Source organism: Poecilia mexicana, unplaced genomic scaffold (assembly GCF_051168715.1).
Source record: "Poecilia mexicana isolate PSO_F unplaced genomic scaffold, ASM5116871v1 scaffold_6, whole genome shotgun sequence".
NCBI classification, from domain to species: Eukaryota; Metazoa; Chordata; class Actinopteri; order Cyprinodontiformes; family Poeciliidae; genus Poecilia; species Poecilia mexicana.
This window is the reverse complement of record NW_028263375.1, coordinates 24,994,689-25,508,953: the sequence shown is the minus strand read 5'-3', so window position 1 is coordinate 25,508,953 and position 514,265 is coordinate 24,994,689. Positions and strand designations below refer to the sequence as shown.

Sequence of the window (514,265 nt, the reverse complement as noted above, 5' to 3'; positions counted from 1 at the left end):
ACTTTTTGCATATTGGTACCCTTTTTTTTTTTACTTAGTAAAAAATTCCAACTTGCAGTTTTAGTGGAGCTATTAGGTCTAGTTAAACCTGAATTCAAAGGCTGTCTACAGAGAAAAGGTTGTGAAACTGCCCAAATTAGATTTTTATATCTATATAAAAAGCATTTAATCAGTCGGTGAGTCAAAAGCAAAATACAGAGGGGAGAAATGTTAAAACAGCAATGATAAAGAATGTCAATTTAACAAATCGAGAAAACCGCGGCATTATTAGACTTTTGCGTATTAGAAGATATAAGTGAAAAAGAGCAAGAAACCAAAATGTTTTCCAAACTCACTTTTCATTTTTCCATACTATTCAATAAATTGCAAACTTTTCCAGATTTTTGTGTGTGTGTGTGTAACCTAAACCTAAATTAGCCCACACGTGGGCTAATTTTAGCTAACCGACAACATGAACGACATCTGCAGGCCTGTGGGTGGCGCTGTGGGTTAGCCGCAGCGAATAGAGACTTTTTCCTCCCATGTGAATCATCTGTGTTAAAGCCAAACCACCGCGGCTGCCTCCTGGAAGAAGCCTGATTACTGTGCCGTGTGTGTGTGAGAGAGAGAGAGAGAGAGAGAGAGAGAGAGAGAGAGAGAGAGACAGTGTGTGTGTTTGGGCTGTGATTGGGTAATCTGAATGCAGATCTGGGAGGAGTGAGCGGAATAACAGAGAGAATAAGAGAGACGGGGATAAAATAAAAAAAAAGGGTTGGCCCAAAGAGAAGAGCCGCAACAAGAACCATGTCTCTGACTCCGAGCGCATCTGCCAGCCTGCAGCCAGCAAAGATGAAAAAAGACGAATCCTTTCTGGGGAAATTAGGAGGAACCCTTGTCCGGAAGAAACGGGCTAAAGAAGGTGAGTCGGTTTAGAGTTTTTCCTGCTTTAATGCGTTTTTGTTGTTGTTATTGTAATAATAAGTCCTCCTGTGTTTCTGTCCATGGTGCTGCAATCACAAGATTTTCCATCGTAGAGTAGGCACGTTGTTTGAAATGCAAACACAGACGGGTTTTGATGGTGGTGAAGCTGATAAAAGTGAACATGGAAGGCATCTATTTATATAAACAAAGACTTCATAGATGGCAAACTCCTCTGGCATTCAACATGAGGTAAAGATGTATAAATAGATCAGATCCTCAGAGTGACCCGTTACAGGAATGCCTTTTGATAAAGAAAAAATTAAGATTATTAACTTGAAGCAGTCTTTATTTTTCTACTATTCTGTGTTTAAGCAGCTATTTTTATGTCCTTAATCCACAGAGCAGTTTGGTCAGAAGGACAGCTGCAAAGGTTTATCAACCTCAAGCTGTGTGTGTGTGTGTGTGTGTGTGTGTGTGTGTGTTTTCTCACTGCCATGTGTTTGCAATTTCCATTAGAGCAGACCCACTGGCAGGAGGTCAGAGACATTTTAATTGTTTTAGGAGGAACCCTGGATTCCAGGCTTCACCTTTCAAGGAGACTGTTCTCTCATTTGAACTTCTCTTAATGGATCAGGCAATGAAAAACCGCTTTTGTGCAGTTTAATCCTTTTGTTTTTCTTCCCCCATTGAATTTAGCAAAGATACTCACAATGTTGGGTTTAAAAGTGCAAACATTCTTAACGTTTAAGAAAAAGACCGTTTTCAGAACAGTTTTAGAGGTTTTGATGTAAAGCTAAACGGTTTTTGAAATATCTAAATTGTAAGATTTCATTCTAATTTTGAGGAGACGGCGAAAGAAAGAAAGAGAAAAGCTCCTGGTTGTTCTTCACCTCAAATAAAATCACCATTGCCTAAGTTCAGATAGCAGCTGATGGTTACAACTCATATTATGATAACTTCTGACTTTCAAAGATGAAAATAGATGTTAATTTACAAAGAACTGAGTTGTACAATTGATGTAAATAACTAAGAGGTGACCTCACCTGTTCTATGTAGATCCAATCAGCAGTTTAATCGTCTGAAATGGCAAGTAACTTCAGTGGATTTCAAAATAAAGACTTTTGTCTAGTCCGACTTGTGTTTCAAAACCAGTTTTGATGTATGTTCGGGATCATTTTTCAACTTTAACACCTAGCGAGTCATCGTCCAATGACGTCAGTTTAACATCCACACAAACTCGGACCTTGTCACCCACTCAAGAAAAATGGGATTTCCAAATCTATGTATGCTGTAATATATGTTGCTATTAATAGATGTTATTATTAGATGTTGGGAGCATCATGTTTATCTCTAGTGGTTCTGGTGATCAGAAAGGATGACTCCCTCAAAAGTCTTGAGCTTCACTTTAGTTCAGTAGCTATGGATTAATAAAACCCCAGTAGGGAGTCCAACAGGACAGTGATCATAAGCAGATATGAAAACTGAGTTTGGAAGGCTAATAATAAGCTTCTTTAAATGAATTTGACATCAAAGCTGTGGAAAATTTATAGACTGTGCTTAAAATTCAGGTCAGAGCCAAAAAAGGTCCAATATCCAACCTGAAGTATGCCAGAAGTTTCACGACGGCTACAAAAAAAGTTTGGTTTCTCTTTAAGGAGATGTATCTATGCTATACTTTAACCCCTCAATTTGTTTTTCTTCTATAATAATACACACAAAAAAGCAAAAAGTCAAAAATGAGTGTAGATGTTTTCACCATGAAAGCACCTGATGCGTTCTGCCAACCTCTTCTCTGATTTAAATCTGTTTCCGATCTAAATTTGACCAGCCTGTTGAGTGCGTACCACTGATGCTGACTGACGTTTTCCTTCCTCATACCCAGGATCTTATCAGAAGTTTCTCACCACCACAAGCCGGATCTATATCTGCTTCATGAAAGTAGAAGTGCTTACTTGGAAGACCTCACGAATTTGAGCTGATAAAATGCTCCAGTCAGAAAAGCTACGAACATGCATCAGCTTAACGATGACTTCTTCTACAAATGTATTGAGATTCTCAAAGTTAGTTTCTTAAATCCTCGGTTTGTCATGTTTTCATGACACTAGAAAGTAAATGACTGCAAATGACCTAAGGTATTATTTTAAGAATGCACAAGTAGAATAGTTGAAAAAGGAAATCCTGTGCATATATTTGAAACGTGTCACTCTGAACTAAAATTATTCATTTAAATAATTAATAAATAGTTAATAAATATTCATAAAATGTTGTGGAATAAATTAGGGCTGTTGTAAAATAATATTTTAGTAATCGAGTACTCTATGGAATATTTTTACGATTATCCGAGGAATCTGATCTCTCTCTCTCTCTCTCTCTGCCATTCCTACCATTCACTCCAAAACCGAGATTCCAACGCCAGAAAAGCTGTCGTAGTTCAACCATCGCACCACAAACTTCTACAATCCTTATTTGTCCCCAAAACGCCACACAATTCAACACCATGCTGTGAGCACTTCACAACAATTCATTGGCGGAAGTGAGAGCACTGCCCTCCACAAATAATGATCCGGCTGGAACACGGTGCGCTACATAATGAAACAATTTAATTAAGCTTCGAGGCAGATAAATTTTCCTTGAGGAATTTTAATACTCGAGGAATTGTTTCAGCCCTAGAATAAATAATCCCATACTCTACAAACAGGTTGTAATTCAGTTTCAGAATCATGTTTGCCAAAATAATATATATAGTTCAAACAGAAAATATAATTTTATTCCCTTTGTGACTAATGTCGCTAATTAGCATCATACCCAAATGTACACTAATTTCAGGTCTAGCAATCAAATTAAGAATTGTTAGTTAACGTATGACAACAAAAAGACAAGCAATGTTTTTATTTAAATAAATGAACATAAATCCAGGCAAAATGTTTGTTTTAAATTTGTGATATTTGTACGAACCTTCTCATTATCTGCGTGAGACACCCTCACACAGATCTCAGATCAGTTGAATGTTTAAAGAGACTGTAGCATTGTAGCTTTTGAAGGCAACGTTGCTGGCAGAAGACGGTGTGTTGCCGTCCTGGGTGTGGTTCAAAGCCGACACTCAGCAGATGAGTTATGCCGTTAGAAAAGTTGCCTCACTTTTGCTGAATAATCTCTTACTAGTGACCACAACATGTGGTTCAGTGCTACATACAGGACAGAACATGTCACCTTTTCAGAGACTTTTGTCTCTGGCGTTTGACTCTCTCTGTGCAAAGCGATAAGCTGGAAGGAAGTCTGCGTTTCGCCGATGAGATTTGTGGGCAGACAGTGCAGTTCGCTGGAAAACGATGAGGCTGCCGTCGCATCCTGATCGTTTTGACACTGTGGTTACACCCTAAATATACAATACAGTGTAGAAATAAACAGACTGGAGGATGGATGGCAACAGCAGTGAGTCATTACACTCTACATGTAAAATGCTTTCTTATTTTAGTATAACTTCGTCTGCACTGTATACCTAATTTAGCTTCTTGCTTGAAAATTAAGTTTTGAACAGTACATAGCGGTCTGTTTCTTTATGCGATTATTATTTTACTAAAAGAGGAATTTACTCAATTTGTGCCCAATTTCTACTGGATTTAGTTCAGTTTCATTTACAAATTCCCGAGCTTGTATTGCAATATTCAGTGACTTGCACAAATTTATTAGAACCACAAATTTGAATGTATATTTTTATTATTTTATGTGGTTGACCAACACAGTGCAGAGCCATGAAGTGGGAGTAAAATAAGAATTTTTAAGTTTCCAAATAAACATCCATAAATAGTTGTATGCATATTCAGCCCTCGTTAAGATAAAAAAGAACTTTATTGATCCCTTTGAGACTTTCCCTCAGGGAAATTGTACCACATCTTGTTGTTTTTGAAACGTCGTCTCACTTCCTCAACTCCTTGACAGATCAAATGGAAACAAGCCCTTTTTATCAGCAGCAGAAAATCAACAGATCAAACTTTAAAAAAGAAGAAAAAAAGGCTCCCACACACAGATAAAGGGGGGGAAAAAAAAGCTAAATGAATTCCAGCTGTGGGGTCTGAAATGCACAACCCACTCAGACACCATCCTCTCCTTTCTGCTGTTACTCACCGATTCCTGACTGGATGTAAATAACCGGCGCTATTTTTAAGCGGCCGTCTGTCTGTCGTCTCTGTACTACGGCCTTATTTATATCCTCCCCTGTGCACCTCAGTCAAGCGGCTCTTTCCCAGCCGGAGGAGGTCGATTTCAATCTGTTTAACGTCGTTGTTTATGATGCACACAGATTACAAGCAGACCGTCTCTAATGCAAAGGGAACCTCCCTGCAGTGGTTTTGATAAATCGCTGTCATTTAACCCAGTCGTCCATGTAGATGGAAGCTCCTTTCTTGGCTTCTGGTGGTTCAGAAGATTAATGCTCATGGCTGCGAGCTTTGTGTGTATTAAATTAGAACAAGTGGATTAACAGGAACACAGTCACAGCCCAGCTGGTTATACGATGCAGCAAAAGATATTCACGGCACTGTTCTCATGCACAGTCGACTTGCTCGTTGTAACAAGCCTGTGAAATTTGCAGCAAGAGTATTAAATACAAGTCATTATTCATGGATAGAACTCGTATTGTGAGCATGAGAACACCCCACTCTCAGGTCTGAATTTGTGATGCAAGTACGCAGACGCGCTATGTTGCGTTTTCAAAGCACAAACAGCTGCTGAATGCAGAAAATGCCTCTAGAAATAGAATTTTCTCCCATCGTTTTGGCGCCCCCTCCTGCGCGGCGCCCCTATGCAGAGCCACTTGTTGTTCTGGCTGCAGTGACATCAGTTTTTCACATTTACCTGTGATGGTTCCTCAAAGTGCACCTAGTCTCCACATCCCAGAGCCGACCTGTGCGCTCTGACCTAATTGCCTCCGGCGTGGTGTGTGTCCCCTTCCTGTCTCACACACACCCCCTCCTCTGATGAACCTGTCTGGTAGCTGCGCCGCAGAGGTGGGGTGGAGAGCTGTGACAGAAATAAACACGTGATGACGCCCCTGCCTCTGCTCAGTTGCACCGATCGCAACTTACTCTCACACACACACACTGCACACAAATACTCTCAATATTTAATACCGTTCTCATTCTGTGACTGGTTCCTTCGCTTGCTCGCCGGCTCCAAGGAGGGTCCGGAGTGTGTGTTTCTTTTGGGGGGGGGAAAGGGGACATGGCTGGGCTTCTGTGTGGGACTAAAAGGAAGAAGCAAGGTAATCTGATTTTTTTTTTTTATTGCTGGACTATTAGGAACTTGGAAGTGGAAATGGGGAAGCGGGAGTCAGTGCAGCTTTGGTTAAATGTCAGCTGTTAAGAGGAATCAGCAGCGCACTGCTTGAGTAAATGAGTTGTTTTTTTTCTTCTTTAAACATTACGATCATTCAGATGCACCCCACACGGTTCAAAGCAGCAGTTATGCAGTGAGATGGACACGCAGGCAGGAAGCAGCAATTATGAGGAATTTCAGTCAATCTGATGTGTAATTACTAAGCTAACTGCTGATCTATAGTACGATTAAAGGCTCGATGAGAGGGCTGAAGCAGATAGTAAATCTTTGGGGAACCCTCTTCTTCTCCGGCTAATTCTGTTTATCTTCTCATGACTCGCCGCTTTGAGGTCGTATTACTGTTCTAGCTGTGCTATAAACACACTCTGGTTTGTTCCCTTTGACGTCCGTCTCCTCCTCCTCCTCTGCCCTTCCAGGCTCTAGGAATAATCCAGAACTTGGATGAAACAATAGATTTGGAAGCATTGATTGCGCTTTAGCCTGTTGCAGGTTGTGCAAATTGAAAAGTGGGAGGATAAAAAGCATTATGGCCATTAGGAGCAAGAAAGCCCTTAAATCTCCTGGAGTATCGCTGCAGTCCGCGTCCAAACGTGCCAGCAGAAATATATTCTGCTTAAAGATGGATTCACAAGTGTCAAGAGTTTGTTTTTCCACGAAGAGATTTTGAAGTCATTACGCTGCTTCCACTACCGAACAAATCCAAGGTTACAGAGAAGGTTTTCTTCTTGTTGTTGTTTGGACAGTAAATGTCAAGCAATCTGTTCTGAAAAAGGAAGTAAGAAATATGAGAAACTTTTGGAATGAAGCTCGGAGCCGAAACCAGAATAAACATTTGCCAAGTGCTCAACAGCAAGGATGTAAATGTGATGCAAAACTAATGAGCTTGGAGATCCACATCAGGAAGAGCGTGCAAATTTCACCAGACACAGTATACTCTATTCAGTTCATTTAACTTCTACACTCACTGGCCACTTTGTTAGGTACTCCCAGTGGTAGATCTCTCTCTTTATTTTTTTTAATCTTAGGAGCCCCATCACATATTGTGAAACGCATCACTGCTTCACTGGTTCCAACGCATCACACAGGTCCTTTATTGGATTGAGATCTGGTGACTGCAGAGGCCGCAAGGAATCCATCGTCATGTTCAAGAGACCTGCTTGAGCTGATTTGAGATTTGTGACAGAGCATTGTCCTGCTGGAAGTAGCCATCAGATGAGTACATGTTTCCTCCAGTGGTGTAGTGCCACCACAGGCGAAAGGGGTGAACAGGTTTTTCAAAGGGTTTGGCAGCTGAAACTATTAGGTGTAAAAACATCTACGGATCAGTGTTTCACTACTATCTACCATTGTCTCAGTTTGGTGAGTCTTTGACGATCCTTTGTTCAGTTTGCTGTTCTTAGGTGGCAGGAGTTGGCTCCCAGTGTAGATGTCTGCTGCTGTACATGCCTCCTTCAGGTGGTATCCTGTATGCCTTGGCTGTAGTGAACGATTTCTTTGAGTCCCTATTGCCTAAAATCATCTCTGCCCATTCTCCTCTGACATTAATATGCTCTCTCTTCCCAACCATTTTCTATAACCCAGCAGTGTGAAGGTCCCAGTAGATCAGCAGTGTCTACAGTACTTCAATTTGTGTGATTGGCCAATTTGCTATTAGTGCCAACAAGCAAACAAACAGGGGTCGATAAGTGCATCTCCATTAATTTCTTTAAGACCATTTATTTTCTATCATCTGTGGAGAAGCAACATTCAGTTTTTATGCTCTATTAATCTGGTACAAACTTCCCAAAAAACTGTAAAGCTGCTGAAACCCCGATGAGTTCCTTTTAAATCGGTGACTAAAAACCTACTCACTTAGAGTTGCCTTTGATTCTTAATAACAGGAACATTGATTGATCAATATTTTTGATCGGCGATCAAATGTATTTGGAGCATTTCGATGATGACTTTTCACAAGATCTAAAGTTTACTGCTGCTTCATAGTCAGTTTCTGCATTACGTTTTTGTGATGTAAAGCGCTTTGAAATGCCTCTTTGCTGAAATGTGCGACGCAATTAAACTTGACTCGACTTGTGATACTTGAAGCAAAAGTTTGAATATTTAATTTGTATTTCACACAATTGGTGAAGCACCAGTAAGTCGGTACCATTGTACTTTGTACAAAGTGAATACTTTGCAATTCCTCCGTCTTACACTGTCATAATGATCCCCTACAGTGAATATCTACTCCACAAGTTTATTTTTTTTTTCTTTAAAATAATTTTGTTGGCTCTACTTGACAGCGAGTGGAGGGAAGTGGGACGATGTTGGGTTGTTAGCAAGTTGCAGGCTTAAAATGACACTACCTTAGCCAATCAGAGCAGTCGTTTACAGTACATGATTGGGCTTGAGTTTAATGCTTAATCACAGTAGCCACATGAAGAGGATCTACATGCTATGTGGTTAGCTCATTAGTGTGCAAGAAGAGCTGAAATAGCCAACGTGTGAGTTCTGGTGTAATTTAGAATGTGTCCCTTTTTTCTCGCCAATCCTCTCTAAATGCAAACACTGTGTGTTAATTAAATCCTCTGGATGTGTGTGTGTAATGCAGAAAACCTCAGTTGAAAGTAAATCAACCTGCAGGCTGAACCCCAGTACTCAGCTGTTTGATTGTGACAAACTATTAGCTATGGAGCTTTTTTCTTCTTTTTTTAAATATTTTGTTATGTTATAAGCAGAAAGCTTAATGTTTGCCCCCCCGAGTCACTCAGCTGCAGAACCGTCTTTTATGTCAAAGCAATTACAGCTACAAGTTTTTGGGGGTAAATCTCCAGCTTTGCACATTTCGAAACTAAAATCGGTTTGATTTTCAGTCGCACTGAATAAAGAGCATCTGCAAAAAGCAACTTTCAAATCCTGCCACAGATTCCCATTTGGACTTGGATCTGAACTTTGACTGGACCATTTTAAGACGTTAACACGCTTTTCTCTAAGCCGCTGCGTCACAACACCGGCTCGGACTCTAAACTTCATTTTCATAAACAGTATTTTGGTTTGACTTCATCGAACTTGATATAATAAACAGTTGTATACAAACAAAAAAGAAGAATAGTTGTAAAGTATATTTACATGTTCAAAGGAGAGAGTAGAAGTTATTTCTTATTTGTAATTGTTTATATTGCATAAAACATTCAATGTGACTGTATATTTTATTAAATAAAGAAGTTCAATATTTGATTCCATTTCTATTTCTACGTTGTTGCGTTTTTGTTCTGTACTCTTCATGATTTCAGTTTCTTCTCACCTTAAATTACATTTTGAATTTCTCTTGCTAATTTCTAAAGCATGCTTGCTTTAAAAATTGACCTGATTTCTCCCCGTTGTTTCCATCTCACCAGTGAGCGATCTCCATGAGGAGGGCAAGAACGCCATCAACGCACCGCTGCTTCCCTCAGCAACAGAAATCCATCCGGAGGACACTCTGCTGGGTACGAACGCTGCAAACGAACCATTTGGACCTGAAAAGCACCTCACACTTGCGTCCGGTTGTGTTAAATTTAGCGATGGGTTACGGTTGGACGTTTACTGCTTCCAGTTCTTCAGACTGATTTCTCAAGGCAGTGTGTCAGAGGGTATTCAGGCCTCAGAGGTCAAGAAAACGACTCTGCTGAAACTGTTTGACAGCGGAGAAGGAGGAAGTGAAAGTGGGTGGAGTGCGGATGCCCTTGAACTCAGTAAACTGTGAAATCATCTCTGATGCATCTCGGAGGAAAAGCTTGTCTTATTGATGGCTGTGAAGTTATTTTTGAAGGAAAACCTGTCGTCATATTTATAAACTATTGATCTCACCGGCGAGAAAAGAAAAAATATTTCTTATTTGAATAAAAAGTTGTTATAAGCGACACTTTATTCAACTCATGTTTCATGATTCATGATTGCTTTTCCTCGCAGAAGAGAATGCTGAAAGGATCATGCTGGACCCCACGTCAAGGGAAAACCCTAAATTTAAAGATCTCGTGAAGGTAAATGAGACCAAATGGGATTTTGTGAAGTGAAAAAAAAGCTGAATATGTTCAGAGCAAAACATAAATACCCCAATCGTGCGAACGGGATCACGCAGGTTCTGATCGACTGGATCAACAGCGAGCTGGAGGAGGAGAGGATCATAGTGAAAGACCTGGAGGAGGACTGCTACGACGGACAAGTGCTGCAGAAGCTGTTCGGTAGGAAATGGTCACATGTTTAACAGTTACAAAAATAAAACCTCCTCAGAGGGTTTATTCTTGGTAGACGGCATTAAGGCTTGTTTCAGTCATGCTGGTTCATTTCTGTTCTAAAAATGTAAAGTAGATTCATTTCTTACTGTTCTGTTTGCCAAGTGGGCACTAACAAGTCCTGGCTCCTGAAACAACAGCACGATTAGCCCCAGGACTGCATTTCTGGAAACCATTTAGTTGGGAAAATTGGAAACCTGAAGTTCAGATAAATGTTCTGCTCATTCAGTTAATGCATTAGCAGCTCTATTCGATTGTCTGCTGTGAAAAATGTGATTTGTTTTAGGATGTAAAGCACCAGCATGTTTAACAGCATCCCCATATTTGTCTTTTCTATAATTATGAAAATAAAGGTTTCAGAAGAAAATCAGATATTAGTAACTAATGTTTATCCTCTTTCCTCCCTCCTAGGGGGGGCGCCCCACAGTTTGGGAACCTCTGCTCTAGTCCAAAGAGTTGGCTTATATATAGCATAACATCCAGCTATTTACACGTAAACAAATGGCTTGTGGCTAGCTGTCTATTTTAGTGAACACTAAGCACGAAAAGAACTCGGTGCGTTTCTTAATGATGAACACAAAACAGGAAGTATGTTCACATTTAAAGCCAAATGTTCTTCAGCTGCTACCAAGACATCTTTTGGATGGCTATGTGGGATTTTTGCCCCGTTTCAAACTCCATCATTCTTGCACCTTTTGCAGTCAGAGTCCTTTGTTGCATTTGTTCATCTGTTGGCTACTTTTTATGTGCAGTAATATTTGAAACGACACAGATGAGCTTGGACTTCTAAACCTCTTCCTTTGTCTGTCGGTGACAGAGAAACTGTCGGGTCGGAAGTTGAACGTAGCGGAGGTCACCCAGTCGGAGATTGGACAGAAGCAGAAGCTTCAGACGGTTCTGGAGGCCGTCAACAACACGCTGAGGCCTCACGGCTGGACGCTGGAGTGGAGTGTGGACTGTGAGTTTGACACCCTTTTCAGTCCCTGACTTCTTGAAGTAAACGCACAAAACGTATACGCACAATTTTAATGTGTGACAATTAGTCCTGTCATAATAACTAAAGTTTCTGGACGATTAATCGTCCCAGACGTTATCGCGATAAACGGTAATATTGTTGTTTTGAGGCAATTTTCCAGTAACACAATGATGATAATGGCACAACAATGCAAGAACATGTTCTCAAAGATCAATAAACTTTAAATTCTAATTAACATTTAGCACTGGAACTGGAAGACATTTTAAATATCCAAATAAATCAACAAAACAACAGAAACGAGTAATAAAATGAGTGATGAAGTCTCTGGAAACAAAATTATCCTTCAAAAAAAGGTTTAGTTGAGACCAAAACTCCAGTCTGAAGACTTTTACTATCCAACTTAGAAAAACGTAGAAAGAGAAAAACGATAAATTTGTTTTAATTTACGATGCGATTATTACTGTGGCATAATTTGGTTAAACACAGCTGAGCGTCTTCATTTTTAAAATGACGAGTATTTCCTTCTAAACACAGTTGGGCAATCCCAATATCACAAAGAACTTCCTAGATAGATATGCTTTACTGCCAAACGTGTTCACTTGTCTGACTTCACACACACATCCCGGATGAACTCGAGTAACATCCCATTAGTGATCCATAATGTACATTATGATGCCTGCTCACCCGTTGCCCACCATTTCATCGTCTGTAACGGCTTCAGTCTTTCTGGGAAAGCTTTTTATTTTTCACGAATGTCTGACTATCCTTCCGGTTGTGAGATCAGTCACGATGAGAGGTCATTGAAGCTGTAATGTATTCTTGCTTCTGCATACACTTTCATACTCCCTTTCATGCATCATCATAGTCTTTCCCAAGAGAGTGTGGAGGTGTTTGAGAAAACAAGAATACACGATGGCCTCAACGGTATGAGTTCTTGCATTTTTATACCATTACAATTATATTACTTAGAAATGCTGTCAAAACAATGTTATCGTTTATCGCAATAAGTTCTGATTATTGCGACAAGTTATCGTCCAGCAAAATTTGCTATTATGACAGGAAACTGAGCAGATGACCAAAACAAGATGTTTGGTTGTTAAAACATGGTGTTGCCATGCAACAAAGCTGTTTGGTTGCCCATACAGACAGTTGTTGCCGGATGCAAGTTTTTCAGTGAGAGATGTTAAATAGTGAAGCTGAAGAGGGAAGACGTCAACGCTCTACACCTGGGTGTTTATGTCTCCCAACCCATATTGTTATTGCAGAATTTGGCACATTTTCTCTGACATTGCACAGCTCTACCCAATCAAACTCATGTCAACATTAACATGATTTTCTGTTTCATTGTCGTCTCTGCAGCGATTCATTCAAAGAACCTGGTGGCTATCGTTTACCTGCTGGTTGCCCTCGCTATGCACTTCCAGGCTCCCATCAGACTCCCTGAACACGTGACTGTGCAGGTGGTGGTGGTAAAGGTAAGGTTCCAGTCGGCTTGCAGGATCACTGAAAGCACTGAAGGCTGGAATATGAATACATTTGAGTAGTAAAACTATTGACTTAAATGCTTTCTTTCAGTTTGTCTTCAGTATTTCAGTTCAGCTAGAAAAACTGCATGTCTTAAATAGACTCAATGGAGTCTAAGCTAAGCTACAGCTGCTAATACCTTCATGTCTTTCTCCATTTAACTGTCTATTGCTGCGACTGACGGTTGTCGACTCTTCTCGATGATTGTGGTGACATTTTTGTATGAAATGTTATGTATGAATTGTGAGTTTTTATTAGCTGTAATTACTAAAATAAACAGAAATACAGTGAATGACTTGAAGTACAATGAATTAAAATTAAACTTTTAGCTTTATTCTGTTTATTGAGATGCATTTGCTTTTAAATTGTGCGTCACATACCTTATGACTTGTTTACTGGGAGGAAGGTGTAGACTTGTACATTTCTCACTGTAAGAATGGAAACCTTAACGACGCTGTTAATACTCGTTGAGCGCCCCCAAGTGGTTATTCTGCTCAGCTCTCTTCAGGCGTTAGGCATGAGATGAGTTGACAGATCTGCATTAAATGAGATGAAGTGACGTCAATAATGGGTCATTGCTGCTGTGACATTTGCATAATTTCTGGTGCAGAATTTTTTTAACATGTAAAAAAAAAAAAAAAGAATTACGTATGCGACAGTATCAAATGTCCAGAAAGGTGAATCTGGAGAGCCAGTTCCAGAAATATCTTCGTACTCTAACTATATGGAATAGTGTGGCCGGGGCGTTGACATTAGAAGCAGAAACAATGTTCCTGAAATTAAAACTGTGGTTGACATTTTCTTTGTCAGCAACATGAGTTGCTCTCTGAAGTCACAACTTTTATTTGTGTTCATGCAGAAGAGAGAAGGAATCCTGCAGACTGCTGTCGTGGCTAAAGAACTGACCAGCACCACAGAGTAAGAGCTACCAAGACACGTTTATGAGACTTTTTGGAAGTGCTTGTTGCCTGCAGCTGAGGAACAAACAAATTAATTATGTAATTTCTCTCATTTGCTTTTTTTGTTGCAGAATGATGCTGGGGCGATTTGGTAAGTTAAGGAAACCCAAAACGTTGTGTAAAAAGCTTAAATAACTAGATTTGACCAATTTGAATTCATTTTTGTTTTGGTTCTTCTTAAATGTCAAACTAGAAGTGAACACGTGCTGCTTCAGTCACAGATTTAAAAAAAACCCCCAAAAAACATCTTTAATCAGATAAAGATAAAACCTTTGAGTCATCACCAGTCGGTGTTTGTACCTCCTTCAAGTCGTTTTCCTTTCCAGCAGAGCGGGATGCGTTTGACACGTTGTTGGATCATGCGCCCGACAAGCTCAACGTTGTAAAAACGGTAATAAGATCTCAGCTGAACATTAGACGTTGTTTCTAAAGCTATGTTTTTATTTTTTTAAAGAATGTTTTGTAAAAATGCTGAACGGTTTTGGGATTCTCCCTTCAGTCCCTCATCACCTTCGTGAACAAACACCTGAACAAGCTGAACTTGGAGGTCACTGAGCTGGAATCTCAGGTATCTTATGGATATATTTTTAAAATCACATCCTATCCAATTAAGTCATGTTATTTATATATTGTCTATATTAAAAAAAATGTATATGGTGCATTACAGTTTAACTGATTTCTTTCTGTTATTCTTTTGACTGGATGACATTTTTAAAGCAAATCCCTTCACGATCTGTTATGTTTAACGTGTCCATTATACATATTTATAAGATGTTTGTATTTCCTTAGTTTGCTGATGGAGTGTACCTGATTTTGCTGATGGGGCTGCTGGAAGACTATTTTGTCCCTCTCTACAACTTTTTTCTCACCCCTGAAAGCTTTGAGCAGAAGGTTGTCTCACTTATAGAAAAGTAGAAATTAGATATGCATGTTTTTTTTAGATGAGAAATATTAATTGCCAGCTTTGCTCCCATTTAGGTTCACAATGTGGCATTTGCCTTTGAGCTGATGCAGGACGGAGGCCTGAAGAAACCAAAAGCAAGACCAGAAGGTATTCCACCATTTCACCGCCTTAATATTACTGCAGATCAAGACTAAATTCTCCTTAAAAAAATAAAACAAGACACAATTTTAATGCCAATTAATACAAATTACATGAGTTTAACTAAAAATAACTTTTTTTACTGGAGTAGTATAAACTATGCCTGTTCTGATGGAAACCTGGTTTATATTGAAAAGCACAACTTTTAAGTATGGTGGAGAATCAGTGATGCTGTGGGCCTATTTCTGCAATTTGATCAAAATTTTATGGCATCTTGGACTCTTATTTTTCACTTCACTTATTTTTCTTAAAGGGTCAACGTTTTGTATTACCTACTGAATAAATGTGGAAAAGGTTTCACTGAATTAAAAGATTCATGTACTTTAAGGTTGTTTTTTTGTTGTTGTTTTTAATGCTTCTTTACCAGGGAAGTCAATAAGTGTGCAGGAAGCTGTCATTACCATGATCGTCCAGCAGGTGGTGACCTCGGCCTAATCTGTAACCACTTGATTTATATCCGGCTGAGCTTCTCACCGTGCTTATATAAAAGATGGCACCTCAAAACTTTGCTATGACCAGCTGTTACCATGTAGATTTCATTTTTAGATTTACAGTCATAAGTATAAACCTTATAATTATTTCTAAGATGTTTTGATGTCATTTCGCTCTGTGCAGCCATAATGTAAATGTCCTTTCTCTTTCTACAAACAAATCACTACTTATCAACTCTGTTCCCAACATTTACACTACTTCAGCTCATCCCAGCTGCTGTGATTATCTTTCATTGCAAGGCTGATTATAGGCAACAAGTGAGACCCGGAACAGAGAAACACCGACGTTAGGATGCTAAAAGCAGGCTTCGTGCAGCAACGCTGCTGTTATCTGACTGGCCCCTCGGTTAACCCAAACCCAGTTCGAATGATTAATTCAGTTTAGTGGCTTATGTACTGCGACACCTCCAAAAAAGAACAGAAACCTACTTTGTGCTTCCAAAATCCTCAGCCAGGAGTAATGCATCATATGATAATCATTTGCGAATTCTTGGGGATCTATTTTAGGCTGCGTTGCTGTTCCAAAAAAATTGCAAATGGCTGTTCGAAGGAAAGCAGTCCGGCGCTTATCGCGCGCCAGACTCTAACAAGAACCTTCATGAAAGAGCAATCTAAAAGTAATTATCTCAATTGTTGCTTATGTTTCCTGCAGATGTGGTCAACCTGAACCTGAAATCCACCCTCAGAGTCCTCTACAACCTGTTCACCAACTACAAAAACTCTGACTGAACCCGTTTCCCTGGCGGTACTCTGGTCAGAGTAACTCTGAACACGGCGTAACGATCTGGGCACTGGAGGACGCCACCTGGGACTGAGAGACATCATTATCTGCAATCCGAAAACCCCCGGAGGAAAGGACAGAACAAGGCTCTTCTTTAATCATCTCCAAATGTCAGTATTTATTTATTCCTTCCTCGAAAGTTATCTGCGACTTAAGAAGCAGGGCGACCTTTAGGCTCTGCATTTGAATACAGCCGTCATGGGAAAATGACGACGCCGGAGAATGTTTGTGCTAAAGTGAACTAATTGCCTTCAGTGCTGAATATTTTTTGCTGATATTTTCAGAAGGTGTCTGGATTTTTAAGGCGTGAAAATGCAACTGAAATTTGAGATAAAAATGTTTTTTCTCTTTGTTGCAAAAAAAGAAGCCAGAATCAGAATAGAAAAGCTTGTTGTATATTAGCTCTTCTTATATTTGCTTAGCCTATGCAAGAATCAAACCGTTAACTCTGTGAGACGTACGAGATGCAAAAGCAGTCTGTTCAAAACTTGTACTGTATGTTGTAAAAGTATGTGAATGTAATAACTGTCCTTTAAAACTCATATTTAATTAAAAATAGTACAAACAAGGCAAATCAACTTATAAAGCTGTTTTTTTTTTTTGTTTTGTTTTTGTTGTTGCCTGTTTTTTTCTTTTTCTTTTGGATAAAATTTTACGACTTGGTAACATATATGGGGTCAAAATGACTGCCGAGGTCCAAAAGTATTTGGGATAAAATACGTGTCGAAATTAACATTTATATTCTCTCAAATAAGCACAAACATGACTCTCCTGTTAAAAACCTCTATCTGTTCAAGACGACGACTTAGTATCATCTTCGGTTAACGTTTTTGCTTTGTCTACAAAACATTGCAGGGCTACTACTACTCGTCTTGAACACCAACACATAAAGAAGATTAAGACGATTCTCACCGTTTCTGGACTCAATATACGGATTATAGAAGAGACTGAAAGAATCAGTTCCTCACGAAATACATTAAGCTGTATTCTCTTGCCGGACAATAAGAGGGATCACCCAGATTTTTTTAAAGCACAAAATTCACAGCTGATTGCCAAGTAAAGCTGAATATTTTACACGGTTATGAAGGCATCATTAATGCTAATTTTTTACAGAAACATTTGCTGCGACGCAGGCAGAATCATTAAGGCAAGGCTTTGTTTATTTCTGCAACAGTGACACACCAGAGTTAAACACTGCAAAATAAGGTTCAACTGATAAATGTAAAATATTTCAAATGAATTATCATAATAAAAACTAAGATATTTTTTGGTGTAAATAAAAACCTACAAACTTTTGACAAACACGTGCAGAGTTGAAAACTCAACTCCAAAATTATACCAAAGATGAACCCAATACATGTCTAAATCATAATTGACTCGACAAAATAAAAACACGTTAAAGGAACAAAAATAGAAGAAAAAAAAAAAAGAAACCTAATTACATTTCTTCTCAGTTCGCGCACCCACAGACTTGTCAGGATGAGACTTTATGCAACACATACATGTTTCTCTGCCGTCAGAGGATATGGGAATGCCTCAGTTTGAAATTTTCTACTTAAATAATTAGTCATGCTAACATAATCACAATAATTTAGGCTTGGCAGACGCTGTCAGACAAGCTAATGCTGTTTATCTGTGTAGCTCTGAGCACAAAGACTGTAAATGACTGGATATTTTTTCTGTTCTAGTTTCTGAAGTTTTATAAGCTTTTTCTAGAAAGCTAGAAACAACATAATATGGTGCCTCAATCCTGCAGATATCCTCTCTAAGATGAGATAATCTATATCTCCTAGATGCTAGCTGTTCATTAGCATCTGTCTTGCCAAGGCAGATGTCACCCTAACATCCGCCTCGGCTTTATACAACAATGCCAAATTAAAAATAAATCCTCCGGTACCTTCAATTACAAAAGATACTTTGGCTCTTAAAATTTTACTCATTCCTGCTAAAATTTCAGGTTTTTGTGAAGGAAAGAAATGAGGCAATGATGATCATTTTCAAAATCTTTTCAAAGAAATAACTCAATATTTGTCCCGCACTTCTGAATGACAACAAATCTGCCAAAAGGAAGCATGATTAAAAAAAAAAAAAAAAAAAGAGTACACCTTTAAAACAAACACTTTGAGACTCAATTTCCATTTCCAGTCTGCATCCCTCAGGATAACATGGTAACATTTGCCCCCACTCCTGAGGGGCTGTGAGAACATTTCCTGTGTCTCCACAGATTTCAGATTTTTAGCTTGTCTCCCAAGAAGTTGCTCTTTTGTTGACTTGGACGTACACTTGGATCAGGAAACTGCCAGAACCATATTTGGGTAAGTATCTTGAGATGTTAAGCACCGATTCACATCAAATCGACCTTAACGTGATTTGCTGAGAAGTTTTAGATGACATTACCCAGGCCTGGAGGAAAAAACTTTATTCTTCAGTCTGAATATACTAGCTCACCAAACGCAGCCAGAACTTGTTGGAAACTTCTGCAGCATCTCCAGTGTTACTGTGGATTTTTTATTTTTATTTTTGCTACCCTCCTCCAGACTGATACCTTTGTAAAATTACATTATTTTGATCTTTAGCAACCTTTCTGCAAACTGCGACGTTAGCTAAAGGCTAATGTCGAGGAAGTCCTGTACTGAACTTTATTTCTGAGTCATCAGATCTAATGTAGTTGATGCCGGGCTTTAACGCAAAATGACCGAATCCTTAAAACTGAATCAAAAACAGAGTGTAGTTCTTACGTAAGCAGACTAATGGCAAATTTTATTATTACATTTCTCCCATCTAACAAATTTATGAGTTTCACACAAACAAAAACACATGTGAAATTCATATGTATGCATGAAGATTTAAAGATCTTTTAAAAGATTTACTTTTTAAATGTTTCTAAGTAGCAGAAACAGTGTGGGATACTGACCTGGCCTATATATTCAGCTTTCTAAGCTGTAAAATCTGATGTTGCAATGTACCTTAAGTGCAGCGTGTTCCCCGTGTCTCAGGAGAGCCCTGGTCTGGGGCATCGTCGGGCTTTTAAATGAGCCTCGGCGGCGGTCTGGACCGCTGTCTCTGTGCTCCTCCGGTCGCTGCGGCCGCGCAGCACTACCTGGAGACCTGCTGAAAACGCACAGAGCACGTCTGCTCAGGCATTTTCCAACCAAACTGAATAATTGAGAGAATAGATGAGTCGGTCTCGACCAAGATCTTACTGCACCTCTCAGCTGCAAGTTTTTTCTTTTTCTTTTTTCTTCCCCCCCTCTTCATTTCGCCTATCAGGAGGAAATAAAAGCCTGGACTGAAACTGAATGAGGATTTCATTTGATTCGTGTGATAGGTTAGATTTGCCTTGGCTTTTTGAGAGAGAATGGCTGTGGAACAGGCAATTCCTGCAATTTGGGTAAAGATATTATGGATTTATTTTAGGCCTTTATTTTCTTGTCTCATACCTTTGTTGCTATGGTAACCTTCCACATCTCCCAAATTGCCCTTTCGTCTCCCTTATGGGTGGTCTGTATTTCCCCCCTCCTCCTTTTCCCTCAACAATGCAACGCGCACTCACAGGTTTTCTTTCCCCACTTATTTTTGCACGCTTCAATCCGGTTTTCATTTGGTCTGATTTTTTTTTTCTTTTAGCCGCTTTTGACGTGGAATTGACGAGGCTGGACGCCAGATGTCAGCAAACGGAGCCAGCCAATCACAAAGAGAGAAGTCTGAACGCTTCAGGCCTCAACAAAGTCTCGTATCCCCCAGGCTCCTGGAGGCGAAGATTTCCAAGCAGTGCATATAGTTCTCACCTCACACGCACTTGAGTTTATCATAATCCCAAACACAGATCGTGTCACTGAACACAAACAACCTCATGTGAAAACGCTCTGCTGTAAAGCCTGTATCAAAAAAGAAAGAGGAAGTGCTACCTTCCTTCATGCCACATCCTCTCAGTTGTGCTTGTCTTCCCTTTTGACCCTCAGATGACAGTTATCTGCAGTTGGGCCTGTTGATCTCACAGATCTCATTAGTGTCTCTTTTCAGATCGGAGCGCAGCCCTCCAACTTCCTGCACCCCGGGTTTTGATGAGTTGTATTTTTTTTTTTTTAAGAGTCAACTTCTTGTAGAGGGACTGATTTCAGCAGAAACTCCCCCGGTCTTGTTGTGGTTGCTCTCTGGGAGCTAGCTGAAGGTAAGCTTATTCAAAAAGTCTATGTTTATGACCTTGTTTGAAAGTTGCTGTCAACCTCAGGAAATGGAAGCCACACATGCATAAAACACATGTGAGGTTGGGGGGGGAAGAAAAGTTGCTCACGGAGGGTTTCCTCTTTTTTCCGTATCCAGGAAACTACAGCTCGACATGCTTCATGTCATGTCTGTTTTGTCAGGATGTGTGACTTTGGGCGTTCGCCGTGCTTTGTGTCTGAAACCATGGGGGTTTAAAATATTCTGAGGTAGAGGCAGAGCCATGCGACCCTGCAGGGCTCTCCAGATCTCTGCTGTGAGCTGCTGACAAAAAGGAAGTGAGCAAACCTGACATTTCCTATTTTGGTGTAAGGAGTTTTTGATAAGATTTAGTGAGTTATGAGAGTTTTCTTTTCTTGTTTTAGTTTTTAGAAACCACTACCTGTTTCAGATCTTTTGGTCTGAAACAGTTCGTCAGCGAAAGACTTTCATAGGTGGAACCTTTAGAGTGACTCAAATGTTTTCACACCCCTCATTCGCAAACGTCAGCGTTTCTCATCAGGGCTTTTGCATTGGACCAACATTAAATACAGGAGTATCGTGAATGGAAAGAAAATAAAACTTTTACAAGAACATTTGCAAGTCTTTTAGGATAAATGGCTTGCTCAACTTACTTGTCACTTCATGTGCAGAGGGGTTGATTTTGTCATGATTTGCGGTTGTTGTTGGTTCGGACCCAAAAGCAGAGAGGTGAGGTAGCGACTGAGTTTGATGATTTAATCAATATTTCTAGCAAGTACAAAAGTCCAGACAGCACAGGTGAGCAAAAGGCTAGGAGCTCAATCACTGGCAGTGTCCTAATAAGTTGGCATACCAAAGCTATTCCTAGAACAGGAACGTCAGTGTTTCTTGCGACTGGGGGGCAACAAACTACTCTGTTACAGGCAGCAACTGGTCAATTTTAACAAAACAACAACACGTCATGCTCCGACGCGGGAACACAGACACAGGTGGGATTAAATACACTAGAGTTAATCAGGAAACGTCAGACACAGCTGTGAGCAATCAGGGCGGACATGACGACACAGACACTAATGAACATACAGAAAAACCAAATCCTCACAGATATGTAGTTTTGCAATACTCTTTGTGTTATTGCATAATGCACGGACAGCAGACCGTTCGTTTGTCTAGAAAGTTCAGTTCATTTGTGGAGGTATGAATGCGCAATCAAACTCTGATGCGGACAGAACAAAAAAGCAAACTCTGGTTCTCCTACAAACCTCGGGTCCTGTCTCGGATGGACAGAACTCTGGCGTGGTTGAATGGCGAGCGGACCGGAGACCGCTCTGAAAGCAGGAAGCGGACTACAGCGCAGGGTATTCTGGGTAAATGCAACCAAAACAAACACTAGCGGGAGAAATGGCTTGCTGTCTTTTACCAATGTTAAAAGAGAACTCTACAAAACAACTGTACTCTGGTGGTTGGATGCTAGCGCAGTCATTCATCCAGCGGCCCGTCGTGTTTTTGAGTTGAAAAATGTTTAAAGTTAACAGGAAATTGATAATGTGTTAATGAAAGATTGAATATTAATACCTGAACACCAACTATAAAGTCTTAAAAAAATTGAGACATTTTAAAAAGACTTAAATAAGTAAGTAATGCTTAGCCTGGTGGACGCACAAGTAAAGTCTGGTGGCCTGCCAGGCTTATGATATGCTGTGGGAAACCCTGCTGAAATAAAATGCACTAAAATTTGTGGCAGCAGTGTAAGAACATGTGAAAGAAAAGAAACATTTGCAAGATGCTGCAAACATTTCAACTATAAGCTGTCTGTGAGTAGAATCGACATCCTCCCTTCCAGCAAATCGATCCCCAGCAGAAACAGGAGTCGGTTTGCTATGAACACATACTAAGCTATTTCTGAAAGAGGGACTTTCTTCCAACACCCCTGATAAGAAGTGTTTCTTCATTCTGCTGCCGTTTGCATGTTCAGCTCTTCCTCAGACGGTGTTTGATTGAGAGCCTCTGACTCCTCTGCAGATTCGTGCCAACAGGTCAGCAAAGCGACCGAGCCATCCAGAGGAGGGGAGATGGAGGCCGCCGCTTTCGAGTACCACAAAAAGGAGGAAGACCTGGAGGTGGAGTCTTTTCGGGGTATGTGTGTCTTAAATGAAGTGGCAGGTTGTACCGTTTTCAGACACCCACCTGCCTATTTTGGCCATTTTCCTTCAAACTGCTTCAGGATTTCTTGCGTTTCAAATATTTAACCAGCCTTCATTCTCATACTAGTTCAGTACTGGATGCATATATAAATGTTAGTTATTGCATTGAGACTAAAGTGAGGTAAAAAGGCCCTGTGTTTTTTTTTTTTTTTTTTAGTGGTCGTAGCATGAAAATAGATGAAGACACGCCATTTAAAAAAACTCTGAGTAAAACAATACTAATAAACAATTTAGACATTATTAAATAATTTCAAAATATACTGTAGGTATTATATTTTATTCCTTCAGAATCACAAACTGGAGTTTCCCAAACAGCCTTGAGGTTGAATAAATCGGAAACATTTTCAGCCAAACATCAAAAAATTCAGGCGAGTGAAAAATCAACATCGATGAAACTAAAAGTGTAATTTTTCTATATTTCTCAGTATGAGATAATGATACATAACTGAAAACTGAATTAATTAATTTTTTCTCTATTTCTTTGTCATGGTACTAGTAACTGTGAAGGGTGGCATGAATACATTTTTATGTCTCAATAAGTATAAATATAACAGCGTTTCCACAAGTTCACATATGACTCCCTATATGATATATTTTCCATCTTGTTCCTTTTTTCATGCCTTAATGGTTTTATGAGAAGATGTTTTGACCCTCGCAACAACTCCTGACTACATGAGAAAACAGTGGTGCTGATAGTAAAAGTTGGAGGGAAAATAAAAGCCCTGCGGAGTCGAGAGATGATTTTTAGCAATCTCAGTCCATTTGGTCCTTTTTATCCATTATCCATAAAGCATTTAAGTGTATTTTTCCGGCCAAAAAGATTCCTGACAATGTAAAAAAAAAAAGATTACTGAAAACTTCACTTCTGGCGCAGGAGAGAAGAGGAAGCTCATCCAGCCGACATCCTTGAAAGACCCCAAGCTTGAAAACCTAAAGCAGGTAGAAGATGAGTCTTTTCATCAACAGAAAAGAAAAGAAATTATCTCTGATACGTATTTCCTTGCACGAGAATTTTCTTTGCCTTTTTGTAATCTCATTATGTAACGACCTCAAACTTTGACACATTTTTATTTCATTGAGATTTCACGTGACAGAGCGACACGTGTGAATTGGAAGTAAAAGTTATCAAAACATTTTTCTAACTTGAGATTTAAAAACTACATGAAACTACACAAACAAATCAAATGGATGCCATACTTTTCAGAAATTTTTTAAAGTAAAAAAAAATCATACAATTTTTTCTTTCACGTCACATTTTCTTGTCATAAAATCTCATTAACATGGATTAGATTTTATGGTTGTAACATGACAAAATATGGAAAAGTTTAAAGGTTATGAATTTTGAAAAAGATGCCATTAGATCAGAGCTTTGTAGTGTTTTAACTGAATATAAATATATGCACTTTTGCATATGAATGCATGGTACCGAACATCAATTATACCTGATAAGAGAGAGAGAGGGGAAAGGCTTAGTGAAAGTTTAATGAACATAATTATAAGCGGTGATAGGAGACAGATCAGACTATGTCAGTGGGGAGTCTGACGGATCGCAGTTTAAAACCCTTTGTCGCAGGTAAATATAGCAACTTAAGTGTTTCAGCCATGTAATGTTATAAATAAACCCTCAAATCAGAACAAAATGCAAGTGAAACAGCAGCTTTTCCCATGTCTGTCCATTTCATTCTCACGTCGTCGCTGAGGACAGACAAAGCTCATTTAAGAAGCAGCCAGGCTCTTGTGCTGTTATCTTATTTCATTTTTTTTTTTTCATCCGCTGCATTGGTAAAAGAAAAACGTTTGTGAGAAGGTGAGGTGTTTGATGTTTCTGACTGTGTGATTAATTGTGTCCTGAGAGGCCTTGGTGGACTGGATCAATAAGACTTTGAAAGCAGAGCACATCGTGATACAGAGTCTGGAGGAGGATCTGTACGATGGACTCGTCCTTCATCACCTGCTGGGTGAGACATTACACGTTTGATGTCCCATTAAATCACTCAATCGTGATTTCAATAACTGGACCGAGAACAAATGAAACGGTCTGTCCCAGAAGCTTAACCCCGAGCTCATAAATAACGTCTTCCTGGTTTCTGCAGCCAGATTAGGCAACGTGAAGCTCGACGTGGAGGAGATAGCGCTGACCGGCTCCTCTCAGCTCCGTAAGCTGGAAGCCGTCATGAAAGAGCTGGACAAGATGCTGGGCGTGGAGGACGGCTGCCCGATCAAATGGGACGTCAAACGTGAGTCGACGCAATTCGACTTGGACTCTGCAACAAAAAAGCAACAAGTGATCAAATGTCCCCTTCTGGCACCGACTTCAGCTTCATTTCATGACAGGCTTTGGTGCTCGCTTGAGGGTGCCATCTAAGCTCACACCAGCTGGAAGGAATTTGAAAAGGGAGATCGAGTTAGTTTGAGGAAAATAAGACCAAGAAAACATGGGAAATTTTCCCAGATTTTATAAGCAAATGATTATCTAAATGTGAAATGTGTGTGCACATATTTTTTAGGGCGTCTTCTTTTTGTGATGACGTGACCTGATGATGCAGAGCGATGTGACTCTCAATTTAATCCAGGTGTTACAGAAAAATCTGTGACCCATCATTTTCTGTGACCGCAGGGGGCGGAGGTGCAATTATTCTGGCCAGAATGATCTGTGACCAGTGTGATTTTAGCTATTTGAGGGTTAAATATTGTTATAAATACACCCACATTGTAGTGATGAGGTGGTAGAACTCTGAAAAATAGTTGTTTTAAACTTTGACATTATTTACAGGCCTGTGCAGTAAGATCACAGATTATTCTAGCTAGAATAATCTGGCCATTTCTTAATCTGTTACCGATTTATTAAATGACCACAGCTGGTTTGCATATTTTAACAATGGCACATAGGGATTCAATGCGATGGTCAGTGTTCAGCCTCAAATACAAAGTAATGCATTATATTTATGGAGGAAATATAATGCATTACTTTGTATATAATATAATGCATGGAGATATAAGATTCATGGCTAATAAAAAAGCCATGAATATTAAAATCCCAGATGTGTCAGTATTTGCACTCTTTCGTCCCCTGCGGTCACAGAAAATGAACAGATTTTTCTGTAACACCTGTTTTGCAAATTGCAGCTAATAAAAATGACAGGGCTCTTTTAGTTTGAGTGTCGCTTGAGTTCAGACTGGTTTCTCGGCAGCCAGAGCACGTTGATACCTCAGCAAACATTATTTTGCCATTCCCCCCCCCACAAAAGCTGGAGACAGTGCTTTTTGAAGACTAGTGAAGTACTGCCTATTTGTTTCGTTTGTTTTCGTTTTTTTTCTCAAAGGCTCAGAAAGATATGAGGTGAGTAATTTTAGCTAGGTAGCTAATTGCTAGCCTCCTACCTCTGGCAGTTATGCTAGCTGCTATGCTCACTGACAAGCTAACTACCGTTAAGCTAAAAGCAATGCAGCTATTTCTTTGTATTTTATGCATTTATACACAAAACAGACATGTTTTCAAGGCATAGGAAGGTTGAAGGTATCAAAATATTACAATTTGCTAAATGTGTATCCCTGTTTTCCTTGAGTCATGAAGCCGTTTTTGAGAACATCCCTGAATGTCTTTCTCCAAAATTACCCATTTTAGTTGTGCTTCTGTTTTATTTGTCCAAGATCCTTTTGGTTTATCTCAGTTGCTCACCATATGTTTTTGAGATCTGTCACATCAGTCCAAGCTGAACGTTTTTTTTTTGTTGTTGTTTTGTTTTCCGTTGTTTGCCTGTCAGTCATCCACAACAAAGATCTCCTAGCTACCATTCATCTGCTGGTTGCCATGGCAAAAGCCTTCCAGCCTGAGCTAAATCTGCCACCGAATGTGAAGATTGACGTTGTCACAGTAGAAGTAAGTCTTTTCAGCCCCGGACCTGCCTGGTGAAATTCCCACGCAGCTTTGGCTAACTTTTCATTTTCACGCAGGTAAGCAAGAGCGGAATCAAATCTGAGGTGCAGACCGAAGTCCTGACAGAGGACAGGTGAGTGGATTTCTGCGTCTTGCTTGTGTCTTACTCTCATTTCATTTATATAAAAAAAACAAAAAACAGAAGTCATATCACATTTATTTTCTTTTTCTGCAGCAATGCAGGCTCAGACTCCTCCAGCTATCCTGGAAGTGAGTGAGAGTGGTCAGAGGTTGAGCTGAAGTGACATCTTGAATGTCGTCCAAACGCCATTAAAACCTACTAACACATTTTTCTGGATGTCTCACCAACCCAGGGGAAGATCCCATTGAGCAACTGCTGAAGCTTGAGGCTACCAAGGTCAACACAGTGAAGAAGGTAAAAAAAAATAGACGACAGGAGGAGACATGCTGGCATTGTGCAAGGTGTTGATGCTCCCAACTTTAGAGATTTGTAAAGTTAATGCATAAAATACACCTCATACTGTGTGGGCTTGTGGTCCGCACTTCAACCTTCACTACAGTGAACAAGTCTGCTCAGTCCTGTCACTGTAACATTTTCTTTTTAGGGATTATCCAATGTTGCAGATCTAAACTACAAAAAGTCCAGTCAATTTAACATCTCTTCACAAAAATAGGCGAACATGAAAATAATGGACTGTTGATTTTTGAATCTGTAATGTAAAATGATCCAATTAAAGCAGGATGCTTTAGTTAGCCCCACAATTAGCAGTTGATTAGGCGGGACAAGGCTAGGCATGTTTATTAGCACAGCAGGATCCATACACAAGGTCATTCAAAATGCTAAAAACTGTTCAAGAAAAAGATAAACAAAACAATAACTGTAATCATTTAAAGATGATATAAAAGGAAATAAACAGTCAAATGCACATTTAGACATTTAGACAAGATAAGTGTCATTTCCTTGACCCACAAAGCTGGCTTACCCTATTGATGTCAGCCAATGACGGTGCCCTCTGCACCCGGCGAGTCAGGGCTGTGATAAAAGTGGCCTGACATTTGCCCACTTTGGTGCATCGATCCTTTCACAAAACACTGGGAGGCAGCAAAAAAGGCGCCTTAATCCGGCCTTGAAGTGTTTTGTAAGAGCTAATAACACTTCCAGTCCTGATTTAAAGAATCCAATAGTTTCTGGACGTCGGGTTTACAGGGAGTTCGTTCCAGAGCTGGTGAGCGTAGAAACTAAATGCTGTCCGCGCTGGTCCTAGCAACACTGAGCTAACAAGTCTCTGAAGACAAGAGGTGTCTAAAAGGTTCCCACGAGACGTTCAGGTCCAACACCATTCCTTGAAGTTCAATAACACCATTTAAAAATCTATCCTTTTACTAACAGGGACTCGGTGCAATCCTGTGGTGTGATCCATTTCCCTGGTGCCGGTCAGGACTGTGGCAACAAGGTTTTGGTTAAGCTCTGATTAATTGTCTTGCATATGCCAGTGAAGGCACCGTAAATATGACTTAAAATAGTGAAGCTAAGTTTTCACTTTACACCTTTGGCTTTGTAGGTCTGGGTCTAAAACCACACCAAAGTTGCTCACATGTTCTGTCATTTTTAGCCTAATTGGATCTAGTTGAGTGCTGATCTCAAACATTTCATTTTGGATACCAAAAAGAAAAAAAAAAAGCAGACCAAGTGAGTATAAAGGACTTATAGAATAAAATGTGTCATCAGCATAGTTATGTTAAGCAAGTAAATTTGTAAAAATGGAGCCTGGAGGAACACCGCATGTGATTGTTGTTCACTCAGACACAGCTTTTCCAAATGACAATGAAGTCTTGATTTGCTAAATTAGATGTTTCGCAGTTTCACAAGTGCCCATCAACTCTACTGTTTGCCAATATTTTATGACCAGCAACTGCATCAAATGAAGCACTGACATCCAGTAAAAGTAAAGACAGATGCATTTGATGCAAAACTATGTCAGTCTTTGATCTGTGATGTGTTTCAAGCCAAGCTGGCCACGGAAGAGAACATTTTTCATCAGAACAACTTATTTGTTGAAGAGCTGACATTTCAGTTTTCCTCCTTGCCAATAATCTTCATACTGCTGGACCTACATGTTTATACGATGTACTGCCATAGTTTGTCTCTCTAGGAGGAAATCCTCTGTTTGTCGAACCAAGCAGCCGATGTTGTGAGGTGACGCTGTCATTACTTGTAGATCAATGCCCTATTGACAACCTTAGATGTGCTTGTTGTGCTCAAATGTGTTTCGCTGAGCTTTCTCAACAGGATTGCCTTCAAATCTCCAGGTATTTCTGAGTCCAACTTTCAAAGGACTTCTCTAATCTAATCATATGTTCAGTGTTCAGTACAAGTAGAAACCATTAAAAGTGAACTAATTCGAGGTGTCTTCAGGATGCCAGCGATGACCGGCATTTTGATCCTTCACAGGTTTTACTTCTAAGAATACAACGCGATAAAAGGGAAAGAACATGGACTTGGTGGTTTTATCGTCAGAGGAAATTCACACTCTGCCTGTTGCATTAGTTTTTATCGGCTGTTTATTTGGCTGCAACTACAGTTAAACTTTGTGAACTTTAGTGACTTAGCCAAGTGTCTCTTTTCCTTCGGTTAATTTTCAGCTGTTTGACCAATTTATTGCGTGACTTTTAGTAATTGCTCCACACAGTAACAGATGTTACTTTATTATGAGCCTGATTACATAATCCCCTATAGGGATGTAGTATACTACAGTGGATGGCTTTGGTGACAGCACCTTTACTTACTCCCTCACTTCTCAACTTCCGCTTTCAGGCCATCTTACACTTCGTCAACCAGAACATGGCATCGCTGGGTCTGCAGGTGGCTGATATGGACAAACAGGTACAATCTGACGGTTCATTTACTCCAGGCTGCCGAATAATAAAAATAGACCTGACGTTTAGCTTGCCTGAGATTTTATCACTGTTCGTATGGACGAGATCCAAAGTCCCGCGTTTCTGTCCCAGTTTGCTGATGGAGTGATATTGCTGCTGCTGATTGGCCAACTGGAAGGCTTCTTCATCCCGCTGGTTGACTTCCACCTGACCCCTGCTAATGACGCCGAGATGGTAGGGTGTATGTGATTTTAAAGTTTGAAGTCTTCTTTTCATCAAATTTCAACATCTTAACATGAATTTTTTATATTTAAAATAAACGGTTGTGCAATGAAGACCTTCACTCTACTAGGATTTCTAAAAACCTTTGCTTTTATGTGTCTAATTTCTTATCTAACCACTCAAAAACAGGCACAAGTACCTATTATAATGCATGTTTTGATCAAATGCATTTATGCAATTAACATCATAAAGCACTTGTGCCAATATCTTTGATCTTATTTTACGTTGGGCCAACAGGATGCGGCCTGTGAAGGTAAAACCTCTTTTATCTGAAATACGACGGGTTCATGAATAATTCACTGGGGTAACGACATCCGCTAACATCTTTCCTCTCAGACATATAGACGGTAAAATGATAGGAACAAAGTAATCAAAAATATATCTTTGTGTCTGATGTTTAGTAGTTATATGTTAAGGACTTTCCACACTCCTATTACCAAGAGTTGGAGGATTTAATATCAAAAACACAAGGCGTGGCTGGAACTGCAAAATGAAATATTAACGTCATATCGGAACATAATTCGTATTTAAGGAGATGAAACAGGTTTTAAATGTGAATTAGCATTATTTAAACTCACTTTGATAAATATGTTTGTGCTTTGTTTTTGGACTGCAGCTTCATAATGTGACGTTAGCACTGGATCTCCTGGATGATATTGGCCTGCAGCTGCCCAATATTGACCCGCAAGGTGAGGAAAATGACGTCACTTTCCAGAGGAGCAAAAAACACAATCACAACACGGCACAAAATATTGGCTTGATGGCAGGAAAAAATCTAGTGTCTGTAAAATTACTGCAAACTGAGTCAGATAGCTGAAAGCGCCCCTGCTCCAAGACAGCAGTGTCAAACTAATTCATATTATCTCCTCTATCAGCAGCATTTATCCGGATGAAATGGGAAAAGCTAAAAATCTGTTTGTGTGTCAGGTGGGACGCTTTGTCCACGGAGGATTTAATCGCTGGAGTGGAGAGAGGGATCGACGGTGTTTCACAGGAAAAAGATGAAATTGTTCAGGGAATATAAATGAGCGTGACTCGCGTCTTAGTATTTATACCTTAAGATGATTTTCTCCGTCTCAGGCCACCATCGTTCCTTTAGAGAGGAGCAGCAGAAAAGGCAGCCTCAAAGGGACAATGTTGTCTTGGTGTCCTCTGATAGGAAAAGGGATTTAACCCGGCTCCTCTGCTGCAGGAGCGTTTGCCTGCGAGGAGGAATCCATGTTCATGAGCCGTGCTATGCTGGATATTATTGTTATCGGGCTCAAAATGTTGATTGTATCTGTGTACTATATTAAAAAAAAGTGTCTTTCAACTCCAATTTGAAACTTACCGTACTAATGATACAATTATAAACCTCTGAATATGAGTTTTTCATCCAGCAAAAAAAAAAAAAGAAGATATTTCTCCTTTTGATGCTTCCAGCCAATTTACAGCATGCAATGCTTAAAAAGACAAAACTCGACATTATAGTACATTGGACAAAATGTTTTCTGTTTTTGGTCAAACTGGAATATCAGAATTATTTCTATTAGCAAAATAGCAAAATTTGAGATTTTTAGAGAATTTTTTTGTACTTTTCTTCAAATTGAGGAGAAATATGCCTGGGAATAATTTGGGAACACACAGATAGCAATTTTATGACTTAGTACGTTTCCGATTAAGGTTAATGAATGCAACATTTGAATTAAATGGTAGCGCACCTGAGGATTTCAACCTCCAACACGCTGCTCACTTTGTGACATCATGGAGCAAATCTTAAAAATATCAGGCAAAATTATGGACCTCGATAACTCTGGTTCACTTTGGGGGACAGTTTTCATCCGTTAAAGTATAAAAACCGGTCAGTAATCATTATGTCTCACAGATAAATGTGTTGTGGTGTGAAATGTAGCTTGAGCTGCAGGCTGAAGCTGTTCAGTGAAACTCATCATTCGCGTTGACACAAGCTGAAAGGCCGCTCCGAGAGGAAGAAGGCATTGCTCTAAAGAGCAACATAAAAAGTACAGTTACGGTTTGCAGAAGCACTCATTTGGTAAATATTGAGTTAAATATCTGTGTTTTGGAGTAGCCATTTCAAAACTCAGATCTTAGTCCCGCTGAAGATTTTTAAGCAGATCTGAAAAGGTGTGTGAATAATTCAGTTGTTACCTGACTGGAGGAATCAGCCAAAATTCCTGCCAGCTGTTGCGAGAAACTTCGGGAAGGATACAGAAAAATTAAACAAAATCGATTTCCATGGCTTTGGATGGTTTCACATAATACTGTACAATACAGCAACGTAATGAATCAACTAAAATTTGACCATTTTATCGTCCCGTGCAGTGTAGTATTTAACCACTTTATGACTTTTTATTGCATTGAATGTAGTTGCACAGTAAAACACTGAAGCAAATAATAATGTAGAGAATACCATTAGAAAAATATTTATGATATTTTTATAGTACTCGGTGTTTATTAACATAAAAATATGGCATGACACTGTAAACCACAGGTCACTCTCATGCGGTAAATAGCAAATATAATCAGTTGCTGTATAACTTTTTTCACTGCAAATAGGAGAACAACGAAGCAAGGGAAACAACCGATATATCGGGACCTGAGTCCATCAATACCAAACAGATTGATTTGGTATCGATCCATCAATTGGTATTGATGGATACGAATCCATCAATTACCAAACAGGTCAATCTTTCCTCTCCGTGCATCCGTTACCAACTGGATGATCTTTTGGTTGAGTTTCAACTTCCCTCTTACAGGCACCCAAACTCGCCCATTCTCTTCTCCACCGGACGCGCATGGCGCCTTTTCAACCTTAAAATAAATTCCCGACACTATAACTGATCATGTAAAGACCGGCACGATTAATCTAAGTCCAGAGGTAGCAGTTAATTTAATTCATTTTTACTGTCTTTTTAATTAATGCCATAATTGCTGTAATGAAAGGATGAATTCCAGGACTAAAGGCCTTTAAACGGGAGCATGCTGTGCGTGTTAATTAGATGAGCGAGCGACGAAGTCAATCTTAATGTCACGTTCATTCACTTATTGAGTCCCACCAAGGACAGAGAGATCAAATTTCTGCCTAATGGATTTTTCTTGTCCCCCTGATCTGTTGACCCGCCTGAGTGGATTGTGAGAGGAGCTATTAGCTAATGTCCACAAAGCGTGGTCGCAGTCACGGCGCTTCGACTTGGCCAGGCTGATTACGTAACATTTGTCCTGTGAATATTGTGACAGATATCGTCTCTCAGGACGTCGCCGCCACCTTGAAGGTCCTTTACGCCCTGTTCAGGAAGCACAAAAGGAACTGAGGGAGGAAGACAAGACAAGCTGCTGGAAATAAACAAGAAGATGGGAGGGGAAAAGTGTTCGCTGTGTAATTTATTGCTGTATTTTTGTTTTTTGGGTCGTACAGATTTAGACAAAAACAGTGGGATCTATTTTCGAACATTTTAGCTTTTATGACTGGGTGCATTTTATGTAGTATAGGCTAAATGTGTTTTGAAAAAAAATATATATTTTTTTGTAAATATCTTGAGAACTCAGGTTGAAAAGTACATCTTCTCAATTAAAAAAAAGGTATTAAATTTTACTTTTATCAAATTTGGAGGACAGCAAATACTTCAGTGTTGGTGGCAGCAGCAAACTGCTTAAGTGAGTCAGAAAACTGATATTTTTTTAAGACTCTGCACACCTGACGGAGCCTCAGTTAGAGAAGCAAGAAACGCAGCTGATTCGAGTCAGTTTATGCAAATAAATCTTTACATCCAGAAAACTAACATCTGACTATCATCACAGAAAAAAAAGAAAGAAAGAAACGGTTGTTCACAGTTTAGAGCAGATTTTGTTTTACAGGTTTTCCGTGCTGAAACGTTTCAGTGATATGCCAAATTTGAATTTTTTTTTACTGTTACCACTAAAACCTTTGCAAAGTTTTGTCTACTTTTATATTTATGAATGCTATTGTGAATAATACGTTTCTCTTGACGGTGACAGTATCATCAATATCTTAACCGCAGATGGACGACTAAAATAAAGAAATATTCAAGGTACGGCATGTGGATGTAACTTAACTGTAGCTTAATCGACTGCATAAATATTAGGTCATGTGTCCTTGGTTGTGTATGTATTTCCATAAAGCTTCACTCCCTGGTAACACAATTCATGTGTCGTCTCTTATATTTTAAATTCAGCCTGAAGAAATTGTTTATTGTTGTTGCATCACTCCCTAAAATGATATTGATGCTTCCTCCTGTGTTCCTGCTAATGTTATCTGTATAAAACTCCTTTTCACAGCAGAGCGAACAGGAAGTGGTGAGAAACATAAGAAAAGCATGCACTTACCTATCCAGTGACTCCATTACTGGTCATAAATTATATCATTTATTATTTCTAAGCCCATAATGTCCTTTGTCCACTTTGCTATTCCCACTTTCTGACTCGGCTGCTTTTTCCTGGCAGCGTTGCAGAGGATGTAATGGCGGCGGAGAAGCAGCTTACATTCAGGACGGTTGTTCAGTTCAACATGTTCAGCTGGTGTTATACTTAATTACAATACTGCACACTATTTACCATTTTATTCAGGTTCAAAATTTAAAATATGGATCATCATATCCTAAATATACAGTTCTTGAGGCACCTTGTGTGTTCTAGCTAATTTAGGGCATTAGCGTACTGCTTTAATCCAATTAGCCATTTTTTAAACTGGAGAAATCCACTTCCTGAGCCCCATCTGAATTATATATTTAGGATGATCCATATTTTCTCGGCTAAAAAGACTTCTTGTATAATGTTGAGGATTTATGTGGCATTGAGGTGATCAAGTTAACTTTCTGCAGTTGCAGACCTGATGAACCAGAGGCAGATGAAAGCTTTCAAAGGCCTGGAAGCAAACAATCATTTTGTTTTAGGTTGGGTCAATTATTTAGGATCAAAAGAAGCATTAAATGGCTGCCGACTTGTTTCTGCCCCGGTCAGTAGTGAGTTGTGCTATTTTAAGTAGTTAGTCTATGATTACTATCACTAACGCAAAGATTAAGCTATTCAAGTGTTTCCTCCAGTGTATTATAGGCCTGGCGGCCCGCCATGCTTTACTGCCCCCGCCGCCAGGCTAAGCGCTGCTTGTTTGTTGTAAATTACGTAATTTTTATACATGGCAACAGTGACGATGAAGGTTTATGAGTATTCATGGTAAAATCCGTTTACGCGCAATGGCGACATCTAGTGGTTAAAGGAAGAAAACTTTTTCTTTGTTTTTTTTCACCGGCACCACTACCTTTCTCTACCTCTTCACACGGTAACACCGACTGCAACATGTCACGGAGAAAAGGTCAAAAAACGTTGGATTTTTTTTTTTTTTTTTTCGGAGTCAGAGGAATAGTGGCGCAGACGAAGAATCTACTCTTTTACTTGCTGACCAAGCGCACCGGCACCGGTGTTACGTCAATCCACCGGCGTTAACGTTAACCGGGCCGCAGCTAACTGACATTAGCCACCTACAGCTACCCCTGGCACCTCTTCGGGGAGAGACAGCAGGCGCAAATCGTGACACCGCACCTCGTACTGGCACTTCCGGTGGCAGGTCTGACACCTGCCACAAGTGCCACTGCGTTCGGCTGACTTCGGCTGACCTCGGCACCTCTTACTGGCACTTCCGCTGACACCTGCCACAAGTGCCACTGCCTTCGGGACTAGCTGCCAGAGTTGCCACTGCGTTCGGCTGACTTCGGCTGACCTCGGCACCTCGTACTGGCACTTCCGGTGGCAGGTCTGACACCTGCCACAAGTGCCACTGCGTTCGGGATTAGCTGCCAGTGCTGCCGCTGCGTTCGGCTGACTTCGGCTGACCTCGGCACCTCTTACTGGCACTTCCGCTGACACCTGCCACAAGTGCCACTGCTTTCGGGACTAGCTGCCAGAGTTGCCACTGTGTTCGGGTGACTTCGGCTGACTTCGGCTGACCTCGGCACCTCTTACTGGCACTTCCTCTGACACCTGCCATTAGTGTCACTGTTTTCGGGTCTAGCTGTCAGTGTTGCCACTGCGTTCGGCTGACTTCGGCTGACTTCGGCACCTTCCAAGGGTTGCCACGACCTCATACTGGCACCTCCCACGCCTCACGGACCCCTCTCGCCTATTTTTGCTCACGAGATTTAGGGCGGCCATCTTATAGCGTTCGACCGCTCCACTCAGCGTTATATGTTTAACAGGCACAATGACGTATTTGAACATTTAATCTTTCATAACACGCTGTTTTGTTACTGGAAACCTTATACATGCAGCCATATTTATAAACAGTTGTATTTTTAAAGTATTTTTAATTGTATTATACATACTTCAGCATATTTAAATATGCTTAGTGGGGAAAACAATAGAATAGAAATATAATATTCTTTGGTGACAGCTTCTGTGTCAGAATTAATATGAATGAATTTATAATTAATGAAAATAATGGTGGATCTGGCACAAAGTATTGCATTTCTTGTTAAGTATTCTGTTCCCTTAAAAAAAGCAAATATGCCCTGGTCTATTTTTTATACAGTCTCAAATTTCAGTTTCCAATAAACAGCCTCAGTGAAAACATGTTGACAGTTGCCATAAGCTGTCACTTGTGCCACGGGCTTCTGGGTAAGGTGCCACTTGTGCCACCTTACCACTGGGTAAGGTGACACAAGTAAGGTGGCCGTGGGTGCCACAGGCTGCTAACCTCATTCTCTATCTGTTTCAGACAGAATGTAGCATATGAATAACTTTAGATCAAACAAATAGAAATAAAATATATCTTAATTACAACATAATTCTCATACATATTTAAATATACAGCCGGTGTTCAGACTTAAACAGAGAAAGACAACTCCTGCGCTTTCAGATGGGACCTCTTCTGCAACAGGTGATAATAGCTACCAGTAGGTACCTACCACTACAACTGACACTCGGTTGCCATGGTATGTCAGTGCTGACAAGCTCCTGTCAGTTCCGGATTATAATTATTTTCATACAATGACCTTAATATAATGCTATTGATTATTAAACCGGGTAAGTTCACTAATATTGACTTATTAGTTAACATTTCTGACAGTGGCAACATGAGATATTGACAATTCCAGAGTGACATTATGTTCAGCCTGGTTCCATGACAGTGCACAGGATGTCATAAGTTATAGTGGCTGCCTGGTCTATTATCTAATAGACCAGGCAGCCACTATAACTTTCAGTGTTTTTTGTTAAGATAATGCATTTTTTAAAAAAAGAAACATGTTATCATAATTTTCCAAAAATGCCAGTTAATCATTTTTAAATAGTTATTACTTGTTTTTATTTATTACATTTAATCCCCGCTATTTTTCATTATTTGTCAAGTTTATTACAGATTTGTGTGGCATAAATGAAGGTTGCTTCTCTGTGTTTTTTTCTGGTTCGGTTCATTGTCTTCAAAGTTTTCTTATTCAAAGATGAGAGAATGACTAAAATCTGAGCTAAAAAATGCATTTCAACAGCATTTTCAAGGCAGCAGGAGGATTTTCACTTTCAAGTTAAAACAACTTCAATTTTTTTACACCAATATTGAATATTGATAAGTCAAAACACAAATTATTTACACCTCAAAAAATTTGACAATGTGTGAATCTTAAACAGCATTAAGAACAAGAATGTTACATATTTTTGGAAATAAAAATTACTTTAGTTTATACTTAAGATGCAAATGATTTTTTCAAAGAAAATTGTGCTGTTTACATATTATTTTATTTGGCAGATATGTTTCAACATTTTTTCAAGTTTATGTCACAAAGTATATGCATAGTAAAATATTTGTCAATATTTATTTTCCATTGTATGTAAATACTTTAAACAGCAATTTGAAGTCTGCTGTAAAATTCATGTTTAGTCAACGTGTGAATTTACTACATCAAGATCAAATAACTTATTATTCCTCCATGAGAAATTATGATCATTAAGCTTTAATTTATTTTTCAAACTTTATTAATTTCTACAATATACGTTTTACACAACTACTACGTTTTTCCATCTTGGCCAAAGCCCTATCTGGCAACCCGAGGGTGCAAGAAATTTACGTAAAGCCTAATGACGACCACGTTATTACGACTCTGCTTTTAGTAGTGATCGAACGTTTGAGAACGCACTGATACAAAGGTAAGTCTTTCATTTTCTTTTGCAACGCTTTTGATGATTTCAAAAACATATGATACATGAATGACACACTACAATCTGCGACAGTCATAGGCTACGCTAGCGTTTCCTGCAACCACATGGGATTTTTTCCCCCCCATTTTTTTTAAACATCGTTGCTAAAAAAAATACCTTCTTGATATATTTATGACCAGCGTATTATAGCGTTACAGTTAACACTATTTTAATCGGGGTTACAATAAAATTAATATTTTTTGTGGTTGACTTTGCTTAGGGTTATAAGCCATCGCATCGACAGCTAACTCCGAGCGTTGCCATTACGCTCTTAGTGTAATTGCGCCTGTCCTGGGAAATAGCATTGGGAGTGTTAGACCGCACATAAAGTGAATTTATGTACATACATTATTTTGCCCACAGATATTTATTTATGTGATTATCAATTAATTCGCATGTGCTTCTGCATGTGGATTTGCGTTTTAAGTGTACTGTAACATTTTTATTACTCTAATTATTATATTGTCATGGCTGAATATGCAACCTACTGAAACCATTTCTTTTCCGTTGTCCTTTCTTATTTTTTTTTTTACATGGATAGATTATTAAGTCTTTGACTGCTTACAACAAATTTGTGAACATGTACGGTAAGATGTACTATATAATATTTGTATGGAATGAAATTATTCTTATTTGCAGAAATAGAACTGTAACACTCATAACCTATAATGACACTACATTAAGTGTTATTATTAAACCACATTTATTTTTTCTTATAATTTCATGTTTTATGTTGATCTTTCTGTGTTTTTTATCACAGCTTCCCATTGTTTTTCTGATAAGGACTCTTTTTTGGCCAGTGCAGCCTCACAGTGTATGTTTTGTGAGAAAAAAGAAATTGGAAATGCTGCTCATCTCATATCACGGCATCTCAAAGAGGCAATTTATTATATTAACAACAGTCAAGGTATGATAGAATTAATTTATATCTAAGGTCTATTGATGATGAAATTTCTTTTATTTGTATTATGCAATGCCTTATAATATCTGTATATTTTTTTTTTAAGAAAAATTTGTGGTTGCCTGCTTTTGTAAGGATGGCACAGAAACAAGCAGGAGTCACTACCACTGCCCAATGTGCAAATGTTCTGTTTTCTCAAGATCTCATAACTTCATAAAGCATTTGGATCGCATACATGGTTTGTAGTTTTGATTCAGACAAATTCTTATCTTCATGTGAAACAGTATGATTAAGCATTACAATAAGTATTCCCAAGACATTTGTATGCAATGCGCTGAAAATATTTATCTGGTTGTATGAGTGTATGACTTTTTAAGTTTTATTTAAAATTTCTGTCTTGCAGGTACCACATCCAAAAAAAGAAAAGGTAATTTATTAATGTTTTTTTTCAACACCTCATTTTAAAAATATGTCTTTCCACATCATGCTTTTAATGTGGATTATGAAAGCTGCACCAAAAATATATAAGCTTTGAGGATGCCTGTACTATTCACAATGACACATTATTTATCACATAACTTGTCTTAAAGCCAAGTAGAGTGTAATGCTAGCCAACAAATGGGCACAGATTTAATTAAGACAACACCTTCTTCATTAGCATAATATATAATAAAACAATAACAATTCAAAAAATTTGATAGAGATGTAACAATAAAAAATCATTGTATAAAGAATTACAAATATATGCATATTTATTTGGAAAAATCTGTGATTATGGAAAACTAAAAAGAAAATGTATCCATTTCTTTACAATTACACATCCATAAGGGAAAGGAACCACCAAAAAATATTTCTCTTTTATTAAATGATTTTTTTTCATTCATAGGTTCCTATTTTATAATTGGATTTTCATTGTGCTGTTTTGTAATCTAGAGTTAGTTCTCCTTACCTACCCGATAAAGACTCAACCAATTTTCTATATATGAAACCCATTTATCCCATCAAGCACAACAACATAGATAAGTCATTAATTAATCAGAATAGTAAACCTTACAAAAGAGGTAAAAGTATCCTATTGATTATTTGTCTTTACAGGTTCGAAACAGCAGTTTCAAATTTATTAACAACCCTTTTCATATTAAAAATATGAAAAAGGTTGATAGTGTCATGTCATGAGACTTACATGACACTATCAAAAACATGACAACACTGTCATGACCATGAAGAACTCTTTATGAATGTTTATGACAGTTGTCATGAAGTGTCATTTGGTAAGTAATGACACTTTTAATGTCAATTTCCTCAAAAAGTTTTATTGAAAATCCATTAAAAATGCCAACTTGCCATTAAATTATCATAATTTTAAAAATCATTTTAAATTTGCAGTTTTAATTGACTTTTAATGAAACTTTTATAGAAATTTGGCATTAAAAGTGTCATTATTTACCAAATGACACTTCATGACAACTGTCAAAAACATTCATAAAGACTCCTTTATTGTCATGACAGGTGTTATGTCATATTTGACATAACATCTTGTCAGTCTTATGCTCACCCCTTCAAATGAAGTGTTACTGAAAATACAGTTTTTGTTTCTTCTTTCTAGTAACTGTTGGTACCTTTTCAAGAGTAATTCATTACTGTTCATGTTTTTCTCTTTTAGAAAGTCTTGTCACTTCAAATAGAAAAAAAAGGAAGACCGCAGGTGGCAAGGATAACATGGAGTCCAAAACAGAAGAGTTTGCCTGTCCACATTGTACATCTATGTTAAGCACATACCGAAATTTAACAAGGCACATTAGGGATGTGCATTATATAGAAAAGACACCGATGACGTGTGTTGACTTTGTACACGGACTATATGTGACTCCAAAACATGACCACAGTCCTGTTTTTCCTATTCACGTCATGAAGTCGACAAACCCACCAACGATTGACTGCGAGTTGGAGCAATGCCGCAAATTCATGCAGATAGCATGGTCGTCTGGTAATCCAGGGAAAGAATGTGTTCACCTTGAAAGAACAAAGCATGCCAAGCAGTATGTCAAACCAGCAGTACTAAAGTCAGACTCACTGCAGGACATGCTTAGCAAAGGCTTGATGTCATCAGAATGGGCTGCAAAATGTGAAAACCTGGATCTGGCAGCTAAGAACATCAATGTAGACAGTGTGTTCCCTGTGATTTTTGGAGAGAACAAAGTCCCTCAACGTTGGTATTTTTTTTCCATCTTCACAAATGAAACTGACAGCTGGTGTCAATTTGGAAGAACAAGAGTTGTTTTTGATTCATTGGCTGGAAAATGGAACTGCCAATGCAAGGGAAGTGGAAAATCCCATCGTTGCATTCACAGAATGATGGCAATGTGGTGGATTTACCAGGAGTCACAAAACACTGTGATGATGCAGTCTGATGTGCAGATTGAGGATATAGAAGACTTAGAAACTCACATGCTAGACAGTACCATATATTCTGCAGAGCAAAAAATGACCACACAAAAAATATGTTCAATGACTCTCTACATATATACGCATAAGCGTATCCCTTGCCTACAGGACTTACCAATAAAATTAAGAACATGTGAGGAAGTGCCACGACCATGCTTTTTGCCTTCTGAAAGCACCTGTCCATACTGTCCAGGACCTACCCCTCCAGAGCTTAGTCCATCCAAGATAGTCACCTCACAAGCCACGGTTTATGGCATTAGTTATGTCAAAAAAGGTGAGTATAAAGTGTTCCTCTGCATTGTTCTGGATATATAAGCCATATTTTGTTTAAGTGACATTATGTTACTACAAATGTATGCATTTTCAGGCAGCTGTGTTGTGTATTTACTATAAACTAATGCAAGTTATAATTTAATCTATAGGTATCTCAGTTGCCGAAAAAGAATGCCCAGTTTGTGGGAACATTGTGAGATTCCAAGACTATACTTCAGGTTTTCACAATTTCAGCAACAATGTCCTTCTTACGCTTCCTTTATGTGAGCTTCTGCTTTCAGGCCTGGCGGTGAGGAAAATTAAAGCCAAACATCAATAATTTTTTTTTTTTAGTTTTTCATTTGTAAAAACTAAAATTTCTTATTATGTCTGTAAATATGTGTTTACTCACAGAACAAGTCAACAAGCGGACGGATGTTGGAGACATTATCCTTCTTTAATGACAACAGATACCATCATCAAACTGTTCGAAAGGCATTCCATCACTTTCTTTCTCTGACAAATTTTAAATTTGATTTCTCGTGTTATCAGTGCGGACACCACCCACCGGTAATAATAGCGGATGCAAACTGGAAACTGGCTTTTGACATACCACGTAAGACTTTTGTTATACATGTACATTAACAAGACAAACATACATTTTAAAAATGTTAGTATTTGGATAAAGTTATGATTTTGTGTTTTGAAATTATGTATGGCCTGGGAATTATTTTTTAGAAATAAACTTAAATTTTAATTTCAGTTTTTGTATGTTGATTAATTGTTATATATCCATGCATTATGACTGTCTTGTTGTTTTGCAGTTGGCACATTTAAAAGACCTAATCCTGATGACATTTCTGACAAGGAACTTGAAGTTGATATTGTTAAGGCGTGGTCCGATTTAGACAAATCAATAATCGCAGATGCCCTCATTTCAGGTATTTATTTATTTGCTGTGTAGAACTGCAGTAAAGAGAAGTCATATTAATGAAAGACTATATTTTAAGTCAAGCCATGTTACCGAAGTTAAATAATTATGTCATGATTCATACTTTCATTAAAGGAACAACAGTTGCGAATCCATTCAGCACATCAACTCAACACTCGACTTTGGCACCCTGGATGGGACAGCACACCCGAGTTGGAAACGTTCTTCCAAAAACCGAAATGAAAAAGGCATTGAAAAAAAAACAGGACAACACCACACATACAACGAGAGAGATAAACGAAGACATAATTTTGGAACTCATCGAATCAAAAAAGGTGCATTATGTGTTTCACTTTCAGCACAGTACTCACAATTTTATGTTCTATTAATGAAAACGTATCTCTCAAATTGCCAGCATTCCAAGAAGGATCTTCAAGATGCTTGCCTTTCTCTGGGTGTGTCATCTGAGGGGACAATAGCAGAGCTCATTAATAGGCTCCAGGAACTGCTATGTTTTAAAGATGTCTATCCAAAACTTTTCCTGAAGATGCAGAAAGCTGGTGGTGAGTATTTGGTTTTTACTTTCCATTTTTGTTAGTATTGTGATGCACATTGTATTTATTACTTATTTTTTTTCTATTTGAAGGTGGTGTCCTTCACCTCTCATGTATGCATGGTGTCGTTTATTACGTCAACTTCCTGTTCTGGATGGAGTCTGCCAGAGATCATGCAGACGGTTTGTTGAGCTTTAAAAACCTCCCTACATGCTACATTTCAGATGTAGCTGGCCAGGTCGCAAGACACACCAACAACCGCACCAAACAGCTGTACTTCCAACCTCATGATGGCCGACTTTGTGCCCCAACGGTTGAAAACATCAAAAAAGCAGAGCAAAAGGAATTACAGATTAACATGGAGTGGGTCAAAAAATTGAGATGTCCTTTGCCAATGCATACAGACGACGGGATCAACCAATTTGCACGACAACATCCATTAACAGGGACATGTGAGAGATATTCTCTGTATGATAGATTTCATCAAAAAAATCAAAAAAGACCAGAGGAGAAGCTCAGAAGCCTGAATATTTGCCATGATCTTAGGAAAGAAGTTAACTCATCTGTCGCTGAACAGTTCAACCGAGAACTTGCTTCTGTAAGGTATTCACTGTGCCAAATGAATGAACATCATTTCAAGCAGACTGTGAGGGTCTTAATTGATCTGCACAATGACAAGCTCAACAGAAACTTTCAAAAAGACATGGAGGCAATGTGCAATGCCCAGCTGGACGTTGGACTTAACGGGATGCTGGGACTAAAGTCTTCTGGTAAGAAAGATGAGTATACTAATGGCAGTGATAATAAAGTAGAAATTTTTTCAGTAGCAGGGACGTTGAATTATGTCAATGACTATAAACATGAAACATAAGTGTGATGTATTTGAGTAGGCACCAATTGATTCAATATTTTCTGCTTTAATACTTTCATTGTATTTCTGTTTTGCTTTGGTTTCAATGCCTTTTATTTGCATGTTGACTTTGTATTTCAGGCATTGTCATGTAAAGACAACATATCTTTGATTTCCTTAAGGTTTCCCTAACACAGAAAGATTGTTCCCATCTTTAATTTTTTTCCTATACCCCTATTTCTCTCTTCCTGCCCTGTAACTCAACATCTTTCAATTCTCAACATAGCTGCTAAATCAGAGTCTTTGTCACTTCAATATCGGCTTCTTACTTTAAACACAAAAAGTCAGTGACTGCTGTTTGCATATCTTTAAGCACAGTATCTGACTACTGGATATTTTCCATAAATTGTACAAATGATAAAGACTTGACAAATAGAAGTACAGTGTTATGAATATTTAATTTTTTCCATTTGTCTTTATAGATGTGATGAAAACCTTAGCTCCTGAGCAGAAACTAAACATCAAGGCTGACAGCAATGTAATGTCCTCCTTTGTGGCACAGCAATACATTCTTGATGATAACAGCAAGGTAATGACAAAGCTATATATTTATTCTGTTGTTTTTTTAAAATAATGATTATTTTATTCATAACACATGCGGAAAGGTGAAACTGAAGACTTTGCTGTCTGGGCGACGGGATGAAAATGAAGTCCTAGCACTTGCCAGGAGACGATTTCCCGTGTCAATCAAAGACATTACCAGTGTGTGCACCTCAGATTTATTAGAAGAATCTTCATTGGTTATGCCATGGTTGACAGATGATGTAAGTATTGTTTACATGTTTTTGTTTAATTAACTATTCCTGTGTCTACATTGCTCTTACAGAGCTATTGCTATTATTATATCTCTTAATTGTAGGCTGTCAACTACCGAGTAGCACAACTGGCGGCCCAAGACAATACGGTGAATTTAAAAGTCATTTCGTAAATGAAAAAATAAGTTGGCATTGTTAAAGATATGTGCTATAATTTTGCAGTGTACTTCCCTGGGTACATATGACTTCATTTTATGGCACCGTGAGTGGACCAAAGATGGAACTGTCCGAGATCAGATTGTGAAGCAGATACCAGTAAGTACTACTTTATTAAAATACAATTAATGAAATAATAAAAATGTATTAATTATTAAATCTATTAATTTATTCAATTGACAGTATTTTATGTAAATGACTTTTCTTTTTTGTTACCTTAAAGCAATGTGGAAAAATATACCTTCCGAGGATTGTGGGTCATTCTTCTCCTGAGACTGGGAATCATTTCATTCTCTGGGTGAGCTATCACAAAGTGTTTTAGGTAGTTTTCACAACTTTATACATACAAAGAGTATTTAAACAAAGCAAAACAAAAACTTTAAAAAGTGGAAGTATTAAGATAATTTTGCAGAAATTATCTAAAATTTTGAAATTTATGAATGAAAACATGCTTGTCCTGTAGGTCTTTGACTTCAGCTGCAAAGAGATCCGGATATATGACTCCCTATCACTTTACAAAAACATAAGTGATGACGACATGGCTTTACTCAGGTACAGGACGACTGATGCACAAAACTTATTTGTACATTCATGAGAAGATATTGGTTACCTAAAATGCTAGCTTTGTTTTTTCAGGAATGTCTTCAGATCTTCTGGTGGTCTTCAAGGTTGGACAGTAACATTTCCTCCACAGTGGAAGCAACAGGATTCTATCAATTGTGGAGTTTTTGTGTGTTCAGTGAGTTGCATTGCTTATGCAATACTTCCATAACAATTTTCTTTTTGTGGTTTAAATAAATGTTTTTTGTTGTTGTTAGGCTGTTGAAAATGAAGTTCAACGTCACAAGGTCAGTGCAGAGCCTCTGACACTTAGTCAATGCCGGACTCTTCGTCTACATCATGCCAGTGAAATGTTGAAAAATGTTGATCCAAAGGTGAGGTTTTTTTTTCAGCCATTGCACTGTAATCCACATTACTTCAAGAAATAAGTTGTGAAGCAACATTTGTCTTTGCCAAATAGGATTTCCCACCAACTTTAAAAGAAGCCATTGTAATGGAAAAAAAGGAAAGTAAACTTCAAGAAACAGAGCAGAGAGACACGGATTCAAGTATGCATTGTTTGGCCTGGAAGATCAGGACATGTTTGTTTCAGCGAGCAACAGGGAAAACATCGTATGTGTTGCACGAATTCAGTCTTACAGTACATTCAACTCTGCAAAATGTGAAGTGTTGTGATTAGGAAATGATATATTTAAGTTATTTTTAAAAATCTTAATTTAATATGTACTTTTGCTATGTTTTTATTTCTTCTCAGACTTTTCCACGGACACATTAAGAAGTACCGTTGGGTACAATGCACAACCTGTAAAAACTGGTTGCATTTTCAGTGTGCTGGTTTGCCAGAAGACTGGAATGAGGGGGACTTCTTTTGTGGATGCAGTGCAAACCCTGATATGTAAGAATTACTTATCTCATGTAAAAACAGTGGTTGTAATTGAATCAAACTTCTCTTAATTTTGAATTATAGCTTGAAGGACTGAATGTGTTATGATGCACTTTATATTTAACCAGCTTAAGCAATTTAACAGTGCAGACCATGCAATTTTCTAAAATGAAAGCTAAATTACTAACTTTATGTTAAAATTGATTTCATAAAATTAAAGGATTACATGAATATCAAGGACTTAAGCTTAGGTTTGAAGAATAATGGAATTGATAAGAAAAATCCATACATTTACTTCTGGGTTGTATCATCACCTGCAAAGTTATGCTAATATTGATTTCTCTTAAACAGTGACAAGATTCTGCAGTCTACTACAGCTGAAGACATTCTTACAGATTCAGAGATCAAGGTATTATCTTGCATTATGTAAAGGATATTTAACTTTTAACTAATTAAATAAAAATTTTTTTTCTTACATATGAAATTTTGCAGGTTATGGAAAAGAAATTGCAGACCGGGGATATTCTGTCAAACAGGATGTATATGTGGAAACACAAAGGATTTGATCTACTCCTCCGCAAATTCTACAGTGACCATGACACCATATTTAATGATGTGATGGTATGTATTAGCTGGTTTAGGCAATATAATCCAAAAAATTCTATCAATATAAAAATCAATGGCTTACCTTTACCATTTTACAGTATTAGTAAAGTAATGACAGAATACTCAAAGGAAAAGTGGATATCAAGCTGTGCAATTTCAAAGTCTGTACAGTTTGACATTACACAGATTTCTCTTCATACTCATACTTTATTTTTTTTTTAACTTTGAACAATATTTTGGTTAAAAAAAGAAGAAATCTAAAATTATATATGAAAATACAATACAAAGTAATGACTTACTTTGATATCTATCACTGAAAGTCAATTGTTACGTGTAGGCTGTATACAAAATTGTAAAATACCAAATCTGGAGTGTGTTCTTACAATAAACATAAAACTAACAGACTGATCTAACAGCATCCCTTCTTGTTACAGACAGACATCCTCATCATGCGACTTGAAGACATCTTTTGCGTTCCTGGCAATGAAACTGCTGACCAACACATGATCACAGAAGTGATTCTGCCAGAGGTTAGCTAAAAAAGGATGTGAACACATCATTAAAGTCATGTGTTTAAAATAAATGTATTACTTATCTACTTAGCAAAAATTTATGAAGTTGGTCTTGAATGTAAATCACAATTTCTACTATTGTTGATTTAAACACAGCATAATACAGTACTCATTGTCTTTTATATTAGTTTTGGTGTGTTTTCACACTTTATAGTCCAGTAGATTCCATTCGATTTTTGACCAATATTGCAACATTTCTTACATTTTCAAAAATGTACTTCCTGTTCACAATCCACTGTGTCAAACCACCCAAACTAACTGAACAACCTGTTCACCCATCGCCAGTGGGGACGCAGCACCAACAACTACTCGAATCAGTACTTCGATTATGAACAACTGAGTCAGAATCAAACAGAATCTGAATCAGTTCAGATTCATTTACGATTTTTATATCTATGATTCTTGTATAAATACCAGCATTATACATACTTGGATTTATAATACATGTATTATAAATAAAATTATTTCTAATTTTAAATTAACTTGACCAGATAATAAAATGAAATTAGTAATTTTACAATAACTGTTCTGAAAATTTATTTTTCTAGGTTGTGATCCAGTGGCTGCAAAAGACCATGAGTCTTTGCCGGTACCAAGCAGAGGTTGTTCTTCAGAAAACGGTCCGGAAAGATTCAGGGTAAAGAACATTTATGTGTAGATATAGTAGACCAAGGGTATGAAAGAATTCATTACCTACTCATTTCTTATTTATTATTTTTTTCTAGAGATAAAGTGAAAGACAAAACACCAGAAAAGGTAAAAAATTCAACAGTCACTTGATATTAAAAACAAATGATTATGTTCAATAAGTATTTCAATGTATGTGGTTTTGAAAATGTGGCTAAATGACAAAAGCACACAATAATCTTTCAATTATTTAGCTTATATGAGGTAAAACTTAAAATATTTAAATCTAGGTTAAATGGCCAATATCTACTATTTAAAGGTAACGGTATAAAGATAATAATCACACAAATCTATATTATTTTGTGCAGGACAGTACAATCATGAGGGACAGCAAGACAGCAGCCCAATGGTGCCAGAATGAGAATTTTTTGGGACAGCTCACACTTCCTGCTGTTCTGGATTATGATGTTCAACAGACAGAGGAAGCTCTCCATGACCTCAAGAACTGGGATGGAGAAACTGATGAAAATTGTCCAGTGGAGCCATTCACTTTTGTGTTTGAAAAAAAAGAAGACCATGAGAAGTTCAGCTCAGAAATTTGTGACAAAAAAGGACTGAAGGTTTTTGCTAGATTTCAGTAAACATTTAAAATAAAAACATTGCAAAGATTTTTTTGGTTATTGTTTTCATTGCTGTAGCCTATTTACATATGACATAAAGGTAAGGAGGAAGACATAATAATTACCATAGCTTACAGACTCTGATTATTATTACTATTATCCAGTTGCAACATTTGGCTTCCTGTTGCACTATGTCAGCCACTGTTCTGCGATATAAACATGGGCAAGGGTTGAATGTCATTTTGATTAAGTAAAAAGTCCTATTAACTATCAGTGATGTGTGATTAACCAGATGTGTCTTTGAACATAGTGACAGGTTCCACTGTAATAGTGACACTTTATAGTATATTCAATTGGCCATCTTGATTGAATTAAACTCAGTCAAAAATATTCAAAGTGTTAAATGGATAAATATACAATTACCATTGAATTTTTTTTTATAAACACGCATTATAAGTAACACGTTTTCAAAAAACTGTCATTGCCATCCCCCAAAACATCGGAAACAGTTGTGACAGCTCTGAAACATCCTGGACATCTAACAGCAGCTCTAGTGGAGGCGAGACTCAGCTGTTACAAAGGTGCCGAAACCAATGGCATCCCTGATACCTGCTGTGTATTTGATTAATTCAAAGACGGAAGGAGTCGGCTGGATTATTCAGATGAACTTTAGTGAATAAATAGGATGAACGAATCATACATGATATAATAAACGTGTAGGAATTCAGCTAACATAAGTATTTATGCGAAAAAAAAATTATTAAATTCTGTCTTCTTCGTCTGTGTTTAAGTTCTTCTTCTACTAGTAATAAAGCATCATGGGATATGTAGTCCATTTGCCTAAGTCAGTAGCAACACTGAGAGCTAGACCCGAAAACAGTGACACTAATGGCAGGTGTCAGAGGAAGTGCCAGTAAGAGGTGCCGAGGTCAGCCGAAGTCAGCCGAAGTCACCCGAACACAGTGGCAACTCTGGCAGCTAGTCCCGAAAGCAGTGGCACTTGTGGCAGGTGTCAGCGGAAGTGCCAGTAAGAGGTGCCGAGGTCAGCCGAAGTCAGCCGAACGCAGTGGCACTTGTGGCAGGTGTCAGACCTGCCACCGGAAGTGCCAGTACGAGGTGCGGTGTCACGATTTGCGCTCGGCCCTGCTGTCTTCGGGGCACCGAGAGCCACAACAGCAAACATCGAACTAGCGGGTTTAACGAAAAATGGTTAGCAGAGCCGAAGTTCAATGGGTGGCTTTATAAAACCAAATATGGTAAGCATGTTTTGTACGAATATAACGCATTTTAATTTATCCTGAGTTAACAGCAAAGTGTTGCTATTAAATAAAGCTTAGATGTTCCGTTGCTAAAGCTGTTTTGTGGCGTTCTTGGGTATGTTTTGCCGTACAAATATTTGCTCAACTACAGTCTTACAAAAAGGAACAATTTTGACACTGTTAACTAAAAATACAATTAAAATAAATACAACTTGTTTGCACTTACGTTGAATCCTACTTTAACAGCTATATGTTACCCTGCAACCTAGGATGGCTGAGGGTAATGTATGAGATGATCTTCCCTCAACGTGTGATGCTGTGGAATAGGAAAGACGAGACACACACGTTGAGCTTCCTTCTCATTCAACTGGAAGATTTATTCTTCTTGTGTTATAAACATACTTCATATGCAACATGCTTCAGGTATCACATACTTCAGTAGAGAACTATTAACTTCATTACATCAGAAATGACTAATATAACTTTAAACCAAACAATCACTCTTTCAATATAAACTGAAAAAGGCGCAATGCCTCTTCAACACTGTGCCTCGGCGCTCAGCCTCACACAGATATGATTTATCAGGGTTTTCAACAACCCATAAAATAAAATAAAAATAAAAAACATCACATCTATAAAATAGAGAAACCAGAACAATGTCCCTTGAGTGAGACTCTCCCAAAAAGTGCCAAACACAAGCTCAAATGAACTCTGCTGTCCGTCAGCTAGCTCCTCAGCTAGCTCACACACACGTGCACAGGCCCGCTAGCATTAGCTCCAACCAGCCCCCAGAACAAGTCCCGCCCTCATACACAACAATTACAAGACGAACTTTGCGACTCATTAGTCGACAGCTGACTCAAGGACCTCCTCAACTCTTCCAAGAAGCGTATATATATTCAAAATAACACATTTTTACTGACCTGTGGAATAGGAAAGACGAGACACACACGTTGAGCTTCCTTCTCATTCAACTGGAAGATTTATTCTTCTTGTGTGCTCAATCTTTTCTATGCCACCAACGCGGCAGCGCCCCTAGCGGTTGTGTGCGGCATTGCATAGGACTAACTAAAATGACACTACAGAACTTAGTACAAAGAGAAATTAAAGATACAAAAAAATAAAAATTATGTTGGGGTGCCTATTTTCTTAATTATTGTTTTAATTTACTAAGAGCTCATTTTTCACCCCTCTACACTCTCCCTCACTTAAAAAAAATGTCTCCTGACATTAACAGTTTCTTATGCGAGTCTCACTGTATGGGACTGTACTGCTGATACAGATGTGGATATGGAAGATAAGGAAATGGCAGTAGACCAGGTGTCGTCATGAAGGGTTGGTTGAACAGCAACGGACTAACACCTGCACTCCAACAACTATATGATGGCTGGCCAAGTGTCTCATATGTTAGTCTTTCTGTTGGTCTCCCTCTTCTCTCTGATCTACGTACATTACTTTCCCCTCTGGTTTCTTCCATCTCCATCTGATTCTGATCTCTTTCACACTGTTAAGGAAGAATTACCTAAAATAGGTTAACTTTGGAAAAAAGTCTGGCTCTCTCTTCCTTTAGATCCCAGGTCCTCTCGGCAGGCCACATGTAGGCACAAGGAAACAACAATGCGTGTTGACGTCACAGAATTACAGAGTTTAATCCAATATAAGACAATGCATAAACTTAAAAGTAAGACAATGCACAAACTTACACCAGAAACTGCAGAACGACGGAGACATACATTCATTTACCTGACATAAAAGGAAAGAAAGAAAGAAAGAAAAGCAAAGACGTGCAAAGACATCTTTGGAGAATTGCAAGAGCAAATCTAAATTGTTACTTCTGTGTAGAAAGTTTTATCCTCTTGTATTTAATTTATTCAAATAAGGCGTACCTTTGCTCCTCCAACCAGGAGCTATCTCTGACCCTCTATCTGAAGCCTAAACCCCTGCCGTGTTTACGGCCTTTCACAGATGAGTGTGAAAAGCTACAACTTCCACTGTATTGTTTTCCCACAGACAAAAGGCAGTTCAAACGATCTTAGCAAACCATCTGCTGTAACTACAGGTAAAATAAAGGTCAATAGGCCAGAATAAGTTACTGATTTAAAACCACAATTAGGCCATTTGAATCAAGACATATTAAGTTTTAAAACTAGCTTATTTTAAATTTATTTTCTCAACAGTTCCCTCTTTTAATCTCTTAATAGAGATTACACTCCAAAATATAATTTTAAAATATGCTATGCGATGGAATAAGCCTAAATTCAGAAACACCATATTATAGCTGATAAATTACGCCCCTCTTTTTGCATGCAACCTTCTACATAACATTTGTTGTTAAAATGTTGGCATATTCATAGCACATAAAATCACAGCAAAATCATATAAAGGATTCAAATCCTAAAATAAATGTTCAAAATTATCTAGCCCATAGTCATATCTTACCAAAAGATGATGCATAAATTTATCAATACTTAACAAAAACTTTACCACAAATCTTAATGTTATACTTAAAATGATATTTAAGAAAAGTCAATCATATTCCTGATGTAAATAGGATGTTACACATATATTTGTCCAAAATTATCCATGCAATAAATGAGCAAGTTTGATACAATATACTGCATATAAAAACTTACAAGCTATTAATAAACTTCCAGTTGAATAGTTTTTGTACAATTTTTTCTTTTTTTTTTTTTTCTTTTTTTTTTTCACATATCTTCATTTTGTGTCCGTGTTTCTTGATGCTCCTTGAAGTAAGATGAGTCCGTTGGCACGTCGTAGATGAAAGATGAAAACTTGTTAATAGGAAAAACAAAGATGATCCTCTCGTCTCCAGCAGCTCATTTTCCTGATAGTTTTGAACTCAGGGTCGTCAGCTCAGTAACGATGCTCACCTATTTAGGGATTATTATGCCCAGAATTTGGTGAGTTTAACAAAGAGGCCGTTCCCTCTTTTCCAATTTGATGACATCAAAAGCAGAGTAGAATGAAAGAAATCCTGATGAACATCTAGGTGTGAGGTCGTCCTCCGGCCAGGAAAGATCCTCAGTCACACCAGGTTGTGGTCCTTTGTTATTCAAGGAGGTCATCAGCTGGTCACCATACTGGAACAGAGTCTGTCACCTATCTAGAGCTCCTTAATGTATTTTAAAATAAAATAAGTAATTCCTTCCAATTTGAATTAATATTTCATTTATACTGATTTATTAATTAATCCTCTAATTATTCCTTACTGTTTCAAGTCATATATTGTTCTTGTTATCAAATCTTATTTTAATAGTTATTTTATTATCATAAAGTAAGAGATTTTGTGGTAGCTTTTAATTTTATTTATTTCTCTTTAAAACTTTATTCCAAATTATCATTTATTTCCTTATGTTAAGTCTCTTCCAGTAATTTTCCTTTTATATTATAACTCAGTAAACTTCGAATTTTAAGAAGCTTCTCCTTTAGAGCTGTATTTTGTCAATCTTTTGACCCTCTTTTTATATAAGGCCTACATCAGAGAAATAAATGTTTTCCCATTGTGTTGAACCCAAACCTTAACCATATTTTAGAAGCAGTTCCATAATTGTTAATTTTAAATCTCCAAATTAGACCAATTTAGTTTCAATCATCATATTTTCTGTTTTAAAACCTTAAAGTATGATCAGCCTGTTTTACATGAGTAAAGTTAACCGTGTCACTAAATATCAAAAATGACTTACTTTATTCCAATCATAGTTTTAAATCCCAAAATTTCAACCATTTCTACCTTTGATCCATTTATTCTTTTGAAAACCTATTTATAAAATATTTAATTGGATAATGAATTACCCTTTTTATATTGTTTATCAATTATCAATACCTTAAATTTTGGGGAGAGATTCGATACAGCTAAGTTTATTAAATGATGTAAATATTTAGTTTAGACCTTCCTGGATGTCTTAGTTAAACAACTTGTTTTAAATCATATAAAAAGAGATTCAACAATTCAACGATCACCTTCCTTAGTTTAAGAAACACTGTTTTATGTAAATTATTTGATAGGTAATATTAAGTTTAGTGTATTCAATTTATAAATTTTACTTATTTCATATCCAAATAGTTAGCTCATATTTAATGCTGCTAATACACCGTAAAACATTTAATGTATTTTGATTTAACTTTAACACCCTCTTTTTATGCTAAAAAGCAAAGAGAAATCCAAACTAAAATTTGCTTATTAGATCAATTCCATTCATTTCCCCCTGTTTCTATAACAGAACAAATGTTCTGTCATAGAATACAATAAAAATCCCATACAACTCATTGAGATGAAATCCGCTATCACCACTAACTTTAGCATCATATAACACAGTTGGATGCAATTTAAACATGGTGTCCCAGATGCTGTTACAATCTGTACACCTCAATCAAAGAATTTAATGTTTGATTAAATTTATGAAATCAACATAGAACTTGGTGTCATTAGCTCAGTAAGCTCTATAGACACTCAATCCACTTTAACACCTGAATTTTAAATTCCATTTAAATTTAAATTTAGTTTTCACTGAATGGTAGCCACTGTACTATGCAAATAAAATTTAGATCATCTTCCTTAGTAGATGAAACGTGACACACAATGAAATTCAGCTATCGTTAAGAAAAACTTATGTAATTGCAATAGTTCCCTTCCCATTCCTGTTTTAGGCAGGAAGGGAAAAACACATTAGCATTTTGTGAGACAAACAGAGTGAATCATGGAGGAAGTTAATGCATTTCCGAAAAATGCAAAATAGTAACCGTTGGGTCACACGAACCCTCAAACTGCATTGTAAAACCTCTGACACCAGGAGCTGGGTGTCCTCAACACTTAGCATTTCACAGCATGGGTTCAGGACGTGAAGGCAACCGGGCGCATCAGTGCTATAACTAAAGTAAGGAGAGAACAATGGCATCACACACTACAAAAATTTAAAAAACTTATTCACCACTACTAAGTTTTGTTGGCATCCATTTCGTCTCCAACCTGCAGACTGAAGGGAACCCCAGGAGTGGGCTTTGGCGCTCAGGTCACATAATCAGAGGTGAGAATCCAGGATCAAACATGAGAACACACAACAGGACCACTGCTGAGCGACTTGCCATGCCCCAATTCTTTATCTGCTGAATCAGAAGGTGTCCAGAGTAGCAGTCATTCCCACAGTGCAGAAACATCTGGATACAGTCCCTTTTTGATGAACTTTGGTCAGCCTTTCGTGGTCGACAGACCAGGACGTAGAAACACAGCAGATCAGTCATCCTCTGAAACCCCCGTCTGGGTTTGGACAAAAAGCTTTGATCTTTGTGGTCCAGACTCCCTGCTGATTCCAGGCCGTAGAGGACTCTCGCAGATAACGCCTGAGTCCCTTTTGTTTTCAGCCAGGTGTGAAAAGCAACACCCAAAGGAGACATCTGTTGCCAGGTCCTGTGAGCAGCACTTTGCCCTCACGTGACAACAGTTCATCTTCACTGACCTTAGTAATCGTTCAACCTCTTTTGGCTTTCATACAGCAGTCCAGCAGAAGATGGGCACAGTTCAGCATCTTTGTTCAGCAGCAACAACAGCGGCCTGATGCGGTAATCAAGAAGATCCTTTCTAATCACACCGTCCCATGATCTCTGAGCTTGAAAGACCCTGCCCCAAAGATCGCCATCAAGTCAGAAGGAAGGAGAACTGCCAGAGAAAAATAATACAAAGTAATTAAAAATCAAAACTTATATATGCCACATTTTGTTACTTTCACTATTATAAATAAAATTTAATTTTATCTTGTGATGCATCCTTCCGTGTGGCTCTAGATTTGTTGTTACAACACAGACGGCCAACTGCCTCAAGTCCTGAACTGCAAAAGAATAAACATAGAAATGTATTAAAACATTCCACCATCAGACGTGCCAGAATTAAGAAAATAAAGACACTTACTGTTCAAAATCAATAGACGTCAATACCTCGATGACATTCACTCTGTTTGTGCCAAATATCAACTACAAATTTTAAAATCACAACGTCACAAACTCATTAAAGAACTAGAACAAAATCTAGAATGTCCCAGTACTGACACTTATAAAAGTTGTGATTGAGTTGCACTTTGTCAAATAATTATGTATTTCATATTGTCCTAGTAAACACCAAACATCCTTATCATTGTCCCACGCTTCAAGACAAAGTCCTATTTTAAAATTTCAGAAGTTATTCACATTTTATTTGAATTTCATAGCAGTTTTAACCAAAATTTTCCTCAAAATTCACAATTTACACCCAACTGTATATAATCAACATCAGCAGTGATGCAGAAATCCATCAACAATTTTAAATGTAAATGAACATTTCATAGATGTTGTTTAAAGCTGTTCAATTTTAGATGATCAAATCTAATTTAGTAGAAGCTTCTATATCACATACACCATATTTTAGTCAAGCAGGAAGGCAATATAACTCTACATTAAAGAAATCCATAATTCACTATTGTTGAATAAAAAAGTCATTATTGATTAACTAATTTACAATTAACCGTATCCAAAAATTTACCAGGAATTAGGGTCTACTTCTCCTTCTCCCCCTGTTGATATAATAAAATTATCATTTTGAAAACAATTTTGAATCTATGTTACTGTTATAATTTGCTGAAAAACCAAAATATTATAAGACGTTCCACCATTTCTCCATATCACCCATCTAGTATTCAAAATAGATGATATTCAAACTGAGATGTTTCAAATTTCAAAGTTCTATCAGTAATCTCTTAACTTTATAATATCCCCCTGTGTTTTTCTTATTTCAAAAAGAAAAACAATTTAGAGGTGGAAAACTAAAATTGAAGAACTTTCTCCCATTATGCTAAAATTTCAACATGTCCAATCAGTTACCCATGTAACATATAAACCAAGTTAATTTAGTTAGAAGTTAGGTTAGTTTGTTAGTGTTGTTAGTCAAAGTGGACGAGACAGTTTCCTAATAACTACATTTATCTTCTTTAAGTCAAGGCTGAATTCTTATTTTGTATTAATTCTACTGCACAAGCAGATGATTCAGCTTTAACCAGATTGTGATACCAAAATATGCAATCTTCACCTTTAACATTGTCCGTAAAGCAGTAGTACAAGTAAATTTATGAAACAAAACCTTTACTGTCCCTAAATAGTTTAAAATAAGAAAAATATCACACAGCTACTCCCTAAAGTGACGTCATATGTACATAGCGCTTCCTAAAACCCATCAATGGCCATATGCATACACATTCACTCTCATTCACACTCAAACAGACTCTTTAACATCCCATTGTAAGAAAGATGCAGGATGTTACCCCAGATCAAACTGACCAAACAAAGTGAGGTGTGATCTGCCCCCAACACTGCCGTGAGAGCAGGAACATGACCCCATTCTAAGCATCTGAAGGGAGCTGTACATTAGTTGACCCATAATGTAAGAAATATACTCCCAATTATCCTCGATGACATTGGGCAAACACATTAAGTAGTGTAATCCACCTACAGCAACTGAAAAGATCCCCATGTTCACCTGTAATTTTCCGTCACACTCCAACATGTGAAATAAAATATTTGTGAACCATAAAGTTAGAACTTCCCAATTTGTACTGGTTCCATCTTCCAAACACATATTTACCCAAATTTCAAACCAAAATTCATCCTGTAGAAAGTTTTAAACACAATTATGATAAGACTATGCCCGAAAGGAAACAAAATCATCCAACAGTTCTAATGTTGTTCAGTTTTGAGTGAACCTGTTTCAAAAACTCCATGTTATACACACAACCTTATTTCATGATAGCCCACTGTTATTAAATGGCTACCCAGTAACTAGACCCCCTGTAGGAAAGTCCCAAAAACCATTCATATGGTCATGAAATAAGAAAAAATGGACTGCACACGAAGATCATCCTACAAGAAACAAAGTAATTCATTAGTGTTCCAACATGTCCCACATTAACAGTGTACAAAACACTGTCAAGGAGAAAAACATCATATTTATCAGTTCTGCGTCCCCGTTCTGATAAGTGAGGGTGTTCCATCCAGTGTCAGGAAACCTAGAAATTGAAGTGATTGTAAATGTTACAATATTATGAAAAAGCAATGAGATCATTCCAGTGCTCCAGCCTGGAACTGACACCACACATTTCTCCCGCTGAGAAAGTAGAAACATCTGTAAATCTGTCATTTTGTACTTTTCATTTCAACATAAAACACAGTTCTAAAAGAAATTCACATCAAAATCCAAGAATCCTGAAAGAGTGAGCTGGAAATGTCAGTGCTAACAGAACTGCAGCACTCCCAAAATGCAAATGGAGTGGTCAATCAGGCCCCCTGCTCTGTGGAACAAAACCTGTAACCAAAATGGAGAAGAAATCTCTGTCCCACAGAAGCATGAGTTAACAGAAACACAGCAACAGAACATCCAGCAAAACAGACAAACACATAAGACACAAATCTCTTCTGCACAATCTCAACACAACTCAGACTGAGACAGACAGCAGCGCGTGGCGGAACATATAACGGCGGAAGACAGACACACAATCAGTAATAGATCAACCCGCACACAAACACAGATACACAGACGACGTCGTAGTTCAGCCAAGAAAAGACAGGAAAGAAAATGTCAGGCGCCAGCTCAAAAGAACGTATGATGCATCTTATAATCTTCCAACTTCACTTTTACAAATCTCTTTTATTCTCAACTTATCTCAGTCCTTCTAAGGTGATACAACCTGTTCCAAATTAAATAACTTATCTCAGTCCTTCTAAGGTGATACAACCTGTTTTCAGTCCTTTATACTCCTGGCAACTCGATTCAGAGTCCCAGAGAATGGTGATTCAACCCGTTTCAGTCCTTTTACTCCCAGAGTAGGGTGATTCAACCTGCTTCAGTCCTTTTACTCCTGAGTAAGGTGATTCAACCCGCTTCTATCCTATTAATCCCAAACCAGTCCAATTATAAGTCCACTGGAGATGAGCCATAATCTCCGGGCCGATTCAAGCCCACACTATCTGAATACACAAAGACCCAAATTCTTTTAAAGAGGTACGGGACGACTCTCAGGGCAAAGAATTCAAAAGAAACCCAGCTTTAGCAGAGGTAGCGCAAAGTCCTGCTGCTTGGAACAGCCACGAACCCCCGTTTATGTGTATTTTCAAATCCTTAAACTACAGACTCTTTTAGGAGGGATTCTATATACCGCTGCAGTTTCTAAATTCCGTGATGCCGCACACACCAAAAGCAATCAGCGACGGTCCAACGACACAGCACTTCAGACAACCAAAAAACAATTAAATACTGTCTTACCACACCGAAGCGTCGGGCCGAAACGGATCAATCAGGGCCAAACAGCCGCCCACCGAGACTCCAGAACCGGCACGAGCCCCCAAATGTTAAGGAAGAATTACCTAAAATAGGTTAACTTTGGAAAAAAGTCTGGCTCTCTCTTCCTTTAGATCCCAGGTCCTCTCGGCAGGCCACGTGTAGGCACAAGGAAACAACAATGCGTGTTGACGTCACAGAATTACAGAGTTTAATCCAATATAAGACAATGCATAAACTTAAAAGTAAGACAATGCACAAACTTACACCAGAAACTGCAGAACGACGGAGACATACATTCATTTACCTGACATAAAAGGAAAGAAAGAAAGAAAGAAAAGCAAAGACGTGCAAAGACATCTTTGGAGAATTGCAAGAGCAAATCTAAATTGTTACTTCTGTGTAGAAAGTTTTATCCTCTTGTATTTAATTTATTCAAATAAGGCGTACCTTTGCTCCTCCAACCAGGAGCTATCTCTGACCCTCTATCTGAAGCCTAAACCCCTGCCGTGTTTACGGCCTTTCACAGATGAGTGTGAAAAGCTACAACTTCCACTGTATTGTTTTCCCACAGACAAAAGGCAGTTCAAACGATCTTAGCAAACCATCTGCTGTAACTACAGGTAAAATAAAGGTCAATAGGCCAGAATAAGTTACTGATTTAAAACCACAATTAGGCCATTTGAATCAAGACATATTAAGTTTTAAAACTAGCTTATTTTAAATTTATTTTCTCAACAACACATTTCAGATGTTTCTTCAGTTTCAGCAGTAGTTCTTTCGTTGATAATGGCTTCTCTTGAAGAGGGACAGAACTCTTCAGCTGTTGCACGCAGATTATTTTGATTTTCTTGGTTCTGTCTTGTCACAATATGTTCTTGTTCAGAATTTTGAGTCTGGTTTGACTGTAGTTGTTGTGGGTTTACAAATCCATAACACGGGATTCTGCTCTGGAGATTATGGTGGTAAGTAAACTCTTCCTCTTCTTCACCAGAGTCATGCATTTCAGGTTCATTCTCACGTCTTTCAGTTTGCCACTTTCTTTTCTGTTTTGTCTGTTCTCTCACAGAAAGTTCATCCTCCAGAGGTAGGTCGTTGACAGGTAGCAACAGGTTTCTGTGAAGCACACGCATGGTTTTGTTACCCCTCTCTTGCTGTACTTTGTAGACAGGTCCACCCCCCACTCTTTCAATCACGCGGTACAACGCCTGCTCCCAGTATGAGCGGAGTTTACCTGGACCTCCCCTTTCTGAGAGGTTTTTAACCAGGACTCTATCGCCTGCCTGGAGAGTGACACCTCTGGCGCGTCTGTCATATTGCTTTTTGCCTTTAGCTGAAGACTTTTGACTGTTGTTGGCAGCTATTTGGTATGCCACACACATCCTTTCAGCCCACTTTTTAACAAAGGTTTGATGGTTGCAGTCTTCAGTCTCTTTCCTGGTGCCAAAAAGCAAATCGACTGGTAGACGTGGAGCCCTGCCATACAATAGGAAGAAAGGCGAGTATCCTGTCGCTTCATGCCTCGTGCAATTATATGCATGCACGATTTGTGGCAGATGATCTTTCCAGTCACTTTTTTTCTCCTCTTGTAAGGTGCGCAACATCTGGAGAAGCGTGCGGTTCAGTCGCTCCACTGGATTGCACTGGGGATGATAGGGAGTGGTGCGTGAGTGAGAAATTCCTGAGAGTTGTTGTAATCTTTGGAATAAACTGTTCTCAAATTCACGTCCCTGATCGTGATGGAGTTTCTCTGGGTACCCAAAACGAGGAATAAAATCTTGGAATATCTTTTCAGCTGCTGTCTTTCCGGATTTGTTTCTCGTTGGGTACGCTTGTGCAAAGCGAGTGAAATGGTCAGCGACAACCAGGATATACTCGTATCCTCCTTTGCTTGGCTCCAAATGCAAATAATCAATAGAGACCAACTCAAATGGCGCACTAGTTGTGATGGATCCCATTGGAGCTCTCTGTGGGACATTGGGATGTTTTTGTTTAATACATTGACATCTCTTTGTCACATAATCCTCAATGTCTTGTTGCATGTTCGGCCAGTAAAAGCGTTCTCGAGCAAGATGGATCACCTTGTCAGGACCGACATGGCCCATGTCATCATGCAAGCTCTTCAACACTAATGGTTTGAGTTTTTCTGGGAGAACTAGCTGTCTGTTTAGTTCTGTTTTCCGGAAAAGTAGTCCATTTTCCATGACTAGCTTGTTCCACTCGTACAACAGTCTCCTTGTTTCTTTACACATGGTTCTTTTATCCTTTTCATTTGGACTCCAGTTTCTTTGTTTCAATGACACAATCTCTTTAATAGCTCTATCTTCTTGTTGTGCTGCTCTGATGTTTTCAGCCATGATGGTCATGACACCATCCGGTAGGTTAGCCTCATCATTTTCATCAGCAAGTTGTAATGCAGCAATCCAGGGAACATCATTGCTTTGTGTTGCTTTGTTGCCTTGCCACACTGCAGAGACTACTTCAGGTGACACTGTCTCGGTGTGATCTTTCATGTACTGTTCAAGGCCTACTGGGTATCTGGACAACATATCTGCATCAGCATTCCTCTTTCCCGGTCTATACTTGATATCAAAGTGGAAGTCGGCCAATTCCCCAACCCACCTGTGACCTACAGCATTTAACCTGGCAGAACTCAAAACATAAGTCAGGGGATTGTTATCTGTATAGACCGTGAAAGTTGGTGCATAATACAGATAGTCTCGAAACTTATCACAAATGGCCCACTTGAGTGCTAGGAACTCAAGTTTACCAGAATGGAGATGATAGTTTCGTTCAGCAGGTGTTAAGGTCCTAGATCCGTAGCCAATAACACGCAGCTTGTTATTTTGGGACTGATACAAAACCGCTCCAAGCCCTTCATTTGATGCATCTGTATGCAAAACAAACGGACGATCAAAGTCGGGATAGGCTAATATGGGTGGATTGATCAGCATCTCCACAAGCTTGGACAGCACAGTCTGATGTTCAGTCGTCCATGTCACAGGTGTGCGGGAGGGAAGCTGACCTGTGTTTTCTTTAATTTTACAACCTCGACCCTTAGAAGTCTGGAGCTTGTTGGGCTTACTTGTGTTGGCTGAGTTTTGAAGGAGTTCAAACAGAGGTCTTGCCAGTCGAGAGAAATCTTGGATGAAGGATCGGTAATAACTAAGGAAACCTAGCAATGTCCGAACTTCTCCAACTGTGTGAGGTTTCTTCTCCTTCAGAGCTATAACAGCTTCCAAATCTTTTGGGTCAATCTGGACGCCTTCTCCTGAAACCATGCGGCCTAGATAACGAATTTGTCTCTTGAAAAGCTCGCATTTGGCTGGTCGAAGTTTAATGCCATGTTGTCTCATTCTGCAGAAAACTTGCCTCAGATGGTCCACGTGTTCCTCAAATGTTTTTGAGTAGCAGAGGACATCATCTAAATAAGGTACGCAGCACTCATCCCTGATGCCTTCTAATACACCTTCCATACATCTCTGGAATGCAGCTGGCGCATTGGTCAGTCCGAATGGAATCCTTACCCATTCGTAAAGACCCCAAGGTGTGCTAAATGCTGTCAGATGCCTTGACTCCTCACTCACAAACCCTTGGTGATATGCACTTCCTTGATCTAAAATGGAGAACCATGAATTTCCTCCAAGACTGTCCAATAGATCCTGAATGCGTGGTAGTGGATGGCGGTCTGGAGTGGTTTTACGGTTGAGTTCACGGAAGTCAACACAAAGACGCAGACTGTGGTCTTTCTTTCGCACACAGACGACAGGTGAGGAATAGGCTGAAACTGACTTTCTGACCCACCCTCTGTCCAAAAGGTTGGAAATATAATCCTTAACCTCTTTAAACAATGGCCGAGGAATGGAGTTATAATTTTTTTGGACAGGGATGTTATCTGTTGTGGTAATCTGGAGCTGTAAACCAGGAATGCATCCAATGTCGCCTTCTTCAGATGCAAACACATCTGATTCTTCATACAACATTTGGTGTACTATATCTTGTTCATGTCCAGACAGATGATCCAGATTAACATTTGGATGCCATTTTTCTTGTGAATGAACAGGTGTATGGTTCCTCTGTTTGGCGCAGTCTCCATCATTTAGCGAGTTCACATGAGTGGTGCACAAGAGTGGATCATCCTGTCCACTGACTCGTTTATGAGATGATGGAGAGATGTTCACAGGTTTGGTTCCATCAATTTCCTCAATGAATCCTAAAGCTGTTCTTGGAGGTAAGAAAATGTCATGGTTGGTTGAATTCTGGATTGGAATTCTCACAATTTTTGAAACTCCAACAGGAACATCAACCAGGGCAGGAAATAACTCCAACCCATCTGGTACGATGCTCTGTATGTCTGGTTCAAACAACATTACTCCCCCTCCTGGAAAAGTCCTGATGCAACATTTCACTTCACAGATTTGGCCACTTTGAACATTAAGACCCTTCTTTCCAACTCTCATTGTTGAACTATTTGATTCTTTTTGAGATGGCATAGTGCAAACCACAGAAACTAGAGTTTCAACACTACTCTTTTGGATTCTCAAAGCCTCTGACAGTAAGTCCACTAAGTTGATGTTGTTTGTCTGGTCAGTGTTTCCCATTATGATTTCTTGTATCACATTAAAGCCTAGCAAAGGGCTACTCACACTCTCTTGACTTACAAGCAATGGAACATAGAGGGCAACTGAACCATATTTGATGCTTTTGATCTCGAGCAGGACTTCTATCCACCCATCAAATGGCACCTCTGTTCCATTAGCTGCTGTGACTTTGAGAGGGTGTTCTGGTAGTAGACTCTCAAGTGGTTGGATCATTACATTTGGTAGAGCTTTCTGCACCCATGACTTCTCCACTATGCTCACTTGTGCCCCACTGTCCAATAGCATCTGCAACTTGACCCCATTTAGTTGGCATGTCACAGTGCATCTACCACCAATCAGCTGTGCAACACGTTTCTTCTTAGTAAAGTCGTTTTGTTTGATGGGCCTGATGGAGGATGATGTGCTCTCTTCAGGATGCAGCTTTGCAGTGGGGTGGGACTCTGCATTCTGCCTGGTCACTGGTGGTCCCGCCCCAGCGACCTCACCCAGTTTCCCGACTGGTTGTTCTTCATCAGACAGCCAACCGCTCTGTGTCCCTCTTTCCCGCACTTGAAACAGTGGCTGCAGCTCTCAATTCCTTGGGAGACACATTGCTGACATCTTCGTTTAGCTTCTGGTTTTGTTGGTTGTTTTTGGTGGGGAAAAGGTGTGTGAATGTTTTCAGTCCCTGAACTAGACATAGGTGTTAAAGCTTTCTCTAAACTCTTGGTTAGTGATGAAACCTGTGCTGTTAGCTCTTGTATGGCAGTACGATTAGCTTGGACTTCTGCCTGCATCTGAACTGCATTCTGATTTTTCTTATCCATCTGCACTGTACTGACACTGACTACCTTTGGTTTGAGAGCCTGACCTAGTCTATTCTGTCTCTCCGTCTCTTCACCTACTGACCTTGTTATCACTTCTAGGATAAAGTCATCAGTGACCTTCTCGTCTGAAATGTGGGGTTTAAGATCTCGTCGGACATATGAATATTTTTCATGCATCCCCTGATACAGTGAATGTAGGAACACTCCTTGAACTAGCTTCTTGTCATACTGGAAACCTGTACTTACTTTGGAAGCAAAAAGTACACGCTGTTTTAACCCCATCAGTCTATACATAAACTGTTGTGGACCTTCTTTATCATTTTGTCTCGCATTGCTCAGTTCCTGAAATAATTCAGTGCTGCTCTTATCTTTAAGATGTGCTCTGTGACGTCCGTCAGTTATTGTGTTTTGTCCTGAGGCGGAGCAGAAGGGGCGGGACCAGGATTCGCCAGGCCCAGCGCGTCCTCGGGATATAAGCAGCCTGCTTCAGCGCGTGAGGGAGAGAGGACAGGAGCTGAAGCTGGCTTGGAGCTGAGCCTGCTTCTCCACCCAGCTTGATTCTACAGAGGGCTTATCCGTGGAGCAATGCCACCGACCACGGGGGGGGAGCACCCGCTTGTCGATGCTGGTCCTGTTTATTTGCTTGGATTGTACAATAAAGACTGTATTCTTTTATTGAAGGCCGTGTCTCTCTGGCTTTTTGTGGCGGCTCACGAGCCGGGTCGTAACAAAATGGGGGCTTGTCGTTAGTTGAACCTGGTTGCGTTTGGATAATTTGTTGTTTTTGGTTAAGATTTGGTTTCTGGATTTTTATTTATTTATTTATTTATTTTTTTTGTGGTTGTTGGATGGCGTAGTTTGTTTTGTTTGTTTTCTCCGGGTGTGGCGTTTCGTTTATTTTTTTTCTGTAATCAGTGGGTTGAGTGTTCATCGTGTACACCTGTTTGCAGCTTTGGTCCCCTGATAGGCGATAGAGGTGTAGCTCCTTTGGGCTTCATCTGGTCGTTGTCTTTGTAGTGTCGCTTCTAGGTGGTTAGTGTTAACTGTTTACAGTTATCTCGGGAGCACGTCCGTGGGATTCTAGGCAGGGAATCTGTATAGATTTCCTTTCTGGCCCGCTGGTTTAAGGTGCGTAACAACCCGCCGCCGAAAAGCGTGAAGACTAGGGATCAGCTGTTAGGTAAGTTTTTGTATATAGGCAAGAATAGTGGGGTTCTCAGTCTGCCTTTTGGGTACACGACTTGGCACTTTTCCCTGGTTACTGTTTGCGTTTCGTTATAAATGATCATGACTTCTCTCTCTGAATTTTTTGATTCTCCCTCAGAGGAGTTTTTGGAAGGTTGCTCAAAAGAGCAATTATTCGAGATTGGAAAACATTACGGGGTGGAAATTGATGGCCGACGGTCTAAAGAGAATGTGAAGTCCATTTTGGTCGCAAATTTAGTTGAAAAGGACATTTTGCACAGCTCAGTTGGTGAGATTACAGCTAAACCTACTGTTTTACCTCCTGGTTTGACATTTGAGCAGCATAGGGAATTGCTGTTGTTACAGTTTGAACACGATAAGTTCAAAATGAAAGTACAACTGGAAGCAGAGCACACTAGATTGGAGATCGAACGGACACGGCTAGATTTGGCTAAACAGAGTGTTGCGTCTGGAGTCTCTCGTTCTTCTTCCGTTGCTTCTGAGGCAGTTGATATGGAGTTTGATGTCATTGGGAATTTACGTTTATTGCCTAAATTTAATGAACTTGATCCAGATTCTTTTTTCGTCATTTTTGAGCGTGTGGCTGAGGCGCGCAGCTGGTCTGATTCTGCACGTGTGCTGTTGTTGCAGTGTGTGCTTGTGGGGCGTGCTCAAGAAGTTTTTTCTACGTTGTCTGACTCTGATTGCCATGACTATGCTAAGGTGAAAGCTGCTGTTTTAAAAACTTATGAGTTGGTGCCTGAGGCATATAGGCAGAGGTTTCGGAGTTGCAGAAAAAACTCTGAGCAGAGTTACCTGGAATTTGCCAGAGATATTAAAATGCATTTTATGCGGTGGTGCGCGGCAGCAGAAGTTAAAACCTTTGAGCAGCTATGTGAACTTGTTGTTTTGGAACAACTTAAAAACTCAGTTCCTGAGGTGGTTGCTACTTATATTTGTGAACAGAAAGCTCAGACGGCAGCTGCAGCCGCGGCGCTCGCGGATGATTACGTTTTGACCCATAAATCCCAGTTTCCGACAGCAAGTGGTTTCAGGGGGGACATTGGGCGAAGCGATAGTTCTCGCCGTCCTGCTGGTTTGCGTAAGGTGGAAGTTAAACCTCCTGGTTCTTTTGACAGTAATGATCGTTGTAACTACTGCCATAAGCGTGGTCATTGGAAGGCGGATTGCCATCTATTTAAGTCTAGAACTCCAACATTTCAGTCTAGACCAGAGGGGGCGGGTTTAGCGGCACCTGTGTTTACAGGTGTAGAGAAACGAAAGGAATCGCCGCTCGTAGAGCCTGTGGAATCATATTTACCATTTATAAGAGATGGTTATGTATCATTGGCAAAAGGTGAAAAGAAAATACCTGTGAAAGTACTTAGAGACACTGGTGCGTTTAATTCTTTTATTCAGGCGGATGTATTGCCTCTCCCTGAGCACACAGAGACGGACAACTGTATTCCGGTGAGGGATATGGGTTTGAATATTTTGTTGGTTCCTCTCCACAGGGTGTTTTTGGAGTGCCAGCTTTTTTGTGGAGAGGCTTTGTTGGCGGTGCGACCTGCGTTACCTATTGACGGGGTCTCGGTCATTTTGGGTAATGATCTAGCGGGTTCCAGCATGTGGACAGATGAATCACCCACACCCTCAGTCGGCAGTGAGCCGGAGTCTCAGAAGTTGGATCGACAAGAGGAGAATGAGCGTGAATTGTCGAACGTTTTCACTGCTTGTGCTGTGACTCGAGCTATGTCGCGCTCTCAAGTGAACGGTGACAAGGACGCACAAGAGGAAAATAAAGATTACAAGTTCTTTTTGCCTCTTGCTGATTTTCCATTTCCTGTCACTAGTACTGATTTGATAACTGACCAACGTGCAGATTCCTCATTAAAAGAATTATTTCAACAGGTTCGTCCGGAGGGGGCTGTGTCAGACCACGAAGGTGCGTATTTTCTTCGAAACTCTGTGCTAATGAGAAGATGGGTGCCACATTTTGGTTCTGTGGAACATGCGGTGTTTCAAGTGGTAGTTCCCTCTAAATATCGTGAGGCACTGTTGAAAATAGCACATGATGATTCTGGACATGCTGGTGTAAAAAAAACATATGACCGAGTCCTTAGACATTTTTTTTGGCCTCGTTTGAAGAGGGATATTTCCTCCTATGTTAGGACATGTCATGTCTGTCAGCTAACTGCAAAGCCTAACCAACCTTTGAAACCCACGCCTTTATTACCCATCCCTGTTGCCACAGAACCGTTTGAGCACCTAATCATTGATTGTGTGGGTCCCTTGCCAAGGTCACGATCTGGGGCTTGCTATTTGTTAACTGTTATGTGCCAAAGTACTCGATATCCGGCTGCTTACCCGTTACGCACAATAACAGCAAAATCTGTGGTGCGTGCTCTTTCTCAGTTCATCTCTGTATTTGGCATTCCTCAGACTATTCAGTCGGATCAAGGCACAAATTTCTCTTCACGTCTTTTTGGCCAGGTGCTAAAACAGCTTCGTGTTAAACACAACAGATCTACGGCTTACCATGCAGAAAGTCAAGGAGCGTTGGAGCGTTTTCATCAAACTTTAAAGTCATTGCTCCGTGCTTATTGTATAGAACTGGGGAAGGATTGGGAGGATGGGTTACCATGGTTGATGTTGGCTGCTCGGGAGGTTACTCAGGAGAGCATAGGCTTTAGCCCAAATGAGTTGGTGTTTGGACACACCGTTAAGGGTCCCTTAGCAGCTGTGGCAGCGGAGTGGAAAGAACCAGAACCACCCCAAAATCTCATTGACTATGTGAACGGCTTTAGGCATAGACTGTATGCAGCGCGGAATTTGGCTAAAGAAAAGTTGTCTGCTAGCCAACATAAAATGAAATCTTTGTTTGATCGTCGAGCAGTGGAACGCTCGTTTTTGCCCGGGGATCAGGTTTTGGCACTGTGTCCCATTATTTCATCTCCTTTTCAAGCTAAGTTTTCCGGCCCGTATACAGTGTTAAAGCGGCTCTCTGATCAGAACTACCTCATTGCAACGCCTGAGCGCAGAAAAACCACGCAGTTGTGCCACGTGAATTTGCTAAAACCATACTATGCGCGAGATCAGGTAAAAAAATCTCCCGAGGACATACACCCAGTTTGTGCGGTTAATGAGGTTTATATGGCCACTTGTTCTAACGAGGAGACTGGTACCTTGGACAGCGCCATGACGCACGGGCGTCTTTCCAACTCGGAGTCGCTGCAGAAATTGGATGTGTTATTATCACATCTTTCTGAACATCATTCAAAACAGTTGAGTGAGCTAATTTATAGCTTCACGGGTTTGTTTTCTGATACTCCTGGGCGTACAACTTGGTTGGAACATGATATTGATGTGGGTCAGGCGAGTCCCATAAAACAACATTTTTATCGGGTAAACATGGAGAAACGAAAATGTCTTGATGCAGAAGTGAAATATATGTTGGATAATGGGATAGCTGAGCCATCTTCGTCTAGTTGGGCATCTCCTTGCATTTTGGTTCCTAAGCCAGATAATACATTCCGTTTTTGTTCAGACTATAGAAAATTAAATGCTGTCACAAAGCCCGATTCATTTCCACTTCCTAGAATGGATGATTGTGTGGATCAAGTTGGTTCGGCTAAATTCGTTAGCAGATTTGACTTGCTTAAAGGTTACTGGCAAGTTCCTCTGACAAAACGTGCACAGGAGTTAGCTGCGTTTGTTACTCCTTCTGGGTTGTATTCATACACAGTTATGCCGTTTGGACTTCGGAATGCACCCGCTACTTTTCAACGATTAATGAATTATGTGGTGGGAGATATGCCAGGTTGCGCGGTGTATTTAGATGACGTAGTGGTTTATTCTGATACTTGGGAACAACACATGGAGCGCATTCACGACTTGTTTACTCGCTTGTCGGTGGCAGGACTTACAATTAATCTTGCTAAGTGTGAGTTTGCGAAAGCAACCGTGACATACCTCGGCCATGTAGTTGGGCAGGGTCAAGTGCGCCCAGTCGCAGCCAAGGTGCAAGCAGTACAGAACTTTCCTGTTCCTGTTACAAAAAAGGATCTCATGCGTTTTCTTGGTCTGGTTGGTTATTATCGTTGTTTCTGTAAAAACTTTTCTTCGGTAGTAGCCCCATTAACCAGCTTGCTTTCTAAGGATGCCAAGTTTGACTGGTCTCCTTCTTGTCAGCATGCGTTTGAGCAGGTAAAGCAGCTTCTCTGTTGTGCTCCGGTTTTGGCTGCCCCACGCTTGAATGCTCCTTTTCAGCTCCATCTGGATGCCAGTTATGTGGGTGCAGGTGCAGTTTTGACACAAATGGATGACCAGGGAAATTGCAAGCCAGTCAGTTATTTTTCAAAAAAACTTAACAAACATCAATTAAATTACTCTGTGATCGAAAAGGAGACACTTGCTTTAATCCTGGCTTTGCAGCACTTTGATGTTTACTTGGGGGGTGGTGCTCCTATTGTTGTATATACGGATCATAATCCGCTTACATTTTTGACGACGCTAAAATGTCCTAATCAACGTTTGGTTCGTTGGTTGCTCTTTTTGCAGTCTTTTTCTTTGGATATACGGTACATAAAAGGACGAGATAATGTAGTTGCTGATGCGCTTTCTCGTGCCCCTGTATTGTAAACGACAATGCATCTTAGATCTGGATGATTTTTATTTATTTATTTATTTTTTTTATTTTTTTTTTACTTGGGATTCCCTTGTGGGAACCCATGTTTTGTGGGTGGGGGTGTGACGTCCGTCAGTTATTGTGTTTTGTCCTGAGGCGGAGCAGAAGGGGCGGGACCAGGATTCGCCAGGCCCAGCGCGTCCTCGGGATATAAGCAGCCTGCTTCAGCGCGTGAGGGAGAGAGGACAGGAGCTGAAGCTGGCTTGGAGCTGAGCCTGCTTCTCCACCCAGCTTGATTCTACAGAGGGCTTATCCGTGGAGCAATGCCACCGACCACGGGGGGGGAGCACCCGCTTGTCGATGCTGGTCCTGTTTATTTGCTTGGATTGTACAATAAAGACTGTATTCTTTTATTGAAGGCCGTGTCTCTCTGGCTTTTTGTGGCGGCTCACGAGCCGGGTCGTAACAGCTCTGAGAAAACGCTTCAGTTCAGTTACAGTCAGACTATCTTTTGTTATAAGCATGTCTTTAAATGTACCCGGTTTAATTATTCTGAGAACTGTTCTAATGATCTCAGTCTCAGTGAAACCTTCACTCAGTCCTTCATCAATTTGCTTACATAAACAGTTAAAGCTCACATCTGAGTCAGAGTCTGAGATCTGACCAGCCTGAATCCGAAATTCTCTTCGTGGGAGTAATGCAGCAACATCTGTCAGTTTTACTAACCCAGTTACCTGATCAGCAACAACTGGTGTTGATACTGTCTTACTCATCACTGAAGCTGCTACAGTCTGCTCAGCCTCATACACTGATGCAACTTCCTCTTCATCCACTGAATGATGCAGATTCTCTGCTTCTTGGGCTGACTGCAGTTCATCGATGAGGTCACGAAACATCAGCAGGCGCGACATCCCTTGGTCCTCCAGACTCCTCAATCGTTTACTTCTTAAAAAGTCAACAATGAAGTCAAAGAGTTCCACCTCGGACGACTCCTCCCCTGGCACGTCTTCTCCCACCTCATCTTGGCATGATACTGCTAGCTTGTGAAGCAGGTCTTTTCTAGCGTCATTCATCAGTTGGTGAAGCAACTGCTGGATCTCCCACTGAAGCTCATGTAGCGGCGACATCTCTGGATACCTGAAGTCTTGCCCTTAGGTCATCAGCTCATGGAACAGGAAGTCAGGATCCCTCGGTTCTTTGTTGGATAGCACCAAGCCAGCAGGAGGCGCTATCCCGGACGAGCCCCCAAATTTGTTACCCTGCAACCTAGGATGGCTGAGGGTAATGTATGAGATGATCTTCCCTCAACGTGTGATGCTGTGGAATAGGAAAGACGAGACACACACGTTGAGCTTCCTTCTCATTCAACTGGAAGATTTATTCTTCTTGTGTTATAAACATACTTCATATGCAACATGCTTCAGGTATCACATACTTCAGTAGAGAACTATTAACTTCATTACATCAGAAATGACTAATATAACTTTAAACCAAACAATCACTCTTTCAATATAAACTGAAAAAGGCGCAATGCCTCTTCAACACTGTGCCTCGGCGCTCAGCCTCACACAGATATGATTTATCAGGGTTTTCAACAACCCATAAAATAAAATAAAAATAAAAAACATCACATCTATAAAATAGAGAAACCAGAACAATGTCCCTTGAGTGAGACTCTCCCAAAAAGTGCCAAACACAAGCTCAAATGAACTCTGCTGTCCGTCAGCTAGCTCCTCAGCTAGCTCACACACACGTGCACAGGCCCGCTAGCATTAGCTCCAACCAGCCCCCAGAACAAGTCCCGCCCTCATACACAACAATTACAAGACGAACTTTGCGACTCATTAGTCGACAGCTGACTCAAGGACCTCCTCAACTCTTCCAAGAAGCGTATATATATTCAAAATAACACATTTTTACTGACCTGTGGAATAGGAAAGACGAGACACACACGTTGAGCTTCCTTCTCATTCAACTGGAAGATTTATTCTTCTTGTGTGCTCAATCTTTTCTATGCCACCAACGCGGCAGCGCCCCTAGCGGTTGTGTGCGGCATTGCATAGGACTAACTAAAATGACACTACAGAACTTAGTACAAAGAGAAATTAAAGATACAAAAAAATAAAAATTATGTTGGGGTGCCTATTTTCTTAATTATTGTTTTAATTTACTAAGAGCTCATTTTTCACCCCTCTACATATACTTATAAACAAATGAAATTAGCATAAATTAAGTGCAAACAAAGCACCAACACGTCTCGCATCAAAACCACTGAATAACAAAAGAAAACTCAAAGAAAAAGAGAGATGCTCTTCTTTATCGAGCTTTGATCTTTACAGTGGCACAGGAAGCATGTTGGATCTGCACATCATCCTTCTGAGTTTTGTAAAGAATTCTTCCAGAACCTTATCGAAGTCCATGTCAGTCACACGAGGTCCATTTATTCTGATTCGCAAACACGCTGTGAGGCTTTTGCCCTGAAGCCTGTTTCTGAGGTCCATCTTTATCTATTGAATATAAACCAGAACTGACATAAAATGTATAGCTAAAGAAACTTCTAGTTTCTAGAGTTCATAGCTGAAAAGTCTCTTTCACAGTTCACTCTTGAGACTGGAACTGTCAATGCAATGGCAGAGAGTAGTGACAGATTTGGGAAGAGAAGCTTCAGTTCATCAAAGTCAGAGACCATTTCCTGCGTCACCTCCAGCTGTGACCTGTCCTAAAACAAACAAACAAACAAATGTTTTTGGAATAATTACTTTTAGGGAAAAAGTGAATAATAAAAATTTAATGTTTTATAGAAATTTCTTAGACACTTTGCTTCTGCTATTTACCTTAAAATGCCTTGGCCAAGATGGACTTTGAAACTTGTCCATTCTTGGAGTACTGCCCCTTCATCCAAAGTGGGAAACGTTTTGACAAAGAGTCTCTTGAAAGTCATCTTCTTCCTTCTCCACTGATTGTGGGCTGAGTATGTTGAATGCAGCAAGGATGTTCATCTCTGGGAATCTCCTCTCAAGATGCTCAATCAGATGGTCCAAGTATGGCTTCATTACCTTGTGAAAATATGTATTTTTAAGAGATAAAACAAAAGTTAGTTGTCTAATTCTATAATATTTCCTAAGTTTGTAACTGGAAACACTGAGTATTAAAGACCTGAGTTTGAAAACAAGTTCAAAATCACCCCTATGGCTTCTCTCCTCCTCGGTCTGTCTGCTGAGGCATTTCACTCTTTCTTGAAAAAACTGAGATATGACCCTGGATGATGCACATCTCCTGCCTCCTTGATTTGTCGAATGGCCTCAATTGTAACAGGCACCTAATTAAATAAATAGATTAAAGATACAAGTCTTATTTGCCTTTCATAATTTTCCATAAACAAATAATTTTAGTCCTTAAAAATCAACTTACATGTTTCTTGATAGCCAAATAATTGACTTTTGGAAAAGCTTTGAAAGCCGTCTCAGGTGGGCACCCGATGATTATCAATCACGAAAAGTTTGTTGCCTCTGTCAGTTTTTTGTGTAGGAGTTATAACAGTTTCGTGTTTCATGGCGAGTATATAAACTTTGACCCCTAGTAACGCCCTTTCAGCATGCACAAAAAGTCCCCGTTTTGATAACTTTTAATCAGTTATTAAAAGTTTTATGAACCAACTGACCAAGTTTGAAGCCGATCGATTGAAATCCCTAGGAGTTCGATCAAATGTGAAGGCTGTAAACGGCCAAAATGGGGTCAAAATCGGAACTTCAATCCAAAATGACCGACTTCCTGTTTGACTTGCACTATGACATTAATTGAATTTTCTGTGTGTCTTAGGGAGCTCTACAAGTGTACCAAAATTAATGTCTCTACAATGAAGTAAGGTCAATGCAGATGGCATTTTGAAAGTTGCTAGGTGGCGGTGTTGAGCCGTTTCTGTTGCGATTTTTGCGACTACCTTAAAATACGTAATTTTCACGCAGACTTGACAGATCTGCCAAATTTGGTGAGTTTTTGACTATGATAAAGCTTCCAAAAAGCTAATTCCTTTGCTTTTTGGGGGCTTTATGAAAAGAAGAAACAGTACGGTTACGGTAGGCCTTCGCAGCGCTTAGCTGCTTAATTAATAGCAATTTTGTTTCCTATCCAAACGTTTTATATGACACTAACACATAAGGACAAGTTCCCAGGTATTTGACGTGCCGTGGTTGAGGGGTACAGTGCCACAGAAATTATGTTTGATGTGTTATTTGGGGGAATTATGTGACACGCCATAGTGTGAAAGTCAGAGAAGATTAATGTCTTTCAGCCTCTGCATGAAAATCAGCAAAAAGGTCACAAATGCAACCTGACAACAGCTTCTAATCCATCGGGAGGAGCAATGATCATTTTCAGATAAATGCTGAACTCTAACTACTGCGAGGCTCACCGGATTTCTCAGCGTTTGAAACCGATATTAAAGCAATTTGTAGGAAGGCAAACAAAAATAAACCTCTGGATACATGGTAGCTGGAGCCCATCCAAAAATGTTGACGGGCAACATGAGTAATAATATCTGTGTCTCATGTCGCAGCAAACAGATGCATTTCTCCGTGGACAAAAAGAGGAGCTGAGCCAACAGAAGAGGATCAACAAAAAAAAGAAAGAAAAACTGACTGTTATTATTATTAAACTCTTGCCCCCTGGGAGAAGAGTGAAAACATGTTGTTCTCTTGAGAAAATCTCTTGTTGCTCTACTTTGCTCTTTTAACAGGGGAATGCTCTGCTGCTCCAACGCTGTGACTTTCTGCACGGACATCTTCACGAGGCACACCAAACAAAAAAAAAACCTTCCACAGCCGCTGCTGCCGGTCTCGTCGTCTGCTTTTGGTAACAAGTACACAAATCGTACCTTCTACATTCGTATGCGATTACAATTTTTCAATTTGAAGATACAATGACTGGGATTAGAGACGGGTCAATATTTAAAGGGACGAAGGAATCTGCGGACAACCAAGTGTGTAACAAAATCCAGACTTGGAAGCAGTTGGTGCAAAAATTAGAGAGAGTCCTTGGTGTGAAGTTGCACGGCCTTTTTTTCTCTCTCTGCATGTCATTTCATGCAGTTTTGTCCTGAAGAATGACAAAATCTCTTATTCTAATCCTCTTTTCTTCTATTCAGTCAATTCAACTATTTCTGTTGGCTTACAGTGAGTTGCGAAAGACAACTTTATGTGCTTTTTCTCATTTTGTAACGTTATGTTGTTGGTGTTTTATTTGATGGGCCATCGCAGAGCAGTGGATACTTTGTAGAAACGTTTATTCAAGAACCGCTGCAAGTTCTTTTGTCTCTGCTGACTTTTAACTTTCCAGCGTAGCTCAAGCTCAGACAGATTGGATGGAGACTGTGTATGACTTTAAATCTCCAAAACCTGCCACATATTCTCAACTTGATCTAGGTATGGAGATCAAATGAGTAATTCTACCTAATGAATATGATTTAAATCCTATTAGTGCCAGTCTGACTGCACGCTAAGCATCAGTGTATGAAATTCTTAAGGAATATGATACTTTTCTATCTGTTGCTGCTCTCAGGAGTCATTTGGGAGGTGATGATTATATTTTATATACAATCATTTCAGAGCTGGAGGCGTAAGAGGAGGTGTGTTTGAACAGCAATTACCTGCTGCGTTGATTCATTAAATACAAGACACCTGAGGTTTCAGAGAAGTGTTTACAGATTTATGTTAAAGTAGACCTAAAAGCTCTAGATAGTCAGACAGAGAAAAAATAAAAATAAAGACAAAAAGGTGCCTTGTAGAAGAGAGTAGTTCACATAAACAGATACTGAACACTTGTGGCTGTTTTACATGAGTTTTAGACATGTTAAAACAAATTTAATGAAAACAACATTATGAGTTATTATGCTAAAACCATAACTAGAAATTTTCTGAAGAACTTTAAAATGGGCCTGCCAAAATGTGTGTGCAAGTTGGAGCCTAGCATTGATGGTGAAAATGAGCAACAATGCTAAGGTGAACTAAAATGCAGTCAATAGCATGTGGAGAATCTATACTATTAATATTATCATGGACTTACTCTTAGTAAGTAAAAGTAAGTCAAAACATTAGTGTACAAGCTAAAATTAGCCAAAATGCTAAGGCTAGCTTAAATGCTGTCAGTAGCATGTGTCATATCACAACCATGTTGATCTACATTAACTTAATCTATTCAGTATGATAAATATAGCTGAATCAAAAATTAGGTAAAATGCTTATTTAGGTACCAGGCTGTTAGCTCTCACTAGCATAGTCGTTAGCATGCTGATAGTACCAACAGGATGAGAGTTGCCACCAGTGCCGTAAAATACGGAATCGTCCCGTATTTGGCTGTTAAATGTTGTATCCTGTATCGGACCGATACAGGACGCGATTTGATCCGTATTACTATAAAAGTTTGACAGACTAGAGCAGGGGTGTCCAAAGTGGGTCCTTGAGTGCCGGCACGCACCTGGATCCAATGATGGCTCGTTAGAAGGCCTAAGAGGAACATTGACAAGCTGAAAAGGTTGTTACAACCACCAGGGTGAGAACTAACACACGCAGGATGCCGGCCCTCGAGGATCGACTTTGGGCTCCGCTGGACTAGAGGGAAAATGAAGGTGTAGCTGCATCCATCAAGGCAGGTGATGAACTAAGGATTCAGAAATTAAAAATGAAGCGGGTTCAATGGGAGGCAGTGTGAGGTACAGAGATGCTGTGCTAAATATAAAACCTCTGGTAACTGCAGATGCAGCAAAGCTGGGTGCGAGAGTTGTACCGAGCGAACAGAGGTGATCAGCGTTGGTGGTGAGTTGTAAATTATTTTATTAACTTTATTGTAAATACTTTAAAATAGAATAATGTTTTCTTTCTTGTGTTGTGAAGGCGACATGTGCAGAAGAGTGTCTGCTTTGAGTCAAGCAGAACTGATCTATCATTTCCACAGCAACAATCAGAAGCAAGACCTTGCCCACAGTGAGCTCCAAACAGTTTAATCTCAACGTTGCATCACGCAAGTATTTTTAGTGTTGTTGAGATTAATATCCAGTCACCATGTCTCTTTTTAACAGTTGTGGTCTTGGATTTTCATTCACTACAGGAGTGAGAAAACTCTTGCTTTCTGAAAAGGATTTCAGGAAGCTAGCTCTCAGGATCAGAGCAGAGTCTTTTGGGACGATTCTTCCAATGTGCCTGAAGAAAACACTAACCCAGACCGGGAAGTTTGGCGTGAGGAAAAGAAAACGGCTTCCACAAAGTAAACATCGCAGGCTGAAAAGAAAGTAGACGGTGAAATCACAGCTATCGATTTGACAAGGAACACATCACAAGCTGTAGATACAAGTACGGTTTCAAGTATCTTCAAATTGAAAAGTACCCTGGATGAGGACATCTGTGAAACCATAGCCCAAAGAGAATATTTTGATTTTCTTTTCCAGTCTTCCCAAAGGAAGACTTTGGACGGGGAAATTTTCTCTGAGGGACAAAAAGTTGAATTTGAAACCAGTGATGTTGATTTGACAAAGAAGACGTTACAATGCGGTGCGTTGTTTGAAGAATTGAAAATGACCTCTGATGGGGAAGCATGCGATCATGACAACACAGTCTTTGAGAACAGATTCTCCACTGTTCCAAGAAAAAAAACTGCCCCGGACCAGGAAGTTATTATGTCTGAGGAGATTGACATCACAGCCTTCGCTGTAATTTCAACGATTGCATATATCGCTTTGGCAGAGAAAACTTTTCTAGATGGTACGTTCTCCAGTCTCTTTGAATTGAATTACCACTGATAGCATTTGTGCTAGCATTAGCATTTTGGCTAATTCTAGTTTATACACTAATACTGAATAGAGAAGTCCATGTTAGTCAACATGCTTGAGATTATCCGCAAGCTGTTTAGTAAATGTTAGCGTTGATGCTAATTTTAACCTGATGCTAATTTTTAGCATCAGAGCACTGGGTTCCAACCAGCTTTTTCAGGCCCCGTTTAAATTTCTTCAGAAATTTTCTAGTCTGCACATACAGTCCTCATTCAAAGACATGGACTGTCACCTGGGTGGGTTTTAGGCTAACCATCAGGAAGAAGCAGCACTGGGCCACTGATGAACTGTAAGGTTGGAGACTTTTAGACTCCAGTACTAAAAGGTGGTGATGCAACATAAGAGTCGCTGCTGCAATCACCCCCATCATCATCATCATCATCATCATCATCATCAGTGTTTCTCTCTGCAGTAGTCTAAACCGTTTAAATAGATTTTGAAATCAACTTTATTCCATCCACACAACGGCAGACAACCAGAGGCATAAAAACGTGTGGGATTATATGTAATTCCCTTTCTCTTCAGTACTTTATGCCTGACTCTACATGGATATTCTGCTCCATTTTTAAAGTCGATAAGTAAAGGAAAACTGACTCTTCATAAGATCTGCTGTGTGATTCCTGCTCGTCTTGTGACGGGCAGTGCTGTGTGACATCTGGTCAGTAAACGTAAACAAGGCGTTGCGTAACCAGCGGCGCCCCTCGTGGTCTTGACTCATGAAGAATGAGCAGAAATCTGGGAAAATGTCACAGTGCAAATACTTTTTTTTTTTTTAACTAGGGTTCTGTGTGTAACGCTGTGATGCAATATTCTGTTAAAAGGAATATATCTTTTTAATAAAAGTCCTTACCAAAAATAAAAAGTATTTAGAAGTGAAACATTAAATTGAATTTATGACATTTGAAAATGTTCATGAGAATGTGTTCATACCAGACTGAGATTACAGTTGACCAAACGTTTCATTAAATAAATAATTCAAACATTTTAAATGAATCCATGTGTAACTTAAATTAATATTAAAGCTAAATGACAGTTTCTCTAAAATAGGGTTGCTGTATGTGTTCAGATGCAGATACAGCTGCCCACTGGACTCACCAAATTTAGCCAAAAGCAGTTGCTTGATGTTACATTGTGATTTCTTACCCCATGTGAATATATTAATGCATCTACTTAGAGATATTTCAGAGTAACCTCACTCCTACTCAGGACCTGTAACATGCACTATTAGATGGCAATTTGCAACTTTTTATTGCCGGATAACAGAAAAGCCCCTGTATCTCTTGGCTAGCTGCAACAACTATAGGTTTAATGTTTGTGACTCAGTGATGAAATATATTATGTTTCCTGACCATTAAATAGTCTTTGGTTTTATTGTAGCTGCTCTTTGCTGTTCTTCCAGCTGCAGAGCCGCAATGTTTTCTGTTATTTCTATTTATTTGTTTGTCGTTACATAGCAGTTTAGGAGTATTGTCACAGATACTCAAGTATCTAGGCTATTCTGAGATGCTTTTATGTCGATTCTTTTTAGCTTGGGCTGTGTCTTTAGACTTGTAGTGCTGGTAGGTCTCTAGCCTTAGGAACGTTTTTTTTTCTAACAAGTTTTCAGATTTATATTTCCTTTCTTCCATGTTTCCATCACCTTGGATCAACCTGATTTATTTGTTTATTTTGGGATATGTGAATAATGTTGCTACACGCCACATTTTTATTTGAATAAAATGTTGAAAGGCGTTGATTAGCTTCCTTTGACTTTATAAAACACATTGGGATTTGTAACTTCATAGAAAAAAAAGAATATTGCTTCAGAACAAAAATCTACAAAAATGAACAAATGGATTTGTTTATTTATATATATGAGCAATAAACAATAATCAAGCACTACATGAGACCATTAGAATAATCTGATAAATCTCAGGCTACATAACATATATGCAAAATATAATCCATCAATCCCAGTTTTAAAAGGAGTGGGATTTTATTAAATCCATCTCATTTGGTTTAAACATCACATTCTAGACTGCCATAGTATTTTCAATGGTGTCTATATATCTTTAAAACGATGAATTGTTCAAATGAAAAGCTTGTATAAACTCATCACATCTATTGGGTGTCATTACGTGACTCCACCACTGTGGTGACTTTACCAATTACTCCACATCTCTATTTTGAACACCAAAAGTCCACAATGCCGCTGATTGAGGATCATAACTTAAACCACATGACACACATCTCCAGACACTTTCCAGGTGTAAGAAGTGCAGTAGTTTATCTGTGTATAATGAGTCCGGTTCAGGGTGAGGCCATGTGCTGCATCAGATGGATCTTAATGTGGTGTCAGTGTTACTGAAGTAGGCAGGGCATTACGGAGCCGAGGTCTAATGGAGTTTTAATAGATAAATGTTGGAAGGATGTATCTGTGGCTCTGCAATAACAACAGGATGTGGAAATCCAGACAATGGTTTTTAAATGGTGATGGATGGGAGCAATTTGTCTCATAAGCAGGAATAGGAAGAGCGCTCATAACTGGGCGAGCGGAAAGTAAAAGGACTCAGATGGATCAGCGTGGTGGTAAAGACTGCAGCAGGACGAAAACTGCCGCGCCACCTGAACCTGGGTTGTTGTTGTTTTTTTTTTATCTCTGGCAGAGTTGGTAAAAGTCAGAGCTTGTTAGGAAACTCTCCACGGGACTTTGTTGAGGTGATGGAGAAAGCTTCATTGGTTGGGTTGGGGTTAGGGAGGGGGGACTTTGTTGGAGGCAGGCGGTAGCAGGTGTCTGGTTTGAAGCGAGGTGTTGAGTTCTCATGCGGCGTGTCGCTGTCTGTCTGCTGACTTTTTCACCCTCAGCTCATCGCTTTAATGATGTTGCCATGTTGGCGAGCTCTGAGGCTCTGTCCCCTACCGAGGACCGCTGTCCAAGTGATAGATGCATCACTACGTAATGTGGTGATTAATGACGAGCCACAGAAGATAAATTCATTTTGGGGGGTATATTAAGCTATAAAACCAAAACTTAACAAAAGGCAATGAAATTAAAAGGTTAGCAGCGTCTGGGGCGAAAGGCATTAAAAACTTTTTAATGGTGCTTTAATAGAATAATCTGCATTGAATTTCCACAGCACAACGACAAAAGTATCAGCAAAATTAGTTTAGATCTTTTAGTTAGGAAAGTAATTAAACATTTCTACTTAAATCATTATATCATAAAAGAAAATGTATTCCTCTGCTCTGTTTCTGTATTTACTAAATAATCTCAGATTTTAACATTTGCTTGATGTGACAAGAAAAAAAAAAGAATTACGCAAGAGGGTGAACACTTCCTCACAGCTCTGCTGTTCTTGCTATGATTTAGTTGGCATCAGTGCTTCACTTAGGAATGTGATCTCCTGCTTTTTCCTTCCCGATTAGACGGAAGTCGAGATCTGCTATTAGATCAATACTTAGCATTTCCCGTGGAGGAAAAAAGGGCTTGTTGTAACTGGGACTTCTCGTCTTGCAAGCTTTTGGCTCGGTACAAGACGCCAGCTTGCAGAAAGCACTCAGACACGACAGCACACGAGGTGCGATGTGGTGTGGCAGCGTGCTGCTGACAGAATTAATGTCAATTAGTGACACCAGAGCTGATGAGCCAGCGCCACTTGTCTTTTTAGCGCGCAAGTACAGCAGTCAAACAAGCTGCTAACAATGCCGCTACCTGTTGGACGGTTGCAAACTCTTGTTCTTTCGCAGTCCAGGTGTTTGTTTCTTCACATCCAAACGTCATGATTGTTTTTAGACCGACGTGCTCATGACATCTGATGCCCCTTTTCCACTGGCTCTAACTGTGGGGCTGGAATCTCTAAATCACTCTTTGAAGAAAGTCCCATGAACCGAATGCAATCTTGGCAAAGCCATTGTGGAATTTATGTGGCCCATTTACGAAGAAATACTACCTTACCATAATGTTTTGGTGGGAAGTACTGTATATCCTAAAGCTTTGATATCCCTTAGTAAATCTCTGGAAACTGGACAAGCGAAGGAGAAAAGATCGAGTAGTTAAACCTAAAACCGTGTCCTGAAAAAAGGAGAATTGGAAAGAATTGTCTTTTTTAAAAAATGTTTTTAATCTAATTTCTATCTCCAAAGTTAACATCTTCTACCCTTACTGTGGTACTTGTCTCTATTTTCTCTCTATTAAGCAGTTACATTCATTTTATTTATACATTACGCCACAAAAGAAGCTGGAACAAATGATGCCTTTGTGACAGGCTGCTAGGGTAAAAGTGGCTGATTCCTCCTTTTTTAGCTTAGAAAGGCTTTTATACAAGTTTTTTCCTCCATCACTATCGAGTTGCTAAGCAAAACGGGGGGAAAAAAACATTATTTCATACTTTACGAACCTTTGGTACATCAGTAAAGCATCCATGCATAAAAAATATAATAAAAACTCTGAGGAAAGCTGTTGTTAGGAACCCCTTTGCCAGACTCCATTAAGGTATGACCTGCTTGAAGCAAGAATATTTCAAAACAATTGTCCTCGGAAGACAAATGCTACTCATCTACCCAGTCTATTAACATAAATCCTCTTCCTGCTGCAAGGAACATCCACCTGAATCCAGCTCTTTTTGTTGCATTTCATCTCAGCTGCTCTTTTTTCATGATTGTTTAGAAAGTTGTTACAGAAGTGTTTTGATTGATTCGGTCATTTGTCTCACCGCAGTGATGATACTTGTGCTATTTAGAGAAAGGCCAAACTCTACAACAGAAGGGCAAACTAAGACCTCCTGGCTTCCTTTAGGTAGACTTAATGTTTAGTTCCAAGTAAGCAACTAAATTAATAAAAACATTTTAACAACAAAACCAAAAGCTTAAACCTGAAACCCCCAATGTAATCTTTTCATTTTTTTGTCACACTGACCTGAGGGAATGTTTTTTTGGATTGTGTGTAATAGACCAACACAAAGAAATGCATAATTGTCAGGGCGACTAAAAAATGTATGACAAAGAAAAGTATACATTGCCCAGTAAGTATTTACTCACTGTAACCAATGTTCGCCGCAACTAAAGCTGCAAGGCAACATGTATGCTTTGATTGAAACCATTAGACAGTCGGCCGTATTTCCTGAGTTGTTGTCCTCCTGAAAAATGAACCTCCTCTCTCTCAAGACATTTACAGCCTCTTAAACATTTTCCTCCTGGATTGTCCGGTATTAATTAATCATGTCAACTCTGACTAGCTTCCCTTCTGCTAAAGAACAGCATCCCCTCAGGATACTGCCGCCACATTTCATGATAGAAATGATATAAGGTTTTACACATTGATAGTGGAATAATGTTTTAGAATCTGATCCGATCTTTAAAATTCTCCACGTCGCCAACCCCGATCTGTCTGCTGTGTTTCCTCGACTGATGCTTGTGCGCTAATGTTTTCTACCAAAACCTTAAGGGCCGTCAGAACAGCTGGAGTTACACAGAGGATAAATTACTCACGGGTGAACTCTATTTACCAGCTCAGTGGCGGTTCTTAGATGAATGGCACCCTGGGCAAACCTCTCCTTTTGCCGCTACCCAACGCCTACGACGACCCAATTTATGAAAACATAATTTCTTCACATCTCCTGTTGTGCGAAGTAAGAGGTGGTGCTTAGACACTTTGTAACTTGGACCTCCCTCAACTTCAGCTCGGTGTGAAAACCCTGATCAGATCACCACCGACAGAGAAATCCTTTTTTGTTTTTTAAATATGGTGCTTGTTAGGGGCCTCAGAATAAAAAAGAGGCTAAATAGAAATGCAGCTTCAAATTGTGACCTCTCGTTTTTTTACGCTACTTTTTGTAGCACAAATGAAGTTTGTGGTTATACCATGACAATGGTTATAAAAGATTTTAAGGAGTATAGATACTTCTTCAAGGTAATAAACATAAATTAGTAGCAATAAATAGATCTGGCAGTACTGCCTCTGTTTCTTTCATGATGTGTTTTTGTTTTGTGGCATGTTTTATTTCAATAATTTTGCTGCTCCGCTGTACGCATTTAAACAAACCTAGAGCTGCAAACAGTTATCAGTGGGTTCCAAGCTCGACCAATAAAAGAAAAGTATGCCCTGGCCCCGCCCTCCTCTCCTTTCTGCTTCCCGTCGGTCTGCCATCATCACCTGGCATCTTCGCCTTCACACGACGAACTGTATACTTTCACCATAGTACATTTTAAATCTAATTTTAAAGGCTCGGAAAGTGTGGCGCTTCGTTCATTACCCTGTTGATGATTTTCCTTCCTTTTGCGAAAGAGACTAACGTCACACAGAGGGATTTTAAACACACTGGAAAAGATAAAACTTTATTTCTCCCTTTTGTGACAATACAAAGTCAACGAGTGCAATTACAATCTCACTGGAAAAGTTACATTCTATCTAGTAGGAGGTACATAGACAGAACGCGGTGCACACCATCGTCTTCGTCGTCCTCATCACCACACCCAGGGAAAAGTGAGGTATCGACCACTACAAAGCTTCTGTGTACAGGTGGGGATTTAACTGTAAGGCAACTGTTACCATGACAACCTGGAGAGACCGAAACAGCTGTGTGCTTCCTTTGCCCCCCGCCCTCCCTCCTCCAGCTGTTTATTTATTATTTATTTCAGTACAGGAGAACGGCTTGAGCTGATACGATTAACAGTACCACATCACGTCAGGCCGGAGTAAGGACTACTGTCTACGAAACAGAAAACATCACAAAAAAACCCAGGTTGGAACATTGAAAACAAGTCAAGATTCCCAAAACATCTCTGGACGATGAACTCCGTCTAAGTTCCTGCTACTCGTCGGAGGCATATTGAAGTTATTTTCAATTTAAATTCCCTGGGTAAGACTAATGCATTTTATAACTGGTGATATGTAAAAAAAAAAAAAAAAAGGTCTTCATACAGCGCTCCAAAATATATTAATATAATTGTAATTTGGGGACTATTCTCCTGCCGCACCCTGTTAAAACTCTCACCTTCCTGTTTGCTGCTGCTGTTCTTCGCACTCTGAGCGAGAGAGAGTAATTTAAAAGCCAGAACTTGAGCTGTGGGCCAATTATTTCGCTTGGACACATCCCGCCTCTTCTCTGCCCCCTACAAGTTGATGGCACAAGTCATCTGGGGCAAGCGCGCAATTAAACTTCAGCTACTGAAAGTGGGAATTAAGTTGCTCTAGCGGTTCAGCAAATTTGAATATTATTGGAGATAACGGGGAACAGATGACGCTGGCCGCCGTTCGGCTCCACTTAAACTTCACGGAGCGCTGAAATTAAAGAATCAAATCCTCTATCTGGTTTGTTTTTGCTCCACCAAATTATTTGGAGTCAGTGGTCTAATGACCACAAGTGACTGTGTGACTTTTCTACCAAAACAGTTTTTTTTTTCTTTTCTGGATTCAGCACCTGATTCAGCCCAAAGTATTAACCTTCAGATGATTGTAGAACCGAATATCATATTTATATCTTTTAGTCAGTCAATTAGTTATCACTTTGGTGTTTCTGTAGTTAATATTCTAGGCAAAAGTGACTCTAATTTCCCTTTAAGCCATTTAAAGGTGAATACTTAGTTGTTATGACTTTGTCCACTGTGGCAGATCATTAAGTGTGTCTAAATGGGACACGACTGGGTGAGTAAATCAAGAAAACAAAAGGACAAAACAGCTGAAGATGTTTCTGCTAGTTTAAGATAAAACTCAAGCGAAGCAGTCCATTCATTAACGGAGCAAAACAGGCGGCGGACTAACAGGTACTAAAAATCAGTGTAGGTTGTTATATTTAACTCGTTTATAATTACTCGTCAATCCAAAACAAATAAATAAATACATTTACAGTGCTGTGCAAAAGTGTTCACACCCCTCGGGGTTCTTCTCACACTTTGCCACGTCACAACCACGAACCTCAACGTATTTTCTGAGAGTTTAAAATAAAATCCGGGGCAACCAGCCGCCTTTCGGCTTAAGCTCGGTGCAAATCCAAGTGTTTGACGAAGGCCTCAGGTGGGAGAAGCTGCTCTTTATGTGGCATGAAGACAGAAAGGGATTATTAAGCTGTAAGAATTCCTATTTTTTTGTTTGCCATATTTTGTGTTTAGGGGGTTTTTATGCGTACATGAGGAAAAAGGTTCTCTGACCAGATGAGACCAAGATACATTTTTTTTTGGCTACGGGTAAAACACCACGTTTGGAGGAAAACACAGCAGATCACTCTGAATGTACCATCCCCTACAGAGAAACATGGTGGCGGCATCCACAAGTTCAGACTTGAGCTATTTGTCCAAATCATTGGCAAAATAGATTTTTAAAAACACGTCACATTTTTCTCATAGGTCACAGTTACAAGCTGCAAAAAATACATTTGAGGGTGTGGTTGTGATGTGAAAAAAAAAACTCGGTTTGAACACTTTTACAAGGCACTGTTTTGTGGCTTTAGGCTTTTGATTTGTAAAACCAACAAAAAAGGGACTTGAAAATAACGATGGGCATTTTGACTCGTATTTTCCAGTAAATAACTTTTAAGTCTGAAAGCTCCGACTGGATGCGACTCTCCAGTACAGTTTTCTTCTTCCACAAAGCGGTGATAATTTAAGCTCCTACAAAGCTGACACAGAAATCCTTGGAGACCTTCTCTCGTGTCCTTTACTCTGGAACACGAACATGTTCTCTTCTCCTCCTCCTCTGTCCGTACGCGGTCTGCGGTGCTGTACATTATTGCTGCCAGTGTTGACGGGGCCTGGATGGATTTCCTGTTTTTTTTTTTCCTTTTTTTTTTTTTTAAATCATGGCTAATTTCTTACAATTATCAATTACCGGTACAGGATACAGAGTGCTCCTTATAAAGGAGCATACGGTTAATCGATTGCATCATATTGCTAATGAAGCCGCCGCTTGCGCAGCTTCAGACGAGTCGTAACATTACAAACTAAACCTTAAAAGTATCGGCCTGGCTTTTGTTGTTGGTCTGAAGGCTTGTCACCAAGGATTGTGGACGTGTTTAACTTGGCATAAAGCTTCCTGCTGCTGCGAAGGCATCCCTGATCCTCAAAAATGTTCTGGGTGAAGAAACAGAACCTCTGGAGGACTTCATGTCAGGATCATGAAACCACCAGAGGATAAACTGTGCGATGCTGTGTCTTTGTCAAGGAGGAGTTAAAACGTTTTCTTATAAGATGTTGTTTTGTTTTGTTTTTTTTAGCATCACTGAGAACACGTTTGTCTGGTTTTAACAAAAAAAAAAACAAACAAAAAAACATTCTAAGTGAGATGCTCAGCATCAACCTAAGCTGTTATATGTTCAGAAAGTTAGCCACTCATAGAAATTCTCCTACTAGTTCACATAAATAATTCACCAAATAGATAATCCACGACTGTGTCTAACTGCTACTGAACACAAAGTGACACAGCGGTGTGATAAACATCTTATATCTACTGTAGAAAGAGGAGCTGTGTCTGCAGGCCGGCGGGGTTTCAGGGTTTCCAGTTCGTCGCTCCGCGCCACGCCGGCTTGCTTTTAAAGGATCACGAAAAACCCTCTAAGAAGTAAAATGAACCCGTCTCTCTCTCTCTCTCTCTCCTCTGCTGAGGCTGCAGCTGAAAGAGTCCTCTTTGATCATCTCTTCCTAAAAAAAAAAAAAAAAAAACCCTGCTTCTGTCCGTCCTCGGGTGTTTGTGCTCATTACGTATTGGCAGTAGTCACTACAAACTACTGTGGTATGGCCAGGCCGAAGGTGGTGACGTATCTGAAGTCCACACAGAAGAAGGGGTTCTGGGACATCTCCTCTGTTCTGTATAAGGAAACCAGGTGTTGCTACTCTTCAGTTTGTCCACTCAGCACACAGCATTATTCTGTTCAAAAGGAGAAAACAACAACAACAACAAGGTCAAAATTAACCGAATTCATCTCAGATTAAGATATGACACAGTCGGGGAATTGGTTGTTCGATCGCCTGCTAATTAAAGAGCTAAATGGAGTTTTCTTGCATGAAAAGAATGAGCGGTTTATCATTTATTTGCCAGTTGCAGTGATCTTATTGCGATGTGAAAAGATGTCGTATCAAACAAGAATCGACACGATACACAAAGAGTAACATTCATCTCTTTGCCACAATGTGTTCCAGGTTAACTTGTCAATTTGTATCACAATTGTGAATCTACCTACTGCCATTTTGTCCCACCTCACTTGCCATCTCCTGTCTGTGAGCAAGTCAATTCATGCTCATCTATTTTAACTACATGTATTTTTTTTATTATGTTAAAGTAAGTCGTTCTTTATAAAGTGAAAAATGTCACGAACAACTGTAGCCATCCTCTTAATGAGGTTGCCAACAACAGTGTCTTCAATCAGAGGCTGCTTCTTGTTTGGTGTAGAACAGACTGCTGCAGGAGAGCCTTCTGCCCACAGCAACCAGCATCTGCAAATCTTTGGATAATACGAGTCACAACATTTAATTTCCTTTCCTTTTTTCCAATTTAATGGAATCAAGGGGATTAATTATCGTAAAAATCTCTTGTGTAACTTAATAAAATGGCTTTTATTTTCTGAAAACTGTGTTTTCCGTGTAGCTTTGATCAGTGTTTGTGCCTCCTTCATTTTTAAAATATAAAAACCCATCCAACCAAAACATTTATGTGCCTTCTTGCCGGTAGATGAGAGTTATTGGAGCCATAAAACCACATTTCCATGATTGGTTGCCATAGAAAATCTGAGTTGTCCCATTGAGGGGTATGAATTGAGCCACGGTTCATAGAGGATGTCCTGCCTTAAAAGGCACAATTATATAACCAAAAATATTGGGTATAATGTATATCAAAACTGCAAAAATAAAAAAATGACAAAATGGTGAAATTATTAACAACCTACTGAATGACAAAGGTTTTATTTCTTACAAACAAACCAGACGTCTGACTTGTGCTCAATCGTTAAACGTCAAGATTCAGTCCTCCGGATTCCAGCTCTAAACGTGTTGTGTGTCAGCATCTGTCAAACGACTTCAGGTACAAGTTAGCAGACATTTGCAACAGCTTTGTGCAAAGGTGATCACACTTGGTGTAATAGTCAGAAATAGTTGAAACGTAAAATGAACATCCATCACCGTCATCCATCAGTTTGAAGTTAGGCGACAGTTCTTGCCTCAAGGAGAGATTTATGATCCCTCACTTTTTTTGTTGGTGAGCTTTGGATGATTATGGAAAAGGTGGAGATTAGCTCACAGCAGCTCGGGAAGAGCCTGTTATTGATCTGAAGGCAGCTGTAGTCGCAGTGACCGAGAACATCATTGGGAAAACAGTAATATGTATCGTAAAATCAAAGGTTTGGCAGTGATTCAGAGAAGACTTAGAGAAAAATACTGTGATCAGATGAGACAAAGGCTGCGTTCACTCTGCAGCCTGAAGTCACCCAGTTCTAATTTTTTGGTCAAATCGTTTTTGTTTTTTTTGCTGTGGCTGTTCACACTGCCAAACATATGCGACCTGTATGTGTTCTACAATGTGAACGGCGGGAAAGTGTCCCGCATGCGTTCTCAGTGTTCTGATATAAAGAAGAAGAAATGCTCAGCGTTCGCCGAAGTAAACATGGAGGCTAACGGTGGAGCTTAGTTTACACGTTCGAAGTTGTTGCCCAACCGGAGCAGCATATTAACAACTTAATCCTCATTATAGTCTGTCATGGTTGTTGTTTTTCTTCCCGGAAGAAGTAATGATTATGGGTTTCTGTTTGTGAAACTGCTCGAGGAGGCTTTTGTTTCACATTAGTAAAACACTAATCCGAACTGAACCGGTGTGCCTCCGGCTTCACGGCGTTGAGGGGTCGGTGGACGGGGCCGTGCTCAGCGTCAGAGAACCTTCTTTCCTCAACATGAAGACGGATGCGGCCTTCCAGCATGAAACCAACCCAAATCATATCATCGACAAAGGAACATCAACAATGTGGCGTGGCTGAGCCAGTCTCTAGATCTCAATCCAACAAAAGAAAATAAAAATCTGTAGGCGGGATCTGGAGCTTTAAGCTGCCAAGCAGCTGTTAAAAAAACTCTTACTGCTGTGCTTGCCAACAAACGCTCCTACAACAAGAACCAAGCTATGTTTCTAAAACGGATAAAAATGTTACTTCACTCAGTGGCATGGAAGTCATTTATTTATTTATTTTTTTACTTTTATGTTTTTTTCTCTCCAGATTTTTAAAATACAGCTACCACAAAAAAAAAAAGAATGCTGATAACTCCTTTATGAAAAACCCTACAAAATCAGCAGGAGGTGAAGTAATTATTTCCTCTCTACATCTTTTTCTGCTTTCAGTGCACATTCAGACTGTCATCACAACAAAGGGAGACGAATAAGCAGCACCCCGCTGCCTTTGACTCTGAGGCCTTCTCAGGTCTGACATGCTGTCCTCGCCAGTGAAGGCGGACAGCCCCGTTTTAAATTTTCTCCACAAAGAAAAACAAAGCATTCGGATGTAGAGATGCACCAGAGCAGCTGACAAGATGATTACATGTTGCTGCCCTCGCTAGTCTTCCCCAGAATGACTAATCAGTTAAAGTAATCATATGGGATGGCTGATGATAAAACATTTAATTAACATTTTCAAATTAAATCGCTCATTTAAATGCAAATGAATTTTATTGAATAATGTGAAAATCTGCCCAAGTTAGAGATTTTATTTAAAATGGTTGGATAACTGGCTTCTGCCATCAGTTCACAGTCACCATGTGAGGAATGATAACAAATCAGTTATGTTAGTAGTACTGACGGTATGTATATGTTTTGTCTTGTAACATCCCAGCACAAATAGCTTATCCAATGTTTCTGAATTCTTGAGGATAACTCAACAATCACTTTCTCAATCAACCTTCCTGGTAAAATAAAGGTTAAGCGAAATAAAATAAAACTGAAGTTTGAACAACAGAAACTGGCCGGTGCATTTTTATAAACAGTTATCCGTTCATGTTTTGCTCAAAAGCAGCGGTCGTCATTGAGCGTTTCAAAAATGTACTACTCTCCAGCACCAAGGCTTGCTGGGAAAACAGGGAAACTTGATGGAGAATATAAATAAATGAGAAATTTGATTTTGCCAGTATCTAAAAATAAACAAGAGATCAACATCTGAGATAAATATGGTTGACCTGAAGATGGAACCTATAAGAACACATAAGGCCTCCGGTCGGTAGTTTGAGGATAAACCATAATGCTGAGGAACACAGTGGATCAGATGCAGCGCTGTAAAAACACCTCTAGTGCTTTTTGCATTTAGATTACATTACAAACAAACTTTTTGAGGTTTTATAGAAGCCTGCTCAGAGCCCACCAGAGAAATGCAATTTGGTTGAAGTGTTAGTTGAGTAGCCAGAAAGCAAATGTTCACCGCACTGTTCAGATCATGTGAAATCCCAGTATAATCGTTTATTAAATAAATCAAAATTTGCGGTTGAATTTGAACAAAATGTGAAAACACTTGGAGAGGTTGCTTATTCGTGAAGGTAATGAAACCAAAAGTGCCAACACTTTTGCCTTGTTATTTGACTTTCAATAAAATGAGGTACAAGTCTTAAATTAACATTCAGTTAAAGTTTATTTTCTGTTTAAAACATCTAATAAATGTATCTGGAGTGTCTTAGCAAATCTGGTACGACTTTAGAGGAAACGTATTTCATTCAGTAGGTGATATTTAATAAGACAGGAAAATGAATCCATTCATGTATCTCAGTTTTATGTGCATGACTAAATGACCATGACAACAACTCAGCTGGACGTCAGAGAACAAGCAGAGTCCTCAGTCACGCAGACTTTAAAAAAAAAAAAAAAACACGAAGCAGATGAGATGTTTCTGGATATGCAGTCAAGGTAATTTCAAACAAACTGCAGGCAGATAACAAGCAGATAACTAACGGAGCTTTTTACTCTCCTAAAAGCCGTTTTATTACTCAGAGGGCCACAGGTCTGCATCATTAAATCCCTCCGTCGATACGGAGACGGTTTGGTTCCTACCAGACAACACAGGGAGGCTTTCGCTTTGCGGCTGACACCGTCTACGCTTAGGAGCTGGTGCTTCTTTGAGCCTTTTGGTCAACATTGTTCTTTATATGGGGGAGAAAAAAAAAAAAAAAGCTTATTGGTTTTTAAATTCAGCTCACAGTCAGAGAACAGAAGAACCAATAAAACGGGGTTTGCTCTGCTTTTTCTAAAAGCTATTAAATTTACAGGAATATTTTAGGAGTCTGTAAGTCTCGTCAAGACTCCAAGCCCACCTCCGTCCTACGAATCACATCCACCGATCTCTTCTGCTCAAATGAGCCGAGCCATGTGTACGCCGGAACCGGGAACAATGAGCTTTCCGCTTTTCCGAGAATGGGTTTTGTGTAAAAGCTGTTTTATTCTTTTTTTTTTTTTTAGAGGAGTTCAGTTTAAAAGCAGTTGCAAACTGGCGAATAAAGATGTACAAGTAAATCAGAAGATCGTCAAAAAGGGAATTTATTTCAGGAATTCAAAAATTGGAAACTCGGGTATGGATTCATCCTACACTGGGATTTAAATTCCAAATGTCCATATTTTGTGTAAAGAAGACAGGTGGTTTGACAAGTAAGGAAGTCATCTACATTAAACATGAAGAAACAACTCTAACCAGAGGAGCTGACATCAGGTTTCACTTAACAGCCTTTCAAATTTGCAATTTCGAACCAACAACTCGGCATTGTCAGGTGCGTGTTTCGCTTAACGAAACGAGCTACATTTTTAATTATTTCTAATTTCCTGAGCTGCAAATCCGTGCAGGCCAAAGTGAAATTTTAAATACTGCAGATGTCCCACGTGTTTTCATTACTGCAAAAGCCAAATGTAGCATTTTCAAAGGCCCAAACCTGCTCGCCCTTCTCTCTCCTCTCCCTTCGACAGAGCTCTGCGTCCGTCTGTCTTTGTAGCATCTATGATGTTAATTAACTCACACCACATGGAGAGCTGCATTAATTGGACAAGGTCTTGGCGTGCTGCTCCGTGGACAGACAGGCCAGGGATAATATTATAATGCACCGTTCCATTATTATCACAGAAAACCAACCGGCGGGTTCAAAGATGGACGCCAATGTGCAGCAGGCAGAGCGAGGCTTTGATCACGCTGTGGAAAAGAAAACGGGGGGGAAAAAAAAACAAAAAGGTAAAATGTTGTTTCAGCCTCCAGAGCCTGAGTCTGAGTCAGCTTCCTGCAGAGCAGATGTTGAAGTGCAGGGGTTTGGGAAGCTTAAAGTAAGTGATGCAACGCCACGCAAACGACGACGATGGCGAGAAGATTTACTACACACGGATGGTAACGCTGAGTCACTGCGGGGAGCTCTGCTTGGAGACGCCTGGTGAGTCAGGTGCGCGCGCCAAATATGGCCACAGATGTCATTTCGCGTGGACCGGTCTCTCCACACGGCGAAGCTCAGCTGGCCCGCTGAGCGCAGAGCCCAGATCGAGTGGGCGGATGTACTGCTGCTTCTCAGCGCAGAGTGACTTATCAGTCGCCAAGGGACTCAATATGGAGCTCTGGCTGATTTTGCAGCGGTGTCATTTAATGTTGCCCAACATCTTATTCCTTTCCGTTTTATATATATATATATATTTTTTTTTTTTTTACATATGACTGTCCTGGCAGATGCTCGGACTGAATGAAACCAATAATGAGTCATGCATTTTTTTTTTTTTAAATCTGCTGCAAAACAAACACGAGCAAGGAAACCTCTAATGTGTCTCATCTTACCGCTCGAGATATTTCTGCAGCACAAACCAAATCCAGTCGGACTTTAAATGTCAGCAGCTGATCAGATCATTTTTGCAGGATCTTAAGAGTGGATGCTCTACAAAGAGAATATAAAATGAGTTTTGATCAAGTGCAGACGATTCTCAGCGCCAGCTCCTTTACAGTCTTTTGGAGCTTTTGTGAAACCCAGATGGAGGTGAGCTTCGCCAGCACCTGGATCTTGAAGTGGACAAACTGTCACGCCTCGACCTTTTTCGCACTTTGTCAGACTGCAACGACAAACTTCGATGCATTTTATCTAATAATAAACCATTAGAAAACAGTGCAACATTACGAAGTGGAAAGGACGAGGAAAGAAAGTTTTCAAAGTTATTATGGGTGCTCATAGAACTCAACCCACCCTGACACAATGCCTTGCAGCAGAGTAGCTGAGAGATGCATGGAGGAGCTGGAGAGATCCACAGCTCAGGTGGGAGAATATATTGGCAGTATGAGTGACAATAAGAGTGGTGAGAAAAAAAAAATACACTGGTCAGAAAAATAAACAAAATGTCTTCAGCAGAGAAGCAGGAGTTCACCTTCAAGCAGGATAACAATCAAAAACAGCCAGACTATGATTAAATGGTTTGTATTCCTTTGTTAAAAATGACTAGTTTAAGTCAAGACCTACATAATAATGTGTAAAAATCTCTATATAGTTAAGTCTGTACAGCAGTAAAAGGCGCTTTAACAAAACGCTGACATAGGTGAGCTGAACACAAATGAAGGCAACATTTTAAATCATAAATCAATTTCCTTCCACTTCACAAGAATTTTGCAATACTTTGTATTAGTATATCACATACAGCCACACCATGCACCGGAGTTTTTGTGAAGAAAAAAAAAAGTGAAAATGTTCAAATATGACCAGATTTGTAACATCGTGTCCCGTGTTGTCTCCTCGTTTTAGCTCCTTTTGGCAACATAACATGAAGTGAGTCTGTGGAGCAACGATTCCACAATTATTTAGCAAATTCTATCTTGAGGTTTTTTTTTTCTTTCATTCTGAGAGGAACAAACTGCCTTGATTGAGAATCTTTAGTTTCTGATAGACGCCTTGCTTCACAGACCTGAATAGATCAATCAAACTAGCTGCTCTGATTGTAGGAGCTAGCCGTTTCACTGGCCACGCTGTATGCTAATGCAGAAAGAAAAATCAGATACAAGCTTTAGGGGGAAAAAAAAAAAAAAATCAATCACCATCTCCGATGTTGTTGCCATTAGGCTTCCCATTACCCTGAGAGTAAACTTCCATCTGCAGGCAATTTCCTGTATGTAAAGAACCGCTGCACCGCTCCAATAAAACCCAAGATAAACCACAATATCGGGTGGACTCAATATTTTCCCCTTGAGCGTAATTTGCTGAAGAGCGAGGATTAAGTTTTCTATATTTGCTCAATCCGAAGCGAATATGTCGAATGGCGGAGTTTAATAAACGGTATCCATGGAGAGAAAGTAGAAGCGCTTTCTCAGGCCGCCTACGCTGAAACCTCCCAGCAGATCCTCAGCAGTGCAAACCAGCCGGCTCCCTCCGCAGAAACTTCGACCGGATCGCCGTACGGTGTGCACGACGCCCGAGTTTCAGCGCGACCCGGGTTTGTTTTTAGATGCCGCTGAGCCAGTTTTGGGACTTGACCCACACTCTGTTTATTTACATTTGGCCGGTCACATGTTAAACCAAGTGGACCCAGTTAGTTTCTGAACCATTTCCCTGCAAGCCTCCCTCAGGCGGAGGGGGTAGGGAAAAGATCCCCACAGATAAAACAAGGGGCCGCCTGATGACGCACTGCGTGGGCATCATCCATTGCGGCACGCTGTCGGCCATTTTGGTTGCTTAACACTTTTAAGAAGAAGTGTGAGCATTATCAGCATTCAGAGGAGAGCTTAAACGTGTGAAACTGCAAACGCGCGCTTCTAATCTCGTCCTGAGAAACTGCCTGTGACTGAATTTAGCTCCAAGCATCTGTCATGTCGCTTTAGTGATTGTTCAAGAGCTGTTTTAGGTTTCGATAGGAGCCGGCCTGCTGCTTTCTTTCCTCTTCTTTTTCTTTTTTAAAGAAAGCAGAAACTATTTTTATAGCAACACGTCTCAGACAAGATATGACATCAATCTTGACCAAGTTAGTGTTTGACTTTTTTTTTTGTTTAAGAGCGTTGACGTTGGCTTCCCTTGTTAAACTAAACATGCACTGCCTTGTAAAAGTGTTTACACAGCATAAAGTTCTCCAGATTTATCACAGTACGACAACAAGCTTCAATGTGCTTTACTGGCTTTTAACTTGACATACCGACACAACGTAGCGTACGTGGTCCTCACAACTCCTTCACTTGCTACTTCCAGCTAAAATATAGAAGGCCAGACTGCGTGACGTAATGTTTACAGTGGCCAACCATCCGGCTGGTGGATTTAAGGCAAATACACTGAAAATCAACCTCTCTTCTGTTTTAGTGTCAGTAATTTCTTGCCGTTAACACACACCCAAAGCAAACGGCGTTTACGCGCAGACCACTGGGTTTCAGCCAGTGGTAGTTTCTTCATTACCAGAGATGTAGAGCAAAACTCAAAATGCAACTGATGTTTTTATGCAGTACTCTTGAAATAAGACAAAAATAACTTGAAAGTAACTTTTCAGCGAGATACATAAGCTTGGTTTGTAATAATTTGTGAATATAGATTAAAGAAATGTACTGGTTAAACTGGCAGATTTTTTGTTTTTTTATTTTTTTTTACGTAAAGCAGGAAAAATGCTTTTCATGTTTGCAGAAGAAACCAGACAAAAAATACTTGCAGCACAACACTTTAGAATATCTGACATTGGTTTTTATATGTAACGCTCATTTTTAGGCCAAGTTCCCTTTGGTTCTATGTAGCTGGCTTGATTTAAGCCCGACTTTTGATGTATTATCAGCCAAAATCGGGCTCATATTTGTGGGTTATTGAACTTATGTGAAACAGGCTTTAGTGGTGGCAGCATCATACTGTGGCGGTTCTTTTTTTTCATTAGGAGATTCAGAGAATATGATCAGAGTTAATAGGAAGACTAGCTAAATGCAGAGCAATAAATAATCTGTTGGGTTTTTTAAAAGATTACATAAATAGGACAACAACGGTAAACATAAAGCCAGAGTTACGATAAAAAATATTTCATTTAAGCCACATTTCTGTGCTAAAGCGATCCGGTCAAAGTCCAGATCTAAATCCAGTTGGAAATCTTTACAATTTCCTTAATTAGTGGAAAAACGTCCGATGGTAACCCAAACATCCCAAAGGAGAAAGTCTGGCGATTTCTCTGTGGATTGGAGGAAAATCACAGAGTCTCTGATAAGAAGAACTAAAGCCGGTGTTCTGTCAGATAGCCCTACGCTGTCAGGATAGCATACATGCAGTCAGTACGCATGCCCGCGCATGCGCATTAAGAAGTCCGACCGTCAGTGGAGTTGTCAGTTCAGCATACGCAACAAGTTATGACGAAAATAAGTCATTAAATTGTTTATAATATGACATATTATGATAACTAGATGAATATACATGCGTTGTCGTGTTTTCAAAGTGTATTTAAAGCAGGTCTGGCTGCAGCTGCAGTCAACTACAACACACGCCCGTGTAAAACTCATTAACCCACTTAACCGCTAAGTCAGGATGCTATACTGCTGTTAATAACAAAGTGTATGATGATCTACGTTATGATCCTATGTTGCTGATTAAATAAAATCATATGGTAATGACAATGTATACATGTCCGAGGTAAGCGTACGACTATCTGACAACGTATGCTGATCTGACAGAACACCGGCAGAGACGCACCAACATCTCTGCAGCTGCACTTATAATAAAGCACAGTTCCACAAATTGACTCTGAGAGCTAAATACAATTACACACCACACTATTCAGATTCAATTTGCCAAACATTTTGATCATTTTCCTAACATTTTATAATTACACTCTACTTTGCAATTGCAGATGTGTGCTAATTAAACCGTGCTAAAATTGCTGAACGTGACAGCTGAGGGTGTAAATACTTTTACAAGGTGACATGGTTAACAACATTAGGTCCCCCTTTAATCTGTTGTATTTCAATACTTTCACACAATCCACCCAAAAGCCGGCACACAGGCAGTAGAGAGGAGCCTAAGCCAGCCTAGGATTGATGAGTCCCATCATCCCAAACAGACTTCGTGTCTAATGAGGAGGCTCTGTGGATCTGTTGAGTCTAAGTTAACCACGTTTCCACTGGCAGAGCGGTCTCCAGATCCCCACTCCTCCCGTCTCTGGGTCCAACGCAGTCCACACCGCTTCTCCGAGTCATTTGTCAAACCGTCGCCAACATTAAATTATCATGGCCCAAGAGACGCCGTCTACCTCGAGGAAGAGACCGAACCGCGGTCAGAGAGATATGGGCGCGCCGCGTCCGAGACGGAGACCTGGATGAAAAATCGCCCCTTGCAAAAGCGGATGTTTGTTCGGGCCGCGTTCCCTCTATTCTGCGAGCTTTATCATCAAAGTTTGAACAGTGTCTGGCAAGAGAGGAGGAGAAGATCCCCCCACCCCTTCCCCCCCCACACCAGCCCTCCGTTGTTCACTCCAGGTGTCGTAAATCATCTCGTTTCGTCTCAACTCCTCTCACTTCTGGGGCTGACGCACCTTGAGTCTTCCTGACTGCTCTCAGATGCAATAAAAATAAACACAAAAAGGATGAAGGATGGTGTTTTCCAGAGAAAACACCACTGAAAAAAAAAAGCGGTTTTTATGTGACCCAGAATACTTTCATTTAGCTTAAAGGAGTTTTTTTCAGACCTTTTTCCTAAAAACTGGCGCTGGATGAACTCAAACTAACAGGCACTCACAGACATGGAGGCTAAACGCTCTGCAGGAAGACATTTATTAGGACAGAAGGATGGGAATCTGTGTTCCTGGAAGATTTTTATCTGCTGTTGCCTGTAAGCCGTCTGCTTATCTCCATGTTTGCTCTTTAAAAGGAACTCAACTAAATGTTGAGCTGGATGCTGGAGCCCCTGTTGACTTCTCAGGACGTATTCTGAAAACAGTTATTTACGCTGCTAGACCCGTGGCCTCCCCGCCTTGTTGCTTTTGAAATAATAAAGCACAGACTACAAGGAAAACAAACAAAAGAAAATATATATATATAAATGTTCTTTTGAAAACAGGGATAAACAACATTTCTGAAGCCAGTCACCTCACTGGTATCCAAGCATCTGCTTCATTCTCCGTTCTCTTCCAAATGGCAACGGTATCCATGTTGGAAATATGCTTATCAGAGCAGAACAAATCACATTGTGCTGTACTCCATAGAGGTTTACGTAATACACCTGTGGATATTTATTTTTTCTGTCTGCGTGCAGCAAATATTAACCATATATTAGCAAACCCGTGTGCATCGATTGTTTTCTTTTTTTTTTTCCAGAAATCATGTAAATCATATATTTTATCCGTTACGTAACCTCCGCTGCGTCCAGCCTGCTGTTAACGAGACACCGTGGCCTCAGAAGGAATATCCAAGGATAGCATCTATATTTTATTATGTTTATTACGGAAGGGCGGCATAGCTTGTTTTATTGGATAAAACATGAGCGTGCTTCGCTCTAAAGCTCCCACTGGTGAGCATCTTGTGGCTGTGAACTGCGTGGTGACATTAACCAGATGCCTTGCGAAGGTAAAAAGGCCAAGCAACATGAAGATGTTCAGCTCTGACAAACTACTGCACTGTAATGTTTTTTTTATTTTTTTTTGGAGGGGGTAAAAGCTAGGAGAGAAAAAAAGAAAATCCCAGTAGCAGGCGACGTGTTGGAAAGATTTTAAAGCCCTAATTATTTTCTCAGTAGCCAGAAGTTACAGAAGCGTTTCATGGCGCTCTTGATTAATAATTTTGTTATGGTTTCATTTAGGTATTTTTTGCTCCTGACTAGAAGAGCCTATTTGACAATGTTTAGGCAAAATAAAAAATAAAAATAACTGATAGCCATTGTTCGATTGATCATCTGTCTGCTGTTTACCAAGTCTGCGTGATGTATTAGATAACAGTGACAGCATTTGTGGCACTAGAGCATCCTCTTCATCAGGCTGTTCTTCAGTCAGAGGCTTCTTCATGCTCACTGCAACACTGATCGCTACAGCATATCCCTCCTATCCACAGCCATTACCGGTTCTTTGAAAAAACCCTGCATAATATGAATTCTTACAGTTTTTAGGACTAATTGAGCTAAATTATAAGATGCTACAGGCAGTTTAACATGTGACCTATGCAGTCATGGTGACAACGCGCCATAAAATCCCAGTTAACTCCAAACACAGCGACTCCTCTCACACACACGCTGTAACGTTGCCTCTGTTCCCAGCATTAATAATCAATCGCCGATCACCACGGAAACGCTCCTTAAGTGTCCCATACAACTAAAATATGAAGTTATGGGGAAATAAATAAAAAAATAAATACCCCCTTGTTTAATCATTCTTAAATAAGGGATGTGCCACATTTCTTAGGGACGGTCGAGTTCACTTTCAGTAGCCTATTTAAAGCCAGACCAATAAAAAAATAAAAATAATACAAACCCGTCTAACAAATATGTTAAGAGGTATTAAAAGGCGACAGATTATGACCAGACCTAAACTCATTCAAGAGCACAAGAAATAGACATTAACATCTGTTAATATGGAAAGGGTTACAAAACAAGTTGTAAAACATTTTGAGCCCAAAAATCTGCCTCAAACAAAAAAGTCTTGATTATCAAACTTGTACAACTTGACATCAGTTTGCGATTTTAAACTCAAGGTCAGATGGGTTATGCAAGCAGGATGATGAGGTTGGGAATAAAAGCTTTTTCAGAATCTTGGTAAAAGATTCTGAAGTGGACTAGTCAAAACCTGAAGTCGAATCTGATTCACATACTGTGGCATGACCTTAAACTATTAATTAATTCATTTATCACTATTCATGATGTGGTGCAGCTAAATTAAAACAGTTGTACAAAGAAGAGTGGACCAAAACTCCTCCACAGTCATCTAAAATACTCTTAAAAAAAACAAACGCTGGTTGGTTGGGAGAGCTTTTTTTTTTTTTTTAACTCTAAGACATAAAGCAAACCTTTGAAAACATTTTAGGTAACCATTGTGCGAAATTTGAATTTGTTTGATGATCTGAAGAAAGAAAAAAAATCACCAGAATCCAAAAGAGGGCAAACACCCAAACAGATATTTTTAAAAATCTGCACAACTTGTAAACCAACTAAAATGTAATCAGTGCATCTCACTAGCACTACATTGAACTACCTGCTCCTTTGCATGGCATGTGCCGTGTCGAGAGACTCACCATGCGGTGGACGTGTTGTAGGGCAGGAGCGTGGGGCTGTGGCTCTCTCCTCTGAGGCTGTGTCTGGGTTGGTAGTGGCTGCTGGGCACCATGGGCTGGGCTTGGGCCTGGGCCTCGCTCTCCTCGGGCATGGACCGGTGCCACTGGCTCCGGGCCTTCTTCAGCCAGCGGCCGCCCAGACCCCACTTCTCCAGGTAGATCCGGCACAACTCGTAGTTTATGGCTGAGTAGTAGAGGAAGTCCAGGGCCAGCAGCACCATGACGAAGAAGCCGTAGATCCACACGCCGACCAGGGCTGTGTAATTACTGCCAGGAGAGAGAGAGAAAGAGAGAGAGAGAGAGAGAGAGAGAGAGGGGGAGCAACAGCACGGCTTTATCTGGGAAAAGATGATGATTAACAGTCTTTACACGCTGAGAGCTTCCATTTTGATATTCTAAAAGCCAAGCTCCCAAATCCCGAAGGCTACGGTGGTGCTGCCAGGTGTGAACGTTCGCTATTCACTTGGCAGGACCAAGATGTTCATCCAATTCTCCCTTGGTGAAAAAAACAAAAACAAAAAACAGTTAGATAAATAAATATAAACCTCCATCTGTTCCCTTTGCAGTTTCTTAAAATCAGCTGCACAAATTGGAGAAAGAATTTAATTAGCACAAGAGACTTTTTAATCCCCCCTCATTCTGGCTTCGACAAAAAAAATAAAATAAAATAAATAAACATCTCTTCACCTCTTACAATTTTTTTTCTCCATGCGTTGCATGATCCGGCTGGATTTATGTGGGTCACATTTGAACTACTTTAGTCTACCAGCGTCCATAAAGTCTAACAAGGTAAACGAGCAAAAAAAAATTAAAAAAAATAAAATAATAAAAAAAGCTTCCCCGAGAAGTGGGAGACTAGGCCTTTGAGCAAATGGGGGATATTAAATTATCTCTGAGTGTGACATTTCTCCTTGCGTTGGGACAGAGGGCATTTAGTTGGGGGAATATCCAACAAATGGATGAAGAGAAAGAAGAAGAAAACTTAGGAAAAAAAACCTACTCTGACTCAGACGAGGAGCTGACACTCAATATTACTTGAAAACAGATTTATTTGGAGGGAAGCAAATTTTATTTGCCTCGCTCTCCAATTACAGTAACCGCGCTGATTAACGGCGTGATAAACCGTGATGTGAAAACGCTTCTGGATTTGGCAAATCGAGTGAATCCTATTACGTTGTGAAACCTCAGAGCTCTATAGATATTAATCTGGAGAAAACGCTTCAAATGGATGTGCTGAGCTGCCCCGGAGGTGCATTAGGGAAGATGACTGCTGCCTCTGCTCTCAGATCTGCAACAATGCATTGCTCACCTCACCTGCATGGTCCCCACTTCTGATTTAGAAACAAACACTTATTAAATCTTGTGAGACGCGTCGAGGGGAAATGTTTACAGCACGGTGCTATATGTGTTCAGGAAGAAATTGCGCTCGTTGCTAGGAGGAAATTGTCGACTCGTTATTAGATACGTGAACTTAAATCCCTCTAAGGGTAGATGATGCAATTCATCAGCTATCAACAGCTCCACTTTCCCTGCCTGTTTTTTTTTTTTTTTTTTTTCCCAGCATTCATTTTAATGTGACTCCACCAGTTTGCCTTGCAGCAGTCTAGAGGAGCTGCAAATATCCAGAGCTCAGGTGAGAGAATCTGTTGACAAGAAAACTGGTTGTGCATGCCATCACTATGATCTTTATGAGTCAAAAAACAAAACAAAAAAAACCACACACATTGTTGGAATACAGTCATTAGAAGCCGTAACTGCAGCAGCTTACGTCGTATGACCTTAATCCATTTAAGGACACAGTAAAGAACAAGCTCTGACCAGGTGAAATGGGAATTGAGATGTTGGGATGCTTTTCTTTAGCTCAGAGATGAATGGCTCATCCTAGGAGGTAGAGACTGTAAAAAAAAAAAAAAGCCTGAGTTCAAGGCAGAGGTTCGCATTCCAGCAGGAAGACATCTCCAAACGCACAACCGAAGCTAAAGCAGAAGGCTTTAGCTTCTGCTAAAGCCAGTGCGGCCTATTCAAAGTCCGCACTGATATCCAGTTGACGCGATGCTTGAAAAATGTTCACAGACACTCACTGTCCAGTCTGACTAAATTTGCTCTCTTTTGCAAAGACGGATGGGTAAAAACGTCCATCTCTACTGATGTGTATGCCACACTATTAAGTTTTTTTTTTTTTTTCCCCCCCACTGTTTCAACTTCACTATATTGTGTCGGAGCAAAACATAATACTTCGAAAGTTGTATTCGTAACCACTTTCAAAGTTAATAAAGTCGAAGAGGCGTAAATATTTTGTTGCGTTTCCTTTCAGCTCCTGTTTTTACCCTGACGACTCCTTCAAAGGTCAAATGCCCTTTGGTGTTTTAACACCTGCAGCGCTAAACCTCCAACCTGTAATAACATTTCCACCATGTGGTGTGAGGACAGAGCAGAGTTGTGGCCACTTCTTTTTTTTTTATTTTAGCTTTGCCAATGGTAAATATCAAACCCGCAGGCCCATCACCTTTTGAGCCAAGATGAAAGAATTGCTCACTGGGCTTCCCAATGCTAAAACTGAAATACCATGGCCTGCTGGGGGAGAGAAGAGGGGCAGCGTGAACCCACTGCATGCTGGGAGGGCATTAGTACAAAAAGCTGTGGTTTTGCCACCTAACCCTCCCACTGAGAGCTCCCGCAGAACGAGAGCCACCGTTTTCCTGTCCTTCACGCGGCAGAAATCACCTCAGCCTGCAAGCGAAAAAACCCGTCCTGCAGGTACATCGTACCACGGATCCCCAGTACGGACCTAACTATCAATCCTTTCCATCCAGCAACTGTATTTTGATAGAAACTAGACAGAAAAAAAAATAACATAACAGAGGGCATCGGAGCAGCAGGGTCGTGGGCAGGTGCTTTCAGCATCTGCTCTTCACTTTCATGCTTCTGAATGCCTCTCTGTAAGCTGCGGCTCCATGTCGACGAACCTCTTCAGCAAAAGGTGAACCGTGCCAACGAGCGGGACGGCGAAGAGAAAGTCGGTCCTCTTGCAAGAATTGCCGTTTAAAAAAAGAGACCTTTTGTTTCCAACGTGGCTGCAGGCGGAGAGTCGCTGAAGAATCACGACCACCACCTTTTTCCTATTGATCGCTTTAATTAACAGCTCTTGTTTATACCTCCAGTTTATGTCCATGGTTTGGTTCCTTCCTACATGCACTTCATATCAATAATCAAACCATTTGCAATGCTATGTAGTTTGGTGAAAAATGAAGGAAAAAGCGAGGGTACTTGGTGTTTTATTGGCTGATGTACTGTTTTGTGTGTGTGTGTGTGTGTGTGCGTGTGTGTGTGTGTGTGCCATGTTTAGCAACAGCTGGGACGAGCCAAACCCCCCTCCTGTGACCATGAACAAGATAAAACAGGCGAGGAGAATGAATAAGTAAATGAATGAATGATGTCACTACATGATTTATCCATTTATAGCCTAACAGTGTTTCATTTCTCGGTCACGTATTTTCCCCGAGACGTGACCGTGACACATATTTACTAAAAAGAAAACAAACAAAAAAAACATCCTGGATATATATTTTGTTTTTAGCCAAAATGCTCTGTTGATGTTGTTTGGATGCAATTTGGGTCGTTTTAATCAAACACTGGTGACCCAGTTTGTTTTATTAGAAGCCAGAAAGCTCCTCGTCGTCCTTCATTTTTAACGAGTTGTACAACGACCTGATCAAACGCCACTAAATCTCTTTAACAAGATGAAATGAGAAATGTAAGAAGGTGAAACAATGTAGATGTCACTGGGTTGTCATAGCGATTCTAGTTCGCAACAGAAAATGACTTTGTTCTCTGAATGTTATTAGCATCTTGCACAGGAGAAGCTAGCAGAAGCTAACGCTAGCTAAGTTCATCTTAGGCATTTTAACACATTTCAGAGCCGGAAACTCAACTCCATATTATAGCCGGCCCAAGGCAGAAGCAATCAAAGCTGCCAAATGCATTAAATGTATTCTCACATCTTTTTAAGGAAAACATGTAATTTATTCAGGAATTTGAAATAACTTACAAAATAGTTGTAGACTGAAAAAAGTATGATTTTGATTAACAGTTGTAATAAAATCCCGAGAGTGTAATAAGTTCTCGGCTTTTGTTTGAGCCGGAGTCGCATCACATCTGCATATATCCAATCTCACCTAGTTTTGGTAGTAAGTTATGAAACTAGGGCTCTTGAATTTGCAACACACAAACAGTCTCGCTTGAAGAATTTCACAAAGAAATAATTTTCTTTATTTTAATAAAAAAACATCCCGTTCACGCTGATGGGCATATTTGGAAACCTGCATCCAAATTACATTGTTCTAAAGACCTGATGCAATATCGGGTCAGCTCTGCTCAGTATGCTGCTCTAAAGCCATAATCCAACCCTGTGGTATTAAATCAACCCAGTCCATCTTTGATCCAAGACCCTCATGTTGGGTTTATTTTTAACCTTTCTTTTTCAAAGTTGTGCGACTTTTCAAAAGTGCCAAAGAGTTTTTCCACCAAAAGTATGGGAAGATCCCTTTATGCTTCCTTCTGCACAGAGCGTCGAGGACGATTTAAACGACAAGAGATATTCATTGTAATATTTCACCCTGATTAAACCTACAAATCTTTAAAAAAAAAAAAAACCTTAAAAGGAAACAGGCAACGAGGCAGTTTTAATGCGTACTTACTTGTGTGCGTAACCGTCTGAGGTGGTGGTGAGGTTGACCTGCATGACCATCTGAAACTCGCTGTCGTTGCAGCAGTACTTGAAGGCCGTGTTGTTGTGGTGACAGCAGAACATGTAGGTCTTGTTGTCTGAGAGGCGCGGGCAGTGGAATCCAAAGTGGTACCGCCCTTTATGGTCGAAGTAGGGTTCGCACACCCGGTAATGAGCCGAGAGAGCTGCAGCGTCGGAGGAGAACACAAGTCATTGTTGCTGTTTTCAGATCCGTCCACTCAAGAGCAAATGTAACTCATGACCTTTGAGGCAGAAATTGTGTTTATCTCCCGGCTCTGAAACCCCCTTATTAGATTTATTGATGGAATACTGCTCTTAAAGGAAAGGTCTCACAGCCTGCAGCTGCTGCACAGGAAGACCTCTGAATACCTAATGTTGTTCTTTTTGTTTGGCTGTTTGCTTTGGAAGCTGCTGGACACAGAAAGACTCCCGTGTCTTGATAGCGCGAGGAACGCGAAGCGAGCGGGGTTTAACTTGCAAAAATAACCAAATATGAACAGCGCCTGGCAAAACCAGACACAATCCTCGCGCGCGTAATTGTTTCACGTGATTTGAAATAATTACCAACAAATTCCTGGGTTGTGTTCTGGTCGAAGCCGGAAGGACAAAAAAGAAACTCCTTCTGTTTTATGTGGAATCTGAAGATACAAGGTTAGAAAAGGAGGATCATTATAAAGTAAAAGAAACCCACACTGAGCACATGGTAATTCTTGCTTATTTGCATTCATATATAACTGTGCTGTCAAGTTCCTTCAGCGTCAGAGCGAGATAAATATCTGCGTTCTTGCTGTTTACTGGGAGAAATGAAATAATGCAGCTTCTGCTAGTCGAATCGGGCAGGAAATAACCTTTTTGTTGACATTGAAATCTCGGGAAAGGATTTCCACGTGAGCTCCGTCTGACAGCAGAACAACTCCATAAGAACAAAGAATGTGACATTAAAACATGCCACAATTCTTCCACTTTTGTCCTCACTAATCAGCGCTATAGCTACTTAGCATAGTCTCATTTTTATTACCAATAAGTGCAGGAAAACATATTGCAGCTCGCAGTGAGACAGCTGTGCTGCGCCGTGGCGGTATAAAAACCGCACAGAGGACATTTATTCACACACTTAATGAGCTCAAGCACTTGCTCTCTTACCCGTAAGACTGGTGCATACTCATATAGAAAACTGCTGAGGCTGCCTTCGTGTGTATCTCTTTTTAATAATCTTGAACCTTTGTTTGAACAGGAGGAAGGCGCAGAGAGGAGTCGACGCGGAACAACGCAGGCCGTAAAGTAGCTTTAAAGGCTGACAGGGAAATAAGGAAGTAACCTTGCAAAAGCATCAACGCCCCATTCCGTCATGTTACGACCACAAACATCAACGTTTCTAATCAGGATTCTCTGATATTCCAACACAAAATAGTGTGTAATTGTGACGGTTGTTGTTGCTTTTTTTTTTTTTTTTTTTTTTTTGTAGTTTTCCCAGATTAATCCTCTTTTTGCATGATCTGTCACACTGAATGGCCACTTGCTGGGTTTGAAGAGAGACTCCTGAAGCCTGGACTATTTTATCTTCTCCACAACTTCCTTAGAAAAAAATAGCTAAATAGTCATTCATATTTTTCCAAGATAACGTATGGTTGGAGAGCGTTCAACAATACGTTGTCTTGTATGTATTGTTGCAACTTGTTTGTGGATATGCTAATGTGATTTGTTGCTCTCTCTTTCTCTCTCTGTGCCTCATAATCATCAGACAAAGCGTGAATAAAAGGACGCCCGTCGACATGACGTGCTCTCGTGTCACTTCGGCTGTAAAGTAACTCGTCTTTGTCTCGGGAAAGCCTAGAAATCCGCCTGCGCTGGTAATGAACGAATTGTTGCTGCGGTTTAGTTTGGAGGTCCACGAGTCTTTCCGTAACCTCAGGCGGAGACGGATCGGTATTTGAAAAGTCGTCCTCTAAGAAGGTAATGAGGTTCGGCCACGCTCGACTTTGACTGCGGCGAGGTTAAATCACACCAGATCTCTGGAGCAAAGCGAAACAAAAACAAAAAAAAAAAAAAGGAAAAAGAAAAAGGTGGACGGCGCGTTGAAGTGATGGGAAATTACGCTGAGCTTTTGATTCAGCGAAGCTGGCTGAGAGGAAGCCCGAGACGAAACCAGCTGCTCCCCACGAAGCTACCGCCACTGTGACGCACACCCACACCTGCTTAATTTCATTAACACCTCCTGAGATTCAGGACGCCATTAACAGCTGGGCTCTCCCCGACGCAGTTTGTTTACAAGCTGAAAACCACCGCGGCTCTTTGCAAGCGGAACAAAAAGCCTCTGAACGTCAGAAAGCGTTCACACGGCATTCCTGTTGATCTATCGCTGCTTTCACATCCACGAGTTTCTTGCCTCTCTTGTTCCGAGGCATTAAAGTTAATGATCTATTTTATTTGACTCTCATTTAAAAGAAGAGGAAATTGAATAAAGCAACTTCTTATTTCTCAGAATGTGAAATAATGGCTTAATTTGTCTTTCAATTATGAAAACAGAGAAGAGAAAGCTGAAAAGCAACATGGCTGACTGCAGATTTAGCTGCCTGAGTTAAAACAAACCGATTAATGTTCAGAGTTCACCAGTTAATTACTTTGAATTTCACGTGGATACATTTTTGACTTCAAATTATCCTTGCACACTCATTATCACTGACTAACTCCCCTATTTGGAAAGCTGAAGATCTGGAAAAAAAGAACCGCTGATTTGTTGCAACGTTTAAAAAATAATTTTACAGCCAAGAAGTACAAAGATAGGTCAAGCCATGTCATCATCAAGGAGGGAAAAGCACAGATGATGATGTCATGGCTTTGGAAGCTTCTGATAGGTTAACTGACTTGTCTGAGCTGATTGGAGAAACGCCTGCGGATGTGTCTGCGTTACAGTATGTAGAAATATGGACACAACATCTACAGACAGTTATCTATAGAATCTATAGAGGTTAAAACTCGGGCGAAGATTGATCTCTAAGTGGTTGTAAAGTGGACAACTAAGTCAACGTTTTGGTGTGGCCGTCACAAAGCCCTGATCTCAGCCCTACAAAGAGTTCGTGGGAGGATCTGAAAAGGCGTCTGTGTCGGCGAGGCGGCCTACTGACCTGACTCGGCTCCACCAGCTCTGTCAGGAGGAAGTTTTGAAAATCGACGCAAGTTCAAACTATTTAAAGGCAACACTGGCAAAAACACTCAGTAAATGTCTGTCAACTTCTGACTTTGGAGATCTGAACAAACACATTTCTGACATGTTCTCTTTCTCATCAAGAGACATTTAGCAAATGGAAATAATTTTGGTAATTCAAACTGATGCAAAACATGAAGTTTGGTCTGGCTTCACTTCAGACAAAGTAAAGCTGTTTGTGTCTTTTTATTTGGTGTATAAACATCTATCAACTTTATATATTGTTGAAAACAGAAATAGTGGCAGATGAATGTTTTAAAATCAGTTTAATGTAGATTACAGTTGTTCTTTTTTTTTTTCAACAAACGTAGCCCCCTTTTTGGGCTTTTCCTATCAAATACGACAACGTTTTGGCTCTAAACGCAGCATTTGTCCTCACATAGACTCTTCTGAGCCTCAGAAATCAACATCTCCCAGCTTTTTCCAACAAAACGTTGCACATTTTGTTGTCTTCTCTGCATTTATGTCACGACCTTACAGGCTTCTTTTTTTTTTCTTTCTGAAACGACGTCTGTCTTTTAGAGCACAGGGATGAACGTCCCCCAAAGGTCTCACACGGGTGTCTGCCGACCCCTCTATAATGAGACAAACTTTTGAAGGGGGCCAGAAAGGCAGACTCGCTGATGGACATAATCCTGACTTTCACATACCTGCAGTGGACAGCAGGAGGAAGATGACCGTCAGGACATTAAAGGACTGCCGGCTGGTGATAGTCATCTTCTTGTCCTCATGTGGGAAGGAGGATGGGAGCAGGTTGGGGAGGATGGGGGAGGGGGAGGACCGCTCTGTTTTAGCTGGATGTGGGCATCCTCTGCATGCTGACAGCTCCTCTCACATGGCTGCTGCTGCTGGGAGACAGGACTCCTGATGGGAACAAGACAAGCAGGGAGAGAAAAGATTAAGATATTTGATTCGGGTTTCTGGACGTCCTACCTAAACCGGCCCGACAACTTGCCTGGGAGCAACGCTGGCGACGGCGGCTCCCTAAATGTGTCCAAAATCTCACGTAAAGTAATGGCTTAATTGAAACGAAGAAATTCGACGGCGGCTAAACCGGGTTTCTGTGTTCGCCACTCGGTCCGACTTATAAATATCGGCAACTTCAAGCGATCAGCTGGGAACAGACACAAAGACGACAACGTGACAGCTGGATTATTTCAGCAGGTTGCCGCAGTGAATCATCTGTATCCTGACATCCATCCAGATGTCATTTTGACACATTCCTCCTACCTCCAACGTATTATTTGGGAGCATCAACAACCCCATCTCTCCCCACCTGGAGGGACAGTAGACTCAACAGAACCATAAAACTGATCACACAGTATTGCTTTTAAAAATATGTGTAAATGACCCACAAAATAAAACATGTTAGTGCTCGTCGTTGAAACTGATGAAATGTAGAAAGGTTTTTTGTTTAAAACCTCTATTAGGAATTCACTTCAGTGGGTCCTAATTTTTATTTCTTCAGCAGATTTCCATTTAAAACTACTTAACGCTGACCGCAAAAACACTGACAACAGGAAGGAAGATTAGGTGTCAAATATATTTTTTATCACGAGCGGTTTCGTCGGCAATACCTCTTAAAATTAAACTTTAATCTGTTTTTTCTTTTTAATGTCCGAGAGAGAAGAGATAAATCAAAGCTAATGCGACTCCGTGACTTCGTTTGAACATGGAAATTGTGCAAGTAATGCAATAAAAGTGCAGTGTAATGAGAAAAAAAAAGTGATGTTTGTATCAAATATTTAATAAATTGCAGGGAATCCGCTCCTGCAGCACGGCGTCAGAGTTTGGATCGTGAAGCTGCTGGGGAGCACGTTGCTTATAAATGATGCATTGTGGGAGGTCATGCACCCTCCTCGTTCCACCGCTTCCCTTCCCAGTTAGCGTTCGGAGCTTCGTCTCAGCTCCCTGTCCGCTGATGGTAAGTAAGATAAACGAGACGCCGGTGCAAACCTGCTGAGACACGCACCTTCCTGCTCCATTGCAAACGCGTCGCTTCAAGAGCACAAGAAGAAAGCACGCAGCTTCAGTTCGCTAACGCTAATTTACGAGTCAACGAACGAGTGAGCGACTTGCGACCTTAAACTAAACGCGCTCTCAAATACAACGGATCCGAGCTGCGCCTATAAATATTCATGCGACAGTAATTTCACTGTTTTGCCGAAGTGTGCCTTCAAAAGTGACCTCTAAACTTTTCACCGCTTTACAGCTGCAAGTTCACATAGGGGGAAATTTGAAATCCCTCCTCTCTCCCCCGCACCCCTCTCTCAAGGAGAGAGCGTTGCAAAAAAAAAAGAAGAAAAAAGTTGACCACTGAATTATTGACAAGGGAATGGCGGCTGCCAGGAGAAAAGAAACCACTTACATCAGACCAGAAGGCCACCAGTGCAAAAAATAAAATGAATATATAAAAATAATCGAGGCCCATATTCAGTTCATTGTTGCATCACCATCCTTTAATGTTTTTTTTTTTTTTTTTTTTTCTTGCACCGTTCAAACCCGGAGTGCAGGATATCCATTTGGAGAGAAATTGGTGAATATTTTTATTGAAGGTATGGTCTGAATTTAATGTTCAGAGAGGAAAGACTGCAGTTCCATTTCGTGTCATTTAAAAAATGAAAAAATCTAATCAGGGAATGTCCCCTGTGTGTACATGTGAAATATTTAAAGACAAGAGACTAGCAGATAATAATACAGCACACACGTTTACACTTCTGCTATTATTCCCATAGCAGAAAGAAGAATGCCGTTACTCTGCTGCATATTTTATAGACGAGGGAACTACTTTCAAAGATATAAAGAAGATCTTGACTTAAAAGATCTTGGTGATAGAAGGAGCAATCAAATGTGAAAGTTTTTTTTTTTTTTTTTTTTTTTTTACATATATAGAGACAGAGCATTGTTCACAAAGTTATAACAAAGTCAACATTTTACATTATTTACGGAGCAGCAGTCGTCTTTTCAAGTGCGGTGATGCTCAGATCGCTGAACATTGAAATGATGAGGAAAACAAACGATTTTTGTCCAAAATACACAGTCAATAAGCAGCGCAATCAATAAGTACTTTGGCCGGATTCATCACCTGCAAATATTTCAATACTTTTTAAGAGCACGGTATGAGATGTTCGGCAGTGTAATAAAACACAGATCACATCTGCCTCAGAGCAGATCTCTAATGTTGATAAATCTGCTTCATAAATCAGACTGAAGGTGCTTAAGAAACTCATGCATTTCTTTTACAAATATTTAGGTGCTGGACTGAAAACAAGTAAAAGTACCAGCCAAAGTATGTGAAGTATTAATCAAGGTCGTTCAAGGACTGCAAAGACTATTGGCTTAGGCAGAGACTTTTACACAGCATGTGGAAATAATGGAGATTTTGTCCGTTATTTTTACTTTCTTGTTGTCATTTTATTTATTTATTTATTTATTTGTACAGTCAACTGGAAAACACACAGAAAATACCTATGATCTTTTTTTCAGTTATTTGAAAAGCACACTGCAAGCATAGATTTTTTTTTTCTTCCCCAACAACTTGAGTTCAGAAGAGGCTCATGGCAATTTTCACACTATTCACACTTCAGCAGAACTTGGCTGCCACAGCTGAAATCCTCCTGGCTGCAGGCTGTTTGGGGAAAGTTGCATTAGTTGGGTCCAGCAGACCTTCACAGCATAAGTACTTCTGAGATCCTTTAAAAGTACCCTCAACTCGACAGCTATAAATCCAATTAATTGCCGTAAATTGGGGGAAATGTCAATTATCTACAAATGCTGGGCAAGAGATGCATGGAGGAATCAGCTGTTTTGAACCAGTTTTGAGCTTGATAAAAACTGGTTTGCCATCCGATATTGGTCCATATGTAAGAGCCCCAGGTCAATACTCTGTGGTGTGGATGCTGTTACTGAAAGAAGATGCAAAGCAAGCTAGAGGGAGCGTTGTTGAGATGCTATCAAAGAAGAAGAAGGAAGCAAATGGATGTAAGTCAGTATTTAACAAATTTCTGATCTCCAAAAAGCAGGGTTTTGTTCTAACAGTTGCAGTATGCAACTTAAAAAAATTTTTTTTTATTTTTTTACATTTGTTAAAACTGTCACTATGACATGACAGTATGACACGAGACAGATAATCTGTAAACAAATCAAGTTCTTATTGCCATCTGCAGAAATACACAGCTTTGTCAGAAACAACAAATCAGGAGTACCTTTGAGCTGTCAATCACACTTGTGCACCTGCTGCTCACACCCTACCTCTTGCTCTTTGCTACTCTGCTGCAGGTTTCCCACACCAGAGCCTGCCATGAATGATAAGGCTAGTCAGCATGGCCACCGATGATGGCGGACAAGCAGTTTTCCTGTAACAGTAAGTTGTTTCTCATCCATTAGCACATTCAGCAGCACATACATGCGGATGATTGACAATGCCAAGACCTCCCTCCTGGCTCTGATTGGTTGCTTTTGACCGGGAGCGCTGCATTTCTGCTGATGGACGTGGAGGAGACTGAGTTTTTTTCACAAAACATCCGTCTCATACCAAAGTGTCACGACATGGTGAGAGTTTAAACAAATATATTTTTACAAAAGTTACATGCTGCAACTTTAACCATGACTTTGTACTTATTATTTTACACATTTTAACATTGTACCTCATAATGCGCTGTTGTTTTGTATGCAACTTTCAATGACTTTATGTCATAAAAGCCACTTTTGAAGATGAGAATTTATGTCTTTATCCTGGATAAATAAAGGTTCAATAATAATAAGTTCTGATCTCCAAAAACAACACCAGCATGGTATGCCTCCAGTTGGCAAGAAGCGCAGTGGGCCGTCTCCCTGTAAAAATAGCATTGTCTCATGTAATAAAAATATCATCATGTGACCAGAGCTGCTAAACCCGCAGCCACAGCTGTTCGTCAGCATTAGAGCGAGTTCTCTCCTGACCTGATCCGATTACACCAATGAGACCAGAGACCTATGAAGACCTCCTTTACCAGTCTTGCTCAGTCATCCTTGTTCCGTTTCACGCAAAACCATCTGCTCCCTTTTTATTGCGACTTATCACCACCAGAAATCACATTTTACAGAAAACCTGCGCCGCCTAAATGGAGCCTGAGTGGATAAACAAACATGTTGGAGGAACGCTGTACCTGCCAGAGTTCCTGCTGGTTGTTTTGCTTCCTTCGACTGAAGGCTGCACACGATAACCAAACTAAATCCGTGGACGTAATATGGAGAATGTGTTTGTGGAGCACAGCAGGCTTTGTGTGCTGGAGTCTTTAAACACATCTTTGATCAGCGACGCTCTCTTCCTGCTGGAGAGACGCAGGCGGCCTGGGTCCCAGGAGCCTTGTTAGAGTGGCATTTCGTATAGATTTCCCCACTCTTTTTATTTCCGCTCTGGCTTTAGCGCAGCGTTAGACAACAGGCGCGGAATCCCGGTCTTTTATAGACACGCTTACGTCTGCTGTGGCCTTTCACATGGCTTTTTGTGTACATCAGGTTTATCTGTTTTACATGGCGTCACAAAATTTACACGGCTACCTGCGCTGCTCAGCCATAAAAGGGTGAAGGTTCAGAGTGCCGCACTTGTTTGCAGAGAAGAAGTGAGGGTTTGATGGGTTTGTGTAAAGAGTCTGATGGTAGTGAAGCAGAACATGGATTGTAAACATGCAGGGAGGCAAATACAGCATGGAGAAAAGTGTAGAGCTTTCCGGGAGGGAAAGTAGAGCAGCAACGCTGGTGCAACACGCAGATCGAGAAGATGGCAGTGGTCTGTTGACCTTTTATTTTTCTTCTTCAAAAGTTCCGGATACAAACATGTAAAAAATAAATCCTTTGAACTCATAATTGGTAAAAAAAAAAAAAAAAAACTCAAGGAGTTAATTTATGTATCTACGTGCTCCTCACCGTAGCCAAGAAGAAGAAATGAATGTGAAGTGACCAATTACTGCAGCAACCACTGTGAAACTAACACACTTTTCATCACAACACAGCAAGAGACCCAGATCTGTCAGTGGTGTAATGAGGGAATGTGCAGTGGAATATTTTGGGCTATTTGGAGATTAGACACAGTGATACACTGGCCATATCTCATGAAATGTCCTGCTCCAAGTTTTATTTTGGTTTGGATGAAAACTTCAAAAACTTCAAAGTATGTGACTTGTTCATATAGGTACTTTCCAAAAAAATAAAAAAAATAGCTTTGTGGTCTTAAATCTTTTTTTTTACAAAAAATATCTAAGCAGCTTTTAAAGTTACAACTTTTTATTAGTAGATTAGAGAAAATACTAAAGCAACGATGTCCACACTCTTCTCCATGCTGCCGCTGTGGTCTTAATCCATGTCTATGTGGAGAATCAATCACCATTAAACTCGTGAGCCTGAGAGAACATTAGGAGTCAGATGCAGGTTAGAGATGGGACTTCATTTTCACATGATGAGTGCCCAGGAGTGGCTCAGCTGATGGGCTTGTGTCCAAGGGCTGATCAACTGCAATAAGCCCTGCGCCTAATTAGTGCTTCTTTCGACTGTCGTCGTAATAAATTGGCTTTCATTCACTTTGTATGCCATTAGAGCCTCTCTCAAAAGCCCTTCTGAGTTTCGCCGTAACATGAGGCTGTGCTGCGATCTAATTATTGTAATGTGCACAGGGAGAGGACAAACTGTATGGAGAGCAGCTAACGAACACTGTCAGGAATAGCTGCGGATTTGCTGGCGGCGCACGGAACTTTGCACTTATCTTGTCTGGATGATGTCAGTGACACGGTTTCCTTTTGATACAGCAGATCAACAACTCTTGAGAGAAGAGAGCGACACTTGTCGCATTTCTTGAGGCCGATGAGTCGTGGCTGAGAAGACGTCTTTGTCAACAGTGGTTCTTCATTAGCTTACGTTCAGTCTAGCTTGCGTTCAGTCTCCATGGAAACCAGCTCTCTCGCGGGGCGTCAGTCATCTCCACTTCTTCTGTTAGTGCTTCTGGTGAGTCTTTCTCAAACTATGGTCCGCGGGCGTCCCCTACTGGTCCGGAAGGTACTGCATGTAAATGACCGTTTATTTGCTGTACGATACGTGAAGTTAGAAAAAATAAAAATACGGGAAGTTAGCTAACCAAAGGATTGTAGTTAAAAATAACAGTGATTAAGTGACGTAAATCAGGTCACGTCAACATCTGTTATTATTTTTATTTAATTAAAAATGATTTATCGGCAAATAAATACAACAGATCAATTTATAGGAATGGGTGAATAATTGTTTCTGCCAAAGCAACTCAAAACTATTTTTGTTTTATTGTGCTTCTAAATTACAAATAGCCCTAAAATGATTTTAATGCACACAACAGTTATAGTTAAGAACAAATTCCTTTTTTCATTTGCATGCGTTTTATTAGAAAGCTTACAATCTACACTTTCAGAATTTGTAACTCAAAACTCCCTCCACTTGTTTATGGTTTTGTCATGGCTAGTCACGTTTATAAAACTTCTCCTTAGTTAAGAGACTAAACTTTAATTTCAGGTTGGATACATTTAGACGTGTTGTGATTTTAAGCTAGGCTGTCCATGAGTGTTTTGCTAAATGGGTTAAGTGGTCCTCAGGCTGAAAAGGTTTGAGAAACACTGCTTTAGGTTATAAATCAGATTTAAATCATAGCTTCAAGACAAATGTTTCACAGTAGACCAACTGCTTTATCGCCTGGATAGAAGGATGATATCTGCTCGTCTGCTAGCTAGTACAGCCAGCTGAATTCAAAGACGTGGCTATGAATCAAAACATAAACGCAGCAGACTTGTATTCATGCTGTGTGCACTTGAATTTGTAAATAATCCAACCTGTCATCTGAGTAATAAGCAAACTGTGCTTTAGTTGTTTCCTGAACTTCTGCTAGCTAACAGCCCAGATGTCCCAGCACACCGTATCTTCATCTGGCCACCGCATTAGAAGTCGGTCAGGAAGGTTTCGCATCAATACGTAATCGAAGGTTCTCCTAATCTCCATGGAAACCTCTTCATTGGAGTGCATGGAGCTAAAAGAAAACAAGGTTACTCTTTCTGGAGAAAGCAAGAAAAGTGAAAGTGTGCACAGCCTTTCTCAAACACACTGAAAAATTACTTCTTCACCTGCTGTGAAAAAAAAATCTAAATTTCCTTACTCCAAATGTTGCATATCTCTTTAAAACTTCTATTTATATTTTTTAAAACGTAAGTGATGGTCTACTTCGTCCCGTTAGACTACACCTCGCCTTCTTTACCTCGCTGCACTTCCTGAAGCGGATGGATTATTTAAATGTTAGAAATTCAAATTTTAGAGGGTGATTTCAACCCCCCCCCCCAATTAATTTGTACTATACTCTTTAAAAGAACACTCACGAATGTGAAGCGCAGCAGTTATCAGCTCAGAGCTGTGAATATTACGAGACACTAGAGTTTTGCCTGCTGCAGTTATGTTTAATATATGAACTCTGTGAATCAATCAGAAACCAAGAGAGAGATCTGATTCACTTACAACTGTAGTAGCAGTTCTTTAGGACAAGATGACGAATAAAAATGAACCCGAGGACATGCAATAATAATAATAATCTAAAGCACTAATGTTCAAAAGAAATATGCTTTAGCTACAGTATTTAATATGAATCTCAACAGTGTTTAAATACAGATAAACATGCACATAATTAAGTTATTCAGTTAACATAACAAGACAATGAATTGAGTGAATCATTTAGAGACGCTAGGCAAAAAAAACAAAAAACAACTCAGTTGTTTTTAACATGCCGTCTCTTTGTTATGAAGTGACGAAGCAGCAGGGCTGGAGTAATAGCCGACCCCACAGAGATCCAGCTGCAGGACTCGACACAAATTTAATAGAAAACACAGAATCAGACAGTAGTTTTTGGTTTATATGACGCTGAATAAATTTTCCAGATCAAATCTGCAAAATTAAGCCCAGAGGCAGCGGCGGCAGCATCAGCATGTTTTGGTCGAGTGGATTGATGTCGCCTGGGAGACGTCGACGTCACAGAAGACACAGGGAAGCATGTACCACCTTATAATTAGCTCCCACAATGTATTATACAGGAAATTAATATAGTCCATCTTTAAAAGGGAGGGTGGGGGGGGGGTTACCATAGCGCTTGTTGGGCAGACTTTGACCAGTTTGGCAGCGTGACAAGTTCAACTAGTGTGCAGCGCTTCTACTAAGCTGCGTGTGTGGTCTGTTTTTCATTGTTGTTTCTGATATGGTTTGTTAGATTAACACAAGAGGAAGAAGATGTGTAGTCAAACTGTAAACTGCAGGAGGTCTGCTCTGTCACTACCTGAATCATGATGGAAACCAAAATGCTTGGTGTTCAACCTTTACCCTCATTAATTTAGCTCCATATGCCGGAATGGAAAATGTGGCTTATCCTCCCACAACCCCCAAAAAGCTAGGCAGAATAATAGCTCACGTTTTTCACATAAAGATTTCTCTATTAAAGCCGCCTGAAACATTTCTACTAGCATCTATCAGAAGGTAACTCTGATCTAAAGGATTTGATCTGTTCAGTTTCAAGGTTGGCATCACAAATATTTATAAAAATCAAAATCCAAAGTGACTTTAAACATTCAATGTGAAACCTTAAACAGTGAAAAGGGTTAAACTCCTAGTCTTACTCACCTTAGAGACTTAAATAGTGTATAATACCTTGCAAATGTCTTTTATTATGATTTTATGTGATAGATTAACAAAAAGTATTGCAATCACAGCTTGATTTGTCCGATGCAAGATGAGGGTCATGCAGAGGGTAGGGAGTTTGAACAAATGTTGTTTCTCCTTCTCAATGTTCTTTTTTTGTGTGTGCATGTGTGTGTTTCTGTGTGTGTGTGTCTGGAGGCCTGCCTGTGACCCTCAGCAATCATTTTTACTTATTAAAAACAATTTAGCTAAATAAAATTGTGTGGCTTCCATCAGCCACATGATGACCATTAACCAGAACTCATACTCCATCTTTTCAGGTGCTTTGCTATGCGAGTACGGAGTAGACTAAAGTACACATGAGTATTAAGCTATTATATGTTATTAAGCAACTGATGAAGTGAACTGAGTATGCTGTGTGTGGATTGTGCAGAGTCTTGGATGTCCCAGGCCTGTGGTAGATAATCTAACTATCAGATTATGGGCAAGAATATATATATTTTTTTCAACATACACCTCTTTTGGGGAGAAAAATGCAGGCCTGAAATGAAAGCTACACAAAAATCGAGAAGGACTCCTTAACTCCACTTCCAAAACACAGAAATGTTTTGGATGCAGACACAACTTTTGACTGTGGGTTCATTAGGCTGGGCCCAGAGCTGTTCAAAATGCCCAGTGCGTTACAGGCAGAGTAGAAGAAAAGACTCATCCTCAGTGGCTCCCTCTGCCCTGGGTCAGGCACCCTCCGTCACTTTGACATAAATAAACTGTACCGCGACTGTCACTTGAGGAACACGACCTAAAGGGCAGGTACAGCCTGCTTCTGGTTTGCTCTCTGATCCACCAAACCTCACCACTGCACACAGGATCTGGGCTGCAGGTGAGCAGCCGTGAACAGAACGAGGAACCTCAAATGGTGATAGGTTCAGGCCGTAGCATTTGGAGCTCAAATCTAAATATGTCACAAATAGTAGCCTAAAGCCCAGTGGGAACAATTCAGACCATAGCATGCAGGAAAAGCTAGTCTGGAAAAAAAAAAAAAACTGCCTCTTTTTCAACATTTTGATTAGGTCAGAGTCCGGACCCTCGGCTATTGAAAAACTATTGATTGCTGGAGGCGTTTTACCCAGTCACTCACAGTTTTTATTCCTCCATTGTCATACTATAACCATAGGAAGACTAAATTTCTAAAATGCAGGAGAAAATCAAGATCATCATTCACAACTCCTTCTGTTCACTGATTGGCCAGGATGAAATTCAACCTGAGAAATCCAGCTCAATAGGAGAAAACCTAGATGTAGTGCTGAAGGGAGATGAGAATCAGGTCAATTGGCAACGGTCAGGCTAATGGAAAGCCAAACATGCCACAATTCAGTAAATAAAACTCTCCCAAAACTGTGAAAACCATGTTAAAACTTGAGATGTATTTGTCAAATAAATTAATCCACCTTTACCTTCATAAAATATTAAAATACCCATTTTTTTCTTTTGGCTTATTTGGAATTTCATTAAGGTTTTTACTTCATTGCTATGTGGTGAAGATATCATGAAATTACTTTTTCTCTCCACCTTAGAAATCTAAATCTCTCAGAGATGCTAACACCCCTATAGATTCGTAGACTTAGCCCCTCTGAGTTATTTTGATCTTTGAAGCAGTCTGCAGCTGAGTTGCCATGGAGATTAACCACTCAGATATTAAGATTTACTTAGACAGATACTGCAGCAATTTAAACGTTTTCCTAATTTACTTCAGAACATTTGCTCAATCAACGACCGTCTCTCCTGTGTTTTCTTAATGTCTACAGTCTCAGATGAACAGGCGCCATCAGCAGCAGCAGCAGCAACCCTAAAGCAGCAGCATTGGGTACACATCAGGTAAAACACAGGCTGCTTTTAGGCCACTTTTGCTTTCCATTGTCCCGACTCCATAAGTGGATTCAGCTACAGCTGCAGCTATACTGAGACTAAATTACTCAGAGATGAAATCTACTGACGAATTACTTCTGAAGGAAACTGGATTCACTGTAGCTTTATTTAGGCGTATCAATCATGAAGGGAATATTTTCTCAGACTTCTGCTGGTAGAAGACAAAAGTAATATTAATAATAATGATAATTTCCCTTCCACTTGAACCGTATGCACAGCTGTCACATATAAAATCCCCGAGAATTGAATCCCAGCAAAGGTTGTAACGTGACAAATCGTTTTTATGAGGCAACGCAGCTAACAGGAAACATCCATCTGCGTCCAGATTGGATCTTACCACTGGGCCGTTCTTTTATCTGTACTTTCTCCAAGGTGATAAATGCATGCATGCAGACTGAGAGAGGCGGTTAATGAGACAGCTACTGGAGTTTAATAAGTTGAATTCATTACACAATCAAGGTCTCTAAGTCAGCTGGGGAATGGGAGTTCTTGGAAGGCAAACTGAAAGGATGCAAATCTATAAAGACTTCGTTTTCATGTGGTGCAGAATACTTCAGCGCTCCGTGTGCCTTTGATTCTTAACAGTACTTCATATGGACGTCTTTATGCTGAAACTATTGATGATGAAACAATTTTTTGGGCGTTTTTATATCACATTTCAAACATTTTATTTCTGTTTCTCTCAACCTAACAAGGTGAGTCTTGCTATGCATCCTGCTCTGCTTAATGAGATTCACTGGAATGAGAATTTATTGAACTTTGAGTCTACTTGGGTTTGCTCAAACGGCGGTATTGATTTGTGCCCCGCGCTGCAGCAGCATCTTTCACATGAAGACAATAAAAAGTGTGAAGGCCAGGATCTTGATATAAAAAAAATGAGACCATGATAAATTATTTCAGACCTTTTTAATACCTTCAGGGTGACGCATCTCCTGCATTAGTCAGCTGAAAAATAAACGGACTTAATAAAGGGATAATCTGGGGGGAAAAATAGAAGAAGCAGCTGCGTAATCTTGCTGCATAAGCATTCAGATTTTTTTTAACTCAACTCCAGTATTCACAGTTCTGGGTCAAAAACTTTCATCAATTGTAGAGAATCTGATTAACTATGAATATCTGGTGCATACTTTGCCTTCTGTAGGTAAATCCATAGTTTTTCAGGAGGCTACAAAGGATTTAAACGATCTAATTGTACAAACATTTCAATTTGGAAAAGATTAAAATGGTACAGAATTTGTCAGTAAGTGGAAAAGTTTTGGAACAACAGTGACATTACAAACACTAAATGTTTGTTCACAACTCATAAAAGTTCACCCATATGGATGAACAAAAGAGTCACTTTGGAAGACTGAAGCTCTGGGGTTGCTTTGCTTCAGATGGATGAAATTGAGAAATTTAATAACGGACATCGGCCATTATGTCAGAATAACTCACCGATGTGAAAGACATTTTTATATGACAAACCAGTGACAATGATGTCTGCAGCACAAAGTCAGATTTGCACTGTTTGAGTGCCGTCATTGTCTTAGAGAGAGCAGATGTCATGAATAAATTTGACATTAAACATAATGCAAGTTGAACGTGTTACATCAGCCTTCTTGACAAAGATAATGCCATCTTTTAAAGAGAAAGCCATATAGTTTCAGTAAAGTAGATATAGGAAAAAAATATCGGTGTTGGTATCAGCTATTGGCCAAATGAGCTTTAGTATATCGGCATATCAGATATCGACCAAAAATTCAACATCGTGCATCACTAGTAGTTAAGTTTGGTCCAAAAACTTCCAGATGTTTGATAGAAAGGTGACTATAAAGAGTATTACCTTGAATCCAAACATGCTTCCAAATAAACTAAATGATGAGTTAATGGAAGACAATCAAGGTCCAGTCTGAAGGATGTTGATGAGACATGTCCACACAATCTGATTGATTTGCAGAAAGTCAATCAAATCAAGGTTCAGAACATTCATAGATTCACATAAAAGACTGAAAGTCACTGAAAAGTTGCTTCAGCTCTTCATACTTATGCAGCCAAGTTGGTACAGGTTTGTTTATTTTCTTCTTTACAGATTTATTAGTTGTTTGGTTGAATAAATAGATTTTTTTTTAAAGTACATTAGATTAAAGCTGGAAAATGACTTGTAGTTTCTTTTCTTCCACCATCACACAAATGATGGTGGAAGAGTGTATGTTTTACACACACTCAAGGAGAGTGTGTGTAAAACCTTTTGCATCGCCGGCTAGTTTCCACAGTTCTGCAGCATCCAAAGCCACAGAAAACGTTCCAGTGTTTGCTCTGAAGCATCTTCCAGCACTTACACCTCCATCACGGTTCTGAGCGTTCTGCAGGCAGCCGAGGCCTCATCTGGGTCTCTGGCAGCTCGCAGTCTGTGACTCACGCAGCAAAACAACTGGACCTACTTTAGCCCCGAAGTTAAGGAGACGTGTCCTGCTGACGGTCTGTGTCTGTGATGCAGAGAGGAAAAAGGCGGCACAAAACAAAAAAAAAAAAAAAAAAAAAAGCCAGCATTGTTTGTCTGACTTTGCTTCAACCACACGCGGAGCTCATCTGGTTTCTCTTGGAAATGTTCCCCGTCATCATCGGCTGACCCCGGGATTTAAAATAGCTCCTACCCAAAGACAAGTAGTCCGTGGGGAATGTCACAAAAATGGCAGAAAAAAAAAACAAAACAAAACAAAGCGAGACATGGCAACGCAAAAGAAAACCGCTACAACAGTCAGGCCTTTGTTGTGCCGTCACTGGCTCCATAAATATTCATGTTTTAACATCTTCCACCAAAGCAAAGAGGAAACATTTGACTAAAAGCTGGCATTTAGAAAAAAAAAATCTGCGTATGACCCAGAGATAGGGAGATTTTTTTTCAAAATTAAGCCCAAACACACTAATCTGGGGTTTGTTTTTCATTCAGAGTAAGAGTTTCTCATTGCCCTTCATAGAATTCAGTGACAAGAGATCCTCTCTTTTGTGATTCACACATTGAATTGGTTAGTCAATGGGATCCTGGGGGACAAAATAAAAGCAGTGGAGGCGGCTTAAAAGAACAGAAACATTGTTTTTTTATTTGTCTTTTAGCTGGAGATTGGGAGAAAAATGTTTTTGTCACATTAAATCCACATATTATCCCGAGATAATATGCGGAGGAAAATTCCTTTGAAAACGAAGATGGAACAGAGATATTGCCGAACAGAAGCAGGAACAAAAGAACTGGAGCTCTTAGTGCACTTAACGATAGGGTGCGATCGATATATAAATGATTAAAAAATTGCCTGAGGACACTGCTGTATAATCCATTAGGAAGAGAATGTCACTGAAGAGCTGCTTTACAAGCACTTTGAGGATCCGATCAACGCTGCAGCCAATCGCTTAAACAAAACCCTAAACTTTCAATCCACAGTGACTTTTACGACCGCATTGGATAGAAAACATTATCATGTCAAGAGAAGGCTTACATTCTCCTCAGGCCTGAAAATAGCCACAGTAGATTCAGCGTAGGTCACCTTTAGGGGTCAGAGGTCACACACAAGTTCGTACCACGCAGCCAAGAATACCTCGGATGTGAAAGGATGAAGCTCCCCGCTCCTCCTCCTCATCCAAATGCTAATGGTGTTTTGGCAGTCGGCTTAAGCAGCCAATAAAAAAAAAAAAAATCCTAGAAGTCGAGGAACTGTTTGTGTTCTGATCCAGCGATTATTACTGGAGGTGTTGGTCGACTGGCAGTGGGATCGCACCTCATTAACGAGGCTGTTCTGGTTCTGACCCACCTCGCTTTGGTGCGCCATCAATAATAACTTCTTGTCACGTCCTCAAACGGCTCCCAAAGGCCTGGAAGTTCAAACTCTGAGCTCATACGTCTCTGCAGCAAGGCTGTCCTGAACCGAACAGACTGTGGAATCGTTTTTTTTTTTTTTTTCCATTATCATAATGAACAATATAGTCACCTACTGTTATTCACCAATAATACGCCAATGTGATTTTGGTGCCTGTTTAAATTATAAGTAATTATAGTAGAAACGGATTAGAACGAGCTGTTATATTACACGTTGAATGTGAAATTACAGTCATAGCCCATAATGACTCACGGATTATAGTGAGGCTTTATTTAGCGTATCATCCCTGTTTGTGTTGCGAGTGTGTGTGTGTGTGTGTGTGTGTGTGTGTGTGTGTGTGTGTGTGTGTGTGTGTGTGTGTGTGCGTTTGTTTGTAATACCTTGTGGAGACAATTTTCCTGACATATACTACGTTGTGGGGACCAATTGCTCCTTGTGGGGACCAGAGCCTGGTGGTCCCCACAAGGGGAAACCCTGTTTTTGGGTCAGGGGTCAGAGTTAGGACTAAGGTATGAATTGAGTTTTGGATAGGGTTAGGGTTAGGTATGTGATGGTTAGGGTTAGGAAAAGGGTAAAGGTAAGGTTTAGGCTGTAGAATTGAATGGAAGTCAATGGAAAGTCCCTACAAAGATAGCAACACAAACGTGTGTGTGTGTGCGTGTGTGTGTGCGTGTGTGTGTGTGTGACACAACAAAAAAAAATACAAAAAGCTTTGCAGCAGTTGCTTCAGACATTTGATTTTGCATTTCCGTGTGTCAGTGGTTGACCTCAACACATAGAAGTACAACCTCCACCATCCCGAGTTTTTATCGACAGTAAAGCTTTTCTGCTTTAAATCCAACAGCATATAGGGAGAAGACACATTACTACAACAATCTTCAAGAGTCATTATGAAGATATTAGCAGAATATCGAAATAGCAAATATGGGTCGTTGTAAAAACAAATCCTGCAGGATAGAAAATAGATTTTGGCTCATATGTTACTCCAGAAACACCTCTGTGTCACATAACCCCACAGACTGATTTATTATAACCTGGGCGCAGGTTTGTAGCTATTAGCACAGGGAATGCTTCACCAGTAGAGAGAGAAACAGGTTCAATAAATCGTGGGGAAAGGGTCTGTAAAGCAGCTGAAGATAAGTTTGGATTGGCTTCGAGAGGGACAGGAAGACTCTAAAGTAATACTTAATTAGGAACAACCCAATTAGGGCTTTTCAGTCGATGTGGGTCTTTAAATATTAACCATTTACAAGAATTGATCTGCCGCACAAAGATGCAGTAAAACAACACCACTTATCGGCGCTCCAGTATTATGGACTCCTCCTGACAAACTCACACACACAGCAGACGTCATTGTTATTCGTATTGTTCGTATTTCACGTCAGCCACACGTTATGCGACCAGGCCGCGACGAAACCATGAGCGAGTATCCTCTGAAGCGTTCCGAGTCATTTATGGATCCTAAAAGTGTGCATTCTCAGCTTTATAATGATGTCAAACACATTTAAATAAAAAGAGGATATGGCCAAATGAAAGTTGGAAGCCAGATTTCAGCTCCTTTTTTGCCACGCATGGACCGCTGTCTGGGTCACATGACACAGATCGGCAGAAAACACCAGCAGACGACACGATGAACAACAGCGACTGGTTATAGAAACGGAAAATATTGTTCACCGCCTACGATATGCGAACCAAGATTGTAGGTTATGAGTTTCAAAAAGTGTTTGAGCAAAATATGGCTGCATAGCATTCTGGGACAAAAAGAAACCCCAGACTATAATAAAAACATAAAAAAGTCATAAGAAAAAATTAAATAAAATAAATAAAAGATCCAGACTTCAACACTGATCATTTCAAAATGCCTTCAACCCACAGTTGGAGTGGAATATGTCGTCTCTATCTTAAATATGAAATGTGTCATTTTTGAAGGTTGTGCAATCTTTTGTTCTTTTCATAACTCAGATTAGTGCACATTTTATTCCTAACTACCTACTTCAACATACGTACATTATTCAACGTGTCTACAGTATGAGGTTATGTAATCAGCTGCAACTATGTTCAGCTCAAGCTCGTCACAGTACGGCTTTTTTTTCTTTTCTTTCTTTTTCATCCTCCCACTGCTTTGAAAAATATTGTTGATGGGATGTTAAGCAGAGACAAATGCAATTTCCCACCAAAAATGAAAGCTGGCATTTTTCCTTATAAAATAAAAACAGCAACAACTTTCATGCAGAGATGGAATCAAAAGCCCTGTGTTTGAAGATGCAGAGAAAACCTTGCTTCTAACAAATCGGCTCACACGTCACCGTTTTTATGCACAATTTTGTTTTGTTCGGGTCTAAAGTACATGTCTCCCTGCTGCTCACTGCAAACAGCTCAAAACAAACCAGTTTGAAATCACATTTCCACGAGCTGTGACATAAAATGTCTTTCTTACGACAGTCTGTAAGTGCACAGAGGGCACTTACCTTATCTCGCATCTGACATTTGGTGGCTTTAAATCCACTGCTTGCTTTTGGAAGTGAATGTACAACGTCTTAGCACTTTTTTTAAAGCTAGATTTCTTTAAAATCCGAACAGTAAAACCCAATTTCTTGGTACGCATTTTGATAACTACCAACAGTAAATATTTACAGCTGTGTGATTAAAAACTCACGCAGTGCCACGCAGAAGCATTCACACTTCAGTGTTTGTTCTCAGCATTTCTCAGCTGTTCTGTGAAGGACTCAGGTTTGTTAGAGAACATCTGTGAACAAACAGCTTCATCATCAGGAACGCTGTGAACAAGGAACACGGCGGACAGGTCAGAGATACGGTTCCAGAAAAGTTTAAACGGAGGGTTAAATTATGAAAGAAATGAAGCGTCTCGAGCAACATACTGTTCACGCCATCATCTAAAAATGCAAACAGTATGGCGTGACAGCGGAAAACCTACGTAGAAAAATGAGTCTGGAACAGCTGCACAGATTCTCACCTCAGGTAGGCGAACATGTTGACAGTGCAGCTATCACAGCTAACATGCGTGTTGTCCAGTTTGTCACGAGTCGTGTTGGGGAAACTGCAAACACTCAGTCTGGCCGTAGACAGAGGCGTACATAGAGGCGCGCAACGATGGAAAACTAGCACATTGCATGATCACTCCCACAGTGAAACACGGTGGTGGCAGCATGGGGAATTAAATGATGGAATTAAAACGTGTCCGTCTGCTCAAACGACCCAGTCAACCTCCAGACCCAAATCGATTTGAGAATCTGTTGATTTATCCATTAATGTTTGCAGATGCTCTCCGTTCAGATATGACTGAGTTTAAGACAAAGTTTTCAGAAACTGGTAGACATTCCTTAAAGAACTTGTAGCTGTGTGAAGAATCGACCCAAAGGCGTAAACACAAATGCACAACCCTTTCCAAATTTCAAATGTTAGCAGCTAGGTGTCATTTTTTAAAATCCTCTTTACTTGGCATATCGCAGAAAATCTCAATAAAACCTCACTGCCGTTTGGGGTTGTAACATTAAAGAATTCAAGGGGGAAGAATACTTTTACAATCTACAAAAAATTACATTAAGTTCTCTGACATGAAGGTCTTGTTTTTTTTTTTTTAAAGAATACTTTGGAGTACTTGGTTGTGTTATTAAAACGATCCAAAGTGGCAAATTAGGGGACCTAATGTCGTAGATTTTCCTCAGCAGAGCTCCATATTTTCATAAATATCCCTCTGTGGCAGATCGTTGAAGTACGATTTAACTGTTTCGACTGAGTTAATGCTCAGAGGAGCCAGGGTCAGTTTTTCTCCCGCTCTGCGCTTCACCCGAGACACAGAAAGCACTGAAACACAGAGCAAACACTGCATTAATATTCAAAAAAAAAAAAAAAAAGCCACCGGGCAAACCTTCGTCAGAGTTGCCGCAGCTCGTCTGTCACTTGATTATTCATTTCTGGAGCTGCACAAACAGAGGAAATGCCCCTCTGATCCCCCAAACGCCTACGCCCCCTCGATAAGAAAAAACAACAAATAAATAAATAAATCTACAGCGAGGAAGAGCAAAGCAACCCGCAGACATACAGATGAGGATTGTGATGTAATGAAATTCACCTCGTGATTGAGATGTAGGGATTTAAAACTTCTGAGCTGTTTCATTGGGGCTGCGACACTGCATGTATAAAGAGAGGAGTTGGATGATGCTCGATGCACGGTGATGCCACTAGATTAGGATAGCTGATATTAGCTCTGACGTTATAAAAGTATCACCACAGCTTTCTGCTGAGAATCCTTAGGATTGACGAGCAGGGAAGGCGTAACGCTCTGAAAGCTCTGCTAGATTATCGTCAGATCACAGGAGTCTGGTGTGGAGGGAAAGTTGCCGTCATAGGCGATGCTGTCTGCCTCTGTTGGCCTCCATGCAGTATCTCATTAATGCACACATGAAACTGTAGGCACCCGGACGCAAAAACATTTTCCCTTTTTCCAACTTTGCTCTGTCAAACAAAGACGCACGCATCTATTTGGAAATAATTCAGCTTAAAGGACCTGTTGAATCTGCGATTTCGTCTCTCTCAGAGAGTTTGGCTGAGGGCAGGGGAACCCGGTGTGAACCCTCTGGAGAGCGACGTCTGGCAGACGGAGCAGATGAACCAAATGAAAGAAGAGTTTTCAGAAAAACAAGACACCTCCGCGCTCTCCGAGCGGCTGCTGTTTATTTCGGGGGCCTGGAGAATGTAATTATTTGACTGCTGCTGGTGTTTATTAATCAGTTATACTCCCAGTTGGAAATGGTTCGATGGGATCTTTTTTGTTTTTCTTGGAGGGACGGGTGACGGATGGCAGGATTACAGGACTCTTGGCAAACCTGATAAACGCAGCTGTTTCTGTTAATATGTGCAAGTGAGATTTGATCAGAAATGTGCTTAATGACTTCTTAATTATTAATTTTTTTTAACTAATCAGATTTACTTTTGGCTTCTTTTTTAAGATTCAAACTGAATCACAGTGTAAATCTGCTACTGAACAAATTAATTGATGATTCGGAACATGAGCGATAAATCGAACTAGCAGAAAATGCAACAGTGAACAAACGGAAAAGCAACCAATCTACTTCTGCTGACGAATAATTAAACTATTCATTGGGCTCATCTCTAATCCAGGGCTCTCAGAGTCCAGTCCTCCAGGGCCCAGAGTGTCTCTTGTTCATCAGAGCTGAATCAATAAATTGGATCATTAGTTTATGTCTGTGCAACCCGACTGCATGCTGAGGAGGTGATTCAGCTGTTTGGTTCAGCTCTGCCAGATCAGGAACATTTCAAAAAGTTTGCGGGACAGTCGTAGTTTTCCAGACTTCATTGTGAAACCCTGAGTGAAAAAGATATCTGCCGTAATCTGATTTCATTTTATCTAATCCCAGATAGAGAGAAAAGAAGAGCGCAGGTTTTTTTTTAATTTTTTTTTATGCAGTTCCAGCTCTGCAGAGTAACACACAACTTCCTCATGAAAAAGCTCTGCCTTGATTTCTGGATATTAGACATTCAGCCAGCAGGCAGGCATAAACATCCAGCTCCTTATCTCCAGCTCTGCTTAAGAAGTTCCTGCCTTTGCAGACAGCCTGGGCTGCTTAGGTTGAGTAAAGAGAGGTTTCCCAGTGAATGATAAGGGAACAGGGGTCTCTCAGGGATTACAGAGCGGAAAAAAACTCTTCTTACTTAGGAATGTCTGTAAAGAAGAAATCTCTCAGGAGTGTGTCAGGCAGACAAATGACAATATTAATAAAAAACAAAAACAAGCATCTTCAGGCACAGCTGATCAGACTGGACTGCTTATAGTTCTTGACTCAAAGGTTTAAATATCTCACTTCTTCTTCTTCTTCTTCTATGGTATTAAGGTGGCTAATTACTCTCCGTCTCACTACCAGATGTTGCTGCCAGATCCAATATGGTGGGCCCAAATGGAGACATAGAGAATGATGTGATACGAAGGGATTGTTAGAAAATATTCTCTCACACCAAAACCTCACAACCTAACAATATTCAAAATGACTCCAAGCATAATATTCACAATCCACTGCAGGTCAGCATATGCATGTAAGAGTAATCCTAGAAATTGATTTAAGCAATCTGTCTCCATCTCTGTTTGTAATTAGCAGAAACACTCAGTCAGCTGTTTGCGCCGTGAAGGGTAGGATGTCTGCGTCTTTCACACCAGGATTACAGCTGACGGCGCATGTGACCTGAAAAGAAAATTAAAGCTTAAAAAGTCTCGTAAGGGAGGGCGGCTTGATGCTGCAGAATGAGACGTTCGCTCCTTAAGTCACGCTGATGACACTCTTCGATGTGGAGGGTGATACACAGAAAAAAATAGAATCAAATTTACCTGTTTTCAGCATCAGTGGGGTGTTAAAAAATGAATCTGGAGGAGGCCGATGGATGTTAGTGCCTAACATAAATGATAGACTGAGAAATATTTTAAATGCTGTTCTTGTATAATTGTATAAAACTCATCAAATCAGTAGGTTAAAACTTTACAAAAGCACCTGATTGATAACTGGTCGCCTTTCAATTGATACATCTCGACGGGCTTAACACAGCGACGATAACCTCATAAAATAACAAGTCGAAGCAGAAAATGATGCTAATTTGCTCCTGCTCTAATAGCAACCACGCCCAGGGGTACATGTGGTTCACCTGCCCTACAAAAACAGGAAACAAGTTGGTTTGCAATCGCACAGCTGCAAGTTGAGAGTCACGCAACTTAACGACGGGTTGAACAAATTGAAAACTGATGGCAAAAAAAAAGAGACAAATAAATATAGCAGTTCTGCTGCAACAGTGTGAAGACGTGCATCTCCATGTCAGAACCGACAATTCACTTCGGCATCGCGTGTCTGTCTACGTAACGGCGACTACGTTGCTCACCCAAACCTGTTCAGTTTTCAATTTTCTGTGCAATTTCAGAACCAATTTTCAAGTGTGTCTTGGTGTTTTGAAATTCAGAGGAATAAAAATGTGAATGTAGCACCTAATCCTCGACACACTGGTTAATCGTGTAATGCTGTGTACAAGCGATAAAGAAAGCGCCAAGTAGGTTCACGGCTTAGGAAGGCTAAGTACAAAGGTGGTGTCTATTAGTTAATAAGCTTCAGTGCACTCGGGTTATATTTGACTTCCTGTAGGCAGTCATACAGCTGGCATAATGCTCACGTCTGCTCACCGCGAGATAAAGTGACAGACTCCTGGCTCGTCTTCACTCATACACACCCTCCTCTGTCTGCTCTCTGATCTGATGGATGACAGGATTCGGTGTGCTGGGATCGTCGCGGTACACAGAGTACCTCTCAGGAAATTAAAAACTTTAGATTTCTTTGAGGAGCCATGATAAGGACCTCCAAGCTGAGCGTGACCACCACGTTAGATTTCGCTTTTAAACTCCCGTCCTCCTGATCATTCTGGCACGATTCGGGCATCAAAAGGCTTCCCTCAGTCAGAAGATTGTTTGGATCTGATGCCCTCCAGCTGCTCTACTGTTTCAACAGGGGGTTTGATCATCTGTTCTGAATTTGAAATTCTCCACACTTTAAAATTTCACCTTGGGGGCTCCTGCCAAACCGCCTGTCACGACGGCTCTTTCAGCTCTGCCTCATCCAGTCGGAGTAGATGTGCGCCGTAAGTCCCTTTCTGGAACCATGGGGTGTGTACTAGAGGTGAATCAGGACGTTTCTATTGTGTATGAGGGTAAATATGAGTGCACATTATTGCTTTTTCAGTTCACTGACTCCTACTAGTCAGGAAAAGTCAATGAGCCACGAAGGACTTGCGATAGGCATCTCCGTGAATCAGCACATCGTCGTCTGCGAATTTAAGATGAGGTGACAGAAAGTGGCCTATTGACTGATGGTTGAGCTTCATTTTCCTGACCTCACATGTTTTCAGTCCCTCAGACGGAGCAGATTGTGACTGTGTGAATACAGACCAAGCACAAAACGAGCGCGAACAATCCTGCAGCGGAACAGCGCTGTTTTAAAAAGCTCGCTTTTCACTTCAGGGGTCTCTGCATAAACACGTCCCACTAAACATACACCAGCAATTCCCTGTCACTAAAACGAATAGACTGGAGGCTTATGCAATATCTCTCCTTTCGTGTCCAAACACTCGCGACCCAGAATAACTGCCTTATCACCCAACAACGAATATTTAAAGGAGTTCACAGCTCATTGCCACACTCGAGTCGTTATCAAAAGGCCTTCTTCACCGCCGGCGCCTGGGCCGACTTTCGCGTCTGCTCTTATCTTATCCATGCCAAAAAATGGCTGCAGGAAGGCTTTGTGATAAAAAGTGAGCATGGAGGGCCTTTGTTGGTTTCAAGGAGATTTACTCAGTCACAGAAGTAAACAAGGCCTGAACAATGTGAGTTTTTTTTAAGGCATGTGAAGTGAAAAACTTGAACTTCTTTCTGGTTGCTGCGATAGCCACAGCGGAGGCCACAGAGGGGGCTGGACGTTTTGGTTCATTGACGTTTTTACTGATCGTGCATTAATTTGTTCCTACAAGGGGGACATTTTGTTCCCACACTGACAGCCAATGATTTTGATTTATTTTTCTATCATTTCCTCATAGCATACTGTATTGAAATGCAGTAGGTAACATCTACCTGGTGAAGGTCATTATGGTTTAATCAGCAGGCAGTCTGTCGTGTTTAATGAGAATGAACGGACATCGGAACAGTCCGATACAAAGTTTTTATAAAATAACACTTAATTACAGTCAATGACTATTAGGGACACCTTACTAGAACCACACTGAACCTCTTATTACAGATTTAATAAGGTATCTGAAGTATTCATCGGATTATTGGTCCATACTGATATGACAGCATCGCTCAGATTTGTTTACTGCACATCTTTGACACAAAATGTCAGTCCAGTTACATCCCAGAGGGTCTCTGTTGGGTTGGGATCTGGTGATTGGAGGCTAGAGGAGTACAGTTAACATTTGGTCAAATTAAAGATGTATTTGGTGCTTTGAGACTTGTTACTGGATGAGTTCTCCTGCAGGAAGCAGCCATCTGAAGATGGGTAAAGTGTGGTAAAAAACTGATGGATATGGTCAGGACCGTTAGTCAAGTGAGTTGTGTCATTTAATGGATTATCAATCAGTACTGAAAGACCCTGATCTGTAGTTTCCACTGCAGAATAGCTAACCAAAGCCCATTGTTCCTCGTTGTGCTGCTCAGTGGAAATGAGGCAGAAGTGTGCCAAGAAAATATCCTTCACACCGTGGCACCATGACAACCAGCCTGAGGCGCTAATACCAGGAAGGATTAATCCATTTTCAACATCTTAATACTGCAGGTGAAAAGCAATGGCTTTGTGTTGTGATTTTGTTGACTTCCCATTGGCTGTTTTTAGCCAATGGGGTTACACCCAGTATGGGCATCTGCTGCTGTAGCACATCTACTTCAAGGTTCGTAATGCTGTGCGTTAGCAGGCTGTATTCTGGAAACATTGGTTGCAGTAAGTTATATAAACCACTTTTACATTTTTTTTTTTATCACATCCAAATACTCTGCTCAGTCTCCTCTGACTTGAATCAACAAGTCATTTTTGTCCACATTCATAGGACTTAGTAGTTACTTCCTCTTTCTTTAGACCATTTTCATTAAATCTTACATTGTTCGAAATGAAATTCATTTCAGATCTATTTGGTTTCCAACAACCAGACAACATTCGACGTCAGTAAATGTCCTTCCTTCCTGTTTCTGGTGTTCAGGTTTAACCTCAGCAGTCATCTCCATCATGTCCAGATGCACTGCTAACATGATTGGATTTATTTATTTTTTTGCTCTTGGTGCTAATAGAGGAGGTGCATCTTCTAAAAGGAAGGGAAGTCATGTACAGTTTGCTTGATATGATTGTAAGAGCAATTCATTTCGTATGCTTTCCTTAAAGGTAAGAGCAACAAACACTCCCTGTACAGCCACTTGCAGTCAGCACACTTACACACAGCGCTCACCTCCGTGCAAAATCACAAAAGCTTCACAACTCCTGCCCCGGGGCCAGTTTTTGCACAGGCAAGGGCAGGATATTTTTATTCCTTTTTTTCACAGAAGAAAAGAAAAAGCTTTTGTGTTGAATGAACAAAGGGAATTTCCTTCCTCAACTGCTTCTCTCCCTCTCACCATGGATCCTATCATATGGCACCGCGCGTCTTCCCACACGCCTGTTTCTAAGCTACCGGCAGCGTTGTCTGCCAATCCCGCTTAATTGCCTCCTGTGTAAAGTGACAGCTGATGAGCGAGCAATGAGAGGGAGCTGTCCTCGCCTGTTCTCGCTGATCAGAGCCTCTGCTGCCTTTCCAGGGGATAGACTCCACCTGAGAACAAGTCGTTTCTCCGCTTTGGGGGAATAAACAGTAACGCTGGCCTGGAGGGAAACTTCAACAACCAACATGGAAACTGGAGGAATATCACCAAAATGCACAAAAAAACAAACAAACATGTTCTCATTTACAAAACTACTATGTGAGGATGAATAAGTGAAAGCAGAAGGAAACAATGCAAGCTTGGAAGGGAGAGAAGTTTTTCAGAAGCAGAGGCAAGAAAAAAGAGAGAGAAGGAAATCACAGTCATCAACGTTTGATGCTTTCTTTACTTACCTTGCTCGATCCTGGAGAAAAAGAAAAGATCCTCAGCTGCTCCGCCGCTCCGCAGAATTGGCCACCCTGTTGCTTCTTGTTTCCTTCTTCTTTTGCTGCGTCTTCCTCACAAATAGATCCTCCTCATCCTCGGGCGCGGGGCTGAAATTAACAGCTCATAAGAGAACGCCAGAAAACACACCAGAGTGGAGAAGAGGAGAAGAAACACACTCTTCTCACCCCTTAGTCCTCCTTGGCAGTGTTTCCCCATCTGTCAGAGCGCAGCAACTGAAAGTGTGTGTATGTGTGTGTGCAAGAGAGAAAGAGAGAGAGAGAGAGGGAGGGAGGAGGAAATGATACTCAATGGGTGAGTGAGAGGGTGTGAGAGAGTGGAGGGTGATCCTCTGTACAGTACTCGCTCCGTCTGTCTGTCTGTCTGTCTGTCTCCGGCGCGCGCATTCCTTCCCGACAGAAGCCACGGGGTCGGCTGCTTTTGCAGCAGCCAGACTTGGCTTCCTCCTGAGGGAAAAAGACTTCCTGTTCGCTCTCTCCTCAACTTTCCTCACGGGGTGAAGGCGGTCTCAGTTTGGTGGTCTTCTCGTTTTTAATAATAATCCCCCTCTCTCTTGCAATCATACTCCTGCTCAACAGTCTCCAGTTTAGACTCGAGAGCATCCCAGCCAACCTCGATGTAATTTCCTCCTTTCCGGACGCAGCCCATGCAGCGGTTGCTTTTCTTATGAGGTATCTGCTGTGATTTTTTAAATTTTTTTTATTTAAATGCCCACTCTGTGACACAGCAGTTTGCATTTTCACTAGTTAATTTATTTTCTTTCATTTACGCTTGAGTTCAGTACGGAAATCTCACAAAATTCATTGAAAATTCTTGACTTTTAATGGCCAGAGAGTACGCGCTGAGGCTGCTCTCTGGCCACTTTATTAGGTACACCTGTTCGGCTGTTTAACACCAATCAAAGCATTTAGTCGTCTAGTAAATGCCATTTGCTGAAATTAAAATGAAACGTTAGAGTGAGGAATAGAGGAGGATTTATGTAACTCAGTCTTAGTTTTAGCTGCAACATTCAGTAGTGATTAAATCAACTAAAAATCAGACATGAACAAGTTTGTTCAGGCGGTAAGTCATTGAAAAACATCCTCCTTCTGCCGCTTGCTGTTGTCCTCTGACATCCTGATGTTGATCACATGACTCACGTGATGCGTTAAAAGTCTGTGGAATACACTAATTTTGATACAACTGGAAAAACTCCCTCACGCCTGTGCAAAAACACATTTTTAATCAAATAATTTTTTTTTTTTTATTGGCCTGTTTCCATTAAGCAAATTAAATTTTTTGTAATTCCAATTCGCACGATTATGCGGTGAATAGAAGAGCAGCTATTGTTACTGCTTTCACAATAGCAGCTCTCTGCAGAAGAGGCTTCTGAATCTGGACGTTTTATGTAGTTTCAATACACAAACTGAGTCGTGGTTCCCCTGACAGCCAGACAACAGGTGGTGCGGATCAGAAATGCCACTTCATTCCTAATGCACCTCAACACTGGAGCCTCACAGCACGCCTGCCAAACCCCCTCCTGCTCACCCATAATCCTACTGACAAACATAAATCAAACACCCTCATTAAATTTACAGATGACATCATTGTTAAAGTGCTGCTGCATGACAGGGCGCCGCCGTTCGTGGAGCAGGGACGACAATTGGGAAAAACAAGGAATTCTTTGAGGAACGACTTCAGGAGATTCAGCTCTGGATTTCGCTGGTGCAACTAGAGCAGGTTGGTAGATGCATTGGCCCCGGACCTCGAAGCTCAAACGGGGACGATCAGATCGGCAAACTGCATTTGCTGGACCCAAATGGCAGCCGTCCAGGACCTCTATAGACGGCGCTGCAGGCAAAGGTCGTCTCCAAGCCCTCCCATTAGGAGAGCAGGGTAGACACATCCGGCAGGATGTAGATCTGCAGATTCAAGAACCGTTTCTGTCCACTGTCTATCAGAGCTACATGATAAAAATGGCAACTAAGAACTGATTTCTGTAATTTTTACTCTCGGCTAAATCCTCGTTTTCATACTGGCAATATGCTACATTCAAATACACTTCAGTGTTTGTTTGAAGTTTTAATTAAATACCTAAAATATTCTTTTAATTGCTAATTGTCAATCACTATTTGCTTTTATGCAATATTAAATCTATCTTTTCCTTCTACAGAGACAACTGCGGTTAACGTTAACTGGATGTTATGAATACAAGTTTATTGTCGAAGCTGATTTACAATCTCTGGATTCACTTTTAAGAAATGAACCATAAACACAAAACTTGGACGAAATACAAAGATATATTAAAAAAATACAGTAAGCTGCAAATGTAATTTACTGGAATATAATTTAAATAACGATGGATACAATTTATGGGACCAGAAAAGAAGCCAACGCTCACATTTCATTTAAAAAAAAAAAAAAAAAAAACGGTCACAAAATTTTTACGGCAGTAGTAATGTAACATTTCTACATGTACAGTTGAAACCAGAAGTTTAAATACACTAAATTAAAAAAAAAAACTCGCTGTGTGGAGTTAAATAAATAACTAATTATAAGGATAATTTATGGCAATTCACTTGATTGATTCAGAATAATGTAAACTAAAAAACACAGTCATTAGGAGGAGATGCTTTTTGAGCCGTTTATTGACGTTAAGCTACTGATAATGGCGGCGACGTGTTCTTAGCCCTTTGCTAGCCACTGCTAAGTGCCCGTCTTGCAATGCTCCACTCGTTCCTGATGTGTCACTGCAGCTGAAAAGCCTAAGCGAGTCCCCTGAGCGTGGTGAATTCTGGGTCAGCATGCACACAGTGTGACAGATCAATGAGGTCCAACCCATTAGCGAAAGGTGATCAAAGGGTCAAGCTCACACTTTCTTCCATTCTGTTGATAAAGTGTCAAAATGTCTCTCAGAGTCGAACGCCAGAGCCAAGGTGACGATGACCCTCAGTCAGATGAAGAGTGAGTTTCTCGGAAGTTGGGAGAAACGGAGGGCAGGGGGGACATATGGCCGTATCGTCTTGAGCGAGCGACATCCCCGTGGAGCATGGTGGGCGCTGCTCCCGCACACACAACAACATGCAGGAGGAGGAAGAGCAGGAGGAGGAGGAGGGAGCGTTGTGGAGGGCCGGGTCCTGTCCAAGGGAAGATGAGCCGACAGGGCTGCCTGAAGCCCGTCTGTGTGGCGATCGGCCTGTATGATGTTCAGCCAGGAGGAAATATGCAGGGGAGAGATATAATGCGTCCTTTGAGTGCATTTGTGTCTCTGCGTGTGCACCTGAACGCCCCAGTCCATTTTTAGCACTTTCATCCGTGAGCCCAGTCCTGTTCCTGCAAGATTTAGTGCATCTCCAGCTACTTAGTTAATGAGTGGGATGACCAGTGTCGAATCAGATCTCTGTTTACTCTGCAATTTCCTTCTTGTGAGCGAAAAACAAGCAGGAGGCTATTGTGCAACCGCACAATATCATTCTATCTGTCTCCGATGATGAAATTCTTGCAGGAATTTAAACGGAGCCCCTCCACCCACAGCGGCATGAAGTAAACATTACACATTTCCTTCAAATCCTCATGAAATATTGAGTCGCTTGAAATGTGCATGGAAAACCAGCTCGTGATGTACGAATGCAAAGCTGCGTGGCTTGTTCATCCGTCTCAAGATAATCCCTGCGATGACTTGTTTCGCATCTTGTGACGTTAGATGAGTCATTCGGCACCTGATGTTCCCCCCCTGCAGGTGGGAGCGTTCGCTACGGAGAGGAAAAAAGCCCAAAGTTGGTTGGTGACCACGCTCAGGTGTGGGGTCATGTTTATGACAGGCTCCTTGTTTTGAGCGTCTTCCAAACAGCTGGGGGTCGGTAACGACACGACTGGGCGCCGCGTTTTGAAGTGTGTGTTCTTCTGAAATAATGCTGGACTTGGACAAAAGGATGAATTTATTGCGGAAATCAACTAAAAACCCATATGTTCAGAATACAGCTGCGAACTTAAGTGAATATTGTCACCCTGAAATAATGACCTAAGTCAATGTTTTTGGCAAAAGGGGGAAAAAAAATCACAAGGTTGATTTGAGTTAGGCCATTGTTTTAGGAAGGTGATGATGTGGTTTACTTTACTGCATTCAGTTTGTTGTTGGTTGAAGTCTATCAGCATCCAATATCGTAGATATTTGGACAAGATATAGATTTTGTCCAAATCCTTATTCATTGTTAATTTGGCTGCCTGCTTCATGACGATGATTTCCTGCATCCTTTCAAACACCTGACAGTTTAAAATCAGACTGATGTTTGGAGTACGGCTGCAACGACACATCCGGCTTTGAGGCAACGTGGAGTTTCATCATGACGACAAAGAGTCTTTTTTTTGTTGCTGTTCACTGGTTTTCATATGTTTTTATAGAATCTGTAAATAATTCTTGTATCTGTGTGTGTGCTGTTTTACATGGGGATTAAATTTGAATTTATCTTCTGTCTGAGTAAAAACACTCAGACAGTTTGAGTTTTTTTTTCCTTTGGGGATGTTCAAGAGAATTAAAAGTGGTGTTTCTAAAAGCAGAGACCATTACACCAACAGCAGTGTTGACACAAATATGATTTGAAGTCTTTCAAAAGGAAGAACTAAATAGCACTTATTTGGAAATTCATGTCTATTTTTTCAATCTCTGTAATATTTTTTCCATCGTTAAAGCCCCAGGCAGAAGACATGGATTATATTCTCCATTTAGAAACCTGAAGACGGCGGGTTTAAGAGACTGATGTAAAACTTAGCAGAGCTGTGACTTAGCGTCTTGCAGCTGACGCTACAAAGTGCTGCGGTATTTATAAGACAGAATGTTGATAAGTCTTTCTCTGGGGGCCGCCTCACGGCACAGACGGAGGTCAAACATGGAACGGGGAATTGTACAAACCCCCACAAGTCATTGCGTGTCCTCTGGTGTTCGGATGAAAACGGATAACAGGAAAGTACGCCGCGAAGCTACGTTTTTATTAAGAAGAAAAGTGAATAAGACATAAAAGTTTTCCGATTACTCATCAGAGTTGATGTGTAACTATTCTGGCTGAAGGTGTTGCAGTTTTGTATAAAACTCTCGATTGCGATTTTGACATGTTAATGTGGACCAAAAACAAAAAAAAAACACAAAAAAAAACCCCAATGAAATAAACCTCTCTGTTGGAAAATCTTCCGACACACTGGTCGCACTTTTCCTAATTTAGTGGAGTGTGTTTTCCTCATTGCCTGAAAGCTGTAAACCTCATTCTAAAAGCAATGGGGTGTCACCTTTAATCGGCAACTGCTAGATTCAATCACAAGTCGTTTAGTCGTTTGAAACGCTCCAAGATTGCCAGAACAAACCAAACAAACCTCATCGTGCCTCGGAAAGGTTGGGCCGGTGCACCACACCGTAAGTCGTTGCTTCATTTAAACATTTGGACAAGGTTTGAAACACACACACACACACACACACACAATAACACCTATTTTCATAACTTCATTTATCGGCATTTATTTACAGATTAAGTCGATGCCAAGTCAAGGTTTTACCCGAGGACGTCCCTGCATATCAGGCTTAAGGGAGAAAAAGTTTTTTTTTTTTTGCTTTGTGGAGCAAACAGGCAAAAATCTGTCCTACCCACAATCTGTAAAACTGTTCAGGAAAGAAATAGCAAGTCTTTTAATCACAGTCAGAGGTTGGAGAGGAAGGTTAGAGCTCCAGAGCTGTTTTTTTCCTCGCCGCTAATTTATAAAACAAAAACCAGCAAACAGCAGAAAAGAGGCCGAAGACGGCCCGAAATATTGGAGAACATACGAGATGTTTCTGATTGAAGTTTTATTTTAGCAAAGTGACATTTTCTAACCCAGCAGTTAACAAAACTGGATCATGAAAATGATTCGAACTCTAAAACCAGACTCTTAAAATCCCCCCCCCAGCCTTTATTTTTTTTTTTTTTTTTTTTTGGGGTGTTTTTTGTTTAGGGTGTTTCAACATTTGACTTCATTTCCCTCACCATAAAGATCACATTCAGTGTTAAAAAGCTATGAATATCAAATCAGGAGAAGTTGCTTATAAGCATTTAATAACCATTTAATTTGCCCTCTCTGCAGTTTGAGCCCAGACTGTAGCCATCCTTATTTCAGCCAAAAATCCTTCAGGCATGTCACGTCTTAAAATGACCCAGGAACTTAATTTCATTTTAGATCCACAAACTGAAAACTAAACTGAAAAAAATTAGACAAAATAACACATTTTTACTCTAAAGTGGAAGAATAAGGCAGCTTCTTTTTTTTTTACTGTAACTATATTATTTCCAACTCTGAGTGAACTTGTTTTTTTGTTTTGTTTTATTTTGCTTTTGATTTGGTTGCAAAATTACCCTTTTGTGTTTGCTCCGATTCTGAGCTGGAATTAAAACTAAAAGCCAAGTGGATAACGCGCGTTTTCACAAGGCACAGCTCCTAAAAATAATTTTCCATAAATAACATTTTGTGTCGAGCTAATGAGATTCTGAATAAATTAAATCTCCAAGTCACTTTTTGTTATGCTTTCCTAAATCCATGCACAAACGGTGAAAATGTCTCGTGTCTAGTTCAAGTCGTCTCCCGCAGCAGGTGAAGTGACAAACTGGTCCTGGCATCGCACTAAAATAGCTTTGCTGTCTCAAAGTTATTCTGTCTGAACACTAAAGTCTCAGAACTGTCATCGTGTTGCAATGCGTCAGGTCAGCGACGGATTTTTTTCCCTTTCTTTTACAGCTCTCTCTCATCATGTCACAACTTATTTTCTGCTCTTTGAACACAAAAAGAAAAAAAAACAACATGGTAAACTCAGCTTGTGTCAAGTTTTTATTCAAACAAACAAACAAACAAAAGAAAGAGCTGTTAAACTATTGTGAACACCAGTTATTGGTTACTTCATTGATGCGACAATAAGAAAAAAAAAAAAAAGTGCTGATAAATAGCCAACACTCACAAAACTTTCTACTGATGTAACTGTCAGATTTTGGGGGATTTTGTGTGGATAGTTTTCTGCTTTTACCCCAGCTTTCCACCAGAGGTCGCTGGGGAGTCAGAACCGTTGGTGCGACCAGGTGCGCCTGCACACCTGTGAATCATCAGGTTTTCACTGGGAGTCCATGAGAAACTGGCTGCCAGTTCCTCCTGTGTTTCTCTGCCTCTCCAAAAGGCAGCGAAACACAGGAGTTAAAGTTTCCTCTTGGGATTTTCTGCCAGAACTTCCCGTCCGTTCAACCTGTCCGCCGTCCAAACTCTCCAGTTCATCATCGCATTCTCCAGTAACAACCACACAGACCACTTCACCTTTTTAAAACTTTGTCCTGGTATCCTGACAGTATGTGAGTCAGGCACTTAGCTTAAGAAAACCACGACTTAATGTCAACCACGGGTAATTCAGAGACATAGTAGGAGGCAGTAAACAATCTGACAAGCAGTCCTTGAAATCAAGAGGAACATATCTTGTGAGAAGTGATTACTTGATGGGTAGCAGGTGCACTAAACAGCTGCTAAGGTAAGATTAATAATTTCATAAATCTGCATCCACACAGGCTCTGGAACGCCAATGAAAAATGCTGTAATAACTCTTCCACACATGTAGGTGGCAGCAGTGACAACATTTGCAAAAGAAGAAGATCCTGAACATTGCTAAAGCAGTGCCAGGCTAAAAAAAAGATTCTTGAACATTAAATGTGTTTAGCCTTTCTTCTTATAGTCGTTATTTTGTTAACACCTGAAGTTTTATGGAAACAGTCAGAACAGACAAGGTAGAAGTGAAAAACCAGCACAAACGCAGCACTGCTGCATTTTCTAGAACATAAAGTGATCGCGTTATCGTTTCAAATCCTCTCCAGATATCCAGTCTATACATGAAAATTCTTGCCAAAAATCCAAGGTCAGGTTATTTAGCCAAATAATGTTATGCTCATTTGCAATTAATTATATATTTTTGCAAATATATTCCTTGAAATTCACTTTTTCTTTTTTTTTTTTTTTTTTTTGAAATTCTGACTTTTATTTATGTTTTGAACATACTCAGAAAATAAAGAGGTGAAAAAGCACGTCAGAAGACGGAGGACCCCTCCATGAAATATTCAGCATCTGTCAATTGCATATTTGCTTCTTCCATTCCCGTCTGCATGGAAAACGCTCAAAGCACCATCACCTGTCATTATATGTTGCTTTGAAGCCTCGGTGCGGAGAAAATCTGTCAGTCAAACTGGTCCACTCAGGGTCCAGCTAAATTTTGCATGAGCCTCTTTTCTTGTGGGGGGCAAAGCTTTCAGGAGGAATTTATGTGAAAATCCACTTTGGGCTAAACCCAACAAAGCTTCGCTCGCAGTCACCGACACGGATGAGATGTTATTGCCGTCGTAAAGCACCAAAATTACTTTTGTGTTTGTGAATGAGGATTAAAACGTGATTGCAGCAATCATTCACCCTCCTCCCCTCTGGGATTAGGCTGTTTATTTGTGCAAAAAAGTTTTATGGTTCTTCACCTCGAAACGACTCGTGTCATTTGCGGTGATTGACGCCTTCGCTGTCGATTTGCTTCTGGATAATTAGTGAGAAAACGGCACGGGGATTGCCAGCCATGAGATCAGTTCGACTCTGTGTCAGACCCACAGATTTTTTTGTCTTTGAGGGATCAATAATAAATTACCAAAGCAATTCAGGACATCAGGCTGTAAACATGGAGGCTTGACAGAGGATTGAAGCTTGACTGATAAACAGCAAAGGTGAGTTATGATATGCCTTTTCTTTTTAAAGGCAAATCTTTCATCAGAGCTACATTTTGAAAAAGAGGAGGAAATCATTTTTGATGGCACCATGGCAACATGCCAAGCAAAAAATATTAAGCTTCAAATTAAAACCAAAGCTCATTCTGGAATCATCCCAGGCATGTTTAATAACTCGCAAATCTCTGTTGTTTTGTTGTTATATCCGACAAGGAGAGAAAACACCAGAAGCTCTGACTGCATTTGCCTCAGCCTGTCTATCAAAACCTGTTGTCAACCAGAATGCACTCAGAGAACAGATACAGATCTTACTCATGTTTCAGGTTCTGACCACACAGAACGCTCCAATTCCAGACTGACCGGCAGCAACAAGGAGCTTCCAGTCACCTAGATCCGCTTTCGCGTCTTATTTCATAAAATGAGTATTATATAACAAACGGCTCTCACGCTGATTCCTGCACTTGTACTTTATGCGAGTTGGGAAGTTATGAGACACAAACTGACCTTCTCACCCCCTTCGCTTTCCAGAAATCCAATTAGCTGTTGCCAAACTTTAAAACGCTCTCTCTCGCCCCGTCTCTACCTGCTCCGAGCCTCGCTACCTTTCTTATCAGGAGAGACCTCTACGTCTCATCGAGCTCGGTCATTACAGACGTTTGCAGCCACACTTTGAAGTCTTGACGCGTTTAATTCACCTGCAGTTACTTCATAATAAAGTCTTCATTTGTGTACTTTGCATGTCTTACATGCAAAGTACACATTGCACAGAGCAAGAACATGAGCATAGACATCGGTTAAACACAGATCCTAAATTTAATGCATGCGTTTCTTTCGTCTAAAAGTAGAACCCAGCATTTTATGGCTTTTCTTTTTAAGAGCAAAGAAGCAGCTGACAATCTGAATCTTTGGGCTGTCATGAGGGGCTTTTAGGAGAAGTGCACCCAGCAGCGTTCAGGAACCTTTATATTGTGTTTACATGTGAGGCTTTTAAAGACGAACATATCCAGGGGGACTTCAAATGACTTAATAGCTCTGGGACACGGCCGCACAACTGTCAATAGCTTGTGTGGGGACGACGTCTTTGTCTCTCTCAGCAGCTGCCACCAGAACAAAAGCCGTTTGCTAGAAAGATTTGAGGTTTTGAATAGTACCGCGTAAAAACCCTGAGATGTTTGCGCACCTGCTCTCCTGAGGCAGCTAACAATGTACGCGCTTTAAAAAGATGGCGGAGTTACTGTGAAGGGACTCTTTGCGCCTAAAAAAATAACTAATTTGAAGAAGATTCATATAATTTGTGTATTTCCTTTTTATTTATTTATTTTTCTTGTGGATAAATGCAAATTCAGCACCAACAACAGGGTGAGGTTGCTAGAAGTGAAGTCAAGTTTATTTGTTTGGCACATTCCAGTAACAAGGCAGTTCAAAGTGCCTTACACCATAAAAACATGATGCAGTAACCAATTATGCAAAAGCAATAAGCATAAAAATGCCATCATCAAAATCAGCCCGCGCTGTTAGCTTAGGATTCATTGTTAGGAGAGCATTTATCACTGCTGGTGCCCATTTTCTCCACATGCAGTCTGTGGCGAGGAAAGAGGAAGAACGTCGCTCCGCTCCTGCTTTCATGCTCTGTGACGTCACGGCGAATCCGATGGTGGCGGCCGGTCCTCTGAAAATGGGTTGATTGATGCTGTGCATTCTGGGATTCAGAGTCTCCTTTCTCTCCTCTGTGTGTAGTTCAGTCAAATGATGAACTGAGCAACTTTTTTGTGAACCAATCATTTTATGGATAAAATCTGCTTTTCGAATGTAAATTTGTGCTTCACTTTATTTTTGTCAAATATTTTGAAAACTATGCATCGTTCTCTCTTTCCAATTTACAATAAAGTCCTACCTTGTGTTTATTTATCATGAAAGTTGAATAAAGTTGCTTCTTCATCACATCAAATCCTAACAAAATAGTTTGACGTTTAATTGTAATGTGACAAAATGTGAACAGTTCCTGCTTTTGAAAGGAAAAGTGACACAATTTAAATAACTCAGTAAATATTTTTGATTTATTTTACGTGTTCGACATGCATAGCAAGCTAATGTTAAGGTGTGATTTAACACAAAGAGCTCTTCCATCTGTTAACTAGAAATTGAAATATTGAACCTGTAACATCTGAAGGTTTTGTCGATGTTTTTGTAAAGATGCAGATTCAGGATGACAACCTCTTGTCAGGCTGCCAAAGACTCAAATGAAGGCGAAAATAATTACGTGATGATCTCACTTGGTAATCATCATGAAAAAAAAAAAAAAAGCACAAATTTTTTGATTGCCAATTTTTCTGGGCCCTGGCTGCTCCTGGCGAATTTCTGCAGAGGAGCTGGCTCTTTTTCGTACAAAAATATGTCTGCAAGAACATTGCAACCTCACCACAAAATCCGCAGGTAATTCATGCAGCACTTTAACTTTAGAGTTGAAGTGCTGCCTCTGCAATCAAAAAGAAAACTCATATTCTAAACTCATGGAGAAGCCAAGAAAAACTTAAATTACTGCAGCTGACAAAATCCTCAGACATCTGCTCTACAGCAGAAGTCTGTTTATCACTTTTGAAATGCTGTCAATTTAAAGTCTGCTTTTCTGTCTTTGTCTTTTGCTACAAACACACGCACGCGCACACACACACACACAGAAATCTTCAAATCATCAGAGGAAACCTATTTAGAGGAACAGAGGCCTTTTACATCTGGGACAAAGCTCTCTATGCCGAAATTGTTTTTGATTGGAGAGGGAATAATTATTAGCACTTAAATTGTCAATCAGTTCAAGAGACTTTTCATGTGATTGCATAAGAGTCCTTAAAAGCCGCCCGGGTCTCTTCAAGAGCCCGACAGCGAGCGAGAGCTCACCCTGCCCAATGAGATCAGTGGACCTGCAGGAAGCAAGCGGAGCACGATGTGCAGGGGCGAAGACTTCACCTCTGACCTCTGACCTGGTGCTTTGGAGCATCTTTGAGACAAAAACAGCTAAATCTGGTTTAGGTAACGGAAATGCATCATGACACAACAGCTCAAAGAGGCTGATAATACTTAGCCTTTTTCTTAATTCATACTTCCTTAGCTCCAACCAGATGTGAATGAAAAGCTAAACTGAGGCATTTTAAATGATGATAAATTAGCATAAGTCCAAAAGTGAGTTTCTTAAAACGAGCAAAATGTTTTCTTTAAGGAAGTTAGACAAGAGGGTACTAATTTTAGATTTTCTCACAGAATAATCGACTTAAAATAATAATAATAAATAATTACTTACAATTCCAAGTATTTATGTTTTGTTAACCACATTTTCTGCATTCATTTTAATTTTACAATAAATAGAACTGCAAACATCCAGTGACCTTCACTAAAAACCAACAATTTATACAATTTAATAAAAAAACAAAATAACTATATTCCATGCCCTGCTACTGAAAATGCACAAAATTTTATTTCCAGACAAACAAAATAAAAAAAAACAATCTACCCAAAAAGAATTAGGAAAATGTATAATCCCTTTTTATGTTTTGAATATTTACAGATTCCTTTAAACAAAAATCTGATTCTTTTGCTCGACTGCTCTACATTAAAGCCTCTTTAACCCTTTAAAGTGTTAAAAGCTGGACGTAGCGGAGAGGAATCCAACCCAGCATGTGGGATTTACGTGCTGAAACACTGCAGGTCATTTCCAATGACATGAGTAATTCAGATATTGATTCCCCTAAACCAGAATATTGACATCTCTGTTGTGCATGCTGCACATCTGTCTCATGATATCATGTTTGTGCCTCGTCTCTCCGGGTCTGTTTGACCAGGCGTGCGCCGTGTGGATGAGCGATGACCTGTGTTTGCTCCAGCGTGGTTGTCGGTGGGGAGCCGGCTGATTAGAGTCACAGGACATTTGCTGAGCGACTCCTGGAAGGTCATGTGTGGCTGATGCTGACGAGACCTCTGGCAGATGAGATATAGACTCACAGAGTCGCCGTGAAAACCTCGAGATCGTTGAGAACATTTTTACTTCCTGATTAAACCAATCAAAACCGTCCTGAAGTACACACACAAGTACCTGAATAAATTTCTCACAATGGGACAACTCATCAAATCCGTAACATGCAAGGCCTCCTGAGTAGCTCTGACTTAACCATGCAGAACTGATTTCATGGCAGCAACAGAGAAACAGTGAAGACTTTTGTTTGAACACGAGACATTTCCTAAAACTGATAAGCAGTGGAAAAAAACAACGCTCAAATCAACAATTTAACCTCAGCTCAAAGTCATGCAGGAAGGATTTTCAGCTGTATGTTGCACAACAACACATCTGCTGCTCTGTCATTGATTAATAATTGATTACTGCTCGTAAGTGATGCTCACTGTTCATCTGCCTACAAAATACCAAACAAACTTAAACAAATTTTACATTATCAGCTCGAAACAGACGCCGTAGTACCAATTTAAGATGCTTATTTAGATGCAAATATAATGAGCTCAAAGCACTGCAGAGATATAATTGTTTTTCCAACAGAAACTTCAACGTTTTTTTTTTTTTTTTTACTTTACCTCAGTTCACCAATCAGGATGAAACTTGGACAAAGTTGAGTTTTTCAACACAACAATACATCCAAACACACATTAAGTTGCGTTTGGAAATGAAGAAAAACTGTAACATGAATGCCAAAATGCATTTTTTTCATTTACAACTTTAAAAAGTATATTCTTTGTGATTTTCCTGTTAAGTAGGGCTGGTTAACTTAATTATTGCATCTACAATCGATGAATATTCAATTATGATACTAATAAATGTCATAGTACATAATAGAAATAAAACAAATATTGCATCATATATATTTTGCGAATGCGTAGGTAAGTAAGTTGATGCTGCAGGCCTTTTAAATTTATACAATCCTTGGTATGTGTCAAATTTGCATCAATAGGCATCCAGGCCAAATGGCCTTTCCAGATCTCAGCTGATAAAGTAGACAAATTAAAAAAAATATCCAGCTGGAATGTTCTTGATGACCAAGTGCTTTCTGTGTAACTTTCTAATGAATGAAATATTTCAGGAGGAAATCTTTATTCATTGCATAGTGGAATGCATTGAGAACAAAATGACATAAAAATGATCAATGTAAGCCAGGCTTATCCCACAGAGATCTGGATTTACAATCACTCAGGATAAAAGTGGAAAAATCAAATCACAGGCCGATCTAACACCAGTGAAAACACGTCAAGACGAATCTCAACGGGGCTTAGTGTGTGTGGCCTCCATGTCTGACCTTCCTATGACGCCTGCGGATGATCCTCATACTCCCGATGTTCTCCTGAGGGTTTTCCCTCCCAGATCTGAATTAAAGCATCAGTCATCTCTGGGACAAGTGGCGGCGGCGGTGGATGGAAGGAGACATGAGGTTCCAAATGTGTGCTCTATTGGATTCAGGCTTGGGGATCGAGCAGGCCAGCCCATCGCCTTCATCGAACAGGAAGTTGTGACGCACTTCAGCCACATGAGGCCCAGCATTGTCATGCTCTAGAAGGAACAAAGGGCCCCACTGCACCAGCATATGGCCTCACTATGGGTCTCATCCTGGCGCGCCACGGCAGTCAGGATGCTTCACATGGAGATATGTGCAGAAAATGTAGAATACAAAACTAACCTTTACGCAAGGAAATCCCTTTGTTGTACAAAAGAGTTGATCCTGAAACTACAGAGCAGGATAACACCAGTGGGGTTTGATTTAAAAGCTTCTGTTAACGTCTCTTAACCTGGATGAATTAGGAAGGAGCACATAAAGCATGCTGACTCACTTACACCCACTACAGACATCTTGGCTTTTTAGGATTGACTTGCTTCTGCGTGTGACCACTGTGAATAATGTTTCATGTTCCACAACCACCAGACATCACTTGGGGGGGAAAGAAACTCCTCAGTCCATCATTTCTGCCACACTAAAAATAATACATTTTTAATCCAGAATCGGTGCCTAGCATCAGGTTTCACCATAAATGAGATGGAGGGTGGCTGCTCAGATTTACTGAATCTGTCTCGACGCTCGTACGTTAATTACAGTAGACGGGTGTCCTTGATGGTCGGCCAAAAATCATGCAATAAAAAGACGCGTGCTCCTTTGTGATTCTGTGCCGTGCTGAGGCTTGGCTTCATAGGACAAGGCTCTCCAATCCTCCAAGAACAAATCATCAACTCCAAGATCATTGTGAAACCAACAATATAATTTTAACAGCTTAAGGGAAAGAACAGGGAACATGGAGTACAGAAGGAGGCAATTAAATTTTAAAGAGCCTGATGATAACTGTGTATCAGAAGGGCGCCTCTCCAAGATCTACAATAAATAAGTTCTATGTATTGGCAAAGATTTCAATTGGAGTTTTCAAAAAAAAAAAAAAAAATCTAATCATTTCCAGTTTGTGTCCAATCAAACGCAGCTCTACGGTAACCTGCTTGCTGTGTCGGTCTTAGGAACAAGGTTCCAGCACGTTTCTCCTGTTCCAGACGCTTCAGGGCTCAAATTACCAGAGTCACGAGCTCGACGTATAGATGTATTGAAATATCTGCCATAAAAATCCAAATCAGATGGAGAGATGATGGCTGATGGAAGAATGGCTGAGAGGACAACCCGTTGGTTGGGTGGACTGGTGAATCGTTTAGGTAATGGGACAATGAAGACGAGTCCATACCAATCCAGACCTGAAAAATATTTAAATAAAATCTTTTTTTTTTCTCCAAAATATTCTAGACAATGTTGAAACAGTCAGTCCTATACAGCACACCCGTGCTATGGCTATTTTAGCCCAGTGCTTAGGCTTTCTTCTAAGCCAGAATGACTTGGAAGGAATCCAGAATAAAAGGAGGTTTACTTTAAGACGTGTTGTTGTCATTTCTCTCATTGTGATGTGTTATGAATATGTTTTCCTCGTAATACGGCACATTTTAACACTGTGAATGGAATGCTTTTCCATGAGCTTTTAATTTTATTCCTGGCTGTCATTTGCGCGAGTTTCCACTGTACCGTCCAAAACTGTGCTGTTTATATAATTACATCCTCCGAAGCTGAGAAGGTCACCCTGACTGCAGAATTATTTTTTTATAGCTTTCACCCATCAGAAACAGCTGTAATCTCAGTTCCTGATAGCCGTTTCTGGGCTACATTTCTAATCTGGTATTTTGAGGTTGTTCTGGTTTCAGAAAGAAAGGTCCCTGAAAGTTACCCTAGAAAAAGGTTCCTGCAGTGGAAATGCACCATAGACCACAGAAATGGACATTAATAAAATAATTTATATATATCATAAAATGGAGACATGATACAAGCCTCTGTCTCTGTCCTGAATCGCCAGCAAGGCATCAAGATTTCTCCCAAAATGCAGAGAAAGTGTTGAACGAAAATCAGATTTGCAAATCCTCTACGCCACTCAGTGTAAATGTAATAAGTGCATCAAATGATGAAATTTTCCAGCACCAGCAGCTTCATCTGATGGGTTGAATACGATCCAAAAACACAGTTGCTTTCACATTGTTTATTAAAATAAAGCAAGAGGAATGCGCTTCACTCTGCTGTCACGTCCTGTTTGGTCAGTCTGATCGGCGCTTTACGTGTTCGAGTTAGTATTGCGGTGCGGTAGGGAAACTGAAAAAAAAGAAAAAAACTGCACTTTTAATCACGGAAAAGTGTTCAGACTCAAACCTCTGCTGAGTGAACTGTGACACTGTTTTTCAGGATCGCCTTGAGGAAAGGTGAGATTAGCTTTGATCTGACACACACACATAAAGACACAGAGAGACACGCCACCAGATAGATTGTGTCTTGTCTTTTATCTGTTTTCACTCTTTGATTCCATTTGTCAATTCTTCAGACCTAATCTACCTCTGGGCCAGCGTTTTGTCTGCCTCAGCGGGAGCGTCTTGCTGAATAAAACAAATCCTGGCCTCTTCTAATCTTGCAAATAGCAAACAAAGTGATTTCAATTCGACTTGTCATAAATCACTAAACATTAAATCCACACGACACAAGACAGAAGTTGCACACGAGTATTGAGCAACACCACGATGTCGGTTTTTTATCAACTCACATATACATTTACATAGGTTTCTATATATAAACAGTAATTTAATTTTATTTCACGTATTTTTCATTTCTGTTTGTGAACATAAACGGGAATATCAACACCAGCAACAGCAAGATACACCAAAAATATTTTTACATTTTTATTTATTTGTACTGTAAACAATAGCTCACTGTAAGTATAACTTGCAGTTTAAAGTTTAAAAAAATACATTCAAAAGCAGCGACCCACACATCATGATTAATTTTAACTCTAACACAGCCTAAGTGGCAAAGAGGCCTTGTGTTAGAGCCTAAATGTTGAGAGAGCAGCTAGGTTGTGAAAGTGGGTCAGACGTTTCCTCAGTAACTGTGGGTCAAGAGATGGGTCAGAGTTCCTGACTTGCTGCTGCTGCTGGGAATGTTTGAAGCAACGTGGATCGGACTTCGAAAAAAAAAAAAAAAAAAAAGTAGCATGTTTACCAGGTAGTTTTTTTAATTATAATTTTTTTAAATGGCTTTCAATGTAGCCTCTGAAAATGACCACGTTCTTTAAAAAGTATTACATTGGTGTAATGTAATGAAGATAAAGGCTGGGATTTGGGTCTTGTTCAGCTGCAGAATGGAAATTGAAAGACAATAAACTGATTTTATGCAGCTGACCCAGTTATAATCCATCCAAACTGTGCGGGACAGAAAGTTTTAATATGTACAGCAAATCATTGCAAGTCATAAATGTGTTTATTTCTTGTCTGGACTTCTCATTTGTCTCCAGCAAAATAAATAAATAAACGAATAAAGTAGGAATTTCCTGATCCAAACACATGTCATCACATGTTGATACCATCGCTTTGACTTCTAACATTTAATAACAACAAATATGATAATCTAATTGATTTCTCTCGTTTTCTTCAAATGTGTAGAGTTTCGTTTGAATGCCTCTCAGTTCCTACGTTCACCAAACCTGACAAACATCAGCAGCAGGACGTCTGCAGATCAGTGGAGGTGGATGAAGATTTGGCAATGTCCTTCCTCCCCGATACATGCACTGATGCACCTGAGGGGGGGAAGAGACGCCCGGTGAAGCTTCATTATTCACGGTGGATGGCAGAGCGCCGACAGCGTGCGGATAAAGAAAAGCTTCAGCTTCAGAGCAAACACGCAGCCTTGTGGAGTGAGAATAACAATGAGATGAGCGTTGAAAGTGGTTAACAGGGTGAGAAACGTGCTGCTTGTTGCGGGAGAAGATCGTCTAGTCTCAAATACGCTCATTAGGCGTACGAAAGGGGGCGATACCTGTAGAGTCACGGGGTGAATCAATCCACACCGAGTTAATTTTCTCTACAAGTCAATTACGGTATTTGTTGCTTCCCGTATCATGTATAGAAATGATTAAAACAAAAAAGGAGAGACATAGACATCTGGATAGGGTCAATCAGAAAGCAAAAAAGCTCCCTCTATAAAGATATTTAAAAAGCTTAAAATGAACCAATTAATTTTTTGCAGTAGAAAAATTGGTAACACTTTATTTGAAGGGGGTTGAATAAGACTGTCATGACACCATCATAAACATGACATAACATTACTGATATAGATTTGTTATAAAAGTATTACTGATTGCACTTTAAAAATTAGGTAACTTTATGTTATTAAAGGTAAAGTTTAAACAGTAATGATTTCTTGGGTAATGTCAAGTTGTCATAACAGACATTTTGAATAATGTCAACTTTGTATTAAAAGTGTCATAATTTACCGAATGACGCTTTATGACAACAGTCATAAACATTCATGAAGACTTATTGATGTTCATGACAGGTGTTTATGACAGTGTCATGTCAGTCTTATTCAACCCCCTTCAAATAAAGTGTTACCGAAAAATTTAACAGTGAAACAAATCATTGTCTCTTTTACTTGGTTATTGCCCTTAACGTTTAGGTTTTCAAAGTTTCTAGGAACTAATTACCCTTGGCTTCCTGTTTCCCAGGGGAATAAATATAAGGTGACACAGAGGAACATTTCTTTTAGCCACTACCCAATAAACTAGACAACGACTTGAGTTTTTAGTGCCATCATGGGAGAGTGATCAGTGTGGTGAAGGAGGTCAGAAGGTCTCCAGACCTGAACATTAGGATAATAAAGGATTCACCAGTCTCCATAGCAACCATTATACCTACATGTACACCAATTGTTTGAACGTCCAAGAAATGGCTAACAAAAATCACAAACATGAACTGATGGAGTTTATAAAATGCTACTTCCACTTTACCTGTAGACGTGCATTTTGGTCAAAAGATTTTAAGGCTACTTTTAGAATATTAAACATTAAACACACAAACCACCGATCAGTTATTGGTTCAGGTTCAGTTACTGGCTTATGCTCCGATGAAATGCCAGATAAAAAAACCTCCTGAAAACTAGAAATCATAATTGGGGATTTTATCAAGAATATAAATCAAAAATTGGGCCCAAATCAACACAGAAACGGTTCACCGGACAAAATTAACCTTCTCTCAAGATTTACAGAAAACACTACGAGACGTCCTATTGGTGGCTGAACAAAGTACTAACTGCACATTTGCTAATAATCATGCTGCAGATAAATTGACTAAAACTAAAGACTGGATTAATTTCGGCACATCCTCTTATAATAATCTCTGCCTGCACCTTGAACCAGTAAAGCAGGTTCTGGTAGAACATTAAGTTCTATAAAAGGGAAGCTTCACGCTCAAGTCTGGCAGCAGCTAAAGAAATCTGTCAGTGGGGGCAGCCAGGATGAGTGTCAGCGTCTCACTCTCTCCTCCTGAGAGACTTTAAAGATTGGCGAGAAATGTAATTTATGGGACATTGTGAATCTGACCTCCGTCCTCCTGGATATAAAAACACAGTCATCCAATCACCGAATCCTGTCAAACTGTTTTATTTCGTCATTTTCTCATATTGTTCATCACTTTAAAAGGGCTTTAGGTGCTGCGGTGTAATTAGTTCTCGCCGACTCTTGATGAATTTCCATGAACGTCCCTGTGGAAATCTGTGATCGCAAACGGGGATCGCCTTTTAATATTTGAACGGCGACACCGAATGCGACAATATGCAGCTCAACTTTGATGGAAAACTTATTTTCTCCATCTGCAGCCACCGGTGGAAGAAGCATTTTCAAAGAGAACAGCCTGAAGCTGTATAATTGTATAACTGTAAAATTGTAAAATGTTAAATTGGACAATTTTAAATGTCGGTAATAAAACAAAATATTTGAATTACCTTGAACATCTTGTGTAATTAATCTTTCCATGTAATTGTAGCCTAAAACAATGTAAGTACTGTAGTGTAGTTATGCATCTAATGTACAAAATAGGAAAGTAGGAATAAAGCAGACTTTTATGAGTAATTCAAATTGTACTTTATTAGCAATAGCAGTAAATCAAAACTAAAAATTAAGTGTAATTTAAATACATTACTAATATATTAGCAGTATATTTAAAATATATTTAAAGTATATAAAAAGTATATTTTTAATATAATTTTATGACAGAATTAGTTCACTCAAAATATATAAATACATAAAAAAGTATACATAAAGTATACTAAGTACAACTTGAAGTTGTTCCAAAAAATTACGTTAAAGTATACTAAGTATACTAAAAATTGTAATTTAATACTATTTAAATACTATTAAAATATACTAAGTACAAAAAAGCTTTTCCAAAATAGTACAGTTTAAGTTAATCAATCAAAGTATGCCAAAGTATGTTAAAATTTAGTATGCTAAAGTATACTTTTTTTTTTTTTTACTACGGTTCAGAGTGAATCGTTTCCCCTCAATTTGTGGTTCGGCGTCCAGGGCGAGGAATTTGGAATCATTTTTCCATGAATAAAAGTAAAAAACAAAACTTTTTCTCTACCATTTTCTTAAAAAAGTACAAGTAATTGTCACATCTTGTTCAAGCTCTTTAAAAAAAAAAAAAAGCGTATTTGTTCCCGGTTGGGATTTACAAAAAGGAAGCAGCAAAGAACGAGGATTTCATCAACTCTACGCGCGGCACAAACAGCTCCAGACTTGAGATTTCGTCTGTGACGCGTGAGTAGTTCTCGGGCTGATGAGGCAGAAATTCATCTGCAGACGTCTTAACACTCAACAGAAAATTGACCTGACACACTTCAGCTGTATTCCATCAGCGTGTCACGGCTTCAAAGTAACGTTTCTCATTAGCTGTCATAAGTGAAAGTCGGATGCTTGACTCCCTCAGCTGGGTCGTATCAACAACCTGATTTAAAACAGAACTTTGTGTTTCACAGCTCACACTCAAGGAAAGAAAATCTCAAGAACAACCAGGTGTGGCTTGCGAAAATGAAGAGACGTTGCACGTCGTACACACGAACCGACTCGAGCTTGCGTGTGATGCTTCTGTCTCTCTCCGCCGTCCCCCGAGTAGCGAGTCGGCGCAGGCCGGCTTCTTCAAACTGCTTGTTAGGAAGCTTAATAATTATGTAACAGGATGTAATTAGCTGTATTTGTGCGGACAAAGTCTTTGATCTTAATGAACAGACGCATTTGATGAATGAAGGAGATGGCTCGCGAGCAAAGCCCGGTTGCCATGGTAGGGCTGACGCAACAAAACCACGACCGGACCGACACGCAGAGAGCTGTTGGCTGTTTTGAGGTTTACTACTGGCTGTAATGCGAGTGCTCTGTGGTTCAGACAGAGAAAGGTGAGCAGGTGAGAGGAAGGTGGGAACAGAGCCCCAACAAGTCCTGGCAGCAGGGGGGTCACGTGAGATTCTTGTTATCTAGGCGAGTTTCTAAGAGAAAACCCTCATGCCTTCAGACAGCTACAGTCACCGGACCCGTTTATTTGTCATCTGAAAAGCATTTCCGCAGCATTAGAAGCAGCGTTGATGTCAGTGGTACACCTGAAGTCGACCTAATCCAAGATCCTGAGCAGTCAGACTAAACCCTTCATTTCCTCTGACATTATTTTTTGCGGTTCTGAACGTAGGACAGAGTGTTAGGCGTGAGCCGTACCCGCTGTTTGTCATGCAGTCGTGATGCCGTCCGGTCTCGACGGCTGCCAGTCTGGATTCCTCGCAGTGTGAAAAGTCGGATTCCAAATCTATATTTGGACCCGCCCGGATTTGCTTTTCAGACATCAATTAGTCCTGGGAGCAGCAGCAAGGCGGAGATTATTACCAGCCTGATTCTGAGAGGAGACAGACACCTGTGCCTGGCTATTTATACTGAATAATCTCAGGCAGCTGTCCTGCACACCTGGGTAAAGTCACAGAGGATTACATGTGAGAGCTTATGAGAGGCGGCAGGTTTCTGTTCCTTTCTTTTCCCTCTCACCACCAACCATCTGCTTTTCAAGATTTTTATAGTGTGTTTATTTTTTTTGTTCTTGTTCTGATAAAAATAAACGGTATTATGATCAGGCATATAACAGCAAACTTTATCTTCAGAGTTGTTGATGCCGTCAATGAGAGTGAAGTTGGTTTTAGTTTTAAATATTTGGGCTGCAAAGCATCAAAACTCAATGTTTATGACTTAACAGGTGGAAAACAAAAAAAGGGAGAAATGTGCATAGGCGTTTGTTTTCTGTAGGCATAAATTTATTAATGAGCATAACATTTTATGTTCGCCTGAACAAAATGATCTAGGGTTAGGGTTAGCAAGATGGCAAAAACACCCATAACTCTTGAACTTTTTAAAATATCATCTCATTAAAACCATTAACTTTACTTTATTTTGCATTACAATTGACGATCTCTGCTCTTTAAATTGTCTTACAAATAAAAACCTGAAGACATTGAGCATTTACAGTTATCTCCCCTTTTCTCTATTACTTCTCTGCTTAAAAAATACTTTTACAAATAATTTTGAAAATTATAATTTTCCTGTCTCTTCAAATGTAAAGTTGCTAAAAAAAAAAAAAAAAAAGGCTGACTTCGCCTTTCTCCGTGTTCCTTATTTTCTGAAAATTGTTGAACCCATAAACATTTAGTGCATATGGAAAGTAGCACAGTTTTTGTTTTTTAGTTCAAACACCAGAACAGGAGCTAATAAAGCCACTAAACTATTACATTTAAAATCCAAACTGGGACAATAAATAAAAACACAGACTGTAAGAAAATAAATCCTTCCTTAGGATACTTAAATAAACCATCAAATAAATTATAAAATGCTGCATATATTCAGGTGATAACCTAATTACCCTCATGCTAACACAGAACACAACCTACTGAGATGCTACTTCCCCCTGCTGGCCCACAATCTGTGCAGCCGTCCCACCCCACCATTCTTTTTGCTTGCCTACAAAATATGCCACAAACTGTTTAATCTCCAAGTTTATCCACGCTGCCTCACACATGACTGCTCTGTGTTAAAGGAGATGCTAAAAGTGCTCAAAAGTTTCAAGTCAAAACTTTGGGAGCAGGCACAAGGGCTCTGTGGGCCGACAGCAAATCACGATCAAAGGTCATTCGCAGAGAGGAAGAAAAATGTTTGCTTTTGCTCCGTAACACACTAATCTGATTCGTGCCCACTGGTATTTCTTAACTGAGAATGAAATATGTACAGTGAAGTGAGTTTCTATTTCTGCACTGCAGTCCTGCACAGACATTCAGGATAAAGAAGCATTAAAGTGATGCAGTAACGCGTCTCCAGGGCGGCTCCCTCGCTGTGAAGAATCACAGCCAAGCTTACGTTTCCAGCTCAGTCACAGGCTTTTCTACACAGGATCTCCTTTTCGTAAGTAATATTTTAAAGTTTTTAAATATATATTTATGAAGTATTGTATGGTAACGTTTAGAGAAAAGTTCATAATCATGACATAAAGTTTCTTGTTTAGTTTCGGAGATGAAACTCCGTCATGATGACGCCCAGTTATTAAAGTTTGTTTTGGATGTGATCCATTCGCTTGGTCTCCAGGGTTACGTGACATCACAGGTTTTGTTGACAAGCTGCTGGTCCTGCAGCACCGAGGTGGATGGGGGGAGGATGCGCCGAACATGCTTTGATAACAGAGAGCCGAGTGGGTAACATCAGACGTCTGTGTAATCGTCTGATTAAAGATGAGCAGCTCTCAGCATCCATAAAACATTCAGATGCAAGACGAGCAGCAGCAAGGAACCGGAGCACAGAGCTTATTTATCTTCGTAGTTTCAAAATCTCCCTCGCTGAGACAAAAATACTGTGTTTAGGTGTTTCAATGAGATTCAAAACTGGCTTTGTGGGTTAGAGTACTAATCTATATAGTAAAAAAAAAATTAGCAATTATTTCAAGTTCAACCTCTATAAACATAAAAACCATCATCCAGGGTGTGCTGTGGTGGCGCAGGGGTTAAGCACCACCCACATATGGAGCCCTTAGTTCTCGATGCGGCTGTCACAGGTTTGCCGCATGTCTTCCCTCTTCTCTCATTACCCACTTTCCTGTCAATTCACCATCAATTCACCATCTAATAGAGCCAATAAAACCTTTTGTTTTCTCAGTAGAATTCCTTGCATAGGCCATGAGCCTTCCATTGTACATATAACATAAACTTAAAGTATTTTATGCATTGTCTTATATATATATATATATATATATATATATATATATATATATATATATATATATATATATATATAAAGAAAGAAAGGGAAACAGAAAAAGCTTGTATCAGGAGTCGGGGTCATGAGGAAGAGCAGTCAGTCAAAACGCAGAGTTACAACTCCATGGTTTGATTTCTGAAACGTCAAATTTAAAGCTACAACAACAAATGGTAGAACAGTCTAAACACAAGCCTTAAATAAAAAAAAAACAATTATCATCTGACTAAAACTCTACAGTTTGACTTCGTATCGCCCGTCACAGAGTTTGACTAGGCCATGTCACCTTTCTCACAGCTGATTATTTTAAGGCATGACAGTGACGCTCGTTTATCCTCACTGCACTGGTTGGTTGACCAGAAGACGGCTCCGAATTCATCACAAACAACAAAATAAGTAGGCAGCCTTTGCTTGTGAGGGAAATTGTGATAAATCAGAAAGTTTTCGGATCCGTACTCCGGCCCCGGTGTGAGCGCGGGGGCTCCATGCGCTCAGCAGGGAGGATAACAGCTCTGCATCTGGACATTTCATTCATTACTTTGTCATCTTCCTTCAGCTTTAACAGGGAAACTCTAAAAGTCGACATGATTATTTTCTCCTCGGGGAGTGTGTGTGTGTGTGTGTGCGCGTGTGTGTGTGTGTGTGTGTGTGTGTGTGTGTGTGCGCGCGGAAAGGTGTAATATTTTGAAGCAGAAAATGCACTTTTTCATGAAAATGATCTCCGAGTGCGCCTACCCATGCAGCCTCGTTCATGAGCTGCGAACGCATCTCGCTGGCGCGGTTGGATTTCCCATCAGCGCCGGCTGCAGCTGAAAGGCTCTGTGTGAGGGTCGGCAGAGTATTCAGGTTTTCACTGTCAACGCATTTCGTCACAAATGGAGCTTCAAGAAAGGCCGACACCCGTTTAAAATGTGAAACGTTATCTCGCTAAAGCTAAGCTGTTTGTCGCTAATAGTTAGCGTTTGTGTCATCAGAAAACTGAGATGATTTACTATGACCACTTTTGAGTGACTTTGTGTTGATGCGTCTCAAGAAATATCACTAAAATAGTTTGTTTTGAATATGGCAAATTATATAAAAGTTAAAAATAAAAGAATTATTTCACAAAATTCTAAGTATTTGCTTTGCCTACCGTTGCTTTCCCTCTTTTGTTACGTCTCTAACTTCATGGCAACTCAAAGAAATATTTTATTTCCTAGTCTGAAATGATTTTTCAGAGTAGATAGTGTACTCGCTCCGTCTTGTACATACAGAATACGTCAATGTGCCGTGGTTATAAACATTAGTACTTTACGCACTCTCCAACATAAGAAGGGTTTGAGCCTGACAAAGAGTCTGAGAGAGTGACTCAGGCTGCAGATTGCCAGAAGTTACCAAACAGCTGCAGTTCAGAAAGAAAGTGAAAATAAATAAGAGATAAGAATCCAGAAATCCGGTTTAGTTATTGGAGTTCAAAGGCAGCAGAAATTATGGATGAACCTGAACTGCTCACAAGAATGTTTTGAATATTCCTATTTCCAATAACTAGGCAGCAAGCATGGCATGGCGGCTATTCTTAGCAGCAGAGTTCCCAGAGGTCACTGGCACGGGAACAATGCAGCAATTAGTCAATGGCCATGTGGACAATGGAGCAAAAAGCTCTCTGTAAAGTCTAAAATGGCCTCTCATTCAGAAACCCTCGGCCCCGCTCTGCTCCATCCTCAAACACAAGCGGCAGACGTTAGCGTCGTCAAGGTGAACCGCAGCTTCCTGCCTGTGTCAGAGGATCTTTCTGCCGTTTCTCCCCCCGCCCCTGGTCTCAGAGTTGTTGTATGGAGAAAATATTCTGTCTTACTTCTTTCTGTTACAAATTGAGCATGTTCCCATGGCAACTACGCTACCGTTAGCCAGCTGTCCAAACTGAAACAACAAGAAAGCAGAGAGACGTCGGTAGAGTCCCACTGTGATCGCACAGGTTGGGCAAATCTGGTGCGTTTCTGCCCGACTCACATCACCTCAAGACAGGTTTGTAATATTCAACAGGTTTCAGACACTGGGCAGGTTTACATGGAAATGTTTAGCAGTTTGAGAATGTGTTGTTATATTTTCCTAATTTTATGGATCATCATCAAAACATTGAAACTTGGATACACACTGCTACTTTAGAATAATTGCCCAGTATTTTTCATATATTTGACATCGTGCATGGGATAATGGAAAACTACACAACAAAAACTACCACACATACACACACACACACACACACACACACAACTTGTTTGTCACAAGAATGTGATTGTTTATTAATTTTAACTCATTTGTAGATCTTCTATAAGCGCTACACATCTATTACATTCTATTCTATTGTGCAAAGTTTGATTCCTGCCTTTCACACTTAATGCTTTGTTTACTTGCTTTACAAATCTTCAGCATTCACGTTCACTGATCATCCAAACTGAAAAGTATATTTCTTTTTTTTTCTTATTATTCAACCATGCAACTCAATATTTTCTATTTCCTTACTTAATGCGATCGAGTTATTACTCGGACGGTATGGCGCTAATGTGAGATAAACAAAGGAAGCAAGTGTTGATTAAAAACAAAAAAAACATAAGTACACTGCAAAAACTGCAATCTTAAGATGAAATATCTTAAGTTAATTTTTATTTTTTTTTGTAAGATATTTTTCTTAGTATAGGTTGTTTCTATTAGAAAAAATTTCTTATTTTAAGAAAAATATACTCTGTTTTTGTACTTGTCTTGTTTTTGAAAGGGGACTTTTTTGGTGTATCAGGACGCCCACTATAGACGAGTCTTTTCAGAAAATATCTGATGCTTCCTCAGCCATCTTATGAGTTTTTGAACTGGAAGGTTTTTCCTACAAGAGCTGTTGTATCGTTCTTATTATCTTACAGCAGTACAAATATTGCTATTGCTAGTTTAATTCATGAATGGTGTTTTAAAGATCAGGTGGTCTTTGAGTTGTACCCAAAGTCAAAGTCAGATTTATGAACAAAGTGACAATATTAATACAACCTGCTAAATGCATTGTAAGTGCAGTTCTGTGTACTTGTAATCAAAGCTAACTTATTTGTTTGGAAAATGACTCATTTAATTCGTTTTTGGTTATTCTTTATTTGATCATTGCTGAAGTTCTTCACTGAATGTAAAGGAGCTGCTTAAGTTATAGTAACATTTTCACTGTATAGAGTTTATTAAGTAAAATATGCCCTTTAAAAATCATAAAATAAAAGTGTATTTTCACATTTTATGTCATTTTAGCAAAAAAAAAATAAAAATAAAAAATCCTACAATATTGTACTACCACGTTTTATCCTGAGGCAATTTATGAAATATTTGTTCTTTTGTGCTCTGCATGGGCTCTCCCAGCATTAATAAAACAGCTTGCCTGAAAATCCACCGTGAGACTCGTTCAACATGCATTTCCCTTGGAGGAAAGTCCATCTCAAGTCCTCCATTCCCCTGGACTTTTACTGGCATGTTTCTTTACATGGTTTCGGTACAGATGACTAGAGAAATGTCTGAGCGTAGACATAATGAAAAAAAAAAAGGTAAAAAAACAACAACAAAAAAAAACACGGTTGAGGCATTTCACGCAATTCTTCAAAAAAAAAAAAGCCATTAAATGTGGAGGGAAAATGTACATTTACACATCAGCAGCGCTCTCAGTTTTTCATGCGTTGCCATGACGACCAGGGAGCAGAAAGGATTGCCCATGTTGAGCCTGAGCTGTTCGGTGCTGGAAAGGTTTCCCTGTTTTTCTGGAGTTATCCTCACATAACATCTCTGTGTTTTAATTTTATTGGTTTTTCAGTGAAAACAACAGCACAGCTTCGGACAAAAATATGAATGTGTTCATCTGCAGTCTATAATACAAGATTAAATCACACGTTTCCTAAATTTACACAAAATATTAAATTAAAAAAGAGCTTCATGCCATAAACATTTTCAAAAGTATAACATTCATACAACAGACAATAATGTAAAAATGACTCTTAAATATATATTAAACTAATCAGAAAATATGGTGTAAAACCTTTCATTCAAAAAACATCATTTAAGTAATACTTTTCAAAAGATCTGTCTGGAAATACAAAAATGCTAACATGGTTTTTTCCCCCTATTTGAACAGAAAGGGCTTCAATTTTTATTTTGGTATTTTTTATATTTTCTCATGTTTTCAAATGCAGCTTTTGATTTCAACTGTATCCTTTTGCCTTGTTCATCCTCATCGAGACACAGATGGAAGAAACAGTCACCACACTTTCCTCTGGTAATCAACACTTGTGCACCTATTGAAGAGGATTAGCATTTGAGCCCACTTTCACATTCATAATCTCCGTTTAATATGCATATCATGCAATAATGAGCTCCTTGACTTCCTGGCTTGAATCTGATTGGAAGCAGGCCCCTGGCACCTCTCCTTTTTATCGCCTCCTTTCACTAAACTTTGCTTTTGCAAGCTAACTAAACCATTTTGTACATTGTTGTTTCCAAAGCAGGAACTCACATTTGTATTTATCATAACCATATTGCTGAGTCTTTGAAAAACTATCCATCTCATTTGAACTTTTCTACATGTTGTCATGTTGCTAACACAAATCTTAATGTAGTTCATTGACTAACAAACCCAATAATCATTTAAATTTTGAACTGGACTGCTAACAATATTCCTATAACTATTTAAAGTTATACTCTATGACTTTCTGTGACAGACCAATAAAAGGTAAATCCATATTTCTCTAATTTTATGTTGTGCAATTTCATCCTTTACTAATCATCATATGTTTCTCCTTAATATTGATTAAGTTTAAGCACAGAATCTGACAAAATATTCAATTGTATTAATTAAATAAATCTCTGCTGCTCTTACAGTTGGTTGGAGAAATCAAAATTGCATCTCTACAGTACAGCTATCAATAAATACATTAAAAAAGAAGTAAAAAAAACTTCTTGAAGTCCCCAGATAGTTTTAAGGATTAGTTAATATCCTGAAGACAACTTGGACAATTGATACTGACTTAAATTACCAATATTGGTTTCCTCAGAGCTGCGCCGCCGCCTGCGTGCTCACAGTCTGCAGATACGCGCCTTAAGGGAAAATGCTGCAGCTCTTTCACTGTCAAATATCCAATATTGGTCCATAAATACACTGTAAATTTTTTGCCCAACCTCTAAATGAGTTGTATTTGGTTAACTTAAGAAATTTAAAAGGCGCCTGCCAAAGTGTGCATATCAGTCGGATTCAAATCAGGGCATCTTATGCTGAAAATGAGCAACAATGCTACGGTTAGCTAAAATGTATTCAGTACCACTTGGGGTATTTTGACTAACATTGACTTCCTCCGTTCAATATGCAAACATGAGTGTGTGAGCTAAGATTAACTAAAATGTTATGGCTAGCTTTAATGCTGCCAGCGTTGACTTACATCGACTTACTCCATTCAAGATGTTAAACATAAATAAAATAGCTAAAACTGCTATTTTAGCTGTAAGGCTAATATTAACGAGATGGCTGTCACTAGCATCTTGAGCGACTAGCATGTTGACAGTAAAAAAAACTTCATCATTGAGTTCAAACTTCTCGAAAATCTGAGCTCAGCTCACAAACGTGTTTGTATGCCACATGCTAATTCCTATGTATTGGCTTATCACATAAAATCTTGATAAAATACATTGAGGTTTGTGGGACTAACTAAACAAAATGTAAAAAAAAAAAAAAAAGAGTTTGTTGGAAATTTCTTTGTTCAACAACACAAATAATTTTTTTTGCCATTTTATTGTCATCCTTGTTTAATCATCAACCACAGATGAAAATTTCCCCATTTTGTTTCACCTGCGTCATTGCACAAAGGTGCATTACAGCTCACACACACTCACACACTCATGCAGAGACGGGGATATAAAAGCTGACATTTCAATATTGATTTCTATCGTCAGGAAGGAGCCAAAGCATTGTGACTTGCGAGGGAGCAGGAGAACTCATCAAAGTGAGCCGGTGACAAATGAAGGCGACAAATATTGTGACATAAATGTGGAAAGGTCACAAGTGACACTGCGCACACGGTGGACTTCTCTAACTGCGAGAGTGAGCCGTGTCACCGTCTCCTCCTCCAGCTCCCAAAGGAAGGACCAGCAGGGAAACAGTCAGCTAAATGTCACATCTGCCCTGTGAGGCCAAGCCCAAGAACCGTGCTGACAGGCCAGTGGTACCACAGGCTGCTGCTGCCCTGCCAGTACATTAGAAAGTACCCATCTCAGGACTGGCACACAATAGCTGCTGTCACACTGTCAGCTGAGTGCCTCGCCTCCAGCAGACAATGGGCTCTCGCCACCGTAGCCTGGATGGGAGTGCGTCTCCTATTGTGCTTGGGAAGATAGCAGAGTGCAACCTGGACCTTTTCACAGCCAATCATTATCTCCCTTCTCCAAGTTACCGACTGTGCCACTCTGTCTGTTAGAAATGATGTAAAAAAAACAAAAAAAAACCCTACTTTTTTTTCTCCATTCAGAGTGGCTTGCTTTCTTACTTATTTTTTTTTCTTGCATTATAGGCCAACACAGAAACCTGCAGGTTGCCGATTTTTCCCATCAGCGCTAGATGTCAAGATATTTGTGCGTGCCGAGGCATGAAAATATAAAGCAGGGTTGATTGTAAAACCCTTCCGTCACTCTTTTCTTTCGGAGCCTCTTTTCGCCCTGATTGCTGCTGATGTCTAACGACCGTTTGATGCATGATCTGTGTATTTTTTATTTTTATTTTTTGTATTCATCTGTGTCTGTTTGATTGGCACCTCATCTATTTTTTTTTTTTGAATTACAGAGTAGAAAGGGCAAAGGGAGGGTTGCATGAAAACAGTAAAGAAAAAAAAGGAGAATAAAGAGAGTAAAAAAATGAAACGTGACAGTTATTGAAGGATTATGCGTCATCGCTGACATTTGCGGAACATTTTTATCGAGCTGTGTTCATTATCTGGTGAATTACTCCCTTTTTAGCACCTAATCAGCCCTCCGCGGATTAGCTTCAGCTCATGTAAAATTTATTTCATGCCTGGGCTTCAGTGGAAGCGGGCCGTGAAATACTACTCAGACCTGGGAATGTGCTTGAAGCATGTAAATAAATGACACTTGAGGCGGCTCGAGCGTTATTTGAAGGACATGAAGCAATCACTGAAATACTTGACGACATGCGTGACACGTTACTATTTTTCTGACCGTCAGGAATTTTCCAAAAGGACGAGGGAAATGAATGCAAAGCCACTGAATTCCTTCACCTTTTTGTCTATTCGTTGTGTTTTGAAACAAGTTCTACTGCGACTGACCTTTTACTGGTCGGAGAATTAAGCTTTGCACCCAGACTGTTCGTGTGGAGAGGAGCACATCATTAAAATGGTAATACCAAGTCAAAGCTTCACTGCTCCACGTTTAGGAAAATGAATAACTTTAACCTCGGCCGACAAATCCCGACTGACCTGATTTCACAGAGTCGTTAAATGACAATTGCCCTTTTCTCCAGAGTGGCAGAAAAAGTCAGATGTAAGTAGAGTGTCCGGCACACCTGTGGTGTGAAAAATCAGCCACAATAAAGTTACTGAACACAGGCCTCTAAAGAGAACTGCTAACACATAAAACAATATTAAATCATTAATTTGCTGGAGGAGCAGATTTTACAATAATGGGAGGAGGATATTTAGTTTTGATGATGGATGGTGGCCTTGTAAGACCAGGATGAGGGGCCAAAGAACTAGAGATGCAAAATAATACATCTACTACTTTCAGTGCCACATTCAGATGTCATCAAAACTGTAAAACATTGGTGCCAAACTCATTTCCTTTTGGGCCAAATCAAGATCATGAATGCTCTTAGAGGGCCGGTGGTGCCAGAATGTGTTGATAAAACCTGCTCACAAACTGTTAAAATATCAATTACTTCTTAAAATTAAACATTACTGAACATCTTTTCAGTCCCACCAGGATTTTTGATACTTTCTGTGATTTTTTTTCCCCCATTAAAAATCAAAGTGTTTGTGGTACTAATTTGGAAATATTTGTGCTTATTTATGAAGATAAATGTGACATTTTATTACTCGCTGTAGAGGCCATGGACTATAATCTGACATCAATTAAAGCTGAGACAGCTGTTTAGTACAAGTAAGAAAGTTTCTGACAATTTTTGAGAAAAATCTGTAATAAACTCCCAGTTTTTTTCGCAATTTGTTGATTTTGAGTGAATTTCCATGATAATTCTAGAGAACCTGGAAGGACTGATTGACATAATTTGGCAGTACACAGATAAAAACTGCACTGATTTGATTGATAACATAATGTTTAAGACACTTAGTGTTTGGTCTAGAATCTAGAGGGCCACAAAAAGAGCTACGGCGGGCTGGGTTTGGCCCACTGGCCTTGAGTTTGACACGTGTGCTGTAAAACATTTGAAGGTGGTTTAGCTTGAAAATTAAAGTTTATGTGCAACTTAAGTCAACAATAAAATTATTTTGGTTTTATGTCAGAAATTAAAAGGTCATGAAGTTGATTTATAAAGAGATAAGTTGTCTAAGCAACAAGTTGATTAATCTTGAATTATGAGTTTTAACTTAATGCTGTAATATAAAGCAAATAATGATTTCACAAAAAACTGCCCTCACCTAGATTGCATGAACAAGCTTTAATGTAAGTCACTTCCACCTCAGGATACAAAAACATGCTGCTAAGCATTCTGGGAAATAGTTCCCACTCCTGTCTTTTTCTTCAGTTTTTTTTTTTTTAAATGTTACCCTAAAAACTCCCTTATTCAACTCTTGGAGGTTTGACAAAACTAATAAAAAGTTAACACAGCTTATTACTGTAAGTTTATCTTTGACAGGCTCACACATTTAGGTTCAAAATCTAAAACTGGCAAAATTTATTTGACTTAAAGAGTGAAAGACAGTAGGCACTACTAGTTGTGGGTCAAAAGTTTCACACTGCAACACGTTCTCCATCACTGGGGATGGAGCCAATCTGCAGAAGAACTGAACTGAACTAAAATAGGAATAAAAATTATAATTTAGCATGCAGTTCATTATTGCTTTGTGATAGTACAGTAATATGTGCTAGGCATAACATCAGAAACACTGATGTAAAGTGAATAATACTGATTATCTCTTTATCATATAATAAGATGCCTAAATATTGGACATTAACAGAAGTAATTTGTTTACTTTAACACAGTTTAACTCTACACTCTATGGTTTGATTAATTTGTCGAAGTTGCACATTTACATTTAACAGCTTTACTTATTTTCTGTTTCTAAGTTTTTGGATTGTGTTTAATTATTATATATATAAAATGTATCTCAACTGTAACATTTACTATGACGAGGTTAGATTCAAATAATTTTAGAACGTGATCAACACCAGCTCCATGTAGTCAATAAAAACCCTCCAAAATAGTGTTGAAGTTCTGTTATGAATATGTTTTTCCACTACAAGATAAAAAAAACAAAAAAACAAAGAGAATCACTGAGAAACTAATTTCTCTCAATAAAGAAGCGGTGCTCTGAGGTCAACATCAAAGCTCTCTCTCCCATTTAACATTTATTCTTTCGAGCAGACACCAAACATGAATAATCATAGCGGCTCTAAGCAGATATGCAAACCGAGGGACCGAGTGGATGAATCTGAATTACAAGCAGCCCGCCTGAGAAGCAGCAGCGTTTCCACGAGGGAAGACGAGACGCCGCTCCTCAGCGAAACAACGGCAGGAAGAAGGAAGCTGAGCACAATCAGCACTTGCAACAGGTGCAAAATGTGTCACAACCCAACCCTGGTTTAGTGTGAGGAAAATCGTCAAGGAAACAAGCTAATAATAACAACAGGAAAGGGTTTTTGTTTTTGGTTTGGTTTTATGCTTTAAATGTTCACAAAGTAGTAGAGTCTTTGCAGCCACACAGGAAGACGATAGCTCAGATTTGAATCTAAGGTACGGATTGGATGGATGGTTGAATGGAAACAGCTACAATTACTGATTTTGACGCTCTATGTAGAGGTCCATCTAGAACAATGAAAGTTTCATGGGTCAAGAGAGGTAACAGAAACACCAGAGGGAAAAGTATTTTAAGGTCAGCAACGTCTAATTGGATCTTGGAAGCTGAGCTGGGATCTGATCCCAGGACCTCCTTCTTTACGAAGCACATATCTAACACCCGCACACCAAGAGCGGCCCAAATTTAAGCTCAGATGGATACAATGAGTTAGTTCGACCTAGCAGCCTTTAGTAGGTTTTCCTCCTGTCTTACTAATTGACTGAAGGCGAGTGAAGGTGGATTTAAAGAAAAATTGACATCTGTCCGCACCTGCCACGTTTTTCTGGCAGCTGCCTGAAGCAGCATCAAGATGACTCATCGTCCAATCAGCCGTTTCATTGAGCGGGAATGCAAAATCCTATTTCTGGGAGAAACTTCACTCAGTTATTTTAGATGAACCGTGCATGAAAAAAAAACGCCACTATGACAGCACACTTCTCCCTTTGTTAGTGACACCTCCAAAAGAACTGATCTGAATTTCTTCACATTAATTAAACGAGTTAAAATAGAATCACTGAATAATAGGAAAAATATTTTATCGCCATGATGTCAAACTGAAGACAAAATCTCTCTCGTTTCATTGTCACCCAAAAGCAGACACTTAAAAACTTTGACAGCCAGTCAAGAGACCAGATATCCCTTCCTGATCTGATCCACAGGACAGCAGCGGCGCTCTTCTCACAAAACCCCCTCATCACCTGTAGCGTCTCCGGGCGTGAGGATGACGAGGTGTTTGCACCTTCAGCGTTTCCTCCCTGCTCCTACGGCCCTGGCACGGCAGTCGTGCTTTTTTAGCACACCGGTGGGTGTGGGTTCAGAAGAGCCGTTTGGTAGCACCGCATTGGTATTCAGCGGTTGGCGAATTGTTGACGGGTCCCTCATCATTGTGCTGCATTGTGACAACACTGACAAAGTAGAAAGGTGTTTGCATAGCTCAGATCTGTGGGGAAATGTCAGGATTTCCTTTTGCTTTGACAGGCTGCCGGAGAGAGAAACAATAGAAAACAGACTTCTTTGCCAGACCTTAGAGAGCAGGAGATTATTTGGGTTTCACTGGGGGGTTGAGGGGATTGGAGGAGAAATTCACACACTGTTCCTGATGAAAGACTTAAAGAAGATTTTATTGCAGGACGCACGTGGGCAACCGTACCAGCACTGCCAACCCCGATTGTCTATGTCGGTTCCCACAAAACTCTGAAGAGATTTAAGTGATTATTTGTAACAGGAAAAAAAAAATCCTCGCAGTGTGGATATAAAATACCACCACCTGTAGATCATGGAGGTGGAGGAAGCTAGATTGTGTTGTTTCCCAATCCTCAAAATCAAAGCCAGCAATATCACTTCCAAAGCACTGCTCACATCCAGGCTTTTAAACGCCTCGCATCAATCATGTATTTGACCAGGTGGACGGACGTTGACTTAGTCCTTGTCTTAGTAGCCACGATGCTACATTTCACAAAAACAGTACACAATGGAAAATATCACTTATTTGCAATTGATATGATCGTATCGTTTCATATCGTATCGTCGGGACTTGAATGCAACGTTAAGTCAAATTGATGCTTTAAAGGTCCTTTTTAAGGCCTGTGATTTAGACATTTGCTGCATTAAAAGCCGGTCGTCCTGCAAAGAGTCGGCGCCTGCACAAATTATGTCACTCACTCAACGGTCGGCTTCCACACGCGAAGCGCATTTACTCCAGCAGACGAGTTACGACTTGCGCTCATGAAGTCCAGAACAGTTGACCGCGTTCAGCCGGCCGCGTTAATGAGGAGTGCGGACGTTTTCCTTGGAAGGTGCCGTTACGGCTTCATGTCAGCCAAGAAGCGTATGAACCAGAAATTTTTAATGGTCCCATTTACACATTCTATTCCTGTCTTCTCTTGCAGGAATTACCTGACATAAAACAGGAGATTTCGAATCAACTTACTTTAATGGGAACAGAAACGTTATTAAAATGCCAGCTTATTTGAGTCCATTAGAGACCGAATTAAACTGGGAGGAAGGGCATTTCGCAGCAAACGTACCATAAAGACGACGGGTCAGCCCGCAGTCTGGTTGTGTAAAAGCAAATATTTGCAGCAACCCTTATTTAGAACGAGCAATAAAAAGAGATAGGAGCAAATCCAGAGAACCAACAGGTGACTGAAAGGGTAAATGGGATTTAATCTCTTCCCACTTTTAATAATCCCGCATGTGTACCTAAGCAGATATGGAGCGTGAACAATGTCCCACAAACTGAGGCAATTTCTTGTTTACACTGTGCGGTGGAGTTAATGTTCAGGCAGCTCTGTCCATGTCTGAAACAAGTTTCTTCTTGAGTTGGAGTTTTGCTCTAATGATATCTGCAGCAATGCCTGCATCCATTTGGGAATGGATGTTTAGGGCCACTTTAAATTAAGAAGAAGGTGGACAATAAAAATACATAGAGTGATCACACCGGGAGTGAATTTTTCTGGGTGATATTTTAAAGCAATGTTTGTGATTATATGTATAAAAATTACACAAAAAAAAGTGGGATTCTTTGTTTTGCTTTTTTTTTTTGTTGCTTTTTTTTTCTTTTTTCAAAATTGTTGAACACTGAATGAAATAAATATTGAAACCATCGACATTTTTCTATTGACACCAGAGTCAGATGCACACAGACAAGTATTGAACAGGTTTGCTAAAGTTTCCAAATACTTTCTGGAAAGGATTTCTCTTTAGTCATGACTACTTCCAGAAATCAAACAAATTGCATATATTGTTATAATATTTATATTTAAACGTTTAGAATCTGCTACTACTTCAGGTCAATTTATGCCCACCATCCCCTCTTCCAGTTCATAACCCAACAACTGTGTACTTAAATCAATTGATCAATTGTTTATCAGTTACAAGAAGAAGTGGCAGGTACTTCTAGCAACCGTTACAGGTCTTATGCCCAAACAAGCACAAGTGCAATACGTTCCCTCGTTCACAGACGGAAATCTGAGTGAGAGTGATATAAAACATACTGGCCTCGCTAAAAGTCCTTGTGTGTGTCAGCTGCCACTCCGCGCCCTGATGTAACAGCTCCCCTCGAGCCGGTCAGAGGAGATTAGTGAGTCCGTCACATGCCTTTGATCAACAAACAGCCTTGGAAGGGACAAGACGCTCTGCTTTCCCTCAGCTAATTATCGGGAGTGAGCCACCAGGACAATGACAAAGCCGTTAAACAACAGCTGGCCACTTCATGCTGACGATCTGCTGTCATATTTAACATACAGCTACAAGGTCAGAGCGTGGAATCGCTGCTTTGTGCTGGGGTGCAAATATTAGTCCGCTGACAAAAATATAAAAGCTAAAAGCACAAAGGTCATGTGTGGATATCAGGGTAAGACCGCAACTTTTGTCGGAAGTTAAAGAAAAGAAAATTAACTATTATGATAGCATATTTGAAACTGAGAATGTTTAAATTTGTAAAACATCTCCATCTACCCTCGTTATGTGTGTAGACTTCAAACACACGCACCGATTAAATCTGCTCGAAGCTTCTGAAGCTGCAGCCATGAAATTGCAGGAGTGGTTGGAGGAGCTTCAAGTACCAGAGGACACTGCGAGACTCTCTCTATTAAGCTGCTTTGGGATTTCTTGGAAAATAAAAATAGCCCTTTATAAGCTCCGCGTATTGTTGAGCGGCTCGACAAGTTGCTCTGATTTCACCCCCGGAGTAAAAACGGCCAGAGGGGAAATTTATAACCATCCGAAGAATACGACCCTTACAGATCTCGCTTTCAGCTTTTCATCTTAAGGGTTGTCTGAACACATTGATGTCACCTTTTCTTACGGGGAGTGTGTGCTCTGAAAGCGGTGAAATCTGGGGAGAGCGCCACAAGTAGCCTGCATGTAGCTAATTATTTCTATTGGCTGGAAGAGAAATTGTCTTTGTGTTTCCACTGAATATAACTTTAAAAAAATGAATCTTAATCATGTTTAATGACCAAATGAACAGCTCTAGTTTTAATAAATTAAATTTGCCATCTTCTTCCCCCCTCCCCCTATAGATTAGATTTATCTACAAATGTTTTGACTGGGTTACACAACATTCTTCAAAACAAAAAGCAGTTCACATCCATATGCAGCCAGAATGACTAGAATGAATCGTATTCAGCTTTTTTTTATATTATTTTATACTTTTAAATTGTGATGAAAGAAATTAATTAGCTACATTTCTCATCTTTCCTTAAATTTCTTTAGCTCAGATTAAAATTTTGCGTTAAATTTTGGGATTTATTATCATACAGACAGGTTCTGCTTGATTTCTTGAATCTACATTTTTGGCATAAATCAGACCTGGCTGTGGCTTTTAAAACCGAACCACGTTTTCCAAAAATGAGTTACTTAATGACTTATGGGACAGAAGGTCAGGTCGGTTTGGATAGATTTTTCTGCTTAATACATGAACTCACTAAGTAGGTCTTTAGACAGCAAAACTGTCTGCGAGAGAGAAAAATGCTTTTCCACAGAACCTAAAACAGAATATAGACGTTTTAATTTGGCTGGTTCACAAATCCATGCCCAAGACCAGCTTAACTTTGGTGTCACCATTTTGTCAAAGTCCTTTTTCTTTTAAATCATGCAAAGCAGAACAGAATGCAACAAAATCCTGGCTAAAAAAATACAAAGTATAAAGCAAAGATAATGCCAGAAAAGATAAGGAATAACTATGTAATAGAGGTCTGAAAATTACAAACATGTCGGTGCGCCTGCTTTCTGTTTTTTGCTAGTCATTGAGTATGTCTGTGTGATGAAGACGGGAGAGGAGTGATTCACACATGCGGTATATAGGCTGGATTTATGCATGAGCGTAGGTGAGTCTGACTCTGACTTTTAAAGTTGTAGCATCAATAAGTCATAAGCTCGTATCAGTTATCAGTGAACTGCTTTAATCAGCGCATGTCCTGCACCAGGAAAGCAACCCGACATTGCAGAGGAAGGCATCAACTATTTCGAAATGAATGAGACTGGAAAACATTCACACGACTCCCTGGAGCAAAGAGGAGCTGAGAGTATCAGGTGTCGCCTTGTGTTTTTTAAGACCCAAAAACTCTCTAAACCTTCACAAATTCTTTATCATACCTTCAATGTTTGTTGAATTCAGTGTCACGACTGGCTTGACAAACAACAGCCTCAGTGGTTCGAAGGCCTTCATCGTTTTCATACCACTCCTACCATAAACTTTCTGGATTTTCCATCTGATCCCGGAAGAAGTTTTTTCTTCTTCTTCTTTGTTGACAAACTGTTTAAGCTGTAATTCCTGGTCTGTCCTTGGCCTCACAAAACCGGAACATAAAACATCCATTTTGTCTTGCTGTTTTGCTTCAGATCATCCTGCTGCATAAATCAAGTGATGATCGGATGTTTACCTCGAGCGCTCGAAATAAAAAATAAAAAATTACAAAGGTTTGTGGGTTTAAATACTTTAATCATAGTCCATTTTCTCCGTTACATATTTTCTATGTCAGAGCACAAAGACATGATTGCCTTATGTAAGAAAAGGAACTGATCGTAATTTCAAACAAATGTCTCAATGGTTTATTTTATGTTTTTGAACTGAACTCAAATGTACTGCAGTTTCATAAAGTATTCCACGTTCTGAGCTGCCAAGAAACACTTTGTCTAAAGAGCAGGTCCAGGAAACAAACTCCAGCCTGCCATTGTTACGCTGCCAGTTCATTGGCTCCATTCAGAGCTCTGTTCAAGTTATTTTCTTGATGATATAACGATATTCCTGACTAAGCATGTTTATTGCTGGATTTATTATGAAAAAAATAAAAAAGCAACAATACGAATAAGTGTTCAGAATTACAGAGCAGTTTATTGGGAAACAAAAAAAAAATTGTTTACATCAGCATCTCCTCAAGCAGATTTAAGATAGGGGGGGAGAGAAACAAAAGCTGATTTCTTTTGCTCCGAGTTGATTTTTTTATTAACCTACAAAAAAAAATGAAAATCTTTAAAAAGAAAAAAGAATTCAAACACAATGTGTTGCTTCAGACTTGCAAATAAAACTTTAAGCACAGATGTAAGTTCTTTATTGCACTTTTTAAGCATCATTGAGTGACAGATTGGTTCTTTTCAGATTTTTAAATGTATTTTTTATGTATTTTTCAGGCACTTTGTGCCATTTCATAGCACAATCAAGTACCTCCGTTACCTCCAGTTGTTTTAAATGTGATATATAGATCAAACATGACATAAAAGAAATTGGAATTTGCGATTTGAAGTCTTGAAATTGGCCTCTGTCTCTTTAAGAAACTTCTGCTCTTTCCAACACTCTGCCTTCAGCACGTCATCACAGCAATGCTCCTCCATTAGCCGTTTACAGCCGTTCTGGCCTGAGAAGTTGAATGTATGATGAGCAGCAGTTCCACTGAGTGTTTGCTAATTGGTTTACTAATTGCTGCTGCCGCTAGTCTGTGGGGGCCATGTGGGGTAGGAGTTCTCTGTGAGGCAGAAATAGGGAGCGTTTTGCATGAGCAGACGTTTAGAAACCCCATCATGGCTGCCACGGGAGATTCCTCAAACATACGTGGAAAAAAAAAAGAATCATGTTTTTAATGAGGGAATAACATTACAAGATAACATAAAGCTAAAAAATGTCAATGTTACATAAACTTCATTTTCCTCTTTGAGAAAAAAGAAACAGCAGGCAAGTAAAGATGAAGTTTTGAAGTTATAACACTCAGCGGAATAAGCTCCAGTCGCTCCTTGATCTGCTTCTGATCTGAAGTTTCCATATGACAGTAATTCAAACACTTGCAAAGCCCTTTTCCCAAACAGTCCACAAAAACACTTGCCAGACGGACAAGCCATGTTCCAAGATTTCTGACGCTGAATATTTGAGTAATCTGACATACAGCTTGGTGACAATTTTTTTTGTTATTCTTGAGTTGCAGTGTCTTCCAAAATTATATTTTCCTCCCACTTCCACTGCTCTGTGTTGGTTCATCGCTTCGGTTGCCAATAAAATTGAGTAAAGTTTGTGGCTTTAACAAAGCAGAATCTGAAAAAGTTCAAGCGGCGGCATAGAAATTTGAAACCAATATCTTGTAATTCTTAATTAGTACATTTTTTTAAAAACCAGATGCCAACTAAAGACTTAAAGTTAAATTATTGAGAAAAGAATGAAGATTCAAAGAAAGTCCATCCTGTTCTAGAGTTTTCAGTAACACATCTGGATTTCTCAACTTTTGCTCTTAAAGAAGCGCTTACACAATTCTCTTCAGTAAGTAATCTACGCCGTTTAACACGTTGTGCACTACAAAATATCAAACGCTGTTATTTTAGTCCTCCAAGAAGAGACATCAGCCAGGTCCAGGAGATTTTCACTGCAGTCCTCAGGTACGTCCATGAAATTTTGTTTTGCAATTTGAATGAACAGCCGCAGGTGAACTAATTTTAAATTCAATCCACATTCCTTTAAAAATAAATAAATAAAAATCATAACGCCCTGATGAGAAGCCGAGGTAGAAAACACAGATTTTTTTTCTTTTCATTATGGAAGATTATTTGGTTTGCTTCTTGTTCATGTCTGAAGAGGCTGCCCCTCTGACACCATCGCTTTTGCAAGTAAATCCTATTTGCCCTGTTTTGATTGGCTTAGGAGTCATGGAGGACTCGGGCAGAGATCATAAGCAGAAATAAAACGGCAGCTAGCGGGGAAGCATCAAATTCGTCATGAAATATCCGTCTGCTCAGACCGACAGGAGAGAACAAAACAGGTGAGCCTGCACATCTGAAACAAGGTCATGACCTTGTGTTTTCCCCCCGCCCCATTTCCTCAATAGTGTAATTAGCCAGCCTCTATCTGAATTCTCTCATAAACAATACAAACAGCCTGTTAAAACATTTCTGAGTTTTATTCTTAGCTGAAGGCAGATGGACGCTGCAGCATTCATTTGGATTCACACTATAGTGCCTTTCTGAGCTGGAGTTCAGAACACCAGAGAACATGCTGTCCAGAAAGATTAATATTTAATAAGGCTCAGAGTTTGAGGGTCTGTCTCTGGAAATAAATAAATACAATTTTGAGGAGTTAACGCTGTCATACAGAAACATACTAGTGTGGGGGGGAAACAACACTCATTTGCCAGAAGTTTGCTTGTGGATATAATATTTTGCTTCAAGCACTTGCAGTCTGCCGCTAATAATAATAATTTGCAACTTTTAAGTGCCACTTTTCTGCCAGCGATGTTACTTTAATAAGCCAAATGCAGGGACTGCTTTCCATGGCTGGGTGATCTTGCTAAGGACCCAAACGGCAAAAATAAATTGCAGGGAACCTTTTAACTCCCCTGTTCCTTCCAGGGTCCACAGACTGCATGCGACATACACCCTGCTGGAAAAATAACGGGTCCAAACACTGATGTTTCTCTTAATATGGACTTTGTCTGATGAACCAATCAAAAGGCAATAAGTATAGGTTGGTGATTGGTGAGTTAGCTGGTAATTACTTTATTAGTCTGGCTCAAATTGCTTGGAGTACTGGAAGGAAATTATTGAATTATTTAATTTTCTGCCTCTCACATGGAGATCATTCTGGCACCATCATAATCTGTTCGACATTAAGTCACTCTTTACTCACAGCACTTCAGAAGCAGGGTGATTCTGTGGTGAGTTGTGACTTTATAGATAGACCAAAATGCAGATTGGAGCTAGAAGGATGGATCATGTTAAATGTCTTAATAAAAAAAAGGACAAAAAATATTACAAAATAAATTTAAAAAACCACAGGGAGCCAGAGCAGAACAAAAACAGGAATCCTGTAGTAAAATCTGGCAGGGAATGAACGGGGAAATAACAGGATTAGACAGGAGGAACTGGCAAGTAGTGACTGAGAAAGAGTTGATTTTAGAATTAGCTTTAAAGTTCTTGTGCTGACATACAGAGCATTACATGACCAGGCTCCTGATTATCTTTGCCAGCTTTTAACTAAATATCCTGCTGCTCAGGATGAACAAACCTGAAAAACAACTCGGGATCCTGACATGTTCAGTTTTCAGAAAACTTTAAACTGCTTCACCACTGGTGAAAATTGTGACAAAAATATTGTTTCTATTACAATTATCCCAGATTTACTGTTACACAACATCCACACCACTTAGCGCTTGAGCCGCTAAAGATATAAATCAGGTGGGCTTTATTCACACGCTGAGCTTGATTGCATGACACTTGAAATACTATATCCTATCAAAATAATGCAACCAAGCAGTTCTCACTGATTGCATTGCTGGTTCCATTTCTATATATTGTACAATATTTGGAAGTAGTTAACGAAAAAGTTACTTTTCGTCTTGCTTTGTGCTTCTCTGTTGCAGCTTTAAAATGTAGCCAAAAGCTTAAATAGATGTCACAATGATGAGATATGAACAGCGCCTTCCATTAAACAGTGCAAATTATTTCTTCTAATTGAATCTAAGTTGACTTTTACGTTAATCAGTGAAGATTTTTTTTCTAATTTCCATTTATCTTTCTTGCTCACACCTTCTAAGTAACCACACCAGCGACGACTCAGGTCTTGCTAACGCGCCTTGTGCAGCATTTTCAATAGCATTTTCAATACATCAACAATATGTATTACCTTTCAGAGGTATCAGGGAGAACAGTATTATCCCTTCTGGCCATAATCATTTGCCCCCCGCCCCCACCATGCCTCTGCTGTTTTTGATCATTCTGGATCCATTTCCTCTTGTGGTGAATGAAATAGCCGGGTCTTTGAGAGCCCGCTCTGTTCCACCTGGGGGTTATTTCCACTCTCCTCCTGGTAAGACGCTTTTGAAAAACTCACTCTGTGTTCAATATTACCAAATTAGATGGTTCTCATTTATTAAAAATCCAAAGAATTGATTCCACCGTGATTGATTTATGCTGAATGAACTTTTTTTTTTTTTTAATGAATCTTAGGCCTGAACTATCTGTGTTTCGCAAACAAAGCTAACAAACCCTCAGAAACAGATTCTATGGATCTGAATATGGATCTACAAAATATTCCAACTAAACTACAAGACATGACATTTGCTGTTTATTTGTGCTTGTTTATTTGCATTAACAGTTTTTCTTTGCCGTGTCATTCGCTCGGTTTGTTTAAAGACAGCATTTTGTCTATTCTAATTTAGTACGGATTTTACAAAAAGCACCAAGAACACTTCGCTCAACGCTCAGGAATGTGTCACCTGGTGAAACAGGTACATTTGAAGAAAGTCAACGTCAGTCACAGTTGAGGTTTTGAGCTCTAACACTTCCCCTGATCTTAGAGCAGTCATTATGCACGATCACAGTCATGTCCTCCACTGGCCTCCGCTGCACCAGCAGCACTTATATAACGCACACGTCAAATCTCCATTATTTGCACATCGATTTCAACTGTTTCTCCATTAACCTCTGCTGCCTAAACGTAATGTATGTAAATGTGTGAAGCGTTGAAATCAGCTGCAGTCTGAGACAGAGATCAACTGGAACACATAAACTCCCAAAAAGCAAAACTTGAGGGAGTCAATTTGCAGCATCTATCAATTTTTAAAACTTGTTCCGAGTTATGTTGAGGAAAGAAACTCAGCAATGCGATGTCAAATGAAAACATCTCCCTACTGACACTGGTTGACCCAGATTCCTCCAAGGGAAACATTATTAGAGCAATTCAGTTTCACCCAAATCATTATTCACATAAATCTAAAAAAAATGAGCCACCATTCAGTTTAGATTTCATGTTCAACCAATAAAGTAACCATTTTGTCCAAAAATATACTCTTAAATACTATAGCATTAATATTACCAGCCTTAGCAGGATTTTTTTTTTTGTTGTTTTTGCTGCTGCTGGTCTGAGTGGCTGCAGTAGCTAACTCCTCATCACTGTGTTTACTTTGGTTCTGCCAAATATGAAGGAGGCAACATTCAGTGCACTCTTCGCCTCGTCACATGCCGGATACATTCTTACCATTGATCACATTCCAGTAGTATAATTACTTCTGTCAAACACCGGTAAGCGTGGCAGTTTCTTAGCAACAGCTTTAAGCTCATTTCCAGCTTCCCCACCGGACGTTATTTCTGATCCGACTGAAACCGGACTCACTGCTTACAGGGCGTAACTCGGCGCTGAAAAGATTCTTCTATAAATAAATGCACGCCGTAAACCCTCTGAATTAAAATGATGTCACCTATGTAACACAACGGTGGAGGTGCGCAGTCAGTTATTAAATTTTATGTTTTGTTGGTAGGGAATCTGGAGTCGAAAGCAAACCGTAAAAATACTAAACAGGAAAAAAAAAAGAATGGAATAGATGCAGCCATACTTCTGGCAAAAAAATGAATAAATAAATAAATAAAACTCCAGGTTCTAAAAAAGCTGCATCCATTTTTAAAGTTCAAACGAGGATCGCATTAGTCAGCATTGGATTGGGTTTCCTTAAGCCTGAAAGGAACAACTGGAAGCAAATAGCATCACATGAGCAAATAGCATCTGTTGTCAAAATATAAACCTTCAAATACATTTTATCTTCTCACCTAACACGATTCTGAAATACTTAATCCAACGCCAGATGCCAAAGAGGCTCGTCGGTAGATACGGAGGCTTCAGTCGTCAGGGTTCAATTCCCAGTACCGGACCACTGCATGTCCTCTCTTTCGCTCTCTGAACTTCTTTACGAGTAAATACTGACGAACGATCACCAAACTCTTATTGCTCAAACATGTTAGTCTTTTCCTTTTTCTGTTCATGTAATGCTTACCTGTGGCCTCATCAGTTGTGTCTGTAAGGTTATCCTACCAACTACTGACCCTTTGCAACGTGACGTCAAAAGGTCAGACCTTAAACACACAGTACATGTAGTCTAACAAAAAGAAATTGGTAAGCGCCTAGACTTTTGTAAGCTTCTAAGTCTGCTCTAGTGTAAAGGTGGAAAGCGCTTCATGTCATAGTGGTATAAATCATGTGACGTGAATTCAGCCACTCCCGTTTCCACCCCGGTGGCCTGCGAGGAAAACCAGCTATAAACAACAGATGAGTGTTTCTTTTTCTTTACGTTCAGCCTGAGTTCTTTAATGATGTGGGTAAAAATGTTACAAAGAATGCAGCCAATTCTATGAAGATGTAGGTCTTCATATGTACATCTTTATTCAAACTGTTGTCACGCATGGACAAAGGCGTCCCCCAGGTGTCGACGCTCGGTCCCTTTCTTTATCGTATTATGAACGATAAAGACGAGAAGTTTGGTCAGCACAAAATTACATTCTTGTCCGTTACATTTTGAGATGCCTTTCTGAAATGACGCACCTTTCAAAAATAATAATAATAATAAAAATTTTTGCTTATCTTTTAGCGCAAGAAAAAAAAAACTTACACCACTCACAATTTTTACTATTGCTTGACTCTGTTGTGCATGAAAATGAATCTTCTTTGACAAAATTAAAACTTGCTGTACCTTGTAGGATTAAGATTGTTATGTAATTCCTATTTTTGCTTGTAGCCTGTGTGAGGGTGCTGGTGGCTTTAAAATATTTGCACCTTCATCTTTGTCAGGGTTGCAAACACCTTGGATTGCCCACCAAGTATATTTCAACCACTTGAGAGCTGAATGTTCATATGCTGATTAAGCTGTTTCATGGTCTCCTGTTTTCAGCTTATGTTTTTATTTGAGTAACCACCAGGCTGCTCTAAGAACCAGAATCCCCTTGATATATACATTTTAAATCTCAGTGGGAATAATCCCGGCTAAATAACGATTAAACACATTTTTAAAAAGTGAACATAGTCCATGCATCTGACTTTGCTTTGCTTCTGTTCCAACAAGCGATATTGATTTCTCCTACGTTGAGGTGAAGTGGAAGCGTCTTCGAGATAATCCGCTTCCGTCTGGAGTCCTAGAAAGACGGGCTCTGTGCACAAATGGAAACTTCTGGCTTGCCTTTGGTCATTATTCATCCACCCTTTCGGAGCTGGCCTGAGCTCCGCGTGTCAGCATGGATGGCAGACGACAACCCCAGGCAGCGAGCTGAGGGAGTCAGCCTCGGTCTTCATCACTGAGCCAGTGGCTCAGATGGCTGCGTGAGTGGCAGCCAAGCAAACAGAAGGGACTGGAGCGCAGATATAGCTGTGGCCTCGTTTGGGGACGTTTCAAATCAATGAGCTGGTATTTGAAAAAACACACACAAAAAAACTAATCTTCATTCTTTTCATTTGCTTAAATTAAACTCATCGGAGCTCAAGCGTGAGCCAGAAGTTTCCTGTTTTGTGAAATCGGGTTGTCGTCTTAGGAAGACTGCTGAGGAAATTGAAATTTGGTACACAAGTTGTTTTTCTCGTCGCAATGCAAAAGTTGGAATATGTGTTTGGCAGAGAATTGTAAAGCTGATATAGATATATGAGAATGTGATGTGATCGGGGAAGATTGGCTAAAAATTCCCTTTTATTTGGTTGATTTTTTTTAAAATGATAATAAAAACATATAAAGTAAATCATCCAAAACAAACAACTGCCTACCCATTTACGAGAACCGTTACAATAAAGATGACTCGTTAATTCAAAATTATAAAAGAAAGACAGTGATATCTCTCAGTAATAAAACAAAACGAAAAAGAGAGCAGACAAGATACACAGTGAAACTCCACACAGCCGGTAACCACAGCAAAATAATTACTTCTCAGAAACAACAGGAAGCTCTGCAGCAGGACCTACGAAGCACTTACAAGATAAAAGCAAATAACTTCCTGGAAAAACAACAGAGTTATTTCAAGAGTCTTCTTGCCGACTTTACCAAGTCAAGCTCCAATTCTGGAAAGACTCCTAAGGACACACAAAGGAAAAGACAAAAATCTAACACCATTATCCGCATGTCAGAAATTAACCCTTTCACGCATAGTGGCGACTACAGCGGACAGCTATCTGAAAGCCATTTTCTTGTGCTTCTTGTGGATTTTTATGTTATAAATGCACATAGACCCCTGCAGTGGACACTAATGCATCATAAAATACACTATCAACTACTGGCCATCAGCTGCAAATGCAAGAAATTATTTTTTACAGCAAATTTTTCTACCTTTTTTTATGCTTTAAGAAAAAATTTTAAAAATTGGAAAAAAAATTCTGACACAAAGGATCATAAAACATGAAAGGGTTAAATACATTCAGGTTAAATACAGCAAGATCCCCAAGATGCACGACTGGACACTGAGGTGCCTCATAGTGAGTGAAAGAACATGCATTTCGAACACAGAACCTAAAACTTCTGCTTACTATCATTCTCAATGTACCCTGTCAACCCGTACTACCACCTGTGACAGCCCGGTCCTCGCTATGCAGCAATTATACCTGGCTTTTAAAAAAAAAAAAAAAAAAAAAAAACATATTTATGGTTTTTTTTGTCGTTGTTTTATTTTATACAATCTTCCACTTGAAATTCCAAAATTATTACCCAGCTGCATTTCCTAATTAAAATGCCGAGATGTGGAACGTGAAATGGGTCTCTGGATATTTGAGCTGGATAACCAGCGTTTTGATTAGCTCCCTGCTCCCCATCTGGCTCCTCACTGATTTCATTGCTGCGCCGATTTGTCGCCGTTTGCCTCGGAGTCTACGGCGTCACGATTTTCAGTCATATCTTAACAAGCCTGCCTTTATGTACTCGCTAAGCCAAACCCTGTCTACTCTCACTTCCCCCCCCCCCTCCCATGCGCCTCCCGTAGGGTCAAAGTAATCACACACATTACAACATAGCTTCTGGCTGCCCAACAGGGAGACAGTGATTGGGCAGCAATGTGTTCTAAAATTAACAGCAATCTGTCCCTGGAGGAGCCCATTTATCTCACCCAGTGACTTCAGCGCGGTTGTCGAAGCCTGGACCCGTGTTAGACCGAAGTACAGATTGTGAGGGGGGAAAAAAGCAGTGGGCAAAACTCCCTCGGTCTCTTTCTATAATCAGGAAACCGGCAGCTATTTGGAGACACCAGTCAAACCAGAGCTGACAACTCGGCTGAAACATCAGCCAATCTGCTGCTCCTGCTCTTTGTCTCCTCTTCACCTCAGGCAGTAACGCTGACGCTCTGGGCTCTTAAAACGGCGTCTTTGACCCTCGTGGTGATCTCTGAACGTTAGAGTGATTATGAAGCGTTTATCTTCATTCAGTTGCTTTTGTGCGACATTATGCTAAACCGATGAGAAAGAAATACTGTAAGCCTGTCGCCACCAAAAAACACTTTAGAGGTAAAACTCAGCAGCATTTAGACAGCTCTTACTGATGTGTTGTACTTTATGACACAGTTTTAACGCTGTTTTAGTCACAAACACTTTCTCTGTGGCTATAAGGAAAAGTCTATATATATATATATAAATACCCTAATATAATACTGCTGGTAAAATATTTTTTAGTCGTCAAAACATACCCAGTAACATCAAGATCTGACTGACACCTTTTTAGTAAATTCACATTAACTCCCTCCCCCCAAAGAGACATTTCTTCACACCTTGTCTTCTTTCACACAGACTGATTTAATGGATTTCATTTTGGTTTAGAGGGGATTAAACACACAAGTCCACTTTCTTAATTAGTGCCAGCGTTTGAGCTGCAAGAATAAACTGAAGGTAAATGCTAGCTCTTTTTGCTGTTTCAGAGAAATAAGTATTCAAATAAATGCAGAAGATCTGATTAAAAATGGTGCAAACATAAAAACTCACCAGTGAGATTAATGTTTATGTTTGTTGCCTTATCTTCCTTTTAATCAATTAAATTGAATCGCCCTGTTGCTGAAATGTGCCATATAAATACAACTGCCTTTCCTTATCTATTTAGGACCTCATGTGCAACATCCACTGACCTTCTGAGGACCAACAGGCCTTTTTTGGGACCAAACAGAATGAAAGTCAATACAAAGTCCTCAGACTGATACAAGTAAAAGGGTGTGTGTGTGTTTGTGTGTGAGAACGTTTCTTACTGCAGGTTTCCATCAAGACGCAGCGTTCACACACCGACTGCAGTCTCCTGGTGGGGCTGCTGGGAACGTAAAGAGCAGTAGAGCTATGTTTCCTTTTAACGAACCTCTTACTAACCTTTGAGATTCTTAACGCTCATGTCCTGTGTGCTTTCCAGGTAACCTCTGTGGAAATAATGACCTCTGGAAACGGCAGCTCTCCCAGGCTGCTCTGTTCTTTGATACTCTGGTGCTTCCAGTTTGAGATTTCTTCAGGCCTCCTCAAGAAATCTCAAACTGCTCCAAGTCAAAATACTTTTCTGCACGTGAGTCTGAGAGAGAGGAAGAGAGAAAGAGAAGTTATTTCTCAAAAAGTTTCTCAAGATAATTTTTTTTTTTTTCACTTTTTACCGCCACCCAAGCACTTTTAAAAATTACTCCTAAGGTTAAAAGTATTATTAAATTACTGTTATTCTGCAAAAAGAAACTGATACAGCATGGTAAAATCTTCCTTTGATGAGCAATAAATGTAACTTATTCTTTTTTATAGTTTCACTTGTACAGAAGCTGTTTTTTTTAAATAAATACTGTTACTAAAAGCACAACACTATGGGTAATGAAAGGAGCTGGAATCATGGAGGAGAGAGGACTCATACCTACAAATGTCTGTTTCATTCTTAAAAGAAACTAAAGGACTTTCGGACACTCGATATCTTTCCTAACTCTTCTGCAGCGTCGTCTGATTGCTACCAACTTTCCCCTCCTAAACTGTCTGAGCTGGTTTAAACCACCTTGTTTTGGTCATTTTCACAACACGTGAATTTAAAAGCAAATTTGATATTTATAACAACCAGCAGATGAGACAACTGGCTTAATCAAAACAGCAACATTTTAAGAAAAAAAAACATCCCCTCCTATGCGGTCTGAATTTTTTTTTGCAATGCAGGGCTTCTGCACTCAAAATAATATCATTCGTGCATTCGGTCGGCGGAATAAGACCGAGTCTGGCAGGAGATTTGCTACGGATGCCGATCTTGAACTAATGCTTTTATACCTCCCGGGTTTTCTGCGTGGGTGAACGTGACCTAACCAGCCAGACCTGGAGCCAGACACAGATCAGCCCGCTCTCTGGGAAATAATTGACACATGCACAAGAGCGAGGGAAAAAAGGTTTGCAGTAGAAACCAATACCAGGGCCGGCTAAGACCCTGTTCCTGCATGCTGGTTCCTTCATCGACATTCCCCCACACTCGATAGATCCACCTTTTGATAGAGCTGACTGGCCGACGACGACACAGTGGAGCTTTTGGAAAACAAATGTCACAGCCAAGTAGTTTCATTGACCGCTCCACCACCCCCCTCAGATGAAGTTGACATCAATAAGAGTGACTCTTTCTTTAACAAAAGATGGTGGGATGCTGAGTCAGTCAGCAGGGCTTCACTGGCAGACCTATCAGACGATTTAAAAGGATGGCTGTTTTGAAATAATTTTATGAGGGCAAGAGATGGTCACTTTTACTCAAAGGGGTTTATATTTTGTTCAAAATTTGACTTTTTTTTTTGTCATAAAATTGTTTCTGTTCTATTGTCTTTAGATTAGATAAAGTGTCTATAAAACGTACTCACACACTTGGATGATTTTCCTTTTTGTCTGCATGATCAACACAGTTGTTTGGCTTCTTTGACAGAAAATCCTTTAATGTCAAAGTAAAAACTGCTTCCACAAAATAATTATGACTGAACTGAAAATACGCAACATAAAATAAGTGACTCAATAGATATTCTAACTGCATCTAAAACCCAAACTCACCGTCAGAACACACAGTTTCAGAGCATAAAGGTGGAGCAGTGACACATAAAAATTTTTGCTGTTCACTGTTAACTTCATTGCAAAGTGTGAAAACATTTCGATTTTGACGGAAAACTACATTTTATTAGATTAACAAAGGAAGAGCACAACAGCTTTGCAACATAAAAAAAAAAAAATCTGCCGTACAAATTTTTAAATTTTTGCACAGCAGCAACCAATCCTGTGATCTTGTTTCATACACTTTCAGTTTGGCAACTCTCCGCCATAATAAAAAAGACAAGTGTATTTTTAAAGTTCAAGTTCCCCTTCTTATTCAAAAGACAGTGTGACGTAAAAGTTGAAACACCTTCCGCCATAACGGTGGAGTAAATCGTACGACAAGAGTGCAGGCAAAACTGGAGGGGGCATTTAAAGAACACGGTGTTCATAAACGAGAATAACTCAGAACTGACATAAAACGGCAACAAATCAGAGAGGAGCGGGGAACGGGCAAGTAACGGAAATATCACTGGTAATCATGGAAGGAGCCAAAACCGAAATGTTACATCCTCAGTATGTACTGAGGAAGACGAGGAGAATGACGAGGGGGCAGCAGATGAGGGAGAGCGCAGGCAGAGGACAACGAGGTGATGGATAACAGCTGCGCTGAGACACATAAACAGAGAAGGAACACAGAGGAACCAACTAAAATGTGAGAACATAATCCAGATGAATGATAAGATTTAAGTACAAAGAAATAAACTCAAATGTGAATCGACCATAAAAAACAATGGTGAAAACAGACAAATCAAACCTGAACATGTCGTAACGTTTTCAGCCACCGACATGCTGCTGATTTCAGCACAAACTTTACAGAACAATATCAAATTAGGCATAATTAGGCAACAGTTCTGACTAAAACTGTCTTAAATATGGAGTGAATTCTTCCTTTGATTAGCTCAGTTTTAACAGTCTCAACTCTCTTACCTCCACCATCTTCTTCTGTTTCACACGCCTGCGTCTTCGGGAAGCGCCCGATGTGTTTTGCGGCCAGGAAAGCGTGCAGCTGAGAGCAAACGACTGACAACACAGATAACCGTCGTGTCGAGGAGCAGGGCCACCGGTCGAGACGCGCAGGGAACAGCAAAAATAAATCAAAACAACAACCATGGTGTTCGTTAACCGGGCCTGAACTCTTGTTTAATTTGAGGTCTTTCTGATTTAAAACAGGGTTCAAGTTACGCTCTTTAACAAAGTAATAAACTCCCGACAGAGTTGAGCGGTTTATGAAGAAAACCAGCAGACTGTGATCTGTAATGCATATTTAGAAGCATGTATAGTGCTTTTCTAGTATTAGCAGCCACTCTAAGGACTTATATATTACATAACATTCACATATATTCCCATTTTTAAAGCAGCAGCAGGATGCAGTAACTTCCAGTAAGGACAATTCAACATGGGTTGGGATAACCTCTCTCTAGGTGATAGTTTGTTTTCTTTCCCCCCTTTCATTTTAGCTCATATTAAGTAGCACAATAACCTAGACTGATATTTAATAACATATTAATATTTGTAAGAAATGATTCTCTGTATTTCACTTATTTGTGTGTGAGCTGAGAGCGTGCCCACTTCCACAGACTGACTGCTGTGACCGGAGTCGAGCTGTTCTTCTGGGGAAAAAAAGAAAAAGGATAAAGGATTTTAAATCAACCATTTTCTAAGGGATTACGGGACATAGCTCACTGCTTTCAGTAAATGCTCTTCCTAAATTTCAGTCTCATTTCAGAGGGTCAGAATACCTCGGAAGGTCTAAATCTGTGGAAGAAATACTTCCAGAGGATTTTAGTCTCCTGGAAGAAGAAGTTTGTATGAAATGACTTTGGAAAAGTTCAGAAGACAGGCTGAGTCCTTTTCTCTCTCTCTGTATAACACTTATCCAAACTGAACTTAATACAATATAGTGCAAAATTCGCACTACGTTTTTTTTTTTTTTTTTTTTCAGAGGATTACATGCAGTTGCACTATTAGTAAAAAGTGAGGGTGGAGGGTCATCGTTTGGTCACACTGTAATTCCCCATTAAATATAACTTCTGTGTACTTTACTTATGATTAAAGTCTAGCTGCGCTTGTTACAGGCAAAAACTCCTGTCACCGAAATCCAATTAAAAGCAGAGGGAACGGGAAAGGCTCGGACCTTTTCGGTAGATATTGAAGCATGTTTAAGCCGAGGTGACTGTGTATCTGGAACAATCTGCATTTTCTCATTTGATCTGTAAAGGGAATTTTAAACATTAAAAGAAACCCTTAAAGACGCACTCTGACTCTCGTTAAAAATTAAATTCGGAGTTTTTCCAACTGTTTTTATGCTTTAATGTTTTCATGGCTTTAGACGGATTTACTGTGCTGATACACATACAGACTTAATGACTCGACACTTTTTCCTGTTATGACAACTTATTTTCATTGAAAAGCAGCAAAACTGGAGGTTAAAAAAACTAAAGTACATACACATTGTGTGATTTCTGACGAAACTTTGGTTAGATAAACGACTTTGACAATAATTTATGAAATTATTCAATTCAAAAATGCTTAATTAATCCCAAAGGGAAATTAAATGTTTGCTGTAAACCAGAATATGCAATCTTCTGTAAAGTTGAATGCTGGAGGCATGGGGCAGAAATAACTTCCTATAGCAGTCAGTATTACAGTACATCTGAAGAAGCCTCTGACTGAAGACACCTGTTGCATTATAGTTTCATGATGAGGATGCTCAGGGTGGTCTGTAATGTTTTTCATTTTCTGACGAATCTTTCTTTGTATAATTAATCTTAGCACAGTCTGGGATAACAACAGGAAAAAAATGTAAGAAAAGTCTATCTGCAGTAATTACTAGGTTTATGAGCAGTAGAGTCAAAACACAGCAGTATGGTTAATTAAAAGTTATTCAGACCTCGGGGTCTGTTCTCTACATATATTAACATTTAGCATGTTAAAAGTTGCCAATGTGGGGAATGTCCACTTATTCAGGAGCTTACAAACGTCAGCGGGATCGGTTTGGTAAAACCTCTGTAAAATTTTGCAGAGGATTTGTGAGCGCTCTTAAAGTAAACTCGCAGAACCTCAAGGTGCATCGTTTCCATTCACTAAATTCATGGACCGCAGATCTGTGCGGTTCCAACACACTAAGCCCAGCGATTAAAAAAAAACAAAAGAAACGCTCGCTCTGATACGAGACCCCGTGTATTGTAGCTTCAACGCATTGTTTAACATCCACACAAGCAGACATGATTTGCTCCTCAAAAAGAGGATAGCACATTTTTCAGAGCACATGGAACAAAAAGGCTGCAAAAATAAAAAACAAAATAAGTCTGCAGTGTTTGTTTTTCAAAAGGATCACACTTAGCTTGTCTTTGATTGCAGCCAGTAGGCGGTCTTTGTTTTCGGTTGGTTCCCGGTATTTATTCTTTCGGAGAAATGAAGATAAGAAAAAAATGAGAACAGACTGGTAGACCAAATTTTGGTTTCCTTTTTGTCATCACTGCCACCGCTTCATTAACTAATTTGTTGCGCTGAAAAGCCAATTAGTGATTTCTTGCTGACAAAAGATGTTTGGCAGAAAAACATGTTGGCACATCTGAGAGTGCACCGAGAGTACAACAGAGCTTAGCTTAGCTTAGAGTTTGTTGTGCAAGTGTATTTTTAAGCACCGATGTAAGATCCTTAAAAAATATGCTGCAGCCTCAGATTGTATAAAACGACATCAAACATTTGTTCATTCTACAATACGCCACATACGCTCAGGGAAAGAGTCAGACAACGCATTTGATTTGACGTTGCAAAATGAAGGTCAATATCTTCTTTCTATTAGAGATCTCTTGACCTTCTGCTCTTGTAGAATAAATAAGATTAAAGAACTGTCTGGATTCGTGCTTGGTTCAGTAACACGATTAAAGACTGCTCCTTCAATCAGACTCACAACATACGTCTTCTGTCTTTAAATATAGGCAGTAATTGTCCCTCTGGGTTTAGCTTACGTTAGAAAAACATAATGTTCATTAAAGCAAAGCAAGTTCACAAGATAGTTTCACTTAGAGGAAAGAATGGCAAGGATTATTTCAAAGGACTTTTATTCCTAAAGGGTCTGAATGATTCAACTAGATTAGACTGACTGACCTTTATTGCCCAGTATGGCCAACTTTATTTTCCTCAAGAGTCAGCACAAATACGCAGTCAGTAATCTTCACTTCACAGTCTTCTTGATCAAAGAACTACAGCCAACTATAGATCTACTGATGCTTTATTTTCCTTAACATTTATGCTTAACTGAAGGAGACGACTCGATGCTGCTTATGTTACAGGTTTCTTCTAGGAACCTTCAACTCATTTGTAACAATTTGCAGCAGCATAATCAGTAACAGCATCAGGAAAAGCTGCCAGACATTTTTTTTGTATAATGCTAATAATGGGCTGTTGGTTCACAGTGCTGCTTTTGCTTTGATCAGCCACAAGATTTTATTGGAGTCTAGAGGATGGCTGTGCATGCGAGTTGTTTCTCTCACCGATTTTAGTTTGTTCGCATAAACAATGACTCTTATCAACAGAGTGTGTCATCATGATGATGGGTTTCGATATTTCTTAACAAAAATATGCAATGACTCACATGTATTGTCTTTTTGAGACGGCACGCGTCTTCTGCGTGACACTGATGAGATATTTACTCACTAAGTTACAAAAACGTTTATTTTGAATGCTTTGTATAATCCATTGGACTACATGCAGGTCTGTGGCCTGGAGAGAGACAAAATATTAAGAATCTGAGAATGATGTCAATCATTAGGGATGATGTTAAAGACAGGTCAGTATACTTTACTGCTAAGCCACATTACCCAACCGTATGAACACAACACAAGGAGTAGATCAATGCATCTCTAATTGAAAAAGCATTTCCCACAGACACGATCAATCTGTACGAAACCAACAAGCTAAACCAATGTCTTGAATCATGATGCAGTTTGCAAACTTTGTACACTTAACATCAACCATTCAAACAAACACAACACCTTCTAATGGTTTACGAAAGTCACAGGTTGATGTCGTTCAGAATGCATGTTAGCGTCCATTAAAAACTTGGCCATACATGCTAAAAGACTGTTCTGTAATAAAATCTGTTTTTGTTTTTCTCCAAATTAATTTTATTCCTTTTATTTTCTGAAACCAATGTGTTGCAAAGGAAATAATTTCAACAAAAAAGGTATCTAGTCGTGGAAAACGCTTCACACCGAGCACTGTTGCTGTAGACCATAGGAACAAATGTAGCTGAAAGGAAATAAAAATAACAGTTTAGTTATTAATCGTAAACCATTGTCTGCCGCGCAGACAGTGGATCAATGGAAAAATAAACTCTTGCCTATAGGCAACTTGAATTTTTTGGGGGACTTAATCCAATAAAAGAAAGGAAGTGTTCATGTCAAACAGCGGAGTTAGCTAGCCTATATGTAGCTAACTCTGTAGGCTAGCTACACCACTCATCTGTCCTCACACCTCATCTGTCACCACTCAGCAAAATAACAATTAAGATACATCCCATTTATAAAAATAAACCAAAAGTAATTGAAGTTCAGTCCAGAATGCTTGCAAGTTATAGTTTTATATTTAGCCATTTGTTTAGCATTTATGCTAAGCCCAGTTAGCTTCTTTTCTTACTAGTCTGGAGTATGCTTTGTTTTTTTTTTTCCTCCTAATGCAAACGAATTCTGCTGAAGAGTTTAAAACAAATGGCTTTATGGGGATCTGGAAGGTTACACTAGATTCTTGAAAGGCAGAAACTGCTTTCATTAATAAGACAACCAGGCCTTTTTGTGCCAAATGTAATACAACTGGAGCACTTGTACCCAAAACCAAACACCACACTTCATAGACAACTTAAAAGGGAAAAGAAATCATTCCAAAAAAGTGACAAAGAGTGGAAGAGACCAGTTTTCCTTGGCTTGCCTGTAAGCTTTACAGAGTAATTGAGGCTGAAATACAATCAGGGTAGCTGCTTTCCATGTCATGGTGTCACAGGTGGCAACTAATTGGGGGCAATCCCTTGTACACCATACAGAGATTAAAAAGGCAGATAGCTTCGGAGGACTGCAACAACTTTAATTGGGTTTGTTAAATAACTTTGGAGTTTCCTGTTCACTCATGTGATCTCTAAATGTATTAGCTGTCTCCCTAAAATACCTTCCGCCCCCACAAAAGAATCGGCAGAGGGAACAAAAATGAGAGGACCTGCTACAAAAGGTGAAGCAACAAGGGAGTTCGTAATTGGCCACAAATCAAAGCATCCCTTTTAGAATTTGCACCTGCGTTTTAAATAGAGTCGGCTGTGATCTTTTTAGTCTTTGAAGACAAGTGTGGTTTTCTATGTAGAAAATGGAAATGCAACACCCACTGTGACGAAAAACAAACAATGAGATAATACGACACCAGCTTTAAAAGCGGACTGTACATTAGCTTACTGAACAGACATCTGAAGAAAACAAAAAAACATATACAAACTGTAATTAAATAGCGTCGGTTTTGTCACAGAGTTCAACATTATGATAAGTTATTATTCTTTGTAATGAAAAGCAGGTTTTCATTTGTGAATTCCTCAGTGAGTACTGCTGCCTCCAGAAAAATAAACTTTAAGAGTAATCAGAAGTGAAATGCTGAAGTTAAAACACATTAGCTTATCACATATTTCCAAACAGACATTAGAGAGGAAGAGAGCGACACAGAGATTTAGAAAGAGAGTTAGGGGGTGTTAGGGGGGGGAGGATACTCTGGTTTCCATAGCAATCCTGAGCACTGTCACATGGTTACCTAGGAACAAGTCCTGTCGTGTTGTGCTGTGTATTTGTTTATGTTTTGGCATTTATTAGGCTCCTGTTTACGCAGAGGAGAGCCGTATCTTTCATATCGCTCTGGACAGCCGAGGAATTCAAAAAGATCAGACACTGACCCAATAAAAGAGCCGTCTATTTTCATCTCATGTTACTGAAACTGTAATTACATCCCAAACGTGGAGCGACCGCCGGGTCATAATCGGGTCAAGAGGACCACACACAGAAAATATATAACACTTAAAAGATTCACTGATCGCTGCTCTATGGGTCTACATGACAGAGGGCAAGCCAAGGGAAATGCTTCCCAGATTGCCATAAGATTCAATGCAAAAGTCTTTCTGAGTAATTTAGGGAAATATAAATCTCTCTTCTTCTTCTTCTTCTCTCTTATTTCACTTTGGATGAAGATGACCAGTTGCTCCAGTTTCTTTTTCACAGTCTCGGTGCTGAAGTTGGGGAGAAACAACCAACAGATGGCTTCTATAACCGCACTCCAACATCTGAAACAATGACTCATTATGAACGACAGCACGCTAAACACATTTAGCAAAGTAGCACATCAAAAGACCACTACTTGGAAACTGAGAAATTGCAGGCTGGTGTAAAAAAAATAGAATAAAATATATATATATATATATATATATATATATATATATATATATATATATATATATATATATATATATATATATATATATATATGTGTGTGTGTGTGTGTGTGTGTGTGTGTGTGTGTGTGTGTGTGTGTGTGTGTGTGTTATATATATATATATATTTGTATTTAGCAAGGCAAACTGATTTCATACCATGACATTAAATCCTTCATTTTCACTTTCATAAACAGTGAGAGTGAAAATAAAGAGGAAAATTAAGACTGTTTACAAAAACATCAAAGTTATGAGAGCCTTATCGGGGTGAGACAAGAGTCTTTTGAGTTCAGCTGGTAAGCCTTGATTAAGTCCGCCGCTACGGTGATTGACTACAGCAAATCTCTGTCTAATTAAATAGCAAAGCAATTATGTCTCTGTAAGACGCTAAAACATGGCAGCGCTAATATTATTTTCGGTTTTAGAACATTTACAAAGAAACTGAGTTTCAAATGATGATTAACCTTCTGCATAACCAACTCGATGTTCCTCTGCGTCTCTTCTATATTGTGGATCTAGAGCGCCCCCATGTGTTCTAGGAAGCACAATGTATCACAATATGTGTTTGTTCCGGTTTCAGGCTTTAAATCTTGCCAAAATGTATATTTATTTTTAACTGTAGCAAGTGGGGAAAAAAAACAATCTATTTACTAATTAACATTCGGTATCCCCAGAACCAAACATGGAAGAAGCAGCATTCAGCTTCTATGCGCCACACATCTTGAACAAACTTCTGGAAAATTGTTAAACAGCTGAAATGCTGAGTTCCTTTAAATGTAGACTAAACCTTATTAGAGTTGATTTTGTACCATAATTAATGAAACACTATCCAACATTTTGATCAAAAAGGTAATGTTTCAATAGTTGATTTTTGTGTTTTTATGATGTAAAGCACATTGAACTACAAATATACATCTAGCTTTTCAGAGTAAGTTACTGAAATGGTCTGCAAATGCTAAAATCTTAGCTCTGCTGCTGTGATGACGATTTTCCCAAATTTTATAAATGTCATGTATTTAAATGTGGAAGTAGTTTGGAGACATTTGAAAATTTATTTTCTAAGACCATTTGAACCCACAGAGAACAGATATGAGAATCAACACGGAGACGCTGATGAAAGCATTAATAAGAAAAATAAGAAAGTTTTATGTGACCAAACTCACAGTATTATAGAAGTTACACCAATGCTGTAATATTACTCATTCTTCATGTTGCAGTGGGAAATTACTAAAAGTAAAACAGAACATTTCAAATGTGATTCAAACATTTCCACAGTAAAAGACAATAATTACTAAACTTTTTTTATACACATTCTGCCTATTTTCATAAACACACATAGCTAACATTAGTCTACTTTTTAAGTTTGTAAGATATCAATCTGACCCTGTATGAGTGCCATATGCAACAACTTTTACAAGTAAGTCAGTCTCCATAGAGACCGTCAAAAATTGCCATTCCCAACTATATTTCAAGTCGTCAAGGCGGGGTATTGGGTAAAGTTTTCAACTAGCAATAATCGCGCCTCGGTTTAAACCTCATGGGCTACGATACTGCCACTGCGCATGGATGGCAGCCTGACCTCAGCGGATGGGAACTCTATTCACTCCCTATCATCTTAACTCACGGTTGTAAACATTGCTTCATCTTCATTCAGCAGCTCTGAAGAGTAAACAGCAATAACATTATAATTACATTTAAAAATAACTTGACAATATTAAGCATCAACTGGTTAAAAACCAATGTTTGCTGCAATTCAAGAAATGCAATTTAGACTTTAAAAATAATTAAACGGACAGCCGCCAAACTAATCCAATTCCACATTCACTTTATTAAATACAATAACTCAAAGTTGTTGTTTTTTTAAGATAACTTACATGAAGAAGCACGAAGCCCAAAGAATTCAACAATTTGCATTCCGTCGATTTTATTCACAATTGCTAAAAAATGCTAATATGACCACACACTTCATCGTCAGTTGGTGAAAATCTTAAATGGCATCCAAAATGGCATTATATCACTCAAAATGTTGTGCGGGTAGGTTTGCATAGCCCACTGCTGCAAATTGATATGCAAGGTCCTAGCCTCAGACACTGAAAAAATGAGAGCCTATTTATTCTTGAAGACTTTAGACAGAAATATTTTGGTACTTATAGGTCATCCAAATATTTATATGTTGATGAAAAGACATTGTGTCTTCTTTGCTTTCACAAGACAACGCGAACTGGCTCAAAACAGTTTGCTGGACATCAAATGTGGAACTGAAGAGAAAAATCATTTATGAATTGCATTATACAGATGTAAAGAAACTATGAGACTTCATCAGCTGCTGTAACAGCTTTGGGCGATTGCGCCGTTTACAAACCATTTCACAAGACACCGATGACGACGGCATACATAGAAATTTAATCAGTGTTTGTGTAATGTGGGGTAATTGTAGTCTGTGCATTTCCCAGCATTGTAGTGGATCCTGTGATCTTGGTGTGTTCGCCTCTGAGATGCATCTTTGTACCTCGATAACGGCGTCGGTGGAGAAGTTTGAATTGCTCTCTTCGATTTCCATGTTCAGCTGCTGCCACAGGTTGTCATAGGAAAAAAAAAAATAAAATGCATCTGTGTTCCTAATTTATTGTAATTACGTGGAGTGATTTGCAAGAACACTAAAATACAAATAAACACAGTTAACAACGATGACGAACCTGAACTGGGGGCAGATGGTTGAGTTGAAGGTCCAGTTCAATCGCCTGCTTTCTGGAAGCACCGGGGTTTATCACGGAGTGTTAACCGGATCATCCCCCATCATGTCGGGCACGACGGTGCCTCAGCATTGTGGAAGAGCTCCGCTTACAGTAAGGCAGCACCTGGGAGTAAATCTTACGTTTCACTTACAATATAAATAAAAGTTAATCCCCTGTCAACTAATTCAAATATCCCATAGAAAGGAATTGGAATAAGCCGAAAGAAAAAAAATATACAAAGCGGAAATGAGAACGAAATAACAATTTACCTTATTCTCCGTGACCAGATCAAAAATGATCCCACAGCCAAAAACCAACGCAAAGCAAAGGACACGAAGTATCTCCATTCAACAAAAACCCACAAACGTGTCAACGCTGTTTCTCCTTCACAAAAGCAATTTGGCGCGTTCACAACCAAACGATACAGGAACTGTAGTGGTCACGTGGTTTTCCTTAAAGTGATACGCACACAGACACGGGGTTTCGTTTCGTCTTGATTGCTCGCCGAGGTTTCTGTATCATCTGGCTGGCCCATCACTATTCGGAAATACATATCAGTGAAGACATTACTTTCTATATACTTATCAGTTCAATACTAATTCCATTTACAGAGAAATCAGTCTCCATAGAGACCGTCAAAAATTGCCTTTGCCGACTATATCTCAAGTCATCAAGGCGGGGTATTGGGTAAAGTTTTCAACTAGCAATAATCGTGCCTCGGTTAAACCTCATGGGCTACGATACTGCCACTGCGCATGGATGGCAGCCTGACCTCAGCGGATGGGAACTCTATTCACTCCCTATCATCTTAACTCATGGTTGTAAACATTGCTTCTCTTTCACTAACACTTTGATGATTGAGAAATGCAATTCAAAACATCACAGTCATTACCTTGACAAATAATGAGATTTGGTTTAGTATAAAACAGACATTAATGTTAAAAATGATCATATGTGTTACATACAAATGGAACAGATGAGTGACATTTATTGGTCCATTTATCTTCTACTACACATTACAGAGCTAAATTGTGGCAAACTTAAATAACTTTAGCGCATGCACAAATGATTGTGCCATTACGTCATGAAACCAAAACAATAAACAAGAGGCTGTAGGTTAGGTTAAGCAAAAAACAGGTCACTGTTAGCAGAACTTAGATGTGAACTGATTTGTAAGAGGCTAAAGTTACTGAAATATAAACAACTGTAACTGCTTGCAGAACTGATGAGCAAAATGCTGCTTATTTTATCACATAATAATCAGTCCCCATAGAGACTGTCAAAAATTGCCATTGCCAACTATATCTCAAGTCGTCAAGGCGGGGTATTGGGTAAAGTTTTCAATTAGCAATAATCGTGCCTTGGTTAAACCTCATGGGCTACGATACTGCCACTGCGCATGGATGGCAGCCTGACCTCAGCGGATGGGAACTCTATTCTCTCCCTATCATCTTAACTCATGGTTGTAAACATTGCTTCATCTTTCACTAAGACGTTGATGATTGAGAAATCCAATTGAAAACATCACAGTCATTACACTGAAAAAATAAGAGCACATTTCATATGAGACCATGGGTGTCCTAACCTTCTGGCATGTGGGCCAAAAATGTCAAGCTGAAACAACTCCAGGGGCCACAAACATTTTAGTATTTGTGTTTGCAAAAATTACATTATGTTTTCAATTTTACCTGAAACTAAACACAATAGCAGTCACATAATTTAGCTTTTCATATATTATTGTAGATTTAAAACAAAAAATATATATTTTGCAGGTTTGCCAGATTTAAAAAAATAACAAACAGTATGCTTTGTTTTCAAGCTGATTGTGTTTTTCTCCATTTTTTTGTCTTTTAACTCACTCTTGCTTTATTTTGAAAAGTTTATGAAATGGGAATGCCTAAATCTGAATTTTAGTAAAACTGTTTGCGTTTATGAATTAAATCAAAACTTGTGTTCCACCTTACATTTCTCATTTTAACGTCTTATATTGTCTCTCTGTGTTTTTGAAACATTGCTTTTAAATCGTTATTTACTGCCTGAACTGGGAAACTACAAATTTAGACTATTCTTAGATTTCTGATTAGGGACCATCCAAAATCTTTTTTTTTTCTTTTCTTTTTTACCAAGAATACCAGGAATTTTAAAATACCTAGAATTGTGTTGTTTTGAAGAGTTTAAACAAAAATATTTATAAGTCATCCAAACATTTAAAAATGTCTGAAAAGATATCCATTCATAAAACAATGTGAACTGATTCAGAGCAGTTCATTGGTTTTCAAATGTGGAAGTCAAAAAATAGAAATACTGTTAGACATACACAATTTACAAAACTTTATAGACATCCTGACTACTTTAACTGGTGCAAAATATCCATCTACTTTCTGAATACTTTAAGATTAATCACATACAACATAAAAATATGTAATTATTCTCATAATAAAATCAGCCTTCATAGAGACCGTCAAAAATTGCCATTGCTAACTATATTTCAAGTTGTCATGCCAGAGCATTAGGTAAAGTTTTCAAGTAACAACAATTGTACCTCGGTTAAACCTCATGGGCTACGATACTGCCACTGCGCATGGATGGCAGCCTGACCTCAGCGGATGGGAACTCTATTCACTCCCTATCATCTTAACTCATGGTTGTAAACATTGCTTCTCTTTCACTAACACTTTGATGATTGAGAAATGCAATTCAAAACATCACAGTCATTACCTTGACAAATAATAAGATTTGGTTTAGTATAAAACAGACATTAATGTTGAAAATGATCATATGTGTTACATACAAATGGAACAGATGAGTGACATTTATTGGTCCATTTATCTTCTACTACACATTACAGAGCTAAATTGTGGCAAACTTAAATAACTTTAGCGCATGCACAAATGATTGTGCCATTACGTCATGAAACCAAAACAATAAACAAGAGACTGTAGGTTAGGTTAAGCAAAAAACAGGTCACTGTTAGCAGAACTTAGATGTGAACTGATTTGTAGGAGGCTATAGTTACTGAAACGCAAATAACTGTAATTGCTTGCAGAACTGATGAGCAAAATGCTACTTATTTTATTACATATATTCAGTCTCCATAGAGACCGTCAAAAATTGCCATTGCCGACTATATTTCAAGTCATCAAGGCGGGGTATTGGGTAAAGTTTTCAATTAGCAATAATCGTGCCTCGGTTAAACCTCATGGGCTACGATACTGCCACTGCGCATGGATGGCAGCCTGACCTCAGCGGATGGGAACTCTATTCACTCCCTATCATCTTAACTCATGGTTGTAAACATTGCTTCTCTTTCACTAAGACTTTGATAATTGAGAAATGCAATTCAAAACATCACAGTCATTACCTTGACAAATAATAAGATTTGGTTTAGTATAAAACAGACATTAATGTTGAAAATGATCATATGTGTTACATACAAATGGAACAGATGAGTGACATTTATTGGTCCATTTATCTTCTACTACACATTACAGAGCTAAATTGTGGCAAACTTAAATAACTTTAGCGCATGCACAAATGATTGTGCCATTACGTCATGAAACCAAAACAATAAACAAGAGACTGTAGGTTAGTTTAAGCAAAAAACAGGTCACTGTTAGCAGAACTTAAATGTGAACTGATTTGTAAGAGGCTAAAGTTACTGAAATATAAACAACTGTAATTACTTGCAGAATTTATATGCCTACAGTTCATACTTTTGATGAGCTAAATACCACTATATTTGTTATTACACAATATTCAGTCTCCGTGGAGACCGTCAAAAATTGCCATTGCCGACTATATTTCAAGTCGTCAAGGCGGGGTATTGGGTAAAGTTTTCAACTAGCAATAATCGCGCCTCGGATAAACCTCATAGGCTACGATACTGCCACTGCGCAAAGCTGACGACCTGATCGTCAGCAGAGAGTCTTTAGTCTGGGCTCTGTCTCTTTCGCTCACGGTTTTACAGTAGGCGTGGTCTCGGCATATACAAATACTTTCAATTATTATAATTATCTGTCAGTCATAGTCATATTCCTCTATTCTTAAAACAAATAGCAAAGATTAATCCCTACAGATATTTAGAATAGAGATTAAATTACGTCTTTTGTAAAACAGGAAGTGGTCGAAAGCGGCCGATCGCTTTGTCAACGCTTTGTTAAGACACTTTGGAAGAAGCATGGCGTAGTGTCGGATCGAAGAACAGAATAGACGTCGGGAAAAAATCTCTTTGTTCATTCAAAGCCAGCGTAGAAAAGTTACCGAAAAGAAAGTCCAAATAGCAATGACGTCACATCCGGTGTTACAACGTTGAAGGCTCGACAGACTCGAAATCAATAAGAGCGAGTTCCTACAGTTACTGTGTCAAGAAAAGGATATAAGTGTTACTCGACAATGTCGGATGTGTTCTTAAAGGATCCATTACTTTTGAATCTTGATTAGGTAACACTTTTCAAGAAACGTTGAACTGGATACTTAATGTTAATTATTTCACAGCAAAATCAGCCTCCGTAGAGACCGTCAAAAATTGCCATTGCCGACTATATTTCAAGTCGTCAAGGCGGGGTATTGGGTAAAGTTTTCAACTAGCAATAATCGCGCCTCGGATAAACCTCATAGGCTACGATACTGCCACTGCGCAAAGCTGACGCACCAACGTCAGCGGAGGGGTAGTCAAGTTGCTACATACCATTTTAACTCACGGTTTCGTGACCAGTTAAAAGTACTTGCGTCTTTACCTGCTTACTCCAAAATATGGACCATTTTAGAGGTCCAGCGGATAAAAATTAACCGCATATTTGTTTTTGTTTTACGAAAAAACGTATTTTAAAACTGTGGAATTTGGCGCAGTGCATTCTGGGTCCAAACATCTATAACGTGTATAAGTGTCTAACTGATGTGATATTTTTTCATCTCACCATTAAAACACCAATTGACTCGAACTTAGCTTGACAAGAGAGTTAAGCGTTGTGTTTATAATTCAAAAGTTTGAAATTGTCCCCGCACACAAATTCTTACATGTCAATGTTCTTAAAAATGCAATGTTACGGCATGGCCACCAGATGGCAGCGTAGACAAGAGCAAAGCTGATCAGGCTCATTTAAAAAACGGCTTCCAAAGTGCAGTGTTGGTGCATCGACACCAGATGGCAGAATTGAACGAGAATAAAGCTGGCCTGGCTCCTGAATAAGCACCAAAATATCATAAAACAGCTTTAAATTAAAATATAAATAAATTAAATTAAAAATGATGTAATGTCAATCCTCTAAACTTGCGTCAGAGAGGCGCCCTTCTTCTGGTCGGACTCCGAAAAACATTCTCACCTTTTTTCAAGATTTTTAACTGTCTCTGAATCTATAACACGTGAACTCTGAATGGAAAACCAAATTATGTTTTTTGGGGGGTTTTATTTAATCCAACAACATTATTGTTAGGTAAATTGTATTATCAAATGTTAATTGTATATACCTTTATAATCTTCTTGTCTTATATGCTTTTATTTGTTTAGTTACATCTTTTTTGGAATGTTCCTGTATTGTTGAATTACTCTGATTCCTTTCTCAGAAGGCCTCTCTGAAGAAGAGCAGTGACAACAGCTTTCTGCGGTAATCAGTCAGTGGAACTTCCTGCTTTTTGACCTGTTAGATAGCTGTACAACCATCGCCGTGAAGACGTACAACTTGCTCTGTTTGACCCTGTGTCAGGAACTGGATAATCTAGATTGTGTTGTTAGTTAGTGATAATCATTGGCGCTGTAACTATGTGATGAAGTGTTTTTTCCCCCTCCCTTTAGAGTTACAGCGCTCTCTGTGATTAGGGATACTAAAGACAATAAAAAGAGAGGGGCAGGCAAATGTGCTTTCAGAGCGGTAGGAGATTTGTAACTGAAAGCACTTCTCTGTCTGTTCTCCTCGCGAGTATTCAGAATCTAACTCTCTTGTCTTTCCTGTATTATTTAATCTGGGTTAATAGGTGTCAACTCTGACAATTATAGATACGTCCATTTAAGGTCTTTGTATGATTTTGAATCACTTCAGTGATGCAGGCCTGTTGACCTCCCTCTAGTCGAACGAGAGATAAAGTATTACGTAACCTGTTACAATGTTCGACACTTCTGTTTAGTAATCCCTTTCCTACTAACCAATCCTAGCATTTGTATTAATTCAAACATATCTTTTTATTAATTTATTTTCAAAGTCCTTATTACATAAAGGCAACAATTACACACTCATGTTCAAAGAAATATGTCTAATATTTAGATTCATGTTCCTTGGAAAATTGCACTTTTACCACAAGCTTTTTTGTTACCATTAACAATCTTTCGTATACAAAGATTGCACACAATCTTCTGTATACCAAAAATACTTTACTGTATTTATGTACAATAAAGGTGAGGCTTTATCTTGTTGAAGCGAGATAAAGACCAAGCAGTTTTCCCAAATTGCTGTGAAAAGGATTCAACAAGTTTCAACTCTAAGAAAACTGCAGCAACACCGTATCGTATGTGCACTGTAACACTTACAGCTCAAACGACCAAAGGATCCAAATCAATATGACATTCGTGCGAATGCTAAGCAGTCACATGCTGACTGCGGCTGCAGGTGTCATTCTGTACATGTACTGAAAATCTGGTCTTAAGCCCCCTTGGTAACGGACTGAGCTTTTACACGCAGCGTGTTTGACACAAGCAGTAATTTCACTCTGTGGACATTAGGAACCTATTCACTTGTTGTGAAGCTCCAGTGGTAAAATGCAGGTGCTTTTGGGTGCTCGGCAGATAAGCGTTGCTGTGCCAGGTGTTAAAGCTGCCTGAGCTGACACATTAGACAGGGATTTGCCCGTGCCAGAATGTCAGGCCAATGAGGCTCATAGAGGTAGGCTTGGATCACTGTCAGGGACAGGTAAGTACGCAGATAAGGGGATTACACTATGTTTGCGCCGAGTAATCTCAAATGAATCCCGCCAGCTTCTGTTTCATCCTCAGTCTGGAACGCACAAATTTCTCTTTTTTCTCAACCCAAGAAGCGCGCCACATCAGCAAAGTTTAATTCATAAAAAGCAGCCGTTTTTTCTTATCCACGCTTAAAGTGCATTTGAGGGCATTTTGGGTTATGGTCATTTAATAACCTTGACGGTAATAATCTCCTCTTATTTTCCTGGAGCCTTAATTGCTCTTCAGCTGCATTCAATTTCTTTTTATCAGCAGCTCTGCCCACTCTGTGCAGGTTTCGTAATCATCTGGGCCTTGCCATTTGGTGGTGCTGTTATATAAAGCTTAAAATTTGACCTGTTGAACAATTAGGACTTTTTAGGAGTGGTTTAAGTTCCTCCAGCCTGCGGCTTTTCCTGATGGCATGTGGAGGGGGGATGAAAATAGAGTTGAGCAGATGGCTGTTTCCGCCGTTCAGCACAGACTGGTGGCTACCATGCCATCCCAAAAGGGGCTCAGTGGAGAGCCTGTAGACTTTAGCATGCCGAAAGCTGTTTTTCCCCTGAACCATCAGACATAAAGAAAGCTAATAAAACAAGTGCCACACTCTTGTCATTGTCTAGTCCATGTTTAAAAGCTTCGTAAGTAGGGTCTGTTTGGGCAAGAGGGGAGGAGGGGGAACAAGAAAGACATCTGCTAAATCCAATGATCTGACCATCCTGATCTACACAGTGCAGCTTTCTCCTGTAATCACACATTGACGGACCTTATCATGGAGGCGTCATCTCCGTCTTATCTCGGATCGGCGGGCGAAATGGATGCCCCACGCCTGCTGAGAGCGTGTGAGTGGAAGCAGGTGTGTTTGGGCTTTTAGCCGGACGTGAAGAGGGTCATTTTGTAATCTGGTCTGCTTCAGATCAGGGCCGTGTTAAAGACGGTTAGCTGTGTTAAAAGTCTCTTTGTCTCTCCTAGACTGGGGCCACCTGGAGACGATAGAGCTGTGATTAGATTGTGTTCAGAGCAGGAGGAGGAAAACAATGACGTTTTTTTGTTTTTGCTTGGGTGAAATGACAGCCTAGCGAGTGTGAGCGAACATCTGATACGAGAGGGACAAACGCGGCCCGCTGCGCCTAACGTGGTTTCTGCCTAAAGCCTTAGGGTCAAAAAAAGACGCACTTTTTTTGGTGCTTTACTGATCCACGAAATTTACCGCCCGGCTTATACCGCCATATTTATGGCGGTACATCTTCAGACGTCATTCTACTCATTCAAATGTCACTCTCTCTCTCTCTCTCTCTCTCTCTCTCTCTCTCTCTCTGTCCAACACTTGCAGACTGTTCACTACAACCCACACACTGCTGCCACCCTGCTATTCCCAGCTTGTAGTTTTTCCCAGACTGAGTCAAGAGTGACACCATAAGCCTGCCTGTCCGTTTTATGCCAAACCTGATGTCTCCCTGCCGCACGTGGCCTTTGCCAAGTATGTAAGCCTTTCACGCATTCCACAGCTAGGTTAAAGTCCCTCTCTCCATTTCCACGCGTCTCAAATAGCTTCTAAGTCGTCCAGCTGGAGGTGCTCTCCGCTCAGTTAGGAAGCAAGTCATGTAAGGGCGCTGCCTCCGCCTCGAATAACCTCCCCTTCCCCTCCTCACTCCCCCGTCAGTCTGTCTTCGCACCTTCATCAGCACCCCCCACAACAAGTTCCCGTGTCTGTGAACTGCTCCATCTGTTGACCTTGCATTTCATGATCTGCCTCAAACGCATATCTTGGCAGCCTCCAGTTTGATACCACAAATTAGCTAAACCGATAAATGCACTCGCGCAGAAGTTGCATCACGTTCTTGAACCCGTTTCTCATTTTTGTCGCTTTTGCAGCCACAAACCCGAGAGCATCTCATTGGGATGTTATGTGATAAGGGCGGCGCATAGTAGCAGAGAACAACGACACATATTTTTAAATCCTTGTTTTCCAAATTAAAGTCTGAAATGTGTGTTTATGTTCATCCCCATTTTGTCAACAATTTGTAAGGATATCCTTTGCTTGTCTTTTGGTGTATGTCAATTGGCTTTTGACATCTAGATATGGACATTTTTGCCTGTTAACTTGCAAAATAGTTCAAGCAGAGTCGGACTGGACAGGGATCTTCTGTGAGCATCAATTTTAAACCCTCCCAATCCAGATTCACAGCTGGATTTATGTCTGGGCTTTGACTTGTTTGTTTACATCTGGGTCATCAGTTTCCACATTCTTGCTGCATCTTAAATGCCTTTTTATCCCCCACACTTTAAGCAGGATTTCTTTTAGCCAGCTTTTCTTTTTGTCCCTCAGCCAGAAAGATTGTAATTGTGGAGATTTGAGAAGCTGACTAAAACTTAGGAAGTTAAAAGTTTCCCCCGCTTGAGTTTATGATCACTCTTGGCTGCTTCCCTGGTTCTTCTACAGACATATTTGTATAAAAGACTAAACCTTGTTAACATGTAAGCTACTTGACGCACTTTGATCGTCATGCAATCCATTTTATGGTATTGCATAAGTTTCCAAAGAATGCAAAAAAAACAAAAAAAAAACAACTAAATTATGTACATTTAAGTGCAACAACATTTGTAGTTCATCTTGTACAGTTTATGGGAAGTCCTACCTCAAATTATTTGATTTTATCGATATGTGCTTGCAAATTGATCTGAATCTGTACTTGTTTGTGTCCAATTGAGCTACGTTTGATATCAAACTTTGTAAATATAGAAAAACCATTCTAAAAGGACATAGTAATGTATCTTTTTACATGCAGAGTGAATAAACAAAACAAAGGATCATAAAAGTATAACTTTATTTACCTGTTTGTTTTTTATAAAAACGCAATACTGGGTTTGACCAACAGAGGGCAGTCTGTGCTTACGGCAAACATTGCGAACTATGAACCTTGAATGTGTTATGACCACTACATCATTGCGGACACCTGGAAGACTGCATCGTAAATGAGGTCATATAATGTGTTGATAGTCAAATATTTTAGTGCCTGGACCATCTGAGGGACACTGTATGAATAATGGCCGTGTTTGACACCGGCATAATAGCGGATCATCACTATTCGAGCAACAGAAAGGGACGCTGCAGGCAGGTGTAAGCGCATTGATCAAAGTGTCATCGGGACATCTAATAGAACAAAGTAAAACTCTGTTCCACTCCAGTGAATTTAAAGAGCCTCGACTTGGCCTTTCTTTGCTACCCAGACTCCCCTGGGCAAACATGCCCAGAGATCCAGCAGCCTCATTACTCTTTAGACAAACAGATTTGGACATATTGAACTCAGACCCAAAACAACCGGGCTGTGTGCCGCCACTTTCCACTCTCCGGGCTCTATGTGTGATTGGAGGGTGTTTGTCTCTCTCACTCTGTCTCTGGCTGTCTGTTTGCCTGACACTTGTCTGGCTTGGCCTACTTTCGTCTTGATCTCATCAGTCAGTGTGAAGACCTGCGAAGGCCATCTCCCCCATCTTGCTCTGTGAATCCCCCCGCCAGCTCGGTGCCTGTGTCAGCAGTTAGGGACTGACTCAAAAGCCCACGCAGTCTCCAGTGTTTGCTCCAGGGCCCACTAGGCAAAGGCAGCACTTCTCCTTCAATTCAGCAGACAGGCTCGTTTGCATGCTCATAAATCACTCAGAAAATCTGACACTGAGCCACGCACTAAGACTCGCCACAGTTGGGAAACTCAAAGAGCCTTTTTTTTCCCCCTTTACATTATGACAAAAATACTCTAATCAAGGAAAATCATTCATATAATCCGACAGAGCCAGTGCCCTTCAAGACAGTCATTCTCAAGCCTTTTCTGCAAGTACTACCTCGCTAAAGGCAAAGGACTCATTACTCTTAACATTCAGGCAGGTATGTTAAACTGGTAACACGGCATGACTTGACATTTTTCCTATTTCTTGTGTTGCTGCGGCATGGATTTAATTTCTACTTAGAGCTTACATTTTTTTTTATTTTTGTCTTTCAAGGTAAAACCCTGGACAGTAACTCCTGTTAATTAAAAATTCCAGGTGTTTTGGTTTCTCATCAATCCCAAAATCAAACCGCAATATGGCCGCTGCCCACGTAAACCACAGCAGTGACTGTAGTGGTAAACTGTCACTAGCTTGGTTGCTAAAATCCTTTTTAACACACAACCTATGTTAGTGTTTGAACACATACATTAAAAGGAAATAACAGTTTTTAGCTATTACTGCTGATAGAAGTTAGCTTGTCACTGAGCCCGGTAATTAGCACGTCCCCTCCGTCCTCAAGCTTTTTATTACCCGTTTACACGCCAATAAATCACTCAAAAATCTGACATGTCACAGTTTGAAACTCACGGTGCCAGTTTTTACTATTATGAAAAAAAAAAAAAAACTTTAACTGGGGAAAATGATTCATATAATCCTACAGAGTCAGTGTGCTTTAATCCTGTTGTTCTCAAATCCTTTGTGACATGTTCTCCACCAAAGTAATATGCTACATTATCACAGTTTATGGTGGTGATATAGCAAATGGTTGAAATATCTGCCACTCTATTACAGCACAACTTAAAAATGTTCTATTATTTTTTTAAAGGCTTAGCTGTATTATATTTTTGCTCAACTGTCACGTTCCAAGTTGAAACATTAAATAAGATTTTCTTCAAACTCAGCTGTCAACATTAAATGGACGCCAAAGGTAAAATCCAGTATGACCACTGTAGGTTTAAATATAGCACCAGCTGCAGTTCTTAGCTGTTATTTAATTTTTTTTTTTTTTTTATGGTTTGGATAAATGTAGTCTTTTCTACAAATAGTACAAGACAAGCTTTGTAATGAAACTATTGCTTTAGTACAGAAAATGTGTAAGAAATTCACTCTTATTAGCTATCATTGCTAATAGCACTTAACTTGTCAGTAATCCAAGATACTGACATCTCACATTGGTTTTCTACTTGCAAGTGGAATACAGTTAAATTAAAGTTTGGCTTCATTCCCAAATCTATGTTTGAGCACATGAGGTAAAGTGAGGAGCCAGCAGCTCCGGTACCTTGTTTACTGTTGTCAACATTTTACTGGCGCTTGTGTTTTTTTCTAGCTCCTGTTTAAAGTAAACATCGGTGTGCTTCAATAACTAATCATTTTGGTTGCATTTTACTTCTGTTTTTCCCTTATAAGCGGTTTGAATCAGAATTTACTCTAAGGTTACCAAATCCCACCAGTGGAACTTGTACCAAGGAACCTCGTTTTGGTATGTTTTTTGTTTGTTTTTCTTTTTTAGCAGTAGCAACAATCAAAAATGTGGTCATGAGCACACAATTTTTAATCCCACTTTTTGTTCTTTGCGCCTTGAGTTTGCCACAAATCTCTGAAAAATCAGACTACAAATGACGTGAACATATGGCTCATTCAAAGCCCGTTAAGTGTTCACAGCTTATAAAAACTGAAGAGCTCCAAAATTATAGCTACTCCTTCTGATTAACGATTCAGCAATCGAGGTACAGAGCACACACACATGATTTGCGTTATTCAGACTGCTAAACCTTCTCTTGTGAGGACACAGGCACATGGGGCTATGTGAAATGTAAATGAATGAAGACGGTTGGTTTGGAAAAGTATTTTTAAAACCAAACAGTTTCCCCCAGAAATGCATTAATCAGCACTGATTTATTTGGAATAAGAGCGGCGTGTGTGTGTGTGTGTGTATGCTCCTTGTTTACGTACCAAGAAAAGTGCAATTAACATCATTACATCCAGTCACCTAAAATACAACATATGTGTATAGTTTGTAGTGACAGCTAATTTCCCATTACTGTCAGTTTGTTTTAAAGCGAGCCGACGCTGAGGCTTCTGTTGCTGCCACAACAACAAAATGGAAACTTGCTGGATGATTCAGACAAGATCACCGTGTGACAACCGTTATGTCTTCCCTTGCAAAGCTGAAAGACCTCGCTGTCAGCAGCCTCCACTGGCAACTGGTTTATATCCATCCAGAGCAATACACACCAGAGAGCTGTCCAGAGTGATTCCTGTTGATTATCCCGGAGTACCATGAGATTGTTTCTGGATAGACACAGACCGTCTCTGGAGTGTATTTTTCTATGCTAGTTATTAGAGGCTGTGGGAATGAGTAGTAAAATATCCGAGGTCATGACCTCAATCTGGCAAGTGGAGAAAGTAGCACAAGGACTTGACGTGGAACTTTTACTCTTACTCAATAATAATCTTGACTAATCTATTGTATTCTAATGGAAACAGAAATGCATAATGGCCATCAGGATGTTAATAAAATCTTGGCTTATTCAACAAGCAAAATATGAGAGACGGAAATAAATACAAGTCAGTGGTACACCATTTCATAAGCACAATCCAATGCCTCCATTAACCTTTTTTTTGTGTTTGCATCAAACATTTTGACATGAGGATAAAAAAACATAAGTGGGATAATTAGAGTTTTGACAGCTCAGTTTCAATCAGCCTCTTTAGATTTATGTTTGCAAAGCCTTGTGTTTATGCACACTGCTAATTGTAAAAATTTACTGCTATGCTTAAATCTGTGTAGTCTGTATATATTTATCAACATCAACATGGCTTTCAAATTTCCCTGTACTTGAGACTTCGTTGGAGACACTCTGAAGTGGTGCAATGAAAGGGTTTGTAATACGCAAAGCTCGGATTTATCTACTCAAATGAAAATAAACTACCTGCAAGACAGCACTTTTAAACTTTTAATTTTCTCAAACGTTGGGTTGTTCAGCTCAGAATACAAAATATACACAAAAATTCATCCATATACACATAGTGCATAAATAAATCAATGTCCAATACAGTGTGTACATGACACAGACTTGATAGTGTAGACTATTTGTCTTGTGAAATGGTTTGAGATGACTTGTTTGCAAAAATAACCTGAGCTGAAGTTAATGTTTACACTGACTTCTTAGCAAACTTGCGAATATAAAGCCGGCTGCTTGATGTAGCGTTCGCACTCCCACTGTGACGTAAAGACCGTTTATCCAGCTGGAGCCAATCACTGTTGAGCTGAACATAGATATGACATCGATGCATAATCATAGTGTACTGAAAAAAAGACACGCAACCAACCCCGTTTGAAGTTAGTTAGACCACAGTGGAAAAATAATTAGGATTATTTGAGGAGATACAAAAAAAAAAAGATGACAGGAAAGGACTCCAGATATACCCAAATTTGCCACTCTGACTCTAAATAACCTAAAATAATATTTTCCGAACAGACAAGGCCTTCTGAACGTGTAAAAGGGAGCTTCTGGTCAGGAGAGAACCAAAAGGACAACACCCAGTAGAGCAGATTGTAAATTTAGCTTGCTCATCCACTGTAGACACAGTAAAGGGTTAAGGTTCAGTCTCTATCGGATTCAAACAAGGTTTGTCCAAAAGATTAAAGCGATCTCTCAAACAGTTTTAATTTGTCACACCAGATACTTGAATATCTTTCGCATTTTTTATTCGTTTTTTTTTTTTTTTTTTTCTAACTTCATAAAGCTTTCAGACTGGATTGACTAAAAATTATACAACAGCGCACCGGACACTGGCACCGCCAGCTGAAGTGTGGAGGTTAAGTAAAAGCTATTGCTTTTCATAATGAATATTAGGCTTTATTGCTTGAAGTGACCTGGAAACGCCCCCACAGAAAGCTGAATCCGGTGCCACACTTTGGGAGCCACAGCGCGGGGCTTGCCTGCCTCCGTACCGCTGCCTTTCCCTACCCGCGGAAGTATTTTCTATGTGCGTGTCGGAGAGCAGGAGACACAACTTGTAGCCTTCTCCTTGTTTCCTCCACACACAGCGGCTTCGCCTTCAGCGTGCATTGGAGTAAAGGAGAGGGGGATACTTCTTTCACGTTGTCGCTGTCGTCTGTTCTCCTCCTGCGCGCTTCTCTCCAACCCTCCTTCCCTCCCTCCCTCCCAGCCTGCCTGCCTGCCTGTCCGCTTGGCTCCCTCCTCGTCCTCCCTCCGTTTTGTACGCAAACCTCCGGGGCTCCAGAAGGCGATGAGGGTCGGGACGAGTGCGTGAGAGTCGCATCCCACAGGTGTGTTGCCGCCAATGCAAACGGTGCCTCTAGGCTCTGGTCAGAGGCACGCGCGCGCATACCTGGAAATTACCATGTGACTCTGCACCTGGGCGTGGAGAAAGTCCTCTTATTCCAACCGGAGACTCTTTTGTTGAGGAGTTGACCGCGCCGTCTCCAAACAGCAGCGACTGTTCGGTCAGACAGCGTGACCCGGGCTTTGGTTCCTCTTCCCCCCCAGACCCCCTCTTTCCAGCGGAATAGTGCCTTTTCCCCCAGACCCACTCACAGGACGCGAGACGAGATGTAAAACTTCCTTACGGACATTTCTCTAAATAAAAGTCGCCAGATTTCGTTAGAGGGATTCTTCGCTTGGCTCTTTGGACTGTTTGCGTTTGTGGAACTACTCCGCTCTTTCACCTTCAAGGTGAGTTCCGACAAAAGCTCGTCAGTGCTGCTGTTTTCATCCCCTTTTGACTTTGTATGAATTCCTGTCTCTGTGAAGTGAGAGCGTGAAGACACATTTAATGCCAGTTAGCGTTAGGAGACAGGGAAACCCAGGAATGTCGTTTCACTTCAAAGACCCCTTCTACTCTGTTTTACTGCCGTCTCAAAAGTGGCTTCGGATCAGTTCGCACCTTTGCCTTTTCGTACCAGTGTACAAATAATTTCGTACCCATGTTCTTGATCGCTGCGTATCACTTACTACTTATTGGTTTTGTAATTTTTTTTGTGGAAATAAATATTCACAAGTACTCAGCTGTCTCATATAGTGAAATTAAATGCATGTTAGTTTCTGAAGATATTAACTATCTCAACATAATTAAAAAATAAACAATCCCACCTTTCTCGAGGACCGTTATTACTGGCTGTAACATTAATGCATTCCTACAACTACATTGCATCCATTGTCGTCTTCGCTGTCAGTCCCCAGGGTCTACCCCAAATGCTCTCTTGGAATTGACAGCTTTGGTCAGTGTTACAGAAGTTTTAAAAGTAAGTTTGTGTATCGAGTCTTGTGGATTCTTTGCCAGCTCTTGTCAGCTGTAAGCCAAAATGACTGTTTTGATGAAGGCAGGCAGCTGTGGGTGAGGGTTTAAAAAGCAAAACGTTGCAGATGCAGACACATTCAGAGGATAAATTCCTGACCTCGGACCAGAAACTTCTTGCCAAAAAGGTTGAAGTCGCCAATAGCTCCCTGAGGACATATGTACCCAGGGTTAAATAAGTTCAGTGAATGTTGTTCTGATGAATTTGCAGACAAAATGGAATGTAGAAAGCCAATAAAACATTTTCAGAGATTGTTTTCCAGTCTACGCTTACATCAGGGAGCTCTTTGATTGGGTCACTGGTTGTGCTTCTAGACCTTATGAAATACGAGATTACGACCCCTGAGCAAACTAAAATGACCCCCTGATGATGTATAGTATCCGTCATAGTCAAATAACTACAGTTCTGTCCTGTTGATTATAAACAGATTATAGAGATTTACGAGCAATCATCAGCTGTCAAAGAGTGTATAAAACAATCCTGGGGTATGACAAATTAGAAATACTCACATGTTGTAGAAAACTGAGGTATGAAAAGACCAAAACTGTAAGTGTGAAACAACTAAATGGGCAATGTGACTATCATCCCTTCAAGGCTCAAGTCCTATAGGCAGTAGTCTGTTTTATGACTGCAAAAAACCTTGTGAAAACAAGCATGCCTTGTTTCCATCCTTACCATGAAATGCACCAGTAACGTCTACCTAAATGTTTTTTGTTTTTTTTAAAAGTCCTTTTGTGCCCAAGTAATGAGCTGTGTCATTGTAGTTCTTCACAGTTGCACTCATGACTGTCTGGGTGAAAACTTGTTCAACTGTTCTCAGACTCAACAGCTGATTGATGGTAGAAGGAGAGGGAATAAAGGTCCCAGAAGACATGTGCTTCCCTAAAACCATTCATTTAACGTCAGATGCACTACAGCCGCGGCATCTGCCCAGTCACCTCACAAGGGGCTATCTGTCCCTATGCGATCGGCAATTTCTGTGAGAAATGGGCACGTGAGCCGCGTTCCTCACCTCTGGACAGTCGAGCCGTACATCAGCATCCGAGAGCACAGACGTAGTAGAGAGCCATGCCTCATGTTTGCTTTTTCTCCTTACTCTGTATCCGCTCTGTCTTGTCTCTCTTGTGGAGTACAAGGGAACAGAGGCACTATTGATGTCCCTGTTGAATCTCAAATGCTGTTCTTGCCAGTCTGTATCTCTCAGTCCCTGGCGCAGCCCTCAGAAAACCACTGTACTGCCTTGTTTTTTTTTTTACCATCATCCACACCCCTGTTCCTCTAGACATGCCTACTGTACGCGGGATGATCTATCTCCTGGAGATTATTCCAATTAAATAACTTCATGCAAACAGTCTCGTAGTGGGAATGGATTAGCGCAGGAAGGGGTTGTGTGAAAGCCGGAAAGGTGGCTGCTGGTGTCTGGAAGGGGGTTCGAGCAGGGGGTCAGCCTCCAGTTTCTTCCCTGCACCGGGAGAGATGCCATCTGGTCACACAGAGACGAACGCAAGCAGTTTCAGAAAGTAACCCCGCTCTCCCCTCTCCCCTGCCTCTGTTTAGTGTGTCTTTCTCTTTCTCCGTGCCCCACAATGCTTCATTCAGTGTTTATCTCTTCTGCTCTGAATAAATAGAGACACCTTATCTGTGCAGAGGAGAGTGTGATAAATGTTTTCTCCTGCTTCCCCACAAGGGTGAAGAAGACGGGCGTACCACACTGCTTCATCATAGACGCTCTTTTCAGGACAGGGGAATGGGAGACGTTTCTCATTCAGGTCATGCAAGGGGTTTCAGGAGTCTGCGAAACAATTCCCAAAGCACAGACTCATACCCTTTTAATGCAAGGGAAACGGGGAAAACAAATCGAGCATTTCTGAGTTTTCCTCGCCTTCATACCTCTCTCCCTTTGGGTAAAAGACTGCTGGATCTGGAATTAAACTTTCAGGTGAAATGTAGCATGGAGTAGCTTACAAAAGTTCTCGTGCCAGGTGAACGTTTTCAGATTTGCTGTATTTTTATATTTTAGTGGGATGTAATGTTAAAGATCAAAGGAAAGTGTTGCTTTATTTTGAAGCAACATTGTGTCTTCTGCCCATTTTTTCTTGCAAAGCATTTCACGGTCAGTCAAATAAGGTCTGCAAATTGCAATTATTTCTTGACCCAGATTCTGTATTGTCACTCTGTAAAGAATCCCAGATTTGTGGAGAGCAGAACTAATAGTTGTCACATCAACAGATTGTCCTGCTTTAGCATCGGATCTCTGCAGCTCCTCCAGAGTTACCAACGGCCTCCTTGTTTGGCCTATCAGTATACTAGAGAGAGAGGTCAGGTCTAGGAAGGTTTGCTTTTTTGCCACACTCCTCTTTTATTTCAGATGATACTGTTTGCAAACCAATATTCTGTTACAAACCTCTTTCGGATTCACAGAACAGCTGTATTTATACTGATTACGTGAGACACTGGACTAGATGCTTAAACTGGGTTGTACTTATCAAATAGGTGATTTAAAAAAAAGTTGTTTTAGGGGCATTCAGTTATACTCAATTTTATTTAGGGTGTCTGAGTAAAGAGGGCTCAGTGCAAATCACATCTGACTGTTCAAGTTTTATTGGAATCCATGTATAATATTCCTTATACTTTATTATTAAGCGCTACTTTGCGTTGAAGATTGTAGTTGTAATATGAGCAAAATGTAAAATGTTCCTGGGGCTATAGAGACTTTTTTCCCCAAGGCACTGTAAATGCCTTTAGACTACTTATGAACGGATGTATTTTATTTCTTTACTATACATCAAAGGTTTCTTAGATGCTGTCTTTTCTTACGGGATTTGGAGTGGGCTAAAGTTTTAAATTCTTTCTGTTCTTTTCCCACCGAGTGTAAACTGTCTCCTGAATGCTTGTGGCCTATTCTGTGACTTGGTAGCATTTTTTTTTTTTGAGGTCAGATGAATTCATACTCATCCATTCTCTCTTTTGTTTCCCTTGCCACGGATTACAGACTCCTGTCATTTTCATTTGGAAAATAAAGCCTTAATCCTCATAAACAACAAGCAATCCCTTCCCTCCTGTCCATTGCACACAGGCAGGAACAAAGCACTGGACAAGCAGAGACATGACAAGCGTTTCCATCATTGTTGAGGGCCACTGGTTCTTTTTCCACTGCTAGATAAGCCTCCCTTTATGGTCCTTTCTAGTCATTATAATCCAAATTATTACTGCGTTGCTTTACCTTTTTAGATCTAATTCACAATATTGTTTGGTAATTCCCCCCTCTGTAGAGAAGACTTTATACATTCACTGAGCATAAAAGAGGTGTGGCGCAAACTAGATGTGCATGTGTGCTACCTTGTTCCTCTTGCTTTCCTTATGTACACATTGCTTTCAAGGGAGTGTGGACATATGCTTGAAGGGTGTGTCAGCCTGGCATTAGGCTGCTGAAAGATGGGGAGGGGAATTAAGATTTCCTTTAAATTGGAGATAGACCCGTCTTTTCATGTCTAAGGATTATCTGGTGGTGAAGGAGGCGCCACGCTGAGGTGGATTCTGATCTCATCTCCGCTGGGTTTTACTGCTGCCACCCTTGCCCTTGGAAATGAAGGCCTTGTCCCGAACTGTCCCTTAAGAGTGTTTTTTTTTTTTTTTTTTTTTTTTTTTACAGCTGCCTCTCATTCTGATGCGATGTATGCACTTCACACAGCTAAACACGCGCTACCCTTTCCACTCAGCACTTTTCCTGTCCTCTCATGCACTTGAGATCAGAGTAAACAAAGCAGATGTACGACGGATCTCGGAGTTGTGATTGTGTTGATTCTCATCTCAAGTCCCCCAGCGCCAGGCTGTGAATTTGGCTTTGTGACAGAGGAGCCTGGCACTTAAGCGCCAAACATCAGCAGGTGAAGTTCACTTTTAAGGTCCAGCAGCCTTTGCAGCTGAAGGGTCAAACACAGCTCAATGTGTTTTACTTTTGCTGCTGAAACGACCTTGGCACTTTCACAATTCAAGCTGTGTTTTATCCCCATGTCCACCAGCAACCACACAGCTCAGTCAACCGTCAACTCACGGTGGTTTTTCTTGGTTTCCCCTTCCCCCACCTTTGAGCTGTAGTTACTCCTCCTTCCCCTGTTGGAGCATGAGTAAGAGAAACGTAATGAATCTTGAAAATACCTTTCTGAAAAAGCCAAATGAGTCACCTGGGCAAGAGCTGCCTTAATTGGTTAGTTGAAGAGCCGTGGGTCAGGATGTTTTACAGGAGTTCTGTTGGGGGGAGGAACAAACTTCTTTAAAATGAAAGATTGAACAAAAGCATTTGTGTGGTGTGTTTATGACAAAATGACCTTAGAGACTCTCTAGTTAGGCTGTTTGTGGCTGATGGAGACTTTTCCCTCTCTTTGAAGTCTGACCTGTCTCAATCACCAATCATTAAAAGGAAAATTGTCCGATTCGGATCTCTGGCCAGTTGTTTTGGCGCATCAGTCATTGTCATGGCTACGAGAAGGGCTCTTTGTAAATGGCAGTGTGGACTGTCGCCAGCAGTGAAGACTGAAACCCAATGATAGAAACAGTAAACAAACATTTGCCTCAGTCCGCCTCCTCTGAGCCACTTTCCTTTGGCTGAAACAGACACTGGCTTTTGATGGTGCCTGTTTACTGGAGGCATGTCATCCAGCCCACCAACTCGGGCCACAAGCAACATTTCACACACAGTAAGCCATTTTGCCTGCTGCCGCAGATCGGTTTAAATGAAAACTCCTCTGCAAACACGACCCCGTTCAGATCACCTCGTTTGCCCTGCACGGAGACGGCTTCTTGCTTCGATTCCAGAAAAGACAAGAGCAGAAAGTTAATTTATCTGCTGCTTTTATAATTAAGCCTAGTGTGATTCGTTATCAAAACAACTACCTGCTTAAACACTTCAGAGGGAAGTCGCTTGCTTCATCTAGTGTAATGTGGCAGACGATGTTTAGTCACCCTCTCTTTGCTTAGGATGAGAAGACGGTTCAGATCCCTCAAACTGAAACATACTGAAAATGAGTCGACGCTTCATTTCTGTGCAAATTGAGGGTGCCTGTGAAGGATTTGGCAGCTTGCTGATACATCTGCCTCAGAAGGCTTTGGGGCTGAAATGGACTTAGGCTTACACTCGCTGCAGAATAATGGAAACTGTGTAGAGCTACTTATTCCACCTGTAATGCTTTATCACCCCACTTTTTAAGTCTTCAACTAAGGGTTTCTCCACACTGAGTGGCATTTAATCCCAGCAATGGCACCAGAGGATGCAATTCATTTTCATTCATGTGAGTCATTTCACAGTTAATCCTCCAAACTGACCAATTTACTCCCGCCAAGATAATTTTTAATTATCACCTCTGCTTTACAGCTAATATGATGTCCAGCTGGTTGATGTTAATAGGCTAGTGGCTGTCAACTGTTGGCCCTCTGTTGCTTTCTCTCTCTCTCTTTTTTTTTTTCATGTACACTTGGTGATTAATTATGAACCACTGAAAATGAGGCTCAGCCAGAAATGGTAAGTGACAGATGCATGAAGGGGTCAGTTCAGTGGCAGCAGCTGGAGACGAAGGTCATAATGTCAGATAGCGAAGAGATACGATAACATGACAAACTGCGGAAGAGAGACGGGGATGTCTGGTGCAAGCGAGACTTTGAGAGCGGGCTTACACAATAAAATTAGTGGTGCTGCAAATTAGTGACTGCTGTCTGTTTTTAGTTTTCTCCAACTCAGATTCTGGTTTCTAAGGATTGCATAAAAGAGAAGAAAGATGTTGCAGAAATTTTAAATCTGATAGAGAATTAATTATTACCATCCTCATTTATGCATCAAAGCATTTTTTTTTTTTTTTACTTTTTTTTGTATTAAAAAAATTAATCAAGGTACTTTCTGTTAGTTCAGGTCTTTCATATAGACTGAATATTTTGTCATATACAGTGAATCTTAGCTTTGATGCATTTAATGCATCATAACAGCTTCTTCATTAATGTTATTTTAGTGTTTGACCTTCCTTTCCTCAGACAGAGCTGGTTAAGAGAGAAAAAAAATGCTATTTGTAAGTTTTGGCTAAGTGATTGACGTATCTTTATAATAAAATTAACCAATGCAGACCAATATTATCTTATAGAATTGAGACACTTTTTTTGTCCTCGTGTCATGATTGTCTAAGGTTTTCAGTTCAAATGAAAAAGACACACCCGAAACAGAATTTAAGGTTTAGTGTTAATTCATTTATATTCCAAGTGTAGCTGTGGACGTCATGTTATTTTTGACAGGCTTGGATGATCAGAACTTCAGTTTGTAATTGGCCACATTCTGACTAAATTTGAATTTTTTTAGACTGCTAGTATTCAATTTTTTTGACTGATGGTACTAATGGCATGGATATTACACTGTGCATGGATAACTCATCTTGTGTGCTTTTCCTTGCTAGGCATTTTCTGCATGGAAGAGTGGAAAGTTGTTACTTTTAAATCTATACGTTTTGGAATTTCTATGTTTTCCATGTCTAAACATAAAACTAATATTGGAACCACATAGCTATTTTTTATTTTTGGCAAAAATCTGGATTTTTGAAAGTATTTTTATTTTTTTCAATTTTTGCTTAAATATCCTAGTAAAACTTAAATAACACAATCAAAATTAAATATACAAGGGTAGCAACTGATTTAAAATAAAACTGGGGAAAACAGTGATTTTGCTGACCCGAGCTGTAGAAGAGCATCAGCAGGGTTGGATCAGGAGACCATATGCTGTCCTTATTATTTCTGGCATGCATTGAAACCTGCTGGCAGGGGGAAGTGGTCATGGGGGAGGCGGGCAGCGCTGCTGCAGGTTGGATGTCTGTCCCTTAGTCATTTCAGTCAAATTGTGAAGTTTGCTAAGGCTGCAGAAAGATGTTTTGTTCCACTTACTTGTGCTTGTTTGTGCAAAACAGGAAGTCTTCAGACCTTTCTGCCATGCATCTCAATAGGATCTAATAATGAATACTAATACAGACAAGGTAACACAGGGTTTCTAAGCATAGCAGCACTTTACACAAATCCAGGCTGTTTGGTAAATCTCGTCTTTCCCTGAAATAAATCTACATCCTTTTATTATCAAGCTGGGATAATAGAGAATATAGACAAGGTTATGCTTTATTACATTTTATAATGAAATAGTATAATAATTTTTTTTTTCCAGTATCATGTCCTTGTCTCTGTTAAATGAGGTGGGTATAGTGGCCTTTCGCTAGCCTATGATCCAAGAGGGACCCATTAAAATCTGTTCATACAGCCATTGTTAAAGTTGCTGAGAATCTAGTTAAATGCCACTGGCTCTGTTGCTTCTCATCTGTAAACTGACAGACCGTTTTACTGTGGCTGCAGTCTCAGCAGCAGTAATAATACTGCCTAAGAAATAGCCTCAACCTCAGAGACTGACATTTTGCCAATGACCTGTCGGTCGCAAAAAATTAACTAGACTTTGCAATAATTTTTTAAGGGAATCTCTTTTTATTGATCCCTGTGGAGAAATCGGCTCCTGGGAGCAGCCGGAGAGTGATTCAGCAGAAAAAAAAGTCGAGTACAATGCAAGCATAAATACAAATAAAAATGCACCAAAACAGCGAAAAGAGGCCTGTGTGGAGGCCAGCTTTGTCGTATTTCATTGCGCATTTCATTTTGCCGTGCAGATTTATAGCAGGCATTAGAGTGAGTCAGGTATTTTACCTCTGCATTGACCTTGACGTGTTGGGGCATGCCTGTGGGTTAAGAGCGCTGTTGGAGTGTATATAGTTGTAGTTTGATGATAATAAAGAGCAGCATTATTTGCAATGGCATGCAAAAGTACTGGTACTCCTTGTGTCATAACTGAACTCCACATTTCATTGTTTACATTGAGATCTTTTTAAACCAGGACGTGGTAGCGCATCATTCTCAATAGAAGGGGAAGGATACAGGTTTTTAAAATCTTAACAAATAAACAAAATATATGGAATGCATCCATATTCAGTTCTCTGGAATTGAAACTTTTAAAAACCACGACGGCAACTACAGCTGCAAGTCTACAAGCTTCACAGTTCAACCTTTAGCGCTTCTTCTTTGCAAAGTTACTCCATAAAGTCAAGCAGACTGGACGGCGAGCGTCCCATTCTACATGAACATACTTTTAAAAAACTATTTTGTTATAGTTCCGACTGTTAGTTTAAGGTCACTGACCTGAACATCTGCTCCAGTCTGAAGTCCTTTGCAGCCACCTCCATGACGTCCATGTATTCGGTCTATCTTTCCATTATCTGTTTTATGTCCCTGCTGAAGAAAATATGTCCATTAGATGATGCACTGCTTGTGGCAAACTGCAGATGGGACTTCGTATTGCTTTCTTTTTGCCACTTTGCCATCACAGGCAGATTAGAGGAGTTTACGTCAACACACGATTCCCCCAGATTTATCGCAAGTCTTTCTGTGGGTTCTACTGAATTTTATTCAGGAGTATCAGAGTAAAAAGAGCTTAGTGGAAATGTCTGCCTGACATTTTGAGATTAAAGAATTTGTAAAGATGGGGGAAATTTTTTTTTTCCTTTTCATTCCATTTCTGTCATGCTCTTTTTTTGTTGTTGGTCTATTTAAAAAAGCATGCTGCTGTTGGTAGTTGTAACTCATCAAAAACGGGAAAAAATTCAAAGTACTGTTGGTGTAATCAGCCAACCATGAACCTTGTGCTAAAACAGGGTGGAAGTATCCAAACGAGGAATTCATGTCTAGAACTTCCCTGTAACATCGCCAATGCAGAATTCGCCTGTAGTTTCTTTATGAGACTTTCCTCTTTTTGCTCCATTACTTTTATTTTTTTCTAAGCTATTCTTCTTGCTCAGTGTGTCTGTGCTCTAGGTGGACATCTTTCCTGGCGTCCTGAACCTGCCCGGAGCGTGAAGCTGTCTACTGAAATGTAGATCTGTGGAGGTGTCATCATTGCTCTATGTCTTAGGTGTCCGCTCTTGCCCCGTAGCCTTGCTACTCTATTCATGCAGCCATAACGACTTGCATTATTCCTCACTGACTCATCTGGGCAGCCTTAAAGCTACCCAGTTTTGTTTCCCCTCTCTGAACTTCTTTTAGCTGAAAAGAGGGAAGCTCGTTCGGTGTTTCCGGTGGTGTCTGTGTATTATCTAAGACGCAGAATCTGGTTTTTTTTTTTTTTTTCCGCTTTTCTTCTAAATAGTCTGATTTGCAAAGGTTATTATTAGTGTGCTTTATTTTTGTCCTGCAGCACATTGTTTCCAACTGTTCCCCTTTTTTCACAGATCTGTTTACAGTTGCACTGCCGTAGCTGTTCAGTCTCCAACTAAAGCAAATGGTAGTCTTGGGAGAAATGACATCAGAGCTGCAGCCACATGCCCTTGTAGGAATGCCTAAATATTTACAAGCTCTCATAACACATGCTAGCCAACCACTCAGTCTTGGCTATGTTCCGCCTGTTAGTTTTTTAAAACTCAGCCTTGTGGTCGCTTCAATCTGGTGCGACTACGTCTTTCCTGCTTCTCGTCTTAGCCGAACCCACGTCACGTCCTTCTTTGAAGCCCAACTCTTTAATTACAGTCATTAGCCATAGTGGATGTGCTGCTGGGGTTACAGAACCTTATTACCAAGACTTTGTCTTGTTCTCTCTCTCTCTCTCTCTCTCTTTTTTGTGCCACACAGCAAATGGCCTGATGCTTTCTCTCTAGTGGCTCCTTTTAAAACAAGTTGCTGTTACATTGTTTACGGAATACATTCTGCCAATTGCATCCCCAAATCACGCACAAGTCTCACCAGGAGACATTTCCCCCACCCCATCTACCCTCATCCTCTTTCAAATGGATATGGACAAGTGTGCAGTGTGCAGCAGCTTAATAACAGACTGTAGCAAACCCAGGGATGTTGGACAGCATGTTCACTTTAGCTTGTTTACTTGTTGACTGGTGCCAATTGGTGTTCCAACCAGACCCCGATAGCCATTTATCCTGCACTCTGGACCTCCATTAAGGTCTCTTTGTTGTTGTTCTTGTCGAGATCAACAGTACACTTACACTAACGTGTCTGTGCTTCTCCCTTAGCCAGCTTTTTTCCTTTTTTTTATGTTTAACCAGGTTCTGCTCTACTTCATCTCAAGTCCCTGTCTTTGTCTGCTGTCAGGAATTCATCACACATTCCTCTGTGACTGTTGTTTAATTAGTAATACGGAGTCACTTGCCTCTTTTGGGTAATGGAAAAAAACTAAGTCACATCTCGTTCCCAATAGGTTTCTATGCGTCTCTCCACCTTCCGACTTGAAAACAAAACATTATCCCCCTTGAGCAGCGTGCTAAAACCACACATCTGTTCTCCACAGAAGATGTAAACAAAGCAAATCCTAATTACTGAAAACCAGTGGGATTATTAAATATAGTTTAATTCTGTGCATAAAGTGTATTTTCTTCCTCTGTAGGAAATCTGATTAGACTAGATTAAAGCAGTGCACTTTTGCCAAGACCTGGTCATACACTGATCAGGCACAACATTACGACAGGTGGTGTGAAGAGCAGCAGATTACAGCATCATCATGTTAGTGGGCGGGGTTACGCTTGGCAGCAGCAGGCGAGCATTTTGTAATTAAAATGAATGTGGTTAGAAGGAGGAACGGCTAACCCACAAGTATTTTATGGTCTGCAAGTCAAGTTTATTTGTGTAGCACATTTCAGCAATAAGGTGGTTCAAAGTGCTTACTTCATACAAACATCATACAGCCGAGATTGATAATTTCAAAAGCGTTTGAGGAACACGCAAGTGAGTGAAGGCTGGCCCATGTGGTTCTGATCCAATTGATGGGCGACTGTTGGTCTGGTGGGTTCTGAGAGAAAATTGCACCAACAGAGTGCATTTGAGTTTGTCGCTTATCATCTGCCCCACATGTTTTTGATCTCTTTGAGTGGGATAATGGCTCTGCCATGTGCCAGAAATGGTTCTGGAGTGGTTTGAGGTGTTGACTTGTTATCCAGAATTCCCTGAGATCAATCCAGCTTCTATTGGATACGCTAGACAAACATGTGACGCAATAGCGCCACCTCAAACTTTACATCAATCCATGTATTTAGCAGGGTGATTTAACTTTTTTCTTTAACAACGATTTTTATACTGTGGTCAGTAAGCATTAGTCTGCTTAGGTTTTTAAGAAAAATAAGATTTAATGTCTTTTTTTTTATGTGAAGAAATGTGGCGATGTAGCAAAAATGTTTCTTAGCTGAGAAGCGCATTGCTCCATCATCTTCTGCTGTATGAGTTTGTTATACTTGAATACACTTGATGACTACATTTAGCAGTTATTATATTTGCGCTTTTCTTTATGTATTAAGGCTAAAATAAAAACTACAGAGCACCTTCTTAATTTGCAATAATCAACATCCTACTGAATTAAGAAATTAAAATTTGTGTGAATGTTGTGAAAACCGGTGTATGTTTTTGAGTTTAGGTGCACAAACTTTTTTGAGTGCTGGTATTGAGAAGCCAGTATTAGTCACATGCTTGTGGGTTCAAAGGCCCACATGACACAGTTCAGGAAAGAATTGGTCACACTGTCCTGTTTTGTCATCCCATCCAGGATTTAGTAACTGTTGAAAGGTTAGGAAGGACTGTCAGGTTTTAGATGCAGCACCCGTGTGAGAAACGCAGCCCTACTTCAGTCTGGTGATGCTGTGAACACCAGAGTGCTCGCTTAGCGGACTTTTTGTTTTTTTGTGTGTGTGTTTTTGCACTATCAGCAGCAACAGACTCAAACTCAGCTCTGAAATCATGCTTCTTCCATTTCTGTTGGTGGAATTAGGAACTGAAGGTTGTGTTGGCTGAGCGCTCAGGAAGAAGGAACTATTTGTGAGTAGTTAAAGCTCCTCCGCTACGGTCGAGTGAGACTGAGGCCTTCCGTCTGAATGAATCACCTCTGTCGGCCTGATCAATTCATGGTTTACTCCAAGTCGTCTTAAGTGTGAGCTCATTCTGGCTTCTGGAAATAATTCAGACATTGACCGGGGCAGACTGCTTCCCCTGGCTACGGCCATGTGGACAAACACAGAATATATACATGGATAGAGATTCCAGACACAGCCTCTGAGCCTGGGGGAACTGGGCGGCCAAGACGTGTATCCATGAATTTCTCATAACACAATCTGTTGGCCGATCAATAATTCAATTCTATCTGTGAGCAAGCATGTCTGAATCCAATCTCACCTCCACCTACTCTGGCCTTCTCCTAACAAGGTGGGTGTTGTCTCCTTGAGCTCTGCTCGGCTTATGCCAGTGTGGGTTTTCCTGTCCTTGTGTGAACTGATTAGTTGACTTCAGCTAGTTCGCGGGCAGTTGTTGCCGAGTCCATCGCTGTTGGTACACTTTCCCCCGTGCCTGTGCGCGCGCGGGTCTTACAGCTCTTGGTCACTCTGGATTTCGGTGTGTTCATTATTTCGACTGCATACGTCTTTTTTTTTTTTTACTCCAACTCTGAAAGCCATGGATGGACACATGTAGCTTTGAAGTAATTCTGATGTGTGTGTGACGAGGCTTATGCGTGATCTGTCTCCCTCTGCAAGCGCTAAGACAAATCAAAGACAGAGAACTCATTAAAAGGTATAGAGCCTGTGGAGAGGTCAGTGGCTAAGTTCTCTGATTTAGCCGGATCCAGCAGGGTATCAGGCTGCTGTGCTTGCTTCGTCGGGGCTGGGAGGGGTACCCTCATCGACATGCCTCTCATCCCTCTCCAACCCACACCTGGCGGGTGTTGCGGCCAACAATCTTTTTCACTGCATGCCTCGGTCTCTTCTGACGGGGTCAAGGACGGCACACAGGGGTGTACGGATTTACCCCCAGCTGCCACGCCGCCTCCCCTTCCATCTCTTTTAATTTTTGCTTCAGTCTTAATAGTTTTCCTACTTGCAGTTCTGTTTTTATCCCTCTTTGAGTGTTTTTATCTGAGGCCACTACAAGTTTCCGTTCTCCTGCTGCATATCAAGCTGCACTCGTCGCCTGATGAGGAGCTTTCTGGGTCGTTAGCAGCTTGTTCCAGGGCTCGGACTCCTATCAAAGCCAGTGACCATGAACCAGGGATGACTTTGAGCCAAGGGTAAACTGTGCATGTATGCTGGTGCATGCGTGTTACTGACTTGGTGAGATAGGATACATCTAAAGGCTCCCTGACTTTGGACAGTTTGTGTTTCCTTTCCTCTGAATGGTCTTTTTCTTTACCCTGGCAGTCACATCCCCTGTGTGCCTCTCGGTTTAATGCCCTTCCAGATAAAACAACGCCAGTAAACTTCCTTTTTGTTTCCCTACCTCTTTCTCTTACTGATAACCACACTATCTGAGAGAAGGTCCGGGCAACATTCTGTCTATTCACTCCCCCTGCTCCACCTCCCTATCCTCTCTCCCAGTATGGTGGGATGCATTGTATGTAATCAGTAGATGGGATGGGGGTATTTTTTTTTTCCCTTTTCTTTTCCTGGCTGCCGGAGAAGGCGGTGGGAGCAATTGCGGATTGAGCGGACTGGTGCGTATCTGCTGACTGTCACTTCCATTAAGTGTGCTGTCCCCGACTGCCTCCCTCATATGCCCAGAGCCCCGTCTCGGAGCGCGCCTTTTGTTCGCTGTCCAGCCTCGCTAATTCACAAACCCTTCAACCCAAAACTTTCATACATAAGGATTTAAGTCGCTTTCAAGGTTTAATTTTGTTGTTGCAAAATCTGTTGGAGGTGAGGGCATAAAACAGTTAATGCCTTTTTGGCTAGAAGAGTAGGACTCTTAAGAAGTACTATTTGCATGTTATCATTTTTTTTCTGGATTATCTTGTGGTTCTAGCCAATAAGGGTCCAGTGAAACCCTAAAAACCAGACATTTCTTAACATCAGTAAATGCATCTCGCCTGTAACATCTTAATGGTATGTGTGTGTTTAAGGTCACCAGCTTGGCTGTAACCCTTCCAAAAGTTTCTATAAATGCTTTTTCTTTGAAATCACTTATTTTTTTTCTGCCAAATAACATTTGAAAATCATCAGTATTCAGCCCTATTACTCTGTTGCCCCTAAATAAAATGTAATGATTAGATGTTGGCAGGACAAAATTTAATGGTGCTACATATTTTGCCTATCATGGAAGAAAGCCACTATCAACAGAAAGCAATAACAAGTCCTGACCTGTTATATCTGGCAGCCATAGCAGGTTAGACATATCTGTCTGACCTGTACAACTAGCAAAACCAGCACTGCATTTTACCTTAACACGTCTCCACAGCCAAACATGGTGGTGGTGCCATCATCATGCAGCTACAACTTGAATAAAGGACAGGGAAGGAGGTCAAAGTTGATAGGAATGTGGGGGGAGTGAAATACAGGACAAAAAAAAATTGTTAGATGTCTGGTTTAGATCAAAACCTATTTTATGTTTTAGAATCACTGAGTTAAAGTTCAGACCTAAATCTAATATAGAAACTGTGGCAATACTTTAAAAAGTCAATGTTCACAGATGCTCTCAACCTAACTGAGTATTTTAAGAATGATGGGTAAAAATGTCATTGTTTTAACACGCGAAAAATATGAGGTGTGAATATTTTTGTAGCACCCTAAAGTGAAGAAAGAATGAATAGTCTACACTTGTCTACCTTTGTCAAACTCTTGGTCTAAGTCGGTTAATAAAATAGGACAGTTGTTGCACGTACCAAATTGTAGTGCCTATTTTTGTATAAAATCCCCGGTCGTGGTTTTGTTTTCTGTTTACATGTCAGAGAATTCCCCGGACAACAGCTCAGTCCCTAAACAATGTCCGTGAAGAAATTTAGTTCATCACCGTGCCAAGCATCTTCTCTAAAGGGCAGTGCTGCTCTCCTGGTTGTCAATGTCTGTTAAGCAGAATAATCAGTGCCTTAATTAACAAAAGTCAGTTCAGAATATCAATTATAGCATTACTTTATCTGCAGTCTTGTCACACCAACAAGCAATTATGACTGCTTGCGAGTTTCCATTGTCTCTCGCTGGTGATAATTGGTAATTTTTTTTGCTCATAAATAACTTTTTTCTCCTCTTCGTACACAAGTTTTATTCGTGCGGATGAAGAGACGTTGGTGTTACTCGAGAAGCCCAGGAGATTTACCAGCGTTCTCTCCGTCTCATCCAGGTCCAGACAGTCTCTTCCTCTGGTATTACAAAGATTGCCAAGATACTAGCTGAAAGCAGAATTGATCCTCAGTAGAACACATTCACCTCTACTCCCATACACATTCAAATCTATCTTTTCCCCCCCTTTCTCTCTGTTTGTCTTTCTGTCTCCGTCACAAAAACACTCTGCTAACCGTCATGTTTTCTGAGCGTACTAAGCCCTGGTGTTGCTCTTTGCCTCTGGCTGAGGTAATGACATGGTTGTGGGTCTCACTGTGGTAGCGTTGAAACAACAGATCTGCTTCACTGTTGCACCTCTGTCCGCATGTGTGGCTTGATGAAGTGTGTGTTCTTATCGCACAGCTTCCCATTGGTCCACAGCCGAGCTGTCATCACCTCCAGTCTTCCATAACAGATAAACATTGTTTTGGTTTCACCTCATGTCGTCTTTTTTTTTTCCTTTTTTGTTTCGTTTCATACCTTATTCCTGTTGTCTGATTGAAAACAAAGCGTCTGTTTTCATTTCTTTGCTTGGAAATAATTTGCCATGCTTGATTGTCTCCGAGACATGACTGGGATATGGTTCTTCTCCGGTTTCTGTGGAATAGTTTGCATTTGCAGCCTGGGCTGTTTGGAGTCGGTACAGGGTGCAGTGGAACCAATTATAGCAATGGGTTTTGTGAGCAGTAAGCGTAGCATGGTTGTAGTGGTTGTGATGGGTTTTTAATGGGACTGGGCCAGAGTCACAGATGTAAGGGCTTGTTGTTTTTGGTGATTGCAATGGTCAGCGTGCGATAGGTGAGCCAGCACAGCGCCGCACACTCTACTTGAAACTGTGACTGATTGTTGAGCTCAAACGGCTCTCAAAGCCAGATGGTTTCTCAGCAGTGTTTTACTTGTTTGTTCCACTAATTTTTAATTGAAATGTGACTCAACTTGCCAAGAAATTTTGCAAAAAAACTAAAAATGGAACGGAAGTCCTGTGATGCTGGGGTCATGTGGTTGTTCCTACCATCTGTTCATAATGTTTACTTTTAGCCTGTGTTTGGTAGTTTTTGTTGAGCAGTAAAGGAGTAGTTATGAAGTTTTTCCAGTATTGATGAGATGTAACAAGATCGTCTCGTACAACTTCTTGCGATGTTAAAACATCACAACGTTTCTCGTTGAGGTGAGTGAATTCAGCTGTCCGTTTAAATAGTTAAACGGACTATTTAATAATTAGGCCTGGGTTTGTTTTCTGAAGTTGAGTTCAGCTTTCTAAAAAAACTCTAATCTCAGTTAATTCATCACATTTTATAATATATGCGCTGCTGAGATGGCTGATTGTTGAACCCTGAGGCAGCATAATTTGGCATACTAACATGAACATTGTTTGCCTAAGACAATGTTAACAAACTCGCTGAAGTATAAACATGTAATATAGCTTTTCCTATTCCTTGGATATGTTCATATTTAGTTTATGCTAAAATAGTGTCCCATATCTCAAAAGCTGTTTGCTGTCTAACTCCTAACTAATAACATTTCTACCAGCTTGCTGTGATATGGTATCTGCCGACTGCAGGTGAAGAGATCTAGAACTGATAACTTCACTGAATCTTCCTTTAACAAACCTAACCTTTCTCTTTAAGTAGAGAAGGAGAATTAAATTGCCTAAATCTTTATTGCTTAAAGTCATAATCGATGTGCCAATTGCGTGCTTTTTCAGAAAGGTGGTTTAATGCAAAAACTCATCCCATTTAAGGTATCCCTAGGATGTTATCTTGTGAATAATGAAAGTGTTGCTTCATCCCCGTCGCTGGAGCCGCAGCGTGATCCTGTATCTGCAAAGGCCCGTGTGGTTAATGATATGGCCAAGGCCATTAGCTAGATCTTTGTCTTTTCATCCTGCTGGCTCTTCCTGATAGCTGAAGTGTTTCTCTTATTAACCATACTATCATAAGCTCTTTTGTGAGGATGCACATTAATCTAAATGCAGACTACTACATTGAAATTCTTTCCACACATTGATCCACAAGAGGTTTGATCAGCTAAGAAATGAGCGAGAGTGTGCCAGTTCACCAGTTTTTGCTTAGCTCAGTGTGGACCATCAAAGAAGTGATTTGTATTCGTGCTGCCTTGCATTAGCCAGTCTGGACAGGGGGGTTGTTATCAGAAGACCTGAATGAAACAGCTGCCTAGCACTGCTCACCGCTGTACACTTGAGGCTCTTTTATGCTTTTGAAAATGCCATGTTCTGCCTGTTGTGTCGGACACATTGCTTGCTAATGATTTCTGGCTCTTATCCAACCGTATCCCGCATTCTCGCCCACAACACGGTCTTAGCTTTTGCGTCGGGGCCTAAGCTCTGACAGCTAGGAGACTTACCTGGGAAATGTCTTTCCGCAGCGGTGGAGACGTTTTGAGCATAAACTCTAACCCACCGTCTCCTCTCGGAGCGGACGGCCAGCGCCCAACTCTGCCAACACTCTAATATTTTGCGACAGAAGGGTGTTAGTGCATCCCTTTGGGGGAGCCACGGTGAATTTTTCACTTCACAAACAAGCCCGGTCATATTGAGATGGCTTCACCTGTTGTTTTTGGTCATGCCCTCTTATCGCCCTTGATTCTTTGAGATGCTATTGAAACCAAGAGCACGTACAAAGTTGTCAGCGCCATGCAACTACTACCTGCAATATCTGGCACATCACTTTTATCTGTGGTGCCACGTGTTGGCACTTTTTTCCCCTCCCCTGTCCATGCCTGTCTGATCCAGGTCATAATCGCCCTCCTCTCCCCTCCCCAACCGTAGACTTGTTTGTTTGGTTGTAGTGCAGCCTGAGCCTTTGGTTGAGAAGGGCATTAGCCTACATTTGTAGGCACAAGTCCCTTTTTTTATCCACAGATGGGACTAGCTGCACCAAATTAGTGATTTGTTTTTTTCACTACTTTTTGCTTATGCATCTTATGAAACCATGGTTGATGCGACCCTACATAGGTTTGATTATGGCTGGATGCAACCAGCAGCCGAAATGAAGATGGAACATGGAGGTTTGCGTTTTTTTTTTCTGCTCTGCATCTCTGTACTTGTTTGTGTGCATCACCTAAAAGCACCATCACTTTCCATCACCCACCCTTCCCAAAACGTATCCCCAGCGCAATCTCATCTCCAGCTTCGACTCCGCTAGGGGGGCTTCCATCAGCAATTTTGAGTTCAGCTCTCATGCCTGTAGGCTGGTGTAATGATAGCTTTTGCAAAAAAAAAAAAAAAAAAAAAGCACAGGTGTTTGCTCACAAAGTATGAGGCTGAAAAGTAGGAAAAGGAAAGAGGAGGTTGATGAAAGCGTCACGAGCCGTCTGTTGTAGGCTGCAGTGCCGCTCAGCACATGACGCACTCCCTTAACAAAAGCAACAACACGTGCATCTTGAAAGATTACTTGGCTGCCGTTAGCTCTGCCTCATCACCTGCAGGATGGAAGGTCGGGAATCAAAAATGTCTGCTGGCTTTAGTGGGATAAGTAATTGGGGAGGGGAAAGAAGCCATTGCGCCAAGTTTCTGAAGTCAAATACTGCAACGTTGGAAACGGAGGCGGAGATCCTGTTGATTTTATGTTCTCCTCGTCTAGTTACCTGGGTGACGTCTCATCAGGTTGCAGTGATTACTTTGTGGACGGGGTTAACAGCCCATCTGAAGGCTCCTTTTGTGAGTATGTTGTGTGCAAGCATGCATAAAAAGGGAACAATTGTGTAACATAGTGAGTGTGCAGCGTACCACTGTCCAGACGCATCTGCTTGGCTTTAATTAGTTTTGGCTGGCACAAGCACCCACCAGTCTCTCTTGTGTTTAATAACAGCCAAGACAGTGGGCATTCATCAAGGTCTGAATCCAGCTGAGGGGTTTCGTGTTCATTTGGTAAAAATCGCTTTAAACTAATCGAGCTCTCTTTATTTTCTCGAGTCCGTTGCAAAAGAGGTTCCTGTTTTCTCGCCTCCACGCAAGTTCATCTGTGCTGTGCGTGTTTTGGCCGTCTTTCAATCCTCTCTTCTCACTTCCCCCTCTCCCCCCTTCTCATCAGTCAGTTTTATTAATGCGTTATGCATCTGACCCAATTAACAAAGGCTCTGGAGTTCTTCCCGCGTTCTCCTTGGCCTTGCTTACTCCTGTGTGATAGCAGTCATTGTTTCTGTAGATACTGGTCACAGTGAGGGCGAAATGAAGGCCTCGTTTCGTTATTTCTCAGTCTGAATCGGTAAGCAGCACTCACTGGCTTCTGTCTGCTGAAAACAGTGATTTTTAATCAGGGTTAGGGATGTTTGTTGATGAACCGATGTGAGCTGACACACAGTCTCCTCTCAGTCTACCCACCTCCTGCCTCTTCCTCCCCTCCCATCCCTTCACATCTGTGAATCTTACCTGACGGGACTCATTTGTCAGCCCTCCTCCCAGGTCTTCTCTTTCGTCTGCTTGCCCGAGCCACCTGATCCCTCCCTCCTGTTGTTCCGCCAGCGCCAACAGAGCCGAACAGGCTATTGCTTCTGAGAGTCGGAGGAGATGGAAACTAAACTGAGCAGAGACGAAGGGCACACAGGTGCAGCTCCTCTCGCTGCCTAAGGGAAATCTGTCAAAGTCTCTTCATTTTGTCCTTCTCTCTTAGTAGTTTTACCCACTAAGGGTTTTGGCTTCTTTTCCCCTGAAATCTAGCTCTGGTCTGGGTTGGTACACCTTGAGGACAGGGTGGTCCCAAGAGCCACAGTCCCTGCAGGAAACATCCCGACAGGCTGCCTGAAGGAGGATGAGGAGGAGGGGGAGGGGGAGGAGGCAGGGGCTTGAGTGAGATTCTCACTGAAGGATAACCTGGAGTCAGAACACCACAGTATTGCTTTGTCAACAAACAAAAATAAAACCAAAATATACAACATCGTCTGTTGTATTTAAAACCGGGAAACAACATATCTTTGTTCTGCTTCTAAAATAAAATCAAACATTGCTTATTACCAGGTGTGTAAAAATGACCGCTGCTCGTGAGATGACACCATATTGAGATCCTTTGGTGCTCATGCACAGCTTTTCAAATAGTTTGACTTGAGATGTTTACATTAAAAGAGTAAAGAAAATGTGAATATTTCATAATTGTCAACAGAGGTTGGAGCATCCATCACACGGATCCAGTGGCGTCTGTTTAAGAGGAATAATGACCACATTTTTATAGTCATTTGCCACCAGTGTGCTGACTTTTTACTTTCCATAGAACGACTTTAGATTTCACTAGAAATGGTTAGAACATCTAATTTTGCTTTCTGTTTTGTAACCAAAAGGAAATTATGTTGCTTCCTTTCACCAACTGACTGGCAGAGTTCAGCAATAGGTGGGGGAGGAACAGCACTCCATTACTAAATACAAGTAAGAGTAAGTGTAAAAGTGGGGGAAAAATACATTCGTAATGACGTGACAAAAGTTTTAAAGGTCAACGTTTTAAACTCCTAGTGTACTTTAATAGCAATAACCACCTAATGCTCATACACCAGGTGCTGATATTGAGTAGCCTCAATCTTTCCCTCTGCATTGCATAAGTCACATTTCAAATGTTTTCTTTCTCACTTTCTATGAAGAACAGTTCCTGTTAAGAAAATAAAATCTTTAACTTCTGGCTCGTTATATTCTCTTGTGCTCCCGGATTCAATGATTCCATGCGTGGAAACAAAAGCCACACAGAGATGACGGTCAACGATCCATGTCATGCATTTTCAGAGTATATTCCAACATTTAAAAGTATAAAATCACATTGACAACACAGACACTTCAAACACACGAAAACAGACATTCATTTACCTGAGACAAATAGAAAAAAGAAGAAGAAAGAAAGAAAAGCAAAGACGTCTTTGGAGAGTTGCAAAAGCAAATCTGATTTGTTACTCCTGTGTACAAACTTTTATAGTAAATTTTAAATTTATTTTCTTAACATTCCTCAGAAAGGAATTATAAAAATGTCCACCATCACTTTGATTTATTGGATACCTGAGGGCACCTAAAAATGTGAAGTTAGAAAGAATCTGAAGTGTTGAGCCTATTGAGATGAAGTTGTCTTGAGTTTCCCAGTTGTAATATTTTGCACATTTTTACATAATGCTGTATAAACCCCAAATTGTCTCACTCAGCTCACCGGCTAAGTTCCTCTTAGCTCGGAGTTGTCTAATTCAACTCGGCAGGGAAGATCCTTTGATTTCTTTCTTTATTTTTTTTTTCTTTTCTCTTTTTTTGTTGGAGAGGGGTGGTTGCGCAAACTTGACCAGATTAAATGGAGCCGGTCCAGGCCGTGTGGACGGGTGGCTCCCAGCCATCTTCTCATTTGTGTTTCTCATTGTCGGTTGCAACTCTCCTCCAGTTTTGTTCTCTCCCCTTCCCTTTGTTTGCCTCGCGCTTCTGCTCAGGATCTGGCCAACGATTGATAAGACCCAATCCCTGACAATGCCTGGCACACGGCACGGGATCAGTGGCTGCGGCGCTCGAGCATTGTGGAGCCCGCGTGTCTGTTCTGGCTTCAGGAGAGAGGTGGAATGCAGCTCACGTCATTGTTTATCTACCTTTCCACTTCCAGATGGCACTCGGCAGAAAGAATGTGCTTCTTGACAAGCTCCGTCTTTATCTCTCGCTTTCCTCCATCCACCCATCCCTTTCTCCATCTCTCCTGTGGTTCTCTCTGGTCTGCGGATCTGCTTTCAGGTCCAGAATGTGCAGCATGAGGTGAGGCGAAGGGAGCCAAGAAGGCAGATTGGAACGTGAGAGGGGAGCCCTCGAAAGTCAGGTGGTACTTTCTGATTGTTTGGAAAAAGTTGGTGGTGGGGGGGTGAAATACAATCTGTCTGATATCCTCCTATGAAATTGCATTATTTGCTTAGTATCTTACGAATGTATTCACACCTCTTGACCTTTTTCACTTTTTGTCACGTCACAGCCACAAACTTCTGTATATTTATTTTTGAGAGGTTATATATGGAAGGAGAGGGGAACAAAAAGATGTTAAAATTTTTATAAATAAAAATCAGAAAATTGTAGCATTCATACCTCCTAATTACAACCTGTGAGATGTCGCCTAATATGTTTAGACTCTGATTTATTCTTCCAAGTTGCAAATGCTGGCATTGAAATCATACAAAGTATCAGAAACACCTCTGCTTATACTTGTTTTCCTTTGTCTCAGGTCAGTAAATCATAAAAATCGTGCCTCAGATAACAATCAAGTCGCCCAGCCCCAGTTGTCTTGGTCGCCTGGATTGATGGACGGTCAATTCCAGCAGCTAGAGATAATCACAGCGTGTCAGCCGCCACCGATCCAAACTCTTATCTGTGTCTGCCCACTGCCTGCATGCCACAAATGACCACAGGAACGTGCATTTTCGCGTCATTGTTTCAAATCCCCTGGGGAAGGGAAAGGGAACATCTTTGTGTGTGCTAAACTTTGTGGAACTGCTTCCTTCGCATGGAGTTTACTATCACTACAGGACTATTTATGTCTAATTCTCCTTCCTACATTGTAGGATATTCTCTTATCTGCATTGTCTGGTGATTAGCTGTTTGCAGTGTCAATACCCTCAAATTGGATTGGAGCAATGTCCCGTGGTACTGTGTGAGGCTTTTTAGTCCCTCTGCATTAACCATCAAGAATGTTAACAAATCAGATTATCTCTCTTGAATGTTTGTCTCAACAATAGACTTTGACGAAAAGTCTTGCTTCTCGCTTCCACTCTGCAGCCCAAGGGGCTTTGGAGGGGCAGCTTTTCCCCCCCAAATGAGCTGCACTAATTGTGGCCTAATGGCGAGCTGTTACAGCCCAGAGTGGTAAAAAGCAGTCGGTCGGTGAGGCTCGCTGCTTTTCCTGTGCGGGCTGATTACGCTGTCCAGTTAATGCACCCTCCTCAGATACAAATGGAGGGTGGTTATTTCATGAGCAGAGACAGTCAGCCTGTCAAAATCACCCTCTCTGCCAGACGAGAGAGAGATAAAGAGAGAGGGAATATATTCTGGAGAGCCAATTTCACTGAGGGGACACAGGCGCGGTGGTGCAATTATGAAGTATAGCTTTTTGTTCCTATAATGACCTTCTCTCCACAGTCCACATATATAGATATAAAACCAGTATAAATGGTCTGGTTACTGGTCCGGTGTCCAGCATAAATCTGAACCCGATGGAGTCCTACCCAAAGAACTCCACTGTGAAAGTTTGTGTCTTGCTGGCTCAGAAAATGTTGTTTCTGGATATCTGAAACAGTAAAACACGTCGTCTTTGAGTTGTTTTTGCTCCTGTTAGCCATTTCCAGTTTGTGTGGGAGTACACGCCTGTGTGCCGCCGCTCCAGTTCTTCAGAAGCAAATGTGGGGAACTCTCATACGGGCTGTTTTTCCTCTTGCTATAATTAATCACCAGAGAACCACATGATTGTTTCAGCTTAAGGTGCATTTTCTTTTAAAAATATGTCCCCCCCTCAGCATAACATTTGCTGCGAGTCACAGACGAATGCCCTGCGAAGCATGGCCTCAGCACTGCTGCCAGTTGTGTACAGCACCCACAGTCGCTGCTGTACTGCTTACTATGCATCCATCTGGGTAAACACTCTGAGACACGTTGCCAGCCAGCTGTGTTATCAGCTCTTGAGCAAAAGTTTGAGGTGAAGTAAAAACGCAGGGTCAGAAACTGATGAACTCTGTCTTTGCGCTCTTGATTTGGGAAACAGATTTTTGTTGGAAGAAAAACACCTCTAGACTTTGAAACGTCCTGGAGCTAAATGCATACGCAGGCTTCTGAAATACAACTTTTGGTTAAAAAAAATAAAATAAAAAATCCTACTGGCTAAGTTTTTCTGCCTTTTTTTTGTTTTGTTTTCTTTCACCGTCAATGTTTAAAATATTTCATTAGGTTTGGTTTCTGTCATAGAAAGTAATCTGTAATTATGAAATGATAGTTTGGAAAAAGTGTTTTTTTTAATCTGGATTAAGTTGATGCCATCTGGTTTCTGTTTACTAATTATAGGAGTTTTGATGTTAATAGGCTCCACTGATTTTATTTAAGGGTACCGGATTTAAAGGAGCAGAGTAGAAATGCACTTTAGACAGGTTTTATTTTTTAATAAGTTTTCTTATTAATTAAAAAATAAGAAAACTTACTATTTTCACTACACAAATATGCACATTCTGTAAAATCAAGCTATCGCATTAAGTTTGTAGTTATTGGACAAACTAGAGGAAACAAAGGTTCAAATGTTATTTTGCAAAATGCTGTATTTATGCAGAATCTCTTATCTATTCCACGTGTGGGTATGTATGACTAGACATCAAAACCACAATTTATTACATGATTTTTGGAAATGTTCTGTAACCAGCAGAAATCCAGCTATAAGCAATCAATCTAAATTTGTGTGAAGTACGGAGGAACTCTTCTTTGCCTCACTGCACATGCAAACTCTGCAAATCTTGCATCATTAAATCTGAATGTAGCTAGCATCAAATTGCCCTGAATAATTTTGTTATAAATCAATGCTTTAATTGCCGGCTCATATTTTATTAGCTATCTTTGCAGAAATGAGGCTTTTTCCGAGTCATTTCGCAGAAACCTGTTGTATTAAACTGAAGTACCAGATCCCATTCTGCCCCATGATAACTTTTTTTTTTCTTTTAGTTGGTTTTTACACAAAGCAAATATGTTTAATTTATAAAGTTACATAATTGTGTAACTGAAACATATCAATCAGTAGGCTGGCAATTTATACCAAGTGTTGCAAAAGCTTTTACTCCCCAGGGTATTATAAGCCTGGCGGGCCACCAGGCTTTACTTGTGATCCCACCAGGCTTAGCATTGCTTACTTGAGTTTTATTTTTTAACAACTTTGTAGTTGGTGTTCAGATATTAATATCCCAATCGTTCATTAACAGATAATTATCAAGTGATATTTTCAGATTTCCTGTCAACTTTAAACATTTTTAACTCAAAAACATGACGGGCTGCTGGATGAATGACTATCCTAGAGCCCCCCCCCAACCACCAGGCTTGGCAAGTTTTCTGGGGGAAAATCTTGCTCCCGTTGAGCATTTTCAAATTGTCATGTTCCAAACACAAACTTCAACGTGATTTTTACTTGGGGTTTGCATGATGGACAAACACAACGTTGAGCTCAACTCTGAAGGAGAAAAACGAGGGTACATAGTTTTAGAACTATTTTTTAAAGTAAATATATAGTCAGCCACCTCTACTCTGATGCCCTTAAAAAACGTCTCTAATCTAATTAGTGAAGAGGGAATCTGTGTAAATTAATCTCAGGATAAATACTTTTGCAATGCTTTAACAGAGTGACCCAATAACTTACTTCCATCAGAGATGTTCCCATTTTTATCATCTGGAGCAAGTGCATCTCCAGGGTAAAACGGCTCTTAATTTAAGTTTGGATGAAGGAAGCCTCTGAACACGCTGTGGCATCCAACAGTTGGCGAAGGGAAGCCCTCATCCCTTCGGTACCGGCTCACAGCTATGCCTGAGTCCACTTTCTTATTACCGTGATTGCCTGCAAAGAAAAAAAAAAGTGGCGGGACGCTGAGCGCATTCACTCTGCCAGACGGCTTCATAAAACGGCTACTGATGATTCCCACTGGGGCCCTCATCAGCGGCAGAGCGCGGTGAAGCGCCCGAGGACTCTGCTCTTCGAAGTCGCTGCGGCGCTCCTGCCTACGGAGGTGCGATGGTGAGAGGGGAGGGTTGGAAAACAAGATGGCTGCTAAGCAATTGCATCTCTTCAATGGCTCGTAGGGAGGTCATCCAGGAAGTAATGAGGTGAAGCGCCGCAGTCGAGCAGGAACTGTCAATCACCTCGGAGATCGTTGGGTTATAATGAGCGCCTGTTGTGAGTAAGCACCTACATAACTTGGCAGCTCAGTTGAATGTACACCACCTTTTAGCCTCTTTCAGCATCTGCCTCTCTTGCTCTAATCCCTTTCATCCTTCATCCTCACCTCCGTCTCCCCTGCTCATTGAGAACTAGACAAGTAAAGCTAGCCGTGGACCATTTCCCAAGCATAATCCAACATCTGTCTTCCTCATGTCTCCTACTTTGGCATGAAAACATTCCCTCCCTCCCTGCATCTTATCTCCCTCCTCGCTCCCTCCCCTCTCGCTGGTAGCCGTCACAGCCTCTGAACGATTTCCTCTCACAGGGAGCTTTCTCAGAGTCATTGTGGCAGTGTCAAACCAGCCTCCTATTTAAGCTCATTAAATCTTTCCAAGAGAATGGGAAATCAATGGTCCGTACCGGTGCGCAAGAACTTTTCTCTTAATTTAATTTCTCCTCCCCCACATATCTGTTTGCATATCTTCTCTCGTTCTCCTGTCATTTACGTCTGCTCTCCCCGTCTTGTCATTCTCCTTTAAGTGGTGGAGTGGAGAAGGCCAAAAATGGTTGCCTTCAGAAGCTATTTCAGAGCCCTGTTTGTGACGGGCACCATGGTGAGAGGCTGTCCAGACCGTTCACTGTTGTTTAGCGCCCACCAGTCGCAGCAGAATTCACTTGAAAGTTTTCGGCATGTGGACCAGAGCCTTGGAGTTTGGGCTTTTGTTTCAGCCCGTGGTGTTCAGGAAGCAGCTTCAGAGCAGCACAGACTGTACCGGTACAAACATGTGCGGCATGTAGCATACTGATGTTTTACACTTGAAAATATTCCCTCCTGCTTCCTTCCTTCCCATTTCACCCCGTCTCTGTTTCTCCTACGGCTTCTAACCGCTATTTCATTTTATTTGTATTTTAAGACTTTATGCCCCGTTTCATTGGTTAAATGATCTTTCTGTCTGTCAGTTTTTCATTAATCCAACCACTTGTCTGCCCGTTTTTTTGTCACGATAACACATTTTGCTGGACGATAAATTGTCCTAGAGCTTATTGCGATAAACGATAATATTGTTTTGAGACCATTTTCAAGTAATGGTAATAAAGGCAAGAACACATTCTCAGTGATCAATAAACTTTAAATTTTAATTAACGTTTCAAACACTGGAAATGGAAGACGAATAAAAATTTAGTTTCTTTTCATTTGTCATGTGATCGACCGGTGCATCTCTTAATAAGTTGCACAAAACGACAATAATAAACAGAACATATAAGGAAATAATTTTATTTACAGAGACTTCATTTGAAATATCCAAAATGAATAAAACAACAACAAATAAAATTAATTATGAAGTCTCTGTAAACAAAATTATCTTTAAAAAAAAAAGGGATCATTGAGACCAGAGCAACAGACTGACGACTTTTATCATGCAGTTTTTGGTAAAAAGAGAAAAACGATAAATCAAGCAAATGAAAATTGTTGTTTGTTTTAATCTATCATGTAATTAATTGATTTATTGTTTATTGCGACAGGCCTACCATTCATACATCCAGCTATTTGTTTATCCATGTATCCTACCATCAATTTGTCAGTCATCGATCAATTCTTGTCTGTCTGTTCGTCTTTCAAATTATTTATCCATCCATCCATTCATCTAACGGTCTGTGTTTAATGCACTTGACCACCATCTATCCATCCTTTCTGTTTTATTTCCTCTCTCTTTAATACCCTTATTTAAACTCTGGCCTTTGTAGAGAAGGGCACCTGGGCATCATAGTAAACTTCTGTATATAAACTATAGTATTTTGACATAAGAACAGTATATAAATCCAGTATACATGTGTCTGTGTGTGTTTGCCTGTGAGTACATGTCTGGCAGGGCTTTGTGCTGTTTGAAACCATGCCTTGGGACGAGGCCCACACCTTCTCTGGAGCTCCTGTAATTGCTCTTTTGGGGCCCTGTCTCTGGCTCTGAGCCTGTCGCCATCACTCCTCCTGTCATCTTTTTTTTTTCCTGCCCTTCCTTTCTGTCTTCTTTCCCTGCATGGCTCATTATGGCTGATCCCCACCTGCCCAGTTGGGGAATTCTCCTTTATACACATACACACTCGCGTTCAGTCATACAAACAGTCAGAACCACTCAGCGGTTTTCAGAGCTGCCTGTCGCTCGGCTGGTTTGTGTACTATCTGCTACAAAACAGCTTTGCTAATAGCGTTTGGCCGAGAAATGGAAACAATAGGGCCATAAAAAAAAAAGGAGTTCCCACCTCCTGCTGGTGCAAACAGAGAGTTTCTCATTTCGTTTGTGACTGTTAGGGCACAATTTTTCATCAAACTCCAGCCCTTCAACTGCAGCTTTTGCCTTTGTAGGCATTAGCCTGAGCCACAGGCCCTTAACCACAGGCTTCGTTTCTATTTTGAATCCAGCCTTCCTTCTGCCATGTCACCCGGCAGCCCTTTCCATGCCTATTCCCAGGGTAGTGGGCTTCGTTTGAGCGATAATGGATGTGGCCAGTTGCAGCTGCTCAGCAAACAGGCACTATCACAGGACTTATCTAAGGACCTGAGAGTGGCCTGTGATGAATGGCTCGGAGCTGTGTGTCTTCTCCGATCAATAAGCCACTAGCACCCAGATGAGCTAGATCCCTCTTCGTTGGCGCTCTCTCCACTCCCCCCACCTCATCTACTCATACATCCTCCCCCCCTCATAATCTCCCACCATGTTTGCGAACTTTTCCCTCCAATTCTTGCTCCGACTTGGGCCATTGATCTTTTATCCTGGGCTTGTTTTAAATAAAGGTCTGGTATCCTCCACCCGAGCATAAAAACATTCTGACAGTAGTTATTACTATTCTGGTAGCCCACCTTATAAACATTTTTTTTTAGCTAGGTCAAAGCCCTGTAATCAGAAGGAACGCTGGTATGAAGCACCCCACTCCTCTACGGCACCTCTGAGGTTTCCACAGTAAATGTGACGCAGGCACAAGTCCCATGTGGATTTCTGCTTTCGTAAGGGAGAAAAACATTCGTATGTGACTAACTGTTGCCGAGCCTTGCGTGTCCCATATAGCCACAAACTACTCCACCTACTCTGAAATGACATGAGATGCTTTGGCTTTTTATAAGTGTCGCGCAAACATGTGTATGAGGTCTCCTCAGACCACTACCCTGAGTAAATTCATTCCTGCTGCAGAAACCTAAAGTATACAATGCTGGTAAATGAGTGCACTTATTATTATTATTATTATTGATTTAAATGGGATATTAATGTGCGCTTTTAATGATTCATTTTACCTGTTTTGGTGATGGAGAAATTATATGACTTGAGCCATAGAATGTGTGTTTCCTATTCCAACTCAGGTCTGAAATCCCACAAAAAGGGGCAATAGTATGCAAAATCAACTTTTTTGAGCTTTAAATTGTGTTGCGTTATTACTTCCTTAAAAACATAGCTGGAGTGTTGCCTTGATTTTTTTAATGCATGTTTGAGAAAACCATTCAGATGCTCAAAACGCTTGGTGGAACAGAGCGCTGCCTTCGAGGACGAAGCTTCTTCTTGCTGCTGCAGCTTCCGAGTTTCCCCCCACTGCTCCCTCACTCAGCTCCTTCAGACTAGCCAGGAGCAATTAGCAAACAGCTGGTGGAACTGTGCATCAGCAGAGATCAATATACGAGCTACATCTCGGTGCAACGCTGGTAAAAACGTTGTTAAAGGGTTAATAAAGGAGCCATGTCATGTCATGTCTTAATAACTAAAATGGCACTATGTGCCTGGAAAATGCATAATACTGCCCTTTAACCTGTTGGTCTCAGGTTGTCATTCACAATGACAGGGGTGTCAAACTCCAGTCCTCAAGGGCCGCTGTCCTGCAGTGTTTAGATGTGCCACAGGTAAAAAACAGTGGAATGAAATGGCTTAATTACCTCCTCCCTGTGTAGATCGGTTCTCCTGAGCCTTGCTAATGACCTAATTATTCTTTTCAGGTGTGGTGCAGCAGAGGCACATCTAAAAGTTGCAGGACAGAGGCCCTTGAGGACTGGAGTTTGACACCCCTGTCACGAGAGGACCCAAATTTGGGTCCTCTCGTGACAGACAGGTTAATAAATATATTCACACAGATTACATTTCTGATAAGTATTCCATAGTAAACATCAGAGCTGCTTCTGGCTATCTATGGCCATAAGCAAGCTACTGATATAAATCTGGCTGCATACTACTCTTTTAATCATAATTGGTGGAGCACATTTATATTTGGTTCATGTCCTGGGACTAAGCTTTTAAGCAAAGTCCATAAATTGTCAAAACATTTGAGCCTGGAGCCATTCCAGGAGTTTAATGTTGGTGTACTTTATCCAATCCAAAATCAGTTTTAATGTGTTTTTGGGATTGTTGGTCCTGATGGTACGTATCTGAGCTCTATAATAATCTGGAGGATGCTTCTGTCTGGTCGATCCACAGGAAAGTGACGCCTACATCATCATAGACTTGAGAGGTTGCTGACCAGTACTCTAAAAGTTACTGTAAAAGGCCAGACGAGAGAAAATGGTGACCAATTTGGCCATAATAAGAGTCTTTGAAGATCAAAGTGAAGCTGTAAAACATGAACTCGTTGCAGCAACTCCCAAACATGCTGGTGGTGGCACCATACTGTGTCGCTGTTTACTTCCAGGGGTAGTAGTGGATTGCAATAGTGAAGTGGATGAGTTGTAGGCACCTAAAATCAACAAACGGATGGTTGATCCAAGTTGGCGTTTGTACAAGACGATGATCCTGAGGCCTGCTCCATGCTGGCCTCAACTGTAACTGTGCTGAAAATGCACGACCTTTGCTTAAAAGCTAAATCTCTGGCAGGAACCCAACAAGTTTGATTGAGCTCTACTACTTCGAATAAAAACTATATTCACATATGCAACCAGAATTTAGCCAGAACCCAACTAAATATCAGTGAGGTTTATTTTATTTTTTTCATAATTGAGGAAACAAAAAATCATTGAAAATCCTCTGAAGGTCAAAACTAATCACCTTCATGCTGATGTGTGAAAGAAAACTTGTGATTGACAGCGCGGGGCTGGCTTTTGATCTGCATTTCCTTCAGTTTCTGAGGAATTGCCGATCAAAAGAGCAGAACAGAAAGTCTTTTTCTTTCCATCCTCTAGGGACTCGTAGTAGTGCATCCTCCCCTCTTCCCTCTCATCTCGGTCTCCTCCCGTCCCGCTCCTCTCCTCTCCCCCTGTAGCTCTAATCTTCCCTCTGATCCGCTGTTGTCTCTGTCACAAAGAGCACAATCTCAGCCTAATAATTGCATGTCTGCCGGCCACCACACCTGTTGCTGTCACTGCAGCTGTGTTTTAGGGTGGGGGTGTGGCGTTGCCCTCTGGCCTCTGTAGCTCCAACTCTCACCTTCACCACCTTTGCTGCAGGTATAAACCCTCAGGGATGTGGGGAGTGTGACTTCTGGGGTGGGTGGATACATGCGGAGTTGAGTCCGTTTCCCACACTTGATTGTGTTCATCCTGTAACCTTCAGTCACAGCTTTAAGCATAAGGTGTAGACGCGTCTTCTCAAACCGTCGCCAGTAACGACAGTCTCCCCTCTCACCTTCTAATCCTCCCCTCTTTCTTCCCCCTCCAGAGCCCGAGCCCTTAATGAAGCCGGGGGTCAGCGGCAGTGTGTGGCTAATTGGCCAAGTTCGCCCGGGGCTTCGGCTACCTGTGATTGAAGTGTCCAGCGAGCGCACACTGTGCAGCCGCCGCTGCACCCTACTCTGTTCCACTCCAGCAGCCAAGACGCACCCAGCACCCCTGTCGGCCTCTCTCTAGTGAGTAGCAACCCAAGGTCGTTTTATTTTCACTTATCCTCTCATTTACTTGCACCACTTTGTGATGTTCTTTTACTTTTTTTTTCTCTGAGCAAAGAAAAATTCATCGGGGTCTAGCTGTTTTCTGGATCACCAGCTCTGCCCGTCACACTTTTCTTTTTTTTTTTTTTGTTAACAAAAACTTGTCACAATTTGTATACTCTTTCTTAAGCTGTAATTTTGCTGCTAGACTCTGTAGACTCGGTCCCTGCGTCTCCTCACTTTCTCTGGCTCACACTCCGCTCTCACACCCTTTGTCCTCACTAAAACACAGTTGGATTCAAGTAATTTTTTATGGTCTCCCATTGGGCAGCAGCCAAGGTGGGAGGGGGAAGGAAAGAAAAAAGCATTTCAGCTCCTGTTTTTCTCCTGATGGGTGAATCAGTTTCAGGCCAGGCCTCGGTGTATCAAGTAAACAGCAGGGTGTGGAGCTAATGGTGTGGAGGTGGTATAATTACAGGGTTCCTATGCCGTCTGAAAAGGTATTGAATTTGAAATGGTGGTTTTTCAGGTCTGAATAAGGACGGAGAAAGAAAACTGTATTAAAAAAAATAGTACTTTCAGTACTTTATTTTATATCCCACAGTTTCAGGGGAAAAAGCTCCCCAGTTTTAGATGTTAAATTATAATTCTACATCAATATAACTTGAAAATGGTGACTATTAAACTAATGCGTTTTTAGCTACCTTTATCCCTTTTCATGCAGTTCTCAAACTAAGGTGGTATACCTTCCTTCCTTCCTTCTTTTCTTTCTTCCTTCCTTCCTTCCTTCCTTCCTTCCTTCCTTCCTTCCTTCCTTTGAAAAATGAGTTTAACAGACAAAAAAATAATGTACAGAAGTATAGTGTCGCCTGAAATGTGCGTAGGAACCCAGTAATCAGTCGAGCCTCCTCTTTTCACTTGTTCATCATTTTGCTCCCTGTTGTTTGTCTGTGTTAAAAGCTCTGAACAGCATCAAGAAGAAGTAGTAGTTCTGTTACCCAGCACATAGCAGCTCATCTCACCTGGGACATTTGCTGGCAGTAGCTACCTCCAAAATACCAGCAGGTGTTTTTGTTTGTTTGTTGTGTTATGGATGTGGAGCATTGCTGGACAATAAACGGTCAGCGCTCCGTTTCAGGAAACAATGGCCCAATTACAAGCCAAGCCTTGTCCTACAAGTTGAAGCAAGTTCTCAAAGTACTACCTCGGTCCGTTCTGGTGAAACTTTACGTGCGCTCTATTAAGATCTGTTTGTTTGTGAAGGGATATGAGTAATTAAGTGTGCTCCGATGCTCATTAGCTGAAGATCCCCAGTAATTAACTGCTGCTGTAACGGTTTTTATGGAGAGCGTTGTTAAAACTTTTCCTTTACGCGTTTTAATTGAAGAGGAGAAACGCCGCTCCGCTCATCCAAGTCAAAGAGATGAATTAAGGTGAAGAAACGTTGCGACATAATTGTGACTGATATATCGAGGCTTGTCTGATATTTCTCACTTTGTCACAAACAGTTTCTGTGGTGTTTAAGTCCCAAAGCTGTCAGAAAGCTTGAGGAGTTGCTGATTTCTCTGGATGCCTCTTACTCATCTGTGTAGTGCTTAGCTTGACAGATGACTCCTTTCCCCCCACCTCCCCCTCCATGCATCTTCCTCATTATCAGCTGTTTGCTTTGGTCATTACTGTTGTGCTCCACTTTCCATCACATTTCCTGCAGTCCTCTGTGCCCACCAGCCAGCCCTCTGTTGTTACAGATAAATAAAATGTTGGATAATTTGAAATCTTGGCTACCCCAGGTGCCAGAGTGCAGGCATCTCTCCATCCCTGTTCTATTAAGCGAGCACAGCCAGAGTGAAATATTTAAACTACACGTGTGACCCAAAAATACATCCCATTAAACATTCGCACTCCTTATTTATGGAGTTTTCCTGTTTATCCCTTTTGTTGTTTACACTCTTCATCTCATGTCCCAGAAGATGGTACAAATGTCATGGTAATGACATGCTTTTTGCTATCCATGAGGATTAAGAAGTGTCAATCATTTTTCCCAGGAGGCTTTGCATCGGCGCTACCCCAGAGCAAAGAGCTACGTTGGGGATGAACGAATTAGCATGCACTAAATCAAAATGTTGTTGTTTTCTTACCCCCTGGGGACAGAGTGGGGCCTGTAGCTTTCTATTCTCTTGTGCAACAGAATGTTGTAAATTTTAGATTGATTTCTTTCTTTTTTTTTTTTTATTGAAAAAATTTCCCCGAATTTTCCCAGTTATTCTGTACAGCAAATGGTAATCGAAGCCGTTCGTGGGACAGTGTTGCCTCGTGAAGCTTCAAATTGAGCTGCACAGATCAAAATTTGTTGTCCGATTTTCTGGTTCTTGTTGTTTCTTTGACGTGGCTTGATACTCAGTTTAACTGATTTTGCTTTCGTTTTAGCCACAGTAACTTTAGTAATAGAAAAGAAAATCTATTTATTTTAGGAGCAGTGTGTGTTTGAGAGTCCAATCTGTGTAAGATAGGGATTTACTGCATTAATGATTTTTGATTTGACCTTTTAAACTGCTGTTTCAAGTTAGTGTTGCACATAGTGCTAAAAAGATACTCTGTCTGTTCCTCAGAGGTAGAGCCTTACCTTACCACTGAGACTTATTAAAGGCTCTAAGGATGACGGACAGGTTTATAGTTTGAAGAGATGGAACAAAGCGCCTTTTCTGTTCTCCGTTCACCTTTTCTGTTATCTGCTTCACAAACTTCAGACGTGTCTCTATGTCCTACGGAATGGTTTGCTTTTAAACATCTCTTTGCGTCTCTTTGTCCACTTTTTTTGTTTCTACTTTGTCATTGATCCCAAAAACACTGAGCTTTGAGTCTTCAGTCAGTAACATCAACCACACTGATAAGATTTTTAATTTTCTTGTCGGTGGTCAAAGCAGGCTAAACTGAAAATATTCCCATAACCAGCAGGTTTCTCATTGCATCACTTTTTAAAATGATTATTGGTTGTGAAAACCTCCTGCATTTCTTTAGTTTCAAGGAAAATCCCAAACTCTGACTCTTTGTAAGTGATGATGGATGATGACGACGATGGAAACAAGATAAGATTAAATAAACTTGTCATGCTAAAAAAAGTAAGCAAGGCTGCTTGTCATTGTGTTTTGACTTTTACTCTTAGTTTTGTTTTTCCTCTCATGAGCTGCACGACCTCAGACCTGTTTATTTTTTTTGTCTCCAATGATAATTACATAAACTAAACTAACTCCAGGCTTTAAAGATGCATCATCACCATGCAGGTTTTGACCGTTGCAGCGTGTACAGACGCCTAATAAATGTCTGGAAATGGTTAAAAATGCTCATATGTCCTCCAGACACATGTGCTGGTGGATAAACTTGGCTGCCTCAGGCCCCCACAGAAATGGCACCTCCTTCACCCGCCGCTGTTCGGTCTTGCTCATCAGACTTTGGAAATGTCACGTCCTTGCGGACCCAAAATAATAGAAACCACCTTGTTCCTGACTCATCTCTGCCCGCCGGCCCACCTCCCCCACCTCCAACACGGTGCTGCAACGTTCCAGTTTTCCATTGCCCCCCTGCAAATATCCAAGCTGTCGAGTCGGACTGGGCTGATCGTTTTCGTGCCAGGGCACAGTTGGAACGGATCCGGCCTCCAGGCCACATATACTGCTCCTCTCCAGGCCGTGCAAACAAGGCCTGCCCCGTGCAGCTGTCATCTACATGCTAAGAGCTCTGGATTTCTACAGTGGAACGTTCCTTTTTTGTAATTATGTTTCCATTTATTTTTTTGGCGATAGGTTATCTCTTTGGAGCGTGTTAGCTCTGCATGCTTTACAGCTTTCTGAGCGCGAGTTTCCGTTTCAGCTCATCCTGTGAATCACTGAATTTGCACTGAATCATAGAGATCAACAAGGTGTGCAATTGCAGATGTCTGAATAGATTGTTCAGATGCTTTTTTTTTCTTCTTTTTTGTCTGCTCTGCCTATTTTGCAGCTTCTACACACACCCACACACACGCACACACACACGTGTCTATTTGTTTTTTTTGAATCAGCAGGTGTAATAACGGTCGTCTTTCAGTGGATCGTATGAGCCATAAAACACCCCCGGGATAATCGCCACATCTGCAGCTTTTGTTAGGCTGGGAACTGTGGCCTTCAGGAATTATAGGAACATAACATGAGCAGCAAGGGGAGGGTGAAGGGATGGCTCGTTGAAAGACGGATTCCAGACGAGCCTCTCAAACAGTTTCATGTCAAATCCACAGACGTACAAATCTCCACAATGATCTGCCAAGTTTCCGGAGAAATCACTGGAGCAGGAATAGCCGAATTTCACACCCCCGCCCCGAGCCCTCTCCTTGCCTCCCTCCTGTCAGCCATCACTGGACGCCGCTTGGCAGTCGAGGGTGATGGGGAACATCTGTGCAAATCAGTGTGGTTGAATACATTTACCCGATAAGAAGCCGGTGTTTATTTCAATATTTCAATATTTTTGGAGATGGCTTTAAAATTGGAGCGGTTTTGTCATTTAATTTCTGCACATATCAGATTGTGGAATGGTTTTAACTGCTAGTGGAGGAGTAGATAACACACTTCCTATGTAGCTAAATTACTTCCTGTGGCTGACAAAAACAAAGTCACTGCAGTTCCCTTCTGGAACTGCAATGACTTGCATATATGTGCACCAGTTCTCTGTTAGCCTGGTTACTAGCTTATCATCAGGAACCCCCCCCCCCAAAAAAAAAAAAAAAAAAAAAGCATTGAGAGTGATTCAGCAGGTCTCTGGACGCTCCTCTGCAGCTGCCAGAGATGTGAGCACTCGGAGTAACTGAAGTCTCTTTTATTTGGTCGCTCCGTGGAATATAAATAATGAAATGAAGCTCGTAATTGGTGGTTCTCGGTAATTAGGACCAAGCTGTCAGCTAGTGAAGTTGCCTCAGTCTGATGGCACAGCAGCCAGGGCAGTAATTACTATTATCTATGGGGGTTTGTTGACACAACAATAATCCCGTTCTCAACCAGGATAGTGGGGCTTATGTTTACTGTCGCAAGTGTTAAAAGGTTTGGGCAGAAAACTGTGATAAAGACGGATCTTTTTTTTGTTGTTGTATATAAATATATTTGCTCTAAGAATCTGTCAGGTGGGCAACATCAACTCACCGCTGTAAATGGAGCAAGAGGCTCCTGTCCTTGAATTTTCTGCTCAATAACTGAGAAGAAGCTTGTCCATATTTTCATTAGTAAAACATTTTTTATTTATTTTTTTTTCTTTTGCCAGCGTGACTTCCAACCATAAACAGCATTATCAACCATTTCAGCAGGTTTCCTAATGCCCCTGTAATCCTGTCATTTCACTCTTGGATACTGCAGGGGTTATCCTCGGTTTGGGGCATATCTGCCCACCTGTCTCTGCTCCTCAGTGTGAGAGATTGGATTCCCCCAACTTCTCGTCTGCCTCCATCTCTATACGTCTTCACACACATTCACACACGCGCATCCCATCACCCCTAGGATTTTGCTCGTCTCATCCGCCTCATAGTGTAAATGACCTGGTCTGACCTTAGGATATATATATATATATATATATATATATGTGTGTGTGTATGGGATAATGGTGTTACAGTCCTTGTGTAGTTCAGGATTATTTGTTCATAAAAAAAGTTCTTCTCTAAATTGAGATTTTGTTGTATTTTGATTCGACAGATTTGAGTTGATACAAGCTGAAGTTTTCCTGCTTTCTGCATAAATTAGACGTGTAAATTACCTTTATATGATGATGAATATTCAAAAAGTTCAAAGTTGTTCAGCTCTTTCCGTATCCCTAAAAAAATCCACAAGTGACGTAAAATCCTCCATGGTCTAAGGCATTGGCATTTATAAATAAAACCAGATTTTTCCCAACAAGACATTTAAAATTAATATCATTGTTGATGGTCACATCAGATTGTTAAATCATTACTTTATTGTAACTATGCAGGTGTCTTGGGTAGCCTTTTTTTTGTTGCACAGTTCCATTTTTAAAAGACTGGAGTTTCTCAATATACTGAACTTCAATCATCATCTCGGTAACGGTGTCTGCAAAATTATTATTGCAGAAAGAATGCTTGGATGCAGTTATTGATGAGGTGTTGTATATCGAGCGACAAGAATTCAAACTCTGCATACCAATGATGTATTTGGCCAGTCGCAGGGACTCTTGCTGCCCTTTGTGCCCTCGTCAGATGCATATCTTCCTGGATGAGAAGCTTGCAGAAAATATGAGGACATTGCAACAATGAAAAATAAAGAGAGGAGTCAGGATAATGTAGATCAGTTGTAATTGTTATCACAAAAATCAGCAATACTATTGCTGCTACAGACCAGGGGAGATGCCACTTCATGTTTAGTCTTGGATATGATTTCACCAATATGCCAAATAAATACAACATGATAGGAGACTTTTTAAAAAATGCAATATATCCGTTTGCTGTATCTACTTTTGCACTACTGGCACATTTAACATAAATAAAACCTTTTCTTTATATATTCTCTATGGAGTTGGTGGTCCTTTACTTTAGTTGAGATTTCCAAAAGGCTGCAGACATTTGTTTTTCCAGCGTGCTTTCTGGCAGGTGGAGTCAGACTGTCAAAATGTACAAAAACAGAGCAACTCTGCTGTAAGACGTTTGGCTTCCTGTTATCTGCTGATGTCTCATTCCTTGTTGTAACGGCCTGAACATCAGAGAGCTGTTTTCTTTCTTGAAGCTGCTAAAGGTTCTTTCTGTTTCTCTAGTTTCAGTTTTCAACAAATCTTATATAACTGTTGTTTTCACACAGTAAAAACTTCATCACCAAAGAGTGACAATATTGTTGCAATATTGGTGTTTTTTATTTTTATTTTTTTGTCGTTTTTTTTTAAATCTTTGATACTTTGTCTCTTAGGTTTTTTTACTTGCTGCAACATCAATTGCCCAATTTGGGATAGGAATAAATCTGAAATCTGAATCCTGTTTGTGCTTATGCTTCCTGCATTTGCAGATTGGAACATTTTTGCCGGACTTCAATCGGTTTTAGCAGTCAATATTTATTTGTATAGGACGACGAGGCAATGTTACAACATCTAGGTCGTCATTTAAAACATTTACTTTCTGCTACTTTTAAAATATTTATTTTGGACTTTCCATCTAAATTGACTTTAGTATTCTATATTACTTTACTAAATGTAAACCTCACCTCCTGTGTATATTGGCTAAAGAAAGTAAATCTTTACTTTTACTCTGATTCTCAAAAAGCTGCCAACAAATTCCAAATCCAGCATATTTCCATCCCAAAGGCTGAAAGCTCAAAAGGACTTTGCTATTTGGTTGTGCTTGGTCAAGCTTTCCTGTTATCTGTAAGTCTTGCTTTCTCTCGCTCTCCTGCAGCCGTAATAAACTGCAGACATATTAAACTATTGTAAACAGTCTCTGACTGTCGACTGCTTGAATGTAAAATTGCCTGAATTTGCTCATCTCATGTCTGTATCTAACCCAGGAGATGAAGAAAATGAATGGACAGAAAACCCAGGCGATAATTCTTTCCTCAGCTTTCAACCGAAGTAATGAGTCTCCGTGACCTCTTGTTAGAGGATGCACCGTGTTATTATTGGGCGAATAGAACGGAAAGTCAAAGGTGAGCAAAGGTTGAACGTGTTACTGTTTTCATCTATACAGTGTCACACAAGCCGCAACTGGCTGTGACTCTGAATTAAACATGTAGCGCCTGATAGCCTGAGGCATGATGGACATCCAGACATATTGGGAGGCAGAGAAAATGCCTTTTTAAGTACGCTATTTATGGCGAAGATATTGTATTCATTTTATTATAATAAAACATCCATTACTTTTTGAGTGAACGGCATGGGGAGTGTGAGGCCGGCAGAGTGCAGCTCAGAGTAATAACAACAGCGCGTCTGCTCTAAATGAGCCAAGGAAAAGAGCAGCTTCCTGTAGATATTAGTTTCCTTTGAAGGGGTGCTCAGGTCTGGTGATATGCTTTGTGAGGAGTAATAAAGAAATATATCTGTTTTTATTGTGCCTTGGCGACACAGTTATGTTTAGATCTGGCATAAGGAGCTGGAACATGGCGTAAAATGATATTATGGCCCATTAGGTGGGGGCCCGGGCTAAGCGTCGCTAGCAGTAAGCGGGTATTGGGTGTAATGGGGCCGCGGCGTATTGTCTGTGATCTGCTCTTTCACTTCTCTCTGATTGAATCGTCTACATCACTGGCACTCCATCTCCTGGGGAACCGCAGTAGACAGGGTGATTTTGGCTGAAGACATCACTCTGTCAAACACGGGAGATAAGAGAATAGGGTGGGGGAATTGGAACAAGCACAACCTGAAATGTAAAGGAAGGATGACGTATGGGGATTTATAAGCAGCCTGGTGTGCAAAAAGAGCCGACCTGAAAGCGTTAGATCTTTTTGTTTTGAAATCAAAAGCAGCTTTCTCTGGGCTCTCACAACAAAATGCAGAACACAGCATTATTTACTGCAGTTGAAAAATACAAAGCACATCTTCCAACTACTACTTTGGGCTTCGTTTTTTTTTTTTTTTTTTTGTTTAGTTTTTTTTCTCCCTGCAATACAACTAAAAGCAGTGATGTCCAGTGCCAGTCGTCCCTAATGGCTGTTCTGCCCGTTAGAGTTTTTTTTCCCTAGTTCAACACAACTTCAAAAAATAAATGGTTCATTATTACAGACTTTGGTGAGATGCTGTGAAAATAATTCAGCCATTTCAATGAGCTGCGTTAGACAGATCTAAAACAGACAGGACTCTCCCCCTGGAGTACTGTTCTGCTCTCCTACCTGAAAGGGATACTTAATTGTCTTAAGTGAGGTTTTGTGAAGCTATCAGTAGCTGCTTTGTTACCTGTATTAAGCAGATCTAGTTAAGTGCAGCTCTGTTATCTCAGCCGAACAGCAGTGATGAAATTACGGTGACTAGTAAAAATACCTTTTAATATTTGGAAGTAGTTTTTTTCCCAGTTGGAAATGCAAGAAAAACGCCCTCCAAATTGAAATTTGAGCAGTGAAAGTTGTTGACCAGTGCCAAATTTAGTATTCAATATGGCTCCCATGTCTATAAAATATGGTGAAAGTTGTAAATATAAATTTATTAGTACCGCTCACAGCTTGTAAGTCATAAAACCAGTTATAAACACTGCAGTGTACAATATCCATCAGCTGTTTCTCTCTATTTTAATGTGTGCCTGCCAAATCCCAGGTCCGAGCTAGACTTGAGAGACATCTGGACGGCAGCATAGTCCCCAGAAACGGAGTAAAGTTTTTCATTTTGAATCAAATGATCATTTGTGCAGTAGCACCAAAGACGCTACATTCTTGTGGTCTTCCAGGTCTTTTATTTTGAAAGTATTGTGACAAGTGTCATACAGCCAGAAGACTCAGACAAAGTAATTTTTAAATAGTCAGATGGGCATTCATTGGTTGAGAAAATAACGTCAAACCTGACGGTCTCTTGCCATGATGTAGAAGTTAATTACATCCCACAGATATGAACAATTTTTGCTTGAGTCTATTTGAATTCCTGGGATCAACCAACTTACTGGCTGTTGGTTCTCTACAACTCTATCTCTCTTTTTTTTTTCTTTTTCTTTTTCTGCAAATCCACTGTGACGTAACACCTTTCTATTGGTAAAATAACAACAGAGAATCTCATTTTAAAAACTGAATACTCTCTTTTCAGTCACTTGATGCCTTCCAGGTTCTTTGTCCTTTGACTTGTGTATTTAAATCTAGCTGGTCTCAGTCTTCTCATTGCTGCCCCTGTGCTGGTGGGGATTTCCTTAGTGGAAACAAGTGGGAGGGGTGAAGGTTTTTGCCCTGGCAAAATCTCAAACACGGCCTTTCTTTGGGATCTGCTCATTGCAGCAGGTATGAAGGCATAAATCAGAGCAGCTTCCTGCGTAAGGCTCATCCACACTGAGTGCAAACTCTGTGTAAACCCCTATCACTTGTCAGATTACACCTCCTCGGTTACACGTTGAAAAGCCAAGGCATTGTGTTTGGGGGGCATAGTTTATCTGTTGACCTGCACAGCTAGCATTCGAGCTCAGGAAGTAATATGAACCAAGCAGCAGAAGAATTCCTGGCATTTTGAACAGAACCAGATGTTTCTGTGTTTTTGTTCTCACTGAGCCACACAATGTGAGCCCTTAGATTTTCTCTTTTTTTAACCAGCATGTAAGGCTAAAAGGACCTGCATGGATTTGTTTCTAAATGAAAACTTGCACACATGCAGTACGTACCGTGAAAAAAAACAGCAGGGAATTCTGACTTTCATAACGGAACGAGATGATGCGATAAGTAATGCGATAAGCCAGAAATGGCTGCTGCTGGCTTGTTTATGTCTGCGTAGCATGCTGGCCAAGCCGCCCTCTGTCCTGACATAGATTACCAGTAGATTACCATTCAGACTGCGTCTGTTTCGAAGATGAGATGAGCAACATGCAGAAATCCACTCTTTTCCACACTTTTGGTTGCCAGATCTTCTAAATCTCTCTTTGCGTTGATTTTGACAGCCTAAGAGAAGTTCTGCCAGAAGGACACTGCTTATTTTATGAATAAATCAGACTTTTTAAACATCATTTCTTGAGGCTATGGTAAACTGTTCTGTGCCAAGAGTTCTGAAATTAGAATAACTTAATGAAAGATGATTAATTATACCTGAGCTCTAGCGCTGCTGTTTTTGTCTGCCAAGAAAATGTCTAAAGTTTGGCAGATGGAATAACAAAAGCTGAGGATATGTTTGTCTTGTAATGCCTTTTGAGTAGAAACTGTTCTTTGCAGTGTAAAACGTCAGGCTTGTTTTTGGCATTACACCCACATTGCATAAGTGCTGACCCCAAGGCGATGACTGAAAGACTTGGACGATCCTGCCAGGGCCACACAAAGGCTTTTCAAATTTATTCATTGTCCAAAAGCCTTGTTCCTCCTCCTCTTTTGGCCCAACTGTACCATCAAAGGAAGTGGTGTTCACCGTCTGAGGATTTGCTAACAGGAATGTGTGACTAAGTGTGTGCGTGCACGTTGCCCGAGCATGCAGACCCGTATCAGCCATCACCACAGGAAATGACCAGCCGTTTGCTTTGAAGTCCCAGCAGAGAGTTTTTCATTATTCCCGCTATCTCCAGAGACACGAGGCGACAGATTCTTCCTCCTCCTCCTCAACCCACAGATACGCTGCGCGCTCACCCCTCCGCTGTTCCACGCTCCGAGCGGTGCCACCAAATGTCTGTTAAAATGCAGAACGAGCGTCTATTAGCATAGAAAATGGCAATGCAGGTTGCCACCGGGCACAAACCCCACCACTAACCTCTTACGTCTGCACACCATACTTGCCTGAAAAGCATGAGAGGGCATGTGTAATTGCATTTTCTTCACCTCTTGCAAGAAACGGGGAATTCTAAGATTCCCCAACCTTGGCTCATCCTTTCCTCTTCCTCTTTATTTTTGCATTCCCACTTGCCTCGCTGCGCACCTCCACCTTATTGAAACCTCCACCTCCTCTCCTTAACGCTCCTAGCATGTTGAAATGTGTGGTGTGTGGAGATGAAATTAATTGGATCCAACCGTAAAAATGTTCAGCTTCCCCATGGTGTGCTGCTGTGTGAGGCAGGATTGGCACACTCATACCAGATCCTTCTGCAAAAGCCTGCTCTGCTGCCGCTTTGTGCCAATCCGAAGCCTTGCTTCCTACACACAGTCTTGCATGGAATCAAATGGTTTTGCATGACACCCCTCCAGAAACTCTCTTTCCCTTGTTCCTATATAGCAGATGCCTTTTAGCAGTGTCTTAGAGAAGTTATGTGTACAACTTTGAGAGCAGAGAAGGAGATGTTGCTCTGCCAGCAGGGTGTATGCCAAGGCATCATGCCTGAGTTGGGTGTGGTTGAAATCTGGGTCAGGAAATCCCCTGTTGAGATTATTACATGCAGAAATGGTAATTGTTCCACCAACATCCGCGTTAATGAAAACGCTAGCCTTCGTGTTCTGAATGTACATCGTAAATTAGAGTGACAGTCATAATGACAAAATAACTAATCTGCTAACATCAGTGTAATCTAGATTGTTTGTTTGTATGATAATACAGCCTTTTTTAATTAGGAAGCAAAACGGAAACCATGGGCTTAAATCTGTGTTTAGGAGCTTACAAAGCATTTTTCCCCCTTAAAATCCGTTTAATTTGTGTCACAAATGTCCATTTAAAGCGTACAATTTAATATAGATTTTTATGTAACTAACAGCTATTTACCACAAAGGAAGGAAGAGCCACAAAACCAATAACATGATCAATATCAATAGAAAATACTTGCGATAGAAAGTTTGATCATTTTACTGAACTATAATCCAGAACAGCACGGCATTCTGGGGGATGTAGGCAAATAAAAAGGCTGCCAGCTCAGAGGATTAGTGGCATCAACTAACTCACTCACTCGTTGGTTGCTTAGCAACAACATGTTGGGTAGCAGCAGTTTTAGGTGTTTCCTAAAACAAACAATGGTGTGAAGTGACAAGAGAAAAATAATTACAACAAATCAAGAGGAAGTTGTGGATAAAACAGGAAAAGTCACGTCACCAGTTTGGTAGTATTTAAAAAAAAATTGTTTAAATAATCTTTGACTAATTTAAAATACAGATTAAGGCTTTGAAGCAACTAAATTGCAGCATCAATATATTTTAGTGAATCACAAAGTCCGTAGGCACTCTATTAAACACAAGGTGTGGTGCTGTGGTGGTGCAGGGGTTAAGCACAGCCCACATAAGGAGGTCTTAGTCCTCGACTCGGCCGTCACAGGTTCGATTCCCGGCCTGGTGACCTTTGCCGCATGTCTTCTCCCATCTCTCATTACCTGCTTTCCTGTCAATTCACTATCAAATAAAGGCCACTAGAGCCAATAAAACCTTAAAAAAAAACAACACAAGGTATTGCTGTTGAGAAAATGATGCCACTGCACAACATACATTGCCGTAGAAAAAGAATAAACAAGAAGCACTCTTCATGTACCAAAACAAATGATACACATTTAAACTGATATCTGTGTGAACAACACAAACATAAGCGAACATACTAAAATAAACGCCACCCTCTGACTTGGACGATGTTTGGTTTGCATAAGAAATACAAACCAAGTATAAACAGTTAAGACTCTAATGGATTATAGGTTTAATATCCAGCTTTAAAGCGTTGAGCTGTCTAAGTTTGCAGATGCTCATTACTAATGCTTCATCTGTCCAGAGGTTGCTGTTTGTTTCTCCTCCCTGCCACATCAGTGCTGGGCGTCTGTTGTTTTTTTGACTTCTCTGTTTGGCCTTCTCGCTTGTCCTGCCGGCTGGCTTCGTCTGATTTATGACAGTCTGGAGCTAATGGCACAGAACCGGGATTTGTGTCCGTGGTGTTGTGACTGGGCTGGTGCTGGCTCATTGGCCTCCTTGCTTTGCTCTGTCCCTCTTCGTCTCTCTTCTTTTTTTTCTTTCCTGCTCCCTCTAGGTGTTGAGAGCAACAGAGGGAGATAGGCGATGAGTGACTGTGCTGTTGATCAGCATCCCCATTCGCCAGCCCATTCGTCTTCATTCCCTCCACATCTTTACGCCAGATGAGCCGGGCTGAAGGCTGGCAGGGGAGCTGAGCTGACTCACCTTCAGACAAGGCCACCAGACCTTACCTCACCTTTCAACCCTTTTCATTTCTCTCACTCCCCCAGCTCGTCCCCCTCGCATGACAACACAGCCTTCACTCTGTCCCTTCTTGTAGGAGCACAAGGCAGGGGCCAGCCTGTGAGGCCAGCAGGGGGCCTTGTATGTGGAATTGTGTTAATTAGCACAGCAGTCTGGAGACGGAAGCCACGTTATCTACTGCCACCACCCCCCTTCTTCATACCTCCCGTTCCTCACTTCCTCTCTCCCTCTCTCTGAGCGTCTCTCGAGGTTGCTACCATCATGCCGCTTGCGCCGCCAGGTTTGTGAAGGATGTCGCTGCCAGCTGTCTTTTCATGGACGAGTGCCAACTTCTTTTGGTGTCTACCGTTTGCAGTCAGTTGTTCGTTTATTCCCATTTCTCATTCTGTTTTTCCTCACTACCTCCAGTTGTTTATTATCTGTTAAACTCTTTTGTCTTCAGTCCATTTTTGAATTTTTCTGCATCACCTTGGGGGGGAAAGGGTTTTTGTGGAGCTCTCACGGCACATTTGTTTGGCTCTAGAAAGGTCGGGTAGGCCAGAGGTCACTCAGGTCAGCAGACTGTCTGCGTCCACTTCTCCACACCGGCTATGCAATCTGTGAGCGTTGAGAACAAAATAGACTCAATTTCCCTCACACCCAAATGGTCAAGATGGCTCAAGCAGACAACCAGGGCTTTTACACTCACCTGTCATTTTTGTTTACAGATATGCCTTTATTAATGTTTATACAAATCAACCAATCAACTCCTTGTCATTCTGGGTAAGTGCAACCAAAACAAACCCAAGAGTCTAACTCTAGAGGGAGAAATGTCCTCCAACTCATGTCCTTTCATCAAAGACTAAAGAGAAATTCCTACAATCACAAAAATCTGATGTTACTCCATTTTCGTTTAATTAAGAAAGAAGTTGCGCTTCTGTCTTCTTCAGATGTTTTTGTGCTGTTTACTTCAGCAACGCCACCACAGAAAAGGGATTGAACAGGTTTTTCAATCGATCTAAAGCGTTTGACACAGTGCAGTGTGGAAGTGAACCAGAGTAGCTGAAAATGTAACAAATGTTGCAATTTTGGTTGCCAGTCGAACCAAGTCTACCAGACGGTCATGTATGAAAACATCCTTAGAGGCTTCCTGCATACTGGGATGTTGTAGCGCCACCGTCTTCCAGGTTTACAGAGAATGTTGCGTGAAATATCCAGGAGTGGCTGATGTGTGGATGGAAGTACCTTATTTATTTCATGTCATAGAGCTAAGCCAACATTAAACTGGTGTCCCAAACATGACATGTTCATTATTCTCCCAAATGGCCCTACATAGTCACCACACTTTGGTCCAGTAGAGCAGTATTGCGATCTGATGGACCTGGAGATTCTCGTTGTGGACGTGCAGCTGACAAATCAGCAGCAATGGTGAGATGCCATCATGTAAATATGAATCAGAATCTCTGAAGAATGTTTCAGACACCCAGTTGCATTTGTCACAAAGAACTGACGCAGTTCTGAAGGTAAAAGAACATGTAGCTAGTAAACTGCCCCATGAGAGCACATATCCGATCAGGACAATGAGATTCCCAATAAGCTCGCTGCTTCTCTTCATGACCTTCCTCTCTTCCCAGCAGGCCAAGCAGGTCATTTTCTCAGTGCAGACGCTCCTTCCACTGTGTCTTCATCCCTGATTGAATTCTTTGCTCCATGGGTGAATTGTAGCAAATTTCATTCCTGAGTTTCAGACGGAGTGAGAGAATCGGAGACAGAAGCAGGAGGTGAGCCGGTCCACTATTATACACGTGACTTATGAAAGGGTGCATGTGTCGCTCACACAGACCAGCTTCATTCGGTTAAAGGAGAGTAGGGTCTTCTGTTTGTCTAGAGACTTTGAGCTTGACTGTCTGTGGGAATTTTGGTGTGTTTGAGGGTGAAAGGGATTCGATTTATTTAAATGTTTGTGTTTTAGTTGTTGAGAGTCCCAGTCTGCCATGCTGTGGGGGCGCTCTGAAGCGCTGCACTTTGTTTGACCCTGGACTCCTTATGAAGTGGTGTCGGGAGCCAATTTTAGCATACATCTACTCCAAATAAAGACATAAAACCCACCCTCTTGTGGAACTGAAGCCATGTCTTCTCCATCCACAAACACACACCGCTCACACAGGGATTTCAGCATTTGCTCCTGAGTATTTTAGCTTTGTAAATAAAGCTCTTTTCGTCTGTGATTGTTTTGAATAATCTGTTGGCTGTCTTTTTAAAGGACACACTGGACGATGCTAATTACGCCTTTAAACAAGAGCTTCTTTGTTTGAAGTAACCTCCTTCCAGATCAGTTTTCTACAAAACCACTTCCATTCATCTTTGTTGTTTGTCTTTTTATTTTATCTGTCTGTTTCTCCATTATCCGCCCTTCCACGCACAGAGAGCCTGCCGCTGTATTCCACACACGGTTCGGTTGGGCTTTTGAGATATTAAATTTTAAAATTCTCTCACTGATGAAGTGCTTTGATACCCTTGCTAAAGTAAACCAATTCCACTGTCGGGGGAATTAGGCCTGCTTTTGTACCCCTAAACTCCCCTGGTGCTGAGCAGTACTGTGATATGGCTTTCTCTCAGAAAAACAGTGGAACAAGGACAGAGCTAGTGGGAGGGAGACGGTCTCTGATCTTCCGACTCTTTCGGAACCTTCTGTGCGGTGCTGACCCAACACATTAACACTTACAAACATACATTTCTCACATCTAGAGCTTGACAGAAGTTGCACTGCTTGCTGTGAGAGAGGCTTATGAATAGGAAAAGCAGACTGGAGCTGAAAAGAGGTCTGGTGATGGTGCCTGTCGTTGCCTCGTTGATGGCAGAGGTGAAACGTCTGTAAAGGGTTGGGGATGCAAACAAGAACAGAGGCTGGCTTGTCATAAACCCCATACTCAACAAAGGGATGGAGAAAATTCATAACCCTTTAACTTTTTCATATTTACTGTGTTGCAACCATCAACCTCATCCTGTAGTGGAAGGTAAATGATACTGACTGGTTTAGATAAAGTCTAACACATTAATGTGCTCCATTTTATGCTGTTCCATTGTAGCTCTGACTTTATAATTAGGGCCTTAGAGGATGAATCATTAAAGTATTAATTGGTTCTCTTACAGAATTGCCCTATTATTTGTCTGTATTCATTTTGTCGTGCCGATGACGTGTGTCAGTTTTCTGCCTCGCATGGTGTAGGTAAGTGAGAAACGAGGTTTTCTAACAAAAAGGGTGCAAGTTTCAAGTCCAATCTGTCTGACCACATGTTGATGTGCAATTGGGTAAAGCCCTTACTCATAAATGATCTACTACTCCACATCTGCTAATGTGACTGTGCCTTGGTGTAAAAGGTCTTGGAGTGTCCAACGTGACATGAAACTTACTAACTTTGGTGATTTTTACCATTTATTTGGGTCTAAACATTTAGTTTTGGTCTCGTAAAGCCACATCACTTTCTTCCATATGTTTGTCGTGTTACATGGCTGGTGGCAAATAATGGTGACCTCTGACCTCTTCAGTTCATCCAGAGAAAACATGGGGTTGTCTAGCTGCTTCTCTGATTGCTCGGGTTGTTAGTTTAAATGGACGTTCATTGCCTGGTAGGTGTGGAAGATCATTTTTTCCACATTTTCAAATGAATTGAACGTTCCTCATTGAGATGATGATGGTGTTATTAACCCAACTTCACCTGTTGTTCTCTACTAAACCTCTTTTGAAAAGTTGAGGGGTTTAAGTGCTTTAGGAAGGTACTGTATGTTTTGTTTCCTGTAGCTTATTGCATCCTGCAACAGTCCATCCTAACACTGCCTGCATGGATATCAGTCTTACGCCTTTGCTGTTGGTCCCCTAAACCAAGGATTAGCCACAGGTTTTATCCTCCACCACTTAAGCTCTCTTGTAAAAACAAAGACTTTATTACCCAGCATGAGCGTGCATAATAATGGTTTTTATTTTGATTCATCCCGTGTTTGTCAGATTGCTGCACCAAAATATGGTGTTGCTCTGTTGGATGCAGATAGAGGTTTAAAAAGGTTTAGTTGGGGCACAAGCAAAGTAGCATTCACGAATGCTAATAAGCTACAGACAGTGTGAAGCTCTGGGTGTTGACTGTCAGCTAGGTAAGCCTCAGAGAGGTACAGCAGGATGATTCGGTGTTAAGTCTGTCTTCTGCTTTTCCTTTTTTTTTTTTGCTTTCTTTTTTTTCCTGTTTTTGGAGATATCTTAGGGTGAGCGGCTTTTATCCATGGCTTCTATTTCTCTTTAGAAGCCAGTGACTGACTCCCCCGCCCCTCCTCCTCGGTTCCTCGCTGCTGTGAAATGGAATTGCTTTCTCGTTCGTTAAAGATTTTCTTGTCGCTGCCTCGTACTACTTCAGGAGTGAGATCACTTGAAGTGGCTGAAAGTTCTCCAAAACCCCCTGGAAAATTATGGTGTGGTAGTAGGGGGGTATGTTTGGGTGGGGAGCGTGGGTGTGGAAGCCCACATGAATAGGAAAATTGCTTTCTGCTCTTTTTGTTTTTTGGAATTGAATCTGGTCAGGGGATCTGTCTTTTTTTATTTTTTTATTTTATTGACAACGCACAAATTAATTCGGGCATGTTGTCGCTTTACATTAAAGCATGAAGCGGCCTGCTGCTGTAAGGGGAAAGCAATCCGTCTTCTGGTTGCCATGGAAGCAGGTGCTTCCATAGGATTTGGTACCAGGCATGGTGGTTCTGCCAGAAACCGCTGCCCACCTATATCACATAGGCTTTTCCAGGAAGTGAATGGGCTTCCTTTCAGACCATGAAGTGTTCTTTCTAAAAATCATTTGGATGCTGCTTGTATTTAGTCTTTTCATGTGATCTCTTCCTCTCACCGCAAGAATGAAATGGGAGAGGATAATCTGCATGCGTTTGAAATAATTCCACTTACATGATGTTTCTTCTAAACAGTTGTCTGCAGCAAACAGGCTTTGTGATCGTTCTCGTAACTCGCCTCCCGCTTTCTCCTCCATTTGCGCCGTCCTCTTTCACTCAAACTCTCATCATCGTTTCCATCTGCCCCTTAACAACACAACTGTTCCCAGTGCCTCGCAGTCATGCCCCAGCACCCATGGTGTTGCCGTACCAGCGCGGCGTCCCTCGGTGGGTGTGTAGCGCCAATCTTAATCACACTGGGCGAGCACACCTGTGAAAACAGATGTCCACCGGGGCTGGCGTGCTGTTCCTCTTTAGGTGGAGCGTCTGCGTGTGGCTCCGAGCCACTCGTCCTCCTCCCCTGCGTGCTTCTGTGCACAGATTTTCTCAGGTTTGCAATGAGCTGGTCTGGACCCAAAATACCCAGACAGGAAGATGCCACAGCGGCATCAGGCGGGGAACAGGAAACCCCAGTCCTCAGGTTCTTATCACGAGTCCTGCTCAAAGACGATAATGAGGATCTGATCCATAGCCGCAGACTTTCTCTGTTTACAAACAGGGCAGACGTATTGATGTAATGCAAAATCAAATTTTGAGAATTTTGATGCCACTGTAATCCAAAATCAATGTTTCAGCCCCTTTTTATGAGAAAAATGAACAAACATCAGACGTTGACCTTTTAGGAATGAATCTTGCCGATTTATGAAAATATTTTCCATAATAGCGGGTTTACACGGACCCTCGGCATGTAGAGAGACATTAGCAAGAGCACGCTAATGCCTCCTTTCATTTAAGCTGTTTAACTCTCCAGCAGTCAATACAATATTTAGCTTTGTATAATTAAATCCTTATCTGACTGAAGGCATCTTTTAATGCCGGAGCCACACAGCACTACTGTTGCCTAGGGCTGTTTAGAATAATGTATGCTCTTAATTTGGTTTGCCAGATAGCTACTGATGTTAATGAGTTACTGGTGAGTAGTCCATATTAGTAAATTCTAAAGAGGCAATAAACTCAATGTTAGACTTGGTAAAAAAATAATAAAAAAATGGATTATGTGATTTCTATCCACCAAAAGCTTTGGCTGTTTTTCCTTTGCTGAAACCTCAATCCATTTTTCTGCTGTCAAATCCTCCTGGCTGAGCTTCGTTTTATTCAGGTGCTCCTCTCCTGCACTCGACCTACAGAGAAGCTGCCCATGCACAGCTGAGCTAATGCTTTAAACCTCCACTTCATCCATGTTACGTAAATATGGCAGCTTAAGTTTCAATTTAATGGTTTTTATCCCTGTTGGTGAAATGTTTGCATTTTGAAATGCCAACCTTTTTAACGTCGGTGCTATGACACCGCACCAAAAGCGAAGAGGATTTCGATTATTGCTAACTGACATGGCAGCGTCTGAACATACGGTGGCTCTCAGCACCTCTGTTTAAAATGCCAGGATTTGCGATAAATCATTTCAAAACCTTTGCCACATATATTCTGACTTTTATTTTACACTGTCCACTATGGAACTATGAAAGAGAAAGCTGTTTAGAGACGTAAACCAAAAAGCTACAATAACTTAGTTGCACATATGAATCCCCTTAATTAATATGTTGCTCAAACACCTTCTGACCAGTTTGGATTTCCCTGAGTTTTTACATTTTTAACATCTATGTAAAAAATAAATAAATAAATATAGATGAGAGATGGATCTTATCATATAAAAGTATCAGTCAGGAGAAATATGAAATTCCACATCATTATTTAACTATGACGTTATGAAAGCTGGACGTTTCTCCAAAACTATATATATAAAAATAAGATTGGTCAGGGAGGGTGCTAAGAGGCCAGAGGTAAAACTAAGTGAGCTGAGGGAATTTCCAGCAGAGACTGGTTGTGTTCTCCATGTGATAACAAGCTCCAGTATTGTTCGTGTGTCTGGAATAAGGAGTAGGCTTACAAGATTGAAGTCGTTTGCTCTGAAGAGCCAAGCCTGGCTTAAAGCTCTCACAAATTTATGGAGGAATGTCTTACAGTTTTGAGAAGGGATTTCAAGGCACTCCCACAGAGTTTTAGTTTAAATGTTCACACACATTTTCAGGCAGGTTATTCCACCTTTCTTTGCTAACAGATTTTTCAGTGGAATTGTACAGGACAAATGTTATGCTTTCTTTTTTTTCTTCTTTTCCTTCAAAGATTAATTAGGGGGGCACTGGGAGGCTTGGTTGTAAAAACAAGAGCAGGTTGTGCAGAGACTGTAGTAATCAGTGTGACTGTCCTGGGGTCGATTTCTGATCTTGGGGGGTTTGCTTCTTGCCTTCCCTTTGTCTCGCCTCTCTTTACCATCTAATTACTGTTCAATAAAGGTCACTAGTGCCCAAAAAAATACCTTCAAGATTTATCGGAAGCTTATTTAAAAAAAAATAATAATAACACAAGCCCAGGATTTTACCAGGTCTCTGACTTTTCAGGGATACTGTATCAAATCCACAGGTTTCACTTTATACACTTACTGCTTGTACTTTCCATTATAAAAGTGAGTCCTATATTTCAGCATTCGCGGGGAAGATTTATATCTCAGGCGACAGGTAGCACAATTTCAGAATTGCCAGTGCCGGGTTGTGATTTAATCCAGTCTGGAATCTATATGTCTGTGATATTTCTGTTCTGCCCCCATCTGAGAAACGATTACAGAACGAGCTATTCTCTCATCATTTAAATTCCTTGCAGAGAAACCATTTGAACGTGGAGTAAAGTTTCCTTGGGTAGTGCTGCCTTTGCCGTTAATGAATTTCATCAGGTTTTTGTACACCAGGTTAGCTGTGGAAACTTAATAACTCTGCTGACCTTTTCACTCGGGGTGTAGTAAGCATGGCACAAGATTTTGTGATATTTAAATTTGATGATTATCCTCATCACAAAGTCAAGTTCACCTCCCAAAGCACAATCCAGCTGATGTCAGGTGTGACTTTTTGGCTAGCTGATTGTCAAAAGAAGCTGTGACAAAGTGACAAAAAACAACTCTGTCAAATTGTAAGCACTGTGAGAAAATATTTTGGTACCACTTCTAGCTAAAATGGCATTTGAATCTGTGTTTGATTAAACTCTTTACTAAAGGACCTTAAGTTTTTTTTTTCTTTAGGCATCTGGACTGCATTTGATCATCTCTTGTTCAAAGTCCAAAGTATTTCGACCGGCCAAACTTGAGGCGGTTAACTGTAATATGACCAATGACATGTTTGCTACTGGTCATAACGTTGTATTTTTAAAGCAGCCTTCTGCTCCATGGAGACTCCCTACCCACAATCCAAACACATGGTTGCTTTAGCAAAATGCTCTGTCAGGCTCTCCAAAATAGGCTTAGTGTAAGATCTGTAACACAACCTTGAATAAAAAAAATTATCTCACCTTATAGATGTGAAAAACACATCCACAAAAGACATTCATTCATTCATTCATTCATTCATATTATGAGAAATAGCTGATCTCAATAATATCCTACTACTACTCCAATCCTAGTGCATCTTAGCACATGGTACCCTAAGGTTTTGCCCTACTGCATTAAAAATGTCAAACATGGACTCTGTTAAATCCTAAGATGGTACAGCTTTGCTCAGATAAGTCTTTATTGGGCTCCGTCCTTTGCTCCACACAAAAGGTGTTAAAAGAGGTCACTCCAACACTTTGTCTGGCATCCAATTAAAACGACACGATCTGACACCTTGGTATACTTTGATCCTGGTAACCAGCTCATCGCTACGCCACAACAGGAAGGTGGGGGAGGGTCGCAAATCAGCCATTTCTTTAATTTCAGATTTTCACTTTCACAATGTAATGAAAATATTTAATGACTGAACTGAAACAACGGCTTTTGGTCGCATCATTTCCTGCAGCTTGTCATTACCTACCCTCATTAATTTACCATTTGCTTAAATACTGTCAGGAGCTGTAGCTCTTAGTTGAGGAGAGAGTGGGGACTTTCTTTTTTTTTAATCACCCACGGTTCTACTTAACTGTCCTTACCAAACTGGCCTCATGGAGGCTTTCAACACCATGATTAATTGAAAGTGAATAGTTCATTTTCCCATTAGGGACGTATAAATTATTTCTGGTCAGCTTTAACCTGCAGTAGACAGTGTTTGTACTGTTTGGAGAAGCTTTGAGTGTTTTCTTGACACGTGGACTAATTTACAGGATGTGTATAACATATCAGACATGTGTGGCTTTAAATAAAAAACAGAATTTAAGTCGCGTTGTGGTTTGAGCAAACACTGCAGCATGGCTTTTTCTACCGTGCCAGCTTTGCATCATGCAGTCGCATGGGTCAAGTTTACAAATCACGGTTCACATCTTCATGCGATTTTGCACAGAGATTGTATTGCAGCACATACATTTTTCTGCGTAATTAACTTTCTGATACAAAAAGTAATGGGGTGGAAAAATCCCCACGGTTTTGTTCGCTTGCACTACTCTGAAATTTGTGAAGGTTGGAGTCGTTTTGGATTGCAGCAATTTGCTCCTCAGGTTCTCCTGCGCTGACCATCATCCAGCATGAGTCACATGTCTCAAACCTTTAACCTGCTTCTGCAAGGATACTGTGCATGTACAACTACATCTATTTAAAATATAAAAAGATGAATTTAATGATATGTGAAACTTTGTTTCATTTCCTAGACGCTGCTGTGAGTTCACCACGCTCACATGCTCCATAGCCCCCCATTCTTGTCCCAGCATTGCATCCAAACGGCATCGATCCAACCTCTTATCTCCACTCTGATCCCTGTGTTATTTCAGGAGCATAGGGATAGTTTAATGATCTATTGACCTGATCTATCGATCTGTACAGTCAACCACAATGGACCATCTACTAAAGAGGAGCCTGTAGGGCACAAACTCCTCTCTGGCCTGCCTCCACTCTACTCACACCCTCCCACCTCCTCTGCTAGCAATCTACACCACCCTGTGTAGCTCCATAGAGATTAGGTCTTAATGTGCTTTACGCACGAGGCTGTAAAGTGGTTTACATATTTCGGCTCTGCAACCAGTGCAGTTTCTCACGTGACTGTGGATCTGTTGGCTCAAATAGCTGCCAGCTCTGTACTTTTTGTGCTTGAGGGATTTTGTGAGACAAACCAACATGAGTTAATGTATTATATTGATGCAGAGTATGAATACAGATTGTAATGTATAATACACAAGGTATTTTACAAATTTTCATCACATAGAAATCTGGAAAGTGTGACATTCAATTGCATTCAATCTGATTTGCCTAAGTGAAATCCTGTGTAACATTGTAACTCAACCTAAATACAACCATTATCCATGCTAAAACATGGTAGTGGTAGATTCATGCTGTGGGGAGGCTTTTTTGTAGGACAATTGCTCACAGTTGATGGGAGGATGGATGGAAGTCGATACAAAGGAATACAGAAAGAAACCAAATAAAAATGGATGTAAATACATTTGAACGCCACACTTTTAAAAATCATACATCGTTTTTCTTCCAATTACTTACTATAGCCAAGTTTGCGGTCATTGAATAAAATCCTACAGGCTGTGTCTGTGACCGTACATAATCATAGGGATTCAAAGAAACAGCAAAACACTTTGTCAGCTGCATATCTGGTTTGTTTTTAAAAAGAACAAGTCAGAAAATGGAGGTGGCCTTTGAATACAGCCCAGTTTGTCAACGTTTGAAACCAGTTTTACTTGCAGACAGCTGGAAACGTATAGAAAATATCCCCACCTTGTCAGATTGAAGGGATCCTTTTCATAGAGCGCTTGGTGTGTATGCAAGCTAACTTGGTGTAAGCTAACAATTGGGAAGAAACTAGTTGCACACCAGCAACACTTCTGATTGGCTCCTGCTCCGCGTCTTGTTTGCACTGTGGCACCTTTGAGTGTGACTGCAGTTGTCGAGGTTGTCATGGGTGAGATCCTCTGGGAATTGCAAGACTCCACTAAATGACTCTCCTGTGTTTAATACATTTCTGCCAGTGCTTTTGAGGGTTTATTTTTCCTCGCCGCCGATCCGCTTAAGGACAACGAGCCTTGTTGGTCAGTGTGCCCGCAAGCCCGTGACGGCTTCAGGCAATTTCCATTAAGTTTGATGGGGATTTTTATGCTGTTAAAAAAAGAATGATTTATGAAATACCAGTCATGTTGTGCTGCCTACTGGCAAGGGTATTGAATTTATTTTGGTATTCAAGTCTGGCTTACTGTTTTTTTGTGTGCTCAGAGATTTGCAGAATTAATGCTTCCTGGTCTGTCTTTCATTTAAATGTAGAGATGTCCTGATCAGGACTTCTTTTCCTTGTCCTTATCCAAAATAACACATATTCCATCAGTATTACATGATGTACATTACTGTTGTTGTTTCCTATTGAACAAACTCAATAGTGGTGTTTTTCTTAGCAGATATTTTGTCCCTGGAATGTTTTTTTTTTTTTTTAGGACATCTTTATATTTGTTTATCTGGCTCACACATCTTCAGTAAACGTACACATTGCATCTCCATCTGATGTTTTTTTTTATTTCAGTTTTGATACAGTTTGTTTTTGAGACACGCCATGCAAATTGTCCCTGCAATGGGTACAACTAATCAATGTACTGATCATTAAAAAAAAATTGTGATCAGGGTTATTTGGCTTCCATCAAGCCATGCCTAATGGTATTACTTCATTCTCAGTTTTTTAACCTTTAATAATGATTCACTTGCTAAGTGTTGGTTGTAAAATGACTAGAAGTCTTAAAAATCTGGTTCAGCGTAAACATACTCCAATCAAATTGGCTCTGATCTGTGATCAGTAATTGTTTTTTTCCTCATTCATTAAAGAAATTTACCTTTTATTTAGGACTTCTACCTCCATCAAGAGATATGAAACACCTTTTCTCTTTTAAGTGTTGTGTTGCCGCCCCTGGTTTTATTTATAATAACGAAAACCTGTTACTCAAACCATTAACAGTTCCAAGAGGATATCACACCTCCACATCAGACTTGCTTGGTTAGATTGCTGAAATAAAAAGTTAAACTAATTTACTTGTCAGGTGTGAACAACACATTCTGCTATATTTTGATCTTTGAGGACGCTACTATCCTCCTAATTAGCAACTGCGACACACAAAGACCACCAAATATGTTGTGTGCGACTCTCGCATCAGACGCCCAAACATCACAAGCCAACAGGAAGTCGGTCGTGCTGATTGCAAGTCATGAGCTGTGGCACAAGCGGTTGCACAGACTCCGTGACACGATTGTGAACGGTGACCCACTGTATGTGACATTATGAAATTAATGTGGCTGCGATCGATATCGGATGACTTTCAAGCAGCTCAATTTTACACTTGCGGCAGGGAACAGATGGTACTCGCTGATAGTGTTTGCTGGAGGTGGATCTGCGGCGCAGGAGCTGCAGAGGGAGAGATAGAGTGAGGAGAGAATAGATCCTCCGGAGCACAGGGGAAAAGGGTGGAGGGGGCGGGGGAGGAGGACGAGAGGTTACGGTGCTATGTTGAAACGTAAACTTGTAACCTGTGTGGAAGAATGATTCCCTAATCAGTTTTCTGTAATGAATAGTTAATTTCGCATCATCCCCTACTGGTTGTGTACACAACACATGACCCCCTCGTAGATTCATTTACGCTCAAACAGCAGCAGCACAGTTGAACTGATGTCTGTACTTCTCGGATGTTGTCATTAACATCAGCGCTTCATATAGCCGCAGGGTACAAATTTGCATTCCCACTGTCTTTTGCAGGCAAAAACATTCCAGAGGAAGTCAAATATTAATATGCACCCACATGGCACAGTTCTGTACTGCGTTTCTGCTTTTTAGGGCTGCAATGTTACCTGCTGGAGGTTTTGTGGGTATGGAAGTTTCTGTCTTTGCATAATTGATAGGACCAGGTTTCTATGGAGAAGACCTCTACCTTCTTCTTGTAAATCTGCCCTGTCATGTTGAATCTCCTAGAACTGCAGAGACATCCTGTGGGAAAGGGCGAATGAAACAAGCGTCCACTGTTGAAAAGCATGTTATTGAAACCCAGTCCGGCTGCGGCATTCCTTTTAGACCTTTGTGATTACAGGGCTTCGGTGAAAGTATGTTTTTGTGCTTCGTTATGTGTGTGTGTGCGTGCTCCTCGGCCTCCTAAATTTGTTGTGCATCTGTTGTAACTCATGTGGCTCTCTTGCAGCTGAAAACAGGACAGAGCAGGGAGTCGAAATTCTTAAAACCAGTCTGGGCACATCTGGTTGTGATTGGCAGGAGAAAAAAGGGCTCTTGTGTTCTGGGAAACGAGAGCAAAAAAAAAAAAAAAAAAAAAGCCTGACCCAACCCAGCATAACCCAGCTCAGCTCAGTACAGTACAGAACCAGCCAACACAGGGGGGAAGAAATGGCACGACTGATCCCCTTCACCCCTCCCTCCTTTTCCTGACTCTGGGCCAATTCTCATAATCCCACAGTAAAGCCGCTGGCAGTATTTTTTTTTCATAAACAGTGTTCAGGGCTCTCCCATTCCTTCCATTTCAATTTAAGAAAGTAAAAGCTGCCATGAGCCAGGTGGACCCAGAGCTCCATTACTTTTGGCGGCAACTCTTGTGTCTGGGATAATGATACCCTGGGGGGTGAGTGTGTGCTTGAATGTCTGTTTGCTCATCTTGCCACCTTACTCGACGAAGGAGGGAGGAAAATTACTATGGGTGGGCGGTGTATTGAAAAGCTTTTCATGATGGAAGCTGAAGTGGGTTTATAGTTCCATTTGTTTGATTCTTCCACTTCAAGGTCTGTATGTCCCCTGTTTTTTTTTAAGGCAAACAGAAGGCACCGCTGCATCCCCATCAACCAAGAGAACAATGGCAATTAGAAATTGATGCCGGAGTTTACAATCGCTGCCTGAAGCTATTGTTTGCCCTGCTGACTCTCATCAGGCTCATTATCTCAAGGGGCATTTTACCTGTGGAAAGTCACAGTGGTGCTGGTTTTAGGAGACGGCCAGACGAGTCCCGTCCCGTCACGAATCCAGCTCTGACTCGAGTGGAGCGTTTGCATTAAGCTGTCTGAAACTGCAGCCCTGCGCTTGGACACAGAGACAGTTAAACTCTTGTCTACAGGGAGAATATCATGGCTTGTGTTATTGTGCCGTCGGTGCCGGAGGGACCATTTGCAGTGCTTATTAAGCAGTCTGATTGGTGACTGGGCAGCGAGCCTGAGTGTGTGGGCTTCCACAGTGTTCATGACAATGTTCACTTAGGGATGTGCAATGTATTTACTGCAGGCAAAGTAAGTTATCAAAAATATCTACGTTTTTCTCTGTAAATGTATTTCTAAAGGGGCTATGAAATTCACACCAGCTGTCAATAACCACCGCAGTAATCCACACATGCGAAGACATCAAAACAATGTTTTGAAAAGGGGGCAAGTATTGGACACGTGAAGGAAGGTATAAGAAGCCAAGAGAGTCATTTGGAGGATTCCTTTCTAAATACTGATGAATTACAGATGATTAGTATAAAACATAACCAACTATTTCAGTCCCAACTCATTACCTATTGAAAAGTTTCTCAATACCAAGGTATCCTACAAGAAAAATCTCATTAAGGGTAAAAGCAAAGAGCTGAAAATGACTTTGGGCGTAGATGCATTTTAAAACTTTTATGATTCCACCGAGAACCATCAGGGCGTTTGTTCAGTGGGGTCATACTTGGGAGCTCCTTGCAGGATTTCTAAAAAGAGAGTTCAAAACAAATGATTAGAGAGGCAATCCAAGGCCCTAGCAGACAGTCTTGGTGTTAACAGGGACAGCTTTTCCATGAAAGCAACAAGTATTGCTCTCAACCATCATGACCTCAGTTCACACCCGCTGCCAGAGAATGACTAAAAGGCATCTTAAAGCCTGTTACTAAAACTTCAAGATGCCTTGTAAAAGTTCAAGAAGCTCTTACTGCTGATTGCAGCAGATTTTGGGCTGGTCTATAATATACTGGAAAAGAGTTTGGTCAGACGGGACAAAAGTTTGACTATTGGATTTGTTTTGCACAATTTTTAGAGGAGAAAAGTCATTGCACATGACTCTTACAGCACCATACCAACAGCATATGACAGATTTCATATGACTGTATGATTGGAGAAATTTCCTAAGAATCTCGATAAAAGAGAATGATCTTGAACACAGACAAAAAAAACAAAAAGTTAGTTTTAGAAAAGCAAAATAAAGTTGCTGAAATATCTGCTCACAATCAGTCCTCAATCCAATCCAGAAGCAGCTGTGATGAACCTTTTGCCGTATGTCATTCTACTTTATTACACATGATAATTTATGGACTACTTTATGGAGGTTTTTGTATGTGTAATGAAGTTGCATTGTTACCAATATGAATTTCATGTTATTAGCTTGATTATAAAATATATTTAGTGACTAGGTTGCTGTGAGTGCTATGTGGCCTATTTAGGACCTTCTCTGGTATTTTCTAAGGACAGATGGGCCTTATGGGGGAAATAAAGCCTGGTCCTAATGTGGTGGACTCCCTTTTTTGGGGTTAGGGATTTAAACATATGCTGGGTATTAAGTTTTGGTTAGGAATGGGATAATATGTGTTAGCACAAAGTCCTAATATGGGTTGAAATCTGAACTTGTGCCTGTGAGTAAAGGCATGCAGACAGGATGCCTGAAGCTGACAACTAAAGTCGGAGAACTGCTGGTGTTTCTACACATGCCATAGATTCACTGACCCTTACCGGCATAATGACTGCGAGGTTAATTCCCCAGGAGCGTCTAGCACTCAGGGGGAAGAGATGAGAAGAAATGCAGTGAGGGCTCAGCAGTGGGTCGCTCTCAACTATAGAATGTGCAGCAGTTCTTATACGTTATGCAATGCAGAGTAGCATGTCTTAACCCCATCGTTCATGTTGGGATTTAGCAAATCACCAATAATCCACTGCCACTGCACAAGGCATTTCCCTCTCCCGCCTCTTTCCCTGTCTTTCAGTTCCTCATTTAGGATTTTTAAATCTAAAAAATAATAACAGCACAAATGGGTGAAAAGGTAGAATTAGGAAGTGAATGGTGTTTTTTTTTTTTTTTTTTTTCTTTCTAATCCCTAAATCATGGCGGAAATGTTTTAAGGAAGGGCTGTGCTGGCAGAGAGCAAAACTGGAATTACACCCTGACAATTTTCTCCTCCATCGCTAAAGAGCCGTTAGACCAGACAAAACCGCCCATTTTCCCCACGGCATTAAGTGATTTGCTGGGCAGTGTTTGAGGAGCAGTCATCCATTTGCATGGCATTTTGCCTCTCAAAAGGGAGAGTTACGGCCATTTTTCTCAACGCAGTGATGTAAAAATGGTAAATATCGAGTAGATGTTTTGGGATGACACAACAGTTGCCATTTGCCCAAGAATGTTTCGGGAACACGCCTACAAGACCCATTTGCCTTGCTGCTGTTTTAGTTTATTCGCTTATTATTTCTTAATGTAGCATGCCTGCGCAAACATTTGTATTCAAAGTATGTGACGATGAGATCGAAATGGTTAAATTTATGGTTTGCGTGAGAGCCGTTTTGAGGATTTGTAGATCCTTTTTATTGTACGGTTTCCAAAATACCAGCTTCTCAGACGTGGCTTCGGTGTACTTTGACGAGGACCATTCCGTAAATTGATGAGGGCTGTCAGTTTTGACTGTAATCTGGCACAGAAATAGTTTTTTGTGCGAGTGTGGAGAGCAGTGGCTGCACTCCCTGTTGTTACATAATGATAAGATATTGACTGTGTGACCCGGTACCGCTTTATCGCGCTCTGCACAGATTGCATTCCATAATCTAATGAGACAGATATTCTTTAATGGAAATCCTCGACAGGGTCATGATTGCAGCGATAAAGCTTAAGGTCACACTTCACATTATGCAAGGCTGCTGTGCATGTATGCGCGGTAAGTAGAGGCTGATATTGCAGTGGAGACCATATTGTAATTGTGTCTTCTCATATTATTTTCTTTGCTTGTTAAAAAGCAAGCTGAGATTGTTTGTGTCATGGCGCAATGTCACAAACTCCGACACTGAGTAATTACCAATAAATCAGAGATCCGCAAATACGTTGCAGGAACGGAGAAGCAGGGACCCGCAATAACGAGAGTGATCTCCAGAAAGTGGACGAGAGTGTATTAAAAATGGTCATGCAGATTTGGTCATCACAATGTCTGGCAGTGTCTGGGTGCTACTTTTGAAATATGGGCAACAAATAAGTCAGATGATGCACAGTCAACATACAAGCTGTGTTTGTGCACCGAGCTGAACACGAGAAAATGCAACAATATGGAAAGTTTTACCAAAAAACAATCTTAATTTTAGACTCTTAAAAAGTATTAAATACAGATTTTCTATAGCAGATCAGAATTTTTCATTTATCTGGGGATCAATTTGTGTTTTTATTTATTCATTACCACTTAAATGTTTTGGCTGCATTCATTTATTCTGTATTTTGTAGATCTGGTTGAGGAATTTGGGTGTCATTACATTCTGACAAAACTACAGACCCCATGATGCATCACAGCAATAACCTTGGTTGATATAAAACACATTCCTGGACATTTCCCTGCAAGCATGCAATGAAAGTGTTTTACTGTATATTTTGCCAATTTAAATCAAAATGATGTTCTTAGGCTACTTCCAGCTCCTTAATCGTGCGAAAGTGTGTATTTAATGATGCCTGGCCTGAAACTGGGTTTCTAAAACCTGATGTCAGCAGCTGTTATGTTTACTAAAAGTATAGCTCAATAAATATGAAGATCGTCAAAAATATAATGTTGCATTTTGATTTGAGCAGTTTATTTTTGTTCGTTTTGATTACTACTGTTAGCATTACAACATTACAGAAATGTATTCCTGACTTGCACATTTAATGGGAAGATTACTGACTTGACAGCTTTGCAGCAGTCACTCACACCCTCCATGTGAAAGATAAAGACAAAAGATCAATACCAAAGTACTGGCTGTTCAGAGCATGGGAAATTAAGTGGAAGGTAAAAAATAAGAAGTTTGAAATGGTGGCACAAGCAACATGGAAAGCAAAAGACTTTAGAGAAGTGTTGAGCAAAGCTAATTTAACAGCTTGGGGTAGAGTCGGTAGTTCATATCTCGGCCTTTTATGCCATGCCACATACTTGTATGTTCAACAATCCATGCAAATATTAAGTGCATGTCAGAACACTGACATACTTTTATATATTTTTTAACTGATCTTATGTAAAAAGTAATTGTACCTTCAGAGAAAATTATTTTGGGTTTTCATTTGCCATAATCATAATCATAATGTATAATTTATGTGCTCAATAATGAATTGTTTCTCTTTGATTTATTGAGCTACGCTTGTTTGTCCCGTAGGTGCTGAAGATGCGTGGCTTAATAATGTTCGTATAGTGTTAAGTCTGAACTTTTACGTACTAAAACTTGCAGAGATCTCATTACTACCACAAGGAAAGTCTTGTGAGATGGACTTTAATGGAAATGTCAATAAACAATAAGTCATGTGCACAACAACTTTTTGTCATTTTAAGTGTTTTTTTATTGTCAGGAAATTCTTAGACTGCTTCTATTTATTTGGGATTTACAGATGCATCAGTGCTCTGTTTTAAACAAAATGACTGACAGGTTCGAATAGGAACCTCATTCAAAAGAAAAATGCAACATTAATGCAAATTTAATTTTTAACAGGAGAAATAGATTAATTCAATTCGGCGTAATATTAACCACAACTGACACCGAACTGGTTTGTAAAGCGAAGTTAAGTTTGAATGCATTTATAAAATTACCTTTTATCTGACTTTGTTTAATTCACCTAATATTCATCCAAACTGAGCAATTACGACAGAAAATGCGATGGCAGATAATTGCAAAGCAAAAAGCAATTAATCACCAGCTTTAAGAGAAACTTGAATCTTTCTTTTATTGCGACTTTTTGAATAAAGTCTCGTCGCATTGTGCTAAATCTTTAAAGTGTGCTGATTGCTACAGAATGGAAGTGTCGTTGAGAAGCAGAGATGTATGGAGCAGAAGAGAAGAAAACAGCATCATACGTTAAGTAAATGTCAGGCGCAAACTGCTGTGTCAGTGCCGAATAAATTCCTCCAGCCCGAGCTGACACAACAGAGCCATCGAGCAATAAAAAGTCATCTCACCAGACGTCGACTTGTCTCAATTTATGATCACCATCAAAAAATAGAGGGCTTTAATTACGCCTGAATGAAAACGAATGGCGCACATGCGAGCGTTACAGCTGGAGAAACAAAAGAGCAGGATTGCCACAGAGATTTGCATCAAATTCCTTTTGGTGAATTCGGCGTGTTTGGTTTCAGATTGTTGTCGTTGACGCTGAGGGCAAGAGAAAGTTTTGGGTTTCCAAATATAGAGTCAGAAGCCGCAGTTGCCCCCACAAACATTCCTCTGTTTCATCTTTCTCTAACTAGTTCCCTCAGTCATTTTATTTCTCTGAACTCGTCTGTCGGCCTCCAAACTTACGCGTTCCTCTTCACTGAGGGGCTTCTCTGCATGATGCCACAGAGAGAGCCCAGCTGCACAGATGTGTTGCCTGGCTCACAGCTTTTTTTAGCATTTGTTGCCTGGAGCGTCCAACCCTTCAGGACCCCCAGCCCTGATGAAGAAGCTCTATTTGGCAGCTTCTCGTTCGAGATGGGGTTTCTGTCCCCAGACGTTCACCCTCCCTCGCACTGTTTCTCATCCTGACTGTTCTTTTCAAAACAAGGGAAGCTACCGGAATAGGGAATCCATCATTGTGTTTGGCCCAGGGCGCTACATTTAACGTTGGCGCCCAAATGGAAAAACGTGCATTGCACGACAAGCGTGCTCTGATGTCGGGACCATCTCTTTCCTTTGTCATCCACTGGAAAATCGGGAGCGCTCGGCCCACCTTTTCGTTTTGATTATCCATCACCCCGGAGCTTGTTGAAAAATCATTTACTGTACGTGAAGGTGATTGACGACTCAAAAGGTGACTATGCCTTAGTTCACCCCCACAGACATAATACTGTCTCTCTGAGGACAAAGGCACGTGCAAACATGTCACAGACACAATCTCCAATTGTTTCCAGAGATGTGAAACTTAAAGTTCAAAGGAGGCCGGAGGGGTTTTGCTTGCAGAGAGCATTGCGCTTCTCAACAGTTAACACCCCCAGCGAAATGTTTCACTCGTCTCTCTTCGCCGGCTTCTCTCTCTCAAAGTCGCACTAACATGCAGAAGAAAAGTTGACCTGCTCGGTTCACTGTGAGAGTATCCATCACAGGAGAAGCAATGAAAGCGAAGCTAAAGATAAATGGTTTATTTCTGTGTTTTTCAGAAGAGACGACCGTTCTGTCCAGTGTTCGGTGACCTAATGGTGTGGAGTGATTTGGTCTTGGCTAGAAAAGCTTCTGCTTGATGTAGTGAGGGGCCTCAGCTCTGCCGAAGTCTAATCTGACCTTGGCACAGGGCTTCAGTTTGCTGTAACGTTTACTGGCGGGTTTTATAAAAACGTTTCGGGGATTAACGAGAAACTTCTGGAGAATCCTTTCTAATCCACCATTCCTTCTGATCAAAGGAAGCCAGATAGCTCTGACTTAAGCTTAGTTTTCCTTCCCACCTTTTTTTTTCTTGGTGTCACAGCTCCAGTGTAGAATCTTTCAAATATGTAGTTCACCCTTCACTTGTCTGATTGCATTCTGACAGAGTCTGAAAATGTGACTGGAAACAATCTGTGTGGTAGACGGCTTGTCTGTACCTTCAACTGGCTGGTTTAGTAACCTAAATGCTTAGCTGCAAGAGTGAGGTGGAAACTGGTGATATTTTTATTTTACTGTTGCTAATTCAAGTCTCGTAGCTTCTTGTTTTTCATGCTTCTATGGTTGTATAAAAGCTGTGCCTCGAATAGATTGGCTATCACTCTGTCTACACGCAAGGCTTAAATAATTATTGGCCTGTAAGGATAAGCTGTAATGTTTTACTTCTGATTTGAAGGAGTCAGTTGTTTCTGCCCATCTCAGGTTTTCAGGGAGTTGGTTTCAGAGCTAAAAAGCATAGAAAGTAAAGGCTTCCTCCCTTTGTGTAGTTCTCCAACTAAGCAGGTCTCTAATGACCTGGGGGGTTTAGATGGTTCGTAATTCACAAATAAATCTTAAAATGTTTAAACCTGAGGCCACTCAGCGTTCTGTCGACCAGAAGCAACCACAACCAAGAGTGATCCGACTTCTATCCATACTTCTATACTTTGTAAGGATTCTGGAAACAACATTTTGGATAAGCTGCAGCTTCTCAATTCATTTTCCCTTTGATGATCTCTGAAAATATACCATTACAGCAACCTGACCAGTTAAAAAAAATTCTAATCAATCAGTGTTTTGCTCTTGAAAGAAGCATGCTATTCTTTCAATCCATCTGAGATGGTGTTAGGCTAACTTAATAATAAATTTGATCAAATGGTCATAGTCCATAAGTATACCTAACTTTCTTGCATACTCTGCTGTCTTTAAATGTCAAGATAGGAGTTGATCTCAAACTTTTTCTGCTTTAAGCTACAGGAAGTTCTGATGATTGCGGTCAAAGTGGTGAGAATCTAAATTTGTCAGCACAAGTATGCAGAAGTAAGAATAAATACAGATAATTTAAATAGCTTTATAAGCTTGTTTCGATTGGGTTAACATATTTCAACATGACTTGTTACGGGACATTTGTAAATTGTAGTTTCGTTTTAGCACATCTCCTAAACTTTAAAGTTCTGAGCACTTCTTCCATCGCAGCTGTTAAAAATTAATTACAGAGATTAATTAAGACTAAACACAGAAATCTGTTTGAGTTCTTTCTCCAAAGGTGGTAACAAAGCCAAAAAAAAAGAACAACATTACATCCAACAAAAATGAAACAAACCCAGCCTTTTTGAAGTGTGATATGTTGTTAGTTGGCCTACCATCTGCTTGTACTGATCAAAACAATTGACATGTTCATTATTTCTGTGATGTTTTAGTCGATGGGTTCAGTCTCTCAGCTTAGCAAACAGAAGGCGCTGTGTTGCAATCGGCGTTCTCGAGAAGCCCAGTCTTGCTTATTTCAGAAGCTGGAATGTGCTTCTCTGTCAGCGCCAGAAAAAAAAAGAGAGAAAAAAAGAGATAAATCCACAACAGTAGGATCTGTTGTGGATGAGAGTGGGCCCGAGAAGCCCTCTTATTGTGATATGCTATCTTATGTGTGATAGGAGACGTAGAACTGTTGCTGTGTTGAGGCTGGCTGAATGATTTCCAAAAAAAAACAAAAAAAAACAAGATGTCAGTACATTTTTGGACAGATAAAGTGGAGAAACTGAGATCAGGTTGACCTTTGATATTAAATTATTTTAAGATTTATTTCAAAGGCCATTTTTAGAGCGAGGAACTTTAAATTACTTTCTAATTCAGTTTTTAAAAAAAGCCTTTTGTATCAGGATTGGACTTTTTTCAAGTCTTAATTTTTAGGAAATTATATCAGAAATTGCCTGCACCACCTGTTAAGATATCAAACCGCATTTGGGTTGTGATACAGGACCTTTGTAGAGTATTTCTATTAAAAGTTTGATGAGAAATTGACATGAAGACTGAAGCTGAATTCTTGCTTGATTACACATTGAACTGGGATGAAACTCAGATGGTATGATGTGACTTTGAGCAATATATTAGCTGCTGTTTCTACATGAAGCTGTTTATTTTAAAACAAAAACATTACATCTATTTCACACATTTTGTCAATATTTGCATGGAAAATAATGGTGGTTTTTTGTTTTATTTCCGATGGGTTGAAATGAAAATAACAGAATAAATAAAAAGCTATTCCACAATCTAAAACAAAACTTCTGCAATTGTTGCTGCTGAAAACGCATTGTATATTGTTGCAATTTTAAAATGCAGTAACGGCTGTGTCTGGTTGTTTGGATCGATTAAAAACTCATAAGAGTGCCAAAGAAAAACAAGTTTATTGGTGTTTTAGCTTCAAAAGTGACTTGTTGGCAAACAGACTATAGAGCCAGCTGGATGGTTCATAAGATTCTTTTCTAACCAACCTAAAATGTGGTAGAACCCACAAGAACGCGGTATCCCTCCATAAACCACCAACTACAACAAGTGGTTTAGATTGTTTGTTTTTGATTTTTGTCTTTAGGTTTAGTATATTGAAAAACGTGATGCATCTCTAGCCAGCAACTTGAATCGTTGATCCAAAGGAGGATTGATTGTTGCCTTCATGTTTCATGACTGGAGTGCCGACCAGAGTGGTCCTCTGCTGCTGTAGCCCATCCGCTTCAATGTCGTGCCTGCTGACGTAGCGTTCTTCATGTGTTGCTTATAACAAATGGTTTATTTAAGCTATTGCTAACGTTCTATCTTGTCAAACCAGTCTGCCCACATCAACAAGGTGTTCCTGTTTTACAACTGTAACGGCACTAATGTCTTTTCACCTCATCACGGAAACCAGAATGAATGACAGCGGCTGTGTTAAAAATCCCAGTAGATGAGCGGTTTTGGGAATATTGACGCTGGAACCAACGAGGTAACTCTCCTTTATTCCCCCTCTGCCCTGATGCTCGGTTTGAGCTTCAGCATCTCGTCTTCGCTATGTCTAGATGCCTGAATGCATTCAGTTGCTTCCATGTATTTAGCTGTCAATATTTGTGTTGGCAAACAATTGAAGAGGAAAGAGTCGGCATGCTCCTTTCTGCTGCTTTCCCTTTTTGTGATGATGTGTCGGAAGGCTGAAAAACCGAGAGCTTGTTTTTGTTTTGCCCAGCAATATGTCGTAGCAGCTAGCCCGGGGTACTTCTTTTATTTCACCGGTGCTAAACTTGCCAACTGCCATAACCATTGCCTTTTAGAGAAAAATAAATTACCTTTTAAAATGAGCAGTGCATAACAATCCTCAGCAAACCTTGTGTTGTTAAACGGGGACACATTCAGGGGGTATTTCCCGTCTTTCACAAACAGAACTGGCTGCCAGCTTCCAGCCGAAGGTGGGGAGAGTTCATCCCATAAAGCTTTATGACATGCACATATAAATTCCTGCACTACTGTGTGCAATAAGTCCTAAGAATAGCTCAGGAACTGTACGATGAAAAACGTTGGTGGTTTGGAAACAAGACTCGTTAAAACTGCAGTGTAGACTACGACCGAAAACCAGTCACAACTTAAACTTCAGCGATTGCTAAAGAGAAATAAAGTGCATTAAAACAGTACCTTGTTTGTACCATTTCTCAAAACAATTTCTCAAATGTTTTTGTGCTGAAATTGCAACAAGCGCATGTTAAGGTTCGACCTTTGACATGTTTCTTTTAATGATTTTTATAGCACAGCTTCGCCCGCCTCTAATTCTCAGTGCACTGCAGCAGAGCGATCTGGTTTATCAACATAACCTCTGGATTGCTAAGCCACGACTAAAATAGCAAAATGATCACAATCTCCTCCTGATTAGAAACCCATACGCCTACAATTTTGCTGATAAAGCCAAGTAAAGCAACCACAGAGTAAGAAGATAATTGGATGTTGCTCAACAGTCGAACAACAACAGCGCTGGTTCACTTTCAGTCCGCTATGATTTGAGCTCTTGCTTTGAAGCAGAAATCCAGTCCAATGTTTGGTGCTGGAGCGAATGTGCAAATCAGAATGAGTCAGAAGAACATACTTTTAAGGTTCACGCTTTTTCAGAATGCCGCTCTAATGCATTTTAATAGGAGTGGGTTATATTTAAGCAGAGATAGTTTACTTTTAAAGCTCTACTTTTGAAAAGAGGGTAATTTATATGGATTTTATTTTCCCAGTCCCATCTTCTGAACCTGCATTGTAAGTGCTGATGATAAATGGTCCATGGAAACTGTCATTTCTCCTTTCATACTGCTGAAACTGGATAATTTATTTTCTCAGAAGCAAATGTCTCCCACGCTGGCTGCACTGATAGGTCATTGGGAGCCACTAAATTCATTATAAATAACAGGAAGGTACAAAAACATTATTTTAATAAAATGCAAAAAGCTAAGCATCCTTTAAGGTGCTTCTGTCTGCAGTGATTAATTTAAGAGAAATTCAGGCCACTAATATCAATTCTACTTCAGGCTTATTTGAAACCTTAGTTTTTTTTCTTTTTCAACTATTTTCCCCTCCGAGAACAATTCCTATTATTTTTTTTATGACGAGTTGATTTTTCTTTTGCTTATTTCTTTTTTTAAAAGTGTTTCTTTCTTAGGTTGAAACAAGCAGTTCAATAAAATAGTAATTTTCTATTGTAGTCAAATGATACCAAGGACAGATGATGCTGATGCCTTTAAAGTTGTTTTCAATGCTTTTAATTTGCGATTAGCACATTTAGTTAAGTTAGAAATGCAAACTTAACTAAAGTATCTTTGCGTGAACATTCATGCTGGGGTCAAATTTTTGTCGGCAGCCAGCGATTACAAACCCTTAATACCTTAACTAGAGGAAAAAATGTCAAAATAATCAAATAAAGACTCTGTTTCTTTTGTCCTGTCAGATCCTTGTTCTACTTTCTTTTCTCCTCCATTATTTTTATTGCAGCAGTTTGAGATGAGTCTCACTGCTCTTTACTTGCTTACAGTATTCTTAAACCATTTATTTTATACACTCGAGATCAATATGTTGTGGCTGGTGTTTAATTGGATCAACATTTTCTCCTGACAAATGGCCAACTGAGGCCTTTTTTTTACCCCCATATTAACAACCTAAACTAGACGCCTAGACTAGATTTTTGTCATCATCTGATTTCTCATTGTGTCTGTAAGGTTGGATAAACATCACAACGATGAATAAATTAAATATCTACATCTCCAGTTATCTGATTATTCTTTTCCTCTGGCAGTATTTGAAGCAAGATTTTTTTTTACTGATCACTATCAGTGACCCCCCTCCCCCCGTTGTTTTCCTGTCTGACGTAAAAATCAAGGAAATGAATTTGTCTGTCTTGTGTTATCTCAGCATTTCTACAGCAGTAGCTCTCCCAGGCAGCCATGACAGGATATTGATGGGTCTCTTCTCTTGCGTCTCTTCAATTTCCCACTCTTTGCTAAACTGCAACCCCCCCGCCCCCACCCTACCCCTCTCTCTCTATGCTATATCCCAGCTGACACACCCATCGCTCCCTGCGGGACAAAAAGTTGAAATCTCTGGCAGAGCGGAGTCGTCTGGCTCACTGTCAACTGTCGTCTTCCCCCCACGGGAATGCAGAGTTCAGATGTTAGACGGGGTGATTGAAAATAAAACCAAACTCAAGCGGAGGGATGCTGCTCCGCCGTGTGCGCTGGCTGTTAACATAAGTGAGTGGCTGTCATGCATTTTGTTAGCATCAACACTTTTCTTTGGGCAGCCCTGCGGAGAGGGATTGCCTGTCGCGGGGAGGAGATAGTTGTCAGGGCCGTGCGAGCGCGCTCCCAGAATGGAGAGTAGCAGGGGCCCCTTCCGCCTGCCTGCCTCATTTCCAAGAGCAAAGATAGCAGGAGCTTGGAGGGTAGATGTTGGAGGAGGAGGAGGATTGGGGTAGTGGGAGATACTGGAGCAGACTGGTTCCTGAAGATCTGAGCAGTGAAGTGAAAAAAAAAAAACGAGGGTCTCGTTTTATCAAAGCTTGACTTCAAATGCTGCTTGGTGACCTGTCGGTTCTGCAGAACACCCTGTGGCCCCAGCAAGGGGAAAAAGAGGCGCAGTCAGTGTTCAGGGGCAGCAGAGTTAACCATCCCGGTGGGAAAAGGGGACAGAGTAGAGTCTATCAGCTCTTTAGAAGATGTCTGTGTGTGCAGATGCGTCCGAGCAGCACTCTTGCTCTAATTTGGCCAAAGGAAGTGAGTTTCTTTATTCAATTAATGCAGAGGACAGTTTTTTTTGTCTAAATACTGAATGTACTTTTTGATTTAGCATATTTGCACTGCTACGTTACAACAGGTTGTTCCTGTCTTTTAACTATTTCCTACGATCCAGAAAGAAATGCAGCAACTCCCTCACCGCCCTCTGCTTTCAGCACAGGAAACACCCGCCTTTGGCTCAGAGAGAATACCAGCAGTGGGAATTTGAGGGAAGTTGGGACAGTAGCTGCAGAACCACCACCTGCAGAACGACTAGAGACTTTATGAATGCCTCTAAGTAGAGCTTAGAGTGGACATGAAATGGTTTTGAAAATCAAATTTTACTATCTGTCAGTGGAAGCACGCTTTTGCTAAGAATTGTTTCAGTATTTCTAGAGAAAATTGTCCTTAAATGGCTTGACTACACATGTACTCAGGGATTCTAGGGAGAAACATTAAAGGTGTTGAATTGCATCATCGTGCTACAGATATTTGCTGCATAAATAGACTAGTTTCATCTCCGTTTGATCCAATGTTTAGTAACAGGAAACACTGAGATGTTTTATCCAGAGTGAAAACAGTCTTCAGGAGATTGTTGGTTTAGGTTGTGGATAAGGAGGAGTTTTAAAGGAGATCTTTAACTGTAAAAACAAGCTTCCCTTTTTTCTAATCTTATATATATATATATATATATATATATATATATATATATATATATTTTCCTTGCATTAAAACCACAAAGACTAAAATTTCCCACCATTTACCTTAAAAACGCTTTAAACAGCATGTACTTAGATGGACTTTTTCTATTGTCATAAATTAGATGTACTATTGACCATATTGTTGGTAATATTTTGCAATACTTAAATATTTTTTTCTATTTGATGTGGTATCGTCTTATATTGGCCTGTGTGAAGCAAGATTCAACATGTAGTTAAATCTTCAAATGGTTATAATTCAGTCCATTTCGTAGTGCTTTTTAAAAAAATACTTCTTTTTTTTTTAAATCAAGCACTGCAACTTGGAAAACATCATGAATATCTTAAATAACTTCATTATAAAAAGCTTATTCAGCATTTGCAGAATAATGCATCTTGTGACAGTTTCGGTATCGATTGGGAAATATCCTCTTGGCCTGTAGACTAAGTGTCAGCAAACCAGACTCTACTCGGAGTAAAAAAGTAATCATATGAACATTAATTTTTTTTAAGCTCTGATAGCTTTCAAAACGTAAAGTGCGCGATAATATATCATGTATTACTCTTGACATTATACAGTCTGCTTAGCCATACTTAACGTTTTTGATCCCTCTGGTCCTTTTCCAGTGTTTTCTCTCAGAATTACAACTTTATTGACATTTTATATATCGACACATTTCCTTCTTTTCACCTATTATCTTCATCCCTTGCATTTTGCGACGCTTCTCTCGTTATTTTTATGTCCCCTCGGCCTCGGTCCCTCAGACTGTCTGAACTCTGTCCGTTTCTGCTGCTGACCTCATCCAGATGAAAGTAAGAGGATTTCAGTCTGCCGCAGTGTCAGGCAAAAAAAATCACACTGCAGCCTTGTATAGGATAAAGAGCTTATATATTAACCATATTTCTGCTATAAAAAGCGCCCTCTGTGATGTCCACCCTGCAGTCGTAAGCTGCCTCTTGATTTATGCTTTCCCGATACGTTGTCAGTGCGACGCTCAGCGAACACATGAAAGCTCATGCATCTCTGTCATATCAGTCTGTCAGATCATTTGTTTATTCATGAGGAATTACCGTACTTGTATGTGTCCTGTTTACCAAATCTTTAACATCTAAAAGGTGGACGGAAAGGTTTGGGCTATTTGTCTTTTGTTTCGGTTTTCTGCTTTAACGAGAACCAAAGGTCCAGATCCGTAATCCCTTGAACGTTTTGAACTTTCCTCTCAATCCCTGGTTTGGGACGTTGAGCACGCAAGGCGGTAAAGAGATCTCGAGTGATCCACCAAGGTTGCAAAATGTTAAACGATCTCTTGAGTTGTGCAAGGTCATGGCCCTTCACAAAAATGCTGTTGTTTGAAGCGTTGAAGTTCTTGACACTTCAGAGATTTTGTCTGTTTTTGCATTTTTAGTAGTAGAAGTCAAAACAGTTTTTGTATTATCTTTTATCTCTGATACCAAAACTCACTTCAGGTGATTGTATTTACTCTGGGATAAAACTATTGTCCAAACCAGCCTCGCCATTTATTTGCTCTCTTAACCTGCTGACTGACTGTGCTAATGGCAGCAGCTGCTGTCGAGCTTTAGAAACGACTCCCTTTATTCTTTTAATTGCTGCAGAGTTTTTTTTTTTAACTATTTAAATTCAGGAGGGTATTCAAACATGAACTGTCTGTTTAAGAGAAGTCCTGAACTTTAGACCAATTACAAAACTTTTGTTGTTTAGAAGCGGTGTGCTTTGGTTCATTTTTCACCCTGAAACTGACACGTTTTCTTTTTATTCAGCGGAGGTTTTCACCTTGTAATTCTGACATAATTACCATTTTTTACCCTGCGTGTAAAAAAATGCAACATTATTATTGTTGTTGAATAATGAGGTTTTTGAGACTCTTGCATGAATCAGTGATGCTCTCTTTTAATAATTTTGGTAGCTGGGCTAATCAATGCAAGGTTTTGTGGTTTTCAGTCCCTCACTTTGGTTCACTGGAGTCTCAAAACCTGAGAAGAGCATTGCTACACTCTGCAAACTGAGGTGTGATTAGTTGCTTTTGAGATCTTTTGCCCTAAAGGATTTCATGATTTATTTTTGAAGCTTCCTTCGCATGTCTGACAGTAACCAAGCACTGATGTGACTAATGAAGTCGAATTCAGCTTTTCCCAACGTTAATCACAGTAAATTCATAATTTGGCAGAGGGGTAATTATTTTCTCAGAATGTGCTGTGCAAATTCACATTATCATTTAAAAACGTTATTTCATAATTAGTGAGGCTACCTTGGTCTGATATTATACTTTGCTGAAGGGGGAAGCTACTACTTCACAGCTCTGTGGTTCTTGCTCCCTCTTGTAAAGGCTAACCTTTCATTTACTTAGCGAGTGATCTAAATGGAAAAGTAATTTGGTTCAGCACGAGAAGCTAAATTTGATAAGAGGGCACTTTTTCCCCCAGTTATCGATTTGAAGCGAAAACAAAATGTCTAATTTGTGCAGAGTGAAAGTGTAAGCCTGGTATTTTCCCTGATGTCGGGGAGTCATTGTAGCAGCGCGGAACTAGATTTAGCAGAAAACAATTCCTCTCTCCCTGCTAATGTGACCCTCGGGTGAACTGTGTCAGCTTTAAAAAACTGCTTCTTCACAACAAGTGAACAGCGGAGATTATTTTCAGTGGCAGCAAATTCATCGCAGGTTGGGTTTGATTTTGTTTTGTTAATGTTTCCCCTCAGCGCAGGAAACGTGACCCGCTGCCTCGCTTCTCTCTGTAATCTTAAAGGCTCGCGGTGCATCCGTCTCCCCAGAGGAGCGCTATGTTGTCTGTTAGCGCTCTGCCACTCTGACTCTCTGAGAATCTGATATCCTTTAAGGATTGGCCTCAGCTACTCTGTCTACACTCCTGCATCCCTCACACACATTTACTCAGAGACAATCTCTCTCAGGCTGTCTCTTACATAGAAATAAATCCCAGCCAATCTGCAGTAACTGATTTCATGCACTCTTGTCACCTGTCGACCCTATCATCCCTTTGCACTTTAATTTCAACACTCTTCCTTTAGCGCTCGTAATCGCTGGTAGTTTATTGTACCAGGGATTAACCGAGCTTAATCGACACAACCCGCCCACCCAGAAAGGAACTCTACACAAATTAGAAGCGATTGAGTTAATCATGATTAATCTGTTATTAAAATAATCAGTTTATTTAGTCAATGATTAATCGTTAGCTGGAGTAAACAGGCTCTGAAAATGGTCATTTGCAGAAAGGACAGCACAACTAATAACTAAGCCAAAACTGTGCAGAAGAAATGCATACATTTTGCATTTAAGATGAAACCGCTTTCTTAAAATCTGCTTCATCAGGACTCCTCAAGTGGCAGATCAAATACTGTAAAAAAAAAAAAAAAAACTCCCATTAAGCACTTGTTGTGATCCAAAAAAATAAAGAACATGTTAGTGAAGATGCAGATCCGTCCTTTGCTACAGATGATGAAGCATACACTAAGGGGATGCTAATACTGCATTGTGTATCCTTATTCAAAAAAGCATTTCAATTATTTACTTATTTGCAACTCCTAGTGTATTTTTAATATTGTGAAAAAAGGTATAAGTAGTTAAGTAACAAAATCTGCAGAATGTGCCAATTTGTTTTAATCGATTAATCGTCTGTGTTAGAATAACCAATTGCTTGAATAATCGTTAGTTGCGTCCCTCAGACACGCCTGACTCCATTAAGTGGCTTTGTATGAAAATTCACTCTGAAAAGTTGATGAGGGGAGAGGCAAAATGGGCACATCGCAGAGAAAAACGAGACTTTATTTTAAAGCTGGCTGGCATTGATTTCATCCCAAATGCATGTTTACATAACTCCGAGAGCTACTGCCAGCGTACGTACCGGTTATTGATCGGGAAAGACGAAAACATAAGCAATGTCGGATTAACTGCGTGGCGGGTTGTAAAGATTCTCTTGTTAGATTCACACAAGCTGCTTTCTATAAGTTTCTCCCTTCTTCTTTTTTTCCCCTTCTTCTTCTGCTGAAAGTAGGAATCCGCAGGATGTAGTGAAAGAAGATTGTCACTCATGGCAAAGATGTGGGAAGGATTTTAGGATTTCGCTGCCAGTTGGAAGCTTAGGCCAGATGAGTTTCCGAGACAGATTGGAGAAAATTCTTCTGAGCGCACACTTGCTTACTTGTGAATGCTTGCATGTGAATACCCATGTGTGCACAGACCACTTGAGCTGCTGGTCGACGGTGATTATAAACCGCAGAAAATAACTCGGATGCACGCCCCCATGTAGCTATCGAGGGCTGCCTGCCACGCAATCTAACCTCCTGATCCTTGGTCTGCAATTGCCATGGTAACAATCAGTTTTTCCGCCACCCAGCCACCACCGCTGCTGCCCCATCCCTCGCTCCAATCAGATGTGACTTGTCGGGTGCTATTCAGGATGTGGATTGCCAGGCCACAAGCCCAGCAGGTCCTCTGCAGAGCTAGAATAGAACCAATCAAGGAAATGGACCGGCTCGACCAGGTGCCACTTATGAACATTACCCCCTTTGCGCGCTCTCATGTTCATCTGTTCAGCTACTTATTTATTTGTACCTGTTGTCATCGGTGCGCCAGTCTCGTTTTTATCAAGTAAGATGCACAACGTGTAGTTCTTCCTATGGGTTTGATGATTGATGATGAGTCTCTTGTTTATGTTCTGTAAAACGTTGTGATGTTCTGTGAGACAGGAAGAGCAGATCATTTAAGTTCTCTTTTTTAGATTATCCGGAAGAACTTTTTGTGGATTTGACAAGTCAGCGTTTCTTTCTCTTTTTTTTTGTTGGTTTTTTTTGGTTCTTCTTCCTCAGAATTTACACAGCTTTTCATGTTGTGCCTGCAAAATCTTACAGGAAGAGGTTATTGTCCTAAATCACCAATGTGGTGACAGAGTTGTGCAGGTGGTTTTGACAACCAACAGGGCTCGGCGTTCTTACCACAAGCAGAGAAATCTACGGCTGGGAAAGAGTACATATATTTCTTTAGTTACCGCAACACCGAACAAGTCCTTCTCGCCTGACGCAGTCCTTAAACTAACGGTTTCATTTACATTCCTTTACACTTCTACATTCAAATGTTTTATGCTGTTTGCTACAGTGTTGGGAGAACTTTATATCTTTTTTTTTTTTTTTTTTTTACAAATAAATCACAATTTATTTCTTAAAGGTTCTCTAATCAGTTTACAATATATAATTTCAAGTTTGACTTATTCATAAATCTCTTATTTATCTAGAAATACATTAAATCTTCTTTTTTGTGCTTTTGCAAACTTAGTACTGTTGATTCCAAATCAATCTAATTATAATCTAAATTTACACAAGTAGTACATTTTGAATTTTCCTTTCAGTTCAATCCTATTTTCACCACAAACCTCGCCTCTGTGACTGTTATTGTTTTTAAAAGTGAAAATTTTCAATCTGAATGAGTAAATGATAAATTTGGTGTGGTTAATGTGTCCGAAGTAACACAAATGCGACTAATCTAAGAGGGGGAAACATAGTTCGGTTTGCATCCGCGCCTGGAGCCAATCACCGCCTGAAGAAATCAGCTGTGACCTGAAGTTCGCTTTGGACCAGACGACAGGAGTATGATTGCTGAGCATTTGGCTCACTCACCACATGCTAAACACATACCATTAAAAGCAATCACGGCAAAGCAATGAAATTGTAGCTGATTTGGTGCGCAGGTGCAAATAGAGGGACCTGTGCTAACATTAATATCAGACAGTGAAAAGCACTGCAGGACTCCATTTAGTGGCAGCTAATACAGTGATTCACTCTCCTTACTTTCTTTTATACTGATGCGAGTGATTGTGGAGAACAGTAGACCTGCAGTTGGTAACAGCTAACGGAGAAACACGCTGAGATGAAGCAAAGAGATGCGCGCTCCTTTTCACTCACCTGTAGAGCCTCCCCGGAGACGTTCATGCGCTCACTAAAATGTTTCAAGTTCGCACAGTAGACGGGGATAATCACAGCATAAATGCTTCAGTTTTTTATGGGCCATATGCCAAAGTTTTCTTTTATTTTTAGACTTTCATCCCAGGGCATAAGTACCTTCGTGTTTGAGAAATGGTTTTCATGCTATGGTTTTCACTGTGGACCTGGTGATTCAATTTCACCCACCAAGTTTAATGTTCAATCATTTCTTCGAAGAAAAAAAAATCACTTGAACTCCTGTCATATGCTTTCATTTTTTTTAAATCTTGTATCTTGACTCCCTTGGGCAACACTTTATCAGTTTATTAATATAGCTGCAACCAAAAGAGCAAACTCATGGTGTCGTTGAAACTCTTCAGACTCCAGGCTGCTGCTTTCGTCTCATCTCTTCCTCTTTCTTTAAGAGACAGCTGGTGGATCAGGCTCCATAGGCCATACTTTGCCAGCTTTAATCCACAAACTGTTTCATGAAGGCCACAGTTATTGGCAGTGTTGTTGAGCTGTTGTGATTGCATCAACATTTTTTTTTCAAGCAATCATCATCAGCTAGCGAGCCAGAGAGATGGAGACACTGACAAGTCAAGCAGCCACTCACTCAAGCACTCACACAAGGAAATATATTTAATTAGTTTAAAGATGGCCGGCTGATCTCGGCACCAGCAGCTTAGGGAAGCTGAGTGCTGCCTTTACTTTCCTCTGTTGTTTGATGGATTCTGGGCAGGAACAAAGAGGCGCAGATTCCTTCGTCTGAAAGAACCGTCCTTTTGATTTGGGTCTAATTGCGTGCATGTTAGCCTCTGGTATAACAGATACAACTAATTAGGCTCTTGTGTGTGTAATTAAAACAGTCTTCCATGGCCAGGCTTCCAGCAGGGTGTGTGCTCTATAAAAACAATTAGGGAATTTATCACCTGGAAAGATCCTTTATCTATTTTTATCTGCATATCGGGCCCATCGCTCTCTCTCTCGCTCTCTTTTTGGACAACAAAGGGAAGCCTGTCCATTGTGACAATCCTCTGCTGCTAATCGAGGCTCTGCTGTAACAGCAGAGGTGTGGAGAGTTAGACTTGATTGCCGTAAAGGGACAGTTCAGGATTTTCGAAGAGCAGTTTTGTTGAATTATTGTATGACATGGATCTAAATATTTATTTGCAGAAGTCAGAGATGTGTAAAGACCAGTAGAAGAATTACGACTTGAATTTAGGTTCCCACACTAAAATAAATACATGAAATAAATAAAAATCTCTTGTTTTGAGCATAATGCCTCACATTTTATTGGCCAGTTACAGCCAGAAGTAGATGAAACTCGTTTTGCCGATCGAGTTCGACAGTAACAGCTGTTTGTCTGACCATGTGGGAAAAATCTTTGCCCACCTCCAGTTTAAAGGTTCATAAATTGGTACTCCCATTCAACGCAACAACAATTTAGAGATTGGAGCCGTTTTAAGATGGAAGAAGAAGTCCACTTTAGTCTTGGCCCCTCTCAGGCTGAGCCTCCAGAACTAAATACTAAATGAACTGAAAGAAGCCAAGAAAATTATCTACTGCAAAAGTTCAGAACGATCCCTTTAATGTCTATTGATATACAGGGAGTTCAGTAACTTCCTCTGAGATTCTTTTTGTTTTTTTCCTATCGCTCCCCATATTCTCCTCTCCTCCCATCTTCCCTCCCAAACCATTAGGCTCCATATTAAAGATTCATATGGCACCTACACTGTATTCAGAATACACCACTCCCCTGCTGCTCGCTTCCTCCTTACTCATTCTACTCCTCGCTTTATCCACTCAACCTTTACCCCACCACCCACCCCAGCTCCCCTCATATCTGTACGTCCCTACTAATAAGGATACTTAGAGCAAATCCTCCCAGCTCTAGTTTCCACAGCGGATTAGCCGTCTCACCCTCTGTGAAGCCAACAATCAGTTGAAAGAAGCAAAAACAAAAGGCCTCCTTGTTGGTGATGTGCTGTTTTGGCTCCTTGAGCTTGTTTTCCCTTTTTTCCCCACTCTCTCTTTTTTTTTTTTATCCTTCCCATGACTTAGACAGAGGGTTACTCATCCGCTCCATTTCCCGTACCTCTTTCCCCTCTGCCTTGAGCTTCCATTTCTCATTAATACTTTCGCCGTCGGCGCACATGTGCCTCGACGACGGTTTATGGATTTGTTTTCCAGTAGCTAATTCTGACCAAAGTCAATGTCCTCCTTTTGGAGGATGGACTCAATCTAGCAACTGATACCCGTAATTTCTGATGGGTTAAACACGAGCTCCTTGGCGACAGGGTATCTTAGCCAAGCTCTTGACACTTGGATTTTCCTCACTGCAAACCAGCGGATGAGACAACAGAGTTCACATAAATAATCCGGCGGTTTATCCCTCACTGTCTCCAGCCGCTCTGTCACATATAGAGACGAGGCTTCTTACTCCTGCCCCACCGGAGTCTTCCAGCAATTAGGCAAGTGCCAGAAAAACACATTAATCTAGCTGTTATATCTAGCCTTGTTAATTTATGGTAGGGTTGGGGAAGCTTACTCATTAATTGGCTGTGTTGGATGACACACAGAGAAATTACATTTGCATAGATCATTTTTAAATTGCCACACAGCATCCTGCTGGGAGCAATGCTGAGAATAAACCTTTTGCTTTTAAAGCGTTTGATGGGAGTCTCGTTGATGAGAAGGAACATGCATGGAGAAAAGGTGTCTGAGAGAACTGTGTGGGAGCTGCAGGGCATTTTCTCTTTTTTTTTTTCTTTCCTAGACTGGGCTTTGAGGTAGCCATCTCGCCCACGTCTCCATACAAGCCGAGAAATTGGCTGTACTCAGCAGACCAGGACGGAGATAGCGACTGGCGGGGGGCAGAAGAGCAGGCACCCAAGCAAAAGGGGAAAAAAAAAAAAAAAAAAAAAAACAGGATGGTGCAGGGGGGGAAGTTGATTCCAAAAGGCTTCTTGAGTTTCATTCCAAAAATTGAATCGTCAATTTCTATTCAGCCCACCACTCTGCAAGATTGGAAATGAATGAGTGTCAAAGCGGTGGTTGTCCTGGAAATAAGGGGTTAGCCCTGGAGTGAAATTCAGTGGTGACAGCGTGGGCAGACTCGGAGAGAGAGGAGTGGATAAGTGGTAGAGGAGAAAGAAAGGTGGACTGGAATCAAAAGTGTAATTGAACAGAGGCCCTGACCTTGAGATGCTCCGTTTTGCGATGGCCGGAGCTGATAATTCCCCCCTGGCTCAACGTTCACGGGCCGAATGCTTTGTGGTGACAGAGTCCAAAAGAAGAGACGGATTTAATTAATTGAGAGTTTCAGGAGGCGTAAACGGAAATCTTGGCTTCAGCTGCAGACCTCAGACTTGAATTTCTGCCTCCGCCTCGGTCATTGTGTTTGGCATGTTCACCTTCACTGCCGGTCAGACATTTGCATAGAACCATCCTGGGCATTATTCATGATGCCTTGCTTTCTGGGATGGACTGATTAAACATAAACATGATGAATAGTACAAATAATAATTGGATTTTGGTGTGAATTTTCTAAATCTAATACTTGTCTTCTAAACACCTGAAAATGTGAAATTTAATCATCTATTTAGTGGTTTAACTTTCCTTCATTATTTTCCCAGTAGCTCCACTGGCTACCAAACCAACCCTAACTATGATCCTGCCACCACCATTCTTGGCATTTAGTACCCTGTCTCAGCACATGCTTGTTGTCATGGTGACCAAACCGCTCTTTGCTTTGTCTGACAGTAAAACCTTTTCTTTAGACGATATTTGAGTCGTCCACGGTGTTTAAAGGTGTTGATTTCGAAGCTGGTTCTTCATTCATCCAGCTGGGTTCACTGTGGACACCGACACTGGGGTTCCAACATCTCCAAGTTTATACTGGGTTTGAGCCTGTGTTGGTACTAAACATCCTCATGAATTTCCTTTCATCTTCCGTCACATTCAGAAGCTTTAAATTTGGAGGGAGCTGGGTGGTCCAAATAGACAACGATACTAAACACGCATTGGAGCTGATTTTGGGGATGGATAGCAATACTGACAAGAAGAGAAACATGTATGTATGATTTTCAATCTGCCTATTTTAGAGAAAATCCACAACACCTTCTAACTTGTCTATCAAGCTCTTGTTTTTCTTCCACCGGTTCCAATGCATCATTAAAATCCCCAGATTAATGACAGTCTTGCCCGTGATGATTTATGTTCTGGTTGGAGCAGATGCCTGACCTCTGCCAGTAACAGTCCTCTTCTTCCCTCCTCACCTGAGGGTCTACGTGACAAAATGTCAAGACGTCCGAATGACACGAAAGGCACAGTGACCCCTTCAGAGATGAGGTACAGATGCTATCGCTGACGCCTCTCGGCGTGCCGCACAAACTGGTCCCAACTGCCACAACGCCTCTTATCACTCAGACCATCTGCAACCTGATTAAAGCAGCTTATTTTTAGACGGCGAGACGCCCTCTGACCTTTGTGCATCTGCATTTGATTAGAAATGGATTGGGCAATTAATCAGAGGGGTGTACAGAAAATAAAAACCTAATCATAGCCATTCATCAGCAGGGGAGTGTATACATATGCATGGCATTGTGGTTGAACTTCACCTGTGCTTTATGAGGTGGACAGATCTCTTACTTCCACCAGCAGCTCACTACCTTTACATATAAATTAAATGGTAAATGGTCTGCTCCTATTAGTGCCTTCTAAACCTTATCTGTACTCCCCAAAGCACTTTATAATGTGCTACTCAATTACTTTTGCATTACCGGTATGTATGCATTCAACTCTTGGATGAAAGTCGGGCTCATGTATTGCCATTTTCTTTGAAATCTATTAGAAATGAGCAACAACTCCAATATTTAGCTGGAAAAAACAATGATTGGTTGCCTAAATTTGAACCAACGCTTTCCCATTCCTTGTTTTTTTCCCCCTCTTCTTCACATATAATAACCTTCTATCTCATTCAAACTTATGCAGATAAACACCCCCTGTACCTGTCAGACAAGCTGAACACCATGGTATTAACAGAGAGGAAGGATGGCGGCCCAAGTGGCAGCACCAGTGATCATCGCCACTATTTCAAACTTAATTAACCCGGGCATCACGCCACACGTCCTCCGGCCCGTCAGTGGCGAGCTCCGATCTCCGCTGAGATCTGTTGCGATGGCGGCGAGGAAAGAGAAAACAGAAAAAAAAAGGAAGGGAGGATAAGGGCGAGATGAGACAGATGGAAACTTGCCGCACCACTACCAACACACACCACTGCCTGCTATTATCAAGTCATTCCTGTTTGCCTCAGCGTGAATTTAGTTTTTTTTTTTTTTTTTTTTAATATATACCTTTTAGAAGCCACTCTTCCTGCATTTAGCAACATTGCATTTGCCCAATTAACCACTGAAAAGGGGTCAGCCGGCCTGACAGGTTGGAAACATCGACACAAAACTCCTCACATGGAGGTTAATAATGAGTGTAATAATGATTTATTATCCAGCCCCCTCAAGCCCAGGACTGAGGAAAAGTGAGCCGTTTTCTCTCGCCTACTTATAAACCCGGCCGTAAATTTTGATGAAACGTCTGCAGTTTGGTGCCGTCGTTTTACAGTTTCTTGTTGTTTTCTCCCCCAGACTGCTCTGACTAACCTCTGATTATCTGAGTGCTCCTGCTTCACTAAATGTTAATTGATGAAGGGTTGCGGTGATACTTGTAGGTCATGTAAATTGCCGATTTCCATCCTTGATTAATCCAGCAGTTAGTTTCTAAGTTTCTAAACTAGTCATTATGACTGTACCAGAACATCGTGCAGTTTGTCTCCTCTCAGGAGATTGAATTTGCTCAAGACTAACTAAGCAGGACATTTTTACTATTAACTATTTAATAAAAATAAGTTAAATGGTTACGTACATAAAGTGCCTGTGAAAAAAGTCACTTTCTGGTACGTTTTAGCCTTTTTATTGCCTTTACAAATAAAACCGTTACTAAAGACACCAATGTTATGTGAAAACTAAAGAAAGCAGAAGAAACGTGGCTTATGTATCAAAATCATAATTTTCACAAAGTGTTAATTGCTATAGTTTAAATATAATTTGACTTTCATATCATTTTTGTCTTTTGCATTATCATTACGTAAAAAAAAATACAGTGAAACTCTGACTGTCTCTCTGAGATGTTTGCTTCAGTCTCCTCATGAAGTGTTGCCTCTGCTGGATCCTCAGGTGTGTTTCTTTTTTTTTAACCAGGTAAGGTCATTAGCGATGTGTTCTCCAAGGAGTTGATGATATACAGAGTGGTGTGCGTTGAGTTAACAACAAGCCTCGGACACGTACAGGAGTCCTCTGGAGGCTATTAACTCTGGAGTATTTTGAATAATTTCAAGGATTTATATAATGGGGTAAACATTGCCCTTAACGGTTGGCGGTTCAGTAAACCTTCAGAGCAAAACTTTCTTGTCCTTTGCTCATCCCCTTTCCCCCTGAGTCCTGACTCAGACTGTCTGCCATTCTGTCCGTCTTGAAACCCGGGAATGTGGAAGTGCAGACTCGACTATCTCTGGTGTCAGATGGGGAGGTCGGTGTACACACGAAGGCTGTGCAAAATTCCCTCAACTCAACAAGGACTTGTAAAAATATCTTTTGCTGCTTCTCATGCAGAGAGGAAGAGAGAGGAGTCTGACAGCAGATTGATTGGTGAAGGGATTCTTTCCTTCCCTCCTCCTTATGCATGGATGCTACTGTAAACCGCCTCCCATCCAAAAAAAAAAGAAAAAAAAATCATGTCGTTTTTACGCTCCCTTACTTTACTTATCCTCAATTGTTTCTTTCCCTTCTCTGCCCCTCCCTCCTCCATCATCATCCTGTCTGTCTGGGCGTCTCATTTAAGTCTGTGACATTTGATGTGAAGTGGCGCGAGCCCGAGAGCTTACAGCCACTGACTCATAAAAACACATGCGCGTGGAGGACTGGATGTGGAAGGAAAGGTCAGGCCTACTCTCCGAGGGCCTAATCACCCACTCTCATTGAGTGGCTCACTCGCTCAGTCACACTTGATTGAGTGTGTTTGCGTGTGCTTGTGCGTGCGCGTGTGTGTATGTGAAACGTTACGGCGGGTGTGATGGGGTTTATGCAGGAAGGCGACGTCGAGTGCGAGTGGGATAGATTGCAAGCCTGAGAGTGCTGATTTGTGGGTGAAAGCATGTTCATCAGTAAATGTGCATTCCTGAGTCGGGGAACATGCAATTAGCAAATGACCGCTTTAGGTCAGGTGGCGTCCCCTCTGGAAATGTGCATTCTTAACGTACACACCAGCTCTCCCTGCTTCCAGACGCGCGGTGCAATCAGCCACCCCGTCGGGGGAGGCGTAGGGCTGTAACAGGCTCATTAACTTCTCCCTGAATATTTTTTTTTTATATAGAGGGGAATTGGCCGAGACGAGTGGGCTACACTCGTCCTTAATACGGCCTTTTCACGCCTTCGTTTTTGCACTAAGCGATTGAGCCGGCGTGAGCCTAAATATGCGACCCTTCCTTTTTATTCCCACCTTATCCTTCCTCGCGTTTTCGTGGCCGTTTCCTCATTAGGGGACCTTCCGCGCTGCCCACAGCTTTGAACAGCCGTAGCAAAGCAGGGTGGCGGGGATTAAGTATTAAAGAGCCTCAGCTGCTCTGGGGCTCCTGTAGCTCAGCGCTTGGCCACCAAGGCCTGATAATGGTATTTGTTTAGCCATTAGTCAGGCCCTGCTTAGCAGCTCTCTCCCCTCTGGCTACAGCAGCACTGATGGATGATGGATGAAGATTGCAAGAATCGGCAGACTGAGGGATGAGAGCCGTGCAGGGATTTCACCAACCCACGGAGCAGTTTTATTTATTTATTTTCTTTTTTTTTATTGTGCTCAATTAAGAAGCAGGTAGTCTAAGCAAATGTGGGTTTCATTAATATTTTAGAGTGGGTGAAAGTTAGAAGGCGCTCTTGTGTTATGAGTTTTGCATTGAGGCATGCAGACGTTTATCACAGTCCTCCCATCCTGTGATTAGTTTTCTTCGTCCAACTAATTAAAAAGAAGTCCAGTCTATTTCCTTCTGCTGCAACTGCGGAAAGGCACTTCAAGTTTAATTCTGCGAGGTGTTTTTGCAGCTATTAGAGATTACCTTCCAAGTTCCGAATGTGACCTTTTCTCCATACGCTGATGAGAGCTGGCTCATTTTAGAGCCATTACTGATGGCTGCTAGTCATTATCAACAGCTGGAGTCTTACTGGGCATCAGTTAATATACCCGTCACGACGATACGCTGTCACCAACCACGCTCTGACTCATGTTGACAAGTGACAGGCAGCTGCCAGCTTGCACAATAAAGTTATTGAATTTCAGTCGGTAAAGTGTGATGGCCCGCCCTCTGCTTCTGTCCTCCCTCCCTCTCTGCTCCGTCCCACCTTTTCCTTGGATGTTTTGCGAAAGCAGCCATACACCTTGAAAGTGTGTTTCATTTTATGAGAGACCGATATGGACTGGTGCATGATTGTGAGGTGAAAAGAAAAGGTTAAGTTTTACAAGCAAAAAAATCTGAAAAATGGTATTTGACTCTCCTGAGTGAATATTTTGTTAAAGCATCTTTTGCTGTAGTTTCAGTGACAAGTCTTGGTGTCATAGTGGCATTGTTTGGTATTTTTGCCCCCACTACTTTTCAGAGTTGGGGCAATTTATTGAGGTAGATGTGCCCGGTCGGTCTTCCACTGCATACAGTTACATTTTGCCTATGAACAAAAATGTTCATGGGTGGTATTTTACCACGGTGCCTTCTCTCACATGTTTACTGTCCCCTGTAATTAGCTTGAGGCAACATGTGTGGGATGCGCGTCTGCCAGTCCTCCTGACAGGTTTCCCACCTGAGCTGTTTATCTCTGCAGCTTTCCCAGAGGTACGGTGGAAATCTTGGCTGGTTCTCTGATTAATGTTCTCATTATCTGGCTTGTCGGTTTACATGGACAGCCATGTCTTGGTTGCTTTGGCATACTCTGTACATTTTCAGATGAGAGATTAAAAATGGCTCAGATGATCATAACCAACTTTACTTTAAACTGATCCACAATTTTATCCTCAATCCGTCTGTGTGTTCCTTGGTCTTTAAGTAATGTTATCTCGCAAACCTTTGAGGCTTTCTTAGAACACCTAGATTCATACACTAGATTTTATTTTGTTGCAGATGATTAAAGGGGGATTAAGACGTCTCTGGAAGTACATATATTTAACTATGCACTGTTGTTTTTCTATCACATAAATCTAAATACAGTACAATGAAGGTGGGGGTCGTAGAGGGACAAAATTCAAGAGAGTTCTCGACTTACAAAACCTGCAGACAGTTTTTTGGATCTGTGTGAATATTTGGTTTTAATCTTGTTTGTTTAAGATGACCAGAGTATTACAGACATGCCTGGGGAGGCAGCAGAGCACCCCGCTAAAGCTCCAGAACTCCTTTAAGTACACAAATCTTTGACTACACTGCATACACCAAAACCAAGACACGACCAGGAAGTCTTGCCTGATAGACGGCCAACTTTCTCCATTGTTTTGTTGTCATAAGCTGCTTTCCCCACATGCGACGTCCGCACTATCAGGTTTGGCCATTGTCCGAAGTCGCCTTCCGCACACAACAGGAGTTTATCTTTGTTAGACAGCAACTCATTACTGGAAATTTTCCATGTGCCAGTCTGTCACGAGAAGCTGGACCTGATAGAGGAAAAAAAATTAATTAGCTATTAAAATCTTTTTTTTTTCTTCTAGTAGCATACTGGGAATGATTGACTCATAATGATTTTTCAGTTATGATATCAGTGCTGCCTGTATCTGAACTTGCCTCCATAAAAGTTACAAGCAGCATGGTTGCATGCAGAAGAGAGTTGGAAGTGGCAATTGTTTGGATTATAGCCTACTGTTGCTGGCAGAGCAAAGTCTCCTTATATGCGGTTCAATATTGGAACTATATGTTTTGTCAAACAGTGCAGAATTATTATGTTCAGATTGTAACCTGTGTGTGTGTGTGCGTGTGTGTGTGTGTGTGTGCGCGCGCGCGCGCACGTGAGTTGGAAACTAGAAAACGTTTTTTTGATAATGGCATTTATTGGAATTGGGTTTCTCTAGCTGAAATTTACAACAATATGCTAATCAACCTTTTACAACAGTCACAAACCTCAGAGAGGGGAAGCAGCAGATCCCTAATAAAACACAGATCATTTCATAGGGTAATTTTAAGTGGCTCCACCTGAAATCTGTCTGAATTTAAAATACCAGTTACCTTCTATAAAACAAAAGCAATCCATTTCCCATCGTGTGACTGTCAAATTCTGGCACATTAAACACCACAGGGCAAAAACGGAGACAGCTGACCAGTCAGCATGCATTCCCTACCAGAAAAAGTCTCCAAATACACATACTAAGGTTTGAAGGCGTTAAAGTTTCCAAACTGCTCACATTTTCAGTGTTATTCTCCCTATGCTTTTAAAGTACTCACAGTAAAATGCCACAAAGTGTCGGAGTTGTCGGTTTTCAGTTGCTTCCAGTTAAATAAAGCAGTTTAATGCAATGCTGCTCCCTCTCCACTTGTGGCACAGTGGAGGTCTGCAGGCTAAAAGAAAGCAAAGTTTTGTCTCAGTTATAGGAAGACAAGTTCATTGTTTGAATATATTTTAGTCTTGGACGATATAGGTTTAGAAACTAAAGGAACACCACCTCTAACTCTTACTAAAGAAATGCTTTATGAGCGATTGTTTTTAAAAAACAATCATGCTGTACATTATCTGAGACATTTTGATGTTGTTTTCTTTGCCTCAGTTAGAACTTAAGGTAGGTATTTTCTATTTGTTTCATGGCAAAAAGCAATGCCTACCAATTTTTGGTGGCACTTGCATGACACACGTTCGTCTAGAAAAATCTCCAGGCTTGCAATTAAATATAAGAAGTGCCATGAGATTATTGTGCAGAGTTGTGGAGCATGAGACAACATCTTTGTTTTGGGGAATGCTGCATAAAGAGTTTGCATCCCCCGGGCCCTCATTGCAGACGTGATTTTGATGGCTCTGAACATAAACCCATCTCCACCGCCACCAGATTACATCATGGCGTACAGAGGAAAAGCAAGGAGAAATGCAATATGGGTGACTCAGCATGTGTGCTGCGAGTTGGATCACTGTAGCTGTAACAAAAAGGGGGGTGAGGGGAGTACAAAAATCTTGCTGCTAATATGAAACTGAACATTTATAAATTTATAAGACTCAGATTTTTTTTGCTACACAAAGCTTCTCCCTATTGTTCAAGCTCCTATGCCTGTGTAGAGAAAAAAAAATGCATTCAAATGTGTTTATATTAGAGCTGCACAATTTATCGAATTGCAATGCTCATTGCAATATCAGTGTGTGCAGTATTTCATTTGCAACAGACTGCTTGTGTGCAGCATTTGGTGGGGTATTATATTTCAAGTGTCAGGCGTTCACGCTCTGCATATTGATTTGGTCGGATAGATGGACTCTAACTGCCCTCAATCTTTAATGGTTTGGTGCTAAAGGCTCACAGAAAGTGGTGAGAGCATTGCATTATGGTTAAAAAAAAGTGCCTGGAAAATGTTAGTGAATTATCAGTATTGCAATTGATTTATAGATATTTTATACATGCTGTTTATTTACTGTACATCTTTGGATTTGCATAATGATGTTTCAGTGTCAGATGTCTGATGTTTGTGACCCATTTGAAAGCACTTGCCAGATCACTGTATATATTCTATCTTACATTACACACAGTGACTCCAGCTGTGCGCCGACACAAGATTCATTTTTGCTCCTCTCATGCCATGCTTGGAAGGAAAGCAAACAGCCGTATTACCGAATCCCCCTTCAAGTCAGAGCCACTAAAAAGACAGAGCAGTTGTGTCTTAATGCCGAGCGTTGCATAGGTTTCATGTAAATATCTGCTGGAGAGGAGGCGAGCAATCCGTCACCATGAGATCAGTATTCCCCTTGGAACCAAAGGAAAGCTGGCCACTGAGACTAAACCACATTACAAGATACCTTCATGGCTCATTGGCGTTTATGCTCGTGAAGTGAAATCATTATAACCAATAAGGTGTGTAATGGATTCCTTCCCAGCAGTCAGTCTGCCGGCTTGACTTCTTAATTGTCACTGCGTGAGTGTTGGAACATGAGTGTGCAGTGTGTAAGAGCAGGGTGATGAGCAGGGCTTCACCTCAGGGTGGTGGATGGATTAAGGAAGCTGCCTTCCGGCCGGTTGAAGCTCACAGTTTCGGTGTCTGTGTGCGAGAGGGAACTTCCAACTTGCTGAAATGCCCTTTAGCAAGACACTGAGTTATTACCTGTTTTCCTTTTTTTATTTTTTTTTAAAACTCGAACGTGAGGAAGTGGAAAACGAAATGGCCTGCAGCCATCAGTCTTGCATCAAATTGAGCTCAGGGTGAAAGCATTAGTAGACGATTTGATTAGTGGATAGACGGAGAATTAATAGACACGTGTTTTTGCTAATCAGAGGTTTAAGTCATTCATCAAACAAAACATTGCAAGCTTGACATTTTGTGAACTAAAAAAAAATTAATCCATGCATCAAAAAAAAAACAAAAATGAAGGGGTTGATTGATAGTGAAAATATGTCTAACCGGAGTCTTGGCATCAGTGACAGTTTTCATATGCTGCTCCAGAGTTGGTTTTTCACATTCAGATCACTGAGTGAGTCAAGGAAATGAGCTTGTGCATGCATGGCCGCCTCCGACAACTGTTTGTGTGTATTACGGCAGCCGTCTGGACGCGGCGGCTATGTCGGGCCGAGGATGTATTGGCTCCTGAAAGTAGCTCTCCTCTGCCAGGCTGGGCCGTTTAATCAGGTTCCCCAAGTCCGCCAGCTGTGTCCACACAGCGAACAGCCACTCTACACCACTGGAGAGCTGCAGCATCCAGCTGGGGAGACGCCGTCGGAGGGAGGAGGGGTGCAGGTGGTTTAGCGACGGGAGATTAACCGAATCTGCCCAGACAGACAGAGGTTGCGTTTGCGAGTTTGCCTGAAAGACAAACAGAGATTGAAAAGATTACAAGAGACTGCTGAGAAAAGTATGTGGCTGGAAAAATTCAGGCACCGAAATTTCTGCGTGCGTGCGTCCGCAGCGGTGCACACAAAGCACATTTAAATGCGTGTGCGGCTCGAGCGGTTTGTGTGCCTGAGCCTGTGGTTTTGTGCTTTTGCTGCTCAAGTGTCCAGCTGGCAGAGGGGAGATAGCAGGAGCCTTAAAAAATGGTGACGGAGCAGTAAACAGACACACAAACAGTCTATCAGCCTTAATGAGGAAAAGTGCTGTGCCTAAACGGATGGTGCATGTGTGTGTGTATGCGTGTGTGTGCACATGTTGGGCTCACACCTCCCTGACTCGTGGTCATACATCACAGCAGACAAATACACAACACACATAAGAGGACACACAGAGACAAAGTAAATACTCAGTAAATTTGGGACACACAGGCTAAAAAAAGTACCCTGGTGCGATCCACATACTCTTTGGGTCACGGGCCAACTTTAAAGATGTTAGCATATTTAGGCCAAAGCAGCTGGATCCCTCTGAAATGGACCGGGCTCATCAAACCCCCCCACCTCTGCTGGGTGCCATGAATACAATGGCCTGGCTGCCTGCTTTGGTGAGCGAGCTTCTCCCAGTCAGTCAAATTGAAATAAATGAACTGCCAGCCCTGACGGCAGGGTAATTGTTCATATGGAAATTGGATTGCCATCGTCACGCCAGCCTCCCCGTTGCAACTTGTGAAACATCGCTGTAAGGATTGGACAAGAGTGTCTGCATGTCAAAATTTTTCTTCCTTTTTAAAAAAAAAAAAAAAAAAAGGGCGAATAGAAGACGTGCAGATAAAGAAAGTGCTCTCCATAGTCTCCCTTTTCATGTGTCTCGTCTTTAACAATGCTTCTTGTTCTGCCCGTCCTACTGGTGGTGGCAGGGAAATAAAGGACGGACACGCCCATTTTCCCAGTTTGTTGTCACAGCTCCAGACCCATCTTGTGCTCTGTCTACCTTGTTCGTAAACTTACACTGTGTAGGAAAAATAGCAAGAGGTCCTTGAGAAAAGCTGGTTTTCAAAAAGTGACATCATACATTGCTTTGGAAAAGTATTTATAATTCTGTCAAAACCAAATTAAATAAAAACAAATTGGTGTATCTCTCTTGCTGCCGCTGTGCAGTATATCATGAACATAGCCTTTTCATAATATTGGTGTGGAAAAGTTGGTACAGCAAAGGACTGTTTTTATTCAGCAATTGTTTGCTCATTTCTTCTACATTATTTTTAGCCTCACCATTGCCTTCCTACTCTTCCGCTAGATTCTAATTTCTTTCACTGCTCCGTCTAGACTTTCTCCCATTGAGCTGGATTTCTCCTGTAGAATTTCAACTGAGTCGATTGGCGAACAGGAGATGTTTTGAATGATGACGACAATTTCCTGCGTTGTTTTAAAATTTCAGTCTGCCTATAGTTTTAGCAATGGCAGTGAAAGAAGCGAACAAAGCCGTTCAGTCCACTGACAGCGGCCTCATTCGGCTCGGCACTTCTCTCTTCACCATGGAGGATGGTTGTTTACGGCGCAGGCACACATCACGGGCAAACGTTTGCGAAGTTGAAGTTAAAACTTCAGCAGAGTCCACGCCTTGAGGAATCAGTCATTTCTCAATAGCCGAGGGTCCAGACCAAAGTGTAGAACAAGGGGCTGGTTTTTACCAGACCAATGAGATGTTCTGCCTGTTGGACAGTCTTGCTGTAGTCAGTGCCTATGGATGACATCAATTACATCATCAAGGTCACAGAGATACACAAGGAAAAGTCAGTTTACTAGTGACGTATGCCACGTTTCAACCAGCTTGGCACATTTGGACGTTGCAATCTTACCCATTCTTTTCAAAATATCTTTAGCTCAGTCAGGTTGGATGAAGAGTTTCTGAGAACATATATTGTTAGGTTTTTACCAAAACTCTCAATTAGATTTGGGTCTAAGATTTGACTTGGTTGTTCTGGTACATGACTGTGTATCTGTGGCTGTATTTTAAGATATGTTGCCCTGCTGGAAAGTTGATCTTCACTTGGGTGTTGCTCCCTTCGGTAGGTTTTCTTTCTGGATTGTTGAATTGTTGCACCATCACATCAAATCACATCAAATGCACTGAAGCTTTATAATACAGCATCCCAACATGTTGAAGTTGAAGGACTATTAATATTTTTCCAAGGCATTATGTCTAAATCCTCGGAGACTTCCCTGTTCATCCCTCTCTGCACAATACGGAAACCTCTGGGGACCGGCCAGTAATTTAATTGCACTCCTCCTTTTCTCTTTTTACATCAGTGAAAGCGCTTTGATTATAAAGATACTCAGCACATCACTGTCGGAGCTGGCATCTGTTGAAACCAGCTCATCTTTACAAGTGTTGAATATGAATGATCCCATCATGGAATGATATATCATTTTATGTTTTCCGTGTGGCGCGTCTGTTATTTAGCCATTGCATCCGTTTCCTTTCCGTATCTGTTTTAGTGTGCAAGAGCAGCACTCATGTCAGGCTACTACTTGCCAGGTCAGCAATCTGAAGCGGTTTGTGTGGATGATGGAGTCACAACCGATTCTCCCCCTTCGAAGCTTTATCCTTTATGATCTTTGGCTCACTCTCCCTGCCAACGTTGGCATGTTTGCTTCATGGCGAGAGGATTGGACGACAGGCGTGAGGGCTTCCATGTTGGGTTTTAGTGCCACTGTGTCAAAGAAGCGCAGCATGGCAGTTTGAGGAGAGGAGTGTCTCTGTGTGGTCAGAGGGGGATTACTTCATCAGCACTTCAGCCTGAGCCGGTGCACGGACGGATATGTGAACATGTGGTTCAAAGCCTGTGTGAGGTTGTGTGCGTGTTGCGTATACACCTACAATTTTTCAATTATCTGTCATTTCCTCTGCTGAGAGCTGCCTCTCTTGTCTAGACTAGCCTTAACTTGTAGCAAGTGACTAAAAGAAATTGTGGTACGTATGCCAACAAAAGGTGTGTGTGGAACTTGGCAAGCCAACAAAGTGACATATTTTCAGAAGCAGGAAACTGTAAGTAGTTTCCTAAGAGTTTTTTTCTTGCAAGACTTATCTTCCCTGCATCCAAATTAATAAGCTTGAAGTACAACCAAATGACCTGAAGCCTAGTGAGGTAATTTGTAAGACTTTATTAAGTCTTATAAATTTTATTTGTACACCACCTTAAGTCATGCATTTTTTGTTGACTGCTCAGTTGGCCTGGCAAGTACAGACTTAACAGCTCTGCTCACGGCTGCATGTATTACGAAATTGTCCTGGATCCATCAGAAATCAGTCAAATCAATTGTCATATCTGTGGAACGGTTACAAGCGGAGGCGTACCAGAGACATTAGTGGTGGATTTTTGATCTTTAGTATTTGGCCGTTCAGATTTCCCTTTAACAATCCCATTTCTAACAGAGTTCTAGCTCGTTTCCCGTGAAAACTAAACATAGTACAGGAACACAGGTGATGTTACATCACGTGCATGAGAGAGAAGTTGCAGTCTAACTGGGCCTCAGTCAGTCGAAATTAAACATTTTTCACTACCTCTACCAGTTCAAGAGTTAAACAGCCCAACTTTTTTTCTTTTTTTTTTTGCCATATGTTCAGTCTTATTATTTGCTGGAGTCAGTTCCAGAACAGTTTGCCTCAAAACTGCCTCACTGTTGGAACAAATTAACTTCCTGTGGCAAAACTGCCAAAGTATAAAACGACAAGCAAGATTACCAGCATTAGCCTTGCTTTCTGATGCAGCTGCAAAAGAGCAACCAATAATATGCATCAGCAGCAAATGGTTCTTTCTCTAATGCAGCAGCGCCGGATTCATTTTTGAGGTGTGTGTGTAGTGGTGGTGGGAGGGGGCATGAGGTGTTTCGTTATTTTGAATGTCAGGCATGCGCACTTGTTCAGTTGGCTTGATGGCACCTATGATGGCTATGTACATGATGTTTTGACACAAAAGATATTTTTTTCTCCGCAATTTTAAAGAGGGTTAGATACTTAAAAAATTAAAAAAAAAAAAAATCTTTTCCTTTTTTACTTAAAGGAAAATCTCAGTGCGTACCGCCGTACAACCGCGGGTGCCCTGTACTCACTTATTTATTGCAAGTGCAAAATACGCACGATAATGTCGAAGATGGATAAATATGACAAAAATCACGACTGGTCAAATATTTGGAAGAATAAAAATATATAATAATAAAATAGATGTCAAATATCCTCCAGCAACGCCAATTTGGAGCAGCAGGACAAACTAATGGTTCCAGCGCATCATCACGTTACGGCGCAGCGCCGCTATCTGCTCTGGGTCTGAAGCCAAAACGCAGCGCAGATTTTATTTGCTGTTCCACAAATTGTGTGGGAAAGAGATTTCTGAGTGGGACAGATAACCAGCTGGACTGATGACAATATTTTTGCATTGAAAACAAAATGAAAAACACCGTGATTAAACTTTAATGTGCTTGTTATTTTACAAACAAAAATTAATTTCAACAGCAAACAGAGACCTGAAAACATCAGTGGCCATCGATACTTATGGCTACTGATGGCTGGCTGGCTTTTGGACAACAAATCAACAACAGCAACTATTCGCGAAATTAATTTTCTGCCTGAGCAAAAATAATCTGCTCTGGGCGAAGTGTGGGTGATCATTTGGTCCGGACCCGTTAATGGACATCGGATGTTTTTTTTCCCCCATCCGGCCCGGTGGAAAGAAACCGTTCTATAAATACGGCATTTGGACCAGATGTGGCACAAATACAGAATTCTCTTTTCATTTTAGGAAGATCTGGTTTAGACAGGGACCCTATCAGAGTCGAAGCCTTTTTTCAGGTGTCAGACCGGTTCCTGATCCCGACCCTAACCGGACCTGGAGCGTCACGATTGTGTAAACCTTTGAGTGACTGTTATGATCTGGAGACTTAGATTTGGTCCAGATCTCAGGGCTGTAGGTTTTATCTGTGCTGCGTGCAAGTCTGTGTAAATGTGCCAATGGCCTCCAGGCCCCCGTTCCAGCACCTATGCTCCAACTTAGCTGTTTAACTCAGTATTAAAAATGGCAAGCATAGTTTTCTTCTCATTGCAACAGCTGTCGCACTACAGATTTTATTGCAGCTTGATGGCACTTGTGCATGCTGCATTCACTGAAGAGAAAATATTGAACTTCTGAGTTTCCAACACTCTGTCCAGGGTCGGTCAATCTGAGCCGATTTCTCTGTCCATCTCTGGTTATTGCACACAGTGTTTGTCCAGGCGTGATGTGCAGCTTTGTAAATCACTTGATGTCCTGTTGTGTATGCTACATTAACCCTAACAAATGGCATATTTTAACACAAACCATCATTATATCCTTTGCCCAACCAAGGAATTTTGTTGCCTTAGGCAACCGTAGCTCATTGGTAAAGTAGTCATGTCTGAGTGTCCTTGGGCAACCACTGCAGCCCCAGGTTGCATCCGAATATGCATATCGGTGTACGAGTGAACTTAAAGGACTGTATATGGTGTAAATGCATAACAAAAAACCGTGGGAGTGTGTGGCTGTTTCAAAGAACAAACTATGGAAACCTGGTGAGGTCAAAAAGGCGCTGTGCCTGCAATGATTTACCAGTGAGCAGGAAGTCAACAGAAACTGCTATTTAAGATGCGAGTCTGCATGGTGTTGTAGTTGTCCCACTTTCGTAACGCTCTTTCCATCAAATATTACCACAGCTGCTACACCACAGCTCACACACAGGAACAGCTGGCGCATGGTATCTGAGCCCATTTGACAAAATGGTGGTATTAACACCCAGACTATGGAGATTATGTGGCAGTACCTAAATTGTACATCTAGCCTGCTGTTCAACAATTAAGCCGACATTCATAAAAATGTGTTTTTAAATCTTGCTTTGGAGAAGGGAGCTCCGCCACATTCCCAGATGCATTAATGATCTCAAGGAGTTTATCACTAAAGCATTTCTTCACTAAACTTTCACCAAAAGGTTGCATTTAACAACAAGTAGTTTAAATGAAGTATTACTTGATTATGTCTTATATGGCATACGGTGAAAACCGCGACGTACTTACATGAGAGGATCAGTTCTGTTTTATGGTCAACGATGGCATCCATGGAGAAAAAAGTCGGAAAACCAAATTTCACTGAGGCAGAAATCAATGTGAGCGCAGTGGAGTTGAAAGAATATAATTTTTGGTGGCAACAGTAGTGGTGTGGCAAAAAAAAAAAGAAACAAACACAAACCCTATGGAGAAAACTTTGAAAATGTTGTGTGGATTTTAATATAATATTTAATTTGGCAGCTTTTTTTTTATATAGTTGTGGCTTTCATTATGAAGTGAAATTAAATATCTGAGGAACTGGGCTGCTTCAGTTTTTCCGTCACCAGTTTTTCTTCTCTCCAAAAGCTAGAATTAATTTTGGCCAAAGTTTCAGTGAGAGACTACATATTCTCCCAGCAAGTTTTTTTTTTTTTAATAGATCCACAACTTTTCTTGGAAAGTGACGTACTTCAGTTTCAGGTCACATTTCTTGTGTGCACGCCACCTTTTTAAATGAGACCTCTGATGTGGTTCATTTGTTTTAGTTCGACTGCTCTTCACTTGAAGGTCGAGCTGAAAATCGGCTAATTCTGACCAAAACCTGGTTGTTGATGCATCGGTGTCTGTTTAGGGATTCGTAAAGCAAGACAAAGAGGACAAGGAAGACATTTAGGAGGTCCAGTAGGAATGTATGAATTCAAAAAACCCAAACCCAATGAAATTAGCAACTTTAACTACATTGTGCGTCATTAAACTGACCAATTCTCCTTAATCTGGGTTTGCGTGTTTTAAGAGAACAGGATCCATTTACTCTGAACCTAATCTCTAATCTGGGGGAGGATCTATTGTTAGTAAATAATTAAGAGTTTTTCCTCTTCAATATGTTCCTTTGAATGTTGTGTAATACAAAGATGAATTGGATCAGATCCCTTATTCAGGGTCAGTTGAATGCCCCCGTGAGGTTTGCAGGATTCAGCAACAACTTTTTTTTTTTTTTTTACGAAATGACATTTTTCATATGTGCCACCTTTATTAGTGCCTGATGTGTTTCATTCTATTTATTCCAGATAATTTGAAGCCATCATTAGCAGGAGGCTGATGTGGCAGAAGGCCCTGCTAAATTTAACAGCTATTTATTTATCTTGAATGGCCACGTGTTGAATGATATGCCCAGTCGCCACGCTCCCTCATCAAAGCTTTTCAGATATGTGGAGAAAAGAGACGTGGGCTAGTCTGAAGAGGAATGGGTCCTAATTCACCTGCACCACCCCTATTACGCAGCGCTCTGTCCTCGGCTCTTTAAACCTCTTTAAATCTCATATTCAGAATTAAGCTGATGAAAACATAAGTGGGCTTATGGGAATGTGTGTGTTTTGGGTTTTTTTTTGTGTGTGTAGATGAAATAGTGGCCAGGTTGAGCAACAGGGACGCCTAGGTGGTTTGTTCATGGACAAAAAATAATTAGTGGCTTTGAACAACCTAATTTTCTGTTTATAGCAGTTAATTCAGATTATTTTTTAAATTATTATTATTTTTTTTTGTAGCTAAAGTTTTATTAAACACAAACAATCTCAAAGTATGGACTTTTCAGTATGATGTCCTGCTAATTAATTTGTCTCAGTCCTGACTTTCTTTCTATACTTATTGTTGTCAATTTTCCTTCATCTGTCGTCTGGAGTGTTTTTGTGTCTTTGTCCTATAGATTTTCACAACAATTTAAATTCATTGGTTCAAGGTTGGTGGGGTTTTTTCTTCTTATTGATTTCCAGTCAAGATGGTTTGGCATACATTTTTTGGTCTTATAAAGGCCAATTTAATAATGGTTGATCTCTTTCAAGTTTCAATCTGTTTTTCTTTCAATCTTTGAAAATCTCTCCAATAACTGGTCGAGGTTGGTTCAGATTTCTGTACGAGAATGGTGAGTAAGAGGATATAACGAGCAGCATTTTTTTCTGCACTTTCTGCTGTGTAGAGTTAATTATTTGTAGTAGAAGAAGAGGAGACATCACACTGCGCGTGTGAGGAATCTTACTCTAAAGCCTTTTTCAAAGCGGACAAAATTATTAGAGTTCAGATCTTAAATATTTCAGCTTCTCTTAGCGTTGAGAGAAGCGAGCATTCCCAAAGCAAGAACGATATTCCTCACTGGAACGTGTTCTTCGCATGAAGTATTTCCCCGTACTTGTGTTGTGCTCGCTAATCAGAAAAATTTTGAAAATTTTTGTTTGATGTGTGCCAATCAATTTTCCAAGAAGATAAACGTAACTGTCAGGTTTATGTCTGTGCTATTTCGATCGCTAATGAGTGCTTTCCAGTTTTTGTTGTTGCACATTGCATGTTGAGATCTACTCGTTCAGTCCTATTAAATGTCTTATAGCACACGCGTTGCTCTTATGAAAGCAGCTTAAATATCAGCTTGTTGTGGAAGACTGGTGTGTTGTAAGAAAATGCACTAAAATAACCAAAAGTATTGCCAAATGTGTTTTGAGTCTGCATTTACTTGCCTTTAAAAGCAAAACGTTATTCCTCTAAGAGCAGCTCGCAGACATTTTCATTTAATTCTGCAGTCATTTAAGTTTTTTTTTTTTTTTTTTTTTTAAGATCTCTGTTTTTAATAATTTCCTATATGACACATCTCCTTGTCGGTGCTATGCGGCTATGTTTTGCTTATTCTCCCCCCCCGACAATTTGTGGCAGCAAGGCTTGTTTTGCAGCTCTTGCAGTTTTTGTGGCGTTTCCTTGAAAACCTGAACATTAAAGTTTTCTTGGCATCTCTTCAAACTGAGACAGGCTCATAATTGCTACTAGAAATGTCTTTGAAATTGAATTTTTGTCACTTTGAAATGAAATTATTGTTCACCTGTTTTTTTTTTTTTTTGTTGTTGTTGTTGTTTTCTTTCTCCTCCCACTGCAGCGGGAGTGTGTAACCCCAAGAAAGCTCTTTGACAGAACACCGACTGCCCCTTTCTTTTTAATTAAAGCTGTAAGAAACAAACAACCGCACACTTTCTGTCCCGAATAAGCAAAGACAAGGATTTTACTGCACCATTTCAATTTTAATCTGCGAAATGACGGGCTTGATACATTTACGCAGCGAGATTGGCCAAAGGCGGAAAGAAAGATTGTGGCAGTAACTCCAAAGTAAAATAAAATCATTGAATCGATTTGTGGGCACTTGAATGCAAATGAGTGTTCCTGGTGAAATTAACGTGCTTCCCCTGCCCCTCTTCAGTCAGGGTTGTAATCAGTGGTCTCCCCACTTAGTGGAGTAAACAACGGCAGGTTAAGCCAATAAAACACAGCTTTGGCAAGTTTCATCGGGGGGCTTTCATTTGACAGAATGCGCCTGTGGATTTGACTGGCAAGGTGAAATAAGAAAGGCGGCTACTACAGAGTGTGAAAGCTCGAAACTGCATTCAGACGCAGACACACATTTGTTGTGTGGGCAATAGCTGCTGCAAAACCACCTGCAGTTCCATATTTACCACAGCTTGGGCAAACAGCAGTGAGCGAAGGCTCCGCAGGCACCTGCTGCGTCCTGGTACATGATGCTGTCTGTACGCCGCCATGATATTGTGTGATCATGTTTTCCTGAGACAAAACGCTGTTCTTCCCTCAGCACATTGTTTTCAGAGGCGTTTGTGTGTTGAGGGGAACAAAGTGCAAATGAAACTGGCTGAAAGCCAAGAACTTTAAATAGACCTCGTTCTTGGCCTCAATGTTTATTTACCCCCCGTCTGAGCAGAACAGTGATCGTTTTTGATATTAAGTCAATTAAATCCAAAATAGCATGGCCTTTTTATAACTGGAACACAGATCTGAGTCACACACACAAACACCTACACTGCACATGGTCTTAGCTGGAGGCAGTTTTTTTTTTTGTTTGTTTGTTTTTAAGGTTTTACCCCAATAGCTGAACTCCAGAAATACCTTGATATGATTGAGATTATGAATCACAGTTCACTGTTAGTGTTGCTGATGCAACAGCCAGTTTTGTGTATAACCTAGAGGTGTAGTGATACATGCAGTTCACAAGATGAAAAGACGGACAGTATTAGGTTCTCAGTTTTTTTTAAACGTTTGACAAATAAAAAGAAATGCTTTAAATATATATTTTTACTGCTTTAACTGTGTTTAACAGTGTCATAAATATGGCCAGTGGGATTTGACTAGTGTGTTTTATAGATTTGTTTTTGTAGAGCCAAATGCAGCAGAGATATGCAATGCCTTTGTGTTCATAACTAGAATAAAAGCTTAATGAACTTCAAACTGTGTTTGAAACATTCTTCAGTGTTTAATTAGCCAGTTCAGGGTTATTGTGTTAGGTTTTGACCGGAAAATGGCCAAAAAGAAACGCATGAATCATGGAATCAGATTGGATAAATGGTTGATATCACAGTCAAAACTGAGACAGCAGAGTGGAAAATCTGAAAACCTGGGTACAATCTGTCATGGCACTTTTTACGCTACATTACAAATGTGTGCTGGCATCATCTTGAGATGCTTTAATGATGTTTAAAGGTGCTGCTCTTTTTAGTAATTTGTTCAAGTGTATAAATGTTCAAATCTAATATTCATTTGTGAATGATAATTGGTTAGTTGGAACCATGTCTGATTAATTTTTGTAAAAAAAAAAAAAAAATGTTTTTTTTTATGCACATGTTTGATTTTTATACCACTTTTCATAATCACTGTAGAAAACTGTGGTGTTTTAGACCCACTGTAGGCAACAAACCCAGATGTGGTTCTGGGAGCTGGGTGGGTCCGATTTTATGATTGATTTGTAATCAGGAACCACCAAGCTCCCAAAGACATTTCTTTCCCTCCCCAAAAAAAAAAGTCATGACAGAGGTTAAAATGTGATTCTGTGTGTTATAAACTTTCCTGACCCTGACCTTAACATAAATTCTTATATGCACTATTGCATTGGGGTTATGTTAACCACTCAAATGCTGTTGAGCTCCAGTGTTTGTGGCCTTTAGAGTGCATTGATATATGCATTTAACTTCATTAATAATGAAGCACTTTCTCCTTTCCTGTTCCCAACAGAGATGGCAAGCTGGGTCTCCCTTCTTCTCGTCCTCTTATGCCGATCGATATCACAAGCCCAGGAGGAGAGCAGCAACGCCCCACACCCGGTTTTCAACTCCGAGACCACCATTAATAATGTGGTTCAAGACCCCCAGACGGGCCGTATTTATCTGGGAGCCAACAACTCCATCTACCAGCTCGGCCCTTCCCTCAAGCTGCAGGCCCGTGCCGTGACGGGCCCCAAAGAAGACTCGCCTACCTGCACACCGCCAGCGTCAGCCTGCCAGAACACGAAGCCGATGCCCAATCTCAACAAGCTTCTGCTAATCCATCCATCCAATCAGTCACTTATAGCCTGCGGCAGTCGCTATCGGGGCATCTGCTCCCTCCTCAACCTGTCCAACGTGGAGCAGGAGATTTACTACAGCGACAGTAAAGGAGAGAGGACTTACGTTGCCAACGTAGAGGATAACGTCAATGTGGTGGGAGTCATGTCCTACTACAAAAAAGACGGGAAAACCTTCAACGTGTTTATTGTGGGGAAGGACTACAGAAACTCTGACAGTTCAAAGCTCATCAGCACGCGGATCCTCGACGAATACAAGGAATGGGTCGTGTTTGAGACCATCATCGAGGCTTCCACAATACAGCCGCCATTTAATATAAAGTACTCTCACGACTTCCGGCACGCCTTCAAAGAGGACGGCCACATATATTTTCTCTTGTCTCGAACTGACGGCGTGGACACCAAAAACCTGACCTTCGTGTCCCGTCTCTGCGAAGACGACCAACAGTACTACTCCTACACAGAGCTTCAGCTGAAATGTGGAGCAGAAAATCAATACAACAAAGTCCAAGCGGCTTTTGTGGCTTCTCCTGGAAAAGAACTGGTGCGGGCCATGACTGGGTCCACTGTGTACACTGGGATGGAGAAAGAATGGGAAAAAGTCCTCTTCATGGTGGCAAGTTCGGACGACCTCGACGGTGAATCGGCTCTGTGCATGTATCCCATGAACTCCATCAACGAGAGGCTGGTGGACATAATCCGCGCTTGTTACAGTGACAACGGGAAGATTTCAGGGGAACCTGCTGTCTACATCCCCTACTCTTCGAAAGCTGGAGAGTTTTGCACGTATAACATTAAAGTGAGTTCTCGATAAACGTAGCATATTTTATAGATCTCTGTCTTCTATGTATAAAAAGCATATTTTGTCAGTAAAAACAGCTATTGCATACTTGTTTTTTTTTGTTTTTTTTATATTCCTGTCACACATACTATTGATGGTAGGCATTTGAAAAGCTTTCCTAGTCAGATGCTATACATTAACGTTAATAAAACTTGTGTCAGGTAGACGGATAAGGCCAGAGTTATTTATATCCGTAACACTTAGATTGGTGTGAATATGTGTGTGAATGGCTGAATGCAGTGTGAGGCGCTGTGGGGTCCTCCGGATCTGATGAGGCGCTTCACAAGTACAGGCCATTTTAGTAACTTTCAGTGACTGAAAAGTTTGTTTTTGACAGAAAATGACACAGGCACCTTCCACATGACATTTAGCAAAGAATGTTGCATTGAAAATTTATATTCTCAGATGGCACTTCTATAGTGGAAAAGCCTTTATTTTTTATTAGAGCAATCAAACACAGCTGATAATCATTTTCAAAATGTTCCCATATATTTGACTTATCTCCAGATCTTTCAGGCTCCTCCTCTACCCTCTAATCTTTATCTGCTTTGACATAACTCCATCAGACCCGAGACATTACAACATATGGCCCAGCCTTAAACATCTTAAATTCATGTATCTACAATTAAGGCCTTAAAATATCTTAAATTCTTTTTTAAAAATGTAAGTTGGCCTTTCTGTTATTCCCAGATCTTAAAGTTTTGTCTGGACAGGACTATTTAACCTCTTATATTCTTCTTCTTTTTTTTTTTTTTTGTCGCAGAACTTTTCTGTCAGACAAAAGTCACACTCACACATCTTATGTTCTGTGACTAGACACGCTTGAAACTACCGCTAACTAGCCACTGCTAGGTGTACAGGGTGTATCCTGGCTAGCTGGCTAGCTTTTTTGCATCTTTCATGGGGAAGTGCATATTTATCACGTTGGCTAGATGAAGTTTGTGCATTTCTGTGGAGTTATAGGTCTTAAGCTAAATTCACGAGTTTCTTAAAAAGTCTTAAATTTGAGCTGGTGAAACCTCCGGAAACCTTGAAAATAACAAGGTGCACATTGCATGAATTAGTCAGCCTTAAGCAAAATGCGCGATATTCAACACAAATTGCACATTTAAGGATCCTGACTAATTAAAAATGTCGATCCATTCATCCATAATCTATAAGTGTTCCTTCTTTCAGCCTGAAAGGATTTTAAAATATACTACTGAAAACACTCCTATTTTTATTCTTATTTGTCACAGAGGAACAAAATCACATCAGAAGTTGATCCCAATCAAATTCAAAGTTTTCTATATTTAAGTTGATTTTTTTTTTTTTCCTTTAGTGTGTATTTTTTGTCATAAAGCCCACACTGAACTAATTCTTACTTGAAATGTCTGGCTTATTGTGCATAACTTTAGCTATTTTTTTAGTTTTTGGTACTTTTACAATTAAAGAGTGAGTTTCTCTTTAAAAGCCTAAATTTGACACATAAGCAACCCAAGCAGAGAATAATGTGTCTTTTTGGATGAAGCACATAGTGTAACAAATTAAAACTGCATTTCAAATTGCAAAACTAGGTTGTGACTATAAAAAGTAGTCGCTATGCACACGTGAGCAGTGTAATTAGAATCAACAAGTGGGGTTTATTTGCAGTCAATTATATCATTTCATAATGTTGAGAGGAAAAAGTAATAAGTCATCTCTGTACAATTGTTTACCTTTCACAGGAAGACTTGCTGGAAAGCTACAAGTGTGGTGCAGACTTTTTGCCATCCCCTCTGGCCAGCAGGCCAAAATTTGCCTTAACGGCCAGTGCAGTGTGGACCTCTTCAAGCCTTCTGACCGCGGTGGCTGTTGCCGTGGAGAACGATCACACCATTGCTTTCTTGGGCAACAACAAGGGAGAGGTCTTCAAGGTGGTGTTATTTCATCTGTTTCTTCTCTCAGCTTTTCATTTTCTTTAACCTTTTGCCCGGAGGGAGCTTGTGTCAGGTTAATGATGAAGCTCATGTCTGACAGTGTTGCTTTCTTTTTTCTTATTTGTCCAGGTACATCTCACAGCGACAGCGGATGAGTACGGAAAGGTTCCTGGTGACAACATCGGGGAGAAGGTCAACAAGAACCTCTTCTTTGACCTCCCTCACAGCCACCTCTACATCACCACAGAGAAAAAGGTACGTTAGGCAAGAAGAGCACAGCGCATTCATGCAGGTGAACAGCAGAGAGGAAGCCTGTTGCTTCATGGCAGCACTTAAAGTCAAATACAGCTCCATCTTAAATATTGCAGAATAAAAAGTCAATTTTTTTATTATGCAAGTTTGAAAAGTACTATTTATAAGTGAAATAATCTGTCGGTGGATCAAGATTTTTTTCCTATATTATAATCTAAAATGTCTTGTTCTACTGGAAGATTATTTCACTTTTCACCAATATTAAGGAATTATTTGCTTAAAACAAGCTCCTATATCTTGCTGAAAAGTTACTTGCAAGTTAGTTTTGTCTTACTCCAAGTGTACAAATATATTTGCACTAGAAACTAGACCAAAAATACTTGCTAAGGTTCCATTACTGCAGTACAAATGGAATATTCTGGTTGTTGAAGAGACATTTATCTTTTATTTTGATAGAAAATTTCTTTCTTTCTTTCTTTTTTGCAGCTTTTTGTCTCAACTCCTAGTTGTGCGTTTTAATACAAGCATAACCTGTTCAGTTGTAAAACTCACCAATAACATTTTAAGTCAGAATCGACTGTTACCTTATTAGTAACATTACACTGGCTTTATACATAGATCATTTTTATTACTAAGCAACATTTTAAAAAATCCTGATGAGAATCCCAGGTTGAATAAACCAAATCCCAAGAAAAAAAAAAAAACAATTATAGCAAAATCTAGACTTATTTCATGTGACTGAGGTCAAACTTTTGTGTTCACAGCCAAATAGACTAAAAAGAAACTGGAAGAAGAGTTAAAAGGGAATAAACAATATATATTAAAAAAAAAGTCTAAGAAAGAAGTGGCAACAGTTTATCCAGAAGTTAATATAAACGAACCACTATTATAATAATTACTATTCTTTCAAAAAACAAAGAAAATGTTGCAAATGTTTTGAAGTGAATATATACAGATATATTCTCAGTTGACACACAGCTGAATTTAAATCTCAAACGCTTTTGTATTTCGACAAAAACAACTGCGCCGTACGTAGACAGGCGACTGAAAACTGAACCCAACTTTGATTCCCCCCCCCCTTCGTTCTGTTGTTTTGAGCCAGTCTCACAGCAGAGAGACGCAGGGTTAAAAGGGTGACTTGTACTTGATCAAAACAGGTTTGAATGACACGATGTTCAGCTGCGTTGGAAGCGGCGAGCGTTCGCGTCTCTGCCAAGCTCGGTCAAAAGCAGAGTTGAGTGCCAACTTTCTTACAGATAAGCGAGATGTGAATCCTTTTAAAACATGAAAAGTATTTTTAGACCGTTTCTCCTGGAAGACGCTCATAGTGCTAAATAATTGCATCAGGGCCGGGATAAAGAGAGAGAAAAAGAATCTGTGCAGCTTTCTCCTAAAAACAGAGAGGCTATTTCAGACACATTTAGGGACTCGTGCGAGCACTTTGCTTGAAGAATACTGACAGCAGAACGTGGTGCCTAATGGAAGTGCATAGGGTAATTACATAGGTAGTTACTTTCTATTAGCCCGATACAGTAAACATTTACTGAATGCTCTGAGTAAATTGTTTCAGTAATTGAACATGACCGTGTGCTTTGACAGGAGCACTCCTCCAGCAAACCAGAAGGCGCTTCTAGCTGAGCGCCTCGTCTCCGAGGTGCACCGTTTGATCGTACTCTGTTTTGTAATTCTCAAGATCACCAAGGTGCCGGTGCAGACGTGCCTCCAAAAGACAGACTGCAAATCATGCGTGGAGCTGAGGGATCCTTACTGTGGCTGGTGTGTCCTGGAGGGCAGGTGAGAATCTCTGTCACAGAGACACGCACGTGTGCACAAAAACACATGGATGCAAACACTTCCGTCTGTGTAACACAGTGGGGTGTTTGTTCGGTGTGTTTTATTGCAGACACATTTAGTATCCCTCGGTGTTTATATTCAGTCTTGTGTTGTCCACGGAACCGTAAGGAATTAAAGCTGTTTGTCAGCTTCATGCAGCGAAGCCAGACTGCAATTTACTCTGATCAGCCTATTTTTATCAGGGTCTGCAAAGTAAAAAAAAAAAAAAAGGTGCGAATGTGTCATGTTTCACAGGGATATGGTCAGGAAGTTTCTTTAGAAAGTTAGTGTTACTTTTATTATAAAATGTGTGCTTTGGTCATTAGTTGAAGAGATAAACAGGTTGTTTATTTAAAAAAAAAAGTCTAAGCTAGTTGAGTCAGAAAATAAAGCTATTTATTTTGCTTAAAGTTGTTTTCCCTTAAAAAGTACCTAAGTTCATTATCCCTGAAATAATTGCCCTTAAAAGTTAAAATATATTTTTTTCCACTGCCAAGATTCTGACTTTTAAAAAATACATTTCCAAGATAAAAACTCAAAGCCTCACTGTTGGTAAAGAAGAATGAAACTTTTTGAATTGGTAGTAGATAGATTGAGTTTAGAAATGACTCGACATGATTTTTTTATGATAATTTTGAGTCAAAATATCACGCTTTTATGATAGTTACAGAAAAATGTAATTAAAGTGAGATATGGTCAAATTGCTTTGATTTCAAACAGAAAAGCAGCAGCCAACACCGAGAAAATAATCTACAATATAAAAATCTGACTGAATAAGAATATGTTCATATATTTAGTATGTAAATATAATGTATTTATAAAATATTCATTTCTTTTGTTCTGTTTATCAAAGAACTCAATGTAATCTGTTATTCCCTGCCTATTTAGTCTGGTTATCTGTCCATGTATTACCTGAACAGGACAGACAGGGGCGCTCCTTCGGGTTCTGCACGGCTGTTCGTGTTTTTCCTGAACAGAAATACTTTCAGCTTTTACTTTGTAAGCAAATGTAGCAGATTTCCTTCAACCAGCTGGCGGGCTGTGGAAAACAAAATGAGACTTGTTCTTTTGATGATCATAAAAATTACTTTAAATTTCTGGAATAATTTAAAAAAAAATAAATAAAATTTGCTTCTGTAAAATCTTAGAAGTCACTATTTTGGTCTCAAAACTTGAGAAAATGATCATTGCATTTCCAGTCTCCTCTTAGAGAGATAAAACAGTCAGTATATACTTTATAGTATATACTATAAAGTATATACTATAAAGTATATACTATAAAGTATAAAGTATATAACTACTTTATAGCATAAAACTATAAAGTAGTTTTATGCTTCACAAAGTTAAATAAATCTACCATAAATGAGCCTGGAATGACTTTGTGCTTGTGAAAGTTTGTTTTAAGAACATGTTTTTTGTTTTTTTTTAGGTCACTTTGGTGTCAAACTATTATTCACAAAGCCCATTGAGATTCTGCTGGAGTCTGGGGCGTGTTTACGGGATGTGGAGCAGATGCTGATGGCGGTTGTTCATCCTTCATTTGTAGGTGCACCAGGAGGTCCGAATGCCGCCGGGCAGAGGAGAGGAACGGCTGGCTGTGGAGCCCCGGGCAGGAATGTCTCAAGATTTTATCCTTCTACCCGCCGAACCTTTCCACCAAAAAAACCGACAAGGTACACACAGCTCCTCTAATTTGCTCTGGTTTTGTTTGTGTGTGTGTGTGTGTGTGTGTGTGTGTGTGTGTGTGTGTGTGTGTGTGTGTGTGTGTGTGTGTGTGTGTTTTTTTTCTCTCTCTCTCTTGCTGGCTTCCAGTGTATGCTAAACTCATGTCTATGATCTGAGCTATAAACTGTTTACTCTGAGTCAGCGACCATAGACTCCGGGTCTTCCTGTTCTGTATTGATCCATCCAGAAAGCTCCAACCTTTCCTATTAATAACCAGGCTGGCTGATTGGGCCTTTCACTGTGAAGATTGAGAGCCCCTCTTATGTGCTTTGCTTCTAAAATGGTTTTTCTCATTCCTTTTGCTTCCTATTTTTCTGTCCCTCCCTTTCTGACTCACTGGAATTCCCATCAAAAGCTTGTCTCCTCCTTTCTTGCTCTCAATCAATCTCCCGTCTTTCAAAAGGAAATTGTTTCTTGTTTTCTGACTTCTGTTTCAGAGGCGTTTGTATCATTAACAGAGCAGAGAAATTAACTCAAGTCTTTCTTTTTTTCTTTTTTTTTTAATCAAAGCGTGCGATGAACAACATTGATTTTAGGAAGAATCAATTGGTTTTATATTCTCTCTGTGTGTTTCTTTTTTTTTTTTTTTTTCCTTTTTTCCCAACCAGATCCAGATCAACATCCAGGGACTCCCTTCTATCGGATCCTCTGACCGTCTGAAGTGTAATGTTGGATCGTTCCAGAGTGAAGGCACTATGTCATCGGGAACCGCCCAGGTCTCCTGTCATCTGCCACAACCTTCGGATATCCCGAAAACTCCAGAGAATCAAGGTCTGGCTTTTCCTTTTCATGTCCAATCCAATTTCCTTAAGGTGCCTCGCACAAAAGCTCTCAAGGTTTTCCACATTGCAGCTGTAGTCTTCAATATATAGCACTGATTTCTCATATGGTGAGCAAACGTAAAGAAACACCCAATTTTGAAGTGACATGGCTTTTGAAATGGATGGATGGATTTATATTAATCCCTATTTACTGTTTACATGTTTTTATTCATTTCTTTCACACCGAGGCATTTGTGATGAACGAGCTTTGCTTATGTGAAGTTGCAAATATGTTGAAGTAAAACATTTTATAATAATTAAAGCTCCAAGTTTTAAAAGTTATGACTTTATTAGCTTTGAAGAGACTGACACGTGTGCTCTTTTTTTTTGTAAAATCGTTCAAGCTTAGATCAATTTGATTAGGAATGGGCATTTTTTCATATTGTTTATCATTTATCATGATACATTTCTTATCGTGTTAAGAATTTAGTTTGATCACTTTTGCGATAAATTCTAATTATTGCTGTTTAACCCCAAACTTCCTGTTCAATGAGACAATAAATAAATATGAATAAATTCAGTGGCTGCGCGGAGCTTAGTGATAGAAATCATACTTTTATAGTGAATAGTGTCTAAAAGAATGTTTTACAAATAGAAATGTTTTTCAAGAGCAGTATTTGTGCTTGTGGGCTTATACAGTTACCTAAAAATAGTTCTTATTGTCTTATTGTTATCACAATCGTGGCATAAATTATCATGATAATAAATCCACATTGCCCATAAGGCATGTTGTCATGCTGCAGCCGAGCCTCTGCCTCAGCCTCCAGCAGGTTTCCCATCTTCCTCCAGCATGATGCTGCCACCACCATGTGTGGATGCTAGTTTTAGATGGAGAGAGTTTGGAAAGTAGGCTTGAAGGCTAAATTTTAGTCTCATCCGACCACAACTCCCTATTTCACGTGTGTTTTTTGTGTCCGTTATATGGCTTCTGGTTAAGTTCAAATGGGGCGTCTTTGGGTTGTTTTACTTCCACTCGTCTTTCTAAAATTGTTGAAATGATTAATGAGCTGCTTTGCATTGATCTGTAATATAAAAGTGTAAAGTGTGCAGACACTTTGGCCGAACAGTTTATCTCTCCGCTTCAGCTAATTCTGTTCCTTCAGTGTTTGTTTAATTCTGCAACCTGGCTTTTATGATTTAACCACTATCTGCAAAATGTTGGCATTGTCTCAGTTGTGGTCACTTTCAAAAGAGATAAAAAGTTGCCAGCCAAGAAAATCAGTACAAAACGTTACAGATTAGGTCATGATTTGCAAACGGTTGTGGAATCATTGAACAGATATTTACTGAATGAATCATTTCTCCGGTCTTGGTGAGCATTTGTGCTTTCCCTGCCTTGCTTATCTTTATAAGATACTTAAACATTTCGCTCTCTCCTTAGATTTTGTGGCCGTCTCAGTGAAGATTTTCGTCAACGAGACCGTGGAGCTGGCTGAGAGGGAGTTCAAGTTCTACAACTGTGCAGCCACTGTGAGGAAATCAGAAAACACGCCGTGAGTGAGATTGTTACCTATCAGTTCTGCTCTGTCACTCACCAAAACGCACAGTGACACTGAACACAGCATCGCCTTGACAACCTTGATGTAAATTTATCACCACGCATGAATAGATGAGAGATCAAGGCTCTGTTTGTAAATTGTGATGCATGGCGGCTTTGAATGCACCTCTCGCATTTTTCTGTGCCTTTATTACCAAACCGAGGAAATTGCCTGTGTTCCCTTTTCATTAATCAAAAAATGAAAGTCGATCACACCAGTCCCCCCCTCACACCTCCACCCATATTTTTTCTTCATTTCTTTCACACCGAGGCATTTGTGATGAACGAGCTTTGCTTATGTGAAGTTGCAGAAATCCATTTCAATGTCAGCTGCATAGATTTTTGTGCCGGACGGCCTCTGATGAGTTTGCATGTTTTTTTTTGTTTTGTTTTTTTAAATTTCATTCTTTACGGGCTTTCGTTTGTATGCAGTAATGTAAATATGCTCGTCAGAATTCCCTGACATTTGATATCGCCGTGTCTTTTAGGTGCATGGCATGCGTGACAAGTCCGTGGGGCTGCCAGTGGAACACGCGTTATCACACATGTAGTGACAAAGACGACAGCTTAGTGGGCCCAGACATCATCGGACACCGTAAGGTCAGTCTCAGCAAAGAGATGAGAGTCGATGTCTTCCATCGCTAACAGTGTGTTGGCATGTTAAACGAAGAGAGCCCTGTGTCTGTTTTACATTTTGCCACAATAGAACCACAGACGATGTCAATGTTATTAGCATCTTATGCCACATACCTACACTAAAGAGAGGGTTTTTTCAGCATTTTTCCCCTTTATGAAAAGTGTGGTGTGAATTTGTATTGAGCCCTCTTTATTCTGATACACCAAACTAAAATCCAGTGTAACAAACCACCTTGAGACGTCACCTAAATAGTGTTAGGATAGAGTGCACCTATTTCAAGCCTGTTCTGCAAAAAACACAAAATCTTATCAAGTATATTTGGTCTAGTTACTAGTGCAAATATCTTTGTGCATTTGAAATAAGGCAAAACTAACTTACGGGTAACTTTCCATTAGCCTGCTTTAAGTAAATAATTTCTTAATATTGATGGAAAAAGTGTTAAATCCACTGGTAGATTATTTCACTTATGGGGAAAAAAATGTCTTGTTATAAGTGAGATAATCTGCCAGTGGAACAGGTACTTTTTGATCAATATTAATTAATTACTTAAAACCAGCTCCTATCTTGCTGAAAAGTTACAGTGGCCCCGATCCATTGGCTACTTAATAATAGCCACCCAACTGTTGCAAACGTAGGGTTTTCATCACTATATTTAGTGAACTTTCAGACAAAACAAATCGATACTGGTCCAAATCGGAATCGACAGCAGGTCAAGTTGTTTTTCAAAGATTCGTGATTGGTCAAATTTGTGGTGCAACCCAGGACATACAACCAGCTCTGCAAGGGAAACATATTAATGTGTTGGAATGACTCCAAAGTCCAGACAAAATCAAAATGACTGTTGAAATGTGCTGTTATGCTCTCCCTTTAATCGGACCGAACCTGAACTATGTTGCAAAGACGAATGGGCAAAACATCAGTCTGTAGATGTGCAAAGCAGACAGAGCCACGTTCCAATGGACTTGCCATTGCATCAAAAGGATATTTATTCAGAGGGATAAAACAATTTTTCAATTTCTTTTTAGAATCAAAAATGTAAAATTATGCATCATTTTCTGTCCACTTTATATTTGTCCCCTGTCTTGTATTTCTGTAAAAATGCAATTCCACTAAAATACATTAAGATTCGTGGCTGAAATTTGATGAAACATGAGAAGCGCAGGGGGTATGAACACTTTTATAAGACCTTGTATCTGTTCATCGATTGTGACCCAGCAACTGACTGTACAGAGCCTTCCTGAAAATTAATTTAAAAAAAAAAATGCAAATCCCTCAATCAGCTGCCACCATCGTCCATGACAAACACCGAGTGTGGAAGATATCAATTTACAAGTCGGCAGATGTTCCAGCGATACACTTATCTGTTGCCGCAGACGAGGGCGTCTGTTAAGTGGCTTGCATGTTTGAAATGCAGATCATTAAAAGTGGGAGTGTCTGGCTTGCTTTGATGTGTTTTCAGGGATCGGATTGTCCTCGGTTTGAGAATCCAGACCCAGTTCTCATCCCAGTGGGCCACGAGACCAGTATCAGTTTTGAAGGGATCAATTTGGAGAACTACGAGGTAAACGACCCAAAACATTCACTGGTTTGTTAGCAAACAAACGAAAAGCTGCAAAAGAATAAATAAACAGCTTTTTCTTGATTAAAAAGAAGAAAAAAAAGAACTCCACCTTTATAAGAAAGCAGAAAGAGGAAGCAGACGTTGGACGTGCTAAATTCCATTAATCACCTAAATCACAACAGGAAGTCATTACAGTGAAGCGAAATGGGAAATGCACTGTATTTATGTAGCACTCTGATAGTATTATTGACCAAGCAAAGTGCTTTAAAACACAAGCCACATTCATACACATTTATGCAGAGTTTTTTTTTTTTTTTTCTTTCCTTCTTCCGGCCTTACATAAAGCACTTCTTCTATCACAGACGCACTTATACATCAGGGGAAACTGGGAGATTTACCAGTGTTGCTAAGAACACGTCGACATGTGGACTAGACTGGCCGGGGATGAAGCACCTGCCTCCTGATTAACGGTGGACTCCCTCTGCCTCTTTAGTCATCACTTCTGATTGAGACTTTGAGTGTTGAAGCAAGTCTTAATCCAAGTTTTGAAGCCAAACTTGCCACTTTTGTGTGCCTTCATAAGACACTGTCTGAGGCTGAAGGATCTATAAAGCTACCTGTAATTTACTAACGTATAATCATCTCAGTGTGTGAAGGCTGGAACAGTCTGCATGTATTTTATTTTGTTTTGCCATGCTAATGGAATAGGAGAACATAGTATGTACCTGCATGTGCGTCTCAAAAAAAGAAAAAGAAGGTCATTTTATTATGAAGTTTATTTAAAACTCATTCTGCAGATTAAACACAGCGCTTTTGTTTCTTTTAAGTTTTCATACAGAGTTGCTGGTGGTTCAGTTCTGTATCCAGGCATACTATTGGATAGCTAAGTGGAAGGAAAAAGTGCATTGGGAAAAAGATACACAATCAACAGGGATGAAAGCGTTCTTGAGAGGATTATGAATGAAAGTCCATTAAAGAATTTACAGAGGCATCGTCTGCAGCTCTTGTGAGAGCTTAAAGACAGATTTATTGGTTGAAATATTAAAATAGGCAATTCTACGTTTTTTTAGAGGGAGTTTCAGGTATTTGCGGCTTTTAATTTTTTGGCTCGCGGCTGTGTTGCACAGACACTTCTGGGAATAAAAGTTGTTTTGGTCTACTATATTCAAATTTTCTGAGACACTAAATTTTAGGTTTTCATTTGCTGCTTTCATTTGGTGATTAGTATTAATGTTGCTAATCACTTGAAATATGTCAAGATATCACTTAGTGAGTCTTGTCTTTGTTCTAATGATAGCCAATGCCTTCTGCATCAGTTCACCTGTTCCCCTCGTTGTTGTCACGCAGGATCATGTTTTCACCATCGGCACCGAACTGATGAAAAACACGGAGGAAGTGGTCAGAAAAGAGAGCGGTCGTTTCTACAGTTTTAACGGCTTCAGTGTGAGTACGCCACAGCTGTAAATACTGCACTATACTCTTGTTTCTTTCCTGGGTGTTAGCAGAAAATATCCTCCACTGAACTGCAGCTTCTAAGCTACAGCTAAGGTGTGGGGTTGTTCAGTTTATAGTGCTACACAAGTAGCAGCATATACCGTAGGACAGCCTCTGTTCTTTCTGCAGCACATCCTTTTTTATCGCCAAGCATGTTCTGTATGTTGCGTAATTATAAATGCATTTACCCTTCAGCAGTTTTTTCCTAATCCTTTGATATTCTCTAGCTCCCTCTAATGGACAGCCTCCACTCGTTTGAGTTATTTCGGCTGCGTCTGTCCACATTTTGAAATCTCTGATTGAGAAACTCGAACTGTATCTTGCCCCCAGCTATGTTCTTTCTCCAACATTGATTTCCTCTGCTGAAAATCTGCCAGACTGGGTATAATTTTTCTTTTTCTTTCTATTTTTTTCCCCCTTGGCACAGGGTGGCAGCAGCAGCCCACACTGTTTGTCGAGAAGAGTTTAAATGTAATAAATCTCTGGATTTCATAGTGTTTATTCATTCTGTTTTCAATTCCTTAGTTCTCCTACGATAAGTCACCGGAGACCAGCGTCCTGTTTTACATGAAGGACAAGAGGACTGGGAACAAGATGGACAGCACTCTGAACGGTGCATTTCTTAAGCAACCTGGAACAAAAACGAGAGATGGGGAATCTGACTAATACTCTATAACCGTTCTTCTCTCCTCCCTTGCGATCCAGTCACCCTGTACAACTGCTCCGTGGGGAGGGAGGACTGTAGCCTCTGCAAGTCTGCCGACTCGAAGTACAACTGTGTGTGGTGCAGCAAGCAGAAGGCGTGTGTGTTCAAGAAGCTCTGTAGTGATTCCCAAAACACTGAGTGCCCCAACCCTGAGATCACCAACGTAAGTACCGGCAAACCTCACATTTGCATTTAAAACGTGACACCGCGTCCAGGACGTTTGAACAGGAGAACACATTGATCTGTGGGATTGGATTATTGATCAGACCAGTGTATTGGCTGTTTATTGTCTGTCTCATCTGTGTGTTGACAGAAGATTTGGAAGTCTCCTTGCGAGCATGCTGCAATGTTCCTCCATTATGTCTAGAGTGGATCGATATTTTGTTTGCCTACTTGGTTGTTGGTGTCTTTTTGTCATTGACAAAAGAAATGCAGACCAGTAATTGTGTTGATGTGATTCAGACAGAGGTTGTCAGCAGCCACAACACTGACAAACAGATATATTGGTTGATGGAAACGCGGATAAATGGCATTGGCAGGATTGTTTATGGTGTCAGTGGGTTGATTTATTTTATTTTTTTCCCCACCAATCATTGAGGTTTTCAAGGATCCCAGACGTTTCTTTCAGTTTGTCTGCTAAACCTTTATTCTACTTGTTCACAAAAACAGCCAGACTCCTAAATCTCCACCATCTTTTCTTAAACTAGAACCAAGAATCTAAATGTATTGAATATGGATTTTATGTGACAGGTCAACAAAAAAAAATGTTGACGTACCAACGTTTACATTTACATTGATACCCCTAAATAAAATCCTGTGCAGCACACATCGCTTTGCAGTCTACTTAATCAAAGTATAAATCCAGATGTTTTTATTAGTTTAAAGCATTGATTTTGATGAATTAATTACGTAGGTTTTTTTAAAAATCAATCAAAAAGGTTCCTGCTGGAAGCTGGAAACCTGCAAGTTTTATTTTTCTTTAAAGAATAACCAATAATCTCCAGCTGTTGTTGCAAATGAAGGTTTATGTACAGAGCATTGATACGGGGAGGCGGGTTTCAAAGAGGCACTACACTTTGAAAGAGGAAAAAATAGATTTCAAAGTTATGCACCGTGTGTTGATCTGTCACAGATTCAAAGTGCTTTATGATTTAAAGCACTTTGAACTGCCTTGATGCTGAAATGAGCCACACAAATAAGCTCCATTGATTGATCTCTGCAAACTTTCTCCCTGCAGATCGTCCCTCTTTTTGGGCCGATGGAAGGAGGCATCTCCATTACCATCCACGGGTCCAACCTTGGTATTTACAAGGAGGACATTAAAAACATCACAGTAGCCGGAAAGCCCTGCATACATCAGGCGGAAAAGTATTCTGTCTCCACCAGGTAAAGTACGCTCGGTGTCAGCTGCACCACAAACACACGTTTCATTGTCATTTTCCTAATTTGTGTTTTTGAAGCATCTCTGCATTCGGAGGCTTTTCCCTCTCCTCGCCGTGTCGTGCCTGCATGTGTTATAAAGCTTATTATACAACCGTATTGATCTGATGGTCTCCAGACACGGGCGGGTTTAGTAAAAAGTCTTTTTAAAGGACACAGACACTGCATATTGTTTTTTTTTTTAGTAAATCTAAAGCAACAGATCACATTTAGCTCCTTCATTCAAATTCTGCTCAGGTGAACTGTTAGACCTGACCAAGGTGTCTGGAGTCCCAGGTTAAATATTTTTATAAAGCTCTGACTGAAATGCATATAAAGGAGAATGCAGTCAGAATAGCATATAAGCGCCTCTAAAAACGCATTTAAACTTAAAACTGTAATGAATCACTCACTCTTATTTTGCTTTATCTGCTTTTCTTTTAAACTTTTTGTTGGTCAAAACTCCATACGACCCAAACCATAAGAGTCTGAAAATACATTTGATTTAACAGGCAAATGTACGGCTTATATAAACGATTACGAAACTGTCATTATTGTGTAGGAGGCATGCCGACTCCTCTTCTGCCTCTTTTTTGTGTTTGTGTTTTATGTGTAGATTGGGGATGTTTTTAACTAATTTACACAATCAATGATGTCAACATTCCTGTTTTTGTGAAAATATAAAGTTTAATAGATCTAATTAATTTTCTCAAACTTTACTGTTTTTTTTTTAACTAAACAGGAGAAAATGATTTCAAAGTTAAAAAATCATTTCAAAGTTGCAGCTGCAGAAACGACACTCAGTTTCTGCTGATAAGAAGACAAAGCTACCGTAGCATTATTTTTAATCTGCTGAACACACTCAATGAAGTCCGCCATGTTGTCCATCTGCCACGTTTTTCCCTGAATAAGTGTTTGTGGAAGCACTTAGATGTCCATGTCTGCAGACGTTTGTTTTCATAAAATACCGCCACACCTGCAAACACAAAAGTCCCTCGATATTCAGCAAACTATCATTATTTTTGTTTGTTTACTCTGCATCGCTCTGATATTATTAATGATGCTTTCACTGACTAGAGTTTAAAATCTAGCTGGAGCATTTTTGGTCACATTTTAGATAATCTGACTAGAAATAAAATGTTCTGTGGATGGTTTCTTGGTTAATTGATCATTAGCTGGATGTTGATCGTTGAGTCTTTAGGGAGGGCTTTAAACTCCCCACTGATCGTGAACATGCACACTTGTGTTATTGTAGAGAATAAAAGTAGTAGAATATAAATGATGTAGCTCTTAATTGCTCCATTTAAAAAAGTAGCGCAACGTGAAGCAATGTTTCCAACTTAAAACAGGATTAACAGTGGTTAGATGGATACCTAGAAAGGATTAAACCATTTGATTTTTCTGCTTTCAATATAGGTCTCTGACTTAACTCAAAATTTCTTATAACTTGCACAATAAAATATTTTAATTTGTAGTGAAATTGTTCTTACTAAGAGTGGCAGCAATTTAAGATTCTTCACAATGAGAAGGAAAAAAGGTATTTAGTCATGCCCTTTGTAGTATGATTAAGTAATCTGGTCAAATTATGACGTGTCATTTTTAGTATAAGTTGATCTTTTTTATCTGCATGGTTGGAAAAGTCTGAGGAATAAATTATCTTTGTCAAATAATGTAAAGAAATGTAACAAGAAGCAGAAATCAATAGAAAACATTTTTAATTCTGACCTTTGCTCTTTATAACCTTATTCAAACGGGGCAAGTGTTTCCAGGCCGGTCTTAATTACGACATTATTTCAGTCGTGATAAGATCTCGCACGTTCTGGACGGAGTTTTAATGGTTTATTCCCTTCATCTTGCAGGCATTTTATTTGGCAGGGCACAGTTAGGAAGATAATTGCTTTAACCAAGTCTACCAAATTCACTTCAGTCACAGCTGGGTCTAAAAGTGCTCACTTCATACAAATGGTCTATAAAGCAGAAAACAGCCTCTTGCCAGAGCAGTTGACACCTGGCAGGATGGAGCTACATTTACGACAAATCCTCGCCCCGCCATCTGCATGATGAGGCATAAACCGGGATTTATGTGACCAGATGGAAGTCTTCCGGTCTTAAATCATTCACTTTTGTTCCTGCGATCGCACTCCTCTCCTCTTGTTGCTAGCTGCCACGTGTTTTTTTTTTTGTTTGTTTGTTTTTTGTTTTTCAGGTTGAAGTGTGCTTGGTTTGAGCTCCTCATTCTGATATTGGGGCCTGCTCATTTGCCCAAATGAGGCTTGTTGTGTTAACTTTAATCAGCTGCAACACACTTCCCCTAAAATCTGCTGAAGATGTGGACAGATGCCGACATAATAAGCAGCCACACATCAAAAGTTGGCTAGTGCAACTAAAGATACTGAAATAATTTTTGTAATTATTCAGCGCTACTGAAATATTAACTTGTTGTGTTGAAACAGTCACTTTCCATTTGCTTTTCCTTATTTATTTTACAGTTTTTCTCACAATCTGATGCAGTCTTTACTCTTTTTTTTTTACAAACTGTGATTTTTAGGGAGCATTACAGAGCAGAGATTGTTCAATCGATGCCAGTAGCTGTAAAAGTAGACTTGTGACTTGCAAGACTGATAATGAGGATTACCTAAAAAGTAAAATATGGTCCATGCCTGAAATACTTTCTCACATCTGAACCTTTCTTATTGGATATGTCCAGTGTCGTGTGTGAGATTGGACGTATAGGCCCCAATAAAAGCCTCTCGGGTCCAGTGGAGATATGGGTGAATGGGGGAAAGAGAGGAAAGTCCCGCATTAACTTCACCTACAGGGTAAGTACCAAACTTTACTCTGCTGCCTGAATAGAAATAAGTCTTAAATGTTTTAAGGAAAGGAGATAAAAACTTTGTTGGGGATTTTTGTGTGTGAAAGAGGAGCACAACGTAGTGGTTAAATGTAAAGTGGTCATTCAAAACTGTCTTTTTTTGGGGGGGGGGGGTTTGAGCACTTGTGAAAAATCAAATTTGAAGACATATTGTGGTTTTAAGTCTGGACTTTGACTGGGTCATTTTAACACATAAGATGCACATATGCATTCTTGTTCTGCATACAGCTAAGGGTTCCCATCAAGTATAGGTTTCATTTGCCCACTGAAGGATAAGCATCCATAAAGCATGATACTGCTACAGCCCTGTGTCAGGGGTATGAAAATCAAGGGAATTATGAAAAATTGTAAAAACGTTTGAAAACTATTCACTTTTTCTTACCCTTCATATTTTTGCATTTTGTGTGTGTGTTTGTGGCAGAATGCTTCTGATAGAGTGAGTGTGGGTTGTTCAAGGAGCCCGAGAGAAAGCGTGCATGTTTACGGCGCAGCACTGTTATCTCTGTGTGTGTAGCTCCTCTGGTTGTATGAGCCTGGGGGTTGACGCTTGTGTGTTTGAGTCCTTGCAAGATAGATATGTGCACTTATTCAAACAGTGCTTGGTGACAAACAACCTGACTGCTTTTTCTTCTCCCCCCCCCTTGCTAGGACCCAGTGCCAGAAGCTGTGCACCCTGCTAGAGGGCCTAAAGCAGGGGGCACGAACATTACAATAACTGGGCAGTTTCTGAACACCAGCAGCAAGGAGGATGTCCAGGTTAAAGTTGGAGACGTGAACTGTGCTGTGTAAGGATTGCATTCAGGTTTCTATGGATGCCATTAATCTCTCTGATGAAATAGCCAGCTGCTATCCAGACATAAAGCCTGTTTTTGCACAAAAAGTAAAACTTTAATTGAACTTAGCTGTAGAAATGTATTTTCCCCTCTGTTTCACTCTTGTGGCTGCCAAAGTTCCTTCAAACTTAATATTCAAAAATAACCAAGAGAAGCGTTTGAGCCAGGACTGTCGGGTTGCTGCCATGTTGGCTTGAACTGCACAGCGACCTTTTGTAGCCCACCCACCCTTCTTGCCTATACTGAGCTTTGTCCTTGTCTTGGCAGGAAGGAATTCGGGGAAGCTATCGTCTGCAAGACAGGTGAATACCAACAGGAGAAGTTGCCTCTGGAGAAGCTCCCCGTCACAATTCAGTACGGAAAGAAGACCATTACGTTCGTCCAAGGTGCCTTCCAGTACGTGGAAAACCCAACGGTGTCGGACCATCAGCCCAGAGGAAGCTTCGTCTGGTCAGTTTAACTAAAGCATCCACCTTTGGTCACAGTGTGATATGATCTGGTTCTGTTTGACATGTTAGGATTGTTAGGATTTGCATATTTTGGTTGTTGATCATGATAGTGATCTATTCATCTCTATAAGCCTGGCGGGCCACCAGGCTTTACTTGTGGCCCCATCAGGCTTAGCATTTCTTATTTTTTTAATTCTTTTTTAAAATGTTTGTATTTTTTAAGGCTTTATAGTTGTTGTTCAGGTATTAATGTCCAAGTCTTTCAATTACACATAATTATCAAGTGATATATTTTCAAACTTCCTGTCAACTTTAAACATTTTTTAACTCAGAAACATGACAGGCCGCTGGATGAATGACTGGAGCACCAGACCACCAGGCTTAGCAAGTTTTCTGGGAGAAACCTTATCTTCCATTGGAGAGATTTCTAAAATATGTTTTTAAGGGACTTGTATGGACTTGGGGGGAGCAAGCTGCAGTGTTTTTACCATAAACTTTGTACAGTTATTGAAGTCCTTTAAATCTGTGGCATCTGCTCTGCTGTGGGCCAAATATCACAAGTAGTTGTTCCAAGTTTTCAATTTTCAAATGTTTTTAATTTTCATTAAAATGGGGGGAAAAAAACTGTTTTCACCTTTTTTCCCATTACAATCAACATTTTCACTGTCTTTTATGGAGATTTTATGCGATTGAATAAGTAGCAGAAAATTTGTGAAATAAGGCAAAAACACATTGCTTTGCTTTTTTATTACCAATAAAAAAGCTCCACCCATTTTTCTAAAAGTCTTTCATGTACATTGAAGTTGTAAATTAGGGGGAAACGTCCAAAGGCAATGGATTTTGATCCAATAACTTTTGCTCTACAGAATTTGAGGAAAAGCCATGAAAAACACATAAACTTGCTATAAATTATGTTTTAAGACTCCGGTGTGCTGCAACAGTTGCACCTCCCATAGAAACATCTGAAATCAAACATCGATCTGGAGCATAACCCTGAAAGTCGTATTGGGGGGGAAAAAAAAGAGAAATCACAAGAGTCAGACTTCTACATTTCCAGCCCGAGGGCTTGTCTTCAAGCTGAAGGAATAGACCCAGGACAACACGTACTAACATTTTAGATAATTAAAGGACACACTGCTATACTCAGACCGGCAAAACACACACAAGTTGCATTCAGCGCTCTGTACCTGTCGGAGAAAGCCTTGAGCACCTTGTAACTATAAACAGGCTATTACAGACATCACCCCTCACATCGCTTTCCTCGAAAGGCATAGGCACCTCAGGCTGCTCATATTTCTGTATGGAAACAAATTGTTCTGGAACGGGTTTTAAGTTATACATTTCACAATTGATTTTGTTTGTCTAAGAGGTAAACGCACCTTTTTGTTTTTTTTGTTTTTTTTGTTTTTGCTAGCACTTTGCCGTTTTGCAAAAGATAAACTGCTGCTTAACGGCTTTGCGATCCCCAGGTGACGAATCCTAAAGATGACCACAAACGATAACAACATTTGTGCTCACTTAGCCTGTAAAGTACATCCGTGTATATGTGCTGGTTGGCAAAGCACATTTTTATGAATAAATACATGCACTTTAACAAATGGCTGCTTTTCTCAGATGGTGAATATCATCTACATTATCTTATAAGCAAAATCGATGTGTTGGCGCTTCGCTCCCAGCGCTTTTCTGCAACGGCTGACAGCCTCTCTGTAAAGTGTTGTCTTGTTTTGAAGGCTTCAGGAGATGCAATTTTCTGGCCCTAACAGTCATCATCCTGCCAGAGCTGCTGATGTCTAAATCTCTGCAATGGAAGCAGTGTAGAAAAATGTCACAAAGACCGTTAGAAGTGAGGAAAAAAATGAGCCAACAGGACTCGGACTGATTGCACCTTTTGAACTCCAAGAAGTAAAACAGAGTTTAAAAATGGAATAAGAAAGACTTTAAAATGTACCGTGTAATAAAGTGTTTGATAATTTCTTAATCAGTTTTTCTCCATTATCTGTTTTTCCTCCATTATGTATTGAAACAATTTGCTGTAAAATTGCTTTAGCTTCTTTTTAAAACGCCTGTTTTCTTACAAGTCGCTCATTTTCTTTAAATTTAATCTGAACTCTGTGTGTCTGGAAATTCACATGCATAATTTCTGTTTGATTTGTGTTTCTAGTGGTGGGAGGAACATTGTGGTCACAGGCTCCGGTTTTGATCTCATCCAGACCGCTGTGATGAGGGTCCAGGGAGACAACTCATCATCTGTCGAGGTCTCTGCTACATTTCTTCATCACCGTTTCTCTTCTTTGATCTGATCTGTCATCGAGCATTTGTCTTTTCCCAGTCACTTGTCTTTGGCAGCGCTGTTCTGCTCTGCTCCTTCGTTGACGATTAATTCAAAATTAGTTTTGCTGTTGTTAAATTAACTTCAGATTTCCATCCCTTCTTTTTTTTTCTCCCACCAATTAGGAACACTCTTTAAATCTATAAACCCTGTTAAGCTCAAGGTAAAAGACAAATTGTCTCAATCTCACCATAAAGTAACTAATCCTTGACCGGCTTCATTAGGTTGATCCGAGCCAGAAGGTTTTGCTGCTGTTTACCAATCTGTGTCCTGGGCAGCGTTTTTCTGGACAGATTCAGTTCATTTTATTTAAAGACCTCCATGTAATAGCAGATTTAAAGTTTCACAACGGTGCTAAACTTTACCACTTTGTTCTTGGGCCAAGGTTCTGGGCAGAGATTGGGAAAATACTTCTGGCCGGCACAGCCTAGAACGGGATGTAGAGCGTTATCTCAAAGGCTTAAGCTGCTCTGTTTGATAAACTCCTCTTGGTTCAACTCCATCCAACTAAGCCCAAATATGCACACACATTATTGCTGCTGGCACGTGGTAAACCAATGTTTATATGTAGGTCAGGTTGGTGGTTAGCCATCAAGTGGTTTTCTGTTTTTTTGAAAGGCACTCTGTACTTTTCATTTTGAAACGCAGCCCTCTGTAGTCTGCATATCAGTTATCATAAGCAGTCATATTTAAGAGGCAATTTCCTTATTATAATGGAGAGTAGAATGGTTTTTGTGGTCGGCTGTAAGAAGCCTTATTGAAAATGTTTATATTACCATGTTGAAATATGAGGGCAGTATTGTACTTTTGTATATTTCCAGATAATCTTAGGCTAGATTTAGCTAAACTATAACATGTAAAATTGTTTAATTTATTTATTGGTAAAATGTAAACATTGCATATAGTCCTGTTTATAATAATAGCAGTGTGGTAAAAAAAAAAAAAAAAGGGTAACACTTCATTTGAAAGCGTGTGCATAAGACTGACATAACACCAGTCAAGAACATGACAGTGTTACTCGGTAAATAATGACATTTTTAATGCAAAGTTTCATTGAAATATGCATTAAAAGTCCGTTAAAAGCATAAACTTTGCATTAAAAGTGCAGTTATTCACCGAATAATGCAAAGTTAACAATTTTTTTGGACTTTTAATACAACTTTGCATTAAAAGTGTCATTATTTACCGAATGACACGTCATGACGGCAGACACAAACATTCATGAAGATGTCAGACATATGCACACCCCGTCAAATAAAGGGTTACCAAAAGATATAAGTGAAGCTTGAATTTCATGTGAAATTCAAGCTTTATTCAAGCTTTATTTCTGTTTTCTAAATCAAATCTTTAAAACTGTGTTACATTTTCCCCACCTACAGAATTGCACTTACAAAATATTGTCTGCATTTTTCCTTACAAACTAACTGAAATATGTTTGGAAGAGTTAGCTTCCCTGTAAACCAGTGAAATGGCATTTAGTTGTTTAAGAGACGTGCTGTAGGAATTCAATGATTTCTCTGCATTTCTTGGTTTTGCCTCATGGCTGCTGTTGCCCCTGCTGTCTGACAAACTGTCTGCAGCCCCTAAAAACCTCTAACAAGAACAACCTCGCTGTCATCAGGCCACAAAATGTTGCTTCACTTCTCTTTAGACAAGGAAATGTGTTTTTTGGTCAACTTTAGCGTCTTCAGTTTGAATCCTTGGTTTGTTCTTCTGTGGCTCTCATGTAACCTATAAAGATAGATTTAAATATTCTTCCATGTCGTTCTAGTTTGTCTTTCACCTTTAAAAGTATTTGAGGTTATTTTAGCTAAGCAGGGTTTCTACCACTTTGTTTTCCTCTTTCCAGTTATTTTCTTAATCAAAACGCGTTTCTGTTTTAAAAGGGATCAGGAAACAACGTATTTCGTTCACGTTATCATATTGGAATTTGCTGAACTGAACTCCACTCCATTATTTTAAACCAGTGCTCCTTTCAATTTGTAAATGAGTGGCACAAAATCAGCAGCATACATGTCCTGGATCTGTTCTCTTTTTTTATTTTTAAGTTATTTGTCATGTCTGGTTGGCGACACAGGACTGCTCTTATTTTAAACAAAAGCTTATAGCAGCTATAGTAATCTTTAAAGCAAAGCTAAGCATATTCTCTACATTTTATTTCATATCAAACTAGACCTGAATGTAAAATACACAGACCCATGTAATATGAGTAACTATGAATAGAAAACATACATGGTGAAAAAAAGATGCTCTGTTGTATTTTTTTTTCCGAATAAATGCAAAAGTATGAGTTTCAAATAAAAAAGGCTGAAATTTACTTGTTTTTAGGAAATTAGGTAGACAAATTAACGCTTTAAGGCAAACAACTTAAGTCATACAAATGACAACAATAATAAGAATTTAAGCTCACAGTTGGTTTGAATTTATGTGAATTACGGCACACCTGCCTTCTCTAGCAAAGATAAACTGTGACGGAGATTGCTGGGGGGTTTTCACTCCGTTATCACAACAATCAGTGAGTGACAGAGTATAAAAAAAAAGCAAACTAAAAGAAGTTTAATAAAGCGCTGAAATGCTGTTTGGAGGAGTGACTGTGATTTGTGACTCATCAGAGGCAGATGCTGCTCTCTGTGGCAGATTGGAGTCTGAATGACGATTTCAAAGACGTGCATAATTTTATCCTCTTTATTGTACAAAAAACTGCAAAAAAAAAAAAAAAAGCCCAACAACAATAAAACAAAGGCCCTTCAACACCTACTATTTGCTTTTTGAATCTCTAATCCCAGTCGATAGCTTTCTGTGCTCGTACTGGTGTGTTTTCATTCGTGTCTTCTTCATTCATCTCATTCATGTCTTTTTTTTTTTTTTTTTTTTCTTTTTTGAAACAACTCAGGTCGCCCACGAGAAGAACGACACGGTCATCCAGTTTCGCTCTCCGACTGTGAGCGGCTCTCAGATCCAGGACTTCAGAACCTACATCCAGCTGGACAACTGGGTGAAGGAGCTCAAGTCCTTCAAATACTTCGCCAACCCCGTCTTTGAGAACGTGACGAAGAAGGTCATCACCGAGACCAGCATCATCATCGTCAAGGTGAGCGCTCGCTGCACCGACTCCCTTCAAACTGTTTCGTTTGCTCGAAACAATTAAGAGAAATTGCTTTGTTATCTGACATGAGTTAAAATGAAAATGTGCGGGGGAAATTGCTGAGTTGCACTTCTGAGACATTAACGTTACTTAGCAGCTCATATCCTTCTCGGCTCTGTTGCGTATAAAAGTTATGCAAATAACGGAGCACTTGTTATCTTTAAGTTGTTGGTTGGAAATGATGAATGCAAATTAGTGTTGCAGTTCGCAGACCTTGTAGAAATGTAAGAGAACAGCTTAGGAAACAAAAAGGCTTTGGCTCGTTTGTGGTATACAGTTAGGGATTACAATATTTAAATAAACTGAATGTTTTATGTGGTCTAGATTAAAAATGAGATTCAAATCGTTCTTTAAATATACACAAATGCTCATTTCTTCAGATTTTTTCCTCATAATTAAAAGAGTTGAATATTTCCTCATATCTTCTTCCAGTTTTAAAATGTTTTATTTTAAACTCTTAACTAGGAAGTTTAAAACAGGAAAAAAAAACATGATTTGTCATTGTTATATTGATTAATGCAGATTGTTCAGTTTACATTTTCTCACTCCAAAAAATTATGATAAAGCCAACAGTCTTTGACTTAATGTTTTGAGCTAAGATCAGAATAAACACAAGAGCTTTTCGGTTATTTTGTTGTGGTTTACATAAATCTCCCTTGTACTAAAATAATAATAAGTTTGACTTATTGTCTCCCCAGTGATTTGATTTGACAGAAATGTAAGGTTGATTTTCTTAAGTGAGCAACCGCTTGTAATTATCCCTGCAGCAACTATAATCTTAGGAATTTAAATGACTTCTAATTACTTTTCAACCCTTAAACAGAACGGGACTGTTAAGAGTTTTGCTCTTTTCACCCATTTCTAATTAAAAAGCCTAGAATAATGCTCGCTCTGCTCTTTACATCCTTTATCTAATGTTGGTAGTTATTATTTCTGTCCTCTCCCGTCCTGTTCGGTCTCAACACGGTGAGCGTTTCTGTTGCTCTTCTCTCGCAGGGTCGAGGGTTCTCCAGGGCGATGACCGCCAAGGAAGCCCAAGCGTTTGTGGGTGACGTCCAGTGTCAAGTCAACACGCTTCAGGACGACAAGCTGTTCCTGGACCCACCTTCCAGTAAGCCCCGGGCCCGCTCCAGACGGCAGCGCCGAGACACCCGCCCCGAGCTGCTGGACCTGATGGTAAGAACAGATCAAGACCAAGAGCTGAAGCATGGAGGGAAACGTCCAGCATGATGTAAAACTATACTGTCCAATGTTTCCATCCATCCTATCCATCCTAATGTGCACTCTTTGTCCACATTGTATGAAGATATTTCCTGTATGAACTTGACTCGGGCTCTCAGTGCATTCTTAGTCTTTGCAGCTACAAACTTTAAAGTGGAGAACGTCCTCCTTGGCAGTGGAGTGGAAGTGTAAATGAGAAGAAAATCAAAAAGCACACGTCCCTCAAATCTGCACTAAGAAACATTATTACTTGATTAAATGTTCTTTGCAAAAACTCCAGACCCTCATGCAGAGGTGTAGAGGAGAACAGCTATTCATTATGAGTATCGGCTCTGGTTCTCTAGGCATGTCCTCTATACGTCTTGAGACTTTTTCTTTTTTTCCTTTTCTCCAGCTGAAGAATTTCTCTGTAGCTACAGGCCCCTATAATTACATTTAATTATATCCAACCCACAATTGTGATGAATAGAGTAATCTCTCCCATGGGTAGTACCTAAAAGTGAGCTATTGTTTCATTTCTGCGGCTGTTCTGTGCTGCATAGTTAAGGAACATGACTGGACTATCAACAGTACAAGATGCGTGCAGTAAAGAAAGGAGAGCACACTGGGATCAGGCATAACATTATGATCACTGACGGGCGAAGCTGCACCGATGACCCCTTGTTCATAGTGGTACCGGTTACCGAGTGGGACACGTTGGGCTGCGAATGAACATTTTATCCTCAAAGTTATGCTATAAAGAGAAAAATGGACAAGAGTGAGTATTAGTTTTGTTCTGATAAGAAGGTGTCAGAAGATAAACTGTGCATCCCAGTTTGTAGTGCTGCTGTTTTGGCAGCAAATGGAGATCATAATGTGACGCCGAACAATTTTACGTGTCAACATTTGTCTGCTTTAAAAGGAAACGGTGGCCGCTTCACAGCAGCAGTTCTGCATACGCTTTGTACGAATGTTGCTGATTGTACAAAGAATGTAGACTTAAAATGTTCTCATGTTTTGTGGCATTTTTAGCAATTTAAAACTACAATAAAATGTTCTTATTTGTCACTGTTTACAATCATAAGCACCCCTATTTCTCTAAAAGTAAAACTTACATCATTCAATAGGCCATTTGCATTAGAAGCACCAATATAATTATGTTTAATCATCTGTTCAAATATATTGATATTTGTTGATGATCTTATTGTACCAAGAGTAAAGAAAGTTACTTTAACAATCCCAAGTGTACTGTTGGTTTTTGGGGTTTAAAGTAGGGATTTTCATTTTAGCAATATTTTTTGTTTCTTCATTGTAATCAACGATAATAATTGTTTCTTCCCAGTTTGTACCGCAGGCTTTTCATGGATTGGTCACAGCAGTTTTGTGTAATTGCAATTAGTTTTTTGGAAGAGTCACCTTCAATTATTAAAATAAAATGTATTAATTTACGTGATATATTTAGTTAAAAACATTTCGTTGAAGGTCAGTATGTAGGACACACTGGCTTTCTGCTGGTGCGAAGCCGACCTTGTTCATTTTCTCGTCACTAAAATGGATTTCAGTCGAAATAGGAGCAGATTCACATTTGTATACTTGTGTGTTGCTTTGCACGCTCTCTGCCACTGACTGTTTCTGGGTAAAACGTGCTTTATTCTATACATTGTAAGAGTTTCCCTCTGTGTTTATCCACAGATCAAGTTTGGAAAGGGAGAGTGGGTAATCGGCTCGGTGCAGTATGAGAAGAAGAACGATTTGTCTCTCTACATAATCATCCCTGCAGTTATTGTGCCCATGCTGCTCATCATCATCATTTCAGTCTACTGCTACAGGTGAATTAGGCTCACTCCCATGTGGTAAAATGCAGTAGCGGGGATTCACACTATCACCGATTTAATTATAAATCAGAATTAAAAAACATTTTTTTGCCGTATAGTACGGAGCTAAAACAGTGTCGGTATTCACACGTGCACAGAACGATTCACAAATGCAATGCAAGATTCACACTTGTACTTTTGATGCAAACACAAATGTATCTTGATTTACCAGCTGCTTCTGGTCTGCGAATTTTGCTTCGTGTTAAGAGACTCCCCTGACTTGACTCAGCCCACAAATGTCATCTTTTTAACAGGGAAACAGATATCGTCCTTATTTCAGCCAATCACAAGAACACACCTCACGTGGAGGGTGTAACTTGTGCATAAGCCAATCATATTAGCCCATTTCAACAGCGCTGTAGACAGTTTACAACTCAACATGACTAAAGGCAGCAATAGTGGAGCAGCTGCTCATCCACATGTTATGAGAAGTTTTTAATTATGAATGTTAATTGGTTTAATTGTGCAAGCTGTGTAAGAGGGGCTATGCTACCAAACTGCTAGCCACGAAGTTGAATTTCTTGTAATGAAGCCAAATCAAGGTAGCAGTTCGGGATTTTGTAAATTTACTGGCCCTGTAGTTTTCCTCAGTCCCAAGATAATAATAGCCTTGGTTTTAAAGTTCTGCTCTTTATATGATCAGTTATTAAAACAAGGTAATAATTCATTTAAATCACACTTTTCATAAACACAAAGCGATTATTTTACTTACCCTACAAGGCTGAAGGCCTGCCAAAATATAAATATGTGCGCCCCCCCCCCCGGCCCCCTAAAACACATGAAGATGTGAACACTGGTGCGAGCATCAGAATACAAATTATACGTTGGCGTTAACGACAAGGTGGCGGTGCCAGAGCTCCCACAGTCGCCACAAGTTGGAACAATGCTGAGCTACGAGGGCCACCAACGCATCAGAAATACATGTGAATCTTAATTCTGTGCATTTGTGAATATTGAGACTGTTTTATCGCCATGGCACAGCGCAGATGAAATGTTTTATTGGACCCACTGTTCAATGCAGTTGCAACTTTCCTCTCCTCTTTGCATGAGTTTAGGAGAAAGAGTCAACAGGCCGAAAGAGAATATGAGAAAGTCAAGCATCAGCTGGAGAACCTGGAAGAGAGCGTCAGAGACCGCTGCAAGAAGGAGTTCACCGGTAATGGGAAACCAGCTGCTAATTCTCAGCAATGTGATTAATGACTGATGAAGAGTACTGTGCTTCATTGCTGTGATTATATATTTTTTTTCACTGCAATTAATTCAGCTCTCCCTCTTAGTCTTGTTCTGTCATCAGTATGAAAAGCGGTTTAGCAAAAAACGGTTATAAAAGGCGGTCTTTTATTGTGGAATTGATTTTTCCTGGAAGGTTTTTTTTTTTTTTTCTATATCTCTAACAACGTAATTTAGACAGATCAGCAGTGCACAAAGGAAACGGGGGAGAAAAAAATCCCACAGCTTATTGGGTAAAAATACGGCAATTTTCATGTTGTTGTTGCATTTTGCAGACCTGATGATTGAAATGGAAGACCACACGAACGAGTTGAGCGAGGGACGAATCCCCTTCCTGGACTACAAGACCTACACCGACCGGGTCTTCTTCCTGCCGTCTAAAGACGGAGCCAATGACGTGATGATCACAGGGAAGCTGGACATCCCACAGGCCCGCAGGGCGACCGTGTCGCAGGCGCTCAACCAGTTCTCCAACCTTTTGAACTCCAAGACGTTTCTGATTAACGTAATTATACCAAAAGTTACTTTCCAGCAGACTAGAGTGATTACTGTGTTTCCCCGATAGTAAGACACCCCTGATTGTAAGACGTATCGGGGGTTTCAGGGGGGTCGGCTAATATAAGCCGTACCCCGAAAGTAAGACATATGTCTTACTTTTCGGGGAAACACCTCTCATCTAGCTGCGCGCCGCCTCCTGCCCACGTCCGCACCGTCCCCCTCTCCATACGTCGCCGCGTCTGCCACCTCCCTCTGATCTTAATGAGCGCCGCCTCCTGCCCACTTCCGCGTTTTATGGTTAAAACAAAAAATTTGACAATTTTTTTCCAATATAAGACATACCCCGAAAGTAAGACATGGTGGGGCTTTTGGGGATAAAAAGAAAGTAAGACACTGTCTTACTTTCGGGGAAACACGGTAGTTTATCACTTTAATCCAGATGCTAGAAGTTAGCTCTACTTTTTTATTCCAAGTGGTTTGCTATAAACTTTGAAAAGAGCTGCTAAGCTTTTTGCACAATATTTTTATGCTTCTATGTTTTGGCGAGAAATCAATATGTTAGATGGATCAAGACTAGGAAAATTAGGCTTATTACCTTGGATTATTCCAACATTGTAATCTCAAACTAAGTTCTTACTCCTGGTAATATTCTACTACATTAAATATTAAAGTCTTTTAGCGTTTGCGAAGTTTAGGACTAACTCTTTTTGTTGTTTTTCTGTCGTTCTGTCAACACACTATCTGCACTGCACACTTTATAATACTACTGCACCATTTGACTCGTGTTCATCATTAAAATGGATAAAAACAATCAACAGTCCACATTTAAATCTGCATCTCTTGCTCATTTTCATAAATGTCATTTCAAAGGACAGGCAGTGGTTGTGCCCCCTCTGTGGCAGAACAAACTTGCAGCAAAGCTCAGCTGAAGACGTGCATTTATAATGCAGTTGTTTATGCGCAGACAGCTGCAGAAACACTCACCATTTGTTCCTGTGACAGTTTTCATTTGGAAGATCTCCCACCCGCATTTATCTCCGGTGTTATTTTGCGGGCGCGTCGGATAATATCTGCAACTTTTTTTCTTTTCAGTTGTGTTCTCGCTTGAAGCGCCTGAACGTTTTCAGTTCCATGTTTGAATTTATGATACGTGGAGAAAAAAAAGAGTGTAAAATGAAAGGAGTGACGTCGCCTACAGAACCCTGAACTTTGGGTATCGATGCGTACGACGATGACAAAAACGATTGTTGGCAGTGATCAGAAAGATCAGAGGAAGAAATCAGGATTGTATTTTGGAGTTTAACTCTGAGTCTCCATGCATTTCATCACAGCTGTGAATGTCCTCTGGGACCAAAAACGAAATTAAAAAGCTTTTCGGTCAAGGATAAATCATTTAAGTATCACTTTTCACTGTATTTTTTGTGCCATGGAGTTAATATTTATATTAAACTGATTCAGTTTGGCACCTTCTATCTACATTGGTTTTGAAAACCCAGCTTAACTCCTGTCACTGTGTTGAGAGTGAAAATAGAGTCTATTTTAAAGTCAGACTGCTGGCCTTTAAATTGAGGGCTGTCATGTTCTAGATGGTGATACGGCATCAGAATAGCAGAAGACTGAGCTGGGAGATACGTGTGAAGCTTCCTATTAATCCAATATTGCTGGCACAGAAACAACCTCTGAGGTGTTAATGGTGTGTGTGTGTGTGTGCATGTGTGTGTGTGCGTGCGTGCGTGTGCGTGTGTGTGTGTGTGTGCGTGTGTGTGTGTGTGTGTGTGTGTGTGTGTGTGTGTGTAGGGGGATTCTTCTCCCACTAATTGGGATCATTTCTAAGCCACAATGTTTTTACAGGGCAAAACTAAAATTACCTTGATGATTATAATTTTCCCTGGCATTAGTCATTTGATAATTTAAAAGCACATCATGCAGGATTCGCTTGAGCGTGAGTAAGCCTCGTCGCCATGTTTAATTCACTCCATCCTCCGCCTGTGTCTGCATGTTGCAGTTTATCCGCACCTTGGAGCGCAGTCACGACTTCAACGCCAGGGCCAAGGTGTACTTTGCCTCCCTGCTCACCGTGGCCCTGCATGGGAAGCTGGAATACTACACGGACATCATGAGGACGTTGCTGCTGGAGCTGATGGAGGAGTACGTCCACAGCAAGAACCCCAAGCTGATGCTGCGCAGGTGAGTGCGAGCCAGCTGCACGCGCTGCTTTGTGTCAAACTTCCAACTTTTTAACTTGCACTTCCAGCAGCTCAAATTTGACATAAGTAAAGTATCTTTCGTTTGACAAGATTGGTTGCCACCACATTTATTCAGGATTTATTAGTAGTATTCTCTTTTTGTTTTTTTTGCCCCTGCAGGATCAGGAGAACAGCTAATAGGTGGATATGAAATTTTCTGATAAACTTAGTCAAACTTTCTCACGGGTCGTTAAAGGTCTTCGTGCTGAAGCTCTGTGAGGCGTCTCTCCATTTCTAGACTTTGGCACCGATCTCGTCGGCCAGTTGAGGCGGACTGGGAATCGGCTCAAGATGCATCGGACTGTTTTATTCCGGTGCCATATTTTCGGTTGAATTTCGCACTGACTACTGTAGTCCTCTTTGAACGAGCCAGACTGCAGCTCGGTCTATTCCAGTCCTCCTCCTTCTGTTCTTCCTTCTGTTTTTCTTTTCCGTCCTTGGAGCCCACCGCAGTCCTCACAGATGACTGTTGTTCATCTTTAGCATCTTTGATAATGTCTAAAATGTTATTTCTGACCAGATTACTACTCGTAAAACTCGTAATAAATCTACAAATAACTTTCTTTTTTTTTTTTACAGAGTTGTGCTTTTAAAATCTTTAATTAGAAAATGAATTATGGATAAGAATATTCACAGTGACTTTAGTCGTCATTGATAGAAACATCTGGTGTAGATTCTCACTCAATAAGGACAGGACAATCCTCAGCGTTTAATTAGAAGTCAGTAGAATTGCTTCCATTTTTTAATTTCTTTGAAGATGTTTCAGCTCTCATCCCAAAAGTTTCTTCAGTTCTCCAACGTGGTTTGAAGGAACATGGCTTATGAATTTTATTCGGAACTGAAGTAGCAATTTGAACATGTAAGTCGTTCGCTCAAAGTTTGTTGTTAACGATATGAAAAGATTAAGTCAGATTTCATCTTTCCAACACCTACTCTGCAACTCTGAGTCTTCATCTAAGTGTTTGTTGTTTTTTTTTTTCTTTAACCAAAACAACTCGCGTCGTTCGGGATATGTTTCGATGGTTGAACAACGATGTGAATATTGTGCTGAATAAAGGGTTGGACCAGCAGTAACTTGCATGTTCTAATTGCCCCATTAGTGACTTAAAATGCCCTATTAATGTTATTGTTCACACTACAATTTATTATCTTGTTGCTTCCAGAATATTCAGAACCAAAGAAGCCTTTTGGATGAGAGGCGAAACATCTTAAAGGATAAAAAGATGTGAAGTTGCTTTGTACTGGAGCACTTAGGAATGTCAGGGATGACTGAGTATCTACACCAGACATTTAACATAAATGTCATGTTAATTGCAATGAACTTTAAAACAATAATAAGCTTCAGAAGAGTGAATTTGTGACTTTCTCCGACCCCGAGTCCGTATATATAGGAGAGAAAATCTACTGTAAATACAAATTGAATTTCACTTAAGTTACAAGTTGTACAATCATCCCACCTTTGCAAAAGGACCATATTAAAATACTCAAATAAAAAGTAATGTGACGCACACGCCTGTGATGATTTGACGTAAACCTGGGACCAGAACTATCCGATTTGCATCAAAACATTCCCAAACGCTGTTTTTATTTAATAATTTTGACTTTAAAATCTGAATTTTTTTCCCCTTTTTTTGACTTTACTAACTAGATTAGTCTTTTAAAATTCTTCTGTTGTTTCAAAAAAAAACAAAAAAAAACCTGATTTCTTTGAAATGCATCATCCTCGGCGCAGTCCAGGCTGCTTGTCTGTTTGGTGGAACAATGCCGTCGGTGTCAAATCGTCTCCTGATTACTCAACAGTCGCTCGTCGCCCCTGAGACGGGGTTACGCCATCCGGACTGTCTGCTGTGCCGAGGCAGGCTGCGACTAGCTGCAAGCAGCAAGCGCACATCCTAATTATTCCCCAGCGGAGAAGCTCATTATGTTGATTAGGCCATTGTACAAACACAGGCCCCTCTTATACACGAGACATCTAATTAGGTATGCCACAAGTTAACAATGGGTGTCACCCGCCCGTCAAGTGACCGCTGACACGAGATTTTGATTAAAATATCTTGACGCTGATTAGCTGTTCAGAAAACGCTCGAGTGTTTCGGCATTTTCAGGACCACATAATGGAGATGTTTGCTGTTCCGTTTTATTTATCTTTATTGTTGCTTTCAGTGGTGGTTTATTTATTTATTTATTTTATTTATTTATTTATTTATTTTGAGAGTTAGCTGATCGATCTGGAACTCGAACAACCCTTATGTAAATAATTGAATCTGTCCATGAAATTTCCACTCTGATCAGCCATCCATCTCATTGCCATGCACTCAGTTGTCTGCTCATGCATTTCAAATTAAAACTGATATTATTTACAACCTTGATGTTTTCATCTCATCTGTTTTTCAGATCAGAGACGGTGGTGGAAAGGATGCTTTGTAACTGGATGTCCATCTGCCTTTACCAGTTTTTGAAGGTAGCAGGATTTATGTTTGGCACCGTAGAATCCCATTAAATTGGTTTTGATGACTGAGGAGGTGAAGGCATATTAATTGGTCTTCGCAGCAAAAGAAAAAAAAAAAAACCACAAAAAATACAGTATTAAAAATCAACTTTCAGTAACTCCTCTGCAGCACGACGGGGGCAAAAACAGCAATAAATTAGCATCGCCTGCTGCTGTATGAGCAGGAGCGATGGAGGATGAGTTACAACAATTTTTCATATGTGTGCTTATTAAACGAGGCATAGATCTGAGGTTACATCTTCTTCAAGACATACTGAAGATTTTTGTTATAAATGTTAACCAACATAAGCAACTGTGATTAACATGGGATCATTCTGGGGATGTAATTAATACCCGAGGAGCAGTAACATAGTGATTTTGGTTCAAAATGAAATATGTTCCTCTTTGATCAACTTACATGGTGTTTTGCACTCTTTATATAAATAAAAGCACATGATGGTGATGAACTTTTAGATTCTTGCTAAATATTAGCAACAGAAAAGATATTCCCTTTGACATTTGAAATAAAGCGTTTGGATACTCTTCACAATAAACGGAAAAATATTGCTTTGATAAGAATACTGCAATCATCAGTGATGTTTGACAAACAAAATTAAACCACTGGCAAAAAAAACAGGCTTGTTAGCCTTTGAAAATAAAGCTTATAAATACTGTCATATATAGATTTCCATATCTGTCACGTTGTTCTGCAGTTGTAGCTTCTACGTTACTAACGGCATAAAACCAGCAATAAAAACGGGATTACTAATGTTTCAAAAATAAAAGATAAATAACTCATAAGTTAAACTGCAGAAGTGGATCTATATTAGTAATTGATTGAAAGCAGTGATGAAAAATGAAATGTAGCCATTTTAAAATGGAGCTCACACATACTCAGTTATTCATGTTTTTCTTTTAAGATTGTGGGTTTTAAAAGACAAGCCTCGATATTTTATAGATAGTTACTGTACAAGTATATTCTGCACTAAAGCAGTGATGTAAAGCGGGATTCTTTCAAAATAAAACTCATGCTGAAGCTACGAAATGAAATCCTTTTTTTTTTTTTAATTGATTGTAAAGCTCAGCTCCACGTTACTAATGGACCCCTAGGCATTCTTGAAAAAGTGATTGTTAACCTTCCAAGTTAAAGTTCCCTGACACTTTTCAAAATAAAAGTCATGCTTTGTCATGTTTGAGTCATTACCAGGGTAATGTTCAGATTAATAATGAGCTTTTTAAAGGAAAACAAGCAGGTATTCTCTGGTTTGATGTTTGCGTGAATGTTGTGAATTTGTGAGTCGTCTGACAACAATTAACTTCCTGATAATATCAGAGAAAACCTCCCCTAAGTGTTTTTATTCCTGTGTGTGTGTGTGTGTGCCATTGTGTGTGTGCGTGTACTAGGACACCGCAGGCGAGCCCTTATACAAACTGTTCCGAGCCATCAAGCACCAGATTGAAAAGGGGCCTGTGGACGCCAGAGTTAAGAAAGCCAAGTACACCCTCAACGACACTGGCCTGTTGGGCGACGATGTCGAGTATTCTGTCCTGGTGAGATAAACTCACACACACACACACACACACACACATCCACATACATCTTCGGAAACCCTGTCACAAAGACTGCACACACACCGCTTTCTGATTACACAGTGTTTCATGCGTGATGGGCTACAGAAACATGCTCACACACATGCTCTGTGGTGTTGCCATGGTAGCCATACACAGGAAGAAATCTTAAGGCGACAAGCCTGCTTTTATGTGACATCCATTTCCAGTTGCCAGTGTTCTCATTCTTAAAAGAGAGAGGAAAAAAGAAAAAAAAAACATCCCTAGCGACTCATTCCAGTATAGCGGTAAAACGTGTGGTTTAGGTGAGCACAGTACAAGTCTGAACAAGAATGGAGTACAAGCCCCCTCAGCGACCTTTCCTCGACCTTGGCACCTGCGCGTGCTCTGCATCCGTTTGGGTAGCTTTCAGGAGTAAGGGGGTGGAGGGGAGGGAGCCCGCACCTTTCATTTTAGTATTGTGTTTCAATAATGGACACTAATCTGAGCACAGCTGTTTTCTGTTAAAGTCAGCACAAACAAAAAGACCCATGGGTAATGGCGTCGTCGAGGACAATTATCAAATTAGGCTGAATTACACGTCTCCCGTTGTGATGGATCGCCTTCTGTGATTTAATTTCACGGGGAAGGGAGAGGCGGAGGGGGGAAAAAAACTAAACAAAAAAAACGAAACCAGTATGATTTCGCAGGCAGATGCCCCACTATCTGCCTGCGAAATCTTTACCTCTGCCTTCAGTCCGCAGCGTGTTCACGTCAAATACAGATCAGTTTTATGAGCTTTCAGCTGTGAATTTCTTTGCTCCCTGTCCACTGAGTGGTCAGTTATCTCTAATAGCTGGCAGAGTGTAGTAGGTGATGTGGGTCAGGGTTTTCTCCAGCTGAGTCCTGGTCATTAGCCAGCCAAGGTGACAAAAGTCATGTCAGGTATCAGTGCAGCATGCGTGTGTGTGGGTGTGTGTGTGTGTGTGGGTGTGCATTGAAATGCCCGGTTGCCATAACGGTAGCATCCCAATTGGCTGCAGATGTGGACATTTGTCTGCATGCTTTTAATTCTCAGTACTCCATGGTGGTACGCATGTTGTCTCCGGCTCGGTAACGATGTGTATATATATCTGTGTGTTTACCTGTCAGACCCTGCAGGTGCTGGTTCAAGGTGAGGGTCCGGACGTGACACCCGTCAAGGTGCTGAGCTGTGACACCATCTCACAGGTGAAGGAGAAGATCATAGAGCAAGTATACAGGAACCTGCCTTACTCCCAGAGACCCAAGGTGGACAGCGTCACTCTGGGTAAGCATAGAAGAGGCTCTAATGAGTCCTGTGACATGGCGCCCTCTTGAGCTTATGCACATTGGTCATGTAACCTGGACCAACACACAGTAGCTCATAGCCGTGAAAAAGAAAATGGTTCTTGTTTTTTTTTCTTGTAGAAATAAAAATCTCAAGTCTTTCAGACATTTGTATTCAGCCCCATAAAGAAAATTACAACTACTTTTAATGAGTCATCTTCAGAGTCAATAATGTCCACCTGATGTTTATTAGAGAACATTAGTGAACAAACTTTATCATGCAGACCAAGGGACACGGCAGACAGGTCACAAGTGTGGAGAAATTTAAAGCAGGTTTGGTTATAAGGCTTTGAAAAACTCGTTAGCACTATTTGGGTAAATACATGAAATATAAAAAAAATAAAAATTAAGATTGAGACAGGGGAGGAGGTTCAACAAACTGAAAGCCAGAGCAACAATTTTTGTCTTTAGATCAAATCAAATTTGGTAGAATGGTCCAGTCAAAGCCCAAAGTTTAATTCAATTGAGAATTGTGACAAAATTTCAATGTTGCAGTTCAGTTCTTGTTGGTTAAATTTGGTTAAATGCAGACTAATTCACAAAAAATGAGCAAAAACAGCCTCTGGAAGTACAAAGTTTGTGAAGAAAAGAACAAAGTGTTGATTTAGTGAAGCCGCATACAGAGTGTATGCCACATTTTAAAGATAATTTTGTAAATAGAAATAAAAGAACTAACTTGAAAAGCCATCTATGCTTTTCTATCCACTTCAGTCGTGTGCTGCTTGTGTTTCCCGCCAGTAAAATCCCAGTGAAGTGTGATCTACTCTGAAGCTGCGATGTGACAGCTATTGTAAAGGTTTCAAAGTATGAACACTTTCACCAGGCACTTCAGATAAGCGGTTGTAAAATGATAAAAATCCCAAATATTTTCATTAAGATTAAACAAAGCCTTATTTTGTTGAACGTGTAACTTCATTTCAGCAACATGAAGAAATCCTTCATCCTTTAACTGAGTTTTTCTCTCCAGTGTAGTCAGGAACCGTTGGGACCGACTTGAAAAGGCTTAAGCTCCACATATACTCCATAACATCAAAGCCACTCGCATCACGCTCTAGATCTAATTTCTCGAGACGTTTCCGATAGAGAGCCATCTTTGTTCGCGATTAATACAAAGATGGCTCCCGTATATTTGCTGAACTCACAAGTGAATCATCCAGCACATCACGTGCGTTGTCGAGTCTGCAGCGATGCAGAAAATGTTAGGGTGCAAAACACAGATTTTAATTAAATCTAAATTATTCATAAGACTGATGTCTTTTCTACACTCCCAACTTCCTCGTGTTGTGCTTTTGAAACCCCTGCAGAAAGCTGAGTGCCTGCCATGAATAACGTAATTAGTGTACTTACTTAAAAAAAAGAAAACATACATTTTTTCCTAAGTTTTTCCATCCTTTTCCCATTGACAGAGTGGCGTCCCGGCTCAACGGGACAGATTTTATCCGATCTGGACCTGACCTCCCAGAAAGAAGGCAGATGGAAGCGCATCAACACTCTGGCACACTACAATGTGAGTACCGGCAAAATATTTAATCCTAACTTTAAATGCAGTAGCTTAACAATCACTGTTGCAAAAAAAAAAAAAAAAAAAAAGGCTCTGGATTTGATAAGAATGTAGGGAGATGAGTAGATAAACGTGGGTGTGTAGAAGCGAATGGAGCCTAATATTTTCACTTCAGTCAGTCTTAGTTGCATATTGGAGCGATTTGCATGAAATCTGTCTGCAGCAGATTTTCTGACCTGAATACATTAGCACATATTGAGTTATTGTTTGTTCTCATCACAAAACTGCCAAAGGTTTGAATTTTACACCATTTCTTGCTGTTGCGTGTACGAGTGGAAATAAAGAACAAAAAAGAAGAAGAAGAATACATCTATTCTTCAATTCACAATCTGTCATCTCTAATATGAAGTATTTAGGGCAAAATAAGTCTCTCTACCTGTTAGCTAAATAGCTTCAAAATCTACGTGCAAAGTTGACGTATGACACACAACACAGCGGCTGTGACTCTTTGCCATATTTTATGTCTGTCAAGTCACTTATTGGGGGGAAAGAATTACCATAATGAGGGGGAAAGAGGGGATTCATGACAAGGACATTTCTCTTCACTCCTGCTTATGACCCCCACAGAGCATTGTGTTGTAAATTTAATGTAAAAATGCTGCCACCATAAATATCCTACACATATATTCAGACAAATATTCTGGGACTTTTTATGCCATATATAACAAGATAGCAGTCAGTTGACATAATTGATGGTTGAGAAAATGTGCGCATCATGAAGAAGCTTGGAGTTTTTCTCCATGTTGCTACCTGGCTAAATAACTAACTCACTAGCTAGCTAGGATATTATCATCAAACTCCTCAACCACTTCTCTTTAGACTTGTGCTTTTTTTTCCCAGACCCTCCCTGCTTGCCAGTTTTGGTTCCCCACTGAATGTCACTAAATCTTCTCGCCACTGTATCGATCGTGAGACAATAAAGGTCACGGCGGTAATATCCCCTGCTTGCCGTGCTTTTCGGCTACTTAAATCCTGATCTTTCAGAGCGGCTTGGCCTCCTTTGAGCCTACCTGCCTCTCCGTTGTTCTCAGACCTCGGCCTGACTGCCATGGATTCATCGCCCGTGTCAGAGTGCCACTAATCACAGCGTATGTGCGGTCAATAACGGGGTGTGCCGCAGAAACCGGCCTCTAAATATCACGGTTAAGACCCACTGTTCGTGTCTGCTCAGTCACATTGATTGGAAGTAAATTCTGGGCCAAACAAATGGGATGGAGAAACACAGTTGAAATACAGCCCAGGGCCTTGTTCCAGCTACCAAATCCAATGTGTCCTATTGGGATTTTATGTGACAGACCAGCACAAAGTAGTTCATACGTTTTCTAAAAGAAATAAAATTCTAATTATTTTTCAAAAATATGCATAGACATAGCTGTTCACCTAAACTGTAAGTCTTTCTGGAAATGTGTCAAGAAAAGGAAGCTGTGTTCCTGTTGTTGGCATTTCGCAGCAAGCCGTGTAGGGACACGGTGGGGGGCTTTTTCGTTAGCATGGACATGGACTTAATGGGGCTGAACATAAATATGTATCGTACTTTTTACGCTTGATGTAAATGTTTTGTCTATGGAACTGAATCACGATAAAGTTCTGCTTTGGACTGCGTTTGAGTGTTGTTACAAGCCAATGCGTTTATCAAAATCAAAAGTCATATTTTCTGACATTTGCGCGTTGCAGGTACGAGACAATGCCACGTTGGTTTTATCCAGAGTGCTTCACACACAGCAGAACTACGACCAGAACCAGGAAAACCACGAAGAACGTAAGTATCCGTCAGCACACACAATGAACACATACGATCCAAAAGATCAAACGTATCACGGCGTTTGGATTATAATGCATTTCTTTGTCTTGTTTTCTTTGGGTTCCTCAAAAAATATCCCCACTCTCATTAAACATGCTAATATATGTTTTATGTATTCCAGTCTTTTGTATTATGCTGAAACTGTATGCATTTTTAGTCTTTTTTGGGGACACATTTCATGAGAGCTGTTTATCTTGTGTTTGCTTTCTTTCAAATCTGTCTGAAAATTCCCCCCTCATGTTTATTCATCAGAAACGTACTGAGGTAACGAAACAGATCTGAAGTAAAAGTTTGAACTTTTCGTCTTTCCGCAACAGGAAACGCTCTGTTGGACGACGACAAAGTTTTCCATCTGGTGAGGCCGCAGGACGAGCTGGATGAGATCAAATCCAAACGAGGGAGCATAAAGGACAAGTCGATGACCAAAGCCATTACAGAGATCTACCTGACTCGACTTTTGTCTGTAAAGGTCAGACAAACACAAAACTGTACATACCTCCTGACATAGGAGCATTTTGGGGGTCCAAATGGTATCAGATGTTTTTTTTTCTCCCAGGTCCGTCTCGGAGCTTTAACGTCGATAACCGTCAGCTAACTCGTTTCACTTTCTGTCCGTCCGCTTTCAGGGAACGCTGCAGCAGTTTGTGGACGACTTCTTCCGCAGCGTGCTGTGCTCCGGGGCCGTGGTCCCACCAGCTGTCAAATACTTTTTTGACTTCCTGGATGAACAAGCGCTAAAACACAACAATGTTGACGAGGAGACCATCCACATCTGGAAGACCAATAGGTAAAAAGATGGGAAACGTATTGTACTTCAACCAGATTCTCTGCTGCTTGTTCTGTTCTGATCAGGTGAAATGACATCAACTAAAAAGAATCGATCATTTTTCTAGTTTTTAATAAAACATTGACATTTTTAGATGCTTCAAATGTAGCAGACACTCCAGGCTTTTAAGTCTTGATTATCATTCTAATGGTTAAGAAAGCATTAACGTTGTCGGATTACATTTGATTGCTAAGAGAAAACATGTCAGTCAGGCTTTTTTTTTCCCCCACAGATATTCTGTATCCAATAAAAGCCTGTGCTTGCTTTATTGCTCTGTACTTACCCGGACTAGAGGCAGACTGACTCGCAATATCAGAAATCATATTTTCCCCGCATTTCCTGCAACCCGAGATTAACACACAAACGAACAGCGAGATCCACCTAATACTTGTTGCCTAGATTTTACTGTTTCATCAAATACTTATTTTTGTAGTTTTCCCACTCAGTCGTACACCAACAGCATATCCCCAAAACTTGCATCTTCTAGACCAAACGCTCGCTATAATTAGACTCTCCTTCACAGAAAAGAAGCCGGTGTATAAATCACAAGGACCTTTCCAGCTTCTACTCGCCTCATTTATCATCCTTGTCGTTTGCGGAACATTGTCCACTTGACGGTAGAAGAGGGTCCAGCTCCATTCTGCGAGATTGCTTCAGGAATGTAACTTTACCTTGTAAACCGCTGTAGCCACTTTCTCCCACTTATCTCGGATCACTGTCCACTTCTACCTGGACCTGCTCGGTCTCGTTGGTTTATGCTGTGGCTTATTTGGGACTCCTCGCGAAAAGATTTATTGCAAAGGTTTTCCACACATGAAGTTCGGTTTCCCTGGGGTAATGATATGGCGTGACACAGAGGCCTGTTTCATTAAGCCACTGACCCCATGGTGAACCCAGTTTCCATAGCAACCACTAGACAACGCCTGCATGACAACATGGTGTTTGGAACTTGCGCCTTTCCTCTCTCACCATCACAAACGTAAACATATGGAGCGGACCTGCTCATGCTTCAAAAAGATGTGCTCGGATTAATACGTATCTTTTAATGTTTCTTTAGATGTGCGTGTTGTTTCTCAGTAATAAAATATGAACTTGCAGCATCACCTTATGAAACACAGTACAGTACAAGCATTTGCCCACATTTCAGACCTTCTTTGACTAACAAAAACACAGCTGGAAGTCTTCCCAGCAGCGATCTGACTTTTTTTTTAATTATTATTTCTTCTCTCTCTCTCTCTCTCTCTCTCTCTCGCTCTCTCTCTGATACAATAACTCTCTAAGAAATAAAAACTTACTTGTTCCGGGAAGCGCAGAATGCAAATGCGCGATTTGAGCGTACTTGGTTTTGCATTTGCAATCTCTGCGCTCCCATGTGACATTTAAGTGCATAAATTAGTGTCGCGTCGGCTGAGGCTCAAGCGCACAAGACGACGTGTTGCATGTAGATGGCCGTGATTGACGCGCCGCCGGCTGGAGAGCAGCCGCACAAGGACACGAGATGAGCGATTTAATTACTTACTATACTCTACGCCCAATTCTGCATCCACCCGTTCTGTTTATCAAGTCAACCGAGGGCCGTGTATTTGATATGAATGTGTGTACGAAGCATAGCAAACAAACAAACATGGTAATTATTTCCCAAGCTAAATTAATTCTGTGATTATAGTAACAGCTGTTTTTATGCTTCTATTGTATTCTAACCGAGCCTTCCCAGAAGATATTACCAAATCAGGATGAATTTTACACGCCGCGCGTCTCTCCTCTCCCAGATGTCGGGGATGTTTGCGGTGATCTGGGAGGAGATGGGGAGGAAGAGGAGGAGGAGGAGGAAGGAGCTGAGGAAACTGCTGTATTTTCGGGCGTTTTTCATGAATTCATAAGATGAGAGGGAGAGCGGAAAGAAGAACACTAAGCGTGTGTTTTTTTTTTTGTTGTTTTTGTTTCGTTTTCAGGAGGGAAATTAGCGCAAGCGCCGGGGCGTTACATTAAGTAGTCTGGTCTTTACGTTAAGCCGCGCAGGAGCTGAAAAGGTCAACGTGCTGCAGCTACTTCGGCTTTCTTAATCTCTGTTTGTTAGCGTGGAGGGAGCGTGGACTTACAGGGAGGTCAGCTCTGAGCAAAACGCTAAAATAAACAGACAGTAAAAGGCTATTGTTCTGAATAACACTGACGCATACAAAGCAGGCTTTTCTCCACCCCTGTTATTACCTTCTACTGTAGTCGGTTCAAACCACAGACGAGCGCTCTTTCCCGCCGGCACGCCTCCTCGACTTACATCAGTTTAACCGTCGAGATTTCCCTCAAGTTTTAAAGTGTTAATGGTGATAATCACAGTGATCTTTGTTTTTTTATTGTTTCCCCCTTTCACTTGTCCAGCCTGCCGCTGAGATTCTGGGTGAACATCCTCAAGAATCCCCACTTCATCTTCGACGTCCACGTGTCTGAAGTGGTGGACGCGTCGCTGTCAGTCATAGCCCAGACGTTCATGGATGCTTGCACCAAGAGCGAGCACAAACTCAGCCGGGTGAGCAGGCCCAAATCAGAGGAGTGGGAATGAGGCGCAAGACAAGATGAAGGAATATACAGGAGCATGTCAATGAATTAGAATATCATCGGTCGGTTCAAGTATGTCAGTGGTTGTAAATCAGAATGTGAACGTCTGATATAGACACCAGGAGGGATATTTCAGCTGTTTTGTTTTTGGTTTTGTTTTTCTATCAGCAGGGAGAGTCAAAATTGGGATGTGTGTGTGGCTTGTAGCTCTTCAAACGTCGACTTCACGCATTTTTCCCAAACTCCCAATTGGGTTTCTATTCACAGTCCTCAGAAGGCTGTGCTTGTCCCTACTTGTGAGCCCTGTTGCACCACACTTTTTCCTTTCACTGAGCTTTCCATTTATTCACTTTGACTTTCTTTGGGAGTTGTCGTTTGTGACATCCCCGATCTACAGAAAGGGTCACTGCTGGACAACTGTTAAGTCAGCAATCCTCCCTATGATTATTCAGGCCGTAATGTTGCACATCTGCACTGAAAACCCTCTAAAATTGGTATTTTGTAATATTCTCATTTTCTTTCATTGCATGCAATAGTCCTAAAAACTGGTTTATAGTTAAAATTCATGCTTACTGAATTTGACATGTAGATGTATGTACTTTTAGTCATGCTTTCATTTTTTTATTTCATCTACAGGACTCTCCAAGTAACAAACTACTCTATGCAAAGGAGATCTCCACCTATAAGAAGATGGTGGATGAGTAAGTGTGGTGCTCTTTACTCTCCCATCTGTTTTCATGTCGAGTTTAAAATCCTCCAGATTTCCCTGAGACCATTTTTTCTTTCCTTTTTTTTTTTTAATAGCAGTTGCATAACAGAGTGATTACAACCTCTTGTCGGTTCTTTATGTGTGTGCAGCTACTACAAGGGCATCAGGCAGATGGTCCCTGTCAGCGATCAGGACATGAACACTCATTTGGCGGAAGTGTCACGGGTGAGAGACGCATCTGTCATTATCTTTGGCTCGTGGTCGACATTGCTTTAAATGTTTTAAGCCCAGAACGAGGCGGCGAGCCCAACGGGTTTCCACCCTGTTTAAAAGAGAAAATGTTACGCGATACATAAACGTTATGAGGGGAGGCTTTACATTTCTCTATCAATTTAGTCTTCAGTTTTTTTGTTTGTTTTTTTTGTTTTTTCCAAGCAACGGTTGTTGCCTTATTTTAAAGCATGCAATTTTCTTGCAAAATGCACCCTGACAGTTTTGTTTAATCCCGTTGTGATGTGTTCACATCCACATCCCTCAAGTTATTTTCAAAATTACTGGTGCAGACAAATTTCTTGGCGCCCCTTGAAAGAACGTGTAAAAAGACTCGCGGCATAGACTCACAGTGATTTATACTGATAAGTTCAACTTTAAATTCGACTGGTTTGGTGCCACTAACAATAACTTTGTAATAAATATTACTGAGGTGTTTATTTTTTTTACTTAAGTTGATCAGTTTCTATGAACTTTTTAATTTGATTTAACTTCCAAAAAGAATTACAAAACAACCTTATTTTTTTGCTGTTGAGGCCTGAGTTTGTGTTTATGCAGATGTTAAATTTGCTGCAGTTGTTGCAAGCAAAGGGTTCAGGGTAGGTTAGACAGACCATCATCGATTTTATGACTGCTTCCAGAGTAAAGTCAGAGTGTAATATAAAAGCATTGTGCCTAATTATTAATATGGCAGCCTGTGTGTCTCTGGGCCTCTTCTCTCGTGTCCCATCCTCTCTTCCAATAAGCACAGAGACTTTGCTTTGCATTGTATTATGATTTCATTTTTATTTTTTTGGAATGTTTAAATCAAAATCTGGTGGCATTTTAAGTGGGGCCCCATTAATGTCTCCAGGACTTGAGCTGGAACACATTTTACCTGAATTGAAATTGTTGGTGTTACTTTTTTTTTTTAATTATTTTTTGCAGACAGTTTTGAAGAAAGCAAGAAAAACATATTGGAATCTGAAGACGTTGCTTTTATGTGGCGTTTATTTTAATATTTTGACTGGAACTGTTTGAGTCCTCAACTTTTAAATAGGAAACATTTTTTGAGCAAAACATGAGCCAATTTACGTCTGATTGTTAAATAGAATCAATTACTTCAAATTGCAGTGGTTATAGTATCTTGGGTCTTGGGCGATATTTTTATTTTTTTTGCACAAACCACTTTTTAAGTTGCCTATTCAGGTAGAGTCATTATCTACACCAGTGGGGGGGGAAGGGCAATTTTTGTGCGCAATTTAGTTCTTTCATTTCGTCGAATCTCTTACTTTTAAACTGTCTTTTTATGTTCTGCAGTCTCACACCGACAAACTGAACACCCAAGTGGCTCTCCATCAGCTTTACCAGTACGCCAGCAAATACTACGACGGGGTAAGAACCTCCCAGCTCTCCTATCGCGCCCACGGAGGGCCATTCCACTGCATGCACCGCTGCCCACTGCATTTCTTTTTCCTCCTCCTTCACTCTTGATATGCCAGAAAAGAGATTGTGTGAAATTTTAATTGAAAGCATTTCTGTGGGATGTGAATTGGAAAATTGCTTTGGGAATTGATTTTTTTTTTTTTTTTTTTTTAAAGTCCACTGTGTGTCGCCACTTGAGGTCACAAAAAGGAGGAGATAAACAAAACCTAATGAACAAATCGGATAAACAAATGGGGCTGTCAGTCTCCCCTAAGAGGGGCTCACAAACAATAACGACTAAAATGACGTGACTGTTGATGGGGAATGACACCCGTCTTCCCTCCACACTCGTCACCTCTTCTCGATTGTTTTTTTTTTTTTTTTTTACTATTCCAGCACTACCCTTCTGCTGTCCTTCATCCAAATCCTCCTCCTCCTCCCCTCCCTCATCTCTTGATATTTGCGACTGCTCTGTCGATCATTTCAATGACCGTCCTTCCGTCGTCCCTTTCAGATCATCGCATCCCTGGATGACGACCCGGCTGCTCAGAGTAAACAGCTGACCCTGCGGCTGCAGCAGATTGCGGCCGCCCTGGAAAACAAAATGACTGATCTCTAACCCACCGAGAGGAGGGACAAAAGTCCAAGACATAGAGGGAGATCGCCAGTGACTACAGGGGCTTATTTCTTTTTCTCCTTTTTTTTTTTTTTCCAGAGCAGAAAGTATGGAAATGCAAAAATCTGAGAGGGGGGACTCGTTTTGATGTGTGCTTCCCCGGAGCATGTGTGTCTTGTTTTTTTTTTTTTTTTCTGGTTCTGTGGAGTAAACCAAGACTAATTAATTGCACACAGACATCAAAAAAAAAAAAAAAGATTGGGAAAAAATGATGGGTTCCGCTGTCATAGGTACGCCTTAAATCTCACTTGCCAAACCTTAAAGGTCTGAGCCCTTACTCATGCTCCACTGAATATTGCTCCCAGGATGCAGTATGAGAAAAGTCTCTGTGAGAATTAAGCCCCACTGTGGAGCACTGGTACCGCAGATAATCAGATGTTTGAATTTCTCTCTCTCTGTGTGTGTGTGTGCGTGTGTGTGTGTGTGTGCGTGTGTGTGTGTGTGTGCGTGTGTGCGTGTGTCTGTGTGTGGAAAAAAGGGTTAAAGAGTTGTATTATATATTTTTTTTATTGTGCAGTCTTTATGCAGAAAGCTTTATAAGAAACAAAAAAAATCTTTTTAATTGGAATCACTTTGTGGTGCGGACAGTGTTTTTATCAGCCTGTGTGCGTAGATGTGTGAATGGTAGTGTGCGCATTGTGAACGAGCGTTGGGGGGTGGGGGTTGTGTGGGGAACATGCGTGCGCACACAGGATGCCTGGGCGTGAGGGCGAAGCGACGCCCGCGTTCTCTCGTTCTCTTGTCCCCACCCCGCCGGAGCCTGTGCTCTCGCCGAGCTTTACGACAGAGACCAAAGGGTCCGGACAGGGACGCCGGCTTCGTGTGACTGACGGCTTACCAGAGGTTTCGCAAACATTTTCTTTTGCTTTTTTTATATATGTATATATACACGGAGGTTTTTTTTTTTTTTTTTTTCCCGCTTTAAGCTTGATTGCCAACTCGTGCTCATGGAAATCGATAACAGCACAGCCTGTCTCCCTTTATTGTACAGTGCCATGAAACATTCCACTTCAACTAAAGCACAGAGGGACATTTCTCAGTTTTCGTTAAGACATTTCAGTTGATTCATTTTTTTTCTCTTCTTCTTTGTGTATTACTTTTTTTTTTTCTTTAGCTGTCAGCAAAGAGAAGCAGTTGTATTCTGCCATGGAGCCATGCCACTCATATTAGCCCTGCAATAACATTGGTATACAGTAGATTCCTGCTTTTTCTTACTTAATGTATTTGCCATATCGTAGCAGTTGAGCAATATGTTAAAAAAAACAATTCAAAATTCATTTATGCATTTTTATTTTGTTCTTTGTTTTTTTTTATTGTTGTGCCATTTCTCTATTACCATAGTAATGTTCCAAATAATCATTAATAACTCTGCCTCTTTTGCTATAAAATAGCCTAATGCTGATGGTAATGATCTGTCAGACATGCAGTTGGTACTGCAGCAGCTTGTTGCGACCAAATTGTTATCCTTTTACATTTTCTTTTTGTTGTTGTTTCTTTAATGATGTCAGGGTGCTTGGGTTCAGTCGTGTATATAATTGCTCATGATAGCTGAAATCAATGTCAGAGTACGGCCTGAGTCGCAAAACGAGGGTTTGATATTTCTTTGTCCATTTAAACACCGTCCCCAAAATTGTAGGTCTGGCCGTCGGCAGACCTTTTTAATTGTCCTCCCTTCGTGTCTGACGGGTGGACGGTGCGTTTGGCCGACACGTGGCAACGAGCTCCAGAGACCCCAGAATGTTAACGATTCCTGCCTTGGCTAGAGTGACGTTTGCACAGACCTCGAGCCTGCCCGCCTGCCGTCTCAGCATGGCGCTCCGGCTTCCTGACTAACAGCATTTGGCACTGCCCACTCAGTGCGATGCGGAGTGGCACTCTGTGTAATGAAATCAGCAGGGGAGGCTTTTGATCTTAATTGCATGCCGACTGCAGACTCTCCATCCTCGCGTCTCCGCTGTTGTTTACTGGCGACTCCGTTCTCGCTGACTAGAGTCGATGCAAGAAGCTTCTCCTTTCAGAGCCTTTCTTTAACCAAAAACGTGCCTTATCGGATAGGATGACACATATATATTGTTTCTAAATTATTCTGTTGGTAACATAGGAATATGATGATAGTACTTATAGACACAGCAATGTACTTGGACTTGTGATCTTATGTGTGCTGTCTAAAAACGCTAGATGCGCCGCTGCAGCCATTGACGTGCCGTTAGGCTGAGGACATTTCAGTACGATTTCTTTTTCCCGGCTGCAGCTTCGATGTGTGCATTTCATTTGGATGTCTTTGGTGTGTGCTTACTAGGATTTTGGTGGCAAAAACAGCAAAAAAAAAATTTTAAAAAAAGAAGAAAAAAAAGTCAAAAGACTAAATGTTGAAGAATGACCAGTTGCATCTGGGTTTCCCTTGAAAATGTCTCACATTCCAAAATTAGACAAAAAGGGTATCCATGTATACAATTGAAACATCGCGCAAAAATTGTTCCAATGGTGTTGATTCTTTTGACCTGTGTTTCTACGCTATCCTACAGTGTGTACGATAAATGACTATCTATACTCGACAAATGACTTTTCTTACTGCTGTGCAGTTATTTTTATTTCTCGTTTCCTATACATATGAATCTTTGTAAAACAAGTTGAAATACTGTATCCTATCTGTATACCCCTATGCATTGGTTCCTATGACGAAAACGACAAAAGAGCGAAAAAAATTTGTTTGTGCTGTTGTCGAGACCTGTTTTTTTTATTTTTTGTTTTGTTTTGTTTATTTTTTTGTCCCTCACCCCCCATTTTGAAACTTGTGAATGTGCTGTATTGACAAAAGAAACTGGGACACTCCACTTTTGGTACAGGACCAGTAACGGAAGCCAATGTTTTTTTTTTTCCTCCCCGTACGAGGCAGCTTCGAATATTCTCGATCTTGTACCTGATCCGGTCGTGCTGGATGAACATAATTTTAAAAAGTCGTATGTGTGGACGGAGCGGTTACCCACAGGTTTCATCATGCACTCCTCCGTGAATAAACTCAGAGACATATATACCCTTCATATTGGCTGTGTTTCTTTCACTTGGACAATATTGATTTGCTTTGACTGAAACCGCTCTCATGCTTTATTCATCAGGAGTAACAATCACCTTGGGTGATAGAGTTGCCACAGGCAGCCGATTTTTCTCATTGGAGTGAATTGTGTGTTCTTCAAAATCTCTGGCACTTTCAGCGCCTTGCATAAGTATTCATACACTTTGAACCTTTCCACGTTTTGTCCTGTTACAACCACGGACCTCAGTGCATTTTAATGGGATTTTTTGTGACAAAGTAACACAGTGCTGCAAAAATCATAAAGTGTAAAGATAGCACTACATGAATATGGTTTTCAAGTTGAATACGAACATATTAGCTGTTTTGTGTTAAACAACAGTGAGCTAGGGAGTAAGGGCTAATGGATATTTTTTAAATTACCTTTAACCTCTGACAATAAGTGACATTAAACCCAATATGTTCCAGTTGTGAGCTTTGTGACCAGCTAATATTAATGTATTTCTTTTCATTTTGTAAACTGAAGTGTAAAAGGAGGTTGCATAGTACTGCACGTCACTAATTTAATGAGATATAAATCAGAAGTGGACATGTTTTCTTCCATTTGAAAATCATGAGGTTTTATTTCAAGTCAGCCATATGCAATTTTCAGGTCAGGGTTGTTGAGAAACCAGATGTTCCCACTCATAATTTCCACTTTAAATTTCCTTTAAACGTTAAATATAGAAATTTGGACTTCTGAACTTAATCATGCAGTGCTAATTTATATGAAGGTTTTTGTGAGCAACCTTTAAAGGTTCAAGTCCTTTTTAATGGATGTCTGGAAACTTTTATTTCTCCATTTCTCTCTTGAGTTGGTACTTGAGCTTAGAAGTTTATTTAAGGATTATGAAAAGTAAATCCAGTTACTTCATAAAAAGAAGTGCTCTAAACCAAGTCACATTTTTCCAACACAAATATTCCTTCATGTTATGATTCGAAAAGCTTTTAAAACCGGTCTCCATACGTGGCACACCCTACGACGGTCTTTATCTAATTCCCACATCGGGATCCTATCACAGCGCCCTGAATACAAACTCAAACGTTCTGCCATGAAATGACTTGTAAATGGCAGTGCAGGATCTCAGTCAGAAGCACTGGAGTGAATAAAATTGTGCGGAAAATATTCAGTGCCACCGACAGCCATGAATGAAATTGAGGGAACAAAAATGAATTGCTGGAGTTGACGCACACAAGGCGGATCGCAGGCCCGCGTTTACTTGGGCTTTGTTGAAAGTGAGCAAATCACTGATTCAGCAAGAGATAAAGTAACTTCCCGGGTTTTCTGAGTAAACTTGATTATTGCAAGTACAGCATCAAAGCATAACATCCTCGATCCACTTGTCGTAAATCAAAGATAGAGAGCTGTTTGTACCTCTACCAGGACATGCTACTTAAATCAACATTATTTGCACTTGTAAGATTAAACTTGGGGGGCGGGGGGGGTGAAAAAAATTAAATAAATAACCCGTGTCCTTCATTTCGTGGAAATCAATACTGCTCGCTGACAATTATTATTTAAAGTCGGCATCTGTGCTGGAAATGCTCAAAGAAAAATGGGTTAAAATCTGCATGTTGCTGGCTTCTGTTCTCCTTCCCAGGACGCTTCCCTGCACACAGCTGCCAGCCTCTCCTTCAGCAGGAGATCTTTGTATTTCCCAATAGGTTGCTTTTCACCTCCACGTTTCAAAGTTCCTAATGAGATTTGGCTTTGATTCACACCTCCTTAAGGGAGGAGAAGGAGGGGGAGAATTTGGAAAAATATAAACAATTATTGCGGGGTATCATTTTTGAACACTGCTCATGAATAATTGAAAACCACTGAGAGTGATTCTACAACTGTGTAAACACATATATCCAACAGCATTACGCTACCAGAAGATGCTATTGTGCCTTTTTCTTAAACATGAGGCTGTTATGAAGTCGAGGTGATCTGGAGTAGTCCAGCTAAGGGCTGACGAGACTTTTAAGTCAAAACTATTTTGTAAATTGCTTAAAATTCCAAGAATAATCCCTCTTCTACATGTATGTTGACATATTTAAGAAGTACATTGCAGCAAATAACTTGGGACTGCAAATGGGAAAATAAAAATAAAAACATTTCTGCTTCTGATTTCTTTATAGTGATTGGTTTTTATAGAGCCATAAGTATTCATAAATGTTGAACTTTTTCTCAATTTTGTCGCTCTCTTACTACAGTCTTTGAGGAGATACAGAAAACCACAGCTCAGGTGGGACAACCTGTCAAGACAAACATTAATAGGTGTTTTGCTCAGAAACTGATAATTATAGTTGATATGCAAAAGTAATACAGAGTTTTGTGGCTTATGTTGGAGTAGCTTTGTGATATTTCTGATTTGTTCCTTTTTATGGATTTTTTTAGTGACATTACGTAAAAACGATTCCCTCTGGCTTTGTGCAGCTAGAAGGATTTTTGCTCCTACTTTTTTTTTTCTTACCTTCGGACAGTTATGAGTAACCGAGGCAACAAAGTATTGTTTTTACAACTTGATGTAGCTAATTAGCATATCAAAAGCTCAAATATTACATGAAATACAACCCCAAATGTCAGAGGAGCTAAAAAAAAAAGGAGACTTCATGGATGCAGAAGAGATTGAGAAAGTTCAAAGTAGGACCTCCAAAAATAAAAAATAAAAAAAGATCCTAAGATATATCTGATACCAACGCCTCTCTGCACAGTTTTCTAATCCATCTCATTTGCAGCAAAAGCAAATGAGATGGATTTGCGTGGATTGATGTCATTCAAGACAAAGTACTGTGATATATTTAGAAATTTAGCTGATGTTGTATGACTCATTCAACAAGAGTCTTCATTCAGAGGCCTTTTCAGATTCACTGCAAGACTGACTGCTACCAGGGAACCTTCCTACCCACTGCATCACCAAACACAATGACTCTGAAGATATATGATGGCTACTTCTTTAGCAGGTATGCATTTAGATTCACCCCAGTGCATGCCAAAGAAAAAAAAAAACTTTTTTAAAATATTGCTGTATTGAATCCTTTATCCTTACTGGAACTGGAACCTTCGTTTACCTGCCAAGGTAACATCCTTTCTCTTTTTCCATTGTTCACAAGACAAATCCATTTAAAAAAAAAATTGGATGATAAAATGAACAAAGATTATTATTTCTTGACTTCTTTAAAAGACATAGCTTCAGTTATTCATTGCGATGCCCTCCTACATTGAAAAAGAATTTACAACCACTCTTCCTTATCACCCGCGTTTCTTTCAAATTAAAATCGAATAATTTTTCTGTGAGGATGCATACCCAAAATGAACATCTGTGGGCTGCTTTGACTGGGATTCTGTTTTCTCTTGTGCAGCCCCACAGAGCCATGGGATTATGTGCTCTCTGTTTTGAGCTTCTGCTTGACATTACAATTTCTTTGGCTGAGTTATGAAAAATTGACTACCACAAAAAAACAGCCTTAAAAATAACATTAAAAGAATACACTTTGAAAAGAAAATAGATGTGAGCCGGCAACAAAGAAAACAAAATCTACATGGGGACAGAGCTAACCCAAACCCAAAATGCCATCAAAGAGGTGTAAATCAACAATAAGGAGATTTAAACTGCTGAACAGAGACAAAGGGAACTGCAAATGGAGGCAAAACCAGGGCCGATGCAAAATGAAGAATAAATGTCGATATATTCTGAAAATAGAGCAGACTATAAAAAGAAATGCAAATGACTTTAAAGATATATATTATAGCCAACAGGCAAAAACATGTAGCCAACTATCAATTCTTTGTAACTGGAAATTAAATGTCCAGGGAGGGGCAGAAAACCCATTATAAAATAAATGGGATGGGCTCTTCACAAGTGTGTCCCCCAATCCTTTATGATGCTCTGTGCACGGGTGTAGTGTCTAAGTGCCCAGATTTTATCAGGGTAAAAAGACAATTATATTGTAGAAGCAGGTGAGTATATTAATCCATATTCTACATTATGTAAAGGGAAAGATTGCTTTGTGATTTATCTCATCAGTTGACAGACCATGTAACTATAACATTATACTACCTGGACTAGTTTGTAAAAATATTCATAACTCTTAAACTTTGTCGCATTCTGAAATGTTACCAATTTCAGATTGGCATTTTAAATGACAAACCAATACAAAGCTTACCATAGTTGTGAGAAGGAAGAAATGGCAAAAAAAGGGGAAAAAAGAAAGAAAATCTGTCTTCCTTGACCCTGTTTAAGAATAACACCCCAAAGCACTGTACTGTGAAAACTGAAGTAAGAAATGTGACTTTCCTTCCCGTTGGAGAAATCTGGGCTAATAGCTACTCAGAGCAATAATTGACAATAAACATTGCACAAGGATTTTAAGTTTGTTTTTCTTTTGGTTGTTTGTTTTAATAAATGCTAAAGTTGTATCAAAAGGTGATTACCTATATATATTATAGATTTGTATTCCGATTTGAAACTCTGAAATCTATTGGTTTACTTTAATCCCACTCTATGTCCATCCATCATCCGTCCATCTATGTCCATTTTAAATAATTAAACTAGTAATTTTGTAGTTATTTCCAAAACTCTGGTATCATAATTTATCAAACTTTTATGAAATAAAAAAATGTGACAGCGGTATCGAGATGCTTATTGCCTTTTACCGAGCATTACCTGAATGCACCATAGTGATTGACAGTCAGGTCTGGCTAATCATCGTGACGAACAGTCGAGCATAGTGAGGAATTCAGCCAAAATCATCCAATCACGTTGAAGGGGGTGGGTTCCACAGAATTTCTTGTAGCCCGCGTTTGGTGGTGGAATATGAATGAGAAAGAGCTTGAAATTTCGCTACTTAGTGTAACTGCCAAATATGAACTGATTTTTGCTGGGTAAAAACCGGGGAGAACGGCTAATGTAGACACTTTAAACTGGATTAATTGCCTTTTTGAGTTTTGCATATTTACCGCATAAACCACACTGGGAAAGGAAAATAACGCACCAACCTATTGCTAATAAACATTAGCAAGGATGGAGAAACAGTTACTTTGCTTGGATGGGAGGTTGAAATTCTCAGGAATATGATGTAAACGGACCATATGAGGAGGACTAACAACAACCAGACGCGTCATTTTATCTTGGTAGGAAACTGGGGTTTAATAAATATGCAGTTTGTTGCAAGGAAGCAACGGTTGACATTGCTAACATGTAGCTAGCAGCGGCTAACTGCAGCCTGCGTTACCACGAAGCTTTCCATGTATTTACAGTATTCTTCAGGAACAAGACTATTTTTGGGTTGTCTTGTGTTTGAACGTGGTAATAACAATACATTATACTCGTGTTTTTCCATTTTGACCATCACAGCAGAATGTATGCATGTTTGAGATGTTGCTATGCTTTAACTCATGATTCAGATGATGGCAGTTCAGCAAAAGCCTGTTAATCAGCCAGCAATTGAGTTCAGGTGTGCTGAGCCAGGAATAAACATCTTATACATGGAGGGCAGTGTGCATTTAACACTAGGGTAAATAAAACACTGCATTAAACAGTGTTTCTCAGATGTTTACATCTACTAATTGTGAATATGACTATCATGTAAATATGATAATTCACTTGGTAGAATGACTATGCGTCAGGAAACTTCCGGCATAAATCGATTTGTTTTCTGCTACAGATGCATTTTTAAGCTTAGTTCCTAAAATTTTATGACCAAGGCAGAAGTGGCACCTGCTTGTTAAATAATTGATGTTTATTATGATTTAAAGCACTTTAAACTGCCTTGTCGCTGAAATGTGCTATACAAATAAACTTGGCCTGACTAAAAATTGGACCAAAAATATACAGGTACTCGCATGGACCAGAGCGGAAAGTGTTATGGTCAGAGCTGCTTGGCCACACAAAGAAGAGTGTCTTGAAGGAGTTAAGATGAGGCTTTACAATCTAAGAGCAGTGTTGAGCATAGGGTGGCAGCATTATGCTGTGGGTCTGTTTCACTTGCCAATGATATTGGTACATTGTACAAAGTGGTTGGGGTACTTAAGACTTAATGTCACCTCAAATAAGCTCTACTAGTTCTGATAAGGGTAGTCACATATTCAGACAGATACATGTTGATGGCTGTGAAAGACACTTCATGTCACTCTTAAACAATTGCTCAGATACATCATTACAAGCCAGACTATTGTGACATGTGACAAGTCTGTAAATTTTCAGTGGTTGACGTTACCTGATGTAGAACTTGTACATACGGCAACTTTATGTTGAAAATATTTGGGCCTGTTGCATTTTGTGCAAATCACAGTTCAATTATGCTTCTTAAAATTAGCATACCGTTAGTCTAAAATACAAATGACTTGTGGAAGTTTCTCTGAACATGTTTTGGCAAATATAGTAATCTATTGTGCTTTGCACTTCAGATTTTTTTTTTTTCACAGAATAACAAATATGTTTTGTTTCCCCCCCACCCCTCCAAGCGTCTGAGACAGCTGTGCCATCATGTATTCGAGCTCAAACAATCCCACAAAGGCCAACTCCAGCAGCAGCAGCAGCATCACAGAGCTCCTGAACGCTCTGTGTGACTGCAGCCTCTCTGGGGTCTCTTGGAAGCGTCGAGCCCTCGGAGGAGTTTCCAAAGAGGGCTTCCACCGAGCCCTTAAAAAGCGGGCCTACGGTGCCTTGCTGTCTAAGCTTTTTCAAGATGGCACCAAAGGGTCTGCCTCGAGGCCCAGTGCCGCGGCCAGAACCCCACCCAGGAACAAAGTCCTGATGATGTGCTTTGACTTGCGAGTGGCCGGCTGCCGGGAAGAAGCGGAAGCCCTGGAGGATCGGCTGGGGAGGCTGCGTGAAGGAGCGTCCTCCGGTCTGAGAGAAGTGGACTCTGTCCTGGAGCTCCTAGTGTGCCTCGCCGGCTCCACGCCGCCGCCTCCCACCTCGTTCAGCAGGGACTACATGAGACGAGAGAGGGCCGTGCTGCGGAGGCCGCAACCCTGGAGCTATCAGAGCGAGGAGCTGCAGAGGCTGGAGGCCAGGGCGTGGGGTCTGGTGTGTGCGGAGGAGTGGGGGACGCTGGAGACTGTGTATGGAACTCAGAGGCTGATGGACTCCCTGCCAAGGACAGGGTTGTTGGCTTTGAGGACGAAAGTGGAAGCAGAAGAGAGATTTGAGAAGGAGACGCGGCTGTCGTTGTTTGGGGCGCTTCAGCACACTCGAACGTCAGATATGGACATCAGACTGGACCTCCCACCTGTTCCCACTAATATCAATGTTACTGGACTGGCTATCAGGGTAGGTGACCCACATGTAACGCACTAGCTTTACACCTGTTTTATAATGTCACCAGGTTCAAATTTGCACACTTTTAACGAGCGATGCACTGACCCAATATTAATGTCTGAATTATATTATATAGAAAAACAGTTTTAGTTCAGGTATCTGTGACAATGAGCCCAATCCATAAGGGCAGATCTATTCAGTCTAATTTTATGATTTGTGCTCTGAGCGACATAAATTTTTATTTTACATTATATTTTAGAATTCCTAATTGAGTTTTTTGAACCATTTGTAAAAAGTTTAGTTGCAGTTTCTATACATTTGCAGTTATACTCCTGATTACACCAACTGAACAAATTGGTTGGTTGGTTTTACCATTTTGACGAAGCTTGTGAAACTATTGGCGGATTTTAATGTGTGGTACTGCTGCAGAGTTGTCAAATAAATTAGTAATTCTGTACATATGTCTCTGTTTAAATAAATAAATCTAATTAGTCAGCTCAGTACTGTTTTTCTGTATTGCATCATTATCTACTGATGCTAAACCTCAGATATCTGTATCGGAAGTGAAAATAGTGTTGGTGCATCTCCATTTTTTACTGTTTTTATACCGACTATCTGTTGTGTGCCCCGCGCAGGTTCCTCACTACTTGGATCAGTCTGAGGACGAGGGCTTCCAGTCAGCCTCCAACCTGACCCCAGACTCTCAGTCAGAGGCGAGCCCCGTTCCAGATGTTGACATCTGGGAGGCTGTCCGCACGTTTGAGCCTAGAAGGCGCCGCTGCTGGGAGTCTGTTGGCTGGTAAATGATCCGTTTACTAATTATACGAGTACATCTCAGTAATTTAGATTCTAACTTGAAAAGGTAAGATATTTCAGTAATTAGGGCAGTGAGTGATGGATTTCTCTCATTTCTTTTTTTTTTTTTTCCTTCCTTCACACATTCATTTCTGTCAAGTTTGATGGATATGGTTTACAGCTAGTACAAAAAGTCAAAATTGAGTTTGTTTAAATATTAGAATATGTTACAAAAACAATATATTTTTTCAGATTTTTAATATGAAAATGTGAACCTACTTAAGTAGATGTACTGTACATCATAAGTGCTGTGGCCCTTAGGGGTTCAGGAAGCCCAGTTGCTTTACCGACCATCGCAACAAAGGTGACAATCGCATGGCCTCCTGCAGCCGAGCGACCAGCACAATTCGTGCATGTGAATTATTGAGTTCGTATACGTAGACAATACAAGCGTCGACTAGCGGCGCCACGCAAGAAAGTGGAAAAATGTTCAGCTTTTATCACTGTCGTCACTATGACAACCATGGGTGGTGGTAGCTTTGGCCTGTCGTTTGTCGTTCCCTGTGTGTTGGACTCAAGGAGAAGTGAACTCTCACATCGGTTACTTGGCAGGTTTGTGTTTTCCTACCATAGAGCGTAGCATGAAAGTCTTGTGAGGATCAGCGGGCCAGAGAACAGTGGTTTAATAGCCAAAAGTGACAGCTGCAGTCTGGGAGCAATTTGGATTCAAACCTAATGACCGTGGTGAACCACATCACCTGCATGTCGCATTCGTTGTTAAACAGTTGCAACTACAACAAAAATGCATCTGCACCTAAAGCCTAATCATCCGATGCAGGTTTCCCAGCTTGGAGGGAAAAAAAAAAATCCACAACCAATGGGGCTGTCCACAATAACTGTGGATAAATTGGCTGACTGATAAATCGGTGCACCCCTATAATTAATATAGTTTGAAAGGCAAATTTGTTTACAACGACTTCAAAAAGACAATATAAAAATTTATGGCAATAATTTCTGGGCAAAGTTTATTGTGACAGGACTTGTCTAATGTTATATTCTTATTTTCTCAGAAAAGAAAATGTGGGTTTTAATCCACTGTAAACTGTTTTGTTTTTGTAAAAAAAAAAAAAAAGGTGTATGTTAGTTAGGAACAAAACACTTAATTTTTAAAAAACTAATTTGTAATGTTTGTCCGACTAGTCCACCAGGAAAAAGGGAGTCCTTCTATCTGACAGAGGGAGGCAGAGAGACGTTTGACCAGCTCTACCGGCTCTGGGAGGGAGAGATGAGGGTCGTGAGCTCCAGCGACTCCTCTCCCATCCTCATGCTGCCCCTGGACTCCCAGACGCAATTAGTGTCCGACCTCCTGAACGTTCTGATAGGAGTGGCGTCCACTACCTTCCCTCTCAACCAGGTGCAATTCATCATCATTTGTTCGTCTCTCGGAGATGCACTTAAATGCAATCATTTCCTTTTTCACGCGCTGCCAGTGCACAGCTCACACACATACACAAAAAAAGAATCAATGTGCAATTAGTCTATGAGATATAAACAAATACAGTTCCTTTAAAAAAAAAAAAGCCCATTACCCTAAACCTTCCGGAGAACTGAGCCAAATCGTATCAAGCCATTAACTTGATTAAATGATGAAGAAGTAAATTGCAGTGTTCCTCATGTTAAAACCTAAACCACAGGAGAGAGCAGCAGTTGCTTTATTGTGTCCCATTAAGTTTTTTTTTTTTTTTTTCTGTTTTAGGAAGGTTGTAGTCTTTTCTTACAACATAAATTACATCACGATTCTCCTGATTTCCCCTGGCCCTGGCCTTATCCTGTTACTGCAGGAGATGCTTGACACTGACATACTGTGATGTGGAAAGGCTTAAAGCGCTTCACAAGAATCAGAACGTAAAGCTGTTTTTACCATTAGCTCCCAAGGTTTTTAAATCATTTTATTAGATACTGCTTTTTTCACCAATGTACTTCGCAAACTTTTAAAGCAGTAAGAGACGTCAAGAAAAATTATCATAAAAATACAATTTTTACAGAATTACTGTATTTACGCATAGATGCATAACATGAATTTACTTTATTTGGAAACAGCAACAGGTTATATTTCTTCTGCTAAACTCACACATTTTGATTATTGTATTTGTATCAATGTTCTGTCATATTTTACATAATCTGTAACATTTCTTTTTATTTTAATACATTCTGCTGCACCATAAATGATTCATTCCGCACTGTAAATTAGGTTTATTGACAAAATATTCAAACTAGCAGCTGTTGGCAGTAAAAAAATCAAATAACACTTTAAATGGCTCAACACAACTAAAATCATAGGGCACTGCAGCAGTCTATTATATGTGAGCACATTGAGTTTGTTTAGTTTTTATTTATTTCATGTTTTGTGTATTTTTTCCATAACAAAAGCCTGCAACTGACTAAAAATGGATTAATGTCCATCTATTGGGTTGGGATTCGCTAGTAGAGAGTAACTTTTTTTTTAATAAGTGATTTTAACATTACCAAAGAAAAGTAGCAATAAAATGGCTTCATCATAGTCAATATAATTAAATATTTTTCCTTTTGTGCATCCCTGTTCAAGTTCAAAGCTATTGTAGACCTGGGAGGCTAACTCTTAAAGTTGAATGTTTGAAAAGTTCACATTAAAGTTGGGCTTTTTAAAGACAAAATTTCAAGAAATGAAATGCGACTCAAGAAGGTTCAGAAAACTAACAAAAGCCTGGCACGGTGTGGCCAACAGTAATATTAGACCTTACTTTAATATCTGGAGTTAATGTGTGATCTTGAAGCTTTCTTATTTATTTTTTGCTTTGGTGACCACTTGTACTTTTATAACAGCAGTGGCCTTTGTGATTGCAAAAATACTGTCCGTGTTGATTTTTGTTTTCCCAGAAGACCGCTGCTTAGAGACGCAATTTCTAGTTCTCATAAAACTTCTCCTTATATAATCTAATAAAAGAACTCCACCGATTGTTCCTCAAGAAGTCATGCAGGAGGTGACTCCTCCTACACCCCTGAGTTTAATTTTCTGTGTGCTACAAGTATGGCTGATTTTTATTAGACTACCCTGCTCTTTTTAAAGGCCTTTTCTAAATATGTGCTTTCTACACCAGAGCGTTCAGTTCGACGTCAGGCCCGGCGTGTGCGTGTCGGGAGCTTCTCCGGAGAGCGTGTCTCGTCTTCTGGGGGAGTTGGCCCAGTATGGCACCCACTACCTGAGGCTGAGTCGCTTTTCTCTCCAGAGTGCTGACAAGAAGGGCCTAGTCTTCCAGGTATGTTTGTATAATCACCATTAATTAATGCCTCTGGGGCCACATGTTTCCCCCCTCTCGTATTTTGCGCTAATGTCAGTGTTACACCCCGTTGTGCTCATCAATTTGGAAAGTTTTAATCGTCCCTTAAGGGACAATTTAGGACAAGCAAGCATAAATAGACACAGTCTATTAATGACAATAGAAAACTCTTTAAAAATGCAAAGGAGAAAAGCAGGGGAGCAACAGAATTTATTAAAATCACAACAATACACAAAAGTTTGAGTGTTATCGTTTATCATTAGTCGAGGTTGATTTATCATTTCGTCTGCTTTGCGTTAGCAGGCAAGAGTGGTAAATATTTTCACATTACAATAAGAAAGCCATCATTGAAAGAGGTGAAATAAGTTCTGCTTGCAGTTTATCACATTGGGGATTTGGCAAACAAAATGTCCTCTGGTCAAATTAGAATTACATTTTAACGAGTTGTCCGACATGCAAAACACTATGTGGACCGGAAATCTGATACGCACATCTAGCTGAGCTCACCATCAACACCATGAAACATGGTGCTGGCAGCATCATGCTGTGTGGATGGTTTTCTCTAGAAAGTTTCTCTTCAGAGTTGATGGGAAGATGAAAGGAGACAAACCTGGAAGAAAACTTGTTAGTTGCTATAAAAGCAAGAGGGAGTTCCACAGAGTCTTGACTTAAAACGCTAAATACCAATTCTTGCCACGTTTGTTACATTTTTATTTGTTAAAAAAAAAATCTAGGGCTTTTTCCATTACCATGTTAACTATTTGTGTTTTTTGTTTTTTTTGTTTGTTTGTTTTTTTTAAATTAAGCTTAATAAAATAAATTTACACAATGGCTGATTTGAAAACGTCCCTCTGTGTTGCTGTACCTCACTTCCACTTGCTCAGCTTATGGATAAAAAGACAATATTGAATGATCAATTTCGCTTTATCTTCTATATCTGGTTCCAAAACAAAGCAGAAATGGTCTGTAAGAGCAAAACAATAATTCGTGAATATAGGTTTCCTTGAAAAGTGATTAATTGCGGCTAATTAGTTAATTTTTATCAATTGATTAACAGCCCTAAAAAAGAAAATAAAAAAAGGATTATTTCTCCACTTTGCAGACATAATCTACTTTTTACTTAAAATCCCAATACAATACTTCAACATTTCCTGTTATGTGAAGAATGACATCTGTGGGTATAATTACTTGTGGAAGAATCCGCTGCATGTGACTAATAATTTTTCTCGCCCAAGGCGTTCACCGGTGGTCTGAGGAAGTACCTGCATTACTACAGAGCGTGCGTCCTCACCACTCCCCCCACTCTCAGCCTGTTGACCATCGGCTTCCTTTTCCGCAAAGTGGGCCGCCAGCTCAGGTCAGACCACACCTCCTTTTTTGATGTTCTGTTTTCTTCTGAAGGTTTCTTTTTTTTTTTGTTTTTTTGTTTGTTTCTTTTTTTTTTAACTCCTTTTAACCTCACCCTCACGCTGGCAGACAGTTCTGGCAGAAAGCAGCTCACCACGGACATCATCACATCACAAACTCCTTTTCCTCTCTCTCTAGCTCTCTCTTTCTCTCTCTCTTTTTGTCCAAAGGTACCTGTCGGAGCTGTGCTGTGTGGACGGACCGTCGGGCTCAGGCCAGGCCACCTTCCCTGTGGTGAGGGCTCTTTTATGTACACACTGCAATTTGTCATCCATCAGGGCGGTGTTTAACCTTCCAGATGAGATGTCAGCTCGCTTCATGTGGCTCTCCTCAGGGTGTTAAGCTGCTGTCCTACCTCTACAACGAAGCCCAGAGTAACTGCAGCAACGAGAACTATCCCATCCTGCTGTCCCTGTTGAAGAGCTGCTGCGAACCTTACACACGGTTTGTGGCTGAGACGCGCTCAAATCCACAGACGCGCAGGAGTCGTTTGAGCTAACGGCGTTCTCGGCTCTGCTCCGTTCAGGTTCGTATCCGACTGGGTGTACAGCGGCGTGTTCCGAGACGTTTGTGGAGAATTCATGATCCAGGTCAACGAGGATTACCTCAGTTTCAGGGGTGAGATATCTCACACGTATGAAAACAGAAGCGCGCACGCACACACACACACACACACACACACGCACACACACACACACACACACACACACACACAGTGGAAAGGCAGACTGTCTATAGTAGCAGAAAAACAGAGATTCAATTTGATCCTTTATTGCCTAGTTGGATTTGTCCTTGTGTCTATAAAGGATGCCATGAAGTTATTGGAAAATAATAAGCAGGAAACAGAATCAGTCTCAGCTGCGGTGGGGACCGGAATCGTCTCTGCTCAGAAAATGGCAAGAGCAAACACTAATAAATATTATTGCTTTATCCTTTTTATTTAGCACACCATGCTGATTGGAGAGACAGAAAAAAAACCAAAAAACAAAACGCTTCATAAGTGGATTTGTCTCAGATTTACTCTTGAAAGCTGGACTTTTGGTGATGTATTTTCATTTGGTCTAATTAACGGGTTCCATGAGGAGAAAAGGGGCAGAGTGAAGACATGAAGAGAAGAACAAACCCATCTGTGCTCTGCAGAAACTTCCACTCTTAGCTTTGTGCGTCTCCATTCTCTAACTCAACTCAAGCTGTTTTTCAATGCCAGGTCCTCCATCTTTGTCTTTTACATTTCAGTCACTGAGACTGAATTCTGAAATGGAGCTGAGATTTTCTGTAATTAAGGAAAATGGTGGTAATTTGTTCCTCTTGAAAAGCCTAATTTGAGCCAGTCAGCTGTTGTTTAATAGTCTGAACTGTGAAGTATTTAAATATCAGGAAAAGGGGTTCTTGTTGTTCTAAATGAATCAAAATAAAAACTTATTGCTTTTGCAAAATCCGACACTGAACAATTAAGAAAGTCCAATCTTTGAGTACATTTTATTCAGCAGAGTAAAAATTCAAAGTTCAGATAATTGTTTTTCACACAAGCAAAGACTCTTCAATAGAGGCACTTCTAATAATGAATATAATAAAACCTTTTTTTAAAGTTGTTTGTAGTGATTGGCAGCATCTAATTAGGAGTCCATGTAGCAATGTATGACTATTTTTCAAAATAGGAAAGACAAGAGAACGTAAAGTAAGACCAATGTGTCTTGATCCTCATTACTCGTCACAAAAAAATTCTGACATTTTTCACCCTCTGAAGTCAGAATGCTACTTTAGAATTAGAAAAAAATCCCCTGGTATTTCTATGGAGCCTGGAGAAATTTGGAAATTAGTTGCAGTCCTTTCTGGGTCTGATTTAAGTCTGGAAACCAAAAACGGAGAATGAGAAACTATTAATATTTTCAGACTTTATTCTCTGTCCAATTAACTAAATGTTGAATCCAACAATCCATCTGTCCAATATTCTTCTGTCCATTCATTTGTTTGTCCAATATCCATCCATCTATTTAATATCCGCCTGTCCATCCGTCCATCTGTTCAGTATCCACCCATCTGTTTGTCCAGCAACCCATCACTCCGTCAGTCTGTCAGTGATTTTTGCAGATTCCTTATTTAAACACCGTATAGAAATCTGACAATCATTAAAACAGGAGAATTGGACTTTGAAAACATGTCTGAAGTGAACTGAGGAGACTGGAAAGTAGAGTCTGAAATAGTACAAGTATGCTGACATGGAAAATATGAAGGAGCCCTGTCTGCTGCTGCATTAAAAGGTGTATATAGCGGATTCCTTACCGTGCTTTGAAGTTCTGTTTTTGCCGCAAGCAGAGACACTAAAGGATGTTGATGTCTTGGCTGTGAATGATGGTAGGAAGGAGCAGCAGACGGTTAGGAAGGTTGGAGCTTCACTTGCTCAAAAGTGACTTTTCTTCATTCAGACTCTCCTCTATGGTCATGACATATAGCTTCTTTCTAGGGCAGCAACTAATGATTATTTTAGTGATCGGTTATCTATTGATTATTTGGACAATTAATTAATCGGCTAAAACAAAATTTCACATTCTACAGATTTTTTTTATTCCACCACCTAAGCTTATGTTATACAATATTAGAAATACATTAAAAGATGCAAATAATTCAATAGCTTATTAAATTAAGAAAATAAACATTTTATTGCCTAAGATACAGAACCATTCCTTTCGTAAATCTGAACCAGTCAAAGGTAAAAATGCTTGGCTAAAATATGTTTACGTCTGTGCAGGTGTTTTGACCCAATTATTGCTCTGAATATGCTATTTGTTTCACCAAATGACATTTTTGAGTCTCTATGCTTCAATTAATGATTAATCAATTACTAAATTAGTTAACAATTACATCAGTAGTCGATTGTACACGATTAACCCGGTCAGTCGTGTCTTAAACTTACCTAAACCTCCAGTCAGAACAATGGAAAGAGAGGTTTAAAGAAAAGAAAAATACATCTCCAAACCAAGAAACCACTGTACTTTGTTCAATGCAAGATTATGCTCTTGCAAAAAACATCTGTTTAATTTTTAATCTTTTTTCACAGACGTTTATTTAAAATAATTCTCCTCCATTCAGGCCTAAGTGTTTACCTGATCACTTATAGCCCGAAGAGACGTCAGCATGTTTACCTGTCAATGAAAACCAGGCATTAATATTCATAAACTGCAAACTCCAAGCCACAAACATACAAGCTGTTTCTTTTTAATGTTGACACCGGCTAATAAATACAGTGAAGTATGAGTGATTACAGCCTGTCCAAACATCGCATGTAACGCAACATCCCATTCAAGGTCACACCATCATGCTGGCTTTGTCTGGCTAACCGTTTCATTTGCTCATCGGCTACACCTCATCAATTCCAGCCGCGAACCTCCACAGTTCTCGCTCCCGCCGCTTGAAGGACACGCAGATGTCATTGTTCTCTTCGAAACTCTGCCGGCCCGGGAAGCGATCAGCAGCAGCAGCAGCAAAGCTTTCTTGGCAAGCTGCAGGCTTCGTGTTAAGCGCTCGGGAAGCTCGTGCATTTCTGTTCTCTTCTGCTTTTTGCTTTGGATCGCTGAGCTAAGTGCTAACTATTACAGGTGCTAATCCAAGCGGCCAGTTTTGTCGCGCCCTATGAGTCACAGTAAAAAGCAGAAAGTTTAAGGTCCACCACTGGTAGTTTTAGGTATTTCATTCAACAAGGGAAAGCTTTGTTGTTATTGTTGTTTTTTTTTTTCTTTTTTAGCACATGCAGACATCAATTGGTATGTTTGATTTTCTGCAGACAAACACTTCTGGGTTCAAGGCTACACTCTGATCTCGAAGGATGTGGAGGACTGTGTGCCGGTCTTCCTGAGACACATTGCCAACGATGTCTATGTCTGTGGGAAGACCATAAACCTCCTCCGAATCTGCTGTCCACAGGTTTGTTTTGCACATTTATAGCCAATCCGTGCAAATGTGGAGGAGGATCAATTTAATGCACTTGAATTCTGTGTAAAAATAATCATGGCTTAATTAGTATTTATAAATTGTTCCTGCAAACAGGACTTTCCTTTTCTTGTTTGCAATGAATTCATTAAGCATTTAAATGAACTGTTATTATTACTGATTGTGTTTATTTTCCTGCTTCCAACAAGGATTCAGTTGTTTGCATTTGCTAATAAATGCTCAGACTGGCTCTGCTTACTTAAGGCACTCATCCGTCTGTCACAATTATGAGTTTTTGTTTTATTTTCTACTTCCAAATGGCCCTTTAAAAAGTGAAACACATAGTCAATATTTTAACATGGATCAGGAAGTTTCAATCAAAGCAGAAAGTGATTCCATATATAGGAAGAGTTGATATTGGTATTATATTTGCTGAGAGAAAAAATCAGAAATGATTAAACATTTTTAGTTTCTTGAAGTGAAACTCAGACAGAAGTGTCGTATGATGAATCTGTTGATTTAAAAAAATGTTTTAAGAATTAAAAAAATATTCATGTCATGATTTTTTTTTTTGTCAAATGTATACATTGACAGGCTAACACTTCTGTAATGTTCTGAATTTCTTAGACATTTTCTTATTTAGACATAAATGAATGCAAGCTAATATGAAATGCATCAATGTGACCTCATGCAAAGCCATGCTTAAAGTAGAAAGATGGGACGTCAGCTTGGAAATCTGATTGAGTCAAATTATTCCTTTAGTTCAAAGGAATCCAACAATACCATATGAAAGTATTCACACGCCTTCAACCTTTCCACATTGGTAAACCATAAACCTGCCCCTGCAGAAGAAAAGCATCGCAGAGTAAAGCAGCAAAACACAGATTCACGTTTCAACTTTGTGTTGGCCTGTTGCATAAAACCAAACAACAAAATGTGGAAAGGTTCAAGGGGTGGAAACACTTTGTATTTCCAAACTTCTCTCGCTGCTTGTGTCCAAATCCCTCCCGTATGTCATCCCATATTCTTCGCTAGTTTAATTTTGGATCTAGCGGCGCAAAAGGAGTTGTACTTTCCGACAGCTGGTGCAACATATTTTGTTTATGAAATGAACTCTGAGGTTATAAAACACGATGTCAACATGATGAGTCATCCAAATGTAACACTGGAAGCAGCATGTCTCCTTGTTTCTTTTGGTTGCATTAACTTCTCACCAAATCTGTTCCTCCACCAGCACTACATCTGCTGGTCGGAGCTGCCGGTGCCTCGCATCGCCGTCACCTTCTCCCTGCAGGAGGTGGAGGAGATTGAGAGGGAATGCGCGGTGTATCGCGGCCGCATGGAGAGGATCGCCAAACACAGCACCGTCAGCAGGGAGGAGCAGGTAAGGATGCGTTTGAGCTTTATTTTTCCAGCTCGTGTTTTGCTTTTGAAGGCATCGAGCTAGTTTGTATGGCCTGCAGCTGGCAGCTGTGACAGGCTGAGATGGGGGGGGAGAGGGAAGGAGAGGTGAGCTCCAGAGCAGGGGGATAAATCTTTGTTAATGATGATTTCTTGCCTGTCTATTGTTAGGCCCGGCGAGCAGAGCGAGCGCGCCAGGAGCTGATCAATCAGGTCAGGGAGTCGGCGGCTAAAACCCTGGAGAGCATCCGAGGTTAGCGTCACGCTTAAACACTCAAGGCACCGCTTCTTCTACCTGTTCACAAAGCGGCTGAATGCACCTTCAACGTGTGACATTAAATATGCTAAAGGTGAAATTATACTAATCACACCTCACCGCCGTGTGACGACGCATCTTCCATTACCCTAAGAGTGTGAAATTTAACTATCAGTCACAGAGTTCACCGAAGTCCTCGCATCCATTTTTTTTTCCTTTTCCTCCACAAGATGTAAAGGATTGTTGGCAAAGGAGGATGATTGGCTTGGGGAATGCCTGCTCGGTTGCTTTATGCACGTCTCGGCTTATTCGAGTGCGAGGCAGATGGCGGTGTTGTTTTGTGCTGCGGCGCGTAGTTAGAGGGATGCGGATGTTGAGTTGCTTTTCGACCGGGAGGGGTAAACAGCCCCACTGTTATCTCCCCCACCTCCTGCAGGGCGCCAGGTGTCGCAGCGTCTAGCTGAGGAGGCCAAGAAAAGGGAACGCTTTGAGGAGCTGAAGCAGCACCTGGAACAGGAGCAGGAGGTAGTTCAAGTGGAAATGCATGTTTTTTGTTTCTTTAAAAAAAAAAAAAAGTAGTTCAAACTGTGTTTCTATATCTGAACAAATGTTCAAGAGAAATTCTAAGAAATATGAAATATGTTTTTTTTTTTTAATGAGAATCTGCAAACTAGTAATAGGTCAAACAGGGTGTTATTTGCACTTCTCTGAGCATGATATGTTGTTAGTTTGGCCAGAAAATTACCTCAAAAACAAAAATATACCTCTGTTTGAAACTACCCAAACACAGCAGTCTGTTTCTAACCATCTTTATTTGCAGCTTTGCAGTGACTTGAAATGTTTTCACACCTTGAACTTTCTTCACATTTTATCACTCTACATCCTAAATTTTTGTGCACCAAAGTGCCTTCAGAAGTCAGGTAATATTACTTGTGGGAAATTTATTCTGAATAATACTAATTGCAGCTTTTGCTTGAAGGCTTTCAGGAATTTTTTTTAAATAGAAGATTAATAAACAAACTGCAGAACATTCCTAATGAGTGGAACAAAGCCGAGACTTGACCATCTTCTTAAGCAGGTGAATAAGGAGACCATGAATCAAAGATCATGCTAATTAGTGTTCATAGAAATTCTCCTTCTGCTCTTTCCTGTTTTACTGGGAACATTGGACAAACATTCAATATCTGGATGTGCAAAGCTGGTTGCAGATTGCTCCCAGTGACTCTCTGCTGTAATTGCAGTAAAAGGTGGTTGACTCTGAACCCAAATATTTGTAAAAAAAAAAATATTTGAAAACTAGTTATGCTTTTCCATTCACCTCAGCACGACATCAGTACTTTTGCAAGGCTCTAAAAAATACGTGTTAAATTTGCATCCGTCTGAGGTTCGAGAGCTAATATTCTTTACACACTTCAGTACAGTTGCTCTGTTGGTCGGGATGAAGATGAAACAAATTAAATACACAAATAGGTTAATTATACCTCCTTTCGAGTCCATCAGTTATCCAGACTCAAGTCCCTGCTGTGATAAATACGGTGCCGGCTTCCCTTGTCCTCATTAGCTCGACATTTGCTCATCTTAAAACATGCTGGAGAGACTTTTTTTTTCTTCCTTTTTCAGACCCCATCTTTATTTCTCAAACACCACATAGAATCTAACCCGCTAGTTGCCCTCTTTGGTACCATCTGAAAGATTGACACTCCTCTGACCCTCTGTAAAATACCATGCATTATTTTTCACTTCTCTCCCAGCTACGCACGGCTCTGCTAAAATGGAGGGACATGACCCCGTTCGCCCACGCTCAGTGGTCCCGTTTAAGCCTAAAAAAGATCTCTGCCTCGGTTAGCAACTCCAGAGGAAAGTTTTGCAAGATGTACAGACCTTTATCTGAGGTGATTTTCTTCACGGTTCATACTCAGAACCCAACTTTCAGCACCCTCAAGTACGGTCCTTTATAGAAATAACGAAGCTGGTTTGTAAAGGAGGTTAGATTAAGGGGAATGTGATGGTGTCACATGTAGGATGACTTTCTTAGTTCTTTGAAGTATAGCACCAAATAATTCTGTTCAGTTTGTATCACAACACAATACACATTATTTTCATTTTAAAGGCTAAAGTTAATTTGAATAATACTTTCTAAGAGGAATATTTAACTATTAAAACCTATTGGAAGTCCTTACAAAGGTTTGAACACTGTCGGGCTTTGTTTTGCAATAGAGATGTTTTCTTTGTTTAAAAAAAAAAAAAGAAGCACAAACTACTTTGCAGTGTTCACTGAAACTACAGTGATTTATTTTATTTTTCACGTTGTTGTTCTTTTGGGGCCAGTGTAGGGATCAGTAAACTCGGCTCATCTCTTGTCACAAATACTTTCCAAACTGACAGCATGCTGACAGCTGAGGTGAGACTCTGGCTTGGATTTTCTCCGCACAATGTCAGAAAAATCTTAAGATAACCCTCTAAAGGGAAGAGCAGGAGATTAAAAATTGGCCTCAGAAACGTACAAATAAACATTTCCAGCTTAAAGAAACGATGCATTGCCTGCGTTTGTTTGTGTTTCTGCGACCAGTGGCAAAATGCAGCCAAGAAGAAGCAGGAGGACGACGACTTTGGCTTTGCCAGAGAGCTGAGAGACAGAGAAAAGAGACTGCAAGCCCTGGAGGAGCAGCTGGAGCAGAGAGCCAGGTTTGACAGCTTCCGCTCTGCCTATTCCAGCTGACCGATCCGTCCATGTTGGGCACGAACATAAACACTGTATGTTTACCATGCTGAAAAGTCACCTTCGCAAGTACCGCATATGCGAGCGGCTAGACTTATGCAGCATCCCGCACAGTCGGGATAACTGTCTAATGCCACAGCGTGAGCAAATGCTATCGGAGCTGTCATTCAGCTCGACGACATGTTGGAGATCAGAGCGTGCCAAAGCTGAAGGAAGGAAGCACCTGCCATCTGCAGCCTTTTTAAGCAGCCAGTTTGCATCTTTCTACTCCTCTTCCCTTCAGGAAGGATTTGTAAAATTCAAGATTTTAAACACAGAATATATTTGGGATATGGATAATAAAGAAAAGTATCTGGGTTTTATAAAGGCAAAGATTTCTATTTCTGTGGATTGTAAATGTTGCTGACTCCAAATCAAAGAGCCATTTCTGTCTGACGAAATATTGCAAACTTGAGTTGACCTTCACAAAAAAATATAATTTAAAATATAATAAATGTATATGTTTTTATTCTGTAAACTACTAAGTGCTGCTAGACTTACTACTTGTGCCACCCTGGGCAGGTGCCCATATCAAAAACCACCACTAGGGACACCTTTCATGCATGTTGGCACCATCTCCGCTAGTCTTTCACATTGCTCAACTCTTTTTTTTTTTTTCTAAGTATTTTCCCATCATGCCATGAAGCAGTATTTTTACTCTAGGCTAATATGATGCCAAACACAGTTTCTTGACCCAGCTGTCGCTGCTGTGGATAAACTTTGCATCTGAAAGGACGTCCCTCTGTCGCACGTTATAGAAAGGAGCTGATTGCTCAGTACAGCCGTCTGTCGGAGGAAGCGGCTCGCAGAGAGAGACGGGCCATGTGGAGAGTGCAGCGAATGAGACTCCACGAAGCCAGGGAACAGTTCTTCATGCTCGACAGGCAGAAAATTCAGGTTGGTGACAAATAAATGCACAGAAGAATGAAAAATATGGATTTCTAAGGAGGCAGGTAAAAAAAAAACATGCAACAGTTTCTCAAGGTTTTCACCTTTATATTTTTAATTCAAAGCTTTTGTGCCCACCTTTCAGGCATTGCTGGATAAATACCCCTTTGGCCAGGAGAGCCCTCCCGTGGCTGCATTGCCATCTGGTCCTTCATTAACGCCACAACAAACTCACGTAATAATTCCCTCATTATGGAAATCATTTTTCCGTAGTCTCTGCTTTGTTAGAAACTCACTTAGCACGCTCGCTTACAGGAATTTCCCACTCAGGAGGAGCAGTCAGCAGACATTCGAAGATCAGAAGCTGCATCCCCGCCACTTAATCCGTCGGCAGCAGACCCTCCTCCCATCTCGGAGGACTCCGACATCAGTGACCTTCTCACTAAATCGCCGAAGCCTGACAGTCAGCAAGTGGATAACGCCTTGGAGGAGATTGGCTCTGACCTACCTGATGCCCGTCCTGCTCTGCAACTCGTTGACTATGACTTTAGTGCCCCCTTTAGCCCACTCGAGGGTATCGCCGGCCAATCATCATCTCAGTCCAGGCCTCGGTGGGGACCTGCAGTGCAGCCTGACTTGATGCAGCACTCTGAAGCTTCCAGCTCGGGTACAGACCAGGGTCAGAATGAGGCTGTACTAGAACAAGAGGCAAGTGATGAGCAGGAAAAAGATCAAACTAAGACTGAGGGAGGTGAGGCAGATACTAAAGACAAAAACTCAGAGAGTGGAGATACACCTGGTGGAGGCGTTTCTCTCCCAGGCCCTCAGAGTTCTCTCTCCATTGCCAACATTAGGGTTCCAGACAGAAGCTCTCGTGGCCATTCATCTGATGCTCATATAGAGGTTGGACAGAATGTCTCTGAGGTAACTGCTCCCCTCCCATCCCCCAACGTTCACGGCCATGCTTCCGACTCACACATCAAGGTGGGAGAACACGTGTCTGAAGTCGGCGTTCCCACACCGTCCCCCGGTGCTCACGGTCACTCCTCTGACGCTCACATCAAAATCGGGGAATATGTTCCTGAGTGTGTCCCTCCTCTTCCTGTCCCTAGCATCCACGGTCACGTCTCGTACGCCCACATCAAGGTTGGCGAACAGGTTTCCGAAATAGAGTTGCCGTTACCGTTGCCGAACGTTCACGGCCACAGCTCTGATGCTCACATAAAGGTCGGGGAAAATGTTTCAGATGTTGTGGCGCTGCGGCCTGCACCCAGTGTTCACGGACATTCCTCTGACGCCAATATAAGAGTGGGGGAGTTTGTGTCTAACGTAGTGGAAGGAAGACCTCGTTGGAGCAAACACGGGCACTCCTCGGATTGTGTCCTCCAGCCGGGTTGTGTGGTCTCTGGAGAAGAACTCCCATCAGCCCCTCTGCCTGGCAGCTCTTACGGTCACTCCTCAGACTCAGCTTTAGGCATTGGGTGTGTGGTCCAGGGAGAGGAGTCCAAACGAGCAGCGTTACCTGGCAGCGCCCACGGACATTCGTCAGACTCTGCCTTGGGCGTCGGATGCGTCGTCACGAAATCCGATCCGCTTCCATCGCCGCTACCAGGCAGCGCCTACGGTCACTCCTCCGATTCAACACTGGGCATCGGTTGCGTGGTGCAGGGGTCAGAGCCGCCACCCGCTGCACTTCCAGGCAGCTCATACGGTCACTCATCAGACTCTGCTTTGGGCGTCGGATGCGTCGTCACGAAATCCGATCCGCTTCCATCGCCGCTACCAGGCAGCGCCTACGGTCACTCCTCCGATTCAACACTGGGCATCGGTTGTGTGGTGCAGGGGTTAGAGCCACCACCCGCTGCACTTCCAGGCAGCTTATACGGTCACTCATCAGACTCTGCTTTGGGCGTCGGATGCGTCGTCACGAAATCCGATCCGCTTCCATTGCCGCTACCAGGCAGCGCCTACGGTCACTCCTCCGATTCAACACTGGGCATCGGTTGCGTGGTGCAGGGGTTAGAGCCACCACCCGCTGCACTTCCAGGCAGCTCATACGGTCACTCATCAGACTCTGCTCTGGGGGTTGGATGTGTGGTGAAAGGAAAAGAAGATCAAAAGACAAAGGACGAGGAAGATAAAGGTACTAAAACATGGAGGGAGTATTGGACTCTGTGTAGGCATTGGTTGAGTTTTTATTTCTATGAATCAAGAAGAAAATAATTAAGTAGAAAATTAGAGCTATCATATCTTTGTTTTTCATTTGTCACTTTTAGATCCAGCACATAATGTTCATGTCTCAGCATTCTCAGATAAATTCAACAGATAAAAACAGATGGAGGGCATCGATCCATCATTAAATAACCATTGTGCATCTTTTCACTGAAAACATTTATTTTTGATTGCATCTATTTTAAAAGATTGCATGTGTATTAAATGAGACCTCTAACTAGATGGAGAAGAAGAAATAATACTTTAAAGTCTGATCTGCTGTAAGAGTCAATTTTAAAGTAATACATTTCAGGTGAGCAGCAATGAGTTTCTTAAATCCAAATTGTTTGGATGTCATTTCAGTTGATTACTTTCATACAAAGCTAAGTATAATCATAGATTTCAATCTGTTTCTGCCTTTTCCTCTGAAGGCCAAATTAAAACACTTTTTTTTTTTTTTTTGCAGCGAAACATTATTTGCTTGTTCTTTGGAGAATGATCTCTAAATATCTTCTCAGTTTCTCCTTCAGGCAGTCCCACCGATGACAGGATGGTGTGTTGGACATCTGGGTTGTGGTTATCCCCTGGAGAGAAGTCCCAGCAGGAATACCTCTTGGCCCTGTCCGCTCAGTACCAGGTGGAACACTACGAGGACTGCTACAACTTACTGGGTTAGTGCAGAACACGGCTGAAAATAAAGTTCATATTTCTCTTGGTTGAGGCGTTGCGTGCTTGGACAGCTATTCCCTCTGGGTCTGGATGATGTGCAGCTGAAAGGATTTTTCGCTCACTTTCTTTTTATGAGGTGATGAAACTGTGCCTACAAGGTTTTGTTTTTACAACTGGGTGCAATCGATTTTAAATTTCTGGGATCAATTGTCACACATCCTCTTTGTGTGGAGCATACATTTGACTTGCTGAAATGATGGTCATTTCTGAAAACGAGGCTTATGTTTAGCTTTGGGGGGGAGGATCGTGGCTTGTTTAAGTCGCATCCTCGCTTTTTCACTCCCGGTTTGTTGTTTATTCATGCTGCAAGCAAATCAATCAGCATCTTCTCCAGCGAATTCCTCTTCCACATCGCCGATCGAAGCCAGCAGACATAATTATTAGGGCCGGGTTTCCATAAATGCAGGGATGGAATCGACTGAGCAGGTGAAGCAACTTGCTTCTGGGTGATTACTGCTGTAATCAGTCTGAAACTCGCCTAACTACAGCCTCAATAAAAGACAAAAACAAAAAAAATCCAGACATCTTGTTTCACTTATGTAACCTGCAGCTGTGAGAAAGACGTTTCCTCACCAGCACGCCTGTCTTCTCAACCCTTCACAGCTTCGTCCCCCGAGTCCCAGCTGCTGAAGCAGGTAACGCGGGGGCACTGGGGCCTTCCCATGGACCCGACGCTCCGCAGAGCCACAGACACCACAGCTGTCCAGCTCAGTGAGATGGTTTCCCTGCCGGTGCTGATAAAGCACTCTGTCACCGCCCCGCTCATCACGCAGTAAGTTCCCCTTCTGGAAGAGCGCTTCACGAAGAGAGGCTCTCTTTGTGTTAGGCAAGAATTAATGGCTTATTTCTGCAAGCAAATTAATGGTTCAGATTATAGGTTTATCATTGTGCATGAAAAGTCTGGTGTCACGTTGGCATCAGTTTTAACTGATAACCAGTCTTATTTAATTTAAACCTGTTAGCGTTGCAGTTAAGAGCATAATTGACCCTTTTGGGATGACAGAGATGCTTGTCGCTCCAGAATAACACAGCTGTATGAATGCAGATTTCTAAAAGTGATGAGAAAGAGGACATATTTCTATAAACTGCATATTTAAACACTAATATAGTTCACTGTGGTGTCAGCCTACTTCCTGCTTGGTCGAGTTTACTGTATTCGTATTCTGCAATGCAAATGCTTCTCTCCATGATGTGCCAACTCTGTTCCCAGTGTCTCCTTGGTGAATAAGGCTATAGTGGACTACTTCTTTGTGGACCTGGGGGTGGAAAGACACTTTGAGGCGCTGCGCCACTTCCTGCTGATGGAGGATGGCGAGTTCGCCCAGTCTCTCAGCGATCTGATCTTTGAAAAGGTGACGCTCTTTTGCCTGTAATTATTTCTGTGTTGCAAGATGTTTTTTTGTTTTTTTTTCTCCAACTTTCCTACGGTCAGATTTGAAGGAGCTGTTGGTACTGTTAGCCTCTCTGTAGGTGATTTGGGAGCGTAGATTTGCCGCATTTTAAAAATGTGAACTCACAGATCTAAGGACCCTTTTTGTCCAACATGCTCATAGTGGGAGCACTTTTGGTAAGGGTTTTAATTTTCTCCCACTACCTATAATTAAATGCTGTTAGGCTAGTTTCATAGATTACTACGGAGAAGAAAACAGCATTTAGAGCAGCAGCCTGTAACTTTTATAAGGAAAATATGCTTTTTACTGATTTGTTAAATCTGTCACTGTCATAACATGTTGTGTAGTTTGTGCCGTCGGTGCTGTCTGTCTAACCAGGGTTCCTGCAATTCAATTTCACTTTTTTTTTGTCCAAAAAATAATAACAAAATTAAATGGATGGATTCCTTCCTCGCTTTTTCTTTTTTTTTCTTTCTTGCCATCTTTCCTGCTTGCCACCCACTGTTTTTGTTTTCCCTTTGCTCCCGGTCTCTTGTTTCTCCACATTTAAAGCCTGACCTCTGTAGAAATCTCTAACAGAAACTCGTAGTGAACTTTGAATTTTACAACAACCCCTGAGAAACCCTGTTTCCATCGGGAAAAGTGAAGCATTTCTCCACGGAAAAGGTGCAGGAACCCTGTCTGTCTGATTCCACTGCTGCCTTTTAAGCTTCCTGTCGTGAGATAACAAGCGCAGCCGTCGCTCACACCTCAGGGCTGTTCTGCAGGAACATTCATGTACATCTGTCTCCTGGGGCCCATCAGACAGAAGGTGTTGTTTATTCAGCCAAAGCTCTAATTCTACTGATTGGCACACCTTCAACCACACAGGAAGCGGAGCCTTTAATCAGTTGTGTGTTTGTAAGACAAGAACTTGTTCTAAAAGTATATTTATCTAAAGATTAGGAACATTTTTAAGTCGTCAAATGTTTGCTTTGTGACCTTCCAGATGGCCAGCGGCCAGACTCCGGGCGAGCTGCTGACCCCGCTGGTCCTGAACTCCATCCTCAGCAAGGCCCTGCAGTACAGCCTCCACGGAGACACTCCCCTCGCTCCTAATTTCACCTTCGCCCTGCGCTTCCTGCCCGAAACCTTCCACCCCCACGCCCCGGACTCCCTCAACTGCTTGGAGCTGCGCTACAAGGTGAGCTGCCTTGACAGAGCGGGTACCGTGGCGACGACGACCCTGACACGGGCGTGTTTGTCCCGGCGTGAATGTGACAGCCTGCCGTGTTTTGACAAACTGCTCAGAGTGCAGAAAACGAGCTTTATCTCTCACCGAAATAGGTGAGCATCATAGAGGAATTAGATTCATGTCATGCTCAGAAACTAATGGTGCACATATGGGCCCCAGCTCTCCTCTCTCATGTTTCCCGAAGCTGCCGACTCTCCGTCTTGTTCCTCCTCCTGCTTATCTTTACCTCTTTCTTCACATGTTCTGCCTCTTTATGTTGCTGTGTTTCTCTCACCCCCTTCACAATCTTCTCACCTACTTTATCAGCAGCTTCATATTCACACCTTTCTCTCCTGTCATCCATCACTCTGCCTTTACCTGTTTTTTTTCTTCCTCAACTCTCATTTCACCTCCTTGTTATTTCCTTCCCCTCTCTCAACCTCTCTTAGCTTTTCTGTCTGACATAGATCTATCTCCTCCAGGTGGACTGGCCGTTGAACATCATCATCACCGACAGCTGCATGAACAAGTACAACCGCTTGTTTTCGTTCCTACTGCAGCTCAAACACATGGTGTGGAGCCTCAGGGACGTCTGGTTTCACCTCAAGAGGACAGGTGAGGGAAAGGCAGCTGCTGATGCAGCTCGAGTTCAAACTTCATCTCGCAGAAAGGAGGGATAAGATTCTGCTTTATACCAGGATCTCCAGTGTTTATAGAAAGAAATGTTCAAGTTTTTTGTGTGATTTATTTATTCAAAGCAGAGGTCAAAGCCTCTGCTTTGAATAAAAGATAAACAAGGAATGTTGTTTATCTGTTTTCTTCCTGGGGTTTGATTATATTGATCTGCAACACTTTGTGCACAAATCTCAGAAATGGATAAACTAAAAGGAGAGAAACAGTCTTAAGATGGAAAAGGATGATATTGAAAATATTTGCACAGCGCTAAAAAACATGACCATATGTCATATCTGTATTGTAAAAACTACAATAATAATCAATTTAACACTAATTAATTTGTACAACTTTTGAAGCTTTTCACATTTTGTCCCATTCCAACAACAAACTCTTGGGTATTTTACTAGGATTTTATGACAAAGCGACAGAAAGTACCGCTATATTTATCGAGTGGAAGGAAAGGATGCATTCATCCATCAGACTGGATAGAGAACATCTGTGAACGTCAATTTTCAAGTCTAACCACAGACTCTCAACTGTATTTCTAGCATATAAATATGCTGAAAAGCACTTGCAGACCCAAAAATATAATTCTTAAAACCTAAAATCATCAAAAATGCAGTTTTTTTCCCTACATTCAGAACTATAAACTAATCATGAACCATTTTAATTAAACAAATAATGTGATTTGTGATTGTACATCCAAAACCTCAATTGGTTTTTGCATGCTTCCCTTATAAAACTGAAGCCATCCAATTTGCTTATTATTCTGGACTCGATTGAAGAAAACGAAAGAAAATATTTTGTCTTTTCTCAGCAATAAAAACAGCATCTTGGTCACTCCACATTGAAAACACTTGCTGTATTTAGCCAAGTTGTAATACAGCAACTAAAAGCAGATTTGTGTGCACCAAGCTGTATCTTAAAGCATAAGCCAATGAGTGAAGTCAAAGAGCATTAATAACTTTCCTTTTTGAATTTGCGTTTATTGTTCCAAGAGGTTTCCAACCTAATGATCCTCGTGGCGAAGACTATCATGTTTCTTCACCCTTTTCAGCTGGGAAAGGGTGAAGTGTTCACTTGTTCTCACACTCATGCAGGGTGTCTTAAAATGTCTTAAATTCATGTATATAAAATTAAAACCTTAAAATGTCTTAAATACATTAATCACGCCTTAAATTTTGTTGTGGCAGTATATTCTATGTTGCTATTTTTTTCTCCCTTGACTTTTCAGTTAGGCAAAAGTTTGAGTTGCACATTTTTATCGCATTGTTTGACTTGAGGCTGTTGAGGCCGAGCTGCTAATGTACCCTTGCCTTGCTAGCTAGCTAGGTTGTAGCAGTGTGTGAGAAGTATAAAAGCTGCTGCCAAGAGCCACGAACAGACCCTAGAAATGTCACAGCTGTGAGACTGGTGTTAAATTTAATTCACAATGGTCTTAAAAAGCTCCTAAAAGTTGTTAAACTTGACTTGGTGAAACCTGCATTATGCCTTGCAGCTCTGGTGAAAGGCGCGGGCTGCTCGGTGCAGTTCCGTCAGCTGCAGCTCTACAGGCACGAGATGCAGCATTTTGTCAAAGTCATACAGGGTTACATCGCCAACCAGATCCTGCAGGTGTCCTGGACCGAGTTCACGGCCAAGCTGGCCACCGCCGGTGACCTGGACGGCATCCACCGCACACATGCTGACTACCTCAACAGAGCCATCTTCAGGTGACAACTGGAACTGCAAATGTATAATCCAGCACTGCTGGTTGTAATTGTTGTCTCTGCAGAAATTAGGTTTTATTTTTGACATTTGAAGTTTGTTCTAGACGGCCAGAAGTGATAGTTTGTCTTGGGATGTGTAATTATAGAATTTTTTTTTCTTTAGGCAGATTAAGTTAAGTCCTACTTTTTGGTTATCTTGTATTAGCTCATTTTATTCTCCTCATAACACACTCATTCACATTCCAGTTGAATGACGAGGCTAACTTGCGAACCCGATGAATGATTTAATCTGCGTATGAATAATTCAGGAGAGGTTGTTACTATCACACCGAGGTGTTTCGTGGTTGTGTCTCGCCTTCGAAGGTCATTAAAAAGTTAACTTTAGTCTTTCTGTGACCTTTCTCTCCCCTCGCCCTCTCCAGGGGTCTGCTGACAGAGAAAGCAGCTCCGGTCATGAACATCATCCACAGCATTTTCAGCCTGATCCTCAAATTTCGGGCTCAGCTCATCGCGCAACCCTGGGACAGCCAGCAGGGGGAGGCAGTGCACCCGAGCTTCATTGCTATGCAGCAGTCGTACAACACTTTTAAGTATTACTCCCACTTCCTTTTCAAAGGTAAGACCGGAGAATATTGTTTCACCTCTGGCTGAATGTAATTTGGCCTCTGTAGTTACAGTCGAGGCAAGACAGGAAAGATTGAAAAAAGGGTTTTACGTCCAGAAATAAATTACTCCTAATGCCTTTACAAATTATAGTAACAGTTTCTGATCTTCCTGATAGATTTTAAGCAGTTTTGTAACCAGTTTAGTGTATAGCTGAGATTTTATTGAAGCTTAATACGGTTGGTTTCCTTAAACAAATTAGGTGTTCGTAGTTTTAGATTTACGCTTTTTAGATCATTTTACCATTGGAACACCAAGTTGTGCTAAAGTTCCAGTCATCTGACCCAATTCGCTGCACTCGGATGAAATGAAACTGGAGTGAATGATCAGTATTAATCCAGTCTGGTGCAAACTGGAAATTGCTTGAACACCAGAGTTACTGTTCAGAGGAAAGCAGAGTGTAAGGTTATTTTGTGTAACCTCTAAGAATGTTTGGAGAATTCAATAGAGGATCCTTAAACCTCAATTCATAGGTCTAAGAATTGAACATCAATCCAGTTCAGTCGAATTGAGTCTCTGTGGAGAATTCTGACCTCATGTGTATTAAATATGAACTTGTGCATCCAATTCTCAAACTTAGAAATAATTAGTAATCAATAAATAGTAAGTTCTGTTTTATTTTACCTCATGAAACATTAATATTTCAGGGGGAAAAAAGGTATATCTAAATATCAACATGATATTCATGCAGATTAGTGTATGTAAGCTTCTGGCTTAAGCTGTGAGATTCATGGACTAAAACTTATTTCTCTTCTTTTTTCCCCCACCCCTCCAGTGGTGACTAAACTGGTGAACCGAGGCTATCAGCCCCATTTAGAGGATTTCCTGCTTCGCATCAACTTCAACAACTACTACAAGGACTCTTAAGGTGCTCTCTGGTTTCCTGTTGTACATCGTTTAATTGGCTGAACCCTCCCCGTGGGCCGCTTTGAGAAGATATGTTGGATTTATGACGGTGTTCAAACATCCTTGAAATCCCACCTCTGCTGTCCTCCATTTAGGAACCAAATGGTAATTAATGTTGAGCCCTTAATGGTTTTCATGCACTTAAACAATCGAGGCGACACGCGTGAGCTGAAGCTCCTGACTGTTGTAATGCATCTCGTACACATGTGGGCGTTCACTGATGTATATTTAAAGCTAATATAAATGAAGTGTTCATGTGTGAATACAAAGTTGACATGTTTTCTTTAATGAAAGCTCTGAGACCGTTTTTATGTAAAATTTCTAAAGTAATGTGTTAAAAAAGGAAAAAGAAAACTCCAAGCAGTAACTCGGTTAAGAAATTACATATTTATTAAAGACTGAATGTTAACATTAATGGTTTTAGAAAACCGGGTTTAATTAAGTGCAAAGCATTTCAGGTAATAAATGTAGCCGTTTATAAAAAAGACAGAGTGAAGAAACACGTTCCTGCTAATATTATGGTAATGTACCTCCTTCACTGTGAGTACCAAGAATGTTTCTAATGATAAATTACTTACAAAGCAAAAAATATATCAAGGCTGTAGCTCTGCAGCAGGTCGCACACAGAAGGAAAGTTTTAGTTTCCGGATGGAATATTAAAGTTTAAACTCATTTCTTCCAGCCACTAATTTGCTAAAGAGGAAACACAAACAGCAGCTTTGTCATTACACACACAAAAAAAACCTCTTGATGGGAAACGGTAATCACATTAGTTTGCATTACTCAGGATTCTGGAGGAGAGAAAGTTTGCTGTACATCAGACTCACTGCAAATAAAGATCCGGCAACAGAAAAAGAGCGCTTGATATTTGAAAAGGTTCATTTTAGTGGTTTGTGGAGTCTTGAGAAGCAGGCCATCTTTACAGTAGGTGTCGATTTTCTCTACCTTTTCACATTGCACTGATATTGTAAATTCATTTACACAAACTAGTCCTAGATCAGGCATTACCTCCTACTTTTTTTTTGCAGTCGTACATGTAACTAAATAAATTTCCCCCAGCTTCACCAACGTGTACATTCCTCAAAGTCATATTTTTATTTTTTATTTTATTTTTTTTGCAATCCATGTTGGCTGTTTCGGTTTAACTTCTCCTTGCCTTGCATTTGTCTGTCCATCACCTGATAAGAGCCAAACTTTAATAGGCCTTGTGAAAGCAGATATGCACATTTTCCAAAATGAACTTCGTCTTAATTATGTACAGCTCCGGTGGAAAAGATCACGTTTGCTCACACTGGACATGAATGTCTGGTTAATTTGGAACCTTTTAGGATGCATTTGGGTGGTTCTTCATCTCAGAGGTTGAAGGATTTGCAAATTTTATTTGAAAAACAAGAGTTACCTTCAATTTATTTAAATCCCAAAGGGTTGAAACTATACATAGAGGATGAAATATTAACCCTCCTGCATACTTGTATTTGACAATCTTTATTTTGGGAGAAGAAAACACCTGCTCCAGGTATATGCAGCTTTCCACATCAACAAGATAAATACTTTTTTCAATGAAGGTTTTATGACTAGGCTGGACAAAAAAAAAAATCCTGAATGGTTCTAGTTTTGAAATGAATGAAAAAGAACAGCTCAAATGGGTCACTTAAGGCCAAAACTTATTGTTAAATTCATCCGTGAAGTGAGTGTATGCTAACTTTTCACCTTTACGCTAACTGGGATAGCAGGAAAACCAGTTCTAAATCAAATAGTGTTTCTAATCCTCTTCCATTGTTGGTAACATAAACTAAACAAAATCATTTAATGTAACATTCAAGGTCAGGTTCTTTTCTTATCTGTACAAAATCTCCATCGTTTACAGTTTATCTGCTGAAATAAGTTCAAATGGCAAGAAACGTCCAACATTCCCACAGATAACTACGCTTTCAGCTCTTGTGCTTTGAAACATGCGAAGCGGATGTCTCTGGGCATTCTTTCATGCATTAATGGAGACAATTTGAGTGGAGTTTCCTCTCGTATTACTGTTCGGCACTCAGAACAGAGGCTTTAATCTTCTACAAGTGGAGTCGGTGTCATTTATTCATGAACCGCAACAGTCCCTGCACACACACGCAGATTAAACAGCAAATAGACACTCTGACAAATCATATTTACACACGACTCAGAGGAATGGAGCGTAGAGTTGTTTGTTTTTTTTGGAGGGGGTTCTCGATGAGGATGTTGCAGACAGATTATCCTCAGATTTGTTTTTGTACAGGTAGTGGGGAAACTACTTCAAGCGTGATGTTAATATAGCTCACCAGGAATGCTTAAGATGGTGAAGTGTTAAAGTTTGTGGAGAGAGAGCAAAACATTTTCTCTCCTGCCCCATATTTTATGGCTGATTATAATAAACCGCTATAGTCACTGCAAGCAAAAGCAACAACCATCGTCTAAACTTTCTTTTTTTCACGCACTTAGCTTCTTTTGCTGTTTTAATTAGTGCTTAACCTTAAAAGTGCAATATTTGTTTCGTTCAGGGAAGAAAAAAAAATGCCAAAAGAGATTAATTACTTACAAGTTTTTTTTTTTCATACACAAACACCTTCACACTATGAGAAGCTGAAACAAACGTAAACCTAAGCTGAGGTGAATAATTCACCACCAGGACCAATCAGAGCGCAGGACCTTAGGATGTGCATGCTGTGTAAAATGGTGTACAAGGAAATGAAGAACTTCAAAGATCCATACTAGTGTAAGCATGGACCAGATGATATTGAACACCAAAGAGATGGATTTGACTTTTGTTTTTGGTCAAACGCCATGACATAATTTGGAGATGTGGCTGCAGAAGCTCAAAGGAAGTGAACCCTGCGCTCTCGGGATGGTGTTACAGTACTAGAGTTGGGGGCGGGGAAGTCGTAATGATACCTGGTTTTTGTTTTTGTTTTTTTCCTGGAGAGAAAGGAATGTTCTGACGACGACTAGGCCTCAGACTCCAGGTCTTCTTGGTTCTCTCCGCTGGTCGAGTCGCCCGTCTCGGGTTCCAGAAGAAGAAACTTGCCGTCGTTGGTCAGAGGCATGTTCTTTATCAGCTCGGCCAGAGCTTCTGGATCCTTTAACAGAAACAGACCGATTTACTTCACCTGCTTTGGATTGAGACTGTGCAAGTGATTCTATGGTGTAAATACATTGACTTACAAAACGTAAGTTTTCACATTTTGTCACGATACAGTCAGACGTCCACATATTTTTTTTTTTTTTTGGTTGCTTTTATTTTTCGCCTCCTTTACTCTGATATCCATAAATAAAATCCAGTGCAACCAGCTCTGACATCGGAAGTTGCCTCGTTATGAAGTTTCTTAGTGAACAAACAGAATCATGTAGAAGGGAGAAAGTATGTGGAGACGTTTATGAACCCGTTAGGTTATAAAACTATATCTCCAACCTTCGAGCATCTCAAATAGCACTGCTTGGTTCATCAGAAAACTGAAAGAGTATGACGATGTAGTGGGCGGAAATCTGAGTCTGTAGGTGTCCAACACTAGTAGAGACAAATGTTAACGCACTGTTAGAGGGTTCCACATGGTTTTGACTCAGAGGAGCTGATTACATTTATTTTCACGTCACAACTACGCACCGCAAATGAGTTTGGTTCTGAAAATGTGAAGAAGTTCCAGGGAAATTTCCTTTCACTCTAGTTTACGTTCCAGGTGCTCCCTCTAGTGGAGACATTTAGTCTTCTCTTTATTCAAATCATCATTCACTTCAAACTAAATAATTTTTAATGCTGAAAATCTAAACATAATGGAGTCATATCAGTCCTGACATGGATATAAAACTGTCGCCTCACTTTACACTTTTACATAAAAAAATAGAATTAATCAAAAGAATCAAGAATGACATCCTGGATTTCGATTTGTCTTCCGTTTCCCATAACATATTTACCTTCTTTGCTTCTGTAATCTCCTTTGCCAAGTTTATGGTGTAACATATCTGTGAATGAAAGGAAGAGGGCAGAACTAATTACACACTTTCAGCATCGGTGAGCATGCGTCTGAAGTCGAGCAGAAAAACAAAAACACGTATTTTTGTCGGGAGGCGAAGAGCTGAACCTTTTCGCCCTCCGTGTTGCTCTCAAAGACAAAGGCGCTGAACGACGGCTCTCCCTCCTCGTTCCCGTCGCTCCAGTCTCTCCCCTCGACCACAAACCCCATCAGCCTCCCGTTCTCCTGATGGGCTGCGAACTGGCACACCTCCTCTAGCTGGAACTGAGGAAATAAAAGGTATTAATGTGGTGCAGACAGCATGATGGGAGCCTTTAATTAAAAGCAGTGACCCGATTTTTAGGGCGTGCTTACGCTTATTCTTGTTACTTGAGTTTGTGGGTCAATCAACCTGTGAAGGAGAAAAGAAAATGCTTTTCTTTTAGGATGTTTTTGTCTTCTTTTTTTTTCTACTTTCAATTGTAACCATGTTTTTATTTGTTATTTTTTAAGAATGATACAAATACTTTGTAGAGGCATCAAGAGAAAAACAGCTTGATAAGTCAAAGTCTTACAAAACCAGACAAAAATTACATACCCCTAAGCTTTAATGCTAGAAATGTGATTATTAAGGCAAATGTGTCACATGGGTGATTATAGCTCACCACTCAGGGAAGGATTATATTGGGGGTGGCAAGAAAAAAAGGGGGGGGGGAGGAAAACCTCATCAGTTTGTACTTTTTTTATGAAATAAAAGAATATTTATGTGCCCAGTAAGCAGTGGGTACATCTAGGATCTCCTCCCTGTGTTTCAACATGTTTGCCTGTTTTGCACTCTAAGAGATTCAGACGATATTCTGCATTTTCAATAGTTTTTAAAATGAAGAACTGCTTAATGGATGCTTTTTAATAATGTATGTCAAACAACAGAGGATAAAGAGTTTATTTCCTCCCTGGATAAGAACTACAAATTACATTGCAAATGGATGCTAAAAGAACATTTCTCCAAAAAAAACAAAAAAGAAAAACCCACAAACAGAAATACCTGAGGCTGCTGCTGGTGACCATGAGGTGGGCCTCGGTGGTCCTGAAGATGTTGTGGATGGCGCGGGCCGCCAGCACCTGCCTCATGGCCTCGTAGATCACCTCCTGGTTGTTTCCGCACCGAACGGCCATGGAGCCCAGGAAGCGCACGGCGAACACCTGCTGCAGGAGGGAGTCTGCGGAGGTAAACAGACAATCATTTACAACAGTTTAACACAAACGGTGTCTTTACGGGGCACGTGGAACAAGTCTTAAGGTTACCGTCGCTCTCTGCTGTACACTCTTCCGTTTCCCCAAAAGGATTCGTCCGCCTGTAACGATGCGAGCACATGCATCAGCGAAACAAAAAACGCAGTTAACCCCCTGCGTCGCCGGCCATTACGAAGATCTCGGCTTCCTGGAAATGATGTAATCAACTCAGTGAGGCCAGTGTTTGGGGAAAATTAGCGGTGCCTCACCCCCCGCCTGCATATGGATAAACAAGCATAATCATGCGACTGCTCTGCCTCACCTCCCCCCGGCTCTGTTCTGGTCCTGGAACTCGGACGCCGGCAGCATGATGTCGAATTGAATGGGCGTCCCAGGAGCGATCAGGTCCTCTGGTTCTGGAGCGGCCCCTGATTTCTGGGAATCGCTTCCAGCGGGTTGAGCACCTCCCGGCTTGGCTCTGAAGGGACAGGACAAAGGATGACTGAGCTTCAGGGAATGAACCCGCTAAAGGCAAGCTCGCTTTTATTTCTAGGACTTTCATAAAGCTAGCAAGCACATCTTTGTGTTGACTGAAATGTTTTGACTGATCATGTCAAAAAGGTCTTTTGGCCAATACCGACTTCATCCTGTTCAACAGAAAAACTTCTTGTAGGAGAACTATGTCAATTTGCAACAGTTTTGCATTAATAACAACAGGACGCACTAAGCAGTTCTCTAAATACAGCAGTGTGTTTTAAAGTGTGATGCTGACCTGTCGGGGTTGGGTGCACCTTCTTGTCTCTTCTCAAAGCTGGTGATTGGAGTGACTGCCTGTATGGCGGTTTGGTTCAATCTGATAGCGACGGCCTAAAGAGGAGCAAAGCCTTTCAATAATTAACATAAATCAGGATTAGGACGGTAGAGAAGATAAATGAGACAAAACGGGCTGTGTTGAGAGGCTGAAGCTGTGAAGCTTTATTAAATTAGTTAATTCTAAAATTATTCTCCATCTGCTGCTTAGCTCGCCATGTTTAAGCTCCTCCAAACTGTCTCATTTCTATTTATTGCTCTCAATCTGACCAATTTGTGCTGGGAATTGGGCCGATGAGATGTGATTCTGAGAAATGTGGGGCTGCCATTACTGACAGTTTCTAAAAGCTGCAACACGGGACCTTACCAAAGTGTTTTTACAAACTTTGATAACTTACATATTCTATGTGATAGACTAACACAAAGGAGCACAACTGTAAAGCAGGAAGAAAATTGCGTGCCGTTATTGAATTAAAATTTAAAAAAAAGTGAAAAGTGTAAAAACTCAGCCTACTGCCAGCATTGTGTTCTACAAACAGGGATGGTGGGATAATTGCTGCTCTGTTTAACATTCAAATTGTGCCTTTACCTCTGGATTATCAGTCAGGTAGATCTGCCTGGAGATGTTGTTCACAGTGCAAATCCACTAAGGAACAAACACAGACACAGATTAGACCTCCTTCTGGTTCTGCCACAACGTCCCCTAAATAACTCGACTGATACCAGCTGTCAGAGTCCACTCAGACGTGTCCGAGCAAAAACAATGATGAAAGCCTGACAGCGTCTCCATTGTCCCGTGACAGATACTCGTAGCAGCACATCTCTCTGTGATGAAGATCAAACAAACCGACGTTTAAGCTGCCTCCTCTTTCACTGACCTCCTCGTACTCCTTTTTGCTCTCAGCTTGTAGAATCATCGACCTGCGGGGGGCGGGGAGGGGCGTGAACGATAACGGAGGCAATTAAAACAAGTTTGATCGTATTTTTGGCTTGCTTGTAATTGTCAGAAGGGGAAGGACGCGCGTACGTCTTTCCTGAGGGGGAGGTTATCTGAAAGCAGTAACGTCTGTCCTCGCACTCCACCGCCATGACGGAGCTGTTGTCCAGGTCCAGCACCATGCCCCCCGCCACGGCCCCTCGAGGCTGGCACATGAGGTTTCCTCCCTGGGTGAAGAAGAAGAGTCGATCCCAGGCTGTGGTCACCAGGCCTGTTTTACTGGGAAACGGGAAGAACGACGACAGCATGAGTAAGACTAATGTGATAACCTGCGCAAACAGGAGGATCTACAGAATATAATCAAATCATCCATCCATTTCTTTTATTTACATTTCAGCAGTGGCTTAATTCTGACAAATATGACATTTTAACTTTTAACTACCTGTTTCTACCTGGTGAAATCCAACATTAGCACAAGTTTCATCAGTGATTCACCCTGTCTGGTTAATATTTGCTCCGCGAACACAACTAACGATGTGTTTTATCATTACAAAGAGCCTTATTGGACATGAATGGAGCGTTAAGCAATGGAGCTTCAGCCATGACAAACAGGAAGTCATTAAGATTCGCCACGCAGGATAGTAGCACCTGTTTAGCTTTCTAAAACTAAGTTTGAGACACTTTTGATGCAAAAGTCATTTGTCCTGATCATTTAGCTGTCAGCAATTTCCACATGGAAACTGAAATATAAATCACAGTGTGTGCCTGATCAATTTCAGAAATATAAATTATGATTAGCTCAACGCTAATCTCAGTTCTGCTGCACAACTGACACGGGATTGCTTATAATTTTGTGTAAAGAAAATTTTCTGGGGTCTGAAAAAAATGCTGAATGCCAAAAGGTATTTGCCCCATTAAGATTCTTAAATTGAGTTTTTCCACTTTTTAATTTTTTTTTCCTGTGGGCCCTGTGTTCTTGCAGAGTCTACAGATTTCAAATGCTTTGTGCTCCTTTAATGCCAACTACTTCTCTGTAGTCTCTCAGAAAAACAACTTAAGCTTACACCAGGCCAAACCACTCTGGGCTGTTAAGTTAATTAATTCAGCTAGGGTTAGAGTTTTTCTACCTTTCATGAAGTTTTTGATTGAACTTGATTAATTACATATTTTCTGGGCACATAGTTTCACTTTGTAGCACAATCAAGTAACTGTTACCTTCAGTTATAAAAATGCTGTATATCTCAAACACGACTTCGCAATTTGATGCCTGGAAAATTGGCCTCTGTGTCTTTAAGAAGCGCCAACCCTTTCCGACACTCTGCCTCCAACACATAATCGCTCCTCCATCATCTCATTTACAGACGTTCTTAGGAGCTTTACACTGAGAAGTACTTCATATGAAGAGCTAAGCGGATGCACAGTTCCATCAGGTGTTTGCTAACTGCTGCTGCCGCTAGTCTGGAGGAACTCCAGGTATAGTTTTGATGAGGGAACACATAAGAAAAGGTCATTTTTACATAATACACTCACCCTTGTCGCAGAGAACTGAGTGACTTGAATTACTGAAATTAAATTCACTTTCATTAATACTGTAATTTATTAAATGGGTTGTCATCTACGTGTTTATGAAATCCATTAACCTATGGATTTCTAAACTACAGGTGTGTGATTCACATGAATTAGTCATCTGTGTTCCTTTTTTCTCCTTCCACGTCCTGTTTGCGAAATAACCGGAAATGCTTAGATAATCTTGGATAAATACTGAGGTGCGTGGCTCCCGGTGGACTCTGTGACTCAAACGCTAAATACTAAGAAACCATTACAAACAGCAGAGCTCATTTGCCCTCAGTCCCATCAAAGAACTTGAGGTTGCACTTGATGTTCAGAGTGACTGGCGTTCTGGGAAACCTTTTTCCTTTGGAGTCACAGACATTTGTCAAAGAGCTTTGATGTATATGAGGGAGCGACGGGGTTTGACAGCGCTGGCATTTCACTAAATCACAACGCGCGCCACGCTGCGGTTTTATCCCCTCTGGCCATTAAGGAAGATTTCCTTCTCATACATCTGCTCTACAATAAGCTGGCAGAGCACGCTGCCACCATGCTACCTGACCCACCTCGTCTTCTTTGACACTTATTGTTTCTCTCCTTTGTGTTTTCTGCATATTAATGGAGAGAAAAAAACCTTCCCAACAGAATACCATCAGTCACAACTAACCAGGAAACATCCCTGGAGCTCAGATAGGGTCAAAATTATGGTAATCAATCTTACAGGGTATCTGCAGGCTCCAGCAAGTCAAATTTCTAAGGCCACCTTGAATTACGATTTTTTTTTGCACATAACGCACCTACCCTTATATTGGTAGGTTACAGAAATAAACCTGTGGCAAAAACAAACGTCCTGCCAACTGGAAATAAATTTGTACTTACCCATAATAAACACCTAGCTAGACGGAGTATATTAGCAGCTAGTTAGCGGTAGCCTCAACCGCCTGCAGTCACAGAACGCAATGAAGATGTTTACGTGTGACTCAAACATTTTCCTGACAGAAACTTACATATGAGATTAAATAGTCCTGCCACGAAAAAATTTTTAAGACCTGCGATTAATGTATTTATGAGTCTAAGACATTTCAAGACGGATGAATTTAGGACCATTTTAGGATGCACATACACCCTGTCTTACTTCCTAATGTTGAGGTAGCCAGCCTTCTGGATAAGAGTGCGATTGACGGTTTCAGTTTCCTTATCCGGCATATACACGGTGTCTTCCACAGACAGAAGCTCCTTCTGCGCCATGCGCATGGTCTCGGCCTCGGCGTCCAGCTGCTTCTGGATACTGGACAGAAAAATTACATTTTAAAGGGAAAACATCTCAACTTAATTGTAAATCCAAAATATTCACACCCCTGAATTTTTCCACACGGTGTCACATTGCAACTGTAAGTTTTCCTGGATGTTTTTTTTGTTTTTGTTTGGGTTTTTTTTGGGTGGGGGGACTAAAATAGAAGTGCATCATTGTGAGGAAGTGAGACTGATTTACGTGGTTTTCAAAAATGTTTTTCAAATGAAAGTCTGAAAAGTGCGGCAGCCGTTCACGTACATTCCTCTCTTAAGATCTAATACAGGTGCTGGTCATAAAATTAGAATATTGTGATAAAGTTCATTATTTTCCATAATGTCATGATAAAAATTAAATTGTCATATATTTTAGATTCATTGCACACCAACTGAAATATTTCAGGTCTTTTATTGTTTTAATTTTGATGATTTTGGCAAACAGCTCATGAAAACCCAAAATCCCTGTCTCAAAAAATTAGAATATTATGAAAAGGTTCTCTGAACGAGTAATAAAAATAATCATCTGAATCAACAAAGTAACTCTAAACACCTGAAAAAGATTCCTGAGGCCTTTAAAAACTCCCAGCCTGGTTCGTTACTCAAAACCGCAATCATGGGTCAGACTGCTGACCTGACTGCTGTCCAGAAGGCCATCACTGACATCCTCAAGCAAGAGGGTGAGAAACAGAAAGAAATTTCTGAACAAATCGGCTGTTTGCAGAGTGTTATATCAAGGCACCTCAGTGGGAAGTCAGTAGGAAGGAAAAAGTGTGGCAGAAAACGCTGCACAACGAGAAGAGGTGACCGGACCCTGAGGAAGATTGTGGAGAAGGGCCGATTCCAGACCTTGGGGGAAGCAGTGGACTGAGTCTGGAGTAGAAACATCCAGAGCCACTGTGCACAGGCGTGTGCAGGAAATGGGCTACAGGTGCCGCATTCCCCAGGTCAAAGGTCAAGCCACTTTTGAACCAGAAACAGCGGCAGAAGCGCCTGACCTGGGCTACAGAGAAGCAGCACTTTGGACCACTGTTGTTCAGTGGTCCAAAGTACTTTTTTCGGATGAAAGCAAACTTTGCATGTCATTCGGAAATCAAAGTGCCAGACTCTGGAGGAAGACTGGGGAGAAGGAAATGCCAAAATGCCAGAAGTCCAGTGTCAAGTACCCACAGTCAGTGATGGTCTGGGTGCCATGTCAGCTGCTGGTGTTGGTCCACTGGGTTTTATCAAGGGCAGGATCAATGCAGCAGCTATCAGAAGATTTTGGAGCACTTCATGCTTCCATCTGCTGAAAAGTTTTATGGAGATGAAAATTTAATTTGGTCTGGAATCGGCCCTTCTCCACAATCTTCCTCAGGGTCCGGTCACCTCTTCTCGTTGTGTAGCGTTTTCTGCCACACTTTTTCCTTCCTACTGACTTCCCACTGAGGTGCCTTGATATAACACTCTGCAAACAGCCGATTTGTTCAGAAATTTCTTTCTGTTTCTCACCCTCTTGCTTGAGGATGTCAGTGATGGCCTTCTGGACAGCAGTCAGGTCAGCAATCTGACCCATGATTGCGGTTTTGAGTAACGAACCAGGCTGGGAGTTTTTAAAGGCCTCAGGAATCTTTTTCAGGTGTTTAGAGTTACTTTGTTGATTCAGATGATTATTTTTATTGCTCGTTCAGAGAACCTTTTCATAATATTCTAATTTTTTGAGACAGGGATTTTGGGTTTTCATGAGCTGTTTGCCAAAATCATCAAAATTAAAACAATAAAAGACCTGAAATATTTCAGTTGGTGTGCAATGAATCTAAAATATATGACAATTTAATTTTTATCATGACATTATGGAAAATAATGAACTTTATCACAATATTCTAATTTTATGACCAGCACCTGTATATACGATAAAGGTTCGCGGTTGTGATGTGATGTTAAGTGGAAAGATTCAAGGATTTTTCAAACATTTACAAGATGGCAAAGTTGTGCTTCATCAGTTGCACACATTGACTATTAAAGTTAATTACTTTTGGGCCATGTTGGACACTGAGGAGAGAAAGCTTTCCATCTTCTTTGACACAAGCTCAAGGCCCTTCTTGAAAAAGCTGATCTGTGAGTGAACAGATAACAGAGTCATGGTTAGCCATTACGCCACATTTCCTGGGTGGGTCTGCAATTAAAATGTCTTTATACTCATTTTCTTCTTGCCAGCAAAGCCAATAAGACACAGCTTCTAGCTTCATATTTATTAGCACATCCTAGTGGATCAGTGTGCAAACCCTTAAATAAATCAATCATTTATTGCTCTAGTCATGTAAAACACTATGCTGTAAAAACTGTGAAATCATCGTCAATCACTTTAATTTGAGTAGATCTGCTCATTGGGGTGGCAGAAAAAACTTCAACATTAATATTAAAGGTTAAATTCATACTAAACGTTTTAGGTTTATCAGAGGGGCAAGGAACTGACTTCCTGCTTCCCTGGGGTATGAATATCATGTGACACAAAGGTAGATTTATCTTGGACACTTCCAAGTGGGAAAGACATAACATGCTTCCTCTAGTCTACTCTTCATCCCCAGAACCAAACATGGAGAAGCAGCATTCAGTTTCTATGCGCCACTAATCTGGAACAAACTTCCACAAAACTGCCGAAACACTGACTTCATTAAAATCAATGCAACAAGCTCACCTGTTTAGAGCTGCCTTTGATTCATAAAAATGTAAATGTGATGTTTAAATGCTTGCTTCCTAATTGGACACCATTATGTTTTTATGGCGTAAAGCACTTGGCACTCGCTGAAATGTGCGATACAAATAAACCTAGGAACTTAGGAAACAACAACATTTCTGCCTCTTGTTGCGAACACATGCACGATCACCGAAATGTGCTGGGACACAGTTCAAAGGTCAGTACCTGCGCCTGGGTGTAGCCCAGCATGGGCTCGAGCATTGCGACTCTCTTGCGGTACTGCAGGGCGTTGAGGGCGCAGTAGTACTGCAGCGAGGCCTGGTGCTGCTTCCTCCTGGTGTAGGCCACCTCCTTCACCATGTCTGCCTTCAGCTGTCCAAACAGAATCGACCTGAGCATGCAAATGGATCCCTCGCACATGGATAGCTATCGAGATTTGCACTCCCCTGCGTATTGTATGCAAACAGTCGTCACGCTCTTAAAAATGCAAATGAGCGAGCTCCCATCTCCTTGTCCACGCAAAACGACACGCTCTCATGCTTAATAGCTGCAGCGTCTGCTCTTCAACGTGAAGTGTTGCAGTTTTAGAGCACATTTAGCTCTGCAGCAGGTCGCTTTTTGTTCACATCGCACAGTTTCAAATGGTCATCGAACACTTGCACTGCATTAACAGCAGCGCTACCGCTCTGGAAGGCTTTTTGCAGCTTGTTAAATTGGCACTTTGCGGTTACTCTACCTTTTCGTTCTCCTTCTTCTTGGGCAGTCGGCTGTACTTGACCATAGCCGCCTCATGCTCTGATCAGCAGGAAAGAGAGAGAGAGGGGTGGGAAGGACATTAGATCTGCAAATAAGGCCTGCAATTTCCTTCTGAAAGCACCAAAAGTTGACGCTTACCATCAGTGGCGATACCGAATATTTCCTTCAGAGTGCTTATCTCTGCAAAGTTTAAAAGTTTAGTTAAATAATCCAAGATAAATGTGGGAAAACTTTCTCTTTTTTTCCCGTTTTATATTCGGCTACCTGTGAGGTCTTTCTCTCTGAACTGGATCAGGGGGAACACCATGCTGTCAGCCATCTGGTTGGCCAGCTCGGAGTGGAGCGAGTTTAGCTGGGAAAAAGAAAGAGAAAAAAAAAAATTACACATTTAAAAAAAAAAAAAAGCTCAGCAGAAGGACAGGAAGCGGGGCCTCAACAGACATCTTGGAGGATTCTCGTTTATATTTATTTATTTTTTCTTGAAGGTTACATTTTCAAGCTAGGAAAGATCATTTTCAATCACCGAGTGGCTTTCACTGCAGAGAAAAGCCTCCACTCTGTGGAGCAGAGGGTTACGTAGAGGATAACAATAATAAAACCCTTCTGTTTACCCTGATAAAGGAAACAGGATCTCACAGATGAGCAAATCCTTCTTTTATTGTCTGCGCTTATCAACAAGCTCCACGCCAACGGCTAACAAGTCTGAAGGATGAAGCTGGTGGATTTGGTTTGACTGGATGGGAGCGGATCGGCTGGATTAGATTCAGGACCGAGCCTCGTTTCCTCGCCGTGGACGATGGAGTAGAAGGTCAACACCTCGTGTCTTTGACGATGTGAGTCCTGGGCAGGTTCCTGAACCCCTGCAGCTGACGGGGACAAGTCCATCTGCTCTGCCTGCGCACACACTCCTGATTCAGCTACGCATCCATCCATCGACCCGCCGCTCTGCTCCGCTGTGTTCATCCATCCAGCATGACACACATCACATCCGCCTCCCCGCTTAGCCACTCGGTTCCGGTCTCACAGGACTGATAGTCTGTCCATCTTCTTATTAGGCTCTTTTTTTTTTTTTCTTTCCCGCCCTGCAGGAGGCTGAAGGGAGCACAGGTGCAAAATCTCCCGTAATGAGATAAAGAACCCAACTAATAAGTTTGGAGCAGTTTATCATCGCTCGGTGAGAGCACGGATTTACGGAGGACCGCCGCGGAGTGACGCTAAGAAGGACGGGGCCTTACCTCTCCAACGGTTTTTGCAAAGCTCTGTAGTGTAGTGATGACCTCTTCGTCACCTTTCCCGAGGGCAAAATTCTAGACAGAAGGAGAAGCGGTTTGAGTTGTTTAACTCTCAAAACCTAAAGTGTAGGGAAGTTGGGCGTTAGTTTCTGTCAGAATACCTCAAAATGAATCTCTAGTTTTTCTCTTTTAAAAACATTTTTCCTGTGTGACTCCATATTAATTCTACAAAATGATCTGCTGTGATTTTTCCATTAGCTATGAGAAAATTAATGGATACAAGACAGCTTTCTGTTTGTTGTTTTGATGTCAGTATAGGGATAATTGAAGCATATTTCACTTCTCATATCACACCTACACTAGATGATAGACTGGTCACGATACTGGGTGTCTGTCTGGAATAGAGAGACGCTCTTTACACCGTTTCTATAATATTCTGGACCAGACTTCAGAAAGGGCTTACAGAGGCAGTAGCCCAGGGCGCCAATTTTTGGGGAGGCCTCACAGATTTGTATTCATTTTATTTATTTTAATGAATGCCTGTTTTGCAAATATTGTACGTTAGATAGACGAGTTGTGTTAATATTTTGGGATTTTTGTGAATATAAACAACAACTAAAGTATTTGAAAATGTTTTGCAAAGGGACGTAACAAAAAAATCTAGCATCTTCAGTTAGTGTCATCAGTTCATACAAATGTAATTTGCATTAGTGAAATAACTTTTCTTTTGTGGACAGGGCACCAAACAGTTTCCAGCCCAGGGGCCCAGATCCTTATAATTCGGCCCTGATGACAGGGGAGTTCCACGTTCAGCTACACAGCGAGAATTTAGCCTGTAACCTTTAACCTTCACAACAGCAGGGGGCATCATCCAAGCTATCACATAACTGATTTCAATTATGCTGTGTTAAACCCCCCCACCCCCAAAAAAACAGATACTCTGTTATTCAAAACAAAAACACAATAAATCTTAAAGGGCTTTTTAAAACAAACTGAACAATTCACATATTAAACTTGACAAATTCACATTTCTGAATGAAATACTTTCCTCATAAACTATCATAAATCTTCAGGGTTTATTTGAAAAAAAGTTTTCAGTTGTTTGTTCAGAAACAAATAACATTGTTTTTACATCACAGCCGACATTTAAAGTCACTTCAAACCCAACATATTCATATTTACTTGTCTGTGCCTCACTTGCAGCATATTTCAAATTGCAGCTCTTCCCTTTTACAGGGGAGTGTCACAGAAATATAACCCGGTAGAAGAACATTTTCTATTATCGCCACCTGCTGGTTCCACCCTCACAAGAGTTTCCACGAGACTTTAATGCGACCGATTGGTCTGAAAGAATCCTGTCCTCTGTGAAGCAGCAGCAGGCCCAGTGGTTAAGCATGTGAACCTCAGTCTTTCACTCGTCCAAACCGAACCACACCCAGCCCGTCTGTGTGAACACCTTGTCTTTTTCAAAAACCTGTGCTGTCAAAGTGCTGTGGCCTGTCCCCAGCTTTAGAAACTTTTAATTAAACCTAGTTTGTTTGTTTCTGTCCAGCTTTGCCTTGGTCGACTAATTAGCGTTACTTTGTGGATGAACTTTTTGATGTGGATGCTTAGGTGTCTGCAAACTTACTTTCTTTTCGTAGTCGAGAAGCTGCTGTGAAAGCTGCTCTGTGGCCAGTCCCATTTCACTCTGCAAAGACAGGAGGAGGACGAGGCGTTGCTTATTATGAAAGGTTAATTACAAGAGATCAGCATGTAGCTTCCCCTTGTGTATCATAAAGGAATTAACAAAATGAAGAGATAAGGGATGAGTCAAAGTTCACTTCATTTTGAACACAGCGTGTGCGCTTTGGTACCTGAGCTCCAAACACCCTCTGCATGGCCTGCAGCAGCTGGTTGGTATACTCCGTCAGATTCCCTGCATCTTCCTCAAACACACTCAGCAAGGAGCGGGTCTGTGGGACGACACGGAGAACGTCAGAGGGCCAACGGGGAACAGTTCCCTGCATCTCTTTGCCACCCGACTCGCAGTGAGGGAGAAGATTAGTTTCAAGATCTGGACTTAAGAAATTTCAGGAAGTACTTTCAAAGGAAATCCAACCAGTTTTTTTATTTTATTTTTTATAACTCAACATAAATTACATGTATTATGTAAAAATATACATTAGAGAAACTTGAAAGGTTAAACTATACAAGAGAAGAAAAAGAATCAGTGGTTTAAATTTTTATACAGTAAATAAAAAATGTTTATGGATGGAAAGCGCAAGCGAACAGCAATTTTCAAGTCTTACTACAGTCCTTCTAACACATTAATGTGCCGTGATCTAATCTAATCCATATGAAAACTGTATATCATCCCCTCAGCATGACGTGACCACCACCATGTTTTATAATGTGGTCAGTGTAATGTGCACGCTGAACACAACACTTAATGATGAAGATGCTAATTAGATGTCCTTTGATGGTCAGAATTGTATTCAGTGATATCATATAAAGGAGAGGGGGAAGTAGAAATGAATACCAGACTTTTTAGATTTCAGCCACAAAAATGTGGAAAAGGTTTGAACGACATTAACATCTTTGCGAGTTTAAAGAGAGGATAAGAGAACAAATTGAGGTTATTTCATTAGGAACTGATAAGCTGAGTTAAGGTGGAAATAAAGACATGAAGATTATTTTACTACAGGCTGGCTATGCAAACTAAGAAAACTCAAGTTGGAGCCAAGTCATGGTAGCAAACAGGTGCAGCAAGGAAGTGCAGAGAGAGCAGAGAGGTACACGCCCATAAGGGTTAGGTCTGTTTACATTTCTCAGCAGTTGACTTTTGGCACTCAAAGAAAGATAAGACTTATTACATTAAAAAGAAATTATTAGCAGCATTGTCAGCCTTGGCTTTCTTTCTTTTTTTTATTTTAGGCCTGTTTCTAGTGAAGAAAACTTCCTGAAAAGGGAGGAAAATGTACATCTTTATGTCTTCTTGCATGAGTTGCACTTAAAGTAGAACCCAGTAGAGATGACAACACTGTTTGAAGCAAAACTGATGCAACAAACAAGAGAAAACAGCCCGGGGAGCAAGTCGAGGGTCTCCAGAGCTGATTTAACTCTTCTGTTATGCACTGAAATCCTGCAAACGTAGCGATATTAGTCAGTGACACAGCCCTGCTGCAGACTATGATGGAAACCTTTCCCACACCCTAAGAATCAGGCCAAAACTGGCTTTGCTGCCGGCTACAACCGAACTCTACATATCGCAGAGGAAAATAAAACTGTACAGAGAGTAGTATTCACACTGAGCTATATGTTTGAGACAGAAGCCTTAGGATGTACACCATATATACATAAAGACAACCCTATGACGAGAGGTAGCATTGTAAATATAATACACGCCACAAAATGTGTGATATTTACATAGGAGGTTGTGTTTGCGGTAGAGAAGTGTTTCTCCTAATCACGGGGGGGATTACGTTCTAATAATGTGTCAACTGGACGCTTTCATCATCGACCAGTGGAAACAGCCTACAGTGGGTACTGGATACTGGCTAGGCTAACGTAAAGCTAACCGCTGCGCTGGTAACGCACTAAAAGGGATAACTGTCTCCGCACACGAGAAAAAAACAACACACAGGCGTACCTGAGGACTGTCCTGCAAGGCGTCCTCAAGGAGCAGTTTATGATGTACGGCAGGCATCTTGTTAGCTGTACCAGGAGACGGGAATGAGGGGCTGGAAATACTAAGAATGAGAACTCTGTTTCCCAGAAGTCTCAGCGTGACTACGTAAAATTGGGGGCAGTACTCTGATCGCGTCTCACCCACCCACACAAATTCATTGGAAATAAACAAATAAAAACTGCCGCATTCAGTCTTTGAGAGGATAGTTTTTATGATTTTGATGTTATTCTTTGAAGCCTCATATTTATTGTGATTTAAAGTGTAAGCCTGGCTCAAGCCAAGTGTAAGCTAGCTAAATATGAGCTAGCTAAATTAACAAGGAACAAGTGTTAATAATGCCCCCTTGTGGTACTAACGGGATTTACAGCCGCTTGACATAATACTTAATATAGAGAATTTTGTGAAGAAAGTTTAAATGTTATTTCCCTCAGTAATATATATATTACTATACTATATTTTTTTTATCTGCACTTTTGGGGCGCTACATGGCTCAGTGGTTGAGCAGGTGTGTAATACACAGTTCTCAGCGCAGTTGTCCCCGGTTCTGTAAGAGAATGGTAATAAATCAAACCAGTGGCGGATTGATAAAAATGTGAGAGAGGAACACGTGGAAACTCTGCAAAGTGTTTAAACACATTTTATCAAAAAAATAGATCTAATCACTTATAAAACTGACTTTGCATCCACAAACTAAAACAGTAAAACATTTTAATGTCTCTGTATTAAAAGCCAATGAGTGAATATGTTTTGTGCTGATGGTCAAAAGCATTGAGAGCTGGAGCCTGTATGATGTGTGGGTGACCCTCGAAGTCTTTAAAAGATAAAAGCCTCAGTTTCATTAAAAAAAAAAACAACAACAACAACAAATTGGTGTACGAGTTTAAAACATTTTTTTTTCTGAATTAAAATTTTTATAACCAACCCCTTAAATATTTAATGTCTTATTTTCCAAAGGTAAGAATGTGCTCTGATCAGATAAGAACAATATTGAATATTTTGGCATACATACAAAACACTGTGTGGCAGAAAGCTAACACTGTACAGCACACAGAGAGAAACATGGCGGTGGCAGCATCATGTTGTGGAGAAACTTTTCTTCAGCAGGCACAGATAAATAAAAATATACTTGTCCATGCTTCATCTTGAATCAAGCATGGACCTGACTGACCCAGTCAAAGTCTAGTACAGCAGGTCTCCCTTAGCTTTCAGAATTACCTCATGCGGAAGCTTAGAAGCTTTACAAATCATTCCACATGAAGCTACCGTGTTTCCCCGAAAGTAAGACAGTGTCTTACTTTCTTTTTATCCCCAAAAGCCCCACTATGTCTTACTTTCGGGGTATGTCTTATATTGGAAAAAAAATTGTCGAATCTTTTGTTTTAACCATAAAACGCGGAAGTGGGCAGGAGGCGGCGCTCATTAAGATCAGAGGGAGGTGGCAGACGCGGCGACGTATGGAGAGGGGGACGGTGCGGACGTGGGCAGGAGGCGGCGCGCAGCTAGATGAGAGGTGTTTCCCCGAAAAGTAAGACATGTCTTACTTTCGGGGTACGGCTTATATTAGCCGACCCCCCTGAAACCCCTGATACGTCTTACAATCGGGGGTGTCTTACTATCGGGGAAACACGGTAGCAAAAAGTTGACCCTTCAGTGCACCCATCTACATCCCACTGATATCTTAATTATTTGATCTGATGCTCTGCAGCAGCTGAACCCAAAATAAACAGTCTTCCTTGTGTCTGTTTATTGGAAAACTTCAAAGAACTACTTTTGGCTTTTGGCTATCAAGTGAGAAAAAGCCCATTAAAGGCTTTTGAAGATCTGAATAACGGTCTAACTAATCAAGGCGGCTCATTGTGCTGCATATGGCTAGTCTAAACAAACAGGTCAAAACGCTCCCAGGCAGAGCAGAAAAGATTTCCCTTCTTCTTCCCAATGGACTTGTGTTGCTTTATTGTCCAAATTAGACAGTGCATTTTGCACTCTCACTATACTAACTCGTTAAACTTGAAGGTACCACTAAGTCTGCTTTTAATTCTAGATGGTCTTTCTCAGTGCACCCTGCATAGAAGGGAGATCCAGCTAAATAAGAAAAAAAAGAAAACATAGGGCACATTTTAGGAATGACAATTAATGCTGATGCAGTTTTTCTCCTTGTGGATCATGAAGATGGTGGGGATTAATCTCAATTAGATGCTAAACAAGTAACCACATGCTAGAAGCAGAGAGGGAGTCAAGGAATCGCAAAGAAAATCCCAATTCATACTTTTTTTTGTTCTTTTTGTAAGAAAATTATCATAAAACTTTCAAGAAATCCATGTTTTGTGGTGAGGATTTTCTTTTTGGCCACACAGAAGCTATAAATCCTTGAAGCGGTGACACTTCTCCCCACAATTTATTTAAGCCAGTCCGGCTGTGAGGTCAGAACTGTATCTGTATGCCAATCCAGTACCAATTTAGCTCCGGTGTGAAGTCATATATCTCACCCAAACGCTTCCACATCAAGATTTTATCTGCATCGTGAAGGGTTCCCATGGGAAGTTTGTGTGACACCGACATCCACAGATGCTAGAGCGCTGCTGTCTACATGATCTGTGGGATGGATTTGGAGAACCACAGGTGAAAGCAGCACAAAATGTTTATTCATTTTACACAAATTGACTTACAAACGAGAATCTAGGAACACGATTACTATCAAAAACCGGCTTAGAAGGAAGCCCGCCAATCAGATTCTGTTAGAGGTCCAGAAGAGCTACTAGAGGCACAATAAGGGTTCCTTGATGTCTGCTGACATGAGGAGTTCAAACTTAAGTTCACACCACCAGAGAAAATTTACTTAAAGTTCAAGAACAGAGTTGATCCAACTGAACACACTAATCAGAAAAAAAAACTATTTTTAGATATAAATTTTACAGATTTGCTGAGAATGTATTGACTGACAGTGCAAGAATAAAAGAAAGCAAAATATCATCTGGGAACTCAGAACTATTTTCTCTGTGCGAGTCTTGTTTTTTTGTGTTCCTTAGTTGTGCTGACAGATTGTTATAATTAAATTTGTGCATCATTAAGATTCCTGCCATCTCTCATATTATTATACTGTCACATTCAACTAAAACATTTTCTGTTTTGTCAGTTGCCAAAATTTGTAGTGTTTGCTAAATGTCAAAAATAATGAGAGAGATAAATTGTTGCACGTGTACACTGCACTGGACTTCAACAGCGTCGTTGTTCATTTGAAAGACCCATTTTTGCCCCAGTTTGAAATTTCCTCTGAATATCTCCAGATGTTGCTACAATGTTTCTACACAGTCTTCCTTCCTTCCCCATGACGCCTTTTATACTGTGAACACCACCAGTGTTTTCTGCAGCGTGATGCTTCCACCCCTGTACTTTACAGTCAGACTTAGTCAGATAACAGTGCTAACATCACGGTGCATTTGCAAAGTGTAATCTGACTTTTACTGTAGCTTGTGGAGAACCGACTTCTTCTTCTTTTCTGACTGGCCTTTCAGCCTGTGTCAGTGCAGAACCCAACTGATGCTGTGGATAGAAACACATGCTGCTGCTAGCTTCAGTCCGCTTCTTCCAGCCTCTTTTGTTCAGAGGCTGAACAAAACCTCTGGACAAAAGAGGTTCAACACAAGCGGTTGCTTTAGGGGTCTAGCAGAATTTGATTTAAGTCCCCTCTTACTATAAGCAACTTCAAAACAACAGTTTTATTCCAGGCCAGAAGGAATCTGAATGGATGGGCCACGTTTGATGGAAAGTCAGTGACGAAGATGTATTTCTGAACAAGTCAAGCTCAAACACAAAGAAACGATTAAATTTGTGTAGAACAAACAACACAAAACTAATAGCAGCAGATTATTACTATGAAGGATTATTTTTTTGTCTATTTCTCTAACTCTTAAGACAAATTTTTAAGCTATTTAAAACCTAATAGTACTGTCAGTCTCAATAAACGGGGACAGATTTTTGGTTGACCGGGATTTTGAGGGCTCCAGATGTCAAAGATGCCTTAATAAAAGCTTAACAGTTTAATGAAATGTTGAAAGAAATCCTGAGTGAGCTTGTCATTATCAATTAATGTGAGGATTACCATAGAACGAAACAACAAACCGTGTCCGTCCTGCAAGAGCTCCAAAGAGCATGACTGGAATAAATCAAAATGCCCTGAGAACTGCCGGGGGTCGAGACATGACCCTTGTGTGGCACTTGCGGTTTCCTATGCCGGGTGTTTGGTGTTCGTCTGTAGCTGGATTGTTTTTAGTCGGAACCCAGAGGAGTCGGCTTTTAGCTGCGAGCCTCGGCCGCAGAGAAACCTCACAAAGATCCTCTGTTTCCATCACACAAAAAAGCTAATTGGGAATTTCACCGTGAGCTTCTCTCTCCCACAGGCGGATGCATCGATGCCCTTTAGTACAGTCAATTTTTACACCTTCATGCAAAACGGAAGCTCCCCATTGGTTAAAGTCACACTCCACCCTCCGCCTTCTTTACCCTGGTTTCCCGGGCAACCATGTCAGGGTGGAGAAAAAGAGCAAATCATGTGAGGGCAAAGCATCTTTCTCTCCATCTCCCCCCTCTGTCTCTCTTCCTCTCTCTCTCTCTTGCTGTCATTCTCTCCGTCTCAGTGTGTGTACGTATAAAAGCGTCTCAGAGCTTTCACCTCAATCTGAGCTCTCTGTGGCTTTGTGGGGCAGGCGGGAGCAGGACTCAGGCACGCCACCAAAGGGCATCCCTCTGAGCCATTTCTTTGACCTTCCCTCTCTGCTTCCCCCCCCACCCCGAGTTCCTTCTCCTCCCTCCGATGTGTCGCGGGTTTCCCTCCTCATCTCCTCCTCACCCTTCCTCTCACTGAACGTCTCCGCTCTGCCTAGACGGTGGCTGCATCGATGCAAAATGGGTTGTGGCAATTCCTCAGCCACCAGCACCTCGGGAGGGGGTGAGTGTTTCAGGAATCTCCGTGTGGATGTGTCAGTCAGCGGTGTGATGGCTGGTTGGTGAGCGAGAGGCTGTCACCGTCTCTGCGGGAAGGAGGAGAAGGTGTTTTGGGAGTACATGAAGTCTGTCGGGGGAAACGCTTACGCTCAGGAAGCACATCTTTGTGGGTGCATGTTGGTTACTTGACTTCATTCATGAAAACATCTTCTGCCCTGTCTAAAAATCTTTCTTGCTCTATATTAATGACAAGAAATTTACAGAATCCTTCTTGCATTTTGCAATTATGTTCACATTTAAGAGTTAATACCCTGAAGATGCAGACGCTGAGTCCAGTTTGGCAAAAGCCCTAATCTAAGACTCGACTGCATCTATACAAACATTTTGACTTTCATACAGTTGCAACATCTGGGCATTTCTTTTTAGTTTGTCTGGTGTTTTTTCCTTCACCGTCTTGCCTTCCAAAGCAAAACTGGCATTCACTCATCCTTGTCTCCCCACTTGACGGATACAGAGTGTGTCCTGAACGCAGGCGCCTCTGAAATACTAAATCAACTCCTGACTTTGATTCGTAAAAACCTGAAGGACACGTGTGAATGGAGGATATTCTCTTATCAAATTGTTTTTGTAACCCTCACCCAGATGTCCTGCTTATCTCCCCCCCAGCACATCTCACTCACTTGGCTCAGACTGTTTTAAATGACACCTGAGAAAATCTCCAGGGTCGCGTACACACACACACACACACACACACACACACACACACACACACACACACACACACACACACACACACACACACACACACACACCAGAAATACTGTCTAGGTAATAATTAGTTTGAAGTATCTGCAGAATTACCTCACCAGCACCACTGCCCATTAAAGCAGCGTGATGAGTGTGTTTGTGCTTGTGCAAACGTGTGTGTGCTTGCAGGTACCTAATCAGTGCTTGCCAGGCGTGTTGACGTAGCAGCCGGATCCAAATGTGATCCACGCTGAGGTTCCACGGCCTGTAAACAACACCTAAGTACCTCCCTGTGGGCTGGACCTTGTTTGTCCGTGACAGGCGGACTTCTTCGGTCGGCCTCATCCATTTTTTATTGACTTAGTCTCAGAGGTCAGCGATCAGAAGAGTGTCAAGGGCGTGTGTGTGTGCGTGTGTGTGTGTGTGTGCGCGTGTGTGTGTGTGGGTGTGTGTGTGTCATCCTGTCACTCTGACAAATTGGGAATTGCAGCGGCTCTCGTTTGTCCACGCCAGCTGATGCCAGGCCTGTGTCAAAGGACAAAATTAAAGCAACTATGGCTGGATGTTTCTGTCAGACCAATCAAACTCACTTTATATATAGTTATAGATATTTGCTTTATTATTGTAGATTGTTGCATAATGAAGAAAATAAAAACACCCATACGAAACTTAACTTTTGGTTTGGTTCTGGGTGGTACTAAGGCACTTCATAAACAATCAGAACTCTTTTGATTGCATTTTCTCAGTGCAGGCTAATGATGAAATTCCTCCTTTGGTTTTGTTTTCTGCACAGCTGCAGCAATATGTCTGAGCTTCATTTAAAAACCCTCCATGCATTTCACGAAACAATAAAACACTGAGGCAGTTTGTGAGGAAGACCAGGGCAGGCTTCGTCATCAGCAATCACTTTGAGTCAAGTTGTCATAAGAAAGCATTCAAGAGCATCTCATAAATTACAATACCAACAAAGAATAAACATTATTTCTGGAACTTATTTTAAAAAGTGAAGCTCATTCATACCCCTCTATGTTCATTCAGTCAAGAATTTCACAAAAGATAAAAAAAAAAAAAAAAACTACTTAGAAGGTGTCAGTTTTGAAAAAAGTATATTTTTTTATCGTTTAAAATTGCATGTGAGATGTTTACACTCTGAAACTTTAATAATAAGTGGAAAAATATTCATAAGCAATACAGCAAATATATGCTCCTCATAATTGCTGGCCAGCTTTTGGCTTGTTTCCACAAGTATTTTTGCTATTTTTGAATCTATAGGCATATCCCTAATCTTCAACCCAGATTATTTAGTCAGAAGAAATATGTTGGGTAAAGTAAAATATTATAGGTAACACAATCTTGTGTTTGGTGACACTTAAATCTATGACACCAGTCGCTGTCCACATCTTCTGAATCTCTCTCAAATTCTTGAAAGGACTTTGTATCATAATCCTCCAGTGGCTCACAGGTTATCAGGCTGCTTCTGCACCTTTTCTCTTCCACATTTTTTTCTTCCTCTTCACCTTTATAAAAAATAAGCTTGGATACGTCACTTCTTTGGCAATTTTGTTCACCCATAACCATCACAATGAGGAGAAAATAAACTCTTAAGTTATGCAACTCTGTGTGTAACAAATCCAATAATAATTTCACTTTTCACATTTTAAAAATGTTTGAAATTTGTGAAATTCTGCTGTGAAAAAGCCACGCATCACGACCTGGCTGCGTTTTTTTATTCTCAGTGTGCCTTCATCTTTAAAAATTAAAACCAGAACCAGCTTAATATTTATGTGCAACCTAGAAGTAAATATTCCCATTCTTTGATAATAAAAATCTGAATCCTAACCACTGCGGAGGTCATTGAAGAAGCTGTGAAAGTCAAGTCGGACAAGATCATCATGAATTCGAGCCTGGCCCTTATCGAGTTCACTCAAATGACCGCACTATATGTCACATTGTTCAACCCAAGCCTTGTGCTCGCAGATGTGCAGCCTCGGATATGAATGAGCTTTTGTTGAGGACACTGAAAAGGCTTCTTTGTCGCTTTAGCACACTAGAAACCTTTGCAGATCTCTACATAGACAGAAATATTCTCCACGATTTTCCTGCTTCGTTTGCTATGATTTCACGTTCAGTTTGATGCTTCCAGGATAAGTTTGGCACAAGTACAGATAAAAACTGGTTGAAGGACAATCCTATGCATGTCTTTCTACACTGTTGTTGAATGGAGCTGTGTGTGCAGTACAAAGGAGGAGGAGGTTAAATTATCCTCCAGCTTAACATCATCACTTTAGAGCCTGTGCATCAGGAATGAAGAAGTGCTAATTGACTCATCTAGGAGTTAAACAGCCTTGAGCTTTCCACTGGTGTCACTGGAACTGAGGCTTCTTGTGCTGCTCTCCATACTGTAGGTTCTTTGACAGTGGAGCTGAAAACCAAAAGCAATTTTAAGCTACATGAGCGACATCAGGACTCTAAACTGAACTGAGTCAAAGTTTCAACGGCAAAACAAAAAAAAAAAAAAAAAGAATGATCACACTGTTCAATTCAATGCTTACAAAATCATCAAAAGGCACTTAATGAGACAAATGTGTCCAGTTCATATCCAATCATATAGTTGGATTTGGATCTAGTTGCATACAGTTCAGTTGAAATGCAATAAGGTCATAACAGGTTAAATATTTAATTGGTAATATTATGAAGACACATCTAGCAGCTCAACATTAGCTGTTCTCTGTGCTGACCAGAAGACTGGAAGGAGACACACACAGTAAAAACAGAGCACAGAAACACCGAGTCAGGAGTTCTGTCTAGGGAAAAGAAACAAATAAAAAAGAGGGAGAAGATGTGGTTTATAGTTGAAATATCAGTGGCACTCTCCAGGAAAGAAATGCAGCTGACCTAAGAGGCACTGTGACAGAATTATTTCTATACAAGAACAAACAAAACGAGCAAATATATTTAATCTAATATATATTTTTTAAGTTGCTCTCCGCTATAAAGAGATCCTAAAAGCACTGAAATATGAGTACTTTTAAAAAGAAAACAAAGTTAAGTACAAATGACAGCATTGTCTTCTTCAGAAAGAAGAGACGGGTAAAACTAAAATACCAACAGAATATATTTTCTATGCAGCGGAAAAAAAGAGAGTGCATATGTTTAATGTTTGCGAGATTTCTTTCAGATACACTGTCTGGGAGAAAGGCACAGCTAAGCTGAAGGACTGAGCTGGGAGTACTTTCTACATGGAAGAAAAACACAGAACACACATTCTTGAAAGAAACAATATCTGTATGTGGCTCCAACCAAAACAGTTCTTTTGTCTGCGTTTTGTCCTATCATTAGAATGTAAAATACTTGTTTCTATAAAAAAATAAAATAAGAACAGCCGCTCTGAGCGGCTGCGTTTCTTTGGGTCTGCTGAAAAACTGAGTTGCAAAACAACTCATTAACTTCAGCAGCCATCTTGAATGTTTTTAATAATTGTAGCTTTAAGACGCACTGTCACATTGTCTAATCAAAGTCCAAATTCGTCTGAAATCTGTCGCTTAACTTCGACAGATTTCACATGGAGCTGTCTTAATGATTGAGGTCGTGATGACTTTTGCTCAGTGACGGCGCATTGTCGTCACGCTTGATGTAACTTTTAGAAGACGGTGCATTGTGTGGTAGTAAAGAACTGGGGATGATCAGTGAAGATGCTCATCAGAGTACGGTTATTCTTTATGAGAGTGACAAAAATTTCTACAGATTACTACAATATAGACACCACCTAGAATAAAAGGCTTGTCCAGCTCTGTGTAGTTATTGTCTGTATTTCAATGGACCTTCACAACCCAGAGGCTTTAAAAGCAGAAAGAAAAAGGTTTACATTCACCCTTAATAAAGTGAGTCTACTGCCAGCATCCTATTATTGTCTGTCCTTGATTCAGTGATTCTGAACACAGAAATTAAAAGTTAGTAATGAAACATTCTTCCTCCATTAGGTATGATGGTTGGGTTAAATCGTGTTCATTTGTTTTCTGTTCTCAGGGCCAGCAGAAGCCTCCAAAGATGTGTAAGTACATCAGTCATTTTTAAGAATTTGAAAACATTTACGAAGCTCTGTAGGACATAAATCAAAGCTAAAATCAAGTTTCTGGTAAAATTTGCAATCATTGCCTTCAAGTTTTTAATGTTTTGTCAACTTTTAGTGTTTTATTGGACTTTAACATGATACATAAACACCAAGTAGTGCAATAATTGTGAAATAGAACAGAAATTATGCATGGCTTTCAAAAAGAAGGTTTCTGTTAAAAGAAAGGCATAACTAGTGTCAATCAATGTCTGACGCAAAATACAAGTGCATTTCAATAAATGATTATGTAAAAGTTAATCTAAAATCTATTGAATTTGTGGCAGGTATATTGAACATTTAAAAAAAATCTCTTTTGTTTGTGTTTTTGAGGGCTCATTCTGGGGTGTTTTTTTTTTTTTTTTTTTTCTTTTCCATTAATACTTTTCTGAAAAGGACAGGAGAAGCAACATTACTAAAGCCTTAACTGGAAAAATTGATAATGGGTGTACTTGAATTTTTATTTTATTCTATTTTTTCAAACTTTGCACTTTTCATTTTAGTAGTACTTCCCAGAAAACAGCCTTCGTGGGTCCCAAAAAGCTACTTATCGATCAATTTTCTTGTCAGTGTTAAAATGAGAATCAAACATGTAAGACTCAACCACAGTGAAGGAATACATATTGACCTGGTCAGGATTTAGATTTCCAGTAAAAAAAATAGATTAATTCACTGTAACAGGGATAAATTTACAAGCGTGTGTGTCTACTTTGTACCTTAAATCAGCATGTATGTTTCCTGGAAGCCATCTGAGCAGCCAGGTTCAGCCCTTGAGAGCTGACTGAAGAGTGCTAACTACCTGAAGCTAATCAGGTAGTTGATCAGCTGAACTACGCATCAAAATATCACAAACAAATGTAGACCACACTCATTTTGTCGCACACATACAAACTCTTTCTTTATCTATCTACTGCAATGCCCGTCAAAAGGACTTCATAACCCATTTCTCCGAACCCTGATTTCATCCTTTGCTTTTACCAATCAAGCAGAGTAAGCATGCTAGGTCAAGTCTTTAGGGACCCACAAAGTGGTCGAATCCCAGCGGTCTACTTTAGTGCCTACTTAGTTCCTTCCAAGATGAAACAAACACACGCTCGCATTTTATGTTCAAAACAAAAGAATCTGCAAACAGAACAGCCTCCAAGCTGAGTATTTTTGCTGTTTTGTCCCCGGCGCAGCTTCATGTGAGCTCTGCGACAACAACACGCTGCAAGCAGCTGATTGTTCAATAACCTCAGCTGAAACGATAATTGCCAATTCCATGTGCCGCATCGTCAGCTGCTGCCACCGGGGAATGATCCGCATTCCCTGCGGCTCGCCGTAAATGTTCCGCAGCGCAGCTGAAACAAAACACACCCAGGAGTCCAGCGGCCTCTTTTTCTCAGAGCTTCAGGTGTTTTTGGGCCAGGCTGTGAATGCTGACCTGACCTGTGATTCTTCTCTCAATCAGGACAGAAGATCCCTCGGCAGACGATGAGAAAAGAAGGTATTCTGTTGACGCTTCTGAGGTTTTCGGCTGACATGTAGCTTTTTGTGAAACAATCAGTATTTTCTGCAAGAACTGTAACCAACAACATCTGCTAGTAAGGCAGATAGTATTATAAAAAAGCATTCATATCGCTTTAACTTCCTTTTATTTTGTCTCATTTCAACCTGTTAACTTTGACCAACGCCTTTGTTTTTGCTCGTTAAAAGCTTCTAAACAGCACAATACTGCCACCACCATGTTTCACAATGGGTATGGTGTGCTCAGCGTGTTTTTTGGTGTTCTAAATAATGCCAACATGTAGGCAAGAATTTAAGTTTTCCACGTGAACTGAGCATATTCTTCCACATGCTTGCCATGCCTCCTTCATGGCTTCTTGCGAACTGCAAACAGGACTTCTTCTTCTCCTGACTCTGTTTATAGATTCAGGGACTTTCGAAGTCAATCCGTTTCATATAACTTCATTTAAATGAACATAGTAAAGGTTTAATTAATGCTCTTCTTGTTACATTCTTCACTTTAAGTGGACAATCATTTCTTGGTAAGCTTACCATTATGTTATACTTTTTCTACTTCCATATGATGGATTGAACAGAGCTCTGTGAAATGTTTAAAGCTCGGAAAATTGTTTTGTAACCCAATTCTGCTTTAAATGGCTCAATGACACCTTTTCTGACTATAAAATAAGCTGAAGACAAAAGTGTGCAATATTCTTAAGATTTTTGAAATAATTTTTTTCTCCATTTTTTCAGTCTTTTGGTTCTAAAACAAAATCTGAAAAAGTTCAAGAGAGTTTTTTGCAAAGGACTGAAATTTCGTAAGAGTTGAAACTAAAATAAAATAAATTCTATTAACATATTATAGTTAGCTGAATTTAATCTTACTGTTTCTACTCAAAATATAACTGACAAATTACATTGCACTAACATAATGTCTTCTCCTGTCCTCTCAGGAATTATGGCGGTGTGTATGTGGGTCTGCCTGCGGACCTGACCACTGTAGCTGCTAGTCAGTCTAAATCCACACGGAAAGGTGAACATCTGCTGCACACGTTCTAATTTTAAACAACTTTGACATTGAAGTGTATTTATGAGGCACATCTGAACATAAACGCTTAATAATCTCCATCAGATGAGCTACAGCAACATGCAAAGCAGCCACTCACCTCATTGTCAGGGTCCAAAAATTTGATCCGTTAAAAGAAAAATATGTCAACCTTGAAAATGTTCATGCTATTTATTAGCTCTGTTTGCAAAGTGGACAGTGGAACTGATTCAATTCAAGAAGCAGCAATGTACTGGAAAATCATAATGCAGGGTATTTTTCTTCTTTATTTCACATTTTTTGTGCTGTTTTAGTTGTCCTTGCTGAAGTTTGATAAAACCGATTGTATTTTGAGACGTATCATTTCCTATTTTAACTGATCTCTATCAGTTTTGAAGAGATACAGAAATATCAGACAGGTAAAAGATTGAAAATGTCAAACAATGTCCCTACAAATAACTTGTTGCTGTGCATTTTTCTTCTTCTTCTTACAGACTAGCAGCTACAGAATGGAGTCCAAAACAGGTACCTGAAAAAACAATAATACAGATTATTTGGCTGTTTCTTTTTGGTTTTTTCTAAATGATCCAGAACCAAAAATATTCATTACCGCAACATTTTCTGTGTTTAAAAATTTCTAATGGGACCACTGACAATATTTATACTAGATGTTTACAATAAAAAAAACAATCCAGTTATGGATTAATTGGGATGAGCACTAAATAAACTTCAGAAATGTATTTCTTGGTAAGGACAAGTTCAGGAAGCTAAATTCCTGGAAGCATTTAAATTAAGACTAGAAAGGCATATGCTAAAGAAAAATATGCATTTTCTTATAATTACTTAAATGTTCGAATATTATGATTACATAAAACAATGTTAAGTTGTAAGAGTAATTAAAAAATTGTACATCCATTATCTGAAATGTATTAAACTACTGCAGGGCCATGTGTTGCAGTACAGTTTGAATTTGCTTTGTAGCTCAGCCTTACCCATAAGTCAGTGGGCGGGGCTACAACGTGAAGTTGACTTGTGCTGGTTAACCAATCAGATGTCTGATGAGCCACAGTGACAACTGAAACAAGTAAATAATGCTAGAACAATTATTTGTCATTTCATGTGACTAACTGAAGTTTTAATCGCAGATTTAAATATTTAGTTATTTATTCAATTAATTATCTACCAGGTATCGTATTTAATGTAATCATGACAGTTTAATCACATGCATAAAAAGTTACTTGGACTGAGTTCATTTTGGCTCTACATAAAAAGCTAACTCAAAAACTGTTGACTTTTATATTGTTTGGTCTCAACAGGACCCTACAGTTGAGTCACCCAGAGACCGTCACATTACAAGCAGAGAGCATCTCGCCGCTCTGGTTCTGGTAGAAAATGGACTAAATAAGGACTTCCAGAGTCACACTGAGCAAAAGACAGGAACTAGCAGAGCGACAGAAGGTGGAGTGATGTTTGGATGCATACAGCATCAGCCACCGCCCTTTATCCTTGAGAACAAAAGACGAAGAAAGAGGAATCCCAGACAGGCGCCCCACGCTGCGAGGAGCAGCTGAAGGTGGTATCAGTGGACCTGCTCCCCCCTCTCTCTCTCTCCCTCTCAGGAAACGATGGAGGATACAGCCAACTTCACAGTTGAATGTGTGGGAATCACACAATCTCCCCAAACTCCCTTGGCAATAATATTTTCTGCTAATTATATCACTGCAGTGCATAAATGCTTAATTGCAAAGTAGACTGAACGTGTTGCTGGTGATGAAAATAGAATTTATTGCAATCAAGGACCTGCTGTTGCATTGGGAAAGTGAGATATTATTCTCAATAATCGCTCTCAGAGCTGAAATGAAGCTTGTTTTACACGATGTTCTGGGTGTGGTCACCTAACCTCATTCCATGCAACGATTTTATGTATCTGTCGTGCTTGTTCTCCCTTCAGCATTATGATTTTTTTTTTTGCTCAAAAAAAGAAGCTCAGAATACAATACCTTTAAAGCCAAAAATGGGAGATTTTCTTAAAGTTTTCATAAGCTGAACTGTCAACTTCTTTTCTCACACCCACAGCATAAATGTAGATTTGCAAAAACAGCCTAATCTTGGAAGAGACTGAAAAGAAGCATAGAAACGGTGAATCTGTCTTCAATCCTTTCTCCCCCCCCACACTATATAACTGAACTCCATGTTGTTTAGTCAGTGTGTAATATTTGAAAGAAAATATGTGTTGAATTGTGCAATTTTCTTTTTGTCAACAAACACCACAAGAAAAGATGAAAATGAAGTTTTTATTGAAGTACAGCTTATATTGTGATATTTACTGTGCCTTGCGGAGACGTTCCCACCCCTTAAACGTCTTCACATTTTGTCATGTTGCCAGAAACACCAGTGGATTTTATTGAGATTTTCTGTGATTATCCAACACAAAGTGGTGCACTGTTAGAAAAAAAAATCATGCATGGCTTTCGAGTCCTTTTATAGATTAAAACTTGAAAATTATGCTAGTCCATCACATAAAATCTTAATAAAACACAGCAAAGTTTGTGGTTACATTACGAGAAAATGTGGGAACGTTCAAGAGATGGTAATACTTTATCAAAGCTTTTTAAACTCTTTGTACCCTTTATATTTGCAAATTATTGACTACTGAATCAAATCATGTTTCGTTCTGCTAAGCGGCATGTCAAAAGTGTGCAGAAATGTTTGATCAGTGTGGGGGATAAAAAAAAAAGAGAGAATCTGGAAATGAACTCAAGAAGAATCGACAGAAATTCTATTTTGACTTGCTAAGAGCACAAATGAGTAAAGATTTCCAATGAGGAAACATGGAAATCCATCTATTTTGGACTTCTGTGATGTACTTGCAGTCTGTACAGGTTCTTTGTACCCCGCTCTTTGCCTAATGGGATTTTCTCCAACACCTCTGCAAACCCTGAACATGGATAAGATCATATTGAAAAGGAATAAACTAAATGAATTTTTCATGTTTCTCTGTGGCTTTTGGACAGCATCCCTAGCTGAATACTAAGTCAAGAATATTTTTTTTGCAGACATCTTGTAGCTTTTGAAATAACCAAAAGCTACAAATAACTGAATCCGGTTTTACTGCCAAAGTCAACATAATAATTTTACACTCAGGCAGTTAAAGACAATAACTCCTTAAAATGACAAACCAGTTAATAAATAAGTTCATACTAGAAAATAATAGTTATGAACAAAGTCGTAGCACTGGTACATTATGTCAAACTAAATCAAAGTAAATAAACAATCGCAATATAACTTTAAAAAGAAGAGGAAACTTAACAATGTATCTATTGTAATTAAAGCTAATTAAGAATCTAAAATAGATGTTCTCTTTAGAAATAATTTCATGGCATAATTTAAGATTATAACCTCACTATGAGATATTGTACATAAGTGTCAAGGAAAGTAGGAGGTAGAGAGAATCGGCAGACATTTTGAGTTTCTTCTCAAAATGTCAACACATGGATTGAGGTGTTGATTTTTAGTCTATTTCATTAACAAGTACAAGTAAAAGATTCTCGTCTCTCACAACAATCTTAAACTCCCAGTTAACTAAATCTTGGTTGGTTTTAAGCAGACCTGAAACCTCATTAGTATTAACCAGTTATGATAGTGGGTTAAAAAACAGAATACAACGCTCTACACAGTGCAGCTTAAATGGTTCCTTTAGAGCAGGGGTGTCAAAGTCAAATGGACGGAGGGCCAAATAAAAAATTTAGCTACAAGCCGAGGGCCGGACTGATCGAATGTTCATTGAAATTTTTTTAAATGACTCATATAGTCTAGTGAACCTAATTGAACCTACTGAAAACCTAACAAATATATTCCAATATGATCAGATAAATAAAGCAATATTTTCTTATGGCTCTGTCAGTAATCTTTAATTTTCAACAGACACAACTGAAATATTTTTAAAATATAATTGGATTGAAATACAATAAAATAAAGTGCAAAAATCTATTAATCCACATATGTCAGAGTCAAGGCATTTAGATGTGTCGCCGGCGAATTACGGTACTGCAAATTTAGATGTGTCGCCGGCGACACATCTAAATTTGCAGTACCGTAATTCCGCCACACGTAGCGCTAAGTGGAAAAATTCCAACGGTTTCTGAAAGGGGAGACGTTGCACTTTCCAGCAAGTATCGGGTTAATACGGTAACTTCGCAGCTGCAGCTGCAGAGAATGTAATTAATCCGGGGGGCACTCGTTTAATAGACGGTATATTTCGGCAATAACTTGGTGGATATTGAAAGTTCCGGTTGTTATGGATACATGGGTAAGTACATAATCTCACAGAACATTTAAAGAACTGCTTACAGTTCAAATAAGGAAGATATTTTTTTTCAGACGGGGTGCCGGCTTGCTGCGGTCTGCGGGCCGGTTCTAATAATAAATCAAGATCATCCCAGGGGCCGCAAAAAACCTTCTCGCGGGCCGGATGTGGCCCGCGGGCCTTGACTCTGACATATGTGCTTTAGAGAAATACCAAATACTAAACAAAATACAAAACACTTAATTTGCTTGTGCCCAAAGATGGAACTGATTACCTCATAATCTTATAGAAACAGGAAGTGCTGCGTAGTAATGTAAAGTAGTGTTGCTTCACATAGACATAATATAAGAATAGACGCCTCATGGACCGCTCTCGCCTATTGTCGTTGACGAGATTTAGGGCGGCCATCTTGGAGCGGTCCACCACTAAACTCAGCTAGCAGGCACAATGGACCTTACTAAGCTCCGCCCAGAAACGCCCCCTAAAATCCCACGTGGCTGCATGTCTCACAAACAAAGCCTTGCGGAGCTTAGTATCTATGTAAACATAGCATCTTTCATTTCGACTGACTCTCTGCAGAGTATTTCTGAGTCGATTAGTGTAGCATTTCTGCCGGATTTTCACAAAATATCAGCCACGACAATGGACAGGGAAACCAACAAGTTCATGTCATCTTTTTTGGATGACATCAAGGTGTTTGAGCCATTTTTTCAGATTTACGGAATCTCAGTTAGCCTGGTATCTCGCCGGCGGACATAAATACAGTAAAGTAATATTCTAATCACAAAATATACACAATAATATGTCCATCTTACTTGTGAAATGATGTTTGTGGAGCCCTCACATCAATAGTCCATCGATCCGAATAACAATATCCCTCAGTGCTGAGGCGTCTTCTGCTGTTTTGGTTGAGCAAAATAGGAGGGACGACCGCTCCAAGATGGCCGCCGTATTTCCTGCGCCGGAGCAGCCAATACGTGGTCTACCTATTTATGTCTATGGACATGAATATGGGGTCTACTCTTATATTATGTCTATGTTGCTACACACTCATGTACAGTAGGTGGCGGTATGCACCTGAAACTCGCTTGCGATCCGCCATAGTAAAAAAGAAGAAGAAGAAGAGCTACGTCGGCCACTCCCACACGCCTCTCCTCATCTGAACAAAGAGACAAACACTGGTGAGCATCTACAAAGAAACATTAACAAAGAAAACATTTATCATACATTTACGTCTAACAGAAGGAAAATTTAAATTAACTAATGATTCACAAGAGTTTACTTTAAAAACACTGGCTTGGATGTAAATTGTAACATAATGCTATCACTAGCAAACACGAGATAGTATATGAAGGCAAAAAAGCGATGTTAAACTAAAGCATCACGAAAAGCTATAAAACAAGATGCCATAAATTATGGAAACATTAAATGGACGAATGATGAATAAGTAAAATGTAAGGCAGTTTGTGACACTGTAATTTAGGAGGGAGCAAGAAGTAAAAGTGGATGAAAATAAGGTACCCCAATATTTTAGCAATGTTTGTAGTCACTTAGCTTTTAGGTATCACACCACCAACAGGTAAAAAGCCTAGTTGTTCAGCTCTCTCTTTTTGAAACTAAGTTGTTTTCCCCAGATAAATGGTCGCACTCCTGTCAAGGATTTTTTTTTTTCTGTAAACAAACAGCTGCTTGTCCAGTCAGCTGGCCATTCAAGATGAAGGAGGGGAATATCTGAAACAGGCAGGAAATAAGAATTAGATACTGCTGCTTTTTTTTCTTTTTTTTTTAAATCAATTACACTGCTGCAAAACTGCATAAAATCTTAGGTTTCATGAACTAGTTTCACACAAATTCTAACAAATAAATGTGCAGAATGTGTAGGAGAAATGGATAACATCATAAACATTTCTCTGTCTGTTTTGTATTCTTTTCCTGCCCCAGCTTTCCTCTCCCTGTACCAACCAGAGGCCTGGCTTCGACGTTTCCAGCATGTTGTGCTGCCAGTCTTTCCCTCTTTTATCAGTCTCACGATTCCCTTTACAGTTGCTCCTCCTGTATGTGATGAATTTCACTTCCTTTGCCCCTATCGGTTCAGTTTTTCCAGGCTGCAGGGTATAGAACGTCTAAGACCAAACGGTTTGATGCAATTTACTGTAGAAATCCCATCCAGATGCTGCGGTACAGCATGCTGCGTTAATGTAGGAGGCGTAGGCGTAGCTGAGAGGTAGCATGTTGATAAGGTGTAATGTAGGCTTGATGCTAATGATGGGCCGAGATACTTTCTTTTGGGCAGATCCTCCCTCCCCCCCACAATTTAGCTTACAAACCATGTGGATTTGGTAACAGTGGTGACAAAAACCATGAAATATATTAAAGATCAGGTTGTTGGGTGTTTTTTCAGTCATTTACAGTGCTACCAGCACACAGTCTTTCAAATTACCCAGTGTCACATTAAGATAGGAGCAGGTGTTAAATTTACTGATAGAAAGGGAATGGCAGACAGGATCAGGACAGATTAAACTGAAAAAACGGATTTATCTTTAGAGACCAAACTTTTCCTTTTATTTTGATGTACTGACCACAGATTCCAGATTTAACCTTTCACACACATTTACCTGTTCCTACCAGTTTGTTGAAATTGCCCTTGCTAGACAGTTAGTCAAAAGCCTTTTTACTCCCGGTCAACAAATGTGAGTCTCGCAAGAATATTTTCTGTGTCTGAGGTGCTATAAATGAAAGCTGTTAACCTGGATGTCTGTCTGTACCATCAAGAGTCAATTAATTACAAATGATTTTATGACTTAAAAATTCAGAAAAGATTGAATTTCACTTTAAATAATGATTAATTTGTTAAATTTTGAAAGTGAGACTTTTTATTCCTCAGAGTGATTGCATTTCTGAAGCCTTAGATGAGGAACACAAGTCCGGAAATAGTTTTAAATGTTGTACACTTTTGATTTTAAGATTGAGTTGGAGAAAGAATATTCAAAGTGTGTATTTTTTTCTCTTGTTAACAAAATGCTCCAAATGCCCCCCTGGTTGGCTAATCAGCTTGTGATGTTGTGTTTTTTTCCTAGAGTTATCATGGTACCATAACTCCTGGACCATGGGTGTTAAATAGTCTGGGATTTATGGTAATACATAGATTTATGGAAATAATGTGATTGACAGTAAACAGTCCTATTTTTTAGCATTATTAACTGATTAATAAAATATTGTAGTTGTGGTAAGCATAACTAAAATATTTTAAATATTTACTAAAATATCTCCTCAATTCTTTTTAAATATTTTGAGGAAGAATTTCTCCATTAGATTAATTTGTCAAGAGATATAAATTGGTTTCTTACTTCAGACAATCTTAAAATTCTGCATTAGTTTTACATTGACTGCACTACTTTTGTTCAAATGTATCATTTTTAGATATTTTTATGTCGGACGCCTCTAAACCATTTTGTGCTGAAACATATTATGATTTTACAGACAATGATGGTACCACACTCGTTTAAGTCATTTATAAGTCAACAGTCTCTCTGTCAGAATCTGAGTTCAAACTAAAATTCAAGCACCTCCTTTCTCCGTGCTTCACACCTGTGCAAAAAGCTGTCCAAATCACTGACAAAAATAAACTTAACTGTAAAGGGAGAAAAAGATACGGTGGGTAAAACAAGAGATGAACACATCACCAATTGTTTTTTTTTTTTTTTTTTTTTGAATAAGCCTATTTTTAAAGGTACTACTGATGTGAAATTCTCAGCAGATGTTGATAACAACCCATCCAGCCCAGATGTGCAAAGAAACCACTGCTGTCCATAAATTTCATGCAATAAAATGGAATGGGAGGGGAAAGTATTGCACACATAACAAAGAGAGGTTGCTTGGAGGAATGGAAAGTCATGACATCAACTTAAATCTATCAGTAATTGGAAAGCAAACGTGCTACTTAATGCAAATTAATACCGGCTGGTTCAGTCCCAACTGACGGCCCACAAAAAGGTTTCTCATTAGCAAAGTGTCTCAAGAACTTCTAAGCCTTATTGTTGCTTAAAGTACTGATTGTCATTTGATGTTGTAGAGCACATATGTCAGAGTCAAGGCCCGCGGGCCACATCCGGCCCGCGAGAAGGTTTTTTGCGGCCCCTGGGATGATCTTGATTTATTATTAGAACCGGCCCGCAGACCGCAGCAAGCCGGCACCCCGTCTGAAAAAAAATATCTTCCTTATTTGAACTGTAAGCAGTTCTTTAAATGTTCTGTGAGATTATGTACTTACCCATGTATCCATAACAACCGGAACTTTCAATATCCACCAAGTTATTGCCGAAATATACCGTCTATTAAACGAGTGCCCCCCGGATTAATTACATTCTCTGCAGCTGCAGCTGCGAAGTTACCGTATTAACCCGATACTTGCTGGAAAGTGCAACGTCTCCCCTTTCAGAAACCGTTGGAATTTTTCCACTTAGCGCTACGTGTGGCGGAATTACGGTACTGCAAATTTAGATGTGTCGCCGGCGACACATCTAAATTTGCAGTACCGTAATTCGCCGGCGACACATCTAAATGCCTTGACTCTGACATATGTGGATTAATAGATTTTTGCACTTTATTTTATTGTATTTCAATCCAATTATATTTTAAAAATATTTCAGTTGTGTCTGTTGAAAATTAAAGATTACTGACAGAGCCATAAGAAAATATTGCTTTATTTATCTGATCATATTGGAATATATTTGTTAGGTTTTCAGTAGGTTCAATTAGGTTCACTAGACTATATGAGTCATTTAAAAAAATTTCAATGAACATTCGATCAGTCCGGCCCTCGGCTTGTAGCTAAATTTTTTATTTGGCCCTCCGTCCATTTGACTTTGACACCCCTGTTGTAGAGGTAAAGGTAGTTTTATTTATGTAGCACATTTTCAGCAACAAGCCAATACAAAGTGCTTGTATCGTCTCTGCAGGACCCAACTGCAGAGACGATTTAAAAACAGTTTTTAATTTAAAAATAATTTATGGATATCTGTGGTTGGACTTCTTTGCATGTGGGGACAGAAATAGTTTCTGTTGACATTTGGACAACTTTCATGTCATTTGCACACTTGGAAGTAAATTTTCTGAAAGCAAACTGATGTGAATCACGTATTTGTCTATATTAATCATGGTTCCTAAAAAACCCAAAAGTATTCCTGAGAAATTGGGATTTTCGGTGAACCGAGAAGCTTGCATCTGGAATGACATTTTCTAATTCCTACCCTCCTCAATGATCAGTGGAAAATTCATTATTGGCACTACAGCAAAAAACCTTCTTGTAATTGATGAGCAGCTTTTTGAATGCTTTTCCAGGGATTTTGATGATTTGTCTTTAGAGACGAGCTCTCGGTCATTGAGGTTGGAACCCTCTGTGCCATCACCCTAATTTTTAGCTCCCTCACTGTTGGATAGAAATCAGGACTGTTGCATTGCGGTGTGCTACAGCTTCTTTATCCCAGAAGGGTTAAAAAAAAGGTTATTTTGCAAACCATGCATGTAACAAATCTTACTGAAATACTCCTACTGAACCAAATAGTCCACACTGAATTAGATGGAAAAAAATGTCTTGCTTTCCAAATGAGATTTTCTTTATTTTTTCAAAAACGGGTAGTGCAACTGTTTCCCTTCTAAAACGTTATCATTATAAGGAGAACAGAATGTGCTTAGATGGGAACCAGTTTTCATGAGCCACTATGTTATTTTTCAAGAAAATTTGATCAGATGCCCTATTTATAAAAACTAGTTATTGGTCATTTAAGTAAAGTACACATGAATAATGAATAATGCACAGTTTGAAAATTGACCTTCAACCACTGCAATATTAATAACTACTCTTAAATTATTTATGGTACAATACTCATTAACTGGTCTATGTGAGCAGATGCGAGGCTGAACTACTGTTTCATATCGCTTAGTTGTTGTATCAATAACAACTGAAGTGTGGTCTTTTACTTTAGTAATGATGTGAATGCCTAAATAATTAAAGCTATTGAAGAGCATTGATAAAAAAGGACCAAAGTTTATTCTACTGAAATTGTCTGCATCACTACAACCTAAAAAAAAAAAAAAAAGATTTCATTGGAATTGTTGATGATAAATCTTAACCACAGGAATACACTTTTCCAACAGAACAGACAAGCAGAGGAGAGTGAGACATTACAAAGCCATCAGTAGTTAAATTATTATTCAGAGACTCCTTTTTTTTTTTTTTCCTCTCCAAGTCTTTAAGTAGTTGGGTTAGCCAGGCTCTTCTCGAGCCAAGAGTACTCCAGCAGATGGTCGAGCAATAATTCACAGCCTGGATTGTACCAGTTCCACAAAAGCTAGTCATGAATCAGTCACAGCTCACTGGGATGACCCAGCTCCCTTTGGGGCATTCCAGAGAAAGAGGAGGAGAAAAGGAACAGGGATTATGGTGTCAAATGCAGGAGAGAGATCAAGGAGGACCGAGATGACAGGCAGTTCCAGAGTCTGCAGCCATAAGCACACAGTGTAACAGTACGAAGGGCATTCTCTGCATAATCTCTTTGTATGGTGTGAAATAATCAGTGGTTAGTTTTTTTAAATCAAAACACCAAGAAAATAATTATTTCTCATTGATTTTAAACACCAAAAAAAAAAAAAAAAAAAAATGCATGTAAAAGGCACGCCCTGATAAACGACTATTCATTATTTAAGAAGTGGTATTTACCATTGGGGATATTTGCATCTGATCTAATTTTGTGTGTCGGTTGTAAGTAAATGGTAATTCTGCAATTAGTTCTTGGTCAGAGTGTTGCTCACTATCTCCTATTTAAACTAAAGTTGCTCTCCTAATTACAAAGTATAATTACTGTGTAAACACCGCTGCTCCAAGCAAACCGAGAAAAATAGAAAAGTCAAAAACTGAGATTCATATTCTAAATGTATGTGAAATCTATTCTACATAATCTTTTTTTCTTTTGCATTTCACACATGGTAAATTTACTATGATAATTCCAGCTTTATCACCCAATCCAGTTACATGTGTAACAGCAGCTGGCTGTTCGGTTTATGGTTAACGAGATGTGAATTTAAGTCGTGTAACACAATGGTTGCAGTCCCTTTCAGATGTTTGATTTATTGATTGATTTGTTCTTACCCACCATTCAGTGAATGAAGTAAAAATAATTACAGTAATTTAAATTAAAACTGCCATGGAAGCGGAGCTATTTTTTTAAAACCCTGATTTGGTCATCTTCACATCGCTTCTTGCTTAGAATATGCATGAAGCTAAATTCTAAAATCAAACAAAAGTTACAGATTGTGTTATAGAACTGGTACACACTGATATTTAATTTGTTTTGACAACAACATGGGCAAATTGACATTTTATTAGTTACGGTATTAAAAAAACCCATTGCAAACGATTAAATTTCAATTCCTACACACATGAACATGTTAAAATGCAACCAGCTGCTGTTTTAACCAAAAATTAACACATTCTATGTTAATCACTGATGTTCTAAAAACACCTAGAATGAGCAATTATTGACAAGGAAAAAACATAAGATTGATCAAGTACAGCCGTTTATGATTAAAGACCTTTGAATCCTTCATGCGCACAGCTGTGGGTATTGATTGTGGTCTTTGCTGAAACATATCTGCCTTCTGAAAGCAGCTAGTACACGACTCGTGGGACTGAGCTCGTTCTTCTGAGTTGCCATAGACAAACAGCTTGACAAAGTAAAGCGAGGATTGCCGAATAAAGAGAACATTTGTCATTATTGAACCAAAATCCTTTGTGCAGTCCTCGTACGGAGCGATCAATCACAGCCCCATCTTTGTAATTGACTGCGTCGGTTGTGGGTTGAGGGAAGTCAGGTCAGCTTTTCATTGCACAGAAACTGTAAGTGTGCTGCAAGAAATCACCCGGGGTCTGCAATGTGACAACAGTTTACCTTTAGATCAGGTTTGTCTTACCTTCCCTTTGCATGCACGCAGTCGCAAGTCAGCAACAAATATGTCATCTGACGGAAAATAAGGTTTCTTTACATATAGTGTCATTTTCACAAACAACAAAAATCTCATCCACATCTAATAATGCCAAATTCTTTTGTTGATGAAAACCAGCACTAGTTCCACTGGTAGGTTATTTCACTTATAACACGGTAAAAATGTTTTAGGAGTGAAATGCTTGTGGAACTAGTACTTTTTAAATCAATATTGAGAAATTATTGACTTAAAACAAGCCCCTATATCTTGCTGAAAAGTTATTTAAGTTAGTTTAATCTTAATTCAAGTGTACTAAGATATTTGCACAAGAAACTAGACCAAAAATGATTAAGATTTTGTATTTTTGCATTGTTCTCTGATATTCTTTACCAGACCTGAACAGAAAAGCCATATTTAAATACATATTCAAATGACACACAGGCTAAATCGAATTCACTAATTTGGTGAATTTTGAAGGCGTCTTGTTCTGTCGTATTTTATTTTGGGGTAACAGAGTGAATACAAGTGCAAAGCCCACTTTTCATGTATTTCTTTGCAAAAGTTTTGAAAATCATGTTAACCTTTCCTCTGTTTCAAAGACTTGAACTATCACATCAAGTCAAATCAAATAAAAAAACTTTTAGGTTTGTAGCTGAATAGAGGCAAAATCTGAGAAGGTGCTATATGGTGCTTGATGCTACATTTTTTTTTTCTTTGACAAAATCAAGTATTTCACATTACAGTTATTTAACAACATTTAAACACGTCGCTCTAAATTCATATTGTTATGGTACTGTCAGAACTAAATTAATAAAGAAAAAAATAGAAATATTTCCTATCAAAACGATGAAGAACAGTACATTACCTGTATTACTTCATAAAAATCACAAGTTATTATTTCCATTTAAACAAATCAAACTGCCGGATGCTAAACGGAACATGTTGCTAACTGCTTACTGCCGTTAGGAGCAGAGCTAAGTAGCTAGCCAAACACTCTTCGCACACATTAAACCAAGATAACTAATCCGTGACGCAAAACAAAATGCATACAAAGTCGCACATACAGGGCTAGCATTCATCCATATCATTCTCCTGAAAGATTAATCTAATTTCTTACATATAAGAAGGACAATTATAAGAGAAGAAATGACCACAGATGAAACCAGTGCGCCTTCACTTACTCTTGTATTGAATGTAAAGAGCGCACGAGTCCCCCTAGTGGACTCTTTTGACTATGGCGCCTTCGCACCGCTCTTTCAGACAAAGGATCCAACTACATTCCTTGCACACACAAAATCAAACTAAATTAATTCAGATAATCAAACAATTGGATCTAATATTAACCAGGTCAAATGAGTATCATACCCTGCAACATTTTCGCTTTAGAAGTTCCAGGCAGCGATGGTTTGCGGAGTGAGAGCGCCACTTTAGCGGCGTGGCTCGTGTCTCGATGCAAACCTTTTGACTTCAGCTTATACAAAGCAGTGTTTCCATAACGTATACGTCCTCTCACATACGTACTGTGTGTTTTACGTCAGATAGAGATCTCAGAGTGTGTGAGCTGTTGGCGCTACGTGATGGAAAACACGTCCTTAATCGCATCATCGGTGCATCTGGCCCATTAGGACTGTTCTTTCTCCGGCTGAAATTTGGTAAACACCGGCGTTTCCCCAGATCTGCTCCTCGCTGTTGAGGTCTCTGCATAATTCACTCCAAACGGCAACTGTACTACCAGACTGTGTTGAGCAAGAAAAATAATGCCAACAGCTTTATTACTAACTATTTTTTATTTGTATTTAGTTGTCATCAATGTCATGACTAATGCCCATAATTAAAGCACTTAATCAGCAATATTATATGTAGAGTCAGAAACATAAAACAGTCCTTCATTTCATAAAACATCACTGTTTATTGGTGCATGTGCAGCAGACAAATTTGCTGCTTTCATACAGCTGTAATTGTAAAGCCACTTTCTACCAGCAAGTGGCACTGCAGTAACGGCCAAACTCAACTCTATTAAGCCCTGCATGGCTTTTTTGCTTTTTTTGAGTAGGACAGTAAAAGGATCAAAGTCAGCTAAACAAAAACCAGATATGCCAACAATACATAAAAAAAAGAAAAAAGTCCCAAGAGCTTTCTAGTTGTTGTTTGTGAGACCAGAGAGATGGCCTAATCTTTGATGCTGCAGATGGTTTTCTAGTTCAATAGCTGTAACTGTCTGTTCATTAATATTTTGCAGAAGAATGAGTGATTAGCTTTTGCTGATTGGCCAACAGGCCCTTGTGAGTCGTTTTTGAGAAATGTGCAGCTGCTTGTTAAACACAATCAAGGATAATGCTTAGTGATTTTAGACTAATGAGTCTGAAGGCTGATAATTGTTTCAAAAGCAAAAAAAAAAAAAATCCCAGTGATTATCTCAGCTTTTAGTCTTCTGCCGAGGATAAATAAACTGCAGACTGGGGGAAAAAAACCAAAACAAAATATACATTTATAGAGAAAACAAACACTTCTATAAAGAGAGCTTTATCTGCTGGCAAATGTTACCGTGTGAGTTGAGGAGCACACGATGTAAAATCATTAACTCAGTGTTGTTCAAAGTGAAATCCACCATTTTCAGTGAATCTAAATTACATAGCACGATAAATCACCTCAAATCTGCAATATGCAAATAAACATCTACCTAAGTAAAACACGTGGAAACAGTGGGTACATGAAATTTGATCCTTATTTTAAGATGTGGTTTTGTGTTGCTGTAAAACGTTGCATTCATTTTCTGAACAATTTTGAAAGAGTAAAACATAATTGTCTTACAATTTATTTCTCATACAGACCAATTTGCAGAATTGTTTTTGAAATCCATCGAAGGTGATCTAATATCTAAATTTTGCTTTCTTAAAAATGACCCTATATGTCAAATAGATTTGTGGTCCTTTATTGCGTTTTGTTGCCATATGAACCCACATTTGAGCTGCAGAATTTCTTCCCACTGCTTTCCTTGTGGGGGACTTTTGTGTTATTTATTGAAGTTCATGGATATTTATCACTCTTCAGCAACTTGTGCTTGACTTATTCTTTCATTCCTGCTTAGACGCACTTCTCAGTCTTGGACATGGAGTGCAACTTATGCGAGCTACAAGCCTGAACACAATTTAACAAGAAAAGCAGTCAAAATGATAGCTGCGCCCTTGGCGACATTGAGTTTAAGATTGAATTGGCTTTGTTTTGGTTTGTTTGGGATTTTGCAATTCAGTTAACTTTACCTGACATCTGTCCTCAGTGCAAAGAGAGACTGAGCAATAAATCACTTTCTGCTATTTGCTTATTCCATCTGTTTTAATGTTGCTTCTCCTTTCCTGGCTTATAACACAGATTTCCCTGCGTCCTTAAGAGACGTTGAAAATGAAAATTACTAATTAGCTTAAGAAATACCATGCGTTCCTTCCTCATGCAATTCTGTGCATGTAAAATACTAATTTAGAAGTGACTGCCTGTTTTCTCTGTGTTCAGACATCACAGACTCCAGATAATTAGGCGTACAGTACAGCTTGCATTCTTAAAACATGTCGGGCTCTTTGTCCACGCCTTCTTCCTTAGTTGACTCTAGTCTGTCTCTGACATTTAACTGTGAGGACGTGAAAGATTCACAGGAACACGGTGCAGTCATCCCACCGAACTCAATTTGACATGTTGCGCCAGGTCGATAAATGATATAAGGTTCTGCATCGTGTCCCCGACCTAAACGTGAATCTCAGAGGGGACAAAAAAAAAAAAAAAAAAAAAAAAAAAAGAGCTGGAAGAGGAGAGAATGCCTGTTCTCCTTTACAGTTTTCTGTTTAACATGTGGATCCATTTAGAGCAGGTGAAGCAATGTTGGAAAGTAGATCCATCTTCTGTTGCATTCCAGGGGCCACTGAAAAACATAAAAGTTAATCCAGGGTGAAACGGGTGGGTTAAATAACGCCTGTCACAAGCCATCAAACGCCGCACATCGCCCCGAACACTACATACTTACTTTTGACATGTATGCAACTTGGAGAAATTCTTCAAATATGTGATTCCTCACCTTAGAGCTGAAGGCAGGAACATTTGGAAACTTATATTAACATTTCATTAAATCTTACCAAATACTTTTGGTTCTTTTTCTTTGCATTTGGATTAAGACAAAACTAACTTACAAGTAACTTTTCAGCAAGACATAGGAGATTGTTTTAAGTCAATTCCTTAATATTGATGAAAAAGTACTAGTTCTTTCTTGTTTTAAGTTAAATTACTTCCAGGATTTTCAGTATTAAGTAATTATATTGATAATTACTCCCATATCTTGCTGAAAAGTCACTTGTAAGTTTTTTTTTTTTATACATGTACTAAGACATTTGCAACACAAACTGGATCAGAAATACTTGGTAAGATTTTGTGTTTTTGCAAAGCACGGGAAATTATCGCAACCCTCGTTGTCAATTTCGCTTTCGTTTAAAACCTTTTTTTGCGTCTCAGTTTCCCCTCAGCGTCGCGCTAGGCGGACGGCAGCGCAGCTGATCATCACAAGAAGAAAACAAGTAGACCCAATAGTAGCCACGAAAGACCAGCACTTCCTCCCGGAACCCAAAGCCGGCCTGGAATCGTGCAGGTACAATTATCTTCTCACCTCACAATTAACCCAGCAATAAATCATTTCACAGCTGCACCATTACATGTGGTCCATTATCCTCCGCAGGCCCTCACTCCGAGATAGGGGTCGATGAAAGAAGGCATGGGGCTACAGCTGGAGTGTTTGAAGTCTGAGAGGTAATGCTTGCGGACCCTCTTGAGAGGCTGTTTGGGGTTCGGGTTGAGAGACTTGCACATTGTTTTACATTAGGCTTCTAATCCCTCTAATGAAGGCCAACTTCGGGGCTCCACTGTTGTGTAAACTCTCGTGCTTTTAATGCCCATGCGGCGGTGACGGAACCAGCTCCCTTTCTTTCATCAGCGCAGCGGCTACACACACAAACAGTTGTTAATCAAGTCAAACCGATGGTGGGAAATCGTGCCGCATGTATAAACACACATTCTCGAAACGCAATTAGGTCGCAGTGTGCAAAAGTGAGTGTGGAAGCGTGCATGTTCAGCTGCATGTGTTTAATCTGCTCTTAGCAAACAAACCGTAGCGCACTAAATCTGGAGACGGAATGATTTTCGTTTCAAGTGGAAAATGATTTTGTCATTCACGGCCTAATTATTGTAAATGTTAATTTCCTGCTTCCTGAACACAGCCTTGATATGTTTGTAGGTTTAACCACATTCTGATTCTGGGGCTACTAAATGACCCGGGTGTTTAGTTGAAGCCTGATTTTCAATCAGAGCTGTGGAGAATTGTTTGGAAAAGGTTTCCTGTATTTAAAAAGTCAGAAAAAGTTTTATCACAGACCTAACTGTATATTCAAAATGTATGTCTTCTTTTGGATGAGTTATTTTTCAAAGTAATAAGAAAATCAAAAAAAATATTTTACATGTGCTACTTCTCATGTAAATAGGTTAATTTCCTCTTCAATATGTTCAAGACGAATTCAAAAATGTGTCCTTTCCCAAACTATTTTTAACAAATCTATTTGTAGAAACATCACCTCCCATGACATTTTGCAATATTTGTCATTTTACAACCAAAGATTTCAATTTATCTCTTTTAGGATTTCATGTATCATACTAACATAAAGAAAAAGGATAGTTTTCAGAAATAATAAAGCAATTTCTTTGAGCTCACCTGAGTCAGCTTTTTATAGAAACAAGCTTTGCTGTATTTACAGCTTTAAGTTTTTTATTTTTTGTATCTCCATCAGCTCCATCATCTAGGAACTGAAATGTTTGCTCATTCTTCTTTGTGCAATAGCTAAAGCTGAGTTAGACTAGAGTGGTAGCATCTGTGAATGTCACTTTTTTTTTTGTCTCATATTCTTCTTTTGATTTAGACCTGTGCTTTGACTCGGTTTTCTAACACATGAATATGCTTTCATATAAACCATCATAACTCTGTGGTGTTCAGACTTGTTCTTTTTCTCCTGCTGCCAGGTGAACCTCCACTCTTGTCTTTTTCAGGAGTGGACATCCCAGCTGCTGCCCAGCAACTGTAACATGTCGGCAAATCAGGTGAGTCTCTGATGGTTCAAGCACATCCAAAACTCAAACCACACCACAGGAAAGGTCAAATGGATGATCTCACTCTGAATGAGTGCAGAGCAGGGTAAGGGAGGGGCTCTGAGCAGATGAGCAAATAAAGCTCTTTCACAAAATCGTCTTTAAACCGATGTATTAACAAGATAATGCCACAAGGTGGAGCTGTGGTGAAGAAAGTCAGAATGTGCGGAGGATAAGCACCCAAGAGATTTCTTTCTGAAATTGTGATGGAATGGCAAAAAATACAAAGTGATGTTTCTTGACAAATGTTCTAAAGTAAAAAAAAAAAAAATCCTATTTACTTACTAGTATTTCTTTCATGCTTGACTTGTGTCTGGCCCAGACAGTGTGAACATCTCATGTTTACCTTCACCACTGAGGTTTCTGCAGTCAAGATATTATATTTCCTTTCTTTCCACTCAGACAGGAAGCTTGTAGCATATAGTGGAAACAAAAAGAATGGTAGACACTGGAGATTGATCTTATTCTGGCTGAATTATTCTTTATAGACGACCTCAACATTAAAGTGTGTTTTCATAACGTTTAATGTGAGAAATGCACATGTTGTGTAATCCTTCTAAAATTGAATGAACATATTAACACATATTGTATGTGTTTGGTCAAAGACAATGAAAAGGTAAACTTTTTTCAGTTTAACATTTCATGCATCAGATTGCAATAATATTTACTGTATTTTCACATAAAGCAAAAATACACTAAACACTGTCATGATTTGATGCCTTTGCTTGACTGGATGGACGGACGGACTGACGGACTTGACTGAAATGCAGAGAGCCACCATTGCTGGTCACTTTCTTGCTGGTACTCCAAAACGCTAGTCTGGTAAAAACCAACCACTTGTTTTACGCTTTGCTTTATGCTGAGGGTCTCAACTCTTGGTTATTGAGAAACAATTGCTTGCTGGAGGTGTGGACTCTGTCGAAGTTTGAAATGTTACCCAGTGGCTGAAGTTTAGCCACTGGGTAACTTCAGCCAGAGTCCACATCTTCAGCCTCTTGGCACTGGGTCAAATCTGGGCCAAGATTCAATTGGGATTCATAGAAAAGTGCTTGCAACAGTCATCCTCCTCTGTGAAGAGAGAAACCGAGATGAACAACAATTCGGTTTTTGGAAGCGTGGCCAACACGGACTGAGCTGCTTCGTTCACTTTCTCTGCTGCAGTTGCTAAAACTACTGGTGCACTTCACTTCTAAAATAGCGCAGAAAATCAGCATTATTGCTCACAACTTCTCCTTCTGTTCACTGACTGGCCCGGTTAAAATTCTAGCAGAAAAATCCACATCAATGGGAGAAATCCCAGACGGAGCAGTGAAGGGTGATGGAGCAGAATTGCGTAGGAAGGCAATGGCCAGGCTAATCAAAGCAAAGCCATGGCTCTGTAGACTTTCAGACGTGTACCTGGGCAAAAATACTGTGGGGGAAACCGAAGAGACCGGCACATAAATAAATTCCTGACGTGTTGTGAGAAGTTGTCGGGTAATCCTCTAATAATAATGGTGTTAAGTAACACATCCTGTTAGTTCTGTGATATACTGATTCATGTGGTTTTCTGCCTCTGCCTCTGAGTTTATGTAATGACGACGAGGCTGAAAATGTCATGCTTTCTTAAAATAAAGGAATACACTTCCCTTTCATCTAAACAGTGCAGGTATAATTTGGCTTGTTTCTTAAAAAACAAATAAAGCAGCAGTACCTTAATGATATGTATTCAACACAATGACTTCTCCCTTGCATAACCGAGCAACATGGCACATTAAAATGACTGATGAGCTTAATAATTACCATCCGCTCTTTTCTCATGCAATCCGTGTCTGTGTAACAAAGCAGGGAGGTGAGATTAGGTGATTCCTCTCCTCTCTCCCTGGTCCGTCTCTGTGCTCAGACATCACAGACAGGCAGAGAATGAAAAGTCCACTTCAGCCCATGTTCTCAAAGCATGTCAAACTCATTGTCAAGGCCTCCTTCCACAGCGAACTCCAGACTGTCATTCTCATTTAGTTGTAAGCACTTGAAAGAGTTGTGGGACACATGATACAGTCATGCTATTGAACTGAATTCGACATGTTGTGCCAGATCAATAAATGATCTCAGATTCTGCACTGTGGCCTTCGACTTGGCCTGGACCAGAATGTGGCACCCCGAGTCTGGGGCGGTTAGAGGAAGGCGGGGACGTCGGAGGGGGCTGGGGAGGGGGGGAGCTGTCAGTCGTGCCGGCCTCGGCCTGCTTTTGCCTTTGCCGTGCATGCTCTTCCAATTACAGACAAAGGAGAGGCAGTCCCGTCCAACATGTGGTTCCATTTAGAGCAGGTGAAACAATGTAGGAAAGTAGATCCGTCTTCCGTCGCATTCCAGGGGCCAGTGAGAAGCAGCTCTAAATCACAGCAGAGTTAATCCTGAGGAGAACTGGTAGGGTAAAAGGTGGCCGAGGGTCCTGGAGGCTTCCTCAGCAGGGGCCTGCAACCCCCCCCGGTCAAAGTATACAGCATTTCAAAGGATTATGGCAAGCTGATAGGAGTATCACCTTCCCCTTTACATTTTGTTATACTTTAGACTTCTACTTCCAACGCCATCACTCTTCTCCTACATTTAAGACCTTTAGTATTGCTTTGGATGTTGTTTGACCTACATTGAACCGCTCAGTTACATGGCTTGCCTGGAAGACAAACTGTTTTTTTGTGGGGGGGAATCATTTATAGCATAACCCTGAATTGTTAGTAGTCAAATATGACCAGATCCCATTTCCTAGGGCTTCCCCGTGCGCTCCCCCATGTCCTGGCACTTAATTTGGGTAATTGTTAAAATATTCCACTGGAAAATTATACACTCTTTCAAGAAACTGATACATCCTCCAGTTCCATGATTCAATATGCCTGTATGCTGTTATCAGTTCTGCAGCAGCATATTTTTTCTGTAAGGAAAAAGACATATAATGCCAAATATACCTAGTAAAAACCAGAACTACTTTGATGTATATAGATTTTTGATAATGCATTTCCAATATAGTAACAACAAACTATCCTACATAGTTTATACACATTTAATATGCTAAATGCATTTACACTAGGGCAATGCCTTAAGATACATCACATTAAACATTTCAGTATAAACCCAGCATTTTGGGTTAAGCAGAAGTCTGTATTTGGTCATGAACAGGTACTCAATATTATATGATTGAAACTGAAAACTAAAAAAAAAAAAACTCTTATGGCCAGGATGACTGGAAATGCAAAAGCATTTAAGTCCAGACGGTACCTTGGACGCAGTGTGGTGTATGAGAGAAGGCTGCTCTCTACAGTATGCACGAGAAGGTCAGCAGCTGATTATATCAGAGCCTTTCCTTCATTTGGCCTTCACGTGAGGGCTCTGTTGGGGTTTGGCAGGTTTGTCTCTTTTCAGCATGTGGTTATATTGGGTTCATGTAGCCACTTTACTCTACTGGAAAGAATGTAGGTTAATATAGCAAGTGGGATCTGGACATCGTGCTCTCGTTTGGCATTTACAGACCATAGGAGAGAGAGCATAGCGTGTGCTTTGAGCTGTAAATCAGAGGATGTTTGGCGTCACACTATTTTACCGGAGGGGGGAGTTTAGACCTCGTGTTGGGCCACGGACCAGCAGCACCCAGTAAAGCTCAGACGTGCAGAATGAGGGAGGAAAGATGAAAGTAAAGGAGGCATATTTTTACACTGGATAGAAGCCCAGAAAGTTTCAACTAGACACTGAGTTAATAAGGACGTTTTTTGGGGATGACTTCACAGCTAAAAGTTTCACAGGGATACCTTTTGCTATTTGCTTCCGCCAGTGCCAACATTATGGGAAATAGTAAAAGGTATAGAACTGACCATGGAGTCACAGACGAAATACTTTGGCAGCAGAGAAGCGACTCAAATCAACATTGAGATTTCATAGGCTGGTCAAGGATTTTGTGTGTTAAATGCAAATATTAAAGCTGGCATTTATTTCTGTTTCCAATTTCATTGGAGGCTAATAGTATGAATGCTATTTTTTTTCTTCCCCACAAAGCCAACATATTAGTTTAATGGAAGCAAAATATTCATAATTTTAAAATAGGAAGCACATAACAGTTTCTGTTCTGAAACGTGTTTTCATAAGGCAACAGATTGCTGTGTGGGTTGATTGCTGATTGCAGCTAATATCAGGAAACCAAAGATTTCAGTCTATTAGCTTTGACCCTCTTGATTGTTATGCCATCATTCAGTCAGCTCCCTAAAGCTTATTCCTGTCAGGTATTAGTCTTTTTATTCAACTTGATTTTGGTTCAACAAAAACTGTCATATTCTGTTCAGCCTACTCTGCTTGAATGGTAGCAGAAAAAATATATATATAAATTTTCTTTTTAAATGGATAATGCTTTTTCTTTTTTTAAAAAAAAGTCATTTTTTGTGACAAGATCCAAAGAATTGGCTTTGAATTCAAAACAGTGGCAAATTAAATTTGTACATTTAGATACAAAACCACTTTTACAGAATACAGCAGTTTTAAAGCATTTGTTTTTCGTAACATAGAACAAAAATTTACGTGGAGCTTATAGGATGTTTACCAAGTATCACCACGCTGCTTTCAAGTGTATACAGGATAATTTGTAAGCTCTTATAGGCTACTTTACCCTACCTCTATAGGTACATACCAGATACCAATTTTTACAAACAGGATACTAAATAACTACTCGGCCCTAATCGCATCCACTGGGTATCAATAAGGTAACTGCTGTGTACATCATTATTTTTGATTATTTGCAACCTTAACCCTAATTCTGTCTTTTTGGTGTGTTGTTCCCACTACATACTTATGCAAACAGAAGGGTAAACAGAGGGAGAAAATGATTTCTGACACAAGGCAGGTGTGATTTTGAATCCAGGACATGGCGGGCATGGAAGTAAAAGGCAAAACAAATTGAGACAAACCAGAGAGCAGACCAAGGAAATGGAATACAGGTGCAGCAAACCAAACTAATGGGATCCTAACTACCGCACAAAATCATGGAAAAAGAACAAAAATACCAAAGAAACTGGTCATCCCTCATGATTGCCTCTTAATTGAATTAGATCTGCCTTAGAAGGAATAAATAGCTATACACCACATATGACCAAGACCATTTATTTAACTAACTCTGGACAGAAGGCATGGAAAATGTTGTATACTAATTAAAAACAGTGAAACGTTACCTGAAAGGGGCAAAAATTAAAAAGCTCTCAAAAACAAAACCAACTTCAGTCACCAAACCTTAAATATCTTCTTATCTCTCTGGATTTATAAGCAGAACGAACAACTGTAAACTAAATACCTGATGTATATGAGAACATTACTCCATGCATAAACGTAGAGGCTGATGACGGAGAACCGCTGTGCAGCGAGCCAGTACAGGAAGAGAACAATAAACCTCTGCTGGTTGAAAAAATAGGACTATATACTTGATTTTCTGGAGTCCGAGTGCTTTCTCCCTTGTCTTACTTGTCGTTGGAAAAAAAAAAGGGTCAGAAGGAGACGTAGGCCCCATTAACCCGATAATTAACTGCACATAATGTTGGCTGGCAGGCGAACCTGTAATCACACCTGGAGCAAACAGCCTGTGAGGACAATTTCCTTCTCCCCCAACAATTAACCTACCAGTAAATCCTTCCACAGCTGCTCCATTACATGAGGTTCTTCTCCCTCTACAGACCCCATCTTTATGACGGGGTTGACGGGAGAGAAGATACGTTTGGGTTGTATGTGGGGTGCTTGAACACAGGTGTTGCACTGTGTGTAGGAAGAAAAGGACCTTTGGAAAAAAGCTGCTTGGGGTTTGTGATCCACATTGTTTCACCTTCGGCTTTTAATCCGTATAATGAAGGCCAGATTTAGGGCTCCACTGCTGTAAACCCCTTTGCCTGTAGTCGCCATGCTGCAGTGACTGGAGCAGCTCAGTTTCTTTCATCACTTGTACACATAAACAGTTAATCAAGTCAGACTGATGCTGGAAAATAGTGTTGTGGGTATGAGCACACAGATCCATGGATCCAGTTAGCTCACAGTGTATAAAAGTGGATTTGGAAGTGGGCACGTTCAGCTGCTTGCGTTAAATTTGCTCCTTGTTAGCAGACATAAATCTGGTAACAAAGTGACGACGCTTTTTCTTTTCCCGGAGTGGAAAATGATTATGTTGTTCACAGCTTAATTATTGTAAATGATCACTTCCCGCTTCCTGAGCACAGCCTTGATGTGTGCGCATGTTCGTTTAACCACTCGCTGATTTTTAAGATGTGATGATGGGCTACTGCGCAACCCTGCTGTTTAGTTAAAGGATGAGTTTTAATCAGAATGTTTGGGAGCCGTTCATTAAATGCTTCCTGCATTTGTAAGATCAGAAACGTCTGGGATCTAAATATATCTTTATCAGGCATTCAGACAGAGAATTGCTTCTCTACATCCTGTCCTTCCTGAAACTAATAAACATTTTAAACCGGAAGCTTCTCCAAAATCTATAAAAAGCACGGCAAAATCTGGTCAGGCAGGTGAGCAGGAGTGCCGACAGAGACACTGATTGAGCTACGGGGAGTTTTGTGTGATTTTTGTGACGTAAATCAAACTTTTTCTTTGGAAATCTTGCATTGTGTTGGCCTGTAGAACAGTTGCCTTGTAGGCTACAATGAAATTGTCTAAAACCTTCTGGAAACAAGTGTTATAAAACCACATCTTAACTTGGAGCACAAACGGTACGTTTAACACAAAAACTACATTGAACATTACCAAAAGAACACCACCACAGCGAAGCATGGTGGCGGCAGCATTATTCTCTGGTCAAACTTGGCTTCTTGTCAAGAGAGATGAACATAATGAAAACTTCTTAACAACAGGAGTTTTTCTTTAACCCACATTTTCAGATTTTTACAAGAGAGTTGAAGATGAGGAGGGATTTCGTGTTTTTTCCTCAACAGAGTCGGTCCAAACAGAATCACCCAAAACCTGACAAGATGACAGGAAAATTCAAGTCTTAAATTTGCCTAATCTAAACTTAGTTCACACCTTACTCCTAAACCTAACAACCCAAAAGCACCACTTCTTCCTCATCGGTTCTCACAACGTAGTATTTATTGGGAAAATGGTCCTTACAATGTATCAAACACAAGGCCACACACACACATGCACGCACGTACACCTATACACACACACACACACACACACACACACATGCACACACACACACGCACACACCCACACACGCACACACACACACACAATAAGCCTTTCTCTCTAATTTTCTTTCTAAATATGCTATTCCAGGAGCTATAATGATCACTCTGTCGTCTCTTCACTTTCACTCTATAAAAAACCCTCCAGTGTTTTGCTAAATGGCACAAAGTTCTCCATTATCCAGCCAGCAATGATCAGCCCTCGCGCACAGTTTTTGTGCCAAGCCACTACTGTCCTCCCCACATCCTCTCAGCTTCCTCCACCTCCTTTTACCACCCATAACTTCCTTAGAGCAAGTCAACACAAGGACAACTGCCTGTTGTTACCAACTTGGCTCAAAATAAGAGGAGAGGCTGCACAGACAAAGCTTAACTTGCTAAATTAGTTTAACAAAGACATAAAAAAAATGCAAAGTGAGTAACGATGCTCACAAGGCCCTGTTGTAAAAATATGTAGGACACAAAAATATTTCCCATGTTGGCAAGCAGCCTTCTAGAGAGAGAGGCGTTTTGCACAAGCTTGCTTTATAGACTCCTGTCACTCCCACCACTCAGGTGCAGCTAGCTCTTTAATGACCTAACCCTGGGCTGCAGGAAAGGGAGAAAGAAAAGCAAAACAGTACTAGCAGGTCATCACGCTCCCACCCTTTTAAAAATATGGCTTAGCTAGTCATCTAAAAAGTTGCTTTAAACTTTTGAACTTCCTCTGACATGACCCCTACTTTTACGTATAAAATAACTGGTGCAGAAAAGAGAAAAATCTTCTAACATTTTGCCAACAAATTATAAGGCTATGTTACCAGCCACTGATAACGAATCTGCCTAAATATTGTCTGCACCTTTTAGCTAAATGCCGCAGTCATATCATAAAGGTTCATCTACTGTGGAAAGGTTCTCGTATGTCACTTAAACTTACTTTACCTCCACCTAATTGTACAAATCACAAAGACATCATTCACTTCTTCTTTTTACACCACTTTGGTAATGAATCGGTACATGTTTCATACAGGAAGATTGGTGATGGCGCACCACCTTCTTATCTTCCTTTTCGATGTGTCATCATTGTCTCCTGCAAACATGCAATGGCTTAAAGTTACAGTGGCTCATATGACGTCTTGAGATCAGAGTTGCTTTAACATTGTGGAAATGCATCATAACATCTGGAATTATTCTAAATGAAGATGCAGGGATAGTTGAGATATTAACTGCTTAATCATTTCATTTATGTAAGGTAATTTTTGGTGTATTTTGTTTGTTAGTAACTCGGCAACAACTCCAAGATCTTTTTTTTTTAGAAAGACTGGAATGACTAAAAACACAAGTGCTACCTGGAAGAGCTGTGGAATACTAATTTGACTGGAATCAGGTGGCTCTTGATGATAAAAGTCACATGGTCTGTCAACTATGATCAACAGTTGTTTCAACACCAACTTTTATGTCCTGGGTCCTGTTTCCTGTCAGAACCTGACGGAGAGCGCTGATGGTCGTCAGGGACACAGAAGGACAGGTCCTACAGTTGTACCCTCACACAGAGGCCTCTGTGAGTTCGACATCTCAAACCTTTCACTGACACGCCGCTAAATAAACTGTGACAGGCTCTATAATCAGGAGCCATTTATGAAATGTGAGTGAGACCAGGAGCTACACGGTTTGACCCCCTCGTGTGTGTGCTTGTCCTGACCTGGGGTCATGCAGACGTATCATATAGCTGGTTTAAACTTTGCTCCAAATGGGAAATGACAGCGCTTAAGGTAGAATCCAGTGATGAAGGTTTTTTTGATGACATCTTGGCCCAGGATTTGTGCATGGATAGTTTCACAGAATTCACAACATCACAATGAGAAATACTTGATAGGAAAAAAAAAAGAAGGTTTTAAAAAGTTCCATGTGTTTGTGTATTAATAGTTTCTCATAGCGATAGAATTATTTGGATGTTTTATTTTGTTAATTTATCCATCCATTTTTCGTAATCCATCTTTTTCATGAGGGCTTTTAAGGAGGAGGTAAAATACAGGGAGATTCTCTTTTGTCTTAAAGGGACAGTATTATGTAACATTAACTTTAGAAATCACATTATACTTTTATATCCTCATCAAAACGAGCAGCAGCAGCAATTAGCAAACACCTGATGCATCCGTTGCACTTTTTACATGAACAGTTTCTCAGTCCAGTGCTCCAACGAATGTTTGTAAGCGCTCCATAGAGGAATGTTGATGTGATGATGGGCTGAAGGTGAAGTGTGGCAAAGGGCAGAAACTTCTTAAAGAGACAGAGACCCAACTGACATGACGCCGAGGATGATCGTAAAGCCATCATCCTCCAATCATTCCAACCCAAAGGTCAGTAACTGACCAGTCGGCATCGCAAGCACACTCCTCTCCTCTAGAGGAACTGACTTCCGACAATAGTGACTCTGTTTATCATAGCAAACACGCTGCGGTCAGAGATTTTGAGAAAAATAGCTGATAGTCATGGTCCAAGTTGTCAATCCCGATGGCCGTCACCCAGAATGTTTAGAGGCTGGAATACAATTTATTACATTTCCAAAACCAAAATGGAGTCTGGAATAACGCAAGAAATGGATCATGGCCTGGAGCTGACTTCATGTCCAGTTGAATGAAACGGCTAGTTAGTTATGCTAGATTTTATGCATAGATTCCAATGGTAGCTCAATAGCAGCAAGAAAAACATAGACTGCAGTTACTTTTTATGCTACCGTTTACTTTTAAGCATTTTCTTGAAGGAAGATTTTCTCAAGCCGGTATTATTCAAATCATTACTACCAGTTTTATACGTGCAAAATGCATCTGACACAGCGTTCACACTCGCATCCAACCAGACTTTGTGTCCCTCATCATTTTTCCTCTTGAGCTTTATCGTTGATTCCTCTGTTGTTTCCTGCTAATGACCTTACAGACCTGATGTAGGACTCCTTACAGAAATTTCTTGCCCGCTGTCGTTGCCTCAGTGTTGGTTTATTAGGCAAAAAGGACTCAAAAAATGACTTGGGTGATTCTTTGAGTTCTGTTACATCTGTCATAATAACAGTTTGTTTGTCGGGGTTTGCTCTACTTCCGCATGGGGGCAGGGTCAGCGTCATGTCAATTACAAGGCTTTAAGTGCAAAGTCAATTTTCTTTTAATCCATATCCGATATATACAGCATCTTTATAACAAATGAAGATAACATAGTTACTTGATTATGATACAAAATGTTTCAATGTGCCTAGGAAACACTTAATACTGCCCCTTTAACCTATTAAGTCTATATGAATAAGGTGGAATTTGTATGTACTTTATACATACTGTATATGTATTTAACCTGCAAAGATGACTCCAGACAAAGAAATTCAGTAAAACTATGATGATATTAGTTAGTTTCTCAACTTAAACAGTAATGGATTTGTTTTAAACTCTCTTCTGAACTCCTGACTGACCTTTACCTTGATCTCCATGTTTATCGTGCGCCAGATCTGCAGACAGGTGAAGCACTACTGTTGTAACAGCTGTTTTCTTGAACTTCTCGTGAATGCGCTGACCTGTGAGTCAAAGTGGCTGAAAGATCCAAGCAGAGGTGTGGAAATAGCTCAGGGGTCAACAGTGACAGACGCACAGATGGAGGCCGTGAAAAACGGCTGAAAGACAAAATGCTGTGACTAAGTCTTCAGTTTGACTCTTTGCGTGCAAACGTGTGCCTTTGAGTTATGACTGCATACGTTTCTGTGTGAGTGTGAGTGAATGTGTGTAGAGTTTTCTGACAGCGGCACCCTGTCATTACCGCTCTTCGACGCTGATTACTGGAAGTACATGGCCTGTGGAAGTGCACCTGGGAAACTCACACCTGTCCCAGCCCTCCTCAGGTTAAGAATTGCTGTAAGGGCCTGTTTTCCATCCCCAGTCCAAGTTGCACTCAGCACACTACTCATTTCCATGTTTTTATAATGTTTTTTTACACTTGTAAATCAACATGTAAGAATGTTCTGGCCTCGTCGGACGGCTCTTATGTAATGCCAGGACGGCTTGTATTACCTCCCACACAAACTACACCTGCTCCGACATGTTGTGTTGAGTGTATGTGCATGCACAGATGTTTGTCAAAGGTAGTCAGCACTACATCTAATGCATTGTTCAATCTAAGTTGGCTGATAACATGGGCCAATGCTTGATAACGTATTGGCATATAAAGCAACCTTTCTGATGCATTTCATTGCATATAGAAAAGGTTATAATAGATGATGGCATGTTAACATTAGTGGCAATATTAGCTGTTCTAATTAGCAGCTTCATAGCCAAAAAGGTTTTTTAATGTTCAGCTTGTGAACGCACACATTTGCTGGTCTAGCAGTATTATGCCACAGTTAAAGACTTGGCTGAAAATGTCACCAGATGGATGCCTTAACATTTTTCTCAGTACACTTAACCTGCCTGATGGACTGAGCTTTCCATTTTCTTTAATGGAAAGGGTCTATTCCCTTCTTCTGTCAAAATTCGTACTTTCTATAATATTGTCTTCCTCCTAAGAAGCTACATTTTTGACTCTATGCGCTACAATGGAGGCTTTTTCTCCCACTTTTTGACTAAGACAAGGTTGATCTTCGATGTTGTATAGAGGATGACGGATGTCTTAAGGCCGTACCCCAGCAGGTCAAATTGACCGAGTGAGATAGCATGGCATTTGCTGAGCTTGAGAAATTCAGGAATAGAGCCTTTAATCTGTCGGTGCTTAAAACTGACGTGAAGGAAACAGCAGTCACTGTTGCGACATTATAATTATTACTTCATTGGATAAGAGGTCGGATCAAGTACACGCACAACATACAGGAGTACAAACACAAACCAGTGGGCAAACATTATTACCGACTGATGTGCCTCCACAGTAAATCTAGTTTTAAGTTACACAAGACTTCATTTCAGATTTGTGTGAAAATCAAATGCAGTCCTGTTCCGTTGTCAGCTGTCATCTGAAACAAGTACACATCTGTTGCTTTTGACATATGATTGAAAAGGTTAAAGGTGAATACCACAAGAGGAAAACCTCCAAGTCTACATCTACACCTCAGTTTGACTAAACAGTAGATGATGCCTGAGGCACTGTTGAATGGTCAAATGTATAACTATTTTTGTTTTTTCTTCTGCAGAGCTGATTAGTCGGGCTTATGATATTTTAAATGTTTTCTTAATTTTCCCTGTGGATTCATCAAGGCCTCCATATTCTGTCTTCCGGACTCGTGAGCTGAATATTTTATATGTTCAACATACTTCCGCTCAAGTGGGAATTCAAATGATAACCATGAATTCAGTTTTCTCCGTTTTTTTTTTTTTTTTTTTTCCTGGAGTTTTGATTGGCATTGTTTTTGCAGAAAGGCCATATTGATTTTTATCTTCTTTTCCACAAAGCCAACAGCAGCATGGAGAAGAGGTGAATGGCTGTGTCGTGTTTGTTCACAGAGGTGTGTGATGTCGGAGACCCCGTTTTGGGTTAGTCCTGAACTCCGAAAATGCTCGCTCCACACATCATCTGTGCGGCACTGCAAAAAGTAGGTCAGCAGAAGAAAGTTTTGACTGCGGTTCTCAGAAAGTAAAACAGGACAAAGTCTCAGCAGCAGCAGCAGCAGAGGATGTAATGTACCGGTGAGAATGATTGGGTTTCCTGCAGTAATATGTTTTCCAGGACAGCCTTTGCATGAACAAATAAGGAAATATAACTTCTTGATTCAAATGTACACACTATTAATTTTTATGGGTGTACCCACAAATGTATTCACACAAGCATTTCACTTTATTTCCAATTTAGCTCAGGGGTTCAACAATATCTTTATTTAAATTAGAGAAATATTACTGATTAAACACTGTGCGTATCTTTGTGGATATGATTTCCATATAAGCTTATTTATATTTGTTTTCGTAACATACTGGAAAATAGGAGTGGGAACACAAACCTTATACTTCTTCCTACTCCCTTTAAATCAAACAAAACAAACTTTTGCATAGATGTATTTGTATTTCTTTTAAGCGTATGTTGTAAGACAATGTCAACTTTTTCTAAGAATATTCAAAATAAAGATACTCTTAGAAACTCATTGCCGTTAACACTCACTGTTAACTGCAATGAGTGATAAAAGATCTTCTAATTCTTCTCCCCTTCCTGATTTCCACAATCTTCTGTGTTACTTCTGTGTTACAGAGTAACACAGAATATGAATTTATACATAAATATACATATAGTAGCTAGGCTAAACTGCCAGATTGCTCCCTCCCTGTTTCAGAGACGTTGCTACTTCTTCTTCAGTTGCCGCCACTTCTTTGGCACGCACGCGCTAAGATGACAACCGAGCCGCACTCTCGCACAAAGAAGCTAGTATGTGCACAAGACCACAGCCATTAAGCGATCTAACAGAGTGACAAGAAGGTAGATCCAGTTTCGTTTGCAGTTTCCAGGGGACTACCTTCTGTTTACCCCCATTATGACTCAAATTGTGAGGTATGCGAAAGGCTGCAGCAGCTTACAAGCTCCCTCAAGAGCTTGGCTTCCCACCTACTGCTATCTGGTGAGGGGAGAACCGGTTTACAAGACATGCAGTGTAAAACTCAATACAGAGAGCATGGAAAAACTAAATCACTGCATGTTTTTGGGCTCAAACAACATCACACATCAGCTGAACATTACTAACCTGCTTGCTGTGCTTCTTTTAGTACTTCATTAATTGTTGTTTTTGAGGCAAATCATGTTTTGGAGATGCTGGTTTTGCAGCTGGAAATACTAGCAGAGCTGTGGCCAAAAAATGGAAAATTCCCAGGACGCTAAAGAAGAAATACACCCTGGGATTAACTGTAATTTTATTTATTTATTTAATGGGGACAGTGCGCTAACATTTTTCTAAATATGCCACGATTGGCCAAAATCTTATTTTTTGATATGCTGTCCTTTGACAAGTACTTTCTTTCTAAATACAAGCAAAAGTTAAACAAACAAGGTTTACGACTTGACTGCGCCAATTTTGTTAATGAATGCAATCAATCCAAACAGCAATACAAAATAAGGAGACAACAATACAACTATTGTAAAAAGTAGTAGTACTGACAATATCTTCTAGAGCAGAGGACAACTGGTATATGTAGTCTGTAATTTTTAAGGAAAGCCGCTATGAAGATATTACTGTTGACAGGGCAGGCGGATTTTTTGCTTCTGACTGTTTCAGTCACACCTGCCAACCTTGCAGAGCATATCTGGAAAATTTCAGCGGATGTGGGAACGCAGCAAAAGGAAGATGAAGAATCACCAAGGGGGAACAACGTGAACACCAGTAAACATAAACCACACTATTTCCTTGGAACTGCTGTGTGTACACATAACTCTTTCCTTCAGTTTTGATCAGACGTTTACATGTGCTCTAATACAACGTTTGGGTTTTTTTGGCGATCAGTTCTGTTTTTTTTGTTAACCTGACGTTTTACACATGTCTGATTGATGTAATGGATTTGACAAAAATTGGGTCCATTTGCTTGACTTTGTGTATTATTATTATTATTGTAATCTACACTAAGATGTGTGTTCATTACACAGTCTTTGTAGCAATGCTTTTGGCATATTTCCACTTAGATATTTGATTACTTTTCTTATCAGATTTGATATACTTAATTTAAACTTACTTCTTCTAACACCTTCTACTATGTTTGTGGTTTTTCAGTCGTCTGTCTGTTGATTGGTGGTTGGTCAGAGGTAAAGTTGATGGATTTACAGGTTCCTTTGTTTTTAGATTCACTTCTTGAAATGCAACATGACTCTTCCAAACATAAATGGCTTCATTTTTTTCCCTGCCTTATTGTGAAACCTTTCGTCTTCTTCCAAAAAGATTGTGGCTCCAAGGTGTTGATTTTGAGCCAGGCACTGTGTACAAGCTGGAACCTTCTTAGTCCATAAAACTCTAAAATAGGCTCCATTGTGAACAATGACACTGATTTTTTGATCCGTTTCCAGTTTGTTGCAGTTTCTGAATTCTGTAAATTCAATATATATTTTTCTTAGCTCATCACTGAGCCCAAGTATAAGTCAGTTCAATGAATGCAGACAAACATTTTTATTTACTTATTTATTTTGCTGGTGAGAACCAGGATAGTGTGTCAATAGCAATCATAATGGTCTCCTAAAGGAAGCTAATTGACCGTAGCCATGTTGCGTTCAGGCATCAGACTCTTCAGGTCCACTTATTAAAAGATTTTGATTCGTTTATGTATACGAGTCTGTGTTCAAAGACTAATCAGACTGGCGAATTTCAACCCTGGATAAAAAAGGTCATTTAAGCAAAAACCAAAATCTGAAAAGCATGTCCATGATGAGACTATTTACATTTTTAGCCAAAATGATCATTTCAAAATAAGTTAGACTGGGTTTCTGATCCAAATTAACCCAATTAAAACACACTACAGTTTTTTGTTTTTGTTTTTGTTTCTTTTTTTTTAAAGAAAAGTTTCAATGTATCTTTAAGAAATTGACCTTTCAGAGTTTAGGGATTCGACTTGTGTGATTTAACCCTGCAAGTCTCCATTTGGCTCTGCTAACTGTGAACTTATTTCAAAGCCTCCCAGCCTCAGAGGAATGCACCATAAGCTCTCACATGTCAAGATTCACAGGGTCAGATGCCTCGGAAGACGGGAATCAAAACAAAAAATTAGGGGATGAAAGGAAGGAAGAACATAAGAAGGTGAGGCTGAGACGCATGTTGACTTCAGACATGCATATGCGCTTCCACCCATGAATTCCTGTTAAATGAAGGCCAAGCATGAGAGCTTGGATCACGCTGTCTGTCTGTCTGTCTGTCTGTTGTTCTTTGGCGCAGGTTTAAAACAGAACAAGTCGATGGATCTGCTTTTACGAGAACAGGAAATATATCAAGTTACTCTGCCACCCCTGTTTGCTCCTGGGTCTGTTTAGTAAGTCAGGCCTGACCGTAATGGCATTTAGTTGAACTGATCTAATAAAGTTGGAAAAGTGAGAAAAATAGACAACAACAAAAAAAATGGATGATGTTGTTGAACTTAAAAAAAAATGTCATTTCAGAATGAAGGGAAGCGCATTTAAAGTTAACATTATTTTAAAATGCCCAAGACCAATTAATGCTGACCTTTGTGTGAACAGTGTTCAGTTAAAAATGCATCTGGCATGTTTGAAAGAGAAATGTTTGAAGAACGAAGGCCGAGCTGTCTGCGGCAAACCTTACACATGCTCACTAATGTGGCATGGAGGATATAACAAAAGCAAGAAGAAGTATGGAGGGAAGAAGGTTGAAGGAGAAAAGGGCGTCCCAGTGGATTTTATGTTTTAAAAACACCTAGCATCTGGGTCTCATTCAGCTCAAGAACCTGAGTTTCCTCTCCGTTATGCAACATAGTTGAACCAGCGACGTCTTTATATGAATTGATCCTGCTTAAGACGATCACTGGGAAGATTTTAAGGTTCAAGTATCCAGGTTTTCTCCACAACTTTTCTTTTAAATGTCTATGAAATGAAATGCATGGAGAAAGACCTCTTTTTTTTTTTTTTCTTTTTTGCTAAAAAAAAAAAGTGCATGTTTACAAGCCAGAGACGATGCTTTAGTGTTTGGAGGCCAACTCCGAGCCAAAAACCAACCGTGGGATCTCTCTCTGGGCACCAGGAAGCGGAGAAGGCGGCCGTGTTTTCCGGATCTGAAACGAGCTCTTCCTCACGGCCGCGAGTTTGTTGTTGCAAAGAAAGCGGAGAGGATTGATGCCTATAGGTAGCAAGGGAGAGGCTTGTGCAGCCAGAGTGTCTGGAATGCATTACATATCCCTCTCCCAGTCGAAAAATACCTCACCTCTCAACATCGCGCTCCCCATGTGGTCCAAGTCGCTACACAGGCTTCATGTTACAGAAGGATCAGGGAATCGCACGCTAATGGACAGTGGAGTAAACGCGTTTGGGTTTCACTCTCACATGAGCTCATGTGAAAGGTTGAACAAATGAACAATTTAAAAGGTCAAATATTTAAACCAAAACAATACAGTTTTTGGCATCAAATAACTCGGTTCACTTTGAAAACGAAAGTTGGGTGATGTTAAAATTTGACGCAAAATATGGTCGGGATGGTCGCTTGTTGTCAGTTCACAAAGGTTTGGGTTTATTAGACAAAATAGCTAAATGATAACATAACAAGGCTTATTTTCTGTCGGTGACAAACCAACTTGGTGCTGCTATTAAACAGGCCCGACTCGCGATAAGTGAACTGATTCCAGGCCATCCACAAGCAAAGAGTGGATTGATTACATTGTGTGTGTTCTGTTGAGTGGTGCTTTTTGATATGGGCCAGACACACAGTTTCCCAGGGCTGAGTTAGTAAGGGCCATATAAACACTAGTTGCAAGAAAATACAATGTATTTGTTAGATATGCCTTGAACACATTTTCTGTTACTTTGGCGCATTTGCAGTCAAACGGAAGTTGGTGCCTGCAGCTTGTTGCTGATGATACAGAGACAATTTTACCTGTTTCATACAGAGCTGCAGTACGTTACATTAAGCCCCCAAAATTAGACGACTTTATGCATTTTGACTGGTAGGGGGCAGCAGAAGGAGAGGTTTGCCCAAGGTATCATTCATGTAAGACCCATTGCTGTTTCTGTAAGATTATTTTCTCAATTATTTGTTGGACTACAGATGGAAACTAAGACTCTTTTCAGCAGTTTGTACAGTATTGATCAGAAGTTTAATGTTTTGATAATCATCATACTTGAAAGTGTTACTCCAACTAGACTAGGGCCCTTGGTCTAAATTAGGGGTGTCCATCTCCAGTCCTCAAAGGCCGATGTCCTGCAGTTTTTAGATGCGTCACAGATGCAAAACACTGGAATGAAATGGCTCAATTACCTCCTCCTTATGTAGATCAGTTCTCCAGAGTCCTGCTAATGACCTAATTATTCTATTCAGGTGTGGTGCAGCAGAGGCACATCTAAAAGTTGCAGGACAGTGGCCCTCCAGGACTGGAGTTTGACACCTGTGGTCTAAATGATCAAACCTCTTAAGACCGTAGGAGGGTTGATGCTAAATTTACTAATCATGCTAATCACTAATAAGATGCTAAAGGTGTTTTTTTTATGTGTGTACTCTATTAATATCCTCAAATCTTCCTTCTTACTTTGACACCTCAGGTTGTTGCTGTAATAAAGTGGTAAAAATACTTGTTTTGTTTCTCCCGTATGAACCACATGTTTGCAGAGCGAGTTGCCTCTTTGGAAAATGTTGCGAAACGTTGCATTAGTTATTTGTGGACAGATGATGAGTTGCATTCCAAACATGATCTGTTATCTTGTAGTGCCCACCCTCACGTCTAGAAAAAAACAACAAAAACAACAAGCAGCTGGGTGGAAACTGTACAAATATTACTGACAAAACCACCTTAATGAGGCCAGTCTTCACCTCTTAAGGCATTTCTGGATTGTCTGTACACAAGCACTTTATCCGAAGGCGTTAAAGTCACACGTTTACCATTGCTTGCCTTTCTATATAAACTTCATCGAAGACCTCTGGGGCTTTCTCTCATCAAACGCAGTTGATTACAACTGAGCACTGGAGCCCAATGGCTGTTATTCTACTATTTGCACATGCTGCCTAACACATGGCGTGTGTCCACTGTTGCTGTACCGTAAGAATCGGACTTTGCTGGATCACATGCGATCAAATCCCGTCTGGGTAACGTATAGGCTTGTTCTAATCCAAACACCCTCTTAGCAGCTTAGTCGATGCCCAGTCTATCCGAAAATGTGAGGCCCAACATGATCTAAAGACAACCATCTTCTTTTTATTTGATAGTGCGTGATTAAGCCCAAACGCACCCCCCTCGCCTCCCTTACAAACACAGACACGCTATGACTAAAGTTTTTATGCAATTATATATTTGCCTCGTCGGAGAAGTTCTCAAATGAATTCATCAGTTGTTGGTAATCATGAGATCTACGTTTTCCCTCCAAAGCCCCGACAATCTGGCTTGCGTTAGCTTGTCCTGGGGTAATATTTAGAGGGACATACCTTAGAAGTAATATGTCTGCTTCGTCCACATGTTGGCTGGAAGTCTGTCAAACAAAAGACAAAGGCCCTTTTTCTGTTGTCTTTTGAAAGGCATGCAGCCCCCTTTTTGGATTTTTGGAGACTATTTGAAGAGCAACCAGATGTCCGCAGGCTGAAGTCGGAGCAGGCTGCCATCAAGTGGGGCATTGCATGTGGAAAGTTATTACGCAGCTTTGGAAATTGCCCTGTTATTAAAGCTGCTGGCTTATTTTGGGCTTCACCAGAGCTCTTTGTCTTTGAAACAACAGAGGAGAGAGTGGAGGGCGGTGGGGGTTAGGGAAGGCCAGGTTATCAAATGAAGGGCAAGGGGTCCTCAGAGTTCACTGTATCAATAGGTAAATGTGTGAAGATGCTTGGTGATCACAAAGACATACTGAATATGAACATCTAATAGAAGTTTGGCTTCATTTCAGGAGCAAAACTGTGTGCTCATTCTCTCTCTTTTGACCCTAAGTGTTGCAGACCTGTAGCCGATCTGCACCATTTTCCCTCAGTGACTTGTTGCAGGACCTCTATTCGGCAAACCTATGGATTCATTTTTTATTTTTATTTTTTATCTTAACTGTGCAGCAGAGAGCTGTGGGACAGAATTATTTATTATTCAAGACACTTTTTCTCTAGAGACTGCACACTTGAAAGTTCAAGGCCTGCTGATAGCTTTGCCTCAGTTGTGTAGCCAGTTGAGAAGGTTTGGAGTTTAGTCTGATGTAAAGTGAAACTCCTCAATCAAGATGACCTTGCCACTCAAAAAAAGGCTCTGGTGAAATCCGTTTTTGGTACCATGAACATATGTTTGTATTTTAAGTTTCAGGTGACCAGCACCGATCATGTTTCGAGTTCATTTTAAATTCAAATATCCAGTGTGTCTTCAGTTTGTTGTGGTGAAAAGGAGCCGAGATGAAAAATAACATATGACGAACACAGATTGTAGGACGTGGCGACAGCGACGAGGAGCTTCGCGTTCAGACGTTCAGGCAGAGCTTCCTCACTGTCACAAGAGTCATCAAAGCGTTAAAAAGAATAAAACTGGAATAAACAAAAATTATAAGCAGGAAACACTAAGCAGTAAGGAATAAAAACCGGAACATGCAACACCCTATTGAACAAACACCCTATTTTGTACAGTGTAAAAATAATTAGCAATCGTATCATTCTTTTTATATTATACAAAATAAAAACGAGGAACAAATGCATGTATTGGTACATTTTTTTCTTTGAATTTATTACTTATGCTATGGTATGTTGGAGGGGAGTGCTGGTAGCACAGCCTGACAGGGATCCACAGCTTCACTCTCGCAATATCTGATAATTCTGGTTTGTTTCAACAATTATTAAAGATAGTTGTAAAAAGTTGACCATTCACTCACGCTAGCCCCCCCTGAATGTTATAATTTCCTTCTTATAACTATCCTATTTTTTATTTTTTTTGCTCACACGTATAAAACAATAAATGATTACAGCAGTGGATATTTATTAATGGTAAATATTTAATGGAGGATCTCGAAACATGCAAATCTCTACAGCTTTAGCTTTGTGAAAATACAAAAACAATCTACATAAATCACTCGTCTGCCTGAGCAGTAAAACTGACAACATATGAGTCATTATTGTACATAAGAGCTGAGACCACAGTTGGACTCACACACCTTAAACATTTCATCATGACAGCAAGAACATTTTGTTCCCTCTGTTTGAAAGATATGTGAACTTCTATCAGCGTTGGGTCCGTAGAACCTGTGTTTAGGTAGTGTGTTAACCAACACCCTGGAAACGTTTCTAAACCCAAACACATGAGGAGATATAATACCAACGTGACATGCAGGGTCACCACCATGAACATACACAATAACAAAACGACAGCATGTTGGCAGTGATACAGAGCAAGAATAAGACGTATTTGGCAAACATGCGAAACGGACATTCAGTCAGAGGAACACTGAAACCTACTGCTCACATGTGATTAGAGCAGCTGAGCTGTTTTTGGGACCAAAGTTGCTGCACAAGAATTGACTAGAGAAGAAAACGCAGTTCCTTTCAAAATTATCCACATCGTTTAAAGAGGGGGCGGTATTATGTAAAATTGACTTTTTTGAGCTTTACATCATGTGATGTTATTTCCTCTTTTAGTTTCTTTCATGCATGTTTGAGAAATCCTTTACTCCCCCCTGGTAGCCATTCTGTTTCAGAAACGCTTGGTCTCACTAGGTGCTGCCTTTTCCATGAAGCTCCTCCACCAAGCTTCCACCTCGTAGCACAGCTCCACCAATCAGCCCCTACAGACTAGCCAGCAGCAATTAGCAAACACCTGGTGGAACTGCAAGTCTGCTGAGCTCATCATACGAACTGCTTCTCAGTGAAATTCTGGTTAGAAACATTGTTAAAGAGTTAGTAGAAGTAGAGGAACGATGACATGAGCTCCTGCTCTTTCCAGAGCTTCTTAAACAGACAGCGGACCAATTTTAAGGTGTTAAATTCCAAAGTTACGTTTTATATAGACAGTATTTTATTTTTAAGTGGCTTTTATTTGATAGTGAATTGACAGTAAAGTGGGTAATGAGAGAAGGGCCTGTGTCAAAGGTCACCAGGCCGGGAATCGAACCTGCGACAGCTGCGTCGAGGACTAAGGCCTCCTTATGTGGGTTGTGCTTAACCACCACAGCACTAGTATAGACGATATGTTTTTTGCTATAAAGTAACATAGTCAAGCATGAAATGTCTGGGAAATATATTATGCTGCCCCTTGAAAGAATTAATATAAAGTGTTATAATGTTCTAAAACTATCAATAATTTTGAGAGGCTCTGCATGTCAAAATCTCTCTCTCGGGGTTAATCTTTCACTAGTTTTTACTAAAAGCAGTGCAATCACATCTTGACCACCTTGAACCTGTCTGCCACATTGTGATTCACAGCTGCCCAGCTTTCCTTCACACGTTCCTTCATCCTGCACCTTCAGTTTGCCTTTATTGTGGACCTGGAATGCCTGGTATGTCCACAGGCACAACCGTCTTCTTCATCCGTGCACGCACGCACGCGAAAACAGACAATGCAAAGGCATGCCTGGGGTTGTACTTATGGTTTTCCACAGCAAAGCATCCTCTGCTGGCAGTTCTGGCACGGATAAAAATCAGACACGGTTCAACCCAAAACTCCAAGACGCATCCCCGACTCCGGGGCTTCATCTGCACCTCCGTCCCGTTGACCAGGTGCTGCCTTCAAGCTATACAGTTTGCAATTTCACCTCCAGCCACCCCGCGTCTGAACTCACCCAGGGACTTCTCTTTTGTGTCGGGTGGCACAGAGGGATCAGGTTGCTGCTTTGAAATATGCATGCAGCGCCATTCTTGATCAAAGGACACATTTTTTCTGACTCAGGAAATGTTAAAGAGGGCATAAACAAATGGAGGTGCTGTTAAAGTGAGTAAGGAACTCAGAGTCAGATATCCAAACGAGAGAGAGAGAGAGAGAGAGAACGGATTGATTCTTAAGATGGAAACAAAGGCACTCATACACTCCTAGTCATGCTTTATTTGCAAGAAAATGATGGATGATGAGCATTAAATTTCTCACCACTTTGCTGAACCTTACCTCTCCTACATCCTTTTCTCTCCCTCAGTGGGAATGCTTGAAGGTCCTCTTACATTTTAGTTGTCCCACAGGAAATGTAAAGGAGTAAAAAAAAAAAAAGGACCTACATGTGGTGTACATAATGACTCCTTTCGGAAGTTTACTGTCTTAATGATACAACTTCACACATGCCAAGTAAAACAAAGGCCTCTGGTGTGAAAGACAAACAAAAGTCGCACACATGCTGTTTTGTTCTTATTGTTCCGTGAAAGGAGAATAATCGGTGTAAAACTCAGGATAGCCGCCGAATGTAGCATGTTAAAGGCTGCGCTGCTTCGTAAAATGTTTCAACGTGATTTGAACTTTTCCATATTTTTTTCACATTACGACCACAAACGTCGATGTGTTTTTGGGGGGAATTTGGTGTGACAGACCGACAAAAAGCAAAAATAATACTTGGGTTTTCAAAATTATTTTACAAATAACAGATATGACAAGTGTGACGTGCATATTTATTTATTCAGCAATCATTTACTCTCATCCTCTTAGTAAAGTTCATTGTAAACGGTCACTTGCACATTGACCTACATCCTAGTGAAACATAGAAGCAAAAATTGTTAACAATGCATCATATTTATTGTACTGTACAATAATACTGTGTTCATTTTGTGCCGGTCTATCATATAAAACTCCATTAAAATACACTAAAGTTTATGCTTTTAATATCAGAGAATGATATAGAAAGTCCGAGCGTTGCGTGTATGTCTGCAACTTCTGTATGTGGACGACTGCATATCAAACCACCTGGAATTCACTGAAAATAATGTCGTGAATAATCTAAAGAGAACACAGATGAACGCTCGCAAACGTGAAACGGCAGAAACACGAGCACTAATGATAATACATGCTGATGAGATGAAATGTAACCCAGGCAGGAAGCTGATAGCACTTAAGAGCGTAATCTAAAGGTTCTTTGACAAATGGCTTTAAGGTAACGGCATTAACAGAGCTTTCAGCCCAGACTCATTAGTCACCTTGTAAATCCATGTAAGCAGAAGATGTGTTTGTCTTGCAGCTTTATGTGACTGTTTGTTAATACATGTCTGCATTCCTGTGCATGCAGACAGTGTCCTCACAGAACCTCAGTTGTTTTGGGAGGTGCTCGCAGTGCTCTTTGTGTGCCGTTGACTCTGAAAAGCGCCACTTCAGTGGAATAAGCCTAGCCTGTCATTAGCGAGCATGGCATGGGCATGCTTTTTAACCATTAGTGAGGAGCGCAGTTCCAGCATCGGGCTCTTCCAAGAACAGCACTGCTGTGCCACGAGGGCAGAAGGGAGGAGAGAAGATTTCTGCAGGCGCTTTTTGTATTTGAGAGAGAGCTCTGCTGTGCGAGTTTGTGTGGGAACTGATTTTACACTCATTGTTTTTTTTTGATTTTGGGGAATTTTTATGGTTGCCTCACAAAAATCAGTAAAACTGCATTTTTTTTTTTGTTTTTCTTTTTTTGTTTTCCCCCCATAACTATTTCTCACTCTCCCAATCCTCCAGCATTTCAAAACCACACAGTTCACATTGATTGACAGCCTGCAGGACCCCAGTCTCCTCCCGCAGCTTTTCAGCATGTTTCGCAGAGCTGCGGGCGATGTGGGGAACTCAGACGGACGTCCTAGTGACGCAGGCTGGCCTGGAGAGCCGCGGAGTTGATGTCTCTGAATTACAGAGTACATTTGAAGGCATGCTGCTGCAGCTAAACCGCCTCATTAGATTGCGGCGACTGCATTTAGCCGGCATTTCCCCCATCACACATCCAGAGAGGCCGCATCAGACATGGTGATTAACGGCAGAGTAAACACGTCCATCTCCAAGGTCTCAGGTCTCTGCTGTGCAGCACAGAGGCCATCCCAGCTCCCTGTAACTACCAACCAAGAAGCACTGGAGGCCCCCCGTGAGTGACAAACCCGTAACTGCTTTGACACATACGGCTCACCGCAAAAACGCTCTAGACATTACATGGAAATGCATGACAAATTATGCATTTTATATTTAGACCGGACCATGCCAGGTCTTGCTGGACCTGTATAGTTTTTCAAGTGCATACGGCGGTTTTTCTAATATTTTATTTGGGGGGAAAAAACAAAGCTTAAAGATTGATTCGTCACTAGATTTTTGTAGTCATTCTCAGTTGTAATACTTCTGCCATTCTTAATTTCTTCTTAATCATGACGTTCAGTCCTAAATTTGCAAACAATCCAACTGTGTCAGTCAAACATCCAACCGTTGTCTATACCTGCTAGTGCTTTCAGAGTCAGAGGTGAACTGATGCATATCTCCAGTGGCCAGAGGCAGATTGGAGAGGTCACCAAGCCATCACAGGTCAGCATATATGCTCACAAGACAGACAACCATACACACACGCACGCATTCACACACACACACGCACACACACACACCACTCCAAAGGGCAAATTAATCAATTAACCTAACAATCAAGTTTTTGGACTGTGGTAATAAGCCAAAGTACGATGGGAAAGCCCCAGTCATGTTATGGGTAGAACTTGCAAACTGTATGCAGAAAGGCACTAGCCTGGGATTCAAACCCATGACCTTCTTACTGCAAGGCAACAGTGCTACCAGCTGTGTCACCAGGCAGACCTTCCTGGATAAGTAGAGTTGTAATGATTAAATGGACTGAATTTGTATTCTACTTTTCTAGTCATACTGACCACTTGAGAAGCTCTACACTAGAGCCACATACACCCAAACATATTGGAGCTCAGTGACTTGTAGGCAGCTTAAGGTTTGGTGTGTAGGCTTTCGGATTACAAGACAACTACTCTTTGCACTGAGCAGCAGTCGCCCCTGCTCACTCTGTAGCTATGTATTGGAGTTCTTGACACAGTTATGTGGTTTCAATAGTTACTGGGTTTTTAATAGGATGTTGTCTTCCACCCATCCATTGTTTTATTCCTGCTTATCCCTGCAGGATAATGGAAGAACTGGTGCCTAACTCCAGGAGCCACTGGATGCACCCAGGACAGGTCGCTGGTTTATCACGGAGCAAACTAACTTTACGCCCATTCCTTTCGAGAAAGCAGTAATAACCAGATATGCCAGGTACAATTCAATAATGTTTTTTGTTGTTTTTCTGGACAGTGCCAAGTTCCTGTGTTTCTGTAAAAAAGTTGAAACTGGGTCAAAGTGATAAAAAAAAACAACCTTTTATCATTTTCTGCTATGATTATAAATCAGAGTAAGAAATCAGGAATTCTTAAGACAGAATAGATGAAATGATCAAGATTACATAGGAGGTCTGTGTCTGCTCTGTTTGTATCGAGATAGTCTCTTTTACTGTTAAAGTTTCCAGGCCGGTACTTTGGCAAAACCCATCGACAGTTCTTTTATATTTTGTGTGTGTATATTTCAAAAGGCTAAATTGATTGATTTAGGATATTATCTTAGCACATGCGCATAAAGTTGCAAGTAAATCTAGACAGTAAATGGCAGTTTAGATGTTTCAGGAAGACTGAGCACATTTTAATTCAGGATGAACAGTATAACTTTCATCCTGGCTATTAAATACTAGGCCAGAGCTTTTCTTCTGCAGATCTGCTGAGGGGGTCATGGGAGTTTGGGTTTTGTGGACGTGGGGTAGCCGGGTTGCTTTTGAGGGCTATTTGGTCCCTGAGCTACCAAAAGCAAGAGCTGTGTCTGCATGCTCAGCAAAAAGTGAAGCTTGTTTCCAGTGTGGGCTTTATTCTGCCAGGTATGCTCCTAATCCTGGACCCAGGCTACAGTGTTCATGGACAGTATCTCAGAGTGCAGTAGAGCGGAGTGCAATTTGGTCTGTGGTGGGTAAAAACGAGCTGGGCCAAAACCCAATGTTGTCAATTTGCAGGTCTATCTCTGGTTCAACCATCCCTTAAATACAATGTATCGAAGTGATTGAAAGAACAAAATCCTGAACACAAACTGAAGTGAGGTTCCTCTGTTGAGTGAGTGGAGTTAGCCGTATAGATAAGAAGAGGAACCCTATCAGGGAGGAAAGCTGCTTCTTGATTTTGATCTGGGACCAGTTACCATAGTAACGTGATCTAGGATAAGTGACTGGATGGATGGACAAAAGATCTGACAGCACATATTATGCTGTGTGACTCTTCTGGGAATCTTTTCGATTGCAAATATCAGAGTTGATAATTTCGTAAAGCAGTGACATGAATTGCTTTCAACAATTCTGCGTGAAGCATTTCATTCACAACAGATGTAGGATATTTGGCAGGAGTTTTTTTTTCTTTTTTTTTTTTTTTTTCTCATTTGCTTAAATGTTTGGAAAACTCATGGGGTTTTTGGGTCCGGTAACAAAGAATCTTCATGATTTCTGTCCAGCAGAAACAACATGCAAAAATACAACACAAGACTACATCTTGACCTAGTTTTTTACCCTTTAACCTGAATGTGTGAGACCAGCAATGACGAATAAAAAAAAAAAAAAAGGTTTTGCTCGACATTGCTTCATGAGTCGCTGTTATTCATTCAAACTACTTGTATTATTTCTGAGTTGCAGCATCTGTGTAATTATCCTGGAACTCAGGCAAAACACAGCTATGTAAACCTTTCAGATAATTCTTTCAAAAATAATGAGTGAGTTTATAATGCAGTGTAAAATACCATGAACCCATACTCACGATGAACCCGTTTCATGCATTAAAAAAAATGGAGCTGAAGGTTGTCTCCTGTTCAGAATCCACTTGGACAAAAAGGCAGAATACAACAGCAGAAAAGTATGTAAGCGGTGGATTAATCTTTGGAATATCTTCAGGAAAGCAGTGCTCAGTTTTTACACACTTCATTTATTTACTACCGCTTTTCTCATGGGCTGTAAATGAAGTTTACCTTACTCTTGCCACATTTTTGTTTTACTGATTTATTTGTGGAGTTATGGAGATGCTGCCAAAGCTACACTTTTGCTATATGCATGAGGAAAAAAAAAACGGAGGGGGGAAAAAAGTGTTTATTTGCCTGTAAACGTTACACACTTCAAGCTATTTCTAATTTTATAGCACTCCAAAAGTGCAGAGTGCATGTTTTGTGTGTGTGCGTGTGTGTGTTTCTATTCTGCACATTTTAATGTGCTTGAACCTACCCAGCACAAATGTGGTATGCATGTGGGTGGCTCGACAGAAAACATGTAGTTATGGTATCGGTGTCACGCTCAGGTCATGATGGATGCTGCGAAGAAAAGGAGACAGAGGTGTTGGGAAAGTGGTCTGTGCTGCAGGCTACGTGACCCACCTCTGGAGCTGCAACTCAGCTTTTGCACCGACAGCTGCAGACACCCTGTCTGGATGAGCAGCTGGCCAAGATGTCTGAGAGAGAAAAAAAAGGAGGGGCAGGAAGAAAAACCAAGACTGAGAAAAGGAGAAAGGTGGATGATAAATAGGCACGAAAAGGAGAAGAAGGAATGTGAAACAGGAAAAAGGGGGGAGAAGGGAGAGGTAGGCCGAGGTGACAAAATAAAAGTACTGGACTAGATATAATACATCCAGAAGCTCCGGAGAGGGGGCCTCTCTGTGGGAAAAGACTGGTGGAGGCTCATAAATCTGACCGGGCTTTGCTTGTCCTGGTTGCCTGGTTCCACACTGGGTTTATTCAGGTGGCCCTTTCCATCAGGCTGCTGCTGCATCCTCAGAGTGCTGCAAAAAACAAAAAAAAAAAATTAAAAAAGCATCGCTTATAGAGAAATTTGTTGGAGGAAAGGAAGAGAAAGCCCTTTATGGTTTTATGGTTTCCTTTTCTCTGCAGGCACTCTTACAGTCTGAGTGAAACGGGCTAAGTGGCATGACCAGTCTGGACAAGAGTTACGAGGTTCAACTTTACTCTGCGGACTTTTTAAATCTTTGACGTTACGGGGAAAAGTTTGCCATTGGTTCCCTGAAATCTCAGCTGGATTAATGCTTCTGAATCGTTGACGTCTTCTATATGTTACTAAAAAAAAAAAAGTTTGCTTTTGAGTCATAGCCTTCCACTGAAGCAGTATTGGTGAACTGTACCAATCAAAGAAGTGCATTAGTTTTATTAGGGATGGACTGATTGCAGTTTTCCGGCCAAATGCCGATTACCGATCTTTAAAAAGCCTGACCTGCCGATTTTGATTTTCACAGATATTGATTTTTTTTTTTAATTTTTTATCTGAAATGTTGGTAAATATAGCAAGAAAGTGGCTGAGTTGGTAACTGTGAGGTGACGATTGTTAACTGTAAATGTGCTGAAATGACCTGGAGGGCCGATCTGTCAGTCAAACAGACTCACAGCAGAGAAAAAGAGGACAGTGGTTGATTTTTAGTCCATTGCAGAGGTAGATAAGATCGGTGGATAGGATCAGCTTCGCAAGTAAGAATTGGCCAATCATCGAACTCCCAAAATTAAAGAAATCGGGGCCGATCTATTTGTTCATCCCTAACTTTTATAGACTAGATTTACCAATCAAGTCAACTATGTTTATCTGAGGGAATTGGAAAAGTACTTTTTCTAACATTACACTTATAAGCATCTGTTTAATTTATTGCAATATTGTGATAGATCAAAACACATTTAGTAACAGACAATTTTGCCCATTTTGGAAAAAGATCAAGCTCATTCAGATGTGTCTTGATTGTATATAACTCCATATGCCATTGTATGAACTGAACGTGATTTTCTGGTAGGAGAAGAGGTGTGGCCAGCATTTTCCAGGGGAGGCCACGGCCCCTCCGGTTCTTCCTCTTGGGTGCACCAATGACTTGGAATAGACGGGTGGTTAAAAAAAAACGTGTCTAATTGTCAGTGATGTGATTTAAATTTGAAAAGAAAAAGACAAAAAGTATTTTTTTTTATTCCCATATCTGTGGCTCCACAAACAACCAATAAGAACCGGCCCAAAATGCTTTGACTGAACACAATCGGCCAAACCTTAAGAAAATCTTGGACGGACCTTCAGATGGCCCGAAGTGCTTTTGATCAAGACAACTTTAAATGATAACAAGGAAGTCTGGCTCCAAGGAAGCAAAAATATAAAGAAATGAGGTATGACTGAAGACTGCAACGACCATATGTGTCTAATATGTGTCTGTGATTAGGGCCAATTTTTTAAAAGACCTCAATCAATCAGTGCAAGGAATCAACCCAGCAACCACCAGCCAGAAGCTGGATACTTACTGGGTCTCTGGGTCAGTTGAGTTCAAGCGGGGGATTTTTCAGCTCACACCACTGGAGCCAGAAAATGGCCTCTCCATGGCTGAAGTCCAGAAACACTGGCCTAGTGGGCAGACTGACAATGGGAGACGATGTGAAGAACCAGTGGAGTCAAGGATGAGGAGGGGCTGAATGGAAAATGAGACAGAGAGAGACAGAAAAAAAAAGACACTCCATGCAGCTCAAGCACATAAAGCGGCACTACAAGTTGTTGCTCGGTTTATCCGAGTCACTTTCATCAAGACATAAAACGCAGCATGAATGTTTTAATTATAACTGAATGGACTGAAAAAAAAAAAAAAGCAGATGAAACCCAAAACATGCCACAAACTTTCCCTCTTCGTCTAACTTCCTGGCATGAGGGAGCGGCGTAAGCGGGATGTGAGGACGGGCCCCATTTTTCTCCTTTCCTTTTTTTTTTTTTTGTGTGTGGCTGGGGATTTATTTTCACAACCCTCCAGAGGGAGAACACTGTATTTGCTGAATCTAAAACATTTAAAGTAACTGAGGCCCTCCGTCCCTGTTTCACATTAGAGAAACGCTCCATTCATTTGGACCTGTCAGGCTGCATAATGGCTCTTAGATCATGTCTGCTTACAACTCGTCAAGCCGGGTCACACAAACACTCCAGCCCTTGATCTCATTATGTAATTTACCTCTCGTACGTGCGCAGGCTCAGCAAAGGTTAGATCTTCCCTCCGCAGAAAGTGTGAGTGATCCATGGGGAGATTAGGGTAATGAAAAACGGCCACACTGAGATACAGTATGTGTTTGCGTTTGGAAGAGGTTTCTTATTTCAGATAAACCTTGGTGTTGGGGAAAGGGGGATATTACCTCTAACTGCTCTGTTTGGCACATGGCTGTCTTTACTTCTTTCGGCTCCTACAGGAAGTAATTTCATCTAATGGCCATTGAAAGTTCTGACTGGAACTGAAAGGCCGGTTTTCCTAAATCTTCTGTCAAAGCGGGGCAACGTATACGAGTTCAAAGTGAAACGCAACTCCTGCACCCAGAAATTGGGTCACTGACAGTTGGTGATTATTTGCCGTACGCAGTGACTTTTCCTCTGCTGATAGCTTCTTCTGTCTGCAGAGGCCTTCCTCTCCCGCTGCTCCTGTGCTCACATTACACAGAAGTTTAGCACAGAGGGTTTTTCAAGTTGACAGCGGTCCAACGTGAAACGCGCTCGTTCGTTTCGGATTTGATCCCCTTAAGGTAATTAAATTTGACTCGAGCATTTTTCTCCATTACCGGCTGCCTCTGGCTGCAACTTCCTTTGTTTCAAAATCGAATTGGGAAGAAGCCAAACGATCCATCTAATATCTGTTTCAAAGTCACGAGGAGAACTCCCAGGCTGCATATACACACACTCACACACTCTTGAACAAACACAACCAGTAAATATCAAGGTCAGCTGTCCCTCGGTGAAATGCTCCAGTTGAGAAAGGTCTAACCAAGAACTAGGACAGATATTTTCAGTCTTACCAAGGATACTATTTCTCTGATGTTATTTGTGTTTTTTCTATGAAGCAAAGATTGCTTGGTTCATTTTGAAATGAATACGATCCTCCCTAGAGCTCCTTGATAAGGTTTTTGACAGAATGGTTGACCCAGACACAATGGACCTTGACAAGACATCTCTTTGATTAATTGGTATACCTTTCTATGTCATGCAGAATGACTACAGGTTTACAGATCCTGTTCTGGTCAGAAATGTATATACACTCACCATCTGAATGAACTTGATTATGCTTGGCCTTTTAGTAAACCACTTTTAAGTATTTCTCTATCAGTTTTAAATGATGTTGCAATGTATAATTTCAATAAGAATGGGTGAACATGTTTGAATCTACTGTAGAATTTTCTTAGTTTATATGAACACCCCCACTAAAACGGTTTAATCTCTCTCAGCCGCTTGCACTTGTTTTTGTTGCCACTTTCAAGTTTCTATCTACGTCAGGGATGTTCACGAGTCATTCTTTCAAGTCTAAGTCAAGTCTCATATCATCAAAGGTCAAGTTTACATCAAGTCTCAAGTCTTCAGGGCACAAGTAAAATCTGAAGTATTTTATTTTTGTGGTTTAAGTGCGACTCGAATCCTGAATTCAAGTCGCCATCTCTGGTATTGGTGATTACTCCTCTTCTCAGAATAGGTAAAGCTCATTTTAACTAGTTGGTTTCCCGGTAAAGACTTTGCTTTTTAGGGTAGTTTGTAAAAATTTTCAGAAGGTTGCAAGACCATTCCAGAAGCATCTATACCATATGGGATCGTTTTGCATTTGAACTATGTTCTTGTTCTGCCGTCCTTTTTTCTGGCAGCAGTGACCCACTGTCATTCATGTCTGCAGTCAAGACAAGAAAGCCAAGAGCTTATTTCCATTATGGTCCTCTAACTCGCATTTTCTGCTGCTGATTGGTTTTGAAAATAACAACTAAACTTTTCTGATTGGATTCAAAAGGGTCTAATCTTTATAGTAAAACTAATGACAAAAACTTTTCAAATCCACAGTTTTTTGTTTTTTTGTTGTTTGTTTTTACTTTGGGATTTTTGTCTCCCTCTTGTGAGAGTTAGGTTTTATAGTATGTGTTCATTATGAAGAACTTTCAATCAGTTCTTAGCCATGTTAAAACTGTGAAGTGATAAATTTCTAACTTTTCTTATTACATCTATCTGAAACGGAAAGCTTTTTGTGGACACTTTCAATGTTTTTACCTTGGTATTTCTCTCAGGTAAATGTACATTCATCTAATATCAATGTTGACATTGTCCTTTTTCTGTTCACCACAGCCCTAAAACAAAAACAGCCACACTTAGAGTTTAGCTAAAAGTACTTTCAAAGTAACATGCTTTTGTCTTCATAACATATATATCTTCTTTGTGCGTTTACAAGATAACTCTTGCACTGCCAGAACGCCTCATTTGCTTCAGTCATTGTGACAAAGTCCAATATTAGTCATCTGAGGTTTTATTTTACCTAAAATGACTAATTTACCGCACACTAAGTGCAGTAGTGTTTTTTTAAGAGCTCTTCCTGGGTTGAGACCCACTTTTACGAGAGTCAGTGTTGCATCTGAATGCCTCTCAGGCTTTGTCCAGGAAACGCAACCCAACAGACATTGATTGATGGAGGTGCTGTACGCACAGACCCGCTCGAATGCCGTGTTCGGTAAAGAACAAAGTCTCGATTGAGTCTTCACCGCAACACGTGAACACTTGGGGTATCTCGGGTCCTTTAACTCAAAAAGCAGTCGCACGGTTTGACCAGCTGACGTGATGAAAACCTTTCAGACCCCATGAACTTGTCAGCACTACCTCAATGTATTTTTTGGGGGACTTTTTGTGATAGGATAATTTAAGTACACCATAATTGTGAAATGAAACGGTGACAGTACATTGTTTTTACTTATGTTTTTAAATAGATCTCTTAAAAGACAGGATGGTTTAAAAATAAATAGTTTACGTGAAAGAAAACTAAAACTGCTTGACGCTGAATACCCACTTTGAAGGGTGACGGTGACGGTAAGGGGTGCTGTGTTGTGGCGTTGGAGAAGATGGATGGAGCTAAATATAGGGCAGTCCTAGAAAACACCTATTACAAATAGTGACATCAAAGCATTAATTAGTTTGAATGCCCTAGTCAAAGTCTACATCCATTGGAAATGCAGGGGTTTTTTGTGCGTTTTTAAATGAATGTCTGACAGACAAGAGCCGATGTTCTTCGTCCAACTTTGCAAATAAAAACACAAATATACATTTGATGAGCTTTATATGGAACATTGTTCATTTCCTTGGCCTGTTTCATGCAGGCAGGTGTGAAAACGCTTCTGAACTCAGGGTTTTAGTCTGCTTGCAAATGAAACTCTGGTGGGGCTTATGGTGAGAACGCAACTAGACCATCCAGTGAATGAAACTGAGAAGGTGAACAACAGGCAGAAAGTCACATTTCTTAAAGCTGTTCGCACACATAGACATAGTTAGAGAGATGGGCGAATGAGCATTTGATATGAACATTTAACTTCTCTGTCATTTACACCTTGAACAAGTTTTCTATTGATTTTATGCCTGTGTAGTGAAAGGCTACATCCCAACCTTTGTGTGCAACTGGCAACAAGGGGACTATTTTATAGTCCCCCTGCTTTATAAAGGATTGCACAGCATTTCATCCTGTCTAAGAACTTAGAAGATTTCCTGCTTTAAGATGGGCTGGAGGGCAGGAGGGACTCCGACAGGCCACCTTTAATGCTACTTTGCCTGCTGATACTGAACAGCTTGAAAAAGCAGCAATTTTTATTTTATTTTATCATTCCTTGCTTTGTCTAACTAGGGAACCTGGACTATCTAGGAGATCATAAGCCTCTAAACTGGTAGAGTCACGATTAACAAACCCCCCCAAGGTATTCACTCTGGAAACCACACTGAGATTTTTTAATTTTTTCATGCACTGCTCTGTGTTGGTCGATTGCATGAAATCCTAGTGAAATACGCTGCAGCTTACACTTGTAGGGATACAAAATGTGAAAGTTTAAGAGCCAAGAAAATTCTGCAAGGTCAGTATGTGTCAGGACACGAGTTCTGTGTGAATCACCTGTTTTTCTTCGTAACTGTGCAGAGCTCTGTCACTCACTGCCTGCAACATGCGGTTTGTGTTTGTCTGTGTTTATGTGCGACCGTGGTATATATTTGGATTTACGTTTTCATTCACTAAAGGGGTTCACGTAACTGTAAAAAACAGCGTTTTGCATACACATGGCCACTTTTTGCTGCTTGTTACGGCACATTAAAGTTCCCCTCGTCAGTCAACGTGTATGTTTTTCTATTTTTTATTTTATTCTTTTTCTTAAACACGGGTAAGCCTGTGTGCAAAAAGAAAAGTCACATATGCCCTCATGCACACTCTTCAGACCCTCCTCTCCCCCCACCTCATGTGTGCTCTCTGCCTTTATTAATTTTCCAAGTCAAGCTGCTTATCTGTGGGAACAAACCATTTCAACACTGGTATGATCGGAGGGTTTGACCGTCATATTTCAGTGACGAAAGACAGAGAGCGAAGGTATGTGGACTTGACAGCGTACAGCAGATCGAGTAGTTCAGTGAAAGCTCTGCGAGGTCACTGTTGTGATTTACCTGTCAGAGATGCCAAACATCAAGTGTCGGCGTTAAGGAGGGAGTTTCGAGGGAGGGTGGGGGGAGCCGCTGCCAGCGATTCGGCTGGCTGCAGACGGCTACTGCATAAACACCACTCCATCACTCACATCAAGGGTGCGATCAAAGGCTACAGTCGTAGCTCCCACGTTGGAGAGGCAACGCCAAGCGGCTTCACATCAAAGATCGAATGAACTTATGTGGGTGCCTGACTGGTAGCCAAATCAGGGAGGAGAGGACAAGCCAACGCACCAAGGACACAGAGGAGTCGGGGGCAGAGGGTTAAAGTTGGAAAATGAGAGACGGTGCCCGGGTCAGATGTCGCCACTAATTGATTAAGATCTTTTTATTTAACATTTTTTTCCTGTTACTTTTTGAGTGAGTAAAGCACTCTATCAACAAACAAATCAGTAACTTTTTCAAATTCTGCTCAGCATTGACGTGGAAAAAAGTATGACAGAGTGACGTAATTCTGTTCAAAACAACTGAGCAAATATAACAGGAGTGTCCCTGACCAACATTAAATGTGAAATGGAGAAAGGTAGACTCCACCGGTGTGTTTGGCAGCGCAGCGAGTCAGTGGTGAAATTATGCATTTAAAATATTTTAAAAATTCAGTTACCTTTAACCTCAAAGTTATTTATGTTAGGCTTTATCCTGAAAAATATTGAGTAAAAAGATCAATCAATATTTATTTACTTATTGTCAAAAAAATATATCGCAGACCAAAGGTGAGTAGATGAGTTCTTTAGAAAAATAACTTTAAAAAATAACATAAATTTGGTCAAATTTGGGAGCATTTTATTGTTTATAGAAAAAGGGCTGATTTATTGTATATGATGGAGATGCCTGCTGATGGGCAGCAGCCATTTGTAAAATTATAAGGTAAAAAAATATTTTATGAATTTAAATTAAAACTATACTGGGAATTCCAAACTTAGGATATAAATAAATTGGAAAGATTAAACTGGGAGGTAGGTGAGAGATTTTGATTTAATAAACATGTTTTTTTTTTTTTTTTGGTTTTGGTCTTTTCAGGCATGTAAGCACTTTATGTTTTTGTTTTGTTCCAAGTTATAATGTGAAGAACGTAAAGTGATAGGAACTTCTATAAATAAATAAATAATTGGTCAAATTTAAATTACCGACAAGAAATGTCACCTACCTTCAACAATCACTTAGTATTTTTTCTCTGTATCATCTCTAATTATTCAAACTGCCAAACAGGCAGTTATAAATGTGTTTCTCTTCTTTCTTTCTTCCTTTAATCTTCAGGTAGCCATCCTTTTCTTTTCTTTTCTTTTCTTCCTTCCTCGCCAATATGTAAATAACACGAGAACAAAATGACGAGAGGTCTGGTCATGATCTGCACAGCAGCTGTCCTACGGCTGGTTCTGTACTGGAATAGAACAGCATGTACGGAGTAGGTGCAGGTGACTCAGTGAGTCAATATGAGTTTATTAAATAAAATAAGCGAAAACTTTTGCCGATCAGTTTGACATAATGACCTCACTGGGAACGAGCAGCTTTGACATGTTTTCACTGACTTCCTTAGTTCTTCCTGACTGGGACCTATAATTGTGTCTGAAACGTTTGTCTGAGATCTTCTGCCCATAATAACATGATGGGACTTTTCTTATTTCTGAGCCACGTCAAGCATGGCGGTTTGAGTGAATCTTCATCAGCGCAGACAGAGTGTCTGCATGGGATTAAGTAATCATTGTCAGGTCACTGCTTTGGCATTTCAGTAGCTCTCGGTGACAGTGATGCATAAGTGTGGTACGGCCTCTTTAAAGTGCTTAAAATAACCTCTCTATATGCGTGGGGTTGCTTGGACCTCTGTGACAAACATGTGGCTCTGGTCATGCTATTGTTAGCCTAGCTGAGTTATGTCACACAGACTTGGAAAAGTCAAACCTCTGACTCAGTAAAGCTGACTATGAGGTATGAATTAGGCTTAATTTTCACCATTTATGTCACTGATTATTTTGAAAAAAGAAAAAAAAATATCGGCGGCTTAGAAACGGGATGCGGCAGGGTTAATTGCTCAAATCTGCATTAAAATGCAAAACACAGATACGTAATTTTGCGACGAGTAAATTTAAAACCACCACTAGCCCAGCATTCCTGTTTTTGGTTTGTGGGAGGAAGTGGACCATGGACATGATTTAAACTTGTTCTTTGAGAGACTGATGAGAAAACAAAACCCTCCTGCATAAACAATAAAAAATAAAGAACGTGTGAACAAACAAAATACACTTTAATGCTTTTTTTCAGAGCCTAAATGTGTTGAAACAGAACCATACAAATCTGTGTGATTTATGTAATGCTCTGAGGTGCAGGGAAAACAGAATCTTTTCAGGTCAAAAACACACATAGTAATGTGCAGCAAAAAATAGTGACATACTGTCACTGCCACTCAAGTGCAGGATAAATTTATCTTTGCACTGTTGTTCAGCTGCAAGGTGGTATAACTGGAAAGATCATAAAAATACCAGAGAAAGTCGGCACTGACCTTAAAAACTCCAGTGTAGAGCAGATGAGAACGAAGAAAACAAATCGTTACTTCACATCTGAGATGGACTTTATATAAGATTGTTGAAAAAAAAAAAAAAACCCACAATAAATGGACCCTTTAGATATTAATGTTTACAACTGATTCATTTTGTGTTTCTTTCATGCTCATAATTCATATGTTAAATAAGTTGTGGGCCAAAAATTCAAGTATATTTTCATCAAAACGCAACATTCCATAAGATTCCATTTAACTGTTCTTCATTTTCTTGAACTATTGATAATTGATTTCCTTCTGCAATAATACATAGTTAATCAATAGAATGTCTTGCAACCCTTGTGAATTATATCTTTGTATGAATAAATCTTTTGGATCATTTGTCGCCTCTGTGGAAATGATAGTTTTATGTACGTACGTGACAGAAAAGTGGGAAACTTGGGGAAACTCACCCAGGACAGCTAAGCTTGATATCATGTTAGAGTCAAAATGAAAAGCGAGAGGAGTAAAATACAGAAGACTGAATGCTTAAAAATGATTGAAGCTTTTTTTCTAATTTATTTTAAATCTGTGTGACATGTTTTGAAATTTATCATCTCATTTATTTACCCGCATTTTTACAGAGCTGTGTGCACAGGAACGTGTCAATTGTGAGTACATTTTCACTTCTTTCTGATTTCTCCTGTCACATTTGTGTTTCTGATTCTAAGAAATAATTTTCAGTTCTGCATATAATTTTTTTTTCTTACCGATGATTCATCTCCGTTTGTCTCTGTCTCTTTTATTTTTATTCCGAAAACCTAACGTCACGCAGCTCCGTCAGGATCACTCGCACATATTCCAGTAAAGGTTAAGAAGATTGACCAATTAAATTTGCTGTCTTACTTCCAAGCAAACGCGTTTTGTTTCCTCTTAAGAGTTGGTTTGGCCCGTTTCTTTGCCTGTACTGGCACACCACATTTGCATTATGGAGACAAGTCTGTTAATGTGAGACCAGTGTGGGTCTGACTTAATGGTGCAGCCACCGCAGAGCACTCTCATTCCGAACTCTTAACTAACTCCACATTAAATTGCTTCGGCATCTGTTTTCTTTTCCCACTCTTACACAGCCTAAACAAGGGAGCGGATTTGTGTGGAAAAAGATATGAGATCACTCTTTCCCTTTTGTTCTCCCTGGGGTGTCGCATCATCATATGTTATTGGATGTGAGACGCGGGACACTCCCCGATCCCGCTATACCCATCTGCTACTTATGGAGGACTTTGGGAGGCGTCTGAAAAAAGAGGAAAAGGCCACACGACACGACGCGCAGATCCAACCGCAGATGAACATGGGTGAGGAACCCGTGCATTTGGAAGAGAATGAAACATGTAGGAAAAGGAAGGCAGTATATCACTGCAAAAAAAGAAAAAAGAAAAATGACAAGGGTCACATATGCTTGTGGAGAGGGAAGAATGCAGCCACGAAGATCACAAGCTGAGAAATAATTTATCACTGCTCCCTCTATCGTTTCTTCTGGCAGAGACAGATGGCCTGGAATCCTGTCGGATCCCTTCTGGTTTGGCTTGAAATTTTTGCCGGTTATGTGTCTTGTGCACATGCACAGATTAACTTGCTCACACACACACACAGAAGGAGGCTGGTTTTTATCCAGTTGTGACAGAACTCAAGTGTATATTTATCCCCTCTCCCCACTTTATGAGCTAAAGAAACATGTGCATGTCTTACCTACACGTGTTATGCTGAATTTACGTTAATAGTTTCTTTTTAACTGCTGACATGAAGGCTGGCTGTAAAGGTCATGTGCTATGAGCAAAAATCTAATTTTCTTTTGTATAAAGATGTAACAGCTGGGGTGTTACTTTAAACTTAACTAATGTACATAAGAACCTCATATTCATCAGTCTAATAATCTTTAGACTGGTATTATAAAACAATATGATGGAGAGGCTTTGTATGTTGGCGTTTTTTGAACAGAAAACACTTTAAACATGTAGAAAATAAACATTAACAAGTTCTCTCCAAACTACAAGCATTTATTAAGAAACACTCAAACACTAATAACTAATGAAATAACAATGCACAGATATCACTTGATGTGAATATGTACATTTAAGAACTAAGGTTTGATTGATGGGGAACAATTTAGCTTTAAAAGTTGAAAGTTGTGATCAAACAACCAGTCCACAATACAAAGCAGAAGGGAAAATTCAACATTATTCTTAAAATAATGTCTCCAAAACAATTTACTAAATTAGGAATGAATCAATTGGGGAATTGATTCTTAACGTTGTGATAATTAGCCATCACGGTGACAGATGACGTTACATGGCGAATAAGTGGTTTAGCTAACAATGTAAAACAGCAGCTGAGATGCTGTTTAGCAACCACTTTAGAACAAAACACTGTAAACACGGCAGAACTAATGGTGGCAACCAGGTTAGCATTAGCGGCTGGGATACCAGAAACAACATTTTAATTAAGACTATGAAGACATATTATTTTGCAGGGTAGTAACATAAGAGGAAGGGAAAACATATAAAATGGCACCAGCTTAAGTTACTGGAGTAAAATGACTCTTTGCAAGTCAACTTTCCAAAACAGCCTGCAGCGCTGATAGCTTTGGTCGTTTTGCCTATGGGCTGGCTCTGTCCTGGATAATTAAAGCGCAACAAAACAGAGCGAAACACACATAAATGAGGTTGTTTTAAGCTAATTCATGAAGTAAGTATCTCTGCCCAGACACAACATCCTAGTGTGAACCATTCTGACAAACAGGCTGGGGTTCAGCACATCCAACTAGCCAGTGAGATGGGTTGCGGTTTCTTCTGGGAACAGTTCCTGGTGTTGACAAGCGCTGGTACACTTGTTCAGAGCTGCCCCATCAATGCCTCCTTCATTAGGCAGGAGGGGAAACTGCCTTGTCAACATAATCAGAGACGCCATCTCCTCTTGAGGAATCTATAATCTGATTCTTTGCACAGGAGTTGAGGTTCAGGCAGCTTAAGACATTTCTCTAAATAAATAAGTTCATAGGTTTAAGTATCTAAAAATATTTCCATGTAATTAAAAATGATTGCAAGTTGTTTAGATGATCAGTTCATGCTTTATGTAAGTTTTCGCTTGAAAATATCGCCCTTAAATTGTACTTCCGGTTTTGGTCGCGCACTTCCGGTTTCTGGTCGGAACCAAAGTATGGGAATGTAATCGGATGCCATCCAGGCTGAATTAACAAACAGGAAGGCGGCTAGTTGAAATATTTGACAGTTTATACCGACGGCTTTGGATATTATTGCTTATTTTTCGGAAATGCTGTGTTCCTGAGGATGATGGACTTTATTTATGTAAACATCTCTCCGTGTGTTGAGACAGAGTGTATTTTCCATCATTTCAGTTTTCACCATATGTTTGTGAAGACAAACTAATCTCCAGGGTCTTCATTTTGGGTCAACATCCTTGTTTAAGGCACACTAATCTTTTTTTTTTTTTCAGCTGAGGTAGTGTCACAACAAACTTTGGATTTGAGGTTCCTGCAAAGATGAATGTCTTTTATTTGCCCAGGGATATCGAGATGTTTATCCCCATGTGCTTGTTTCCTCCTGTGGCTGGACCTAACGGCGTTCAGCAACAAGACGCTCATTGTGTCTTGTTAGGATATAATTACTGTGCTCATATGTTCTGTTATACTCTAGTTTTATTTGATTGGATTAGATTCATTACCGCTTGTCTACGTCTTTACTTTAGTTCGTTCCTGTTCTAGATAACTTCGTCCTGGTTTCTGTAAAAAAAAAAGTACATTCACTCCATTTCACATCCTGCCACTGAGTCACACCTGATTTGTGTCTCGGATTGTTAAACCTGCTCTACATTAAGTCTTTACTTCCCTCCGTATACAGAATACCGTCCTAGTTTTTCTTCTGTTTAGTGTGAGAGCCTCGCCGCTGATCGCTTCAGTTGCGCCAAGCTAAGTTTTGTTTATCCCCTGCTCCCTCCTTGCCCTCCTTTCTTTTCTGGGTTTGTAATTTAGAATAACATGCCGCGGCCGTGCGTTTGGTTAGTTTCAAAATAAAGCTAAATTTGTTCCTTTCCTTGTCTTTGCTGCCAAGTCCTGCATTTTGGGTACTCGTTACATATGTAACATTTTATGTGCACATAAATAACTTTGGTTGTAGAGGCTTCTGATCCAGTTCAGTAAATGGAGAATATGCCAATGAATGTGCTCCTAGATGGGGTCCAATTTCCAAAAGCTCACATCTGGGGACTGTGGATTCTCTTCCACTGACTCACAGCGAAGCCCATCAAAGCTTGTGGACGGTGGGGCTGTGATGCTTTGCCAAGCTAATATTAACTTTTCCAGCCAAAAAAATATGCGGCTGCCATATTTTTTCCAACACCAAACACAGGTGTAACTAATCCCAGGACTTACGATTCGATTCAGATGTTCCGGTGCCAAGACTTCATACTGTACTGTTGCCTAAATGGAAATAGTTAAAGTAATAGCTACACCTGCGACGTGTGAAAGGCATGTGTGAAAAATTGTTAATGGTTGAAACTTGTTGTTTTTTTTCACTCGGCACCAGTGTTTGGAGAAGAAAGGCGAAGATTTCAGAGGAAAGCAGAGCTTGACACGAGTGTAGTTTCTGTAATCGATGTGCTTCTTTGATTATTGGCAACGACTTGATGTTTATGTGCCGAATCCTGCCACTTGTCACACCAACAAAACAGCAACGTGACGGCCACATGTTTTACAAAGCTAAATCTTGTACTTTTTCTTGTTTTTGTTTTTATTTACTACCAATCTTAATCACGTTGGTGCATAATTCTAGCATGGCATTTACGATCTGTAAACAAACAATGCTGAAAAGGAAATACTGAACGAGAAAAAAATCCACGAATGAACAGCTCTCGGCCTTAATGTAGACCTCAGAAGCACAGATTTCTGTCTCAACCAATGAGCATCCTCGAAAGCCACATTTTCTCCTTGGATGTGTGACCGTACGCACGACCCCCCGACAGCGAGAATTCCATAAAACAGATATACCGAACGCTTTTAGTTACAATATTCCCACTGTGGCACAGACTCACTATAGCCTTTATGAGTGCATGTTGCGCTGAAAGCAGCAGTTGCATAATATTTGACAGTAAATCGTTTTCCATGCTGCAGGGTAGAGCTGCTGTTGGAACTGCTGCTTTGCAACTCAAAAGTCCTGGATTCTAATCAGAGCTAAGGTCCTTCCTGTGTCATCAAGTTTGCATGTTTTTTTCTTCACAGTCCTGGTTCACATGGCAAGATTTTAAAATTGTCGGTAGATTTTCAAAACTTGAGAGACGTGACAATAATATATATATAAAAAAAAAAAGTCATAAGTAAACCAGGTTTGGTTATGCAGTGTGTGCAGCATCGACGCACCGAGTTTCAGATCTCTACGATGGACGGCCTATCTCAGTTTAGGGAGTGCTGAAGAGCAGTTTTTCCATGCCCACTTTTGATTCCATTAAAATCCGATAATTTCCTGCAATAGTCAGAAAACAATTAAGGTCTCCAATACGCTGCGTAAAGTGTCAGGATAATACGCAATAAAAAATCTTGCAATTACAATAGGCATTCGCCTCAGTTTTGCCACTCGGCGACCACCGTGAGTCATGTGTGGTCGGACCACACATGGACAGATTTCGCTCACGAGCATTTAAAAGTCAGAAGGCGAATCTTGCAAAACCTTGCAAGATCAAAAGTCACTTGACTTTTGATCAATCGTAAATAAACACGGCAGACGAGGACAAACCAACGGCGATCATTGTGGTCTATTTTTAACGGGGAAAAAACAATACATAAAGACGAGGCGTTGGCTAAATCAATCAAACCTTTTTATCCAGACATACATGGTCCATAACAAACCAAAACAGGCAGAACAACAACAAGAGACAATAAAAATTCACTGCCATATAAACGAAGGTGCCAGAGATTCCACAAACTAGAGAGAAGAAGCTAACTGAGCTTTGAACAGGGTTGGTCAAAGAGGAGATGCGCGAGCAGGGGCTGTGCTTTTTTAGCTCAGGCATTATTATCTTGGAATCCCCTCTGGCTTCCAGTCGCCTCGCTTTCTGATTGGCTGCACATCACATTCAACAGGTGCATGTTCTTCGAGGAACACCCACACCCCGAGATATCTGGCCACGATTATTCAACATGTTGCATTTCCACAATTTGAGGTCAGAGGGTCGCAACATCCTGGCACATAGATCTCTCTCAACACGAAGCAGTGATTATTTTTTACGACAATCTGAAACTAAAGATGAGGTGAAAAGTGGGCATAAAAATCTTCCCATATGAGCCAAGCATTACATTGTGGTCATTCTAATTTGCTTTTGTTGCTTTGAATTGCTCTACATTTTTCCTTGTAGAACCTGCATAAAGTAAATCAGTGTAGAAAACATGGAAGGATGATCCCAGAGTCAAATCTTCATTTTATATTTCCTTTCTTCTATTTTTGGGTGTCACTCTGGTGTGTCTCTGTAGAGTGTTGCTTTTGTTGTTGGAATCTGGTGAATTTCCTGAATTAGGCTACTTTATGGAGGATATGATTTATCTGATAACAAAACAGAAAAAAATCGTCATGCTCCGAAATTCACATGGAAGACGAACTGTAAATTTATGCAACAATCATAAAAAAGTAGTTTAAATAAAAAAAAGACATTCTTTCTTTCCTACTGTCTTTCTTAACCTTTGACATGTGATTGGATATAGCAATTGGAAGGGCGAAGGTTGTAACAATCATAACACATGCACTTTAAAGTAACTCTGGTTCAGTTTGTTGCAGATGGAAACAATACTCCGTGTGTGTGTGTGTGTGTGTGTGTGTGCGTGTGTGTGTCTGCTCGCAGAAAAGGAAAAAGAAAAAACTCTCTGCCGTCATGTATTTTTAATCCGATGAGTGATCACAGCCACTATCTCGCAAACACACACTTGTAAACATGTAAACCCTGCAGGGCATGAACACTCACAAGGTCAGTTTCACCCACATTATCATGGCTAAAACATGCAAACAAAGAAAGTCTGCTGTGGGATGTTGGGGTTGGGGGTGGGGAGGTTGACTCTTACGTAAGTTAAATTAAACCAGGAGGAAGATGATGCCAAAGCAAAGGAATGAGCTAATTGCTGATTTGTGTTACAACAAAAGTTAAAACTGCATTGCACCTGACTTACCTCTTTGATGTTAATGAGATTCTGCTGGGTAACTCGGTTCGTTTCCTCAAAAGGGGCACAGCAGCCCGCTTATAAAATGAAATAAGTATGTTTTTTTTTCTTCTTCTTCTTTTAGATGATCAAAGTGAGCAAAGATTAGCAGACATTTCACTATCCTTGTCCTTTGCCCTCTCCACTTTGCACACACACGCACACACACACCTTCATAATTTCATGCCGTTTGGGGAAAAGTGAGAATGTTTGGAATTTTTCCCCCCCTCCTCCGCACAACCAACTTGGTGTGAAGATAGTCATGCCTTGCGTTCCTCCCCTCACAGGTGTTCCCGTCAATATTCCCCGGCCATCTTATCTGTCAGATGAATCGCTGATTTGGTGAGTGACCTTGCATTGGACTTGCGCAGGGTGCTCGGGAATGCCACGGGGACTTGTTTGCATCCCGCATCCATTTGAGGCCCTGCATGCGTCTCGGCGACGGCTATGCCGACCGTAACTCAAGCGGAGGGAGTAAAGCATGAGCGGGAACGACGGGCGGGAGCGAAGATGGTGACCGGAGTTAAACCCTCCGCAGGAGTCGGCCACGCTTATTTGAACTCGAATTGTCACATGCCTCATTTAAAACCCTCAAACTCCCACATGTTGCGGTGCCCCCGCGAGCGTCACTCCTCGAAATCAAAGAGAGCCCCATCACTCTTGACGTGCATCATCGCACCCAAGATGGGGATAATAAAATAAAGATTAAAGAGAATATTTAAGTATGAAAATTGCACAGGATTGAACACTCCACCAAGACTCAACACCCTCTGACACACGCATTCATCCTCCAATCGGAGACGGAACGATGCGACCCCACATCTAAGTGATGATAAATGCCGTGCAAGATCTCCCCCACCCCCCACTGAACTGTATAATTACAGTTATCACACATGGCTGTAATTCTCACTTAACACACTAACTTTAACACTTCTCGGTCTCGCCGGCTGGCACGGACACGCCACGCCAATAAAAGTGCATTCCTTCTCTCAAGCGTGCAAAGATTAAGGCAGAGTTTAATGCATTAATTTCTCTTGGGATTACATGAAAGTGTCTGCTTTCAACAGCATTTACTGTTTTTCTACTGTAAAATCTTCAGAAGAGGAGTCTTTGCTGACAAAGTGCCAGATTTAGTGACGCTGACACCGAATACCAAGTGGCATGAAGAAGTAGGAAGACATGATTCAACATCAAATTGAGCTTTTTCACAAAACATATGAACATATTGCAGCAACAAAAAGAACAGCTGTACTGTGTGATGCCTCTCATATACTGTCATCCCCTTCACTTCTTCTTGCCAGTTAATGACAACACTAGACGGTGATTTGTCATAAATGATGTAAAGGATCAGCATTCTGCTTTTATTTACAAATGCTGAGAATCCATCCATTGAACTTTAGTGGCGTCAAACTTTTAATAAAAAAGACTTTAACAGACCAATTTGCTTTAACAGCTTCATTTTTTTTCTCTGACAGTTTTTCCACAAGGTTTTGGAATGTGTTAATACAAATTATGGATCAATTGATTCAGAAGCACATTCATGAGGTCAGACTCTGATGTGGGATGAGAAGGCCACCCTATAATTGGAGGTCTGTGTCTATTCCCTGCATAATGTTGGTGACTTCAGCACCTAAGCAAGATTTTTCCCAACTCTGCCTTGCTGAGCTAAGATAATACCCTAAGCATTTGACTGGAATATTTAGCATAAAGGAAATTGAACATATGCTCCTGAATGGACTGTTTTGCAAACACAAGGCAACAGCAATTGTGAAGTAGCATTGCACCTTAGTAGTTCTACTGACCAAACTGCATTTATTTTTGAATATTTTTGTAGAAAACCTGTAAATATAGTCATGTACCACAAAATAATATATGAAGACGTGAATCTATGAATACTGAACCACACATAGTTAACTCGACTAACCTGAAGGTTTGATTTGTTTCTAAAAATTTTATAAAGGAACTATGACACTAAAATACAAAATGAACTTTAGGACTTTTTAACACATCTTTACCAGAAATGTCATGACATGCTAAGAGGTCTGTTTCTGAATACATTTAGCATCTATCACTTGAGGATCAACCGTTTGACTAAATTTAGGTTTACAAGGTTTTGTACTTAACATCAGTACATATTTGGTTCAAAAGGAATGATTGCATTTCCTAAAAGCATTTATTGTCCCCCTTTAATTTAATGTGAATGCATGTTTTTTGAGGTGTGGTATATTTATTCTCCAGTGACTGAGTAGTCCATCGGGTATTTGTGATTGTTGAACACATAATAGCGTGAGCTAATGCCCTACAAAACATACTCTGTAAAGGTCAGTGAAATGTTAAATAGCAGCTCTAAATATCAGGCACAGAGAGCGAATTAAAACAAGGCAGACAGGAAAACCTGTAATTGAATCATAGTCCTTTCTCATTTTTAGTCAGTCAGGACATGGTGCAAATATCCAAGCCAAGGTAACGTCAAATAAACATTCAGTACTATCAAGCCAGACTGTAAATGCGTCCATGCATATTTATGAACTTTTTAAAAAAATCTCTTTTGATCTTGGATAATTTCTCCATATCATGGTCTGTTTTGTTTTTTTAAGCAAGAAACTGATGTTTTCATCAGGTGCAAAGGGGCAAATATCAGTCAGGTACATCTTATCAGATGCACCTCATTAACTGATCATCAGTGAATCTGACCATAAAAGCAGAAGTCAAAGAGATCAAAGAGAACGGGCAACGTTTCACTGCAGTCATTATGCAGACGGTGCTATGATACAACATCCAAGTAAAGGGAAATTATCCACGAGCTGAAAACACTCGGTAAAGTTGCCAAAGAGAAACCGTCTGTAGTTGGCAGCTCAGCCCTGGCCTCTTAACCCTGCATTGCTCCTAATTTGTTTATTTGTGTAATAGTCTCAATATGAGCATATCATGTAATGTAAAAGTCTGTTGGATCTTATGGCTAGGGTTATACAAAGAAACTTTAATTTCATGAGCACAATAAACAGTGCGCAGCCTAAAAAAAAACAAAAAAACATTTGCTCTACCACTGAGCCACGCGGCGGCCAAGGCGACTCCTGTTTGAACTCAGAAAAGTTTGAAACTAAACAACCAAAACTCCAAAAGTATAAACTACCAAAAGGGTGAGAGGACCAAACATCCACTGTGGCGGGACAGTGAGAAAGGTGGACATAAACAAAACCAAAGACAACTCAAAATGAGGAAGCTTCTGAAAGAAATATTAACTTTACATTTCATTCAACGTGAGAAGGTTAAATCCTGAAGAAAGCAATGCCAGAGGGTAAGAATGGCTTTGGGAGGAAGTTCTCTGGTCCTGTGGATACTCCTTAAAGCATTAGGCCCAAGCGGACCCTCTGGGACAACTGCTGGTACTTTAAGTAGTCTTAATTGTTTTTGAATGCCCACCCTCCCCCCTGCAAACTTCTCTGCATTGTTTTGTTATCGTAGACATCCAAGAAGCTTCCCCAAAACAATCCAGCATTCCAGTACATTTCGCTCCATCCACTACCCACAAACCTTATCTGCAAAGTAAATAAGGGCTCCCATCCTGTCTGCAGGGGTTATGTCTCTTTCTACACTAGGCCGTGTCTGCCAACGGTCATTAAAACACGGACAGAGGGAAAGAAAGAGGAGGGCTTAAGAGTGAAGACAAGCCAAACGGGTAGTATCCCCGTGGTGCCTCGGAATATTTCCGTCTTTTATTTTGGAAAAGGTTGAATATTGGGGAAAGGTCCTACTTAGGTTTCATCTGGAAATATTTATTCCATGTCAAGGAGTAATTATTTTAATCTGCACTGTTTACTAAAAAGTTATTCGTGCTAGCTTTTTTTTCGCGCAGAAATATCGAGAATGGAAACGGACGATAACAGCTCTCGAGCAAAAACAAACCCTTTCTTTTATTGTAGAGACACGCAACAACCTTTTATGCCTTATTTGTTCCCCCTTTTTCTTCCTTTATTGAGATTGTTAGGACACTTTCAGTTCCAAGCTGAATAAATTGACTTTAAATACCTGAATTCTTCAGAGTAATTTTCTATTTTGAGTATGAAAGCCAGAAAACAGCAACATAAAATTGTTCCTTGGCAAACTACAGGATAGCTGTGCATTGTACGGGATGAAAACACACACACACACACACACACACACGCGCACACACACACACACACACACGCAAACACAGAGACAGGAGAGATGGGTTCAAAGATATAAACAAAGTAGTGGCATTAAAAGCCACCCGTACATGCAGACAAGTCCGTCACGCAAATAGCTCTACCAGCATCACAAGCTTTGGGAAACGAGTCGTAAACTGTCATTCAGCAGAAACTCATGAAGGATCAACAAGTGGGTGCAGACATGCAGTACTGACTGTACATACAGGGCCTTACAAACTTATTCACAACCTTGAACTTTTTCACGTTTTGTGTCACAATCCTTGGGTGTTAGGCTTCTGGTTTTCTTGCTCTTGTTTTGATTGTATTCAGCTCATTTATGTTCTCTATTATTGCTATAAATATGTTACCATGTTAGCTCATTTCTTTGTGTCTAGTAGCTCCCAGATCCGTGTCAGTGGTTTCTTCTTGGTTTGATGTTCCTTTTAAGTCTTACTTCAATGCCTTTTTGCGTTGATTAAGCTCTTTCATCCATTGTTAAGTCTCGCTCTACCCGGTTAATGCCTGACTCAGTCCTCGCCAAGTTGTGTGTGTCTCCGTTGGGAGTGTGTTCCTCACTGTGTGGGCACAAATATGGGCGAGAACACTTCCTGAGAGGCCTCTGCCCCAGTATTGCTGGACTCTGCCAGAAAGTTCACCGTGTCCAACCCTGTTGCCAGTCAGTCTCTTCATCTGCACTCGGGTTATGTACAAAATGTCAACAAGACAGTGTGCTAGAACAATAACAACAGTGAACAAACACTATTGTGAAGACCAAGAACCACAGCAGACAAGACGGGGACTAAGTTGTGGGTAATATTAAAGCATTAAAGGGTTGGTTAATAAGGCCAAACTTTGAACATAAAGAATAAAGAATATTTCTATTGTGTTTAGTAAAATAAATAAAAGGGAACAGCTTATGGAACAACTTCAGCACTACCAAGAGCATTGATGAGGAAAACTGAGTGGTATGTAACTGTGGAGGAGCTGCAGAGATCCACAGCTCTGATAGGATAATCTGTAGGGAAAAAAAGCTGCTGTGGTCAAATGAGACCAAAGCCAAAGCTTATGGCCTTCAAACAACAGGCTACGCATGGTGAAAAACTAACTCCATTATCATCTGGAGCACAGAATCCCCATGGTGAGACTTGGTGGTGGCAACAGCAGACTGTAGGAAAGCTTTCATTAGCAGCATCTGTGAAGCTGTCAAAGTTTGGTGGTAAGATGGAGATGAGACAAATGTAAAGCAGACTTGGATCTAAACCAGTTCAAAGGTCTCCTTCCTGCAGGACAACCACCCTAAACATAATGCAGTCGCTTAGGTCGAAGCACATTAATGTGTTGCAATCACCTAGTAAATTTTAAGCCATAAATCCTCTTGAGAATCCGTGAAACTTTGAAGAATTGATGTTCACAGATGCTCTCTATCCAAATGCTGCTTGGCATATTTTGCAAAGAAAAATGGGCAAAGCACTTTATCTGTAAAAGACACTGCAAACCACGCATCATTTTTCTCCCACTTCACAGCTACGCGCTACATTAACTTCCAGACACACTGAAGTGAAAGCTTACAACGTGACAAAGTGGGAGCGTAATGTTGAAAGGCTCTGAGAGAATGCAGAGGCTAGGTAGCAATTAAACTAAGAGTTAATCTATATATAATTGTGCTTTCAACAAATATAAATCTGCACTCTGTCTTTCATGCAAATCTGTTACAATTAGTAAGTATTACAGGGATGCTTTGGTCGTGTTTCTTTTTTTTTTATTATGGCCTTGCATATCTTCTTTACTGTTTATTTACAATATCGTAAAATTATTTGATCACCACATCTTAGCAAGATCGGATTGTAAACCGAAATGAGCAGCAGCCCTCACAACTCGAAACCCTCAGCCCTCCATAAATGTTTTGTAGGTCGCATGCAAAGTGCGGCAACCATCTATAAACTAATGCCTCAAGAGGCTCCTGTGGTCGAGCTGTAACGTGTTCAAACATAATGTTGTTACTTGGCGCCATGGAAATAAATGGAGGTAAAAAATAGCCACGGTAAAAATAACACATTCCTGCGCTGTGACAGATTGACATTTGCCTATTCTGCTCGAAAGTTGCCGCTGTTCTCCTGTGACCGCAAGGAGAAATATTTGAGGGAGGCACGTTCCCAGAAAAAGGGCCTTTTTTTTTCCACCTCCTGTGAGCTGAAAAGGATAATTGCTCATCTGAGCTCACAGAAGATGACTCCGTCCCGTTTCCAATGGCAACACTCCGGTCTCCGTGTTATCATGCTCGAGCGAGGAGTAGTCGGGTTGACCCTCCGCTCCGTCTCCGTGCGCGTGGGGAAGACTGACTGTCCGCGCGCTTGTGAGTCGAAAGCCTGTCTGCGCTCGCGCACGGTTTCAGTACAGTACGTAGAAAAACCCCCGTGTGTGAGAAGTGCACGGGAATGGACGGTGATTATAAAAACAGACCGACCTTTTCTGCACTGGGTGAGTTGTTTCATAGAAGGAAAAGAGTTTGCGGCCACAACTGCTGAAGGAAAATATTTGGGGGAGGCAAAGAGGGTGAAGGGGACGGAGGAGGGGGTCTAAACAGAACTGTTTAGATGTTTTGTGAGTCAGACTTTAGCAATGAGGGAGTAACAGAGGCCATGAATGAGAGTGCCTGTTTATGCGGTTCACTGTTCTACTGTTTAACCCTTCAATTTAACTACTTCTGCAGAAGAGTTTGTTCAACTTTTGAGGTTGAGCCCTGACTGAAAGGACACATTGTGTTAAATCTGAAAACTCTGGTGTATATTTGCTACAGCTACAGCACATTTAGGGTGCATTCACCACCAGTCCTGCTCAGTCCCATTCAATCAAACTCTAGTTTGTTTGCCTAGATAGAACGGATATTTTGTTTGGGGATGTGCAGTCGAACCTGAGGTTCGGTTAGGTGGAAGTAAACCTACCCACCACATTTGCATGAGCATAAATACTTATGTGAAAGCAAGCGGATCAGAGACCGCTCCGAAAGCAGGAAGCAAACTATAGTGCAGAGCATTCTGGGTAAATAGAACCAAAACCAACGCAAGAGTCTAACGCTAGAGGGAGAAATAGGTCGTGGACAAAGACAAAAGAGAAACCTTACAACTGCTAAAACGTGATGCCTCTATTTTTGCTTACAGTTTGTGGAGAATGAAGTTGCACTCGTGTCTTCGTCGGAGGTTGGATTTCTTTCAACAATTGCCTTTTTTGGCGGATTGACAGCTGTGCCACAGTTCTCCTTTTTCAGTGGATAGACTGGATAGAGATCTGAAAATGTGAAAACTTTGCATGTTGTTTGATAACCTGACCCTGCTTTGACTTTTCTGTTGTGTTCCTTTGTCTTCATGAAAGTGTTTCTTTACTAATGTTCCCTATCATACCTTTGAAGCCTTCAGAGAGATTTATGCTATTCATCACAAGTTTACTCTATTCACTAACATAATTTCTGAAGGTAGCTGCTAGATTTTACTTCAGAGTGTCAGAGTAAAGGAGGCAGAATACAAAAATGGGAAAAAGCACAAGAGGTTGAATACATTAACTTTAAAATCATTCTGTTATCTTTTGTCACAAAAGCCTGTCTGCTACAAACCTCATGGGATTTCCATCTTTAGCAGGTTTATGTGTTGCCACACTCACCGGCCAAAAGCTGCGATCTGCATCGACAGACGAATTAGCTTAGGCTTCTCTTTTTATAGAAAGCCTCAAATTAAACAACTCTCCTTTCAGGAAAGGGCAGCTGAGTCAAGAATAGAACGCTAACCTGTCGCTGACATTTCCCTCAGAGCCAAATGTGTCGAAGGAAGCTGCGGCACTCAGCGTTGCATGCACACAAATTACTTTTCCTGTTTTTACAGCTGCTTTATTCGGAGAAAAAAATCCAGATAAATCAGCCTTCTCAGGATGTAAATTAAATGAAGGAAAATACCAAGGCTAAACACTGCACTTGCACCTGGCGGAGCTCAATCAAAGTCCTGTGAGGGCCGAACCTGTGGCACAAATGTCAAGAAGGGATGAAGGGCTAGGGGGGTGGCATGTTAAAAAAGCAAAAAGAAGAAGATGGGATAGAGGAGCTACTTATTGGCTTGGCAGAGTTGCAGTGATGTTTGCTACAGAGAAATTGAAGCTTTTCTAACCTAATTGGAAAAGCTACTAAATTTGCAGCAACTTTTTATTATTACGATGATTCAAGATGAATTTCAGGACGGTGTTAGAAGGTTCAGAGAAAGTAAGCTAATCTCACTTTAATGATATTTTGAAGAAGCATCAAGAAATGTTTAAGCTTTAGACTTATAATAACAACTAAACATCACCATGACTGCTCATATTTGGTAAACAAATTAAAGTAAAAAAAAAAAAAATAGAAAAATGTTAAACATCATTACCAAATACTAATATAATGTCGTGGTAACCTTACTGAGTTATAATAAGGCGGTCTTTATTTTCACAGTCTCATGTACAGCTGTGAACACAGCATAAGAACGACCAGTAACTTGGTGCTGAAACGAGATTGGACGAGGGTTTCAAATGCTGACTCTTGATTTGTTCATGGAGGAACTACGTCTGTGTTTGTTGGCTCACCTGGGTCTTTATTTCAGTAAAGTACAACACAGGGTAAGCCATTTAAACAGTCATTTTCTCACAAAGTTCAATTTGTAGAAAACAGGAATGACTGAACAAGTCAAGCCCAAGAGTGGCAGCTGTATGAAGCATATGTCTGTAATTTCAATTAAAAAAGTTTTAAAATTTTAACTAACAACTTCTTCCCTCACTAATATAGAAAAAGTATACAGCATATTTGACTTTGTTGTGCTTTAGTTTGGAGTACCAGGACAATAATTAATAAAAATTGGATGCTATAATTGATATTTTTGTGTGCAAAATGTGAAAATCTATTTTCTATCTTTCTACCACCTTACAGTTGGTCTTTAACCTCTAATCCCAGTAAAATTGGAAGAATCTTCTGCCTTTAACGGAGTAAAATATGAAAAAGTAAACGGAGGTCTGAAGAGCTGTGTGACACAGTGTATTAAAAAAATAGATTTTAGTTAACACAAAAACGAATCTATCTGCAGCAAATGAAAAAGATGCTGGGGCAGAATTCTTTGAAATATTTCAGTAAAATTTGCTCACATTGCCCTCTGCTCCACCCAGACAACTGCATCCGAGTCACATGTTGGGACAATAATTACAATTACTGAAGACTTGTTGATGTTCAGAGCCTTTCTCTTGAGTGGCCTGATGACTCGTGACCCACGAGACCGAATCAGAGCCGTTATGAACACCTGAAAGAAAGAGCTGACTGTTTGTTCCCTCATCTCCACGCTTGATTGCTGTCTGTGTGGTGAGTAAACAGCAGGAGCAAAGTCAGCTGATGAACTTGTGGATTCTGTCAGATAACATTTTACCTGAAGTACAACAGGATTTTGATTATTTTTTTAAATTATTTTACTTTTTGCAGTTTCTTTTTGTTAGGATGGCCCTTAGCGGCTGGAGGAAGTAGGAGACTTGAGGCAGAGAAACTGTGCAACCCCACTGGGTGTTTATTCACCAACATTTAACAACAAACAACCCTGCTTACATTGTCTTAGGGTCTCAGCAACAACACACCTCAATATGGCCAACATGCAGCCTTTTATAGTTGCAGACTGTTCCAATTCAGAAACCCACTTACAAACAGGGTAAAACAAAATACATACACACAAACAAGGTTTGACAAACTAACTAAATCCTCATAATAATATATATTATCAAATTCTAGTCATTCTAAGCATCTCTAAAAGACCTTTTTTATTCATATAAATACAAATCCAACATTAAATATATAAAATGTATAGCTCTACTGCTCCCCCTCTTCCATCTGCTTTGGTCTCTTCCGGAACCTTTAAAAGGTGCTCAGGCCCCCGGGGAATCTTTTAGCCTGAACACCCTGCAGAGGAAGAGAGAGGTAAGCCACACCCATACAAAGCCTTCAAACATTTTAACAATCAATACTTATTTTATTCCTTTGTTGTATTTTAACAGGACATGATCAGTTCCAGCTGAGATGCCACTGAAAACACAATAAATAAACATTTCAATCTGTTTGTATCTGTTTCATTTCATTCATCATGCATTTCTTTTATCATTTAACACATTTCAAGAGTTGTGCCACCAAGTAATGAAGACCTTCATTACACTTTTACACAATTCAACAATCGTCAAGTAATCGTGTGTGACTGTAGTTTCATGAACCCTGACAAGACTAATGAAGTAGACATAAAAATCTAAAAATACATTTTAACTTTTTTTTTAAACCTTTTTTTATTGAAGCTATCAACTTCAGTAATATTTCAGCTTTACAAAAGCACTAAAAAGTGCATGAAAAGTAGCGATTTTACTTCTTAAATGTTTTCATATAGCACAACAGTCACATATTTTGTGATGGTAAAATTTTACAATTGGGCAAATAGTTACATTGTATTGTCAAAGGTCCAAGCATATAGCCCTATTAAGAAGATCATCTGTGAGGTGAAACGCTGATGTTGGGTGAGAAGGTCTGACTCGCATTCGCCCTTCTAATTCGTCCCGTCCTATCTATCAGACCGGACGCCGTGCAAGTTAGTCAAATTGCTCCACATCAAACTTGGACCTTAGTTTTGTGTCACGTACAGGAAAAGGGGATCGTTTGTTGTTCCCACAGAGTCAGGAATTTTCTTGGTGTGCATTAGTATTTAGAGTTAAATTAATTTCCATCGCACTTACTTGTAGTTTTGCAGCTCAGGGTTAAAGTATTAGCAAGGAAAGGACTCGGACTGTGATTGATTCACCCTGACTGTGATTCAGTCAGTCAGAGGCTTTTAAGTTGATTCCAAATTTACCTAACCTAAATTTCAGTATTTCAGTCAGTACCGCTGACTGTGATTGAATCTGATAAGCTGTTTTAAAAGGGAATAGCACATAAAATCCTCCGTTGTTATCCCCAAGAAAACATGCATCACTTTGAATCAAAATGGGATATTTCTGCTCTAATTAGCCCTTTTAAGTGCTGTATTTTTTGTCATGTTTATGCTTTAAGCCAGGCAGAGAATCCGAGTCGGGGATTTGATCCTCGCCCGTTATGATGAATGGAAGAGATGGATTGAATTTCCTCCTTCTCTCTCTGATCTGCATCCATGAAGTTTCCCCTGTAAACTCCTCTGGGATTTGTGGTTGTAGTTCAGGTATTATTTGAGCTTTTGAGATGCTAATCGGCTGCTCTGAGTTTTAAAAAAACAGTACCTCGTTGCCACAGCTACGCATCATAACAATCTTCCAAAGGTAGAAAACCAAGAGCAAAGATCCTTAAAGCTGCACAGCATCCAAAACCTCGAGGGAGTAACTAACCAAACACGCAACGCCTCCAAAAAAATGATGAACAAAGTTCACAAACAGAACAAAATCCGAAGTAATGTGAGTTACTTTGACACGTTCCCACCATGAGTGTCGCAATTCTAGGAATCAGATCAAGATGTTAATTTTCAAGAAATTTGGGTTAGGTACAATTTGGAATCAACTTAAAAGCCTTAGCAGATATATTTATTATTATTACTTGAGTTTTAGTTGTTTTTTTTTAATTATGATTATTTCTTATTTTATGAAATATGATCACATTTTGGTTTAATTTCTACAGTGTTAACAATTCAATTGAACTATTTGTGACTTTTAAGTAAACACGCAGTACCAATAACTCTGCTGATGATGAAGATTTATTGTCTTACAAGTGTAAGACAATAAATCTTATTTGGAGGCAAAAAGATTCTGAATTTTCTAAGACTCCACCAATGAGCATAACTGGATTCAAGTTGCTGAACAAAGGTTGTTTTTTTTTTTTTTTTTTAGTTTTTAATTTTTTTTTTACTTTGAGTTTGAGCTCTGGTCTTTAATTCAGCCAACTTGACCTCAAAACCACAAGCAGCAAACCCTGTGAGGGCAAGAGTTTTTTTTTTTTTTCTGGTCTTTACACTGGACTCTAAATACACTTTTGCATTTAGATAGATGAGCTTCTCAGGGAATCACACTGTGTGACTCACAAGAGTTCAAATCCCATTAAGTCTGGGATAAGTTGAAAAGAACAGAGATTTAAAGACTATTGTCTAAGAATGTACTTTGCTCACTCTTCTTTTTTTTTTCTTTACCACACAGGTTGTGTGAGGGACATCTGTCCTCTGTAATCTCAGTAGGACATCCCTGTCTACGGGAGGAATCCTTGGAATGTGCCCTTATGGTCAGCAAGTCCGTTAACCAGTTATTTTGGCTAGTTTACTTTTAGAATCGGTGATAAAGGCGTCCAAGTGCGCCTCTCACCTCTGCGAGATCCCGCTTGAGCCAGCCCTGAGAAATTTCTACCTCAGGAGTTATGATTCTGACCCCCGGGGGTCAACCAGTGGGGGACCACCCTTGTCCAAACATATCAGCTCTCACGTTGTCCGAGGAGTCCTCACTTTGGTTTTTAACCAAATTGAGATTGTTTTGTCATTGTGAGATGACATAAGTTGTGAGGAATGTCTATCAGTTCACTGATCTTTCTCGCCGTGGCTCGGTGGATGGCCCGCTGTTGGAGTGTGTCATCTGAGAGCAAAAGATGTGTGTTGTGAGAAGAGGGCTTTGGGGAGGGTGAATGCCTTTTATGCTGTCTTTGATGTTTTAAAGTGCTGAGTTTTTCAGAGGGAAATGGTTTCACTGATCACTGGAACAATTGTTGGCAGCTCCCTCATAAACACAAAAATACTTACTTTGAAATAGTATTGGCATTAAAGTAAAATTATCTGCTTAAAAACGCTTTGCTTGCTTTTGTTGTGTAGCATGTGAGGAAGTTTTACGCACATAAAATAATATATTAGAGCCGATCGTTCGTCATATTTTAAAGCTATGACATCCTGGACGATTGCTTTTTTTTTTTTTTTTTCCCAATTGGTGCATTGAAGATTTTATTAGTTTTTGCGACACAAAATCGCTTCTTTAGTTGCTGGGATGTGCAGATTTATTATGGTGTGAATGAAACAATGCAAGATGAAGCTTTCTATAAGTGAACAGGAGAACAAGAAACACTGCGTAAATAGTTTTTTGTGTATTTTTTTACTTATCTGAAGCTAAAAAAAAAAACCACTTCATTATTGCCATGGAGAAAAAAAACAGTGCAATACTGCATGAATGAATGAATGTAATGTTTTCTACAGGGTGGGCCATAAATTTCCATACATAGGAGAATGTAAAATGTATATTTCTTTTATATTTCAGATACCCAAGAAGATGTGTTTGACAAAAGAGCAAAGAATTGAAATGATACATGGCTGGATCAGGAAGCGGACACATGGCTGCACGAAACTTTAACAGAAAACATGGAACGAGCATCACACTCACGACACTGTAACAAAACTTATTTGCATGTTTCAGAAAACTGGAAATGTTGGGGATCAACCATGAAGTGGTCCAAGACGTGCAGCGATTACACAGAGTCCCACAAAAATAAAAACGTTTGTCTAAGTATGGAAACATTTGACCAACCCTGTACATTCATTGGCCACTTCAGTTGCTACACCTCGGTGGTACTTGAACCTCCTTTTGCCTTCAGGATTGCCGTGCTTCTTTGTGGAGTAGAATCTCTTATTTCTAAGAGATTTTGGTCCAAACTGAAAATGGCAGCGTCCCTCAGTTAGAGCAGATTTGTCAGCTGAACGTTCGCGACACAGATCTGCTCTTTCCGCCTCATTTTAAAGCTGACTTGGTGCCTCATCCTGCTGGAACCAGGAGATAAGATGGAGATGGCACACTTGTGGTTGTGACATTTGAAAAGTTATTGTTTGGAGTTTGCATGATTCGGCAGTGATGTAAGCCAAGACCAATCAAGGAATGTGGTTAACCTGCGGAGAAGCAGTTTAACAGTGCTTTAAAAATCATTTTTGTCTCATCTGTCACTTTGTCATAGTGGTTTTCTACAGCACACAAAAGGTGCTGCCAGGTAAAAAAGAAAAAAAATGTGGAGGCTTTATCCAAAGAAAACAACTTTTTTTGACTCATCAGTCTGATGACCAAGATGATCAGAATACGTAAAATCACCAAACGTCTTTAGAGCTCTTATGGCAGGAAATGTTAGGCTTGTTTTTTTGTTTTTGTTTTTTTTGTCTAAAATTTCTAAAGAGTCTTAACACAGTTTACACATTTCCCTGCAATGAGTCTAAGTTTTAGTTTGTAATTTGTTTCAAGTGTTGTTATATATTCCTTTGCGCTCATGTGTTTTCGTTGACTTGCTCTTCAGACACATTGTTCCGTCCCTCTCATTATTTTACCCTTTTTGACCACTAGACACTTTTTTTTCTTTCCATTTAGTGTTGTGGTAAACCACTGCAATGCTCTTCAAAGCTCCTCCACCCATTTCCCCTTGCATGAAAGTCCGATCTTTTGAACCCCCTCCTCCCGTTTTAAACCATCTGTCCAAAACAAGAACTCTCGCCTTTTCTCCTTGTTGTTCTTCGCTTCATATAACTTCTGCATTCACTCACTCAGTTCAGTCTTGCTATCGGCTTCCCAGCTGTTCTACATTTTCTATCAGCAGGCTCCACAGATAAATGTTCTTTAAACCACCACTTTCTTCTCGTGTTATTATTTACTCATCTTTGTTTTTTCCCCCCCTCAGCATTTTAGCAGTCGTCGCTCGAATCCTCGTTGCGTGCAACAAAAAGTGGGACAGTTTCTTTTCTGGTCAAGCCTGCACATGTGGATGGAACAAGAGGGTCAAAAGTAAAAAAGGGGAGGTGGCAGAACACTGCTGGGACCAATCCATTTTCAAAGCACTATCTTTTCATTTGTTTTTCCTTCTTCATATCATTGCTATTTGAGGTTAAAGGAGTGGGGAGAGAAAAGAAAAAAAAGAAGAAAGAAAGAAGGGAAAGTATACGCATATTTTCACACAGAAAGGAATGGCCCAGATGGTCACCGCTCATAAAAAAGAATCTTTGGGAGACGACTCTTCGGTCTAACTTCAATGAAAGACACCCTGAGCAAACGCCCACCCAACTAAACCGCAGCTGCCAAAGGGAGATTAGTATCTCTGCCTGAGAGAAAAAGCACAGAGTTGTCCAAATGTCACCTTAAGTGAGCATCAAACAGAACTCACCTGTAGCTACAAAACACTTGGTTTTACTTGAAACTCAACTCCTTCCCAAAAGAATTTCCTCGCCGGCATCTTGGCAGGCAGCAGAGCTGCTAATATCTGCCTGGGTTGTTCCTCTCTTCCTAAACCAATCCAATTCACCCCCCCCCATCCCCCGACCAAACCCCCTGAAGGAGCTTTTAATCCCTTTATCATGAGAAGAGAACCACAAGATCGCCTCATATAGTTGTCTTCAATCTTGGAAGCACACTGGGGATGAAAAGGTGCTTTCATTTGTCTGCTGGAATCTCTTGTCATTCTTGTAAAAGCACACGGGGAGAGTGGAATGAACAAGAAGGAACCGTGGTGTCAGGATGACAAGGGGAAGGGGAAAGGGTCACTGCTTCAAGAATGATTACCTCAGTGCTTAGCACTTCATTACCTTCTGTCTCATGTTGTTTTATGTGCACTGCCATGTCTTAGGTGGGCTGTAATGGGATAGCAAATGTCAGGCCACACATACTTCTGGGAAGTTTTTCCTTCCTCCTTCCTGTTGCAAAAAGGACAACAGTAAAAAGACCACCCTGTTGTAGTAGTGTAAGTTCTTTAATTTAATTACCAATTTTAGGCAAGTGTTGTGAAGGTCATATCAGAAAAATATCACAAACGGTCTAAGATCAAATGTTAATTAATCTTTCCAAACACACCGCCGGGTTGAGTTACTGTCTAGATAAACAAGCTTAAAATGACAACATGAAGCCCTAACTTGTTCTCAGCCATGATGGGAGGTTGGATTTGTAGACACTATTTATTTGACCACAACTTTTCTCTCAATTGGAAACAGCATGTAAACAACTGGGAAAAGATGTGTTGGACACGTCGGGTCGTAATGATACCTTTTTAATTTTCATGCTAGAGTTTTGATCCAATCTCATGTATCATATGTGCCAATTGACGACTGATACTGGAAGAACTGACTGCACCCAACCTCTGGTCAGAGTACGAAATCAAGTTGTTGCCATAAAATATCCTAGCCAGTGTTGCTAACGTATGCACATTCGTGAACGATGCGCCGCACTAATACGGTTCAGTCGCCACTGGTAAACTTAGCATTTCAGGCACTTTTCTTGAGTTAGTTAAAAAGGTAGACGTCTGAATACAACAAGTTCACCCAACTGACTTTGAAAGTGATGGACACAAGGACAAAAAAATAAAAATACATAATGCGTACAAATAGTGAAACTTCTAAAATATCAGAAAGACGAAAGAGTGTAATAGGCCAAGGTCATTTAGAGGAAACTCATACCAAGCTGCTAACATTGACACTTCAGCAGATGTTAATTGTCATAATTAACAAAAATAAATGCTTCAAAACAGCATTCTGTATGTAATCAATCCATATATGTCAGTAAATTGAATAATTTACTATCAATAATATACAGTATAGCACGGAAATATTACAATGATTTATTATTCTCATTTTTTTAGTACTTATATAAAGGTGAACTTATGTATTTGTGCAAAATTTGACTGTGTTAAAGTGCCATTGAAATGAACTGCTGACTTATATTTCAATTCAATTTCATAGTTAACTAAGGATTAAAATAGAAAATAATTAAAGGCTTCCCTGTGCTTTGCAAAAGGTTACCTAAGCAAGCAGAAGAAACTGTTGATCTCTCTGTGGTTGGATTGTTGTGGGTTGGGTTGAGGCTTTCATTTGGCAAATGGAAAACTTTTCAACCCTTTGAACATAATCCACAGTCTTTGACATCCTGGTGTGAATTTACTGCCTTGGTAAACTTTCCAACCAATTAAGGACTTTTGAGTAGTGCCAACGCATATGCTATCTGAAGAAAATAAGACGATAGGATTAGGACTGCTGGAAGACGATCTACAGTCTGCAAAATAACCTGGCTCTGTTTAAGATTCAATTTTCTTGAACCTCATGAAGAATCTGTGGAGGGAAACCAAAGAACAAACTGATGGCAACCGAGTCCTTCAGTCTCACGGAAATAGAGACTGAAGGACTCTTGAATTATGTCCAATTCAAGAGGAACAGCATAAACAACGAAGGATACGTAAAATACTGTAAATTAGAAATTACATTAATTAATAGCTGCGCTGAAAAGTAAAGGTAGTACCATAAGTAACACAGAAAGGTAAAGAGGAACATATTTTTTGTGTTGTGTTTCAGTCCATATTTTGTTTTATATTGTTTTATACAACTCTCAGTCAGTTAAGATTATCAGATTTATCCATACAGACTTCCAGTCTGGTACTTTCATTTTTCTAGACATGCAGACATTTTGTCTCAACAGTACAGCCGTAACATTGATCTGACATGTTTGTTAGATTAAGAAAGTTCCTCTACTACTTGGAAATATTTACAGTCAGTTAAAGGATAACTTGTTTTTGCCGTCAAACTAATTTTGTAATCATTCAGATAAATACAGCACATGTAATATGTAAATATTCTAGCATAAAAATAGAATAAAGGATATATGTGGATATATATATATATATATATATATATATATATACACACACTTTTGTCATAGTACCCCCAAGAATTTAAAACTACTTTCACCCCTGTTTACATACATATAGAAATTGGAATAACATAATGAAAGTAAAGTTGTACCCACATTTTCTTATAAATCTTTTTATTATTTTTGACAAAATAAAATTGCTGTCATTTTTATACTTACCACACCTTATTATGTTATATACTGATGTACAGCTCCGTGAAGGATGAATATTAGACTGATAAATGTTCATCAAAAGCCTAACATGATTTAAAAATCATAAATCCATTTTTTTTTTTGGCACATCTTTGAAAAGCCGATTTCACATGGGAATCTCGTGAAGCTCCAACTTTATGTGAAGCAGCTACTTCTGGAGTGCATCAAAGCAAGAGGAAGCAGGATAAGGACACACCAACCGCGCTCATATCAATCACTGTTAAGTCACTTTGAGGATGGCCAGTCAGCTGGGATGATGATAAAGCCATGGGAAGAGTTAAAAGGCAGCAGACTGTGAGAAAGTTTAAAGTCACAACATTGTACTGGTGCAAGATCGCCACACCCCACACCACAATATTGTTGAAGACGTGTCGGAGAAGAATCGCAAGAAAATACAGCACACTCGCACATGTGACTGTAGGCCAAAACTGGATGGGAGTTTCCCTGGTAAAAATTCTGGGGCAATTTAAATTCACATAAAAATCACATAGGCAAAAAATGTTTAAGAGGAAACAACTATGAATGGAAAGACGGCTTAACGTGGAAAGGAGGGGCGGGGGCGGGTGGGATTTAATCACAGAAACACTGACCCCACAAAGTAAAAGAAGCAGACACAAGTGGAAACCAGAGGAATGTAGGCCAGCTGGAGGATACATCCATCCATCCATGTGGCCCTTTCTGCTGCATTTCTACTTAAAGTTTTGGGAGAATTGTATTCGGGTGGTGGTGGGGGGGTAAAATAAAATATCTCTCAGACAAAAGCCAAATTGAAGGCTGCATTAAACCAGCAGCGCTAAACCAGTGGAACTGAGTCCTGGAGCAGCCAGGCCGCACATCTCTGAGCGTCAGCCAAGAATGACTTTGCTCTCCAGCTTTGGCCTCAGCCTTTAGCAAAGACAGAGTAGTTCTCATGCAGTCTTTTAATTGCTTGAGTGGCCGACGAGCGGGACAGCTCGGCTATGGTTTCTTATGGGCTTCCTTGTGGTTTCAGGGTTTTTTTTGGGAGGGGTGAGGGGGGGTTGTCTCTGCACAGCCTTGACCGTCCCCACCAAACTTGAGCTAAACCCACATCCCCTTATTTAGAAGTCAGAGCAGTAAGATATGTTCACGATCACACAGATAATACCTCGGTTTTACATGCTTGTATACAGCCTACAGCTAGAAGAAATGAGGTCAAGGAAGTTCTTATCGGCAGCTTAGGGTTTAGCACTGTCCTCGCTGATTTACAATAAAATATTTGCATACAATTAAGTCAGTTCCTCTACCTGGTACCCCATATGGCCTAAAATTCCTGCTCAAGCACTAATCTCTTCGACTCAAGGAGACCCTCATTGCCATTTGGAACGACGTGGTATTTTGTTTTCTGTTAAAGTGTTGAACTAAAAACCCTTTGGATTCAAATTTTGACCTAAGGGTAAAAAACCCGCCTAAGCATCTGGGATTTACTGCGCTGACAGGCAGCAGTGGTCTTCTACATATTTCTGTCATGTTTGGGTGATAAAGAAGGGCGTACATGACTGCTAATTGTTTAACTTCCATTGCTTGACAGGTTAGGCATGCCTGAAATGTGTATATATCAGTGCAGCACATTGTGTCTACTTGGGTAGCCTTGAGGAATGAATAGACTAGTCTACCTCATTGATGCCTCTAAGTGGCACAGGCCGGCCTGTCACTCGACAAGGCACGGGTCCGACAGATCTCTGCAGTCATGAACAACAGGTAGGTTTGGACTGGAGTCCCTTCACTGAAAACAATTTTGCTTAGAAACCCCCTTAAGCCTGATTCAAGGCAGGAAAAACTTCCCATTAGTCCTGCTTATTTTCTCTTCTTGGACCACACACACAAACGTCTAAGTAAGGCAGCGTTGCCTAGTTTCCCCTCAATCCCTGGAGATTCAACCAGACTTTAAGCAACTAACCGGCTTAACCTTAAAGGAAGAGAGAAAAGTTCAACAATTTGGGAGGATAGTTTTTCCCCTCTACCCCCCCCAGTCTTGTGGCTATGATTTTTGTTTTCGTCCATTAAATTTGAGGTTTCTGAAACCAGCCGGCTCTTCTTAGCATGGCAACATAAAAATAAGGGGATCAAGTCAATCTGAGCCAGACTAACTTTATAATAAAGAAGTCAATAAATAATGTCAGGCATCATCTAAGCTCTTGAGTTCCATGATTCAGTTTTTGTTATGGTAAAGTCCAATACCCCTAAAGATGTACACATGGTGGCTAACAGTATTTGATGGTGAGGGATTAAAAGACAAAGATGATGTATATATTTTCCAAATATATAAATAATCTATAAATCGGAAACTTCATTTCGTGAGACCGCAATATAGCAGCGCTGGGAGGACTTAGATTTTTTTCAAAACAGATTATTTGTCTCACATTACACTGTCACAACATTGTGACAATTTTAACAAATATGTAAAAAAAAAAAAAAAAAAAAATCTAAAAGTTGCATACCCCAACTTCAAGTTAAAGATTTATGCTTAGCTGGGAATACATTTCAAGGTCCTTAAACTCCAAAACCATGTCATCTTTGATTAAAATTGTTAATAAAAACACTTCAATTTTAACTTTCATTCTTACTTAAAGCTGCAGCATGCGCACAAGCATGACTGACGGCGCTAAGACCCACCTCCTGGCTCTGATTGGTTGTTTCTAATTAGCTCTGGCAGAACTGGGAGAAGGCAGAGGAGCTCCATCTTTTCACAGATTATCTGTCTCTTATCAAACTGTCACGACATAGTGCCAATTTGAACAAATATGTGGAAAAAAAAATCTATTTTCATAAATTGCAGCATTAAAGATCACATAAAGCCCATTTTGAATGCTCTACATCAGGGGTGTCCAAAGTCGGCCCTCAAGGGCCGACATCCTGCATGTTTTAGTTCTCTCCCTGGTGGTAGTAACAACCTTTTCACCTTGTCGGTATTCCTCTTAGGCCTTCTAATGAGCCATCATTTGGTCAAGGTGTGTTAAACCAGGGAGAGAACTAAAACATGCAGGATGCCGGCCCACGAGGACCGACTTTGGGCGCCCCTGCTCTACATGTATTTTACTGGGGGAAACTGGCATCAGTGGGTCAAAACTTTTTCATAAATCGATTATTGGAAACCGGCCACGGATCCTTATACCTGCGCGACGCATCTCTGTGTTTTATTGGCCTGGAAGTAAAAACAATGTCTTCTCCTGTTTCAGCTTTGCGAGGAAGAAGGAGCTTCAGCCACAGTGGGCTTAAAGCTGTAATCAGAGCCCTGAGCCATCCTCCCTGCTCTGGGACTCTGGAGTGGTTTTGAGACTAGGCCAGACATTCCTGAAGAGATCGCCGCCCAGACACCCAGCAGCAGCAGCAGCAGCCAGTCAGCAACAAATTCCAGAATAGCAGTGCCGCTGCTAAAAATAGTCATCTGGACAGGAGAGGGCTGGAGAGCCAGGCGAGCGGATGGGGTCCGGTGGATGGAGGACGAATGATAGAGGGAGTGGGAAGCTGGGCAGGAAAGAGGGCGGTTTACTCCATTCCACATCCAGTCACAATGTTATCACAGTGCCGCAGAGGAAAGGAGAGGAGAGGAGAAGGAGTCCTGCAGGCTCGACAGTTACAAAAAAAAAATGTGAGTCAGAAAGAATAAAAGCACATAAAGCTGAAATAAAATAGCCGCACACGTAAAGCACGCATGTCCGTGAAAGCCGTGTAACGCACGGAGAGAGAGAGAGAGAGAGAGAGA

At 40.3% G+C, this 514,265-nt stretch overlaps 9 protein-coding genes, 4 long non-coding RNA genes and 7 other non-coding genes across 31 annotated transcripts; 9 read left to right on the top strand and 11 right to left on the bottom strand.

Moving 5' to 3' along the window:
• The first annotated feature begins 554 nt into the window (after positions 1–554).
• parvb (parvin, beta) lies at positions 555–16,891 on the top strand. 3 transcript variants are annotated; one of them, XM_014976201.2, is made up of 13 exons: positions 555–898; positions 9,609–9,698; positions 10,162–10,232; positions 10,331–10,433; positions 11,302–11,442; positions 12,820–12,935; positions 13,844–13,902; positions 14,015–14,034; positions 14,273–14,334; positions 14,443–14,511; positions 14,733–14,834; positions 14,922–14,994; positions 16,189–16,891. In XM_014976201.2, exons 1-13 carry the CDS (start codon positions 784–786, stop codon positions 16,263–16,265), a joined length of 1,098 nt encoding a protein of 365 aa, XP_014831687.1. In that variant the 5' UTR covers positions 555–783; the 3' UTR covers positions 16,266–16,891. The 3 variants fall into 3 exon arrangements, with proteins under 3 accessions (XP_014831687.1, XP_014831686.1, XP_014831688.1); XM_014976200.2 differs by having other exon boundaries at positions 14,270–14,334; XM_014976202.2 differs by lacking the exon at positions 555–898 and adding an exon at positions 5,938–6,160 and having other exon boundaries at positions 14,270–14,334.
• Positions 16,892–19,591: 2,700 nt separating this feature from the next.
• Positions 19,592–33,924, top strand: parvg (parvin, gamma). 4 transcript variants are annotated; one of them, XM_088006482.1, is made up of 13 exons: positions 19,592–20,488; positions 22,525–22,638; positions 23,581–23,645; positions 24,562–24,664; positions 24,800–24,943; positions 26,471–26,586; positions 26,661–26,716; positions 26,819–26,853; positions 26,958–27,019; positions 29,420–29,488; positions 29,614–29,715; positions 30,380–30,452; positions 33,001–33,924. In XM_088006482.1, the coding sequence occupies exons 2-13, from the start codon at positions 22,575–22,577 to the stop codon at positions 33,072–33,074; spliced, it is 963 nt and encodes a 320-aa protein (XP_087862608.1). In that variant the 5' UTR covers positions 19,592–20,488; positions 22,525–22,574; the 3' UTR covers positions 33,075–33,924. The 4 variants fall into 4 exon arrangements, with proteins under 4 accessions (XP_087862608.1, XP_087862609.1, XP_087862607.1 ...); XM_088006483.1 differs by lacking the exon at positions 19,592–20,488 and adding an exon at positions 20,591–20,819; XM_088006481.1 differs by lacking the exons at positions 19,592–20,488; positions 33,001–33,924 and adding exons at positions 21,434–21,869; positions 30,691–31,159.
• A 4,621-nt stretch (positions 33,925–38,545) lies between these two features.
• LOC148158722 (uncharacterized) lies at positions 38,546–41,626 on the top strand. The gene is made up of 2 exons (XM_088006741.1): positions 38,546–38,552; positions 40,530–41,626. Exons 1-2 carry the CDS (start codon positions 38,546–38,548, stop codon positions 41,624–41,626), a joined length of 1,104 nt encoding a protein of 367 aa, XP_087862867.1.
• A 1,001-nt stretch (positions 41,627–42,627) lies between these two features.
• LOC148158721 (uncharacterized) lies at positions 42,628–48,847 on the top strand. Its single transcript, XM_088006740.1, has 14 exons — positions 42,628–42,829; positions 42,910–43,057; positions 43,141–43,818; positions 44,381–44,487; positions 45,393–45,481; positions 45,566–45,668; positions 45,748–45,864; positions 45,951–46,102; positions 46,725–46,782; positions 46,866–46,994; positions 47,414–47,509; positions 48,100–48,188; positions 48,277–48,307; positions 48,547–48,847. Exons 1-14 carry the CDS (start codon positions 42,689–42,691, stop codon positions 48,817–48,819), a joined length of 2,211 nt encoding a protein of 736 aa, XP_087862866.1. The 5' UTR covers positions 42,628–42,688; the 3' UTR covers positions 48,820–48,847.
• Positions 48,848–50,019: 1,172 nt separating this feature from the next.
• LOC148158720 (uncharacterized) lies at positions 50,020–73,308 on the bottom strand. Its single transcript, XR_015763082.1, has 2 exons — positions 72,787–73,308; positions 50,020–50,303 (listed from the first exon to the last, which is right to left on the bottom strand). It is a non-coding gene; the product is annotated as an uncharacterized LOC148158720 (long non-coding RNA).
• Positions 73,309–84,692: 11,384 nt separating this feature from the next.
• Positions 84,693–136,452, bottom strand: shisal1b (shisa like 1b). 3 transcript variants are annotated; one of them, XM_014987453.2, is made up of 5 exons: positions 135,565–136,448; positions 110,137–110,350; positions 106,232–106,445; positions 101,496–101,801; positions 84,693–88,243 (listed from the first exon to the last, which is right to left on the bottom strand). In XM_014987453.2, coding segments are annotated over exons 2-5 (588 nt in total). In that variant the 5' UTR covers positions 110,204–110,350; positions 135,565–136,448; the 3' UTR covers positions 84,693–88,242. The 3 variants fall into 3 exon arrangements, with proteins under 3 accessions (XP_014842939.1, XP_014842937.1, XP_014842936.1); XM_014987451.2 differs by lacking the exon at positions 84,693–88,243 and having other exon boundaries at positions 99,508–101,801; positions 135,565–135,705; positions 135,784–136,452; XM_014987450.2 differs by lacking the exon at positions 84,693–88,243 and having other exon boundaries at positions 99,508–101,801; positions 135,565–136,452.
• Positions 136,453–196,721: 60,269 nt separating this feature from the next.
• On the bottom strand, positions 196,722–196,863 carry LOC148158719 (U4 spliceosomal RNA). The gene has a single exon (XR_015763200.1). It is a non-coding gene; the product is annotated as a U4 spliceosomal RNA (small nuclear RNA).
• A 240-nt stretch (positions 196,864–197,103) lies between these two features.
• On the bottom strand, positions 197,104–199,297 carry LOC106918034 (uncharacterized). The gene is made up of 3 exons (XR_015763081.1): positions 198,300–199,297; positions 197,992–198,153; positions 197,104–197,861 (listed from the first exon to the last, which is right to left on the bottom strand). It is a non-coding gene; the product is annotated as an uncharacterized LOC106918034 (long non-coding RNA).
• LOC148158718 (U4 spliceosomal RNA) lies at positions 198,651–198,791 on the bottom strand. Its single transcript, XR_015763199.1, has one exon. It is a non-coding gene; the product is annotated as a U4 spliceosomal RNA (small nuclear RNA).
• On the bottom strand, positions 199,295–199,435 carry LOC148158717 (U4 spliceosomal RNA). The gene has a single exon (XR_015763201.1). It is a non-coding gene; the product is annotated as a U4 spliceosomal RNA (small nuclear RNA).
• A 1,041-nt stretch (positions 199,436–200,476) lies between these two features.
• Positions 200,477–200,617, bottom strand: LOC148158716 (U4 spliceosomal RNA). The gene has a single exon (XR_015763202.1). It is a non-coding gene; the product is annotated as a U4 spliceosomal RNA (small nuclear RNA).
• A 502-nt stretch (positions 200,618–201,119) lies between these two features.
• Positions 201,120–201,260, bottom strand: LOC148158715 (U4 spliceosomal RNA). Its single transcript, XR_015763198.1, has one exon. It is a non-coding gene; the product is annotated as a U4 spliceosomal RNA (small nuclear RNA).
• A 530-nt stretch (positions 201,261–201,790) lies between these two features.
• LOC148158714 (U4 spliceosomal RNA) lies at positions 201,791–201,931 on the bottom strand. Its single transcript, XR_015763196.1, has one exon. It is a non-coding gene; the product is annotated as a U4 spliceosomal RNA (small nuclear RNA).
• A 602-nt stretch (positions 201,932–202,533) lies between these two features.
• On the bottom strand, positions 202,534–202,674 carry LOC148158713 (U4 spliceosomal RNA). Its single transcript, XR_015763197.1, has one exon. It is a non-coding gene; the product is annotated as a U4 spliceosomal RNA (small nuclear RNA).
• A 9,065-nt stretch (positions 202,675–211,739) lies between these two features.
• Positions 211,740–367,124, top strand: plxnb2b (plexin b2b). 2 transcript variants are annotated; one of them, XM_014987447.2, is made up of 37 exons: positions 211,740–213,426; positions 245,652–245,838; positions 317,152–318,278; positions 320,027–320,215; positions 320,348–320,473; positions 322,164–322,264; positions 323,850–323,976; positions 324,637–324,799; positions 326,231–326,342; positions 326,875–326,986; positions 328,483–328,584; positions 329,932–330,027; positions 330,604–330,691; positions 330,784–330,947; positions 332,022–332,170; positions 334,911–335,022; positions 335,724–335,860; positions 336,176–336,358; positions 338,519–338,612; positions 341,580–341,777; positions 342,828–343,007; positions 344,724–344,860; positions 345,961–346,061; positions 346,411–346,640; positions 348,639–348,820; positions 351,274–351,340; positions 352,772–352,918; positions 354,068–354,224; positions 355,690–355,790; positions 357,519–357,603; positions 357,963–358,114; positions 358,272–358,432; positions 360,848–360,995; positions 361,661–361,725; positions 361,883–361,958; positions 363,303–363,377; positions 363,922–367,124. In XM_014987447.2, exons 3-37 carry the CDS (start codon positions 317,154–317,156, stop codon positions 364,024–364,026), a joined length of 5,547 nt encoding a protein of 1,848 aa, XP_014842933.2. In that variant the 5' UTR covers positions 211,740–213,426; positions 245,652–245,838; positions 317,152–317,153; the 3' UTR covers positions 364,027–367,124. The 2 variants fall into 2 exon arrangements, with proteins under 2 accessions (XP_014842933.2, XP_087862604.1); XM_088006478.1 differs by lacking the exon at positions 211,740–213,426 and having other exon boundaries at positions 245,199–245,838.
• Positions 367,125–371,910: 4,786 nt separating this feature from the next.
• tubgcp6 (tubulin gamma complex component 6) lies at positions 371,911–398,942 on the top strand. Of its 3 annotated transcripts, none has more exons than XM_088006477.1 (25): positions 371,911–372,272; positions 373,605–374,415; positions 375,039–375,202; positions 376,399–376,612; positions 378,336–378,494; positions 379,751–379,872; positions 380,093–380,156; positions 380,257–380,366; positions 380,449–380,540; positions 383,704–383,843; positions 385,084–385,233; positions 385,422–385,503; positions 385,943–386,031; positions 388,076–388,191; positions 389,023–389,161; positions 389,298–389,387; positions 389,483–391,295; positions 391,882–392,034; positions 392,696–392,864; positions 393,303–393,444; positions 394,472–394,666; positions 395,179–395,311; positions 396,870–397,083; positions 397,503–397,696; positions 398,519–398,942. In XM_088006477.1, the coding sequence occupies exons 2-25, from the start codon at positions 373,627–373,629 to the stop codon at positions 398,608–398,610; spliced, it is 5,625 nt and encodes a 1,874-aa protein (XP_087862603.1). In that variant the 5' UTR covers positions 371,911–372,272; positions 373,605–373,626; the 3' UTR covers positions 398,611–398,942. The 3 variants fall into 3 exon arrangements, with proteins under 3 accessions (XP_087862603.1, XP_014842930.2, XP_014842929.2); XM_014987444.2 differs by having other exon boundaries at positions 389,468–391,295; positions 391,894–392,034; XM_014987443.2 differs by having other exon boundaries at positions 371,912–372,272; positions 389,468–391,295.
• Positions 398,943–399,017: 75 nt separating this feature from the next.
• Positions 399,018–416,870, bottom strand: appl2 (adaptor protein, phosphotyrosine interacting with PH domain and leucine zipper 2). The gene is made up of 21 exons (XM_014987445.2): positions 416,735–416,870; positions 414,960–415,058; positions 414,734–414,793; positions 413,107–413,178; positions 412,136–412,223; positions 412,010–412,051; positions 411,852–411,910; positions 411,341–411,487; positions 410,451–410,533; positions 408,287–408,439; positions 405,691–405,879; positions 405,542–405,584; positions 405,253–405,309; positions 404,626–404,720; positions 404,176–404,331; positions 403,926–403,975; positions 403,666–403,840; positions 402,996–403,032; positions 402,750–402,905; positions 402,583–402,630; positions 399,018–401,750 (listed from the first exon to the last, which is right to left on the bottom strand). The coding sequence occupies exons 1-21, from the start codon at positions 416,789–416,791 to the stop codon at positions 401,619–401,621; spliced, it is 1,998 nt and encodes a 665-aa protein (XP_014842931.1). The 5' UTR covers positions 416,792–416,870; the 3' UTR covers positions 399,018–401,618.
• A 4,541-nt stretch (positions 416,871–421,411) lies between these two features.
• c25h12orf75 (chromosome 25 C12orf75 homolog) lies at positions 421,412–432,087 on the top strand. Its single transcript, XM_014987442.2, has 6 exons — positions 421,412–421,718; positions 426,488–426,512; positions 428,020–428,055; positions 429,008–429,087; positions 429,594–429,624; positions 430,416–432,087. Exons 1-5 carry the CDS (start codon positions 421,676–421,678, stop codon positions 429,596–429,598), a joined length of 189 nt encoding a protein of 62 aa, XP_014842928.1. The 5' UTR covers positions 421,412–421,675; the 3' UTR covers positions 429,599–429,624; positions 430,416–432,087.
• A 2,114-nt stretch (positions 432,088–434,201) lies between these two features.
• Positions 434,202–448,040, top strand: LOC106918029 (uncharacterized). Of its 2 annotated transcripts, none has more exons than XR_001418339.2 (4): positions 434,202–434,586; positions 445,880–446,012; positions 446,100–446,170; positions 447,458–448,040. It is a non-coding gene; the product is annotated as an uncharacterized LOC106918029 (long non-coding RNA). The 2 variants fall into 2 exon arrangements; XR_001418340.2 differs by having other exon boundaries at positions 447,431–448,040.
• Positions 448,041–485,880: 37,840 nt separating this feature from the next.
• On the top strand, positions 485,881–487,221 carry LOC106929939 (uncharacterized). Its single transcript, XR_015763150.1, has 2 exons — positions 485,881–485,922; positions 486,382–487,221. It is a non-coding gene; the product is annotated as an uncharacterized LOC106929939 (long non-coding RNA).
• Positions 487,222–514,265: the final 27,044 nt, after the last annotated feature.

Excerpts from the sequence above, each read along its gene's own strand:
- parvb (XM_014976200.2), top strand. The coding sequence starts at position 784 with ATGTCTCTGACTCCGAGCGCATCTGCCAGCCTGCAGCCAGCAAAGATG. Across the intron at positions 10,434-11,301 it reads AGTGCTGCAGAAGCTGTTCG|AGAAACTGTCGGGTCGGAAG; the intron begins GTAGGAAATGGT and ends TGTCGGTGACAG. Across the intron at positions 14,995-16,188 it reads ACCAAAAGCAAGACCAGAAG|ATGTGGTCAACCTGAACCTG; the intron begins GTATTCCACCAT and ends TGTTTCCTGCAG.
- parvg (XM_088006480.1), top strand. The coding sequence starts at position 21,704 with ATGCGCAATCAAACTCTGATGCGGACAGAACAAAAAAGCAAACTCTGG. Across the intron at positions 24,665-24,799 it reads CGTCCTTCATCACCTGCTGG|CCAGATTAGGCAACGTGAAG; the intron begins GTGAGACATTAC and ends TGGTTTCTGCAG. Across the intron at positions 26,854-26,957 it reads CTCCTCCAGCTATCCTGGAA|GGGAAGATCCCATTGAGCAA; the intron begins GTGAGTGAGAGT and ends TCACCAACCCAG.
- LOC148158721 (XM_088006740.1), top strand. The coding sequence starts at position 42,689 with ATGGGACAGCACACCCGAGTTGGAAACGTTCTTCCAAAAACCGAAATG. Across the intron at positions 44,488-45,392 it reads TTCTTGATGATAACAGCAAG|GTCTTTGACTTCAGCTGCAA; the intron begins GTAATGACAAAG and ends CTTGTCCTGTAG. Across the intron at positions 48,308-48,546 it reads AAGACAAAACACCAGAAAAG|GACAGTACAATCATGAGGGA; the intron begins GTAAAAAATTCA and ends TATTTTGTGCAG.
- shisal1b (XM_014987450.2), bottom strand. The coding sequence starts at position 110,203 with ATGACTATCACCAGCCGGCAGTCCTTTAATGTCCTGACGGTCATCTTC. Across the intron at positions 106,446-110,136 it reads CCTCCTGCTGTCCACTGCAG|CTCTCTCGGCTCATTACCGG; the intron begins GTATGTGAAAGT and ends CCGACGCTGCAG. Across the intron at positions 101,802-106,231 it reads TCAGACGGTTACGCACACAA|TAATTACACAGCCCTGGTCG; the intron begins GTAAGTACGCAT and ends CTCTCCTGGCAG.
- plxnb2b (XM_014987447.2), top strand. The coding sequence starts at position 317,154 with ATGGCAAGCTGGGTCTCCCTTCTTCTCGTCCTCTTATGCCGATCGATA. Across the intron at positions 318,279-320,026 it reads TTTGCACGTATAACATTAAA|GAAGACTTGCTGGAAAGCTA; the intron begins GTGAGTTCTCGA and ends TACCTTTCACAG. Across the intron at positions 335,023-335,723 it reads GCATTAACTTCACCTACAGG|GACCCAGTGCCAGAAGCTGT; the intron begins GTAAGTACCAAA and ends CCCCCTTGCTAG.
- tubgcp6 (XM_014987443.2), top strand. The coding sequence starts at position 373,627 with ATGTATTCGAGCTCAAACAATCCCACAAAGGCCAACTCCAGCAGCAGC. Across the intron at positions 380,541-383,703 it reads GGATTACCTCAGTTTCAGGG|ACAAACACTTCTGGGTTCAA; the intron begins GTGAGATATCTC and ends GATTTTCTGCAG. Across the intron at positions 388,192-389,022 it reads CAGCTGGAGCAGAGAGCCAG|AAAGGAGCTGATTGCTCAGT; the intron begins GTTTGACAGCTT and ends CGCACGTTATAG.
- appl2 (XM_014987445.2), bottom strand. The coding sequence starts at position 416,791 with ATGCCTGCCGTACATCATAAACTGCTCCTTGAGGACGCCTTGCAGGAC. Across the intron at positions 410,534-411,340 it reads TGGGCTACACCCAGGCGCAG|ATCAGCTTTTTCAAGAAGGG; the intron begins GTACTGACCTTT and ends GTTCACTCACAG. Across the intron at positions 403,033-403,665 it reads GTCACCAGCAGCAGCCTCAG|GTTGATTGACCCACAAACTC; the intron begins GTATTTCTGTTT and ends TCTCCTTCACAG.
- c25h12orf75 (XM_014987442.2), top strand. The coding sequence starts at position 421,676 with ATGGGTTGTGGCAATTCCTCAGCCACCAGCACCTCGGGAGGGG. Across the intron at positions 421,719-426,487 it reads CACCAGCACCTCGGGAGGGG|GGCCAGCAGAAGCCTCCAAA; the intron begins GTGAGTGTTTCA and ends TTCTGTTCTCAG. Across the intron at positions 428,056-429,007 it reads GCAGACGATGAGAAAAGAAG|GAATTATGGCGGTGTGTATG; the intron begins GTATTCTGTTGA and ends CTGTCCTCTCAG.